The 543,133-nt window shown below is 46.5% G+C and overlaps 9 protein-coding genes, 2 long non-coding RNA genes, 1 other non-coding gene and 1 pseudogene across 16 annotated transcripts; 6 read left to right on the top strand and 7 right to left on the bottom strand.

Moving 5' to 3' along the window:
- Positions 1–64,239: 64,239 nt before the first annotated feature.
- Positions 64,240–67,166, bottom strand: LOC121164980 (annotated as a pseudogene).
- A 9,078-nt stretch (positions 67,167–76,244) lies between these two features.
- POLR1A (RNA polymerase I subunit A) lies at positions 76,245–140,178 on the bottom strand. The gene is made up of 34 exons (XM_040993585.1): positions 140,048–140,178; positions 135,022–135,226; positions 134,073–134,222; positions 131,681–131,788; positions 130,703–130,788; positions 130,485–130,585; positions 124,941–125,027; positions 123,947–124,052; positions 123,485–123,647; positions 120,101–120,271; positions 119,824–119,946; positions 117,054–117,284; positions 112,971–113,225; positions 108,038–108,229; positions 101,423–101,572; positions 100,238–100,421; positions 98,102–98,184; positions 97,832–97,990; positions 96,342–96,440; positions 93,944–94,096; positions 92,539–92,621; positions 90,350–90,515; positions 89,388–89,609; positions 88,411–88,625; positions 87,644–87,811; positions 86,832–86,967; positions 86,214–86,371; positions 82,070–82,196; positions 80,293–80,403; positions 79,536–79,811; positions 78,260–78,460; positions 77,406–77,523; positions 76,825–76,989; positions 76,245–76,524 (listed from the first exon to the last, which is right to left on the bottom strand). Exons 1-34 carry the CDS (start codon positions 140,122–140,124, stop codon positions 76,424–76,426), a joined length of 5,130 nt encoding a protein of 1,709 aa, XP_040849519.1. The 5' UTR covers positions 140,125–140,178; the 3' UTR covers positions 76,245–76,423.
- A 362-nt stretch (positions 140,179–140,540) lies between these two features.
- Positions 140,541–166,995, top strand: PTCD3 (pentatricopeptide repeat domain 3). The gene is made up of 24 exons (XM_040993584.1): positions 140,541–140,650; positions 142,029–142,081; positions 142,177–142,213; positions 147,172–147,217; positions 149,104–149,172; positions 149,575–149,679; positions 151,204–151,327; positions 152,296–152,411; positions 153,571–153,629; positions 154,380–154,467; positions 154,774–154,834; positions 154,919–155,004; positions 155,886–156,030; positions 156,799–156,849; positions 158,953–159,042; positions 159,298–159,326; positions 160,300–160,406; positions 162,108–162,186; positions 162,282–162,372; positions 163,362–163,447; positions 163,702–163,850; positions 165,314–165,355; positions 165,833–165,991; positions 166,282–166,995. Exons 1-24 carry the CDS (start codon positions 140,541–140,543, stop codon positions 166,382–166,384), a joined length of 2,085 nt encoding a protein of 694 aa, XP_040849518.1. The 3' UTR covers positions 166,385–166,995.
- LOC121165492 lies at positions 164,898–165,031 on the top strand. The gene has a single exon (XR_005885273.1). It is a non-coding gene; the product is annotated as a small nucleolar RNA SNORD94 (small nucleolar RNA).
- Positions 166,996–168,280: 1,285 nt separating the features above from the next.
- On the top strand, positions 168,281–174,615 carry LOC121165118. The gene is made up of 3 exons (XR_005885200.1): positions 168,281–168,319; positions 168,455–168,580; positions 174,412–174,615. It is a non-coding gene; the product is annotated as an uncharacterized LOC121165118 (long non-coding RNA).
- On the bottom strand, positions 169,750–203,874 carry IMMT (inner membrane mitochondrial protein). 2 transcript variants are annotated; one of them, XM_040993582.1, is made up of 15 exons: positions 203,759–203,874; positions 191,920–191,993; positions 190,680–190,869; positions 189,618–189,729; positions 187,739–187,876; positions 187,279–187,374; positions 183,338–183,474; positions 180,410–180,513; positions 178,801–178,936; positions 178,239–178,368; positions 176,091–176,105; positions 174,090–174,313; positions 171,957–172,088; positions 171,213–171,342; positions 169,750–170,628 (listed from the first exon to the last, which is right to left on the bottom strand). In XM_040993582.1, the coding sequence occupies exons 1-15, from the start codon at positions 203,804–203,806 to the stop codon at positions 170,024–170,026; spliced, it is 2,271 nt and encodes a 756-aa protein (XP_040849516.1). In that variant the 5' UTR covers positions 203,807–203,874; the 3' UTR covers positions 169,750–170,023. The 2 variants fall into 2 exon arrangements, with proteins under 2 accessions (XP_040849516.1, XP_040849517.1); XM_040993583.1 differs by having other exon boundaries at positions 187,739–187,843.
- Positions 203,875–209,596: 5,722 nt separating this feature from the next.
- On the bottom strand, positions 209,597–210,031 carry LOC121165377 (eukaryotic translation initiation factor 1A, X-chromosomal-like). The gene is made up of 2 exons (XM_040994097.1): positions 209,828–210,031; positions 209,597–209,776 (listed from the first exon to the last, which is right to left on the bottom strand). The coding sequence occupies exons 1-2, from the start codon at positions 210,029–210,031 to the stop codon at positions 209,597–209,599; spliced, it is 384 nt and encodes a 127-aa protein (XP_040850031.1).
- Positions 210,032–210,615: 584 nt separating this feature from the next.
- Positions 210,616–219,938, top strand: MRPL35 (mitochondrial ribosomal protein L35). The gene is made up of 4 exons (XM_040993580.1): positions 210,616–210,679; positions 214,913–215,102; positions 217,170–217,314; positions 219,581–219,938. Exons 1-4 carry the CDS (start codon positions 210,637–210,639, stop codon positions 219,767–219,769), a joined length of 567 nt encoding a protein of 188 aa, XP_040849514.1. The 5' UTR covers positions 210,616–210,636; the 3' UTR covers positions 219,770–219,938.
- A 1,114-nt stretch (positions 219,939–221,052) lies between these two features.
- On the bottom strand, positions 221,053–326,619 carry REEP1 (receptor accessory protein 1). 3 transcript variants are annotated; one of them, XM_040993578.1, is made up of 9 exons: positions 326,484–326,619; positions 271,922–271,994; positions 263,120–263,196; positions 256,783–256,903; positions 252,039–252,152; positions 237,168–237,345; positions 232,387–232,422; positions 226,005–226,156; positions 221,053–223,972 (listed from the first exon to the last, which is right to left on the bottom strand). In XM_040993578.1, exons 1-9 carry the CDS (start codon positions 326,513–326,515, stop codon positions 223,901–223,903), a joined length of 855 nt encoding a protein of 284 aa, XP_040849512.1. In that variant the 5' UTR covers positions 326,516–326,619; the 3' UTR covers positions 221,053–223,900. The 3 variants fall into 3 exon arrangements, 2 of the variants coding, with proteins under 2 accessions (XP_040849512.1, XP_040849513.1); XR_005885199.1 differs by lacking the exons at positions 226,005–226,156; positions 232,387–232,422 and having other exon boundaries at positions 221,053–223,019; positions 223,905–223,972; XM_040993579.1 differs by lacking the exons at positions 226,005–226,156; positions 232,387–232,422.
- Positions 326,620–398,595: 71,976 nt separating this feature from the next.
- Positions 398,596–399,126, top strand: LOC121164979 (39S ribosomal protein L42, mitochondrial-like). The gene has a single exon (XM_040993366.1). The coding sequence runs from the start codon at positions 398,695–398,697 to the stop codon at positions 399,124–399,126; it is 432 nt and encodes a 143-aa protein (XP_040849300.1). The 5' UTR covers positions 398,596–398,694.
- Positions 399,127–432,374: 33,248 nt separating this feature from the next.
- Positions 432,375–486,336, top strand: KDM3A (lysine demethylase 3A). The gene is made up of 26 exons (XM_040993577.1): positions 432,375–432,962; positions 433,505–433,725; positions 441,150–441,305; positions 442,647–442,757; positions 446,746–446,848; positions 449,182–449,306; positions 449,463–449,535; positions 449,631–449,719; positions 456,338–456,501; positions 457,948–458,459; positions 462,803–463,007; positions 467,470–467,684; positions 469,860–470,012; positions 470,129–470,224; positions 470,540–470,667; positions 472,271–472,466; positions 474,497–474,669; positions 474,978–475,214; positions 476,502–476,673; positions 477,336–477,423; positions 478,308–478,438; positions 482,660–482,779; positions 482,859–482,998; positions 484,585–484,761; positions 484,847–484,981; positions 485,696–486,336. Exons 2-26 carry the CDS (start codon positions 433,537–433,539, stop codon positions 485,774–485,776), a joined length of 3,969 nt encoding a protein of 1,322 aa, XP_040849511.1. The 5' UTR covers positions 432,375–432,962; positions 433,505–433,536; the 3' UTR covers positions 485,777–486,336.
- A 16-nt stretch (positions 486,337–486,352) lies between these two features.
- Positions 486,353–493,165, bottom strand: LOC121165113. The gene is made up of 2 exons (XR_005885198.1): positions 491,505–493,165; positions 486,353–487,750 (listed from the first exon to the last, which is right to left on the bottom strand). It is a non-coding gene; the product is annotated as an uncharacterized LOC121165113 (long non-coding RNA).
- Positions 493,166–496,885: 3,720 nt separating this feature from the next.
- Positions 496,886–542,655, bottom strand: LOC121165111 (charged multivesicular body protein 3). 2 transcript variants are annotated; one of them, XM_040993575.1, is made up of 6 exons: positions 542,516–542,655; positions 527,464–527,524; positions 520,615–520,794; positions 501,338–501,459; positions 498,439–498,553; positions 496,886–497,362 (listed from the first exon to the last, which is right to left on the bottom strand). In XM_040993575.1, exons 1-6 carry the CDS (start codon positions 542,558–542,560, stop codon positions 497,217–497,219), a joined length of 669 nt encoding a protein of 222 aa, XP_040849509.1. In that variant the 5' UTR covers positions 542,561–542,655; the 3' UTR covers positions 496,886–497,216. The 2 variants fall into 2 exon arrangements, with proteins under 2 accessions (XP_040849509.1, XP_040849510.1); XM_040993576.1 differs by having other exon boundaries at positions 542,490–542,645.
- Positions 542,656–543,133: the final 478 nt, after the last annotated feature.

Genomic DNA, 543,133 nt, shown 5'->3' with positions numbered 1-543,133 from the left:
GAGACAGTTCTTCACCAAATTCGTGGAAGACTGGGTGTTTGGCGTGCTGGTTGAGATACCACTTGGGACATCAGCATCCCATTTTGCAGTCTCTGAGCTTGACTCCATCTGGCGAGATAGTCACTGCCATGTGCAAGTGGAGCATGGATGTTGCTGCAGCTTCAGATTTTCCAAGAAACACCAGAAATTTGGATTTGGGAATGACTTCTCTTAGTTTTTAAATGTTAACTGATTGAAAAAAAAAAAAAGTCATTGCAGAACAGCCCAGCACTGGGCAAGGGAAACAAAACTTCTACACGGAGCACCTGAAGATTTGTGAGCTCTGTCTTGAAAGGTAACAATGTGGGAATGCCAGTGGAATGGAGGGCAGGTTCAGCTGCAGAGACATGACCCAGTTCTCCCTCATCTCTTGAAATATTAACTTGTCTGGTCAGGCTTGTGACTTTGCTTTAAATCCAGAGATGCTATCATAGCTCTAACAAGATAGTCATGTTCTCACTAACAAGAACTTCCAGTTTTCTGAAAAAGCTTCCGTAGGACAGAGCTGATTGCCTGGCTATCACTGGGTAGGGCAGAACACAGCTAGAAATAAGGTATCTGTTAAAAAAAAATACTGGGGGGAGGGGGTGGGATTGAGCTGGTGCTATGGTGCAATGAGTTAAGTCACCACCTATATGAATGCTACTGGCATGCTGGCTACTCCACTTCCAAGCTCACTGCTAGTGTCCCCAGGAAAGCAGTGGAAGATGGGCCAAGTGCCTGGGCCCATTCTACCCATGTGGGAAATCTGGATGGAGTTTCTGGCCCAGCCCCAGCCATTGTAGCTATCATGGATGGGGGGAGGGAGGTCAATGGGCCAGAAGATGGCCCATCTCTCTTTTTCTCTCTCTCTCTGTCACTCTGCCTTTCAAATAAATAAATACTTATTTAAAAATAGATAAATAAATAAATAAATAATACATAAATACTTATTTTTTAAAAATAGGGGTCTTCTGTCCCCTCCCTAAATTTCATTGTCATTGTCATTCTTGCTAGGAGAACTGCACCCTTGAGATTCAGATTTCCCTTGACTAAAATAGAATGGAATGGGGCAGTAGTAGACAGGTGCAGATTCCTAAAAAGGCCAAAATGTGTGTCCTGTACCCCTTTAATGCATGCTGGGAATGTTTAAGGATGCCCAAGTTTAACTGCTGCATGCTGCAGCTGTGCAGGAAGTTGCAGGTCAAGACCATGGCTGGGCAATGTGTAGTGAAACAGCTTTGTGGGCCTTGTGTCAGCAAATGTAACACTAGGCACAAAGGTAAATGATAGCAAGATCAGAGAGCCAGCCCCTCACCTGATTTCCTGGTAGCAAACAACAAGTAGAGGTTAATGTCAGTTATCTGGTCAACCAGGTCGAACCAAATTTAGCAAAATCTGATTTAGCCATAAGAGCATTGTGAAATGGAACACATTGGCAGAGATCTGCAGCAGTGACTGAACTCAGAGTATGGTATGCCAGCTATAGCCTGTTTATTACACAAGCAAATATGACATAGCTAGCTCTTCAGAAGCATTTCTCAACGTGCCACCTGTGAGATACTCTCCGGTGCCCTTTCCCAGCCATTCCCTTACCTGCTCTTTCTGGGAGGGTGATGCCTCCAGGCTGCTGCGACTTGCTCTTCTGTCCTTTGGCTTTTGCCGTATTTGCAGCCATGAGGCACCCGAGGGCAGTTAAGGTTGGGATGTTTATTACACTGGTCTGTACTTTACCCTGCCCCAGCTGGCAGTGGCTGCATAGTTTCTTAATTCTGTCACGCTGAATTCCTCTTTGTATCATCAACACTCACCAAGCTTGACACCAACAGGCCCATCACAGTTCTGCGTTGAAAGGACTGCACTCATTTGCCCGTTAAGAACACTGAAGCACAAAAGATGTTACCATGGATCACAGATAAATGCTCATCTTAGTAGTCTTTAATTTTTATTGACTCATTTTCATTTTATTTGAAAGAGAGCGCGCGTTCTTTTATCTACTGGTTCATTCCTGAAATGCCTACAATAGCTAGGGCTGAGTGGGCTGAAGCCAGTAGCCTGAAACTCAATGCAGGACTTCTGTTGTATGGAAGGGATCCAGGTATTTGACTCATCACCTGCTGCTTCCCAGGGCACACACTCACAGAAATCTGTGTTGCAAGTGGAGGAAACTGAACTGGAACCCGGCAGTGAATATGGTATGTAGGCACCCCAAGATGTGATTTTACCACCATGCCACATGTCCACCCTGGTAACTTTTTAGAGAGATTTATTTATTCGAAAGGTAGAGTTACAAAGAAAGGGATGAAAAGGAGAGATGGACAGACAGACTTTCTATCCTCTGCTTTACTTCTCAGACGGCCACAACAGTTAGGGCCAAGTACATGACTCCATGCATATCTCCCGTGTGGATGGCAGGAGCCCAGCTGTATGAGCCATCTTCTGCTGCTTTCCCAGGCACATCAGCAGGGAGCAAGATTGGAAATGGGAGCAACTGGGATTCAAACCAGAACTTCTGTGGGATCCAAGTATCACAGGTGGCTGCTTAACTCATTGTACCACAATGTGACCCCCAACATGGGTAAGTTTGAATGTGAGCCCCAACATGGGTAAGTTTAAATAATTGTGCTTTTTAAGAGATTTGTTTTTATTGGAAAGGCAGCTTTACAGAGAGAACGAGTAAGAGTCTTCCATTTACAAGTTCACTCCCCAGATGGCTGCAATGGCTGAAGCTGAGCCAATCCAGAGCCAGGAGCCAGGAGTTTCTTTCAAGTCTTTCATGTGGACACAGGGGCCTAAGAATCTGAGCCATTCTGTGCTGTTTTTCTAGGCCACAGACAGGGAGCTGGATGGGAAATGGAGCAGCCAGGACTAAAATTGATGCCCTTAATGGATGCTGGTGCTGTGGGTGGAGGATTAGTTTGCTATGCTAGCCCCTGAATAATTATTTAAAAACGTACTTGCTAGAGGTATTGTTGGGGTGGGTGGGGGGAAGGTTTCCCCTAAGAGGAAAAGGAGCAAGGAGTGGTCATCCGGGCTCCTGGGCCAGCTGAGGCCCACAAATGGGCAGCATCGGGCAGGAAGTTTCCAGTGGCAGCACACAGTTCGGAGGGCATGCAATGGGTGGGTGGAGGATAGCTGAAGGACATTCCAAGGCCCTAACTGCAAAGAGCACTTTGGAGATAAAGGAGTCCTAGCTGGGTCTACCCAGAGTATAGGGCCAAAGTTCCCGCAAGCTATGTAAGTCATCCGATATGCTGCTCTCTTCCTCTTCCTCCTACAGAGGCATTGAAGAAAGGCAGCCTTGACTGTAAGCAATAGCTCGTCTGGGCTGTAGATATATGGATCCAAAATCTCTTTCAAATGAAGCTTTTGAGCACCAGTGATCGGGGCTTTGTGGAAAGTGTCCAGCTCCTATGACTGGGCCCCCATAGTCAGGGAACTCTGAGCTTGGCGTGTCTTGGGGACCTTGGACAATGGGTTAGGATCATCACGTGTAGGCAGAGAATTCAGGCTCCTAGGTATTGGAGAGCTGACCCTCCAGAAGCTACGAATGGCGGCAGAGGGGGCTGCAGGGAGGCCTGAAGCTATTGCCCACTTCTCACTTTCCTGCTTTATTCCATCTCATCTAGAACTGAGCAAGAAGAAACCTTGGAAGGAGAGGTAAGATTTGAAAGGGCTTGACTGTAGCTTTAAAACAACAGGGGGTGCTGTGACACCTAGGAGCGCCCCAGTTCTTGTCCTCCCAGGTCTTCCAGATAACCCCGCCCTGGCTCCCACATTCACCTCACCTTGGGATAGTGGCCTGTGTTCTCCACCTTGAAAAGGTACCAGACTAGAAATCAGAAGCCCTGGGTTCAAGTCCCAGTTCTGCTAAAACTCTGGATACACTTGGGCAAGCCATTGAACCTGATTCCCACCTCTCTAAGAAGACAACAAAACTATCAGAGCCTAGAGGTGACCGATGTGATGGATATGTTTACTGTAAAGCGTAGGATTTCTTGTCATTTATCCCAGAACCTCTTCCTTTATGGGACCTGCTGCAGGAACCAATATGTGAACACTTGTTCATGAACTTCTTCCTTGCCTTTTCAGCCAGCTGTTTGCACTTGTAGCCGAGACCTTGGGTGCCTTTCTTCAGGGAAAAGTCAGAGAAGCACACTGCCAAGTTTACAGGCAACTGAGAGAAGGGCATTGCAGCTCTGCTCACATTGATGTCTCTGTGTAAGAGCTCAGGCCTTGCTGCTAGGTCAGGGCAGTGCTGGGGCAGGAGGCTGGGAGGTAAAGGAGCTTCAAGGACAGAACAATGCTGCTCAGACTTCCTTTATCCGTCACCCCCCAGGCACTGCTGCATGGCTGCTTTCCGGTGATTCATCACAGCAATGGGAGAAGGACATTTTTCCTGTTACTTTAGCATGTAGCTAGCTCAGGAAGAGAAGTTTTGGTGACATTCCAAGCCCTACCCTCACCCCATCCCACCCCACCCCTGTCCCGGCAGGTGGAAGGTGCAGGTTTCCCGCCCTCACATTCCCAGCTCAGCTTTTACCCTGCGTCCCCTCCAGAGGTCCTTTTTGATCCAACCCTGCTTTCTGATCTTTTGTCTCATCCTATAAACCGACACTGCCTTATCATAGTTCTGGGGAAACAGAGTTCCAGTCCACCATGGTGTAGCCCAGGGTCACCTCTGGTGGTGTCTGGCTCATAAATTAATTCATCCTTAAGTCTAACTCAACTCTACACGTCACCCCCACTCCTGTCTCCATACTTTAAACACACTCTCCATTATCTCCCAAATTAGCATTGTCCCCTGAGCCTAGCCTTCCTTGGTCTGGTCTCTAGGGCAGCTGCCAGCACATGCCCAGGGCCAGACATGCTGCTTCCTGGCTGAGGCAGATCCGGCCTAAAGAAGAGAAGGGGAGTTTGGCCTGTGTATTAACCCCACTCACTCCCTGCCCTACTACCCACAGCCAGTGTTTTCTGTGAGTTCCTGAGGATCCCAGCCATCTCCTGCACTGCCTTTTCTCTACCTGATCTCTCAACCAATGCCTCTGTTAAATGCCTCACACATCCTCATCTCTGCATGGTTGTCATCCCATCCCATCCACTCCGAACTCTTTTGTTGGTTTGTTTCTATTTGGTAATTTTATTTATTTGCAGGGGTTTGAGGTGGGGAGAGAGACACACACAAAGATAATGAAGATACACACAAAGATAATGAATTCCCATCTGCATCCCCAAATACCCACAGCAGCCAAGGCTGGGCCAGGTCAAAGTCAGGAGTGCAGAGCCAGAACTCAATCCAGCTCTCCCATGTGTGTGAGTGGCAGGGATCCAACTCTTTGAGGCAGCACCACTACCTGCTAGGGTCTGCATTAGCAGGAGGCTGGAATTGGAACCAAAATCAGAACTAGTACTAGAGTTATTCCAATATGAAATGCAGGCAACTGGTTTACCAGGCCAAACTTGTGCAACTCACTCTCCATGTTTTGAGCCCCAAACCCCATTGGAGATGGGTGCTTCCTCATCTATAACATACATGTGGGTGGAGCCCAATGGCCCCGGTGGGCATCAGGACAGACTGGCCATCTACTACCATAGAGCTGCATCTTTGGGTTTTTCTTTGCTTGCTTTTCTATGCTCAGGAGACAATGGCCATTGTCTCCCCTTGTAATGCTACACTCCCTCCCACCCTCCACCTCCTCCAAGAGAGCCCATGTGAGCAAGCTGCCTGGAAACAGAGTTGAGAATTTTGTATAATGTGGTGTGTGCACATTTCAAGGCACTGAATTCTGTCGTGGTGACAGCCTTCAAATGGCAGGGTCCTAGGACACAATGAGTTTCAGATCACACTACCAATACCTCGGGTGTCCATCGGCAGGGCAAGAGGAGCTGAGAGGTAGGCAGGTCCTTCCAAGTGCTGTTATACAGAAGCACCCTGCACCTGCAGCCAGATGGGGCCCTACTGACCCCGTGCAGTGTGCTAGGGCCACCTTTAGATTATGAGGAGGCCTGGAGGTTCGTCAATAGTAGGAGGCTACCTCCAGAAGCAGGCAGAGAAAATGATCTACTAACCAGCACAAAGGACTTCTCTCTCTCTCTCTCTCTCTCTCTCTCTCTCTCTCTCTTCAAAGATTCATTTTGTTTTTATTGGAAAGGCAGATATACAGAGAGGAAGATCTTCCGTCCATTGATTCACTCCCCAGGCAGCCACAACAGCCGGAGCTACACTGATCTGAAACCAGGAGCCAGGAACTTCCTCTAGGTCTCCCATACGGGTGCAGGGTCCCAAGGCCTTGGGCCATCCTCAACTTTTTCTCAGGTCACAAGCAGGGAGCTGGATGGGAAATGGAGCTGCTGGGATTAGGATCAGCACCCATATGGGATCCTGGAGCATGCATGGTGAGGACTTTAGCTGCTAGGCTACAATGCTGGGTACAGGACTTATCTTTTCAACAGCTCCTGGATGATAATCAGTGCCAGCAGCTGTCAGCAGCCTGCACATGGGAGCGTGGGCACCCCCGCCCTGAAGAGTTCACATTCACAGTTTGGAGTAGAAATCATCCATCAGCTTAGAAACCAGAATGCAGAGGGCAGGGTCTGGTCGTGCAGCCAAGGTGCAACCCTGCCCATCAGTGCGCCTCCTCACTCAGGCTCTCCTTCAGAATCTAGATTTTTGAGAAGGAGTAACAGCAAGTCATGACTTCCTGTGAGCTGGGACTTAAAGTATGGCAATTGCTATAAGACATGAGGACAAGAGCTAAAATAGGACGTGTCTTTCATGTTCTAATCTGCAAGGGTTTGTCTGGGCAGCATTATCATTTAACATTTTATTATTTATTTGAGAAAGAGAGAGTGCTCCTACTCTCTGGTTCATGTCCCAAGTGCCTGCTCTGGCAGGCCGAAGCCAGGAAGCAGGTATCCCACCTGGGTAGCAGGGACCCCAGGACTTGAACCATCATTTCTGTCTCCTGGGACCCTCACTGATAGGAATCTGGAGTCAAGATCGTGGACTGAGGCCCAAATCCAGATACTGATACAAAACATGAATGTCTAGGGGACACTGTTGTGACATAACAAGTAAAGCTGCCATCTGCAATATCACCATCCCATTTGGGATCCCAGTTCAAGATTCGGCTTCTCCATTCCTGATCCAGCTTCCCTACTAATGCGCCTGGAAAGGCAATCGAGGACGGCCCAAAGCCTTGGGACCCTGCACCCGTGTGGGAAACCTGGAAGAAGCTCCTGGCTCCTGACTTCAGACCGTCCTAGCCGCAGTTGTTACTGTCATTTGGGAGCAAACCAGCAGATGGACAATGGCTTGTTCTCTTTCCATAATTCTTAAAGTAAATATTAAAAAAAGAAAAAAGACACAAGTGTCTTAACCAGTAGGCCACTCACTCACCCAGGATGATTTTTATTATGCTACCACACCATTCCTGCTTCCTTACATAAAAATTTTCTTGGGTGGAGGTTAGCAAGGGCTGAAAGGGCATGCTCTCAGTCTCCTTCCTGGTTCCTGTTTATACCAAGGCCATCATGACCAGCTACTTGAATCCTTTCACTGATCCTGGATTTAGTCTTCAAAGCCTCCACACATGTTCCGTGCACATCAGGTGGAGACAGGGTAACCCAGGACCAAGTTCTTGCCAGGATCAGCTCAAAAGTGTGTCAGCTTTGTGACAGCCACGCTGTGGAGTAAGAAATGAATCTAGTCTGTCCCAAATTCCCGAGATACAACCTCTGAACCTTTGGAATTTTCTGAGTGACAAAAATGCCTTTGTTATTCATCATGGGTCCTGAGTTTTTACCAAGCTGCCTTATATTGGCCCCTGGGTGGTTGCTGGCCAAGCTGGAAAGACACTGTAGAAGAGGGTGTGTGTGTGTGTGTGTGTGTGTGTGACATCACACCTGGAGGGATGTGAAGCTGGAGCTAACCCAATCGGCTAACAGCCTAACCAATCATGCCATTGTGATGAAACCACAATAAAAATTCCAGATACACACTAAATAAATAAACTAAGTTTTATAAAATCCCAGATGCTCAAGTGAATCCTTGCAGTTGAATACCACAGTGTGCTGGGAAGAGGGCAGGCCCGAGCTCCCTGTGATGGACACAAAGACGCCCCCTTCAGGGCCCTTCCAGACCTCATCTTGGGATCTCCCCGTTCTTCATGGAAAAACTGCAGTCAAAAGCCCAGGGATCTCCTGTAGCCAACAGGAGGGGCTGGTGGGAATCCCCACAACTGGAGTGTGGATGCCCACGGGACCGCCACGCTTGGGACTGGCCTCTGCTAGGCTTAGAAGAGATTTTGCCCTTGGCTTTGGGGATCTGCTCTATGTCTGGGAGAGTCGGGATCAGAGTACAGGCTGCCAGATAGAAGAGGGGCAAGAAGAAGCCACTCTCTCATAACGCTGCCGTGGTTATGAGAGGAGTCCAGGGACAAGGTAAGCCATGAGGGAGGACCTCACCCGCCACGCGATCGAGGACATTCCCCTGCCTCAGCCCCTGTCAGGGGAGCTGGGCTTTGCTAATGAAACATGCCGAGTTTCCCCACAGCGTTGAGAGGCATAAACGAGGCCACAGTCATGACCTTATTTCTCTACTTCTTTCCTCCATCAGCCCTTACAAAGTGCCTGGAGTGGCTGATCCATGCTCAAGCACAGGCAAGCCAGTTCTGGCTGAGGGCTAAGGGGCACCCTGGCTGATACTGGACTAGGCTGGCTAGAATCTGGGCTGCTTGCTCCTTGCTCCTTCCAAATCATGCCTCAGTTGAATTGCCGTTGTAAAAGAGGTAAGGGCTGTGAGTGGTGCTTAGCTCTTTTTTTTAAGATTAATTTTTTTATGTGTTTATTTTTATTTTTTTATGACACAGTTTCATAGGCTCTGGAATTCCCCCAACTCCTCCCCATGCCCTCCCCCTATGTTGGAGATTTATTTATTTTTATTGGAAAGGCACATATACAGAGAGGAAGACCTTCCGTCCGATGGTTCACTCCCAGGTTGGCCACAACAGCTGGAGCTGAGCCAATCCACAGCCAGGAGCTCTTCCGGGTCTCCTACGTGGGTGCAGGGTCCCACGGATTTGGGCCGTCCTCAACTACTTTCCCAGGCACAAGCAGGGAGCTGGATGGGAAGCAGGGCCGCTGGGATTAGAACCAGCAATCATATGGGATCCTGGGGCATGCAAGGCGAGGACTTCTATGCTATTGCACTGGGGCCAGTGCTTAGCTCTTAAAGATTCCACTCTCTCCTTAAGACTCAGCCAGAAGGCCCTCCCCAGGTGCTGCCACCTCCATATGGGACTTCCCAGCCCCCCAGCACTATGACACAACACATTTGAGTTATGGGAAGTGACACTGCCTGTGGTAGTCAGCTATAGCAACCTAACTCTGGTTTCTCTCTCTGCGCTGGCTGCTCTGTTTCTGGGACCCGCCCTGCTGACTTTTCCGGATTGTTTTGCTGTTGCTTTGGAAGGGCCTGGGGAAGACCAAGGCCACAGGGTTGTTGATTCCTTGCTCCTTTCCCGCTGAGACTTGGCTTCTGTTCGCTAACAAAGGTAGTGGCACTTAGCAGGTGGCCCATTTTCTTTTTCTTTTTTCTTTCTTTTTAAAAATATTTTATTTATTTTAATTGGAAATGCAAATTTACAGAAAGAATGAGAGACAGAGAGAAAAATCTTCCATCCACTGGTTCACTCCGCAAAAGGCCATAACAACCAGAGCTGAGCCAATCAGGAGCCAGGAGCTTCTGGGTCTTCCAGGAGGGTGCAGGTCCCAAGGCTTTGGGTCATTCTCTACTGCTTTGCTGGGCCACAAGCAGGGAGCTGGATGGAAACCGATGCCCATATGGGATGCCCAGCTGGGACATAAACTGATGCCCATACGGGATGCTGGTTCTTGCAGGTGGAAGATTAGCCAGTTGAGCAATTGCACAGGAGGTAGCCCATTTTCTAGTCACACTCCCTTCTTCCCAACCTCTTCTGGTCCTGGGGAGAGGAGAGCTCCTGATTCTTCCTGTCCTGGGCTGCTTCACCACCCCTTGTTGGTTTCCCTTAACCCTGCCCACCTCAGCGCACTTCCCTTACAGGAGCTGGAATGCCCAGCTTGAGAGTTCTTCAGCTTCTCATTGGGGCCTGGCACTTCCCATGGAGGCAGAATGGTCACAGTGCCAGGCAGGAGGAAACATCTCCTCCCTATAAGGGGTCTGAGACTGTGTGAGCAGGTGGGGTGGCTGCGGGGAGAAGAGGAGGTGGGTGGGCGGGGATTGGGTTCCAATGTTTTCCAGAATTTTAGGGAAAGGTTCCTTCCATTACACCCACACAAGACTGAAGGAGTCCTGGAATGGGCAGGAGCCTAACAGGAGAGAGGACCAAAGAGTGGCATTCTGGCAGAACAAATACTGTCCTGGGACCTGAGTGCTGGTCTGGGAGCCAACTCTGGTCAAGGTCATTGTTAGACCTCCGTTTCCTCAATTCCCGTGTCACAGGGGCCAGGGTTGTGATCTGCAAACAGCTCCCGGGCTACAGCCTTGCTTTAGCCAGAGCAGCTTCTGTTGAATTCATTTTGAGAATCTGGGCTTTGGTGAAGATTAGTAGGATAGCTTTAAAAATTCTTGAAAATGACTGGGCCAGAAGATTGTAAGCTCTTCCAGCCCCAATACTTTGGAGGAGAAAAATCAAACTTGTCTGCCTCACAACCCTGTGCCAGGGAAGCTCCAATTCCAAGAATTAATGGAAAACTGATGCTGAAAGGCCCAGCTTCTGCCAGGCTCCCCGCCATGGCCAATCTACCATGACCGGGTGAATGGTTTCGCTCCCCAGTATTCTCACTTCTCACTTGCTTCTGTCACTAGTCCCAGAGAAAGGGAAGTTTCTAATCTGTTGTACAGAACGCAAACCATCCCAGCAAACGGAAACACGGAAGAGATGGCCAGGGATCGCTCACAGAGCCTTGTAGTTTCTACAAACTAACCTGAGGAGCTTTGCAAAAAGGCATGGGCCCTGGCTGTGGAAGCTAGCTGCCCTCTGTGGTTCCTCTAGATGTCTGCTGCTGGAAAGAATGATAGAGTAGTCATGCATAATTGGAGCTCCGGGATCAGACAAATAGGGTTCAAGTTAGCTCATGTCTGCTTGTCCCCCTCCATAATCGTCTTGGGTCAGCACTGCTGCGGCGTGTTTCCATGGCATGTGGCTGAGGGACAAAGGTTGAACAGAGACATCTGATGCTTCCCAAGGCGACTCGAGTCACTCTTTCCCACATTCTGTTAACCCAAGCAAGTCCCACAGCCAAGTTTGCATCAACGGGGAGGGAGGAAGATTCCACCCTCGCAAATGCTTAACTGCAAAACCATCTGGCAAAGGGTAAGAGTGTAAACTTCCAATATAGAAAGCATGTGGAAAATGGTGTGTAACAATACGTTCCATCTACTCCAAAGGATACCCAACATTGCCAAGGGATCCAGTATCAGTAGTAGTTTTGGTAACATTGCCAGGGGATCCAGTATCAGTAGTAGTTTTGGTCCACTAATATCACCCTGGTGCTGTTCATCTTTCAGTTTAGCTCCTAGTCTAGCTGCTTGCCTCTAATGACCTAACTACCCAGATTATACTCTAAGCTAGTCCAGCCCAAGTGTCACCCTGCAACCTTTTTTTTTTTATGATGGTTTATATAGTTGGTTAAGGTGGAAAGGGCCAAGGCCTAGGAAGTGGATATTGTTTCTAAATTTTTTTTTCTTCTTCCTGTGTCTAGGGGAAAAGGGGAAATAAGGGGAGAAGCAGCACCCAGTCTCCCAATCGTCTCAGTACCCACTCAGTACCCAGGGATGGGGAACAGCTACCCAATGTCATCCTAGGGTCCCCAATGTGGAGTATGTTCCCAGGGTTCTGGTCAAGTGGTTTCAATAGTTCTGAAATGCTGTCAATCTCGCTGCTCTAAGGATGAGGGAATCCTTCCGAGGTCCATTGGCTGACATAGTCAACATTAGAATATCCATTTGCTCAGATATTCGCTGTCAATGCTTCACTGGGCTGGTTGACCAATATGTTCTGCCCTCCTTCCTCTACCATGATACTAAATGTCCTTTGCAGGCACCAATGAACTACCATATCCTCCATGTGCATCTGGGTATGCAATCCACTGCACTGTTTAAGCCACTGAGGAGGCCCAGTGTGACACATGCATCCACGGTCAAACCACAGATCCTGCAATTGTCCCCATGGTTGGAGTTCTGAGTCCAGTGGTTCAGTTGAGGGGGATTCCCCAAAGAAATCTCATCGGAGGTGATCTCAGATCTGACTCCTGTGTGTGCTTGCCAATATGGGGTCTGGCTCAGTTTGTCACCAACATCACCCTATACACACACTGCTGGTTGCAATTGCTGGGTCAGTTTTGTCTCTAGCCTCATTGCTTATATAAACCAATGAATGCTGTGGCCCAGCTCAACCCTGTCTATCACACTTAGTCCTCAAGTACACCAACAAGAACTGCAGCCTAGTTGGAGTGACCCCTAATAACCCCTAGTGGGCCTGGTCCCAGTCCCAATTCCTGTGCTTGCCAATATGTGCAACAGATTGGTCCAGTCTGTCCAGCTCTCATACACATCAATGGGCACTGAAGCCTAACTCAATGTTCTTAGTCCCAGCACCTGCTGGCTGATGCAACAACAAAGCCCAACCAGCCTGCACCTACTCTGGCCTATGCATGCACCAGTGGGTACAGTCGGTTAGCCCAGGCTACCAATAGGTGCTCCCCCTGCCCATCCTGGTTTTTCTGCCCCTAGTTGCAGTATTTACACTCACCAGTGGGAGCAGTGGCCTGGCAGCGGACATCCCCCCCCCCGCCACCCCAGTAGTTTCCCAACACCAAGTTACACGCCCCCGCCCAGGGTCTTAGTGTGCTGGAGGGTGCTGCGGTCCAGTCTAGCATGCCTTGCCTCACCTCAGTATTTGCTGGTGGGTGCTGTAGCCTGGCACAGCCCGGTCTGCCCCCAGTTCCAGCCCATGCTGGTGGGTACACCCTGCAGCCTCTTCTGTGTAATTTATGCCGAGAACAACTGGGCCTTCAAATGGTTCAGGGACCCCTTCAGGTGGGAGCTGCAGTCATTTCCCTGGGCTCCAGTTGCCAGGAGTCCAGACCTCATTTTTCCTGTTCAGTCCCCTCAAACCCCAAATCTTTATTCTGCCATGGTCTATTACAATATGGTTCAATGCTATATCTGCTCAAGGGTAAAGACCCAGACCACCAGAGCTCATTGAACGTCCTGCTTGTCTTCCTTGGAATAAGAGTGAGTCCACAGCAGTGACAGTTCAGCACCCAGACTGGATTTTTAAAAGGTGACCTTTCCAAAGTTTTTGTTCTCCATAAATCACTCTGCTGAATTGTAATCAACTGAGCTTATGACAAACTTCTAAGAAGTTTGGCCTGCATTTGGGCATATATAATCTTCAGTGCATCTTGATACTGCCATTCTGGTTAGTTCACTTCCATTAGGAATGTGAATAAGCATTTTCTTGGGCATAGCCCAAACTCAGTACTCAAGAGTTGACTAATTTCAGCAAGTGATGTATTCATTTTTTGTCTTGATGTGACCTTTGCACAGTGGCATATTTTTAAACACTTATTTCTTTTTCAGGAAGGAGACAGAAAAAAAAGCCACAAGTTTCTTATAAAGTTAAACATACACCTGTTTTATGACCTAGCAATCCTGCTAGCAATACTGCTAGGTGTTTTGACCCTTGGCAAATGAAAGACTTGTTCATAAATATTCATAGTGGCTTTATTCTTACAGTCAGAAACTAAAAAAAAAAAAAAACAAATTCCATCAGTAGATGAATAGAAAAATGAAGTGTGAAATATACATACAATGGGTAGTCCACAATGAAAAGGAGGAACCTGCCAATATCCACCACATAGTTAAATTTCACAGACACGATGCTGAAAGAAGGAAGCCATGTACAAAAGCCTATCCATTGTCCTGGTGGAGTTCTATTTATAGGACACCCAAGACAAGACAGGCAGTCAAAGGGAACAGAAATCAAAATAGTGGGCATTGGTTGTCAAAGAGCAAGAAGGAGCTTTCCAGATGGCACCGTTTTGTTAGTGGATACATTTGTTCAGACTCATCAAATGAGATGTTAGAGTTGAGCATATCCTCACATAAAAATGATATCTCAGGGGCTAGCGCTGAGGCTCAAAAGGCTAATTCTCTGCCTGCTAGTGCTGGCATTGCATATGGGTGCTGGTTTATGTCCTGACTGCTCCACTTCCCATCTCCCTCCTTGCCAGTAAGCCTGGGGTAGCAGTAGAGGATGGTCCAAAGCCTTGGGACCCTGAATCTCCATTGGAGACCCAGAAGATGATCCTGGCTCCTAGCTTCGGATCAGCTCAGCTCCAACCACCGTGGCCATTTTAAGAGTGAACCAGTGTCTGTGTAAGGGCCGAGTATGTGCTGAGCAGAACCAGGCTGGACTGCAGCACCCATTGGTTCCAATGGAAGATGGGGCTGAAAACAGAACCAACCCAGCAGTTGCAACCACCAGCTGATCGGGGCAATGGACTGGGCCGGGCCCTTTGCTTGCTAGTACATACAGGAATCTGGTCTGGGAACACCTCAGACAAAGTTTCTTTGGGGATCCCCCCAATAGAACTGCTGGACTCAGAACCCTAACCGTGAAAAGACAGAGGACAGAACAAGTCAACCATCTCAGCTATATGTTGGCAGTGAAAAACTGGGCAAATGGAGACTCTAAGGTGGACTATGTCAATCAGTGGATTCTTCAACGACTCCATCGTGCTTGGAATGGCGAAATTGGCAGCAATTCATACCTGTTGAACTATTAAAACCACTTAAGATCCTCGGAGAATGCCCCACATCAGGGACCTGGGGTGGGTGGGAGACTGGGTGGGGCTTCTCCCTTAAAATCCCCTTTTACATCAGATATATGAAGGAAACAATATGGAACTAATTGTCTTACCCATCTTCCTGTGGGGTTTGAACCATTTTACCCTAATTATGTAAAGATTGACAAAAAATAATAATATATAAAAAGGGTGACCCAGTGTATGAAAGAACTTTCTCTCTGTCTCTCCTTCTCTCTGTAAAATGTGCCTTTCAAATAAAAACAAATAAGCATTTTAAAAACAATATTTCAATTAAAAAATGTTTTTTATAAAGTCAGGCTACTTTCTTAAATTTCCCGAAAGCATGTCCAGAATGTGAATGGAGCCAAGAAAACACGAGACAGAAAGTTGGAGCTCGTGGAGACCCGCTGTAGCTGGGTGATGGAAGGGCCCTGGACTGGGGGAGAGAATGTTTTTGCTTTTCCCATCACCTGCATCTGGAGTACTGCCGACACGCCATTACCAGAGAGAAGCAATCACATGGTCTTATACCAAACATTTATCACCTGTCCTCCAATCCGTCCTGTGCCTTGGGGCTCCTAGGACAGGATGTTCATTATGATAGTCTCTGACCCAAATCCTTTCTAATCCTCGTGATGCCGTCTCTGCCAGGAATGACAAATAAAAAGTCTCCGCTGTGCTGAAGGCCTGGCTTTGTTTGATGTGGCCTGGGATTGAGTCACGCTTTGAATTTTTCCCCATGTGCCCAAAGAGGCAAACTCTTTTTGTACAGAGCTGGATCAAAGACAAAGAGCAACTCAAAACTGATGCAGGCTGGCAGCCCGTGCTCACTGCTGGGTTGTCTCCTTCCTGCCCTGCAGAGGTAGGGAGCTCTCCAGGGTAATGGAGTGCTGTTGTTTCTCTGACTTTCCACACCCTGCCCATGGCTGGTGGGCAGCCCCAACCAGACTCCTGTTAACTCTTAAATGACCACATTCAATGCACTGTAAGGGCTTGGCTAAAGGAGGGGTTCCCCCACCCTCAACCTCATTCTTACCTCTGCATCTTTTCAATCTCAGCCAGAACATTTGCTTCAGCATTTTCAGCACACACACACACAAACGCACAATGCATTATATCTACACACCATGTCATACAGCAAAGAGCCACCCACCAGTGAACTAAATACATCTTAAAAAAACAAAAACAAAAACAAAAAAAAACACAAGAAACTAGAGTGAAAGAATAGGATGGAAAAGACAGAGAGTGATGGCTGTGGGGCCTCGGATGGGTGTGAGGTAGAGAACTGGGAATGCTCATTCCCAAAGACGATTTCCGTAACGGGCATACAAGGAGAGGCATTTTCTCTTCAGTGCTAGTGTCACCTTCCATTTATTAACTGTGTGTCCTTAGACAAGTCCTTCTCTGACCTGCTATCAAAAACCAGTGTAATTGTGTAATACTGACATAATGCCATCAGGCTTATTAAGCTAATGCAGATAAAAGCCATCTGTGAAACAAGTATGAGAGGCCTGTTAGGCCTTCTCCCTCTCCAAAAAGGGCCTCAATGTTTCCTTGTTTTTATATGATGTTTGCTCACCTTTGTTTTTAAAGGTTGATTTATTTTTATTGGTAAGGCAGATTTACAGAGAGGGGAGACACAGAAAGATATTCCATCCATTGATTTACTCCCCAAGCAGCCACAATGACTAGGGCTGAACCGGTCTGAAGACATGAGCCAGGAGTTTCTTCTGGCTATCCCACGGAGATGCAGGATCCCAAGGCTTTGGGACTGCTTTCCCAGGCCATAAGCAGGGAGCTGGATGGGAAGCAGGGTCGCCAGGACACAAACTGTTGCCCATGTGGGATCCCAGTAGATGCAAGGCAAATTCAATGTCAGGTTTCTCCCCTGCTAAAACATTTCTGGCTACCTGCCCCTCATCCAGCTCCAACTTTCCCCACAGGCCCTTCATCCTGCAAGGTCCACCTGTTCCTGAAAGGTTCTGCTCTTCTTCCTGCCTCCTCTTCAGCTGCTTAGACTGAGAGGCTGAGGATTCCACATGGCCTAACAGTGACTTGGTAGCTGTTTGCTAATCACACATATAGAGATGGTCAGTGTCCACTCCTAAGATATGAAGTCGAAGAGCTGTGCTTAGGTATCAGCAGACTGTTTAAGACTTGGGAAAGAAAAGCAAGAAGAGGTGGACTTGCACATGTATTTCACGGCCTTGGGCAAGGATGGGCTAATGGGACAGGAGACATATCTGCAGGAAGTTTAGCCACAGTCCACAGGAGCTGGGAGTCCCTCTGTTTCAGAGGCCCTTCATCTGGCTCTTTTAGCACTCTGTAGCAGCATTTTTGCTGCCCCTATCTGCAAGAACTCACTGTCTCAGATTACCCTGCTCCTCAGAACAGCCTCTGCTCTCCACAGCCTTACAGCTCCCATGGCCTGCACTGCTTGACTGGATTCGGTCTCTTCCTCTGAATTCCTCAGAGAGACCTTAATGGGCTCAGCTGGGATCACTTCCTCCTGCTGGTTTAATCAGTTGTGACTCCGAGTGACTTCCCAGGGGTTGCTGCAGCTGCCTCTTCTCGGGCTGGGGAGCACTACCCAAGCAAGGTGCCCAGGCTGCTGGAGACACCTCCCGACTATGCCAGCCCCAGCCAAGCACTCCCTCTCCATGCAGATGTTGATGGAAGGCCATGCTTTTGGCTCTAGCAGGGTGGGGGTGGGAGATTCTTCTATTTTAGTATCTAGAAGAAAGGACTTTTAAAGATTTATTTTAGTTATTTGAGAGAGCACTACAGAGAGAGAAAGAGAGTCCTTCAATTCTGCTGGTTCACCTCCCAGAAACCGCAATGGCTGGAGCTGGAAAGGTTGAAGCCAGGAGCCTGGAGCTTCTTTCAGGTCTCCCTTATTGGTATAGAGGTCCAAGGACTTGGGTGATCTTCTGCTGCTTTCCCAAACATAACAGCAGGGAGCTGGATCAAAAGTGGAGCAGCTCGGACTTGAACTGACACCTAGATGGGATGCCAACATCCCAGGTAGCAGCTTTACTAGCAATGCCACAGCCCCAGCCCCAGAAAAGGCATTGGTAAATATAGGGAATCTGACTTTTAAGATTTTTCCTCTAATGGTAAGGACTAACCATCATACGCAAGGGCTAGTCAAAGGTTGAAATGGGCCCAAAAATTTTAGAAGCAGTAATGTGGCAACATAAGCTTGAAAGACAGGTTGAACAAGAATGGATCAAAATGAGCAATTAGTTTAAAATTTATTTACTCATTTTAAAAAGAGGAAGGCAGAGAGAAAGAAAACATTCCCTTCCAGTGGTCACTCCCCCCAAGTGCCCGAGACAGCCAGGGTAGGGCTGGGAGGAGATTGGAAGCTAGAAATGCAATCTGGACCTCCCATGTGGGTGGCAGAACCCAAGTACCAGAACCATCACCAATACCCCAGAATCCACATTGGCTGGAAGTCAGAGTCAGGAGCTGTGGCTGGGAATTGAACACAGAAACTCCGGTGGGGGGCTCAGGCATTTTACTAGCAAGGTCAAACTGTCACCCCAGCAGCTGTCTTCAAGTATCAGATTGGCAACTGAAGAAGAATGACAAAATCCAATGTTGTCGTGCACTCCTCATGGGAGCGCTTCGAGGAACAAAGCCACCAAAGGCTCCCTGGGAATATAACCCAGGAAAGTGAATTGACCCAAATTTCGATCAGGAAACTTCTGTAAACAACTGACAAGCGTTCGGGCATGCTTGGTTATGCATTAAATTTTGTGTTGTTCAAAAGAGGAAAGTTTGCTTAAGCAGATTATGATATCAGGATATCATAAACTATTATTTTTTCAAGATTGAGTTATTTCTTGGAAGGGCAGTGTTACAGAAGGGAGGGTGGGGGAGAGTGTGCAAGAGTGTTCCTCTGCTGACTTACACCCAGATGGCTGCAAAAGCCTGGCTGAGGCGGGAACCAGGAGCTTCATGTGGCAGCAGGGATTCAAGGACTTGGGTCATCTTCTGCTGCCTTCCCAGGTGCATCAGCAGGGAGCTGGATGGGAAGTGGAGCAGCGGGATACGAATTGGTGCTCTTTGGAGCATCAGCATCACAGGCAGTGGCTTTACGCACTGTGCCACAACGCTGGTCCCAGGATATTTATGTTATCCAAATAGCGATGCAGTTCTATTCTGGCCATGGACAGATATTCTAGATGTAATTTTTGTGTGTGGAAGACAAAAAAACACCCTGATAATAAAATAGCAACTCCTGCAGATCTGATCTATATACCAAAAAAAAGTTCATGTTCGACTCCTCAGACCTTAGCATCAGTGTGGAAGGAACTCCAAAATGTTAAACATTTATTTTTTTTATTTTTTATTGGAAAGCCGGATATACAGCGAGGAGAGACAGAGAGGAAGATCTTCCGTCCGATGATTTACTCCCCAAGTGAGCGCAACGGTTGATGCTATGCCGATCCAAAGCCAGGAGACGCGAGTGCAGGGTCCCAAAGCTTTGGGCCATCCTCTACTGCTTTCCCAGGCCACAAGCATGGAGCTGGCTGGGAAGTGGGGCCGCCGGGATTAGAACCGGCGCCCATATGGGATCCCGGGCGTGCAAGGCGAGGACCTTAACCACTGCGCCATCGCGCCTGGCCCAGGAACTCCAAAATGTTAAAGGAAGACTAAGATGTCAAGTAACTGCTACAATTGCCATCATAGCTATTCTATTGTTTGAACTTACATTGTGATTTTCACAATCACAGAACACATAATATAAACACCCCATCTTTTTAAAAATAATCTTTTCATTTTCAAAGGATTTGAATATAAAGAAAACTTATAGGCAGTACAGAACTTCCCTTAACTATTTAAAAACTGGTTTTTTTAAAAGCTTTTCTATAAAATGTATTTGCTGCACATACTGGCCGGCACGGGAACCAGGGCAGGAGGCAGGCCTGGTGGGGATTAATGTGGATCACTCCAACTAGGCTGCAGCTCCCACTGGTTTATGTGAGGGCCAAGTATGTGCTGGGCAGAACCAGGCTGGACTGCAACACCCATTGGTTCCAGTGGAAGACAGGGCTGGAAACAGAACCAATGCAACAATTGCAACCACTAGCTCTCTTCATGGGCAATGGACTGTGCCTGGTCCTGTACTTGCAAGTACTCACAAGAATCTGGTCTACGGGTCCGGCGGCGTGGTCTAGCAGCTAAAGTCCTCGCCTTGAACGCACCAGGATCTCATATGGGCACCAGTTCTAATCCCAGCTGCTCCACTTCCCGTCCAGCTCCATGCTTGTGGCCTGGGAAAGCAGTCGAGGATGGCCCAGGCTTTGGGACCCTGCACCCATGTGGGATACCCGAAAGAAGTTCCTGGATTTGGCTTCGGATTGGCACAGCATCAGCCGTTGTGATCACTTGGGGAGTGAATCATTGCATGGAAGATCTTCCTCTATTGTTTCTCCTCTCTGTATATCTGACTTTCCGATAAATAAGTAAATCATTTTTTTTTTTAAAAAAAAGAATCTGGTCTAGGAACACCTTAGACAAAGTTTCTTTTGGGATCTCCCCAATCGAACTGCCAGACTCAGAACCCTAACCATGAAGAGAAGTGCAGGTTCCATGGTCTGCCATGGATTGCAAGTACCAGAGCCAAGCCTCCTCAAAGGTTCAGATGGAGCAGTGGACAGCATAACCAGCTACACATGGAGGATATGGCAGTCTATCAGAACCTGCAGAGGATACCTGGCACCACAACAGAGGACAGAACAAACCAATCAACGACCCCAGCTAGATGTTGGCAGTGAAAAACTGGGCAAATGGAAACTCCATGAAGGACTATGTCAATCAGTGGATTCTGCAGCAACTTCATTGTGCTTGGAATGGCGAGACTGGCAGCAATTCTAAACTGTGGAACTACCAAAACCAATTGAGCAAGACCCTCAGAGCATGCCCCACATCAGGGACCTGGGATGGGTGGGAGACTAGGCGGGGCTTCTCCCTTTACCTCCCACTTTGCCCCAGATACAGGAAAAAAAAATGTGAAAATAATAGTCTTACCCACTTTCCTGTAGCCCTTGAACCTTTTTACCCTAATTAACTATGTAAAGATTGTCAAAAATAAAGAAAAAATGGAAAAAAATTAAAAGCAGCAAGAAAATTAAAAAACACACAAAATAAAGTTTTTCTATAAAATGTATTTGAAAGACAGACAGACACACAGCAACAGTTCTTTGTTGTTGTTGTTTTGTATTTTTGTTTTGTTCCCTGCCACAGTAGCCAGGACTGGAGCAGGATGAAACCAGGAGCCTAGAACTCAATCTGCATCTCCTAGCTGGGTGGCAGGGCCAAAGTCCTTGCTGTTTTCCTGGGGTTGCCAGGAAGCTGGATCTGAAGATGACACTCTTGATCCCTTGTAGAAGATAGCGTCAGTTAAGTTTCTCCACTAAGCCACAATCTCTTTTTTCATTATTTTTATTTGAAAGGCAGAGTGACAGAGAATAAGTGAGATCCTCCTTCCATTGATTCACTTCCCAAATGTCCATAACAAGTAGAGCCAGGCCAAGTCAAAACCAGGAGTCAGAACTCAGTTTGAGTCTCCCAAGTGGGTGGCAAGAACTGCCTGAGCCACAGCCTGCTGCCTCCCATGGTGCGCATGAGCAGGTCCGGGCATGGGAGCAGTTCCGAGGCGCTCTGTTAGGGGTTGCAGGCATCCCACAATGCCTCCTTTCTTCTTTCTCTTCTTTTTCTTTTTCCTTTTTAACTCTTATTGGAAAAACAGATATACAGAGAGAAGGAAAGACAGAGAAAAAGAGCCTCCGTTCACTGGTTCACTCCTCAAGTCACTGCAATGGCTGGAGCTGAGCCTATCCAAAGCCTCCCACACAAGTCTGGATTCCAAGTCTCCCACATGGGTTCAGGGTCCCAAGGCTTTGGGCAGTCTCTGACTGCTTTCCCAGGCTACAAGCGGGGAGCTGGATGGGAAGTAGAGCAGCTGGGTCATGAACCAGCACCCACATGGGATCCCTGCAGTTGCAAGGCGAGGCTTTAGCCACTAGGCTACCACGCTAGGTACCATGTGATTTCTCAACCCCTGCATCAGATGACAGCTCCAGTGAAGCTGTTCTTACTTTCCTTTTCTTGACGTTGTGTCCTGCTGGGTGCAGCCCACCTATCAGGAGGGAAACACTAAGTTCCACTCTTGGACCGTAGCTATTTACCCAGATTAGCTCATGTTCTTCTGTAAGAAGTTTTGTCTCTTCTCTCCTATTTATTCTCTTCTTTGAGGACTTTACTCTTCACTCACTTATTTCCACCCTTGTGGATTTTTCTTGCATATGCTGGGTTGTGAGCCCATATCACTTCTCTTTGTTAGTCAGATACTTCAGCCTGGGCCATTGGGAGGTTCATGGACTCCTGAGCCCCTTGGGCGTATCCCCAACAGTGTGGGTGTGGTGTGTGCCTGTGTGTGTATGGTGTGTGCGTTTCACACTTTCTTACCTTCTGGCTCTACTAAGTGTTCCACATTTATCTCTTCTTTATTTCCTATCCAGGCCTAGAATCAGGATTTTTTGTTTTTGTTTTGTTGTAATCTAAGAAGCCCAAGTTTATAAGAAAATGGTATTAAAGACTAAACTCAATACACCAGGGGTCCATACTACCAGTGGGGTAACAGTCAGCCAGCTGGCTTTATTTATTTACTTTAAAAATATTTACTTATCAATTGAAAGGCTGTTGCAGAGAAAGAGAGAGATAGTCAGAGACCTTGTATCTACTGATTCACTCTCTAAATTGTTGTAAAATGTTGGGCATAGAATTTTTTTTAAGATTTATTTTATTTTTATTGGAAAGTCAGATGCATTAGAGAGGAGGAGAGAAAGAGAGGAAGATCTTCCATCCACTGGTTCACTCCCTAAGTGGCCACAATAGCCGGAGCTAAGCCAATCCAAAGCCAGGAGCCAGGAGCCTCTTCTAGGTCTCCCACATGGGTGGAGGGTCCCAAGGCTTTGGGCTATCCTTGACTGCTTTCCCAGGCCACAAGCATGGAGTTGGATGGGAAGTGGAGCCCCCAGGACATGAACTGGTGTCCATACAGGATCCCAGTATGTTCAAGCGAGGACTTTAACTGCTAGACTACCATACTGGGCTCTGGTAGGGTATTTGTTTTAAAAATGCAGTAAAATTATAGAAGTTGGCATTGTGGCACAGTGAGTTAAGCTTCCACCTGCAGTGTTGGCACCCTGTATCTGAGTGTAAATTCAAGTCCCTGATGCTTTGACTCCCAGCTGGCTCCCTGGTAATGTACTTGGAAAATATTGGAAAATGGTCCAGGTACTTGGGTCCCTGCTTCTCACATGGGAGATGTGGGTGGAGCTCTGGGCTCCTGGCTTAGACTTGGATCAGCCCTAGCCATTGCAGCCATTTTGAGAATGAATCAGTGAATGGAAAACTCATTCCCATTCCCCCAATAATCCAAATAAATAAATAAGATAAAGAAAAAAAAAAAAAGAAGAAGAAGAAGAAGAAAGATTGGCAGCCACTAGACAGTCAGTGAGGCCCAATGGCAGACTGAAAATCCCTGTTAGGAGTGGAGGAAAGGACAGTTTTGTCTTTGGGAGAAGCATCTGGCCAGGGCTGGGTCATAGGAGACCTGCAGAACAAGAAGAGTTCTTCTGACTTCATCCTGAGTTCACATCAGGGTGACCAGTAGGTTGGGTGGGGGTGGGGTCTTGCTGTCTGCCTGGGGTGACTTCAGAGCCAGTGGAAAATGGGCAGGAGCTCAGAGCCTCCTGCTCAGAGCCTGGTCCGTCTAGCCCCTGCAGTCATCTGATATCCTGGGCTGGAGTGTGCTCTGGGAGGCCTCTGTGCTCCTGCCCAGGCACGCACCTGTCACCAGTCTGCCGGGCTGCCTGGCAGCACTTGCATGGGCATCTCACCACACAGAACTTGGCAGAGGAGGTGAAGGAGGCTCCCTGCAGTGGGGCCACAGCACAGGCTGCTTGCCACACAAGTGCTGTGAGACCAGGTAGGGGCTTGTCTTCAGGGCGGAGGGAGGTGGCACCTGTTGCCTGCCCAGCCCTAGCCTCCCAAGCAGTGCGTCCCACAAATCTGCTTGGGGACCTGGTATCAACAGCACGCAAGAGTAGGGTGGCTAGATTTAGCAAAAAAAAAAAAAAAAAAAAAATAGAGAACATGCTTGTATGAAATTGAACATGCTTTCCAAAAACAACCAAAAAGTCATTTCTTATTGATCCAAAATTAAAATTAATGCAATAGGTGCTTTGCATTTTGTCTGGCAGCAGAAAGAGGCCAGGGTTGTGTCTGTGCCTACCAGATAATTTCCTAAATTGATTATCTTATCATCTCTTATCAACATATTTTTTACCTGAAATTCCGATAATACACAACACATGCATTGCCAGCTCATAAAAGACAATTGGAGCTATTGTTTGTTTTGCCCTGAGCCCTAGGATTACTGATTGTGTCACTTACCCAGCACTAGCAGCTCAAAGTCAGGGCCACGTCCAAAGGGCAATGTTCTAGGCGCTGAGACACACACCCTGGAAAGGATTTGGAAAAACAGTAGAGGGCATTTGGGCAAAGAATCAAGAGCTCGTGTCCTGAGCTGATCAGAGCAGGAGAACCAGAACAGGCAACTGAGTAGCCAGCCGTTTGGGATGTCGGGGGAGCTGTTGTGGATGAATCTGGTGACACGGGCCATCACTCTGCCCAAACTGTACTTCCCTACTGTGGGTACACATAAGGTAGGACAGCCTCTCCCAGCACTGTATAAATGACGGGAAAGAGATAGCCAATCATGTTCCCCGTTAGTCACACCTTTTCAAATGAAAGCAAGCCACCAGGCAGACAGTCAATGACCTGTGTGGATTATGACTAGTTGCTAACTGTACCCTGTCCCACTCAGACTCATTCTTGGCATTTAGCACCGAACTGAATAATCGAGAGAGGACACCCAGGCCACCTTTGCCTGGTAGCCACCCGTCTCACCCCTGCCCACTGCCCTGGAAAAATTGTATGAAACTCCCTGGCAAGAAGATTTCTTCTTTAATTAGCCAAATTTTTCTTATTCTTTTTTTTTTTCCTGTAGCCAGTCAAGTGAGATTGATGCTATTTAAGAAATTCCAAGTCATTATTCAGATTTTCATTCTCTGCAGAAGAAGCCACATGTTAAGAAAAGGTGTATCTTGGAAGCCAGTGGAGCCGACCCAGGAGCGTTCTTACCAGCAGCCCAGTCATGACGCTGCAAGGCAAATATCAGCCTTGTGTTCGAGTTTCAAGCTTTTTCAAAAGTCGGGGAAATGGTATCGCAGTCCTATCAATCACAATGTGACATGTTCATCTCAACAAAATACCAATTTTACATTTTTCATACCTAAATCCCTGACCTAAGTTGTTTCTGTTTCAAATTGTCTGAAGTATTTAAATTTTTCAGTGTGCCTACTGTTTACTGGAAACTTGATGACAACCTTTGGCGTAAAGTATGAAGTTCTAGAGAAAATAATGAAATGAATATTCCTCTCTTCACAAACACCTCTGGCAAACCGTCTGAAGCAGTAAAGGTGTTTCAGAAATGACACCAATGTCCGTTCTCCTTCATTAATCTATAACAAACACACAGTTTAAAACTGCATCTCTGGGCCCCAGCGCGATAGTGTAGTGGTTAAAGTCCTTGCCTTTCACACACCATGATCCTATATGGTCGCCGGTTCTAATCCCAGCTGCTCCACTTCCCATCCAGCTCCCTGCTTGTGGCCTGGGAAAGCAGTTGAGGACGGCCCAAAGCCTTGGGGCCCTGCACCCATGTGAGAGACCCAGAGTTCCTGCTCCTGGTTTCGGATTGGCTCAGCTCCAGCCGCTGTGCAAGATCTTTCTCTCTTTCTCTCCTCTTCTCTGTGTAAATCTGCCTTTCCAATAAAAATAAATAAATCTTTTAAAAAAATACTGTATCTCTGAGCCAAAGACATAAGAAAAAACTAATAGCATTCATGCATACTTGGGATCACTGTGGGATGTTTAGCCCTAGCTCTGGTCTCCTCCTCCACACAGTGCTAGCAGCAACTGTAACACACACACACACACACACACACACACACACACACACACACAGTCTCTAGACATTACTAAATGTCCCTGAAAGGAAGGGAGACCCAGAATTCTCCAGTGAGCATCAGTGATTGATGTTAAATGTCCTCTGTAATAGCTGTTTGAGCCAGTCACAATTGTCTTGGGAAAAAAGAGAACCTGTTATGCAATAGGACGTTCTGTTTATCTCTGACTCACTATAGCCAAAATCATCTTGAAAGAACCGGAAAAAAATAGGACCAAGTGGGAAGAGTCACACTTCCCAATTGCACAACTGCTGCAAAGCTATACTAATGAAGACAGTGTGGAGTTGGTACAAAGAGACATACTAGGGGACCTCATAAAGCTCCTGGACAGTGGGATTAAAAGATCAATTCAGGGTCATGCGTTTGTCACGGCATTAAGGGGCTCCTTAGGATGCTTGAATGCCATCTCTGAGTCCTTGTGTTGGAGTCCTGGCTCCACTCCTGCTTCCTGTTGGTGTGCTTTCTGGAAGGCAGCAGACGATGGCCCAAGTGTTAAGGACTCGGGTTCCTGACACCTTCATAGGAGACCTTGGTGGAGTCTGGACACTCCTTGCCTTGGGCCAGTCTTAGCCTGGCTGTTGTGCACATGTGAAAAGTGAATCAACAGATGGAAGACCTTTCTCTGCTTGTCTCTGTCTCTCAGCCATCTCTCTGCCTTTCAAATAAAATGAAAGCATTTTTTTAAAAAATGTTCTTGAGTGTTCTTGCATAGTGAGTTAAGCCACTGCCTGTGACTTGGGTATCCTACACCAGTGTAGGTTTGGGCTCCAGAAGTTCCAATTCTGATCTTGTTCCCTACTCATGAACCAGCAAAAGATGGTCCAAGCCCTGCAATTCACTTAGGAGACACACATGGAATTCTGAACTCTTGGCTTTAGCTTGGCTCAGCCCTGGCCATTGTGGCTATTTTGGAAGTGAATCATTAGATGGAAGACCTGTGTGTGTGTGTGTGTGTGTGTGTGTAAAACTCAATTTTTCAAGGATATTAATATACCTTTTTAAAAATATTTTGGTGCAAAAGTCTTGAAATTCACTCATGGTGTTTCATAATATGGATTTCCCATAAACCTATCTGTAAGAGCTTGTGTTCATGGATTTCAACATTATTTTTTTGTACAAAACAAAACTAATTTTTGTTTCCATTCTCCACAGATTTTTTTGAAGTATCCTCATATAGATCAGGGAAGCAGAACTGAGAGTCCAGAAACCCATCTTCACATTTGTAGTCAATTGATTCTAATATGGATTACCAAACCAATTCAGTGAGTACAGAACAGTCTTTTCAGCAAGTGGTGCTGGGACAAACAGAAATCCACAAAGCAGAGAAGTTGAAATTGGACCCTTACTTTACATCATTAACTTAAAGTGGATCAAAGACCTCAATGTCAAAGCTAAAACTATAAACCCTTAACAGAAAACATAGGCATAAATCTTCCAGACCTTGAACTAGATACGACATTCAAAACATAAGAGAAAAAAGTAAGAGTTGACAAACTGAATTTTTTCAAAGTCAAAATTATTGGTGCTTCAAAAACCACAGTCCCAAAAGTGAAAATGGCCAGCAGCATGGAAGAAACTTTTTTGCAAATCATATGTGGGAAAAGGACTTGTCTGTAGAATATATACAGAACTGTTACAACTCAACAATAAAAGAAAAATAATCATTTTAAAATAATTTTATTTGCCTTTTATTTACTTTTTACCTCTTTTTATGATTATCATCTTATGACACAGTTCCATAGGTCCTGGGATTTCCCCTATCCCCTTTCCAACTCCTTTCCCCATCACTGAGTTCCCCTATATCATTACCATAGTACAGTTCCCCATACAAACTCATATGTCCATCATGTGGCCATGGACAATGGCAGAGTCCAGCATCCCTATTCTGCCATGTTGATTCTCTATTTACCTTTTACGTATTTGAAAAGCAGAGAGGAGCGTGCACCAGTGTGTACACACACAGACAAAATGAAAGAGAAAAGCAGAGAGCTCTCATCCACTGTTTCACTTCCCCACTGTCTTCAACGACCAAGGCCAGGGCAGCCTAAAGTTAGAAACTGGGACCTTGAGTGGCAGGGACCCAACTGCTTGAGCCATCACAACTGTCTCAGAAAGTAAATTATTAGGAAACTGAAATTGAGAGCAGAGTCAGGACTTGAATCCAGGCTCTCCAATGTGGGCTGCAGACATCTTTTCTATAAGGCCAACCTAAGCCAAGACTCATCCCAAATACCCCCAATCTTTCAAACGAATAATGACTCTAAATAGACAGTCCTCCAAAGAAGATACACAAACAACCAATAAGCATGTGGAAAGATGCTTGACGTCATTAGCCACCAGGGAAATGCAAATCAACACATGTGTGTTCACTTAACTGACAACAGAGATGGGGCCTGCTGAACAGTAGATGAAGGGAAAAGACTTTCCTACGAAAACTGAACAGCCGAGTGAGCAAAGGAAATGAGTCTTGGCCTCTACTTCATTCATCAAAACTAATTCCAGATAGACTGTTAGACCAAGTGGGAAAAGCAAGGAAAACAATGCAAATTGTGAATGTATACAGTCTCCCTCTCTCTTTTTTACAAAGACATGTGCAAGGCATGTGGCATTCACTGGATCATTAAGAACAGATAAATAAAGAAACCACCTTGGGCCCGGAGTGGTAGCCTAGCAGCTAAAGTCCTCACCTTAAATGCTCCAGGATCCCATATGGACGCTGGTCCTAATTCTGGTTACCCTACTTTCCATCCAGCTCCATGCTTCCATCCAGCCTGGAAAAGCAGTCGAGGATGACACAAAGCCTTGGGACCCTGCACCCGCGTGGGAGACCCAGAAGAAGCTTCTGGCTCCTGACTTTGGATTGGCTCGGCTCTGGCCATTGCGGCCACTTGAGGAGTGAACCAGTGGATGAAAGATTTTCCTGTCTCTCTTTCTCTCTATATATTGGACTTTCCAATAAAAAATAATCAAGTCTCTAACAAATAAATTTTTAAAAAGAAATCACCTCTGCATAAACCTTTAGCGGTGACATTCACAGCTTTCAGGTACTGGCATGTGATGTCTTCCGGATACCCAGCCAATCCCTCCCTGCCTGTCCCATGAGTCATCAGGAATATGCAGAGGGAATGTAGATCCGTATCACACCCACCAGAACAGCTCAGATCAAAGTGGCAGAATCAAGAGTTAGCAAGAATGTGGACCAATCCAAGCTCTTACACACTCCTCCTGCGCTAAATTCAGAAACTTGAGGGGCGGTACTATAGCTGAGCATCTGCATCGCAATGCCCCAGACATTCCATTCCTAAGTATGTGGCAGTTTTAAAACATGGCCACAAACTCTTGGACCCATTTTCCATCAAGAAGCGGAATATCCAATCACTTCGAATCATGGAGAGTTTAAGGCTGCTCCAACCTATAGGCCACTCCTGGGCCTCCCAGGGGAAAGTTGGACTTACCTGTGGGGAAGCCTAAGCCATGTGGACATCCTTAGAGAAGTATCCTGGGGTATTATCCCAGGCAAGTCCAGCCCAGACACCAGACTTAGAAGCCAAGAAGCTCCACATAATTCCAGTCCTTAGCCATTAAAATCATGCCCAGCTATCCTGGTTTTCCTACTAATGACCCAGGCAAGGTCTGGGTCTCTAGTATGAATGCTTTGCCAACAGAATGCTACATGAATGCATTGCCAATAGAATTCATGAGCAAAATAATGTAAGTGTTGCTTGATGTCACTTAAGTTAGCAGCACTTTGCTATGCACCAATAGGTAGTTGGAACAGTATCCAGCAGAAACATATGTATAAACCAAACACACGAATATTCATAACAGCAATTTATATTAACCTCAAACTGTTAATTACCCCCAAAATATTGACAAAGCAGTGGGACAGGCAAATCATTTGAGGTATGGTCACATGAGGTCATTTGAGGTATGGTCACTACCTTATAACAATAAGAATAAAGAAAACAGGGCCCAGCACAATGGCCTAGTGGCTAAAGTCCTTGCCTTGAACTCGCTGGGATCACATATGGATGCCAGTCCTAATCCTGGCAGGTCCACTTCCCTTCCAGCTCCCTGCTTGTGGCCTGGGAAAGCAGTCGAGGACAGCCTAAAGCTTTGGGACCCTGCACCCGTGTGGGAGACCCGGAAGAAGTTGCTGGATCCTGGCTCTGGATCAGTGCTGCACCAGCCATTGCACTCACTTGGGGAGTGAATCATTGGACAGAAGGTCTTCCTCTCTGTCTCTCCTCCTCTCTGTATATCTGACTTTGCAATAAAAATAAATAAATCTTGAAAGAAAGAAAGAAAGAAAGCAACATGCTGACACCACATGTTTGCTGCACTGTGAGGAAGTAGGGAGAATGATTCTACACTTAAAAAAAAAAGAAAGAAAGAAAAGAAAACAGAGAAGGACGCAGTATGGATTATGCTGCAGTAGGTTAAGCCACCACATGTTAACACAGCTGCTTGGGGTGCCTGCATCCCATATCAGAATGCCTGGTTGCTCTGCTTCTGATCCAGCTTCCTGTTAAGGCACCTGGGACAGATGATGCCTCAAGGCTTGAGTCCCTGCCACTCACCCAGAAGGCCCACCCACCTGGCAAACACAATTGGAATTCCAGGCTCTCGGTTTTGGCCTGGCCAGTCCTGGCTACTGAGGATAAACCAGCAGATGCAAGATTTCCTTATGACTCTGTCTCTCTGTTCCTGTTTCACTTTGCCTTTCAAGTAGGTAAAAATAAATAAATAAGCAAAATAAAGACATTACAGCTACACACAACAATATGCAAACTGTCACTCACCTGACCTTGAACAGCAGAATTCAGGCACAGAAAGAACACCTACTTACTGGTCCGTTTCCATTGTTTAAAAAAAAAAAAAAATCCAAGCTAAACTACAAAGAGAGGGAGAGCCCTCGGGGGAACAGAAAGGAGGCTTGTACTCTGCACAATGCCATAGTTCTTGAGTTGAGTCACACAGGGGATCACATTGTGGACCCTTAACGATCTGTTCTTTGTAATTTTTTCAGTAAACATGTTACACTTGAATTCGAAAAAAAAAAATCCAAAAGTCACGTCTTAGAAGCTGAAAAATACAGTATGTCAAGGGGAAGGGCAAACAGAGCTGAGGCAGTGAGTTCCTGGCTTTAAAGAAATCGCTCGGTTCTGAACAGAAGCAACACGCCTGGAAGAGCTCGTGAGAACTATCCTGGCTAAGCCATCTCCAGACTGGCCGCCACAGTCCGCGCCAGCAGAGTCCCCGGGGCACACTCCCGGCCTGAAATCTGCACCAGCAGGAAGCAGACCGGACAGGCTGAGCAGCTCCAAGCACGCTCCCATGCCTACGCAGAGGTGGCTGTGGGGAATTGCTCCGCCAGCGGAGCCAGTACAGTACGTGGACAGGAAGAGGATCTGGGGATGAAGCACTGACAGGAGAACAGTGATGGTAGAAGTCTCTGCAAAGTCTCTATTGCTCCTTCACCTCTCCTTATATACTGCCCCCTCAACCCGCCGTCCTAATTTAGCCAGAAAATTGTATACAGATGAGTCCAATTAGTCTAGGTGTTTTTAGCCACAAGCCCAGTTCCTGTTACTGCTCAGCCCCATGAGCGTTAATCAACTCCTTAGCCCACAGGGAATGAGGAACAAGAAGAGAGAAAGCTTGGAGAAGGCAGAGCCAGAGCACAGAGGCCTGGCGACCAGGACGCTCCTCCCAGATGGGAGAGCTAAGGCCTGTCATGTGGGCTAACCAGGCAGCTGACTGCATTGCCAGGGCTGGAGGTGTCCTCCGTTCCCAGCCACCCCGCAGGCCGGGTGATGGTTATAGATCTGAAACAATAGTGTGCTCCCCATTCCTATTAATCTTCCCTTTTCAACCACTGTTGATTGGCAGGATTATTTTAGCTGATTGTGAGTGATCTGGGCATAAAGAGCCCCATCTGGACCTAATGGCTCGCGCTGCAGGTCACCCCCAGGACTTGGGACAGTGACCCAGAATAGCAACTGAAGAGGATTTTGAACTTTGTTTCTTGGAAGCTAGATGCTGTTAGGGCCTGAATGTGCTTTGGCCTCCAAAACTGAGGGCTGGGAGGGATTACCAGGGTAGAAACTTAATCTGACTTTGGTCTTCAGATATGGAGCCTTGAGCAGTGACTCTGATGAGCTAAGGTCCTGAGGGTGTCACTCCATGATGGAATTCTGGTGGCTCCAAAAACAGAAGGAGACTGTCAATGACTCACATATGCCCATGCCCGCTCACCACATGGTGCCCTGTAACCTCAGGACTACAATGCCAGATGTGGCCTGTGACCTAGTACTGTCAGAACTGAGTCAAGATAAACATTCTTCCTTTGTTACTCAGTAGGTCTGCGCTATGGTGCAATTGGCAACAGAAGCAAACCAGTAAGTGTGTTCTATATGTGACAACTAAGTGTGAAACAGGTGTTTGAAGGCAAAAGGCAGACCATGATAAAGAGTAGTAGATGCCTCCTTTAACAGCTTTCATCCTCTTCTTCCACTTTTTTTTTTTTAAAGATTTGCTTGATTGGGCCCGGCGCGGTGGCGCAGTGGTTAAGGTCCTCGCCTTGCACGCCCGGGATCCCATATGGATGCCAGTCCTAATCCTGGCAGGTCCACTTCCCTTCCAGCTCCCTGCCTGTGGCCTGGGAAAGCAGTCGAGGACAGCCCAAAGTCTTGGGACCCTGCACCCGCGTGGGAGACCCGGAAGAGGCTCCTGGCTTCGGACCGGCATAGCATCGACCGTTGTGCTCACTTGGGGAGTGAATCATTGGACAGAAGATCTTCCTCTTTGTCTCTCCTCTCTGTATATCCGCCTTTCCAATGACAAAATAATAAAAATAAATCTTTAGAGATTTGCTTGATTTACATGAAATGCAGATTTACAGAAACGGAGACAAAGATATATCTTCCATCCTCCGGATCGCTCTTCAACTGGTTACAATAGCTGGAGTTCGGCCTGTCCAAAGTCCACAACTAGGAGTTTCTTTTTGGGTTGCCCATGTGGGTACAGGAAGGACCCAAACATTTTGGCCATCTTCTACTGCTTTTCCTAGGCCATTAGTAGGAAGCTGGATTGGAAATAGAGCAGCTTGGACTTGAACAATTGTCCATATGGGATGCTGATACTGCAGGCAGCAGCTTCACTCACTGTGCCATAGCACTAGCCCCCATCCTCTCCTTTTTCTTTTCTTTTTTAAAGATTTATTTTTATTTTTATTGGAAAGGCAGATATACAGAGAGGAGGAGAGACAGAGAGGAAGATCTTCCGTCCAATGACTCACTCCTCAAGTGACCACAACGGCTGGTGCTGTGCCAATCCAAAGCCAGGAGCCAGCAACTTCTTTCCAGGTCTCCCACACGGGTGCAGGGTCCCAAAGCATTGGACTGTCCTCGACTGCTTTCCCAGGCCACAAACAGGGAGCTGGAAGGGAAGTGAAGCTGCCGGGATTAGAACCGGCGCCCATATGTGATCCCGGCGAGTTCAAGGCGAGGACTTTAGCTGCTAGGCCACTGTGCTGGACCCTCTTTTTTCTTTTTTTCTTTTTTTTTTTTTAAGATTTATTTATTTTTATTGGAAAGGCAGATTTACACAGAGAAGGAGAGACGAAGATCTTTCATATGCTGTTCATTTCCCAAATGGCTGCAATGGTTGAAGTTGAGCTGATCTAAAACCAGGAGCTTCTTCTGGGTCTGTCATCTAAGCATAAAGTCCTAAGGCTTCAGGCCATCCTCTCCCACTTTCCCAAGCCATAAACAGGGAGTCGGGTGGGAAATGGAACAGCCAGGACACAAACTGGCACCAAGTGGAATGCCGGTTTTTGCAGGTAGAGGGTTGGCCAGTTGAGCTATTACGCTAGGCAACAGCCTCTGCTTTCTTCTGTATATTTGGGCTCAATGGGTACAGACTCCACTTGGGGTCCCCATAGTCAGAGTGCCTGAGTTCAAGTCTGAGTTCTGCTTCTGATCCCAGCCTCTGGCTAACACACCCTGGGAAGCGTCGGGTCCCTTTCACTCATGTGGGAAACCTTAATGGAGTTCCTAGCTGCAATCTAAAATTCTGCAATTCCCAGTCTCCCTTGTAGTTAGGTATGATCATGTGTCTAAGTTCTGGGCTTCTAAGTAAAAGCATCAGTATATAAGACTTTTGAGATTTCTTCTCAAAGAGGGGACAAGCCCTCCTTCCCTTGCAACATCCCATTTTAGGCTGGGATACAAGTATGAGGGCTGGAGATCCAGAAGCCACCTTGGACCATGAGGCTGTGGTTCAAGGGAGCAATGATATAGAATATTTGTAAACACTCAGGATTGTCTAACCTCTGACTACTTACATGCGAGGGACAAAGAGTCAGTCTTTTTCAGACCCTGATTGTTTTATGTTTTCTGCCCCACATGTTTAAATCAGCTCAGAATAGTATTGACATATAACTCAGAAACCTCAATAAATGCAATGCACTAAAATTAAAAAATAACTAGATACTTCATGAGAAAAATCAGAACGCCAGAGACAAAAGGATCCTAAGGACAGTCAGAGAAAAGATCCATTAGCTGCTGAAAAATGAAAAACTGATAGTCAACTTCTCAACAGATAAAACAAGATCCAATTAAACGATTGGACAGTATCTCCAAAATGGTAAAAGGACATCGCCCTTGGTGCAGGGTTCGCATCCAAAGAAATTCTCATTGAATAACAAGAACAAAACAAAGATGTCTGAAGGCAGGAGTTGGCCCTGACCCATCCTCACTGTACAGCTCCGGGGGTACATATCCAGAGGAATGAAGTGATTCCAGAGGAACAATCAAAGGTGCGAGGAGGCAAAATGAGTGAGAAAAATTAGAGGTGATTAGAAAAACTTAACACCGACTTCATGAAGTAAAAATAACCTAATTGGGGGCTTAGGAAAGTACTAGAATGCTGCCCTGGCAGTATACACTGGGAGTAGGTGGAGTGAAGGTCTTCCTATTTGACAGGAGGGAAGGACAACAGCTTTAGCAGATGCGATCAGAGTTTGACTTTCCTATTGCTCACCTTCTCAGCGGAAGCATCTGCAATTCTGAGGACTTCCTTTATTACTCTGGCTCACCTGTGTCTAGACGAGACAAGCCACTTCTGGGAATTCATGCCCCTGGAAGGAGTTCCTGACCCCCAGTGGCTGGATCCACACTGCAGTTCCCTGACTGTGTGGTAGGCTTGGCACTGTCCCCTAAGACAGTCCCTGTAGGGACTGGGCTCCACTGGGCCCCAACAGGCATGCACTGAATAGCTGCCTGCCCCCCCTGGCTGCCTGCCATCCCATGGCTTCCTTCCCTTCCCTGACTCACTGCCACTCTCCCTTATCAGTGTTTGCTCAGGTCTCCTCCCCAGCTAACCTTTCCACATGAATCCTTCCTCAGGACCTGCCTCACAGGCTACTCAGACACAGTGACTTTGGACTTGATTAGATATTTATGTTAACATTTCTATAAGGAAGCTAGTAAAAGAATAGGAAGAGACTTTTTAAAAAATGGGTTCGGGTTGGCATGGTAGCCTAGCAGCTAAAGTCCTCACCTTGAACGTGCCAGAATCCCATATGGATGCCAGTTCGTGTCCCAGCGGCCTCGATTCCCATCCAGCTCTCTGCTTGTGGCCTGGGAAAGCAGCTGAAAACGCCCAAAGCCTTGGGATCCTGCACCCACGTGGGAGACCTGGAAGAAGCTCTGGGCTCCTGGCTTCTGATTGTCTCAGCTCTGGCTGTTGCAGCCACTTGGGGAGTGAATTAACAGATGGAAGATCTTCTTTGTTTCTCCTCCTCTATATATATCTGTCCTTACAAAAATAAATCCAGTCTATATATCTGACTTTCAAAAATAAATACATCCTTTAAAAAATAAAATAAAAATTCAGCCGCATTTTCTGTAAAATGCAAAGATCAAACTTATGATCAGTGAAAGATTGAAAAATACTGTAGGAAAATGATTACCCAGGTAAACTCTGTCCTAAACAAGACGGGTGCAGCTAGACTGGTAACTGATGAAACAACAGATGCTAAGATTAAAAATGCCAAGCGATAAGGAGAGCTGCACATACTGATGGAATCATCACCGGAAAATTTGATAGATCTAGACTTGACAAATATCTCCTAACAAATTTTCAACATACGAACAAAAATTTGGTGTCACAAGGAGACATCATTTCCCCCCTGCTTTCCTTTCGAAGTAAGTTCTTCATTGTCCAACCAGTCAACACGCATTCAGTGGGCTTCGCACCGCACCAGGTAACCTGGACTAAACATGACCTGGCAGTGTGAGCCCCGTCCCTGCCCGTGGGAGGCCGACGGTAACAGCTCTCAGCAACTCAGCATGGTTAACAGTCGCTCTGGCTGCCGCCACAGGGCTGCCATGAGCGCTCTTTCTAGTCAATGTTGTGACATTACAGCCTACCTCTATCACTTTCTCTTGCCAGTATCAACTCCACTGCTAGCAATCAACAGGGCGCACTTCTTTAAACATTCACCTTACATTCCTCTCCCCTATAATTTGCATTGAGATTTATTTTTGGAAAAAGGCATCTCTCTCTCTCTCTTTTTTTTTTTTTAAAGATCTTTTATTGGAATGGCAGATCTATAGAGAGGAGAGACAAAGATCTGTCTGCTGGTTCACTCACTCTCCAAATGGCTGCAGTGGCTTCAGCTGAGCCAATCTGAACTCAGGAGCCAGGATCCTCTTCCCGGTCTCCCACACAGGTGCAAGATCCCAAGGACTTGAGCCATCCTCTACTGTTGACCCAGGGCACTAGTAGGGAACTCATGGAAAATGGGGCAGCTGGGACAAGAATCCGTGCCCATTTGGGATACCGGTGGTTGCAAGACAAGGATTTAGCCACTGAGCCATCTTGCCAGGCCTTGAAAAAGGAATTTTAAAAGGTAAAGTAGTGGGGTACATACATTCCCAGATAGCTCGCCCGGTACGAAAGGCAGGCATTGCCGCGGGCAGAGCTGAGAGCACCAACTTGGGGGCCAAACCAGGAGCTGCAGGGGATTTCAGCCCCCAAATGGATCCTCCCACAAACTCTCAGAACTCACGGGTGTGGTTCTGGAAACAGAAAAGAACAAACAGCATGGGCTGCACTCAGAGCCGCCCGCGCCGGGAGCCAGCATCCTGCCTCCCGCCTCGCACATTCAGCACGGAACAGGGCACGGGGAGCAGCCGCCTGGGCAGCCGGAATCCTGAGCCTGGCATGTTTGGACAGGCCCGGGACCGGAGGCCACACTTCCCTTCAGGTTACCTGTTCGTGGGGACCACGGGGTTCCTGGGAGAGCCTTAGTCTCACCCTGCGGGATTTCCTCAGATGGTTTCCATCTGACAAGTGCAAGAAGGGAGCAGGTTAAGGAAAGATAGATAATTTTCCAGTGTTACAGTCATGAGACGCTAAAGAAAACGTTAATGTTTTCTATAGAAATCAAGTGTGCTAAGCTAGAACTCTGGGCTAAAATGCATTGGAGAGATATGCTCCAGTCAAACTTCTCACACCTCCCCCTGAGGGCTTCCTGCCCTCAAGCACTCCACAGTGAACCTGCCTGGGCTGCTGCTGTGATGAAAAACAGACAACTCCTGCTGTTAGCTTTTATTGCCACAAACCCAAAAGCCAGACACAATAAGTCACTCAAGGAGGTCTTTATTTCAGCAGAGGAAGTTGCCATGGGGCAGGGAGAAAGTGGAGCAGATAGAGAGGCAGAGAGACAGACAGGAAGAAGAGCAAAAAGAGAGGGCAGCAGAGGGGGAACAAAGAGGCAGTTTTATAGCCTCTAGGAGGCGGGTATAGGGGGTTGTCAGGCATTGGCAGATGCAGCTGTTAGGTGGACAACCCGGGATAAATGCCTCAGGGGACTGGTGGAGTGGCAAAGTTTGAACCCAAAGGTCACTAAGCTTACTTAAGCAAGTAAAACCTCCCATTGTCAGTGAGAAGAGCAAGAACTATGAGAGTTCTGGGATACATCACGTTCTGCGGGGCAGGCGCAGGGTAGCTCTGGATTGTGTCGGAGTCCTTGGTCAGCCAGCCCAGTTGCAACTTCTCCACCTGCTACTGATTCCAAGGACCCCACCTGCCTAGTTTTTCCTTGGGCCATTTAGGTGGATATAGAAAGACTCCCCACCAGGGGCCACTTTCATGATTACTTCCTCCATAATTGTAAGACCTGGGACTTGAACAATCAGAAACTACTATTTGCCAAGCTGAGAATTCTTTGAAAATGCAATTTCCCCTCAATCCTAGTGGACAATTGTTCCGTTTAATCATTATCAACTTTGTTAACTAGTAACTAACTCTCGTCTTTGAACTGGACTTAACCCATGACATCTGACTCTTGAACAATGAATACTTCCCCCTTGGCCATGCACCTGGATGGGGAGACATCCTTTGGACTTGTAGTTTGGGGAGTAATGTGTCACTGTGTCTCATCCAGCTTGCACCCTGCACCTGCAATGAAGTGTGGGCATCCTGACTTGAGTGGTGAGTGGTGGCATGTAGACCAATAAACTGCCAGGGGAGTGTCACAATTTTGTAAGAGAGGCATGTCATTTGCAAACAGTCATCGGGAATTCGTGGTGGAGTATAGTTGTGTGATGGGTGTGTGTGAGTGGGAGGAGAGGTAGAATAACTTTGAGCTGCTTACTGGAACAAAAGATTTCAGGGCCTGGAAGGTAATGGCACAATGAAAGATTACTTTCATAGGCAGGAAGGGGCCAGTTTGGTGTTTTAAATGGTTCCAGCCAGGATGAGTGTTAGGCACATTAGTTAAGACTCTGCTTTGAATGCTCATATCCTGTATTGTAGTGCCTGGTTCTAATCTCAGCTCTTCCATTCCTAATCCTGCTTCCTACTAATGTACACCCTGGGAGGCAGCAATTGATGGCTCAAGTGCTTGAGTCCCTGGCACCCACAGGGGAGAGCCAGATTGAATTCCTGGCTCCTGGCTTCAGTCTAGCTAGCTCAGCCCTGGCTATTGTTAGCAGTTGGGGAATGAACTAGGGAATTGAAAAGCTTTCTCTTTGCCTTTCAAGTAAAAGAAATTTTTTTTAAAAAAAAATTACAAAGCAAAAACAGAAATGGCTATCTGCAACATGCCAGCAAGGGTGGTCCATTAAGGACCCATGGTAGGTATCTGTGGCTAGGTATCTGTTGTCTAGAACAATTCCACTCAGATCTTACTGTGCCTGAGAGAGCACAGATGTTCTAACTGTACCAGGCTGAAGGTGAGAAGCATGAGGGTTGTAGGCGTCCTGGACAGCTAGGCACAAGCTCCCAGGCAATCTGTATTCACTGAGTATTTGTCTACCTCATGGAGGTGTAATGGCTCAAAAATCAGCATGCAGTTGTCAGGCTGTATGTGCAGGAAGAAGCTATTAGGTCCTGTGGCTTGGATCCTGGGCACAGTGCTGAAGATGAGCTCAGGACACATGACTGTTCTGAGCCAACAGTCCACCAAGGAAGTGGCTACCTGGAGGGGTTTCCATGCTGTAGCAAGGTCGTGTGCTCCCAGTGGAAAAGCTAACTGACTTAAGACCAGCATCAGGTACAACTGTTTCTGGGACAACCAAGAAAGGCAGAAGAACAAGCTGGTAGAGGTGGATTTGAGATTCAGTGCACACTGGAGTGGAAAAGGGCCGAGGCACCTGCTGTGTGGAAATAACCTGGTAAAAAGCCATTTGAAGGAAGGAAGGAACAAAAAAAGGATAGAAGGAAGGGAGGGAAGGAGGGAGGAAGGAAGACAGGGAGGGAGAAAGGAAGGAAGCAAGGGAAGAGGAATGGAAGAAGGAAGGAAGATAGGCAGGCTCCATCCTCAGGGGTCTTGCAGGGGCAGCTGCCCCTTTTCATTATCATCCTGTTCATATGGTCAGGCTGACGCTGGCCTTGGACTCTCTTACTCATGGTGAGCTTTTACTGCCCTGTCTGGCTGGCCTGTGTGTCTGACACAGTGATCTCTTCACATCACCTGGGTTCCACACCACATCCCTCTAAACTTTACCTTCTTGCCCATCAGGCCATCCCCCTGGGCACCGCATCGGTGGGCAGTCATGTGCCTGAAGGTGAGCCAGGTGGCACCTTTGGTTGGTTGAGCCCTAGGGGCGTCCCTCTACAGGGTTGACTGTGTCAATCAGGCTGTTTGTCCTGAGCAGCTTGTGGCCCTTTTGTGTCTTTAGCTCCTCCCTAAAGCACCACCTCTAGAGAGAAGCATGTTGGAATTGCCTCTTGAGCACCAGTCGGGATTTTGTTTCAGATTTTGTTTACCACAAATCTGAAAATCTAATCTGAAAATCCAAAACCTGAAATGCTCCAACATCTAAAGCTTTTTGAGTGCTGACATGATGCTGACAAGTGGAAAATTGCACCCCTAAACTCATGTCACAGATCACAGCGCAGACATCGACACACAAAATAGCATGTGAATTTACTTTCAGGCATAAAGTGTGTGTGAAACACAAATGAATCTCAAATTCAACCTTGGATTCTGGCTCTGAGATAGCTCATTAGGAATATGTAACTATTCCACAATCTGAAATCAAACAAAACCTGAATCCAAGGCTCTTCAAGTCACAAGACTTTCCAATAAGGGATTCTCCGCTCATGCCATCTTTTTGGTAGATTTTCTCCTCTTTGCCTCACCATGGCCGGAGGAAGAGAGGTAAAACTCTTGGGCGGTCACCAGGCTCTGATGCCTGGGTTAGATGAACTTCATTTTCCTCTTCCTTTCTGCAACCTTGAGGACACTACTGATTGCCTTTTTCCCATTGCCTCCCTCCCATCCTACAAAACTTCTGAGATTTCCTGGCCAATGTCAGGTCTCCCCTCCAGCCCCAGCCAGGCCACTCCAGTTATCTGCAATAGAAGGATCACCACAGATCCATAGCAGGAAATTCCAGGATGGGGCTCTACCAAATGCTTACTTTCTGTTGCCTTGTACTTAGTAACCTAACCCAGACAGAATATCCACTTCTTGGCCCGGGACATGGATCCTGAATGTGGCCCACTGTAAAACCTTGTGGGATGAGAAAATGTGGTAAGGACACACACCTGCCAGGCTGTGCTTGCTAAGGCTCTGTGACCCCAACTTGCCCCGGTTTCCCACAGCTGTCCTCAGGGTGGTGTTGCTTGGCTCTGGGTGAAGGACTTGGAGACATGGGAAACTTGCCAGCTTCATACTCAGGAACCTTTGTGCCCCTGGCTCGGTGCTCTTTCAGCTCAGATCAGGCATGTGGGCTCAGCAGGGGTGAGGCTGTCCAACCCCACCTCGGCCTTCTCAGTGAAATTCTCTCCTTCCCTTCTGGGCAGAACAATACACACTTGCTATCTCATTGGCACACATCTTGATGGGTTTGAGGCATCCCAATCTGCAGGTAGTCTGACTGGCCTTGACCCTAAGGAAGGGCGCTTGAGGCAGACTTGAGTCCTGAGGTGTTCTTGGCACAGGACAAGGTAGGGGGATGGGGTGGCAGTGGCAGGGTATCCTAGCCCTACCTTGCGAAGTTCAAGGGGCTGCTGTACTGATGTGTTCCATCAGTCAGCAACAGCATACTACAGAAAGCAGAAACATAAAGGTGAACAACTCTCCCAGTCACACGCAGTGAGGGATCCGCAAGGAGGCAGGGGCTGGCTTTTCATCAGACTTTCACGTTGAAAATGCCACTGTGACCCTCAATATAGCCACGTGTCTGTCTGTTGTACATCACTATAACAAAATACCCGTGGCAGGATAAGTCAGTTCAGCTCTAGAGATTTAAGGGCATTGTGCCAGCTCAACCCTGGCAAGCGTCCCACAGCATCATGGTGAGCATTTCTCCAAACAGGAAGCTGCAAGAAACTGGTTTCTCAAATCCTTTCTGCTAGCACCTGTAGTTGACCTAAAGACCTTGTGCTAGACCCCATCCCCTAAAGGGCCTTCCTAATAGCACCACCACCCTGGGAATACAAACTGCATTGGAACACTGGCGTGTCCCTAGGTTGAATTTCAGGGTTTCTTTTGCCCTGAGACAAAGACCCCCTGGGCCAATACAATTCAACTCTTGTTTGAACAGGAGAGCTTTTCTGACCTGTCCTTCACCTTGCTAAGTAGCCAATTCATATCTACTGGTACAACCGTCGGGTATTTTCACCTGTGTAGTTTCATGACTTTATCGTAACCAGTTCAGACCAGTTTCTTCTTTCAGTTTGAGACTGGGAAATTGAGAGCTTGAATGATTAGATCATTTGTCCAGATACCAGGATTAGAAATGGTACACGAAGCACTAAATCATTGCCTCTCTCTCTGTTTCCCTTTCTCTCTCTCATACACACACACACGCACGCACAGAAACTTTCCAAATTATTCAAATTATTTGACTGTTCTTATGGTGCATTTACAGGTCTTGGTCTCCTTTTTCAGCACTGGGCTTTGCAACCTCTCCTCCTCCTCTCAGAGCACAGTGTCCACCCAGACCATGAGGGTCTGGTTAAGAATAATTTACTCCTTTGCACCTGCTATTTCTGCCACCTTTGACTGGAGTAGTTCTAGGATGTGCTTACTCAATAGGTTTTTCTCATCCTTAGTCTTCTAGTAACAGTATTCTTCTTTTTTTTTTTTTAAAGTTCCTTAACAGAACTTTTCCTTCCTTGATCCTAATTCATATGACTCAACTGTCAGGTTCCTCCACCATTCCCCTGGCAATGGAGATGACATAGGTGGCCTCGAGATTAGTTCAGAGATGAACAGGTGACCCAGTGATGACAAGTTTTCTGCTTTAAGCAATGCTAATTGAATACGATATGCCAGTAACAATGCCTTTTATTGTTTGTCCAATTATCCCCACAAGATAAATGGTTAGTTTTGGAGCACTGAGTTCAATATGGATATATTTAAAATAATATCACGTTGCATGAACTTGCTCTTCAGAAATGCTGCCATAACTGTCTCCTATTTCACCGATATATGAGAGTTTGCTTCACCAGGTGTTGTCCGTCTCCAAGCGCTCACTCGTCTGATAAGTGAAAACAGCTGTTGAAATGTGTACCCAGTTCCGGTCCTCGTTTGAGGTCATGTTCCTACTTGCCTGCCCCTAAAGTGACCTACCCTTGGCCTTGGTTCTAAATCTCTTGCCTAGTACTATGTCTAATCTTATTCATCTGTCTGTAACTTAGTCTTACTCTGCTAGGCTGGAAAGTTGTTCTTTAGCTCACATTTCTTTAACCTCCTTACTGGTACTAAGAGCCCCACAATTATTTGTTGAATGAAAGATGAAAACCGTCTGTGATCCACCCATTCCCTGTTGAGCTGTGAGCAGTGCCTGTGATTGGCTCAGGGTTAACTGTATAGACAGAAAGCTCACTGGTATCAGGTCTCAGGCATCGCAACATACTGATGGTCACATTGGGTGCTTAGGATGGAGAGGCAGCACTATTCCCTCTCCTGCAGAACACATCTTTACTGATAACCTGCCACACCTCTAATGCGACATCAAAACAAGCAGTTCCTGATCTCAAGTCATTTGTCAGCTGACAGGCAAAGTTAGCAAAGAAGGATGTTGGGTTGAAGCAGGAATGGTATTGAGTGACATTTACAAAATGTAAGCCTTTGGGAAACTGCAGCACGTGTCTGAAAATGCCCTGTGGAAGAGCTGACTGTTGGGGGACTTGTACGGAAATGACAGAGGTGAACTGGGCTCCATACATACATCTGCGGAATCTCCTGTCAGAGCCTCCAGGACAAAGCAACATTAGCAACTTGGGCTGCTTGTCTAAGTCTTTTGGATTTTTCATGTTTTTTTTTTTCATTTTTGTTTATTTGGATGCCTGGAGGCAGGTCCTACACCCTTGATGGTTTTGGGGGGAAAGCCAAAAAGTTCACCAGGATGAGAAACAAGCTTTCCCTCCCTGTTTTTAATTTATTAATTACGTTCCTGAGGGCTCTCGGAGGCCAGTAGAACCCCTCAACTTGAAACAGCATCTTTGGTTGGAAGGAACATCATTCCCCTTTCCCACTTATTACTGCTCTTCTCTCAGCACGTTAATGCCATGAGGTCAAGTCCAATTGCTAGTTTCTCTGGTCAGGAGTTCTGGTTGCACATGGAACGCACATGGGAAAGCCATTCATATGTTTTGAATGCTTCCTATTTGCCACACTTGGGGCAGAGCATTTAAAATAGAGCATGCCTTGTACTCCTTGTGTGTGGTCCCTGTGGTGTTTAGAGACAGCCACTGGTGAAGGGAGTTGGAGGACAGAGGATTCTAATCAGCCATGTTTTGTACCTCACTTTGCTTCATAGGTAAAAGTGCCTTGTTTTTAATATTTAATTCTTCCACATTTCTTATTGAGGCTAATCTAATCTTTCTGTGGGTCATCAGTGAATTCATTAGCTGTGATTTTTAAAAATTGACTGTTGATGGCATATTGAAATCTAATCATCCATGTTGAACTTGTACTTTTAACCATTTGAAAGTATCGTAAGGGATAATTATAATAAGGGAAACTTAAGTAGACAATGGTAGCTAATAATGGCCTTTAAACAGCTTTACTGAAGCAGAATACACACTATAGCGTTCAGTCTTGTTAAGATCCAATGCTATGATTTTTAGCACAGTCACAAAGTTGTGACTCACCACGATCAATATCAGAACAACAAATGACAATTTTTAAGCCCCGTTTTTTCCTTTCCCCCCCTTATTGTACTAGTTCCTAACTCATAAATAAAGTAGGAATGGTGGGAGTAGGCAATTGCCTTGTTTCTGATTTCTCGTAGGAATGTCTAAAATGTTCACTATTGAGAGGAAGGTATGTTAACAGGTTTTAGGTGGCTATATTTTATCAAGCTAAGAAAATTTCCTAGGGCATAGCAGGTTAATCCTGTACATGCTTGCGCTGGTATCTCCTATGTGTGCTGGTTCTATTCCCATCTGTTCTACTTTCAGCCCAATTCTCTGTGGCCTGGGAAAACAGCAAAGGATGGCCCGGGTCCTTGGGTCCCTGCACCCACATGGGAGACCCAGAAGAAGCTCCTGGCTTTGATCTGGCCCAGTCCTGGTTATTGTGGCCATTTGGAGAGTGAACCAGCAGATGGAAGATCTCTCTGTCTCCTCCTCTCTCTGTGAAATCTGCCTTTCCAATAAAAGTACATAAATCTAAGAAGAAGAAAAAGAACCAAGCTTCCTTCGAAGAAATGTGTGTTCTCATTTAGAAATAGGCATGCATTTTATCAAGTCCATTTATGAAAGCAAATTTTATTGCTATGGAATACTTTTTCTCCTCTTCAATCTTCATATAACAAATTGTCTTAATAGAGTCTTTGCTTAAAACCATTTTTGCATATATATAATCCTTTTAAAATACCATTGGATTCAATTTGCTAATAGCTTGGGGTTTTTTTTGTTTGTTTGTTTGTTTTAATGTGATTAGCCTATGACTTTCTTCTTTTTAAATGAACTGTAATGAGGTAAGGTTCCCAATTCTCAGGCTGTTTCTAGGTCACGGCTAAGCAAGAAAGAGAGGAACAGAGCTGCTCTCAGGGGCAGTCTTGGCTCAGGGCTCACGAGACCGTCAGACCTGCCTCCTCAGGGGACAGCTCCCAGGCCTCCCCCGGTTCTCTGCCCACACCTTCCTTCTCTTTCCCAGGTGTGAACGAATTGTTTGCATTCCTAACTGCAATCATCATCGCTCCCCAAGGCACCTGGCAGACACAGGGGCGCTCTTTCCATTTGAGTGTTTAGCTTTATAGACTTCTTATCAATGTTTGTACACTGGAGGCGTGCGTTTATTACTGAAAATTAGACATAATCTCAAGATGGAACCAACCTAGCAATTGCAACCACCGAACGGTGAGATGGACTATGCCAGGTCCTGTACTTGCTAGTACATATAGAACTCTGGTCTGGGAACACCTCAAAGTTTTCTTGGGGATCCCCTCAACCGAAATGGCGGACTTAGAACCTTAACCAAGAGGGGACGGAAGATAGAACAGGTCAGTAAACCACCACAGCCTTATGTTGGCAGTGAAACACTGGACAAAAGGAGACTCCATGATGGACTATGTCAATCAATAGATGATTCAAGAGCTTTATCGTGCCTGGGGAGTGGTGAGATTAGCAGCAATGCATAACTAGTGAACTACCGGGACCACTTGAGCAAGGATCTGGGGGCATGCCCTACATCCGGGTCCTGGGGTCAGTGGGAGACTGGGTGGGGCTTCTCCTCAATATTCCCTTTAGCCCTTGTAACTTTTTACCCTAATCAACAATGTAAAGATTGCCAAAATATTAAAAAAAAAAAATTAGACGTAATCTACTGACAAAGCTACCCGAGTCTGCTGGAGTTAAATATTTTTGGAGGGAGAACTCTAGCAACACTTCTTACTTCCTAGTTTATTGATCCGGATGAGTTTTCTGCCTCTTCTTGTGTTAATTTTGTTTAATTGCATTTTCCTAGAAAATTCTACATTTCAGTCTAGGTTTTTGGGTTTTTTCTTTCTTTAAGATTTATTTATTTTTATTGCAAAGGTAGATATACAGAGAGGAGGAGAGACAGAAAGGAAGATCTTCCATCCAATGGTTCACTCCCCAAGTGACCGCAACGGCTGGAACTGCGTCGATCCAAAGACAGGAGCCAGGAGATCTTCTGGATCTCCCACATGGATGCAGCATCCCAAGGCCTTGGGCTGACCTTGACTGCTTTCCCAGGCCACAAGCAGGGAGCTGGATGGGAAGTGGGGCTGCCGGGATTAGAACAGAAGCCCATATGTGATCCTGTTACATGCAAGAGGACGTTAGCCACTAGGCTACCACGCTAGGCCCTAGTGTGTGAATTTTTAGGGAGAAGACTCCTGAAACTGTAATTCCTTAGGAAAACTTTTTAAAATGTAAGACAGGTGAACACACAGCTTGATGGATGGTGATGCAATGAAGCAAGTATAACAGTGCTTGTGGTGGAACCCTAGGGGTGGATATTCTCTGTAAGAGCTCTGCTCTGTTGGCACAGAGTATTCCCAGCCCACACCAGGGTCCAGTTTCTATCACCATCTCAGGTACAAAACGATCACATTAAAACCCTCCATGCTCACCATCTCATCTTTAGACACTGAGGACAAACAGGGCAGCCCTGTGTGCTGGCTTCGATCTGCAACAGCTCAGCTCACACACTCCTTACTGCTCTCCAACAGGCAGCTAGCTCAGCTGCCGCTCCACAGGGCCCTTCTCTTGAAGTCTCAGAAGCTTTTTCACCTTTAAGAAAATGCCCAAGTGAAAACGACAGATGTGGCAGGCCTGGCAGCATGAACTACACACACGAGAGGTGTGAAATGAATTCACCCAGTCACAGCCAAACCTGCCAGGGGAACTGCTTAGAGTGATGACAACCTCACGTGGGGGCCTGGGCCCCAGGCTGTGTGCAAACCAAACAAAAGCCCAAAAACCTGCCAGCTACTGCCAGCTTCCTGAGACATGAGACATCACAGGCCAGAATCCCAGGCCTGGCTTCTCATTCGGTTCTGTCCTTCCTCAGGTTGAGGGACCTGAGTGGTGACTTGGAATCCCCAGTCCAGTGGATTCTGTGTGTGATAGTACCTACACTTTGGGACATCCACTGGCTTACTTGCCAAATGGCTGAAGCCAGGAGTCTGGAACTCTATCCAGGTCCTCCATATGAGTGGCAGAGGCCCAAACCCTTGGGCCACGTTCCATGGCTTTTCCAGGAACATTTGCAGAGAGCTGACTTGGCATTTGATGTGAGATGCTAATGTTGCAAGCTACAGCCTAACCCACTGTACTACAATGCCCACCTCAGCCCAGCAGCCTTTCTGTGAGTCTGGCATGATCCAGAGGGCTCCCTGGCTTTCATCTCCACTGAGAGCACCCAGCAACTGGGCTTGCTGTAACTTCCCAATGCTCACTCAAAGTGGGCAGTCTGGAAGACCCACATTCAGTCACCATCTTGATGCATACAGACCACCTTTCTGCTTTGCCTGTAACTGTCCCATAGACCTTCTCACCCACAAGACCCTGTGCCAGTCTGCAGTGCAGATGAATGCTGGGCCTTCTAGCCATAGCTGCCTCTGTAGCCAATTTAAGGGCAAAAGGTGGTGACAGAGGATGGGTCTGGGGAGAGGCCCTTTGGATGTGAGTGCCCCAGGCAGTGGCAAATGTCAGGTGATCAATGCACCAGGTCAGAGAGATCTTCTGCCAGCAGCTCTCTGTACCTTGTTATGGGAAACCTGGGTTTGGCTCTACCCCAACCTCAAGTTGCCCTGGGATATAGGAAAAGTGTTTAATATGAAGGTTATTCGATATGAAGAATAACACCTCCCCACACTGCTATTAGGATTGATGTGGCATGTCCTCTAGAACAGCCTCTTATAGCGTCACTCTGAGAGGTTCTCTGTCTCCTGTTACTTGTACTCATGGGGCCCTGGGCCCTTTCAGAAGAATTCTACCACCTCGCATAGGTTAAAGGGACAAAGGGCTCTTATGGGAGGTCCCACCTGCAGCTGGCACCTTTTGAGGTATGGAGCTCACCCCATGGGAGGCTACAAAACAAACTGGGCTTTTTTTCAACCACCACCTCAATGTGCTTTGGTCTAAAACTGATTGTGGTTTAGCAACTGGAGGAGATGGTGTTGTGGCACAGTGAGTTAAGCCACTGTTTGCAACACTGGCATCTCATATCCTCATGCTGGTTCAAACCCTGGTTGCTCTTCTTCTGATCCAACTCATTGCTAATGCACCTGAGAAGGCAGCAGAGGATGACCCAAGAGTGTGTGGGAGACCCTGATAGAGTTTCTGGCTCCTGGCTTCAGTCTGGCCCTTGAGTCATTGTACCCATTTTAGGAAGTAAAACAATGGCTGGAAGACCTCTCTCTCTCTCTCCTTCTCCCGCTTACTCTTTCAAATAAGTAAGTCAATTTTTGTTTAAAAATTTATGCTTGGGCCTGGCATGATGGCCTAGTGGCTAAAGTCCTTGCCTTGAACATGCCGGGATCACATATGGGCGCCGGTCCTCATCCCAGCTGCTCCACCTCCCACCCAGCTCTCTGGTTGTGGCCTGGGAAAGCAGTCGAGGACGGCCCAATGCCATGGGACCCTGCACCTACGTGGGAGACCTGGAGGAAGTTCCTGGATCCTGGCTTTGGATCGGCGCAGCACTGGCCATTGTGCTCACTTGGGGAGTGAACCATCGGACAGAAGATCTTCCTCTCTGTCTCTCCTCCTCTCTGTATATCTGACTTTTCAATAAAAATAAATAAATCTTTAAAAAATATATATGCTTGTAGAATCTCCAAAGCCAATTGTAGATAATGGCTTATAGGAGAAAGATGAGTTTAGAGGTTATAAGAAGTTGGAGGAGTTTCTAGCAACACAGTTCATGTTCTTGCCCCTCTACCCAGCCCCAACACCCCTCCCCATTCACCTTTCGTTTATTTCCATCCTCCTAGGCCAGTTCCTACCTGTCATCACCCCCCAGTTCAGGTGCCCCTCCACGCCTATCACCAGGGGCAGAAACTGCTGGAATCTGACGGGCAGCTGGGAAAATACTCAGAGTTTTTGTGTCTGGCAGTGGTTGTTATTCCTGTTAACCAAACTTGATCCCTTGCAGGGAGAAAACCTCACTTGAAACCTGGCCACCCGCCCAGCCAGGGCCAGTGCCAGGGTCTGGCTGGCATGAGATTCACTCTGTCATGTATTAGCACTAGAGCTGCATTTCGTAAAAGTGCAGGGACTTCTGAATACACACGTTGGAGGGGAGGAGGAAGAGTGTGCGACCGCAGCAGGTGGAGTTTTTCCACGATGACTATTGACTCTAAACCCTGGGGTTGTGCACCTGAGCACTGGGTGTGGCTGGATATCAAGCAGAGTGTTTTTGCCTGAAAATTCTCCCTCAGGAAATGCAAATTTTAATTCGTGTTTGTATTAGATGCCCTTTCCTTCCTCCACTCTTCTTTCTTCTCTTCCTTCCTTCTTCCATTTACTCATTTTTTTAAAGTGTTAACAACACTCTGAGGAAGCAGCCAGAGACTGAAATGACCACCATCGGGCTAGTTTGCATTTTTCAAAAGATCGTCTGATGACACAGTTGGAAAAAAAGTATCCAAAAGAATCTGAACACAGACCCAGTGAGTCTCCCCAGCATATGACATGATGGAAGAAGTTGAGCAAGCTATCCTGAAAAATAAAAATCAAGCTGGAGGAATCACAATTCCAGACTCCAAGACATACATACTACAGAGCAATGGTCATCAACACAATCTGGTGCTGGTACAGAAACAGAGAAGAAGATCAATGGGACAGAGTAGGAACAAGAGAAGGGAGCCCACACATGAATAGACAACAAATGGATAGCAGCGTTCAGAATAAAGAAGCAAGACCTACACCTGTCACACATGTCCTCCCTGTCCATCTGTCTCCCTTGACAAAGCCGCCACATTTGACTCAATTTGATCCAATCCAATCGCTTCCCAATGGCCCTGCCTTCAGGCACTGTCCCTGAATCAAATGTCTGCCCTGTTGGCTCTATCAGTCCATGACTTGGGGACTTAAACATCTCTTTGTGTGTCAGAAAGCCAGATGTCATTCAAACCACAGCGCTGGCTATTACTTTCTGTTGTTAAAGGGGAGGAGACTGTTCCCACTCACTGGTTCACTTCCCAGACGCCCACCATAACCAACGCTGGGTTGGATCAAAGCTCAGAGCCAGGAACCCAACCAAGTCTCCTCGGTGGGCAGCAAGGAACCCGATGACTTGAACCATCACTGCTGCCCCCCAGGGTCTGTGTTAGTAAGAAGCTCTGATCAGAATACAAGACCCAGGCTTATTAACTAGCAACCAAGCCATTAAACCTTCTGGCCACGCCTACAGCACTATTTTTCCAGCTTACTCTTTCTGTTATCTAGACTCCAATAACTGTCCACCAGTCCAGACCTAGAATCTAGGAGCCTTCAAAATGTTCATGGAGAATGTACTTGATGGAAAAAAAAAAATAAGCGTGGAGTTCACAATTTTTCCCATCAAAATAAACTTTTTTTAAAGGTTCATTTATTTTTATTGGAAAGGCAGATATACAGAGAGAAAGATCATCTGACCACTGAAGTGAACCAGTGGTTGCAACAGCCGGAGCTCAGCTGATCTGAAATCAGGAGCCTCTTCCAGGTCTCCCGTGTGGGTGCAGGGTCCCAAGGTTTTGGGTCATCCTCTACTGCTTTCCCAGGCTACCAGCTGGGAGCTGGATGGGAAGTGGAGTAGCCAGGGAAAGGAACCAGGACCCATGTGGGATCCTGGAGTGTGCAAAGCGAGGACTTTGCCACTGGGGTATTGTGCCAGGTCCCTAAACTTCTATTCTAATTCCATTTTCCAAAAGTTTGAGGTCTTCTCATATGATGCGATCACCTTCTTACTATTCATTAGCTCCATCCTTGCCCCTCTTCTCTTCAGACCCAAATTAAAGTTCATAACTGAAAATTTTGAACCACCTGGCTCACACCCTGACCATGTCTATTGCAGATGCTGGGGAATCTCAATGAAGATGACTCATCAGTACCCAGGTAGAGAAGGCATCAATCTCTTCATTGGTCTCTCAGCCCGCTTCACCCATTGCTTCATTCTCCTGTTACCCTGTGGCAAGAACTTGTTAAGACTTGTCTGATACTCTAACATGGACTATGTCAATCAGCGGATTCTGTAGTGACCTCATCGTGCTTGGAATGGTGAGATTGGCAGCAATTTATAACTGTTGAACTATCAAAACCACTTGAGCAAGACCCTCAGAGCATGTCCTACATCAGGGACCTGGGATGGTTGGGAGACTGGGAGGGGCTTCTCCCTTTATCTCCCCCTTTACCCCAGAAACAGAAAAAAAAAAAAAAAAGAGAGAGAGAGAGAGAATGTGGGGGGAAAAAAAAGACTTCTTGTCTGATAACTGTCTGTTTTTAAGTTTGAATGCTCTCCATCCAAAGCAATGATAAATATGTGAGGTGACGAGCGAGGCCATTATCTTGATTTATTCATTGCATGTTGTGTATTAAAAGACAAATGGGTAATTCTCGGACTTGAATGCAACACCCACCCTCTTGACACACGACCGGCCTGGACGTGCTCTGCTGTCTGTCTAGCTGCACCTTCTCACATCTCTCTGAAGCATAGCAGCACAGAGTGCCCCAGTTCAAGCCTGGACCTCTCCCCCACCACTCCTCGCTGGCCTAAACTGCTTCCAAGAACTGACTGACTCCCAAACTGAACTCTCCAGACCAGACCTCTGCCTTGAACTCTACACATTTCCATCCAGATGACCAGCTACTCCCGATTTGGATACACAGCAAGCATATCATACTTGATCTCTCAGTTCTTTCTTGTCTTATCTGATTCAAAAAAGGGTAGCCCCAGTGACTTAGTTAAAAAAAAAACTGCGGGTCCAGCGGCGTGGCCTAACAGCTAAAGTCCTTGCCTTGAACGCGCCAGGATCACATAGGGGTGCCGGTTCTAATCCCAGCAGCTCCACTTCCCATCCAACTCCCTGCTTGTGGCCTGGGAAAGCAGTTGAGGATGGCCCAAAGCCTTGGGTCCCTGCACCCGTGTGGGAGACCCGGAAGAGGTTCCTGGATCCTGGCTTCAGATCGGCATAGCATCGGCCGTTGCGCTCACTTGGGGAGTGAATCATCAGACGGAAGATATTCCTCTCTATCTCTCTTCCTCTCTGTATATCTGACTTTGTAATAAAAATAAATAAATCTTAAAAAAAAAAAAAAAGAACCTGTGTGTATGCTCTGAGCCATCACTTCCCCTTGCTACCACCTGGAGTTGATGGGTGTATCACATCAACATCCCTTCCACAGGAGCTCTGCAATTCATTTTTTTAAAGATTTGTTTATTTTTATTGGAAAGTCAGATGTACCAAGAGGATGAAAGACAGAGATGAAGATGTTCCGTCTGATGATTCACTTCCTAAACAGCCACAACAGCTGGAGCTGAGCCAATCCGAAGCCAGGAGCCCAGAGCATCTTCCGGGTCCCTGACACAGGTGCCGGGTCCCAAGGCTTTGGGCTGTCCTTGACTTCTTTCTCAGGCCACAAGCAGGGAGTTGGATGGGAAATGGGGGCCACCAAAATTAGATCCCGGTGCACCCAAGGAGAGGACTTTAGCCGCTAGGCTACTGCGCCAGGCCTAAACTCCGCAGTTCTTATCATCACCTTTCATAATGGTCCACGCCACCAGCCTTTGTCTCGCCTGGATTCTGCAAAAGCCTCCTAACCATTCTCTCTGCTTCTGCCTCTGTCTGCTATATGATGAGCAGTCAGAGTTGACATTTAAAACTTAAGTCAAATCATATTATTCCTTTTGTTCCAAAGCCTCCTGTGGCTTCTCACCTCATGCAAAGTGCAAGCTCAGCTGCCTAGCAACAGCCCACAAGCCTGTACGTTATCTGTTCCAACCGCCCAAGACCTCATTTGCTGTTTCTCTGAACACTCCACTAGCTTTGGACACACCGACCCTGCTCTTGTGTGTGGTTACACGCAGTGTGGTCCTGTCTTGTGTTGTCCCACTTTGCTGTTCCATCTTCCTAAGACAATACCACCATTCCCAGCCCTCCACAATACACACACACACACACGCACACACTTACAGGGCTTGCTTTTTCATGCTAAATGTCATCTTCGCCAAGAAATCTTCTTGAAATTTCAAAGCCAACCTACTGGGTTTGTGTTTATGGTGGTCTTCCTCCATCACCAGTGCCCACTCCTCACCACCCTCACCCCCAGCAGCTGCACTGCCCAGGCTTGCCTGTCTGGGTCACTGTTGCATGCCTACAGCCCAGCACATAGTCCAGGCACAGGGGAAAACTTTGTAAATATGTCTGAGTGACTAAACAAAAGGAGGAAGGACAAAGCCAGCAGTGAGCAAGGAGGAGTTAATAGCTACCATGAACAGAGCAAATTCTGCTACTCAAAATATTGATTTGTGATTTATTTGAACATTTTGTGAAAGAAATACAGCCATCTGTGTTTGGCGAAAAAAGTGGCAGACACATGCCTTGAGCCTCCTCTCGGGGACAACCCCTCACCTCGCATAGACTCTAAGAGGCAGTGGCTGGATGTCCCATGTCACAGATGAGGTAAATCAAGGCATCACTAATGGCAAAAATGGGACTTCTTTTTTTTTTAATTTTCATTTTGAACTTTGAATTTTATTGTATAATTCCATAGAGTGTGGGATATAGCCCCACCAAATTCCCACTCCCAACTGATTTTCCCTGTCAGTCTGTTACTTAAGTGTGCCCTAACATTGCTGGTACAGACAATGTTAGTCCTGCAAAGACGGGACTTCTAACCTTGCCATCTCAGAGGAGCCCCAGACGGAAGGGCAGAGTGGCGAGCCATGATGCTTGGGGCGAGGACATTTTCAGAAGCTAGTGCCACCAGGCACTGAGAATTCAGATTTTGGGCAGCTTTGCCTTCCTCTCTCCCAGGCCCAGACGCACCTGATTATCTCTTAAGCCCTGTTCCAGGGCAGGTCAAGGGTGAACTCTGCCTGGTGGATGTTGCTATCACCCCCAGGAGATTTTTCCAGTCCTTGCTGCAGCTTCCCCATCAGGGAAGCTTATAAGGACACAGCTCCTTATAAGCTTTGCTGAAAGTAAATAAATTCCAGTTATATGCAAATGTACTCCCCCCCCCATGCTATAACTGAGGAGATACTTCAACTTTCTCTGGTTGTTGTTTTTAAACCACTGTAGCACATCCCGGAAATGCTAGAGATGAAAAATGAAAACATGCCAGTGCCCTGAATTTTAGAGGTCAAATTCCAGAAAGGAAACAGGGCTCCAGCCTCAGCATCCAGATGTACAATTCTCCAAGAAGGAGCCACCTCCCTACCAAAAAGGTTTTCGAAAGCCAGGCCTCCAAGAGACCCACAGCGGGAGGATGAAGCTTCCCTGGAGTTCCCAAGGAGTGGGAGGGTCCTCCCTGCTCTCTCCTGCCCCCCTGTCTGTCCAGATCACAGTCTCTGCATCTAAACAACAGGTGACACCCTCAGCAGATGAAGTGATGAGAAATTGCAGGTAAATTGTTGCAATGCCATTGCTTTTCCCAGGCCATTAGCAGGGAGCTGGATTGAAAGCGGAGCAGCCAGGACTCAAACTGGCACCCATAGTGATAGCAGCATCCCAGGTGGTAGCGTTAACCTATTGTATCACAATGCTGGCCCCCATCAGTGACTGACAGATAAAGAGTTGGATGATGGGTAGATGATGATGACAGATATGGTTCCATGACAGATGAAGGATTTTGTAAATGACCTATCACTCTTCTTGGGTCAGAGTCATCACCGCATCCCATTTCCAAGAGGTTCTACGCTCCAATTCTCTCCCCATTACACAGGTTTGTCCATTCCTGGGAAAGCAAGGGAGAATGGCTCAAAAGTACATGGGTCCCTACACCTGTGTGGGAGACTTGGAAGAAGCTCTTGGGTTCAGCCTGGCCCAAGAGTTGGTTATCTGGAGAGTGAACCACCCGATGAAGACCTCTCTCTCTGTTCCTCCCTCTCATTCTCTATAACTCTGACTTTCAAATAAAATAAATCTTTCTAGAAAATATTTATTATTAGAAAGACAATACAACAAAGAAAATCTTTCATCCATTGTTTGATTTCCCAAATGCCCAGGTCAAAGCTAGGAGCTAAGAGTTTCATCCAGATCTCTCATGCGGGTAGCAGGGGCCCAGGTACCTGAACCATCATCTGCCACCTGTGTCACAACACTACTCCGGCCACTTCGATGTCCACTGGCACAGAGTGGCTTTGCCTGGTTCTTAACTTCACTGAGGATGCACCAGATGAACTGCCTTGTCTCTGGCTTCTTAGAGACCCTGTGGTGTCTCTACATGGCTCACCCTTACCCCAGTGGGGAAAGTGCCTGCCCAGATGTGAGCCAGGATGGAGTCACCTTTCAGAGAAAGCGCCGCAGTTCAGAGAAGTTAAGTGACTTCCCAAGCACAAGGCAGAGACGTCCCAACCCTCGGCTTTGTTTGGGTTAGAGCTTCTGCGAGAGCCATCTGAGGTGGACAGACGGCTGGGCACCCCTTGGAAGGAAGCCCCAACATGTGACCAGGGAGCAGTAGGAGACCCACTCTCCCTGCAGGCTCTGGCAAGAACCAGGAAGGAGTTGCATGATTTCTCTGAATTGCTGAAAATATACCTCAAGAGGCTGTGGAGCCAGATAGATTACAGTGGGTGCTGGACTTGGTGAGAAAGGACAGCCCCTGCCTGCACTGCCTCCAGCCCCCGCATGTGGAGCCATCAGGGGAGGACATAGTGTTGTGGGCTAAGGAGTTGATTAGCATTTGTTAAGCTTAGCAAATGCTAATCAACTCTTAGCAACATAGGACCTGGGGAGATCCTTAGGATTCTTGTCAGTTCCCTTCTTGCCTTGCCAACTACACTCCAGATCTTTTGCCAAGACCCCCAACTTTGCATGTCCCTCCTACAGCCCCGCTTCTGCCACCCCATGTACACATTCTGCTCCCCAGGCCACCCTCCACACTCACCTCATGTCTGATCAAGGCCCACACGAAAGCAGGACAAACAGCTACATTCCTGATTGGCCATGTCAGACAACTGCAGGAGAGTGGTGCTGAGGTTGCACCTGTTAGCTGAAGTGGGCTAAGACAAGCTCCATTTTATTTGCATGACTACCCTCACACCTCCTCCACCCCACATCAGGGTGCTGCCTGGTGAGGGCCAGCTCAAGGGGCCTCTCCTTACATGATCCATGATCTCCTAGAACCCACCAGGTCATGGCAAAAGCAGGTGGCTTGTACCTGTAAGAGAGCCTCTGCTGGGCCCAGCGGCGTGGCCTAGCAGCTAAAGTCCTTGCCTTGAATGCGCCGGGATCCCATATGGGCGCCTGTTCTAATCCCGGCAGCTCCACTTCCCATCCAGCTCCTTGCTTTTTGCCTGGGAAAGCAGTCGAGGACAGCCCAAGGCTTTGGGACCCTGCACCCGTGTGGGAGACCCGGAAGAAGTTCCTGGTGCCTGGCTTCAGATCGGCACAGCACCAGCTGTTGTGGTCACTTGGGGAGTGAATCATCGGACAGAAGATCTTCCTCTCTGATCTCTCCTCCTCTCTGTATATCTGACTTTTCAATAAAAAATAAATAAATCTTTAAAAAATAAAAAAAGAGAGAGCCTCTGCCATTAGTGGCTGAGAATTAAAGGTTAACTTAGGCTAACTTGCGGACACGCTGCTTTGGTTCAAAGGAAAGTGAGCAGCTTGTGCTCTTGGCTCGGTAACCTGAGAAATGTCTTCTGTTTCTCCCAACTTGGCACCCAAACTTGTCATTCCTCCAGATGAGTCAGCAGAGGGGAGAATTAACGGATTAGCTTAGTTTGGGGAAAGTGCACCCAGAGGGTATGGGTTGTGTCTCTGTTGCTTTCCCTCAAGATTAACAGCTCCTAAAGAATGCACACCCAAGGGCCCAGCGTGGCAGCCTAGTGGCTAAAGTCCTTGCCTTGCAGGCTCTGGGATCCCACATGGGTGCCAGTTCACATCCAGCTCCCTGCTTGTGACCTGGGGAAGCAGTCAAGGACAGCCCAAAACCTTGGGACCCTGCACCCGCACGGGAGACCCAGAGGAAGCTCCTGGCTCCTGGCTTCAATCAGCTCAGCTCCAGCCATCGTAGCCACTTGGGGAGTGAATCAGTGGGTGAAACATCTTCTCTGTATTTCCTCTTCTTTGTATATCTGACTTCCTTCTAAAAATAAATAAAATTTTTTAAAATGCACACCCAAATCCGCAACCTGAACTCCAAAGCCCTGGGAAAGCTCCCAGCAAGCAACTGCCCCTGCTTTTCTGGGGTGGAGTGGGGATAGTGTGTGCACAGACTTTGGAGACCCTCCAAGTGCCATCTCAGAGCACAGTGCCAAGGGGCATTTACAGGGCCCAAGGGGATAGCTGCCAGCCTCCCACCTAGCATGTGCATGCCACAGAGAGGGGCCAGGACTCCCGGGCTCCCACACAATGCGTCCTTTGACGCTGTGGCTTACAGGCTTCTGGGTGCCATGGAAACCTTTCTTAGGAGTCCAGGCCTCCCACACTAGGCCCATTGTTGCTTGAGCTTGTGTCTGCATCAGCCCCTTCCCGAGTGGGCAGCTCCTGGCTTCACCACCTTTCCTCCTTGTGGCGCCGCGAGGGGAGCCAGAGGGCTCCTGCCGCTGACAGGTTCTGAATTGGGCCTGGGTATCTTACCCTTTACCCCAGCTTCTTGTCCCCACAGAAATAAGAATTCAGAGACATCCATCTAGAGTGCCCAAGTGAGTCTGACTTATTCAAAGCAGGGAAAGAGAATGTGAGCTTACTTTCACACACGAGTGAGGGCCATCATGTGGAGACAGGACATCATGAGTGAGTGATTCAGCAATGCCTAGGAGGAAAGAGAGGAGGAGGAAACCAAAGAAGGACAAAAGTGGATCGAGGGCAAAAGTGGATCCCTCCCCATTATCAACCTCTTTTATAAGTTAGGGGATGGTGATGCCTTCATTGAATAAACAAACTGGATGGGATCTTGGCATGTGTGAAGCTATCTAGGATTTTCATGGGGTCCTCAGGTGGTGGAGTCCGACTGCCACATGATCATCGTGGCCTCCTGGTCTCAGGTGAGAGACAGGTGCAAGCCGGGAAGGGGAGCGTTATCAAGTGGGTAGATGAAAGGGTAAAGCCACAGTGCAGGACTGGCAAAACTTCAGCTCACCTGATCCTGTCTAACTCCCTGCCCCGCCCCCGGGGGAAGAGAGTTCGTCTCTCAGTTGCAGTGAGCTCTGAGAGCGGAGGAGAGCGACACTCATTCAAAGCGGTCTCTCATTTGAAACAAGACGTCAAGTCTGCGCTCTGGTTGAGGCAGCCCCCTGCCCAGAGCAGGCCATCTGCAGTGCCCTCTCGGTCTGCAGGAGGCTCAGTCCTGGAGAGGGTTTGGGAAGGACTCCACCTGGACTACCAGTCCCTGGTTTGAGTTACAAGTTCCACCCCATCATTTTCTCCTCTCTTCTGGAAACATTCTCAGAAGGTTGCCCCCACTACCTGTTTCCCTCTCATCCCCTGCTCGTGCCTCCCTGGGCCAAGGTCAAGCTGTGTACTGGTACAGCGTGGCTTCGCCTGGTTCTTAACTTCACTGAGGATGTAGCTGTTCATCCTGATGCAGAATAAAATCAGAAACTCTTAGAGCCAGGAGGCGCCCAAGATGTCAGAACCTCATGTCCCTATCCCACTCCGTCTACCCTTCTGAGATGAGAATCTGAAGCCAGAGGAGGGGCTGGGGAACACATGTGGTTTCTCACTCCGGCAGTCCCCATCACTGCTCCGCTCTTCACAGACACCAACGCGGCCAGCAAAGGAACCTGCTCTGGGGGGGAGGGAGGGGCCAGCTGGGCAGGCAAGCTGAGCAGAGCCTGGGCTTTGGCACAGCAGCAGGACAAGCTCAAATCCCAGCTGCACAACCTGAGATGCATTATGTAACTTCCTTCCCTTGGCCTCAAGTTCACCCTCTGAGAGTGACAAGTGCATCTCCCCACAAGACACTGCATTGAAGGTTCTTAGCACAGCATTAAGGCACGCGTTCTTAATGAGCACATGGTGAATAGATTGCTTGGGAGATGATAGATTGTGTTGCTAGGATTATCCACGACAGCCTTTTAACCCCGGAACTCTGGGCACTAAGTCAGCTGCAAGGGCTAAAGCAATCTGGGGAGCAAAGGAAAAGCCCCTAAGTCTCCCCCTCCACCCCACCATGGAGACCCCGTCCCTGTCCCAAAGCCAGGAGGGAGAGTCAGACACCATAGCTGTGCTTCAGTCAGCCACAGGCCCAGCAAGGGGCCCCATGGCATTCCTGCTGAGCTTCTACAAGGGGTGGCCAGTTCATTCCTGGAACGTCCAAGGAAAACAAACTGGTTATTCTGAGTGAAATTACAGGCTGGTTGCTGCGGGCTGGGTCTGCCTTAAATTAAACACAGCATTCCTGGAATTCTTTTCATCTCCTTGCCTCTGTGGCTGTGTGGAGACATCACCTCATCTCACCTTCCCATTCTGGGCTCAGGAAAGCTGGGAAGCCGGTAGGGTGTGGGCTCGGGAGGGAAAGTGAGCAGGTCCTCCTGGCTGGGCCTCCCCCGGGGGCTGGGAAGTTGTAAAAAGGTGTGTAGTCAGCCCTGCCCCTGATCTTCAGCTAGGGCAAATACTGCATATTCTAGTACACTGCTTTCCAGTAAAAAGAACTAGATCTTTTTTTAAAAAAAAAAAGATTTATTTATTTATTTATTGGAAAGTCAGATATACAGAGAGGAAGATCCTCCGTCCGATGTGAGTGCAATGGCCGATGCTATGCCGATCCGAAGTTTCCCACACGGGCGCAGGGTCCCAAAGCTTTGGGCCGTCCTTGTCCGCCCTTCCAGGCCACAGGCAGGGAGCTGGATGGGAAGTGGAGCTGCTGGGACCAGAACCGGTGCCCATATGGGATCCCGGGCGCATTCAAGGCGAGGACTTTAGCTGCTAGGCCATGCCACCAGGCCCAAGAACTAGATCTTAAAAGAAGAAGATATATTCAAAACAGAGAAGATAATCTCTCAATTCTGAATATTCTACTAAAATAACAAAAATTCTGCTAAAAATGAAAATATAAAATTAAAGACCAAAAGATGGTATGATACATAAGGAAAAAATAATTCTTTTGTAAGATAAAAAAGCAAAATTGCTTGTAAGAAAAAAATTTTTTAAATAATACATGGAAGGACTTTTTTTTTTGCAAGACACTCTATTTTCTTGGGCACATGAAGGAGTCAGCATCATAGGGCTGGCACAGCAGGTAAATCCATCCCCCGCAATGTTGGCATCCCATATGAGTACCAATTTGAGTTCCTGCTGCTCTACTTTCTATCCAACTTCCTGTTAATGCACCTGGGAAAGCTGTAGAAAATGGCTCAAGTGCTTGGATCCCTGCCGTCCACCTGGGAGATCACCTCGAGTTCCAAACTCCTGGCTTCGGCCTGGCCCAGCCCCGAGCCTTCTGAGGACTGACCCAGCAGATGGAAGGTCACGCTCTGTCCTTCCTTTCTCTGGAACTCTGCTTTTCAAATAAGGGTGTTTTTTTTAATTATGTTTTTCAAAGTTAGCATCATACAAATAATAAACAGAGACCATTTTTAAATTTCTGTCTTCCATGCATTTTTCAGTTCCAAATTCATTGGATTGGTCACCAGAGTGTTCAGCTGCTCCTTTCTCTTTTCCCCTTGGCTCCTGCACATCCTACATTTTCAGCTTGGACTGTGACAACAGCTGATGAATACCTTGTATCTGAACTTTCTTGTGCAGTCTGTTCCCCAGCCCTGTTTCAAATTTGTCTTGACCCAGGCGTCTGAGACTCCAGCCCCAAATCAAAGCATTCCATGGCTTTCTGTTGAAATGTCTGAACACTTTATTCTGACCTTCAAGTGTGACTCAAGCTTCTGGCCTACCCTGATTCCAGACATATCCCAGGGACATATTAAATCCCTCCTTGACATCACAGTCCCTGCTCCTCCATCTTTGTCTCTCAATGTAGAGTCTTCCCTGCCCACCCCACTGGGGCTGACTCTGCCCATGGAATCTCCGCCATTCTGAGTGTTAGTTATTTAAAAAATTGGAGTTCTAGTTCATATGGTATTACGATATTATACGCGCAGCTAATTCCCGCAACCTGGTTCTTTACTGTGAGCTGAAAACACCAGATGCAACGAGGTATCTTAGGAGGTTTATTCCAGCGGGGCAGGAATGAGGTGGAGGCGGTGGAGAGGAAAAGGGGAAGGGGAAGAGGGGAATGGAGGCCGGAAGGAGAAGAGAGAGAGGAAGAGACAGAGCCAGACCTGGGGGCCTTTTTGTCTGCAAGGTGTGGGGGGGGGGGCGGAGATTGAGAGGGACTGAGGGTAGGCCACAGGGGATTGGTGCTTGCAGGTGAATGTCTAGGGATGATTGGTGAGTGGGCAGGGTTGGGGAAGGGGCTGGAAGATTGGGGGTGGGATTCTCAGGTGGAATGCTGGGTTACATCTGGTTGGTGGATAGCTGGACTGGCACGAATTTTATGAGCTGTGAGAAAGAAATGATGCCGGGTCCAGGATGGGTTATTTGAATAACTCCTTGCACTGAGGATGGAGAACATGGAAAGGAAGAAGGAAGTGCTGATGGAAGAGACGAATTCACACGCCAGCCCACACACCTGTGCTGGCCCACTGGGCCACCTTGTGCAGGAGCTGAGGGAGACCCTGCAGCTCTGGGAGTGCCATCTCCTCTTCAGGCCTCACCCTTGTCTGATTTTGTTCTCTGATTTCATCACATGATGATGGTGATAGTGGCCTCCTTCCTTACAGACAAGTCTGGGGCCCCAGGTTACTTCACTTGAAACCTGTATCCAATGGCTCAGCTGGCTGATCCTCTACCTCCAAGTGTTGGGATCCCATTTGGGCAACAGTTCATGTCCCAGCTGCTCCACTTCCCTTCCAGCTCCCTGCTTGTGGCCTGGGAAAGCAGTCCAGGATGGCCCAAAGCCTTGGGACCCTGTACCCATGTGGCAGACCCAGAAGAAGCTCCTGGCTCCTGGACTAGGGGAAACTCTACTCAGAACATTGGTGTCTTCAGAGAAAAGGAGGGTGACAGAGCCCAGAGGATGATCAGAAAAGGCTGTTCCTATCAGAGCATGGGGCTGAGACTGGTAACAACCTATGTCTGTAACATCAGACACAGCCAACTCATGCTGAGTTGAGTCTAGAAGGTAAACTTGCAGCACAGAAAACTCCGGGGCTTTCCTTCACATCACAAGGGCATCACTGCAGTGGGGACACAACTGCATCATGTGGAATAGAACTAATTTTCCACCAAGTCATAGCATGATGGCAATATAACAGGGTCAATTCTACACCCTGCCTGTGTCTGAGCCTGGTCACTGGCAACAGAACGAGGTCCTTTGGAATGAGTCAGCCACTAGGGAATTCTTGGACAAATAGGATGAGCGCAAAGTACACAGGGAGCGTATCTATGGTGGTGCTTCAGTCATTAGCAGAAAAGGTGTATTAGTGAAAAAAAAAACTATGCATGAATTTCAAACTATTTTTTCTCACTGAAACAAACTTATTTCCCATGTGTCTATCAACTTTTTGAAGTTGTTTGCATAGTCAAATGGGTACTCAGGCAACTAACAGGGAAAATCCAAGATACTTAGCTCAGACTTGCAAAGTGAATCACAGAGACTACATGAAAAAACAGATTTCCTAAGATCAGCCAACATTTAAAACCTATGGGGTTGGGCCCGCCACAATAGCGTAGTGATTAAAGTCCTTGCCTTGCACGTGCCGGGATCCCATATGGTCATTGGTTCTAATCCCAGCGGCCCTGCTTCCCGTCCAGTTCCCTGCTTGTGTCCTGGGAAAGCAGTCAAGGATGGCCCAAAGCCTTGGCACCCTGCATCCTGGCTCCTGACTTTGGATCGGTTCAGCTCTGGCCATTGCAACTACTTGGGGAGTGAACTATGGACGGAAGATCTTTTTCTCCTTCTCCTCTCCTTCACTCTGTAAATCTGACTTTCCAATAAAAACAAATAAATCTTTTTTTTTTTAAAAGAATACTTTTGATTGTTAGTATGAGCAAACTCAATAGCGAGGCATACTGAGAGAGATGTTTAATGATGTCACATACAAAAGTCAAGGCTGGTGGCTAGCACAATGGCTCACTGTCTAATCTTCCCATATGGGCATTATTTCATGTCCTAGCTGCTCCACATTCCACCCAGCTCCCCGGTTATGGCTTGGGAAAGCAGGGGGGCCGACCCAAGTCCCTGGGACTCTGTTCCCATGTGGGAGACCCAGAAGAAGTACCTGACTCCTGGCTTCAGACAGGCTCACCTCTGGCCACTTGAGGAATGAAAGAGTAGAATAGAAGATCTTTTTGTCTCTTCTCTTTCTAAATCTGCCTTTCCAATAAAAAAAAATAGATAAATCTTTTTTTTTTGTTTTTACCAAATGACCAAAATTTGGTATTGGACTAATTCTATTTCATGCATAAGCATGACAGTCTCCCTTGTTCATCAGACTTCGGCAATAAAAAAACAAGCAGCCTTATACAAAACAGTGAAAACGCTGGCAACGAAGGTAGTCTACAGACTGACTGTAGGATAAATACGTATATTTTAAAAGGCCTCTCTCCCTTTGGCCAATCAATTCTCAGTTCAGATCATTAAATACAGATAAGCTTTCAAGTCACTTCCTTACTTCTCCAAGACCATCGATGCTGTCATTATCCACCTCGGGCCATTTCTCCTGGAGGATGTCTATGATGTCATCGGTGAAGTCCCCCTGAATCATAATCTCATCCTTCCCCATGACAGGCGCCACAGGAGAATTTCTGCGCAAAAAACCTTTGTGCTTCTTCAAGATCAATTTCGAAAGTTGCAAGACCACACACTCTCGTCACTTATTTCTTCTTTGCTCTGGGAATTTTAACTATTGTCACCTTTTGTGGTACTGTCTTCTTTTGTTTTATTTGACTTCGTCCACCTCTTCCACTTTTTCTTCTCCTCTTCCTCCCCTGTGGTTCCTTGACCCTCAGTGATTCCAGCTTCTTGTTTGGGTGAATTTTCTACGGTGAGCTTTGCGAATTCATTTGGAAAATTCTTCTCCAACCACTGTCTACATTTGGCCACATCAGGCATATACTCACAGTACTCTGTTGGTAATGACTCCACAGTACAGGACTCGCAGCGGGTAATTGCCATCCAGCCTGGCATTGTTTCTGGGGTCTCCTCGGCAGCAGCACCTCCGGACTCAGAAATGTCCAAAGCCTTTGCCCAAGCCCAGGGGTCCCCAGCCGCCTTTGTTCCCCACTGCTACCGCCAGCTCCAGCGACACGTGCGGCTCCTCTCCGCCGGCCAGGACTGCCTCGAGCGCCTGGCTGCCAACGCCAAAATAGATAAATCTTTTTTTTTTTTTAAAAGATTTATTTTATTTTTATTGGAAAGGCAGATATACAGAGAGGAGAGCCAGAGAGGAAGATCTTCCGTCCGATGATTCACTCCCCAAGTGAGCGCAACGGCCAATGCTATACCTATCCGAAGCCAGGATCCAGGAACCTCTTCCAGGTCTCCCACACAGATGCAGGGTCCCAAGGCTTTGGGCTGTCCTCGAGTGCTTTCCCATGCCACAAGGAGGGAGCTGGGTGGGAAGCGGGGCTGCCGGGATTAGAACCGGCGCTCATATGGCATCCCGGACGTGCAAGGCGAGGACCTTAACCACTTGCGCCACCGCACCGGGCCCAAAACAGATAAATCTTAAAAAATCCTAAACAAATAAGTAATTACCGAGGCTGGTTCATCAGTTGATTGGAACAGAAAATTATGAGTCACATATTCTTGAATTCAGCCCTGGCTAGTTTGATTGAAGTTTAATTCAAGTTCAAGTCTACAAGCCTCAGTCCATAGTTAATGAAGAATCTCAACAGGATGGGAGTCTATTGACCCAGGTGCCTCAGGAAAACAAGCCCTTGGGTCAACTTGTTGATAAGGCAAGCAAAGATTTGCATGTCTATTATCACACACTGTAAGCTAAAACCATTTCCCCCCCAGTTTTGATCACAAAATTCAGTTCTAAATCTGTTCACTAGGAAGGGTAAAGGGTTTTGCTAAAGTTGTGAAAGCGCTCATGTTTTTAAGGATCCTTGAGTTACAATAATGCATCATTGTAGTCCCGTTCATCAGGTAGCATGTTGCAGCAAGCAAATGGTTGCAAATTATGGTTGACACAGCTATTTGTTCTCTTCCACCAGTTGAGATGATAGCTCATCGGCCTCTCATTCAAACAACTTACAGAAGACTGTGCAGTTGCTCTCAGATGTAAGAACACGGTAAGTCGCACGGTCCTGATAAAATGTCAGCATGATGATGACATATTAACTTCAAAGTACTGGCTACAACATCCATGCCAGGGCCCTTGACTGGGGACCATCTGCTGACCTCTGACCTCCTTGCTGGCCACAAGATGGCCCCCAGCTCTGAACCCAGTAGGAATGGGAGGAAAAAGAAGACCTTCCCCCTGCATTGCTGAAGGATGTCTTTTCCCAGCAGCTGCTTAGAGGTCATTCAGGAGCAAAGGGGCTGGGTTTGCTGGGATCAGCTTAGGCCAATTTTGGATGGGCAATTTGCAGCCTGCTTGAAAGAGGGCTTTTGTTAGGCAGGGGGTAGGTAGTCAAAAGGACTCCCTAGCACAGGATTAAGAGATTTCAGAAAGCTCCTTTGCCTTCATCCCCTGGCAGGCTGCACAGCCCTGGTCCCTCTTCCGGGAGCCCACGATCAGCAGAGAACAACAAACAAAAAACACACACAACTTTGACAGCAATTGATACTAAGCAACCACGTTGGGGAGTTAAGACTTGAGGAGGTTGGGTGGTCCCGGGGACCATCTTGTGGGTTGACCTTGTCAGGGAACTGGCTTTGCCTCACAGTGCCACCCCCAACCTTCCTTCAGCTTTGGAAAACTCCATGGAAGCCAGGTGCTGGTTGAGCAGTGGGCTCTGCTCCTCTCCCAGCAGTGACCATACGAGACACTGCTCATGAGTGAGAAGACAAAGGCCCTTGTGGACTACTTTCTGGAAGGCCTTGTTCCCTGATCCAGATGGCAGGAGCCAGAGGGCTCAGTGGTGGGCCCCAGAGGGCAGGTGGTGGGTCCCAGAGGGCAGATGCTGGGCCTGGCTGCCCTGGCCAGTGTGGCCATGATGATCTGCTCCTGCTTGGGTTTCTGGGTCCTGACCCCTGCTACACTCTCTACTTCAGGCCCACAGGAGAATTCCCTGCCCTCAATGCACCTGTAGACTGCTACCTGCTCACCTGCCCTCTTACCTGGAGGGCCTAGCCCTGATGCCCCAACCATGCAGGCCCAGCTCCCTGTCACTCTGCTGCGCCCCATCTCCACCCTGTCACTCCCAAGGATGGCTGTGCTACGAACTTGCGCACTCCAGCCCCCAAGAACACAGCTCACAGTGCAGGGCTGGGCACTCCAGGGGGAAAGGTAGCAGCAGGTCAGGGTAGGAGAGGGCAGGGGCAAGATGTCCACACAGGGCTTAGCCCCATGGCCACTGACTGCTGAGGTGGGTAGCGTGCCTGAGCCTGGGAGTCGGGAGTGACCAGCCCCGACATGCCCACTAGGACTCATGCGTAACGAGTGGTATTCTAACAGATACTACATGTGCCTTTCGCCCCCCACAGATTTTTTTTTATTGTAATAAGACATACATTAGCAAAAATTACTGCTGTAACCACCTTAAATATTGGTTCAGTAATATTAAGCACAACCATAATGTTGTGCAACCATTTTCACTGTTCATTTCCAGATCACACAAAACTGAAACTCTATGTCTATTGACTAACCACTCCTTATCCCCTCTTTTCCCAGCCTTGTCAACTGTTGATCTTCATCTTACTGACCTTAACTACTGCACTCCCTCCTTGACTCATACCATATTTGTGTGTTGGTGACTGGCTTCTTTCGCTTAGTGTAATGTCCTCCATGTTGCAGCATGTATGAGAATCTCATTACTTTTTCTGTTTCCTTTTTAAAGATTTGTTTATTTCCTTGAAAGTCAGAGTTACACAGCGAGGGTGAGGGTCAGAGGGTGAGATTTCCCATCTGTTGGTTCATTCCTCAGACAGCCACAACGGACAGGACTGAGTCAGGCTGGAGCCAAGAGCCAGAAGTTTTCTCTGGTTCTCCTACATGGGTTGCAGGGGCCCAAACACTTGGGCCATCTTCTGCTGCTTTTTCTATGCCCTTAGCAGGGAAATGACTCAGAAGTAGAGCAGCCAGGACAAGGACAGGCACAGGGCTTGGTGCAGTGGTCTAGTGGCTAAAGTCCTCACCTTGCATGCCCACATCCCATCTGGGTGCTGGTTCGTGTCTTTGAAATCCTGCTTTGGGTTCTTGTGTGTGTGTGTGTGTGTGTGTGTGTGTGTGTGTGTGTGTGTGTATCCCAAATATGGATGTTCTATCCTGGGGGTTTTCAAACATAAAGCAGTTTACATGGACCGGAGGAGCCGGGGGCTTTGCTGTGGTCCAGTGAAAATGCTGCTCACCAGCCCTGTAGGAGGCAGCCAGGCCTACAGTAGTCTGGAGTTTCCCCTTTCCTGTCCCTGCAGGAAAGGCAGTTTCCTGAGTCCCCCCACTGCTTTGCTGTTGAAGTGTTTCACTGGCAGACCCTGCCCGGGGAGGCAGGAAGGTTCTTGAGGGAGAAGAGCCAGCAACACCCCACAGCTTCCTCTTATGAAACAGGTGCTGGGGTTCGCCCAGGGAGGCTCACAGATGGTGAGGAGGTGGAACCACCACAGGTGGGGGGACACCTCCTGCACCTGCTTCTGCCACCACTGCCGACCTGCCACCTCTGGTGGGGTACAGAGGGGCAGCCCCTCTGGTGGCTTGGGAGGGTTGGGCCTAAGAGTCTGCATTTGTACAATTTGGAGGTGTGGCTGCTGCTGACCTGGAGACCACATTGTGAGGATCGGTATTCTAGAAACGGGAGGCTGAAAAGATGCTTTCCTGAAGACCAAGATACCTGAGTCCCTTCTCCCACCTTCTCTTTCTTGCTCCTGCGTTGACTTATTGAGCACTTACAACTGGGATGACAGAGAATAAAAGATGGTTGTATCATCCCTTTGCACAGTGAAGCCTAAAACTGGCTCTGCCAGAGGGTTGCTGGCTGCCCAGATCCCCCAGCTTGTGATGTGGCCTGACACCAAGGTGCCTGAGTGAGACAGCCCATCCATGGGGCAAAGAAGCGGGGCACACGGTAGTCTAGGCAAGGCCTGGACAGGCTGCTTCTGAGGACTCCCAGATCTGATGCCCCGGTTGGGATTTGTGTCAACTTTGGGCACAAGTTCCTCTCCTCGGGGTTTATTTATTCTTCTCTGAAATGGGGCCAAGATGTGACCAAGGGCCACAAGGGCTTGGAGAGGATCCTTTTGTGACTCCTTACAGCCAGGTTCCCTCTACAGGGAAGCCCCCGGGATCTGGGTTAACCCACCCATGTTCAGATCTTCATGACATTGTTCTTGACACTTCCAATCCTCCCTTCATCTTGCTTTGGGGTCCTTCGTGTCTCTGCAGAGCTGCTTGTCATTGTATCTGTTCTCGTTTCATCTCTTACAAGGTCAAGTGCAGCCCCATGCCCCAGCAGTTCTGTCTGTGCCTCCCAAGGAAGGTGCTCTTGGTGCCACCCACACCCAACACAGGGCAGATCCAGTCTAGGAAGCTGGTCCTCTGGGTCCGTCCAAACCAAGGGTTAGGAGTCGGGGGGTGGGAGGGGGAAGGAACAGGGAGGCGACTAGGAACCAAGGCTCTGTCAGTCACTGTCTGGCTTCAGATCCTCCCTCCAAGCCTTGTCAGAAATACCCTGGAGCAAGCTCTTCTAAGATGCAGAGTAACTATATCCCTCCATCGTCTTCTGGGGGACACTGGGTACATTAATATGCATCAAGGACATGGGACTGCATCCATGCCTGGCAAGCTCCAGGTGAAAGTGGGTATCTGGGGCCTGGCACAATAGCCTAGTGGCTAAAGTCCTTGCCTTGAATGCACTGGAATCTCCTGTGGGTGCCAGTTCTAATCCTGGCAGCCCCGCTTCACATCCAGCTCCCTGCTTGTGGCCTGGGAAAGCTGTTGAGGACAGCCCAAGGCCTTGGGACCCTGCTTCTGTGCAGGAGACCCAGAAGAGCTCATGGCTCCTGACTTCAGATCGGCACAGCTCTGGCCATTGCAGTCACTTGGGGAATGAATCATCAGACGGAAGATCTTTCTCTCTGTCTCTCCTCCTCTATCTATATATCTGACTTTGCAATAATAATAATAATAAAGTGGGTATCTGTTCTTGCAACCAAGTTCCACGTCTCACAGAAGCTACAATGTAGAGGCAGGGCTGTCTCCACCTTTCTCCTCACTTTTGGTCATTTTCTGCTTGCACCACAGTCCCTTTAGCACATCTGGACATGTGAGCATATGAGAAGTCTTTAAAGTATTCATGAGAATTGTCTATTCTGAAAAAACAAAATGATGCATGAGTTTTGAAACTGTTTTTTTTTTTTTCGAAAACAAGCTTATCTTTTAATTGCAGGTTTTCACCTGCTTGAAATTCCCTACTGTTTTCCAACTGAGGTTAATTGTGGGTAACTAAAGCCATAGAAAGTGAAATCACAGATAAGTGAGGACAATTGTAGTTAACACAGATGATAAAGGCAATTTAGTAATGCAACAAGAGGTGTTGGTGTTAGGTGTGGCAGATAAGTTACTGTGTGGCATACCCACTTCTCATTGAAACACTTCGGTCAAGTTTCAGTGACTCCATTTCTAATCCAACTTCCTTTTAATGTGCACATTGATGAACAGAGTAAAGGCTCAAGCACTCCTCTGAGGCAGACTCTCGTTTCAAGCTCCTGGCTTCAGCCTGGCCCAGCCCTGGCTGTTGTGTACACTTGAAGAGTGAACCAGTGGATGGGGGAATCTCTATATGTATTCCTCTGCTTTCCAAATAAAAAGGGAAAAAATATAATTTTTAAAAAGATTTATCTATTTTATTGCAAAGGCAGATATACAGATATACAGAGAGGAGGAAAGACAAAGAAAATCTTCCGTCCGATGATTCACTCCCCAAGTGAGCGCAACGGCTGGTGCAGTGCTGATCAAAGCCAGGAGTCAGGATCTTCTTTCAATGTCTCCCATGCGAGTGCAGGGTCCCAAGGTTTTGGGCCATCCTCAACTGCTTTCCCAGGCCACAAGCAGGGAGCTGGATGGGAAGTGGAGCTACCGAGATTAGAACTGGCGCCATATGGGATCCCGGTGCGTTCAAGGCGAGGACCTTAACCATTACACTATCGCACCGGGCCCCCAATTAAAAAAAAAAAAAACTTAATTAGCCAGTGTGTTGGTTCAGTGAGTTAATTCTCCACCTCCAAGCACCAATATTCCAAATGGGTGCCAGTTTGTGTCCCAGATGCTCCACTTCCCATCCAACTCCCTGCTTATGACCTGGGAAAGCAGCAGAGGATGACCCAAAACTTTGGGACCCTGCATGCACATGGGAGACACAGAAGAAGCTCCTGGCTCCCGGCTTGGATCAGCTTAGCTCTGGCCATTGCAAATACTAGGGGAGTGAATCAGCAGATGGAAGATCTTTCTCTGTCCTTTTCTCTATAAATTTGCATTTCCCACAAAAAGAAATAAATCTTCAAAAAAAAAAAAAAAACATGCCACAGAAGAAGAAGAAGAAGGAGGAGGAGGAGTAATAGAAGAAATGGAAAAAAGAACACTGAGGCTCACGGATAGGTAATTGCAAATTGAAGTATCGCTGAGAAGGCAGTGTCGTACCTACCAGGGCAGCTAAACATAAATCATTCCATCTTGTCAAAGAAGCAATGCTCACCCTGCTGTTGTGTGTAAGGTCTTATGTACACTTACCTCACGTCACTTCATTCACCATCTCCCTCAGAAGGAAACCGAGGTGCCAAGAGGCCCAGCCAAATCCTCTTAGGGTTCCACTGTGCATGGAGGGCTGCACATTGCAGGAGGTCTGGGACTCAGTGGCTCATGGTCCTGAGGTTTGACTGCGAGAGTGAACGTGCGACCTCAGCTTCATGTTCTCAAACAAACAGTGCAGATTAGGGAAGAAGATGGCTTCCTGTGGTCCAGCTGGGCCCTAGAGTGTCAGAAACTGGGTCAGAGGTGAGGCCATGGCCATAAGGCTGCTTTGGCTCCTGTAACAATAGTGTGGGCAACCATTCTGGAAAGCAGAACCAGGGGTGTGGGAGAAGCTCCAGGCTTTCCCAGTGAGGAAGAAATCCAGTCCTTTAGAGAGATCTAGAGGCCAACATGGTGGCAGGAACCATGGAGTTACCTCCAGAACGGAGGTGCCAGTGGAGACCCAGGGTAGTACGTCTGTACAATTAGACTGGCAGTCTTCTTGGAGTTTCATCATCTGGCTGGAGCACCCAGTACTTCTCACTTTCCTCCCCATGGACCCCAGTGTGGCCAGCTGGGCAGGGCAGGCCCCATGTGGAGGAACAGTGTGCACACACATGCATGATGCTCCCATATCAACAACAGATGGTGGCCTGAGCTCCCTGTTGGCCTGTGTGTTTGGGGCTTCAGGCTCTGGATCTTTAGCTTAGAATAACTTACCTAGCTCTGGAGGAGAACAGTTCCCCTGAATAGACCCAGGAACCCCCAGGGACCATAAATATCCTGGAGCAATTGGGAGTTCCAGGTAGAATACAGCCCCTTGGCTCACCACTCATAAGGGAGCAGCAGAGCAGCTCCAGGACCTGAGGCCAGATTCCCCTTACATATCCACAGTGGAACACTTACCACAGAGGGTCCCCTCCTGGCATGCTTGTCATTGCACTGGCATGAACTTTTCACCTGGACAATCAGCCTCTCTAATGTGCTGGGCTGGCGGTGGGAGGAGTGATGGGATTTCTTTCTACTGGCAGCATTCACTAGGGGGCTTTGCTGGACCCCCAGAGCGGCCTCCTTCAACTGCCCCTGGAAAGCCCTCAGACATCATGACATCCTTAGAACTTGTTGCACGTGCACACACGGACACACACACATCGCTTAGGTCTTAGAGTCCTGCTGCAATGACTCACCCCTTGAGAAGTCACCACAGAGGAAGACCATGGCTGCAAATGTCCACTCAACCAACGTTAACTATCAACATCAGCTGAATTGCAATTTCTGGATGAGGACCTGGTTATCAGTCTTTGAAAAGCTTCCCAGGTGGCTACAATGTGCAAAATTGATAGTCTTTCTTTTTTTAAAAAAGTTCTTATTTTTTAAGGTTTATTTATTTATTTCAAAGGCAGAGTGACAGAGAGAGGGAAACAGACCTTTTATTTGCTGGTTCACTCCCCAAATGAACACAACAGGAGTCTAGAGCTCCATCCAGGTCTCTGGTGTGGGTGGCAGGGAACCACACACAGCCTCTGTTCTAAGTGGATTTGGGCATAAAGGGGGTGGTGGTAGGGACCCCCGACATTTTTTGGTGGTTCAGATTCAAATAAAATTACACCAGGATTAAGAGGCCAGCAATATGTCCAGTGTTACTTCAACTGCTCTTACTCCAGGATATGGCTGCCTCTCCAAGGAGTTTATTCAGGGGAAATGGCTGATGGAGGACTCCACCCAATCAGACTTTCAGGGCCAATCTTTCCCATTTCAGGGGTGTTTTCTCATCTCTGGGAGAACCCAACTGAATTGCAAATTCAAAAATGTTAAGATAAGTAAGCAATGGGCTAAGTGGTTCCCAAGTCTCAGCAGGTGCAGCCTACATAAAGACCCCACATGCAATCAAAACACAGCTCCTGTCAAATTATCATAAGGAACCATTTTGCACCTGTTAGGAAGGAGGCTCTAAAAAAAAATGAAAGGACCAGGAGGGAGACATCAGAATCCTCGCACACGGTTGGTAGAATATAAAACGGGTACCATGGGAAATAAGACATTGGTTTCTCAACAAGTGGAAAAAGATAATCACTCTATTGACTCAGCAATCAACACTTGTAGATATGCATCAAAGGAAGAGAGGATTGGTGAGATTTGTGTACCCAAGTCCAAAGCATTATTTGCAATGCCCAGGAGGTGGAAGCAACCCAAGTGTCCATCAACAGATGAAGAAATAAATGTCACATGTCGCCACAATAGAATGTGGCTGATGCTGTCACAGGACATGGATGAATTTAACATTACACTAAATCAAAGAAGCATGTCATATAAGGACAAAAACTAGGATTCCACTTTAATGAGGCACCTAGAATAGTTGTATACATACAAGTTTAATGATGTTTTCTAGGGGCTTTGGAAAGGAGGGGATGGGGAGTTAGTGCTCAGTGGGTATAGGCATTTATTTGTTCATATATTTGGGGTTAAGGAACAGTGGAAAGTTTCAAGTTTTAGGTGTGTCACCCATGTCTCACAGGCTGGTGGTGGTTTTGGTGAGAACTCAAAACAGCATTAACTGTTGAGAGCAAACAAGCAGGGGCCAGCTCTGTGCAGTGGGTTAAGCTGGCATCCCACATGAGGATCAGTTCAAGTCCCAACTGCTCCACTTTGGATCCAGCTCCCTATTTAATGTGCCTGGAAAAGCAGTGAAGGGTGGCCCAAGTGCTTGTGCCCTTGTCACCTGTGTGGTAGACCCAGCTGGAGTTCAGGGTTCTCGGCTTGGGTCTGGCTGAGTGCACAGAGTAAACCAGCAGTTGGAAGGCTTTTCTCACTTTCCTCCCGCTTTGTAATTCTGTCATTTAAATACACAAATACAATCCTTTTAAGAAAGGACATCCAAAATATGTCTGTCTTCCAGAAAAAGAGAGCAAGTAGGTGAGGGACATCACCCCTGAAGGGGCAAGGACATGAGACAGTGGCTGCTGGCAGCACTTCAGGTGTCAGAGTACATGTGGCTTTCATGGGAAGTCTGGGGGTCCCAGCAGATCACCAGTGTCCATTTCCTTCTGATGAATGATTCTACAGCCTGTTCCCTATTCTGCCCAAGTTTTGGCTTGGACCTAACTACCCTTGGCTCTTGTTCTCAAATGCATGTTTACAAGCAGTGTATTTATGATCCCAAGAATCTTCTAAAGACAAGGCATCTGGGGCTGCCAAGGCAGCCACCCTGAGGCCTCAGGACAGAGCGTGCAGTCCTGGAAGGGGGAAATTTGCTTGCTCGCTAGGTTGTGCACCATCTGGAACATCTGATGGGCAACCAGGTATGTTTCATCTGCATACATCTGGGAAGAAACAGGTGTAGAACACAGGTGCTCAGGAACTGCAAGGATGGGTGGGGGCAGGAGGCTGTCACTTCACAGCCCAACATGTGTCCAGATCTGACCAATACAATGCTGCCCATATTCAGGGCTTGCTCCAACACCTCCATGCGCTCAGTGATGGGGGAACTCAGTCATCTGGCCAGTCGCCAGGTCTGGAGACCTGATGTGGTCTCCTTTGGACCTTCTCATTAAACAGTGAATTTGTCCTTAAGCCGTAGCATGAATCCCTACCCTGCAGTCTGGGCCTCTAGGGAAAGGTTTTGTGGTGATTTCCTCATCTCACCCCCATGGAAGCTGTTATATATCCCTGTGTTCAAACCCTGGGGACCCTCAAGTCCTGGCCTCCCTCAGGCTAGTCCCTCAGGAGGGACTGGCCATATGTATGGAGGAAGCAGCAGGGTCACACTTTCACGACAAGGCCTCCCTGTAACCTTTGACCCTAACCTTGCGGCCACAGTAAGGGCCCTCCCCCGACCCTGGGCAAGGTTAGCCCCTTGGGCCCACAGGCTTCTGCCCCTGCCTCTCCAGGTTAGCAGGCCAAAGCTGGCTCTGGAGAATGCCCCAGGGCCAGGTGGGGGCAGAGGGCATGGAAGCTATAGGGCTGGGCTTTGTGCATGTGTTCTTGGCCAGTTAGCAGCAGGCAGCCTCAACTTCAACTGCAGAAATTGAGAACCAAGGGAAAAAATTAAAACAAAACAAACAAACAAACCCAAAACAGAACAAGAATAAAAAAAAAAAATCAAGCCTTTTTATTCTCACAGCAGTTAATTTCAGTGATATTTATCACTCAGCCTCAACTGGGACAATATTAGACCAAAATAGCAGCAGCCTCTGGCTTTGCAAAGCCCTAGGACAAGTCTTCTCTGCCTTTTCCATCCACACTGTGGTATCTGGCTGCAGGTGCCAGGCACAGAGAGCCCTTGACCATGGGGACATACACCTTGATGCTGAACGGAGGGCAGAGCCAGGCAAAGCCGGACACACAGTGGTCCCTGGTCATGACTTGTGATTTTCTGGGTTGCAGTGAGCTTCTGGAGCCTGGAGAAACTGCCTCCACCACCTTGGCAGGATGCTCGGGCCTCAGGCACAGTAGGTGAGCAGATGAAGGCCATGCCATCATATAGTTGGCTCAGGGAAGAAGTCTTGCATGGGGCCCTGCTCCAGGGACAGAAGCAGCTGGGAAGAACAGGTCACAGGACAGCAGGCTATGTGTTGCCTTCCTTCTCCCAGAAGTCCCTGGACTCCCCCTGCAACCCCTGGCAGCTCACAGCTCTGGGGGTGTGTGGGATCCCCAGCAGTGAAGCATCACTCTCCCTTCCTTCTTCCTGGGGTTCTGGGATTTCTGCAGCATCTGAGATCCCCTACACCACAGGTGAAGCCCCCATCCATCTTGGAGTGGCTCAGTGGGGTGGGGAGGTCCTGAGACATGATGGGTTAGGATGGGCATTTCCGTCACTTCCCAGGGAAGCTGGCCCAGACTGGAGGCCAGCTTGCTTTTGCAGCTCAGGGCATGCTGTGCTCTGCCTTTGAGCCCTCAGCGCCCTGGGACTGTGTCTCATGGTCCTTTCACGCAGAGGGCAGGCCAGCGGCAGTGGCTATCTCAGGGGCTGCTTGAGCTCAAACAGGCCTGTCCCACCTTTGACGACCTTCCCGACCACAAGGCAGGCTGAAGGGGACCTCAGCTCGTCATGGGATCCTGCGGGAGAAACAAGGTCGTGAGTCAGGTGCTCAAGGGGGAGGCTGGGGGAGATGTGAAGGGCCTGGGCTGGGCTCAAGGACGGACAGGCTGGTCCTCAGTCTCTGAGGCTGAGCCTGACAGCCAGCACTGCCTCAGCGTGCGACTCCCTTTACATAGGCACAGCATATGCATCTGCTGCCTGCCCTTCCTGGCTGCCAGGACAGCACGGCCGTGTGTGTGTGTGTGTGTGTGTGTGTGTGTGACCATGTGGAAAAGTTGGGTGGGGCGAGGGAAGGTTGGGAAAAATCCGGCACTGACCCATCATGGTGGCCTGCTTCAGGAACTGGAAGCTGGTTTCGAAAGTCATCTGCTGCAGAGGCGAAGAGTTGGACCGAATCCCGAAGCGGTTCAGGGGCTTGTAGACACCCTCGAAGCACATGTAGTCGGCCACCAGGGAGAGGTGGCGAGGGTCCACGGCGATGCCTACGGGCAGGCGGGTGGTGTTAGGGAGCACAGAGGGGTCAGCTGAGCTGCTTCTAACAGTACCTTGTACCCCTCATCTGGGGAGCTCCTGTACCCCTTGCATCCTGCTTTCTACTTTGGCCAGCAGTGCCAGAACTAAGACTCTAACTATGTTTATTTGCTGGGGAGCAGAAACCCTGAAAGCAGGAGGAAGGGACTGGCCCGCCCAAAGGAAGCTTCCTCAAAGGGTCTAGCAGCGGAGGGGAGAAAGCCCTGAGGGCGCCACAGTAATGGCACTGCCACCCAGATACCTTCCCCTTCGGGGACTCCTACAGTGGTCGTGTCTCCAGAGTGCACATACCCGCTCCATGCACACCCAGTTCCAGCTCGGTGCCAGCTTGCCTGGCCAGCACCAGCTCTCAGGATGCTTGCCTTACCATAAACGGCAAACACGTCCTTGATCTCCTTCTCGATCACGCGCAGGGCAGCCTCGATGCCATATGTGTTGGCCATGGCATGGATGTCATTGGTGTAGAGGCGGCGCAGGTCCAGAATCTGAAGGGGTGGGAGGAAGGAATGTTGTTGGTGGTGAGTGAGGGGTGGGGACAGCGGCCTTGCGGTCCCTTCCTGCTGAGTGGAGCAGATGATAAAATGTAGAGAGGCTGCCCGGGATGAGCAGGAGGTGAGGCTGTGGGTTCTCAGCTCTGTGTTGCTGTCATTATCAGAGTCCCAAGAGGACCAGCGGTGAATGCCTCAGCAAGTCATGTTGTTTAGGCATGAACGGACCTGGCTCGCTTTTAAAGGAATGCCTCTTATACGACATCAGTCACCCCTGGGAACCAGGGCAGCCACCTACAATGTGAACATCAAGCTCCTGGGGTGCTCTGTGTGGGGAAAGGCTGCTCACAGGAGCAGCAGGAGGCCGTAGGGTCCAAGTGCACAAGGCACAGGGAACTCTGCTGGCTTAATAGGAGCAATGGAGAGTGGGCTGGAGGGTCCTGTTCCTCAGTGTTCTGTGAGGGGAAACCCTTGTAGCCCCAGGGCCTGGCGGAGAGCCAGCTGGAAGGACCTGCAAGTCGAAAGTTCACAGTCCAGTTGAGAGGGCAGATGCTGCTGGGCAGTAGGTGGGATGGCAGTGCTGTGAACAGTGTGGGTGCTTGGGTACCTCAGCACCCACAACCTGGATGCACAAGCCATACCAGAAGGGCCAGGGGTCACTGGCTAGGGGACAGTCCCTAGGACAGACAGCTCGAGGGCAGGGCCACTGCCCCGACCTGGGGGACACACCTACCTCTGCGTACTTGAACAGCTCCTGCAGGTTGATCCCCTCCGTGTTGAGCACCAGTTCCTTCTCATTGTTACTGTTGGTTGTCTCATTCAGGAGGCACCGCGTGATGCCCTTGGTGGTATAGATGACAGCGCTTTGGGCCAAGGACACAATCAGGGAGCTCATGTCAAAGTTAATGTTCATCAGAGGAAGCTTCATGGTCACCTGCAGGAGGAGCGCGTGCTGAGTGGCGGTGGGGAGAGCCATGGCCCCATGGCAGATCCTGACAAGGCCTTCCTGGTGAGGTCCTTGGCTGAGAGGGTTGGAGCTGAATCGCCCAGAGCAGTGTAAGAAGTGTCAACTTTTACAAATGGTGGTGAAGACACTGAGACCCAGCCCATGCCACACTGTCCCAATGTCCTTTGCTCATGCACAGTCCCCGGTATGTGTTGTTTTATGCATGTGACCCCTCCAGTGAGTCTCAGTCTGCATTACTGAAGGGGAACCCTTTGATTCCCCTTTGGATCAAAGGGAGGACACAGGGTAAGCCTGTGCAGATGTTGAGGGAAACACAAAATCCCTCACTCTGAGAATACATTAGGGGGTCCTGTCGGGGAAGCTGGTGTGTTGCTGGAATGCCTGCAGACATATTTGCTGCACTTGGTGGAGTGGTAAATGAAATGCTGCATTTGAAATACCAAGGCCTGGTGTGATGGCACAGTGGCTAATCCTCTGCCTTGCAAGTGCTGGGATCCCATATGGGCACCTGTTTGTGTCTCAGCTGTTCCACTTCCCATCCAGTTCCCTGCTTATAGCCTGGAAAAGCAGCGGAGGATGACCCAAAGCCTTGGGACCTTGCACCCATGTGGGAGACCCAGAAGAGGTTCCTGGCTTTGCATTGGCTCAGTTCTGGCCATTGCAGCCATTTGGGGAGTGAACCAGCAGATGGAAGACCATCCTCTGTCTCTCCTCTCTGTAAGCTTGTCTTTCCAATTAAAAAGAAAAAAAATACTACTAGGACCTAAAAGGTCACACCAACATACTGGAACCACTGGAGATAACTGGCTCATGAGGGGTCTGAAAGTGACATTGTGAGGCTGAGCTTTGGAGTAGAGGGTCCATAGCTGTTACCAGACCCTAACAAGGGCCCGGTGTTGGCAAGGGGGCAGCCGATCCCCACAGGGCACGTGTACAAGGAACGAGCAGATGCTGAGAGGGCTAGCCAGGAGCACGGGGTTCCACAGTAGGCCAGCCAGGAGTGTGGGGCATTGCAACAGGCTGGCTATGCCAGCACACTGACCTGGCACCACAGGCTTTCCTCAGTGTCGTACTGATAGTCCTCGATGAACGAGTGGGCCTCTCTCACGGCCTGTACCCGGCGCTCCACTGACTCTGCTGCCTGGGGCTTCCGGCTGTGCAGGGGCTCCTGGGGCGTGTCATCCTCGGGGCCCAAGTCGCCCTCGGCATTGTCACCTGGCTCTTCTTGTGCCTCGTGGGTGCCTTCCGCCTGGGTCTCTTCATCTTCATTCTCTTCTCCCTCCTTCTCCTCCTCCTCTTCCTCACTCTCATAATCCACCTGGCAGGAAACGGAGCATAGCTGTGTTGCTGGAGGTGGCTGCATGGTGCTCACTTGGATCCTGCCAGTAGACCCAGCAGCCCTGCAGAGGTGATGTCTGGCCTCCGCCCATGAGACCTCATTCACACTTCAGGTTTCTGTGCTCTGGGCCAGCCCCTCTTGAGGCAGTGTCACCCCCCCCCCCCCCCCCCCCCGTCTCAGCATGTCCTCAGCACTCATCCACTTGCTGCAGGCCTTGCATGTGTGTACCCTCCCACAGCCCCGCCCTCTGTGATGCTGACAGTAGGGGACTGCATCTGGGAGTGGGTACTGTATGCTAGAGCCAGCTTTCTTGGCTTCAAATCTAATTCAAATCCAGGGACAGTCGGATCTAGAGGGCAGCCCTGGCCCAAGTCCTGTCCCCTAAGCCCCGCTGGTTCAGTGGAGACCTGGGGCTTCAGGTTTCCGGTGGGCAGGGCCACACACCCAAGGCGCCCCTCACCTCCTCCTCTTGCTTCTTCCTGCGTTTGGCATCAGAGGCATCAGCATCGCCCTCCTCAGCTTCAGCATCCACGATGTGGCCGTCCTCGTCCTCGTCCCCTTCCTGCTCTCCCTGTGGGTTGGGGAGCACAGAGGAAAGGATCGGCTCAGCATCTAGTGCTCAGGGAATAGTGAGTGACTCACCTGTTCACCCATCCATCCACGCAGCCATCAACACATCCACCGGCCACCTTCCCAGCTCTCTACCCAGGCCCAGTCACCCCCTGCCCACCATCAACCCTCCATCGGGTGTCTGTGCTGTGTAGTCAATTCAATGCCCTTTCAGTCTTCATATGCAAATCAATTCACCTTACAGATTTATTTTTGAAAAGTTCTTTCATTTGAAATATGGCACGTCATCTTTAAAAATTAAAGACAGGGGCCAGTGTTATGGCACAGTGGGTTCAGCATTCCATATGGGTGTCAGTTTGAGCCCCAGCTGCTCTATTTCTGATCCACCTCCTTGCTAATGTGCCTGAGAAAGCAGTGGATCATAGCCCCAGTGCCTGGGCCCCTGACACTCATGTGGGAGCAGGGATGAAATTCCAGGCTCTTGACTGTAACCTGGCCCAGCTCCGGCTGTTGTGATCATTTGCAGGAGTGTATCAACAGGTGAAGATCTTTCTCCATCTCTTCCTCTTTATCTCTGTAAATACATTATTACATCTTTTAAAACAGTAATAAAAATAGGTTCTAGGATTCAAGTCCCTAAGAAATAAGGTAAATAGGGCCCAGTGTGGTAACCTAGCAGCTAAAGTCCTTGCCTTACACGCGCCGGGATCCCATACGGGCACCGGTTCTAATCCTGGTGACTCAGCTTCCCATCCAGCTCCCTGCCTGTGGCCTGGGAAAGCAGTCAAGGATGGCCCAAAGTCTTGGGACCCTACACCCACATAGGAGACCCGGAAGAGGCTCTGGGCTCCTGGTTTTGGAATCAGCTCAGCTCCAGCTGTTGTGGCCATTTGGGGAATGAATCACTGGATGGAAGATCTTCCTCTCTGTACATCTGACTTTCCAATAAAAATAAAATAAATCTTAAAAAAAAAAAAAAAAGAAAGAAAGAAGGTAAGTATTGTTCTAACTATTTTTGAACAAACCCAGTTGTGGGGTGGGGGATGAGGAGGAAAGGCTGTTTAGGGGAGACAGTTTTCTCCCCCTGACACTGGCTTGTTTCTTGTCGCTTCCTTCTGAGTAGATCTAGAATGAAGATCACCTAGCCCTCCAAAGTTCCATGCTTGTTTGCGCTTGAGCTAGCCAGTCAGTGAGCTCACTGCATAGGAGACATGGTGTTTTTCTCTGATCTTAGAGAGGTGACGTGAGACCACCTGGCCAGGTGGGGATTCCCATTCCACATCATTTCCCCCATCTACTTGATGTGGCACCATTATTCTCAGACGCATGCCTTCCTGCCCCTTCCTTTCTCATCACCATGGCCAAACTCTCTGTTGTCTGGTTTCTGCTGGGGCCCTGGAGTTGCAAGTTCACATGACTTGAAACCACACAAAGGACTTCCAAGCCAGACCACATCATTCTGGAGGGCAGCTTCCCTGTTTCACTTGTTACACTAAGAATTAAATGTTGCCTCATGGCTCTCTCTGCGTGACATGACATAAAGCAGGGGCTGACCAGAGGAAGGCGCTCCGGAAGCAGGGAGAATAGTCACAGGACCAACCTAAGAAGTGAATCCCATGTTCTTCTGGGCCTGGGACCCCATGTAGGTCCCCTGGGGATTCACTCACCTGGTTCCTCCCTGACTGCTCAGCATCATCTAGATCGCGCTGTGTCGCTCTCCGAGTGTTCACGCTCCTGAAAGCTGAGGCTCTGCTGTTCTTCTTTTTGATGGATTCCATCAGAAGTTTGAAGAATCTGAAACAGGCAGGAGGTCAAGTGGCCCCCTTTTCGTGTCTGGTTGCAGGGGCAGGAGGTTGAGCACTTTCTAAGAGGACTGGCCCCAGGATAGAGGCCGGGCCTCTCCTCTCTGCTCCCTTTCTCCTCTTGCCTGTTGTCACAGGCCGGGCCTGGGCCTGTGCCATGCCACCCCATGGGGTATGGCTTGAACACAACGGCCAGCTTGCTGGGCTTTCATACCCTTCTCAGGAAAATGTGCACATCAGCATGCGCCATGCCATCTTGGTTTTAGGCTAACACCATCCCCCGTCTGACACCTTTCTCAGGGCCCTGCAGCAGCTCTCATAGCCAAGTTTGGGGAGCCCAGCCTGAGAGGAGGACTTTGCCTAGCCTGCCGCTGGCGGCATCTCTGGAAAGGAACTGCCACCCCTTTGGCGGGGGAAACCAAGAGGTATGACAGAAAATGCCAAGACTTCAGAAGAGTTCGGCAGAAGTACAAGGGATAACTGGCTAAATGATGGTGTCAAGCTAATGGATTAGACCACAGCACCTGAAAGGACCTGCCTGGAGCCCCTTGTCCCTTCTTCTACAATTCCTCGGGACCTCACCCTCTCATCTTCCCCAGGCCACAAGAGCACACCAAAGTCCGTTGCTGGCAACTGTAGGAGGCAGCAGGATCCCCCCTGCACACTCAGTTGCCCACCCACCCTGGCCCTCCTTGCCTCGCACCTCCAGGCAGGCTTCTTTCCTTGCCTCCCACATTCATCGAGCAGCCACCATGGGCCTGTCTGTGCTAGCCCTGGGGACAAGCAATGAGAAGCCGGGCTTCTGGCCCTTAAAGAGCTTGGGATCTCATCTTGAAAAAGTGTGTTAAATGTACAGTACCAGGAGTGAACATTTCATGCTATCTGGTGAGCTAGGGAGCGGGTTAGTCTGCTCATTCAAACCGAAGAATGTGACTCTGCCCCCTTGTTATTTATTCATTCAAAAATTTCAAGGCTTACACTTGGTTTTGCTGAGATTTCGGCCACTGGCAGAAAAAAAATGCTCTGCATACATTAATCTAGTAAGCACTTGTTCGCCATGGGACAGGGCCATCAGGGCTGAGGGACAGGAGGTGGGAGAGATGCTTCTGAGAGGACAGTCAGGTTCAACTTCCTGTCGTGTCAGACTGGAAAGGAAGGCCCCAACCTCCACTGCAACATGGGACCACTCTCAGCTCCTGCACGAGGCTAAGCTGGCACAGAATAGAGACAGATTGCCTTGGAGTGGGGCGTGGGCTGCTTCCTTCTGCTGGGGACTGGGGCTTACTGTCCTGTCGCCTCAGGTGCCCCTGCCACCAGCATTCAACAACCCACCTCAATCCCTAACTGTGCTCCTGATCCAACAACCCCTGTGTGTGCTTTGGGACTTTTTTCAAGCTTTTTGTTCTATCAGCAAATTCCTTGGCCCTTCTTCTACCCTCCTTCTGAAGGCAGCAGCTAAGTGTCGGTGCCAGCTCCTCCAAGGAGCCTTCCCTGATTCTCCCAGCTGGCAATCCTCTCTACCTTGCTTGCCTCTTTCGGTGACCAGGAGTGGTAAGAACTGGTAGAAGGCAAAAGAGCATGGAATCTCTGGAGTAGGGGGTGGCAGACACTTAGCTAATGGGCCAGAGTTCTTCTGGAGGTGCCAACAATGTGCCCTCTGTGATCCTGCCAGGAGAAGGGTGCAGCTGGCCCCAGGGTCTGGTTACGGGAGGTCGCATTAATCATCAGACTGTGGCAGCTGAAAGGGAGCCGGCAGGGAAACCTCCCACGCCCCTCTAAATAGTTGAGCACCAAAAACACAATCCTTGGTTGTTTCCTAAAGAGCCTGACAACAGCTCCACCACCTGCTGTTGAAGGTCAGGTTCACAGAGGCCAGCTCTGCAGATGCTGCCAGCTCAGTCACTTTGCAGCTGGGGACTGGCACCACTAGAACGTATGGCTCTGAGGTCTGGCTCCCTGCTCTTTGCCCCTGGCCACCATCTAGCTAATTCGCCCCAAGTCCTCCAAGGGAAAGGTGGCTGTCCACACAGACACAGCCAGAGGCCTAACGGTACCTATATATACCTTTCTGTTCTTTGCATCTCCAATCTGCGTCATAAGTCTTAGGATCCTGCAGCTGGGAGACAATGAAGGGAGAGGGAAGTGGTGGCGGGAATAGAAACAAAAGGGCATGGTAGAGATTAGGGAGAAGGAAGTGGGGAGCTGGCAGGAGAAAAGGCTTCTTGCACAAGTGTTGCTCTTGGAAAACATGCTGTCCTCCCCGGCGCTTCCTATGGGCTGGCAGAAGCCTCTCGTTCCCAGGACTGCCGGCTGCTTGGGTCTGACCACGAGAATTCAAACTACAGCCACCTGGTGGGCCTCACCTGGGCCCGAGGGCCTGCCTGCCACACGCCCAGCGCTCTGTTTATTGCAGCTTTCCAAGCGCCTGAGCAAAGCACAGATTAAGAGCTGAAGGAGCACCTCACTCCTGGGCACAAGCCAGGGTTGTTCACTAGGAGAAACTTGCAAAGGGGACTATTCACAATCCTGCAAAGTAATGTGAGTGCAAAGAAGCTGAACCCAGCTGGTGACATGCTTCATGCCACCCTGCCTTTGTGGCAGGGGAAGAGAAACAGGGTAACTCAGAGTATGCCCACTCTTGGACACTCTCCAGAGATGACTTGATTCTACTTCCCACTTCCCTGAGAAGGGCTGATGGGCCGGCACAAACAGCTGCCCCATCGGGGAGTTAACACTCCTTGCTGTTAATTAGCAAGCAGGCAGGCTGCTGCTTGTCCAGGTTTCCTGTCACCTTGCCCAGTGTCCCAGAGAGAGTTAGCCTAAAGGGGACAAACTGCCTCATCCTAGGGAGGTACCAACACGGGTGTTGCCGAGGGCCTGGCCAGCCACAGCTGTGTCCAGGAACTGTCATTTGGTGCAGCAGACATCTAGTCAGAGAGCCCTGTCCGAAAGGCTGTTACATCCGAGCTTGGCTCTCTCATGTCCACCAGCCTAAATGCCACCTGCCCAGTCAGCCCGAAGCTGGGCCCCCTCTCAGGACAGACCTGTCGCTGTGTCTGCCCCTGTGACTTGACCTTGAAGAGGCAGCACTCAGAACTGCAACTGCTCTGGGTGACAGACCGTGTGCAGAGGCCCATGGCAGGGTGCTACCCACAGGTAGGAGCTACGTGTCTTTCACAAAAACACTTGCAAAAACCTAAGAATTAGGTGCTGGTGCTCCAAAATTAGGAGGCTTCTGTTTTCATCAAAGCAAATGCAAGCAGCCAGGTCAGCAGAGAAAGAAAGTTCTATTCTTTTTTCCTTCAATGGGAAGATCTGGCTGGTCTGGCCCATAAGCCTGCACCTGCTCAACTGATGCTGGACCCCTTGGAATGAGTTCTACTGGGTTCAGTCATTTGGGGAGCCCCCAGTCTGCAGTTGTTTGAGCTTGCCCAGCCCCCAACGATGGGCAGCCAGCAAGTTACAAGGCTTGACTAGTTTATCCCAACTTGTCCCACTCCCTGCAAAGCCCTCCTTGCTCCTGTGCACCCAGCGCTGTGGCTGATGTTGCAAATGCCCAATGGTCACTTGCACTTATGTAAGAAGCCAAAGGTTGGCTCATGTAAAGACTGAGGTTTGGGGGCAGCATGCACATTGCTTGCATCTTCACAATATAAACACACTGAGAGCCAGGTTAGGCTGCCTGAATCCCATGTGGTCAAACACGAATTCCACACACAGAGGCAGTATGACGATGGGGCTCCCTTCTCTCTTTTGCACATATTCCCATCTCTTAATGTTCACGAGCCCAGGACAACTAATCCAAGAGGAGGAAATGGCTTTAGGGAGTGAATGTGTGGCTAATGGCATACCCACAAGCCACATGAGAGGTGACGCTTCCAGATAAGGCTGTCAGGCCTTTCAAGAGCTACTTTCCTTCAAGAGCTCATTCGAGCAAGAGCGCCACCTCCAAGGAGTCCCATGGGTTCTTAGGGTTAAGGTCAACAGCAAAAGAGGTCCAAACCCTGACCTTGTCTCCATGAAGTGCAGGATGTCAGCGGGTCTCAGGCACTTCTCCTGCTGGTAGTATGCATGTGGCAGGAACTGAAACCGCAGCTCGTACACCCGGAATTTGTTCTGCTTTTCTCCCATGCAGAAGGACTCCTGAACATCCAGTTTTTGCAATACCTACAACCAGATGGGCAGAGAGAAATGGACCTGTCCAGGTGCTGGGTGCTTGGCGATTTAGGATTTGGAGGGGCAGCAGCTGGGCCTCAACCCTAAACATCCCCAGAACATTCAACTAGTGTGCATTTCCCAATGGCAGGGTGGGTAAGGCGCAGAGCCTTCAGAAAATGGCCTGTTTCTGTTAGATATGAGTTCCATAGAAGCTGGTAAACTAAGCTATCCCAAGCAGATTTCTGATTTTATGTTCCAGGCCCAGGAGGATCCTGCAAAACTAATGACGATCTTAACAACATCTTGATTTGTGGCTGCTCAGCGCATGGCAGAGGCAGCGCCTATCTTGCTTGTGGATCTGAGCCATTCGCAACAGTCAGCAAAGTCAGTTCCGTATCAACTGTGGGGGTGGGGACCCAGGAACATGCCTGTACCGCAGCTGCAGCTGGGGCACGACGGGGACAGTTACCTCTCCTAGGCACACCCGAGTGAGCTGCTTCTTCAGGCTTTTCACTTTCTTCTGGGCTTTCTTGGTGTTGAACACTGGCACGCTCATCATGGGTGTCTTGATGTTGGCACTGGCCACCATGAGAATCTCCCGGAGCCTGTAACAGACCATGGGTACAGCTGATCATCGGAGGGAATGACTGCCCAGCAAAAGCAGAGCTTCTCAGGGTGTCAGTGCTCTTCTCAGATCCGACAGAGGCTATGTGGTCTCGCATGGGAGGATGCCCATAGTGTGAGAATCAAACAGGCTTGCTTCCAGTCACAGCAGGTGCTTATGCAGAGCCCGGCTCTCCCAGACCAACTGGACAGTATGCCTCAGCCTCCTGCGTGCCCCGCAAAGTCAAGAACCCATGTGGGGTCCACCTACCTGTAAGAAGTAGTGGCAGGGCCAGCGACTGATGCAAGTGGGCCTGACCCTGCACTCTTCCTCCTCAGCCAATGGCCATCAGACTGCAGTGTGCATCCACTAAATGAAGGACCAGGTCAGCTGGGTCAAGTCAACAGCCGCCTTGGAGTTGGGCAACCAGATGCCCTGCCTGGGACTTGTTAGCATCACCTTTGCTTGTGAGTGTACAGCATCTTGGGTGACTCTGATGTAGGCACATGGACAATGGTGATTCCTGACATGTTGCAGAGATGGGCTGGGATCGAGAAATTCCAGGCCCACACTGATATGTGCCCATTTCTCACTAGCTCTCGCTCTCCACTGCATGACACTTTCCCTGGGAAGGTGTGAGCACAGATCCAGGCCTGCGCATCCTCACGGCCACATACCTTGGAATACCCAGGGTGACGTTCATCTCGCCTCTGCCTGCGAAGTGGAAGGTATTCAGGGTCATCTGTGTGGAGGGCTCCCCGATGCTCTGGGCAGCCAGCAGGCCTACAGCCTCGCCTGGGTCGCACAGGGAGCGCTGCCACTTCAGCTGCAGCAATGTCCTCAACCTGCAGAAGGCGAGGGTGATGTGGGTCAGGATCAGACAGCGCAGATTAGTGATACCAAAAAACCCGGAAATGCAGACCCCTGCTTCTGTCTTGCCTTGCTTTTCCCAGGCATGTGGTCTCTCTAATCTTTAAATTCATCCCCCACTTCATGCCCCACCAGTGACCCTGGGGCTATCCCCAAGTCACACAGCACAGAGCCCAGAGGGATGGCTGAAGTGCTGGACGCTGCTGCTTGGTCTGTCCGTTTTTGCTCCAGAGGCTCCTGTGTCCACCCCATGCTGGTTACTTCCAACTTCCACGCAGTCAGGATTTCTGGGTCAGATTCTCTTTGCTTTGCCCACTCCATACTGCCCTGGGTCCTGGGATCACATGGGGGCTAGGTTCCTTGGCTTTGCTTAGGCATGTCTACCAGGCTCAATCCTCTTCCCTGCCTTGGCCCTGATGAGGATCAGGTGTCCACCTCTGCTCACCTGATCAAGACCCACCCACCTCTCCCCTGCTGGGGCCTCAAACCAGGAAGCCATCCTCTCCTTTAGGAGAGGGGCTGCAAGGCAGAAATGACCTCCCACACATGCCATACCACAAACCAGCGCCATTACCTGTCCAGAGAAAGCTCTGATTTCTCATAAGTAGTTTCTGCTTGAGCTGCCCACTCTTGACTGTAGTCATCAACCTTCTTTTCAAACGTCTCAGACACAGACCCCAAGTAGATGTCTGGGCGCCAGACGGAAAGACTGGGGTCAGGGCAAGGGGCTGCCTTCTTTTGGTACTTCCTTCGGCTCTGCTCGTCCAACTCATACCACATCTGCAGCATCTGTAAGAGGGGAAGGATGGGTCTCAGCTATGCGGAAAAGACCAGGAACAGACTGCTCCTCCTAGAAAGCTTGCAGACCTACAGAAACGTTGCTGAATGGAGTACCTTACCCCTCAATGCATGCAACAGGGAGGAAGTTAACAAGGCCCAGGGCACACTGCCTGACTAGGACTATCAGTTTTTGTCCTGGTCCAGTCAAGTCCAAGTGCAATGATTATGTAACTTAGACTGTCCAAGCTTAGATTCTTTTAGGGTAACATGAATGATGATGCTGGGACCCAAGGTCAGACCAGGACTGTCCTTGGTCCCCACCTGGACAGCTATCATGAGTCACATGACTGGGCTAAACCATCATATCCTAGGAACTGGGCTCTTTCACATGCACTGTGCTCCCCCAAGCCCGTGCTCCAGGCTACCCATGCCTGACAGCTTCAAAGAACTCAGCTGTTTTGACCAATCCTCCCACCCCATCTCCAGCAGCACACAGGGAGAGAAAAGTGAAACTGGACATAATGTCCTTGACCAGGGCTCCTGTCCAATGGCCTCTGCTACTCCCATTCCTTCACTCATGGGGTGGTGAGGAACCCCTCAAATCATCAACCCTAGTAAATTTCCCCAACTGTACCCTCAGCCTGTGAAAAGTCCACTCCTCACCTTGAATTTGAGTGTCATGTGTCCTGACTGACTGGGAGCAAAGCCAGACCCCATTATTAACCCCTCTGTTAGGCATCAGCAGCACCCCACGTTCCCCCTCTGCATCACCTGCTGAGTTGCTGGGCTGCGGCCATTCTGGTTTGTGCCCTCAAGGTTCAGGGCCCTCACGGCCGCCTGGATTTTCTGGGAGTAGCGGAGGAAGGCACCGGTTCTCAGCAGTGGGTTGGCGTGCTTGCTTTGCCATTTTTTGATGGCTCGGGAGTGACGCAGAGCCTTCTTACAATCTGCTCTGGCTAAAACTTCATGGAGATGCTTCGATTTCATTATTACCTGGATATACAGACCGTGCACAAAGAAATGAGGGCATGGTGGAAAGACCACATCACACATCTTCTGGGGTATAGCTGGCCAACCTGGAGCCTGTGCTTTGTGCAAACTGGACTTGTGAACTGGTGGTCTTGGGAACTGAGGGTGCTATGAGAGGTTAGTTCTCTCAGCACCGCTCCAAGACATGATGGGAAGGGAGGGCAAGTTGGGAGCGACAGCCAAAGCTCTGGGATACCTGCCAGCATGGAAAGGATCCAGCCCTAGACACAACCCTCAATTCTGCCATTGGTCTGATGACCTTGGAAAGGCCACGTCCATTTTCATTTCCCAGTCTGCAGAAGGGGGTGACTGTGCAGTCAATGCTGGCTGTCGTTATCGGGGCAGTAAGGTGTGAAATCTCCAGCCGTATCAGAAGGGCCTGGGTCCAAGCACTAGCTCTGCCATTCCTCAGCTGGTTATTGGAACTTCACCACTCAGTTGCAGAGATATATGTGCTGGGCTGGAGTGGGGATGAAATCAGTGTTTGCTGTAAGCATCAGGTTAGGGCCAAACACAGTGGAAATGTTGCTAGATGTAGGTGCTATTTCAGAGGGGCCTGTGCCCAACTCGTGGGTGATGACAGTCCATGAGGGGCTCTGAGAATGTCAAGTGCTTCAGGGTACTGACAGCTACATGCCCTCTGGCTCTGCTCTTCAATGGCCACTCTAAACACAGGGTGGGAGACCCACTGCCCGGAGTGCTACCTCATAGTTGCTGGCCAGGAAGGGAAACTGCTTGGGCTGCAGGAACTGCGTCTTGGGGATGTCCAGGCCATCCTCTCCGTACAGGAACTGCACCACGCTGCCATCGCTGTCGCGTACCGTCAGGTCGTACTGGACAACAAGCCCCTCCAGGTGCTTGATGATGCACCTGTAAGGAGACTGTGAGCTCAGGACTGCCAGGATCGCCTCTGAAGGGGAACTGGGGCCAAATGGTGAGGAAGAAAAAGGGGGAGACTGCTGTTCTACAGGAAAGTGAGACTTCAAGACCGGTGGCTCCGATATTCCAGGCTCTGGGATATGGCACCCTCACCAGCCAGGGGTCATGTGGCTGGGAGGTTTTCTGGTGAGAGAAACTGTAGGTGCATGGTTGAGGGGCTTGGCTGCCAATGCTTTACGCAGGCCTGCACCTATCCTCTAGCGCTGGGACACCACTGGTGCTTCACTCTTGTGCAACACAGAGTTGCCCTGGGGACCTGAGTCCTTAGCTCCATAATGTGAGTGAGGCAGAAAACTGGTGTGGCTTCCTGGATTCCATTAGTCCAGTGACAGGCAAGGAGCCCAAGGGGCACCGGACCTACATGTGGATGGGTTTTCCCCAACCCAGCGGCCTTTGACCTTGGTCCTCTTGGTTAGCTGCCTCCCTCCACCTTTCCCATGCCCTGGCCCCTTCTTTGTGACCCTGGTTACCGTCTCAGTCTCTCCCCTTGCCATCTGAAATGGATCAGATTTGCCACAATTTCCCCCTCACCTCCTGCCCCCATCCTCAGCTCTGAGAACAGAACGGTTGGTGATGCCTGGCTCAGGGCCTTGCAAGGCTGGTACTGTACAGCCACTGCTCCCTTTGCCCACACACTGGCCTGAGAGTGAGTCTTCAGTGCTCTGTTCTGCTGGCCTTCCAGGCTCTGGCAGCTGCCTTCACTGCATTTTGTCTCTCAGGGCCCACTGTCCACTGTAATGTTCTGGTCCTACCACCTCAGGCACACCGGCTCCTTTCTGACAGGTGTATCACACGGAAATTTGTGCCTGTATCCCACTTGATTTCAACGTGGCTTGAGAATTCTTGCATCCACATGGAATCTCCCACCTCCAGACCTATTTGGTCATTTATCTATGTATTTATTTTTAAACACAACACATGTATTTGTGACCCTCTTAAGGGGGATGCAGGTGTAGCCCCTCACCAACATGAGCTAGATCCACAGAGGAGGGACACTGGACCCGATGCCCTGGGTATCTGTGCTCCACAGGGCACAGTGACCCCACAGGCAGCAACTCACAGCCGTCACCCCTCCCCAAGGTGTGCATGTACCCCAATCCCGCCCTTTACCACCTGTCCAGCACAGGTGGACTATGTTTTAGGAGTCTGAGGAGAAAGGCCTGAGAACAAGGTGTGCAGCATTGGGAAATGGGGAGCTCACACCAGAGTTAGGATGGGTGGCAGGATGTTAGAGTGAGCCATGAGCCCCGGCTGGCAACTCAGCAGGGTTCCCTGAGGACCTGACTTAAAATCCAGACCTGAAGACTTATTTTTTACCTTTTCTTCCACTCCCACCATCATTTCTAGCAGCATGGGGTTTCTCGGGGCTCCAGAGGAATCATTATAACAGCATAGCCATAGCTGAGCCACACACACTGCACCCCAAGGGAGGAAGGCTGGAGGGCTGTGACCTTCCCTCCCAACCTGTGGGCACCCTGGGGTCAGGCCTCATTTGGCTCAAGTTGCCATCTTCCATCCTCCCAGTGAGGCGGGCAATGGGAGATGTTTCATTTCCTCCCAGAACAGAGCAAACAAGGTTAGTGCTGGGGAACCATGAGATGACACTTCATCCCAAGATAGCCACACCTCAGGCCTGGAATTTTCCACACTGACCATGCTGCTAGCCCTCTCTGCCAGCCAGCTCACTGCCACCTGAGACAAATTTTCACAACCTTAGCCCCCCTGCTCTGGGCAAGGTAGCCCACAGACTGTGGGGAACCTCTACCAGTCTGTTAGAGGAGACATACGTTAGATTTTTTTTTTTTTTTTGGTCTCAGATCATCTGTGGGGATTTTTAAACATTTTTTTTTCCCCACCCAAGGAATTGTCAATAAAAAAGGAAAACAATGACAGAGGCTCAGGGCCCTGCGACACCAGCTCCTCTCAGCAGTGCAGATTCCTGGGAGTTCCTTACCTCTGGAGGTAACCGGAACGGCTGGTTTTCACAGCAGTGTCGACCAGGCCCTCGCGTCCGGCCATGCAGTGGAAGAAGAATTCCTGTGGGAGGATGGGACGGTGTCCCAGAGATGGGACTGAGCACAGGTGTTTCCTGATGTGTGCAAGCTGGCCATGCCCCCAGCAGCCTTTGCCTCCGCCCATGCCAAGCTTTTTGACCACAGCCTATAGGAACCCACAGTGCAAGCAGGCCCACACAGACACCTGGCATAAACAGCTAGTGCAATGCTTGAAAGGCTGCTTGGAAGGCCTGTATTCCACATGGTAAGTGCCTGGGTTCAAGCCCAAGCTTTGCTTCCAATTCCAGCTTCCTGCGATTGCACACACTGGGAGGCAGCTGGTGATGGGCCCAAGTATTCTGGTCTCTTCCACCCACGGGGAGATCCAGACTGAGTTTCAGATTCCTGACTTTGGTCTGGCCCAGCACTGGTTCCTGTGGGCATGTAGGGAGTGAACTAGGAGATGGAAAATTTTTGTATCCCCTTGTCAGTCAAGTAACAGTACAAAAAATATGCAACTCAAACTCAAATACAAACTTCAAGGCACTATCCCCTCTTTTATCTACAGGACCCACTCAGCGGTTTCCTTTGCCACTCTACTCTATCCACCACGATAATTTCTTGATGGACTAAGGAGTCATAGTCAGAACTTGACAGACTCTGATCTACATTAATGCCCCACCACCCTTTGCCGGGGGCCACAAACAGCCAGAGCAGAGACCACGTGGGCCATGGAGGAGCCTGTGCAGCGGTGGAGAGCCTTAGCACTCACAGATTGCTCTGCTCAGAGTTATCCCTTCAGAGAATTGTCACCCCAAGGAACAAAAGGCACTAGAGTTTCAAGAAGCATTTCAGGCAAGCAACTCTTCTCTTATGGAAGAATTCTGTTGCTGTTATTGACAAAAGCAAAATTAGGCATTTGCTATGTCTAGTCCTTTCATTCCCCCACCTGAAGGAGTTGTGGGAGGTGCTTAGGCACTGGCGCCTGTGACCTCCATGACATTCCTTTTGACAATAAGTGACCTCCATGACATTTCTTTTGACAATAAGAAGACTCTGGTGAGTGGTATCCCCACTTCATGTGCAGGTGCAAAAAGATGGAAGATGGGCCTGGGCTCCTTCACCTTTCAAACAAACGTTTTTTTCCCTGAGCACCTACCTTGGGCTAGCTCCACCATGCTGACTGAACACTACATGGTCACATCCTCAGGGACCCTCAGGTCTTGTGAGGAAGCAGCAAATGGCTTGGCATTTATCACCTGATTACTTGATCAGTCTTGCTATGTTGGTAGGGGGAGTGGTTATAGATCACCCACATGCTCACACATGAGGAAAAAGGTCAAATGGAAAAAGCCAAATACATACAGGAGGATTGATGCCAGTGAGGAATCTGCCGGTGACAAAGCCACCTGCCCTGGGAGTGACTTCATAAGGCTCGAAGCAGGGCAGCGACTTGCCTGACGCCATCAGCGGAGGCCTCCGACCTTCCAGTTCAATCTGGCCCAAGAGACACGAGATCTGGGGGATGGAGGGAAAGAAGCCCAAGGACCATGTGAGATGTCTGTGTGTTAGACAACGAAGAACAGTCTGCCCATCTCACACACACACAATTCAAACAAGAAACTACATTCCCGAAAGTCAAACTAAGGAAGCTTGCACATTAAGAAAGAATCGTGTCTTCCTGGGGCTGACCGATCTAGATTTCCACACCTGGAGTCAGCTGGACATGGGTGCTGTCTGCCAAAGGGGAGGCGCATTTTCAAAATCACCACGAGTTACAATCAGAAGGGACTTGAGAATTTCACTGAAGGAACTGAGACCCACAGGAAAAAGTTATTTTTACAAAGATCTTCCCAATCTAGAAGCAAAATCTTCCATCAGAACTCTGAGCGGGAGGCCGATGTACACACAGAACACCTGAGTCACTGGCTTTCCTATGGCCCTTAGTATTCTCAGCACATCCCTGAGAATACTAACTTACTTACTAACAATGACATGGGCCTTAAGCCCTCGTTAACAGGAAAAACAGTGTCCGAAACAATGGCCCAATGGCTAAACCCTCACCTTGCAAGTGCTGGATTCCTGTATGGGCATGTCCCAGCTGTCTTACTTCCCACCTAGTTCCCTGCTTGTGGCCTGGGAAAACAGTAGAGGACGGCCCAAAGCCTTGGGACCCTGCACCTGTGTGGGAGACCCGAAAGAAGCTTCTGGCTCCTGGCTCCTGGCTCCTGGCTTTGGATCAGCTTGGCTCCAGCCGCTATGGCTATTTGGGGAGTGAACCAGTGGATGGAAGATCTTTGTCTCGCCTCTCTGTAAATCTAATCTGTTTTTCCAACAAAAATAGATAAATCTTTTTTTCTTTTTTTTAAAAAAAGGCATCGAAAGTTGATGATGCACTGATGGTCCCCAACCTGAGATGACTTACTCATCTGTGTTTTAATCCTAGGGCCAAGAATGGGGATTAAAAAAAAAAAAAAGGAAAACAAAGTAAGGTGAAAATACTGCAGGGGCTGGGGCATAGCACAATGAGCAAAGTCACTGTCTGTATTGCTGATCAAGTCCTAGGTGTTCCACTTGCCATCAAGTTCCCTGCTAATGCTCTTGGGAAAGCAGCAGAGCATAGCCCAAGTGCTTGGGGCCCTTGTATCTAGGTGGGAGACCAGGATGAAGTTCCTGTCTCTTGGCATTCTCTTGGCCTGGCACTGGGTAATGTGACAATTTGGGGAATTATCATCAGATGGAAAATCTCCCTCCTTCTCTCTCTCTCTCTCTGTAACTATGCCTTTCAAATAAATACAATAAATCTTAAAAACAAAAACAAAACACCATCACCAAAAACAACGAAATAGCACTATGATTATTGAAGAGATAATAGGCCTCAAATTAATGGTTATGAAACCTCTAAGGCGACACTTCTGATATAACATTAAGAGAAAAAGCAGACCATGCAAAATGACAAAATCTCAGTTAAGATTATACACACACACACACACAGTGTGTATACAGCGCAAATATATGTGATACAAGTAAAACATATAAGAGAGTATCTCAAAAAGCTCATGGAAAAATGGAATTAAAAGCTAAGGCTATTTTGGGGAAAAAAAAAATGAGGGAGAAGGGTTTTGTGGTACACTGGATTAAGCTGCTGCTTGGGGTGGATGCCAGCATCCTGTATTGCAGTGCCTGCTTCCTGATCACGCACACCGAGGCAGCAGACAACTGCTCATTTGCCTGGGCCCCTGCCACCCAAGTGCAAGAACCACTTAGAGCTTCAGGTGTCTAGCTTTTGGGCATTTGCAAAGTGAACCACCGGATGAAGATCTCTCGATCATTCTACCTTTCTGTGTTTCACTTTAATAGGTTTAGAGAAACTTTATTTTCAAAAAATTAAAATTTATGTAGTTCTTTCATAATACATAATTTTTCATGAACTTTTTTGAAGATCTCCCATATGTATGGATTTCAATTAATTTTTCACACCAATGTTAACTTGCTATTTAATTCTATTTCCATGAACTTTCTGAAGTGCCCCCTGTATTTGTACTATACATATCTGTATATTTATACCCGCATCTGTCTGTAACATGGGCATGGTAACAGAGGTTGCCCTCACAGTGATCCCTACATACTTTGGCACTTTTCAGTATTGCCATAATTTCTACGGTTTGAAGACCCTTGTACAATCAGAAAATAACCCTGAAACCTGTCCCTTGCCAGTAGCCCACTGCCCTCTGCAAGCTTGCCGAGCTGCCTCTGCTCACACCTGCATCGTGTTCACGGTTGAACCCTTGGCTCCCGACTGCACCATCATCTGCAAGTTGTTCTCCGGGAACTGCCTGTGCAGGCCAAAAGGCATGCATGCCTGTGGATAAAACCAACACACTGATTAGTGCCATCTTCCCCTTTAAAAACAAAAGACAAAAACCCTGGATTCTGAAGGTAAGCCCAGAATATGAAAGCACCAAAACCAGAAGATCAATGCCAAATGCTACTTAACATCAACTTTTTCTAAAGAAAATTCCAACAGGTGCTCCCTGCTGCCCTCCTGCCAGCCCCAAGGTCTCCCAGCAGATAAAAGGGAGAAGGAAAATGAGAAGCAGAGGGGGGCTGCATATCCAGTTTGTGCCTTCTAATAGGGAGCAGGCTTAGGAATCAAATGTAAGCTGAGGCCCTTGCAAACTGGCCCTGCACATACAGCCTGGCCTGGCCTGGCCCCACACTGCAGGCAGATGACCAATGTCCACATCACATTTCCATTTAGTAGCCTGCCACTCAGCAGGGCATAGGAGCTTTGTCTTGGCTCCAAGACTAGGGGGGATGTGGGCCTGTGGAGAGGCTCAGGGTGTATTTAACAGCCTCTGCCTCAGGTTACAGACACCCATTCTACCATGGGACCAGTGGAGCCTGCATGGGAAGCATGGTGCTGGAAGGTGGGACTGCTGCTGAAGACGATTCCCCTTACCCAGCATTTCAGTAACCATGGAAGCTGAGCTCCCCAGCCCCGGGAGGAGGGACTGTGCAGGCTCCCTCCCAGCAAACCCTCTCAAGGTGTTGTCTTCTGCATGGCCTGATGGATACCCCAAGGCCTGACTTCTGTGGAGCACTGGCCTTGCCCTGTTGTCAAGGCCCAGGAAGCAGGGAGAAGACCAGGTTGAGTCCTCTCCCAGACACAGGACAGGGAGACCTGGCTCTGGGGTGGAATAGTCGGGGATATTGCAGCAGCTTCGCTTTCCTTCCTCAGCAGTGGCAGTGACGGTCTCAGCATCTCTCAGCATTAAGGACTCCTGACCCCTTTGAGCAGCACTGGCAGGTGGAGCTCCACACATCGCTGCCTCCTGGGCTGCACACCAAGGCACAGCTCCGGGGACTATACCTACCTGGGGCTACCAGGCAAGGAGGAGGCAGAACCAGAACTAGGGAACTGGACCTTCACTTTGGGCCTCATGTCCTGCTCTTTGACTTGCCATGGAGGAGCGTTCTTTCTTCCATTCCACCCCAAATTAAAAACAAGAAAAAGAACACGAGGCGGTGCCTTTTGGGATTAACCTGAGACTGTTCCAGATCGCCACTGGGTGAGAGAAGGCAAGTCTGGATTGCTGAGAGGGACGGGCTCTGTCCATCCTGTGCCTCAGCCAGCAGCTGCTGCCCAGCTGTAGCACTCCAAGGGGCCCTGGGTGAGGATCCAAACGTAATTGTTTTAAAAGAACGAGCATTGGAAATGGTGGGGATAAGTGCACGCACTGCTGGGCTAACCTTGTTAATCTCATTGCTGTAATGGTTCACTTCCTCCTTGAACTTCAGATCAATCATGTTAAAGTCCCTCTGGTCCTTGCCCAGATGGGCATCCTGCCATTTCCCTCGGACCTCATCACACGACGCAGCTTCTGGCAGGTTTAACGCAGCCCTGACAGCCTAGAATGAGAAAAGGAACACGCCTGGTGGGGCTGCAGCCAAATGTGGGCTTCCGCTCTAGGGAAACTTGACCCCTCTGTAGCAGGCCACAGACTCTCAGCCCCTCCTTACCCGTGGCCCACACTGGGTGGATTCTCGGATGATTTCATGTCTCCTGACATCTGCCTTTTGTTTCACCAAAATATCTTCTACACCTGTGAAGTGGACAGACAAACTCAGCAGGGCAGATAGAGGGTGGGATGGGGAGAGACCAGGTCTGAATTTCCAACTGAATGCAAATTTCGCTGATGGCAGGGCACACAGCAAGGTGCCACGGACACAGGAAGTACTCAAAGGATGATGCTAGAATGACATCATGACTAACAGATTGCTATCGTATCTCACAGGCTGAACCGGAGCCGTAACATTGTAACCCCCATTTCACAGAGAGTAAGATTGAGGCCCAGCATTGAGCTCCTTGCCTGAGAATGCAAAGGTAGAGGGTAAACCTAGGCCCATGTTCCATGTGCTCTTCATCACCAGGCACGTGTGGGAGGAACAGGTGAGAGGGAAAGTAGGGGTTTCGGGTTGCGAAGCTGAGTTGAAGGCAACAGTGGGAGAGCACCCTGCTTTGGCTCCCAGAAGCTGCCCCACAGTGTGACCATCAGACACGAGCACACTGTGCCCTCTTGCTGTCACCTCCCATCCATGAGTCCTCAGCCAAGACCTTGCTGGCCACCCCGCTGGCTGGGAAGGGCTGGGGTGAACTCAACTTCTCCAGCTCACCCTCCCATCTCCCAGCTCGGCCTCACTCACTCACTTTCCCAGCCTTGCAGTAGCTGGGCTGTCTTTGGGCTGAGGAGACCAATTCCTCTTTCCAAGCAGAGCTGCGGGCTTGGCTTGTTTGCTGAGCGTGACCACAAGCTGGGTGTGGAATCTTCCTCCATGCTTCGTTTTTAAGTCTGTGCTTATTCTAACTACTTGAAACAGACTGACATTTTACAAGTGTGAGGTTCTTAGACACCACCTGGCACCGTCTGCCTTTCCCCTGGGAGTGGTGTCCTCTGGCCTGGCTCCCAGCTGGGAAGTGCCAGGGGGGCCCGGAGCCAGACACCTCCATCAGCCACTCAGGCCCACTACAGGAATCAGACAGGGATGGCAAGTCTTCCAGCCATCTATAATCCTTAGTTTGGTAAAATGACTAATAGTACAAGCTGTTTGCTCAAGGGCGTCTGTCTCAACAATACTATGAAAACCTGGAAACGGCTTAAATGTCTAATTATAGGAACTGGTTAAATAAACTACGGTACATCTACACAAATGGAATAAGCTGTAGCTACAAGACGCAGGGATGTAATTTATGTTAGCTGATCCTGAGGGACAATGCTGAATACATGTGGAGGTAGGGGAGGTGGGGACAGATATGGGGACAGGCGTGCAGTGAAGGGCCTCATTTTTTTTCTCAATGTATTTACACCACATACATAAGTCTAGGCAGATACTTGTCTAACTGACATGAGTGTTGCCCTTTGACAAATGGATGCTGGGGTGGTTTTAGATAATCTTGATGTCTGTATTTTGAAAATACCTTTCCACAGGTAAATACACTAGACAGTTGCAAAGTAGGACACCGGTAATGCAGGCCACTGAATAAACTCTGGCTGACCCCACAGGCCCCTTGCAGGAGTTCCCAGCAGGTCTGCACTTGAACAAGGCCACTAAACATGTGAGGCCTTAATGACCACCACTACTGGCATCATTCCCTGGACGGTCCTGCCATCCCAGCCTGTGCACGGGAGCAAACAGCACACCTGCTTTCCGTATCAAAGCCGATTCCCTGAAACAGTGAGTTCCCGTTTCTCTTTCTTTGGGGGAGTTTAGGGCAAAGCAGCCTCTCTACCTGACTTAGAACCAACTCAGCAGGTCTGCCTCTGAGAGCTGTTTCCTGAAGTGCTGCTGCCTCCTCCCCACATCACCCCCTTCTGTGTTAGGAAGGCACAAGCCCACGGAATTCTGGCAGCGCAGGCTGCAGGAGAGAACAGAGCAGTGCCTAAAGTATGAGAAATCAGTGTCTGAGACAGACAGCTGTATAGGGTGAGGCCGGGAAAGGGCCCAAGGGAAATGGGGTCACTGTGCTGTGGAAGGGCAAGAAACGCCTGCTGGGCGGGGAGCAAAGAAGGAGGGGAGCAGTTCTCCCGAGGACACTAGAGCTGGGCTGAGAGTCTGACGGCCATGCTGGCCGCTGGGGTGGGCGAGGCCAGGACTCACCCAAGGTGAAGCCTCTGTAGAGCTGCAGGTAGGCAGTGAAGAGCCGAGCCAGGCAGGTGAGGACCTTGCCGCTGGTCTCGCCCCCGTAGATCTCGTAGCAGCAGTGGACCAGGCCATAGGCAGAGCTGCCGTAGTGGGCCTTGTCCAGCACCCCGCAGAGCAGTTCCCCTTCCTTGATGATCACCTGAGTGGGAAATGCCACCAAGGCCAGGTTACTAAGGGGTAACTTTCAGGGGGAATCAGCTCCCCCCGTCCGCACCTTTGATTCTAAGTGTATGAACCTCAGTGTGTGGATTCACCTTCAATCCTTCATAGAAATAAGCAGGGCACGCATGAAATTAATATATCTATAAAAACTTTTAAAATAGCACATAGGCTAACGGTTTCTATTCTTTCTTTTGTAGGCATCTCTGTTAGCAGGACATTACCATGTCTCCCTGCTCCCCTACATTCACACACTGTGACCCTGGACCCTTGACAAAGACCTCAGGACTGGGAATGAAACCATCTAGAGCATCAACTTCCTAAGGTTGACCTTGGCCTAGATACTCTCTCCCTGCCTCGTGGGAGTTGTGAGAAAACCTTTCTAACATCCTCAAAAGCATAAATTTGTACTTTCATGGAGTGGGGTTGTAGCTAAAGAAAACACAAGAATTTTGAGCAGCGTATTAAGCACATGATCTATAAAAAGACAAGAAAGCAGCAGTTTCAGGTATGTATTAAGGCCCTGTTGCAAAGACACTGGGATCTGGGAATCTGAGAACCCTAGAAACCTTCACGGCGGGCTGCTGTCTTGTAACTGCTTTGGCTGCTGGGTTCAACTGCTCTGGGCCCACCCCCTCCCGCCCGAGGCTCAGAGCTGCCAGTGTGTGTGACCTTGCAGCAGTTCAGATGCTTCATGCCACCCCAAGGTCTTGAAGGAAAACATGGGCTGCACATTTCCAGGCTCTGCAGAATCAACTCCAACTGTTTTTGGCCTGAGAAGCCTTCGCACACTAGCTCCGAGTTTTGTGCTAAGGCTCTGATGCTTCAGACCAACCCTGACCTTTCAAAAAACAGATGTGCACACCCACTCAGGAGCAGCTCCACTTCTTCTGAGGCCCTGCACCTATATTTTGTGAGTGGATCTCCAGTGAACATCGGACCTAAGACGTTTCCCTACTCCATCCAGCTGGATGGCCATACCTGGGACTCGCACATTAGGTTGGGATCAAAACCGGGAACAGGCCGAGGAGTTTCCTTAACCCAGGCTTTCCCACCGATTTTCGCCTTCCCAGTTAAGTTCAGTGGGATGTGGTCATCTGGAATGATATTTATGAGCAGCGTCGACACAACCTGGAATGAAAACAAAATAAATAAAAGTGGGGAGCAGGGATGGAGACGACAAAGCTGATGGCAAAAACAACAATAAAAAATCAAAAACAAACAAATAACAACAACAAAATGGAGAAACTTCCTTTTGTCCCCAGGGCAGAGCCAGACGGACCCCATTCTGTTGCACAAAAAGATTTCAGTTGCTACTGAAGGAAACACAAAGGAAGAGAAATGCGAATAACCCAGTAAGAATTTTAGTGGGAATTTTTTTTTAACTCCTTAAAATAGCTCTTCCTAAAGTGAACAATCCCCTATATCTGATTTAAATCCCTGGACAGGTTCAGGGAAGGAGAGGGAAAAAAGCAGATTCTGAACACGCAGTAGTAGAACAGAAGCAAAGCAATGGCAGGCATGAGGCCGTGGGGCTCCTGATGCTGCCACTGGTGTCTTTCATTTATTTGCACGATACAGGCAGGACTCATTCATTCACTGGGTAGTTCCATGCCAGGTGCTTACTATGAGCCAGGTACTTTGCTCTCATTGGAATCTGCATTCTTGGGGGGTAGGGGAATCCGTGATTTGGAGGAAAATAAAGCAGGAGGGAGAACAGGAGCAAAGTAGGGGCAGGGGGTGGGGGAGGAAAGGCACTAGGATTTTTTTTTATAAAGATTTATTTTTATTATTTTTTTATTGGAAAGGCAGATATACAGAGAGGAGAGACAGAGAGGAAGATCTTCCATCCAATGATTCACTCCCCAAGTGAGCACAACGGCCGACACTATGCCGATCCGAAGCCAGGAGCCTCTTCCAGGTCTCTCACACGGGTGCAGGGTCCCAAAGCTTTGGGGCCGTCCTGGACTGCTTTCCCGGGCCACAGGCAGGGAGCTGGAAGGGAAGCGGGGCTGCCGGGATAGAACCGGCGCCCATATGGGATCCCGGGCATGCAAGGCGAGGACCTTAACCACTGCGCCACCACGCCGAGCCGGCACTAGGATTTTTAACACGGTCTGCATCAGCATGATGTAGACAGGACCACAAAACAACAGAAACAATGAATGCCTGCATCCTGTATCAGAGAAGCAGGAAGCATCCTGGCCACTCTGTTTCTGACCCAGCTTCCTATCAAAGCACCTGGGAAAGCTACAGATGATGGCCTATGTGCATCAGCAAACGGCCCAGCCACCACAGGGAGACAAATATGGAGTCATTGCCTCCTGCTTCTGGGGAGTGAATCAGCAGGACGAAGATCTTAGTGTCTCTCTGTTACTCTGCACTTTAAATAAATAAATCTTAAAAAAAAAAAATCTGTGTTAATTTGGATGCACAGTGTAGCAGTTAAGATGCCTGCATTAAGTGCCTGGTCTGAATCCTAGCTTTCCTTCTGCTTCTAGCTTCTTGCTAATGCACATCTGGGAGGCAGCATGTCGATTCAAGCAGCTGTACCCTGCCACCTGCATGGCAGACTCGCACCGAGTTCCTGAACCAGGGCTTTGGCCTGGTCCAGTTCCAACCATTGTGAACATTTCGGGAGTTAATGCAAAAGATGGGGGTACTCTCTCTGCCTGGCAAATAAATAAATTACATTAGGTAAAGAAGGAAGTTACAGGGCCCGGCGGCATGGTCTAGCGGCTAAAGTCCTCGCCTTGAACGCGCCGCAATCCCATATGGGTACCGGTTCTAATCCTGGCAGCTCCACTTCCCATCCAGCTCCCTGCTTGTGGCCTGGGAAAGCAGTGGAGGATGGCCCAAAGCCTTGGGACCCTGCACCCGTGTGGGAGACTCAGAAGTAGTTCCTGGCTCCCGGCTTCGGATCGGCACAGCAATGGCCCGTTGTGCTCACTTGGGGAGTGAATCATCGGACGGAAGATCTTCCTCTCTATCTCTCTTCCTCTCTGTATATCTGACTTTGTAATAAAAATAGAATAAATCTTAAAAAAAAGAAGGAAGTTACAAAAGGCCATATAATGTAAGACATACTTATGGTAGCCCTATGTATAGTTCAGATTCATAAAGCTAGTTGGAGCGAGGGGGACCAACACGATGGCTCTATAGGTTAATCCTCCACCCACAAGTACCAGAATCCCAAATGGGTGCCAGTTTGTGTCTTGGCTACGCTGCTTTGAATCCAGCTCCCAGCTTATGGTCTGAGAAAGCAGTGAATGATGCTTTAAAGTCTTGGAACCCTGTGCCCACATGGGAGACCTGAAAGAGGTTCCTGGCTCCTGGCTTTGATCGGCTCAGCTCCGGCCACTGTGGCTATTTGGGGAGTGAATCAGCAGATGTAAGAGCTTTTCGTAAATCTGCCTTTCAACAAAAACAAATAAATCTTAAAAAACAAAACAAAACAGTAGTTGGAATGGGCAGAAGAATTGAAATTGACTGCTAATGGGTACAAGGTTTCTTTTTGAAATGATGGGAATGTTTTGGAATTAATAGTAGTGGTTGTGCAACACAGAGGATAGACTACAATATATTAAAAAACACCCACTGCAATACATGTGTTAAAATGATAAAATAACAGAAAAGCTGACTAATGATCACTCATATACAGTCACATGAGTGACTCACAAAGACGTGACTTACCGCCTGATCCACAGAAGAAAAGCTAACACTTTCCTCTAGTGTTGGAAATCAGGAGAGCGACCACCTTTGGGGAGGGGTGAACGTGGCAGGGGGCCTGGGAAGGATGTTCTGGGGCTGCTGGTGGTAGAGGTCCTAGTCTACTCTGTGGACTGAGTTCTCAAAGCTGTATTTACTTTGTGAAAGTCAGTGAGCTATGTATCAGAGATGTACAATCGGGCAAATTCTGCTTGTGCATGCTCTGTCAACAGATCATCAAAGCTCTGATTCATGAAAAGACAGCAAAGGGCTCAAGGTGAACAGGAAAGGACCTGGAGAAACAGGGTTGGACTTCATTTTCTGGGGGCAGTTACAGAAACTTTTCAAGCTTAAGTTCTATGTTTGGCTTTTCTCTGTTGAACCATACTGAAGTATTCAACCAATTGAAATGAATGAAGTTACTTCCTCCCTTTTTACACTAGCCCTTTGAAAAACACCAAAAAAAAAAAAAAAACCAAAAAAACCCCACAAACCCTCAATAGTAACAGAGAAAAACCGGATCCATCTGCTGATTTTATTTGGTCATAAAATAATCACTACAACCTAGAAATAGCAAAAAGAAGCAAGAAATGATCCTTCACATGAATAAAACTATTTTATCATATTGATTTTTTTTTTTTTGCCAAGTTTATCCTCTTGTACACTTTAAATGGTTGGAACCAGGATTGCACACAGAACTGTTTTTTTTCTTCCTTCTTTGAACACTGTTATGGCATTTTCCAGAGTGCCACAATGGCCTCTTACAACCATCCTTTCAATATCTCCATTATATACTAACAAATGGATTCGCCATAGTTTACTTAGTTCAGCGTTGAGTAATCTTTTTGTAATTTTCCACTATGATAAACTATGACGTAACAGGCTATTTCTTTCAAATAGCTTTTCCCACATTTCAGATAATTTCCTCCTGCGTGATCCTTAGATCAAAGGGAGCGAAAACATTTGTGGCTCTAGATATATATATTCTTTGTCCACTATGTGGTTCAATTTTAACAACACTGCTTATGTTTACACAGAACAGTATTAAATTATGAGCACTTAATTACAACCCATTGATTTCCAGGATAATTTGACATGGATGACTTTTAAAATAAAGACATATAAACAGGAAAAATAAAGTAGATAAATATACAAAGCTAACTAAATAATATGGATTGGCAAATTATAGTCTACAAACCAAACCTGGCCTATGAATCTACTTTTGTAAATAAAGCTAAACTGGACTGCAGCACACTCACACATCTGTATGTTGCCCATGGTTCCTACTGTGTCACATCAATGGGGCCTAGTAGTTGTAATACAGACTACAGCCTGCAACATGTCACCATTTGGCTCTTTACCGAGGAGAGCTTACCAATCCCTTAGCTAAACTGTCCTGACTTACAGGTTTTAAATTTCTCTTCCAGTCCATTAAATCCACTTCCATTTCTGGTTAATAGGACCTGATTTCTCTGCCCACTAGAATTAACAGCGATAAAAACACATCTGAATAGACACAGACATAAAATGACTATTTCAAGACACTGACATGAGGCAGTGAAAGCGATCAGCAAGCATACAGCAGATTGTTCTGCAAGACAGATTACACTTCAACCCACAAAGTCATCTCTACCAATTCAAAAGGACTCAGGCACCATAGAATTAAGCAGGACATCAGCAAGCAGGGTAATCCAGAAAATTCCTAAATATTTGGGAACTAGTAAATGTATTTCTAAATAATTCATACATCAAAAAAAATAATTAAGGGCCCAGTTCAGTGGTTCTGCTGGCTGCTGCTCCCCCTTCAAACACCAGCATCCAGTATATGGGAGCTGGTTTGTACCCCAGCTGCCCCACTTCCCATGCAGCTCCCTGCTTGTGGCCTGGGAAAGTAGTCAAGGATGGCCCAAAGCCTTGGGACCCTTCACCCATATGGGAGACCCAGAAGAAGCTCCTGTCTCCTGGCTTCGGATCAGGTCAGCTCTGGCCTTTGCAGCCATTTGGGGAGTGAATCAATAGATGGAAGATCTTTCTGCTTTTCCTTCTCTGTGTAAATCTGACTTTTCAATAAAAATAAATAACATTTTAAATATATGTAATCAAAAAGGGAAATTAAAAAGCATTCTGAAATGCATGAAGATGAAAATACATTTAATTTGTGGGGTAGAATTTAAGGAGAACTTAGGAGGGAAATTCATATATCAAATGCCTATGAAATAGATCTCAAGTCAATGACTTTATAAGCTTTAGTCATAAGTAACTAGCAAAAAAGCAAAAATAAAAGAAGCACTAAGAGAAATCAATAAAAATAGAAAACAGCAATCAATGACAAACTGGTCAGGAAAAGGCACAATCACCAAAGTCAAGGGTGAGACAGGTTCCACACAGAAAGGGACAGTAAAGGAGCACAATGAACAGTGCCTGTCAACTCAACAACTTAGATGAAGCGGACAAGTTCCTTGGAAAACAGAAACTACTGAAGCTTGTTCAATAGATAAATCTTAATAGTCCTAAGTCTATGCATTTGTGCATTTTGCGGTATTGTAATAAAATAACTTGGATGGGTTAATTTATTTTCTCGCAGTACCAGAGCCACAAGTCCAAGACTGATAGGCTGGCATCTGGTGAGTTCTCTTGGTACATCATCCTCAAGTTGAAAGAGCAAAGACAGGGTGAGAGACAGAGACTAAGAACAAGCAAAACTCATCATTTTTTTAATGAGCCTGATCCCAGAATAAAAAATCTACTCTCGCAGTCACTGCATTCACTCCTTCACAGGGAAAGAGCCCTCACGGGCTCACCACATCTTAAAGTCTGTTGATACTATCACAATAGGAATCAAGTTTTAATCACACAAGTTCCAAGGAACACATTCAATCCACTGCACAAATACCACAAAGAAACCACAGATGCCACCAATGCCACATTCTATCACACATTTAAGGAAAAAAAAAACCAGTATTAATACTACATGGACATAAAACCACGACACAAGAGGAAATACTTAAGGCATGAGACCAGCACTATTCTGCCACCCAAACCAGACAACTATGGACCAACAGCCTCACAAACATAAAGGCAAAGACATTCTAAGCCAGTGAGTTGAACTAAATAACATACAAAAAGAGCCAAGTTGCATAACCAAGTAACATTAATCCCAGGAATGCAAGGTTGGCGTAACAAATGAAAGCCAGGTCAGTAGACTTGAGGAGCGGTAGAGCTGAAAGAGATCAGTAACAAGAGCTTCTTTTTCAGAAGGGCTGAACCAACATTACATAATCAATTAGAAGTTGCCTCCTACAATGGACAGTGGGAGGTTCACCCAGCAGTGGAGACTGTCTTTTAAGTTATCTCATTATTTGATCACTATGCATAATATTACCTGGTTATTTTGAGAAGGTGTGATACACTGGGAGCTGGAAAAACCCAGGGTTTGAATCACAATTTTGTTTCCTACAGTCTTGGGCAGGTAAATTAACTTTGCTAAGTCTGAGAAATGTTGTTGTCTCTTAAAGGGCCATACCATGGTGTCAGAATTACAGGTTAGTGGTAAAGACTAAACGGATAACAGATGGAATGCACTCGGGAAAATACTTGGTTCTCCCCAGCAGATAGCTACTACCACTGCTGCTGTCACCACCACTGTTCATCACCATCATACTGGGATTCTATGGACACCAAGTCTAAGCCAGAAGCAAAGGAAAGAAACCATATAACCTATTCTTTGATGACACTCCCTTGACACCACAACGCTCAGGCACAGGGAAAGTCAGACTATGTCTTGATCTGCTACTTTTCTATCTCTGGCATGGGTTTTCCTGGGAATTAAAATTTTTGCCTGCCTTTTTTTTTTTTTTAAACATATACTGGGTATTTTCTCCCAATTACCTGCTTTCCTGTCCACAGAGGAAAGGGCTTCCAAATGGCAGGAGACAAGAGCTTCACACGTCCAACTTTGTCTGTGAGTCCTCGGTATACCAGCTCCATATACTGTTCCCGGGTGAAAAAGCAACCCCGGATAGTCATGTTTGCACCCGAAACCATGTGATCCTGGATCAATCCTGCCAAGGGCTGGCCATCCTACAAACCAAAACAGATAAAATAAATAAACAAACAAATAAATAAATGAGCAAAGATAAATTTTGAGTAAAACTCTAACTGCTAATCACCTGCTTGGAAGCCAACTTGGAGCGGCAGCCCTCCCTGTAATCCCTGTGTTGTTTTGACTATGTCATCACTAAGGCCTGCACCTGGGGGCTCACTGCCTCCTGCATTGCACGGCTAGGGCTTCTATCAGTATCTACTTCTGTCACTGGCCCACTGTCCTGTATCAAGACTGCTTTCAACCTAGCCAGCTCCCAGAGCTTTCTCTGCTTAATGTCATCTGGTTCTAGTTACTCCAGTGTATTTTTGGCATTTACGCACAAATTTGGTCTGGTTAATGTTAGTTGTGTTCTTGTTTTTATACTTTGGTTTTATGCTTTAGTATTTTTCACACATTTCTGGCCCGGTTCTCCTATAAATCAGTCATCCATTCAGCAAATATTTATTGAGAGCTTACTGTATGCCGAGGTGCTGGGGATACCTTTGGCTTACTCTAGCCAAGCAAAACAGCCATGGTTCTCCATGGGGAAGAAGAGCTAGATGGTAAACAAAATGACTGGATAAATCCACTTAATACAAAGCATTTTAAGCTGTCATGCAGAAAATCACAGGATGGGATAGCATCAGTAGTATTGCTGTACAACACAGCACATGGCTCATGGGGGCCCGATCATGAAGGTTGGTATCTACCAGATGCTCAAACAAAGGCTTTCATAGTAACCTTGATGGTGACTTATAGTCATCTTGGTTAGATATATCCACAGCTTCCTAGATCTTAGCTGTCTGTGTGCATGGCAAGACCAGGTTCACTAAAGTCAGAACAGCTACACTCTCTGATATCTCTAAGCAGCAGGTGTTGCAGGGCTTGGTGTGATGGCCTAGTGGCTAAATCCTTGCTTTGCATCTCCTGGAATCCCATGTGGACATCAGTTCCATGTCCTGTCACCTATACTTTCCATCCAGTTCCCTGTTTGTGGCCTGGGAAAACAGTAGAGGAAAGTCCAAGGCCTTGGAACCCTGCACCTGTGTGGGCGACCTAGAGGAAGCTTCTGGATCCTGGCTTAGGATTGGCTCAACTCTGGTTGTTACAGCCACTTGAGAAGTGAACCAGAAGACAGAAGATCTTTCTGTATCTCCTTCTCTCTTTCCAATAATCAATCAATAAAATAAATCTTTAAAAAAGAATAAAAGTAGGCTTTGCAAACATTTCCACTGTTACAGGAATTTGAAGAAAACCTGAGCTATGGATCTAAGATTGTTAGCCTCCAATTACTTGGTCGAAACAAGCTGCAATTAGGACCCTGTTTCAAAATCCAGGGTCAGGGAACTGACAAATACAGCCATGGAGAACAGCCAGGAATTAAACCACACAGACTAACTCAAAGGCTAAAAAGGGTCCTTTTCAGATAGTCTAAATACTACAGCAATGGGCCCTGTTAAGTAAACTCCAAGATGCTTACGACAGACGGGTTGAAAAAGTGCCATGGGCAGCAGACAGGGTCAGATGGGGCCCATAGCTCTTACAAAGGCTCCGAGCGACTAAAAAATTGCACATTGCACCCTGGGCTAAAGACTGTTGGCTTTGACTTGAGGGGTGAGGTTGGGTGGAGGGGAACCCAAACCAATATTCTGTGTTTGACTCATCCCACAGTCTTTGGAGACAGATACATTTTTTGTTGTTGCTGTTCTCTTTCCTTGAAGAACTTAATTACAAGTTATATGATATGTTTGGTGCCTTCTCTTCTTTCTGTCAAGATTTTCTCACACCTAGAAAATTACTTCAATGGCAATACTGCTTTCAATGCAATAACCACTTGAATTCTAGGTTGGAATGCTGATGAAAGCAATTATTGAGCATCTACATTTACCAATTCAGTCTCCCAAATCCACCTTGGGATCAGAAGGAACATCTCTTGAATTAAAACTCCAGAAAACTGTCAGCTATCCTAGCTTGCTTACCCTTGCAACAAAATGACATTATATTGATGTCTTTGGTCTGGACACTAAGAGAACAGGGAATTCAATGACTTGGATTTTGTAGCTGACTACATAAAAGTCAGGAAACTATGTTGCAAGCCTGTTAAAAAAAAAAAAAGAACTTTCCTCAAAGCTTTGGCTCCCAACAAATAAAATAAACAGAAGGAAAAAATAAACACATAAAAAAAAACTCATGTAAGTTAAAAGTTTATTTTTTTTCCTTGGAAAAGAAATAGCTGAAACTCTACTCATCTCATGCTTTTAGTTCAGAAATCAACACAAAACTCTCCCTAGTAAAAGCAACCAATAATCCAGAAGTATAGTTAGTGAAGGAATAGAAATAAAAAAGAATACACAAATGAACAAGAGACAGGGAAGGAAAGGGAAATAAAGATAGACTAGCCAAAGTGACCCTCAAAAAGTGGTTTACCAAGTTCAACTAAACCAACCCTATTCTCTTTAGACTTGGCTGCCAAGATCATGCTGCATTTTTATAGCCACCGGTGAAAAAAAAGTTTATCATTTCTCGTAACATTTACACTAATGACTAAATAAAGTTTATCTAGAGTCCAAGGCTTTTTATCCCTGACCAAAAAAAAAAAATCAACTAAAAATGAAGTGACTCCTCAGGTCATTCTGTTTAAGTTTACTTTTTAAGAAATCAGGGGCAGGTGTTTGGCAGAGTAGTTAAGAAGCCGCTTGGGATGCCATCTCATATCTGGCTTCTGCCCCAGGTTCCTGCTGACATGTGCCTTGGAGGATGGCAGACAGTGGCTGAAATTCATGGGTCTCCACCACCTATGTGGGAGACTCAGATGGGGTTTGGCCTGGCTTAGATGCTGCAGGTGCTTTGGGGAATGAACCAGCAGAGAGGGGGACCTCTGTCAGTCTCTTTATTCCACCTTTCAAATAAAAAATGCTACTGAATTTAAATTTTTAAAAAATTATTGATGTGAACTTATTTCCTACATTATGTGAACACATGTCATGGCTCATTTCGAAGTCAATGGATCTGCCCTCTGTAGTACATGATGCAACTATGAAGCCTCATATTACTTTGTATTTTATTCAATCAAAATCAAAATCAGAATATTGAAGGTCACTGCTCTGTAGAGTTCGGAGTACCTCAGCTTCCCACAAAGCTAACGCTCACAGGTCACTCTGCCCCAAAGCACCTGCAGCTCCTGGTGGGGCTCTCTAGGAATCTGAGTTGCAGCGGTCTCAAGCAGCCACTTCCTGTCATCTGCCCTCTCTGACCCCTCTTGTCAACAGGAGCTGAGAACTCTTGTGGCTAAGCACATCGGCTTCAGAGTTGGTTTAAGTTTGGGCCTCACTACTGGCTACTCTTCAGCCGAACATCACAGCTACCACTGAGGTCGGTTGTAAAGACTCAGTAACGGAATCCTTGTGAACTCCGAGGCCTGGCCTACTCAAAAATAATAGCTTTTATGGCTTTGACTACCAAAGCTGCTATTACCTGAGAAGACAAAAAACCCATTTCCTTACTAGTAGAATTATTTTTTTCACTTCTCCGAATGATCTGAATGAAACTTCTTTCAGCTTTTAGTTCCTTTGCTAGTCAACTTAGCAGGGCGAGAAGGAGAAGTTAAACAACTGGGCCGTGCAAGTGCAAAACCAAGTGGAGAGAGGTCAGCATGCCTGAACCTACACTGTCCGCTCCCTGCAGGTGGCAGATGGCTGATGGGGGAAGTGAAGTTGCAAATAGCACAGGATTCTCACCAGCACCGGTTACCTACTAGCAACCCTGAGCTCTGTGTGTACAGGACTCTGTGCAGAACCAACCCTCAAAAGATCTGAGAACTCTTTGTCCTTCCTCCTATTTCTCAGCTGGGTGCCCTTGGGGAAGTTACGCCAATTCTTTGAGTGAATGTGAAAATGTGGACTTCAGTAGCACCTGCCTCCAAGGATGAAGCGGAAGGTGAAGCAAGAATCTTCTGAAGGGCTTTGTCTAGCACCTGGCATTTAAAAAGGTGAGTGGTAATTGACATGTAACTGTGAATCACTGGATGCAAACAGCTTATCACCTCAAAGGCTTTTGAGTGGAGGGTGAGGGGAAAGTGGAAATTAGAGCATACTCCACCTCTTTCCTGCAGCTTCACTTTCTTTCCATAAGCACACGCAGACTCAGGACTCTGCCACTAAATGGAATGGTCAGAAATCACGGGAGAAAGTTACATCCTGCCTGCGTGTCCCTGGACAGTCACAGCCACATGCAGCTGCCCTTGAGGGTTGACATCAAAGAAAGGGAATCAAGGAGAAGTTATCTGTCGGAGCTGTGGGGTGGGTCTCATCTGAGTCTCTGAAAACTCATGCTTTGCAGGAAGCCAAAGGACTGAAGTCACCATGGTAACCGTCACAGCTGGGATGTTAGGATGGACCCCAGGGGCTAGAAGGCTGCAGACTCCAAATGTTAGTCAATCAGATGAGACTCACAGCACAGCTGCTCAACTTTCTGGGATGTACTTTCTTGGCCTTCTGGAATGGCCATCGCACTTTCTCCCCTGACTTCATACGTGTTAAGACTCGGTAAGACAGAAGCTTTCCCTGCCAGAGAGCAACAAGGAGACTGAAAACTCCACCTTCAAGAAACCAGGATCACCTATTCCATGAGTCCCTGCCTTGGAGCTGCTCACTAACCTCAGGAACTGGGGAAGGCCCAGGTTCAAGGTGCTGTGCCATACCAGAGATGAACATAGACAGACCTCATGGTTAGCCTCACCTTGGGGACGAGGTACTGCTGATCAGTGCAGGCCAGGACGTAGGCCTCAGCCCGGCCCAGCTCACTCTGAGGGAAGTGGGCATTCATCTCATCTCCGTCAAAGTCAGCATTATAGGCCTTGCAGTTGGCATAATGGAGCCGCAGGACTTTTTCTGCAGGCAGGATGCGGGCACGGTGGGCCTGGATGGAGGGTCTGTGCAAGGTGGGCTGCCGATTCAGTAGGAGGATGTCCCCATTCTTCACATGCCGGCACACCTGGAGGCAGAGTGGAAAACAGGCAGGTGATTAGTGTGAACTCCAGCCACCGCACTGCTCCTTCCAAGATTCGCCTCAGCTTGGCCTCCCGTGGCTTCTGTCCCACACACGGAATACAACTCTTAGTTTAGCTCTACTATGGAATACGATGCAGTGAAGGCTAAATCAAACACAGTCAGGCATCATAGAACAATGTTTTTGTCTGCAACAGACCATGTATGGCAGATGACATTAGTTGTCCTGGCCACCTTAGTTTGTGCAAGTAAACACTATGACATCTGCATGACCAAACTACCTAACAGTGCATTTCTCACACGATATCCCCAGAGTGTACACACTCATCCTGAACTGAAGGCAGCAGGCAGGAGAGGAAAAAAGAAATCCAAGGGACATGTAAGATGACAAAGTGTAAAGCAATATAGGGCCCAATGTAAAAATCAGGCTTTGGCATTTGTCTTAGTGGTTGACAAGCAGTTCAGACTCACTAATCTGGGGCTTGTGCAGCTAGTTAAGCCACAGCCTGCAAGATTCACATCCAATACAGTTGTCAGTTCATGTCCCAACTGTTCCACTTCCACTCCTGCTAACCATTAACGGCCAAGGAAAAGCAGTGGAAGATGGCCCACCTGTTTGGGCTCCTGCCACCCATGAGGGAGACCTAGGGGAAGCTCCTGGCTTCCCCTTGGCCCGGCTCTGCTGGTTGCAGCCACTTGAGGAGTGAACCAGCAGGTGGAAAACGTCTTCCTGCCTCTCCTTCTAACTTGGACTTTCAGGTAAATAAATAAATCTTTAAGAAACAAGTACCAGCAAGTGTCCCACAGGAGAGTCTGGGTCTGATTCCTGGCTCTGGCTTCTGACATCCTGCTATTGCAGATCTGGGAGGTAGCAGGTGATGGGTCCCAGTCAGCCAAGCAAGAGACCTGGATTGAGTTCCCACTTCTGAGCTTAGTCCCAGCCCAGTCCTGGCCTTCACAGGCATTTGCAGGAGTAAACCAGCAGATGGCAGGGCCCTCTCTGTGTGATTCCAGACCCCAATTCAAACCTGTAAATGTGTGCGGCTAGGGACACAGGGCGGCTGGAGGCTCATTGAGCTCTTGTCGTGGTTTCCTCAGGAGCACGAGGCCGTGAGGAAGCACAAGCAGGGAAACGCCTTCCACTGTATTCATCTTAGAACTGTTCACTTTAGAAGCGTAAATGTACATTTTACTTCTGTAAGACTTTTTTAAACAAAGCAAGGACAAATGTACAAGGATATGTTCAATGTAGGGCAAGACAGAAGATGTAGACCAAGAGCAGAACAGAGAAGTCACACATCATTTCACCCTCAGTTACCACTGTGGGTGGATTCTCCTCACTCTGTACACTTGGCTGGGTCATAACCTTCGGACAGAAGGCTTCTCTCACGAAGCTGCCGTTCAGGCTCATTAACACTTTGTCTTATGTTAACTCCTGGGCTTTCTAGTGAATGATGCTTTATAAAAACAAATGCATGAAGGTAACCATTACCTTCAGCATTCTGAGTATCCCCCTAAACAGACAGGGACGCTTGGTATTACCCAGTGCTACATAATATTCTCTATGTAAACAGGAGACAACAAGTTGGGAGTAAACAAATGGCCAGGAAGTTGAATCAACAGTTTGGTTAAAAAAAAAAAAAAAAAAGGAGAGCTAAAGGTCATTAAGAGATGTCTTGGGGCCAGCACCGATGTATAATGGCTTAAGTTGTTGCCTGTAGCCCTGGCATTCCATACAGGCACTGGTTCAAGTCCCAGCTGCTCCACTTCTGATCCAGCTCCTTGGTAATGTGCCTAGGAAAACTGCAAAAGATGGCCCAAGTGCCTGGAATAAAGATCCAAGCTTCTGATTTTGGCCTCGCCTAGACCTGGCCATTGGAGCCAGTTAGGGAGTGGAGCAGGGAATGGGAACTCTCTTCTTTTCCCTCTTTCAAATAAATACATAAATCTTTCCCTTTTTTAAGGATGTCTCAATCACCCTCTATGCATTCTCCAGTTTCCTCTGGTTCTAGAAAGCAGGTAGTGAGACCCTCAAATCCCACCAGGCAGGCCTCACAAGCACCTAGCATGCACTCAAGCCTTTCTGCCCCCGAGGACCTTGAACCCAGCCCTCCCCATTGCCAAGTGCCACTTCTCCAAGGAGACCTGAACTCCGAGGATTCCCATGAATGTCTGCCCCTGTGTGTCTACGTCACGCAGCCCGAGGTCTTCTTTCTTTAGCCTCTCAAGGGAGAAAACTGCTCTGACCTGTGGCCTAGGCCCCAAAACCCTGGCTGGGCCTAAGACTCAAGCCTGGCAAATGGGAGACATGCTGAGCGTAAGCAAACTTGCCACAGCTGGGAGGTCCGTGAACTGAGCAGGCAGGCACTGGCCAATGCAAACAGAAGCCCTGGAGCCCAGGGTGCTCCCCCTGCCAAGCCAAACCCAAAGCCCTTCCTTTCTCTTGTCTTTAAATAAACACCACGGTGAAAATTAGTGTGTCCCAGTGCCCGGGTCACAATGTCCAGAGGGAGGCCTGGGGCCAGAGGCCTGCTGCTGGCAGACGCTGGGCGGAAAAATGAGCTTAGTGGTCCGACCATTTCCTCCTTTTTTTTTTTACCAGGCCCAGGGGAAAGAGCAGAACTTTCCCACCTCACGGGGAACACATCCTTTCCCCTCCTCACCTAATGTGCAGTTCACCTTGACCGGGCCTGGTCTTCTCCCTCTGCTCTTCGGACCTCCCCTCATCCATGTGCAACACATGAACAAGTCTGTGCCAAGTAAGCCTGTGTGCCCTTAGGTCAGGTGTGCGTGTCATGCACACCTCTATTAAAATCATGGAAAATGCCTGGCGTGATGGCCTAGTGGCTAAAGCCCTTGTCTTGCACGTGCCAGAATCCCCTGTGGACGCTGGTTCTAATCCCAGCGCCCCCACTTCCCATCCAGCTCCCTGGGAAGGTAGGAGAGAATGGCCCAAGGCCTTGGGAGCTTGTACCCACATGGGAGACCCAGAAGAAGCTCTTGGCTCCTGGTTTTGGATTGGCTAAGCTCTGGCTGTTTCAGCCACTTGTGGGGTGAATAAACGGACAGAAAATCTTCCTCTCTGTTTTTCCTCCTCTCTGTATATCTGACCTTTCAACAAAAATAAATCTTAAAAAAGAAAGAAAAAAGACCACGGAAAATAAAGTCAGCTCTCATCACTTACCCCTCTCCCTTAGCCCCATTCCAATTAAGAACCACTTTTCTTGTTGTTGTCACAGCATCCCTGCCTGTCTTTGCCCCTAGGCCACTCTGTCAAGTCCAACCTACCCTCACATTGCAGAGACTCCCACATTTCCTCCTGGGTCCACAGATTAAAGATGTCCCAAGTGCTGGTGCTGGGGAGAGTGGTGAGCAGGGCACACCCCACCTTGAACTCAAGAGGCAAAGGAACTTAAGAGTAGAGACTTGGGGGTACACACAGGGCCAGCACAGCACAATGGACAAGGGGTGGACAGATAAGGGTGAATGCTGGTGTGTATGTGGGTGGAACACCTAGGAACACCTGACACGGGTTTTGGGCATGGGCATGATAAACTACGTTCCATCAGCTAGTCACCTGGTCTCACTTAAAATGAAGTTTCACTGGCTCACAGCCACACCCACTTGTCTTTCCAGTACAGACTCTGGCTAGGGAGACAGGGCGAGCACTCCAAGCATGCAGGGGCCACCCATGGGTGCAGAGGAGCTGCCTCTTGGGAAGTGCGGGAATAGCTTACACAACCTCCCTAGTAGGTCAGTGCCCACTGGATCCTTAGCAGTATAGGGAAGTCAGCCAGCACTGCCCACCACTCACAATTTTTGTCCCCTGCGGTTTAGGTGCCCCTGTAGCTGGTGTCAGGAGCTGCTTGGCCACGGCCTCACGCTGGGTCACGTCTGCTGCACTCAAGGCTGTGCGGCTGCCGTCCTCGTTGATGACCATGGAGGCTCCGGGGTGCACATTGGGGCCGTTGATGACTGCTTGCCTCAATTCCTGAACGTTCCAGGGAGTCACTGGCTGAGGGTAAGTCAGCTTGGTGGCAAACACCTGCAAATAGGGAACACACACAGAAATTCAGAGTGGGCATGAAAAGGCCACAGGACCACAGGCTCTGTTGTAGGAACGCAAGCTGTGTGACTCCCCAGCCCTCCAAGATGTGCAGGAGCTGTCGGGGCCAAGAAAAGCCCTCCAGTGAGAAAAGCATACCCTGTCTGACTCCTCCTCGGAGCCACTGTGCCAGACTCACTCCCTAAGGGACCAGAAAGTAGGTCTCCTTTTCCGGCAGTCAGTCCAAGGAGACTTAATTGAAGTGCCGCAGTGGATGCATCAGAATTTTTTTTAACCACTCAAAAACTTTATTTCCTTATCTGTCAATAAACTCAGAGTCCCCAAGGAAGGGCAGCATAGCACGGGACACTCACTTGAGGAAGGTGGCAAACAGCTCTGTGCCCTCCTCCATCCTGGCCAACATCTACTGACCACAGATCTGCCAGAAGCCAGAGGTAGAGCAAAAACTTGCAACCCAGTGATGGTATCCACTACTGGCAAGGCAGCATTTCTGACAGATGAGAAAATGCACAGGGCTTTGCTGGTGGTGGGCCACAATATAGCAAGTAATTGGACCCAGAACGGTAGCCTAGTTAGATTAAGTCCTTGCCTTGCAAGTGCCGGGATCCCATGTGGGCACCAGTTTGCAATCAGGTTGCTCCATTTCCCACCAGTTCCCGACATGTGGCCTGAGAAAGCAGTAGAGGACGGCTTAAAGCTTTGAGACCCTGCACCTGTGTGGGAGACCCAGGGGAGGCTTCTGGCTCCTGGCTTTGGATAGGCGCAGCTCCAGCCTTTGTGGCCACTTGGGGAGTGAACCAGCAGACAGAAGATCTTTCCCTTTGTTTCTCCTTCTCTCTGTAAATCTGACCTTCTAATAAATAAATAAATAAATCTTTCAAGAAATTATTTTTAAAAAAGTTCCCGAGAGGGGGGAAAGATCTACCTTCCCAAGGAAAAATGAGTTTCCCAAGTCAGTGAGTTTCTGAGCTACTAAGTATCACAGATTGCTGAGGTTTCAAAATGCTTGCAAAGGCTATGGCACTTAATAAGGTTCATGCCCCAAGTGCCCACAGAGCTGCGGCTGAGCCGGGCCAAAGCCAGGAACCCAGACCTCCATCTGGGTCCCCCATGTTAGATAGCAGCGAGGGATTCAAGCACCTGAGCCGTTGTCTGCTGCCTCTCAGGACAGCACAAAGCAGCAAGGTGGGTGGGAAGTGGAGTGGCCAGGGATTGAACCAAGCACTCACGATCAGCAACGCAGGTGTCCTAAGCAGCATTTCACCTGGTACGCCGTAACACGCGCTTTCTCCAGCTCTTTCACATCTAACGTGGTGGGCTTTTTTCTTCTTCTTCTTAAAGACTTATTTTATTTTTATTGGAAAAGCAGATTTACACAGAGAAAGATCTTCCATCCACTCGTTTGTTCCCCAAATGGCTGCCAACAGCTAAAGCTGAACCAACCTGAAGCCAGGAGCCAGACACCTCCTCCAGGTCTCCCCCACACCCCCATGGCTGCAGGGTTCTAAGGCCTGAGGGTCATCCTCTACCACTTTCCCAGCCATAAGTCAGGAACTAGGTGAAAAGTGGAGCAGCTGGTACATGAACTGGTGCCCCTGTGGGATGCTAGCACTTGCAGAAGGATTAGTCTGCTGAGCCACAGTGCCAGCCAGCATTTGACAAGATAGCTATACATTTTATTCATTTCCTCTTTGTCTCTCTCTCGCTGGATTTCAGCTTTACCTTCAAGAGGAATACTGGCATGCCGGGCCCATCTCTGGGTCTCTAGCTCACTGCAGAAGCCCCACTTCAGCCCAGGGCTACATGGCCAAGGCAGACTACACCACGGGGGGCTGAGAGGCAGTTGAATCATTTCTGTTCTTCCTAACCACCTTGTGGCTAACAGCCCCAGGCCATGATGGCCCTGCTGCCTGGGTGTGTGAGGAAATGACTCTCCTTCTTCACATGTCTGTCCTCACACCCACTGCAAGCAGAGCTGATCAAGGCTAACGGGCAGCGCAGCCTACACTGCATGGGCACTATTAAGAGAAAGCTGATGCCCACAGCGGGCACTGCTGGGCACACGGGGTGATGGGCAATACACACTTCCCTTCCGGGGCTCGCTCTCCCCTTCTTCCTTCAGATAACCACGGCACATGTTCCTGAGCCAAAACAGGACTGCCATCCCTCTGGCTTCTTCCTCTCCTGTCACATGTTCACTCTGATAAGGCAAGTTCAAAGTCTAGGCCAAGTCAGACAGGAGGCAGACAGGAGAACAGAGACAGACAGAGCCTTGTGCAGAGTTCCCTGAGGTCCCAGAGAGTGTGGGAAGCAGATATCTGAAGGCCCGGCAGGCAGCGACACACAGCCAGGCTATTCAAGTCACATGGGCCATTCAGGAGTAAGCAGAAGCCATTGGCACTTCAGGCACCACAAGTTACCGGACACCCTCTCCAGGGCCCCTCAATGGCACCCTCCATCTGCCACCCACACCAGTAGCCAATGAGCATCCCCCTCGCCGGCCTGCCCTGACACATACCATGGGAATTCCAATCTCGTTGGTATTGATGTACATGTCTGGGCAGATGACGGAACGGGCCGCGTAGTCGACTCGCTTTCCCATCATGTGCTTTCGGAACAGGCCTTCCTTCTTCTCCAGAATCTTTGCAGGGATAAAATAAAAGTCCATTGAGAACATGGAAAAATGAAGCAAACAAACGAAAATAATTCCAGTACATTTACTGTGTTTGTGAAACACGAACACTATCACGGCTTCTGCTGTTCAGTCGGCGATGGGAACCCAAATCACTGCTCACCTGTCTAATGCCAGGGTACTTCTCCATCATTAACTTGTCCATTTCACTGTCAAACACAATGTTGACGTGGCTCTGAAGGCGGATCCAAATGTTGTACAGTTTGTCTGTGAGGGACTGGCCCGGAAGTGCAGTTAGAAAGGATCGATCCATAGCAATCGAAGTATCTTTCTCCTGAGAAGAACATGACCAAGAAGACAGGTGCACATTAGAAAAAAAAATACACCGAGTGGTCTGGCTTGGTTTTACTTGTATTTCTGATTGTAGCTCTGACAACCAATGAACTCTGGAATATGCTTTTGAAACTCACTGGTCAGTGGCAAAGACATTAATAACAGTCTTGTTAAGAGTGTGTGTGCGTGTGTGTGTGTGTGCGTGTGTTTTATTGGAAAGTCAGATACACAGAGAGGAGAAGAGACAGAGAGGAAGATTTTCCATCCGCTGGTCTATTCCCCAAGTGAGCGCAATGGCCAGTGCTACATCAATCCAAAGCCAGGAGCCAGGAGCCTCTTTCAGGTTTCCCATATGGGTGAAGGGTCCCAAGGCTTTGGGCCATCCTCAACTGCTTTTCCACAAGCAAAGAAAGTGGGCTGCCAGGATTAGAATCGGCACCCTGTGGGATCCCAGCGTATGCAAGGTGCAGACTTTAGCCACTAGGCTTACCATACCTGGCCCGTGTGTTTTCTCTTTAAAAATCCATTCATTCATTTATTTGAAAAGCAGAACGAAAGGAGAGAGAAATCAATCGTCCATCCCCTAGTTCACTTCCTAAATGGCCTCAGTAGCCCAGTCTGGACCAAGCTATAACCAGGAGCCAGGAGCTTTGGTTGGCAGGCGGTCAATACTTGGGCCACCTTCCGATACTTTCCCAGGCGTATTAGTAAGGATCTGGGTCAGAAGTGGAGCAGCCAGGTACTCTGTCAGGGTGCCTTAGTCCTTGGTATCACAATGCCAGCTCCAGGAACATGTATAAATAACACCCACTTAGGAGACTGTGCATTTTTGGCAGTAAATGAACTAAAAATGTACAAGCAGGCTCCTTTCTAAGGTAGTTGCTAAAGTCCCTTACAATCTAGCCCCTAACAGAAACTCTGAAATCCATTTCACATCTATACCCTGCCAGATAACCAATTTTCACAGGAATCTCAGTTTTATTTACGGTTTTAGAAAACCCAACCACAGGGGCCAACACTGTGGTGTGGCAGGTTAAGCTACAGCATCACATATGGGTGCCAGTTCAAATCCTGGTTATTTGTTCTTCTGATCCAGTCCTGCTGATGCACCTATAAAAATAATGGAGGATGGCCCAAGTGCTCAGCCTCCCGCATCTATAAGGGAGACCCAGAAGACACTCCTGGATCCTTTGGCCTGGTCCAAGGCAGCCACTTGGGGAGTGAAACAGATGAAGATCTTGCTGGCTTTCCCTCTCTTTCAACTATGTAAAACATATCTTAAAAAGAGAGAAAAAGGCGTTTTATAAGAAAACCCTATCCAAAGCATATATAAAGACCAAGTAGGATAACACCTTAAAACAAAAACCACTTGCCATATGTTATTCACATCTTCAAATAAAATATGGGTCCCCAACCAGGCCACTTCAAGTTACTGGCTGATCCCTGAATCTCCATGGAGTATCCAAGTCATCTTTTAAAATATCTCTGCCTATGACCTTACCTCCTCTTTGTCTTGTACTACCTGTTCAGGTGACAAAACCATAGAGGCCTTAAGCTGCCTGACCACATATGGTTCATGTGACAAAAGGAGACGGGTCAGCCCATGTCCTTCAGTGAGGGTCTGAGGAGAGAAGCAAGCTGGCGGCGTAGTGGGGCTGGTGGAGAGGGTGGGTGAAGACACTGTAAAACAGGCTCTCCTGAGAGCCATCATGGGGGAGGTTTGCTTGCTGTCCATTCCTCTGGAATGGAGGCATCTCAGAGGTACAGGGAAGACAGACAGACATGATTCTATAGGAAACAGCCACGGCCCCCTCTGCAGCCCTGCCTGCCCAGGTCCCTGCAGAGGGCGCTCCCTGGCTCACTGTTACACCTGCAGTACCTACAACAGTGCCTGGTAAGGAATGCCATGGGAACGGAATGAGAGAGGGAAGAACAGCAGTGTCTTATTCATCAGCAGCAAAGTGTGCATTCGGTTCACCGACCATGCTGCTTGCTTCTGTCGAGACTAAACCTTTCGTTTTTGGACAAAAATGGCACATTTTTGGATTGGCCTATTTTCAAGGACGTCAAAACTAAATTCTCAGCCCATGCCACTGCATCTGATCATCCTACACACTTCCTGCAGATGGTAGCTTTCTCTTGTTCTGGGGGTCTGGTGGGTTTTTTTTTGTTTTTTTGTTTTTGTTTTAAACACACCTATACTAGCTAATCAGAAAACTCAAGTAAAGCCAGAGAAAACTCCAAAGAGAAAAACTGGGTAACCCAAGAGAGTACAAGCCCGAGACGGTGGCGCCACCTTGTGGGCCCGGCTGACAACAGGACTCTGACTGGCAAGTGTCCTTCCCCACCAGTATCCCAAGAGCTCCCTGGAGCTGGGAAGGACCTGTCAGCTTTCTGAGCCCCCCAATTTATCTTCATACCCATAAGATTCAGCACATCTAAGAGACTCAGGTAACATCATGTGAGACTCTAAAATTCTCACTCTGTAACACTGCCTTCCAGATCCCCATGAGCTGTAATAACAGGAAAGAGACACAAGCGCTAGTGTTGTGGCCCTTGGGGAACATTTCTCAGGACCCAAGGAGAGTGGACTGTTCCTTCTAGAAATGGTGGAGGCCCATTGCCTAGATGTGAAACCTCTAGGTGGAGACCAGTATTTAAAATTAAAGTAACTCAGAGCTGGTTCAGTGGGTCAACAAGTAAATCCTCTGCCTACAGTGCCAGCATCCCAAATGGGTACTGGTTCTAGTCCTGGCTGCTCCACTTCTGATCTAGCTCCCTGCCTGTGGCCTGGGAAAGCAGCAGATGATGATTCAAGTCCTTGCACTCCAGTAACCAATTTGGAAATCCAGAAGAAGCTCCTGGCTTTGGATGAGCTCAGCTCCAGCTGTTGAGAGTTATTGGGGAGTAAACTAGTGATGGAAGATTTTTCTGACTCTCCTTCTGTTTGCAAATCTTTCAAACAAAAATAAACATTTTTTTAAAAAAATTAAAGTGATTCAACTAAAGTTGCCTGTTAGTACTGGCCCAGACTTTGCCATGCCCATATTCGTCTCTCTGATGTAACCAATTTATCCAAACCCACAACTCCCACAGCTGCAGAAGACAGGTCCTCCAGCACCACCTGAGACCACCAGCACTCGAGTCCCACGCCGTGTGTGAAGTTAGAACCAAGCATGTGGGCCTGTGACATCAGTACTCAAGAAGTGCTAACCTCATCTGTGATGGGTGTTGCCACCTCACATGGCAGCTTTTCTTCTTGGGCCATTAGGGCCAGAAGCTTTCGGATCAGAACCACGTCCTTCATGACGGCCTGCAAGTTCACAGTCTGGCCATTGGTAAACATCTGGTCCCCCAGGCGATTGACAGGGCGATACCTGCAGAGGAACACACAGAATGAGCAAATGTTCAGCATCAAGGAAGTCGTGTCCTTCAGCCTCTGACTATGCCTACCGACAGGCAACACACCATACCACCAGCACACACACTATTCCTATTGTGTTTACGACAAATGGACAGGAAAATACTTCCTCCACCTGCAACTTGAGAGGGGGTCCTGTTTTGGTTCTAAGAGCCCTTGATGATCCCAAGCCTCCTCCCCGTCACTGCCCCCGCCCCCAAGGCTGTTACTAAATTCCCTCACTTCTGGGTGAAAAAGTAGATGAAAGGGCATTACCTCGAGGGTGGCACCACCATGAAATCCAGGAAGAACACAGAGGGATTGAATCTGGACTCCGTGTCAACACCATCCAGTCCGGAGAAAAGGTAATTTAGAAAGAATCCTGTGTTGGAAATAAGCAGGCCAAAGAGATCATTTAAACATCCCCAATAAAGGATGGGAGGACAACCATGCCATTATTCCCTGATGAGGAAGAAGAGAGGGTGATAAGTAGAAAAAGCCCATATTCTTCTATAAAAAAAAAAAAAAAACCAGCCTCTGGTATACAGCAGCTTGTATGTTGACAGTTCACAAAAACTGGCGTAACTGGAACAATAGTGCCTAATTCATGGGCTCAATTGAGCAAGAATGAAAAGAAAACATTTTCGTATTTCCAATTATCTTCCTGAGTTATCAAACTTAAAATTATCTAATACTACTCTGAAATTGATAAACCCAGTGTCGTAGCTCAGAGAAAATGAGTAAAAATCACTAGAGTCTGTCAACAGTACTAGAATAGTGAGTCGGTGTTTTGGAACACACAGAGGACCGGCAGGAAGGCATGCACCCACCATACATAAGAACTGCCATCCATGCAAAAGGAATGTTCCCTTTGTGCAGGGAACGGAAATGTATGAAAATCCTTACTTTGTAAAAGATCTCATTCTTTGATGTGTAGAAGGAACTAAGAGCATTTGAAATAGTGTATGTTCCATGGACCCTTCTGGAAATATAACTCAGTGGGGCCCACCTGTAGCTTTTATTTAAGGACAGGTTCACATTTAATAATCGGCAAGTCCTTGGTGCTGGGTATTACTGCTTCCCACGCTATGACTGATACTTCAATGTCCGTGTATGCTAAAGTCTGCTTTAAACCTATGGATCCACTGCGGGAGACAGTTATCATAATCACAACTTTATAAAAATAACAACAATATGGGAGGGTTAATGAGTGCAGGAGATGAAAAGCCTGAACCAGAAGAAAAGATCGTCCCTTTAACTGGCAGAGTACCTTCATTTGTCCAAATGGCAAAAAGATGTTCTCGGGCGCTGTTCGGTGTCAGGTACCCTCGTTTGCCCAGTTGTGCTTCCTCGATTCCTGGAAGTGAGGAGGGGAATCAAAGCCACAAACGTCAGTACCAGGCACTCTGTCCATAGTGAGATCTACTAATTCTCCGTCCCCACCCTGCGAAACTGCAACCGACCACGGAAATCGATCTCCCAGCCAGTCAATTTTCAGCTTTGGCTTTTCTTTCCTTACTTTACTTCCTAAAGTAATGAGAACATACATGCAGCTCTCATGCAAAGCCCCTCAAAAATAGAGAGAACAGTACTCGGCATCCCATGACATTAACACAATGATTACCACTTTTATAGATTTTTGTCTAGTTGTTCCTTTTATGTAACTATTTTATACAACTGTAATCTTCAACATGCACTTTTTTTTGCACAGTATTTTGCTCTTTTAGTGTCATTAGGTGAGCATTTCTGCGTGCTACTACATTGCTTTTGCCTGACCAACCACCACTCATTATTTTAAATATTTATTTACTTTTATCTATTTGAAAGACACAGAGACTGGGCCTGTACATGCTGATTCAATCTTCAAATGGCCACAGGGACCCAAGCTTGGCCAGGCCAGAGCCAGGAACCTAGAGCTTCATCAGTGTCCTCTGCATGATGGGCAGGGACCCAAGCACCAAGAATCGCCAGCTGCCTTCCAGTATGTGTTAGCAAAAAGCTCGATCAGAGATAGAGCAGCAAGTACTGAAACTGGTATTCTGAATGGAGATGTGGGCATCCCAAGTGGCTGCCTAACCTGCTCTGCAGTGACACCTACCCCTGCCTGACCACCACTGCTTTTTAAAGATTTATTGATTTTTATTGGAAAATCAGATTTACAAAGAGAAAGACTTCCATCTGCTGGTTTATTCCCCAAGTGGCCACAGTGGCTGGAACTGAGCTGATGTGAAGTCAGGAGCCAGGAGCTTCTTCTGGGTTTCCCACATGGGTGCAGGGTTCCAAGGCTTTGGGTCGTCCTTGACTGCTTTCCCAGGCTACAAGCAGGAAGCTGGATGGGAAGTGGAGCAGCTGGGATGCAAACCTGCACCCACATGGAATGCTGGCATATGCAAGGCAAGGATTTAGCCACTAAGCTACCATGCTGGGCCTTAACCACTGCTTCTAATGATTGTACAGCACTCCATGGAGAATGCCTGCTAAATTTAGTCATATTCTCACAGTTAGATGTTTAGATCAACTCCGATTTTTCACTGTTAAAAGCAGCAACACGATGAACATCTTTATGCTCATGGCTTTTATCAGAAAGGTTTTGAGAAGCAGAATTACGGGTAGATGGGTGTGGACATCTTTATGAGTAAATACATATTGATTTCTCCGTACAAAGACCAGCAGTATGTGAGAAGATTGGACACGGTTCCTCAGACTCAGCAAGGTAACTCTGGGACACCGGCTATCAGCTATCCCTGGATTAAGTCTGGAATGCAGACTGGGGGCTGCCGTTCAAGAGGTCAGGTTCCAGGCACTTTGGCTGAGCAGCAGCTCCAGCTTCATTCCAACCCCAATGCTCCACTCACTTTCCTTACAATCTGCAGAAAGTTTTATGGAATCTGATACGGATTACAACTAGCAGATACGTCATCATTTAACTAGTCTCCACTGATAGGCAGAGTGTCAAACTCTAAGTAACTTAAACAGCACCGTGGGCATTCTAATTCCTTAGGATAAAAATCACACAAGCAGAGTCATTAGGCCAAAGAGTCTGTACTTTTCAAGTTTTGCTTCTCTTGTGAAAGCCAAACATTTCAATTAATCCATGTAATTGAAGGAAACTTTGACCTTCAGGGAAACCACAGCATTAGAAACCTACATCTGTCTATTGGGTGAAAATTAGACTCCATTAACCTACAGAACAATTTTGTGGGCATTCCTGGACATGTGCAGCTGAACTGGGTTTGAAGGGCTCATGAAAATCTGATTGAAGCGCCCCACTTCCTGTCCCAAGGCACTCTGGTAGCATTCAGTCACCATGAGGGAGGATACGGATGCTGAGCAGTGAGTGACCCACAGAAGGCTCCCTCTCCCAGGGGCTGTGCCTACTCCTAACAACGTACATCTACAGCCTGCACACCAGAGAGCCTGGCTGGGCTTTCAGAACATCTAGAATGTGTGTTTAGCTGCACTACGGTGTCATATAAGAAGTGGGCTGGGGTTGGCACCGTAGTACAGCGGGTTAAGCTGGAACTTGCAGCACCAGCATCCCATCCCATAGTAGAGGGCTGGCTCTAGTCCCAGCTGCTCTGATTCTGATCTAGCTTCCTGCTAATGTGCCTGGGAAGGTGAAGAGTATTTCCAAGTGCCTGGGCCCTTGCCACCTGTGCCAATTTGTGACTGAACCAGCAGTTAGAAGGTATCTTTTTCTGTTCCTTTGCCATTCAAGTAACCAAATAAATCTTAAAAAGAAAAATTTTAAAAAGGGGAAGACGCTTAAGACTGTGTCACAATAGATGGAAGTGTTTTTCTTTTCTTTTTAGATGACAGGAGTTCTCTTTGAACGCTAATGTGCCTAATGGAGCTGCAGAACACGCTCCTGCACATATCCATCAGCTGTGCCAGCACTCCTCAGGGGATCAGCGGGCAGCCCACGGGGATACTGAGGCAAAGGCAGGTGCCTTCTGGTACCACACTCACTGCTTCCACTTCACCTGTTCACTCAGTCTGGCCGCCGTCTTGGTCCCGTGCCCAACCACAAGCACTGTCCTTGGCACAATGTTGAGCGCCAGGTAAGTGTTGATTAAGTCCTCAAAAATTTCTGCCTGTTTATCTCTCATGCAAAGAATTCATTTATACCATTGTATTTTCAGGGCTATAGTGACAGGTTGTTTTAGAAGACTGGGTTTGACAAAAGTACTGAAAGATACTTAATTGCTCGATTTCTGCTCCAACCCAACAGCTCTTTCTCTAGAAATCTGATCATTTTTCTTTTTTTTTTTCTTTCCAGTCTTTGAATCTGTGGACATTCTGTAAGGCACCCCAAGTGGTGTTAGAATTGTATCAAAGGCTATTTGTAGGTAAATGTAACACCACTGCGTGATGTAATCTAGTAACCATTAAACTCAAGCAGGCTCTCTAAATGCAGTGTGGTACCCTGAATGGGATCGTGCAATCTAAAAAGGGCATCAATGGAAAAACTGATGAAATTCAAATAAAGTCCACCATTTCATTTATGGTATTGAACCAATGTCAAATTCTTTTAAGTCTGAAACCAATCTAAGATGAAAGGTTCATTAAAAAATAAAAAACAGGGTATGGCGCAGTAGTGGCCTAGTACCTAAAATCCTTGCCTTGAACACACCAGGATCCCATATGGGTGCCAGTTCTAATCCCAGTTAATCCACTTCCCATCCAGCTCCCTGCTCATGACCTAGGAAAGCAGCTGAGGACGGCCCAAAGCCTTGGGGCCCTCCACCTGCGTGGGAGACCTGGAAGAGGTTCCTGGCTCCTGGCTTTGGTTAGGTACTGCATCGGCCGTTGCAGTGACTTGGGAAGTGAATCATCAGACGGAAGAGCTTCCTCTCTGTCTCTCCTCCTCTCTGTATATCTGACTTTCCAATAAAAATACATAAATCTTAAAAAAAAAAAAAAAGAAAGAAACAGGTTCACCACTCACCCCAGACCTCACTGATTCTTCAATGCAAAAGATGCATTAGGCATCTCTAGCAGAGGAACTCATTGCATATTCTGAAACTCTGGAAATCTTGTTTGCAACATCATCTGCTATAGGCTTCAATGCAAAGATTTCCTTAACCCTGGGCAAGAGGTTTGTTACTGTTGAAGACTATCACTCTAAGAAGTAGCTTTCTCTGAGCCACTCAGCATGCACAACAGAACAAGCGTCAATCTCAGGTTGTGCTTTTTCTCCCCTCCTGTTGGTCATGTTGGTAATGCAACCAAAAACAATCTATAACTCCTATGTTCTGTCGTTGCTACCTGTCATACGCCAATACTGACTCAGTGTTGGGGTATAGCATTTTAAACAATTACTTGTAATGCCAGCATCCTATACAGAGTGTAAGTTTGAGTCCTGGGTACTCCACTTCTGATCTCATTTCCTGCTAATGTGCCCATGCCACCAACGTGGGAAACCAGGATGGAGTTCCTGGCTCCTGGCTTCAGCCTGGCTGTTGTAGCACTGGAAAAATTCTGTTGCTCTGTCTTCTAAATAAAGCTTCAAACAAACCACCAAACACACAAACATAACACAAAGCAAGTACTGGTCTTAAGACTTCATGTGGAATCTCTTAATCTTCCTCACTAAAAAAAAATATATTACATATGTGTAGGTATGTGTGTGTGTATATATATATGTTTAATAAGCCTATATATACTATATATGTTTAACTAACAAGCCTACAGTACTGCCTATAATTCTGGCATCCCATGTAAGCATCAGTTCAAGTCAGCTGTTCTCAGCTAGTGTGCCTGGGAAGGGCACTGAAGAGTCCAAGTACCTGGGTCTATGCCACCCAGGTGGGAGACCCAGATGGAGTTCCAGGCTTCTGGCTTTGGCTTGGCCCAGCCCTGGCTGTTGCAGCCATTTGAGAATAAACCAGTAGATGGACAATATCTCTTTCTCACTCTGTAATCAATTAAACAAACAAAACCGGTTAAGCCTGAAAATAGAAAAACAATAAGGTAGAAGCTCTCAGTCTGTCACTGCTGTCCCCAGCATCCCTATAGGTTTGTGTGTGGAGCAGAGATGAGAAGACTGAAGTGACAGAAACCTGACTGGAGATCCAGGAACGGCCTGAAGGAAATACTCACACTTTATTGAATTCTTGCAGGTTTTCTTAAAATGTATTCACCTACATTTTATCCCCAAATAAATTCATATTTTCTTTATAATAAAAATGTTCCAAAATATATGCTAGGAAAATTTCTTAATCTCTTCCTGAGAAACCTTTCAGAGGACAGCTTTCTAACTTAGCAGCTAAGATACCTGGGGCCTCACATCATAGCACCTGAGTTCCACTCCTGGTCCAGTTCCTGACTCCAGTTTTTCTGCCAGTGCTACCCCCTGGAGGGCAGTGGTGAGGATTCCAGTAACTGACTTCCTGACACTCACATGAGACATCTAGATTGAATGCCTTGTGCCCAGCTTTGGCCCCAGCCCAGTTCTGGCCACTGTGAGGACCAGCATGTGAATCAACAGATAGGAGTGAGTGCGCTATCTTTCTCTGTCTCTCAAATGAAAACAAAACAAAACAAACAAACAAATAACTTCCAGTAAACGTTTGGGCCTAAGAGGCAATACTGGTTTCTGCCTCATGATGTGGCTCTACTTGCCAGTTGCCTTGTCTGGAAGCCAGGGCTGGGCATTCAGCTGCATGCCTAAGTGGCCTGGGTGCTGTCTCTCCCATGGCTACCACAAACACACAGCTAAGCAACAGGTGGCTTCCCAAGATCTGGGACACACCTGATAGCCACACGAGAGGAACACGGCTGAGCAGCACCTGCTCAGACCCAGCCCGCTTACCCACAGACTCTGTGTCCTGGCCAGCTTTCTTGTGTACAATGGCAGGATACGTGACTGTCAACTTGCTGTTGTGCTCCTTTCGGACGACTGACCGCCCGGTCCTGCACATGAAGATGGTTGTGAGTGAGTGAAGGAACCCCAGGAGACATTCGGTGATAGCTGTGGGTGACTGGCCAGAGCCTGTTCACCTGGGGGAAAAGAGGCACCCTGATACTCACTTGCAATGGGGACATCGCTTTGCGGTCATGTGCGTCTTCCAGAAGTAAGCAATGAGTTTGCTTCTGCTCTCACACACGTTTTTCACCTGTTAAAAAGTCAGAGTGCAATTCTGAAGAGAATCCAATATGTATTCATTTTGTGGTTTCTGCCTTCTAACCTGAGTCTGAAACCACTGCTGCTGCTTCAAATATTCCATGAGATGCAAGCATAGCTGATTCTGGTGAGCTCTTTATGAAGCTGTCTCATTCACAATATGGGAAGAAGAATAGCAACTGCATCAGAAAGCTGTCACTAAGACAAACTGATTATGAACATGGGGATAGGTTTGGTGGGGAGGCTTAGAACTCAGTAAAAGCTTAACAGATGCTGGGTACCTTTCTTGGTAAACAAATCTCTATGGATGCAGCTGGGGTCCCCGCCCTGCCACCTCCCTCAGATGGACCTCAGGTCTCTGAGGAAGACAAAACCACAGTAAGGCACCAGGAGCACTTTTGAGTCTGCCCGCAAACAGAACCAACAGGGAGCTTTTGAAATCCTCATTTGGGCTCCACTCCAGATCATTAAGTAAGTGTCTTTGGTGTGAAACTTGGGCAAGGGCTCCACTGGCTGCAGGTCTACCTTCCTCATTCACCGGACAAAGCAGTCCTTCCACAGGTGCAGGGGAGCCGAGGGGGATTACAGAAAAAGAAAAGGACAGACGGGCCATTCTCAATGTGTATGCTGGTTGTGTGCCATACTTAAACACCCAGATGCCACCTAATTCTCTCATCAGTCCTGCAGACAGACAGGCCCCAGAGATGAGGAAATGATGCCACAGTTATTTCATTTGTCAGGTCACAGGCCTCAGAAGCAGCAGAATTGGGATTCATATCCAGCTCCACCTTGGGAGGTCAGAAATATATACAAATGATAGTGTTGAAGGAACTGAGATAATTACAATAGAAAAACTAAGATGGGCAGAGGGAGACAGAACTCACATGGGCGCCCTGGGACCCCAGCAGGTTGTTCTGTATGATTTCCGTTGTGTATTGTTCTAACTCTTCCTGAATTTCGAACGCAGAAGGATCAGGATTTTCTTCAAGAAACTGGAAAACAGAAAGGAAATTCGCATAATTGCAATAAAGTTAATACATGTTTGATGTGTAGCATCCACTGCGGGGAGAGAAAGACCCCACGGCTGTTGTGTTGCATCTTCAAAACAGTGAGGCAAAAATCACTGTGAGAAAAAAATGCAACTCAACATCCTGCTTTCAATACTGGTGGCCTAAGTGAAGTCACACAGTCATGTACTATGTAGTTGGACATTATAAGGAACGCAAAGAATTAAGATTAACAGTGAAACACTGCTCAAAATTCTAATGCCCTGGAGATGTGACAGGACAGCAAGCAATGACTAAGCCCAACTGAAGGGATGACAGGGACCGAGGAGGTGAAGAGTACCCTGTGGCCACATGCCTGGAGACAGGACATCAGTCAGCAGACTTCTGTGCCCCTAAGGAAGACATGGACAGACGGCCACGAGGCTGCCTGTAGCTCCGCAGCATGTCAGCCCCGGCTGGTGTGCATCATCCAACCCAGCAATTTTTCACCATGCAAACCCAGCAATTTTTCACCATGCATTTTGCAGGCCTCACAGAACAGAGGAGTCAACAAGACACCATCCTTCACTCCCTACTCCCAACATCCAGGCACGGTGAGCTAGGAACTCACCCTCAGGAACTTGCCAGCCCTTCCTTGTCTGACCACATGGATAATCTAAGGGACCCAAGGCTTTGAACCTGGACTGTGACAGCTGGTCAGGGGGGTTACAAAGCCCAGGTCTGAAACAGTAAGAATCCTCCCTGGAAGAAGGCAGTTTTGTCCTACACCTCCAATCATTCCCTGAAGGTACATTTACAGTACAATGACAAACTGTACATCAATACACTAGGGGCTAAGGAAGAGGAAAGGGATTCTGCAACATGGGCAGTAACTTAATAACCAAGGGAAACTTTATTTTTTTTTAAAGATTTATATATTCATTTTGAAAGTCAGAGTTACAGAGAGAAAGAGAGAGAGGAACCTTTAATCTGGTTTACCTCCCCCATGTAGCCATGACAGCCAGCACTGAGTCAGGCCTAAGCCAGGAGCTTCATCTGGGTCTCCCACATGGGTGGCAGAGGCCCAAGCACTTGGCATTTGGGCCAACATGCTGGTCTCACAGGCAGTGACCATACCTGTTGCATCACAACACCAGCTCCATAGGCACACATACTTTAAATTCCATATCAACATTATAAGATGACTTCTGCAGCATCTCTCACATGCTGGAATTCCTTTTCCTAACACTGTAAAATCTAGCCCCAATTATCCTTAGCTTACCTTCAATTCATCTCTCTCCCTTACGTGTCCACTGTGACTGTCATTACCCTCTCCTCCCTATGGCCCCCTTGCACCTGACCGGCACCCCACTCCTGTCTACCTCCTTCCTTACCCTATCTAGGCTCACATCTCTCCCACCCTGCTCACCGAGGAGGCAGCCTCACTCCTGACTTGCACTGTCATCTATCCTGTAACATCTCCCCCAATACTATTTGAATTTCAGCACCTGACATGGCACAGGGAATCCCCTCACACTCTGCTTAAGCTGAATGCCTGTCCTGGAAGTCCCTGCTCAAGGATATCCCCTTGCCCTGCTGGGGCTCAGACACCCGCATTAGGTGTCTCCCACATTGCCTGGTTTCCCTGATGTCTTCAGGACTAAAGCACTTGGGAAGTGGGAAAAGAAGCAAGGATGCCACTACCAAAGCAACGCAGAATCTAGCCACCAAAATATGCCATGTTTAAGGACTAAAAAGGAACGAAGTTGCCCTTCACATCCATGGTTCCAATGCCTGTGGATTTAACTCATGTGCTATGTAGTTGGACATTATAACACAGTAAGCCAGTGATTTGCAGTATTTACATCGTATTAGGCATTGAAGTAACTAAGATCATTTAAAGTGTGCAGATGTGCAGGCTACATGCTCAAGCACCCCTAGATCTGGTATCCCCAGGGGAAACTGGAACTTTCTCCCTCTGATTGTTGAGGAAGACCACACAACACAGAGCGACATGGCTATGCTGACAATCCAAAAGTATTTACAGACAAAGTATCAGAATTAATGAGAATTTTTTTCAGCTTAGGTCACATCGTATTAGCAATGTTAGGATTCCTCAACATGTAGGAAAAGATTTTTTTTTTTTAAGGAAATGAAATCTTTAAACAACTATTCTATTAGCACCAGAAACCTGAAGCCAATACTCTTTGCAATAGGACTCCGAGGACTGCCACTTTATCTGTTCTCCACAACCTTAGTCTTGTTTCTGTGACCACCACTACACACCTACCCTGTTCAGAATCCGCTCGAGCTCAAAGACGGCTTGTAGGGCCCCCACTTCCAGAACCCTCAGCTGGCAGAGTAAGAGGTGAACCACGGCCCGGGGACACGTCAGCATGTGGCAGTTTAGACAAGAGCCCCGGAGCAGCAGGTAGAGTTTCTGTAAAAGGAATGAAAACAAACAAGAGATGCAGTCATCTTGGAGACCTCCCATGTGCTGCTGCGTTACATCTTTCTGTCACCATTTACTTCAAGTATCCCGTGCCAGACAGAAGCCTTTGTGACCCCCAAAATTTGAGACATTTCCTCCTTTATTTTCCTCTCTCACATTTTCATTTTAATCCATATTTGGAATCTACCTGGAATGAATGAGTTTCAGGCAGGGCAATCACTTTTCTTGTATTGCAAATATTTAAACAATCCTCCTTCCTGAAAATGATTGGCAGACAAAAGTCGCACGCAGATGGGCCAGTCTGTATAGCTTTTGGAATGGGCCTCTGGAGGCTAGGTAAGCTGGTGTAAAATTGCTGAGTTTTCAAGGAAGCCTTGAGACAGCAACTTGCTCCTGCTCTGATGCCCTGGATGTGCTGCAATTCAGCTTGTGCCACCATGCAGGTACTTATAGCCCTCCCTATAGGGGGGACAGCACCACTGTTCTCTCTGCCAGCAGGATGTGCAGTCTAGACTGCTGAGGGCACAAAGGCCCTAGGCAGAAGCTTCACGGGATGGATCTGAGCATTTTTTGCCTCCCACAGCAACACGACGGAGCCACAGCTTTTCTTAGCAGGGACCAAAGGCAAACTGACTAGGGCTATAGGGCAAGATACAGTCCTTAGCTTTGGCTCCTCAGGGATCACATTCTAAAGAACATGTTCCCTTCCAGTGTCTTGTGGGGAATGTGCAGTGCACACAGTCCTGGTGGCAGCCCTGGGGACCCACTCATCCCAGGTAGTACGTACATCGAAGAGGAGAGGGTTGTACACGGTGAGGGGCAGATCAATATGGCCCAGGTGTCCGGAGCAGTTGTTGAAGTCCTGCACGCACGTGGTGCACACCTCTTTGGAATCCGCAGGGCCCAGGGCTAAATCATACAGGCCGTTAGCCGAGGGGTTCCCCAGGCTGTCCACATAGCGAGGGTTCGTAATGGATTTCACACTTAATTTCCTGGGGACATAAAAAAGACAAAGGGAAAACTTGAAACTTGGCTCATCAATTTGCGTCTTTGTCGGCATTTATAGACCTACAGCCAAGGGAGTATTTAGCGGCTGTTTTGTTTTAGAAGCAGCATCGCACAGCCCTAGCCTTAACCCAGCGCGGCACGGGCACCATACGTGTTGCTCAGGGAGGAGCAGAAAGCGGGGCCCAGGACAGTGGATTGCGTAGACACCTTCAAACTTCTGAGAAACAGAACTTGCTCTACAAAAAAAGTCATTGTAGTTCATGTTTAGGCTAAAGCCTCCCAAGAAGACACTGAAATTATATTTATAAAAACCAACTTCACTTTTTACACTTTTTTTTTCTGATTGATAAACAAAGAAACCATCCCAGGGGCCAGTGTGATGAAACAACAGGCTAAGCTGCTGTCTGCAACACTGGCATCTCTATTCAGGGGGCCAGCTCGAGTCCTGGCTGCTCCATCGCCTGCTGCCTCCTGGGGTGTGCATTAGCAGGCAGCAGGAGAGGGGCCACAGCTTGAGTCCAGGTATGCTGAGCTGAGATGCAGGCACTGCAAGCAGCACCTTAACCACTTACACCACTCACTCACCCTGGGTTCTTCCAGATGGTATCTCTCCTATTTCAGGCAGTATCTTACTGTGGTTGCAAAGTGAATTTTCCTTTTCTTCCTTTTTTAAGATGCATTTGTTTATTATTTCAAAGGTGGAGTCCCAGAAATAGAAGTTGAAATAAAGAGATCCTATCCATGGGCTCATTCCCCAAATTATCACAAATGTTGGGGTTGTGCTGGGCTGGGCTGGGCTGGGCTGAAGCCAGGAGCTTTTTCTGGGTCTCCCAGTGGGAAGGGATATTATACACTATTTTTCCATTAGCAGGAAGCTGCATTGAAAATGGAGCAGCCAGGATTCAAATCAGCACCTATTCGAGATGCCTGTGCTTCAGGCCCATCACTTGATCTGCAGCACCACCGCACTGGCCCCATGAAGGACATTTTCCCAAGTTTTAGTGATGCTAAACATCTTTTCATGTGCTTACTGGCCATTGACATAGCACTGAAGAACTGTCTATTCAAGTCCTTCACCAATTTTAAAACTAGGTCCTTTTGCTGTTACATTGTAGGAGCGCATTAAGTATTCTGGATATCAGATAAGTGATTTGCAAATATTTTCTCCCATTGCAAGAGTTGCTTTTTTCACATACATGAAATATAGTGCCTGGGGGCCTGGCGGCGTGGCCTAGCGGCTAAAGTCCTCCCCTTGAACGCACCGGGATCCCATATGGGTGCCGGTTCCAGTCCCAGCAGTTCCGCTTCCCATCCAGCTCCCTGCTTGCGGCCTGGGAAAGCAGTCGAGGACGGCCCAAAGCTTTGGGACCCTGCACCCGCGTGGGAGACCCAGAAGAAATTCCTGGTTCCCGGCTTTGGATCGGCACAGCACCGGCTGTTGTGGTCACATGGGGAGTGAATCATTGGACAGAAGATTTTCCTCTCTGTCTCTCCTCCTCTCTGTATATCTGACTTTGTAATAAAAATAAATAAATCTCTAAAAAAAAAAAAAGAAAGAAATATAGTGCCTGGAACAAATTTCCTCTTTCTTATCTCTCATCTTTCCTATCTCTTATCTTTCCCGGAGTGGAATGGAGGGGCGAGGCAACCAACCAAGGCTCCTCTGGAGTGGAGTGTGAGGAAGAATTCTGAAACTTCACAAGGAGAAATCTCCTTCTTGCAGCCTTAATTGTAGTAAGGACAGAAAGAACCAAGAGCTGAGCAAACGGCACCTCTAGCCATCCAGGAGTGCTCTCAGTCTACTGAGGCAACTTCATCCCTGGGGAGCACACCCGAATCCTAATGCCTACAGGCCTTCCCTTCTTCACAAGAATGAAAATAGTCGAGATCAATCTGTTAAACCATAGAAAATAATGCAAGGGAGGGGAAGAAGGACTGGGTGGGTCAGTGGTCAGAGAAAGTTCTAGGAAGTAGATGCTCAAGAAAGGCCTGAGAGAGCCCAGGAGCAAGCCAGCCACCAACACAGCAGGCTTCACCGGAGGAAAAGCAGGGAAGGCCAAAGTCCCAAGGAATTCAGCAATGGCTCAATGGCTAATCCTCTTCCTTAAGTGACGGGATCCCATATGGGTGCTGCTTGTGTCCCAGCTGCTTCATTTCCCATACAGCTACTGCTTGTAGCCTTGGAAAGCAGTGGAGGATGACCCAGGGCCTTGGGGCCCTGCACCCATGAGGGAGACCAAAAAGAAACTCCTGGCTCCTGGATTCAGATTGGCTCTGCCCCAGTCATTGCAGCCGCTTGGAGAGTGGGTCAGTGGACACAAAATTAATTTTTCTTCCTTCCTTTCTTTCTTTCTTAACATTTTTTTTATTATGTTTTTATTGGAAAGGCGGATATACAGAGAGGAGAGACAGAGAGGAAGATCTTCCGTCCAATGATTCACTCCCCAAGTGAGTGCAACGGCCGATGCTATGCTGATCCGAAGCCAGGAGCCTCTTCCGGGTCTCCCACGCGGGTGCAGGGTCCCAAAGCTTTGGGCCATCCTCTGCTGCTTTCCCAGGCCACAGGCAGGGAGCTGGAAGGGAAACGGAGCTGCCAGGATAGAACCGGCGCCCATATGGGATCTTGGGCGTGCAAGGCGAGGACCTTAACCACTTGCGCTTTCTTTTCTTTCTTTCTTTTCTTTCTTTCTTTCTTTTTTCTTTCTTTCTTTCTTTCTTTCTTTCTTTCTTTCTTTCTTTCTTTCTTTCTTTCTTTCTTTCTTTCTTTCTTTCTTTCTTTCTTTCTCTCTTTCTCTCTTTCTTTCTATAAGTAAGTAAATAAATAAATACATAAATAAGGAAGGAAGGAATCTGATGTATGGGGGACAGAGTGAAGTATGGACATTATCGCATGGGGTGAGTACCATGACAAGCAGGTTAAATGCCTACTTAGGATGATCGCATTCCATACAAGACAGCCTGAGATTGCGTGCTGCCTCCATTTAAGGCCCTGTGGCTTGCTGTGGCTGGTGTTGTGATGCAGTGGGTAAGGCTGTCATCTGACACACTGTCATCCCACACTGGTTGACATCCTCCTGACTGTTTTACTTTGGATCCAGCTCCGTGTAATGATTGGGGAAAAACAGCAGAAGATGGCCCAAGTGGTTGGGCACCTGCTGCCCATGTCAGACTCAACTGAAACTTGAAGCCCCTGGCTTCCACCTGGCCCAGTGTTAGGCATTGTACCTATGTGGAGTGTAAACCAGCAGATGGAAGATCTGTCCTTCTTCCTCATGTCTCCCTTTCTCTCTGTAACTCTAACTTACAAAAGAAATAAATAAACTTAAGAGCAAAACACAAACAAACAAAAAAACTCCCCAGCTTCTGTTAGTATGCCTGAGAAGTAACGGGTGACGGTTCAAGTACTTGGGTCCCTGCCATGCATGTGGAAAACCCAGATGGAGTTTTGGGCATCTGGGTGGTAAATGGGGAGACGGAAGAGCTCTCTCTCTCTGCTGCTGTTTCAGATACATAGAAATACTGAACAGAGATAACAAAAGACACTGCATACAGAGGAAACAGTGGCAGAAAAGCCCAGATATTGAAACAAGATGGCAATGTACAAGGGATTCAGCCTACCTTGCAAAGGGATGATACTACAGGCTGCAATCAGCATTGGCCTAGGTTGAGAACGTATCCTTTACTTCAGGGATAGAGACTCTTGGTAGGGTTTTAAGGATGACAGCAGCATGATCACAACTGTATTTTGGGAGACAAATTTGATGGCAGCGTGGAGGACTAAACAGATGTGAGGAGTCAGAGGTGGAAGGAAAAAGTCATTCACACACAAGGAAAGCACCTCATCCCCTCATCCAACGTGGTGGGACAGACAAAAAGAAGGGTACAACAGACAGGTAGGTGACACAAAGCCAAGAGCACAGTAAATACATCTCAGAGAAATCCAGAGTTATATCTGGGTTTCAGTGGCCATTCTTCACCAGCCCAGGCACACAGTCAAGCAGGAACAAATTCTCACTTTTTTTTTTTTGTGGAGGGGAGGGAGAGAATATATGTTGCATTTTTGATAAGTTTAAGATCTCTGCATGAAATACAAGTAACATAAGAAATCAGTCAAATAAATGCACTTGGAAATTACAAAAAGAATTGGGTGCTGACAACATTTAAGACAAAAAAAGTCACACAACCAGGATAGAATCCTGAAGAAGGACGAATTTCCAGTAATAAAAAGGAACTTTGTTCATCCACGTGCCAATAATGTTTAGCTTAGTGGCTGGCAAAAACTAGGGGCTCACCACCCCCTACGTGGTAAACTGATGGAGGAAGATATTGTCACAGAAATAAAAGAATGTGAAGACAGGAGGTCTTAGAAGAAAATGTCAATAAGGTGTGCAAGATAATGTGAAATGTTCTCATGGTCAACATAACGACCAAGGAAAAATCCCCTGATTCTATAACTAGGCGAACATACACCTCGCGGGGTCCCAAGGAGAAGTGATTGCCACAACTAAGATCCTTTTCAGCAGGGGTAACCTGTACGCTTAATTAACTGCGTCAAACAATTACAGTAACTCTACAAAACCTTGTTAACTAAAGACAAGCCACAACTAAAAAAACCTTCCCCAGCCCATTGCGTCCCTGAAAGCGCGTGACAGACCCGACGCCAGCTCGGAACTACGAAACCCAGCAGGACCCGCGCCGCACAATCAGCGACTCTAAGGCAAGGTAGGCGCGAGGCCTTCTGGGAATAGTAGTTCGCGAGTCCGACCTCAGCGCCTGGCGCTACACGCGTCCCACCAGTTCCTTACTTGAGCTCCTCAGCCGAATACATCCCGAAGGAGATGCCCTGCAGCCGCCGCCAGGGCATGTTTTTGGAGCCAAACATCTTCCAGGTATATCCAGGGAGAAAACCAGTGAATACTTGGAAACTGCAATCCAGGAGCCACCATGTGTTTCAAACTGGGTTTGCGTACCGGAAACGCTTGCCAGTCTATTGATGTGGACGAGACCACTTTCGCTGTGTGTGTGTTATGTGGGTATGGGGGAGATATTTCACGGCTCTCCTGTTTAAAAAAAAAAGACAGGTAGACAACCCAGTACGAGAGTAACTCAAGAAAAGCTTTGCGAAGCCAATGAGGCGTGATGAGCTTTTTCACTCCCTTAAACTGTTCCCCGTCAAGAGGTTGCATCCTCCCATTTCATGGTAGTTTCCGGCTCGTCCAATAGGCGAGCTGCTCCCGCCCACCTCCTCTTCCCAGGACCCCGAGGCCTTTCCCAGCATGCGCGGCGAGGGAGCCGAAGATGGCGGCGGCTGCGGTGGCCTCTGCGCGCTGGCTGAGCGTCCGCAGCAGGCTTGGGCTGCCGCTGGGCGGTGGGCGCGCGGGGCTGGGCGAACGGGCCCCGGGCTGCAGGTAGGACAAGCTCGAGGGCCACAGGGTGGAGCCTGGCGTGTCCGCAGGCCTGGTTCCCGGGGTGCAGGGACGCGCTCCCGCAGCCGCCCGAGGCCCGGCACGTGGGCCGGGGCCCGGACACTCGGGGAGTTAGCCACGCCGGCACGGGCTGCTTCTCAGTGCCCCGACGGCAAAACTGGGACCCTGGTCGGTTGAAGTTCGCATCCCAGTGCGTGTGGGCTATTGGCGGTTCCACCCCAAATGTAAAAAGTAAAAAACCCGTTTCTGTTCACTTTGTTCTATTCGGAATGGAAGAAATTACCACGTCTGTCCTAAGTAAAAGGTAGCTTTCGCTGGGGGTTGTAAAAACTGTGAGGACGTTGAAGTTTTTCGGAAACAAGTGTTAATTCCGCGGTGCCCTTGAGATGTGCTGCAGGGACCGCTGGGAAAATGCGCCACCTGCCCTTGTAAATCGCCCTCCCCCTCAGTGCAGACTGGCATTGTGAACGTAGAAGCAGTTAACACACCTGCGAGAACGTGAGAGAAGCCTGGCTTGCGATTTATATGATGTTTATATCAGATGAGATACATTTTGTCAACTAGATTGGGGCTGGGGATAACTTTTTAAGTTAAGCTTGAAGAGATTCTCGTTTACATGAGAGTTTCTCATTTGGGGGATAACTTTCTGAAAAATTGTAAGAAGCAGAAACTCACGAGTGGGTATTTTATCTGTACCTTTTCTCCATGTCCCGGAAAAGGGTAGGCTTTGCATTTCAGAAGCCGTTAGCCGCAGATCACTCTGGCCCTCCCTGGTGATGGCAATCATGATTACTGAGATGTGAATAGCAAATAGTGTGTTCGTTCCGCATGTTCTCGGGCCCATTCGCTCATCTTAGTTGGCATTTGAAATTCAGTTGTGAGCCCAGTGAGGCTATATATATATTTTCTGGTAATAAAATAATCTGATGCATGAGTGTCCAGAAGAGTCTTACAGTTCCACGTCTCAATTAAGCCTGGTGTTTTGGGCACGTTTTAGGTTGTTGAGGAAAGTGGAATGAAGGCTGCTGAGTGGTCTCAGCTGTGTCACAATTACTTGCAGCAAGGCAGGCCAGGTCAGGTGGTATTTGTTAAAAGTGAATTTGTTGCTCTTAACCTCTGCTTTAAGGGGGCCCAAAGTTAAAAACTTGTTTCAAACAAGGTACATAGACTGCTATTAGAATTTTTTTCTCCCAGTTTGGGGTGATGAAATTGCCTGATGTATAATGGTTTTGAGGTGCTGTTTAGGCCACGCCTTCTCAGTCACTGGTAACTGATGTATCATTATCTGTCTATAGTTGGAAATGAGGGACTTACAGGAGGGCCACTGGGACCTTTATTAATGACTCTGCTGTTTTTGCAGATTGCATTCTGGGAGTGTGACTCTCCCCAAGATTGAAGGAACTGATACAACAGGTATCAGATAAAACTGAAATAATTCTGTTTTTACATCTTATCCTTTTATGGTTATAGTATTAAGAGATTAATTTTGCTTTGCTTTTGAAATTTAGGAACTGAGGAAGTAGTCATTCCAAAAAAGAAAATTTGGTGAGTATTCAGTAGTCATTTGTTCGGCAAGAGATTGGGTCCTTAGCATGAGTGAAGTTTGCCAGGGTCACCTGAGAGTGGCAGAGTGTGCCTGAAGAGGGAACAGCCGAGGGAAAGTCGAGGTGCTTAAAGGTCACAGAGGAGAAAGGTGGAAAGCAGCGAATGGGGACCTTCACTGTTCATCTGCTGGTTACTCCCCAGCAGCCCAAGCGAGGCTGTGCCACAGCCAGCAAGGCCAGAACTGTTCTGTCACCCGTGTGAGCTTCTCCACTGCATCCCAGGTAGAATAGCAGGAAGCTGACACAGCTCAAACCAGGCACCCCAGGGTGTTGTGGGATGACCCGAGCAGCAGCTTAGCTGTGTTGCAGTGCTCACTCAGTTTCTTAAATTCTCTTTTTTGTAGTATGCAGACCAGACATAACTAGTACATTTATCATCTCTAGTGAGGTTAAAATAAATGCAGAATTTAGTCTTTTAATTACCTAGGTGTACCCTTGAATTAACTGCTCTATCATTTACTCAATGTTTGTTGACTGTAGGACTTGAAACCTTGGAGAAATGCTTATAATATGACACTGAATTCATTTAGGGGACTCCTCAAAAAGCCATGTATTTGAATTTTTAGTGTGTCCTGAAGGTTCAGATTTATTTATAAAAAGGTTTCTTAAATCACAAAAGTAATCAATAATTAAGGCCAAAAGACAGATGGGATAAATGGAACATGAAAGAAAGAAGCAAAATTAGCAGTCGAACAGCTGGCAGGCAAGTTTTGTAGCCTGGTTGTGCTATGGTAAACTGCAGTTAAAGATAGCACGTACCTCAAAAGATTAAATGTCACGTTTAACACTGCAGGTTATATATTCTGATTTTAGTAGTTCACTGCTATTTTAAAGTTTAAGGGTACAATCATACTTATTTCTTATATGAACTGTTCAAATACCTGTAGTTTAGAACTAAGCCGCTTTTATGTGAACTATTAAAGGTTTATTTTTCTTATTTATTTATTGGAAAGGCAGATATACAGAGAAGAGAGACAGAGAGGAAGATCTTCCGTCCGATGACTCACTCCCCAAGTGAGCACAACGGCCGATGCTATGCCGATCCAAAGCCAGGAGCCTCCTCGGGGTTTCCCACGCGGGTGCAGGGTCCCAAAGCCTTGGGCCGTCCTCGACTGCCTTCCCAGGCCACAGGTGGGGAGCTGGAAGGGAAGCGGGGCCGCCGGGATAGAACTGGTGCCCATATGGGATCCCGGGCGTGCAAGGCAAGGACCTTAACCACTTGCGCCATTGCGCCGGGCCCTATGTGAACTATTGATTCGTGTTTGGCTTATAGTCTTATTTTTTAGTAACTATGTGGTATTTCATTATACAGATAGATTCAGATTCATTTCTGTCTTCTGTAAGAACCAGAACTAAGAGGAGAAATGTGGGCGTCTGAATGAGACATTTCCCTCATGGCATTCCTGTCACTCCATCGCATCTATCCCTGAGGAGTGTACTACAGGGAATACGAGAGAGGTTGCTATGGCTAGTGAGGTTTTGTGCTTAACACTCACCACATGTATGTAAGCTTACACATATAGTGATGACATAGATTATGATGTAATCCAGACTGGTTGCATTGCACTAAATCCATGTGATTTTTGTTGAGAGCATAAAGATTTAGCTGTACCTTAAAATGGGTTAAAGTTATCCTGTTTGTATTGGACCCACCTAGAGAATTCATTTAAAAGGCGTATTCCTGGTGCCAGCATTATGACTAAAGCCCCCGCCCGCATTGCCAGCATCCCTCTTGGGTGCCAGTTCATGTCCCAGCTACTCTTCATTTCTTACTGAGTTCCATACTGAACGGTCTGCAAAGGGCAGCAGGAAATGGCTCAAGAGTTTAGTTTGTTCCTGCCATCCCTGTGGGAACCCAGATGAAACCCCTGGCTTTGGTGTGGCTCGGTGCCGACTGATTCAGCCAGCTAGGAGGTGAACTAGTGGTTGGATGATCTTTGTCTCTGTCTCTTTTTCCAGATAAATGCGTCTCTAAACAAATGAAAGGCATATTCCTTTAGGTAATTCTTGTGAACTCTAAGATGTGAGATTCACAGAATGGAGTGGGGCGTGGTCCTGATAGACCTCATGTACTGCAGGAATAGGAGAGAAGCCAGTGTTTTTCTTGTCCATGGGTGGTTTTTACCAGGCTTTAGAAAAAATCAAGACATGTTAAGGAAGAGTTGTGCATCTCTGCTTTGTTTTATGCTGCTGCGGAGCTAAGAATAGCTTAGACAGACCCTTTAGCATAAAGCCTAAAATATTTATTGTGTATCTTTTTACTAAAAAGAGCTCTAGATTTCCAAACTCAGGAATCTGCTTTTTACACCCGAAGGACCAAAAATACTGTTATTTTGGAAATAAAGCATGCTTTAAGGTTGTGATTTTCTTTTCTAAGTTATTCAGACGCCACAAATGCCTTCAGAGAGTAATCATTGAATTTTATGTAAAATGCGATATACATCATGGTACAGGTCATGTTCTGACTTGGGTAATTATTGTCATGATCAGTCCATAGGTTACTGGGATAATAAAATAATTGCAAATTAAAACCAAATTGGCAAGGAGAGCATGCAGGGCAATGGATGCTTATACGTTTGTTAATAAGCAGTCAATTGGAACAGCTCTTCAGAGGCACATTGGATAGGATGAGAATTCATACTTTTTTATGGAGATAAGTATGGAAATTGTCTGGAAATAGGTACCAGTCTACTTGTAGTGTGGCATCATAGATTGCACCACACATACCAGCTTATTAACCTGTTATGAGCTGGTTAATTTAATCCACTGTGCTCATTTCAAAGGCAGAAGCAGATTAAGGCAGATCTGCCTCTTGTCCAGCTGGGACTGATACCTGCCAAAGCCAGGAGTTCAAGCTGGGTCTCCCATGTATGTGAAGGGGTCCCAGCCACTTGGAAGTAGAGACAGGCCTGAAACTCGGGCGCTCGGAGTGGGTGCAAGCCTCCCAAGTGGAGACTTCACTAGCGCTCTGAAGCCGCACATCTACTTTGTTAAGAGGCATATTCATTCTGATCACTCTTCAAATAATCCCTTAAGATAAAGCAACTAGTGACATGTTTTACTATTTTAATGGCATTTGTTCAGATGCCCAAGGATGCATCTAGTTAATACTTAATAAATCAATATGCTAATGTAAGATTTCATTACAGCCTGCTGAGAGATGAGGAACTAATACGTGAAGTATATAAAATTTTAAAAATAATAGAAAACCTAGTGGCTGTCACTGTGCATAAATAATTACTAATTTTGATGTAATATGAAATGTTCTTTGATGCTTCTCAGGTGACTTAAATTCCTTTTCTGCAGGTAGAGGGTAAGATTTTGTTTATTTGAAGGTAGAGCTAGAATTCATCTGCAAGCTCACATCGCAAATGGCTGCAGTGGCCTAGGCTGGGCCAAGAGCTTCCCCTGGGGCTCTCACACGGGAACAGGGGTCAGAGCATTTGGGGTTATCTTCCACTGCTTTCCCAGGCACACTCGTGGGGACCTGGATTGGAAGTAAAGCATCTCGGGCTTGAACAGCACTCCATGGAGGCTGAACTTGCTGCCAGCCCCTGGCAGTCTTAGAAATGTTTTTCTGAACTTTGTTTACAAAAATTTTTTTTGGTTTATTCTCTAGAGTTCCGTTTTGGAAATGAAACAGTTTAACATAGGGATAAAATGCATCTGAAATCAAATTATTCCAGGGAAAGTGTCTTGGGTAGTTCAGTGAAAGTCCATTCAGCAGCGCAGTGGGCAGTTGTCCTGGAGCTGTTTTCTTTGGGTTGTATATGATTGAGAGGATTTCAGCTGGAGGAGGGGTGGGTGCATGCCAGTGCTCTGGGATTTCAGTCCAAAGGCCTGTGACAGACCCTGCCATGTCTGGCAGGCCCTGGCGCAGTTGCTCCAGAGAGGAGCCTGTGGTTAGCCTCAGCTGTAGCTGAAGTAAGAGCCAGCAGCCAGGGGCTAGTGTGGTGGCACAGTGGTCTAAACCTCTTTGGATGCCTGCTCCCCATGTTGGAGTACCTGTTACAGACCTGGCTGCTTCATTGCACTCCAGCTTCCTGGGAGGCAGCAGGACCTGGGCTCATGTTTTTGGATCCCTGCCACACAGCGGGGAGACCCAGATAGAGTTCTGGGCTTCTGGCTTTTGCTTCGCCCAGCGCTGACTGACTGCTTTTGAGGTTTATTTGGTGAGTGAAGCAGCAGATAAGAAAATCCCTTCCCCCTTCCTCTTTCAAGTAGATAAAAATAAACATGAATAGTTTTTAAAAACTAGCTCTAAGGGCCTGGCGCGATGGCGCAGTGGTTAAGGTCCTTTCCTTGCACGCCCGGGATCCCATATTGGCGCCGCTAATCTTGGCAGCCCCACTTCCCATCCAGCTCCCTGCCTGTGCTCTGGGAAAGCAGTCGAGGACGGCCCAAATCTTCGGGACCCTGCACCCGTGTGGGAGACCCAGAAGGGGCCCCTCAGCTCCAGCCGTTGTGGCCGCCTGGGGAGTGAATCATCAGATGGAAGATCTTCCTCTCTGTATATCCGCCTTTTCAATAAAAATAAAATAAATCTTTAACAAAAACTAGCTCTGAGGCATAACCTCATTTGCTTTTGTTTTGTTTTTAAGGAGCCACCAAGAGTAGAACAGAAGGCTGCATTGAAATTACATAGAAAAGCATGGGAGGAAGTAGCAGTATAGTCTCATATAGTCAGAGTAGAAATCACTGACCCTGGGTGATAGTATTAGGGAGCAGAGAGGGCCTTTAAACAAGACAGCTGAACTGTTTGCTTGTTTTCCAATAATCAAGAGAGAAAAGCTGCACTAGTGTGTATCTTTATCTTGCCCTTGGCTGGTCTGAGAGAAGATGCTGTTCACCATCGTGTGAAGAAGCCAGGTTGCATTAACTGGTGATTCTTACTCTTAGGGATAAAGTAGCTGTTCTTCAGGCACTTGCATCCACAGTAAACAGAGTAAGTAGATTTTTACTTTTTAACTTGCATAACGATATATCTATTGTTAACTGCTCTTCATTATTCAGATTTAATTTTTGTAGATCTAGAAAGAGGTTTGAAGTCATCTAATTCAGTCCTATCATTTGATAGAAACTATCATTTGGTAGAAGCCATGAAAAACTATGGCTTTTTAAAGTGACAGACCCTGGGCTGGTGCTAGTACTCGTTGCAGAGGGGCTTTAATTAACTGCAGCAAGTGGTCTCCACAGCAGGAGACAGGAAGCAGTGATTCAGAAGGTAGAGCCTCTAGCCCACCAACAGACTTTATAGCTTCCTCTCTTTGGTTTGGTTTCCTAGTCTGTAAAGTGATCTTGGTGAGATTGCAAGCGTGAAATACACATAGAGGGTTTAGGATAGAATGTGGCCCAAAGGAAGTGGGGAATGTGATCCTGTTCTGTTGCTGCTGTAATGGTCTCCTTGGTTTCATGTGTCAGTTTGCTTTAAGTAAAGGTATCAGATATGGAACTTTTCAAAACCTTTTCTCCTGTCCTTGTATCACTGAGTACTGACCCTTCTTAAATTACCACATAGATCTAGAATTGTGGTATTGTAGATGTTGGACTTGGGGGCTTCTGAGCCAAATACACTAAAACAGCCTGCCAGTTTCTAAAAAGCGACTTTTTTATTTTGAGAACGAAGGAGCAGACATGACACTCCCATAGTGCCTGCAGTGGCCAGGTTGACCTGAGCCAGCACCTGGAGCCGGGAGTTCTGTTCCTGTTTCTCATGAGAGTGACAGGAACTCATCACATGAACCATCACCATTGCCCTCCAGGGTCTGCCTTGGTGGGAATCTAGAGTCGGGGTCACTGACATGAATTTCAACATGGGACACAGCTGTCTTAACTGGTGTGCTTAATGCCCACCCCCTAAGAATTTTTAGTTCTATCTCCCCACTTGCAAAGCATTGAGACTGTATGTAAGAATCGGTACCTGAGCTATAAGAGAAACAGGCCTCTGAGATTGTCTCTAATGAAAGCAGCCTGGGACACGTAGCAAGTTAAAGCTGTATTGATTCTGTGTAGAATCATCTGGCTTACCAGATTTCTGACCTTTAAAACCCAAGTACATTTTTTCTGCTCCTGTAACATGATGTGAGCCAAGTGACAGCTGGTGTATTCACAGTCCTTACATAGTTCCTGGAGAGGATGGCTAGGAAGGACTTCAGAAGAGATGGTAATTAGAACTGGAATATGAGGATAAAGGGGGATTTAAAAAGCTGTCTGGTCTGAAAGGATCTAGGTAAGTGAGATAAGACATTAAGGACCCAGCCAGAATAGAGTCAGGAAGTAGGGGCGGAACAAAGGAGGTAACTTAGGATTGTCACTTAAGGGTGGTCCCTTGTGGTGCTGGAGAGTTGGTTTTGCCTAGGATTGATGAGCTGTTTGAAGAATTGGATTGACTGTCAAGGGAGAAGCTGCTGGTATTCACACCCCCTAGGAACCCTTTGGAACGGGCTTTGGGATTAAGTTGAGCATGGATGGTTAATGACAAGGCTTTTAAAGAATATCGAGTTCCAGAAAGGTGGCTCTGGCCTGGTTAATTTCTAGGTTCCTTGTTTAGAGCAGTGTAGCAGTGGTACCCAGTGATGGTAGGTGCAGATCTGAAATAGCAGCTCTGGGGTATGAGCCATGGTTTGCTTTCAGTTGTACATGGCTACAGACAGCTCTTACGAGAGCTAAGAGTACGGTACTGTGGTGCATGTGTGTGCCTATGTGCAAGGATAGAGACATACTTAGATACATATTTTTGCATGTTATGTGTGTACATGGAACTGGATAGAATTTTTGATTATCACCAAAACTCACAAGGTTGTCTAAATAAAAGTTGTGTTTTTCCCTCAGGATCCTACGGCTGTCCCTTACTCATTTCAAGATGATCCTTACCTCATTCCAACGTCCTCTGTGGAATCAGTGAGTAACTTCATGTAGCTTCTCAAGGATTTTTTAAAATTGTACCAGTTGTGTCCAAAGAGACACCTATAATTTAATTTTATGAACTATTGAAGAGTTTATAGATGCTTATACATAAATTGGTAGGACTTGAGTCCTTTCTGATTTCAGTCAAATATTTCAGGTACTGTATGGAGGCACTGTTGAGCTTTCGATCTCAATACTTAGGTTGTTTTTCACACTGGGGAGTTACCTGTTTGACCTCAATGGAAAAGGTAGCTGTCTGGTATAGTGTGGTTTCTATTTGGGATTTCATGTATTGTTATTGATGGGGGAGAATAATTCTTGCTGGGGATATGAATTTGATCTCACTTGCATCTAAATTACATGTGACTATCAACTTGATCTATGTTTTTTATGTAGCGTTCATTTCTATTGGCGAAGAAGTCTGGAGAAAGTGCAGCAAAATTTATTATTAATTCATATCCTAAATATTTCCAGAAGGACATAGCTGAACCTCATATACCGGTAAGAAGATTTTTTTTTTAACATAGCATTAAGTAAATGTAGTCTAAATCAAGCTTTCATCATTATTACTTAGTTGTTTCAAAAGCCTTTTGATATGTGACATGATCTGTGCTTGCAATACCAAATTCAAGCTCCTTTTCTGTTTATTTGCGCAGCGTTTTTTGTAAGCTTTTTTGGTAAGAATTAATTGATTTTAATTGAAAAGGCAGATTTACAGAGAGAAGTAGAGACAAAGATCTTATATGTAATGGTTCACTCCTCAAAAGGCTACAACAATCAGCTGAGCTGATCTGAAGTCAGGAGCCAGGAGCTTCTTCTGGGTCTCCCACATGAGTGCAGAGACCCAATGCTTTGGGATGTCCCCTACTGCTTTCCCAGACCCTAAGAAGGGAGCTAGATGGGAACTGGAGTGGCTAGGATATTAACCGGCACCCATATGGGATCCTGGCCATTGCAAGGCAAGGATTTAGCTGCTAGGCTACCGTACTGGGCCCTGAACCTTAATATTTAATATTTTTCCTGCTTGGCTCAGTGAGCATGACAGACTACTGCATTTCTGTTGCCTACATCCTTTCTTCAACAACCATTACATTTGGTTTGGCACTCTTAAAAATGTAACCTAGCCCTCTCTGCTTCCACCGAGTTTCCTGCTCTGTTTCTGGTCATGCAGTGCATCTATGTGGAGCCTTCTGTGTGTCAGGCATTGGGCTTAGTGCCACTATGAATTATTGTTCTGCAGCTCCAGGTCTCACTTGTGGCCTCCCAAGGATCCCCTCCTCCGTGGTGGGCAGTGCCAGTCACACTGCAGTGTGGGGACTTACCTGTCGCCTCCTTGAGGGTACTGGATGTCATCCATCTCTGTTCCCAGTGCCTGGCTTAATAGTACCTGTGCAGAAGATATTTGGAAAAGCAGTGAGTGGAGCACATACATTGATGGTATTTAGAATAAAAATCACATCAGAAAAGAATACCTTTTCCTGATTTCCTCAACCTTGGAACAACAAAATAACAGCATTTCAGGAAAAGTAGCAAAAACACTTGAGCAGTGTACTGGGAGCATTCTCCACATTGGAGACCCTAATTCCCTGCAGAGGCATTAGTGTTAAAACAGTAAATAGGATCCAGCCCTGGAAATAGGGACAGACAGGGGAGCTTTGTTGTGTTGTGTTGGTGATAGTGTGTCTTAGGGCCAGTGTTGTGGCACCACAGGTTAGGCTGCTGTTTGTTGACAATGACCACCCCATCTGAGTATGAGTTTCAGCTATTCCACCTCCAGTCCAGCTTTCTGCTAATGTGTCAGAGGGTATCTCCAAAGTACTTGGCACCGACCATGTGTAATGGAATACCAGGTAGAGTTCCTGTCTCCTGGCTTTGCTTGGCTCTGACTTGGCTATTGTAGCCATTTGGGTAGTGGCTAGAGTCTTTGTCGTGTGTCTGTCTGTCTGTCTCTGTCTCTCTCTGTCTCTCTATTTTGTATTGCTGAACCTTTACCTTTTGTGATAACTAACTATCTTGCTTTCCTAGTGTTTAATGCCTGAGAATTTTGAACCTCAGATCGAAGGTGTCAGTGAAGCTGCCCTTCAGGAAAGAATCAAACTCAGAAAAGTCAAGGCTTCGGTGGATATGTTTGATCAGCTCTTGCAAGCAGGTGAACAAGTTCAGTTAAAACCCATCTAAGAATATAAACTTGAAAGAGGATAATCCATACTCAGTTTGAAGGTTGTGTAGTTTTAAAATTTACTTATTAAGATTCATTTATTTGTGTAAAAGGTAGAGTTAGAGGAAGAGCACTTCCATTCACTCCCAGCATGGCTGCAGCTCTTGGGTCAAGCCAGGAAATTCATTCTGGTCTCCATTGGAGTTGGCAGGTACCCAAGTTCTTAAGCTGTCTTCTGCTGCCCTGTTCCATTCCCCTCCTCTTCCTTCCCTGAGCCCCTATGTTAGTAAGAAGCTGGATTAGGAGTAATGGTATCGAGGATAGCAGGACTGGCATCTTCCTGTTAATTGGACTCTGGGAGGCAGGCAGTAGGTAATGGCACAAGTAGTATGGTTCCTTCCACTGACATGGGAGCCCTGTGTTGTATTTTGTGTTCCTGGCTTTGGTCTGACCCAGCAAAGGCTGTTGGAGACATGAGTGAACCACCCTCAAATGGAAGTGGTAGAACCAATGGAAGCAATTGTTTGCTGTCTCAGATAGGTGGGTGGGTAGATATGTTGATTAAAAACATTTTAGGGATTTATTTTATTTGAGAGGCATGGAGTGCACATGTACTCTCACATTCACTGGTTCACTTTCCAAATGACCAAAACAGCTGGAGTTTTGCCAGGCTGAAGCCAGGATCCTGGCGTTTGTTTCAAGTGTTCCATGTGGGTGTATGGAACAAGCTCTTGGATTGTCTTCCACTGCTTTCCTAGGTGTTATCTGGGAGCTGAAAGTGGAATAGCCTGAACTTGAACTAGCACCCATATGGGCTGCTGGTGCTGTAAAGAGCAGGTTAGCTAGACAAGTAGTATACAAGCATACATACCTGGTAGAAAAAGTAAGAAATGAAGATTTAATAGGTTTTAGATTTTGAATGATTAAGGATTTGTTTTTGCTATTTTTCTCATCTACAGGGACCACTGTGTCTCTTGAAACAACCAATAATCTTTTGGATTTATTGTGCTACTATGGTGGTCAAGAGCCCTCAACTGATTCTCATTTTCAGCAAAGAGAGCAGTCAGAAGAAGTGGTAATTGCTTTTGGCATTATTTCAATATTTGTTCTGAAGTGTGTCATGGCGCAACAATCTTGATGAAAATTGCGGGTGACCCTGGGGCAAGTAGCCCAAGAGGAAGATTGTAAGCAGTTATTTTAGCATGAGTTCCGTTTTTAGACACATTTTGTTCTCATCAACCACCTGTTCAAGGAAAACTGACGAGAAGTGTTAGTGCTGCAATCCCATGCCACTATCACCAGGATGTGTAATGGCTAAGTAAAGACTCTGTGGCCCCTCAAGGGTTCATGTGTATGTGCACAGAGAGGAAGGTGGAAGCTTAGCAGGCTGGAGGCTGTAGAGCAGTTAGCTGGCTTCCAAAGGCTGTCTGTAGGATGGGTCATGCCCTGTCTCTCAAGTCAACCCTTACAGAAATAAGTGCTAAGGAATCCTTTGGATCAAATGAGTCAGATACATGTGACCTTTTTCATAACATGCTATCTGTACGTAAAATAGCAAACAATGTTGATAACATTCTCAATGCCTAGTAGAGACCAAGTTATGGTACGTTTGCATGGCCTTTGAGAGCACTGTTCCGCATCTGTTTGGGTGAGGAAAGATAGGTTGTATATGTGCAGTAGAGGCTATAAAACTAGAATCCATTTTTCATAGGCATAACAGAATATTTGGGGATGGGATTTGGAGTGTTAAAAAGTGGGTAGTGGGTCATCGTTGTGCCTTCTGTTCAATGAGTCCTTGCAAGTTCCAGCCCCAGCTCTGGACACAGTGCTGGCTGTGCAGTGCTTGCCAAGCCTGTCCCTGCAGACCCATCCCAGAACTTGTTTACAAATAAAGGACTAGGTTAGGGTTGCTTATTTGTTCATTGTTTTTGTCCCTGAAATCTCAGATTATTAGACAACTTCCTGTTAGGTTTTAACCTTATATTTTCTATAATTTATAATTATGGATGATATTTTCTGGGTGAGGCCAAGTGCAGCCTCTGGATGCCTACATTGAATTCATCTCATTTCTGACCTGTCACTGTTGCTTTAAGGGCCATCTTTTCATGAATGATTTTCCTTGCTGATTTCACTTACAATTGAGTAGTATAGGCATAGATGTTTACTGGATTTTAAGTAGTGTGATTGGGAGAAGGCATTCCATTGTCTTCACTTTTATTTTTTTGAATGATTAGGAAGAGGCCACCGAAGAGAATATTGAGAAGCCTAGAAAGAATCCAGGAATCACGTGGGGGTATGTACATACCATTCAAACCTTGTATTGCAGTTTGTCATAGGTTGAGGAATGTGTCTCTCACCCCCTGAAGAAGATACAGTCCTGTGGTGTTCTGAAATAGCTTGCTGTCATAAGCTTTGTCCTCGGCCAGTTACATGAGAATCTGTTTAGAGGTTGATGACTTTTGGGTCCCCCTCCCTCTTCATGCTGTGGTGTGATGCCTTTGGTAGTTGCATCTGTGCTGCCGCCTTGGGCAGTGTAAGTCTGAAAGGCTTGTTTTTGCTTACTAAAAATAGCAGTAGATATAATGCTAAATTGAGACTATAAGCCAGCAGGCAGAAATATTGAGCAGTTCCAAACAAAAGGTGAATTGCATTTTATAGAATAAAAGTGTCAAAATATGAAGATAGCTGTGGTTCAGAGTATAGAGGTCCGTGTCTCCTGGAATGACAGGACTCAGAAGAAACCCGTGGCTGGTGGCTGGTGGCTGCCGCTGTGAATTGTGGGAGAGTTGGAGACAATTCACCGTGTCCCCATGATGCAGTACTGCCTGTTAATTAACTACAAAGCTTGAACTTACTTCATTTTTGAGCCTTCATTCATTTGCATTTTCAAACTGAGAACTCTCGCCTCTGGAGGGTAAGGATTATCTAAATTTACATACATGGAGTGCTTAGCACATTGCCCACAACCTTGTTAACTCTGAGTAAATGATAGTGGCTTTTGTTTTCCAGTTTCTCTCATTCACATTTACTCCTTTGTATCTAGAGTGAAAAACCATGCTGAGAGAATCTTTGCTCTAATGCCAGAGAAAAACGCACATTCCTACTGCACGATGATCCGAGGCATGGTGAAGGTATGTGTGGTGTTGTCTAAGTTCTGTGAAGCCAGGATGTAAGTTGAGTAGTTCCCCAGCCTTTCCGGTCAGATGGCAGTAGTATACTCCTCCCACTCCCTTATTCAGGACAACTGAAAGTGACATGACCCGGTGTCCTGTGTAGACTACGCCTGCCCTGTGCTATGTTCTGCCTGACAGGGTCTGGTCTGGTGGTGCTTTTTGTTTGAGCAGCTGTATTCCCAGTCTGCAGGGCAATAGATGCATACACACTTTGTTTAATAAATGAAGATGTTTGATGATGCACTTTTTTTTTCTGATTTCCAGTACCGAGCTGGTGACCAGGCATTGAAGTTGTACACGGAGTTACTAAACAACAGACTCTGTGGTAAGTTTGTTTTAAATTCCTCTTCATTTCTCTTTTCCTCCCTTCTCTCAAACATCTTCATGAAATGGTTACCTTCTTTTACAGCTGATGTACACACTTTCAATGCATTGATCGAAGCAACAGCGTTTGTACCAAAAGAGAAATTTGAGGACAAATGGAATAATATATTGGTAAGGAAGCATGCTCAATTTGTCTCTGTGCCTTCAACATTCATTACTGACAACACATGTCGCGGCTACAACATTCACAGAACATTTAGAAAGCAGCCTTTGCATGCAGAGGTGGTTGGTTACCTGTTTTCAATAACTTGCTAAGTAACTGTAACTTCAGTGTGAGAAGGAAAAGTTACTGGGCCCAGAGCGTAGAGCTAGAATTTTAGAGGACTTGGTCGTTTGTATTTATTACACCCAGTGCATTGTTCGTTTTACAAAAAGTAATCATGCTTATCATATAATCTCTGCAGTATGAAGCCAAAAAGAGACCTGCCTAGCAGTTTATAACACTGATCATTTTTCTACATGTTTTATGATTATTGATACTTTTAAAAGTTACTTATTTATTTGAAAGTCAGAGTTACTTAGATCTTCATCTATTGGCTTGATCCCCAAACGGCTGCAATGGCCAGAGTTGAGACAAGCCAAAACTAAAAACCAATCACTTCACCTGGGCACCCCTTGTGAGTGCAGATGTCCATTGAGTTGGGCCGTGTTTCTCTGCTTTCCCATGCTGTTAACAGGGAGCTGCATCTGAAGTGGGGCAGCCATGGCTTGACCTGGCACCCATACGGGATGCTAAGTGTTGCAGGCTGAGACTTTGCCCACTGTGCCACAGTACCAATCTCATTAGTATATTGCTGAATAATTTATGGATAAATAACTTTACAGTTAAGTGTTTTGATTGTGTCTAGTGACAACGGGAGTAAGAGATTTCTGTAGCAGATCTTTTAGGAAAATAATTTTTAACTTACTTTAGATTTAGCTAGAAATCAAGACTTTGGTGAAAAATAATTTAGGAGGCAAAAGCCTGAACTACTTGGTTCTCATCAAACTAGGAGCTGCTGAAACACATGGTTGCACAAAAGGTGAAGCCAAATCTTCAAACTTTCAACACCATTCTGAAATGTCTCCGAAAATCTTATACATTTGGAAGGATTCCCGCCTTGCAGACGTTACGTGAGATGAAGGCCATCGGAATAGGTGAGGATGGACCCTAGGGTCCTCATGCAAAGTTTCAGGGCCATACCAGTAGAGAAGATGGGTGCTGCCTTTTGCTGCCTATGCCGCCTATTGGGATCCCCATCATTTGGCATACCGGGGTGTGCACATGCAGCTTCTATATCTGGGTTTCAAGGAGAAATTTGTCTGTAGTGAACATGTGCGTGCTTTGTCCATTTTTATTACCTAAGCCGTATGTCAGATTTTACAAGCCATGAAGAGCTGAACTATGCATACGTTGGAGTTGCTGTGTCAGGGACTTGAGCATTGGCAGATTTTAGAATGGAGAGGTGGTGTCTTGGAACCCCTCCACTCAGACATGTGTGGACTTCAGATTCTGCACAGCTGACCATGATGTTTTAGTTTCCAAGTACATACTGATGGGTGATTCATTTCTGAGAGTTGATCATTTTCACATAGGCAGTTTTAAATTTCACAGCATTTTCCTAGAAGACTTAGGCATTGAGCCTAAATGTCTGCTAATATGTTAAATTGCATATTTTCCAGTATTGAAGGTTACGTTAGAGTTTTCTTTGTGGGTTTTACTGTTCTCAGTGCAGAATCCTATTAGTTACTTGAACTTGGAAAGTGATACAGTCTTTGTGATGATTTGTCATCTCTACATTAATTAAATGGACTGGGAAATAAAGGTGCAGTTTTCCTATTGCAAAATATTTTTAGTAAACCTTTTTTGCAAACCTGTGTTTTTATTTATTTTTTTTCTTTTTTCTGTCCACCTGATAATTTGAGAACCGTCGCTTGCAACCTATCACCATATTATTCAGCTGTTTTATCAATATGGTATGTATGGCCTAACATGCATTAATTTAAAGAGCTAATGGCTAAGCTAGACCTTGTTCCTGGGAACAGCAACCTATCTTGTGATGGAGGGGAGAGGGCTGGTGAACTGCACTAGCTGTGTGGGTGTGCAGATGGTCACAGGGCACTTCAGGGTGAGGATCCCTCTCAGACCTCCTCTGTCCAGCATTGTGACCACTAGCCAAATGGGACTACCTGATAGAAAGTAAAATTGAAAATTGTTCTGTCGGATTGTACTTAGCTACATGTGACTGGCTGGGGGCTAGCGTATTCAGCTATGTAGGTGATGTTTCCATTCATTCCTACTGCAGTGGACTTGATTCTGTTGAGTTTAGACAGCTAGATTAACAGGACCCACAACCTTGCATTAGGCAAGGAAATTGTTTGGGAAAATTAAACAGGAACTGTGTCAAGGAAGCAACCAGCTTACTCAATTGTGTCCTTTGTAATAAAAATAAATGCATCTTTAAAAAAAGAAATGTTAGATATACTAGGTTGTACACTGATTTCAGGGTGTTTTGTTTGCTTTATGGCAGCATAAGGTTGTCTTTTAATTCCATTTTTTTCTTAAGCCCTTTGTGTTATTACTTGCGTGTAGAAAGGTAGGGAAGGGATTGTGATTGATGCTTTACTGGATTGGGAATAGTGTATGTGGATTTTGTGTTCTGTTAGGGCTGAGCTCATGCGGTTTTGTTTTGTTTTGTTTTTTTAACAAATGTTCCCAGCATTGATTGTATGGTTTCCTTTCCCATGTCAGACTGTGCTTTAAAGGAACACACATGATTGGTAGCGGAAAGCATGTCCTATTGCTAAGGAACACAGTTAGGGGCGGTATCACACTATAGGAAAGACATGCCTCTTCTGAAGAGACTGAAAGAATGGCATAATTTCTTTTTAGTGGTTTTATGATAGAATTTAGTTGGCACTGGATTCTCTCTTCTCCTTTCCCTCTCTTCCCCTCCTCTCGCCCCTCCCCTTCAGTTTCACAATGTGTGTCTTTTTGTGAGTTTTCCCAAGTCCATCATGCTGCTGCTGGATTGTCTCCCAACTGTGTAGGAGACTGTCAGTTGTTTGAGTTCATTCTTGTATCCCAGGGCCCTAATGTAGATGCAGTGAGGATTAGATCTTTGTTATTTATGGGCAGTACCAATAACAGTGATAAAAGTGACATTGACTATCTCAGGAGATTATAAACAATCAGCCTCTTATGGATGGTTGATTAATGAATTACATCACAAGATCTTGTTACAGAAGGTACAAGTAAGTATGAAGTGACAGCAAGATTCATATATAATATCCCTAGATTTGACATATTGGAGCAAACATGATATCTGACCTTTGGGGTTGGCTCATTTCCCTTTGCATGATGTTCTCTAGTTTGGCCCATCTGGCCACAAAGTATTATATTTCATTTTTTTAATAGCCAAGTAGTATTCCATAGTGTAGATGAACTGCAGTTTTTTTATCCGGTCCCCTGTTGATGGACATTTAGGTTGCATCCATGTTCTTGCGATTGTTGATTGTGCTGCAGTGAACATTGGGGTGCACGTTGCTTTCTCGTGTAATAAGTCTTTTGGATATGTTCCTAGAAGTGGTATTGCTGAGTCATATGGTAGGTGAATTTTAGATTGCCTGAGTGTTCCATGCTGACTTCCGTAGTGGCTGCATCAGCCTGCATTCCCACCAGCAGTGGAGTACAGTTTCTTTTTCTCTGCAACTAGCAGGTGTTGTTGGTAGTTTTCTGTATATGGGCAATTCTTTCTAGTGTTAAGTGGAATCTCTGTTTTTATTTGAATTTCCCTTATTGCCAGAGCGCTTGAGCATTTTTTCATGTGTCTATTAGCCATTTGAATTTGTTCCATTGTAAAGGGTTTACCCGTTTCCCGTGAAGGGCACAGTTTCTGAATGGAGCCAGTGAAAAGGGGCCTGGTTAGTGCAGCTCTCTGGGGGCTGCAGGGCCCTTGAAGCAGCATTTGGCTCCCTCTGTGTTCGATGCCAGGTCCTGAAGCCAGGGTAGAGGGAGGATGTGGGTTTGGCAGTGATGCAGGCCATGAACACATAATTAAACCCATTTGCCTTGTGCAGGAGGCTCTTCAAAGACGTCGTCCCTCATCATCTATGAAATAATGAATGAATTAATGGGGAAGAGATTTTCTTCAAAGGACCCGGATGATGGTACGTACAGAAACAGCTTTCGTTGTCTCTTCTAAACCCTGGGGCCAGCCTTCTCAAATGCTGACACTCAGAGGCCTCATGCTGTGGCCAGCATTGCACTGCAAATGTCTGCAGGGCATTGCCGTACATCTGCCTGTCCATCTGAGATTTGATTTGTTTAGTTTTTTCTTAGATGTTACAAGTTGTGAAAATGGGGTTTTTATTAATGTTACTTCAACTGTGGTAACCAAAGGTCTTGTGAACTTTGATTTTCAGATATGTTTTTTCAGTCAGCCATGAGAGTTGTAAGTATTATTTATTTTTTAACTTTATCATCTCCTTGAAAAAATTCTAGTGTATTCTTTTGTATTTATTGAAAGGACAGAGAACTGGTTCAGTCCCCAAATGTTCACAACAAAGAGAAGAAGGCTCGGCTGATGTATGGCCTGGAGCTCAGTCTTGCTCTCCCACCTGGATGACGGGGACCTTAGTGCTTGCACCGTCACTGCTGCTTCCCAGGGTGTCGTTCCAGGGAGCCGGAGTCCCAGGCAGACCCTGCTACTCTGCCGTGGGAGGCATTCATTCCACAAGGCTGAACTACTGCACACTCACCCATGCTCTCCTTTTTTAAAAAGTGTTATTAAATTATCTGGAGGACTTTGCTTGGTTCTTGTTTCCTGACTTATGTTTGTCTTTTGTGTACATTATACTTTTTAATCAGTTAACATTCTCCCCTGTGTGTGTTGTACACATTGTTATCTTGGTTGAGATTTCATACTTGTCTATTAATGACTTTTTAAATTGGAAGCAGTTTTTATTTTGAGTTTTCATTTTATTTTGGTCACAGAAGACTGCCAGTCACTTTCTGGATTGAAAAAAGTGCATTCTTTCTCTAAAATATTAGCAGTTGGGTTCATGCTTTTACTGTGTGCCTTCCCAGTTACTCAGCATGTGTTCACGCAGACATGTGGCAGGGTCGCTATGACAGCAGTCAGTGTTTCCCAGCGGAAAGCACTGGAACTGGTCTGCAGGTCATTTTTGGACTGATTGCGTGGGTTAGGTTAGTGTGTGGCTGCTCTACTGAGAGAGTGTCCTCTGTAGGCTTAATTTCTAAAACTGTAATTATTAAAATTCTCTCCAGTCTGTTAAATTGTTACTACTGAATATGTTCAGTCAGTTTAAGTATTTTACGTGGACACACCGTTTTTTCTTCCTGTAGTGAGCTTGTTTGTTTCCAAGGATCTCACAGTGATGACTTTTCTGCTTGCATGTTTTCAGTGCTCATCTCTTAGAGATCTACAACTTGCTTACCAAGTACACGGCCTCCTAAACACTGGAGACAACCGCAAATTCCTGGGACCCGATTTTCGGCGTAATTTCTATTAGTAAGTGCGGGAAGTAGATCTCATTGCTTTAATTACTAGATTCTGAAAATGGGAGGCTGTAGCCATCTGTAATGTATACTAGATGTTTTTTTTTTTTAATACATCTTTTCTTTTTTAAGATTTATTTTATTTTATTTTTATTGGAAAGTCAGATATACAGAGAGAAGGAGAGACAGAGAGGAAGATCTTCCGTCCGATGATTCACTTCCCAAGTAGCTGCAGCGGCCAGTGCTATGCCATTCCGAAGCCAGGAGCCAGGAACTTCTTCCAGGTCCCCCATGTGGGTGCAGAGTCCCAAGGCTTTGGGCTGTCCTCTACTGCTTTCCCAGGCTACAAGCAGGGAGTTGGATGGGAAATGGGGGTGCTGGGATTAGAACTGATGCTCAGATGGGATCCCAACACATTCAAGGTGAGGACTTTAGCTGCTAGACCACACTGCTGGACCCAAATGTTATATGGGCACTTCAGAACTAAAGCAGTGGTCATTTGCCAGGTTTGAAAATCCTGTTTATCCTTAGAGGTATTTTTTTGTGTGTGTGTGTAACACTTTGAAATCCACATATCTTTCCTAACAGAGGTTATTTTTTTGTTCGTTACCTATTTTTTTTTTAAGAGATTTATGTATTTATTAAGAAGATCAGAATTAGAGAAACAGATCTTCCATCCACTAGGTTCACTCCCCAACTGACTTCAAAGGCCAGAACTGGGTCAATCCAAAGCCAGGAGCCAAGAGTCTTGTCAGGGTCTTTCATGTGGATGCAGGGTTCCAAGCACTTGGGGCATCTTCCACTGCTTTCCCAGGCATGTTAGCAGGTAGCTGGGTTGGAACTGGAGTAGCCAATATAATAAAAAGCACCCATATGGGATGCCAGTACCACCAGTCGTGGCTTTACTCGCTGCATTACAGCATTGTCCCCAATATTTTTTTAAACACGATGACAGGATATGTCTGTAAAGATTTTCCTCAAAGGGCCCGGCGCGGTGGCGCAAGTGGCTAAGGTCCTTGCCTTGCACGCCCAGGATCCCATATGGGTGCCGGTTCTAATCCCGGCAGCCCCGCTTCCCTTCCAGCTCCCTGCCTGTGGCCTGGGAAAGCAGCAGAGGACGGCCCAAAGCCTTGGGACCCTGCACCCGCCCGCGTGGGAGACCCGGAAGAGGCTCCTGGCTTCGGATCGGCATAGCATTGGCCGTTGCGCTCACTTGGGGAGTGAATCATCGGACGGAAGATCTTCCTCTCTGTCTCTCCTCTCTGTATATCCGCCTTTCCAATGAAAAAATAATAAAAATAAATCTTAAAAAAAAAAAAAAGATTTTCCTCAAAAACATTGCCTTTGTAAGAATACTCAGACTCATCCCAGACATGCTTCCTTTTTGACAGATGAGATAGCTAGTAATAAAAGTTGAGAATTGTTTTCTGTGTGAGCAAGTCATTACTTCACATTTAATGGGATATATTCAGTATCTGTTTAGTGGGAGTAGACAGTTAGTGCCCAGGAGGAGGCAGTCATGATGACCAGTTGACGGTAACATGGTATTACATGGAAAGTTCAGTGCTGTTGACACCTGGGTCTAGCATAAGCTGTTGTAACTAGATATTGTTTATAAACATTTTAAGTTCTGTACATCACTGCCATGTAACTTCAGAAGTTATTTCATTCTTGGGGATTTTTAGAGTAAAAATACTTTTTCTCTCCATTGCAGTTCGAAGTTTTTTAATTTGATTTGTCTAATGGAACAAATTGACGTCACTTTGAAGTGGTATAAGGACCTGATACCTTCAGTAAGATGATTCATACATGGCCTATATGTAGATGAATTTGTAGGTGTTTTTTTCTACTTGTGTTTTAAAAATATATTTCCATTTCTCTTCGTCAGGTGTTCTTTCCTCATTCCCAAACACTGATAGACCTTCTGCAAGCGTTAGATGTGGCTAATCGACTAGAACTAATTCCTCAGATTTGGAAAGGTCAGTATTAGCCTGTGTTACTTCAGTATCCTACAGTTTGATTAGTAAATATGTTAACATTGTTAGGGATGAACGTTTCCATTATAGAATGAATAGATTAGTTGAGGTCTGTTTCAGGGGTGTTTGTTGATTTTGGGTAACATGAGACAACTATAATATAAACTCAGACACTTTGTGACATCGGAACAAGCCGAGTCTTGTGTGGCTGGTAAGTGTCAACACCCAGAGAAGAACATGGTTAGATGTGTGGCAGGCCCAGCGTCTGAGTGCAGGTATCCAACCGCAAAGCCTCTCATGCTAATGACAGACCAATTATATTATTACATTTCTTGACATTTATTAGCAGTCCCAACCATGGTATGGGTATTGCTCTGCTTTTTGTGTATGAAGTGATTCAAAATAAAGTCAAATATTTCCTATCACCCAAATATTTCCTATCACCCAAAACATTTAATATGTATTATAAAGTCAGTTTCTATGCCTATGGACATAAGACCAAGAGGTTTCCATGTGGTATAAAAATGTCTTGCCCTGTGGAGTTGGTGGTTTCTAAATTGTAGCACATGTCTTGTTTCAATACTCACTTATGTTATTTTTCTCCCAAGATTGATTGATTTGAAAAGCAGAAGTTTTGAAATTAGAGGGACACAGATTCTCATCTTCCATCTGTTGATTGACTTGCAAAGTGGCTGTAGCAGCCAGGGATGGCAGGCTAAAAGCAAGAGCCCTCCGGTATAGGGTGCCAGTGTAGCAAGTGGCCACTTTGTCCCTGTACTATGCCAGTCCCTCTTACTCATTCTTCATATGAGTCACCCTGCCCATTTTCTAGAATCTTGGGATAAATCTAGAATACATAGATAATAATAACTTCTTTTTGGCCCATCAAAAATATTAAAAGGCTTAACAGCCAACAGTGATGTGAAGTCGGCCAAACAGGGTGTTGATTTTCCATGGTGGGGATGACTCCTGTATTTCCTTTCCATTTCAAGATTGTAAAGAATATGGTCACACTTTCCGCAATGACCTGAAGGAGGAGATCCTGATGCTCATGGCCAGGGACAAGCACCCTCCCGAGGTAGGCAGGCCGTCCCTGCAGGCACTGTGTTCCTCCGTGCGGAGCACACAGCATGCTGCTGAGCCGCTTCCTTCTAAAGGGGAGACCGTGGTTGTGGTTGAGGGTTCCAAGTCTGTTCATCCCGCAATAGAGTGGAGTTTTTGCTTCATTGCTTGTGTGTAGTTTTCATGGGAGTCACCTGGTACACTGGGTGCTCAGTGTTAGGGATCTTGGCACAGCTGCCCAGCCGGGTGTGCTAACACGGAGCCTCTCAGCTTCAGATGGCGTTTGCTGACTGCGCTGCGGACATCCAGTCCACGTATGAAAACCAGAATGCCAGACAGACTGCTTCTGGCTGGACTGCCGTCTCTCTCAACTGCGTAGCTCTCCTGTTTCTAAGGGCTGAGAGAACCCAGGAAGCCTGGTGAGTGCGTGGCACACCGGAGAAGTATTGTGTTAAGCCTTTATCCAGGACAGAGAAGAGGTGCTCTAATTTATATGTGATATCGGTGTGGTTTATCAGGAGCTGCATTAGAATGCTGTAATGTTTTTGTTTACTTTTTAAACATTATTTATTTATTAGAAGGTACAACATCAGAGAGAGCTTTTAAGTGCTGGGTCTCTCACCAAGTGGCCACAACAACCAAATCTGAGCCAGGAACTTTATCCAGATCCCTTACGTGAGTGGAAGGGATTCAGCACTCTGGCCATCGTCTCCCACCTTCTCAAGTGTCTTACTGGGAGATGGCGTTGGAGGCAGAGCAGCCCGGATTCAAGCCAGGACTCCAAACTGGGATGATGATGTCTTTTCAACTTGCTGTGCCACAATATCCACTCCATACACAAGTTTTTGATGGGAAGGTGCAAATATCTAAATAACAAACTCTCAATTTTAAAGTTTGTTAATCTGAAGAGTCAGTGAGTTAAGCAGGGGATAAGGGAATTGCTTATCTGGCTTCTTACACAATAAAATAATTTCAGGAGAAGAAAAGACTTGCTGCCTCAACCATCTTCTGAGTTGCTCAGGTGCAAGCTTTGGGCGTGGCAGTCAAGGTGCTGCTGGGACACTTGCGTCCCGTGTCAGAGTGCTGGTGTTGGAGCCAAGCACTACTGCCTGCTTCCAGTCTATGTTCCTGTTATTGTATTCTGGAAAGCAGCAGTTCGTGGCTCAGTTACTTGAGTCCTTGTCACCCAAAAGGGAGACCCCAGCAAAAGAGTGGATTCCTGGCTTTGGCCTGTCCCAACCCCAGTTGTCACTAGCATTTGGAAGTAAAGCTTTTTGAAAGAAATTTGGAGTGTTCTGGCATCCCATATAAGTGCTGGTTCAAATCTCATTTGCTCCACTTCTGATCCTGCTCCCTGCTAATGTGTATTTTAAGTGTAATTCATATCCATCACCTGTGCTGCTAATGGTGGCCACATCTGGCATTTCCAGGTATCAGCTCTAGCAGATGGGCACACAGTGCTGAGTCAGGCTGTGATGATTGGCGCAGGGGTACGGACCTCAGCTGAGTCATGGGAGCTGACTGCGAGTGTTTCTCCTCTGACCTGCATGTGGCAGGGCGAGCAGGAGCGCTCGTAGGAGACTGCCGCAATCTGAGCCTACTCTTCATAGCACCAAGCCCAGGCAGTGCTGTCCGACAGGCAACAGACTGCAGTTGTGTAGGCCCACGAGGAGCCAGCCAACAGCTCTTCTCTGGTTTACCCAGGGCCTTCCTCTGAGAGCTGTGAGGAGTTGTGCACCTGAGCTGCTTCCGGTGTACACACAGGGCTATGAGCAGGTAGAACCTACAGTGCAATTAGGGACAGAATGGGGACAGCTGCAGTAGCCTGGGTACGTTCTGTTTTCTGTTGCTAGTTAAAACTGCCCTGTCTCATCTTTAATAGGAAATTGTTGGGGATTTTCAAGAAGCAGAATAAGATTCCTAGGTAAGTTGAAATTTAGCAAGCCCTGGTACGTTGTGGATTTAGTAATAGGCCAGCCTTAGCTCTGAACGGTGTTTGGGATTTCTTGGCAGATCTGACACTGCCTGTGGGCACTCTTCCATTAGGCAAGCTGCCTCTACCAGGCTTGTGACAGCGAGCAGCTTCCGGCATGTCAGTGATTATAATTCCTTGGGAATACACTGAGTATGTCCTCAGTAACGACATGGGTTTTGTTTGTTTGTTTTTTTAAAGATTTATTTATTTTTATTGGAAAGGCAGATTTACAGAGAAGGGAAGATCTTCCATGTACTGGGACACTCCCCGAAATGACCAGAACAGTCTGATCCAAAGCCAGGAGCTTCTTCCGAGTCTCCCACACAGTGCAGGACCCAGACTTACAGAACTTGTGCTCGTACTTGATTATGCTTACAGTTCTAAGGGGCTTAGCTGCACTGCTCTTGTATTGCTGCCCTTTTACAGAAACGACTTGCTGACCGAGTTTATGGACAGTGCAAAAGCGTCCAACAGCGCTGCCCAGGCCGTGGAAGTGGTGAAGCTGGCATCTGCCTTCAGCTTACCTGTCTGCGAGAGCCTCACCCAGAGAGTATCAACTGAATTTGCAATCACCCAGGAACAAAAGTAAGTGGGACCTCCCTCAGCATCACAAGGGGGCTGCCTGTCCACAGACTTGCAGCTTCTTATCCCCCGTGTCTCAGTTGTTCCTTACCAGAAAGACATACTGAGTGATGGTTTCACTTGTTCTGCGGATCGCGTGGCCTCTAGGCCTGATGGTTGGACTCCTTTCCTGTGTTCGCCAGTACTGTCGAGTGCCACTGCGGGGCCTCTTGCCCAACTTCAGAATTGGTGTCAGTCACCAAGAACTCCAGCTGCCCTGTTGCAGGGTAACTGTGCTGTTCTTTTCCTTACAGGGAAGCCCTGGACAGTCTAACTGCACCCAGCAGTGACAGTGACAGCAGCAGTGACAGCGACAGCGACAGTGACAGTGACAGTGATGCCAGTGAGAGCAAGTGAAAGTGGGAATCAGCCTTACCGCGGCGCCTGGACTGCTAAACACTGATACGGAGGGGAGGATCCCAACGGGTCTGGAAAAGGGTTACTGTGAAGGAGAGGCACCATCGCTCAGACTGCACCCTTTGGGTAGCAGCAGCCCCACCACTGAGGCCTCCCGAGGCATGGTAAGGCCTGCGGATGCTGCAGGATGAGTCCTGCACTCCTGTGGGCTGGAGCAGGCCTTCTGTCAGCACGCTGGGCCAACCTTGATGTTAGTGATGAGCTCCAGTGGTTTTCATGCAGCTGCCTCCCAGTGGGGGAATATAGACATGTGAAAGACTTTATCTTCGAATGAATACTGGCATTTTGTTCGTACAATAATGCTTCTAAATGAAGACTAAATAAATGCTGTCGTTAATTTGCATGTGTATGCATTTCTGTTTTAATGCAGTCTTTGCCAACTCTTCACACTCAAGCATGTTTTAATCTCCTTTTGTGAATACTGGCCTTTTCATTGTCGTGATGCGGATTCTGTGAAGTGTCTTCTTACATGGCGGCATTGCCGTCAGTTACAGCCTGAATCTGGGGCACCCGTGCCACTCACGCGGAAGACCTTGAGAAGCTGCTGATCTGAGCCTGGCCCAGCCTCTGCCTTTGTTGCCATGGAGGGAGGGAACCAGGTTGTAGATGTCACAGAAATCATCTCACATTTTAAAATGGTATTGTCAAAGGAACAAGATTTATTTAAAAGGCAAAAATTAGATTTATTTAAAAGTGTTATGAAGGGTAGTGAAAATAGATGGATCTTTATGTGCTGGCTCACAATTGAGCTGTGTCCGGCCAGAGACCGAGCTGCTTCTAGGCATCCCACATAGGTGCAGGTGTGTGAGCTTTCCCAGATGCATTAGCTGAGAGTTGGACTGGATGTGCAGCAGCTGGGACTCAAACCAGTGTGCATATGGAATATAGGCATCACAGGTAGTGGCTTAACCTGTTGCTGTCATGGGCCTGGCACTATGGCTCAATGTCTAAATCTTTGCCCTGAATGCGCCAGGATCACATATGTGCACCAGCTTGTGTCCCAGCTGCTCCACTTCCCATCCAGCTCCCTGTTTGTGGCCTGGGAAAGCAGTAGAAGAATGGCACTAAGCTTTGGGACCCTGTACCCGTGTGGGAGACCAGGATATAAGCTCTAGGTTCCTGGGTTTGGATCAGCTGAGCTCTGGCCATTTTGCCTCCGCTTTTCTGTAAACCTTGCCTTTCCAATTAAATAAATAAATAAATAAATAAATCTTATTACCACAGCATGAGCTATCTGTTTTATTTCACAAATACACATTTTAATTTCTTAGTTCCCTTCCCAAAGCCTAACTTGTGTGTGCCTGAGATTCCACAGGCAGCTGGAATTAGGCAGGAACCAGACCCTGATGCTCTTAGATGGGATGGTGGCATCCCCAGCTTTAACTGATACCCACCCCACTAAGAACTTCTTTTTCACACAGGGAAGGGCTTTACCCACAGGCTGCTTGAGTGTAACCTGGGTCCTGTATTTACCAAGGCATTCATACACGCCCATCTGCATTTTCCATTGCACAACTCAGTCCCAGTTTTACATCCTGTGTAACTTAGTTACTGGGTTCCTGTTTCCCACTGTAAAGGTCTTTTAGCATTCATATATATTGCTACATGAGAACAAATTTGCAAATGAAAGATCCTAAGTTTTATCTTTATTAGAAAGATATGAAGAAAAAGATGCTACGTCCACTGGTTTACTTCCTAAATGGCCACAACTGCCAGAGCTGATCCAGTCAGGAGCCAGGAGCTTCTGCTGGTCTCCCACACAGGTGCAGTGTCCTCAGGCTTTTGGACCATTCAGGCCATAAGCAGGGAGCTGGTATGGGAAGTGGAGCAGCTGAGAAATAAACCAGTGTCCACGGGGATCCCAGAACTTGCAAGGTAAGGCTTTAACCACTGAGTTATCACGCCAGGCCTGCAAGTAATTCTTATGTCTTGCTTTTTACAACTCCCAGGGTGAATGGCTGCTGCTTTTCTGTCACCTTACCCCTTGTTCTGATTCATCAATCCCCGTAGATTCTCGGCTCTCGCCTTGGGCACATGCTGTTTGTTTTCCGGTGCAGAACCTTAGTGAAGCATCACACTGGCTGTGCAGCTGAGCACGGGACGCATCTGGACTGAGTGAATCTATGGACTTCCAAGGTAGGTGACACCTTGGTGGTTCCCACTTTGTGCACAGATGGTTCAAAACCTTTCTCTGGGCAAAGAAATGCCTTGACCTTTTTAGAAAAAAATGAGAAGTGTATGGGTCCACATTATTTCTCGTTTGTATATTTAGCCTTAATATCCATGAAGGTTCGTGGTGTTTTGATTTGATTTGAGCTGATCTACTTTGGATGGGCCTCAGCTATTCCCCTCAGTTTTATCGCCTTACTCTAGTACAAACCAGTGTCTTACTCCAACTGGTTGTCATTCTTCATTCATAAAGCTGTGTAAATGGGTTTCCCATTTCATATATAAAAACCAGAAGTGTGCCTTTCAATGTTACTTTTTTTCCCCTTGTAATGAGCAATTCTTTTGCTGCCTTGGTACATTTCTTCACTGCCATCACCCATGTATAAAACTTCTTGGTGGACCAGACTATCCTAGAGGCTGGAAAATGAATGAAAAACCTTGGAGATGCTGCTTTAGTCCAGGGCTACCAGGTAGAAATTGCACATAATTGCTTGGCAGAACAGCTGAGGTCACCGCTGCTTGTTAAGAGTATTCAAGCAAAGGGCTGAGCAGCATTGAGTACAAGGGTTCAGCACCTGCCTCCAGCCTCCTGGTTGTGTACACCTTGAGAGGCCACAGTGATAAGTCAAAGGACTCAAGTCCTGCCAACTCCGAGTCCTGGATAGAGGGTGTGTACCAGCAAATGGCATTGCCAACTAAATTAAACCCTCAAGTTTGGCAGCTGGGTGACCCATAAATGCAGAGTGGATCTCCGTGTCACCCCAAGGGGCTTCCCTGGTATTAAAGTCACTCTGGTGCAGCATCGTTAGCTCGTGTATGAACACTCCCCAGTGCTAGGCTAACAGAAATGTTAGCTTTGCTGTCACTTGTTTTGGGCCCCTGACTTATAAAATATTGATAGCATATCTTCCCAACCATAGGGTTTGAAATCAATTTTGATGATTTAATATTTTTCTGACATGAGTTTAACATCCACATGTAGTTTTGTGATTTAGAAAATTTCAATTTTATATATGTATGTGTCAGGTAACGTAAATAAATACTGCTGGTTATGATCAAGAACTTTGCAAGACAGTCAAGATATGCTGTGACGCGACAGAAGCCGAGAAATGATGAAGCACTCAGTTTTCATCTTGTTGCTTTATTCAGCTTGCTCCAAGGGCAAAATCAATAGTAGTAGGGATCACAAACATTATTTTGATTGGCGTACAAGCCTGATCAGTAAAACCTGAAGAACAGGAAATGTTACACAAGTTGCAAAGAAAGTACTTCTGGAGTTCACTGACATGATAGCAAGTGGAAGGATTATAAATGCAACAGGTGTTAACATTTAGAACAGTACTCAACCTGCTCGTTCCTAGACCCCTGCCTCATATATCCCTGATGACATGAAACTGCCCATTACTCTTGCTACACTTGGGTGGTCCCTATTCCTACAGCACTGGCGTACGCTGTCAGGATTTCCACTATCTGTTTAGTTTCTAGAGTCATGCGGGCTTCCTTCAGCCAGTCCTGTGCCACGCGTCTGGACTCTCCTTTGAGCTGGTTGACAAACTTTGCTGCCAGCTCCAGATCACCATGCTCAATGCAATAGGAGGCATATGACAGTAACTTGAATGTGTTGATATCCTCAGGATACAGCTCCGCTGGTGGCTTCAACTGCTTAGGTGTGAATAAGAGAAGGGACTGCAAGTAGGAGAGGAAGTACTGATACAAGCTATTTCTGGTTTCGTCAATCATCGCTACCCGTCGGGCCAGTTTCTGAACAGCATAGAAACGTGCCCTCAGGGTCTCTTCACTGTACACTCCACGAGTCAGTGACTCCGGAGGGATGGCTGCAGTTAGGGCCTGGGCAAACTCATTATCTGAACAGCTGGCTCGGATGGCCTCCACTGCACTACCCAGCGGCACAGTGGGCGTGTCTGCAGATGAGGTCTTCATGCTGTACTTCAGTGCCTCCACTGAAAGCCACAGCTGGTGGGCTTTTCTGGCTTCCTCTTCAGCAACTGCATGACCTGAAACAAGAACAAAAGGCAAAACATGAAGGATTCCTAGATTCCAGAAAGGGCCCAATCTTATCCAACCACTTGGGGGAAATTGTTTCCTAGCTGGCCTCATCTCACAAGGCACTAAGGCAGAATACAATTTGATCTGTTTTTACAAAGTCAAAAAACTGCAAAGATGTCTGAGCACAGAAGTCATTTATCAGACATGTATAGAGACCCATCAGTAGAAGACTTCATGTTCAAGTCCATGATCATTAAGCCTTCCTGAGGAAAAAATATTTTACATCTCAGGGAAATCTGTTTTGTGAGCATCCTTCAATATGGCTTATGCAGGCCTCAGCAAAACTACTGTCCATCTTGGGAGAACCTTCCAGCTTCTGTGGAAGGCAAGCACAGGGCAACATGACACACACAACCAAGGTGTGAGGGGGGTGGGAAAACTGTTGTCATGCAAAGAGTAACTTGGGGTCAGTTTTCCAAGCAAAGAAAAGGTTGCACAATGCCTTTGATTTCCTTTTGACACTACACTAGTGCATATACCCCCTATTATCTGTATTAAATAACTGGAAGTTATCCTAAGGTGCAGTACTCACTCTGAACAGCTTGTTCAATTCCTCTCAATCTGGCATAGGCAGTGTTTATATCCAGAGTGAAGTTGTCAACTTGCTCTTGGCTGAGACGACGAAACTCTAATTCTTTTTCAGAGAGCTTTTCAGACAGGTCCTGGAATAAAACAGTGCACAGAAAAATGACGCCTCCTTGGCAAGTCGCTTCCTTGGACGGACGTCTTCAGCAACTGCTGCCTCGTGAGGCCAAGAGAGCATCTGCTGCTATGTTACAGCTGCCATGAAAAAATTTTCCTGACTGTGTTGAATTCAGAAATATTATCAGCTTCAACAATGTTAAAACTCTAGTAATTATATTCATAGCTCTCTGAATCATTTTTTTACCTCTAGAAAAATCCATCCAATAGAGCTTTTCATACTGGTATAAATTTGTATTTTCTGGAAGATGGTTATAAATTACATTCTCGCGAAACAGAATAAAGTGTTCTTGTAAATAACTTGCTGAGTAGATACCAGTTAGGAGTATAAAGTACTGTGGCTTGCTGTGAATTAAAAAAGTACATACACATGAAATACATCTGTGCAAATATACGTAACATCATCATGTGAAAAGGGACAGCTGATACGCAAATGCTCCTTGGCTACAGCCTGGAAACTTTTCCCGTTGTTTGACATCTTCACAGTGCCTCGAAGGGAAAGGCGAGCCAGGCAGTATTGATGCAGGAGGGTGGAAAAGGAGGTGGAGAGGGTTCTTTGCCAACTGGTCTTTACCTGCTCAAATTCATTCTTCAGTTCCTGTTCTTGAACCCTAAGGACATCCCGTAAATGATCAGTGTGGGCAGCTGCCTGGCGGCGAAGCTGGGTTCTCATTTCATTCTCCATGGCATCCCTCACCTCCTCGACCTGTGAAACCAAGCACAGCAGTCATTACTGCTCGATGCTCCACATACACTGCAAAAGCGAAAGCCAGGAACATCAGCTTCCTCGTCCTGAACTCTTATGGTGTGTGAGGCATATGTACGTGTTTTGCATTCTGCCCTCAAAGTGGTCACATAGCTGTGGCAACAATCATTTTGGGGACTGCTGTTATGCTGTGAGTTCAGCTGCCAGCTGCAATACCAGTATTGCATGGGAGCCCAGGTTGCAGTCCTGGCTACTGGGCTTCCAGTTCAGCCACCAGATAATGTGCCTAGGAAAGCGCTGAAAGTCGGCCATCATGTGGGAGACGACCTAGGTACAGTTGCCACAGCTTCAGCCTGGCCCAGCTCTGGCTTTCATCTCTGGTCTGCCATAAAACACAGGCTCCCAAAAAGCAGCCTATTTAAAAACTTAGTTTAAAAGTGCAAAACTACAGACTGGGATCAAAGCTAGCTTCAACACAAGGATCTATCTCGTTTTCTCATGTATGAATAATGCCAATCTAAAGACTTCTAAGAAAATGAAGTACTTATTAAGCAGCTACTGAACAGTTTCTTCTACACAAAGTACTCTGGAACTGCTTTTTCTAAATGAATTCAGATTCTCAGCACGGGCCAAATCAAACCAGAAATGTTCAATTATATCTTGTACAATAGCAACCAAAGGTCTATTACAATTAATTGAATGTTTATTATCTAAAATTCAGAACTTTTCTCAGAAACATCATGAATCAGTGAATTCATTCAGTGCATATTTACACCAAGTGCCAGCCCCACACCAGCAGTGTTTGCTGTATCTTTAGAAGCAGAAGCAATAGTGTTCAGGTTAGAGATCTTGGTGTTTGCTGGCTCACTCCCCAAATGGCCGCAATGGCCAGAGCCAAGCTGAAGCATTTCAGGCTGCCCTCATGAGTGCCGGCATCTAAGGACTTCAGCATCCCCTGCTGCTTTCCCAGAGATCAGAAGTGGAGCAGCTGGGACATTGACCAGCACTAATATGGGATGCCAGTGCTACAAGGTAGAGGATTAGTGGGTCGCATCACTGAGGCAGCCCCTGTTTAAAAGGAGGAAGCTAAAATAGTCAAAAAAGTAGACCTTTCAAAAAAAGGGCTCCTTAGAGTGAAGCTTTTTCCAGCCTCTTTTCCTTTCCACACATTTAATATAAACAGGGCTAAATGCTGTGGCACAGATTAAGCTGTTTCTTAGTACAGCCACACACCATGTAAGAGTGCCTGAGATAGAACCAATTATAATCCATCTCCGACCTAATATAGCACAAGGGCTTAGACCTACTTGAAAGCCCTGCTTCTGTACATTCCGGCACCAGCTCAACACAAAACAAACCCTGCCAGCCCAGCCTTCCCAAGAGGAAGACACCAGGCAGGCTGGCAGCACTTAGACTTGGCATTTTATTTTTTTAAAATAAGCTAGCTACTGGGCCCGGCACAATAGCGTAATGGTTAAGGTCCTCGCCTTGAACAAGCCGGGATCCCATATGGGCGCCAGTTTTAATCCCAGAAGCTCCACTTCCCATCCAGCTCCCTGCTTGTGGCCTGGGAAAGCAGTTGAGGACGGCCCAAAGCCTTGGGTCCCTGCACCCGTGTGGGAGATCTGGAAGAGGTTCCTGGTTCCTGGCTTTGGATTGGCGCAGCACCAGCCGTTGCAGCCACTTGGGGAGTGAATCATCGGATGGAAATTCTTTCTGTCTCTCCTCCTCTCTGTATATCTTTGTAATAAAAAAAAATCAATAAATATTTAAAAGAATAAGCTAGTTTCTGTTCTCCTTTGTTTGGGAATAGTTAATATTAGGAAGAAATTTTCCTTCAATGCCATTCACAATTTTTTGAAAATAAATTTTAAAATAACCACAGATCATTAACATTAGTATGCCATTCATAACCACTGGTTGAACAACATCTAGTATCTTAAAGTCAGTGACTTAGTATTAAATTTTAGTCACATTGTGTGTAAGCCTTGTTTCTTCTACCTTTTTTTCCTGTTCTGCTTCTATTTCACTTCTGTGATGTTCCAGTGCTTTTGCCACTGCAGAGTCAAATGCCCGCTTCTCTTCCAACTTGTGTTTTTCCAAGGCTAACGCAATGTGCTGCTTCTCCGTGGCTTTCTGCTCTGCCAGCTCTCGGTTCAGCTGGTCAATACGACGATGAGCATGAGCAATCAGAGAGTTCAGGTCATCGGTTGAGAGCTTGTCAGCTAAATAAGACAGAACACCATGTAAAAAAGTCTACGATCCCACCAAAATTCTACATCACCAAGGTCATTTGTTTACACTGCTTGTAATTTGATTGCAGTGAAGAAAGGACGGGTGGACAGTTGGCCCAGCAGTAAGGACATCTGCAGCGCACGCTGGAGTGCTTTGGTCTGACTCCAGCTTCCTGCAGATGCAGACCCCAGGAGGAAGGCGGACCAAGTGCCTAGGTTCCTGCACCAAGTAGGAGGCCCAGAAGATGCTCCATGCTCCTGGGGTTGGTCTGGCCCAGCTGTAGCTGTTACAACTGTTTGGTAAGTGAACCAGCAGGAGGATTCTCTGTCTCTCCCCATCTCTAACTTTTTAAATAAATGAAATGAATCTCTGAAATTGAACAAAAGTATTTACAAGTGAAAGGATACGGTGTTTGGGGTTTCTGCATCAGCTGGTGGAGAGGGTGAACAGGTAAGAAAAAACTGGTCATGTATGATAATGGCTTCACTTCCATGACAGGTTCATGGAACTTCATTACAGCTTTCTTCCTACTTTGCAATGTTTGAAATTCTCCTATCCATTGGTTTCCAATCACTTGAAACAATTTTTGTTTCTATGGAAGCCCAAATTATTCTATTGAGATTTATCACATACAACTTAGTATTTTGATAGCTTAGGCATAAGAATCATAGGTACAACAAGAGACTTCAGCTTCATAACATTAAAAAAAGAAAAAAAAGAAAAACCACTTGGGGCTGGAGACTGACACAATGAGTTCACTAACCCTTTGCCTGCAAGTGCCAGAATCCCATATGGGCACAAGTTTGTGTCCTGGCTGCTCCACTTCCAATTTATTTCCCTGCTTGTGGCCTGAGAAAACAGTAGAGGATGGCCCAAGGCTTTGGGACCCTGGAGCTGCATGAGAGACCCAGAAGAGGCACCTGCCTCCTGGCTTCAGATCAGCTCAGCTGCATCCATTGTGGCCAGTTGGGGAGTAAACCAATGGATGGAAGATCTTCTGTCTCCTCCACTGTAAATCTGCCTTTCCAAAAAAATTAATAAATAAATAGGGCCCAGCATGGTAGACTAATGGTTAAAGTCCTTGCCTTGAATGCGCCAGCATCCCATATGGGTACCAGTTCTAGTCCCAGCTGCCCTACTTCCCATTTGGTTCCCTGCCTAGGGCCTGGAAAAGCAGCTGAGGACAGCCCAAAGCCTTCAGACTCTGCATGCGTGTGGGTGACCTGGAAGAGGTTCCTGACTCCTGGCTTCAGATCAGCTCAACTGTGGCAGTTGCGGCTGCTTGGGAAGTGAATCAGCAGATGTAATATCTTTCCCTCTGTCTCTCCTCCTCTCTGTATATCTGATTTTTCAATAAAAATAAATAAATACTTTAAATAAATCCTTTTTTAAAAAGGCTTGGGGCTGGTGCTGAGGCACCAGCAGATTATACTGTTGTTTGCAATGTTTGCAGCATTTCGTATTAGCAACAGTTCAATACTTGGCTGCTCTGCTTCCAATCCAGCTCCCAATGTATCTGAGAAGGCAGTAGGAGATGGCCTAAATACTTGGGCCTCTACCAGCTGCACAGAAGACTTGAATAGAATTCTGGGCCCCTGGCTTGGCCTGGCCTAGCCCTGGCCATTGTGGTCAAATGACAAATGAAATACAGTATGCAAGATCAACACCCCTGCAAACCCTCAACCTCTCCCCTCCTGTCAACTCCATCTTTCACAGAAATAGCTTGTTTTAAAAAAGTCTGTATACATAACAAAAATGGTTACTCACCGAGGTCAGAGATACCTACAAAGGAAAAGAACAGGTATTTTTTAAGTACATAATGCTTAAACAATTGATTATTTTATGGTAACATTCAAACAAACTAGAAGCACCAAGGAAATGTGTATTTTGTATCACAAAGAAAGTAACAGTACACTTCCTGTAATAGAAGTAGACTACAAAACAATAGATAAATTCTAACATTTCAGAAAACAAAACAATCCTTGACACTGAATGTAGTTTTTGTTTTACAGGACTCATCTCCATTCACCAAAGCAATAAGCTTGGACTTTTTTAATAGAAACTACAACTTTCTTTGATCCCTCCCATTTGCATTAATTTATACATCCCATAGTTCTGACACTATGTTCTATGCACCAAGCTTCTGCTAACACTTCAGTCTTTTTTTTCCCTTTGAAAACTTTTCAAATAGTAAACTCACATTTAACCTATGTTAAACGTACACATATTTTGCTAAGAACTACAGCTGCCTGATCTGAGAGTATGAAAAAAAAAATATATCTGGTACAATCTGGATGCTGCTTTAACGCTAATTCAAGTCCTACCTACTCTGCTTCTGATTCAGCTTCCTCTTAACATACCCGAGAAGTTAGTGGCAGATGGTTAAAGTGTTTTGGATTCCTGCCCCTCTTGTGGGAGGCCAAACAGAGTTCCTGGCTCAAGGCTTCAGCTTAATGGCTGTTGCAGTCATTTAAGGAGAAAACCAAAAGGTGGTTCTCACTCTTTCACTCTGACTTCCAAATAAGAAAGTTAATAAGGGGTCTGGTGGCGTGGCCTAGCAGCTAAAGTCCTCGCCTTGAATGCACCAGGATCCCATATGGGCGCCAGTTCTAATCCCAGAAGCTCCACTTCCCATCCAGCTCCCTGCTTGTGGCCTGGGAAAGCAGTTGAGGACGGCCCAAAGCTTTGGGTCCCTGCACCCATGTGGGAGATCCGGAAGAGGTTCCTGGTTCCTGGCTTTGGATTGGCGCAGCACCAGCCATTGCAGTCACTTGGGAAGTGAATCATCGGATGGAAATTCTTTCTCTCTGTCTCTCCTCCTCTCTGTATATCTGACTTTGTAATAAAAATGAACAAATCTTTAAAAAAAAAGTTAATAAAGAAATAGATTTAATTCCTACACCATACTGGATTGCCTATTTCAGGTACCGGTTTGTCCACCTGAAATCCACTATTCTGTTAATGTGTATCTGGGAAGGTAGCACATAGCTCAAGCAACTTGGTCCTCGCCTGCCCACATGGGAGACCCAGACTGGGTCTTGGATTCCTGGCTTCTCTCTGGTGCGGCCCTGCCTGTTGTAGGCACTTACAGTCAAACAGCAAAAGAACGCTCTGAAATGAAAACACAAAAATTAAAAATATCTATTTTTTTTGTCAGTCTTGATTATTCCTCGCCATTCAATTTCCCTAGCTGGCCATGATGCAGACAGAACTCCTGCACTAGTCTTTACTGTCTTAGCTATCTGGACAAGTATGTTCCCATGATGCAAGCCAGAAACCTTCAGCCCACATTAGAAATTTGGTTTCAGCATTCAAACAGTACTTTAATTTTCTCATGACTGGTAATCCCCGTTATGTGTAGCATTCACACATCAAATGTGACTTCTTCCTGTTTTGTGGTGTTACCCGCTTCAGCATCAGAGTTCTCTGCTGTGTAAGCTTTTGCAAGAGGATTTCCTTCTCTTTATAGGGTCTGAGAACAAATTCTCCCTGCACTGCTGTGTTGCCATTGGGAGGTCATAAAGTATGCTGTAAGCAATTAATTAGTGCTTTCAAGATGCTCACAGTGGTTGCATTATATACATATTATTTTAAACATAGTTATGGTTCTAATGACATTCTCCCTTGGATTACACACTTTGAGTTGCAGAGATCAGAATGTAATGATCGTGGACCATAAATTTAAACACTGGCTGGGACTCATGCTCATTTGAGCTAAAACAATAAAAATACACTCACAGGGTGTCATCTGTCATCACTCTGGTTGAAATAAAAAGTTGCAACAATGTAGCAGAATATGGCTGCTACAAAGTCTGGATTAGATGAAGAAGCTAAAGCAAGCTTAGATTAGCCCATTAGTCATTAAAATAACAACAACAATCATTAAAACAACAACAATGCGTCAGTTGTACTTACTCATCCCTTTCCAGCCAGGAAGGACTTCTGGTGTAATACTGTCTAGTTCTCGTTTAAAGTCATCCCGGGCTTGGACCACCAGCTCATGGTACTGAGACACAACTTTAGCCTCCGACTGAGCTGCCTGGACCTGCACAAGGACAAGGGGTATGTGGCTAAACTTAACACAAAATACACAAACATTCCGAGCAGCTGAAGTGATACTGCTTCACGTGTGTCTGTCTGGCATGAATGTGTGGACAGACATCTGGAGCTCAGCAAAAGCAGTTACGCCTTGTCTGGAGCTCTAATCCCTCTGCCAGGGCCATGCGCACGCCCTCCATCCTTCTCCGGGTCATGTCAATAGTCCTAAGTGGCAGTAACTCACAACCAAGAAAGTTCCACATTACAGACATTGTCAACAGTACTGAAACAGCACTTAAGTGTCCTAGCCAAGGTTTTAAAAACAGTAACATTCTTTGCAAGGACAAAAGGGGAGAGATGGTAGGAATCTTATTATTTTCTTGAACTCTTACCAATGAAAGGATTGCTTTACATGAAACTTCTGAGCTAATCAACACACCTTTTTGACCACATTATCCAAATCCACAATCATGTTATGAAGTTTCCCTTCTGCTGCAGTTACATGAGCCTTGGCCCCAGCGACCTCTTTTTTCTTTGCATTTTCAATTACACTTTTCATTTTTTCTAACTCTTCTCTGGAAACCAATGAAAGAAAAAAGATTTAGTACAATTCCTTGCCAACTAGACTTCTGAAGTAAGTGCAAACATTAAAAATCTACAAAACAGGAAAGGCATGAGTAAAAACACAACAGGTTTTACACTCAAAAGGCAGAGAAGCATGTGAGAAGCAGCTGAGGACACGTCACACCGACCAGAGCGAGAAGCTCAGAGCTCCTGGGGTCTATGGGAGCCCTGCTGGCAGCAGACAGACTTCCAGCCACCAGATGCCACTCCCATCTGCTGCACACCACTGCAGAGGATTACAAGGAATTCATGAGAAAGACCTGGCACAGTGGCTGGCACATGAACACTCATGAGATTGCAGGGTTAAGCTCATGTCCCTGCCAGTGAGAAGGAACTTAGGGAAGGCAAAGGCAAGGGAGACGGCCAGGCAGCTCACTGAGCAAATTCGTCACTGCATCTCAGGAAGTCCCCACAATGAGACTGCTTCAAAGGTCAAACAGACTATGGCATAATGATCACAAAACACAGAACCCAGCACCCTGACATTTAGTCCAGCGATGTGAGCATAACACCTTCAGCTTGTAAGAGGGGCTGGCACTGTGACATAGCACATTAAGCCTCTGCCCAGGACACCAACGTGCCATATGGATCCCAGCTGGGATCCCTGCTGTTCCACTTCTAATCCAGCTCCCTGCGAATTGCCTGGGAAATCAGTAGACAATGGCCAAACTGCCTGGTCCCTTGCACCCTAGTGGGAGATCTGGAAGAAGCTCCTGGCTCCAACTTCAGAATGGCCCGGCTCCAGTGTTTGTGGCCATCAGGGGAGTCAATCAGCAGAGAGAAGATGTCTCCTTCTCTTAGTAATATTGCCTTTCGAATAAAAATAAATATACCTTCAATAAAAAATCTCCTAAAACACATGTAGGTTTTGTCAGGAGGCTTTTCTTTCTCTATTAATAATAAATAAGAAAAACAGCAAAATTGTGGATGAAAAATAACTATTCCATACTGTTGAGAATCTTAATCAAATTTAGGCTTCCACTATCAGAGATTGATTTTATACATGGGTTTGCTAATCAGTGCCAGATTCAGTCAACTTCCTGGTTTAAGATGAGACAAAATCAATTCATGTGCAGTTAGGGCAAACAGCTCATGACATCTTTGCTGAATTCTACCAGACTGCCAAAACCATCCCAGCAAAATCTTGAAACTATCTTGGGCTCCCAGTCATCCATAGACCTACATCTCCTAAATAAGGATCTAAACCAAAACTGACATTCACAAAAGATTATCTATGTTAGTTTCTGCCAAATTCATTTCCCGCTGTTTTATTCTCTTCCCTGGTGCCAATCAGACACAGCATAGACATTGCAAGGAAAGGCATCTCTGCCTCCTTTCAGTATTTTACAGACAGCACAACGAAGACCCAGCCCAGAAAACCACCAGGAGGCCCTAATTACTTGTTAAAGTCCATGAGTAATTACTTGGCTTTGAGAAGGGCGTCAGCAGCTTCATCTACTGCCTTTCTGCGTTCCTTCAATGCACCCTCCACTGTACGCCACTGAGCAGACTTCTTCTCACCTGAAGCCTAAACAGAATTGTAATTAGGTAAACATGAATGGCTGTCAACATTGTCATAAGATAGCTAGAGATTAAACACTAAATACATCTCAATAGTGGGCAGCGTGGTGGTGTATAAACCTAATCCTCTACACATAGTGCTGTATCTCATATGGACGCATCTTCAAGTCCTGGTTGTTCCACTTTCAATCCAGCTCCTGCATATGGAAAGGGGACAGCAGTAGAAAATTGCCCTGCATACAAGAAAGAACCAGAGGAAGCTCTTGGCTTGCAGCTTCAGACCAGCCCAGCTCTATATATTGCAGACATTTGGGGAGTGAACCAGTGGATTGACAATCTCTCTCTATCCTCCTCTATAAATCTACCTTTCCAATAAAAATAAAAAATCCTGGGCCCAGTGTGGTGGGCTAGCAGCTAAAGTCCTCACTTTGTATGCGTCAGGACTGCATATGGGCACAGGTTTTAATCCTGGTGGCCCTGCTTCCCATCCAGCTCCCTGCTTGTGGTCTGGTATAGCAGTGGAGGACAGCCCAAAGCTTTGGAACCCTACACCCATGTGGGAGACCCTAAGAGGCTCCTTCGGATTGGCTCAGCACCAGCTGTGGTGGTCATTTGGGGAGTGAATCATCGGATGGAAGATCTTCCTCTCTGTCTCTTCTCTAATCTGTGAATCTGCCTTTTTAATAAATTATTTTTTAAATCTGATTTTATGCCTAAAAACTATTCCTAACTGAACCAAATAGACTCATAAAAGCACATAAAGGTCAATGACAAATCTGGGGACCAAATGTGTTTCCTCTGTTACGGCATGCCTGTTTACTGGGGTTCATGCATGATTTACCCCAGCCAAGACCAAATGCTTCCATACACTGCTTGTAAAAAGGAATTAGGTAAAATAGGCACTATGTGCACAAGCAACTTCTTTTACTATGAGTTAAAATCCTTTGTTAACATTTCAAAACATGTGCTCATACAGTTTTCTGTTTTGTAACTTTAGCTGTTAATGCCAAATCTTAGTCAGCTGTTACTGCTCTTTAGTAAAATCTTAACTGCAATAAATTTTACCTTTTAAAAATGTTATTTGAAAGGAAAAGTGGCAGAGAGGGAGAGACAGATCCCTTCTATCCACTGAATACACTCTTGAAATGCACACAATAGCAAGAGCTAGACTAGGTCAGAGTCAGGAGCATGGAATTGGACCTGTGTCTCCCAAATGGATGGCAGGAAGTCAAGATGCAGGTCATTATCCCGAGCTTCCCAGGTACATTAGTGGGAAGCTGGATTGGAACTGTGGACTCAGGCATTCCAATACAGGACATGGTGTCACAAACTACACATGGTGTGTTCAGTGCGAAGAGGAAAAGGATACTGGAGCACTGCGTGTGAACCAACCCCCTGATTTAATGGAATTCCTATCCTCCCCATAACTATGTAACCCAGATCTTAAATGTTGTGGTGCTTTCCACTCTACTAACTGACCTCCAATAGTTAAATTGTTCTCTCGGACGGTGAATAAAACTGAATTTCATTGAAGTTTTCAAAAGCCGCAGTTTCCAGCTACTGACATTGGAAGTCTATTTTGTCATCTACTTCTGACTGAAACAATGTAAAGTACATTTATATTTCTTCCAAGAACCACACGATTCTGAAAACAAAGTACCCACCAGGAAAGATCTTCACCCTTACGGTTTATATGTTCTGTATTTTTTTTTTTCCTTTAGGATTTACTTGAATGGCAAAGTTACAGAGAGAAAGAAAGATACAGAAAGATCTCTCTTTCATCTGCTGGTTCACTCCCCAAATGTCCACAACAATGAGGTCTGATCCAGGCCAACCACATGCGGAAAGGGGCCCAAGGATTTAGGCTATCCTCGGCTGCCTCCTCAGGAACAGTAACAGGGAAGTGGAGTAGCCAGGACTCGAACCAGCACCCACTGGGGATGCGGACACTGCAGGCTGTGGCTGAATCTGATGTACCACGGGTAATCTGATGCTGTACTTTGCATTTTACATTTATTTTAATCTTCAAATGACTTGCAGTAGACATAAATTTATATCCTGAACTACTGCATTCAATTGTAAGCCTAAGCCATTATGTTTGGAAGTGAAGCTTATTTTATACTTTGAAGTATTTAATGTAAGTTAATCATAATCGCTTAAGTAGCTACTTGGGAATACACAGGATATCTGTATCACTTCCTATAATTACATTTTAATCAAAAAGTACCTTAAAACAAAGTTTTAAAAAAGGGCTACAGATTTTAGGGCTAAAAACAAGTAACGAAAATTAATTCAAACACTATTAAGAGGGCAATCTTTGAGCCCAGCATAATAGCATAATGGTTAAAGTCCTCGCCTTGAATGTGCAGGGATCCCATATGGGCGCCAGTTCTAATCCCAGCAGCCCTACTTCCCATCCAGCTCCCTGTTTGTGGCCTGGGAAAAGCAGCTGAGGACGGCCCAAGGCCTTGGGACCCTGCACCCGCATGGGAACCCGGAAAGAAGTTCCTGGCTCCTGGCTTCGGATCGGTGCAGCACTGGCCTTTGCAGTCACTTGGGGAGTTAATCATCAGATGCAAGATCTTCCTCTCTGTCTCTCCTCCTCTTTGTACATCTGCCTTTCCAATAAAATAAATAAATCTTAAAAAAAAAAAAGGGAAGGCAATCTTCTACCATATCAACGTGGTAAGATAAAGCATTAAATGTAAAATTCCATTATAAACATATTGAAAGGCTTTTGTCAGTTGTTTTTTTAATGACAAGTACTCTAAACTGTCTTCACTCAGTGGCAAAAGCCCATGCACTGAGCAGGCAGGCAGTCCCTGGCTTACCTCCATGTCGTCCATGGCCGCTTTCAGGATGCTGGAGTGTGCGTTGACGGCCTGGACTGCAGCATTCTGAGCAGCAATGGCCTGTAGAGTGATGGAAGCAGTTTGGCTCAGAGCATCTTCTAAGCTCTTAGCTAGAGCTTAAAAAGAAAAAAAAACCAGAAAGTTGAAAACCCATCCCTTTCCCCATAACAGATATTAATTTTTTCTTTCTCTTCTAGTGAGTCTTCCATTTCATTTCCCAAAAAGTATTTTAAAATAAATACAGGTGAGCCCAGTGCGATAGTGTAGTGGCTAAAGTCCTCGCCTTGCAAGTGCCAGGATCCCATATGGGCGCCAGTTCTAATCCCAGCTGCCCCACTTCCCATCCAGCTCCCTGCTTGTGGCCTGGGAAAGCAGTCAAGGACAGCCCAAGGCCTTGGGACCCTGCACCCGCGTGGGAGACCTGGAACAGTCTCCTGGCTCTGGACTGGCTCAGCTCCGACCATTGCAGCTATTTGGAGAATGAATCAACGAAAGGAAGATCTTCCTCTCTGGCTCTCCTCTCCTCCCTCCCTCTCTCTCTCAGTGCCAGTGCAATGGAAAAACAACTGAATCCTCCCTTTGGCATTGGCATCTCATACGAGTGCCAGTTTGTGTTCTGGCTGCTCCATTCAGCTCTTTGCTAATGGCCCAGGAGAGCAGGGAAGGATGGGCCAAGGCCTTGGGATCCTGCACCCACACGGGTGATCCAGAACAAACTCTTAGCTCCCAGCTTCGGATCAGCTTAGCTCTGGCCATTGAGAGAGCTTAGCTCTCTGCCATTTGGGCAATGAGCCAGTGCACAGAAGGCTTTCTCTCTCTACCTCTCCTCTCTCTGTAAAACTTTCCAAATAAAAATGAATAAATCTCAAAAAAATATACACGACTCAACTCAAATTTAGAAATAAGTTTCAATAAAAGTATGGCAAAATAATGGTCATTATGAAGATCTATCAAAAGATTTATTACACCATTATTTCTTCTATGAACATCTACAGTTTTTCAAAATAGGAAGGATTTCAGCGTAAGGGGAAAACTGCTTAAGAAGGCTAACACATTACAAATGAAGAACATGGGGCAGGGCACGATAACCATCAATGCAACATTAATCACCAGTTTTCCTCTTTTTAAGTAACAATCATATTCGCCCAGAGCAAAGAAAAAAGAAAAAAGACGTGCATTTTCATCCCCTCATCAAGAACAGTACAATGACACACAGTAAGGATGAAAGGAAAATCACGAACGCAAATAGGGAAATACAGAGAGCAAAGGCAGCTTGAAATGGACAGTGTTTTTCTACAAATAAGTCAAAAAATTTCAAAAGAAAAATTTTAAGTAAATCAAAGCATTATTTCAAATAACATACTACCACTGAAAAATGGTCACAAAAGAAAAATGACCAAAAAATGGAAAACATATTTTAAAGGTGGAACAAAAATAAAACATGATTCTGAGAAAAAGCGGCCTAGGCTAGAGATGAACAGCTGGTGCTCCAGGTGACAGCTCCCAGCCAGGGAGCACCACACAGCGGTGCCGAGTGCAGCTCACCTGCAGAGGAAGGACACGCAGCAGAGGAGCGGGAATACGGTGACTGCATCCCACAACATGCTTGTGCTAACAGACGTTTCTGAGCATACACACCGAGAGCCACCCCCAGGGCCCACAGCGGGGCACTGCTGGGGGCCACCTGCTGTGTCAAGCCCTCCTCAGAAATCATTCACTGTGATCCAACCCTTGATAACACATCCACACAGCGCACATGCACACACAGAAAATGTCGAAGTAAACTAAGGGGCAACAAAAGTCATAAAAACTTCCACTCCACTTAAAATGAAAGATAAGGGCCCAGCGCAGTAGCCTAGTGGCTAAAGTCCTCGCTTTGCACACGCTGGGATTCATACAGACCCCAGTTCTAATCCCAGCAGCCCTGCTTCCCATCCAGCTCCCTGCTTGTGGCCTGGGAAAGCAGTCGAGAACAGCCCAAAGCCTTGGGACCCTGTACTTGCGTGGGAGACCCAGAAGAGGCTCCTAGCTCCTGGCTTCTGATCAGCTCAGCTTCAGCCATTACAGCCAGAGTGAATCAGCAGATGCAAGATCTTTCTCTCTGTCTCTCCTCCTCTCTGTGTATCTGCCTTTCCAATAAAAATAAAATCTTAAAAAAAAAAATGAATTGGACAAACAAGAGGTGAAGCAGCAGGTATCTCCATCTCATATTTATACCTTAGTTCAAGATGCTCATAGGATAAAACAAGAAAAAAATATAAATTTAAAAACACAGTAAATTCAGTTTGGAGCAGTATAGAATTCTGGAAAAAATTAAGAAGGATAAAAGTGTCAAAGTATTTCACTTCTTAAGTCATCTATTCAAGGGGCCAGTCCTGTGGTATAGCAAGTAAAGCTGCTGCCTGTAACGCCAGCATCCTACACGGGCACTGGATCCAATCCTGGCTGCTCTACTTCCAATCCACTTCCCTGCAAATGCACCTGGAAAAGCAGTGGAGCACAGCTAAAGGCCTCAGGCTCCTGCGCCCACATGGAGGACTTAGAAAAAGTTCGTAGCTCCTAGCAAGCCCAAACTGCTGTTACGGCCATGTGGGAAGTAAACTAGCAGCTGGAAGATCTCTCTTCTCTCTCTCTCCCTCTTTTCCTCCCTCCCTCCCTCTCTCCATGTAGCTCCGCCTTTCAACTAAAAACAAATCTTTTAACAAATGATCAACTATGCATAAGACAGTAAGAACTCAGAATATAAAAGGAACAAAACCAAAAACCAAAATTCAAGTAGCCAAACTAATATCCTATTGATTTAATCGTTTTGTCTCTTGCACTCATTTATACAATCCCAACATCTTGGTTCCTCAGAGTATGACAAAATCAGAGTAGGATAAAACATTAGATGGGAAAGAGGAACCATTCAAGGCAGAACAAGCAGCAACAAGGAAAGACCAAAAACTATCAACAGCTACCAAAGGAATGAACCCCACCTTGTGTCCATCAGCTGCAGCCCACTAACATCCACAGACATTAATACTGGAACACAGGGCAATAAATTGTGGTCCACATGCTTCTTTCAATAAGGAAAAACAGGAGTGCAGTGGCATAGTTGTTATCTCTGCCTGCAGAGCTGACGTCATGTAGGGTACAGTTCAAGTCGCAACTGCTCCATTTCCAATCCAACACCCTGCTAACGTGCCCAGGAAAGCAGCAGGAGTTCGCCCCGATACCCACATAGGAGACCTGGAAGACACTCCTAGTTTCAGCCTTTAGACTGGCCCTGCTCCAGCCATGGTGGCCATTTGGGGAGTGAACCAGTGGATGGAAGACCTCTCTATCCCTCCTTTTCTCTGTAATTCTGCCTTTCAAATAAAAATAAATAAATCTTCGAAAAATATGTATATACTTTTCAACTATTTTTTAAAAACCTAAACTACATAAAATTGACACGTAAAAAGCTTATTAGCTAGATACAGCACCTTCAGAATACTCTAACCAACATCAGGACTACAGGTCAAGTCCAAAAGCAGATGATAAGCCAGGAAGGGAGCCATTCTGCCCCTCACAGATAAACATACTACTTTAACTACCAAAAGACTGTCAAGCAAGTTGCCAAACACACACACACACACACACACACAATTTCTGCCCTGCTCCACCCCCAGCATAAAGAATCTTTATAATTAACCATAACAAACAAATGTAAGAGACACATGTATTACTTGGAATGTTCACCAACTGTAACTAGTAGCCCTGTCACCTGGGCACAAGTTTAGTTGGGAAGAACACAAATGATGAGATCAAAGTGAGCAGAGAAATGTCACTATAGAATCCAAAGACATGCAGCTACTGACAGAGACAGGTGTGTGCTGCTGGTTGGAGAGCAACTGAGAGATGACAGAAGTACTCCACAAGTTGTCCCATTTACATACACTCAATCTCAACTTGCTCTTGCTTTTCCTGTTGCGCAAGGCGAGCTGCAACTTCTTCAGGTGGGCGCTCCCTTATAGAAGGTGAGGATGCTTCCTCTTGCAGCAAAAGTAAACAAGAGGAAATAAAATTTCAGCACAGAGTTTTAACGGCTCACAGGGATATAAAAACACCATCGTTCACATTTGCCAGTTATGTCAACGTAGAGCAGTTTTCTGCTAAAAATTCTAAAACTACATCACTCTTCGTGATTCCAAAACGAGTTCAGGGATCAGCCCTTAACCTTCTTGGTTTCAAAGAGTTACTAAGACTTCAAACTTAACAAAAACTTTTTTTTTCTCAAGCAAAAGATTTAAAACCAGTATAAATGCATACTAACACCATGTCTAGGAGTTACCTAGGCATGAAACAATTCTGATGAACTTTCATCCATAAAGCAAAAAATATAAACCATTGAACTACCTGAAGTTACAGGTGTGGGTTTTCCTCCACCGATTTCAGGGCGATGGGTTTTTACAGATTCCTCATGCTGCACCGCAGGGGCTGGGACTGACAGCGTATCACCTGCTGCAGAAATAATTTGAGCTGCCTCTGTAGGTGCTATAAATACATGTTACTCACAATATTTATACTTTTCTGGATTAACAGAGGAAAAACACCCAAGAATCAACTACTACAACTGCCCACATCACATCTGACTCCTTAGAAACACAAAGGCATACAGTGCCGCATGTTTGAATAATTCACAAACGGGCGCTCCAATCCATTGCAAACACAAACTCACACAAACTGAATGACAGCTAGAAAAGTACTGAGAAAGACATCTTGTCAACATCATCTGCATCTTAACTGTCATTATACTCAGGCAAGGCTTCTAGAAACAGTGCTAAATCCTAGCATGTAAGAAATGGACATCAGATTTATTATATAACACAGAATAAGAACAGAGTAATGAAGAAAAGGCACAAAAGGAAGGAATTGACAAAAGAATGATTTCAATTACTTTGAAGAGTAGCAGATATTGAAAGGAGACCGTGGGCAGGAACAAGATGACATTTTTAAAAACAAAGAAGACAAGCTGGTTGTTATGGCAGAAAATTAGTGAGAGGCAGAACTCATTTAATAGGATCAGTTCATAGACATGTTTTACAGGAAAGTTTCCAAAATCAGGACTTACTACTTTAGTGATCAAAGTTTTGACAGATAAAACAATTCTAGAGATGGAATGTAAAGGAGAAGCAACAGAATCAGGTTTTCTAAACTGAAGGTCCCATTTACAAAGCCCTTAATTGGTCTCCAGGCTTCTGCCCTCAGCCACTTCTCTGTTCAAAACAGACAGAATGAAGTTATGAAAATTAAGATCAGGTAACAGCCTCCTGGTCCACACCCTCCAACACCCCGTTGCACCAGCTTACCCTCCAACACCCCACTGCACCAGCTTATCCTCCAACACCCCGCTGCACCAGCTTACCCTCCAACACCCCACTGCACCAGCTTATCCTCCAACACCCCGCTGCACCAGCTTACCCTCCATCTGGAATGCTTCCCCCCTCCAGATTTTTACATATGGTTACTTCTTTGTCTCTTTCTAGTCTTTGCTCCAATTATATCTTCCATGTGAGGCTTTCTTACCCATACTATTTAATAAAACTGCAATACTCCCCCCTAGATCACCTGACAAAATGTGCATTTTACTTCCTCTCCTTCCCTTAACCCCACCAAGAAATACCAACAGAAGTGTTCTATTAGTTTTTCCTAAAACTGCTGCTGATCACTAAATCCAAGGTGCCTAGAAGACTGCCTGGCCCATAACATTCCGTGAACCATCTACAACTAAACTGTGATTTAATCAAGGACAGGTGTTACTGCCAAGAAAGCCAAGAAGCCTGAATGTATGCTGAATAGGTTAGAGATAAGGCAAGTGTTGTACATTAGGGTGGGATTAGTAGGAAACCTGCAGATAAAATTTATTTGCAGGAACTACAAGATACTTAGCAGAGGGAAATATTGAAGAGGCTGATAAAACAGGTGGGAAAACAGGTGGGAAAAGAGGCTGATAAAACTCAAAGAGGGAAAAACCTAGGAGTCAGAGGACAAAGAAGTAAAGAGAAAAAATAAAGAATTCTACAGGCCACACAGCCTTTGCCATCTCCTCACTGGGTCCTTCGCAATAACTCCCAATTCCATGTTGCACTCAGCTCTGAAAATAGATGCTAAGATGAGAGGTGAGCGCTGGGCCCAGCAGAGTCCTTCATGCCGAGGGAACCTCCTCTTGACAAATACACCAAAACCGCCAGTTGACCATAATTTTTAAAGGAAGGTTCTAGACAGACAGCAGTACCTGCCGTTGATGCTGGAGTATCTGCCTTGTGCTTCTGGAATTGTGAGGCAGGGAGTTTAGATTCTTTCATTACCTCTGATACACTAGAAATTTTTAGTGGACCAGGCTGAACCTTGGAAATAAAACACATTAAACATGTTAGATATAACACTGCTCCTAAAAAGCACACAGTAATTTGCAGTATTTCAAACGCCAAGTCCTTCCAGCTTTTAACATAAAATTAGCAGGGCTTCATAACATATGCAGTTTATCAAAGAAAAGTCATCATTACTAGAAAAATGCAACTCAAAAATTTCATTCCAAATGGCAAGTTCATATTTTATTAACAAAGGCTTCTCTTAGCACAAATAATCAAGTATATGTATGGTCTTCCCTTTAAGCACTATTCTTTTTACCTATTCAACAATGGGAATGCCATTTCTATTTTACTTTGTACATATTTATATTGTATTGACACTGTAAATACTGTGTCAGAAACAAAAACTGAATAAATATAAAAATCAGCTTGTGTTTCTTTGATCTCCAGGACTGATACAACTATACATCAATTTCTGAGTAATCCTTTTCTCGCTCCCAGTGCCTACCTGCCTTAGGCTTAAGGCACTATTTAAGGAAGACTATAAGAGCTGTGCTAGAAAAAAACTAATGAGCAAAAAAAAAAAAAAACAAAAAAAACAAAAAAAAACACACATTTATTTACCATCTATATTGCTTCCCTTTTTGTGAGAACCTGGCAAGTGGGTCTCAGATCAGAAATGGTTCTGAACTTTGCCATTAGGACAAACTAGGAATATTCCTTTAATTTCTAATGCAATGTTATAGCTGCTAAATCATGGGACATAAGCTCACTGTAACAAACACTTGGGTACATCAGCAGTGTGAGTTGCTCCTTCCCAGAGGGCTCAGGAAGACATCTGGTATATATCTGGCAAGCTGCACTGAATGACATATACAAAATATTTTTTCCAAAGTATTTCCAAGTTGAAAGACCCTTCTTGTATGAGCATTCCACAGTATAAACTGAAACACACACACACACACACACACACACACCCCTCTTACCGGCTTCTTTGGCACTGGAATACTATAAGGTGCAGAACCAAGAACCATCTCAAAGAGTTTGTCTGAGTAAGGTATGGTTTTCTCTACACTTTCCCGGAAATGGGAATCCCATTTTGCGTATAGAATAGTGCCACCAACACCTCCACCGACAAACAAAAGGCCAGCTCCAGCAACTTTGCCAGTGGTCAACCTACAAAGATACAGGAAGCACATTTACATTCCTTGGCTCTCCTACACCTGCTACCCAAGATCAATTTAGGAGACTCAAAACAACTCCATGCTAACATCTACTTGTCTGCCAGTGAGTCAGACCCCAGTGGCAAAGCTTATCACCGCGACAGAACATCACCTTTTCCTGATTTAACAAGTCTGCAATAAAAAAAAAAAAAAAAACTCATAGATAACTAAATTTTAAAAATAGTATATAAAGGATTAAGAATGAAGCAATGTACCCTTTAACACTTAAAACTCCATATATTCAAAATCATGCAATTTTCTTTAAACCCAAAAACCAACAATCATGACCTTTAAATAAAGGCTTCTCTCCCTTAAACATTGTGAAACATAAAATAAATCCTTTACAAAAGACAATATCAGGACCCGGCGGCGAGGCCTAGCAGCTCAAGTCCTTGCCTTGAACGCACCGGGATCCCATATGGGTACTGGTTCTAATCCCTGCAGCTCCACTTCCCATCCAGCTCCCTGCTTGTGGCCTGGGAAAGCAGTCAAGGACAGCCCAAAGCTTTGGGTCCCTGCACCCATGTGGAAGACCTGGAAGAAGTTCCTGGATCCTGGCTTTGAATGGGCATAGTACCCGCAGTTGTGTTCACTTGGGGAGTGAATCATCGGACGGAAAATCTTCCTCTCTGTCTCTCCTCCTCTCTGCATATCTGACTTCCCAATAAAAATAAAATAATTAAAAAAAAAAAAGTCAATATCAAGCAGAATACGTTTTCTACTTACGACATGCTGAGTTTTAGATACAAATCTATTTGCCATGGAACAAAATATAACACATGGGCTGGCATCCCCACTTGATGCTGTCTACTTATCAGGAAAGCAAAGGAGCGCCATAAGGTTTTCTCACCTGTAACTACAAAAGTCCTCCAGAAAGTGCCCTGAAGATACCACAGCAAAGCTCTAGTGCATGCCCCGTAGATAGAGCTGTGGACAACTATGACCATATCACAGGAAATGACACACACAGTTAAAAAGTTAAAAGCTGAGACATACTACATACCCAGAACTGCTTGAAGTTGAGTATCTACGGCATGATCGCAATGGACGGAGGACCAACTTCCCGCAGAGACAACTCTAAGGAGAGAACACCACAGTCAATGCAAATCAAGGAAATGTGGTGAACTTGCAACGTCAGCAAGGCAGAAGCAACACCTTTATTGTAAATCGCTTCTGTAAACAAAAATTATATTTTTTTCAGAAAACAATTTACTAAGAAACATGCTTAGATTCTTAGAAACAAGGATGCTCCCTGCATCAAGGTTCACAGCAAATTATTTTTAATATTTTTTAAAGATTATGAAAATATGAATAGTCAATACTTTTAAGCATCATACATGTGTACTATCGCTCAAATACAATTGGGTTTTGCCACATGCTTTACTTGGCAAGAAAAAAAAGGTAGTATCAAATGGCTATTTTACTAATTTAAATCTCTTAAGAATGACTCACAGAATCCAGTCAAATACAAGGCATTATATAGGCTACACATATCCATTCAAGTAAGAGACCCAACCTCAGCTTAATTCATTCAAAAAATTCCCAATCTCCCATCTGTAAGACAACTAAGTAGCCAGTTCCAAAAGTCACTCCTCCAGATCTACAAGTTCATTCTTGGTTAATTCCAGCATATGTATCGTTAGAGTAAAAACCAGCAATTTTAAGAAGACATTTTAATAGATGTGGTAAATGTTCATGTATAACCAGTCCACCGTTATACAACAGCATATATTTAAGGCAATGCTTTGTGACTTATTTTAATTGCACTAAATTATACAAATCCGGATTTCTTAATAATATGTGGATCCCTTAAATTAAGCAAATAAGTAATTAAACACTATTTGCAGAAGGTACTGATAAACTTGAAACCATTTATAGCTATCAACTTGAAATTTCGAACTGCACCAATTACAAAAAAACTTTTTTTACATCAAGTAGAATTCAAGCTGCAAGGGGAAAATGTTTTTGTCTGTGTTCCTTCATGAATCACAAGCTAAGGAACATCAGAGAAACACAAACTTCCTTTTCAAAGTACCTTTCAGGGAGCAGGCAGTTGGCCTAGCAGTGGAGACGCCCACATCCTCTATCAGAGTGCTTGAGTCTGATTCCCAAGGTGGGTTCCTGACTGTGGCTTCCTGCTAAGACAGCACGAAAGCACAGGTCATCCCCCAACTGGGCTGTCACTCACAGGGGAGATGTGTGTTGAATTCCTGTCTGTCTCCTGGTTCAGCCTGATCCAGCTCTGGGTCACTGCAGGAATCTGTGGAGCGAAACACTGGACACACGGGTTTTCTTAAAAGTAGAATTTGTCATGTTGACAAATACTACCAAATTAACCAAATTTCCCCCTTGTAATAACAGAGCATGGATTTTCCCCTATCTTTCCCAGCACACTATTATCTTTTTAATCACTGACAATCCGATAAATGAAAAGACGGTGTCTCAGTGTCATTTTAATTGTAATTCCTTTTATTATGATTGTATTCTTTTCAAACATTTTTTTCTTCTCTTTCTCAAACCTGTTAGGAAATTGAGATACACATATTTAAAATTTTATTGCCTTTTCTGTGACTTGCCAGGGTATCTTCTGTCCACTCTTTAAATTCGGTTGATCCTCTTAAAATTCCTTTGTCTACGCAATTTGTGTGTGTGTATTTTGACTAACTCATGTATCTGAAAGGCAGGGCAACAGAGAAAGAGAGAGAGAGAGAGAGAGATGTTCCACCCACTGGTTCACTCCCCAAATGGCCGTAACAGTCAGATCGGGAACAGGCCAAAGGCAGAAACCAAGAACTCTATCCTGATCTTCTAAATAAATGGGAGGGACTCAAGCACTTGGGTCATCAAGCACTTTTTTCCCAGTGTTGCATTAGAAGCAAGAGCAGCTGGGAGTGGAACTGGAACCAGGGCTCTGCAATGGGAGTTAGTGTGTGCCATGCCACCAGCCCCCTGTATTTACTACATCACATGTCCATAAAAAACTATAGCGTTTTTTTTATCTGGTTTGCAAAGTCTTCTGTTGAGTTTGTGATCTTCCCTTTACCTTTGGTCACAATAGTTTATGCCAGGCAGAAATGATTTTGTAAGTATGTGAGTTAAGTTTTCATCTGAAAGAGTGGCTTTTTAAAAGATCAATTTATTTAAACAGCAGCCTCACAGAGACTGAGAGTCAGAAAGCGAAAGATCTTCCATCTTCCAGGTCACTGCCCCCAGACACCTGCAGCAGCAGCAGGGACAGGCAAGGCCATACCAGGAGACGAAAACTCCATCCAATCTCTCACATGGGTGGCAGCAACCCAGGTCACTGAGCCATCAGCTAGTGCTTCTCAGGCAGTATCTTTTACAGCTGGAGCCCAACGATAGAACTAAAGTAAAAGCTAGAGAGAATCATTCCCAACAAAAGAACTAAGCTTTATTCAAGGAATCAACTAGACGTCTGTCTACCTATACTTAATAACTGTCATGCTGTATGCTTGTTTCTGCCTTCCTGAACCTAAGTGCGTGCGATGATTATCCTGTGCTTATGACCCTCATTAGATTCATAATACATAGGGAGCAGATAACTGGGTGTTTGTCTCAGTGCATTCAGTGCAGTTTTTTTTAATAAGGCAACTTATTTATTTGAAAGGCAGAGCAAGAACAGAGTAACAGAAGGAGATAACCCATCTGCTAGTTCATTCCCCAAATGCCCCCAGCAGCCAGGGCTAGGTCAAGCCAAAGCCAGGAGTTAGGAACTCCATCTGGATCTCCCACACTGGCAGCAGCAACCCAAGTACCTGAGCCAACACCTGCTCGCTCCCAAGGCCCATCAACAGGAAATTGGATTGGAAGCAGCGCAGAACCTGATCCAAGGCATTCTCAGAGAGGATGCAGGGATCCTGGGCTGTAGCCCAACACCTGCCCTGGTACACTGTCCTGAGGTCAAAAAGTAAAAGTACTAAGCAAGCAATAGCCTAGGGACCGCATTCAAGATGCTTTACTGCATTAGGATCTGGTTAAGATGACAAGATATTAGTTCTAACGAAGATGCTGTGACATAATCGGAATACAAAGGACCACTAAAGACGCCTAGGTAGTCATCGTTCAATATCCACAGCATTCAACCCAGTATTTGCAACTCAGATTGCAAATACTTGAAAAAACTATATGTGCACTAAACACACTAGGCTTTTTTGTAATCCCCTAAACAACATAGTATATCAACTCTTCAAACAGTGCTGGCACTGAGATGGGTATTGCAAGAAATCTAGAGAGGATTTAAAGTGTATAGATATGCACATAATCTGTGCCAACACTACACCATTTGTCATCTGAAGGGTTTTGGAATCAATCACTTGTGGACACTAAAGGACAACATGTGCACAAGGAATGGATGTCAGCTGCACCAAGGTACTGAATATATTTTCCCAAACAGAATGCAAAGTCTTGCATTCCTCTACCACATACTCTTCCAGAAACTTACTACTCCTCCATCAACAAAATGAGTTCTGGGGCCAGCATTATGGCCCAGCACATAAAGCTGCCAACTGCAGTGCAGGCATCCCATATAAACCCCAGCTGCTTCAGTTTGCATTCAGCTCCCTGCTAGTGCACCTGGGAAAGCAGTGGAGGATGGCCCAAGGACTTGGGCTCCTACACCCACCTGGAGACACCCAGAAGCTCCTGCCTTCAGACTGACCAGCAATGACCCACAACAGTACATATGCAGCAGAATAAACCAGCAGAGGAAAGATCTCAGTCTTTCCCCCTCTAATTCTTCCTTTCAAATTAAACAAATATATCATTAAAAAAAAAATAGTTCCATGTACCCTTCCCTTAAACAAGGCAGGTCCTCATTACCAACACAGCATTAGAGAGCAAAGTGATATTCTGTACTCTCTACTTAAGATACAGAGAGAAGTTTCTGCCTGGTTGTCTCTCCTCTCACTTGCAACCCTGCTGTTCAACTGTGACAAAGCCCAGACACATGAAGACGCCACATACTGGTGTTCCAGCCAACAGTCCTTACTGAGGTGGCAGCTGCAGGCAGTATCAAGTGTCCACCATGAATAAAGAATTTTTGGCGAGGACTCTAGCCCAGCTACTGTCTGACAACATCATTTACAGGTCACAGAGCAAGAATTGCCCAGCTGAGTCCAGGCAACTACTGGAACTCAATGAGGCAAAAACAGTTATTTTATTCAAAGTTTAAAGTGACTTCTTAAACAGTTAATTACAGCAGTATCTTTTTCAAGAACAGAATGAAGCTTTTTTGATGGACTTTCATTCTCTGCAGTTAAATTCTGAATTGAAATTTAAATATAATTGCAATTTATTTCTGGATATTTGGATAAATGGAATCATACATTCACAATGTTTTCAAGGTTCATTTACATGGTAATGGATCATGTACTTCATTTCCTTTTACGGCTAAATACAGTACTGCATAACATAGATATCTTTTTTAAGATTTATTTATTTTTATTGAAAAGTCAGATATACAGAGAGGAGCAGAGACAGAGAGGAAGATCTTCCATCTGATGATTCACTCCCTTAGTGACTGCAACGGCTGGTGCTGCACCAATCCGAAGCCAGAAGCCAGGAACTTCCTCAAGGTCTCCCACATGGGTGCAGGCTCCCAAGGCTTTAGGCTGTCCTTGACTGCTTTCCCAGGTCACAAGCAAGGAGATGGATGGGAAGTGGAGCTGCCAGGATTAGAATCGGTGCCCATATGGGATCCTGGCGTGTTCAAAGCAAGGACTTTAGCTACTAGGCCACCATGCCGGGCCCTGAATATCTTTTTTATTTTGCCTAACCATCATGATGGACAGCTGGGGTGTTGCCACTTCTGACTGCTGAAAGCAGTGCTGCTATGAACCACCACCTGCACATTTTATTTAGGAGCCACTTTCCATTCTTGTGGTGAGCAGCTGCAACATCTCATGGGAATTCTATGGCAATACGAAGGGAGAGCCAGCCCAGCAACCATACACAGTATCCACATCATCTTTCATTCAACACTGTATGAGGATTCCAAATTTTTTATGTCCTCACCAATGCTTGTTATTTTTTTCTGTTTAAAAGTTGTTGTCGGGCCCAGCGCGGTGGCGCAGTGGTTAAGGTCCTCGCCTTGCACACCCGGGATCCCATATGGGCACCAGTTCTATCCCGGCAGCCCCGCTTCCCTTCCAGCTCCCTTCCTGTGGCCCGGGAAAGCAGTCGAGGACGGCCCAAAGCTTTGGGACCCTGCACCCGCAGGGAAGAGGCTCCTGGCTTCGGATCGGCATAGCATCGGCCCGCTGCACTCACTTGGGGAGTGAATCATCGGACGGAGGATCTTCCTCTCTGTCTCTCCTCCTCTCTGTATATCCGCCTTTCCAATAAAAATTTTTAAAAAAATCTTTAACAAAAAGTTGTTTGTCATTTTAAAGGAGAAATGTGAAAGCTCTCCCAGACACTGATTCACTCTACAATGGACACAACCAAGGCCAGAAGCCAAGAACTCAACGACGGCTCCTCACACAGGTGGCAGGAACCTAATCACTTGATCCAAAATTCCTGCCCACCAGGGTCAAATCCAGGTAGTCCAATGTGGGATGCAGATACCTCAGCTGGCATCATAAACACCAGGCCAAAGACTTGCCTCTATTTCCTCTTTTCATTAACATTCTGAGTGGATGTGAACCAGGTATCTCACAGTGGCTTTAATTTGTTTTTCCTCATGCCAAAAGACTCTTTCCCCACGTGTCTCTGCAATTTCTCTTCTGGGTAAATAACTATTCAAGTCCTTTGCCTATTTGTATTAGGGCTGTCTTTTGTTAATTATAGGAATTCTCCACATACTCTGGATATTAGATTCTTACCAGATAAACAATTTGAAAATTCTCTTTTCATCCTTTTGAATGCTCTTTGATGCATGAATTTTTTTTTTTGTTTTTAAAGATTTATTTTTATTGGAAAGGAAGATTTACAAGGAATAAAAAACAAAGATCTTCCATCTGCTGGTTCACTCCTCTGTTGATTAGCAGGGAACTGGATCAGAGGTAGGTAGAGTTACCAGGACTTGAACCAGCAGGCAGATGGCATGCAGGCATCACAAGCAGCACTCAACAGGCTATGCCACAATACCAGTCCCAAGCCATACCCTGCATGACCTAAATATCCTATTTCAACACACAAAATACTGGCTATTCCTTAGTTCTAGAATTCCTTTTCATTAACAAGGCCCTATGACGTAGGAAAGCAACATCAGTTCAAACCATTTCTTTTTACTTAAAGATCTATTTTATTTATTTGAAAAGCAGAGTTTCAGAGAGAGAGATGAGTTTTCCATCCACTGGTCCACTGCTCCAGTGGCTGCAACAGAGTGGTGGGTCAGGCTGAAGCCAGGAGTCAGGAGCTTCCTCTGGGTAGCCCAGGTGGGTGCAGGGACCCAAGTACTTGGGCCATCCTCCACTGCCTTTCCAATCCATTAGCATGGTGCTGGATCAGAAGTACAGCAGCTGGGACTAAAATTCGTGACCACATGAAATACCAGTCCTACAAGCAACAGCTTAACCTGCTGCATCACAGCACAGGTTCTCAAAGCAATTCACTTTAATAACCTTGCAATAAGGGTTATAAGGTTAGCAGTGCTACTTACAATCCTACATAAACAGCTTTTTAAAAAACAAGCCTTGAACCACTGCGCAATAGCCTAATGGCTAGGTTAAAGTCATCGCCTTGAACGCGCCCGGGATCCCATATAAGTGCCAGTTCGTATCTCTGCCACTTCACTTCCCATACAGTTTTCTGCTTGTGGCCTGGGAAAGCAGTAAAGGATAGCCCAAAGCCTTGGGACCCTGAACTTATGTGGGAAACCTAGAAGAGGTTCCTGGCTTCAGATAAGCTCAGCTCCATCCATTGCAGCCACTTGGGGAGTAAATCAGCAGACGGAAGATCTTCCTCTCTGTCTCTCCTCCTGTGTATCTGACTTTCCAATAAAAATAAATCCTTTAAAAAAAAAAAAAAAAACACTGGGCTCGGCACGATAGGGCAGTGGATAAGGTCCTTGCCTTGCACGCCCAGGATCCCATATGGGTGCCGGTTCTAATCCCAGCAGCTCCACTTCCCATCCAGCTCCCTGCCTGTGGCCCTGGAAAGCAGTCGAGGACGGCCCAAGGCTTTGGGACGCTGCACCCGTGTGGGAGACCCGGAAGAGGCTCCTGGCTTCGGACCAGCATAGCATCAACCGTTGCGCTCACTTGGGGAGTGAATCATCAGACAGAAGATCTTCCTCTCTCTGTCTCTCCTCCTCTCTGTATATCTGACTTTCTGATAAAAATAAAATAAATCTTAAAAAAAAAAACACTGCGTATTAAAATAAACTTGAGAGGGCTACGTTAGTCTGACAGCCTAGGCCCTGAAACCCAATCCTCACATCAATCCTCACAGTGCTGACACTAAGAAGACTGCAAATGGGACTGGGCAATAAACTAAGCACCAGACTCCTGAGAGTTACTTCTGGAGAAGAACAATTCATTTTTATCAAATATTGTCATGTAGCAAATGCCCTGACACAAAAGTAGATGCCATCCATAATGGTTTACTGTGCCAATTTCATAGACATTTCTATATGAGACTAACATTGAACCTGGTGAAATCTGAGCAAAACACTGTCCTCCATAAAATGGGCAGGCTTCCTCTAGCCAGTCAAGGCCCTGAGTGGGACAAGCAGCCAGAGGGGACTGTCCAGGAGATGGCCGTCACACTATGAGGGTACTTTGTGTTTGTTTAAAACAGAGGAGATAAAGATCACACAGATAAAGATCTTCCATTCATTGGTTCACCCCCCAAATAGCCACAAAAACTGAAGATGAGCAGATCGGAAGCCAGGAGCCAGGGCCCTCTTCCAGGTCTCCCACACAGGTGAAGGATCTAAAGCTTTGGCCATCCTTGACTACTCTCCCAGGCCACAAGCAGGGAGCTGGACAGGGAGTGGAACAGCCAGGACATGAACTGACACCAAATGGGATCCCAGTGCTTGCAAGGTAAAGAGTTAATCATGGAGCCATAGCGCCGGGCCCTGTTAGGACATTTTCTACTCTGCTGGGGTTCTAGGCCACTGGCCTGTACACTGAACCTGCCCCAGTGCTCTCCTAGATCTCAAGCCTACCCGCGCATTCTGTAGATTCTGCGCCTGCCAACTTCCAGACCTTCAGGAGCCAAATTTCCCTTGGAACAGATCTGAGTGTGTGAGTGCATATCCCACAGGCTCTGTTTCCTTGGAGGACTCCGACTGACATATCACTGGAGCTTCCAAAATTTCCAGGGTGGACAGGAGAATTCACATCTACTCACAGGTTTTGAGAAAAAAATTATGCAACGATTTCTAACATATCACAAATATTTACTAAGCCTCTAACAGGAGTCAGAGACTACTGCCAGTACTAAAATATAAGTTTGAACAATAGAGTCTGTTCCTCTTTTGGGACTTAGATTTTTATATAGATATATTATTTTATTTTACCTGAGAAAGAATAAGTGAAACTGTGTGTATGCAAGAACACACGCAAATGTGCCTAACAGCACCCCCAGCCACTGAGTCATTCCCTGAATCCCACGACAGCCAGAAGTGGAGCAAGGCTGGGAGCTGGGAATGCAGTCCTTATCTCCCTGTGGGTGGCAGGTGCCCAGTGACTTGAGCCATCACTGCCTCCGGGGTGGCCATCAGCAGTTAGTCAGGAGACAGAGCTGAGCCATTAACCTGAAATGGGGCGCAGCCATACTGACTACCAGACGAACCTTCTGCATGGCACACACAGTGAATGCACATTACAACATAGGCAGTGCTGAGAGCTACAAAGGAAAACAAAGTAGGCAAGGGTGAAATGGAGTAACTCAAGGAAGCAGCCTAAGTTTTATTTTAGATAACGAACCCCTCTCTGAAAAGGTAGTATTTGAGAAAACATATGAATGGAATAAGGCAAGCAAAAACATGTGGGAAGAGCCTGGGACGAAATAAACAGCAAACAAAAAGAGAGGAACAGAATGAGGCCAAACAGAAAAATGAGATATGAAAACAGCCAGATCATGAAGGGCCTGAGGGTATGTATCCTGAACACACTGGGATGCCACTGAAGAACATATGTCTGCTTATTTCAATATCTGTGCAAGCAGCAGAAAACAGTCTGGATATAGATGTATGGCTTCCAGGCCTGCTGCAGAAGTCTAGCAGCTACAGCCCTAGCCTTTCACATGCTAGGCTCTCGTAATGTGCGCAGGTTCATGTCCCAGTGGCTCCACTCCCCATCCAGATCCCTGCTTGTGGCCTGAGAAGGCAGCAGAAGACAGTCCAAAGCTTTGGGACCCTGCACCTACATAGGAAACTGGGAAGAGGCTCCTGGCTTTGGATTGCCTCAGCTCTGGCCACTGCAGTTACTTAGGGAGTGAATCAGCAGACGGAAGGTCTTTCACCGTCTCTCCATTCTGTAAAACTGCCTTTCCAATTTAAAAAAAAAAAAAAAACATGGCTTCAATATGCTTTTGTGTTTGAGAGGTGTGGTGCATGCACGTGCGTACATAAACCCTACAGCTCCCACCTACAGGCCCACTCCCCAGACGCTCAAGCAGCAGCAGGGCTAGGGCTAGACCAGTGAGAGCCAGGAGCTGGAAACTGGATGATCTCCCCCCAGAGTGGAAGAAACTCAACACCCCGTTACCAGGCCTGCCTCCCAGGGTCTCCCTTGAAGGGAACCTGAGTCAGGGGCCAGGGCCTGGGCCAGAAACAGGCATCCACACCACTGGAACACTACTCCAGGACTGCTTTCTGAAAAGCCTTGTATATTTGAAACTTACTCTAGGAACAAACAGTAAAAGCACACAATATTTAGGAAGATGGAGCTTAAGGAAATGGAAGATGCTGACACGAGGAACACTACAGATCAGTTTGATTCCAAAATGAAATGACAACTTAGGAATCTGAACACAAAGCTAAAAAGCAAACATTGCAGTCATCTGTTTAGTTAGTAATACTCTGAGAGTCTGTGTCTTCCTAAGTCAGCCGTACATGAAGCAGGAAAGGAACACTTGTGAAACACACACACACACACACACACACACACACACACACACACACACACAGAGGGAAGATGCTGACTCAGCAAACAAGGAGCAAAATGAAGGGCTAGGTTAGATGAAACCCAAGAGACTACAGGATAGAAGCCAAAATTACCAAGAGTGTCACAAACCAGCATCAAGTGTACAGCAGAACTGAGAGCCAGAGAAGGGCTCACGGTTTAGTGCAGACTTTTTTTTTTAAGATTTGTTTATTTTATTGGAAAGGCAGATATACAGAGAGAAGAGACAGAGAGGAAGATTTTCCGTGGGATGATTCACTCCCCAAGTGGCCACAACAGCTGGTGCTGTGCCGATCCGAAGCCAGGAGCCAGGAACTTCTTTCCCGGTCTCCTACCCGGGTGCAGGGTCCCAAAGCTTTGGGCCATCCTCAACTACTTTCCCAGGCCACAAGCAGGGAGCTGGATGGCAAGTGGAGCTGCCAAGATTAGAACCGGTGCCCATATGGGATCCCAGCACGTTCAAGGCAAGGACTTTAACCATTATGCTATCACGCTGGGCCCTAGTGCAGACTTTCAATCCGTTCTATTCCTGTGTCCTAATGACAACAGCTGAGAGGTGTCCCAGGTGAGCCTGGCCTAATGACACACAATGTTGACCTCCTGGTCTAGCCATCAGAGATCCTCAAGTCAGACAGACAAGCTCCTGGTAGCCTGCCAAGGAGGCAAAGGGCCACAGCATGAGTGGTTGGGGGAACACCAGCAACCCCCGGAAGCCGATAGCTGCGGCTGGCAAGAGCTAGCCAGGACGCTGGAAAAGCCGGCAGCCCTGTGCTATCACGGAGGAAACTCGGCCAACAAGCGGCAGGATCTCAGAGAAGCCTGACAGCCCAACGAAAACCACATCACAGCCCAGACTGACGACAGCCTTGTGCGTCCTGACAGGGAACGTGGATCATCCACGCCCAAATTCCTCTCCTACAGAAAACAGTCAGTCACCATTGCTGGATGAGCTATGAAACGTCTGAAAGTTGTTACTTGCAGACCGCTCCTTCTATCACAGAAACCCACAAGGAGAGAAACTTGGAAAAAAACAAAGTCTGACTCCAATGATCTCTCACTATGCACCCCCCACACGCTTTAAGGATTCTGTTCAGACTTCTTACACTCTGTTTTGCAACACATCCTGCCAAAATAGCAATTAGCTGAACAGCGGGAGCGTCAGAAGTTCGTTCATTTGCAGTTCTTAAAAAAAAAAATAGTTACTTTGGCAAAAATGTCAAGTACAAGAAACTGGGTGTCCAGGCTTTCAGGGCGTCACTCCCGGTTGCGAATGGAGACAGAAGCCCCGAGAGGACTGAGCACAAGGTCAGGCCACTCCTGCCTCCCTGCCCCAGGAACCAAAAACCTGGCACCAGTTCACAGGTGTGCTCAGTTTCGAGCAAGCCGTCAAGTCCCTCCGCCATCAGCACAACCTTGACCCCTCGTGGAGGATGCAGCGCGCTCCGCTGGGAACTGTAGTTCTCCCGCTCGACCTTCACGCGCCCAACCGGCCACCAGGCGGCCAGCGGCCGGCGATTGGGCCGGGGCTCGGGCAGCGCGGTTCCGATTGGACGTCGCGGCTCCAGGGCCGCGCCTCGCCCCGGCCTCGCCCCGAGCCCCCCGAGTCCGCCCGGACCCCCAGGGAGCCGCCCCGGGCGCTCGCGTCCAGTCCTGCCCAGAGGGCGGCCAGCGGACGTCCGCTCGGGCCCAGGCAGCGCCCACGCCCCCGGCGCCGGCCGGCCGCTCCCTCACGCGCCCCCAGCTCACCTGGGCGGCGGCGGCGGTCACGCCGGACAACTGACAGGCCCGCAGCATCTCGGCCGAATGGACGGCGCTCGCGGAGGGTGCCAGAGCAGCCGCGGCGGCGCGAGGAGCGCAGGGCGTGTGTGCGTCAGCGCGTGCGTCCGTGCGTGCCCCAGCGGAGCTGCGGCGGCGGCTTGAGAGCGCCGGGCGCACAGGAAGCCCACGCACGCCACTGCGCACGCGCGGCTCGCGGCTGTCAGCGAATGGGCCCCGCCGTCCGCCGCGATGGGTGGGAAGGAAGCGGGAAGAGTGGATTCTCCTTCCGGGTCGCGCTGAGGCGCCGGCTTCGTTTGCTGTGTAGATGAATGAGATGACTGGACGGACAGGACCAGCCGTGAAGGCGTCTGGGATCAGGTCCTCGATACCGCGCGGGAAACAGTGATCCTGAACGTCTCTGCCAGATACTTTATGGGCAGCAATCAAGGGCACCAAAGTCATGTAAACAATGGATTCGCCTCCGTTTGAAACCGTCCTTGCTCTAGACTGCAGAGAGTTGGTGCAGGACGTGTCATTCATATACCTGATTAATGGCAGAAAGGGGGTATATATATATATTATATATATATATGCCTCCATAAGCTTAGGCACCTTCCTAAGATTAAACCATAAGGCCTTCTCAAGTTTTTATTGTAAGGAATTTTGGCGACCCTCTAAGTGTTGTGTGGGAAGACACATTTCTCGGGGCAGAGGCACTGTTCAAACTAGTCCGCCAAGTGTGTAACTGAAACAGCACAGAATGTCGAACACTATTTATGCTCTGTATATACTCCAGGACAGTGTGACTACTATTAATATCTGGCCTGCAAGGTCATAGCAACTAAATAGCTTGTCCACATTCTATGGTATTTGCAAAGCAAGTTGATTACAATATGATACTCCCCGGAGGTAGGCTGCTATGGCCCACCATCTATAAAACAGAGAAGTAAATCTAAAATGTAATATGAGGGGAGGCTGGGGCAGTAGCCCAACAGGCTAATCCTCTACCTGCAAGTGCTGGATCATGTCTCAGCTGCCCCACTTCCCATCCAGCTCCCTGCTTGTGGCCTGGGAAGGCAGTTGAGGATGGCCCAAAGCCTTGAGAGCTTGCACCGGCGTGGGAGACCCAGAAGGGGCTCCTGGCTCTTGGCTTCGGAACAGTGCAGTTGAGTGAACCAGTGGATGGAAAATCTTGTCTTTCCTTCTCTCTGTGAATCTGCTTTTTAAATTTTAAAGAAAATCTGAAATCCAACAGTTCTTGCATAATTGTAGAATCCCAAATACTGCCCCAACACCTAGCAGCCAATCACTGGCACTTGATGGTGAAGGGAAGCAGGGCATTCACACAGGCAAAGCACCAGGCAGTTGAGGCATCATTTAATATCTGAAAGGTTAAGGTAAGAGATCTTACACAGTCAACTTTTGTTTGGAAGCTATGTGTTCATCCCAGTGCAAGTCCATGATTGGTCAACAGTGCTCCTGGCCCTCTAACTGGCTGATGATAGGCTGTTAACATCCTTTTGTGAATTTTGATGATGTCAAAGTGGGCTCAGGTCACTGGAGGCTTTGTGCAAGTGGTTGTTTTTTGTTCCAGGCTGGGTTCCAGTCTGGAGTTCCAATCTTAAGACAGTACCAAACAGGAGGATGTTCTCTGGAGAGGAGCTAAATGATCCCAGTCGGGCAGCGGGGACTAGTAGAATCAGCTGAAACCATGCACCACTGCCTTGGGGGAGTGAGTTGATTTTAATGAGGTTAATGTGACATTGTGGAAGCAGCTCAACAAGAAGACCCGGGAGACTAGAGTGTGATAGTATCTAGTACTGACCTCAAACACAGTATTTAGGGGTTCAGATTCATAATTACATTGCAGTCTATTTCATATCTTTATCATCCAACAGCCTCCAGAGCAGTCCCCAGTTTTCTTCAGTAATATTAGCAATGTGCTTGGTTGCCTGGCTCCCCTCCTTCCCCACTGATGCCTTGCTGGGGGCTGCCAGTGCCTTGGCCTTTCCTGATAGCCTTGACCTTGAACTTCAGTGCCAATGAACACTTCCATTTTCATTTCATTTTGCTTCAGCCATGTATGTCAATGGCCATAGCTTGAGCCTGAATGTTAGCAACATCTTTGACTCGCAACTTCTCATAGGGCTCGGTGCTGTGGTATAGCAGATTAAACCAACACCGACATCCCCACATGGGCACCAGTTTGTGTCCTGGCTGCTCCACTTCTGATCTAGCAACAGAAAGAGGGTCCAAGTACTTGGATTCCTGTGCCCTACAAGGGAGTTCCAGAAGAAGTTGCAGTCTCCCGGCTTTGGCCTGTTCCAACCCTAGTTATTAGGACCATTTGGTGATTGAACCAGTGGATGGAAGATTCTCTGTCTCCTCACCTCTTTTTCAAATAAGTTTTTTTTTTTTAATCTGAAACTTCAAAAGTGATTTGCTGTTTCCTAGCACTTCATTTAGACAAATCCTTAACCTTCACATACAAGTTAGGAACTTTTTACTTTAAAATGTTCCAACATGGCCTGAAGTGATAGCTTAGTGCCTAAATCTTTGCCTTGCACCTGCCCGGTTCCCATGTGGGTGCTGATTTGTGTCCTGGCAGCTCCACTTCCCATCCAGCTCCCTGCTTGTGGCCTAGGAAAGCAGTCGAGGACGGCCCAAAGCCTTAGGACCCTGCACTCACGTGGGAGACCTGGAGGAAGCTCCTGGCTTCTGGTTCCTTTTTTTTTTTTATGGTTTATTTTTTATTTCCATTGGAAAGGCAGATATACAGAGTGGAGGAGAGACAGAAAAAAAGATCTTCTGTCTTCCTTCCCCAAATATCCACAATGGCCATAGCTGTACTGATCCAAAGTCAGGACCCACACTCTTCTGGGTCTCCTTCACAGATGCAGGGTTACCCCAAGGTTTTGGGCCATCCTCAACTGCTTTCCCAGGCCACAAGTAGAGAGCTAGTTGGAAAGTGGGTCTGCCGGGATTAGAACCAGTGTTGATATGGGATCCTGGCAATTGCAATGCGAGGATTTTAGCCACTAGGCTACCATGCCAAGCCCAGCTTCTGATTTCTAATTGGCTCAGCTGTGGCCAGTGCAGCCTCTTGGGGTGTGAACCAGCAGACAGAAAATCTTTGTCTCTGTATCTCCTTTTCTCTGTATATCTGTCTTTCCAATAAATAAATAAATTTTTTAAAAACTTTAAAAATTTTACATCAAGACTCTCCCAAACTAACTCATTTAAAGCACATTACGTGTGTTCAACAACATTCAGTGACTCCCATTGCCAGTTCAAACAGCCTTTTTGAATGTCTCAATGTTCTGTTCCAGATTACATGCATTTTTTTTAATCCAAAGTGGCCATCTTAGATGGAAAACCAAAATGGCAGCAGTAGTGTTCTCAGTTCACCCCCCTCCTAAGTACCCTACATTCCAGAAATACTGACATGCAGCCATCTCAGAGGTTGTTAAAATGGAATTCAGAGGTCCCTAGAAGCATGAGACACTTTGAAGGTTGGTCCATAGAATAACTTTTCATAATAATATTAATATTATTTCCCTTTTTACTTTCATTATCTCATAATAATGCTATAGAGTTTTACCAGAAGCTACCTGATATAGCATAAGAAATTGAATACTGAAGCAAATTTTAAGATCCAATTTATTTTGCTAGATCTTAAAAAAGCGATCTACAGGGGGAAAAAAAAAAGTAAAAATAATACTGCTTTTCTATTTTGAGGGGAATAACTAATTTAATTAAAAATGTTAACATGTTTTTCTTTAACTAATTTGAAAGACAGAGCTAGAGGGAATCTTCTATCTGTTGGTTCATGCCCCAAATGCCACAACAATCAATGCTGGGCCAAGCCAATGCGAGGAGTCAGGAGTTCCAGTTGAGTTTCCTGCATGGGTGACAGGAATCTTGTTGTCTCTAGGATACATTATGGAAAGCTGGACAGGGAGCAGAGTAATTAGGACTTAGAACAGGCCATCAGATATAGATGTAGACATTCCAAAACAGTGGCTACCCCTATGCAGTATATATTTAAATTTGTGTGGTAGACAGAATAATGGCCCCGAATATGTTCATTTCTTCTAGTCTCTAGAACCTGTATATATGTTATTTACCATGACAAAATGGGTTGTGTAGATACAATGCAGAAAGGATTTTGAGATGGGACTACCCTGACCCTAACCTTAGCTGATGTTGCTCTCTGAGGAGTAAAACAGCAAACTCACTAGCTTTTTCCTTCCACACTCTATCACTCTTTCAAATGAATCCTAATTTTAAAAAAATTTTAAAGATTTATTATTGCAAAGTCAGATATACAGAGAGAAGGAGAGACAGAGAAGAAGATCTTCCTTCCACTTATTCACTCCTCAAGTGGCCGCAATAGCCAGAGCTCATCTGATCTGAAGCCAGGAGCCTAGAGCCTCTTGCAGGTCTCCTGCACAGGTGCAGGGTCCTAAGGCTTTGGGCCATCCTCAACTGCTTTCCCACAAGCAGGGAGCTGGATAGGAAGCAGAGCAGCTGGGATTAGAACTGGTGCCCATATGGGATCCTAGCATATTCAAGGTAGGGACTTGAAAAGAGAAAAAACAGGGTAGCCAGGACTCAAACCTGCACTTGGATGTGAGTGCAGGTGTCCCAGGTGGTTCTGGGTCCTTCACCCTCTGGTTCACAATGCCTACCCTACAGAGAAGGGATTTTTATTTTAGTGTTTACAGAATTTAACAAGAAATTCATTTTCCACTTAAACACTGAAATTCAGTTGTTTATAAAGTTCAAAATTAGATTGCAGTGGACAACTTTTATTTACTAAACTTTTAACCATATTCCATGTGGTTTACCATCAAAGAAGTCCCTGAATATTTTTCTATGCATCTTAAATAAAAATAGGATCAGCTACTATGTTATCATCTATGGACTATTTAACTGGTTATCATCTATTGTTTTTTAAATGAAGTTATTTTTAAGGCTGAAAACATAAATGGTAACAATGATGTATATCAAAGTTAATATTAAATACATAAGATGACATGACTCCAAATGCAGATTTGTATCACCCTTAAATATTATAAAATTTTCTCAGTAGAGCATGTGGGTTGGAACATACAGAATATATAGACTAAACAGATTAGTTAGAACTCTAGCTCGAAAATGTATGACAATTTTAAGTCAAGCAACTGATACAAAATACCATTGTACTGGAAATGTGGAAATGTGGTTGTCATTGTAGAAAAGACATTTCCTTCTTAATAGTTTAACAGCAAATACCATGATCTTCTGCCTCTAAATTCCATTACATCTGATGAACAAAGTACTCACATGTCTCCTAAGATAATTCAACACCAAATTTTAAAAATATATCTGAGTTACAGAGAGAGAGGGGATGAAAAAGAAAGAGGTCTTCTATCTGCTGGTTCACTCCCCAAGAGGCCCCAGTGGCCAGGGCTGAGCTAGGCTGAAGCAAGAAACCAGGAGTTTTGCCCAGGTCTCATGTGTGGGTGACAAGGGTCCCAGCACTTAGGCTGTCTCAAGCTGCTTTTCCCAGGCCATTGATATACAGCTGGATGGGAAGTGGTCCTGCGCCCAAATGGGATATGTCACTGTGGTGGTTTTGCCCACTACACCACATACTGGGCTCTCAAGAGCGCCAAGTTTAAAAACAAATATTGTAAATACATTAAAACAAAACAAGAAAATCTGCTTTAACAAATTATACTCAAGCAAAGGAAAGTTCTATTCTTCTTAACAAGTAGATGGTCAAAATTCCCAATTGTAGAACAACTTCAGAAAACTTGGAATATAAAACATTGACTTCAATTAGATATCATCAATGTCTTCGTCATTATCTCCAATATCATCAAACTGGATTTCATCGTCATCTCCAGGACCAAACGTATCCGTTTCATTGATTTTGGCATGTTCTGGAAGCTCACCATATGCTTTCAGACTTCTGGCTTCATCCGCATTGTACTTCAAAATTACATCTGCTTTATTATCCTGATAGTCTCGCAGACCCACCAGTACAATGTCTGAAGTGTTTATCCAAACCTTTTTTCTCAATTTCCCTCTAATATGGCAGAGCCGCTTGACACCATCAAAGCACATGGCTTCCAAACGTCCGTTGCCCAGCATTTTGATAACTTGAGCATATTCCTGTCCGTCTTCCTTAAATACCAGCTCTCTTTTTTCAGATTCATTCTCGTTCTTACCCCTGCGCCTGTTTTTACCTCCTTTACCTTTATTCTTAGGCATGGCAGCGAGAGAAGTTTCGCGAAGCTTCTTTTTTTTCCCCCTAGTGGTAGTTGCCAACCGCCTCCCGGAGGTTTATTCTAGAAACGGTTGACCGAACCCGGCGGCCCAATCGCAACGGCCCCCGAGGCCGCAGCTGCACCCGAGGGTGGCGTGTGCCATCGCTGGTTGTCAGGAGTAAAAGAACGGGGAGAGCTGACAAACCCGTGTGCTAAACACACACAAGATGTGCGTATGTAATACCTTAGATATTATTACTTTACGCAGTTTTCTTTTAAAAAATTTTTTTTTCTTGCACTATATAACCTTTTCTCATTCATTTATTCCAGCATCTTCCAGCGTTGGACACTAACTACTATTTCTCGGATTTAATAAACAGAGCAAAAAAAAAGTCTCCGAACTATTTTAAATGGATTTTTCAATCATGTGCTAATAAAACAATATTCGAGTCTATGTGGTCGGCGATATTTGACAGACAGCCGTTTGGTGGCGACCAAGGAATCTGGTCTGTCAGCTTGTGGGCGTTCCCGTCTCCGACTCCGCCCGGATCGCTGTTCTGTCGTGTTCTTTCTCCGCCCCCTGCGGCCACCGTAGGCGAGTGTGGCAAGATGGCGGCCGTGGCGCTCGCCGGGGCCGTGAGAGCTGCGGCAGGTGAGTGGGCAACGGCGAGGTGCTTCCACAGACCTGGGACGAGGGCTTGGACCGCGGGGAAGCAGCAGGACTGGCAGCCAGGGGGCTACCCTGGACTTCCTGGAGGGCGGCGTGGCCGGCAGCCACGCTCCGTTCCGCATTCTTCGCCTTGTCTCGCAGAAGACCGACGGGAGGGACGGAGGCGGAGGGAGGCAGGGCCGACGCCAAGGGCCCCGGCTAACGTCCCGACCCAGAGGCTGGGACCCGCCGCCCAGGCCTTCCGACCTGGAGAGCTGCGCTTTCTTTGCACTTGGGCTGCCAGTGCCGCCTGCCAGGGCGATTGATTGGCTGTGTCTGTAGTCGGCGGTGGTCGGCCGGGGGGTTCTGTCAGGGATAACTCCCTTGTAATTGCAGCGTCCCGTGCAAGGGTGGGTCTGAGGAGAGCCTGGTGGAGGGGCACAGGAGCCTTCCCCGCCCAGGTTGAAAAAAAAAAAATCACTCATGGATGATTGCGTTTCTTTCATGAAAATACATTACATTTGGATAAAAATCAGCGGGACAACAGAAACAGCAAGACTAAGCAAAAAGTAAAGATGCAACTTAGAGAAAAGCCTTCTTATGGGTATTGAGATTGTGTGTGCACAAAATAGAGGGGAGCTAAGTGTTAGACGATGCCACAGCAGACTGGGACTCCCCCGAGGCCCAAGCCACTGCCAGAAGCTCCTGCATACACACATCCCAGGTCAAAACTGCACACTTTTAGAAACACAATTCCAATTTTTACAAGTAGTCTCTTGCCTGTTGGTAAGGTTTTAGCATCTACACATGCATCTCTCAATAACATAGTGTGCTTTTGAATCTCCCATGAACAGAATCTTGCAGTGCATCCTCTTTAGCTGTGGCATGAAACCATTTTTCTGTCTAAGGCCATTTGGATATTGAGGACATCATTCCTTGGCCTCTACAAAATGATCCATCCTAAACATTAACCTGCCGTAGATTTGCTGAGTGTTGAGTCTCCATGGCGATTGCCGGCACAAGGCCAGACAGAACAATTTTGTAGGCCTTATCCAGTCTGTGAGCTAGCCATTCCCCTGCCTGCTTCAGTGTCTCTGTGAGAGCCATTCAGCTTGCCCTTAGCCGTCATGCTTTGTCGCGGCCAGCAGTATTCTGTGTTGCACACATCTCTCTCCTACTGTTGATGGGCGCTGGTTTCCATGTGGGGCCAGTTAAGGTACAATGCTGATGAATCTTGTGTCCTGTGTGTCTCTACATGTGCATTAACTAGCTGTGGAATAACTGGATCCGATTATGTAGCTATATAATTTTGCCCAGCACTACCAAACCAAAGTGATGTGCTTATTTTGGGTTACCCGAGTTGTGGGAAGAGCACAAATTCACCAAGGCTTGGCGTTGTAATAAGTGTCTGGCCATCTGGTGGCTGTGTAAGTGCTGTGTCACTGAAGGTTAAATAGACCTTCCTCTAATGATTGAGCCTTAGTGTGTTTCCACATGTGTGTTAGCTTTTGGAATTCAGTTTATGAAATGCCCACTTAAACATTTTACTCATTTATTTAAGTATCTTGTTGTTTTATAGTCTTTTTCTTCCTTTGCCTTCCTTCCTTCTCTTCCTTCATTCTCTTTTTCTTCCTTCTTTTCTCTCTTTCTCTTTTGAAAGGCAGAGAAAGAGGAGGGCAGATCTGCTACCTGCCTATTCACTCCACACATGGCCACAACATTTAGACTTGGGCCAAGCCAGGGCCAGGAGCCTGGAACTCCATGTAGATCTCCCATGCGGGTAACAGGGGCCCAGGCACTTGAGCATCCAATGCTGCCTCCCAGAGGTGCTCATTAGCAGGAAGCTGGAGGAGAACTGGAGTAGCTGGGACTGAAACTAGCATTTGGGCATGGGATGCAGGCTTCCTAAGTAGAAACATAGTACTGGTCCCAAAGATGAACTTACGTGCCATAAAATCAATCATTTTATGTGTTCAATTTTACATGGAACTTTTCAGCATGGTTATGCTTGCTCTCCACACTGGTTAGACTCAGAATTGACCAATGGAGTCAGAGCTCCATCAGGGATTCTCACTTGCAGGCAAGAACAGTTTAGTCTGACTAGCACGGGAAGGATTGGGGGCCAACCCCATGTGTTCAGGGTCACTCCCAAACAAACACGAACAAGAGGCCAATGTGTAACCCAGACAAACTGGGGACTTAACTTCAGTACAAAGGGGACAGCGGTGTGTGAAGCGGTTCCCCCACTGGTTCTCTGATGAAGCTAGACAGGTGTTTTTATCAGGTTGGGGAGGCATGTGGCTTCCCCCTCAGCCAGGTCACTTCTCTTCGCACTTAGCTCAGGGTCCTGTGCAGGCACTGTTTGTCTAGTGTTTGTTGCACCTGACACACTCAAAACAGTAAAGCGGCTTCCTGCCACAGGAAGGTCTCATCCTGGTCTCACTGGGTTATTCCGGAACATGTGGATTGGGCAGCTCCCTAACAGGGCAGTAGGGGACCTACAGGTTCCTGTCTCCCAAGTGGTTTGGAACAGGAGGTGGATACATAGGTCATTTAGTGATTCAGTAAGCCTGTTTTCTGTCTGTTTTTATATTGCTAGGGCACAGCAGCCATTCATCCCTGCTCCTGGCAATCCACCTTCTACACAGAGCGCCTGTTCCATTGCTTTTCCCCAGGCGTCTCTGCTACAGGCAGACAGGCAGTGAGCAGCTCCTGTGGTGGGTTTGGTCCCCAGCCAGCAGCGGTCAGGCCTTACCTGTACTCTTCATCCTGCCTGAAATGTGCTCCTCCTCATTGAAGGTCCTCTTCATTTGCTGGAGGAGAACCCAAGTGCCTCTTCTCTTCTCTTCCTGAATCCTCCCTTACCACTGTGCTGTCCTTCCAGGAAGGACCCAGGCTCTTGTGTCTCCTGCACGATGCTGCACTGCCTGGGGGCACTCAGTCTCCCTAATGTAAGATAAGGGGTTAGTGTTACCTGTATCTTGTCCCCTCCTACTGGGATAGGATACATCACCCTGGATCATGATGATGGCTGGACAATTCTCAATTTTCTGAAAAAAATCATGGAACTGTACATATAAATTAGGTGATTTTATGGTGTTTAAAAAAACACTTCAGGGCCTGGCGCAGTAGCCTTGCAGCTAAAGTCCTCACCTTGCAACTGCCAGGATCCCATATGGGCGCAGGTTCATCTCCTGGCTGCTCCATTTCCCATCCAGTTCCCTGCTTGTGGCCTGGGAAAGCAGTCGAGGATGGCCCAAAATCATGGGGAGACCCTGCATCTGTGAAGGAGACCCAGAAGAGGCTCTGGATTCCTGGCTTCAGATCAGCTCAGTTCTGGCCACTGCAGCTACGTGGGGAGTGAATTAACGGATGGAAGATCTTCCTCTCTGTCTCTCCTCTCTGTATATTCGACTTCCCAATTAAAAAAAAAAATCTTAAAAAAAAACCCCAGAACATTCTGAGCCCCGAATATTGGCCTAGTGGCTATGAGCCTGGATCCCATGTGGGCTCCAGTTCGTATCCCAGCTTTTCCACTTCCCATCCAGCTCCCTGCTTGTGCCTTGGGAAAGCACTCCCATGTAGGAAAAACCTGGAAGAAGCTCCTAGCTTCAGATTGGCTCAGCTCCAGCCATTGCAGCCATGTGGGGAGTGAATCAGGGATGGAAGATCTTTGTCTCTCCTTCTCTCTATAAATCTGACTTTCCAATAAAATGAAATAATAATAAAAGTTTCCTAAGGCCACTTAAATTTAGTAGTGCTTATTTGAGCAAAATGAAACAATGTGTAAATAGGGCAATCCCCAGAACCAGAACAGGATCTAAGAACTCCATCAATGTGGTCTGACAGCATTAGGGAAAAACAGAAGTGAGTCAAAGAAAACAACTTCATGGACTACATTTAGCCAGTCCGTTGGTTTCAGCTTCAGTACTGATTACCGGATCTTCTGTCAACCAGCCAAACTTTTATTACCATAATGAAGCTGTATGTTGGTTTGGTGTGGTGGGCTCAGTGCCAGGTACCCAGTGCAGACCCATGACTTCCTGTACATTTATTTAATAGGGTATGGAAGTTATAGCTCCATTAATTTGGTTAAACAAAACAAAACACCTCCCTGGATGAGTCCCATGTTGAGGGTATGTTTTCTGTAATGTTTGGTTGCTCTGTTGCGTAATTTCAAATATCTGGATGTGTATTTTAGAGTAGCAGAATATATACTTGCTTCTGTCTTTACAGGAATCTTACGGCCCCTGACTATTTTGGCATCTCCAGCCTGTCGAAGCAGCACCAGGAATACCTGTGCTATTTCCATACTGTCCGCCAGGCATTTCAGTCATATTCAGACACCAATTGTTTCTTCTCCTCCCAGACCTGTCACATCGGTCACAAACCTTACTTGTGGACTTTCTACAACCATACTTCACAGGTAGGGTTTGTTTGAATAAACATGGTACTCAGCCAACATTTCTAAAGCATTCATACTGCAAGCATCTTAGAAGTAGGTGATATCCTGTACTCTGTACTCTTCTCCATGGCTTAATTATATTGACTTTGCTTGACAAAATGGGAGAGTAATTGTCAGGCAAAGCACAATTTTGATACAGTCTGTGTGGCTTCTTGGATGGCAAGCTTACAAGCTTACAGCTATGTTAGGTGCTTACTCTGTTAGCAAGTGCTCAGGCACCACTGGGTACCCAGCATGGCGTCACAAGAGTTTAGAAGCTAGTGGGCAGTTGGGTAAATCATCAGGTGATCAAACTGTGATGGAATACATTGTTTTCACAGAGGGGTGGATTTAAAAAGTTGGTAACAGTTGCTATTCTTTTTTTTTTTTAAGATTTATTTTTATTACAAAGTCAGATATACAGAGAGGAGAAGAGACAGAGAGGAAGATCTTCTGTCCAATGGTTCACTTCCCAAGTGACTGCAACAGCCTGTGCTGCGCCGATCCGTAGCCAGGAGCCAGGAACCTCCTCCAGGTCTCCCACATGGGTGCAGGATCCCAAAGCATTGGGCCATCCTCGACTGCTTTCCCAGGCCACAAGCAGGGAGCTAGATGGGAAGTGGAGCTGCCAGGATTAGAACTGGAGCCCGTATGGGATTCTGGGCATGTTCAAGGTGAGGACTTTAGCCATTAGGCCACAGTGCTGAGCCCAACAGTTGCTATTCTTATTTATGCTTAATGTCATGGGTCATTTGAAGTAAGTAAAATTCAGCTCCAAGAACCAATGTTTTGGTGCAATAACAGTAGCATGCCATATGGGAATGCTGATTCAAGTCCTAGCTGTTCGATTTCCAATCCAGCTTCCTACTGATGTACCTGGGAAAGCAACAAAAGATGGCCCAAGTACCCAAGTCCCCGCTATACATGTGGGAGACCAGGATGTAGTTACTGCTTCTGGCTTTGACCTGGTTCAGCCCTGGTTGTTCTGAGCATTTGCAGAGTGGACAGTGGATGCAAAATGTCATTCTGTCAATCAGTCTGCCTTTCAGATGAACAGATAAAGATTTATCTGGGCTGTTGCTGTGGTGTAGTGAGTAAAGCTGCCACCTACAGCGCTAGCATCCCATATGGACACCAGTTCAGGTTCTGGCTGCTTTATATCCCATCCAGTTCCCTGCTAATGTTCCTGGGAAAGCAGTGGAAGATGACCCAAGTGCTTGCATACCGTCACTCACACAGGAGCTCAGGAAGAAGCTTGTGGCTGCTGGCTTTGTCCGTCTGTTAATGCCATTTGAGGAGTTAACCAGCAGGTGGAAGATTTTTTTTTTGGTCACTTTGCCTTTCAAATAAATACATCTTTAGGAAAAAAAATTTTTTTTTGAAAGAGTGACAGAGAGAAGGTGAGAGAACTTGCATCCCCTAGACTACCCTCCCCCAACATGAGAACAACCAGTGCTGGGCTGGGTCAAAGCCAGGAGCCAGGAGATTCATCCATTTGAGTGGCAGGAACCCAAATACTTGGGTCATCTGCTGCTGTTTTTCTCAGGCCATTAACAGAGAGCTAGATCAGAAGTGAACCAGCCAGGAAATGAATCAGTTCCCATATGGGATGCTGGAGGCAACAGTTAAATCTTTTTAAAAAAATTCAGCTCCTTTCTAGTGAAAACCTTCATTTTTTTTTTTTTATTGCTGTTTTAAGATTTATTTGAAAGGCAGAATAATAGAAAACTCTGTCTGTTGGTTTCTTCCACAAGTGCCCATGACAGCTAGAACCAGGGCAGGCCAAAGCCAGGAACCTCCATCGGGGTCTCCTGCATGGTGGCAGGAACTCAAACCCTTGGACCATCATCTGCTATCTCCCAGGTGCGTTAGCAGGGAACTGCATTGGAAGCACAGACTTGAACCAGGCACTCTATATGGGAGGTGGGCTACCCCAGCAGTGACTTAACCTGCTGCACTCCAGTACCCACCCTCATTTCCGGTGTAGAAACAGATTTTAGCATTTCATCAGTCTGACTGCTGAGTTGCACTTTTAAAAATGTTTTCTAGAGTGACTCCCTTGCTTCGCAATGTCCTGGAGCTGCCGGCCAGAACAGTCACATACTGCAGCACACAGAAAGGCAAGAGGAAGACGGTGAAAGCCGTCATCTACAGGTTTCTCAGGCTCCATTCTGGCCTGTGGTTAAGGAGAAAGGTGAGTCCTCACACCGCTTTAGAGGAAAAGGACGGTGAGCCGGACATGAGCACGAAGGGCAGGGAGCCTGTTCACGGACTGGTCTTTTTGCAAGTGGATTTTATAGTGTTTTGCCTAAGCACCAGCTTGACAGGCATCTCCATGTCAGTGAAACGTTCTGAAAGCAAATGGAACATTCCCGATGGCCCCCGTCTGCAGTGTGGGACAGATGCACCGCTGGTGTGCCCACGTGGCACACCCTAGTGTGTGTGGGCTTGCCTAGTGATTACCTGAAGTCCTCTGAAACCCTGGCCACTTAATGCCCTGTTGGGTCCTCTGTTGGAGCCTGGTGTTCAAATAGCACAGCAGACTTTGTGTGGATTAGATTGGGACTCTGAGAAACCTTTCAGCTACCTTGGCTTGGCTTCTCTCTGCAGCTTAGTCTTCATGGCAGAACACGAAGCCCACACGCATCTCCCCCTTTCCCTCCACTTTACAAGTTTTCCTCTCTGTTGGCACTTGAGACTGGCATCACCAGTATCTGGGTACTCCAACCTCCCTGGGAGACTTGGAAAATTACTGCTCTTTCCTGTGCTTGACATGTCTTGAGCCTGACTGGACTGTTTCATTCACATCTTTATTCAAGGAATGAATAAGCCGATAATTAGAAAGCCAGCTTACTGTCACAGTTTCCCAAACCCATGCTTAAGTTTTACCAGCTCTTCAAATCCTGATTTCCTCGTATTACCCAGAGGCTTATTTAATCCTTTAAACATCAAAATTTGATACCTTTTAAAGATGTAATAGCTGGCAGAAATTTCTCAGTATCTGAAAGACTGAAAGGCTTATCCTTTAGATTATTAACCATAATTGGAACTCTTGACATATTCCACTGAAGAAACACTGAATTATTAATTATTATTAATCTGAGAGATCTCTCACCTACGAATCTACTCCCCAAGAACCAGGGACTTAATCTGGGTCTCTGGGTTGTATATACCCAACTGTGAGCCGTCAGATGCTGTGTTCCAGGATGGGCATCAGCAGGAAGCTGCTGTCATGGCACAGCGGGGACTGAACCCCAGGCACTGCAGTGGAGGATGCCTGTGTCCCAGGCAGAGTCTGCTATGGGCCAGTGTCTGCCTGCCCCAGTTCTTCCACCTTAGTCTTCTGCACTAGTCAGAGAAGTGCATGTATCCCCTAAGTAGCTCAGGTTCTAATTCTTGTGAATTTGACCTCTGGAAATATTTCCTACCATTTGTTAACACACTAGTAACTCCCATGTCCTCATCAGGTCCCGGGAAAGAGGAGATGGGTGATTTGCTTTGCCCTGCTCCCAGTGTCCCTGTTGTTAGGCTCTGGAGCTCTCACGTTACTATAAATAATCTGATCGTACTTTCTAGTTGTAATATCTAGCACCAGCTTGGGGCCCCAAAGAGTACATTATGTGCAGAAAGGCTGTGCTCAAAATCTAATTTTATGAGGAAAGTAGTACACATCAAAAATTAAGGGAAAAAAAAAAAAACACCAAAGTGGAACTGGTCTTCTTGATAGCACTGGCATCCCATATGGGCACCAGTTCATGTCCCAGTCCCAGCTGCTTCCTTTTTTTTTAAAGAATTATTTTTATGTTTTTGGAAAGGCAGATATACAGAGAGGAAGATCTTCTGTTTGATGGTTCACTCTTCAAGCGGCCACAATGGCCAGAGCTGAGCCAGGAGACTCTTCCAGGTCTTCCACATGGGTGCAGAGTCCCAAGGCCTTGGGCTGTCTTCAACTGCTTTCCCAGGCCACAAGCAGGGAGCTGGATGGGAAGTGAATCATTGGGGACATAAACCAGCGCCCATATGGTATCCTGGTGTGTGGTGTGTGCAAGGTGAGAACTTTAGCCACTAGGCTACCACACCAGGCCTTGTAAAATACACCTTTCAAATCAAAATTGAAAAAAAATTAAAGAAGGAAAACAAAAAGATTGAGTAACCTTCACTAATGTAGGGAACTGGAAATACTTTCTCTGGCAGTTTCAACTTCTTATCATCTTATCATTTTGTTATCATCAGCTCATAGATTTATTTAGCTCTGTTTTCTGATATTAATCTAAATATTTTTCCAAAATATTATGATTTCCTTTTCAAATTACTCATGCTTTTTCTTACTTACCCCTCCCTGAGAATCTTTCTGAAAAAATAGTAGCTTTTGTTCCTGAACAGCTATAGACCACAAACTTGCACTTATCTATTGTTTTCCTACTTAAGATTTTTGATGCCTGTGTTGTATTTTCCAACAGGCTGGTTATAAGAAGAAGCTATGGAAAAAGAGCACTGCAAGGAAGAAACGCTTGAGGGAATTTGTATTCTGCAATAAAACCCAGAGTAAACTCTTAGATAAAATGACCACATCTTTCTGGAAGAGACGAAATTGGTATGTGGACGATCCCTATCAAAAGTACCACGATCGCACGAACCTCAGAGTGTAGGATGGAAGTGTCCTGGCTCGTCAGTCATTGCTTATGTCTGATTATGATGTCTCTGCAAGAACGAACAAGTATAAAACTTAACAAGTGCTATGTAAACATACAACACTGGTATGAACTTCTGAGAGTTTTAAGACAGAATGGATTAAATATTCCCAGATTTGGTAGGAAACCAGAAGTCTCAAATGGTGTGTTATTTTTAATACATGATAGTGGCTTACTGAGTTGTTCTAGTTTGGCTTATTTTGTTGCCAGACAGCTCAAGTGAGGAAAAACATAAAAAGCCTCCAGAGCCCACGAGTTCTGCTAACACCGTGTGATGTCACTTGAAGAGTGCGGGCCTGAGAATTGCCTTGCTGAGGTGGGGTGGGGGGACTCAGGGTCCCAGGGCAGGGGCTTCAGAGCCAGGTGGGGCCTGGGAGTCTATAGCCACACCCACTGGAACAGCCACTACACACTTCTACTGTATTTAACTTGGGGCGAAGGGAATTTTGATTACTTATAATTTTTGTTTTGAGGGTAGGAAGACTTACTATGGATGCTGATTGTATAGTTTGACAGAAATAACTTTCATGACACAGTACCTAAGACAGTCAAGGGTCTATACAGTTTATAAAGTGTATAGTTACTTACTCAGGTCTGTACATAATGAAATGTGTTGAACACCCACTACTTCCTAGCATATCCACAAAATACTCCCTGCTGCAAAACTGCTGTTCCTTACCTTGACCTTAGAAAGCAGATACTGTTTCTTCCTGGTTTAGACTGCAGGAAACTGAAGCTTTGCAGATTTAAGTAAATATGCTGAAAGACAGCGAAGTCCCACAAGCCCAGTCTCAATTCTTTGAGATCAGGTGCCTCTTACTTGCTCTCCTGTTGCCTCTCCTTGGCCCTGGTGAAAATCCCTATGTAAACAACAGGTGTCAGGGCTAGAACTGTGAGAGGACTTCAGTGAGTTCAAAATCACCCCTCTGCCTGTCCACTCCTCAAATGGCTGCAGTGGCTGGGGTGAAGAATTAAAACCGCCTTCTAGTGAGCTGTTCTGTTTTCACACCTACCTGTTTCTAGCACAAGACAAACAGATACCTTAAAACTTTTATATTTGTGTGATCAACTGGTTTCAGAAACTTTGATGTCATTTTTTTTTCTCCCCGCAATCCTGTGCAATAAGCCTGAGCCAAGTCACTTGGCCTGTTAGTAGCTCACCACTCAGCCACTAATCCTTGCTATCTTCCACATAAAAAAAAAAATTTCCTCTTCCTCATAGACCCAACATGACCAAGATGTTGCTTTTGAAAGAAAAATGTTAAGACTTTATTCAAGGTGTATATCAGGCAATCATAACAAAACAGCAGAACTTCAACCTCTGGAATACTGTAATTTTACATCCCTTTGTTGCACAGTCCAGTACACGATTTCATTACAGATAACTCTATAGGGACTACAGAAGAGAATCAGAGGAGATTGCACAGTCACAATCCAGCATCCCCACCCTCACACGTACTCCACCGCCGTCAGGATGACACTACATCCTTGGTGCTGCAGGTACTGTGCAAGGTGAAGGACTAGGAAGGCTCAGTGACGGTCATGGTCGATGAGCACTCTCACCACAAACACGCGGACAGCTTACCACGGAGAGCACGCACATCACAGGCCAGCGAAGTGAGCAAGCTAGTGACACACAGCCAGGAGGGGCTGGGACTGGGCTCTCCAGTTTCTAAGCACAATGCCCCGTCCTCCCCACCTCCTCAGAAACGGAACAGGTGTTCAATGGCAATTACCTCAAAGTGACAACATGGAAATTTTACAGACGTTTTGAACTAGTGTTTTGTAAACAGCCTGTGTGTAAGTCAGTAAGTTAAAAAACAGTCAGTTATAACCTTGAACTGGAACACGACAGCACCACCTGTACACCGACTGGCATTCATATCGTCTGTCAAGTCACACAGCTATGCAGTCTGTTGGAGCAGTAAACACATTTTGCCAGAAATACGGCAGCTGCTCTCGGTTGTACAGTGAGTGTCTTTAAGAAACCAATTCCCTAATCGACACATGAAGGGAAAAAAAAATTAGTTACATTAAGACAGCAGCTTGGATACCTTTCAATTTCTTAATCTTGAATGAGAATAATACAGCATGGCTAAAAGAGTGCTTCGGATTTTTTTTTGGCATAGTTGAGTGCAAACTTGGTAGCCTGTACTCGTTGCAACTTTCTATCGCAAAATGGTGAACATAGAGCTTGTCCACAATAGGACTTTAAATGCTGCTGCTAAAGGCATTTGAGTATTTTGGCAAAACAAAAGTTACGAAAAAGCTGCTAAACTCAGTAAACTTTTTTTTGCACTTGTTTTTGTCTATTCTGGCTACTCCCAACTAATAAGCAAACGCATTTGGAAGAGTGTCATTTCCTTCCAGAAAGAGGCAGGTCTGGGTGTTGCTGGGTGAGGGGCACACAGCCTCATACTTGTTGGGGGGCTTATTTTCCTAAGTCCTTTTGTAAAGTACCAAATCATCTTCAGAGGACCTGCAGGCACAAGGCATTTCAGTATGCACATGAGGCAACAATCAAGTCACACTCAAACCCTTCCTGGGGGGAGAGGAGATCCAGCTAACGTGTCCACCGAAGGATGCCCGCGTAGCTCAATCACAGAACAGTTCTTAGTTGGGCCTGTTAATAGCTGACAGTAAATTCTATGTGGTCGACAACATGGATTCTCTAGCCTTCAGGGCGGAGCTACAACACTGCACAGGCTGAGTAACTGGGTTGTGAGCACTGCATGCATTACACTGAAAGGAAACGACTCTAAGCACAAACACGCTAGTTCTACAGTTTCAGCCCAGCTTCTGGGGGCTGGGGCTTGAGGCGGGAGCTACTTCAGAGTACAGTGCTACTCAAACCAGTCTTCTTTGCAAAGGAAATTCTCCAAGTAGGGAGTCCTCTAAGCCCTTCCTCCCCTACACAACAGTGGAACGTGAGTGTTAGCACTGCCCCACCCCTATTCCCACCCCATCACGTTCGCCCATGCAGCCCAGGAGAGGAACAGAGGCTGGGATGTCAGCTACAAAGTCTTAGCCACACAAATCACAACCTTGAAAGCACAGGAGACACAGGGTGGACGTCACAGGTGTACTTTACAGCATATCGGAAGCAGCTGAGTTCTGGGGTTTTGTGTAGGTTTGTATTTGCTGAATGTACTCCCACGCGTGGCCCTCAGGCCGTCAGTTCTCACACACGAGGCCGTGGGCTGCAGCGCTGGGGCAGTCCGTGAGAAGGAGCAATGGTCATTTGCTATGCACCCGGGAACCCCTGCAGCCCTCCTCCCCAGCAGCTCTGGGACGCTCCAACCCTGCCAAGGATTGCCAGGGTTGAGCCGCAGCCCAGAGGCAAGGTTAGAACTTCCCGCCACACTCCTCTTACTCTACGAAGCTGCTCTGTTGCTAAAACATTCTCTTTCCTGGTTTCTCTGATTTACTGATGGAACGGCTCTCTGAGGGACAAGGGACATCTCCTGGCAGGAAAAGGGATGCTTTGCTAGGGTTCCATTTAGAGGCTTTCTAAGCACATCTGAGACATTTTCTGGAATCAACTTTTTTTTTTTTTTTAACATTTCTGATTGTTGTACTGTTCCTACATATCAGAACCTCCGGCAGCCTTTGCAAGTCCATTATGTTAAAGCCAAAAGCCATAAATATGTACATCATCGTCCCAAGGATTAGTACCAAGAGAAAAAAAAAAAGGTTTAAAAAAATTGCCTGATTTATACGACTACAAACTATGTAGGCAACAAATAAATTACACATGTACATTTCAGCAGCGTCGGGGTGAGTCTGTGCCCTATGTCAAAACACATTGCCATGTGCAGTGGCGATCCAGCCGTGGGCAACTACCAACTTCAGAAGCCTCACAGGTCACTCTTCACCCCTACCTTTCCCTTTAGCCTCTCCCCTGCAAACTAAGGAACAGGAAAGCAACAAACAGAACAGACATCAACAGGGAGGTGGGGAGAGGAGAAAAGGCGGTGTCTGCGCGGCTGCACGCTCCGAGCACAGCCAGCTGGCGGATTTCTGTTGTTAGTGGGTAGCTCTTAAGGCAGAGAAGACATTCTGCGGCCCGGTGCTGTTGGCTCCTCTCACTCACGTGGTTTCTGTGGCCGAGGATGAGGTACTTTTCTTCCTGAAGCGAGATCGAAGGATTCTAGGCGGTGCCTGGTCGGGGCAACAGAGAGGAGCGGTCCCTCAGTTTGGCAATAATGTGGAGTCTTGTGAGGATTATACCCGATGTGTGTACACGTGTGTGTATGTGTGTGTGTACGCGCGTGCGCACACATCCTGCTCCCGTGACCAAAGCCAACCTTGCAAGGCTACTGGCAGGGGCCGTAGCCTCCCTGAGTCTCCCAAGGAAGCCAGGTCCTGAGCCTCATCCCAGCACCCACCCCGCTGAAGCCAAGCCCCCGGCCAAGGCCAAGGCCAAGGCTGCCTCCCCCTGCCTCCCTACCAAGGGCCAGGGGGCAAAATGATTGTAACAAGTGACTCAGCGCCCAGCAACACCTCCCCACATCTTCTGAGGCCTAAGGGAACCAGTGTTGCTGGGTACGTGCTTCCGCTGTCTGTCCCTGGGTCCCCAATCTCTTTCCTAAATGCAGAGTGCTGCAATGCATGGTAAATTGTCCCTGCAAAGGCTGGCAGCTCCCACCTTTCCGCCCCAGGTCACTCTCCAGGGACCCTGCCTCCTAGGGAACACATAGGTCACAGGGGGGGGTTATTGTTTGACCCAGCACAGCACTGTAACTTGAGCACACACTGACCCATGGCCCCAGTGCACACACAGCCTCCCTCCCCCATGGCTGGCTTACTTGTCTGTCCTGGACTGTCTGGCTGGTATGCACCCCCCAGCCCCAAGGACCCAGCTCAAGGCTCTTCTGCAGAGCTTTTTTGAGGGGCTTCTCCCTTGCCGTGTCCTTCACGGCCCACAGCAGAGCACGCAGCATCCAGTACTGCGTGGGTGTGCTCTGCACGTTACCTCCCCACCCAGCTCCAAACTTCTCAGGCCAGGCCAGGCCTGGGTGGGTCAGACGCATCACCATTTCCTGGTGACTGGCAGGCACAGAGAAGGGAGGGAATATATGGATCAGAGAACAAGGATCCGGACCTTGCTGGGTCCCTAAGATGCAGCCTCACCACTCTAGGAAATGTGTACCCGCCATCTGGACATGGGCGGAAACAGAGGTGGGATCTATCCGCCCCCCCCCCCGGCTTTTTTTGGTAATCTACCTCTTGGCATGATGTTGCCACAAACCCAAGAAGACAATGCCAACCCTTAGGCCCTAGAATGTTTGGGGCTGGGATCCTTTCTTGTCATGAGGCTACAAGGCTCTCATGCCCAGATGGGCTCCAATGGGAACTTCCATGCTGTGCCTCACCTTGCCAAGAACCAGACGATTTCCTGCACCTGAAGGTGGTCCCAACAACCATCCCAGTGTGTGCGGGAACACCAGGACACTGCGCCTGCATGGGGAACGTTCCATGCAGTTCCTTGTTTGAACCTCGTGGACTCTCCACCTTGTTGACCTGCCTCAGATGCACTGTCAGACAGGTGAAGAACAGGCCCTGCTAGCCCTGGCCCCTGGTCCACCTGTCTCTGAGCCTGTGATGGGTGACTGCCCACTGCCATCACAGCAGCAGGCTCAGCCCACCTGCCACCAAACCTCTGTGCCCATCCCTGAGCCTAAGGAACTGTATCATGAAAAATAAAGAATAAAAACAAAAACAAAAACAAAAACAAATCTCTGCTGCACTGCAGCTGGCAACAGCGCTTGGGACTTATGAGTTGGCTTTGGTGATGCTAAGAGGCTGTACCCTTCTAGGAACATTCTAGGGACAGCGGGACTGCTACGGTACCGCTGTGCCTCAGCCATGCAGGCACGAACAAGCCCAATTCATCCACTCGTCAGGTCCATTTGGAACTTTTCTTTGTCCCCAGGCATGTTTTTGCTTGCATATCAGGTTAGTAGTTGTTAATATCTGAAAACGAACCCTCCAAAATCTGTTTCTTGGCCTCCTGTCCTCATCCTACATACAGTTAGTAGGGGCTTTTCCCCTGGCCAGCAGTTGAACACCCCCCACCCAGTGTCTCAGTCCACCTCTCTGATCTGTCTGCTCCGGACATGCAGGAAGTATCAGGTGCCAAATGCATGCTGCCCCTGCCCCCACCCACCTCACAGCCCCAGACACCGTGTACCTCCAGGGGCAATTCCGTCCTGCGTGGTGCCTTAAACTTGTACATGAAATCCAGCAGATCTTCCTCCTCCTCGTCAGAAAACGCCAAAGGGTTTTGGACCCGGTGGGGGTCCCATGCCTTCACACCACCCTCATTCACATCTCCCTCAACCACTTAATGTCCATTTACAATCTATGCAGAGGAGATAAAGCACAGGGCATGGGGACGTCAGCCGGAGGAGGGGCGGGGACGGGCAAGGTTAGGCACAGAGCACACAGCCAGGCCTGGTTAGGACAGGTGCAGTCACCCCGTGTCTGAGGAGGGAGCAGTATCTATGAGTCCTCCCTCTGGGATGCCCAGGGACAGGAGAGTATCCTCGGGTGCTATGTCCAAAGAGAGCCATGGGCTCACTGAGAACTGCAGGTCTCCAGAGAAGAACAAAGCCACAGGCTTGGCAAGTCCTGCAGTGCATGTGTGGTTCCCTGGCAGAGCAATGCTAGCAAAGAATCTCCAAGAAGGGCAGGGCTGCATGGCTCCGTCAGGTCAACACCGCACCTGCGGATTTAGCACCAGGCATTTCTGAGAGACAGCATGTAAGAGGCCAGGAAGCCTCCAGGGGTAACGGTCAACAAAGCAGCTTTGTAGAGTTTCATTTCCAGGTCTGGTCCAAGAGAAGAAGACAGTCCTGGCAAGCAGACGCTGATGGTAGCCTCCCCTTGAACACCAAAAACAACCATGTGATTCCTGCTCCGGTTGGCCTCGAGCCAACCACAGGGAAAGCCCTTGCATGAATGCTCTATATTCTGCAAATGTGAAATGCGGACACGTGCTTCATGTTGTGTGGCCAGGTGGTCCTGTCTTAGTCAAGCAGAGGGACCCTCTCTGCCTTTGGCTGGCTAATCCAGCACGCACAGACACATGCCTTCATGCCTGACAAATTGTCATGACCCAGAACCACAAGCACCCCCCCCCCCCACCCCGGCTTGTCTGCTCCAATCCCTGAGGTCTGCAGACAAACCAGGCTATTGCCTGGGACACCCGCTATTGCTCCAAAATTTGAGTATAGTCATCAAACGTGCCAACTCCATCAACGGGGTCTGACTGGACTAACAGGTGTGGAGCAAAATGAACAATTGGTCCCCAAACTCAGCTTTACCAGACACTGCTGCTATACTCCTGATCAGACAGCAGGGGGCGGCAGGCACACACAGCTGCTGCAAGCAAGTTTTTTCTTGTGGAATTACAGGCTGGGGATCTGCTCTGACAGCACCTTATTATGAGCTTCAGATTCTGAAGCTTCTTTTTTCTCCTGTGTTTGCACTGTCTGTGCACAGCCTGTTTAATCTAGGCCTTGGCTGCTCTCAGGCTCTTTCCCTACTCCAAAACGGAACTCCTGGGACACAAGAACCTGCAACTCCACAAGCCCTTTCCAAAATACCCAAAGTGGCTCCTGGGTCAGGCCTGCCCAAAAGCTGATCCCTCCTCCCTCCACTCCTCCCTCCAGCTGGATTAGCTGACAGCTAATCCGCCAACTTAACCAAGTGGATATCTGAGCATATATGGCCTTAGCCCGAGTCAGAGCCTGCCACCAGTCATCCAACAAATTCCTTCTGAACGGGAGGCATAACACTGAAAGACTAGCGCCCTCAGCCCCAGGCAGAGACTGCACAAGCAGCCTGGCCATCTTGACCAGGCAGACAGCTGCATCACAGGAGGGCAGGACCCCATGGCGTGGCATAGGCACACACTTTTCCCTCTGAAGCCACACCAGGTCCTTCCCTGTCCTGCTTACTGGTGAGTTTCAGAAGGTGGGCCTGAGCTGGCCTGAGAACCTGAAGCATCCAACAAGTCAGGCTGCCTGCCCAGCCTGTCTGCACTGAGGCTGAGGAATGAACAGCCACATTACTGAGATCACAATTGCCCTCTCTGGGCCAAGCTCATGATGGCTTTGTGTATGTCCTCCGCTGCAGCTTAAGCGCGTGCTACAGGGAGAAGGGAAGTGACCTTATGGTCCATGAGGAGCCGTGGTCAGTGGGGAGTTCAGTCACTCAGGCAGGAAGAAAAAAACGAGTGCTGGGCCAAGGCTGGGAGCGAACGGAGGCTGGTGTGGGTGACAAGGCACACAGGAGCCTCGGAGAGGAACTGCAGAGCGAGCCCACAGGAAGAAGCAGAGCTTTCCTGGCTACTATGGAGTCAAGTGGCTGAGCACCCACTGGGCTGAGGCATCCATGGACACCACACCTCTCATCTCTATGTTCCTCTCTTTGCAGGGGCTGCTAGGAAGCTCGCCATTCACTGGCATGTGTCTAGAACCTTTTCATCCCCGACTTTCTTGATTCTTCTCCGAGCTTCACTATTCTTAACTCTGGTTCTGCCTGGCATTGTGTAGTTCCACACGTAGATGCAGTCCTATTTGACACAGGGAGGAGTGTGAGGGCAGGGAAAATCCTCTAGGACATGGTTGCAGTGAAGGTGGAAAACTCAGTAGGGAGTTTCCTCGGCAGAGTTTGTGACCACAGGGGTGCCCTCCCTACTGCCGGGCAGCAGAGCCGAAAGCACAGCTAGCCACAGTGCTCTGGGGCAAGGTCCTGGTGACGGCAGCTGAGGCCTGGAGCCCACAGAGAGCTGCCACCGAGGCACTCTGGGGACAGGGTAGTCTCCTATGGCAAGGCTGACAGTTCTGGGCTGGCTGGGCCAGGGGAAGTGGCTAAGTCTCATAGTTCTAGAAAGGTGCAAGCAGAGCTGGTGGTTGCCCTCCAACCCCCTGCACCTCCTCCCTTCTCCCCTCCTGCCCCTCCCCTGCCTCCAAGCAGAGGCACATGCCCCAGGGTTAGCAAACATCCCACACGGCAGGCACACGTTAGCTGCAAGAGAGCTCACACCCCTCTGGAACACTTACATCCGGGTCCCCATCAGCCACCGAGGAGAGAGAAGAGAAGATTCTGTTAGGGCAGGCTCCTGGGAAGAGACGCATGTGCACACGAGCGCACGCACACACATGCACACACGTGTGCACACACAAATGTACGCGCACACGCTCCTCACAGTCCAGCCCTTGGACAATTCCTCCCGCGGTGGTCACAGGAAAGACAACTGCCCTGAGGCCACAAAGGCAGGCAATCCTTCACTCTCTCAGAGACAGCAGCGAAGAAAGAAATCATGAGGCCCCCACAACTGACTTTCCAGAAAATATTCAGAGGTGCCTGCAGGACTTACTGCAGGTGGTGGTCTGGAGGGTAGCTCCAAAGAGTATCCAAGTGACCCAGAGAAAAGAGGGGCTTTGGGGTGCTGGGGCAGAGGGTAGAAGCACAGAGAGGTGAAAGCATGCAGGGAGTGGACAGGGGCAGGAAGGGAGCAGAGGTGGGGAGAGAACATGCCGGTAACTGCTGGAAGTGAAGCTAAACCTGACACCTGCCATTCTGCAGGACTCCTGCCAGCGGCTGTCACTGCCCTGGGTCATCCTTACCGGCCCCCAGGAGTGACCTGACCCTTCCCAGCAGCCGGCTTAAAGTCATGGAGAGCAGAGGAGGGCAGGGAGAAAGTGGCTAGGTATCTCTCTGACCCCTGTCCTCTTCCCAGCAGGGGCAGCCTGGAGCCCGGGGAGCAGAGCTTTCCCTGGGGCCAGGGTGGGCTGGACAGCCCAGCCATCAGAGGATTCCTTATAAGCAGAGATGTTGGGGAGAGGAGAGCCAGAACTTGGAGAAGCAGAGGTAGGGGGTAGTAGCCTAGGCCAGGTCCATCCCCTGCCAACAAGCAGCTCCCTAATGAAAACCCCCCTGCCACCACCCATGTACACCCCAGAAGGAGGAACCAGAACTGCCCCCATAACACACACACGCACACCCGCAGCCACCAAACACAGGTGTTGGTTAAGGTACTGGAAATGCAGCTTTTGATCACGACCACGGGCATCGGGTCACATCATAGCAGGTAAGAGGTGGGAGGAGGGGCCGAGGTGGGCACCGCATAGCTGCCTCCTTGGTTCCAGCATGGCCACCAGGTCCAAGTCTGAGTGCTTGGCGTGGGCAACAGCTGAGTGCAGCCCCATTGTGTCTGACATGGTCATGTAGGCCTGGTGGGACATGTGCTGGGGTACCACACTGAGCCCACTGCATCCCTGCTCAGCACTCATTAGTTCACTTTGACCTCCAAACTCTTATCTTCAGCAGGCCTTAGCAAGCCCAACCACCAGGGTGCAGCCGTTAAACAGGGCACCTGTCCTGCCCATGTCCCATATCTGAGTGTCCAGGTTCAAGACCCGGCTTTGCTTCTGGTTCCAACTTTCTTGGAAATAGCAGTGGATTGCTCAAGTAGCCAGGTCCCCATCATCCATGTGCTGGGAGGCCCACATTGAGTTCAAGCTCCTGCTTTGGCCAGCCCTGCCAACCCCAGCTGCTGTGGGTATTCAGGCACTGAATCAGCAGATACAAAAGGTCTCTCTCTGCCTGTCTGTGTCTATCTTTGGTACAGAAAATAATGAAAAAAAAAAAAAGTTTAGTACTGGGGCCAGCACTGTGGCTCAACAAGTTAATCTTCTATCTTTGGGCCCGGCGGCATGGCTTAGTGGCTAAAGTCCTCGCCTTGAATGTGCCGGAATCCCATATGGCTGCCAGTTCTAATCCTGGCAGCTCCACTTCCCATCCAGTTCCCTGCTTGTGGCCTGGGAAAGCAGTCGAGGACAGCCTTGGGATCCTGCACCCATGTGGGAGACCTGGAAGAGGTTCCTGGTTCTCAGCTTTGGATGGGCACAGCACTGGCCGTTGCGCTCACTTGGGGAGTGAATCAGTGGACAGAAGATCTTCCTCTCTGTCTCTCCTCCTCTCTGTATATCTGACTTTGTATTAAAAAATAAATCTTAAAAAAAAAAATCTTCAAGCACCAGCATTCCATATGGGCGCTGGTTCATGTCCCAGCTACTCTGCTCCAATCCAGCTTGCTGCTTGTGGCCTGAGAAAACAGTGGAGGATGGCTCAAGGCCTCGGGACCCTGCATACACATGGGAAACCTGGAAGAAGCTCTGGCTCCTGGCCTCGGTTCAGCTCAGCTCCTGCTGTTGCAGCCATTTGGGGAGTGAACCAGTAGATGAAAGATCTTTCTCTGTTTCTCCTTTTCTCTGTAAATCTGCCTTTCTAATAAAAATATATCTTAAAAATTTAGCACTGAGAGGCCTTAAAAATGAAGAAATCGAGAGAAACCAGAATACCCCCTCTAACACCATTCTGTGTCCTCTGCTCTCCATGAATGTGGGAGGGACATGTGTGCAGAGGTGCTAACAGCCACAGAGGGCACCTTGCTCCCTCCCCACCACCAGCCAGCAGCTGCAGATGGTAGGGGTGCGGTGGGCTGCAGGAGCCCTCTGGCCTTCTGGGCCAAAGGCAGTTCCCTTTGGGGAAGCTAGATGGGGTGAAACAACTCACGCCCACTCCCACTTCCTCCCCAGTTAGTCCTGAATGTGCCTGGACCAGAGCAACAGGTCACGGAGCCACGTGTGAGCCTCCATTCACACACACCCAGGCAGCAGCAGGAGGCCCTGCACAGAACGGGGAAGACCCCAGCCCCGCCACTTTGTCCCTCAGATCTCCCAGTTGCTTCAGGTCAGGATAACAACACCACTGCAGACGGGCCTTGGCCTGCATTTCACAACAGTACAGCGGGGTGAGGAGAGCCGGGATCCACTGTCACTTCCAGGCGAGGAAACCCAGGCTCAGTGAGGTTAGGCAAGTCACACGAAGTCACACAGCCAGTAAGTGGCAAAGCAGGGCCTGGGTTCCCCGGGGCTGCAGCAGGACCATGAGCCCCCAGAGCTGTGGGGCTGCCTCCCTTCCAGGGGACTTAGTTAAGCTCCCATGGCTCAGTGAACAGGGACACATGGCCCTGCCAGGGTAGAAGACAGCTGTATGTGTTCTTCAATAACTTTCCCCTTTAAGAGGTGGGGGCTCATCCTCCTGCCTTCCAGGGGGGCTGGACTTGATGCCCCACTTCCGCCTAACTGAACAAGGTAGGTGGGACTTCAAACACCAGGTCATCAACAGCACAGTGGCTTCCTGCCTGCTCAGCCCCCTTCAGCCACTTGCTCTGCCAAGCCACCTGCCATGTCACAAGGACACTCAAGCAGCCCTGCAGAAGCCCACGTGGTGAGGAAGGGAGTCCTCCAGAGAGAGCCGTCCTGGAAGTGGATCCTGCAGGCTCTGTCAAGCCTTCAGGGGACTCCACCTGGCTGGGAGCTAGGATCGCTCAGTAAAACTGCTCTGGTCCCTAGTCTGCAGTAGCTCTGAGACAACGTGCCCGGCCGCCCCATCCATGCAGCCGAAATGGAGCCCCAAGGTCAGGTGCAGCTCAAGGTTAGAGCCTCCTCCCCAGGCGGGAGCCCAGCACACTGGGGCCAGGCCGGCTACTTACTTACCTTTCCTGGTCCTGCAGGTGGAGCAGCAGGTACACACTGTGGGAATGGGGCGGGGGCCATCAGTGACAGTTCCCCAAGAAGACTAGGTGAAACAGGGAGGCCCCAGGAGAGGTGAGGGGATCCCAGCGTGTTTGGTAAGGGGGTTCCAGGAGCGTGGGTCTGCTGAAATACCAAGGGCTCACTTCTAAGGGACCAAGTCAATCCTCATATTAGTCTGCTCTGGGAAATCACTTCAATCACTTTGGCCAGAGCCCCCTCCCCGCTACTTACTCCTTGTGGTTCACAAGTTTTCCCAGAACCTCCTCAGGTTGACCTCTGAACTCCAGAGTACCTGCTATGTTGGCACCTAGCTGAAGGCCCACCTGGCTACCCTGTCTTGGTGCTAACGGTCTGGGCGCACACCTGGGCTTATTCGGCAAACAGTAGGTGCTCACTGGATACGGTCTGAGTGACAACCAGTCCATAGAAGGCTAGGATCACTTCAGCATGCTGCCCCTGCTTCTGTCCAGTGCTGGGCAGGCATTCATGAGAGCATGGTGGCCCTGGCTCATTGAGTCAACAGGCTAATCCTCCCCTTACAAGCATCAGGATCCCATATGTTCATATCTTGGCTGCTCTACTTCCCATCCAGCACCCGCGTGTGACCTGGGAAAGCAGTAGAGGATGGCCCAAAGCCTTGGGACCCTGAACCTGCATGAGACACCTGGGAGAAGCTCTAGGCTTTGGATCGGCTCAGCTCCAGCCACTGTGGCCACTTGGGGAGTGAACCAGATTTTTCTCTCCTTTCTGTAAATCTGCCTTTCCTATAAATATAAACCAATCTTTACAAACCTCTCAGTTCACTCTGCAGGGATGTGGGCAGGTACACTTCCCAGCCCCACCACAGGTGCTGAGAGGTACAGGAAAGTCATCCCTCTCTGTCTGATGCTCAGATTGTGTCCTCACACCAGATGCGAGGCCCTCAGGACGCCAGGCACATGGTGGGCACACTGGGTGGGCGCAGTTGCACAGGAGCGCACACAGCCTGGTCTGCCTGCCAGCAGCTTGCAGGACAAGGTAGCCGCTCACATACAATCTGCAGGCTCCCTCTTCTCTTCCTCCAGAGCTGCTGGGGCTTCCCCTTGCTCAAGACACAGGGAGCCGGGGTGGGGGCCAAAGCACCGCTGGTTAAGCTGCTGCTTCGCTGCTTCAGATGGCTGCATTCCACATCGGAGTGCTGCTTCAAGTCCTGGCCAGCCCACATGTGACCTAGCTTTCTGCTCATGCACCCGGGAGGCAGGCAGATGAAGACTGTAGTACTTGGGTCCCTGATGCCTGCGTGGGAGTCCCTGACACCTGCATCGGATGGGGCTCTCTGCTCTTGGCTGGCCTGGCCCAACCCTGCGTGGTGCAGCATTTGACGAGTGAACCAGCTAGATGGGAGATTCTCTCTCTCTCATTCTCTCACTCTCGCTCTTTCTTTCCAGTAGAGGAAAAGATATTTTTCAAAAAGATTTATTTCTTTTTTGTTAGAAAGATTCACAGAGAGAAGGAGATAGAGAGAAATATCTTCCATCCATTGGTTCAGTCCTCAAGCAGCTGCAACAGCTGGGGCTGAGTCAATCTGAAGCCAGAGCTTCTTCCAAGTCTCCCACATGGGCGCAGGATCCCAAGGCTTTGGACTGTCCTCTACTGCCTTCCCAGGCCACAGGCAGGGATCTGGAAGGGAAGTGGAGCAGCTGGGACACGAACTGGTGCCTGTATGGGATCCAGACATATGCAAGGTGAGGATTTAGCCTTTAGGCTGTTGCACTGGGCCCAAATTTAACATTTTAATAGGTAATGCATCTTTTAGACTAAATGCGCTTTGCTTGCAAAAAAAAAAAAAATTCTTGGAAAACTACAGGATGAGCACTCTCCTACCTCATTTTACACAAATTGTCACACTTTGTTCTGCAGTGTTCCCACCAAGCCCTGAGTTTACAAGATCCACTGGGGCACCCACTGAGCCTGTAGCTTCCAGTGTCTGCACATATAGCCACTTCCCCAGCCCAGGCACTCTTGCCCCAGAGCCAGGACCTAGGCTATCTTTCACTTGCCTTTCTAGCTAAACTGGCTTTCATTTGAGGCCCTGGAGTGGCTGTGATGTGTGCCCTACAATTCCCGGCCTCTCCACTGGGCCAGCACCTCCCTCTCTGGCTCCTGAAAACATAGATGTGAGGGGCCAGGCAGTGACAGGGGCTGGGTCACACTGCAGCACAGCTCCATATTGTCCTCTAGGGTACAGGCGCCCCCTGTCCAAACCAGGGTAGGGCAGCTCCGAAGCACACACTGGGGCCACATTGTGTCCCCTACTGTCCCAAAGCCTTTTATGTTTCAGACACTAAGGGCTAGGGACATCCCTGTTACTATTTAAGCATTTCATATTGCCCTTCCTGAGGCTAGAGGTCTTGCCAGCGCCTGGATCCCAGCCCAGTGTGGCCTTGGCCTAGTGCATGACCTCCCCGGGCCTGCCTCCTGCATTTGGTCCACCTCTCTCATGTCAGTAGGACTCAGAGGGAGGACCCACTTGCTTGTCAGAGGGTCCCCATCCACAGCCCATTCCCTCCTGCGCTCTCTCAAGCTGCACAGGTACTTTCTGGGGCAAGACAGCTAACACCAAAAACAGGAACCGTGGCGGCTGCCAGCATGACCCTGAGGACGCCCATCCAGCCTGGTCTCTGGGTCTGCTCACAGTGGCCCAACCAAAGGGTGACACCCCTGTGGAGACAAGGCTCTGTGGCACAGAGACAGCGAACAGTATACCTGCATCACAGGAGGATGGGCTGCCTTTGGTGACTACTGTGGCTCCCCCCACTCTCAACCCCAGTGCTTGCTCTGACCTCTGGGCCTTTGCTATGTGGCAGCTCTTCCTGGAAAGTGGAGCCATTTCCCAATCCCACTTTTCACCCTAGTGTTGGGGCAGGACCCCGAGGTCAGAAGCAGCTCCTGCACAGGGAGACCTGGATATTGGCACCTTAGGGGCTGCGGGCACTGGCCTGGGCTTCAGGAGGCCACACTATGCTGTGCCCAGCCCCATCGCAGTGACCCCACTGATAGGGCCCTGGGCTGAGGCTCTGGCTCCATTGCTGCAATCACAGGGTTAGACAGATGGGTCCTGAGTGCCCTGCTTGCCTAGACTTGGGGACCCTACTCCAAGCTCCTGGCCAAGGGGGTGCACCCAGGAGATAAGACCTCCTAGAGCTGGTTCTCACCCTGACCTCCCAAACTGTTCTACTGTCTGTTAGTAGTGAGAGGGTTAAACACACGACCTGGGGTGGGTGCTGTGGCATAGCAATGGGTTAAGCTGCTGCTCAGGACACCTGCATTCTACTCCAGAGCACCAGTTAGGGTTCTGTCTACACTGCTGGCAACCCAGCACCCTGCTAATGCACCTGGGGAGCCAGCAGGTGATGGCCCAAGTACTTGGGTCCCTGTCACCCACTTGGGGGACTCCCAGCTAAGCCCTGGCTGTTGCAGGTACCTGAGGCATGAATCAGCAGATGAAAGATCTCTCTCTGTCTCCCTCTGTCTTTCACTCTGCCTTTCAAGCAAACAATAAAATATGTGCTCTATAAATAAAGTAAATACACCTTCTAAAGAAATGTCCCAACAGAAAAGCTGTACTCTCCAGACCCTGGGGAAGGGCAAAGTGGACGCCCCAGAGAACCAGGGGGGGTTCTGAAAAACACTCAAGGGCAGAGCCCGGCTTTGAGTGAGCATACACATCCTCACAGCAACCACTGGGGTGGGCACTTTTCTGCCCATGCCTGAGACCCCCCCCCAGGGCAAGTCTGCACCTGGGGTTCCCAGGCTGGCCACACCTGTCAGCATCAGGGTTGGGACAGCTTAGATGCCCCCATTTGTACCAGGGTGGGACACGTACACACTGTGACCACAGACTACAAAACAGGCATCCAATCCCCACCACTCCCCCCATGGGGACTGCTCTCGGTTCCCTGTGGCCACTGACCCTTTGCTAGCAGCAGCCGAGCCGGGCCCCTGAGCCAGGTTCCTGTCCCCTCAGGGAAGAAGAGCCTAGGGAAGCGCAAGGCCTGGCCCAGTTGCGTACCTACCTGGAGTCCACACCCTCTGTGAACCTGAAACCCACACGGATGGGGAGATACTAGGGGATCCCCACCTCAGCTGCACCTCCACATCTGCACCTACTGGGTCTCAGCCTGCCTCAACTAAGGCATCCAATCGTTAGCTCAAACTCTACACTGTCGGATGATGACCCTAGGCCACTCTCATTGTGGGCACCTGACACTCAGCCTTGTGCAGAAGGAACAGAGGTAAGGTTCCAGGAGGGCCTGGTCAGCACTGCCATTAGTTCTGAGGGCTAGCCTGGCTCTGGGTATGCAGGGGCAGAGGTGTGTGTGGTGGATGGGAGGGTGGGAGGAAGGCTAGGAGATATACAGGTAGAGAAGAGGAACCATGAGAGCTAAGTCCTTGGTGGAGCACAGAAGTGGGGACGGGCTCAGAGAGGAGGGGAACAAAGAAAGCATCCACAGGTCAAGCCCAGCTACACCTGCGGCCTTGAGTGGGTTCAGGCACAACCACCAACCACGGCCACTGCCCTGAGCCATCAGACGGTGGACACAGGACCTCCGGCCTGGGCACAGACACCTCAGCTGGTGGCAGGTGCATGGGGGGGCTGGGGCCAGGAAGCATGCCACATGGTGTGCCAGGCCTATCTCAAGGAAACCGAGGTGAAAGGAGTAGGGGACGGGGGTGGAGGGGGGGTGTCAAATGCCACCTACCTGAGCTGCCAGCGCTCTCGGAAGCACTCCGGGACATCTTGGGCTGGCCATGCTTGCCGCTGGCCCGTCCCGGCCCTGGTGGAGGAGGACCCGCAGGAGCAGGAGCCCCATCGCCCCTGATGGTGGTGAGGTCCTGCATGCTGAAGCTACGGAGTCTCTCGGATAAGGCACCCTGTCCCTGGATGCAACACAGAAGGATACACGTCAGGGGTCTGGCGCACAGGTTCATGGGCAGGGATGGGGTGGAATGGCAAGAGATGGCGGGCAAGTGGGTGGGGAGGGGAAGGAAGAGGGAGAGCCCTCTGCAGAGATTCATGCCTGCAACATTCCAAGACCAAGTGCAGGCTCAGCCATTGCTCCTGCACCTTCAGGCTCTTTCCTCTCCATCCAACACTCCCACGAAGAATGGCAGCCTCAGACAGACCCAGGGCCGTGGCCAGGGCCCCCACTCTGCGGAGGGCACGGGCTGCTTCTCTTGCTTTACAGAAATGAAAACCCAGACAAGGCTACATTTTCTTCAACACTCACTACCCATCTGGCCAAAAAAACCAAACCCTTGTATTGTACAGGCTCAGTCCTTACTCATTTCAAAGAAAAGATCACCAGAATTAAAGAAAATGCAGTACACAAATGCTATGCAGTATTATTTGGGTATAAAAAAAAAAAGATGGGGTCTGGTATGGTAGCCTAGCAGCTCAAGTCCTTGCCTTGTAAGTGCCAGGATCCCATATGGACACCGGTTTTAATCCTGGCAGCTGCACTTCCCATCCAGCTCCCTGTATGCAGCCTGGGAAAGTAGTCGAGCACGGCCCAAAGCCTTGGGACCCTGCACCCATGTGGGAAACCTGCAAGAGGCTCGAGGCTCCCGGTTTTGGATTGGCGCAGCTCCAGCTGTTGCAGCCACTTAGGGAGTGAATCATTGGATGGAAGATATTCCTCTCTGTCTCTTCGCCTCTCTGTATATCTGACTTCGCAACAAAAATAAATAAGTCCTAAAAAGAAAAGGATGAAATTCTACCATTTGCCACAAATGGACTCAACTGGAGGACCTCATGTTGAGTGAAATAAACTTGACCCAAGAACACAGATATCATATGTTCTCCCTGCAATGTGGGAGCTAAAACTTAAAAACAAAAAGAAATGAAAACAAAAAATAATGGTTGTGTGTATCAGTATTGATGCAAATACAGTTTTAAAGCTTTGTTTTATAAGTTTGTCAGACCATTGGTTAAGAGTGTTATACAACTATAATTCAAAGTGTACTGTATGTGGGTGACGCGGTCATGTTTTCCATTCAATTCTTATTTAAACTGTTGTTTTATTCTTGCTAAACTACAGTCTTTTTCTTTTTTTTTTTTTTTACTTGTTCAATGTCTTATTTAGTGGAGTATTAATCTTTTACAGCAATGTAACTTCAAAATACACAATAATCTCAAAACTAAACAACAAAACAGAAAGGAAGAAGGAAGGAAGGTGGGCGGGCCAGTGGGCGAAGAGCAAGGGGAATAATCTCATTGCTTCTGTTGTATCTACGTATCATGCTGAATCAGTTAAAAACTCATTTAAAAACAGAAATAAAAAGATTTGTAAACGTGTGACAGCAGTGGTTCCGGTGCTGCGTTTGTGCGCTACTGTTTACACCACATACTTCCTTCTGCGGCTGCACTGAGGCTTCACAAAATACCCAAAGGCAAAGGGCAGGAAAAGTCTGACAGCTTGAAACAGGCCCCTGGGGCCTGCACCATCCCACATGCTGAAGGGACCGCAGGATGCACACGTGGGGGAGGGGGCGTGGCTCTGTTACTCAGGAAAAATGAATGCAGAGAGAGTTTGCTGTGGCTGCATGACAATGGGGTGCCTTGCGGGTCGCAGCAGGGACTGCCTGGAGACCCAGGATGGGACAGGTAAGTAACCACAAGCCAAGTTCATGAACTTGGGAATTTTCAATCACTGGCTGGGGTGCGCAGTGTCCATCATAGGTGGGGCCAGCAGCAGAGGGAGCAGTTTTTTACTTGCTACCAAGGTGACTGTGCCCCACAGGTCTAGAGGAAGTGAGGACCCTCAGAAACAACAAACAAGGGACTCAGCGAATGCACACTGACCAACAGAGCAACCAGCAGGTGGGCGTAGGGAGGTGGGTGCTGACACAGGCAGGTGCCTGACAGCTGGGGAAGAGGCTGTCGTACTCAGCAGATGGGCTGGGGATTTTGTTTTGTTTGCTGTCACACCATCATCATCACTATCATCATCATCAATTATGAAAGGGGCTGGTGTTGTAGCACAGCCTGCTAAGCTCTCTCCTGCAGCACTGGTACCCCACATGGGCACAGGCTGGAATCCCAACTGCTCCACTCTGTAATCCAGCTCCCCACTAATGCACCTGAGAAAGCAGGAGAGGATGGTCCAAAGTGCTTGGGCCCCTGCACCTAGGGGGAGACCTAGAAGAAGCTCCTGGATCCTGGCTTCAGTCTGGTACAACCTAAGCTGTTACCTCTATTTGGAGCGAACCAATGAATAAACATATTTTTTTCTGTCTCTGTAACTCTGCCTTTCAAAGAAATAAATAAGTCATAAAAATATAATAAAAACAGAGGAGTAAAGCACAAAGGTCTAGACAGTATAGAAGAGCAAAATGCCAAAAAAACAGCAAGGGGAACAAACGAGAGCTGTTTGTTCCACAAACATGAGCTAAACAGGAGCCAGATGTATTCCCAACCTACCAAGTCTCCAGGAAACTAAGAACAAGAACCACAAGAAAACCAAACAACCAAATATACACCCAGAGAACAATCAAGCTGGACAAAGGGGTGCTCGTAGGACATCAAGTATCAAAAAAGACAGAAAGCACCCTGGTTAGCTCAGCCTCTTCCTGCACAGGTGCAAGGCCTTCTCTAGAAAATAACAGCTTGGCCAGGGTGGGGAGCGGCGGTGTCTTTGCTAAGACAGTAGAGCCCGGAGCAACCGCCTGCTCCATTTCCTCTGAACCTAGCAGCCAAGGACCCATGGGGTACGTTCCTTAGAAATATTTTAGATCATCTTGAGGCATGAGAAGGAATTCAAGGACCAGGGAGCCAAAACTGACTCTACAGTGAGAACATTTTGTGGTAATTGTCAGAATTGAGGAATGTAGGCCGACTATTCACTGATCTGCTCTTTCACCCACCCTCCCACTTACCCATGTGTATTTCCTAGGGAAACACACCACACTATTAGAAAACACCAAAAATATAGCTCAAGTTCGGACAAACTGCAGAGTCATATGGACACATAACCTGGAGGTGCAAACCCAGGAGCTCCAACACCCGAAGGTTAAGAATGACCTTTCTCAAGCCAGGCTTGGGTTTGAATTCCAGTCCTGTCATTTGTACATCTGGGAGACCCTCTCCTCTCTCTTGCTGCATGCCCTCCTGTGCAGAAGAGCATCCCCAAGTGGGGCGCTCAGGCCTTGGACACCCACCCTCCAGACCCACTGAACAGCCATGGTGACACTGATGTCACCGGTGAAATCAGAGAGAGAGAGAGAGAGAGAGAGAGAGAGAGAGATCCTCCATGCACTGGTTTATTCCCCATTGGCCTTAATTGCCAGAACTGGGCTGGTCCAAAGGTCAGAATCAAGAGCTTCTTCTACTTGAGGGCAAGTGCCCAGAGACTTGAGTCACCCTCCCCTGCTTTCCCAGGCCCCAAATCAGGGAGCTGGATCAGAAGTGGAGTGGCCAGGACTTGAATGGGTTGTCAGCATGGTAGGCTCAGACTTAGCCTACTATGCCATGGTGCCAGCCCTGACAACACAGTGTTTACGAACTTTCTGAATACTCCTGTACGTTCCGTTTAGAGGATGTACAGTGGCAGATGTTGCAGTGCAGCAAGCTAAGCACCCTTCTGAACAGTCTGCATTCTATGTTGCAACGCTGGTTCAACCCCACAGCACTCTCGGAAGGTCATTTGGAGGACACCACTCTCAAACTACAGGACTTGCATGATGACATTGGAGTATTAACATTGAAAACAGGAACTGAAGGGGTTGGCACCATGGCACGATGGGCTAAGTTGCTGCTAGCAACACTGGTGTGTCAGGGTGCTGCCTTACGGTCCAGCTACTCCACTTCTGCTCCAGCTCCCTGCTACAGCACCTGAAGAAGCAGTGGAAGATGGCCTGAGAGCTTGGGCCCCAGGACCCACATGAGAGACCCAGCTCAGGCTCTTGGTTCCTGGCTTTGGACTGGTCCGGTCCTGCCCTTTGAAGTCATCTGGGGAGTGAATCGGAAGACAGAATATTTCTCTGCATTTCTCTCTGTTATCCTGCCTTTCTTAAGTAAATCAACCTTAAGAAAATAAATAAAGAGGAACCGAGAGGAAGCCATGCTGGTTTCCCCAATACTGGAAGACTGAAGCTCCTGAGTGACAGGGCAACCCCCACTGCACACAGCTCTAAGGCCTCGGGCTCGAGGACAATGAGAATAAAGGCCAAAGGTTTTAGTGAGTCAGGCAACTGACACCAAAGCCATCCACCTCACCCCATTTCCCGCTGGTCATTCAGAGTTAGAGCTCATGACGCAGCTGCACTCCTGACAGTTAACCTCACAGCTCCGCATGCTCCCCTCTTCCAGGCCAGGCAGACGCCTCCCCGACATGCTGCAGGAAGCCTCAGGCTTTGTGTGTCACATACAACCAGATTAGCAAACAGAGACTGAGATAGAATTTTTACCACAATAGCATCAATCATCCAGTTGAATTCATTCTCCAGGCATCAGACAAAGGAGGGAAGGTCTAAGTTAATCACGTTAGAGGCTCCCACACGAACACACTGAGACTCCGGAAGGAGCAGGGTGTGTGTTTGGTGGGGGGCAGCTCTGTGTGCTGGGCACAGAGTCTCACACACACACACACAGGTGTCAGAGCAGGAGCGACACCTGCCTCGGATCCAGCCCAGGTGTCAGTGGGCACAGGGGGCACCTTGGCCTCTTGCCCCGACTGGATCAATTGGGAGTTAGTCACACCTCTCAGCCGGGTTACCTGCCCTTCTCTGTGGTCCAAAGAGGAGACAAAATGAAAGAGTCGAGCCACCTGATAGAAAAGGGAGAGGACAACAACAAAAACAGCCATGGGCACCAAACCAACACAATGGGGGTGGGAGTTGTGCTGCCTCACTTCTGCCCCTGACTCCAACACACCCTTACCGGATATCCACACTGCTCTGGGTACAGCCTGCAGGGAGCCCTAGGCACTAAGACATCTCCATGTACGGGGTGGCAGGTGACAAAGATGACAGGACGTGGACAGTGGTAGGGCTGGGGGACAGTGCTGCCGGCTACTCCACGGCAAAGGCCTCCACAGCAATGAGCCTGAGCAAAGTGAAGGCTGTACCATGAGAAATAATGAGTGGGCCCAGTGCAATGGCTCAGTGGCTAGATCTTTGCCTTGCAAGCACTGGGGTCCCATGTGGGTGCTGGTTTGTGTCCCACCTGCTCCACTGTCCAGCTCCCTGTTTGTAGCTTGACAGCAGAGAATGGCCCAAAGCTTTGGGACTCTGTGCCCACATGAGAGACCCAGAAGAAGCTCCTGGTTTCAGAACTGCTCGGCTCTGGACGTTGTGGTTACTTTGGGAACATACCAATGGATGGAAGATGTTTTTCTTCTCTGTAAATCTGCCTTTTCCAATAAAAGTGGATACATCAATAAATCCACAATAATTGAAGGTGGATAAATCTATAAACCTATAGTTCCAGGGTGATGAGAAGCTCACGGTCCACCCCAGAGCTCTAACTGATTGGTGAGTGGAAGGAGTCATAGGTGATGTTACTGCTGGCAATAAGCACGTACCCCCACCTCTGACAGCTGCTGGACTCCTGCTAGGGATGCAGCCCAGAGGTGGATGCAAGTGGTCACAGCACAGCGTCCTTGTAGGAGCCAGAAGGAGACCCAGGACTGAGGGGCTAAGCACCATCAGAACACCCAGCCCCGCACTCCGGCCCTCTGTTCGCCTGTCCGCCCTCCTTGGAGACACCACCTCAATGTGGGGCTGACACAGGGAGATTTCCCACAGAGAAAACCCACACCTGCCCTCCGATTAGCTGCCAACAGGGAGTTTGTTCTTCTTTTTTTTCTAGGAAGAAGGCGAAAGTAAAGTCATGGACTTCAGGTAGGTCAGAGGATCCCCAAACACCAGGCTTATGAAGATTTGGAATGAGCCTCAGAGTCCAAAAATGGTTTCACGGTGATTTGTAGTAGCGTACCATCCAGGCTACAGCATTAGATAAAGGATAATGCATGGAACAGGTTGTGAGAGAGGAGTCGGGCCTGGTGCAGTGGCTTAGTGGCTAAAGTCCTCGCCTTGAATGCACCAGAATCCCATATGGCTGCCAGTTCTAATCCTGGCAACCCCGCTTCCCATCCAGCTCCCTGCTTGTGGCCTGGGAAAGCAGTTGAAGATGACCCAAAGCCTTGGGACCCTGCACCTGTGTGGGAGACCTGGAAGAGCTCCTGGCTCCTGGCTTTGGATTGGCATAGCAGTACCAGATGTTGCAGTCACTTGCAGGGTGAATCGTAGGACGGAAGATCCTCCTCTTTGTCTCTCCTCCTCTCTATATATCTGCCATTCCAATAAAAATAAATAAATCTTAAAAAAGAGAGAGAGAAAGGAGCCTTTTGGGTTTGTTTGCCTTCACTACGTTTAACTGCCTTTGCAGAGATTTTTATAAAAAGGATTTATTTATTTGCAAAGTACAGTGAGAGACAGAGGCAGAGAGAGGGAGAGATCTTCCATCAGTGGTTCACTCTGCCCAATGCCCAAAACAGCCAGGAACCAGGAACTCCATCCAGATCTACATGGGAGGCAGGGGCCCAAGCACATGCGTCACACTGCCATCTCCCAGGATGTGTTAGCAGGAGGAGGGTCTGTAGTGGAACCAGGCACACTGATACAGGATGTGGGCACCCCAAGTTGTGGCTTAACCTGCTGTGCCACCACGCATGCTCCTGTAGAGCTTTTTTATTTTAATGAACAATTAAGTGGGAAAATGATAATTTACCATTCTTACAGTTCAAATGCTAAAGCTACATCTAAGACTTGGCTACCCCCTGGTGGTCTCTGGCCATTATTGCAAGCAAAGTGCCTGAGTTTTGAGGGGCAAAAAAGGGGAAAGGTAAAAACGTGGGTCATGTTGGGCCTGATGCAGTAGCCTAGCAGCCAAAGTCCTCGCCTTGCAGGCGCTAAGATCCCATACTGATGCCGGTTCTACTGTGGTGGCTTCACTTCCCATCCAGCTCTCTGCTTGTGGCCTGGGAAGGCAGTTGAGGACGGCCCAAAGCCTTGGGACCCTGCACCCACGTTGGAGACCTGGAAGAGGCTCCTGGCTTTTAACTTGATTGGTTCAGCTCCAGCCACTGCAGCTTCCTGGGGAGTGAATCAGCATATGGAAGATCATTCTCTCAGTCTGTCCTCCTCTCTGTATATCTGACTTTCCAATAAAAACAAAAAAAATATTTTTTTTTTTTGCACAGTGGGTCATGTTATAAAAACAGGGCTGGAAAAATGAGAAGCCAAAGAAGTGGCAGAGAGGAGAGGGGAAGAAATGAGATCCACGGGCTGAGCGCAGCCCCACGCTGAGTTCCAGCTCCTTGTTTCCCTTAGCTGAGGATACCTTCTAAAGTTCATGGAAAGGGGGACAAAAGTACTTATTTTGGTGTAAAAAAGGCGTTGACATGCATGTACTGTGTCTGCACAGCAAGTATTTTCCATGAGCTGTTTGGAGACCTCTGGCATACAAGGATGTCTACAATTTTTGCACCAAAATAAAATCTTTCAATTTCACTTTCCATAAATCTTTTGAAATCTGCACAAAGAGTAGTCCCAAGGAGCTGAGCAGGAGGAGGGGAGCAGAGGTTTGCTTGAGGGCAGCAGGTGCAGGGGTGAGAGGTGGCCAAGGAGAACCCAGGAGGTATAACTGAGGGCCTGGGTCAGCCATGCCACACAAAGAATTTCTCCTGGTGATGGAAATGGGCTGGATCCGCACCAGCCACAGGGGCTCCTGAGGATGCGGCATGGGGCCATGACGACTGGGCAGCTGGGTTTCAGGATTATCTAACTGTAAGTGATCTAAACAGACAGCTGTGACAAGGGACTGCCACCTTAGACCAAGCAGGATTGGAAGAATCAAAACACATCAGCACCAAAAGGGGATTGTCAGAAAGGCAAAGAGCCAGTGCTGTGGCACAGCAGGTTAAGTATTAAAAACAATACAATTATGGGGCTAGAATGGTGGTTTAGTAAACCAATCCTCTATTTGTGGCACAAACATCCCATATAGGTGTTGGTTCTAGTCCCGACTGTTCAGCTTCTATCCAGCTTCACGCTAATATGCCTGGAGTGAGTCAGTGGATGGAAGGGCTCTCTCTTTCCCTCTCTCCCTTGCTCTCTCTAACTCACCTTCCTACTATGTAAAATAAATAAATAAATAAATAATTTTCAAATCTGTCAGTTAGGTTTATGGAATGGCTATGAGCAACAGTCCTAAACAAGAAAGCCCTGATTCGTTGCTGTTGATTTTCCAAGCAAAAAACAAAGGGAAGGAAAAAAGCCAGGTCTGTTTCCTCAACAAGGTAACAATCTAAAAGACACAGCTGAAAACTTCCCGCAAGGCAAGATCTTCACTTGTGAGATGTGGGTTTAGTTAGAGTAGCTCCTTCAACAGGTGCCTTCTGGAGGCTAGGGGCTTCGGCAGTACGTTAATCTACCATCTGCCATGCCAGCATTCCATGTGAGAGCCACCTGGTTGGAGTCCCAGTTGCTCCACTTCCAATCCAGCTCCCTGCTAATGCACCTGGAAAGTAGTAGCAGACAGCCCGAGTACCTGGGTTTGCAACCTGCATGGGAGACCTGGGTGGAGTTGCGGCCCTTTGACTCTGGCCTGGCCCATTTCCAGCCACTGTGGCCATTAGGGGAGTGAACCAGCAGCTGGAAGATCTCTCTCTGTGTCTCTCCCTTTCTCTGTAACTGTGCCTTTCTAATAAACTAATAAATCATTACAAAAAATGAACAAGTGACTTCAATAATAGTATTAACACAATTAGAACTGGTCTGGGAACAGGATGTTGGGTGGAATTAAAACAATCTGATTTTTCAAATTACGAGAGGAATGAAGAGCAAGGCGACCAGGTCTGAGACTGGGGCAGGTGTAACAGGCCTAGCACATGGCTCCAATTGCAAAGGCAGAGAAGCAGGCCTGGGGAGCCTGCGACTTTAAAGCTTTCATGCCACGGGTTCTTTCCTCCGTTGACATCCTTCTCATGTGAGAATGTACTTTAACAAAAGGATCCCATAACATTGTTTTTATGAGAAAAGTCCAGTTCTAGTCCTAAAAGAAAAAGACCCATGGCTCAGTTTTCTCCGAGTGTGGCAATGACAGGTTTGGCAAGAGTGAAGGCAGGACTAGGGGCAGCCAAGAGCCGGGGTGTTCAGACAGAAGGTGCTGGAGAAGAGACCTGAGGAGGGGGACGGCACTGTCCCTGAAGAAACGCAGCAGCCGCCAGCCCTCCCCGGAAAGGCCTCCCTCTTTCACTTCCTGTGATGGTGTTTCCAGATCCAAGGCAACGTATATTTCTTCGTTAAGAAGAACTTCCATATAAATGAAATGATATGGTTTATAAAGTTTCTTCACTCTTCAGGATGATTTAAAAACCCCTGAGAACATTAACTTTTATTACAGAAAGGGCTCAGCATTGAGTATTATTTTAAAAAAAGAGTGAGTTACCGTAAAACGGACATCATGTTGGGGGAAATCAACCAGACACCACAAGACAAACAAGGAAAGAAGGGAAACTCTGGTTATCCTGACTTGATCAGAACATTGCATCACTGAAAGGATACACTGTAACCCATAAATGTGTACACAGCTAGTGTTAAGAAGACATTTCTAGGGCCCTGGCAAGATGGCTCGTTGTTTAAATCCTCATCTTGTATGCACTGGGATCCCACATGGACACTGGTCTGTGTCCTGGTTGCTCCACTTCCTCTCCAGCTCCCTACTTGTGACCTGGGAAAGCAGTCAAGGACGGCCCAAAGCCTTGGGGTGATGCATCCACATGGGAGATCTGGAAGAACCTCCTGATTCCTGGCTTTGGATTGGCTCAGGTCCAACTGTTGTGACCACTTGGGGACTGAACCAACAGGCAAATGACCTTTCTCTGCCTCTCTTTTTCTCTGTAAATCTATCTTTGCAATAAAAGTAAATAAATCTTAGAGAGAGAAAAAAAAAAAAGGAAGGCCCGGTGTGGTAGCCTAGTGGTTAAAGTTCTCACTTTGCACTTGCTGGGATCCCATATGGGTGCTGGTTTCTGTGTCAGTGGTTCCTCTTCCCATCCAGCTCCCTGCTTGTGGCCTGGCAAAGAAGTCAAGGATGGCCCAAAGCCTTTGAACCCTGCACCTGTAGGGGAGACCCAGAAGAAGCAACTGGTTCCTGACTTCAGATTGACTCAGCTCTGGCCATTGTGGACACTTGGGGAATGAATTGGCAGAGAGAAGATCTTCCTCTCTGTCTCTTCTCTCTGTATATCTGACTTTGCAATAAAAATAAATAAATCTAAAAAAAAAAATTAAAAAGGGGGGGGTCTAGCGTGGTAGCTTAGTGGTTTATGTCCTTGCCTTGCATGCACAGTGATCCCATATTAGGGCTGGTTTGTGTTCTGGCTGCTCCACTTCCCTTCCTGCTCCCTGCTGTGGCAGTGGAGTATGGCTCAGGGTCTTGGGACCCTGCATTTGCATGGGAGACCCCGAGGGAGCTCCTGGCTCCTGACTTTGGATTGGTTCAGCTCTGGCCACTTGGAGAGTGAATTAGAGGACAGAAGATTTTTCTGTCTCTGCTTTCTGTGGATCTGGTTTTCCAATAAAAATCAGTGAATCTTAAAAAGAAAAAAGATGAAAAGAGCAGGCACTGTGGCACAGTGGGTGAAGTCACTGCTTGAGATGTCTATCCCACTTCAGAGTGCCTGATTCATATCCTGGCTGCACCACACCTCTGACCCAGCTTCCTGCAAATGCACCTAAGAAAGAAAAACATGTCCCAGGTACTTGGGCCCTGCCACCCGACTGAGAGACTGAGATGAAACTCCTGGCTCCTGGCTTCTGCCTGGCTCAGCCCCGACTGTTGTGGGCTTTTGGGGAGTAAACCAGAGAACAGAAGGTCTTCCTGATTCTCTGTCACTCTGACTTACTAGCAAATAAATCAATCATTTAAAAATACTTGTTTACTTGAATGCATTGGAGAGAGTGGGACACACACATACACACAGCCCCACACACACTCACACAGAGTTCTTCAATCTGCTGGTTCACTGCCCAGATGCTTGCAACAGTCTGGGCAGAGCCAGGCTGAAGTCAAGAGCCTGGGGCTTCATCTAGGTCTCCCACAGTAGGGCCGGAACCTAAGCACTTGGTCATTTTCTTCTGCTGCTTTTCCAGGCTATTAGCAGGGAGCTGAATTGCAAGTGGAACAGCTGAGACAAGAACCGGTACCGTTATGGGATGCTGGCATTGCAGACAACAGCTTTCACTGCTACACTATATGCCAGCCCCAGTATATCTTTTTTGGGGGGAGGGGGACAATGAAGCATCTTTCACTCTTAGTTTCCCCCGGAAGCAACCAAGGATGGAAAAAGAAAAGGGAAGGAGAGAGAATGGCTCTTTCATCCATCCTCTCATCCAGCCTTCATTCAGGCGTCAGAAGAGAGAGGATTCTACCCTATCAGAGTCTTTCACACTCCCTCACCTACATGCAGTAGACACTGAGAACTGATTTGGAGCTAAAAGGTCTTACGGGAGGGGAGAATGGGCAGGTTTCAGACTCTGAAAATGAATCCCTGGGTATGGCAATCAGAAATCCTGGTTTGCTGTGACCTGCTTATGTGTACCTGCTGTCTCAAGGCCAGGAGAAAGGCAGATTTATAGAGAGAAGGAGAGACACATTGAGAGATCGTGCATCAACTGGTTCACTCCCCAAATGGTTGCAAAAATCAGAGCTGGGCCAATCCAAAGTCAAGAGCCAGGAGCTTCTTCCAGGTTTCCAACGTGCATACAGGGGCCTAAGGCCTTGGGTCATCTTCCATTACTTTCAGAGATCACAAGCAGGGAGCCGGATGGGAAGTGGAGCAGCCAGGACACAAACTGGTGCCCACAGGGACACTGGCAGTAGCACACTGAGGATTAGTCAGTGAGCCATTGAGTCAGCCCCCATATCCCCTCTTTTCTAGCTCAGATGGGTCCTGGTGTGGACAACGAATTGGACAATCACCCCAGGCACAGGTGACCGGTCAGGGTATCCTACATGGGGCAATTGCTTGGACTAGTTCCTGGGAGTTGTCAATAAGACATTACAGCCTCTGCTGGGGGCAGGGTGTTGTGTTACACTCTGACACACAGGGAAACAAGGCCAGCGATGGGCCACATAAGAATGTGTCAGTCAGCGACAGGCTGCACATGTCACTGCAGTGTGCTATCTGACCCAGGATGTGCTGCGCCATGCCACTGTGGTTTTCATAAGGACATTCTATGATGCTTGCACAAGACACTTCTCAGGATGTATCTTGGATCATTAATTGGTACATGACTGTGTTCCTCAACTGGCATTAAGTTTGGGGATGGGGAATAAACATTACCCAGCACTTCACACACACAGTTACTGCTTCCAAGGAACTAAACCAGCACCCAGGAATGGCTCGAAACTGTTTTACTCCTCATTTCCTGTGCTCTGACAGTGACCTGTGCAGAGCCAATGCCTAAAAACCATTTGGGGAGCTCATTAAAAAAAAAAAGGCATGAGTTCCCACCCTGAGATTCTGACCCAGCACATCAGAGGAATTCCTGCAAAATGAAAAACACAGCTTTCCAAGTGCTGTTGGCATCACAGCCAGATTTGGACCTGCTGGTGAGTCATACACATTCCCCACTCCACCTGCGCAATCCACCGTTGCTATGGAAACCACCAGCATACATCCCAGTCAGATTGGATTTTCAGATATTTCTTGTCTTCCCCCTCCCTGTTTTTAAAGTATGTATCTGTTACAGAAATACAGGGCATTATTTTTGGAAGAGAAGATGTGGTCTCTCTCTAGATGCTATTTAGAGCAAAAGCAGAATTTTTTTCCCCTGAGACTGAATTCAATCGAAAGCACACATCCCCTACTATTCTAGCCCAACTGGCAAGCACTAATGAGCAGATGCTTTGCTCTGTTTGCTTTGGATTTGAGCTGCTTGCAGGTTGCAGGGCTGGATGAGACCCACGCAGGCAGTGGGGAAAGTGGGCAGCCAATCGGCTAACCAGGTACCTGTACTGAAGCTCTCTCCATCTGGAAGCCGACCTGAACACTGGTGGCTCCGTGTAAGCGCCTGTCAGAATCCAATATACACACATGTGGCTGAGTAGCCAGACTTCCAGCAGTGAGCCCCGTGATAACGACACTGTTCCTATGGCTATCACACTCGCTGGCTGCACTATGGCTCCAGCACAGAGGAGGCAGGCCAGAGAGGGGGCTTCTGGAGTTATACATTGGCCTGATGAGCTATGAATTCAGTGATCTGGAACTCTCTGTTCTTTCCACTTATAAGAAAAAAGTGACAAATACAAGGTTCTTAGAGTTCACTATTCTGCATAAGCCCCCACAGATGTCCCCTTGGGGGTACCCAAGTGGAATTCCCTTCCCAAGACACTCACTGGGCTCCCCCCAGCACCCTGCCAGACAGGGCCCTCCACATGCCTGTTGCAGGACAGACGTGTTAGTGAAGGAGCTCGTCTCAGCCTGAAGTAGGACCCCGCAATGTCTGCTTCTGTTCTCTCACAGCTCTGTCTGCAGGACTCCTCGACTTTGGTGGAAGGTGCTTGTCCTTGTGTGTCGAGTCGCCCTCCTGGAGGACCCTTCCTCGCAGCTCTGGTTCACACACAGGACTTGAGTGTGCCTGGCCCCAGGATACTCTCAGCACCCTCCCTCCTGCTGTCCACTTGGAGCCCATGGATCACCAAGATCTGCATCAAGCGTCTTGCTCCAGACCCTTCCAGAACCATCCAGCATGTAAACCCTCTCTGCTAGGACAATGTCCCTCACCTCCCAACTCCGACGTCACCCCCAGATTAGTGTAGCTGTTTCGTCTCCCCACTCTAATCAGGATTCCAGGCAAAGGTGGTCCCTGTGAACACAGGGTCATCTGCTGGATTTACTTAAGGGAAATGAGTGCACCCATTGAATTTCTCAGGTCTGAAGGCTCAATGGAAATAAACACAATAAGAGAGCAAGATAGGAAGGCACACAGGGGGCTTTGACCAAGGGCTAGACATGAAAGGGGAAGAAGCCATGCCTGGATTACAACAGCCCCAAGAGAGGTTCACTCTGAGGTCTTCCAGCCCCTTTGCTGCTGTTACTGTCTTCGTCACACTGCTGGGGGGACCCGGGGATCCTTCTCAATGCTCTGGCCATGAGCAGGGAGGGCATCTGCTTGCTCAGGCAGGCTCTCCTCCTGCCCATTTTGAGTTCACACCTTGGAAAACTGCAGAGAGGCGTCCCTCCCAGGCCTTAGCTCCAGGGAGAAGCCTGAGGTTCACAACCTGGGTTTCACTGGGGAGCTTAGGGCGCTTAGGGAAATTCTTGATCATGCACGCACTTGGGCTGTGGTAAGTACACATAAATTTGAAACAACAAGACTTATCATATTTTCCCACCAGATTTTCAAACGGACACCAAAAATTTAGCCATGGAGCAGGTCTTTAGCCTATTCTGTAGGGACACTAATAGGGCAGACTGGAGGGAGGGTGAACCCTTCAACCTCCCTGCTCCCCATCCAAGGAGAGAGACCTGCCCCACCATGGTGGTCAGGGCCCAGCACAGTACCTTGGAAGCAGCCATCACAGCTGCCGTGGCAGCCACGTTCAAGCCCCGCTTCCCAAAGTGCACGAGGGCATCATAACTTCGGTCTTTTGCTTGGACTAGGCAATCATCGATCTCCTGTTGGAAAAAGAAAAAAAGCACAGAGGCATGCTGGGTCACAGGTTCAGATGTATCTCTTGGCCTCTTTCTTCTGTCCTGAGGGCTGGGCTCAGCTGCCTGCCCCAATGCTGCTCTTCACCAGGCCTGAAAAGTCTCAGACACTTTGTGGAAGAGTGGGAGAACCAGGTGGAGAATGACAGGAGAGCCTCTGCAAAGTGGTAAAGGGAAACTTAAAAAAACTCACCATTCCAGCCATGCCCTGGGGCTGCTTCTAAAGCCTTCCAGCCTTCCAGGGAGACCTCTGGGGGGCCATGGGCGTATACACTGAACTTATCTACCCACACCTGCTCTCCAGCACTCAAAAGAACCAGGGGCTGAAGAGATGCCAGGAACTGTCAGAATTTGGCTAGCTTCTTGCTCCTCTACATACAGCTTTGCCTTCTGTGACAACAGCAGGAGTAAATTGAAGCAATACCAGAAAAGTATGAAGCCTAGGAGTTGGTTTCAAGGACTGATAAGGTGCTATCTTACCTTTATTGAAAGGCTCAGACCCCAAGCAATCCTAAAATGCTGCTATTCCACAGCTATTTGATTCCAAAATCAAATGTCAACCCCCTGTGATGGCTGATACAAGGATTGGGAAGCACAAAGAAATAGGGGTGATTTTGTTCATAAGAGAAATCACTTTATGGGTACTGAAGCAGCAGGAGAAATTAGAAGTCACCCAGTGTCATAAAACAAGGTCAAGGGGAGGCAGGAAATAGGACTGAGGCCTTCTTCTGGGACCGAACCCAAGGATAGTAACATTCATGTTACTGTGTAATAACAATATTAAACTCTGGTTTAATGTTTAATGTTTTTTTTGTTTCTGTTTTGAGTTGTCAGGTGTATTATCCCAGTATCTCATTTCAAGACTCAGTATGACAATGACATTGGGCCTCTATCTTGTTTGAAATCCATCCAGCATTGTAGTGTTTCCTTTGCTCTGAGGTGTGCAGGTGGGCTCAGCAAGCCCTTGCTGGAATCCCTGGGTAAGGGCTCCCTGGCAAGACACAGCAGCAAGGCCCCTAATTGCGACATCCCTACTGCCCAGTTGATAGGCAACTACATGGGAAGAGTCAGAGGAAAAAACCATTTGGGAAGGGAAATCATTAGAGTTAGGGATTTGATAACCAGATCAAGACAAAGTCCACTGTTGCAAGAGAGGAAGCCCAATGGCTAGTTCCCAGTGGTCCCAATGGCTAGTTCCCAGTGGTCCTAGTTCCCAAGGGGGTTATCAGAAATGACTAGAGTAGCCTGCTCATCCAATTGACAGGTTCTCCAGGGCTTCATCTAGAAGGTTCAAACATTCAGAAACAAGAGATGAATTTGCCAAGGAATTCCCAGTGCTCCTATCTGATGTTGAAGAATCCTACTATACCAGGTTTAAGCAATGAATTACAAAGTGCTGGAATCTTTTGACCCAGTCATTTCATTCTTGGGAATTTATTATAAGACAATCAAAGAGTGGAAGTCAACTTCTTGCATGGTTGTGTTCACTACAGAATTACCTACAACAGGAAAAAATAACCTAGGACCAGCACCATAATGCAAGGGCTTAGGCCGTGCACCCTATATCAGAACACCGCTTCAAGTCCTTGCTGCTATGCTTCCAAATTCAGCTGCCTGCGAATGTACATGGCAAGGTAGGACAAGATGGCCTAGAAGTATGAGCCCCTGAGAGTCCCTGGATCCCGGTTTTGGCATGGCTCAGACTCAGTCAGCCACTGTGGCCATTTAGGGAGTGTACCAGCAGAGAGAAGATATCTCTCCTCTTCTTCATCACTCTGTACTTAAAGCAAAATGAAATAAATCCTTTTTTTTTGTGAGACAATCTAAATATCTAGTGTTATAGCTAAGTTTTTTTTTTTTTAAAAGATGTATGTATGTATTTATCTGGAAGGCAAGGTGAGAGAGAAACAAAGTCAGAAAAAGATCTTCAATCTATTGATTAATTTCTTAAATGGCCACAATGGTTGGGGTTGGATTAAATTAAAACTAGGAGCCTGGAACTCCATCTGGGTCTCCCATGTGGGTGCCATCAGCTGTTGCTTTCCTAGGTCCTTAGCAGGGAGCTGGATCGGAGGCAGAGCAGCACAGACTTGAACCATCATAACTATCCTGGTGCAACCCAGCACTATATCCTAACACTGGCCTTGAACAGGTTCATCATTGTGGGTCCTTACAAACACAGAATAGAAATGTCTATTAGGGGTGCAGCCAGGGGCTAACCCTCCTGCCATTCCCATGCCTACACAGCTGGGAGGCTGACAGCTTGTGGAGGCCTGGGGATGCAGGCTTGCATCCCCAGGGGGATAGTGCCAGTCAGGGCATGTGGAGATCTGGGGGCTCATATCCAGGCAGGCAGAGTGAGCCTGGGGCTTTCCCAACATGCTTGGTCTTGGGTGTGGTGAGCGCAGGGGAGGGGAGAGCCCTAGGTTAGCAGGCTGGCCTGGTGTGCTGGTGCACTGGGCTTAGGGGACTATGAATGGGTCTGGATCTTGTGTGTGTAAAGAAGTAAGGTCCTAGACCATCACATGTGCCAGGAGTTTGGGACCCCAGTGAGTGGGAAGAGCTACAGACTAGCACACCACCCCACCAGAAGACTGAGCTTAGAGAGGCTAGGATGGGGAACCCATGTGTTCCCAGGTACAGGGTCTATGGATTGCTCAGCAAAGTGGGCAAGGGGATGTATGGGAGGAAGGACTGTTGAGGGAGCATGTTGCAGGTGAGGAATGACTTCTGTGGGACTCCCCAAAACAAGACCACTGTGCCTGCAGGTAAGCAAGGGGGCAGAGACCAGGGGATTTGGAGGAGGCAAGCTGGAGGATCTTTATGGGAGAGAGTGATGCATGAGCCCACGTGGGAGACTTCAGCTGGGCAAGTTAGCATGAATCACAGCCAACTACAATCACTGGTGCACACTAAAGCTAGGGCTGGAGTCTGCCTGACAGGGCTAAATCACAGTATCTTCCAGTGAGAGTCAGAATAAGGAGTGGATAATGTTAAGCTGGGCCACGACACTAACCAGCACATGGGAGAACCTGGCCTGGGAGCAAAATCTGTGGAGGATATGTGGGCTCACCCTTGTGGAAATGCAATTTCCACTGGTTAGCTTAACAGCTGGGGTCAGTGATGTGCTCAGCTAGGCATAACCATGGAACCCTCTGACACTCATAGGTGCTGAGGTTGGGAACAGGTTGGACAGGTTCAGGCTGCAGCACCTGCAAGTGCACCCAAGCATAGGTTGTGGTGTGGGGTGGGCTGGGCTACAACATCTGCTAGCTCACACAAAGGTGGGATGGAGGGGGCAGACTATACTTGGTAAGGGTCTAGCACCTGCTAGCACATGTGAGATCTGAGTCTGGGTGTGGGCCTGGTAGGGGAACATGGAAAACACTACTGATAGGAGGTAGCTCCCACTGGTGAGTATGTGGTTCAGGCCTGGGTGTTGGTCAGGCCAGGCAAGGTAGCTCTACCTGTCAGCAAGTGTGTGGACTGGTTTTGGAGCGGCAGTGGGGGGGAGGGAAGGAGGTGGGCCAGGAAGAACAGGACCAATCTTGGCCCACTGGCATGTTTAGGAGCCAGGCTTGAGTGCGGGTCATGCCAGTGATATGGCAGTCCATGGAACTTTCAGAGAACATATGGTACCATAACAGAGAAAAGAGGGCAGAACAAATTGGTCAACTATCCCATCCAAGCATTGGCAGCAAATATTTGGGTGAATGGAGACTCTAAGGTGGACTATGTCAGCCAATGGACCTTGGAAGGATTTCCTCATCCTTGGAGTGATGAAACCAACAGCATTTCAGAACTATCAAAACCACCTGAGCAGAACCTTCAGTGCATGGTCCACACTGGGGGTCCTGCAATGACATCAGGTGGCCATTCCCCATCCCTGGATACTGAGGTGGTTCGGAGGCTAGGTGCAGCTTCTCCCCTTTTCTCCCTCCTTCTCCAGATACAGGAAGAAGAAAAAAGATTTGAAAATCATGGTCTCACACATTTTCCTTCTCACCCTAATCAACTATGTAAACATCATCAAAAACAAAACAAAACAAATGTCTTCTAGGCAAACACATTTAAGATCTAGGAATGTATAAACCTTTTTTATGATAAGTTTCCAAAGTATATTAAAAAGGCTATTTTCTGCAATACTTTTAAATAGTCGATGGGAAATCCTCGCTGACTAAACAAGACTAAAGCCTGATGAAATGAACGCAATTCAGATTAGGAGATTAGATTATGACTGAAGTTTTTTCCCCTTCTTCCTTTTGTTTTAATTTATGAAATGTCTTACAATAAATCATGATAACATCTTTTAGGAAGTGTTACCACTATTTTCAAGCATGTTCAAAAACACTTAGAAGGCATCAGGAGAAACAACTCATGGGGTCCTCCTGCATTGGAGCCCTCCTGCATTGTGACCCACCTGCATTGGGACCCTCCTGCATTGGGACCCTCCTGCATTGGGACCCTCCTGCATTGGAGCCCTCCTGCATTGGGACCCTCCTGCATTGGAGCCCTTCTGCATTGGGACCCTCCTGCATCAGCTCTTTGATTTTCACTTGCCAGAAGATGTGAAAGGCAAACTGCAGACAGGGATTACCTTTTCTTTGGAAGACAGTGTGGGATGCACAAACTTCCTGTAGAGGAGGCTGGAGCCCTTTGTGTAGGGAGACAGCAGCCAGGCTACAAATGCTATTTTTAGTTCATAATAGAATGGAAACCTGCAGAGACAACAACAATAAATAGTCTGTTAGGCTGTGAGCAACTCTGCCCTGGGCTGATGAATGAGGTGCCTTGGTGGTGTGGTGGTGGGGGGGTGACCTGGAACCTTGGACCCAAACAGAAAACAGATGTGAAGTCCCCAGACTCTTCCAGTGATCAAGGTACACACACACAACACACACATACACCATACACACACACACACACACACACACCACACCACACATGCCTGGCCCTTTGGGGAGTGAACCAGTAGATAGAAGACCTCTCTCTCTCTCTGTCTCTCCTGCTCTAATTGCCTTTCAAGTGAACAAAACAATCTAACAACAACAATAAACAAAAAAAGACATATTCTTGCCCATATATCCAATGAATCATTCTCTCTGTCTTCAGTCATGGTCAAGAAGGTACAGACACCAGGAAGAACTGCAGTATAGGGTCAACTGACAACCCCCAGACTGTGTATAAAAGGCATCCATTTCTTAGTTCACTTTTTGGCCCAGAGAGGCACTGATAGGAGCTCAACACTTGCCAGGAAGGACAATGTATTCCACCTACTCGAGTTGGTGGCAGATCATCAAGTTTTTTTTTTTTTTTTTAAAGATTTATTTTTATTATTTTTTCATTGGAAAGGCGGATATACAGAGAGGAGAGACAGAGAGGAAGATCTTCCGTCCGATGATTCACTCCCCAAGTGAGCGCAACGGGCCGATACTATGCCGATCCGAAGCCAGGAGCCTCTTCCGGGTCTCCCACGCGGGTGCAGGTTCCCAAAGCTTTGGGCCGTCCTCGACTGCTTTCCCAGGCCACAGGCAGGGAGCTGGAAGGGAAGCGGGGCTGCCGGGATTAGAACCGGCACCCATATGGGATCCAGGGCGTGCAAGGCGAGGACCTTTAACCACTTGCGCCACCGCGCCGGGCCCCAGATCATCAAGTTTTGATCCTCTCCATGCCAAAAAGCCTGGGGTTGGGGACAGGGGTATAGGCAGGTGACAGATAATTATGAAGTCTGTAGTCCTTCATATCTGAGCCTATTCATTTATCTATCTCACCAACATACACCCAACATCTGTATATCCCAGCTGGTGCTGGATTCTGAGAAAACAATGATTAGCAAAGAAGATTTTGTCCCTGCCCCTTGGAGCATCATGAAATGCAAACAAGAGACTGATATAAGAATTATAAATAATATAGAACTGCAACCTAAGACAGGTGCCCCCATGGGCCTCTGCTAGCTCATTAGAAAAAAAGTCAGCCAGCCCTTTGATCTGATGCAGTTCTGTGGGCAGGAGACTTGGCCAATACAGCTTGGTCTAGATCTCAGCCCTACTTACCCTCTTGTGCTGTGAACAACCTACACCACCATATCTGGCGTTCCTGAAGTATGTGAACCATAGCTGTGCTTTTTCACTGTCTGTATTCTGATGCTTGACATCTTGGGCCCCTGCTGACCCTTGCTCCTTCCCAGTGATAGCAAAGAGCTCACTCCCAAGCACGCCTTCCACATGCTTTAAGTTAACCACTCCAAGGCCGCACTCCAGTCTCATTCTCCCTGCTGGGACCTACTGTTCCTGGCCACTAGCCACTACTAGCACAGGCACAGATACCCAGAGGGAGCCCACAGGCATCATTCCAGCTAGCCCACATCAAGCCAGCTTACCTGCCTTGCCTCCTTCCTTCTTCCTTCCTAGGCCTCCTAAGCAGCCCTGAGTTTCCCTGGGTGGGTCCCACCGTGGCTCACGAAAACAAAACCTGAGGCATCTGTACAACTTGCTGCCACACAGCAGATGCCACCTGCATTGGCCTGAGAGATCAGCAGAATCTGTCCTTCCCCAGACTCCTGCCCGGATAATGATTTCCAGTCTGTCATCTCGAGGGCCTTGGCCTCCCATGCTCTATCTCCTCCTCCTGTCTTCAGCTTCCAAGCCTGGTTGCCCTCCACCCTGGCAGGCTATTTCCAACAATAAGCTAGGCAACAAGGAGGCACTTTCATATTTCACAGCCACAGAAGATGGGGGCTGAAGGAACGAAGGCATGATTCACTCTGGGGGATTAATAATGGAGGCATCTTTGTTTGGAAAACAAGCCTTTTGCCAGCCCCAGGAGGAAAGCAAATGAGGCTGGGAAGCCTAGGCACTGACACAAAACTCACAGAGAATCCCAAGGGCATCTGCCACACTGCCACTCTTTCATTTATTATGTAGAAGACGGAGGCTTTAAAAAATAGGTCATGTATGCACCACGAGAGACACTAAAAGGCCAAAAGAGCCCACAGTAGAGTCTCCATCCTGCTCCCGACTGCTGGTCCCTTTCTTTAAAAGCAAAAGCAAAAACAAAGGCATCATCAGCTTGCAAGGGTAGAGGTAGGCTGGGCACAGGCAATCATACAGGTCCAGTCATGCATCACTCAGACAGGGACACACTCTGAGAAAGGCATCATCGGGTGACTTCACTGCTGTATAAACATCACAGAATCTGCATGCTCAAATGAAGATGCCTGTGACGTCAAAATTTCATGGGACTACCGTCATATAGTTTGTTACAGAACAAAACATTGTCAAGGGTTCCCCAACTGCATGTATATGACTTCCTTACTGTCCCTGGCACACAAGGAATACCCTGTGGACTCCTGCCATACCTTGCTTCTCTTTCTCCCTCTCCTTCTCTCTCTTTTACACACACACACACACACAAACTTAGCAGTGGGGATTAACTCATACCAGGTCACTAGAGAGCTGCCTCAACTTCCACGTCCAAGTGTGGGGGTCCGAGCACCACCCCCAGACCCTCAGAATAGGTATTCGCCATGGTTACAGCAGAGCAGAGCTGCAAGACAGTCTCCTGCTACACCTCTTTATGTATGCATACAAATGTATCTTTAGCATAAATCCCCAGAAGCAAAATCCCTATTTTTAAAATTTATTTGCCTTTTATTTGAAAAGCAGAGAGAGAGAGAGAGATCAAGAGACACAGAGCTTCCCATCCACGGGTCCAGGCCCCAAAAGTCTGCAATAGTGAGGGCTGCCTCAGGCTGAAGCCAGGAGCTGGGAACTCGTGACCCAGAGTCTCCCACAAAGGAAACCTCCCATTAGCAGGGAGCCTAACCTTGATCCCAGACAATCTAAGACAGGATGCCACACAGCCAAACAGCTGTCCCTGGAAGCAGATGGTTAAACCCCATCTTCTTTCCATTTCTTTCCTTAAGATTTTTGCTTGTCCCACAAATCCACTCACAGCTACACTACTGGCTTACCGACGGATTTGTCTTTTGAATGATTGCTTGCTTCACTCACTCATTCTGGAAAATCTATTGAACTATAAAGGGAAAGAAAGGTCTGTGCATACCCCACGTTGACCTTCTTTCCAGCAGAGAAGGGCTGGCTGTGCCTACGCCACCCAGTGCCAGAATAGAACCAGCAAACAGTGGGCTCTACAAGTATCTGTACTAGAACAACCCTTAGACCACCTTTCCAGAACCTTCTCCCTTTCCCCTTCCTTCATTCTAGATACATAAGGGAAGACTCCTGGGGGCCTTATTTATCTCAAGTGATCCCCAGATAATAGTTAAGTACTAAGTGCTTACCACCAGTAGCACTTACTAGTACTTACTACTGAGCATCAAAGTGATCACTAGAGCACAAGAGAGTGAAATTTGGAATGGGGAGGCCCATAGCATAGGCACAAATGCAGCTTAGGAGTGTAACTGGCCAGGGCTGAAAACACAGTCCTTAAGCTTCAGGGCTATGGTCCCTGGGGTACCCTGGCTTCTCCTCATGAGACCACACCCAGCCATTTATGTATTGTCTGTGGTTGCCTTCATGTGTCAATGGCAAAGCAGAATAGTTGTAGTAAAGATGATTTGGCACACCCTTGGGCACTCAAACACCACTTGTCCTTCACACCAGAAATATCCCGGCCTCCGGGTTAAAGTCAGGGCCTCACCTCTGCGAGTCCCAAAATCTCAAACACTGAAATGTGTTATGAGTGGGTAGGCCGGTGTATCAAAGCTGGACTGAAGGGGAAGAGTGGACCCACGCTGAGAAAATTCTGGGCCCACAGCTATCAGCAACTGCATTCTGTCAATGATCCGAATGAATCTGCAAGGACAGTTTTCACACAGAGCCCCCAGATCTAGGCCCAGGCTGGCTAAACCTTGATTTTGACCCTGTGAGATTTGGAGCAAAGAACCCAGTTGATCCCACCCAGTCCCATGATTGGAGGAATTGTGGAAATGAACCTGTGTTGCTTTGAGCTGCTGCATTTGCGCTCGTTTGTTATGGCAGCAACAGAAAACCAGCATGCTTCCCCAGATGAAAAGTAAATCAACTCCCAAAGCAGCTGTTGTGTATGCACTAAGCTTGAAACTAACACTCCAGTGCGCATCCCAGGGAGGAATCTGGCATCCCTGCACAGGATTTCCACCTCACCAAAAAACGACCAGGCTGAAATGCTGCTGATGCTGGGAGGAGCAGGTGAAAACAGAAACATCCCCCAGGAGTTCATGAGACGGTCAGGAGCACGGGCTGGGTGTGCTCTCATCATGCTACTTAACTGACTCTGCGGGGACAACTGGGCCAGGTCCATGGCCATCCTCGTGACTCACACAGGAACCTGCCCAAGGCTGCTCTGCCCAAGAGGGCCGGATGCTTGGTGCCTGCCTCTCATGCTTGAGGAACATAAGGGTTGGCTCGGCAGAGCTCTCTGCTGCCTTTCAACGCCACTGAACCCCATCTGGAGTCTGCTACATGGCCTGGGTACAATGCAGGGCAGATGGGCTTATGGAATTAGGAAATTCAGATTCTGTCCCCACAGCTTGAGGCCACGATGGCAGAGACAAATCACCTCCCTGGATGGAGGTGAATGCCAGCCTGCTGCTGGAGGAAAACTACACAGCCAGATAATTCAAAAGTTGACCCTACCAGGACTTCTAGGAACAGTATTTAGGTCTGTTCCTTTACTTAGGGCATTCCAAGTGCAAGTTCATATCAGTGCTTTTAGGACAAGAACTTCTTTTCCCCTCTGATAAGAAAATATTTTATTTTCTCTGAAGGCAAAACATTCACACAACAGAGCAAATGCAAAACTAACCCCATGAGCCCATGTTGTGGAAATAACTTTGGCTAACTAGTATCTAACACACATTCACGAGTGTACAGATTCACACCCTTTAAAGTTCTCTTTTATTAAGAGAGAGACACAGTCTACTGGGTCACTCTCAAATGCACACAACGGCTTAGCGGGTTGAAGCTGGGAGCCTGAACTCAGCACAGATCTCCCATGCGGGAGCCTGAACTCAGCACAGATCTCCCATGCAGGGAGCATCCTGAGCCATCAGCATTGCTCTTAACGTCTGCTTCAGCAGGAAGCTGGAGGCAGAAGTTGCAGCTGGGAGCTGAGGTCAGGCACTGACATGTGGGACAGGAATGGCCTAATCACTGTGTGAGCTGTTAGGTCAAACACCTGCCTCCTTGCATCCTTCAAGCATAAATAACTTTTAAAACAATAACTGTTCAATAAGGACACACAGCTGTCATTGTTAGTGAAATGGATGGATAGGAATTTTATCACACACTTCTGCAAATTGTTTCTTCAGTTTCTTTTTGACACATGAATGCCTCTTTACCAACTCCATTAATTGAGGAACTGTGTCTGACTCATGACTACATGCCCAGGGCCTAGAACAACACCTGCTCTTATAAGGTCATTCAATAAATATTAACAGAAAGAACAACTTTTATGGACTAATTTACTAAAAACGATCTGAGTAGGGGTTAGCATGGTGGTACAGCAAATTAAGCTGCCATGTGTAATGCCAGCATTCTGTATGAGTGCCTCTGTCAGTCTCAGCTTCTCTATGTCCAATCCAATTCCCTGCTAATGCACCTGGAAAAGCAGGAGAATGTGATCCAAGTGCTTGGGCCCCCACACCCACATGGGAGATTTGGATGAAGCTCCCGGCCCCAGCCTGGCCCAGCTCTGGTGGTTGAGGCCTTCTGGAGAATGAATCAGCAGACGGAAGACTCTCCTTCCTTCCTCTCTCTCTTGATATCACTTTGCCTTTTGAATAAGCAAATATTTATAAAATGGCTCCAATTAACATTCCTGTGCTTGCATCTGTGGCTTGGGGTACTATTTGAGGCTTCAGCCCTTTGCCAGCTCTCCCCTAACAAGGGCAAAGTTATCTCTTGAAACCTCCCACATCCTTGAGTACTTACCAACAAAGGAAGATGTCTGTGAACGTTTCTGCTGTGGTGAAAAGAGCAAATATAATCCAGTACATCATCCACTTGACCTGTTGAGAAACAAAGGTCAAGCAAAGGTCAAGGAAAAGGGGTACCCAATGTGAAGAACAGGTCCAGACAGTTCAGCCTACATATGGAACAAGGACCCTGCACTGCCCCAACTCAAGTCCAGCTCCACTCCCCAATGTTCCATCACTGACTCAGGAGCAAAGCCCAGCTGAGCCCTTGGTAGCCTTCAAGAGCAGACAGGTGAGCCCAGAAATGTCTCAGGCTATTTTTGCAGGACCAATATCAGGTGAGCCATGCTGTAAGCCTCCACGCTGACTGTGAACCTGAACGGGGCTGGCCTCCCTGGGATGGAACAGCAGTCACCTTCACTGATTACTGAAGAAGTATGTCTCATGGGAAGGTCATGGGGCCCCTTGCAGAAGCCGGGTCTTTCCTTAAGTATCTTCCATGGGACTCTCCTTTGCCATTTCCATTGCTTGTCTCCCCTAACACTTTGGTCCTCTTTTTAAAACCACTGCAAGGTTTTCTTAACAGCTTTCCTTGTCTTCTGACTTTCCCTCCCTCTCCCATCCTACAAGCCACCCCCAAGGACAGATCAGAATTAAAAGCTTCTGGGGCTGGTATTGTGGTGTAGCAGTTAAGCTGCTGCCTGCGGTGCTAGAATCCCATTTGGGCCCTGATTTCTGTTACAGTTGCTCCATTTCTGACCCAGCTTCCTGCTAATGCCCTACGAGACAATAACGGATGGCCCAGGTGGTTGGGCTTGTGCCACCCACGTCAGGAGACCAGGAAGAGCTCCTGGTTCTTGGCTTTGGCATTTGTAGCATTTGGAGAATGAACCAGCAGAAGAAAAGAGATACTGGTTTCTCTGGTTCTGGCTCTCTGTGTATAATTCTCCCTCTAGAATAAATTTCATAAAAAATAGAGGTAAGTATTGTGGCATAGCAAATACAGCGGTTGCTTGCAATGCCAGCATCCCATATGGGTTCATGTCCTGGCTGCTGTATTTCAGATTCAATTCCCACTTATTCATCTGGAAAGGCAGTCATGAATGGCCCAGGTACTTGGGACTCTGTCACCCACAGGGGAGACCTGGAAGAAACACCTGGCTCTTGGTCTCAGCCTGGTTCAGCTCTGGTTATTGCAACCATCTTGGAAATGAATCAGAAAAACAAAGATGTTTGATTTTCTCTCTGTCTCCCTTTCTCTTTTTGTAACTGTGACCTTTAAACAGATACAGTTTTAAAAAGAAGAAGCTTCTATGCTCCAAAAACTGCAATCATGTACCTGATAAGGTACTTAAATCCAAATACAAAGGACTCCTTACAACCCCATAATAAAAAGTGGAATAACTCAATTTAAAATACGAAAAATTTAACTTAAAATTTACATTTTACTTAATGTAAAAACTATTGAAGAAACTGAATCAGTCATAAATAAACTCAATATCCATTTGTGATTAAAAAAAAAAATAAAACACTTGGCAAAGCAGGAGCACCCATGGAGAGGAAACTAATCCACTTGAAAAAGCCCACCTACCAAGAAACCATTGAACTAGCATCACACCTAACGGGGAAATCAGGAAATGAGTGGCTGATAAATGCAGGGTCACCGCACTGGTAGGCAGGAAGCTGGATATTGGCCTGTGTGTGAGAGGGGGCTGGCATTGTGATGCCGACACTCCTTATGGGTGCCAGCCTGCCCTACTTCTGATCTGGCTCCCTGCTAATGCACCTGGGACGGCAGCAGATGGCCCAGGTGCTTAGGCCTCTGCACCCATTAAGGAGACCTAAAAGAAGCTCCTGGATCCTGGACTTGGCCTGGCCATGTGGGGAGTAAAACAGTGGATGAAAGGTGTGTGTGTTGGGGTGTATGTGTGTCTAACTCTGCCTTTCAAATAAATATGGCACTGTGCTGATTGAAGTCATGCCCAGCAATATGCCAGAAACAGAAGGGAGCATGGAGAAAAAACTGTGACTCCACATCTTTAAAAACTTCAGTATGGGCTGTCTCCATGGCATAGTAAGTTAAGCCTCTACCTGAGGAGCTGGCATCATGTATGGGTACTGGTTCAAATCCTGGCTGCTCTATTTCCACTCCAGCTCCCTATTTGTGGCCTTGGAAAGCAGCAGAAGATGGCTTAAGTGCTTGGGCCCCTGCACCCATGTGGCAGATCAGAATAAGCTCCTGACTCCTGGCTTCAGATCGGCCCAGCTCTGGCCATTGCAGCCATTTGGGGAGTGAACCAGTACATGAAGAATCTCTCTCCTTTCTCTCTAACTGTGCCCATTACAATAAAGATAAATCTTTTTAAAATGAAAACTACAGCATGATGCAGACCGGGTTCTCAGTGCTTTGTTGAGAGGCCCATCTGGCCTGTCAGGTGTGTTCTTACTGCTTGATACTGTTTGTCTCACATCTGAAATGTGTTTTTTTTTTTTTTTTAAATGTAGAGAAGGCTCTCTGATTCAGTAATGACACCAACAAGCAAATAAAGAAGGAGCCAATTTAGGGAGAGGGGAAGGGCTCAGTGCAGTTGAGGGCAGACTGAGAGCTCAGGAGACCATCTCAGCAAGACGCCTGGAAAAGCAACATGGACACACTGGCCAGAGGCTGGGCCATAGCCTGAGAGCCACGGAAAAGAAGTTTGAAGAAGATCCCATCACATGCCCTTGCACCTTAAAACCCTCTGTTGCAGAAAGCAAGAGATGGGAATGACTCACTGAACCTGACAAAGAATGCTGGTGACTCAGAGCTGGAAATCATATTCATCTAAAATCGCCAGGAAATGATTTTCCCCTTTGTGCCTCCCAGAAGTCTAAGGATAATGACTTTCTCCCTGCTGCAAGGAAATCAATCCAAACCTTCCTCCAAAACAGGGCACAGAGTTGACTGGCTTGACCTTCATTCAAGTAGATGGGGAGAGTGAGCAAGCGAGCGAGTGAGTGAGCTACAGTCGCTGTCAGGGGTCATGCCCAGGAGCAGGATCCAGGAGAGAAGCTGTGACCCTCAGCCACAGCCAGAGGCTTCTGAGTTGGCAGGGGGCAGGCCCGGGGACCTTCTGTGAACCTGAGAGGCCAGTGGGAAAGCGTGCAATCCATCAGCTCCTGTTCCCAGAGTCCCATGAAGCCTGTGAAAGGCCTCTCCTGGGGGCTGTGCAGGCAGCTGGTTTGTCACTGCTATGGCCTCTGCTTCCCTACAGATCCTCCTCTAACACAAACATTTCCTTAAAAAAAAAAACAAACACACATTATTTTTATTTATGTTTATTGGAAAGGTAGTATTTTTGTTTGTTTGTTTGAAAGGCAGGTTCACAGAGAGAAGGAGAAAAAGATGCTCCATTGACTGGCTCATTCCCCAAAGTGTGATCGGAACTAAGCTCATCCAAAGCCAGAAGCCAGGAGCCTCCTCTGGGTTTCCCACAAGGGTGTAGGGTCCTCAGGCTTTACGCCATCCTCTACTGCTTTCCCAGGCCATAAGCAAGGAGTCAAATAGAAAGTAGAGCAGTTGGGAAATGAACCAGCACCCATATGGAATCCTAGTGTGCTCAAGGTGAGAATCATTTTTTTTTAAAGATTTATTTTTTATTATTTTTTTTTATTGGAAAGGCGGATATACAGAGAGGAGAGACAGAGAGGAAGATCTTCCATCCGATGATTCACTCCCCAAGTGAACGCAACGGCCGATGCTATGCCGATCCGAAGCCAGGAGCCTCTTCCGGGTCTCCCACGCGGGTGCAGGGTCCCAAAGCTTTGGGCCATCCTCGACTGCTTTCCTGGGCCACAGGCAGGGAGCTGGAAGGGAAGCGGGCTGCCGGGATAGAACCGGCGCCCATATGGGATCCCGGGGTGTGCAAGGCGAGGACCTTAACCACTTGCGCCACTGCGCCGGGCCCTCAAGGTGAGAATTTAGCTACTAAGCCATCATGCTGGGTGGGTCCTCTAACATGAACATTTTCAAGCTTTCATAAAACTTGCATATGGGTCCCACCTTGGTCTCATTAGTAATCCCTTACACCAAAGGATGGAGAAAGAAACAGTCTGAGTCTGGTTCAAAGATGACTCCTCCACCTCCACTGCTGATACGAGCTCACAGTGGGCAGCCCTGTGCTCAGGGAGGCCCACAGAGAGTGGGTATGGGAAACTGCCACCTGGGCACTGAGCCTGGAAGGACAAGCACCTTCAAGCAACACGTGTGCACTAGCAGCAGATTGATTGCATTTGCTTGCTTTCTGACTTTTAAATGTTTATTTTTTTCTGCTTGAAAGGTAGAACAGAGAGATATAGACAAACAGACATACAGACACAGAGATTTTCCACCCATGGTTCATTGTCCACATGCCCACCATAGCCAGGTTGGAACAGGCCAAAGCCAGGATCCAGGAGCTCTGCCAAATCTCACACATGAGCGCAAAACATCCAAATACTTGGGCCACCACCTGCTGCCTCCTAGCAACCTCAGCAAGAAGCCAGACTGGAAGTTTAACTCACTGTGTGCCCTACTGTTCAGCCTATTTTTTTTCAAATCTTCCTGATGTGCTGGCATGTGGGGCTTCCCAAGGCTGGAGAGAGCGACTTCTTAAAAACAGCAACAGCCCATCTCACATAGGCAAACTCCATCCCTTTAAGGAGCTCCCAGCAGTCAAGCCAATAATCCCAGACTAAATCACCACGGGGCAAAGTCACAGACAAAAGCCTACTGGAAGCCATCAAACTTTGCAAACAGTTTTGTCTAAAGAGATGCAAATGTGTTTTGTCCAGTGGACAAATTATTTCTTCACCCTATCTCCAGGATAGCAGCTTAATTTATACTAACAATTCACTTCAATATTCCTAATTGCTTATATATCTATATCTGTGTATACACTCTTTGACTTTTTTATTTAGGTATAATTCACATCTTATATATATATATTTATTTAAAATTTTATTTATTTAGGGGCTTGTGAGGGAGGAGAGGGAGAACAGAGGATTTCATCAGCTGGCTCACTCCCCAAATGCCTGCACTAGTCCCTAACTAGAGCTGAAGCAGGAGGTTGGGGATCCAATCCAGGTCCTCCCCTCCATGAGTTCTATCACTGCTGCCTCCCTGGGTGAGCACTAGCAGCCAGCTGAAGTTAGGGGTGGAGACAGGCCATCAAACCTGGGGAGCACCCACATGGATATGAGCGTCTTAACCACTAGGCCGATGCCCACCCCCAACAAGCTACCTTGATATAGTATATTCTGAAATGATCAGAGCAAGCTAATAATATATTCATCACCTCTCACTTGCATGTCTCCTTTGAGCTGTTTAACACCTTACTAGTTTCCTCATTCATTAATGAATTAGCCCTCAACATGTGCTGATTTTATAATTGTGTGAATCATAATTTTGAAAATGAATTAGAGGAACAGTGATAGAGAGAGCTCCTGCTTACTGGCTTAGTTCCAAACACTGAGAACAGCTTGGGCAGGATCAGGTCACCACCAGCAGCTGAAGCTCACCCAGGTCTCCCACATGTGCAGCAGGAACCCAAGTACTTGAACCATCTATCACCTGTTGCAGGAAGTGAGAACCAGGAAGTGAGAACCAGGAGGGGAGCCAGGACTCAAATTCAGGCACTCCATTATGGGATATGGGCATCCTAACCAGTGTCTCAAACACCACACTGAACTCTCACATAAAAATTTCTGATGTTACCTTGAACAAAGGAATGCTAGCTATGGATGCATGAGTTGCTTACACATGAACTGAAGCTTCTCTCCAGATTTCATTCCTCTCTGTGTTAAGTATAACTATTTTGGCTAATTGTACTCTAAGGAGTCCTCTCTCCATGCTATTCGACGGCAGGACAGAGTGGCTGACGGCTCCTTGGACAATTCAGTCTCTGGAGCATTGAGCCTGGAATCTGTCATGGCTGGAGCAAGAGACGCCCTCACCCAGCACGCTGGTCCTCAGCTGGACTCAACAACTGTAGAAACTTGGACTAGAGAAGTGGATGTGTGCTACAGAACTCCTGTTGGGAGGCTGTTTGCAAGGCCAAAGGAATAGTGTGATGTAAGTGTTACACAGCCAAGAGGCAGCTGTCAAGGCTGTTTTTGTCTCCGGGCTACTCAGCAGCCAAGGTCCACAACGGTAATGTGGGCGAAGGTCTCCCAAGCAGACCCTCCCTGTGGTGCGAACTCAGCTCTTAGCACCACCACCTTCTTGGATCCTCACATTTCTGAGCATCTTCCTCCAGCATTCCAGTTATTCTACCATTTCCCTTCCATCCCTTTCTAAATTTTCATCCAAAAATCTCTGTGGACTCAAGCAGTAAATCTGGAAAGACATCAAGAAGCTCTGGCCATCACAAATCATGGTTCTTGTTAAACACACCAACTCTTATTTAGGAGGTGGGATAGGCCTGGGATTCCTCCCTTTCCAGCAAACTCTCAGGCCACACTGGTAGTCCTGGGCCCTAGGCCATGTCTTAGTGTTCTGAGCGTGACAGCACTGCAGACCTGAAGCGAGGTGGCTGCAAAGCAGAAAAGGGCACGATCAAGAGGGAGCGAAGCACTCACTGTGGGAGGCAGTGGTGAGCCAGGGGCAGTGAAAGCAGTGGGTCCCCTGGTCAGAGGCTTCTGGTGGTCAGGTGGAGCGCAGAGTGGGAAAGGAGGACTAGGAGGCATGGGAACCTGCTGGGAGGTGTGGCAGACAAGGTAAAGGCCCCTCAAGGGCACACACATCCTGATACCCTTGTGGCCAATTGGGCTTTACAGGGTCATGAGGTTAGGGACCATCAGATGGGGGCAGATTCACCTGGACTATCCCAGTGGCCCCTGTATAATCACAGGTATCCTTCAAAGTGGAGAACCTACCCCAGCTGTGACCAGGGAAGAATGGTGAGAGAGAGAGAGAGAGAGAGAGACAGAGAGAGAGAGTGAGAGAGAGAGATAGAGAAGGGGAGAAAGAAAGGGGAGGGGTGGGGGAGAGCACTGCAAGGTTGCTGGCTGAGAAGGCTAAAGGGATGTGCACCAGGGAATGCAGGTGGCCCCCACGACTCATGAGTAGGAAAAGCCGAGGACACAATGCTCCCCAATTTGTTACAACAATCAGAAAAAGAAAGCAAAGAATGCTGCAACTATGCCATTGCAACATTTTGAACCGAGTGGCAGTAGAAAAGGAAGGAACAGGGGCTGGTGATGACAGGCCAGTGGTCACTGATCTCTGTGTCTGGAGCTGCGCAGGGAGCAAGAGTTCAGCCTTCTCGTAGGTAAGTGAGTCTATTAGCCAAAAGACAGGAGTGTGTGCGTGCATGCATGCATGCTGGGTCTGTACAGACAAAGGCAGTAGCTCTCACTTGCTACTCAGCCCTTTTTTCCATTTGCTTTTTTTCTTTCTTTCTTTTTAGACCCAGCATCTCCTCATCTTAACTCCCAAGGAGTTTTTCCTATCAGGAAAAGCATATGCTCCCCAGCCAACACAAACAGCTGCTCTGTGGGCCCATGAGAAGTTTTCCTCACAAATTAATGAATTGCCGTTCTACTCAGAAACCAGGCTCCTGTGAGTTTCATCATAATAGGAAAAAAAAAATTAGCAAGGGTTTGATCTCTCCCGGATGAAGTGGTAGAATTGAATTTCTGCCTCCGCCTGTCAGAGGTTCAGATCTTGTACTGTGGTGACTGTCTTCCCCAGCACAGACTCTAGGACTGTGGGCAGCAAGAAGGGTTGGGAGCTGGAGGGCTGTTGGAGGTGGCCAACTACACTACCCTGTGACAGGGCAACTGAGAAGCAGGAGGTTCTGGATTTGTGATCGAACAGCTATGTACAGCACACAGTCTGAGACAGCTCCATCTATGCCAGCACCTGGTATCCATTAGGGGAACTGGCTCAGTCCCAGACTTGGAGCAGCAACACACAAGCCCAGCGCAGCTGGGATGGGGAAGCAGGCAGGCAGGCCTGGAGGCTGCTAGTCTCATCACCAACACCTCCTGGGGGGAGTCCAAGGGGAAAAAAAACGATGACTTTCTAAGCTTTCTCGGAATTATCCTTCACCATGGCAGACTGGCTCAGTGATGTGTGAGGAAGTAGAGGGACAGGTAGCAGAGTAGTGACTGCATCACCTGGGATGTCCTGTGCCATACTGGAGTGCCTGGGTTCAAGTCCCAGCTTTGCTTCCAATTGCAGGTTCCTGCTACCATACACCCTGGGAAGGGCGGCAGAATTTAGTTTCGAGAAGACTCAGGTCTTGCTTCTAGGTTCAGGGCTTCAGCCTGGACTATTCCTAACCAGTAGATGGGGGTGGTGTGTGTGTGTGTGTGTGTGTGTGTGTGTGTGTACATGTGTGTGTGCACATGTGTGTGTATCTCTGTCTCCTTGCCTTTCAAATGAACACAACTTTTCAGATGTTTCAAAAATTGTTTAAAAATCAATTTAAAAAATATGAGTCCCACATTAGAACACTTGGAGAACCAGGAGCCTGAAACCGGTCTGTTGGGTGTCCCCTCAGGATCCTTGAGGCCAGGGTGTCCCCCAGAAAAAGAAACCAAGACTGGTGGCATGCAACAGGGGCCAGGGGTCTGTGCTTCTGGGTGCTGTATCTTTTCCCTTTCCTCAGCTCATCACAGGAGGAGATGGGACCAGCCAGAGGGCACCAGAGAAGTCTCATGAGAAGGCTGACACAGGGACTCCACTGGATGCTCCTGACATCCACAGCAAGGAGGGCAGCCCCATCTCCCATCACCACATGCCCAGTCATCCCTCCTGTACCCTGTCACCACCCCCCTCCAAGGAGCTACTTACATATTCCTTAATGTCCTTTGATTTCACAGCCTTGTAGGAATAATATGCAGGGTAAAGGGTGCCAAATATAAGCCTGGAGGGGAGAGAGAGGAAAAGAGAACTGTGATTTGCATTCATCCCGTGAGAAACAAGATGTCTATCTTATATGCCAGGGGTACTTCTCCAGGCCAGAGGATATACTGCATCTGGAGAGACCTCACTCACTTTCACGACTGCCCTGAAGGTGCTCTGTTTACAGCAAGGGTGTCCTGGGGAACCTCCACATCCAATCACAGCCCACACCCACCTGCCTTCATGCCCTGCAGTATGGAATCATGGCTGCCAAAACGGGGAGGGGAACAATGAAGCGGAGCAGTCAAGACCACTGAAATTAAAAGCCAGCTTTCCTCTGTGGTTGCCAATCTTTAAGCATACCCTGTGTAACACCAAAAACCTTCCTCCATAAAGTTCACTCAGGTGTGGTGTCTGGCATAGCCCACATCCCATTGCAGCCAGAGTGCCTGGGCTCATCTTGGCCCACTTATGGTTCCAGCTGCTCGCTAACATGCACCCTAGGGGACAGTAGACCCCGGCACTTAACTTGGGCACTGGCCAGCCATGTGGGAGATCTGGATGGAGTTCCGGGCTCCTGGCTTTGGCCTGACCCAGCCCAGCTATCTTGGGCATTTGAGGAGTGAACCAGCACATAGAAGACACCTATTGGTGATTCTCTATGCTTTTGAAATAAATGGTTCTTTTTCCCCCTATAGTTTCCTCAAATGTCACCCCCTTCATGACTGCGTCCTGCAACCAACCCTCTTCCAATCAACATAGCCTGTGTGAACCTGCAGCTGGCTCTCTGATTTTGATAGAAGAACCACCCCATCCTCAGCTCTTACAGGTCTCTGCCCAGGGCTGCTTGGGATCATCAGATGCCATGATGACCTCACGCCTAAGGACCTGTGCAACATGGCTCTACCTGTCCCCACTCCCTCCATTTCACCCTTTTCTATGATTAATGCCTGCTCACTCATCAGAGCCAGCTCCCTGTAGGATTGTAAGTGCCCCTGATGGCAAAGGATAATTTTTTTTTGGGGGGGTGGGTTCAGTGTTACGTCTCTGGCACCTTCCTCATAGCAATTCATAAACACATAGTTTGAGATGACTGAATGGTCCAGATTCAGAGGTGGAGGGGTTTAGCAGACAAGGTAACCCTAGGTGTTGACTCGGGCACAAGCCACTGGGAGCAGCCTTGGTCTGAGTCCCACAGAATCCATGTTGTCTCAAGTGACAACCACACAGAGCCTCCAGGGTCCCTGCAGGGAGCCTGCCTGATTACAAAAGACACCACACTGAGGATGCCCAAGGCCACAGTTTTCTAGCATACAGAGGCGGCACCGGAAGCACCCAGTCCACATGTCATTTTACCAAAGCAGGGGTCAGTTCTGCCACAGGAACTGCAGCTGGGTAACACTGGTTTTCATGGAAAACCCAGAGACAACTCAGGTTCTGACACTGTAGGGGAAGGCAGAGTGCAACCCCCTGTCTCACAAAGGTCCTGACCTCAGCTTTTGCAGGCCTGGCCCCCTATGTCTTGGGAACCCTTTCACAGACAGGACCCCAATGCACCAGGCAATTAGTTACCTGCTTGTCTGAGGTCTCAAGACCTCCAAGGGTTTAAGTAAAGCAGGGTCTGGAGCCAGCTTGGCCACCTCTGGACATGGAAGGCCGAGCCAGCCTCTACAAAGGCATGCATGATGGTTTGTGTAGGAGCAAGATATGGCAGTAGAAGGGAAGAAAGAGCAATGTGGTCAAAGGGAACTAAAGAAGGTTGTGGGTAGGAGGGAGGATATCCATCCAGCGAAGGCAGGCAGTAGGGCCGCAGCCACCAGGCAAAGTTCCCTGGGTTTGGTCTCAGGCCACGTTGGTGAGGTAGGTCTTCCCAGTTACTCTGCCTCACTCCTAAGCATTTGCATACACCCAGGATGATGCACTTCCTCCTAGAAGCCTCTCCTGACCTCAGTGGCCGCTAACATAAAACTCCTCTCCTTCGTCTCCATGGTCAAACTCCATGCACTCGCTAGATTACCATCTATCACCCCTGGATGGGCTGTTTGGTATCCATTGCCCCTGCAGATCTTCTGCAGGTGCTGCAAAGCCAGGACTGGCATCTGCTTATTCATAACTGTACATGCTGTGCCTGGCACAGCAGGATATGATCAATAAGGATGCATTCACTACGTGATGATGTGTCAGAGTAGTGACGCCACAGTCCGTGCCATCAGAAGATGCTTTTGACCCGGGCCAGAGGTCTGGTTGGTGAGGGACACCAGCCAGCACGGGCTGATTTGGCTTTGTGCATGGTGTCAATTGTGCCACTGGCTACCAAACCCATCTGCCAGGAAGGTATAGCCCCTGAACAGTGAAGGGAAGGGGAGGTGACCAGCATAGGAGTGGCAGAAGACAAATCTCATAGCCAATTGGTTCTGCTGAGCTCCAATGAGCTGTGACTTTGAGTGGTGACAGAGCTGGCCTTGAGGGCCATCAAGAGTAGGAGCCTCTGCTCAGTCTCCTGGCTTCTCCTGACATGAGCTGGAGCCAGCATCCCCATGTCTGGCCCTCATTTAATCACAAAGGGATCCATGCTAGACAGGCTGGCTTTTTGCTCTCTGAAAGTTGCCTAATGGGAATACAGCAGCTGGTTCTTCTATCACAAGTGAAAACAGGCCCAAGCCAAAGTGGCTGGCAGGCTCTTCCACTCACACCTAGTGACCCTGGACTCTGAAGTCCCATGGCTCCTGCCAGGGTCTCTACCACTGCCTTACCTGCTTCCTTCCCCTTCTCAAGGTCCCTAATCTGACACCCCTGTGTCCAGCCTCAGGAGCAGAGCCAACAGGTAGCCCATCAGTCCCGCTCATTCCCAATCTGTGACTCCAGCTGCTCTTTCCTCTTCCTGACCCTCACTTGCTGCACCACCATCCCTCAGGCTCACAATGTCTTGTTATGTTCTGAGAAGGACCCTTTAGCCCTTGAAGACCCATCCCAAAACAGCCACTTGAGTGAAGTCACTAGCCACTCCCCCTTCAGGATCTTTTTATCCTCTCAAAGTCCAGGGAGCCCTCAGGCATGAGAATGAACATTTATAATAGTTCTCGGGGAGTGCTTGGGAGGCCAGTTCACACTCACAGAGCACGAGGATCCTCTCTAACCCACTTCACCGACAGAACCACCACAGCTGAGCCACTCTGCTCACTTGCCCAAGGGACAGAGCTGGGGGCAGACACAGGACGTTTGACAGCACAGCCTGCCTTTTTCACTGCCCCATGGCCGGCTGCACTGGTGGCCTCTGTCTCCCCATGCAGACCACTGTGTGGGTGATCAATGGAGTCCCTCCCTTGTGGCACAGCCACAGCCAACGCACATGCTTGCTGAATGTTTATTGACTGGGTAAATGATCAGCCAGTCTTTCTCCTAGGAACTCAACTGCCTGTCAGGCTCACCCTGCTCTCTCTACAAGGTCAGGACGAAAGCAGTCAAGTATCTGGAAGGATCTAGAGTGCTATCAGCACTCAAGGTTGACCTGGCAAATGGAAGGCAGAAGGCTGAGCGATTTCCCCAGGAGTCAGCCAGGCTCTCTACTACCGCACGCTTCCCAGCTACTTCCCAGCTGGCCATACCTCCCAGCCAGCACGCGGTCACATGTTGCACCTGTCCCCACTTCTCCCCACCATCATTATCTCCCATCCTGAAGCCCTCACCCCCGATGGCCTGGCTCCACACAGCTACCTGCCCCATTGCTTATCCTTGCCCATTCCTCCTTGAGTTCCCTGTTAGGGACTTTCATGCAAGTTGCCTTCTTGCCATGCCACAGCTGCCACAGCCAGCAGGGGTCATTGGTTCCACAGCAATACTATGCCTTCATGTGGCGATCCCTAAATGCAGATAATTTGGTTTCCCTAGGGACAACATCTGCAGACACTTCTTTTCCCACATGAGAGGCTGCTATGATATATGGTGGGAGGTGGGATGGGGGGGGGGACATGTGGCAGCCAGAAACGCTGCCCAGCACCCTCCCTCACACTGGACAGTCCACAGCCTCAAAAGTGAACAGGCCTACTGCTGAGAAGCTTTCATCTATAGCACTGCTTCCTGGTCCTCGGGCCATGGGCATGGCCTATGTCACCTTGCCATCAAGGGCACTCTGCCTGATGAGTTTGAAAAATGTCCAGTGAGGCCCAGCATGGTGGCCTAGTGACTAAATCCTCACCTTGCATACACCAGGATCCCACATGGGCCCTGGATTGTGTCCTGGCTGCTCCACTTCCCATCCAACTCTCTGCATATGGCCTAGGAAAACAGTAGAGGACAGCCTAAGGCCTTGGGACCCTGTACCTATGTGGGAGACCCAGAAGAAGCCCCTGGCTCCTGGATTCAGACCGGCTCAGTTCTGGCCATTGTGGTGTCTTGGGGAGTGAACCAGCAGACAGAAGATATTTCTCTGTCTCTCCTTCTCTCTGCCTTTCCAGTAATAATAAATAAATCTTTTTTTTTTTTTCAAAATTCCAGTGACCCAGGAACAACAGAAAATGTTCAAAGAAGCAGGCATAGTCTGAAACAGTAAGAGCCACACACCAACTCCACCCGCCAAGGTGTGCATCTGTGCAGCTACTGATCAATTCCCCAGAATTCTGGCCCAGAGAACAGAGAACAGTCACAGGCAGTGCCCACAAACGTCACCCATGGAGGACTGCTCACCATTCCTGGGCACTGTTGGGCTGCACCACCTTCCTGACCAAAGTTGGAGGCTCTGAGCCCGCAGGGGGGTATCTAAAAGCACAAAAAGGTGAGGACCAGAGGCGGCGACTGTAGCCTCCTTCCTTCCCAATTCCACTCCGGCCCTGCCTCACGCACTGACTGATCCCCAAGGCGACAAGATGGGGCTTTGCAGCACATGAACTGCTCCCCTTGGAGTCTCTCTGACCTGGGCAGCACAGAAAGAGCCATGTGTGATTTAGCCGGCCTCTCTCCAGTCTTTCTGTCAGGTCCTGTCTCCTTGTGGCAGCTGGGGAGCAGCTAACATGCAACCCACTCCCCCTGGTGAAATCCCCTCTCAACAACTTCCTGTCCACTTCTTGCCCATTCGGCGGGTGGCAGTAGCCCCCCACCCCCAGCCAACTGGGGTAACTTTCCCAGTCTGCAGATGAAGCAGTCGGAGCCTCAGCCCAAGCCAGGGATGACAGCTGAATTAGTTGCTTATTCAGAGCCGCGAGTAATGTGTGCTATAAAAGAGATGACTTGAATTGGATTACGGAAATGCTCCCAAACCCAATTTTAAAAAGCATAAAAGTACAAGAGCCTGCTGCAAGCAGAACAAACATCCTGCAGCTCTTCAAGTCAGTCTGTGCGGCTCCACGATGCAAGCCACTCAAGCTCAGCTCGACATCTGTCTGAATCCTCACACTCTTGTTTTTATTTTTAAGTCTCAATGGTAGAGATTTCTATTCTTAAACAATGTAACGCTCCCAGTGTGTGGTGGAAAATGGCGGAAATTGGAGATCAGACTAAGCTCTGGTGCTGGCTCCACCGTGGGTGTTTCTTCACTATTCTGAATCTAGCTTTTCTTTTTTCTGTTGAGTGCACTGACCAGACATACCTACTTCCAACAGTCACTGTGCAGTACTCGAGAGTCTGTGGAGAAGATTCAGCATTGCAGACACAACCCAGATGAATGACAAACGCTACTTCCCTGGCCCAGACAGTTAACCCCAGATGCCAATTCTCTTAAGCATGGAGCATTTTTTCACTCAACCATGAAATCTCTGCTAATCCTACTGTGTGCCCTCGGAGGGAAGGCAGCCAGCAAACAGACAAGGAACGGATTCAAAACAATCATCATGATGGGGCTGGTGCTGCAGCATAGCTGGTTGAGCCTCTGTCTGCAGGACTGGCGTCCTATATTGGTGCCAGTTCCAGTCCCAGCTGTTCCACTTGCTATCCAGCTTGCTGCTAATGCTTGGAAAGGCAGCAGAGAATGGCCCAAGTGCCCCCCCGACACTCACATGGGAGACCAGAATGAAGTTTCTGGTTCCTGGCTTTGGCAGCCACTTCAGGGAATAAACCGTGGGTGGCGAATCTCTCTGTAACTTTGCTTGTCAAATAAAATAAACCTTTTCTAAAAAAGCAAAACTCCACAATCATTATGGTGAGACCTGCAGCCCTGTGACTTTTTGTCTCCCATCCAAGCCCCTCCCTGGATCTGAGGGCCAGAGTCTTGACCCCCTCAGCCAGAAGGTCCCCAGATAAGGAGTCATGGTTCCTCCCAGTGGTAGGCATTTGAGGAGAGGGAAGGAGGAACGGGACTTCTGTCTGTGCCATGACGGGATGGCTCAGCTATTGTGGTGGTCCCTCAAGTAAATAAATCTTTTAAGAAATTCATTCATTCATTTGTCCAACAAATACTTATTCTGTTCCTATTCTGCGTTAGATTCCAAGTCCAACACACGGCCCAGAGCTGCTAGTTCAGTTTGGGTCAACTGAACCCAAACAGTCAACCTGGCTTCAGATTCCTTGCTCTAGACTCTTCAAGAAGGTTGAACATTTTAGTTTCTGGGGGATCACAGGTGGCTGGGAGGCCACGTTAATTGGAGCAAGATACATGATTGGGCAAAGTGTGCATGCTCAGAGCGGAGGGAAAGGCATGGGACAATGGACCCGAGTGCCCACCCTCAGACCACGAGGTCTCTGAGGGCAGAAAATGACTTTCCTCCCCTCAACCACTCCAGCACTGGGCACCAAGTTAGGCAGGCAATATGACTTCATTGACAAAATGCAAATGTACCAGGCTAAGGGAGCACAGTCAGGCTCAAAAGGCTAAGGAGCACACGGCACCACCGCCAGGACCATCTCAAAAAGTCAACACTGGAGGGAGCAGCAAGAGGCCAGGAGAAGATGGGTGTCCACTGCCAAGGGGTGTGAGACTCTGGAGACAATGAACCTGCTCCTGATGCATCTGTCAGACTTCACAGACCATGCAGTAAGAACAATGGATTTCACTCTGCATGAGTTACATCCTAAATTTTAAATGGGCGAAAGAATGAGAAAGCAGACTGACAGCAAAAACTAATAAGGATTACTCTGCAGGGCTCCTCAATGGTGTGGCCCTGGAAGGCTTCCCAGCAATGTATCCATCCAAATGATCCTGACTTTCTCTCAAAGTCTCCGTGCCCCGCCCCCAGCAACAGTGAAAGCTTCAGGCCCCAAACTGGAACTGGAGGACGAGAACACATCAAGAATGAATGGAAGGGCCCGGCGCCGTGGCCTAGTAGCTAAAGTCCTCGCCTTGATCATGCCAGGATCCCATATGGGCGTGGGTTCTAACCCAGTTCCACTTCCCATTCAGCTCCCTGCTTGTGGCCTTAGGGGTTTGCACTTGCTGTGGGAGACCTGGAGGAAATTCCTGACTCCTGGTTTGGATAGGTGAAGTGCCAGACATTGTGGTCACTTGGGGAGTGAATCATCAGATGGAAGACCTTCCTCTCTGTCTCTCCTCCATGCAAATCTGACTTTCCAATAAAAATAAATAAATATTTAAAAAAAGAAAAAAAAAAAAGAATGAATGGAAAGGGGAGGGTCCCAGAGGATGGAGTCACACAGGACCCCTGAGAAAGGTGGGGAGGTGGTCTTTGCAGGGAGCCAGAGAAGAATGTCTGTGAGGAACCCCACAGATGGCAGTGCAGAGGTGTGTGAGGCTCCAGGGACCGCACCAGGCGTTCACTGTCCCAGCACACATGCCTCAGCAGCACTAAGCCCTTCCCACCCCTGCACTCACCTGCTGAGGATGTAACTGTGATGCTTGACATCCCATGATTCAAGCCCCAGCATGCTGTGGTGTAGTAGGTAAAGCTACTGCCTGTGAAGCTGGCATCGCATACAAAAGCCAGTTTGAATCCTGGCTGTTCCACTTCTGTGTTTGAGAAAGTGGCAGAAGGTAGCCCAAGTACATCCCACCAGGGAGACCTGGTGGAAGCTCCATGGCTTTGGCCTGGCCCAGCCTAAGCCTGAAACATGTCTCCTGTGTGGCTGTTAGAGGCCTCAGGCACTTGGGCTATCTTCTCCTGTTTTCTCGGGCACATCAGCAGGGAGCTGGACTGGAAGTAGAGTATCCACAACCCAATCCAAACACCACTGACCACTCAGTACCTGTCAATCATGAACAAGTGCAGGGCAGCTGGGAAACAAGCACAGTGATGGCTGCAGAAACCTGGGGCTTGCTGCAGCTTGTTTCGACCCTTGCTTCTGAGCTGGCCAGACCAGGGAAGCATGCAGCAGTGGGGCCAGGACCCACTCTACAGGAGAAAACTCAGAACCCCTCTGCTGGCTGCTGAACCCCAACAGCAGTGAGCATCACAGGGTAATATGAGTTCTGTAGGACTGCTAAGAAGAGGCTCTGGTTGGATACCAATTTTCTATTTTTATTGCTCTGATTGGAATGGCGGTACTTGCTCTAAAAAGCATGGTAGAATGCTATGTAACAGTCTAAAGGTTAAACAGTAACCAAGAACTTGTTTTATTTGGAAAACAGATATCCCTCTCACCCTCCACAGCAGGAGAGTAACTCTGTAGCAACTGTGCCATTTGCTTCTGTAGACCTAAATGAAAGTAGGTACAACTAGGTCATGAAGGAGAACAAAAAAATTCCAGGACATTAACAGAAAGAGTTGGCTTTAAGGATGGAGCTGTCAGAAAAGTTTCTTGTTTCAGATTAAAACCATATATATTGGGGCTAAAGTTATGGCTCTGTAGGTTAATTCAGCAGCCAGCATCCCACAAGGTTAATGGTTTTGTCCCAGCTGCTCTACATCTGCTTCAGCTCCCTGCTAACGCTCCTGGGACAGAAGCGGAAGATGGCCCAAATGGTGGGTCCTTGCCACCAGGATGGAGTTACAGGCTCTTGGCTTTGGCCTCACCCAGCTGCTGTGGCCATCTGGGGAGTGAACCAGCAGAGGGAAAATTTCTTTTTCTCTCTCCCCACTTTATAACTTTAAAAAAATAAATGCATTATTTGCATTTGTAATCCCCAAATGGCCAGGATCATGACTGGGCATAAGACACAATTGTTTGGGCCTGGGTGATGGCTCAGCAGCTAAATCCTCACCTTACAAGTGCTGGGATCCCATGTAGGTGTTGGTTCATGTCCTAGCTGCTCCACCTCCCATCCAGGGCCCTGCTTACAGCCTGGGAGAGCAATGGGGAATGGACCAAAGGCCTTGGGACCCTGTACCCACATGGGAAACTCCAAGGAAGCTCTTGTCTTTGAATCGGTTCAGCTCTGACCATTGTGGCCACTTGGAGAGTGAACCAGCAGATAGAGGTCTTTCTGTTTCTCCTTTTCTCTGTAAATCTGCCTTTTCAATAAAAATAAATAAATCTTCGATAAAACAAAAAAGAAGAAGACAGTGCTAGGGCCTGGCACAGTAGCCTAGTGGCTAAAGTCTTTGCCTTGAATGTGCCAGGATCCCACATGGGCGCCGCTTCTTATCCTGGAAGCCCCACTTCCCATACAGCTCCCTGCTTGTGGCCTGAGAAAGCAGTAGAGGATGATCCAAAGCCTTGGAACCCTGCACCCACGTGGGAGACCCAGAGGAAGCTCCTGGCTCCTGGCTTCAGATTGGCTCAGCTCTGGCCGCTGCAGCTACTTGGGAAGTGAATCATCGGATGGAAGATCTTTTTTTCTCTGTCTTTCCTCCTCTCTGCACATCCAGCTTTCCAATGAAAATAAAATAAATCCTTAAAAAAAAGTGCTCATGAGAGGTAAATATTGTACAATCCAAGAAATTAACATGAAGGAGGAAAATTTCCCCTTTAGAAAAATGTGTAAATCAGAGTAACCATTGTCAGCTGCTCAGTGTGAGTTGTGAGTGGAGCAAGCCACTTACAGACATGTGTATTTACAAAAACTCTAAGAAGCACATGATTGTGATCTCCTCACTGACCACGGACGCAGGAGTCAGAGAGGTTCGCCTTTGTGCTAAGAGCACACAGCAAGGCTGTGGCGGGGCTGGAACCAGGATACGAGATTTCCAAGCTTGAGTGCTAAGCCACAAGTGCCTCAACACTTTTTTTTTTTATTGATTACATTGCATCATGCGACATTGTTTTACAGGCACTGGGATTCCCTCCCCCTCCCCAAAACCTGTTCCCCTCCCATGGTGGATTCCTCCATCTTGTTGCATTACCACAGGTCAAATTCAGTTGAGATTCTTTCCTTGCAAGCATCTACAAAGCATAGAGTCCAGCATCTTATTGTCCAGATAAGTTCAACAGTTTCATGGGGAGACCATTTCTGGTCTGAAGGTACAGCCGAAAGAGTATCATCCCAAGCAATTAAAAGCCCCAACATTGCATCAGTAACAATTTATAATGTAATGGAATTAGTTGACATGGTATTGTGTAACCAGCATGTTCAAAGAGAGAGAGAAGAAAAAAAAAAGAGTGCAAGTTCTGAACCACATCCTGTGACTTCTACATTGACATTACAATTATTAGTTTATATACAGCTGGGTTCTATACACCTTAAAACGGCTATAGATTACTATTCAGCCATCTCATGTCTATTTTAATTTTAGTATTTAGCAGTTCATAGCGTTGAAGCATGATTTTGCTGAACCTGGCTGTTTTTCGGGTAGTCTAACTCTATAACTGTAACAAGACATATGTCAACAAGTTAGGTGAACAGTTTTAGGAGGGGTGTGCAGAGAAATCTTCAATATCCTAGTGAGGAGTAACTAATTTTCGTGTCCCACCCAGTGAGTTATAAATGCATCCCCACTGCCCATCTCCTGTTTCTAAGCTTTCCTTGCTGTTCTCCATCCATTCTAGGTTTGTTTGTTTGTTTGTTTGTTTATTTGTTAGTTTGTTTTGAGGGGTTTCTGGAGCAATCCTGATGGTCATTATGAAAGAGAGTGGGGACCCAAAGTCGGCACCAGGAAAGAACCAGAGAAACCTCCTCTCCCTAGTCCCGAAGGAAGTTTACTGTTTTGTTTCTGCGGACTGCTCAGTGCTCCTGGTTGTTGTTCAGATGACCTTGGATCCTGCAAGGCATGGTATGAGCTTCTTCCATCCCATGTGGGAGATCCAAATGGAGATGGGTGACCTCAGAGTTCTCAGCCTCTGAAGGCACTCCAATCACCCGTGGTCTTCTTGGCGGTTGGGATGTAGTCCTCAGAGCTCGTACTGATAGTCCTTGGTGAGGATCTAGAAGTCTTCAGGGTTGGGATACAATCCTCCTCCTGTCTGCCTGCTCCACTCTGGGATCCCCCCCTGCTCTGTGCATATGACCTCCTGTTAAGAGGCTGTTGGGACCTCAACACTTTTGATTGGGTTAATCAAGAGGCCACTTTGATTGCATTACTCATATTGCCAAAGTCAGATCTTTGATTTTGTGGAGGAAATCTTTTTAAATCACCATGACTAATGGTTCATTTAAAATAAGACTCTAATACACGGGCTCACTTAAGTTCATGCCAACAGCAGTGCAAGTGGGGTTCTGTCAACAGTCAACGGTGGAGGGCAGCACCGCATCCATCCTGCTGTGTTGTGGTTCTAACTGTGCTAGCTCAGGACCTCCCACGAACCTGAGTGCCATGTGCCCGTGGTGCCCTCTGCTGACAGCCTGTTGTTGTGGGGTCTCCTGACAAATTCACAGCATCTTGAGGCTTCTCTGTCTACACAGCTGGCCAGGGCACATGAGTGTGGAGCTGGAGAGGGGCATGACCCAGAATCTGCAGCCACACCATGAAAGGAGGGTCAACCTCAGAAATCCTGGAACTCGGGGGTCCTGGTACTCGGGGTCCTTGGACAAGTATCCTGGGAACCTCAATTACTTACTTCCTCTATAAACTGGGATATTCTGGAGGGAGGGACAAATAGGACAGTATACTAGAAAATAACTTTCAGGGTCTGGTGCAATAGTTCAATGGGTTAATCTTCCACCTCCAAAGTGCAGAATCCCATATGAGCACCAGTTTGTGTCCCAGATGCTCCACTTCCCATCCAGCTTCCTGCTTGTGGCCTGGGAAAACAACAGGGGATGGCTCAAAGCCTTGGGATCCTGCACCTGTGCGGGAGACCTGGATCCTGGCTTCAAATTGACTCAACTCCAGCCATTGTGGCTACTTGGAGAGTGAATCAATGAATGGAAGATCTTTCTTTGTCTCTCCTTCTCTCAGTAAATCTGCCTTCCCAATAAAAATAAATAAATATAAAGAAAATATTTTGAAAATGGAAATGTTGCAGAGATCAATAGTTTGCCACTTGTTGAAAGGAGGGTTTGGGCAGAGGACTGTGGACAATGGAGTCCCACCCAACCACCAGGAGGCGTAACACAGGAGCCATAGTGGGCTGCATGAAGCCAATCAGGCATATCCTTGAGCTGGCCAAGTAAGAACAGCCACTGCCTGCACGACAGATCCTCCCTGGCAGTCAAGGTGGAGGCGTCCATTGCGTGGATGTTTTGTGCAGGCTTACACAGAGGTTCTGCTGGCCTCCTAGAATCTTAAAAGCATCCTAGTCCTGGTTCACTGGCTCTGGGTGGGCAGCCCAGACATGGCTCTTCTAAAAGGCTCTGTGGAAGGGGGGCTTAAGGAGGTAGGAAACAACCAAGTTCACACCACTTCCCCTATTCGTATTATTAGCCTTTGCTTCAAAAGGCCTTGTTGATGTGGGGAACCATTTTTTCTGACAGAGGCCATTTGGATATTTATAACATTATTTGTAGGCTATACAAAATGATCATCTTAAAAATTAACCTGCAACATACAAGTTTAGGCTGCTGCCTGCAGCAACAACATCCCATACAGGTTCTGGTTTGAGTTCTGGCTGCTCCACTTCCTATTCAGCTTCCTGCCAATGGTCTGGGAAATCAGCAGAGGATGAACAAAGAGCTTGGGTCCCTGTGCCTACATGGGAGACTTGGAAGAAGACCTTGGTTCCTGCTTTCAGCCTGGTCCAACCCCAGTCATTGCAACCATTTGGGGAATGAACCAATGGGTAGAAAATGTCTCTCTGTCTCTCTCTCATTCTCAGTAGCTCTGCCTTTCAAATGAGGTGGGTTTTTTCTTTTAAGATTTGTTTACTTCTATTGGAAATGTAGATCCACAGAGATGAAGAAACAGAAAGATGTGCTGGTTCACTCCCCAAGTGGCTGCAATGGCCAGAGCTGAGCTGAGCTGAAGCCAGGAGCCTGGAGCTTATTCCAGGTCTCCCATGTAGGTACAGGATCCCAAGGCTTTGGCCTATCCTCTGCTGCTTTTCCCAGACACAAGCAAGGAGCTGGATGGGAAGTGTAGCAGCCAGGTCATGAACCAGCACCCATTAGGGATTCTGGCACTTGCAGGCAGATGATTAGCCAGCTGAGCCATCACACTGGCCACAAAACAAACATTAAAAAAATTACCCTGGCTTGGGACGTTGGTCTCTTGGCTAAATCCTTGCCTCACATACACCGGCATCCCATGTGTGTGCCAGTTCATGTCCCAGGTGCTCCATTTCCCATTCAGCTCCCTGCTATGGCCTGGGACCTTGCACCTGTGTGGCAGACTCAGAGGAGGATCCAGGCTCCTGGCTTCGGATCAGTTCAATTCTAGCCATTTAGGTTGGACAGAACTTTCAGACACAAACAAACAACTACCGCCCTCCCCCCCAAAAAAACTAGACTGGCATAGATTTAGTGGATTTCAGATCCCACCCGTGGTTGCCTTGGCAGGGTGAGACTAGACAGGGCTATGGTCCACAGGTTAGATGATCCTCACCCTTACTAGATGGTAGAGTTTGTTCAAAACCTCAGCATCATTGAAGTTCCCAGCTCCCACCTGACCTGGTCAATCAGGAAATGCCTTGGCCTGGTGCAATGGCTTATTTGCTAAATTCTTACCTTGCAAGTGCTGAGATCCCATATGGACACCAGTTCCTGTCCCAGCTGTCCTGCTTCCCATCCAGCTCCCTGCTTATGTCCTAGGGAAGCAGCAGAGGACGGCCCAAAGCCTTGGGACCCTGCAACCGCATGGGAGACCCAGAACCTCCTGGCTCCTGCCTTTGGATCAGCTCAACTCCAGCCATTGTGGCCTTTTGGGGAGGAACCAGTGAATGCAAGACCTTTCTTTCTGTTTCTCCTCTCCATAAATCTGATCTCCTTTTCCAATCCAATAAAATGAATAAATCTTAAAAAAAAAAAAAGCCTGTGCTAAAGCACCACTTGAGGTAAGTACCCAGAAGTGAAGATGGATGCGGGAGATAATTAAAATAACTGGCAAGTCTTTGATATCTTTGCATCGAGAAGCTCAACAGGTGCTTGGTCATTGCGGCAGGTAGGGAAGGGTCAGCCATCTTTTAGGGTTAAATGGTTGGCTGGTTTAGGAGTAGTGGAAGCCAAGGAACAGGAAGGGTCTGAAGGGCAGAGCACCTGCTAAAGGTGCCTGGCCAGGGTCCAGGCTGATGACCCTGGATGCCCAATCACAGAAGGGGAGATGTGGCACTGGAAGGACTCTGGCTCCATGCCCTGGGTGACTTGGGGCCATAACCTCAGGGCTCTCGGGCTTTCCTTTACGAGCATTCAGCCAGTGCCTGCCACGGACTGCATGTCCTCCTCCCGAGTCTGAAATACAGCACCGTCCTGTCACCAACAAAATCTACAGCTGATTTTCTGTCACAGGTCATGGTTCAAGCACAGAAACACTGAAAACAGAGCCAAAAATCTCCTGCATGAAGGCCACGTGTATATGGAAAAGAAAACATCAATGAATTCTGTGTTTAGCCTGGGTCCCATTCCTAAGACATCTCATTATGCATCTTCAAATATTAAAAAAGAAAAGAAAAGAAAAAGAAATGACATATAAATAACACATTTCCTGGCCCAAGCATTTTGGATAAGGGATTCTCAACTGGTAACACAATGAGCTTCCAGCACCTTCTGTTGTTGGTGAGTCCACTGCGAACAACCGAGAGAAGAGTGTTGAATTCTGGGACATCCTCCTCTTCCCTCTCCCCCAACCCCTGGAGCAGCCCTGTCCCTTGCTCCAGCTCATATGACTACAGTCTGACCCAGGGCAGGCCCTGACCTCAGCTAAGCCACTTCCCTTGTGTGGATGCTGTTGAGCCTGAATTGGGCCTTCTCTCCACTCTGCATCCTGAGATAGCTTGAGGATGTTAGCAGCCACCCAGCACCGTAGAGTTGCAAAGCAAAGCTGCTGTGTGGCCGTGAGAACATCACACCCTCCCCGTCCGCACCGAGGCACATTCCTGGAAAGGGCAGCAGGAAAGAGAATGGGCACAGGGAGGCTTTTTGTTGTTGCCGTTGTTATATCCTTTTGTCACCAGCAGATGGAAATCCTGGGTCAGCAAGGCGGGGATGCTGACAGAGCTTTCCTGATGGGAAACAAAGGGTGGATGCAGAGCAGGGAGAAAAACAGGAAAGTAGGGGCTTGTTTACTCTCTCTGGCTGCCCAGACCAGCCAGCAATGAAGCAAACCTGGGTTGATCAGAACCCTCACTGTTTTGATGGAGCAAGTCCTCTGATCAAAAAACTCCCACGGCTCCTTACTGCCTGCAGAAAAACATCTCACCCACTTATCTTGGTCCTGAAGATTTGTCATGAAGCATCGCCACCCTGTCAGTTTCATGTGTCCTCTGCTCTGCCGAGTCCACTCCCGTGCCAAGTCTCTGTCTGGCTGTCACCCTCCTCACAGCCTGTATGCTCTCTCCGCCCTCCGACGGTGCATGCTGGTCCGCTGGCACCACTGCCATTTGGGGCTGGATGATTCTCCCCAGTGAGTATTGTGGGATGCTCAGCACCAGCTCCAGGCTCTCCCTGCTACAGGCCTCCAGAAGTTCCTCCGCTCCACACAGGGCAAACCCCATTGGTCACCAAACACTGTCAAGTGGTCCCTGGGAGGCAAACAGGCCCTGCATGAGAGCCACTGACTGATCTGCCCTTAGGTCCAGGGTTACTCTCTCTCTTTTTGAAAGATTTAGTTATTTTCATTGGAAAGGCACATGTATAAAGTGAAGGAGAGAAGGAGTGAACCATCCACTGGTTCGCTCGCCAAGTAGCCGCAATGGCCAGAGCCAAGCCAAATTGATCCAAAGCTAGGAGCCAGGAGCTTCTTCCTCTGGGACTCCTATGTGGGTATAGGGTCCTAAGGTATTGGGCATCCTCGACTGCTTTCCAGGCCACAAGCAGGAAGCTAGGTGGGAAGTGGAGCAGCGGAGACATGAGCCAGCACCCAGTGCCGGTTGGAGGATCAGCCTGTTGGGTTGCAGTACTGGTCCCTCCAAGGTTACTCTTTCAGTGAAACTCCTCTCTGAATGCTTGGAAGGAGGGGTCTGTCACAGGTGTGAGCTTCTACACACTTGGTAACATCCTCTGAGGACCTCCTGCAGCCTTTGTCCAGATTGCCTTATGTGTGTTTCCGTCACTGCTTCCTCATCAGTTTCCAGCTTCCTTACAAGGAGGGGCTACCTTAAACCAGCCACAGTACCATCCAGAGTAGTTGATCAATAAGCACTGGACTAGTCAATCTTACCCATTGGGTTTGACTTACTTACTGTTGTTACAAACTACTTAATGCTTATAGAGAAAAAAAAATCACACACATACACACACACAAATTAAAACCACTCACTGACTCACCACTTGGCAATAATTATGATTAAAACAGAATATTGAATATGGTCCCTCCCATACAAGAATATCAACAGGAAACTTGCCAACATGGTCCCGATCTCTCTTCTGTGCATGCAGAATCCAGGAGAGGTATCTGCACAGGAAGAGCATCTTAGAGTGACCAATATGGTCAGAGAGACCTTGATGGGCAGCTGATCTACCTCAGGAGCTGCTTGGAACCCCTTTGGGAGGCTGTTTCTGACTCTGTAAGAATCCTGCTCACACAGGAATCTGCCATCACTGAAGGCAAACTAGTGCCTCAAGAACCAATCTATGAAATTCTCATTCTACTGACCTGGAAGCTTTCCCTCCTTGGTCTGACTCACAGTCTATCTTGTTAGCCAAACTGGCCTACTTTCTGTGTCCCACTAACAGGTGTCAGTCCAGCTCTCTTTCCTCCTATTTGAGGACTGGGATGGGCCCCATACAGCCAGGCTCCTACAACATAACCTGTCCCTGGCCTTGACCAGTCACATCTGTCTCCAGGAAATTGGCCTTGGGTCTGAGAACCCCAAGTAGTTCTAAAAGGCACAAACAGTGGCGTCTGCCACTGTTCACAGTTGGATTGAGCCGAGTCAGAGAGAGCCACAGCAGCACACTTGCCCAGGGAATGAAGCAGACAGAACTAGGGAAGTGCAGAAGTGATGCTGGGGCTTGGGCAGTGGGAAGGAGAGGGCGTGGCAGGCTTCCCAGCAGCTGCCTAGCCCAGCCCTGCTTTGGCAAAAGGCCAGCTTTGCTTTCTCTTGGCTTGGGCCAAGTCCTGCTAATTCTATCTCAGATCAACAGACACAAAAGGGGAGATCTGAAAGAAAACACAACCCTTGAGACCCCTGATGAGTGACACCCCAAACCTCAGGCCCTCTGCCTCTTCTCCAACCAGGGCTCATGTCCACTGGGGCTAACCCAGTCCCCTCTGACAGGAAATGGCACAATGGCCCTCCATGTCTTGGGGGCCACCACCACACCCAAGTCACCAGGGCACTAAAGCTGAGGGTCTGATGATCCCTAGCTGACAGCCTGAATGCAACGATGCAATCTGTCTCCAGCTGAGAATCAAGTGGGTATGGGTGTGTCTCTGGAGGAGGTCTCATCTCCTCAGCTAAACACAAGCACCCACAGTAAAGAGACCAGAGGCTGGGAGCTGTCCAGCTTCCCAACCACACACTCTGGAGTGCACCTCTTTGGAGCCGGCTCTCAGGGTTTCTGAGGGCAGATGGTGGCACCAGCACAAACCACCAGAGGCTGTTTCAAGAGCACAGAGACATCCCTCCCCCAGGAGCACACATGGCCACTCCCCTGAACACTGGGTAGGGCTTGGGTTTTCAAGTCTAGTTACATCTTATTTCTACTCCTTTGGGGCTTCCTGGCTTGGATTAAGTTACATATGTTTCCTAAGTTTCCTTGTCCACAAAAATGAGAAACACCAACTCTTATGTTCAGGATTAAATAAATAAAGCAAGACAGTCTTAGAGCAACCAGTAAAAGGATGCCTACCAGCTGATGGTTTCTCAATTCAGTGTCTTGTTCATATACAACTCCTAATTCATTTTTGTGATTTCCTAAATGCTGTGCGATCGTCAATTTTGAGATACAGTTTATAAGAGATCATCTTTACTGTACAATCAGCTGGAAAAATAAACACTTGATTAGGGCTTATTTTCTATTCTTTCATCAAATATCCTCTAAAATGGCATCAATTTCATACATCTCAAATTCAGCCCAAATAAGCAAGATTATAGCAAGTACTGTGACAGATGTGCATATCCAACAAGCCATAAGCTGGCTTCCCAGGCAAGTCCAATTCTTGGCCAGGCAAATGGCTAACCCTCAGCAGCTTACACCTGCTCCCGGGTTAAGTAGCCAAGAGGCCCCGTGCAGATGGATATTCAGCCACAAACTCCTCATGACAACAGCATGCAGTGAATGCTTGTCCACACTGTCCTTCCCCTTTCATTCCCAGGAGGTTTTATAAAGCCGGCTCCTTTTCCTAAGCCTGAGTGTCTCCTTAACAGCCAATGAGCTCCTCATTAATAGACCCAAGTTTCCTGTTAATGGAGGCGTAGATGATGGAGGGTTGCCTGGAGCCGTGTGCCCCAGGACCATAAGCCAGTGCCTTCCTCCCCTCCCTGCTCCTGTCTGCCATAAGGTGGCTGGACTGATAATACAGACCCTTGTCACTTCAGGGCAGCTCTGCAGTGTGACACCCCAACTCCCAGCACAAGAAAAACTGCGACTTCTTTCATGTTGCAATCATATCTTTTAGAAGTCTATTGGTGCTTGGTACTTGCCCACAATTTTTTTTTAAAAAAAGAATCCACAAAAACCATTGAAAACTGCAGATGAGAGCAGAGAAGGGCACAAACTCTCAGGGAGGCAAGTCATCATTATTTCTGAAAGCTTTAATAGTTGCTGTCCTCTGACCCAGTAATTGTACTCCTGGGACTCCTCCGAAAGAAATTATCAAAGGCAAACAGAGACTCAGGCATAAATAAGTTCCAAAGCACTGTCAAGTGGAAAACCAAGTCTTTAAGCACGTAATGTAATAAGGAGTAGGCAACACAGCATGAACAGGTCACTAAAGTCTTAGAACTCTTGAGTGTAGTAAGAAAAAGTGAACATATTACTGTTAATTAGAAAACCAAGATACACATTCACTTCAACCACACAGATGTTTGGCACCAAAAAAGTCTTAAGGGTACTCCTACCTCTAGGGAATTAAATGATGATGGAACTTTCCTTTTCTTCCTCATCCGAATGACCACACAAAGCACTTGCTCCTCCACTCATCCTTTCTTGACATGCACACCATGTGACACTTGCATTACAATCACAGAGAACATGACACACCCATAGTGAATGCTCTGGGGGCCGAGCCTGGGTTTCTAAATCACAGCTTCTCCATGCAGGGGCCGCTTCAACAGATCCTGAAATATGGACTGGGAAGAAGTCTGGGCTGCGAAGGGAGAATGCCATGAACAAATCCCACAGTCATGAGATTTGGCCTCCTAGGGAAGCAATGTAGCCAGGTCAGGTGTAAGTCAGGTTGAGTGGGGCTCTTACTCCCCAGAGCATGTGCTGCTGGTCTCCATCTAAAGGACAGGGAGGAGGGAGAAGAAAGTGATAAAGCTGGTGCCTGAAAATATGAAGTAGGAAGACGTCCACCTCCTAGCACAGGTAAATAGGTATGCAGTAAATTAGGGTGGTTGGATGGGTAGATGGATAGATAAGTACATGGGTGGTTGTACGGACAGATAGGTGTGTGGACGGATGGGTGGTTGAACGAGTGGATGGATGGATAAGTAGGAGGGAGGTTGTATCGATATATGGGTGGGTGGGTGGATGGATGGGAGGATAAGTGGATATGTGGATGGGAAGGTGAACAGATGGCTGGATGAGAGGCTCAGATCCAGAGAAGAGGTCATAGAAACAGTTTACAGTTGAGGCGTTGCAGGAAACCCATAAGCCAAAGTTAGGTAAATACCCACTCACACTTGTGCTTTGTGTCACCCAGAACTCATAACTATTCCATCAAAACAAAGGGACCCTCCTCACAAATCCATTAGCAACCAAGTGCCTGACAGCACACCAAGAAGCACAAATGCATTCAAATTCACTCCACCACTAAGCAGACACATTGAATCTGCACTGGGTGAAAGGAAGGATCCCCTCCCATTCCTTTCATCTCCAACACCAACACTCTGCTGTTCCTTTGGCAGTCTCAGCTCCCCAGGGTTGAGTAGGACTTTCAGGGTCACCCATCCTGGAAAGACAAAGGCAAGTCTTCAGTCCTCGGCCCCACAGCTCCTCTCCAAAACATGAGATTCTAATCGCCAGTACATACCAGCACCCCACCTCCCTTCCACAGAGCCACTCCTTGCCAGAGAGTTCATTATCAAAGGCAAACAGACATTTTTCTCTCTCCGCTCATGCTAGCAAGGACAACAACAGTATACCCTGAAAAGACCCTATCTTCCAGGGCTGTGTTGCCCACTCCCTGTGCTCTCACAACCACAAGCTCCCATTCCCACCTCCAGGGTGTGACTAGAATCCTCCTCTAGTGAGAAGTGATACAACCAAGGCTGGTCACGTTTACAAGTTATTCGCAGGAATACAGAATCAGGGTTGAATGTCTTCAGGTTACTTAAAAAGGAAGACTGTAGACTTTAACAGATGTGCTAACCACATGAGAGCACAGACAATGGTTAAATGAAGGAAAGGGAGACAGACCCAGATGTTTAGGCACTGACCTTTGCCCAGGTCCAGGCTCCAAACCTTCATGAGGCCAAGGTGGACCCTGATGCTCCAGCAACTGCCCCAGAATCCTTCCCATAAATGGCTTCTCCTGAGCAGGTGACTTGTGATTTATAACTTACATGGGTCTCCTCTAAGACCCAGGTAACTGCCCAATGCCACTGCCTTTTGCTCCACTCACTTCCACCCTGAAAATAACACTCTTCACTCTGGGTGCACTTGGTGGGCAACCCCCTCCTGGGAAGTGAAGTAGCCAGGACTTGAATTGGCCTGCATATGGAATGTGAGCATTGCAAAGTAGCTAGGTTCACTATGCTACAGCACCAGCCCCTGGCAAACTTTTTTTTTTAATGGTAGTATAGCAAGTTAAGCTGTGCTTGGGACACCTGCACTCCACATCAGAGTGCTAGTTCAAGTCTCAGCTACTCTGCTTCCAAGTCCATCTTCCTGTTAATGCATCTGAGAGGCAGATGATGACTCAAGTTTCTGGGTCCCTGCCACCCACATAGCAGTTCCTGGCTCAGCCCCAGCTACTACGGGCATTTAGAGAGTGACCCAGCAGATGGAAGTTCTCTTTCTCTCTCTTTTTCATTTCTCCACTCTGCCTTTCAAATAAATATTTTGAAAATTTAGTAAGTGACTATACTTACTAAATTTTTTTGCACTCCCTTTGTACTCACAAGTTTTGAATGACAACTGTATACAACATTAAAAATCTTCCAGACTCCTGGCCTTGAGGCTCCAGTGTCTTACAGTCCAGACCACACCTGCTGATGTTCTTATGCTCACCTGAACCCTTACTTGGTCATCACCCTGGGCCCTCACTTCTTCCTAATCCTCCTTAAAGCCCCAATCCAGTGTCATCTTTCCCCTCCACTGCAGCCTAAACACCCAAACACCACACTTTCCAAAGCAACAAGCACACAAAACCCCCTGGGGAAAGATGGTCTAGTTCCTCATTTTCTCACCTCTGTTTAAAAAAACATGATCATCAAATATTTCCAGTTGGCTCAAACTGTTACTTAGCCTTAATGCATCCATCTAACATGGAAAAATAAAAAAGATAACTGGAGGATTTATTTTTTAATGGAAATCTATGGTATCACAATGGCAACATTTTCCATACACTGGGGGCAGTTACTGTAATCTTATCAAGTGAAAGAACAAAATCTATTTCCCTTGGTGAGAGTTACTTGACCTAGAAATTGGTGATTCCCAGTAGGTTTCCTAAGAGACATCAAAGAACCTTAATAGAACACATGGATCTATCTTATCTTAGGAGCCAGCGGAGAGAGGCGATGGTGAAATTCTGATAGGCTTCACCTACAGGAGGTGAGTGGGAGATCACCAGCGGCCTATGACAGGTACCTAAAGCCTTTAAAAGATCCACACTTGCTTAGTAGGTAAAGCTGCCCTATGGGCACCAGCTCAAGTCCTAGCTGCTCCATTTCCAGTCCAGCTCCCTACTACTGCACCTGGGAAAGCAGTGGGAGGTGGCCCAAGTACTTGGACCCCTCTACCCATGTAGGAGACACAAACAAGGCAAGTTCTTGGCTCCTGGCTTCAGTTTGTTGCCTGCCTGGCCATTGGTGCCACTTGGGAGGTAAACCAGGGACGGATGCACTCTCTCTCTCTCTGCTTCTCTGCAGCTCTGCCTTTCAAATAAACAAATCTTTTTAAACTGTTGGTGGGAATTTAAAAGAAAGCCATAATTGTTTATTCATAACCACTCTATAGAAAACAAATATGAAGACAATCCTACAACCTAGTTACAAAAAAAAAAATCAGACATAACTTCAACATCTAACAAATACATGGATGACTGTCATCTGCTATATTTATTCAGTCTATACTTTCGCAAAGAAGGTTCAGGATGGACTTAGTGATGTTCAGCCTACTAGAGTGGATATAGCCATTAAAAATGTTGCTTGTAAAAATGTCTGAAGCAGAACAAAACTACTGCTGTGTCAAGGGAGAAAGGGGAATGTCAAATTCCCAAAACACACAATTACGAGCACTTTGAGCAATCACGTTCCCATGTAGAAAACTTCTAGTGATTTTTACCAATTCATTTTAAGTAATATTTATATAGTTGAGAAAGATATACAGGCCCATGGGGGCCTCTGATTAGGGTGGGGAAGGTCAGGTATGGAGAAAAGTGTGTGGAACAAATGTTTCAGTGTTTTTTTTGCCACTGCTGTGTCAGCAGGGGAGGAGGAAGATGGGCTGCTCCTTGTTGTCAAACTATATTAGCACCTGGGATGGGAGAAGGTCCTTTGATGATGCCTTAGAGACTCTGATGTGGAAGAAGAGTGTTCCATGCGTGTTGCTTGAATGGATTTGATAATTCTGAGAAGTTGTTGGTTTTGTTGCACTAGGCTTAAGAAAATCTTTGCAAAGGCAATTGGTTGACAAAGTCCACTTTTGTGCATCCAGAGGCCCAGGACATGCTGCAAAGCTTGTCCAGGAGAATTGTTCTACTTCCATCCTCTGAAGAGCCACTTGATGTCCCCTGTTGGCCTAAATGAGTGGGCTATGATGACCTCTAGGTACATCTAGGCATGTTGTCCAGCAGTGAAGAGGCCCAGTTCCTATACATGTACTCCATGGTCAGACCATACCGCCTGTGATTTTTGCCACAGCCAGAGTCTGAGTCCAAAGGTCTAGGTGGGGGGTCCCCAAGAAAGCTCACCTGGGGTGACCTCCGACTTGATTCTTGTGTGTGCCAGCCAGTGCAGGGCCAGGTTTGGTCTGTCATCTGCACCAGCCAATGCACACACCAGTGGATGCAGCTGCCTGGTCAATTCTTCTCCAGCCTCATTATCTCACATAAATCTATGGGTGCTGCAGCCCAGCACGAGATTCTCTGTAACATCACTGGCAGTGGCAATGTGATGGTGGAAAATGTGACAGTTTTTCCCTTCGATTTTTACGTCTTTTCCAATTAATGAGCTTAAAGAGCTCATTTTAAAAACACATCTTTCGGGAAATACAGAAACCACACAGGACAAGGGTGGCAGGGCGGGGTCAGGCATTCCCTATCACACAGCTCAGAGAAAATCACCTGTTCTTGAGATATAAATAATGGTCATATTACAGCACAAAGGGAAGACCAGATGTGGGGAATGCAGCGAGGCTATGGATGCAGCGACCCAATGCATGTGCCTGAGAATCTCTTACACGCAGGACCCAAAGGCTGCAGGCAGGTGGCCACAACCTGGCTTCTTCACCTGACAGGATTATGAGAGAAAAGGGACAGGCACACGTAACGGTGGAAATGAAGAGCATGCTCCGAGGGTTGCTTCGTAGAGGGATACAGCATTCCCCTGTGCTTACAGACTCATCCTTGGTCGGCCTGCCTAAGGAGCTCCCCATAACAGCTGGCCAGAGCAGGGGAGTGCTCTGAAGACCCTGACTGCGGCTCCAGCCCTGTTTGCAAGGCAGTCCCTTGGCCTCTCCCCTCTGGTTCTCCTAAAATGGGAAGGGTCTTGGTGGAGAGGGGGTCTTTGGTTATGAGTAACAGAACTTCACTGGAACTGGCACAATCTGGAGCCTTTGTCGGGAAGTACCTGGGGCAGGTTAGGGGCTGGAGGGAGTGGTGGTAGAGTCCTGGCTAGCCAGGCCATGTCTCTGTCACATTTCCTTCTCTGCTGACCCACTTTCCACATTGTTCTGAGGTCGCTTAACATCCTTGCTGTCTTGGCATCCATTTTTAGACCTGCTGTGTTATTTGAAACCTAGCTGCACCCCGTCACCCTTGGCCTGGTTAAAAACCTTCCCTCCCTGGGTGGTGAACTGTGACACAGTCCATGCATTCCTCACCCCACTGACCCCAAACCCAAGCGGCCCTAGAGCTGCTCACCACATTAGGACCTAAGGTCAACACTGAAGTTTCTCCTCCATGTAAGTGTCTCTAAGTACCAATCCACAATCCCCAAGAGGACACCTGGGGCCGTAATACAAGCCGTAACCCAAAGGTCCTCTCTGTCGCCCCACCTACCACTCACTGCCTAAGCTCTCTGGCATGCCCAGATTTCCAAGTGTCTCCAATTGGCGGCCCCATCTCTTTGTGAATTACAAGCAGTACACTTATTCTAGTTCATATATTTGGGTTTCCCCTCCTTACGCAACTCACCTGAAGTTTAAACCCAAATGTCCCCAGCTCAGGGCTCTCCTAGAAAGAGGCTATCCTGGCTTACAGCCACTCCCAACAGAGACCTCAAGATCAAATTGGAATGAAATTGGAGGCCAGTATGGTGGCACAGCTGATGTTGCCATAGCCTGCGATGCCAGCATCCCATATAGGCACTGCCAGCTTAGGTCCCAGCAACCCTATTTATTTTTTTTACAAGATTTATTTATTTTTATTGGAAAGTCAGATATACAGAAGAGAGGAGGAGAGACAGAGAGGAAGACCTTCCATCCGATGATGCACTTCCTAAATGACTGCAACGGATGAAACTGCACCAGTCCGAAGCTAGGAGCCAGGAACCTCCTCTGGGTCTCCCACACAGGTACAGGGACCCAAGGCCTTGGGCTGTCCTCAACTGCTTTCCCAGGCCACAAGCAGGGAGCTGGATGGGAAGCAGGACAGCTGGGACACGAACCAGTGCCCATTTGGGATCCCGGCACGTTCAAGGCAAGGACTTTAGCTGCTAGGCCACCATGCTGGGCACAGCACTACTTCTAATCCAGCTCCCTGTTAATGGCTTGGGAAAGGCAGCAGGGAAGGGCTCAAGAGTTTCTGGGTCCTTGCCACGCACGTAAGAGACGTGGGTGAAACTCCTGGCTTCGGCCAGAACGAGTGCTGGTTGTTGTGGCCATGGGGTAACTGAACTAGGGGATAGAAGGTCTTTCTCTGTAATTTTAATTTTCCAAATAAATGAATCCTGTTTTTAAAAATGGAAAGAAATCACAAGGTATGAGTTCTTCATGTGGACTGCTTCCAAGCCCACACCCGGGAGAATGCAGCTGCACACCTCCTGATCTCTTCTTGTCACAGCTCCTGCCCCGTGAGTAACTTCTGGGGTACCCTACTCAGGCTCCCTGGGGGGCTGAGACATCAGAAATGACTGTGTCCCTCTGGTGAGGGTGCTCTTCCTGGTGCAGATGGCGGCCTCTTCGCTATGTCCCTGCATGGTGGGAACACAGAAAGTGTTCCCTTGGGGGAGACCAGTTGCACCAGAAGAGCCTGTTGGAGTATGTCTTGTGGCGTGGTCACATAACACCTGAGGCTGGAGAACAGTAGTCACTTGGGTGGCTAAAGTGTGTAAACAATGGGACATGGGCGTCCTGGTGACAGGGTTTCCTACCTGCATCACAGCACACAGCAGCAGAAGGGCAGCACAGGGACCAGCAAGGAAACAGGAAGATGCAGGCAAGAGGATGAGCCAGCTTATGACAACTCGTGACACTTCCAGCAACATTAAGAACACATTTCCACAAAGAACACCCTCAATCCACCCCCTACCCGGAGACCTGAACCCTGGGCCCCAACACCTCTCCGTACTGCCACACTGGGAACCAAGCTTCCAATATCTGCACGTTTCTTTGGTTGCCAAACCACAGCTGGGTTCCATCCACACAACTTCATGAAACCTGGATTATATCCTAAAGGATCCATCCCCCAAAACCCGCACATTTGGAGTTAGAACTCAGTCCCCTGGCAATGAGCTACCTATGATTTTTACATCTTGTGTTCTCAGCAGAGGAATGACACGATTGGCTGAGCTTGGGTCAGGTGTCCAGCTCTGCTCCAATCAGTTGTGACCCCCCAAGGGAGGGCAGGTCAGTAGCACCAACACGGCTATCAGGCAGAGCCCATCCTGCCTGCCAGGCCTGTCTGTACTTGGCTACTGGAATGTAGAGTCACCAGGAATCAGGCCAAGAAGTACTGGCTCCCCTCTGGCAGATTTTCCCACAAAGCTGAACACTTCTTGAGGGCAAGGGTAGCGGCTGACTTATTCATTGTTGCTTCATCTCATTACTGGGCACATAAATGATGCTCAGTGTCTTTATTGCTGCTTTATACATACAGGAGGCTGGACTTGCTTGGCGCAGGACAGGGACATTATGCTGCAAAGATACAAACAGATGTATATCTGTCTCTCCTCCTCTCTGTACATCTATCTGACTTTCCAAAAAAAAAAAAAAAAAAAACTACTGGAGTAAAGTACTATTAATAAATTCTTCAGGAAAGAGAGATACTTCAATTATGCTGGGAAATGAAGTATGGGTGTATAGCATGGTGAATCCTGGTGAATACAATTTTAATCATAATCATCTGTAAAAAAGAAAAAAAGAAAAGGGCTGGCACTGTGGCAAGTGGTTTGAACTGCTACCTGCAAAAACCAGCATCCCACATGAGCACTGGTTCGAGTCCTGGATTCTCTTCTACTGACCAAGCTTCCTGCCAATGCACCTGGGAAAGCAGTGGCAGATGCACCCAGTGCATAGGCCCCTGCTACATATATGGGATCGAGTTCTAGGCTCCTGGCCCCAGCTTGCCCAGTCTCAGCTGCAGCAGCCATTCAGGGAATAAACAAGTGGATGGAAGCTATTCAGGATATATGCATATCTATTAGCAGGCTAGAGCTGGGAGTGGGCAGGGGGAAGCCAGCATTTGGGAGAAGGACAGCATCAATTCACGTGGAGGTAATGAAAGCTCAAGGGAGGCAGGGATGATCATGGGAACACTGAAGAGGAAGTCTAGCCAGAACTGCATTAAGGATGGTCCTGGCCAGTAGTGCCAAAATCCAGATCAGAGCAGGAAGATGACTGAAAGCACAGACAAGTCCCTGGAGCTTCACCAGTTCTAGGAGGACAACTTGGGCCTAGATCCTTTTGTTCCTCTTGCCTGTGGGCTTTTGCAGATAACAAGTGCAGAACACATTTCCTTAGGGCTACTGACACAAGCCCCACCAACACATCAAAAGCACACATTGATTTTCCCACAACTCTGGAGGCCACAAGATTAACATTCAGGTGTCAGCATGGCCATGCACCAATTCCCCTTGACACTCCCAAGCTCTAAAGGAAGATCCCTCCTTGCCTTTTGCTACATTCTCAGCGCAGCCGGTGAGCCTGAGCCTTCTGTAGGCTGGTGGAGACGCTGCCCAAACGATCATGTGATGTTTTCCTGCACATCCCAGTCTGTGTCCACATTGCTTTCTTCTTATAAGGACAGCCGTCACTGGAGTACGGCCAGCCTCAATCCAGAATGAACTCAGCCCAACTTGATTACATTTTACAAATACCCTCATTCCAAATAGGGTCACGTTCTGAGGTTCTGGGCAGATGTGAATGTCGGGAGACTCAGCTTACACTGTGCAGATATCCGAGTTATGCTCACCCTCACGAGTTGGCCTCAGAGGCAAACTGCCAAATGACAGCCTACTCCACTCCACACACAGCTGTTGCCAGAGGAGGCATCCCTACTCCAGAGTAATATGAGACTAGTGACTTCCCAAAACCCTTCCAGTTCACGCATGAGGGGTTCAAGTCTTCTCAAAGACTCCTGCCGTACTGAGTTCCCCATTCAGCCCTCTCTTTTCACTCCCACTGCCAAGTTCCAGGTTCAGCCCTGGTTGCTTCAAAACTGATGGGAGATACAGCTTTCTCAGCACGCCCTTCACTGCCTGTCCTTGCCTAAAAGCAAAGCTGTGTATTCCCCTCCTGAACCTCCAAAATAACCTTTCATTTATTCTCAATTTAGGCCAGACTGCCCCTTCAAACATAGCCAGCACATTCTCACCCCTGAAGCCACACACACCCTACAGCACAGAATCCATACTGCATTAGTATAGCCAATCCACATGCAGACACACTTGATTCTTAACCTCAAACCTCTCATCGCCCTGCACCAGGACCCACCCTGCACGGGAAGGGCACAAAGATTACCTGGAGGCTGTGGAATGAGATGGATTCAAATCTGATCCCTGCCTCTCACGTCAAAGAGCTGAGTGGATTCCTTAATCTCCAAAACTGCTAAGTGGAAACAATACAATCTACTCCATAGGGCTAAGGTCGGGATTAAGTGACACAATGAATGCAAACTGCTTGTGCAACAACTGACAGAAAGTGTGGATACATGTCAACAAGACTGCTTTATTTTCATGCATCTACGTTTTGCTTTTAGGCAGAGCAACAAGGTAGGGATCTTGTATCCTTCTGGCACGTAGCAACATGCCACACCCAGTGTGACTTGTGTCAGTGCAGGTGCATTTAGCTTCACCCCACCCATTTTCTCCTCCTGACTGCTCAGAGACAATGTTTCTGGAAGTTTGGGGAGAGTGTTTATACCACAGAAAAGGAATTAAAACAGGGATGGGAAGTCCTTTCAACTGTTTCACCTCCATGCTGTGCTGTTCAGCCACACCTTCCCCTTCTGTTATCCAAGTTTCTCTGGACTCCGCCCACTTAGCACCCTGAGCAAATACACCCTGCAACCCCCAACCTCTGATATTTCATGGCTGCAAAGACTGGGATCAAGATCGTGCAGGTGATTTGCCACAGTCAGAGAGCTGGGAATGGATAGACCCTGGGCAGAACCAGCTCATGCCCATCTTCTACAGGACATGCTGAAACCAGTCTGAGCCTTGGTTGTCGCTCCTGCTAACCAAGGATACAAATGCCTGCCTCCAGGGGCGGCTCTGGAAACAGAGGAGCAAGGACCAGGCTGATGGAAAAGCCCAGGTGTAGGATAACGCATGGTAGCTTCTGATAGCCTATAGCAATGGGGCTGAACAGTTCAGTTTGAGGCACATGCGCCCCAGGGGCAGCCACTTTCACTGCCAGGTTTGAGTCTTTTCTTTTTGTTTTTTAAAGATATATTTATTTTGATCAGAAAGTCAGAAGAGGAGAGAGAGAGAAAGATATTCCATTCGATGATTCACTCCCCAAGTGACTGCAATGGCCGGTGCTGTGCCAATCCAAAGCCGGGTGCCAGGAACTCTTCCAGGTCTCCCATGCGGGTACAGGGTCCCAAGGCCTTGGGCTGTCCTCAACTGCTTTCCCAGGCCACAAGCAGGGAGCTAGATGGGAAGTGAAGCTGCTGGGGTTAGAACCAGCGCCCATATGGGACCCTGGCACGTTCAAGGCGAGGACTTTAGCCGCTAGGCTTCCGTGCCGGGCCCCAGATTTGAGTCTTTAAGAGAAGCCAGACATTCTGGATCAGGGTACTGCAGTTCTTGATGTGAAATGATGGTGAAGGAATGGAGTCTGAAACATAGTAAGCCAAACAAGCATCTGCAGGGTGGTTTCTGCCCAGGCATCACCACATGTATGACCTTTAATCCAACAACAGATGTACAGGACTGACTCAGCTACCAGGAAGCTTCTCCAGATTCTTAGGCTGGGATCAGAGAGTCCCCACTCCCAAGTGACTGCCCTAGCCCCACCGCTACCTGCTCTGTGCCAGGCATGCTGCAACCACATCTCAGCTAGGCTGCCTCCCCAAGCAGTCCAGTCAGCCCTGGAATGTGCCCGCCTGTGCCCTGCAGCGAAACCGCGTCCCCACCCAGAGCTCAGGAGGCAGGATGAAGCACTGAGCCAGTGCTGAGCCTGTCATGCCTGCAACGACACTGCTGCAGGGCTGGGCTGACCTAGGCTGACCTCGGGATGTGTGACTCCCAGCTCTCCTGAGGGGATGCAGGCCAAGGTGGGCTGAGCAGGCTGGTAGGGGGCACTGGACTGGCCAGGACAGGAAATCTAGCAACAGGGCTTAAGAGTTACAGAGCAGATGGACAAGGGCAATTCTAACAGCACTGCCCACCTGCTCTTCTTCCCTGGTGCCAATGAAAGTTATTTCCTAGCAATCCTTCCTCTCCCGCCCTTGGCCTTGTCCTAAACACTCCTCATCAGAAAACACCCAAGTCCTGGTAGAGTTACTAAGATTCTGAGAACATTCAAGAAAGCCTCAGAACAGCGGGCCCTTCCAGAAACAAAGATGCTACAGTGATGTAAAACACCCCTGAAATTTGCCCAGTCTCAGGTCAGGTAGTGTTGCTGGCCCCATCACAGCTGTCTGCGTCTGGTGCCAGCGCCGATTTGCTGTGTAGCTTGGGGCAGGCTACCTGTATTATGTTTTTGCCATTTGGAAAAGAGACAGTAAGGGCCCCCTTGTATGACTACTGTTATGAATGGCATTACAGAGACTCTTGCTGTGACAGCAAAGATTCTACCTGTTTCCCAGGTGAGTGCACCTGTTGAGCGAATGAAGAACAGTGTGACATGTTACCTGCCACATAGTAGGGTGCTTCTTGATTTACTATGGAACTAAACCTTCCTTGGTGGATGGTTTGCAGTTTTAGTAATGAAATCCACATGTGCTCAGGGTCCTTTTTTCAACCCACATGGCACTGTGCTTAGAGAAAATGACCCATATTTCTATATATGGGTTCTGAGTGGTTTAAGTCAATCAGCACATTCCATCCCTTGGCAATAGGGGCTGGAACAGCAACAGCCAAAGGCCCAAGCTCAGGAGAGCAAGACGTGGAAGAGTGTCCTGTCTTCCCACTGGAGACAAATGAAGGAATTAAAGGAAATTAAAGGCTAACTTGTAGAGGAGTCAGCCTTGACACGAGACTGTCTCCACAGGGTGCAGAGAGGAGACCAGAACACCTGCTGCCCCAATGCCAAGCTTGAGCTGCCGGATCAAGTCTCACCCCAAACCAGTCCATTCTAGATTTTACACTACATGAGGCAGCGTGAATCTTCTTTTCATGTTTTGTGAACCAAAGGAATTATGACAGATGTGCACATCTCAAAAATGAAGAATCGAAGATCACTCATGGTTTCCAACAGCATCAGACAAAACTTGTTGACTTGCCTTTCAAGGAAAATCATGGATTGGAAGAAACTGTACATCTTTTACCAAGTGGTCAAACAGCATCACTACATCACCACCTGTGAGACTGCTGCTGTCCTGCCTGCCTGGCTAGAATGGCACTGGAGATGCATCTCATTCTCTATGCAATGTTCTGGTTGCAACTGTTGGACCTGAGTCTAATCATGAGAACAATTCTGATAGATCCAGAACATTCTACATCATAGTCAGCCTGGACTCTCCACGAAATCAGAGGGACTGTTCTAGTTGGTCACAGGACCTGACCTTCCAATCCTGCATGTAAACTTTAACTGGATCCAAGCAGAAACAAGCAGGCAGGCAGGGACACCAACACGAGGTTTAAAAACAACTTTTTTGGGGGGAGGAGTAGGTGTTGTGGTGCAGCGGGTTAAGTCACCATTTTGGACACTTGCATCTTGTGTCAGAGTGTTAGTTCAAGTCTTGACTATTCTGTTTTATATCCAGCTCTGCACTAAAGAGAAGATAGTGCATGATGATCCAAGTATTTGAGACCCTATCTCCTGGGTGAGAGACCCCCCAGTGGAGTTTCACATTCCTGGTTTTGGTCTGGCCCAGCCCTAAGTGTTGTAGGCATGTGGAAAGCAAACCAGTGGATGGAATATCTTTGTCTCTGTTTTTCAAATTAATAGATAAATCCTTATGAACACTATGTTGGGGGAGCAGGTGTTGGGTTTGGTGGTTAGATGCAGCTTGAGATGCCCACATCTGGGTTTGAGTCTCAGCTCCACTTCCAATGCCAGTTTCCTACTAATGTGTCCCTTAGGAGGCAGCAGGGGATGGACTAACTAGCTGGGTTCCTGTTACCAACGTGGGAGGTGGGACTGAGTTCCTGGCTCCTGGCACAGGCCTGGTGCAGCCGCAGTCATTGTGAGCCATTTGAGGAGTAAACCAATACATGTGTGCTGTTTTTTTCTCTTTCCTTTCTCTCTACAACCCAAATAAATAATAAAAAAAAAATGGGAGTTGATTTTAGCATTCAGCATATGTTGGATGAATTCAAGTCGATTTTCTTGTGTGTGTGTGTGTGTGTGTGTGTGTGTGTACTTTAAAATTTACTTACTTTTATCTGAAAGGAAGATTTTAGAGAGAAGAAGGAGAGTTAGAGATCTTCCATTCACTGGTTCACTTCCTAAATGGCCACAACTGCCAGAGTTGAGCTGATCTGAAGCCAAGAGCCAGGAGCTTCTTCCAGGTCTCCCATATGGGTGCAGGGATCTAAGGACCTCATCCTCTGCTACTTTCCCAGGCCATGAGCGGGAAGCTGGATCAGAAGTGGAGCAGTAGGTCTAGCATAATGGCCCAGTGGCTAAAATCTCGCCTTGCAAGTACTGGTTTCCCATATGAGCGCGAGTTTGTGTCCTAGCTGCTCCACTTCCTTTCCAGCTCCTTGATTATAACCAGGGAAAGCAGTAGGATGGCCCAAAGCTAGGGGACCCTGCACCTTCCACTCAGGGTGGAAGACCTGGAAGAGACTCCTGGCTCCTGGTTTCGGATCAGCTCAGCTCCACCACTGTTGCCATTTGGGGAGTGAACCAGTTCATGAAGCATCTTTCCTCTGTATCAGCCTCTGTAAATATGCCTTTCCAATCAAAATAAAATAAATCTTAAAGACATAGTAAAGAAACAATAAAGTAATAAAAGGAATGAGAACTACACATAAAGCATATTTGCTGTATACCAAGGCACAGTGACTATTCTGAAGAAAAGCACTGAGGTCACTGGACTGGGTGTTTAATTACCCCACTCTCACGGAACACAGCTATTTCTTGAATGCCTGACCAAATGTGGTTACTCAGTCATAGGAGTCTAGTAAGCTTTTCTAGAAATTGAACAATGGTGCCTGTTACTTCAAGGGAAATAGTGTTGGTTGTCAATGAGAAATTTGAGATCTCAGGCAAAAGTTACAATTTTTGAAAAATTTTGCATCTACCATCATGAATGTCACAGTGTCCCAACAATTAAAGGGTTTCTGATGAGTTCAATATTCAAATTAATAAATCTGACTTCTGGATACTATAAAACAAAATATGCCCACCTGTTAGCATAGCTGCATTTAACTCAGTGAAGCAATATGATGTTACAGAGTCATGCACAGGTAAATACACCCTCTCGAAGCGTAACATGGATTAACCCTTGCTGATAAGATTTCAGATTTTAATACTCCTTGCAGTGAACCCTGACATGAAGGGGACTCACAAAAACATGCAATGCCCTCTTCTTGCCAGTTGTTATGTTCTGAAAAATATGATTTTTGTCATAAAAATGTTCTGAGTGATCTGAATATGCCATACATTTTTATGGTTATTTTAAATTAATAAACATACTGCTACAAGATATAAACCACACAAAAACTTCGGGATCCTCCAATTGTATACTATTATATACAATATTATAGTATGATGGAGGGGCCAGCATGGTGACATAGCAGGCTAATCCTCCATGCTGTGGTGCCAGCATCCTATATGGGGGCTGGGTTCCTGTCCCAGCAGCTCCACATGTGTTCTGGCTCCCTGTTTCTGGTCTGGGAAAGCAGTCGAGGATGATCTAAGGTCTTGGGATCCTGCACCCACATGTGGGAGACTCAGAAGCAGCTCCTGGCTCCTGGATTTGGATCAGCTCAGCTCCAGTCATTGTGACCACTTGGGTAGTGAACCAGTGGAGGGAAGACCACCCTGTCTCTCCTTTTCTCTGTAAAGTTTGTCTTTCAAATAATGTAAATAAATCATCTAGAAGAAAAAGAGTACAAAGGAGTTCTGAGACCAACAAGTTTGAGAACCACTGGTATAGAAAAACGACCCTATCCCTTAGTGACATGCTGCAGTGCTCAGGGTGAAGTGACACCGAGTTTGCAGCTTACCTCTCTACGGCAGGCAAGAATGCGGTATGTGTATTTATACAGAGAAAGATGAAGGGAGCAGGCCAAGGTAAGACTCCTACAGGATTCTTTGTACTTTTTTCAACTTTTCTATAAGACTGAAGGTTTCAAAATTTTAAAATGAGATCAATATAAATGATACGTCAATGTAAGGATCCCTTAGAAGCCAAAATCCAGCCAAGGAGGAGTAAGTTAAGGGCACCTGCTGGATGGAAGCCCTGAACTGCAGATTATGACACTGGGGTGAGGGGTGGGGGATGAATATCAAGTTCAGGAGACACAGCCCAGGGCAGTGCTGCTTTAGCTGCAGCTTGGGTGAGCAAGTCTGGACAGCTCATTCATACACAGGCTTCTGGGCCCAGCTCCCGAGGTGCTCATGCTGCAGGTGTGGGGGACTTGAGAATTCACCTGGAATAAATATCCAGGTGAGGTGCCAACTTAGGCTGGGTGACTACACGTTGTCAGGGACAGCGCTGTTTTCATTTGCTGGCATGGCTGCAAGAGGGATGTTTCCTGTCTCCTGAAGAGTGTTCATTTTAAGTACACACCAACACGTCAAATGAGAAAAAGAATGGAACACAGAAGCAATACTGCTTCATAAATTTGAAAAATCTACTGGAATGAGGTAGATTCTAAAATACTGATCCATGAAGACAGAAGAAACCTACACCACTATATAATTCAAGCCAGCGATTTAAAACCTACACATATAAAAGGGCCTTTGGAGCTGGCATTGTGGAACAGGGGGTTAAGTCACAGCTTGCACTGCCAGCATCCCATATAGGCTCTGGTTTGAGTCCTGGTTATTCCACTTCAAATCCAGCACCCTGCCAATGGCCCAAAAGCAATGGAAGAGGCCCAAGTGAATATAAGTGAAGAGAGGCCTCCCTGCATCCATAAAGGGAGACCAGGATGCAGCTTCTGGTTTCAGGCTTTGGGCTGGTCCAGCATTAAACTTTTTGGCAATATGGGGAATGAAACTGTGGATGGAGGATCTCTTTCTCTCTCAAATAAATAAATACATCTTTAAAAAGAGAGTGAGAAAGAAAGAAAAGGCACCTTGCCCTGATGATTTTGTTAAGAGGTTCTACTAACCATTCAAGAAAGAAATTCAGTATTGGACAAACTATTTTAAAGTACAAAAAGAGATGACACATCCCTCACTTGGATGGCACAATCTTGATACCCAAACCAAACAGGATAATAAAGCGAATACCATCAGAAAATGCCCCACAAAAGGAAAACTAAACTAGGACCAGTATTGTGGCACAGGTATAGAAGGAAAAGACCTCAAAATTATAATGGATACACAGGACAAACCAACAGTCAATATATTGGAAAGCATCTCTTTGCAGATCTGTAACAAGACATTTCTACCACTTTTTTTTTTTTCCAAATTGTATTGGAAGTATTACCAAGAAGAAATAAGGAGACGGGACTAAGGGGCATCAAAATTAGAAAGAAAGGAGTAAAACTAACCATGTTTCTAGGTGACATGGAAAGCCTAACACTCCACCAAGAAGCTTTCAGAATTGATACGCCAAATCAGTAAAACCACAGAATATAAAACCTACATATAAAAACCAGTAGCATTTTTATATTCCAGGACTGATCTTGCTTAAAGAAAATTCAGGAAAGTCCCATTTATATTATCTACCCCCAAAAACCAAAGATTTAGTAATAAATTTAACCAGAAAAGTATATCCATAATGAAATTTAAATATTGGCAAAATAAATAATTAAGATCACAGAAAAATGGAAAGATGTTCCTTGCTCATGAGTTGCAAAAGTATCATTACAATGTTTACAATAAGCAATCTACAGATGCAATGCCCTCTCTATCAAAATATCAATGACGTTCTTTAAAGAATTAGAAGGTACAATCCTAAAATTCATAAGGATTCACAAAAGACATGGGATAGCCAAAGAAACGGTGAGTGAAAATAACCAGACTAGAGGTATCACATACCTGATTTAAAAGAATTCAACAAAACTATAGCAGCCAAACATGCTTTTTTTTTAAAGATTAATTTGTTTTTATTGGAAAGTCAGATTTATAGAGTGGAGGAGAGACAAAGATCTTCCACCCACTGGTTCACTCCCTAAGTGGATGTGTTGGCTGCAGGAGAGCTGATCCAAAGCCGGGAGCCAGGAGCTTCTTCCAGGTATCCCACATGTAGGTGCAGGGTCCCAAGGCTTTGGGCCACCCTACTGCTTTCCCAGATCACAAGCAGGTAGCTGGATGGGAAGTAGAGCAATCAGACATAAATCAGCACCCATATGGGCTCCCAGCCATGCAAGGTGAGGACTTTAGCCACTAGGCTACCATGCCGGGCCCGACCCAAATGTGATTTTGACAAAGGTTCCAAGAAATTCCAATGGAAAGAGAAGAGTTTTTTGGTTTTTGTTTGTTTGTTTTTGCTTTTTTTATAATTTGGTAAGATTTATCTATTTTTATTTGTAAAGCAAAGTTAGAGAGAGAGAGACAGAGACAGAGAGACAGAGAATGAATAAGAGATATCTACCATCTGCTGGCTCACTCCCCAAATGGCTACAACAGCTGGGGCTGTGTCAGTCTGAAGCCAGAAGCCAGGAATTATATCCATGTCTTCCTCTTAGGTACTGGAGCTCAAACACTTGGGTAATCTTCCATTGTTTTCCTAGGTACCTTAGAAAGGAGCTGGACCAGAAGCAAAGCAGCCAAGACTTGAACTAGCAGCCACACGGGATCCTAGCACCACAGGCAGAAGCTTAGCCTGCTTCACTGTGGTGCTCGCCCTGACACCATGATACATTTCAATAAACCGTGCTGATGGCAGTGTTGTAATCAGCATGTTAAGCCTCTACCTGTGATGCTAGCATCTCACAAGAGCTAGTTCGAGTTCCAACTACTGCACTTCTAATTCAGTTTACACGTCTAGAGAAGCAGCAGAAGATGACCCAACACTTGGGCCCTCCTACCCTGCCCTGGTGGGAGACCATGATGAAGGTCCTGGCTTTGCTCTAGACTAGACTATCTCTGGCTAATTTGGCCATTTGGGGAGTAAAATAGTGGACAAAAGATATTCTCATTCTCTCCTCTCCTCTCCCTGATTTTTAAATAAATAAAGCCTTCTAAAAAGAAAATAAAGAAAAAAGAAATGGTGCTGGCAAAATTAGATGACATATGTAGAAGAATGAAATTAAAGACATAGCTCTCACCATATACAGAAATCAACTCAATTCCCAGTTGTAGACAATGGCCTAGGCTGCCTTGTACCTAGCCAAGTGTTACATAGCTGGGAGAAAAGCAGCCAATTGCTGATGGGGATCCTGGGCCTGGTTAATGCCAACTCTGTGTTAACTATACCAGTGTGCCAGCATAGTTGCCTATACCCCAGCCAGGTGTGATTAACAGCATTTCAGGACTATTGAAATCACTTGAGCAGAACCCTTGAAGTATGCGCTACAACGGGGACCCTGATGACATTGGGTAGTCGTCCCCCATCCCGGGGTGCTGTTGTGGTTGAGAGGTTGGGTGCAGCTTCTCCCCTAATTTCCACCCTTTCTCCAGAAACTGGAAGAAGAAAAAGAAAATCTGGAAACAATGGTATCACTTAGCCCTAATCCTCGATCCTTCTCACCCTAATCAACTATATAAACATCATCAAAAATAAATTAAATAGTATTAAAAAAGAAATCAACTCAAAATGGATCAAAGACCTAAATATAAAACCTGAAACTACAAAACTGCTAGATGAAAACCTAATGGAAACACTCCAAGACATTAGTGTAGGTGCTGACTTTTTGGAAAGACCCCCAAAGCACAGGAGATTAAAGCAAAGCTAGACAAATGGTCTGGCATTCAAAGGAAACAATGAAGAAGAAAGACTCAAAAACATGAAAGAAAGTATCTGCAAGCAACTATTCTGACAAAGGATTAATATCCAGAAAATATCAGCCACTCAAAAAAACTTAACAGCAGAGAAACAACCAGTTAAGAAATGGGCATAGAACTGGCACAGCCAATACTCAAAAGAAGAAATATAAATGTCCAAAAAATACGTTTAAAAATGCTGACAAAAGGCCCAGCACAATAGCAAAGTGGTTAAAGTCCTCGCCTTGCATGTGCCAGGATCCCATACAGGCGCTGGTTCTAATCCCAGCTGCCCTGCTTCCCATCCAGCTCCCTGCTGTGGCCTGGCAAAGCAGTTGAGGACGGCCCAAAGCTTTGGGACCCTGCACCTGTGTGGGAGACCTGGAAGAGCTCCTGGCTCCTGGCTCCTGGCTTCGGACTGGCTCAGCTCCAGCCATTGCTGGAGTTGGCCACTTTGGGAGTGAACCATCAGATGGAAGATCTTCCTCTCTGCCTCTCCTCCTCTCTGTATATCTGCCTTTCCAATAAAAATAAATAAATCTTAAAAAATTAAAATGTTTACATGACTAGCCATCAGGGAAACATAAATCAAAATAATAGTGAGGGGCCTGGCGCAATAACCTAGTGGCTAAATCCTTGCTTTGCATGCACTGGGATCCCAAACAGGCACCAGTTCAAGTCCTAGCTGCTTTACTTGCCATCTAGCTGCTGTGGGCTGGGAAAGCAGTAGAAAATGGCCCAAAGCCTTGGGTACCTGCAACCACATGGAGGATGCAGAAGAAGCTCCTGGCTCCTGGCTCCTGGCTTTAGATTGGCTCCGCTCTGGTAATTGTGGCCACTTGGGGAACAAACCAGTAGATGAAAGATCATTCTCTCTGTAAATCTGACTTTCCAATAAAAATAGATGAATTTTAGGGGAAAAAAAAAAAACCACAGTGAGATATTAACTCACCCTGACAGAAAGAATATTATTTAAAATAGAGCAACAAATCCTGGCGAAGAGGTGGAGAAAGAGAAATTCTTACAGGAAAGTATACCGGTGCAGCCACTGTAGAAAGCCATATGGAGATAACTTCAAAAATTAGAACTAGAACTGCCTTATGATCTTGCAATCTCACTGTTAAGCATATGTCAAAGAGACATGAACCCATTGTATCAGTTACCGAATCCACCACACTTGTCAAAACAGGGAAACATGAAACCATCCCAAGTCTAACATACGAATTCTAAAATATAGTATATATACAGGATGGAATACCATTCAACGACGTGAGAACGAACTCCTGTCATACGCAGTAAAATGAACAGAACCAGAGGATACCATGCAGAGCAAAATTAGCCAGAGCAAAAAGGCAAATAGAGCACGTTCTCCCTTTCACACAGGGGCTAAAACGAAAAACAACACACACACCCCAAGCTGGACACAAAATGATGGTTGCTAAGAGGCTGGGAGGGGTGGAAAGGATAAAAAGAGCTTTTATTTAAAAAATTAGGGAAACCCGGATGAGGTTTAAGAATTGTCACAAAGATACTGGTATGAGCTGTTGATAGGGGAAAAGCAGTGAAGGGTATAATGGAACAGTTTCTACTACTACCCTACAGCTTTTATTTTACAAAATTAAAACTATCCCTAAACTTAAAAAAAAAATCACATGAAAAAAAAAAAAACATCTAAGAGACAGAATCACACATTCTGATGACATGGTGGGGCCCTGCAGGCCTGAAGAGCTAGAAGGAACAATTGGTTTCCCCAAGGAAAAAAAAAAGAGAGAGAACAAATTATAAATTGTGGCTTCATATCACATGCAAAAATCAACTCAGAATGGAGTAAGAAATTCCATGCAAATAGCAAAACCGTGAAACTGTTAAGAACCATATAGAATATGTTCATTATCTCAAGGAGAGAATGTTATCCTAAGACACAAAATATACAATCTGTAAATCAAAAAAATTGATAATTATTCCATTTCACAGTAAGAACTTCTGTTCTTTAAAATACACTATAAAGGACCTGAAACAAGAAAGCACAGACTGCCTGAAGACATTTGTAACACATAAATGACAGGAGATTGGCATCCAGAATGTATAAAGAATGCCTACAAATCAATAGGATAAGGACAAGAGCAAAACTGGCAAGACTTTGAGGCTTGTCACCGAGAGAACATGAATGGCCAACAAACCCATGAAAAGCTGCTCAGCCTCATCAGTATTCAGAGAAATGCAAATTAAAAGCATAATGAGATTTCACTTGCTACTCACCAGACCAGCAAAACTTCTCAAGTAAATCAATATCAAGTAATGGTAAAGAAACAGTACACAAGTAAAACTGTATCCATGGCTGCAAGAAAGCCATTTTAGAAAAACAATCCATGGAGAACAGACTGGGCTGGGGGAGCACCTGCCGGGCCATATATGAAGACTTCTCACTAACCTCTGAACAATTAAGACAGTGCAGTACTGGAGCTGAGTCAGACAAGCTGACCCACAGGACAGAGTCCAGAAACAAATCTCTTCACCTATAGAAGTCTAGTTGGTTCCCAAACACATCCAGGTTAATCCTTAGAACTGTGAAATGCCACCTTCAAAGGCAAAAGTGACTTGGAGAGTGTGATTAAGAGTTTGAGATGGGAGAACCTCTGGCTAAAGTCCTTCCCTAACATGTACCAGGGTCCCATATGGCGGCTGATTCGTATCCTGGCTGCTCTACTTCCAGCTCCCTGCTTGTGGCCTGGGAAAGCAATGGAAGACAGCCCAATGTATTGGGACCTTGCACTTGTGTGGGAAACCCAGAAGAAGCTCCTGGGTCCTAGCTTTGGATAGGCTCAGCTCTGGCTGTTGCAGTGACGTGGGGAGTGAACCAGTGAATGGAAGATCTTTGTCCCCGTCTCTCCTCTCTGTAAATCTGCCTTACCAATAAACATAAATAAATCTTTTTTAAAAGTTTGAGATGGAGAAATTACACTGGATTCTTTTTTTAAAAAAGACTTTTGAAAGATTTTATATATATATTTATATAAATGGCAGAGTTAGAGAGAGAGGGAGAGACAGAAAGATCTTCCATCACTGGTTCACTATCCAAATGACTGCAATGGCCTTGGGCGGGGTCAGGTTAAAGCCAGTAGCCTCAAGCAGGTCTCCCACATGCATATCAAGGGCCTAAGTACTTGGGTCATTTTCTACTCTTCTCCCAGGCATGTAAACAGGCAGCTGGATCAGAAGTGGAACAGCCAGGATGCGAACTAGTGCCCAGATGGGATGCCATTGTCAAGAAAGATTGAACTATTGCTTGGTTGATTAACTCACTGATTTGAGTAGAAATTGTCTGTTTTTGCCCATTTGTATCTTGAGCAAGAATAGGAGTCCTGATCAACAAAAACTTCCTAATAATTTTTCTCTCTTCCCCCACCACTGTAAGGGCAAATCTCAAAATACAAGTAGTAGAGTTTGGAAGGTCTTAAAGTTGAAGCCAAGAGCTCATTGTCTCTGGAGACCTAGCACATTGTTAGCACTGGAAACCTTTTCCTTGTACCAAGCCCAGGATCTGCCATCTGGCCACACACTGGTCCTTGTCCAATCCTCTGACCACATGCAACAGGCTTCTTTTTTTTTTCCATGTGGAAACATTTTCAGAAAGTGGAGTCCCAGCTTTAAGTCTTGGCTGAGCCCACCCAGTTTGGGATCTTGGCAATTCACCTAACTGCCAGCCCCCATTTCCTTGTCAGTCACACACGAGTCTGAGATCCCTGAGGTCCCAAGAGTTGTGTGATGTGGGTGGAAGAACCTCACCCCATTGGAGTTCACGTCTCATCATCTCACTTTTCCCTTTTTCTTTTATTTTTTAAAGATTTATTTATTTTTGGACCTAGCACCATGGCCTAGCAGCTAAAGTCCTTGCCTTGAATGGGCCAGGATCCCATATGGGTGCCGGTTCTAATCTTGGCAGCTCCACTTCCCATCCAGCTCCCTGCTTGTGGCCTGGGAAAGCAGTTGAGGACGGCCCTATGCTTTGGGACCCTGCACCCCTATGTGGGACCCAGAAGAGGCTCCTGGCTCCTGGCTTAGGATTGGCTCAGCTCCAGGTGTTGTGGTTGCTTAGGGAGTGAATCATCAAGATCTTCCTCTCTGTCACTTCTCCTCTCTGTATATCTAACTTTTCAGTAAAAATAAATAAATCTTTATTTATTTATTACAAAGTAAAATAAATAAATCTTTTTTATTTTTATTACAAAGTCAGATATACAGAGAGGAAGAGAGACAGAGAGGAAGGTCTTCCATCCGATGATTCACTCCTCAAGTGGCCGCATAGGCCAGTGCTGCGCCAATCCGAAGCTGGGAACCAGGAACTTCCCCCAGGTCTCCCACATGGGTGCAGGGTCTCACGGCTTTGGGCGGTCCTTGACTGCTTTCCCAGGCCACAAGCAGGAAGCTGGATGGGCAGCTGCGCCACGGGGATTAGAACCGGTTGCCATATGGGATTCTGGTGCATTCAAGGCGAGGACTTGAATGCTATCATGCTGGGCCCCCACTTTTCCCTTTTTAACATCTCAAAACTTCACTTTTCACTTGCAAAACTGCTCCTTTTTAAATGGCCCCATCTTCTCCTCCCTCTAGGATCTGCTGTTTCCTTTTCATTTTTTTCCCTTGTATTTTTTTCTTTCATTTCAAAAACACACATTGTAAAGTCTCTAACTGGTGCCATTATTACATAGATAATATCTACTATTAGGATATGCCAGATAGTCATTTCTTCTTGTTTATAGTAGATATTAATGCCTGTTGATGGGGGTTGTGCCCTCACACATCTTCTAATTTTGAAGTGTAAATTTAGGGTTTTGGGGCTAAATCTGGAGGATGTGCACAGCAGGTTATCTGAGAAACTGGAACAGTTTTGGTTGTAATCCCTGTAGTCCCCCTGGGTAACAAACCAGCTGTTGCTTGAAACTAAACTTCCAGCTTGTCAGGTAGCTGCCTCAGTACTAGCTTACATTCCTCAACATGTTTTCCTCCTAATTTTGTCTCCTGGCAAACCGCCTTCCTTACTTAAAAGTTCAACTATGCTTTTAAGGGGTTTGCTGTCAAATTTGATCCAAAATATTTAAATTCTTTAAGTTCTGTGTAATTGAGAGAAGCGATACGGAATGTTGAGTTTTTAAAAAACAGAAATCCAATCTTGCATTGTACAGATAGGGAAGGTGAGACTTAAAGAAGCTGGGCTGATTGTCACCATCACAAATCCAGTTCCTATGAAACTGAGGTTGAAGAAACACTCTGCTCTTCCCCAAAGAAAATACTACATAATTCAGCAAGTGTGTTTCAAACTCCTACCATGTGCTGAACTGCACTAGGCACAGGAAAACAGCTGTGAGCAACTAGCCTTCAAGTCATGGAGGAAAGTAGAGAGAGAGGTAAGAGAGCCCACAAGCAAGGAAACTGCTGAACTAAAAGCACCGTCTCAGGGTGTGGTAAGTGGGGAGGTATGACAGGTTGGGGTGGGGTGGCTCTTAGAAAGACAGTCAACACTGCTGAGGACAACTCCCTGAGCACACGCCCTGCCTACTAGCCAAGCCTCCCAGACCACTGTGGCCTCTGGGTCCTCTCAGTTCCACCGCAGGGGGAGGACAGCAGTGTGCTGGGTGGAGCAGCAATGCAGTTCTAAGCCCTCATGGGGAATGGCTGGCACTGGCCATTAGCCGTGCCAAGTCCCAAGTTCCAGGTTTCCTGCTAATGCTGGCCCCAGCACCTCAGAGACTCACCAGGGAGTCCCAAACTGAACTCCCAACTTCCTAGATTTGGCCCTGAGGCCATTATGGGCTGTTGGTGTGAACTGGCAGATGGGGAAATCTCACTCTTTTTTTAAAAGCCAAAATAAATAAACAAACAAATAAGAGAGCAAGCCAATAAAAAAAGGGGGGGTAGGCTTTGGGAAGAGGAAAAGTGGGAGTGGAGACTCACAGGATAAGGGAAGGATGTGGCTAATCCCAGGAACATGCTGTGGGCAGTATAAATAGCAATCACCAGGCCAGGGGTGGGAAAAGCCCACTCCTGCAGCAGCCAGGGGGCTGGGGTAAGCGCCAAGGGAAAGCAATGCAAAGTGAGGCACTAGACCTTGATGAGCCTCACCAAGATTGGTGGAGTCCAAACAGCATTCCTGGGGGGGGGGGGCGGAGAAGGGGAGGGTTTGGACAGTTTCCTCAAGGTGTTTTTAATTTATTTGAAAGGCAAAGTGATAGAAAGGGAAGAGAGATCTTCCTATCTTCTGGTTCACTCCTTGTATGGTCCAAACAGCCAGGACTGCATCACATTAAAGTCTGGAGCCAAGGAACTCCAATACAGGTCTCCTACATGGGTGTCAAGAGCCCAGGTACTTGGTCCATTATTTCCAAGCACATTAAAAGAGAACTGAATCAGAAGTAGAAGCAGAGCAGCTGGGATTCAAATACGGGATGCCAGTATTACAGGTAAGGACTTAACTCACTGTACCACAGGGCTGGTCCCTGGACAGTTTCTCAATAGCAAAGAAAAGAGCTAATCTTTTCAATTTTAAAGATTTTATTTTTATTATTTTTTCATTGGAAAGGCGGATATACAGAGAGGAGAGACAGGAAGATCTTCCGTCCGATGATTCACTCCCCAAGTGAGCACAACGGGCCGATACTATGCCGATCCGAAGCCAGGAGCCTCTTCCGGGTCTCCCACGCGGGTGCAGGTTCCCAAAGCTTTTGGGCCGTCCTCGACTGCTTTCCCAGGCCACAGGCAGGGAGCTGGAAGGGAAGCGGGGCTGCCGGGATTAGAACCGGCGCCCATATGGGATCCCGGGGGTGCAAGGCGAGGACCTTTAACCACTTGCGCCACCGCGCCGGGCCCAAATCTTTTCAATTTTAGTATATGTGCTGCCAAAGCAAGCACAAAAGAGCTAATCTTATATTTTAAGGAAATTATGGGAGGAACAGGAGTAAAGGCAGGAAAAACTGCTGGGGGAGTTTTGAAGTGCTCCAGGTGATCAGTCACCCTGGGCTGGAGCAGGTGGCAGTGGTGGCGATGGAGGTCTTGGCTGGACAGGGCAGTATTCTAAAGGGAAAGCTTACAAGGCTTGCTAAGAGTCTGGACTCCATACCCAGGGCCTGGCCAAAGGGTTCATTTCCCTTCCACTGGCTCCTGCAGCAGCCTCAGGAGGCACACATGGGCCAGGGGTTCTTAGCCTCCTGTGCTCAAGAGAAAGGAGTGTGGAGGTTCCTGGGAGTTTCTCAAGGCCCCCTGGACCCCACTCTCTCCTGTGGAACACAACCCTCCTGCACCCCTAAGTTTTTAACAGGCATTGCTATCTGGGCAGGTCTAAAACCCTGTTGTGAGAAAACAAAATTTTGCACAATTAAGGCAGCCTCTCGGGGAGAAGTTCTCAGCCGGGCAGTGGTGTCCAATGACACTGCAGAACACACAAGAGGTTCAGCCTTCCACCACTCAGAACCAGAAAGGATGAGGTGTGGTCTACCACAACTGGATGGCCTAGGATCGAATGCCAGCTCTATGGTCAGCAGTGAGAAATGCAGACAAGTCCACTTCTTTCACGGGGAAGAGGATAGTCCCTGCAGCTGACTCAGCACTTCTCAATTGCTTGTTAAAATGTAGATTCAGAGGCCAGCATCTTCCACATTGGGTAAGACAATGCTCAAGACATCGGCAGCCTTTATCAGAGTGAGTGGGCTCCAAGCTCCACTTCTGATTCTGGCTTCCTGCTAATGTGCACTCTGGCAGGCAGCAGGTGATAGCTCAAGTATCAGAGTTAAGACTTGAATTTCAGGCTCTTACCTTTGGCTTGAGCCAGCCCTGGTGATATTAAACATGTGAGGAGTAAGTTAACAGACAGAAGCCATCTCTCTCTCTCTCTGAAATAAAAATAAATAAATGCTTAAAAAAGAGAGAGACTGACTCAGGAGAAGGCATATAGCCTGGTGGCTAAGTCCCTATTTGGGATGCTTGCATCCTATATCACATCGCTTCTTGGCCTTTTGGCTAAGATCAAGTGTAGCATCCTATATCATAGTAATTAGGGCTAGGTCTTGGCTCCACTCCTGAATCCAGTTTCTGATAACATGTACCCTGGTTGGCAGCAACGATGCTGAAGTGACTGTGCCCACATCACCTACATGGGAAACCTAGATCAGGTTCCTGGCTCCCAGCTTTGGCCTTGCTTAATCCAGGAAATGCAACTATTTGGGAAGTAAACCAGTAGATGAAAGGCCTCTTTTGGTCTGTCAGTCTATCTGCCTGTCTCCCAAATTTTATACATACACACACACACACACTCACACACACAACAATAAAACAAAGTGCAATCACTAGGTCTTGGGTAGGGCCTGTGATTCTGCATTTATGTATTACTCTGGTAATGCTGATGCTCCTGGTATAGGGACCACACCTTGAGGAGTGGGGCCTTAACCCATTCTGGATCCCATATGCACTCATTAAGTACCTACTACATGTGAAAAACTGTGAAGGAGACAAAGATGTGGATATGGTCCTCAAGTGGAAGTACATAGAGTAGCCTAGCATTAGGTATCAAGGGCGATGCCACTCTGGGAATTTAGGAGTCAGGCTGTGCTGCTGGTGCCTTGGCTTACCAGGCTAAGCCTCTACCTGTAGCACTGGCATCCCATATGGATGCTGGCTTGGAGACCTGGCTGCTCCACTTCCAATCCCGCTCTTTGCTAATGGCCTGGGAAAGCAGCAGTCCTTGGGACTCTGCACCCACAAGGGAGACTCAGAAGAAGCTCCAGACTCCCAGCTTTGCACCAGCCAGCTCCAGTCACTGCTGCCATTGGTGGTGGTGGGGGCGGGGTGAACCAGTGGATGGAAGATCTCTCTCTCTGCCTCTCCATCTCTCTGTGACTCTGCCTTTCAAATAATAAATAGATTTTTTTAAAGTAGTGCAACTCTCCATTTTTCTCTCCGCACCCCAGGGAATTCTGACATCTTACTGTGCAGTGATAAACCTCCTGAGGGGAAGGAGTCCAAGTCAGGTGGCGTAGTTAGAACCAGCAGATGCCTCCTGCCAGCCCCAGCAACCAGGCGGCACAAAGTGAGGGACACACCCTCTGTTGTCTCAAGCTACTGGGATTTGAGAGTTGTCACTGCAATATAACCCAGCCTGTTGTGGCCCTACATTCAATATTTAATAGACGCAAGCACCTGCATTGTAGAATGGGGCAGTTCGTGGCATCTGAGGATGTGCTTGCAGAAATTGGAGCCTGGGGAAATGGCTCCCAGGGTCCTGGTGCCAGCCTCCATCTCTGCCTTGCCATCTTCACTCTGGCCTTCTCCAGGGACCTGGGGCTGAGCCACCTGCAGCCTCACCTGTATATCCTTCTGCCTCTGTCCCCAGAGGCACAGCTTTTCTCCCCTCAGGTACTAATCAAGAAACCCTGAGGAAGGCTCTGGTAGCTCAGAGTGGGTCACGTGCCTAGTTCTGTCTCATTACCTGTGTGCCTGGGCCTGGGTCCCATGCCCCCTCCTCTGGCTGAGGAGCAGGAGGCATGGCAGGGTACCTCAGCAGAAGGGAAATGGGCAGCTTGTTTTACTGCCCAGAGTATCACCCTTAGTTCCCTGCAAGGAGGTCGGGAGGATGTATAGGCATCAATGCACGGAAGAATGACTCAGGCAAAATTCAAAAGAGCTGTGCTCAGGGAAAGGGCAAAGAAAAGAGCAACTCCAGGGTTTGACAGCATCCTAAGGATACAGGGATGGGACTAGAGAGCCACCAGGCTGGACAGCTCCCTGTGTTGGCAGCAGGAGACACCTCTAGCCTACAACTGCCCTATGCCTAGCAAGGCCTGGGGGAAGGAGGATCTTTGGAGAGGATGCAAATCGATGTAGGGATGCTGTCCAGTGCTAATCTAGTCAATCTGACAGTGAGGCTGACCTTTCTCAACAGGACAGGCTAAGAGCAACTACTGAAGGCCATTATCATCTTCCCTATGGAAAAACATTACAGGACTCCTACTCCTTCACCCAGCGGACCAGGTAGACTCGGACGAGTGTAAGACACAAAACTCATCTGTCATCCCTGTCTAGGTACCCACACATGCTTGAAGGCCCCTTTCAAATAATTCCTCAAGATTCCTTTGGAGGATTGATGCTGATGTCCTATATGGGCACCAGTTAATTTCCTGCTTATGTACCTGGGAAAGCAGAGGAGGATAGATCACGTGCTTGAGCCCCTGCAACCCCATGGAAAATCCAGAAGAAATTCCTGGCTCCAGACATCAGATCCACACAGCTCTGGCCATTGTGGCCACTTGGAGAGTGAACAGGCAGATGGAAAATCTCTTTGTCTCAACTTTTGTAACTTTGACTTTTCAAGTTAGAATAAAATAAGTATTTTTAAAGAAAATATCTAGGGGCTAGTGTGAAGATATGCCAGGCTAATCTTCTGCCTGCAAGCATCGCCATCCCACATGGGCAATGATTCGTGTCCTGGTTGCTCCACTTCCAATACAGCTCTTGGCTTTTGGCCCGGGAAAGCAACAGAGGGTGGCCCAAGGCCCCTGCATCCAGTGAGAGGCCAAGAAGAAGCTCCTGACTCCCAGCTTTGGATCAGCTCAGCTTTGGCTACTATGGCCACTTGGAGGAGTGAAACAGTGGCTACAAAATCTCTCTTTGTCTTTCTCTCTCTGCAAAAAATCTGCCTTTCAAATAAAATAAGTGTTTTTAAAAAAAAATGTTGGAAAAACCCTTGCATCCTAACTGAATATATACACATATTTGTTCTTGCCATTATTCCCTAAACAATCTGGAATAACTACTCACATAGCATTTACATTGACTTAGGTACAGAAAGCTGTCTAGACAATTTAAAATATTTAGGAGGCTATGCATATGTTACGTGCAAATACTATGCCATTTTGCTTTTTAGTGTTTTTTTTTATTATTATTTATCATCATTTACTTAAAAGGCAGAGACAGAGAGACAGACAGACAGAACTGTGTCATCCACTGGTTCAATTCCTAAATGTCTGCAAGACCCAGGGCTGGACCAAATCAAAACCAACAGCCTACAACTCCATTCCCAAGCACCTGGGTCATCATCTGTTGCTTCCCAGGATATATTACCAAGAAACTAGGTGGGATTCAGAAAAGCTAGGAATCAAACAGGCACTCCCAAATGGGATGCTGATGTCACAGGTGGTGGATTAATCCCTGTGCCACAATGCTTGCTCCAACCACACCATTCTGTAGAGCGGACTGGAGTATCTGTGCATTTTGGTGTCCTCTGGAATCCTGCATCCAACCCCTGGGAATACCCACGGAAGAGTCTATTTCCTTTATCTTCTTTTGTTCCTAGGAAAACCCCTGGGTATGACTAAAAAACTCCAAAGGGAAAACATCATGTTTCTCTATGAAGACAGAAGAGGCCTGAAGGGTCAGAATAAAATATACAAATATATCTACTTCCCAAGAACCAGCAGTGAGAGAAGAGCATCCAACAACTCCAAGCAAACCCCTTTGGGTCTCACTGGTGCTGGGAAAAGCTCTGAAGGCTGAGAATGCTGGCAACCAGTTGGGCGTGTGGGGGGCTTATTCTTGACAGTAAAATCCAAAAGATGCCAAGTATATGACTACTACACAGGCAAGTCTTCCCCTTCTCAAAGCCTCCAGAAGTTGCCTGGATGGAGACACCTAACCCACAAGTATACACACCATATGTACAATTAAAAAAAGACAGCCTTGCTAAGAGGCTAAAGCAGCAGACTCCCCTCCCTTCAATCTTCCTGTAGCTAATACAAGCTCCAAAGAAGACAGACCAGAAAACAGGCTCATGCTGTAACAAGTGAGACCAGCACTTGTCAGCTACCCTCAAACAAGATGGGGTGGCCACAGCAGGCAGGCCAGTGCTGTCAAAAAACAGAGAGAACAACTGCCTGGCAGAGCCATCTAAGATGGTGCTTTCACTTCCTTGAGGAGAAATACCCAGGCTGCACACAGGCAGGGGCTCACAGGCACTACCAGAGCTACCAGGATCTCCAATGTGATGCTGATCAGCTCCACCACCACCATCACTCTGGATCTCTTGGACAGGCAGCTACAACTCCCAGGATGGAGAAGTGAGTGTGAGTTCTCTTAGGTCTCTAACAGCGGGTCAGATCAGCACCGGGGCTGGGACTCAAGTATGCTGACTTCCAAGCCAACATCTTGCTTCCCACAGTTCAGCTGGAATGTTTCCCTTCCCCAGTTTCTACTTCCCCAATCATTTCAGTGCCAGGAATTAAATCCTCACCCAACCTGAACCCTCTATTAGCTGGGTCGTTTTGCCTGCATTCTATTTGTTAAGGGCAGGCCCCCAAAGAAAGGGCAAGCTTATATTTCAGGATGTATGATCTTTTCTGCCTTTTTCCTTTCCACTGGTTTTGGGGAACATCTTGAGGGCAATCCACATTCCTTCCAGTCATGTCCTCTGCTGTCAGATCCCTGATCTAGGACAAATACATGTTAAGCTCCAAATCCTAGTCCCTTGGCCAGCTTTCAGCCACCAAACCAAGATTTTGTCTTGACCAGTAGTGCTTTATAAAAGCTAACACTTTCTAAAGATGAACAATGTGCAAGTAAAATTTACTTCTGTGCAACCTTCATTTATTGAGATACTTGTGCTGTACTGAGATTCTTTCTGTTCCCCTACTGTCCCACCCCTCCAGTGAACTGCATTTCAATCTTCTAATCCCATAATGGGCAGAAGGTGCTGGGTCCATTCAGTCAACATGCTGGACCTTGGCCAGAGCTAACAAGGTAACTCTTGCTCCTTGTCATTAACACCCCCAAATGCACATTTTGCCAGAAGTTGCCAGAGCAACCTGTATGCCATGCCCTTGAACATATCCCCCCCCCCGAGATCCATTTGTGCCTCAGTCTCCAGTTGTGGGCAAAGAAGAAAAGAAGTTGTTTTGGAAGCTAGAAGCACCCCACTTCCCATGCAGATTCCAACAAGGTCAACCCTGCCACACTGCTAAGTGTCTCTTTCAAATTCTTCCCAGGTTGAGGCAAAGGAGTCAATGAGAAGTCACCTGGCTAGACAAAAGCACCTCAGACTGGTTCTCACGCCCAGTGAACCCCAAGTTGTCTTGGTGCCCAAAGACCTCTCTCCCCAGGGCCCAGGTTTCCCTGCAAATGCTGCAGCCTCTGATCTCCTTCCACAGAGCCAGCCTTCCTGGACTGCACTCATATGCCAACAGCCTTGGGAGCTGGGAGAGGTTGGGGCAAACAAGCCCCAATCACTGGTGTGGCCGACTGTCCCTGAACGCCATCAGCAAATCTCAAAGCTTGGATGCGCAGCAGGAGACACACCCTGACTATCCTCAAAGCATAGGTCATGTCTTCCTTCAATGTGCTTTGATGTGACAAAGGCTTACAAATCCTAAAAAGATGACTTACAGGAAAACAGGGCCTGTGGATAAACGCCATAGGCTGTTCCCCTACCAGCGTCTGCACGAGCCAATCTAGAACAACTGTGGGGGATATATGGAAGAGGGACAGACACTGAAAAGCCCACAGCCTTTCTTCTTCATCCACTTACCTTGTGTGTTGGGACGAGGCCCCTTCCCTCCGAAGCTTTAAGATGGGAGGGAGGCCTGGCTTGGGCAGCTGTTATCATCGGTTAAGCCCATAATTTCCAAAGGATATTTCATCCAGAACCTCAATCTATGAAAGCAACAAAAGGGAGGCTGCTCGTGCTGACACTTAGGGCAGGGGGCACTCAGAGAAGCCGCTGCAGATGAAGTTCAAGAGCCCCCTTGCAGAACTCTGCACCCTCACACCACCCTGGGGAGGACAGAGGTAGGGAGGTCTCGTGGAGCCACACCCTTGATGATGTACGGATTCCACGTCATTGAAATCTCTGCATCGACAGCCTATATCCCAGGATCTGCTGTCATCCAAGTCACAAAAGGAGGGAGGGGCTGTTTCCAAGAGAGAGCGCTGGAATTGGAACCCAGGATTGTGTGCTTGTATGCACAGGATGCCTGCTTCTTGGGAAGACTCTCTGATGATAGCAGATAATGGGTTGGGTGAACAATTTCCTCAAATTATAAATTGAAAAAGATGTGGATATAAATGCATTAGGGCAAACTTTTTAAGAAACATACTCCTTCCCAAGCATCATCTGACATCTTCTGAGTGGTGTGATAAGGCAGGCGATTTCTGGTTGATTTGCATTTTTAATCACCCTATGATGGAACACCCATTGCTTGTGAATTCTTCATTCATACTGGCTTTATCCAAGGAATTAGAGACTGGGACAAGAGTGGTATAAGTGATGTCCCAGACCTTTTAGAATTAACAAGGGGACTCACAGCCCCAAACCCCACCAGCTCTCCCGGGGGGGTGGGAGGGTCCTGGGCTGACCCAAGGAGCTCTTGTCAAAAAGTAACAGCAAGATGCTGAGCTTCCACCCCACCCAGGATCTCCTGCAGGAAGGGGAAGCAGATGTAGTAAGACCAAAAATGACCACAGGACCCTGAACTGCAAGTCCCCAGCCCTAGCCCAGCAGGACTCAATGAAAGCCCAGCAGCCAAGCCAAGCAAACTGAACAGCTCTACTACAGCACTTGGCAAATGAGAGGGTCCCAGGACACCTGAAGAGGGAGACCACCTCGCCAGAGAGGACACAGACTTTGGGATGGGATGAAGCAGGGCAGATCATGCCAGCTGGCGTTGTTTGGGCCAGCCTGCCCACAGAAGCCTCCTCCATATTTAACATGCCAGCCACTCCAAGGTCAGGCACAAATCCTCAGCAGTGAGAGACATAGTGGAAGGCCTGAGGCGGGGTGGCGGAGCAGGGGGCAGAAGCACAGCTCTTGGTGTTGACAGCAAAGCGTACAAATGTGGCGGGGAGACAATGCTGAGAATGCCTTCAGAAGGCTGCCCCTGATGGCCTCTTTGAAAAGATCAGTAGTAGGGAAGGCAAGGCATGGAGAGAAGTGTCCGAGAGTGAAGAGTGATGGCTGTTCCTCAGACAAAGGAAAGGCCCGAGAGGCGCGCCCCACCCTGGCCTCCCCTCACCCACAGCAATGGGCTGGTCTCAGAGCAGGTGCCAAATCTGTCCCAACCAGTTAAGGAGGGAAAGAGATGCGTCCAGATGCTCAGAAAGCCAAGAGACCAGAGGTGCTGGCAATGTCCACTCACCCCCGGGGCGCAAAGGGCTGAAGAGGAAGACTCCCTATGCCCACCCCCAGTTGACCTCACACAGGCCTTGCCCCAGTATACTCTGCTCTCATTCTGCAAGGGCCTGCCTGGGAGGCGGTGTCACCACCATACCGGCGGCTGTCACTTGGAAATCGCCTGGTCTCTCGGAAACCCCAGCCAAAGGCAACCACACCCGGGGCTGGGGGCGACGCCAGGTGCCAGCTCCCAGATGCCTACATGCTCTCCGATGCCCCACCTGCCGCGCGGCCGCTGTGGCTTTATCAAACCCAAAAAGGAGTGACTTGGGCGGCCCCGCCTGTCCTTTGCCGGTCCTGGCACTGACCCCGTCAGGACAGCGCCGCCCATGCTCGTTTTCACCTGACAAAAGCTTGGTGGCGGCGGCGGCGGCGCGCGACCCCCGCATCTATCTCAAAGCAGCGCTCCACGTGTCCCCGCGGCGCGCCCACGCGAGGCCCCGGCAAACCCCACCCGCCCCGGGGAAACAAAGCAGCTGGGGTACCGCGACGCAGAGTTCTTCCCCACCACCGCCCTGGGGTGAGGGAACCCCAGCCCTCCACCAGCTCCACCGGCTCACTGGGCCCCCACCGCGAGTCACCACCAGCGCCCGCGGCGTCCCGGAGGCTGCAGCGGCGCGCGCTCTGCGCCGCCCGCCTCGCAGACGCCCTCGGCAGCTACTGTACCTGCTAAATTTAGCGGTCGCCGGGTATTAATAGCCCGAGTGCCTGGGGCCGGGCGCTGCAGGGGCGCGCAGCCCCGGGCCACAGCCAAGGCCAGGGCCGAGGAGGGAAGGGAGAGTGAGGAGGGGGCCGCGGGAACCAAGGCAACTTACACCACCAGCCTGGAGATGATCCATGACACCATGGCGAGCTAGCGAACGGGCGGGCGGGTGCGGCCCGCCGGGCGGAGCGACGCTGCGGGGCTGCGGGCGGCGCGGGCGCTGCGGCGCTCCCGGCACGTCCGTCCGCGCACGGCCGCTGCCGCCAGACTGTGCGCGCCCGCCGCCCTGCCCGGCGCTCGCGCGTCAGCGCAGCCGCGGCACGTTCGCGCGGCGGCGGCCCCAGCCCCCTGGGGCTCGGCGGGCCCGCGGCGATTGGGCGAGGCGCTGGGTAGGGTGCCGCGGCAGCCGCCCCGCCCAGCTCGCCCAGGCTCCGGGCGGAGGCTGCAGCGTGCGCCCAGGTGCTCGCCCCTTGGTGGCCACTGTAGAGGGGGTGGTCCAGGTGGCTGGGGACTCTAGGGTGCCGGAGACGGCCCCACCCTCGTTGCAGTGGTTGAGGGGGAGGCCCTGAAACCCGGACACGGCCCTATTCTTACTTTAGACATGGGTCAGTTTTAGGTTACCTAAGTCCTGACCTGACCTTTCCTCCTGCTTTTCATTTCTCCGCCCGAAAATCAAACGTGAGTCCCTGCTGGAAGCCTTAACAGTCCCTACAAGATCTGATCCCTGCTACACCCTCATGGCCACCTGTGTCTCCCACGCATCCCCCAGCCCCTTCCACTCCAGGTATGTGGGACTTAGGAGTGTGCCATTTCCTCTCCCTTGTTCTGGCACTCCATGCCTCCCTCCGGCCAGGCTTTTTCATTGACTCATACAAGGCGCCGCTGAAGGGCTGCCCCCTAAGGAAGGCCTTTCCTTGGAGGTTCCCACTCCCCTGCGGAAAAGCTGCCAGGGCTCATTCTGGACCAGAGGAAAGTCCAAAGCCCAGAGCCCTGATGAGCCATATGGGAACCTCAGACAAGAGGACAGTTGTACGCCCAACATGAACATTTTTTTTAAGATGTATTTATTTATTGGAAAGTCAGATAAACAGAGAGGAGGAGAGACAGAGAGGAAGGGCTCCCATTTGTGGGTTCACTCCCCAGGACATGAGCCGGTTCCCAAATGGTATTCTGATGCTTGGAGGTAGAGGATTAGCCATTTGAATCATCATGGCAGCCACCCCCCACCATGATGAACATTTTAATGTGCTTGTTATAATGTGGCATCCAGCAGATTTATCTTTATTGCCAAATGCCATAATGACTCCTTGAATTTTTGCATCCCAGCACAGGGATTCTTGTGGTTTGGGCTAATAGAGGGGCTTGCATAATCCTTCATTCAGTAACCTTGGAAAACCCTGGTCCTCTTTTCAGCTCTGCATCTGCTTAGCCCACCCTCCATGGGCTTAGGGCTTGGTGTACTCAGCGTCCTGCTGTGAATAACTGAGGCTCTCTTGAGGGACAGGTGCCAATGTGTAGCTAGTTAAGCCTCCGCCTTGAGCACAGGGATTCCACATGGACCCAGGTTCGGGTCCTGGCTACTCCACTTCCCATCAGTTCTGAGAAGCCCCTGCACCCATGTGGAAGATAAGAGGAAGTACCAGGCTCCTGGCTTCTGACAGGCCCAGCTCTGGCCATTGTGGCCATTTGGGAAGTAAACTAGTGAATGAAAGATCTCTCTCTCAATCTATCTCAACTTTTTCTCTATAATTCTGCCTTCCAAATAAAAGTAAGTAAATACTTTTTTTAAAAAGATTTATTTGTTTTTCTTACAAAGTCAGATATACAGAGAGGAGGAGAGACAGAGAGGAAGATCTTGCATCCGATGATTCACTCCCCAAGTGACTGCAATGGCTGGTGCTGTGCTAATCTGAAGCCAGGAGCCAGGAACCTCTTCCAGGTCTCCCACACAGGTGCAGGATCCCAAAGCATTGGGCCGTCTTTGACTGCTTTCCCAGGCCACAAGCAGGGAGCTGGATGAGAAGTGGAGCTGCCGGGACCAGAACCGGCGCCCATATGGAATCCCCCAGGTGCATTCAAGGCAAGGACTTAGCTGCTAGGCCACACCGCTGGGCCCAAGTAAATACTTTTAAAAAATGAAAACAAGTAAAAATTAAAAAAAAAAAAAAAGATGCCTGTTGGAGAGAATCTGTTACCAAGGCAAGGTGACTGTCTTGAGGCCTTGGCAGGAAGAGAGAAAGAGATCTTCCAACCACTGGTTAAATCTGCAAATGGCTGCATTGGTCCAGATCTTTCATATGAATGCAGAGCCCACTTGGGCCATCATCAGCTGCTTTTCCAGGCACAAAGGCAAGCAGCTGGATGGGAAGCAAAGCAGCCAGGACTCGAACTCATGCTCTGATGAAGAACAATGGCATTGTGAGCGGCAGCTTAGGTTACTGTGCCACAACACCAGTCCCTTTAACGTTGCACTGAGCCAGTTTTGAGGCCCTCCAACATCCTCAGAAAACTTCCCCTATGGGGCTGTCACAGATCAGATCCATCCCAGTTACTGCTCCAAGGCCAAGTAACAGACAAGTAGAGACTACCTCCAGGGTCTCAGAGCCCAATGGGATTACTCAGATTGGCCAATCACTTGTCTATTCATCCATCCATTGGTTCACTTTCCAAATGGCCACAGCTTCTTCCAAGTCTCCCACGTGTGTGCAGGATCCCAAGGACTTGGACCACCCTCTGTTGCTTTCCCAGGCCATAAGCAGGGAGTTGGATCAGAAGTGGAGCAGTTAGGACTCAAACTGTGCCTGTGTGGGATGCCAGTATCTCAGACAAAAGCTTACTGTACTACATACACCATGGTTCTGGCCCCAGAAGTGAAATTTTAATTACTGAAATAAAGCTGCTTTTGGGTTTTAGATGTCTGGAAGTATGAGTTTTCTCAAGAGAAGCAACAAAGCACTGGGAGCAGCCAGCCCTACATGTCACTCAAGGGCTAGGCACGAATTGGTTCTACACAGCAAGACTTCATAGGATGAAGAGGAAAAAGGTAGGGGAGAGACTTGCTTTTTGTTGCCGTGTTGTCTCTTTGAGTGTCACTATCACACACACTGTATCACTCCATCCTGGAGTCCCTCTGGCTTGCCCTTGACTCTGAGGCCGGGGAATAGCGTCCTTCTTTTTGACAATGGAACTCACCGCCCTATCACATGGTCCACTGGAGCAGACGCCTCGCATCTGCTTCTACCACCCCCCTTCTCCTTTCTTTACTGTGGAAACAATGACTCGCCTCTCACTCCAGCCTTTGAAAACGTGAGTTTTTAAAAAGATGTTTTTTAATTGGAAGGACAGATAGAGAGAATGAGATACAAAGAGAAAGATCTCCCTGCTAGTTCATTCCCCAAGTGGCTGCAGTGGCCAGAGCTGAGCCAGTCTGAAAGCAGGAGCCAGGAGTTTCTTCCAGGTCTCCCTTGTGGGTGCAGGGTTTCAAGCCCTTGGGCTGTCCTCCACTGCCTTCCCAGGCTACAAACACGGAGCTGGATGGGAAATGGAGCAGCTGAGACGTGAACTGGTGCTCATATGGGATCCCAGCAGATTCAAGACTAGGATTTAACTAGTAGGCTATTGCACTGGGCCCTGAAAAAGAATTTTATATGTCCTCACTACACTGATTGGCTGGACTGTAGTAACTATGAAAAGAGGAACAAATGAGGTGAGTCTTAATGTCCCAAGCATTGTCAGAGGGATAGAGAACCCAAACAGGCCAGCAATTACAGCAGATAGAGATTCAAGCTGGGCAGAGCTGGAGTGACTGGCGTTTGTGGAGCATGGCCTTGGCCTTAGAGAAGAGGGAGCTGCTTGGTTCCTTCCTGCTGCAGCCAACTCCTGCAAAGGGAGTAACTGAAAAGGAGAACAATGTATTTTCAACACTGGAGGCTACAAAGTCAAGGTCAGGACACGGGCATATTTCTGTCCAGTACAGTGACACTTCACTCCCTGCATGGCACCTGCTGATCCATCTCCACAATGGACAGCAGAAGGGATGGGCACTGTCCATCCTTATGGTCTGTCTCCCAATTCCCCCACCCCTTTTTTTGGTTACTTATTTTTCCTCATATTTACATGCACAGTGAAAGAGCCAGAAGAGAGATCTTCACTCCCCAAATTCCTGTGTGTGATAGCCGGAGCTGGGCAGAGCCAAAGCCAGGGGCCCAGGCTTCGATTTAGGTCTCCCTTGTGGGGGCAGAAGCTGCCTCCCAGGATACACATTAGCAGGAAGCTGGGGCTCAAACCAGCGCTGTGATGATACAGGCTGTGGGCATCCCAGACAGCAAACAACTGCCTAACTGTGTCAAATCCCCACCCTGGTCACACCTCTTAATGCTGTGACCTTGGAGTTGAAATGCCAGCGTATGAATTTTAGAGGATTAAATCATTGAAACTGTAGCCAACCTTCATTTTAATATTGTCCCAAGAGTGTGCGTGAAGTCCTTGCTTTACACATTCTGGGATCCCATATGGGTGCCGGTTCATGTCCTGGCTGCTCCACTTCCCATCCAGCTCCCTGCTTATGGCCTGGGAAAGCAGTGGAGGATGGCCCAAAGCCTTGGGACCCTGCACCAGCATGGGAGATCTGAAGAAGCTCCTGGTTTCAGGTTGACCCAGCTCTAGCTGTTGAGGCCACTTGGGGAGTGAACCAGCAGATGGAAGATCTCTCTGTGTCTCCTTCTCCCTACAAGTCTGATTTGCCTTTCCAATAAAGAAATATTTTAAAAAGTGAAATGGCTAAAGAAATCCCTTTAAGGAATGAAGGTACAATGAAACATCCAATTGTTGTAAAGAATACAGAAGGAGCAGAAGTTTGGAGTCAATATGTTGTGATATGTGTGGGGCTTTACTCAGGCCGTATTGTAGAGTTGAGCAGCTGCAGTTCTAATCCTCAAGTTGGACCATTCTGGGGAGATATCTGCTCTCTTGAAGCCAGAATAAAAGCTATCTTGTGAAAGAAAACATTTATCAGATCCCAGATACCCAGTTTCCTTTCCTAGGCACACACTTCACACCGAGGATGGATGGCAGCATTTGGCTAGGACCTAATGCAATTCTTGCCATTAAATGAGAGGATTACAGATCTTCAACTTCAATGCCAGAGTTGGTATGGATATAATTACCAATAGTGGCTAGTTTCACTCCCAGAATAGCCACAAATGCCAGAGCAGAGCCAATCCAAAGCCAGGAGCCAGGAGTTTCTTCTGGGTCTCCCACATGAGTGCAGAGTCCCAAGACTTTGGCCATCTTCCACTGCTTTCCCAGGCCACGCGCAGGGAGCTGGATGGGAAGTGGAACAGCTGGGACACAAACTGTCACCCATATGGGATCCCAGTACTTGCAAGGTGAAGATGTAGCCATTGAGACACTGTGCCAGGCCCTCTATAGCCATTTAAATATCATTTGCTTCAAAACTGATTAAGACAGAGTCACCTGCTTGCTGGAAATCATGGGCAAATGACAAAGCAACCTGCTGATATTCCGCAAGGTTGGCATATGGAGAGTCAATGGCCATCAGAGCCCTGCAATACAGCTCCTTCTTTGTATCTTTCTGCTGGACTCCATGTTACAGGCCTCTCTCAAAAAAGGGTCTATTTCTAGACTCTGTGCATCCACTGCTGAGTTACTACAAGCAATCTTAATGACTATATATATTTAATATTTTATCAGTAGTAGGGAGAGTCCCTCCCTTTGTTTTCAGAGTATTTTTGATTACCCTACCTTTTATTTGCATATTATCCCATTTCAAACTTTTTGGCTTTTCTTTATGTCCCTGATAACATTTAAATGTTTTTATTCTTCAAGTAGATCTTGCACATTTCTTTACATTGCCAGTTTTTTTTAAAGGTGCATTTATTTTCATTGGAAAGGCAGATATACAGAGAGAAGGGGAGACAGAGGAAAAAAACTTCCGTCTTCTGGTTCACTCCCCAAATGGCCACAACAGAGTTGATGCAATCCAAAGACAGGAGACAGGAGCTTCTTCTTTTGGGTTTCCCAAGTGGGTGCAGGGTCCTAAGGCTTTGGACCACCTGCCATTGCTCTCCTAGGTCATAAGCATGGAGCTGGATGGGAATGGAACAGCTGGGACAAGAACCAGTACCGTTATAGGATGCTGGTGCTTACAGGTGCAGAACTAGCTAGTTGAGCCATTGCGTCAGCTCACAAGGTAATGATTTAGCCATTGAGCCATCGTACTAGGCCCTACTTTGCCATTTGTTGTTTTTAAAGAATTATTTCAAAAAGCAGAGAATGAGAGAGAGAGCTGCTGTCACAGATGGTAGCCAAACTTGCCGCGCTACAATACGGGCCTCCTACTTTGCCATTTTAAGCAATGCCTTGCATTTCATTATGTAAATACAGCATAATTCATGTAATCAGTGCTCTCATTTTGAACACACAAATTCTTTCCAATTTCTACTGAGTTAAAAAAGTAACAGGGAACACATTTGTACATATTTTATATATCCGTGATTATTTTCTTAAGGTAATTTCCTAGAAATTGTATTTTTAAAGGTATGCACCTTTTTCAGGAATTTTGATGCATAATTCTAAATTACATCCCAAAAATGTTTGTTTCAAATGTTGAAAATCATATAGGTTGTATATGATAAAAGTCTCACCATGTGGTAGTTGACTTACTTAACTCTGTGTCCTGAAGTGAGTGGCAGGGAAGGAGCAGGAGCAGGCAGGGCACAGCCTGCTCACGATGCCAGTTGGGTGCCTGCTGTTGTCCTTTGTGATTTCTTGGGAGCTGCCAGCCTGTGCTGGTGACCAGTAAGCAGCATCTACTGTTTTCTCAGGGGAGCTCTGCCATGCGTATTCTCGCAGTGGGGATGTGTACTCTGTGCCTGAGTCCAGCCCTCACACAGCCACATCTCCAGTACAGGAATTCTGAGCACTTCCAACAGAGCCACCAGAAACATGTGAAGTCATGTGGTCCACAGCTGGACGAAAACCTTATAGTGTTAGACCCTTATGGGCCTAACTCATTGCTTAAACAATGAGTTTCTGAACATACAAATGTGTGTCTTTAGACATTGACGCTAACATGAAAATTCAATGTAACATCCAGCTATATACAGAGATGGTTTACTGTGAAAATAGAACTTAAATTTTAGGGCATCTAATTAAAGGATCAGGAAGGACCTGATTCATATGATTCATAATCATATTCACATGATTATGCATGTAGATAATATGCAAATGTGAAAAATTAATTAAAATCTGTTAAAGCAGCTTTTATTTTAAGTCAATTTTTTGAAAGAGAGAAACAGACAGATAGGCAAGAGAGAGCTATTTGACTCACTGATTCACTCCCCACATGCTACAGTAGCCAGGGCTGGCCAGACCAAAGCCAGCAGATGAAAATTCAGTCTGAGTCTCCCACATGGGTGGCAGGAAGTTGCATCTGCTTCATCACAGGTAAGTATTAGCAGGAAGCTGGATAGGAAGCAGTGTAACTGGAATAAAGTCTAGGACTCTGCCATGAGATTATGGGCACCCTGAGTGATATCTTAACCCCTGCGTCGAATGCCCCATCACCATTTGGCAGGCACCCAATTGGTTGAGTTATTACCATGGTCTCCCAGAGGTTAACTTAGCCAGAAGCTAATTGGGAGCTAGAGTGGGGATCAAGCTCAGGTATTCCAGAGTGGAATGTGGGGGTGTAACTGCTGGTAAGATACCTGTCCCTTCCTCCTCCCCTGTTCTCTTCTGTAAGTAATACACTGTTAGTATAGATTGTTATTATAAATGCAATGTATCTCCTATATCTATTCTTTTTTCTTTCCTTTTTTTTTTTTTTTTTGATGGGATGGAATGCAAACATAGGAAGAAGCACAGCCAATCCAACCAGAGGAGTTCATTTTTCTCACAAAGGAAGTGCGGCTCAAGGCTGTGGGGTTGACAGTTCCTGGCCTGGGTCTCCGCTCCATCCCTGGTCTCCCCATGGCTAGGCAAGGACTGCTATAGTAATCAGACAGTGTGTCCTCACATAGCTGTGGGCAAAAGCCGGAAGCAAAAGGAGAGAGGCCTTGGTCATAGGGAGGAAATGTGTTTCAGATATGCCCCATGGTCCTGCCCTTACATTTCCGAGATCAGAGCAGGGTGGACTGCTCTGTGCAATCTCTGGCAAAGGGAAGGGAATGTCACATGACCACTGGTCTCACTCATGGTTCTTCAACTGAGGTCATGAGTCACCTTCCCTGAGCACAGTTCTTTCTGATGCTGGCCTAAAAGCAGAGTTACAATATATTTTAAAAAATTATTTATTCTTATTGGGAATATACAGATATACAGAGAGAAGGATCTTCCTTCTGCTGATTCACTGTGGTTGTAATGGCTGGAACTGAGCCAATCCAAAGCCAGGAGCCAGAAGCTTCCTCTGGGTCTTCCACGTGGGTGCAAGGTCCCAAGGCTTTGGGCCATCCTCGACTGCCTTCCCAGGCCACAAGCAGGGAGCTGGATGGGCAGTGGGGCCGCCGGGATTAGAACTGGCACCCATATGGAAGTCCAGCATGTACAAGGCAAGAACTTTAGCCATGAGGCTACTGTGCAGGGCCTCAGAGTTATGAAATTAAGAAAGAATGAGTGCATGGCTCTGGGCCAGCAACCAGAAGTGTGCTGGAGCGGTTGAGATCACTGCACACATGGATGCTTCAAAAATCTGTAGGAAAATGAAATGCAGGGGCAGGCATTATGGTGCAGGGGTGAAGGTGCCTTTCAGGGTGCCTGCACCCCATGTAAGAGGGCCTGACTCTGCATCCCAGCTCCTCTTCTGATGCCAGCTTCCTACAAATGCATACCCTGGGTCTCTCCTGCTCTCGTGGGAGGCCCAAATGCAGCTCCAAGCTCCTGGTTCTGGCCTGGCCCAGCCCAAACTGTCGTAGGAATTTTCGAAGTGAACAAGAAGATAGGAGATCTCTGACTGCATCTCTCTGATTGCTTCCCTTCCTTCAAAAATTAAAAAAAAAAAACAAATAGAAAAACAGAATTAAATGATGTTTAGTTCAATGCAAAAAATTTTGATATCCTTGCAGTTTTTATTTTTAAAATATATTTATTTACTTCAAAGACAGAATAAGAAGGACAGAGACAGAGAGAGATCTCCATCTGCTGGTTCATTTCCCAAATGACCACGACACCTGGGGCTGTGGCTGGCTGAAGCCAGGAGCCTGGAAATTGTTCTAAGTCTCCTACATAAATGCTAGGGTCCAAGCGTGCGAAACATCCTCTGCTGCTTTGTTAGGTGCATTAGCAGGGAGCTGGATCAGAGGCAGCCTGTTCTCAAACCCCTGCCTATATGGGATGCCAGCATTGCAGACAGCAACTTAACCTGTTATGCCACAATGCCAGTCCCCATGAATAATTTCTACGGTGCACACTTGTCATGAGCTTTCTGAAGATCCCTCATATTAATTTGCTTGAAGTGCTGCAGCAAAAGGTCATAAGCTAATTGGCTTAAAACAATGGGAATTTACTCTCACATAATTCTGTAGACCAAAAGTCTGAAAAACCCCTCAAGGTGTTGGCAAGGCCATGAACCCTGGGAAGGCTTCAAGGAAGACTCCTTGCTGTCCTCTCTGGGACTTCCGGCGGTTGTCAACCACCATTAGCATGCCTTGGCTTGCGGTTGTATTGCTTCACTCTCTGCCTCTGTGTCTGCCCACCTGTCTCCACATGACCTTTCTCAAAGCATGATGGTCACCTAAGTCAGGGATCTTCTCAATTTGATATGACTCATCTTCATGAATCATGTGTGCAAAACTTCTTATCTTCAAAGAAGGGTATGATCACAGGTAATGAGGGGCCACAGTTGAATCCCCAACATCATCATCTGGGCCTACATTCAAATGTCCAAAGCAATGCTGAGAAATGAAAACTCAGGACCAGCTCTCAACACTTCCAGGACCTCACCTGGCATCGGCAGGTATTCTACTGTATAGGGTCAGTCTTGACAATTCACATCCCCAAACTCCCTCTTACTTTCCAAAAGAGGCTGTGGCATTGAACTAGCTCAACCCCCAGCCCCTCCTGGAGCTCACATCAGAGAATTTATCTCATCATCAAGTGCTTTTCATCATTTTTCATGGTAAAAAGCTCTCTTCCCAACCATAGGGTTTAGCATCTGCCAACCTGCCCACCCAAAGGCAGTTTTGATAACTTCATTCCAATGACCTCACCAGACCTGTCCATTCTCACCTCCAACTTCTTTGGAAGTCATTGGTAGCTTAAAAAAAAAAAGAAGAAGAAGAAGAAGAAGAAGAAGAAGAAGAAGAAGAAAAGAAAAAAATCGAAGGATCTTTGAAGACTGAGAGGAAGAAGGAAAGGACGGGATGCAAAAGCAAACTGTAGGTAAACATGAAAAAATGAAACTGGAGAGTGGATTACAAGAAACATAGAATGAAAAGTGAGTGATATCAGCGTTGGAACCGAGGAAGATTTTAAACCATGCTCTCAGCTACTCACTGAGTTTCTAGCTTCATCTAGAAAAACCTGCACCAAAGGTTGAAAAGTGGAGACATCCTGAGCAGCCCATAGAGCTTTCTACAGCATCCCTAACAACCCAAACAACCCAAACTCTGCTGGCCTTCATTGTGTTGCTGGACTGCTGCTGACACAGCCAAGTATAGCAGAAGTCCATGTCAAGTGTGAGCCTGTCCTAAGTGGACAGTGGCCTTAGGGTTGCTACCAACACTCATGTCGTTTTTTTTTTAAGATTTATTTATTTTTATTGCAAAGTCATATATGCAGAGAGGAGGAGAGACAGGAAGATTTTCTGTCCGATGATTCACTCCCCAAGTGACCACAATGGCTGGTGCTGTGCCGTTCTGAAACCAGGAGCCAGGAGCTTCTTCTGGGTCTCCCATGTGGGTGCGGGGTCTCAAGGCTTTGAGCCATCCTTAACTGCTTTCCCAGGCCACAAGTAGGAAGCTGGATGGGAAGTGGAGCTGCCGGGATTAGAACCAGCACCCATATGAGATCCTGACGCATGCAAGGTGAGATCTTTCTCTGTCTCTCTTTCTCCCTGCGTATCTACCTTTCCAATAAAAATAAATACAGCTTTTTTTTTTAAAGTCAACATTTCCTTATTCTTTGATATTGATATTATGGCAGTCTGTAATTCATGCCATACGGTGATACCCACATTGGGCAAACTTAAGGTAGCTCCTTGGCTCGTGGGGAATGGCCCAGATTTAGGAGGCTACGGTCTGAAAGGCCAATAGACTGCTGGCTCTTCCTCTGGCAATCATTGATTGGTCCAGGGGAGGGTACCTGACTCACGTAAGCCAATGAGAGCCCTTCCCTGATGCTTTTCAATCTAGAATCAGGGAGGAGCAATCATTTCTCTCCTGGAAGGCACATGACTCAGAGGCTGCCACCCTCATCTTCTTTGAATGCAAAGACTAGCAGCATAAGGAGGAATGTACACTAATAACAGAAACACGGGAGGAGAGGAAAGATGGCAGTAGCACTGTTTAACCTTGGCTTTAGGGACCAGACTCCAGCTTCGTGTCCATTCTTCCTGAGTATTGTGAGTTTCCTTGTTCCACACCTGCTGTGGACACAGGATGAACTTATGGCACTTGCAATGTGGAGTCTTGAGATATAAATGTGCTGCCATATGGTGCTCTTGGCTGCTCGCCAGCTGACCTCCCCAGAGGCCTCCGTGAGGGATGGCTCAGCTGTCATTGCTAACTCTTACCATGCATGCATCACAGCTGCTGAGTGTCTCAGTTTGTCCAACCCCTGCTGGCCACAGGCAAGGCCAGTACAGCCCCACGTGTGCCAACGCCCGGCTGGGGGTGGAATCCATAGAGTCAGGTTGGTCCGCTAGAGGCAAGGGGACAATAAAGATATTCTTGAAAGCAAACACATTGTTAAAACTCAAAGGAGACACAACCCGACACTGAGTCAGCAGAACCTGAACCTGGTGGGAACCCAGGAACAGGTGGCAAGGCCTGACAGGCTGCACCAGGAGAATGGATGGGTGTAGGGGCAAGGCAGGCCAGGCAGTTGCAGCGGCTAAAGTCCTCCCCTTGAATGCACCAGGATCCCATATGGGCGCCGGTTCTAATCCCGGCAGCTCCACTTCCCATCCAGCTCCCTGCTTGTGGCCTGGGAAAGCAGTCAAGGATGGCCCAAAGCCTTGGGACCCTGCACCTGTGTGGGATACCTGGAAGGAGTTCCTGGATCCTGGCTTCGGATTGGCATAGCATCGGCCATTGCACTCACTTAGGGAGTGAATCATCGGACGGAAGATCTTCCTCTCTGTCTCTCCTCCTGTCTGTATATCTGACTTTCCAATAAATAAATAAATCTTTAAAAAAATTTATTCATTGTTTTTTATTAGAGAGGCAGATTTACAGAAAGGAGAGCTAAATATCTTCCATCTGCTGGTTCACTCACCAATGGCCCAACAGCCGGAGCTGAGCTGATATGAAGCCGTGAGTTAAGAACCTCTTCTGGGTGCAGGGTCCCAAGACTTTGGGCTGTCTTCCTCGGCTAGTCTCCCTAGTTTCCCAGGCTACAAACATGATGGGAAACGGAACAGCTTGGACACGGTGCTCATACGGGATTCCAGTGCTTGAAGGTAGAGGGTAAGCCTGTTAAGCCGTGGTGCCGGCCTGCGTCTGATGTAAATTTCTTGGCCATGATGAGCCTCCTTTCCTTCATCTATAAAATCATGATCATGATATATACCTTGAGTTGTTGTAAAGAACGCAGATAAAATAACATCAACTCTGTGCTGTTTCTTTTTTTAAAAAAATGGATGCAAACTACCTGATATGCCTCCCATCAAAATGTGGTACGTAGGAAGGGGGAAGGGAGGGAGGAACCCTATATCTACAAAACTGTATCATGAATAACAATATGTCCTGTTGTATTGAACCTAGGTGAGGATGTGACTGATTCAGCCAATATTGGTCAAAATAAGCAACTCTATGTGACTGACAGGCAAGGTCATTTCCACTCTATGCACCTTTCATTTTAGGATTTAATTGTTTATTCGAAAGTCAGAGTTTCAGAGTGAGGCAGAGAGAGAGCGAGAAAAAGAGAGAGAGATCTTTCATCCTCTGGCCCCGTACCATTCATTCTTGGAGTGCTGATCCACCAAGCTCATAAAGGAAATATAAGTTCTCTGAGGTCGTCAGGCGAGGAAGAGGCCCAAGGGACCTGCAGGGGTCACATGTAGGCAAACAGATGATAGTCCTAGCTGAGCCCAGCCTTTAGATCACCCCAGCCCAGGCACAAGATCAGTGAGGGACAAGGCTTTTGGATGATTCTAGACTCCAGACTGTAAAGTTGATGTCCCCTACCCCAGCCAGTTGTGTCTGCCCGCCTCAGTCTCAGTATAAATTGTAGAAGAGACAAACTTTCCTCTTTCCCAATTCTTGAGCCACAAAATCCAGGAGTGAGTGCTCCTTTGTAGGGGACTCATCAGAATTCCCCCACGAAGTGCCAGCTGGGATTGGAACCTGTCTCTCCCAATTTGGTCAACCATGGATTTTCCACTTCAACATTTCAAGGACCGATCCACATAGAGAAAACAATTTAATAGGACAAAAAAAAAAAAATCAGGCAAATGTAGTGAATGTTTCACGAAGCTGATTACTCCACTGAAAAGATGATCTCTTAGAGTGCAATAGTCTTTCCCCAGCTTTGAGGTCGCTAACGTCTTTACTTTTATGGCATAATGGGGATCCCAGGTAATGGTGGTTGTTTTATTAATGGCCTTAGTCGGCCAAGAGTTGTTACGCTAACGTCATTCCTTTTGGTTACTGTTGACCTTTTCCGGCCCTTGGCAATCGGAGACTCTGGAAGCCTCTCCTTTTTACCCTTAGAATGTCACAGAAACAGAGGTGGATGCGTTGGAAACTGGACTTGCACGGACGGGCTGTGTTTGCTTTGGTTGTTCCCTCTTCTCTTACGGGACTGGCACATGTATCCATTTATAGCTTATGCCGCACCTGTTGCCAGCGAGGCCTCAAGGCAGCAAGCAGGATAATCTTTCCCCAGACACACCCCAGATTCTTGTACCAGTTGACGACTGACGGTGGGGGAGGCAGGGAGGCTCCCCTGCACACAATCAGGATCCTCTCGTTGGGTTCTGGCTTCTCACATAAAAGAGAGAAGGAAATTATTTTTTTTTTAAGAATGCAGGGTTCACCAGTTCTTCCCACTTTTCCTCTTGTCCTGACCAGGAACCCAGAGCGCCTTTCCCTTTGGGATCAGCCAGCTGCAGACTTTCTCTGCAGGCAGAGGTGCAAACAGAGACCTTGAACAGGCTTGGGCGTGGATCAAGTGTGAGACTGTTGCCCAGAACACTGAAAGAGAAAACTAGCTCTGGGCCTGAGGCAGACCCCCTACAGCCCCACACCAACTTCAGCTCTGACCATCCTGCTCCAGGCACAGCTTCACAGCACATCTACACTGTCCATCTTGGGGGTATGTCCTCTGCACTAACCCCCAAGGGGACTTCGAAAATTCATGGGAAATGGGATTAGAAGATAAGTCTAACTGGGTATCTTTTTTTATTCATGTAGTTTTTTTTCAGACTGCTATTTTCTGCAAATTATTTTTTGAAACCCTTGTACATGAGTTGAAAAGTGAGTGCTTCCAATTTTTTTTTTGAAGATTTACTTTTTATCTATGTGAAAGGGAGAGTTACAGAGAGAGAAAGAGGGACAGAGATCTTTCATCTGCAGATTCACTCCCCAAATGGCCATAATGGCCAAGACTGGGTCAGGCTGCAGTCAGGAGACTGGAGCTTCTTCTAAGTCTCCTCAGTGGGTTCATGGGTCCAAGGACTTGGGCCATCTTTTGCTGCTTTCCCAGGTGCATCAGCAGGAAGTTGGATCAGAAGTAGAGCAACTGGGACTTGAACTGGCACCCATGTGGGATGCCAGTGTTCTCAGGAAGAGGCTTAACCAACTCCAGCTCCCCAGTGCTTCTTTCTTTGGAACCCCAGCTGACCCCGTCTTGGGCTGGCTTGAGGTAAATCCCTTGTGAGAACTCCCCTGTTGCTGCTTTTGGGACAGCTCTAGCCTCAGGTTGAGCCTGGAGGAATACAGGAATACACAGAATGGCAAAAAGCATGCACAGTGCAACACACAGGCTAAGAGCCAGGGCTCAACAAAGTAACCATGGGCTTCTGGCCACAGGGAACATACTATAGCCAAGTATGCTTTCTGGGTCTTTTTCATGCCTTTTTTTTTTCCTACTAATTTTTTGAGTTTTACGTTAATATTTTTACTGTCTACAAAGGCCTTCAAGAGAACAGAAATTGGGCCCGGCAGTTAAGACATGTAAGTGAGTAGTCTGGGTTCAGTTTTTGGCTCCATCACCTGTCTCCCGCTTCCTGCCAAGGCTGACCCTGGGAGACAGCAGGGTGGTCCTCCATCACTGGGTTCTTCCCTCCCCTTGGGAGACCTGGATTCTAGTCCCAGCTTCTACCTCTGGCCCAGCCCTGGTTCAGGCTTGTGGGGGGGTGTGCATCTGGAGAGTGAACCTGTAGACAAAAGGGCTTTCTCTGTCTCTTCCTCTCCAGAAAACATTCAAAGTAAAATGGCCTTCACATCTCCTGCTGAAGTGCTACGTAGTGTTTCTGAGTACAAAATGATGCCGTGCCTTGTGAAGAAAATGCTTGTGTCAGAAAAGCTTCATCACACAGTCACACCACTCCAGACACTTACTTCAAGGTTTATTTATTTTTAAATAAATGCATATTTTTGTGCTTGTTGTACAGTTCTTTTTAAAGACATATTTATTTTTATTTGAAAGGCAGAGTTACAAAGAACTGCATTTTGTTTTTTTTTAATAGCTGAGTAGTATTCCATGGAGTAGATGAACCAAAGCTTTCTTATCCAATCTTCTGCTGATGGGCATTTCGGTTGCTTCTATGTTTTTGCAATTACAGATTGTGCTGCAATGAACATAGGGGTGCATGTTGGTTTGTCGTGAAACAGGTGTTTTGGATATATTCCTAGGAGTGCTATTGCTGGATCATATGGTATGCAGATTTTGAGTTGTTTGAGTGTTCTCCAGACTGATTTCCATAAAGGCTGTACCAACCTGCAGCCCCACCAGCAGTGGAGTAGGGTTCCTTTTTCCCTACATCCTCGCCAACAAGTGTCGCTGGTGTTCTTTTTTATGTGGGCCAATCTGGAAACTATAATGCTAAGGGAAATGAGCAAATCCCAAAAGGTTAGATACCAAATGTTTGCCTTAATTTAACCTGTATTTTTTTTTCTTTTTGAACCTGTCATTGGTACTGTCGCAACACGTGTTTTGAAAAATTGAACTTGCATTATTTTTAACATATTGTTTACTCAATACTATGTCAATCAATTCCATAACACTATATATTGTTGCTGATGTTTTGTTGGGGCTTTTAACTGATCGGGATTTTACTCTGTTAGCTCTGCCTTCAGACCAGAGAAGGTCTCCCCAAGAAGCCGTTAAAGTTATCTGGACAATAAGGTGCTGGACTCTATGCTGGGTATGTGCATGCAATGAAGGAAGCTCAACTGAACTTGAACTGTGGTTATGCAGCAAGGTGGAGTGCCTATAAAACTGTATAAAACCGTATCACATAATACAATGTTATTAACAATTTTTTAAAAAGTTTAAGAAAAAAGAAAGAAAGGCAGAGTTACAGAGAGAAAAGGAAAGACACAGACACAGAGAAATGGCTAAACCATTGGGTTCACCCCAAGCGGCTGCAATGGCCGTGGCTGAGCTGATCCGAAGCTAATACCCAGGAGCTTCCTCTGCGTCTCCCACGCAGGTACAGAGTCCAAGGACTAGGGTCATCCTCCACTGCTTTCCTAGGCCACAAGCAGAGGGCTGGATGGGAAGTGGAGCATCTGGGACTTGAACCTACACCCATATAGAATGCCAGCATTGTAGGCAGAGGCTCAGCCTGCTATGCCATGGTGCTAGCCCCCAATTACTTCAATCAATTTCTTCAATTGGGAATCAACAGCATGTATTATTAATATTACTACTAATCTAACTTTTATTTGTGTATTTAAAAGCAGAGGTGGAGAGAGAAAGAGAAATCATCCTTGTTCAACTGCTGATTCACTCCTGAGGTGACTGTGACAGCTAGGGATGGGCCAGGCTGAAGCCAGGAGCCAGGATCTCCATCCAGTCTCCCGTATGAGGCTCAGGCAGGGGCTGGGGGAGAGCTAGTGCTCCACGTGTTTAAAATCAACCTATCTCCTCCCAGGAGGTGCAATAACAGAGGGCCCGAGCAGAAGCAGAAAGACTGAAATTTAAAGATTTATTTTTATTATGTTTTTATTGGAAAGGCAGATATACAGAGAGGAGGAGAGACAGAGAGGAAGATCTTGCATCCGATGATTCACTCCCCAAGTGAGCGCAACGGCCGATGCTATGCCGATCCGAAGCCAGGAGTCTCTTCTGGGTCTCCCACGCGGGTGCAGGGTCCCAAAGCTTTGGGCCGTCCTCGACTGCCCTCCCAGGCCACAGGCAGGGAGCTGGATGGGAAGCGGGGCTGCCGGGATTAGAACCGGTGTCCATATGGGATCCCGGGCGTGCTAGGTGAGGACCTTAACCACTTGCGCCACCGCGCCGGGCTCAGAAAGACTGAAATTTAAACCAGGCACTCCCAAACGGGATGCGGGCGTTCCAAACATCAGCTTAATCACTTTGCCAAATGCTTGCTCCAAAAAACACATCGTGTGGAGCTTTAATTACGAGTCCGGAATGGGGCAGTGGTGCAGGTCAAAGCGGTTTCTAAAGCCCCACTCTACCACCCACGTAGGTTATCTGTAGAGCCAGAGAACAGGAAGTGACGTCCAGGAACCGGAAACCGGAAGGGAGATGCAGGACCTCTGGATGGACTACAAGGTGGCATTTCCCTCGTTAGAATGAACTTTCAGGAGTTGGCCCACTTGGCTGCTGGTTCCCTACCTCAGGACTGAAGCCGCCTGTTACTAAGGCAAATTGGTAAGTTAAGTTTTCGGTTTTTGAGAGGCTGCATTCATTCACGTGAACAGCATAAAACAGTGTGTCTTTAAATAGAAGCACTTCGAAAGAAGGGTTAGGCACTGAATGGCTGATGGAGCTGTCAAGGCTGGTGGGAACTTGTCTCTTTCCCTCCCCAGGGTAACGGCTCAGTATCCGTAAGTCAGTGCTTGCCGTTACTTTATGCAACACAGCGCCCAGGAATAAGCAGAACAGAGTGCACTGGGTTCTTTGGCTTACTTTCTGTCTCCTTCACTAGAATGTGAGCTCATAAAGACAGTTTTTATCATTGTTTAAAATCTGATTTTGTTCACTGCTCTGTTGTTGGGACCTGGAACAGTGTGTGGCCCGGAGCAGTGCTGCATCCATCCCTGTGACAAGAGTGATGGGAGAGTGGGGGAGCAGGGCTCCCAGCCTCACCTCACTCCTCCTGGAGTTTGGTTCACCTGGCAAGCGCTGGCTGGTGTAGTAGATTAGAGTTGATTTGCTACCTTTCCATCCCCTTAACCTGGAGGAATCACCGTGAACTGGGCTTGGCCTCGCTGGCCCATCGCCCGGCTGCAAACGTAACGCAGGTGTTCGACATTAGCTTGTTGGATGAAAGTGTAAATGAACGAGTGAAAAACGTGAGGCAGGCGCCCACTTCACTGGAGTGCTCCACCCAAACCAACCACACTCGGCTCTGTCTGCCACTCGTGGCTGGGTGGCACTGGTGGTCACACACAGGGTCAAAGACAGTACGGCCCTCTGAAGCCATCCTCCTAGACGGATAGCCCCAGCAGTGGGAGAACGTCCACTCCTTGGGGCACATGTATCAGACTCGGAGAAGGCGTTGATGTGTGTCCTGGCCTCAGCCCCAGCCGCTTTGGCCTGCTGATATTCTTCCAGGGTGTCTGCCGTGTCCCTGCTGACCGCTTAAAGGGTTCACTTGCTATTTCTCATGCTGGATTGGACAAAACTCACTGCTCAGAGCTCATGTGCTTTGGGCACGTTCTGGGCGGTGCTGATAAGATTTCACCAATGAATTCTCCTGGAGAAAATATAGGAACACTGCCCTGCAAGGCCGTGGCCCCCATGGACCCAGCTGATGAACCTGGAAAGGTAATTAACAATGTGAGAACCATGCTCACATTGCTACAAGCTGATTGGCAGGCCAAGAAGCAGCCTTCTTCACCCTCCTGCCTCCAGGAAAACATGATTTTGGTTATGCACAGAAGGTGAGTCTGTCTCACTAAGAGCTGTAACAGACATTGGGAACAGTTGGGACCTCATTTTCTTTATACATGAAATGGGGTTCTCCCACAATATTGTCTGTAAGATAAAATTAAGTGGACAGGAATAGACGCTGTGCTTCAGAATATCAAGCCACAGCCTGCAATGCCAGCATCCTATTTGGGAGTTGGTTCAAGTTCTAGTTGCTCTGCCCCTGATCCAGTTCCCTGCGAAGGCACCTGGGAAAATAATGGAAGGTGGCCCACATGGAACCCTGATGGAGTTTCAGGCACCAGCTTATGGCCTGGCCCCAGCCCTAGTAATTGTGGCCATTTGGAAGTACACCAACAGGTGAAATACCTCTTCTCTCTTCACTTTATAGGCATTCTGTTTGGGATGCAGACATCCTCATTGGTAGACTAAACACCTACTTTAATACTTTTAATATGACATGGATATCCTATAAATATTCAAAGCTTTGGGGCCAGTGCCAAGGCATAGTAGGTTAAACCTTTGTCTGTGGTGCCGGCATCTTATATGGGTGCCGTTTTTTGAGTCCCAGCTACTCCACGTTTCACCCAACTCCCTGTTAATGTGCCTCAGAAAGCAATGGAAGATGGCCCAAATTATTTTTTATTGCTTTTTAGTATTGTTTACATAGTTGAAGAGGGATGCATGCCCATGTGGGCCTCTGATTAGGGTGGAGAGGGTCACGTATGCAGGAAGGTGGGTAGGACGAATGTTTCAGACATCTTTTCCTCCTGTGTAGGGGAGGAGGGAGAGGGGGCTGTCAGTCTACATCAGCTCCCAGGGATGGATGGAGTAACAGTCCTTTGATGATGCCTTAGAAATCCCAATGTGGGAAAGCGTGTTTGAGGGTGTCACTTCAGTGGTTTCAATAGCCCTGAGACAATGATGGTTTCGTTGTTTTAGGTTGGAGAAAGCTGTTTCAAGGCCTACTGGTTGACAAAGTCCATCTTAGTGCATCCACAGGCCCAGGAACTTGCTGCAAAGCTTGGCCAGGAGAATTGTCCTACCTCTTCTGCTTTCCATCCTCTGATGAGGCAGTTGACATTCCCTGCTGGCCTAGATAAGTTGGCTGTCATATTGACTGTGTGCATCTGCGCATGCTGTCCACTGCACAGACACCAGCAACTGAGGAGGCCCAGATGCATTCACTCTGTTGGAATACATACCCTGTTATTCTCCCTGTGGCCAGGGTCTGAATCCAGTGGTCTAACTAGACTCTTAAGAAACCTTGCCTGGGGTAACCTCAGACTTGACTCTTGTGTGCCAGCCAGTGCAGAGTCAGGTGTGTTCTGTTATCTGTACTATCCACTGCAAATACTGGTGGATGCGGCTTGGTCAGTTCTGCCTCAGCCCTAAATCTCACAAGAACCGAGGGGTTCTGTGACCCAGACAAGCCAGCCTGCCACAGACGGGGCCCTCATGCATACCAATGGGTGCCATGACCTAGTCAAGCTGATCCTCAATAACCCTCACCAGACCCACCCCCCACACTTGGTTTTTGCCAGCTCCTGGTGCAATGGCTCAAATTCTTGGGTTCGTTCACCCACGTGGGAGATCCAGAGCAGGTTCCTGGCTTCAAATCAGCTTAGCTCCAGCTGATGCAGCCATTTGAGGAGTGAACCAGTGGATGAAAGAGTTCTGTTTCTCCTTCTCTCTGCAATTCTGCCTGTCAAATAGAATGTTTTAAAAAATAACCCAATGTGTTGGGCCTGGTGTGGTAGCCTAGCAGCTGAAGTCCTTACCTTGAATGCAAAGGGATCCCATATAGGTGCCAGTTCTAATTCCGGCAGCCCTACTTCCCGTCCAGCTCCCTGCTTGTGGCCTGGGAAAGCAGTAGAGGACAGCCCAAAGCCTTAGGACTCACCGTCTGCATGGATGACCCGGAAGAGGCTCCTGTCTCCTGGTTTCAGATCAGCTCAGCTCTGGTCATTGCAGCTGCTTGGGAAGTGAATCAACAAAGATCTTCCTCTCTGTCTCTCCTCCTCTCTGCAGATCTAACTTTCCAATTAAAAAAATAAATTTTTAAAAAAAGCTGGCTTTGGATTAAAAAAAAACCCATTTTATATATACACAATAATTATACTGGATATTTAAATATTTTATTCAATAATCAGGTAATAACATTAAATATTTAATTAATTTGAAAGAGTGTCAGAGACTGAGAGAGATCTTCCGTCCACAGGTTCACTCCCCAATTGGCCTCCAAGGGTGCAGCTGGGTCAGGCAGAAGCCAGGAGCCAGGTACTCCACTCTAATGGAACTCATTGGGCTTGGGGACACAAGTACTAAGACCATTTTTTGCTGCTTTCCCAGGTGAATTAGGGAACTGGATCAGAAGTGAAGCAGCTGGGACTCCAACATTCAGGTGGGAAATGCAAACATTGCAGGCAGCAGCTCAGCCTCCTTCAGCACAGCGTCGGCCCCAAACCAGGTACTGTTATTATAAGGAAACGGCTTTTGTTTCGTTTCTGTATATGATTGGTTTGTTGGAAAATGATTGTTTCAAGCACTACATCAGTATGAATACTGAGCCAGTTGAGGGTGTGAGAGTTGGAATTCTGGCTTCTGTGCTACCCTTAATTTTTAGATTGCTTTCTGTGATTGATAGAGATTTTTCTAGTTATTTAAATTCAGGATTAATTTTTTTTTCATTACCAGAAGTGAGCTGGGTGGAGGGTAGAGGAACTTTTCCTGTAAACTTTAATTAATGTACCTGTAACATCACTAACTTGCATGTGTGCTGGTCAGCCATGGCACAGGACAGCAAAGCTCATGGGACATGTTGGAACTGGGGACACACTGACATCCAGCAGCAGGGATTAGAAGAGATGGCCTGGCAAAGCCTGATTTGTCTGTCTGTTCTCAGTGTTGAACTTATTAAAGTGGACAGCCATCAGGACAGCCAGCCCCACCCCCCAATATGATACACTCAGCCAAGAGTCCTGGAGAAGGCCTGTTGTGGAGGCAGGAATGCATTTCCCGTATGGAAACTGCCTAAGGCCCCTGCCAACGTCAGTGTGATGAATCCACAAAGCAGCTGCAGGCTCCAGGCTGGATTCTAGGAACTCAGTTCAGGAGAAGGAAGCCTATGGCGTAGGAGGGAAGTGACTGGCATTTTTTTTTTTTTTTTTGAGGTAGCAGGAATCGTCAGGAGCTAAGGGTGTGTCCCTGGGACCCATGGACCCTTGGCTAACCCCAGAACATTGGTGCCAGGAGCGGCTCCTGTGTGTATCCACACAGTATTCTGGGGAAGCAGATGCTAGCTGTTGTGTGACCCTGAAAGATGTCACTAACTATACCACTTACCCTAATGGATTAAAAACTCCATCCACCTTCTGTTCTGCTTATATGCCACAGCTCAACACACGCACACACACACACACATACACATGCATATGCATGCACTCACGCCGCTCCCTTTTAGGGGAGGATGGGCTGAGGTTAGAGACACACCTGTCTTCCTGGGAAGTTTACCCACGTCAGTCTCCCAGGACCTGCTCTCATCTTTCTACCTTAGAGATCATTTCTTTCTCTGGATGCAGTCAACATGGTAATTTTCAAAATCCTGGCCCATATGTCCATAGGCAGCGGGGCTGGCAACATTCACCAGGCACGGCAGATGCAAAGCCTGGGACCTGTACTATTTTAGGGGTCCAGAAAAACGCTTGAATTTCTGTCAGAAGGAGAGGGGAGGGATAGATCTAATCTAGCAAGGCTTACGTCCTTTGAAGTAGTGCACTGGGAGACATGCCCAAGGGCCTTGAAAGTCAAAATACAGGATGGTGTCCAAAATCCACATTCCTGATTTGGTTTTTATTTTAAACATTTGATTTTAAACAATTGATTTTCCTGTTCTTTTATTCACCATATAGCAGTAATGGTCAGTCAGGCCAGGCTGAAACCAGGAGTTCCCTACAGGTCTCCTACATGGGTAGCGGGAACCCAAGCACTTGGATCATTTTAATTGCTGTCTCAGGCCATTAGTAGGGAGCTGGGACTCAAATAGGGGTCCAGATGGGATGCCAGCATTGTAGCAGGTGTCTTTACCCACCACGCCACAACATTAGCCCCTAACACCTGCGGTCTGACTAGCCTTGCCAAGTGATGCTGATGTCCTAGGCCAGGTGGCAGCTGGGGGTTAGGGAAGACTGGGGAGCTGAGGTGTCAGGGGGACACAGAGGTAAGGTTATCCAGGGAGCATTTGGACAGACAGATACCACCAGGCTGTGGCTCACTTTACAGTCTGGCTTTGTTAATGACACCATTCTACAACACATGAGGGGCACCCTAAAGAGACAAAAGAAGCCTCACGTGCAGGCAAAAGCAAAAGAGGGAATTAGCAAAGGCAGGCCTGGGGGCCTAGAGGCTGACCAATGCCCCTATCCCCCTCCTTGTCCCCCAGGACCCAGTCCCAAGCTTAGTTCCCTGGAGAGGAGGACTAGGAGTGGCCGGGCAAGCTTAGCACTGGCCTCTGCTGCAACATGACCATGTGTTCTCTTCCTCCCAGGCCAATCAAGGAGTCAGCCCTGCCCCATCCTTGCTGTGGGTGGGGGAGTGGAGTACTGTGTTCTTCATGGGACTCCTCAGGTACCTCACATCCACTCACACTAGTTCTGCTTGGATGGGCTGTTCAGTCTTGCAGAAAGCCTGTCACAGGCCTGGGCAGGGCTCCTGTGTGTCCTCTGAGCACAGTCCACACTGAGCAGCACAGATTTGTGGTAGGAGTGAGCTCCCTGGTAAAGTAACAGCAACACCCACTGGATACTCAGTTTTGCTGAATGAAGGTTAGGGTAACTGGCTTATTTGTTTCGTATGCTCCCAAATTGGGAGAGCCATCTGACAAAGATGAACGTGCTGCTTTGATTACAGAATGCTGTTGAAATGTCTAACTAGGGTTTGTCTCAGAAAGCACAAGGAAGCAGAGATGGCATTGTTAAACACTTCAAACAATTGGGCAACATCTCAGAAACCCACTGCTTAAGTCAACAGTGCCAGTGTCATGGCACAGTCACATTGCTGGCATCTCAATTGGGTACTACTTCAAGTTCTGGCTGCTATACTTTTAATCAAGCTTCCTGCTAATGCACCTGGGAAAGCAGGAGAAGCTGGCACAAGTCATAGGCCCCTCCACCCAGGAAGGAAATTTTCATGGAGTTTATGGCTTGTGGATTCAGCTTGGGCCAGATATAGATTTTGTCATTTAGGGAGTGAACCAATGGATGAAAGATATTCTTTCTCTCTCTCTCCCTCCCTCTCCCTCCCTCTTCCTCCTTCTTTCTCCCTCTTCCTTTTTCTCTCTTTCCCTCCCTCTCCCTCTCTCCCTCTGTCTTTCCCTCCTTCTTCCTCCCTCCCCCATCCCCTCTGTAAGTCTTTCAACAAACAAATATATTTTTAAAACATCTTAAATAATGAGTGCTGGTTCAAAGCCCAGCCACTCCACTTCTGTTTCAGCTTCCTGCTGATGTACCATGCTATGGTCTGAGTGTTTGGGTTTTCCCAAGATTTCAGGTGTTGCAACTCAACCCCCAAAGTGATTATGCTGAGAGTTGGGGCCTTTGGGGTGTGGTCAGATCATGAGGATGGAGCATTGTCATGGGATCAGGTACCCATTCGAAGAGCTCTAGAGAGACCCCTGTGAGGACACAGTGAGAAAGCCCCTTCCAGGAACCAGAGAAGCAGCAGCAGATCCTGAATCAGCCTTGATGTGGGACTTTCCAGCCTCCAGAGCTGTGAGGAACAAACCTCTGGTTTGTGAGGCATCTCGTCTGGTATTTTCCTACAGCTGCCTGTATGGATTGAGACACTGCATTAAGGGATGTAAGGAGAACTTCAGGCTGTTCCTACATGTTACCTGTCAGTTTGTCAGATATCTCTGGGAGGCCCTGCGGTTGACCCTCAGAGGTTTATGCAGGGAGTAGCTGAAGCCAGGGCCAGATTTGTCCTCTTTCGGGACTCCTCTCCACTTCAGCCTTAATAACACTCTTGGTCCTCTCTTCCCTCCATCTGTGAATGACAGAATTCTATCAGCTGAAATGTGATGTTCTTAAGACATTCATGTTGGGCCCGGCGCGGTGGCGCAGTGGTTAAGTCCTCGCCTTGCACGCCCGGGATCCCATATGGGCGCCGGTTCTAATCCCGGCAGCCCCGCTTCCCTTCCAGCTCCCTGCCTGTGGCCCGGGAAAGCAGTCGAGGACGGCCCAAAGCTTTGGGACCCTGCACCCGCGTGGGAGACCCGGAAGAGGCTCCTGGCTTCGGATCGGCGTAGTATCGACCCGTTGCGCTCACTTGGGGAGTGAATCATCGGATGGAAGATCTTCCTCTCTGTCTCTCCTCTCTGTATATCCGCCTTTCCAATAACAAAATAATAAAAATAAATCTTTAAAAAAAAAAAAAAAGAAGACATTCATGTCAGTCTTAGAGTGGCGCTCTGATCACAGACTTGTTCGTTCTCATCCTCTCTGTCTGTCTGTCTGTCTCTGTCTGTCTGTCTCTCTTTCTCTCTCTCTCCCTCTGCCAGAGACCAGGTTCAACCCAAGGAACAGCAGCAACCCCTCTCTGGGGGGTGGAGGGTGAGAGGTGAGAATGTGGGGGAGTAGAAGGCTGAATAGCACCTCTTCCCCTAATCCATCTTAAGGGAGAACCTATGAATGTGCTCTTATTTGGACATAGGATTTTTAAAATGTACTTAGTTAATTTGAGGTCACACTGGGTTAGGTCTAGCTCTAAATCCAGGGGCGTCTTTACAAGCAGGGCAGGCTACAGTTCACACCAACGTGTGTAAGTAGAATAGCCCCACGCCTCCCTTCAGAAAGTGATGCCAAAGAAAGCAGCATGGGGATCACCTGGTTTTGATCAGTACATGCTATGTACAGTACTTTAAATATCACACTGTAGCCTATACATATGTACAATTATTGTTAGTAAAAAAAAAAAACAAACAGAAACAGGCATTTTAAGATGCCATTTTTGATACCTGCATCACAATATGGGAATGACACATGTGAGTCTAAATTCCAGTTTCCTATTAACGCACTCCCTGGGAGACGGCAGTGATGGCTCAGGTGCTTGGGTCTCGCCATCCACATGGGAGAACTAGAGGGATCACCTGGTTTCAGGATTCACCCTGGCCCAGCAAGGGTATTGAGGTTATTTTGGGAATGTGCAGTGGATGGGAGGTCTCTCTCATTCTCTTTGTCTTTCAAAAGGAAGAAAGGGAGAAAGGAAGGAAGGAAGAAAAAAGAAAAGTAAAGAAGGAAGAGAGGAAGGGAGGAAGAAAGATTAACAAGCTAAAGAGAAGAGGAGAGACCTCACAGAGGAGAAGGCCATGGGTGATGGGACAGAGTGAAGTGAAGCCCTGGGACGCAAGGCAGCCACTGGGAGCCAGGAGTCAGCTATGGGCTTCCCTGAGCCTGCTGAGGGAGCTAACCATGCCAACACCTTGTTCAGACTTCTGGCCTCTGGAACTGTGAGAGAGTCTATTCCTGTTGCTTTCTCTCACCTGTGGTCATTTTGTGACAGGGTAGCTGGTATCTAAAACCCTATTGCAGGTTCTTGCCTCTTAGTTAAAAAACATTCAAAATCCAGGTACACATATGACTTACAGAGTGTTAGAGTTTATTCAGTGGGGATATCACAGACCGAAAAAAGTGCCACAAAGGGAAAGGTGGGAGAGATAAAGACATTTATACCTGTCTTCTCCATGTCTACATGAAGGAGAGGGAGGATGGGGTGGGGATGGGGAAAGAGAGAGAGAACCTCTTGGTTGCCGAGCTTCTTCTGAGCTTGGAAAGGGAAGTGGTTACATGACACTACCCCAGTCAGGGGAGGCATGGCCTTAGGAGGGGTCACTTGATTGACAGGTGGGCAGATAGGATTACTCAGGGCAGGAGAGGTGTGGCTTTTGGCTCAGGATCCCAACCTAGCTACCTGCCTATCCCTTGTCAATTTGTTTTGCGGAGACTAACATAACAGGGGCAGGAGTTGCCTTCAAAATTCCTGCAGGCCCCAGTGCTATGACAAAGCAGATTCAGCCAGTTGCCTGTGATGCCAGCATTCCAGGTATGCACCAGTTCACATCCCAACTGCTCCACTTCCAATCCAGTTCCCTGCTGATGCTCCTGGAAAATAGTAGAGGATGGCCACTACTTGGGCCATCCTTGGGCCCCTGCCACCCATGTCGGGGACCCAGATGGAATTCCAGGCTCCTGGCTTTGTCCTGGTCCACTGCTAGTCCTGTGGCCATTTGGAAAGTAGAACCAGCAGATAGAAAAGCACTCTGTCTCTCCCTCTCTCTGTAATTCTGCCTCAAATAACTGATGGAAAGGGATTCCCATAGGAGCTGCCTCTGTGCTGTCACACCCTCTGTGGCAAGCTCGTTCTGTATCAGCTGTGGGCTCAAGAGGAGAATCCCAAAGGTATGAACCAAACGGCAGGGCCGTGGGTTTGTGACAGCCAGCCACACAGTGACCCTCTAACATTAGCCCTGTGCAGAGTGCAAGCAGGACCAGGTCCAGGATCCAGCTGTGCTCTGTGTGCCAGAGTAGAGGAGAAATCAGAGCCAGGGTGGGCAGGTCACTGAGCAAACGAGCAGAACTTTGCTAAGCATCTGCACGGCTGGATGCTGGGGAGGCAGCAGGCATCTGGAGATGGTGATATGGGCTTTGCTAACAACGCAGTGCTAAGAGCACTTGGCCTGATGGCAGCCACGGTGCTGTGCCCTTTAGCAGCTGTGTGTCACATGGCTTCATGTCAGGCCTTTGATATAGGCACTGCGCCCAAGGCCCAGGAGCTGGTGAGAGGGAATAGAGAAGCCACCTGCACACAGAAAGGAAGAATAAAACCACAGGGTGGATGAGAGCATGTGCTGAGCACACAATTCAGACAGAGAAGCAACATGCAGCAGTCAAAAATTCCACCCAATTGAGACAAAAATAGTTCCACCCTCCTGGGTTTGTTCTGAAGCCTAAATGAGCTCATGCTTCCAAGGGTTTTCTACTCAAATGTTTAGCACGGAGGAAGCCTTTGATAGACACGAGTGATTATAATTACTATTAAAGGAAGTGGGAGCATAGAGATGCAGAATCCTCCCAAAGACTGATATTGTCTGCTCTAGAGATTCTAGAATGAATAGGGTACATTCTGTAGCCAGGGGAACATGCCAATGGCAAGAACAGACATGCAAGTGGCCGGATAGAATAAAAGGTGTTGGGAAAGGAGCTGGATGGCTCTTAGCCAGGGTGGGGATGGGCAGGAGGCAGGTAGTACCAGGCAGATTGAAGACCCGCTCTCATCTCTTCCACCTTGGACCAAACTGTGCTGAGCTATTTTACCCACAGGACTGCAATCAGGCAATTACATCCAACCTAAGAACTCTGATTCTCAGTTTTGTGCCCTGCAGCCTTGTGAAGCAGGGCCCATACTTTGGGCTTCCTGAGCCTCAGTGCTTCTACTGTGACATGGGATGACATAGCACCTGGCTCCTAAGGTGGTCAGCAGCATCCTAGCATTCTGTGTATGTCAAGAGGTCAGAATGGACTGACCCCTAGCATTAGCCCAAGGATTCTGCTGCAGCTGCTTTAGAGAAAGAGGATGTAACTGCTCATCAGAGGCAGGCCACATCCCCTCAACACTGCAGGACTGATGAATGGACAAACCAAACCAAGCAGCATTTTACCTGGCAGATACACTCCCATAGCCCCAACTTCCATGCCAGACTCCATGGCACACTGCTAAGGGAATCCCAAGTGTCCCTCACATAAGCTCACAGCAATCCAAGGAAGTGACCATTATTATTGCTCTATTTTATAGACCAGGACACTGAGACCCAGACAGGAAAGTGAAACTTTCCTGAGGGCTTAGAACAGGCTAGGGACAGAGCTGAGAGGCAGCCCCAGATGACCTGATTTCAGACTGGGAGATTCTCTGCTTAGTCAGACAGCCAATCCATTTGAAGTCCAAAATTGTCAAGGGATAAAAGTCAGGAGAACTGGGATATAATTTCAGGGGTCAGAGAGGTGGCTTGCTGGGTAGTTGGACAAACTGGGGATCCTGGTCTTTGTTACCAGCTCTAGGGGATCTCCAGGGAGTATCCCTGGGGGATCCCTATGTCCTGGGGACCCCAGCTGCCTTGTCAAGCCCTTCTCCTTACTGCATGGCCCCTTGCCCTTCCCCCAGGTACCCTGACTTTCAACTCCCAGTGCCAAATACCCAGCCCTGCCACCTGCCGTCCTGGGGTGATTTAACTTCCGGATACTTCCCCATCTGCCATCTGCAAGGGAGGCCTGGCGTGCTTGTGTTTGCTTAGCTTTCTTTGGAGGATCACCCCAGATGATGTCAGTGTAGTAAGATATTCGCTAAAGCGCTGCTTCCTCCTCACCTCCAGGGTCCGCCACTCCCCTTTTACTCTGAACCCACCTTCCCCCTACTTGTACAGCCCAGTCAAGGGCCTGTGTTCTATATGCACCTTTTCTTCAGAGGTAAAGCTACTCCACTCATCAGCAAATTCATCAGTACAGATGTAATACAAGTAGCTAAGAACCACACCGGGTACCAGACTGTGGGGAGTAGTTTGGTGTATTTTCATGTTAAATCTTCATACAACTCCTGCAGTGTCCTCAGGTTACAGACATGCTGAGTAACTTGCCCTGGGACACACAAGGATATGGTATTGAAGCAACTTCTGGACCTAGCTGTCCTCCCAGCCATACATCCCTGCTCCTGTTCTGCCCTCTGCCACCCGCCCCACTGGGAAGGTAACCTTGGATGTCTGATCTCTCCCCACTTCGACAGCCACAGAAGGGAAATCCCTGGGGACTGTGGCCTGGGGTGGGTGCGCCCTCTGGGGGAGCTGCAGGGGAAAGACCTGGAAAAGTAACCTTGGTCAACTGCGAAGATACCATTGCCTTTAGCAGGTACTCAGCCCATCAGAAGAGAAAGGAGCTTAGTGACATCTTAAAGTCCTCAGGACTTGATAAAAATGCAAGTTGGGGTCAAGGAGTGCAGTGTTGTGGTTCAGGGGTTTAAGCAGCCAATTGTGACAGTGGCATCCGATATTGGAGTGTTAGTTTAAGTCCCAGCTGCTTTACTTCCAAACCAGCTCATTGTTCAAGAGTCTGGGAAGGCAGCAGAGGATGGCCCAAATACTTGGGCCCCAGCCACCCTCCATGGGAGACTCAGATGAAGCTCCCTGCCCTCGGCTCCTTGGCCGGTCCTAGATATCATGACCATTTGGGTGACGGAATCAGGAAATGGTAGATTTCTTTTTGTCTCTCTGCTTCTCTCTATTGCTTTGCCTTTCAAATAAATTTAAAAAAATTTTTAAACTTGGCTGTCTTCACCCCAGACCTACTAAATTAGAAACTACATAGGTAGAGACCAGAAATTTCTGTTTTGTTTATTTATTTTAAAAGTTTATTATTTTTTTTTAAAGATTTATTTTTATTATTTTTTCATTGGAAAGGCAGATATACAGAGAGGAGAGACAGAGAGGAAGATCTTCCATCCGATGATTCACTCCCCAAGTGAGCGCAACGGTCCGATGCTATGCCGATCCGAAGCCAGGAGCCTCTTCCGGGTCTCCCACGTGGGTGCAGGTTCCCAAAGCCTTGGGCCGTCCTCGACCGCCTTCCCAGGCCACAGGCAGGGAGCCGGAAGGGAAGCGGGGCTGCCGGGATTAGAACCGGCGCCCATATGGGATCCCGGGCGTGCTAGGCGAGGACCTTAACCACTTGCGCCACTGCGCTGGGCCCCAAGTTTATTATTTTTAAATCAGGGAGGGAGAGAGAAAAAGAAAGATAATATTTTCCTTTCACTGCTTTTTAAATGGGTGGGGTCAGGACAAATCCGAGAGCCTGGAGCTCCTTCCAGATCTCCCACATGGGTGCAAGTGCCCAGGCACTTGGGTCATCTTCGACTTCTTTCCCAGATACATTAGCAGGGAGCTGGATGGGAAGTGGAGCAGCCTGGACTCAAACCAACACTCGTATGTGATACTGGCACTGCAGACAGAGGATTAACGTTCTATACCATGGCACCAGCCCTTTGGTAAGCTCAAATTTGACCTCACCAGTGTAGCTGCTTTGCAGGCAAGGGACACTACATAAAAAGTGCAGAAGGAGAGGTGTTTGTTTACCTGATGAGCTGGCTCCAGAGAGGTTCTGCAGCAGGGTTGCCTGGTGGGGATCTTAAAGGACACGTGCTATGCCCGGATAATAGAGAAGGGGGAATTTATCATTACTGATCAACAGTTCAATTCTCTTTGAACTGGGGGGTTTCTTTTACACTCAACAGAGCAGCACAGCTGTTCTCCTCGATATCATCTGTTTACTCAACAAACCGGGCCTCCTCTCTGGCTGGTGGCTCCTGTTGATAACAGGAAAGGGAAAATAAATGACCTGCCTTCCTTCACAAGTTCATAATCATTCAAGGTCATGGCTGAGAACAGATACCATGGGATTTGAGTAGAGGAGCAGAAAGGAGAATTACCTGCTGACAGCAACACTGTGTAGCTGATGTGGAGGGTTAGGCCCCTGCCGGGGGTTGGGGGAGGGTGCAGAGAAAGATAGCAACAAAGAGGCGAGATGAATGAAGGAGACCATGATGGAACTTGGTGGTCTCTGAGTTGATGTTGTTGGAGTGGAGGGGAGGGAGAAGCAACAATCCAGCCATATCTATGCTTTGCTTCCTGAAATAAATGTCAAAAAGCTTTTGCAGCATGCAAGTTTCAGTTAGACTTAAAGTCAGACCCTCAATGAGAAAACTGCTGCACAGAACAGGCATATTTGAGATTGGGTGAGAGCTGAGTACCAGGTTGGTGTGAAAAGTCAGCCACTACAACACCCTTGGGAAAGACTTTCTCAGAACTTGGGGCTCAGCCAGGGTGCAAGCAGAGGAGAGAAATGACAATGTGATTTGAACAGTGGATTTTCATATGAGAGATTAACTATATGCTTTTGTTGTATCTGGCTTACTTCACTTAGAGAATGATACCCAGTTCTACCTATGTTGTCACAGAGGGCAGGATTTTATCGTTTTTAATGGCTAAATAGTATTACATTATAAATGGGGGAAGTACTTCAAACAGCATGAAACAATGAAATTGGAAGTGTGAATTTATGTGATGCAAAATGTGGCTGAAATTCGTGCATACACATGTTTTATGACATCCATTTTCTGTGAGTTGCCAAAAGCCATTTTTGCACCAAAATAGACTGACTCCTACTATTAATACCATATTTCCATGAGCTTTGAGGTGCATTTGTTATAGGCCACATTTCCTCCAGCGTATGTACGTTGAGTCGGCATGGCCCAGAATTACTGAGGGGCTAATGCCAGTAAGATCAGCTGGAATGCAGCCCCCAGGATGCAGGGGGGAAGCTGTTCATGGGAGGTGTCACTGGGGGGGCATGGCACTGAGAACTTCCAGAGCCAGGAGGTGCCAGGTGCTACAAGGACTCAGGGAGAGAGAAATGGAGCTGACACCAAGGAATGTGTTGAGCCAGGGAGCTGAACAAACATGTTCAGCCTGCCAAACCTGTGCTATGCCCTCCAGTGACAAAGCTTTAGTGCCTTTGGGAGTGAGACAGGCACTTCAAGATCCCATCCGTGTTTCCACAGAGCAGACAAAACAGAATGAAGCTGGAGGTAAAAAAAAATCAGGCGCTGAAAACGAGCACATCCCCTAGCTCTGTTAGCATGTGCCCAATATGAACATGATAGCATAGCCCAGACTGAGGAATTCCTAACAGAAAGACGTCGGTTTGGCTCACAGTTCAGGAGGCTGGGAAACCTATGATCAAGAGGCTGGCATCTGCGGAGGGTCCCCAGGCTGTGCCACCTCTGGTAGAAGGCAGAGGGGCTAAGGAGGATGGAAACAAGGGAGCAAGAGGAGGCCAAACTGCATGGCACAGCACATCCAGTCCTGCACTAAGGAGCCCACTCCCTAAGATGACATTGTCTGCTTGCGGTTCTGTCCTTGCAACTTAATCAGCTCTTCTTGGCTCTCTTCCCGACGCTGTCGAACTGGGCTTCCAGCTTCCAATACGTGCATTTGGGAGGCTACCTTCAAATCCTAGTGATGTGCTTTGATTTGCACAGGACCCGCATCACTCATAGTAAACAACCTCATTTGTCTACAATCAGATTTTAAGCAGGTAGAAGCCTGATGGGCACCTGATCATGTGTGTACCAATGAGATTTTATAGGAATTCTGCATTCAGTCTAAGATCTTCACTAAAAAAAAAAAAAAAAACAAAAAACTGGGGCCTGGCGCAGTGGCGCAGTGGTTAAGGTCCTCGCCTTGCACACCCAGGATCCCATATGGGCTCCGATTCTAATCCCGGAGGCCCCACTTCCCATCCAGCTCCCTGCCTGTGGCCCGGGAAAGCAGTCGAGGACGGCCCCAAAGCTTTGGGATCCTGCAGGAAGAGGCTCCTGGCTTCGGATCGGCATAGTATCGGCCCGTTGGGCTCACTTGGGGAGTGAATCATCGGACGGAAGATCTTCCTCTCTATCTCTCCACTCTGTATATCTGCCTTTCCAATAAAAATAAAAATAAGTCTTTAAAAGGCAGATATACAGAGAGGAGGAGAGACAGAGAGAAAGATCTTCTGCCCATTAATTCATTCCCCAAGCAGCCAGAATGGGCCAGAGCTACACTGACCTGAAACCAGGAACCTGGAGCCTCTTCTGGGTCTCCCACATGGGTGCAGGGTCCCAAGGCTTTGGGTCATCCTCTCCTGTTTTCCCAGGTCACAAGCAAGGAACTAGATGGGAAGTGGAGCAGCTGGGACACGAGTCAGTACCCATGGGATCCTGGCACTTGTGAGTGGAGGATTAGCCAGTTGAGCCATCATTCTGGGCCCTAGGATCTAAACTTTGAAGAGCTTATGATAAGTAGATGAAAGTAGTTACACACCACTGTCTTATATCTAGGCAAAAGGGGAGAAACGTGCTTGAAAGTCTTACAGTGGGGCTGGCATCATGGCACAGCATCCCAAATGAGATGGCTGGTTCAAGTCCCAGGTTGTCTCCTTCTGATCAAGCTCCCCGCTGACAGACCTGGGAAAGCAATGACTGACAGGCCAAGCACGTGTGCCCTCACTACCCATACAGGAGACCAGGATGGAGTTCCTGGATCCCGGCTGTGTCTGGCCAGGACTTGGTTGTTGTGGCTATTTGGAGAGGAAACCAACAGATGCAAGGTCTCTCTCTGGCTCATTCTTTGTCACTCTGCCTTCCAAATAAATAGGTTTTTAGAAACATTCTTACAACAGACAATGTCCAGTTTACCAGGTGGGATATTGCCCTGGCCCGCGGGGTCTTCAACGGAGACCTGGGGAGAGAACCGACGATTGAGGGGGACAGGAGACACGAAGAATGGAAGCAAGACAGGAGGTCTGATCAAGCTCCGAAAACTTTATTTTCTCAGGCAGTATTTAAGCCGCAGGTAAAGGCTGGGTGGGGGGAGTTTTACAGCAGGATGTGGACCAGATAGGGCAGAGGTCACCAGGACAACCGTTATCTTGGGTGAACAATTACAGGTGAAAGATTACGAGGAAACTGGGTGAAAGATAAATGGATCTAGCATTCCAAGACCATTACAAAATGAGGAAATAACAAAATGGAGTCACTCCTGCTGTTCGGCAGGATATCATGTCAATAAACAAATATTTTGAAATAACATTTAATGAGATGGAAATGTACTCAACGTACAGTAGAAAAAGAAAGACCTTTGTAAGCAAACGCAGATGTGGAGCGTGTGTGTGTCTCTGCATCCTGCAGCAGCTGGAGGACAGCCTGTTTTCTCCCGTCTTCAGGAAACTTGTACTCAGCTCTCCCTGCTGACAGCCCTCCTGAGGTTGGGGTCTTTTCTGCCGTCTCAATTCTTTCTCCTCTATCTCTTGACTCCTTTCTTTTTTTGTGCAAGAGGAGATAAGAGAACAAAGCATGTGGCACTGCGATAAGGATATCATGGTGGTGTCAACTGCCTTCCTGACAGCCCAGAAAAGGGCTTTCCAGTTTATTTACAGATGCCAGAAGCCCCATCACCCTCCTTCCCTCTCCCTCCCTTCTCCTCCACTATTTCCTCCTGCTCTGCTCCCTGCTTGCTAGTTCATCTCTATTTGATGTTCCCGCTGAAGCAACCACTGGGAGGAGACTACTTTTGCTCACATTTTCTCTTGTTTGTTTGTTTGTTTTTAATAGAAGTTAATTACAATACAGATATCTGCTTTATAAAAACACAATTTAACACTCCTGTGACTTGGGGGAAGTATTATAAAGGTGTAGATGAGATTTAAAGAAGAGAGAAACAGGGCCTGGCGCAGTAGCCTAAAGTTTTTTTTTTTAAGATTTATTTTTATTATTATTATTATTTTTTATTGGAAAGGCAGATATACAGAGAGGAGAGACAGAGAGGAAGATCTTCCGTCCAATGATTCACTCCCCAAGTGAGCGCAACAGCTGATGCTATGCCGATCTGAAGCCAGGAGCCTCTTCCGGGTCTCCCACGCGGGTACAGGTTCCCAAAGCCTTGGGCCATCCTCGACTGCTTTCCAGGGCCACAGGCAGGGAGCTGGAAGGGAGGCGGGGCTGCCGGGATAGAACCGGCACCCATATGGGATCCTGGGTGTGCAAGGCGAGGACCTTAACCACTTGCGCCACTGCGCTGGGCCCCTAGTAGCCTAAGTTCTAAAGTCTTCGCTTTGCATGTGCCAGGATCCCATATAGTCACCAATTCTATCCCGGCAGCCCCGCTTCCCAACCAGCTCCCTGCTTGTGCCCTGGGAAGGTGGTTGAGGACAGCCCAAGGCCTTGGGACCCTGCACCCACGTGGGAGACCCAGAGGAGGCTCTAGGCTCCTGGCTTCGGATCGGCCCAGCACCGGTCATTGCGGTCACTTGGGGAATGAATCAGTGGATGAAAGATCTTTCTGTCTATCTCTCCTCCTCCTGTAGATCTGACTTTACAATAAAAATTAAAATAAATCTTTAAAAAAGAGAGACACACTATTTCCTAGGTCCCTTAGTCCTAATGAGGGCTGCTGCAGTAGCAGGTCAGTGAACACTGTGACAGCTGTCTGAGGACACAGAGACCGTGACTGGAAGCCTTGCTGTCATGGACACTGTGGCACTCCTCCCATGTCCACTCTCTAGGACAAAACACCCATCCTTCAGTTGCTGGGCCCCCTGAGTGCTGGGCATTGGCCCAGCTGCGGGAGCTCCTCCTGGGCTGGTTGACATGGGATCCACAGGGCACCTTCTTTGCTTGGTCTAGGAGGATTCCTGGGTTCATCTGAGCTCCAGAGCTCCCCCTAGGAGCCATCAGGGCCTCACTGCTGCCCGATGCAGGCTGGCGTCTCCACCCAGGTCTGCCTTCCTGCTTCTCCCACAGGTGTCTTGAGAGCATTTCCCATTAAACCTTCTGCAGACTTTGATCCATTTTCAAATGGGAACTCTAGGATCCCCAATGCCAGGCATGAAAGGGACTTCGCGAATGGATCATCTGCTGGCTGGCAATGCGGACCCTGTAACAGGTCCCATATGCATGGAAAGGGAGGCATGTGCTGGGCAGGTGACATTTCCCCAGTCAGTATAGCCGGGGTGCCTTGGAGGACACTGCAGGGTTCTTGGCTTCCATCCATGGAAGCCAGTGGAGTTTCTGAGTACAGGTGTGATTTGACCTCATTGAGTTACAGGGAAAACAGGAATATATAAACATTTGTAAGGGTGAAATCAACAAAAATCCAGATTGAGAGAAATCCTACAGAATAAACAGGTTTCTAGAAGATTCTAGAAGCATATTTGGAGAGATGGAAGACACTCTAACCCGTTTTCAGCTCCCATGTATGTACATATTGCAGCCCAGGGAAGCGACACAGAGGGATGGAGACAACGTGTGGGCAGTTGTGACACACAGCAGGGAGAACCACTTTTCACAGTGTATTCCTTTTATATACTGCATTTTGATATGCTGTAACTTTAGTGCCTTTCAGTAAATAGTTATTTTTAATTCTTTATTTATTAATACATAGAGTTCGTGAATTTCATAGATATGATCCAAGCATGCTGTGTTACACTCCTCTCTTCCTGTCTCCCTCCTCCTGTTTCCTTCTCCAATGTTTGATGATCACATAGTTTCAGTTTATAATCACCAGTTCAGTGGTTCTTTGAAGAAAGAGCTTTACAAATAAAATAAAAATAAACATTTTAAAAGATAAACAAGAGACAAAAATAAAGCAAAAAAAAAAAAACACCCAGAATTAAAAAAATAAACAAGAGGTTAAGAGTAAATGCTTTCAATGCAAAAACAAAACAAAAATACCTGACTTTAATATTTCCAGCATACCCAAAAAGAAGCTTATAAGTTACATAGAAAATCAGAAATTCATCATCTCTTTCAACATTTTAGCAAACCCCAAGAGTGCTTCAGGTTCTGTCTTACCTGCTGGTGAAGTAAATGAAGGAAACCCTTGAGTTCCCAGAGCTGCTACTTAAGCAGTAGAGTGGGACAAGATCACAGCAACAAGCAGCTCACCGGAGCAGGACATCCCGCTGCTCATTAAGGGATGGACCGTTTTCACAGCGGGCACTGTGCCACAGTGGGCTCTGCCTTCTGCCACGACAGCATCCCATGTCAGAGTATCAATCTGAGTATACACTGCTCTCGTTCCACTGCAGCTTTTTGTTGATGCGCCTGGGAAAGCAGCAGAAAATGGCCCAAGTGCTTGAGCCTGGTTAGAGATCCTGGTTCCTGCCTTCAGCCTGGTTCAGCCCTGGCCATTGTGGCCATTTAGGGAATGAACCAGTGGGTGGAGGATCTCCTCTCTCTCTGTCACTCTCCTCCTGGGTATTGGTGCTATTTGTGCTGGGCTTGGATCTTGAGACTGAGCTCTGGGCAAGTCGCTATAGGAAGATGTGGTGTCTCTACTTCCAATCCTGCCTGGCCTAATACCTGCTATGTGCAAGCCCAATGCTCACTGCTCCACTGTGCTGAAGAGGGCATTGATATTTAGAATTTCTTTGGTTCATAGTGATTGATTTTCAGGTAGGCACAAATAAAAGAGCAAGAAACAGTGCAAGTCCCAGGAAGGCAGGGACAGGAGACCTGCCAGCACACACAAGGAACAGAGATGTGGCATTGGAACCTTCCATGTCCTGTTTAAAAAGCAGACATAGGGGCAGGCATGGTAGCTAGTGACTTCCTCACCTTGTATGCCCTTATGTCTCATATGGACACCAGTTTGTGTCCCTTCCAGCTCCCTCCTTGTGGTCTGGAAAAACAGCTGAGGATGGGCCAAAGCCTTGGGACAAGAGGAAGCTCCTGGCTCCTGTCTCCTGTCTCCAGCCATTGCAGCTACTTGGGGAGTGAGCCAGCAGACTAAAGATATTTCTGTCTCTCCTCTCCAAATCTGTCTTTCCAATAAAAATAAATAAATCTTTAAGAAAAAAAAAAAAGGCAGGCATAGCCATGGAAGGTGACCCTAAGAATGAAGAGATGAAATCAGTGGATGTAGGGGAACATTGTGGCAAGGCTGACCCTGAAGCATGTGATAGTGTTGGGTAGGGTGGCATGAAGTCCATGCTGAGCCGACGGAGGTAGGAATCAGTCCCTTAAGGGGAGGGAAAGGGAAGAGAAGGGGGAGAGAGAGAGAGAGAGAGAGACAGAATCTGCCTGCTGCCCAACATCTGCGTAAAGTCTCCTCAAGGCCAGAATGTGTGCCTCTGTGTCTGTCCCTGTGGCTGCTGACCAGGGGCCATACCTACAGGAGGCTTTCAGGAACATCAGGTGTAGTTGGCCTGGCCAGGGACAGGGGTAGATCTGAGATATTGGTCCTGCTGGGCTCTGCATTTGGCCATGTCTCCTGACTATGCCAGGTGAGACACATGCTGGAGCCCACATTCCTAAACCTATAGGAAGCCTTGGATGGCTCCAAGGACACCCATGTCCCTACAGCTGTAGGAAACCTTGGGTGACTCCAAGGACACCCTTTGTCTGTAGTCCCTAAGCTCCTGCCGCCCTGGTCGACAGGGGAGAGGCAGGCCGAGGGAGCCTCATGGGGCAGGTAAGGCAGCCACACCTGTGAAGAATTACCCATCTCTACTCTCTGCACCTGAAGCCTCCTAAGCAGCTGCTAAGTAAGATGAGGGCAGAGCAGGCTGGGATTGCTCCCCGGCTTCCCATGGCATGGCTGGGTAGAGAGAGGCTGGGCACCCGCTTATGACATACGTGGCAACTGTTTTTCATGCTCTCTGCTGGTCTAAGCAACCTGTATTCCTGAGGCACCTGTAGGGGCACTAGGTAAGTGACCCTCGTGTCTTAAAATCAAGGAGGTGCAACAGAGGCCAGGCCAGGGACATGGGGCACAGACAGCTCCTGATGACTTGAGCAGAAGCCAAAAGGGACTGCACAACAGGCCTACTTCACCCCAATTTCCCCTCCCCCTGACACAATTGTCTTTTGGAAAAAAGCAAACAAAGGTCTCCCCTTTCTCTGTTCTCTTTTGATTTGCTTCTGTTCTGGTTCTCCCGGCCGATGCAGCAGAGTGGGCCCCTCCCAATGTGAACTTATCTCAAAGCAGAGCACAGAAACAGTGTTAAGAGCGGGGCCTGTTTGCTGTCATGGACAGGTCACATCTGAAGAGGTTGTGATGGGGGTGCAGGAGGGCAAGGTCTTTGAGAGCCAGTGCCTCTCCCTGCACCCACAGTCTTGGATGATAAGGGAAGGAGGCCTGGGCTGGATGGAACTTGGGGCCGTGGTCACCCCTCCCGTGTGCCATATTGGTGTCAGGAAGGTGGGGGTGGGGATGCCAGGGAGGCTGAGGACCCCGGAGGGCTACTCATCCAAACTACAGCAAAGAGTTCCAGGACCCATGTGTGAACCTCAAAGCCAAAAAGCATCCCTTTTGGAAACAATGCAGGCTTGGATGAGGAGGGAGACAGTGGCCACAGGGCTGCCATGAAGAGCAAGGTTCCAGCTTGGGCTCTCAGCAGTTGGTGAGCATCTCAGATGGCAGGAGGGGCCCGACTGTGTCTGAGACAGTTTATGCAGGAAGGACAAACCCTTAGAGGCAGAGTGAAGTTGATGGAAGGCAGACACCGAGATTTGCATCTGCTCCGTTTCTTGGGTTGTACAGCTTCCTCTTTGCTACCTTCGTCTTTCCCCTCTTGGGCTCATATCAGCTGTTTCCATGCAGTCACTTACCACTCAGTGATGGAGATGTGTCCTGAGACATATCATTAGGCAGTTTTGTCATTGTGTGAGCATCTCTGCATGTGCAAACAGAAACGGTGGCAAAGTTGCCAGGACAACACAATGTTACGGGGTGCCAACCACAATCCTGAAGGCAGTCTGGCCCGCCATCATCCGAGATGCCAAAATCTAGAAAGATCCACATCACTGAGGTCTAAAAGCACCAAAATCAGAATCCTGAAAGGGATTCAGATTCCAAACACTGCAAGTCTGAAAGCCCCAAACCTGAAAACTGCAATTTCTAGGAGAAGCGGAGGCTGTGTAATTGGGGAAGAAGAATTGAGTTGTGGGGACGGGATTGGCACACAATATGGCAGGGATGAAAGCTTCAGTTTACAAACCCATCGTTTGTTGACACTGGCACAGTCCCACTGGTGAAATTCCAGATTTTTAAGAATTAGAGCTACATTTGCCTTGGAAAAAGCCAGCAGGGTTACTAACTAGTTAGAAAAGTTATTATGAATGATGCTATGGTGTAGCAAGTTAAGCTGCCGCTTATAGCATTGGCATCCCATATGGGTGCTAGTTCAAGGCCTGGCTGCTCCCTTTGGATCCAGCTGCCAGCTAATGTACTCAAGTGGGAGACCTGACTGCCACACCAGTATGCAGAATGGGTGCTGATTTGAATCCTGGCTACTTAATTTATTTCTTTTTAAAATTTATTTTTATTGGAAAGACACATTTATAAAGAGAAGGAGAGACAGAAAGAGATCTTTCATCCACTGGATTACTCCCCCAGTGGCTGCAATAGCTGGAGCTGCACCAATCTGAAGCCAGGAGTCAGGAGCTTCTTCTGTCTCCCATGTGGGTGCAGGGTCCCAAGGCTTTGGGTCATTCTTTATTGTTTTCCCAGGCTACAAGAAGGGAGCTCAATTGGAAATGGAGCAGCTGGGACATAAACTGGTGCCCATATGGGATGCCAATGCTTGCAGGTGGAGGATTAGCCAATTGAGCCATCGGTTTAGTTCTCCAACCTCCCCCCTCACACCTCCTACCACCCCATCCCCAGCCCTGCTACTTCATTTCTTTTTTTTTAAGATTTATTTATTTTTATTATAAAGGCAGATATACAGAGAGGAGGAGAGACAAAGAGGAAGATCTTCCATCCGATGATTCACTCCCCAAGTGAGTGCAATGGCTGGTGCTGTGCTGATCCGAAGCTCGGAACCAGGAACTTCTTCTGGATCTCCCACATGGGTGCAGGGTCCCAAAGCTTTGGGCCATCCTCGACTGCTTTCCCAGGCCACAAGCAGGGAGCTGGATGGGAAGTGGAGCTGCCGGGATTAGAACCGGCGCCCATATGGGATCCCGGTGCGCTCAAGGCGAGGACTTTAGCCACTAGGCCACGCCGCCAGGCCCACTACTTCATTTCTGATCCAACTGCCTGCCAGCAAGCCTGGGAAGGCAGCAGATGACGGCCCAAATCCCTAGGCCCTTGCTGTCCATGTGGGAGACACAGATAGAGCTCCAGGCCCTAGGCTTCACCCTGGCTCTTACAGCCCGTTTGGGGGAGTGAATTAGAGGCCTGAAATCTCTTGCTCAGTTGCTATAACCCTGTCTTTCAAATGAAATTTTTAAGAAGGAAAAGAACTATGTGAACGGTAGCATAAGAAGACACAACGCTGTTGTCCCATGGTCAGTGTGGCTTTTGCTGGTCTGTGGGCTGTGTGGGAGCACACGTGGAATGGCTAAGTGCAAACCCAAAACACACAGAAGTGGAGCACAGGCAATAGGAAACAGAGTGCTCCTGGGGTGTGTATAGAATCACAGAAGAATTTTTTAAAAAGCAAAAACAGGGCCTGGCGCGGTGGCGCAGTGATTAAGGTCCTCACCTTGCACGCCCCGGGATCCCATATGGGCGCCGGTTCTAATCCTGGCGGCCCCACTTCCCATCCAGCTCTCTGCCTGTGGCCCGGGAAAGCAGTCGAGGACGCCCAAGGCTTTGGGACCCTGCATCCGTGTGGGAGACCCAGAAGAGGCTCCTGGCTTCGGATCGGCATAGCATCGGCTGTTGCGCTCACTTGGGGAGTGAATCATCGGACGGAAGATCTTCCTCTCTGACTCTCCTCTCTGTATATCTGCCTTTCCAATAAAAAAATAATAATAAAATAAATCTTTTTTAAAAAAAGCAATAACATGTAGAAAATGAATATGAATGTATTTTTCAAGGACATTCATGTCTCCCCCACTCCCACCTCACCATCCCCTCAATTGGCTATTCATGCAGGTGCAAGACTTCAGAGTGAATGACTACAACAGCTGCCCAGATCTAGGGGACACCCTCTGTGCCCATGCCCACATACAGACTTCTGTTATCTAAACTTTTTTTAGGGTTCTTAATTTTTCTGTGCTTTGTTTATTTTTTTCTAAAAATATTTTATTTTTAAGGCAGAAAGAGAGAAAGACAAGCCAACCAATCTGTTTCTCCAAATTCCTGCAACTGTGGGGGATGGGCCAGGCTGAAGCCAAGAGCAGGGACAGTCTGTATCCCCCATGGTGACAGGGACCTGACTTCTCAGGCCGTCACCCTCAGCTTCCCATGGTGCATGTGTCAGGAAGCTAGAACTGAGATCCCTGGGAAGCTGGACAGCTGACACTTGAACCTAGAGAGTCTGATGTGAGGTGGGGTCTCAGGCAATCTGGTTGCTGGGTCAAATGCCCACGCCTGATCGTTGCAGCTTTATAGTAACTCTCAGGGCTGGATACTATCAGTTTTCTGGTTTTCTTCTTTTGACATTTACTTGGATATTCTGGGTCTTTTGCCTCTCCACCTCTGCATATAGATTTGCTGGGATTATGACAGATTGCATTAATCTCATAGGTCAAACTGAGTCTTTCTATCCAAGAACCTGGTGTGTCTCCATTTATTTAGTTCTTGTATTCTTTTTATCAGAACCTTTGGTTTTGCTATATTGCTCTTACATATATCTTTTTAAATTTGTTTTATTTTTGATGATGTCTATACAGTTAATTAGGGTAGGAAGGAAAGTGGGTGAGACCATTGTTTCCAGATTTTCTCTTTCTTTCTCATGTATCTGGGGGAAGCGGGGAGAGAAAGGGAGACACTGCACCTGACCACCCAATTGCATCAGTACCTGGGGATGGGGAAGGTCACCTGATGGCATCCCAGGGTCTGCAGTGGAGCATGCTCTGAAGGTTCTGCTCAAGTAGTTTTGACAGTTCTGAAATGCTGTCAATCTAACTGCTCCAAGGATCAGGAAATCCTTCCAAGGTGCATTGGCTGACATAATCCACCTTCGAATTTCCATTCACCCAGATATTTGCTGTCAACACTTGGTTAGGGCAGTTGACCAATTTGTTCTGCCCTCCTTTCTTTGCTATGGTACCAGATGTCCTCTGCAGGCCCCAATGGACTGCCATGTTCTCCTTGTGTATCTGGATGTGCCATCCATTGCTTCTTCTTAGCCACTGAGGAGGCCCAGTTCTAACACATGCACTCCATGGTCAGACCACAGATCCTACAATTTTCCTCATGGTTGGAGTTCTGAGTCCGGTTTAATTGCGGGGATCCCCAAAGAAACTTTGTTGGAGTGATCCCAGACCTGACTCTTGTGTATGTTTGCCAATAAGGGTGCAGCTCAGTCCATCACCCATGTCAGTCTATGCACACACAGGGTGGTTGCAGTTGGTGTATCAGTTCTGTCTCAAGCCCTGTCTCTTACATAAACCAGTAGGTGTTGTGGGCAGCCCAACCCTACCCACCACACACTCAGCTCTTCATGCACCAGCAGGAGCTACAGCCCAGTTGGAGTGACTCCCAGTAACCACCACTAGGCCCACCCCCTGCTCTGGTTCCTATGCTTGCTAGTATGTGCAGAAGACTGGCGAAGTCCATCCCACATCCCATTCAGCTCTTGTACACATCAATGGGCATTGAAGCCTAGCTTAACCCTCCTAAACCTACTATTCAGCCCATAATCATACCAGTGGGTTCCACCATTTGTCCAGTCAGGTCTGTCCCCAGTCCTGGTTCTCATGCTCACCAGTGGGAGTTTCAGCCCATCAAAGAGATACCCACAGCTTCCACAGGCCCACTCCCATCCCTGGATCTTGTATTCTCCAGATGGTTATGCAGTGTAGCTTGGCAGGATCTGCCCCAAGTTCTAGCTCTTGCCAGCCAGTCTGCAGTTACTCTGGCTTATGCATGCACCAACGAGTACAGTTGATTAGCCCAGTCTGGCTCTCCTCCTAACTCAGTGCACATGTAGGTAACAGATGTTGTAGCCCTGCCTGGTTTGGTCTGCCCCTAATCCCAGTTATCACTCTCACCAGTGGGAGCAGTGGCACAGCAAGGGAGACCCCTGCAGCAGACCTACCAGTCTTATACCCTCCACCCAGGTCTCACATGTGCTGGTGGGTGCTGTGGTCCAATCTGGCATAGCCTGCCTCACCTCAACATTTGCTGATGGGTGCTGTTTCCTGGCCCAGCCTGGCCTGCCCTCTAGTTCCAGCTCAGCTCATCTTGGTGGACTCTACAGCCTATCCCAGCCCTCAGTCCTGGCCCTTATGTGAACTGGTTGGTGATGCAACGTGACCTGGCCTATCCTGCACCCCATTGTGGTCCTTGGATCTGCCAGTGAGTGTTATGAACTTTCCCAGCCGGGTATGCCCCCATAGTTGACCCATATGTCTGCCACCAGGTACTGTAACCTAGCCTGGTCTGGGCTGCTCCCAGCCTTGATGCTTGTGCTCACTCACAGAGATTGCATCCTGACAAAGGAATTCCTGAAGCTCCTCTATTAAATCTCCTCCCAGTGGCAGCTTGCGTGTACACTGATGTGCCCTTGTCCCTGCATGACTTACTTAGTCTACCACCTGTCTGGAGGAACAGTGGCCATGCCCAACCAGCTCACACCCATTCTTATTCTTACTGTTGGAGGCTACAGCCCAGCCACACCTGGTCCATGCCTGGACACAACTCTGTTGTTCAGCGGAAGCAGAGAACTAGTCCAGCCTGTCCTATACCCGTCCTTGCTTTCACAAACACCAATGGATGCTGGAGTCTAGCCAAATCTAACACTTCCCAGACCCAGTCCACTCCACTCACATGCCAAGGGACACTGCAATCATGCCCAGCCCAGATTGCCGCTCCCATTCTGCCTCTTGCACTTACCAGTGGGAACCACAATTTAGCTGGGGTGTCTCCTTAGCTCCCCAACCAGGCCTGTTCCCAGCCACAGGTCTTGCATATGCCAGCAGTTGCTCTGACCCAGCTTAGCATAGTCCATCCCCATCTTGGCCTTTGCCTTCGGATGCTGCAGCCTGTCCTGTCCCAACCTATCCCAGTCCCCACTCACTGGTGGGTGCTGCAGTCTAGCTTTGCTCACTCTGATCCTACCCCTGGCTCATGCAAGCCAGTAGGTGATAGCCTAGTCCTGCATGACCCACACTCCAGTCTGGCTCCTGCATATGCCAGTGGGCTAAAGTTGGTCTGGCCCTGCCTGGTCCATGCTCCTCCAGAACCAATCTACACACTTGCAGATAGGTGAAGCTACCTTGCCTGGCCTGACCAACATCCAGGCCTGACTCACATGCTCACCAATAGGAACTACGACCAATCAGGGAAATTTCCCAAGCTCTCCCACCAGGCCCACACCTAGACCCAGATCCCACATGTGCCAGCAGGTGCAAGGTCCTTACCAAGCATAATCTGCCCACTGTCTAGGCCTTTGCATGAGTTGGTGGATGTTCTGGCCCATCCCATCCCATACCCTATTCTTGGGTACACCTGTGGGTAGTGCAGCCTGAACCTGCTTGGTCGGTTCCCAACCCCTTACCCGTGAGTGTCTGGTGTTCCATGGTCATGCCTAGTTTAGCCTGTCACCACCTGCAGCTCTTAAGCAAATTAATGAAATTGCAGTTCCACAGGGGTAAGCCCACATGTCCTCTACAGAATCTGCCTCCAGACTTGATTTTCTCGCATGCTGGTTGATGTCATGGCCCAGCCTAATGTTACTCATACCCTATTTCAACTCTGGTGGGAACTGTGATCAAGCTATAGTGTGTGCCAGGTAGGCCCCCAGTCCTAGCTTTAGTGTGCACGAGTGAGTGGTAGTCGGCTGTGATTCATGCTAACTAGCTCAGCTGAGATCTCCCATGTGGGCTGGTGCATCAGTCTGATTCATAAAGGTCTTCCATCTTTCTCCCTCCAAACCACTTGGTTTTAGTCCCCTTGCTTACCTTCAGGTTCAGTGAACTTGTTGATCGAAGTTCCTTATAAGTCATTCCTCACCTGCCACAAACTCCCTCGGTGATCCTCTCCACCACCTATCTTCTTACCTCCTTCCCTGATCAATCGACATTCCCTGTGCCTGGGAGCACATGGGTTCCCCAGCCCAGCCTTCCTTAGCCTAGTCTTCCAGTGGGGTGATGTGCTGACCTGGAGCTCTTCCTACCCACAAGGGTCCCAAGCTCCTGACATGTGTGCTGGCCTAGGACCTATCCCTTCTGTACATCCAACCTTTAGGCCTATTCAGTGTTCCCCAAGCTCAGTCTACCAGCATATCAAGCCAGCATATTAACCTTGGGCCCTCATCTCCCCTCTTCCCACCCCACCTGGGACCAAGCACCTGGAGAAATCTTCAGAATATGCCACCTACCTGGGTGTGAGTCATAGGTACCCACACATTCCACCAACATCATCCCCCAGGCTCCCTTCAAGCCCGCTGCTGCAAAGCACACATCTTTGGGACCTGCTGATCTAAATTTATTTTTAAGATTTTTTAAAAAATTTTTTATTGGAAAGGTGGATATACAGAGAGGAGAGACAGAGAGGAAGATCTTGCGTCCGATGATTCACTCCCCAAGTGAGCGCCACGGCTGATGCTATGCTGATCTGAAGCCAGGAGCCTCTTCCGGGTCTCCCACGCGGGTGCAGGGTCCCAAAGCTTTGGGCTGTCCTCGACTGCTTTCCCGGGCCACAGGCAGGGAGCTGGATGGGAAGCGGGGCTGCCGGGATTAGAACCGGCGCCCATATGGGATCCCGGGGCATGCAAAGCAGGGGCCTTAACCACTGCGCCATCGCGCTGGGCCCATGATCTAAATATTAATGTGTTTTCAATTTCAAATTTAAATTTTTTATCACTAGTATGCAAGAAAACTATGCATTTTGTGTGTTAACTATACATCCTGCAATCTTGCCACAGTTATTGTTTTTCATGTTTTTGATTGATTCTTTAGGATTTATTCCAAAGATGCTCATGCTATCTGAAAATATAAACAACTTTCTTTCTTTCTTCCCATTCTCTATACCTTTGGCTTCTGTTTCTTGTGGCTTAGCTAAGGCTTCTATGACAGTGTTGGAAAATAGCAGAAACCCAGTCAGTTGAAATATCAGCCCTGCTCCCCAAGGACTGCGTTAGTATGAAACTAGAGTCAGGAGCCACAGGTGAGAATTGAACCTAGGCACTCTGCTGTGGGACGTGTCATCTCTACTACAGGAGAGACTTCAGAGCATCCCATGAAATTCTAAGGCCGATGCACCAATTCTGAGATCAAGGCTGAATCTCGATCCTCAAAGAAGTCAAAGTCTGAAATAGAGCACTGGGCAAGCCAAAGGGACTATCAGTCATGTGCTGAGTGTTATTTGATGCACTGGGTCACAAAGTTGGCACATGTAACATTATTCAGAATAGGTTGGAAATGGTGTACCCAAGTAGGTATAAACAGCTCAGGAAAATGTTCTGGTCTGTGACTCACAAGTTCTACAGCTATGCCTTGGGAAGGTACCTGTGCCCAATGGACAGAAAGAAAAGGTACAATCTTGACTTGCAGGCAGGGCCAGATGTGAATAGCTATGTATCTGAAATACAGAGATAAAGGAAAATCTTCCCAATAGGCAGAATTCTAAGTCAGGCATTTGCTGTGCACTGAGAGCAGAGGGACCAGTGCCTCGGGGTTTGAAGCTACACCAATTTAAGGTCAATAGCTAATGGATTAGAAGCCTGGTCATTGACTTTTGAAGAATACAATTAGGAGACTGGTAACAAGGAGGGTTGCAAAGAAAGCCTGTAGATGGACCTTTGTATTTTTTGCTTTTGGGTTTTTTTTTTTTACATTTTTTTTACATTTTATTATTATTGCTATCATTTTATGATACAGTTCCATATTCCCTATCCCCTCCCCAATTCCCTCCCTCCCCCCCACCTATCATTACTAATGTATAGTTCTTCATACTCAGTCATATGTCCATCTTTGTGGGCATGGACATGAGAGAGAGTCCAGAGAGAGTCCAGAATCCTATTGTCAAAATATAATATAAACAGTTTCACTGTAAGTCCATCTTTGGGAACAGAAATGCATACCACACTGCATCCTCACATCTGGATGTTAGTCTCCATTACATAACTACTGTACATTCCCTGAAATGAAAAGTCATGATACAAAATCAACAATAGGAAGAAAAATAGAAATTTACAATGCCATGAAGTTAAATGACATGTTACTAGATATGACAGTCTCCATTACACAACTACTATACCTTCCCTTAAATGAAGAGCCCCAAAACAAACTCAGCATCCGAGAGAAAAAAGAAATTAACAACAGCAGAAGTTAAACCACATGGTATTAAATGTATAAGGTGTAGCTGAAGAAGTGAAAATCAAGAACCTTTTTGAGGAAAATGATGCCACTGCATGATCTACGAGTCATTGAATGATTTAATCAGAAGAAAGTGTTTTGAAGAGATGAAACCAACAGAAAACAACAGAACCCATGTGATATAGTTTCCGCTGATCTTTGTTGGAGTGTGTCTCCTCCAGACAATAAACAGATGGGTTTTGTTTTTTAATCCAGTCTACTAATCTATGATGTTTGATTCAGCTTAAGCCATTTACATTCAGAGTTAAATATACATAGGTGGTACTTTGGTCCTGTCATTTTAGGGATAGGTTATTCATTGGTTTAGTCTTCTGTTGTCCTTTTACTGGGATGTTCTTCCTGTTTGCTTTTGGTTTTGGTAGGTGCTATTCCTCTTCTCTGTCAAGAGAACATCTTGAAGTATCATTTGTAGGGCAGGTTTGAAAGAGGCAAATTCTTTTAGCTTTTCTTTACTGTGGAAGAATTTTATTTCATTGTCAGAAACAAAAGAAAGCTTTGCTGGATATGTTATCCTAGGCCAACAATTTTTTTCTTTTAGGATCTGGAATATGTCACTCCATTCTCTTCTTGCCTGTAGAGTTTCCTGTGAGCGATCTCCTGTGAGCTTAATTGACATTCCTTTATATGTCAATTGATTTTTTTCACATGCACATTTAAGGATCTTTTCCTTATGTTCAATTGAAGAGAGCTTGATAATCATATGTCTTGGTGAAGATCGCTTTTGATCAAGCCTGTTGGGAGTTCTGTGTCCCTCCTGGATCTTGTTTCCCAATTCTTTCTCCAGATTAGGGAAATTTTCCTTGATTATTTCATTAAATACATTTGCAAACTCAGCTTCTCTCTCTGCACCTTCTGGGACTCCTAGAACTCTTATATTTGGCCTCTTAATGTGTCTTTCAATTCTTGAATACTTTTTTTGGCCTGATCCAGCTCTGCTTCCAGCTTTTTGTTTGCTTCCCCCTGGTGACAGGAAATATCTTCCAATTCTGAGATTTTTTTCTTCTGCTTGCTTCATTCTATTTTGGAGACTCTCCACTGTACTTGTAATTTGCTCTACTGTGTTTTTAATTTCTGATATACCAGCCTTGATTTGCTTTACCGCTTCCTTAAATTCTTTGAACTCTTGCATGAGTGTCTCATTTTTGACCAGAATCTTCAAAATGAGTCTTATGGATTCTGTGTCCCCCATTTTCTCGATGTCTTCCTCAGTTTACTCTGAGGTTGGCATAGGGTTTTGCTCCTTTGCAGGGGAGTTTTCAGTAATATTCATTGTGCCTTTGTTTCTTCTTTTGCTCTTGATCATTGTACTTCTGGTTAGCAGAGTCTTCTTCTTGGGGCAGGTTTCTAAGCTGTGTGACCCACAGGTCTACAATGCGATTTTACTTATTGCAGTTGGCACACAACTTTTTGCTTGCAGCCACTTGTGCCACAGCCTCCAGTGAGTTCCAGGCCTGGATTCTTAGGTAAGATATCCACCGTGGTCTCCACAGCCTCAGCTCTTGGCTCACCACTCTCCACCTCCTGTGATACTGTGCTGAGGCTGCACCGTTGTCTCTGCAACCTTTCTCCCTCTTCCAGTTGGAGTGGGTTCCAGGATTAGAGAGACACCAGATGTCCTATCTAGTTAGGTTGTTGGTGGCGCTGATCTTGTCAGAACCTGTTGGACGTTAGGTCTGGGTGCCACAAGAACCTATTTTGACGGGTACGATGCTGCAGTCGGTATTATTTTCCTGCGGGACCTCAGCGCGTTCTCGCAAGCGCTGCACATGCGCTGTTCACTGTTATCCCCTGCAGTCCCAAAGCTATTGCCACAGTGCGCAAAATGACGCCTGACGTGCTACCACAACAGTCCTTGATCTGCTGGCCGTCAGATCCGAGGGCTACCCAGACCTGTCCCGGATGGAACCCGTAGAATGCAGTTCACCGAGTCAGAAATGAACTCACTCTGTGCTCAGAGCATGCTCTATTCTTTCGCTTGCCCTTTCCTCCTTACGCAAAATGGCGAACAATTCAGCTCTAGGGGGCTGACTGGGCTATGAAATGCATGCTGTTCTCGCACTGCGTGCCTGGGATCTGCTGCTCTGTCTTTGTTCCTGGTCAAATCAAACGGACCAGTAGGACAGACAGTTCCCCGCCTGGGTTCACCTCCCAAGTTCCCAGTGAAACTCCCTTCCCACCTGGTTGCTGGTTCCGTCTGCTGTTGGAGTTCAGATCGCCGTGCTGGAGTATCAGTCACTGTAACACCACACTGCTGTGCCCGCTGCTTTCCTGTGTCTGTCAGTCTCCAGGTACCCTCTGCTGTTGTTCTCTCCTTTCCTATTTCCTGAAATATGTCCTCTCTGCTTCATTCTGATTAAATGTTTCTCCATCCGTTTAAACGTGTCCTTACCCTATTCCACCATCTTGATTCTGCTTTTGTTTGTTTTTAAATTATTTGTCAGGCAGAGAGGCAAAGAAGCAGGTCTCTCCTTCACTGGTTCACTTTCCAAATGCCTGGGCTGCGTCAGGCCAAAGCTCAGGGCACAGAACTCAGTCTGAGTCTTCCCCGTGGGTGGCACAGATCCCCGCACTCAGCCATCACATCTGCCTCCCAGGGAGCACATTAACAGGAAGCTGGAATTGGGCCCAGGGCGATAGCATAGCAGCTAAAGTCCTCACCTTAAATGTGCCAAGATCCCATATGGGTGCCAGTTGTAACCCCAGTGGCTCTACTTCTCATCCAGCTCCCTGCTTGTGGCCTAGGAAAGCAGTTAAGGACAGCCCAAAACTTTGGGACTCTGCCACCTGTGTGGGAAACCTGGAAGAAGCTCCTGGCTCCTGGCTTTGGAACGGCTCAGTTCAGCTGTTCTGACCACTAGAGGAGTGAACCATCGGACGGAAGATCTTCCTCTCTGTCTCTCCTCCTCTCTGTACATTTGACTTTCCAAAAGGCAGATATACAGAGAGGAGGAGAGACAGAGAGGAAGTTCTTCCATCCGATGATTCACTCCCCAAGTGAGTGCAATGGCTGATGCTATGCCGATCCGAAGCCAGTATCCAGGAACTTCTTCCAGGTATCCCACGCAGGTGAAGGGTCCCAAAGCTTTGGGCCATCCTCAGCTGCTTTCCCAGGCCACAAGCAGGGAGCTGGATGGGAAGTGGAGCTGCCGGGATTAGAACCGGCGCCCATATGGGATCCTGGTGCGTTCAAAGTGAGGACTTTAGCCGCTAGGCCACACCGCCAGGCCCAAAAATAAATAAATCTTAAAAAAAAAAACCCAACAAGGGCCTGGCGCGGTGGCGCAGTGGTTAAGGTCCTCACCTTGATCAGCATAGCATCGGCCGTTGTGCTCACTTGGGGAGTGAATCATCGGACGGAAGATCTTCCTCTCTCTCTCCTCTCTGTATATCCGCCTTTCCAATTAAAAAAAAAAAAAAGAAATCTTTAAAAACAACAACAACAATAAGAAAACAGGAAGCTGAGATTGCAAGTGGAGTTGGCACTCAACCCCAGAACTCTTTTTTAATCATTTTAATCCAGGGCTCTTAAAATAGGCCTAAACAAGGTACATATTTGTAACTCCTGTGAATGTTCGCCAAAGAGCATGTGAGGTAGTGGGGGCCCTCCATGGCCTAGAGACAAATAACCCTTTGCAGCTCATTTCTTAAACACTTGCAAAATTTTAAAAAACATTTATTTTCTTTTTCCTCAGAGATTTACAGAGAGAAGGAAAAACAAAGATCTTTATCCAATGGTTCATTTCCCAGATGGCCGCAGCAGTCAGAGCTAGGCCTATCTGAAGCCAGGTGTCTCCTCCAGGTCTCCCATGTGGGTGAAGGGGCTCAACGACCTGAGCCATCTTTTGCTGCTTTCCTAGATCATAAGCAGGGAGCTGGCTCAGAAGTGCATCAGCCGGGACATGAACCAGCACTCATGTGGAATGTCAACATTTGCAGGTGGAGGGTGAGCCTGTTGTCCTTGCATCATCCAAACAGTTGCAAATTTAAAAATGTTTCTTTACTCAAGATGCAGAGAGACAGGAAAAGGAGAGAGGGAAGGAGGACGGCAGAGAGGGAGAGAGAGACCTGCTGGATTATTTCCTAAATCCACAACAGCCAGGGCTGGAGCTGAGGTCCAGCTGGAGCACAATCCAGGTGTCCCATGTGGGAACCAGGAACCCAATGACTTGAGCCATTGCCACTACCCCCCAGGATCTGCAACCAAAGGAAAATAAAGTCAGGAGCTCGAGCCTGGAATCAAACCTAGCCACCTCAGGGTGGGAAGTATGTCAGCTGGCCACCTACTTCCCCTAAACACTGATGTATGCTTACTAAGAGCAAAATGGCAGTAGGGTCGGGATAGAATTTAGACCTGAATTCCATAGTTCAGGTGAGAGGACTCACCGAGATGAACTTGGCTATTGTCACTGCTGAGTGTCCCAATAGCACAGCTCAACATTGAATGTCATCATACCTGTTCTTAGAAGTCCAGCCAACCTCCATGTGTCAGTGGATTATACTGGGCCTTAATTCATCTTCCTGGGAATGGATACTCATTCCAGATAAGGCTTTGCCTACCTTGTCCACAGTGTTCCTGACAGCATCACCATTTGTAGACTTACAAAATATCTTAATCAAGAACTTCATAACCCAAAGAATTATCCATGGTCAGAGAGTTCATTTTATGGTGAAGGGATTTTAGCAAGGGGCTTGTGTCTGTAGAAAATACTGCCACACACCACCCAGAATCAGTCAGCCTGATTAATGGCCAGGGAAGTTACAGGTGCTGCTCAGCTTAAAATTAAGTGATGACCAGATAAATCCGTTGTGAATAAAGAATGTCCAGAGCCAAAAATGCATCCTGTACGTGGAACCTGATGCAGCTGCATTGTTGGCCGGAAGGCTAGTGTACTCTGTCACAGTATGGTACTTGCATGGTACTTGTCACTCGCCAGCTGTTAGTATGTGCTTACAGTCTGTTTCCTACAGCCATCCCCAAGGCCTTAAGGAACTTTGCCTGCCTTCTCATTTTTCCCAATGCTGTCGTGTGTGTGTCCTTTTTTCTTACTTGTTGTAAGCCCAGCATGGTTTCTCTCTTTGCTCCACATCCAGCAAGGCAAGGAGGGATCAGCCAGAGTGTTTTGGAGGTAGGTGGTTCTTAGTTCCCAGTCTCCTGGCAGTTGACTCCTCTTCTCCCATCTACCACTTGGAGCAGGTGGAAGTTTTAGCTCCCTGCCAGATTCTCTCCTTCCCAAGAAAACTTTGCACTAACAGAGCAGCTTATTCAGACTCCCTCCCTGCATCTCTGAGTGAATGGAATACCCTTGATCAGAACTACTGTAGGATCTCTGTGATTCCTCTCACAATCTCCCAAAATGCACCACATGCATACTCACATCCCTACAACACAGCTGGTCTCAACCTCTAGAAACACATGATGTGAGAATAGAGGGGCGTGAAGGAGAGGGTAGGGCACACAGAAGCAAAGGATGGAGATAGATAAAGAAATGCCCAAGGTAAAGTGGACTATGCCAACCAGTGGATTCCGGAGAGATTTCATTGTGCTTGGAGTGGCCATGATTCGAAACTGTTGAACTACCAAATCCTCATGAACAGGAGCCTTACAGCATGCCCCACACTGGGGACCCTGGGCTGCTGTCGGGTGGCTGTCCACCATTCCAGGGTGTAGAGGTGTTTGGGAGGCTGAGTGTGACTTCTCCTCTTGTCTCCCCACTTCCCCCAGATACAGGAAGGAAAAAACCTGAATGTGGAGTGGTAATCTCATCTACTTTCCTATAGCCCTTAACCTTTTATACCCTAATCAACTATGTAAAAATCATCAAAAAGAAAAATTAATTAAAAAAAATGCCCAAGGAATGTAGAGGGGTGGAGTAAATGCCTTTGGTCAGTTTTCCTGGGCTTTGGGTATTGGAGTCAGAGGACAGAACCTGGATGGCAGTAACAAGGTGGCTTTTTAACATCTAACACTCATGAGGCAATGCTGAGGTAATGCCAGGAGCTGGGGGAGGCATTTGGCACAGCCCTTGAAATTCTGCTTGGGATTATTGCATTGCATACCAAAGTGCCAGGGTTCAAGTCGCTGTGTCACTTGTAATTCCAGTTTCCTGCTAATGCGTGCCCTTGGAGGCAGCAAGTAATGGCCCAAGTAGCTGGGAGCCTGCCACCCACGTGGGTGATCTAGGCTGACTTCTTGCCTCCTGATTTGGGCCTGGCACAGCCCCAACTGTTGCAGGCATCTGGGGAGTGCACCAGTGTCTGGGAGGCAGTGCTAAGTGCTGTCTCCTGGGTGTTTTTCTCAACATGGTTATAGGTAAACAGCCCTCATAGTCAGATCCCAGTTCATCTGTCTGCTGATGGCCTCTTCTTCATTGCTATGGAAGCATTGCTTCTTTTCTTCATCTTCCTGGGCATTTTGATAAAAATTGACTGGGATGGGGTGGGGAGGCAGCGGGTTTGAGGGCCACCACTTCAAATGCTATTTAATAAACCTTCACAGTGATGATTCAGTTGGAAGTATACATAAGGAAGTTACAGCTATTCAGCTTAGGATGGGATGATGTCTAAAAAAACTCAGGCGAAAGACATTGCGAGTGGAAAATGCATTTTAGACAGTGAGCCAGCCAAAGCCCATTGCTGTAGAGCACAGCACACTGTGGAACGTCAGTGTTTTCTCCACCACGATCCCAGGGCTGACAGGGAGATGTGGCTACTGCCGCCCAGTGTCAGGAGAGAGGATCAGATTGCACACTGCTTGCCTGCAGAAAGATGCAAACTCAAAACTCCACTGAATGTTCATTGCTTTCACACCATTGGGAAGAGCACAAAATGGGTGGTTGAGCCATTGTAAGTCAGGTACCCTCTACATACTATGCCAGGCACTGGGTGCCCTGGGTTAGATGGTGCAGACTCCACCATCACTATACATGGGTGAGCTCATGGTCTAGGACCAACGGCAGCTATAGCATCTCTGCCCTTACCTCTCTGCTTCACCCACTTCCCCAAGAAGGTCCCAGGCTTCCAGGCATCTCCCTGCTCATCATCATTACAGCTCCCTCAGTGCTTGCGAAGCAAACCAGCCAGCACATTGCCAGTGCTATTTTCCACCCATAAACCGGGTGATCACTCCCTCTGTGAAAACCTGGGTTTGAGCCTGGCACAGTAGCTAGTGGCTGAAGTCCTAGTCTTGCATGTGCCAGAATCCCATATGGTTTCTGGTTTGTGTCCCAGCTGCTCCATTTCCCATCCAGCTCCCTGCTTGTGATCTGGGAAAGCAGTAGGGGATGACTCAAGGCCTTGGGACCTTGCACCCATGTGGGAGACCCAGAAAAGCTTCCTAGCTCCTGGCTTCAGATTGGCTCAGCACTGGCCATTGCAGCCACTTGGGGAGTGAACCAGTGGATCTTTCCCTCTGTCTCTCCTCTGTAAATATTTCTAATAACAATAAATATTTAAAATAGTAGAGCAGAAAAGTTGGGTTTGCATAATACCTTAGCCATGCATCTCTGCTGCATGTGGATACCAGGTGCTGTGTCCCCAAACACTGTTCTCCTATGTTTGGCCTAAGTAACAGCTTATTGTCCACAAGGAGGCAGCATCATACAAGTAGTCTAAATCCAAGCTTGGTTCTGGGCTTCAGATTCATGTACTGACTGCCTGGCTTTAAGCGTCACTTCTCAGCCCCCTCATCTGTAAAATGGGGATAATGGCATCTACCCAATAGGATTTTGTGGAAAGTAAATGAGAGGAAATACCTAAAAACACAAAGCATATCCTGAGGGGTGGGGTGGGAAATGAGAGCTTATAACTATTAAGATTTTTGTTTGTTTCTTTAGTTGGTTTTATGGTTTTACATAATACAAGATATATTTCCGAAAGAACTTGATTTTGAGCAGTTTGACCTTTGAAGCTTTTTTGTGTTCCCAGGAGGCTGTGTGTGTGTGTGTGTGTGTGTGTGAGAGAGAGAGAGAGAGAGAGAAACAGAGAGAGGCACACACACACACCTGCTCTCTCTCCAGGCTTGCTGAAGGCAGAAAGCAGTCTGTATGTGAGTACGCCCATGTGCGTTTGCAGGCCTGCCTTGGAGATTCCAAGGGAATTAAATTTGATTCAGGTACTTCTCCTGCATTTAGTTTCCAGATTTTCCTAATCTCTCACCCTGTGTGTTCTAAATGTGATGAGGTACAAATCAGCAAAAGAGTTACTGGTCAAGATTCTTTTTTTAAAATATATAATAATGAGGTTTTATTTCATGCCTTTTCTGATGTTTGCCTTTTTAATTTTAATTTTTTTTTTATTTTTAAAGTTTTATTTTTATTATTTTTTCATTGGAAAGGCGGATATACAGAGAGGAGAGACAGAGAGGAAGATCTTCCGTCCGATGATTCACTCCCCAAGTGAGCGCAACGGGCCGATACTATGCCGATCCGAAGCCAGGAGCCTCTTCCGGGTCTCCCACGCGGGTGCAGGTTCCCAAAGCTTTGGGCCGTCCTCGACTGCTTTCCCAGGCCACAAGCAGGGAGCTGGAAGGGAAGCGGGGCTGCCGGGATTAGAACCGGCGCCCATATGGGATCCCGGGGGTGCAAGGCGAGGACCTTTAACCACTTGCGCCACCGCGCCGGGCCCAATTTTAATTTTTTTTTAATTTGAAAGGCAGATTTTACAGAGAGAGGAGGGGTGAGATGGAGAGAGACAGAGTTTTGTCATTTGTTGGTTCACTCCCCAGATGGACGCAATAGCTGGGGCTGCGGTCAGGTCATAACCAGGAAACAGGAGCTTGTTCCATGTCTCCCCTCTGGGTACAGGGTCATCTTTCATTGCTTCCCCAGGCCCATTATTAGAGAGCTAGATTGGAAGTGGAGCAGCCAGGACTCAAACTGGTGCCCATATGGAATATCAGTGCTGCGAGTGGTGTCTTAACTCCTTATGCATCAGCTCCAGCCCCAAGTCAAGGTTTTCAAACCATCTGCCAATGTATTAACTCAGGAGGAAAAGTATAGAAGGGGAAGAACGGACCTAGCCTCAAGCTCAGCTGGATCCAGGGCTTAAACTCTACCAGGATTCTCTTCCGGTGCTTGAGTGTCTGTTCCTTGTTAATTTTTATTTTTCTGGTACCCTTATAGGATAGAAAGGTATGACAGTCATGGGCAATCCCAGCTTTGCAACCTCACGGTATGCAACCAGAGAGTGAAGAAGGGTTTTTTTCCCCCCATTTTTTGAAGATTTATGTTTTTATCAAAAAGGCAGATCAGATTTTTAGAGAGGAGAGAGAAAGAGTTTCCACCTGCTGGTTCATTCCTCAAATGACTGCAAAGGCTGGAGTTGAGCCGATCCGAAGCCAGGCACCAGAAGCTCCTGGTACAGGTCCCAAGGCTACGGGCCATCCTCTACTGCTTTCCCAGGCCATAAGCGAGGAGCTGAATCAAAAGTGCAGCAGCCAGAATATGAACCAGAACCTGTGTGGATGCCAGCACTTACAAGGTGAAGATTTAGCTATTTAGTCATCGCACCAAGCCCTGTTTTCCAAATTCGTATGAGAAATATCCCACAGAAAAACCTCAATTGGCAAGGCATGAGCCTCAGGTCCTTTCCTAGTCCAAGCACGTGTTGTTGGGAATTACCATCCCACTTTTGCCACCTACACTCACTACTGGCCTGCAAGCAGAATGGCACGGATGGCAGACTCAGGTGGCTTCTTGGATGACAAACGCCTGTTGTGGGCAAATGATCCTCTGCTACTTGGATGTGTGCTCAGTTTTTCTGTGGAGGAGGCACAAAAGGCAGTGAAATAATCAGCGAGCAAGTATTTTTGAAATTCTATTTTGATAGTTGCATTTTACCCAGTTAAAAGGAAATGTTCAAATCTCAGCTTTGACACACATCGAACTGCAGGGGAGAAGGTGTCCTGGAGGAAGCTGTTTAGCTAGGGGTGGTCCTAGGTAAGCATAGTGCTAACAGCAGACAAGCAAGGTGTGCCTTCTACCAAGTGCCAGGGCAGGAAGGCAGCTCCTGGCTGAGCCTACAGCTGCCAAGCTTCTGCAGGAATAATCAGATCAGGAGGAGAGACATGATGTGGGAACTGACTCACATGGTGATGGCCCAACAAAATCGCCTGACCTGCTGTCTGCAAGCCAGAAAAGCAGGAAAGGCCGCTATGCTATCTAGTCCAGTGGGCTGCTGGTGGAGCTCCAGACTGAGAACTGGGAGCTCTGAAGTCCAAGTCCATCCTGTCATTCAGTCCATCTGGGTCGTCAACAAATTGGAGGGTGCACACCATGCCGGATGAGGGCAGGTCTTCACCCAGTGTAAGGACCCTTCCAGAAACCTCTTACATACACAGCCAGAAGGAGGGTTTGACCATCTCTCTTGGCATCCCTTAGCCTGGTCAACTTGGCATAGAATTAATGGTGTATTCTGTGCTGGGATGAGGAATGGGAAAGTGGCTTCCAGGGGCAAGGACACATGTCCAGGCACTGCTGGTTGTTCCAGTGGTCCAAGGACAGCCCATCATGCTCTGGTTTCCTTCTGATCATAGTCAGATTAAGTCTAGTAATGGAGAAATGCTTCATAGATATGTTACCCGGAGAAGTCACATCATAAAATGCTGTATTAGTGAGGTTGAGACCTCTGGGTAGGTGAAGGTGTTTGTTTGTTTTTAAATTTTATTATTTTTATTGGAAAGTAAGATATACAGAGAAGAGCAGAGGAAGATCTTCCATCCTGTGATTCCCTCCCCAAGTGAGCACAACAGCTGGTGCTGTGCCAATCTGAAGCCAAGAATCTTGAACCTCCTCCAGGTCTCCCACACAGGGCCATCCTCAACTGCTTTCCCAGGCCACAAGCAGGGAGCTGAATGGGAAGCAGGGCTGCTGGGATTAGAACCAGTGCCCATATGGGATCCCAGTGCATACAAGGCAAGAACTTTAGCCACTAGGTCACGGCGCCAGGCCCTGTTTATTTATTTATAAAGACTTATTTACTTGGTTGAAGGGCAGAATTACAGAAAAGGAGGGAGGAAAAGAGGGAGGGAAGAAGAGAGAGAATAAGAATAGAAATAGGAATAGGAATAAGAAAGGATGGAAGAAAGAGAAAATGATCTTCTATCTGCTGGTTCACTCTCCAAATGGCCACAATGGCCAGAGCTAGGTTAGTCCCAAGTATGTGTGCAGGGGCCCAAGCAGGGACTAGCAGCCTCTAAGAGTCCACTCTAAATAGATGAGAAAACAGAGATTTCATGTCTCAACCTTCTTGCTGGTCTCCAAAATCAAGTCAACAGGGTAGAAATGTAGACTCCAACTCCTGTTCTGTTGAGCTTGGTTAAAGTGAAGGATATGGGTGAGATGTGGGAATATATGCAGGATGCTCAGTTCCAAGGGCATTTTTTGAAAGATTTATTTGTTTTTATTTCAGTGGCAGATTTTACAGAGAAGAGAGAGATGTTCTATGTACTGATTAAAAGGGCTCTGATATACTGATAGCTCTCCTGTCACTCCCCAAATGGTCACAATGACTGGACCTGAGCTGATCCAAAGCCAGGAGCCAGGAATTTTCTCCAGGCTTCCCACCTGGGTGCAGGGCCCCAAGCACCTGAGTCATCTACAGCTTTCCCAGCCACAATCAGAGAGCTGGATCAGAAGTGGGACAGCCAGGACTTGCAGGTATCCCACTATGCTGGCCACCTTAAGAGCATTTTTAAATTTCTGCTTTCATTTTGCTGATTATCTCAAAACTTTTCCTGTAGCTAGGAGAGGTTTTCAAACACTTCACAGAGAATGTGCATTATGAAAAGAAAACACACACACACAACTATGCTACTTTTTTTTTTTGCGTCAGAATTATCTTTTAATTATTAATTAATCTTTTAATTATTATTAATCTTTTAATTAATTATCTTTTAATTCAATTCTTCACAAAGCTAGACTGATCCTGACCCTGCACTGCCTGGCACACACAAGAGTCAATTCAGAGATCACCCAGGTGAGGTTTCTTGGGGGACTCCCCAGCTAAACTGCTGGACTTAGACCCCAGCCACCCTGGGAAATCACAGGAGGTATGTTCCAACCTTGGAGTGCAGGTGTCAGGACTGGGCCTCTTCAGTTGCTGATGCCAGTGCAGTGGACAGCATGCTCAGATGCACATGGAGGACACGCTGGCCAGCTAGGCCAGCAGAGATGTCGAGTGGCTCATCAGAGGATGTAAAGCAGAGCAGTTTGTACAACTCTCCTGCAAGCTAGCAGCATGTTTATGGGTCTGTGGAAGCACTAAGTAGAACGTCAACCAATAGACCTTGGAAAGATTTTGTCAACCCTGCTGCAATAAAGCTGACAATGTCTCAAAATTATCCAAAACCACTCAAGTAATACACTTGGAACACTCTTCTCCACATCAGGGTCTCTAAGACCTGATCAAAGGACCATCCCCCATCCCAGGTGCTGATGTAGTTTGACAACAAGGAGCAGCCCCTCTCCCCCTTCTCTCCTGCAAACACTGGAGAAAAAAGGAAAAATGGAAACATTTGTCCCACCCACCTTCCTGCATACGTGACCCTCCCCACCCTAATCAGAGGTCCACATGGGAGTGTATCCCTTTCAACTATATAAACAATATTAAAAAGTAAATTAAAAGTTAGAAGCAAAGCAGCTGCGATTCAAACCAGTTCTTCAGTATGTGATGCTGGCAATGTAAGTGGTCACCTGACGTGCAGTGCCACAATGCTGCTCCCAGAATAACACTTCTAATGTGACTTTTCCTCAAACTAGACATCAAGGTCTTAAAGATAGTCTCAAGGTTTTTTTTTTTTTCTCTAATTTTTTTTCCTGTTTGAAACAGTTGTAAACATTTCCCAAGTATGAGACCCCAGCCCTAACTTCTGCTTTGCAGCTTGCCTATGATACAGGAACGAATGACTGATTAAATTTACTCATTCATCCATTCATTCATTTAATTAATCAGCATTTTCTGAATGTGTCTATGCTTCTGGGCAAAAGATGCCAGGAAACATTAGATTCTATCCCCAGCCTTGCAGAGCCGTGGTGCAGTGAGTGAGCAAATGTCAGGGCACTATTAGGAGCCAAAAGGAAACTGTTTCAGCACCCGGTACATAGCAGTGGGCTGTTCTACAAGGCATTCCTGATGAACAAGAGATTGAGAAACAGGTTGCACTGTGGGGGTGAAATCAAGTTAATGGAGGGAAGGAGGTTGTCAAAGGATGAGTCATGTCAGCGACAGGCCTGGGAGAGGTCACTGGTTCACTTCTTCAGTGTCCACGATGTCTTGGCCAGGGCAGGAAGCAGGAGTCAGTGACTCAATCCAGGCCTCCCAGGAGTGTGACAGGACTCTGAATACTGGAGCTATCACTGTCTCATAGCATTGCATTGGGGGGAAGACAGAGTTAGGAAGCAAACCCTGCTACTCTGATATGGGGAGTAGATTTTTTAAAAAGAGGTTTATTTGTGATGGGAAGGCAGATTCACTGAGAGAAGGAGAAATAAAAAGGAGGATCTTCTATTTGCTGGTTTACCCCCCGCCCCAGGTGGCTGCAATGGCCAAAGCTGAGCCGATCTGAGCCAGGAGCCAACAGCTTCTTTGAGGTCTTCCAAGTGGGTACAGGGTCCCAAGGACTTTGGTCCATGCTCTGCTGCTTTCCCAGGCCACAAGCAAGGAGCTGGATGGGAAATGGAGCAGCCAGGACACAAACTGGCACCCACAGGGATCCCTGCACTTGGAGGTAGCGGATCAGCCAATAAAACCATTGCACTGGGCCTATAGATTTGTTAACCATCAGACTAAACGCCTGCTTCCTTGCAAACCAGAAATGGAAGCAGCACTTGCTCTCAGGAGTCAGGCCTGAGCTTGTATGACCCTGGTGGGGATAACTTACTCACTTCATCCTCGTTCTGGCTTTGAGTCACACAGAGAAGCTGGGTTATTTCCCACCCAGATCCTTTCTGTATGGTATATACCCACCCCCAGCTGCCATGACCTTGGCTGCTAACAACTCATAGATGACTCCTTATCCAGACAATGACCTTCAGTCAAATGGGAGCTGTGTCTCCAGCAGGCTGTCACAGTCTCCTTCCCAAGGCAGCCCAAGGCTTAAGAACCTCAGAACACAAAAAGATAGAACCTGAAAGATTAGAGGGATTTATGGCATGTCAGGGCAAGGAGCTCTGTGGACCCACATTGCAGTAAAACTGGAAACAATTCTTTTTCAGCACAATAGCCACTAAAACCTCTAAGCTCGATCTCCAGGCTGTATAACAAATGGAGAAATACTGATTCAAGAAAAATTGCCATAACTAAAAACAAACAGCAACAACCTGTTCTACCAAACTCAGCCACGCTCCCTCCCTCCCTCTGCCTTCCCTCCCTACTGAGATGGACACTCAAAGTCAGATAGGTTTAGCCAGCCACACTGCTCCCTTCCTCCCACCCCAGCTCCCCCTTGGAGCGTTGTCTTCCCAAGAAGGACAGGACATGAACACTGCTTATTTGGACCCCAGACACCTGTCCCAGGTAGCTGTGCTGACTAGTAGGGGCTCGCGTCTCCCACGCATGATATGAAGGCTTAACCTTGGGCATGGCTTCTTTGAAAATGCTGGGACCCTAATTGTCCTGGCCAAGTTTGGAAGTGACTGACCCACCCCCACAAAGTGCTGGGGTTCTACTTAGAAAAGTGGCATTGTCTGCACACTGAACTCTGGAATCATGGTTAAGAGAGTTTTTTTTTTTTTTTATGGGGGGGGGTCTCGCAAATAAACCTTCAAAAAGAAAGAAAAAAAAATCCCTACAAAACAGATTCCACTCGGTCGAGGGCCTGATTGGTACACTCATAACTTATGTCACAGTGCCAGTTGGAAGTCCTTGCTAGTCTACTTCTGATTCACCTCTCTGATAAAGTACTTGGGAGGCAGAAGCTGATGGCCCAAGTACCTGAGACCCAGGTGGAATTTCTGGCTGCTGGCTTCACCCTGGCCTAGGCCCAGCGATTGCAGCCATTTGGGGAGTGAACCAGCAGATGGAAGATCTCTCTGTCTCTGTGTGTTCCCTTCTCTGTCTCTCTTATTTTGCTTTTCTTACATTAAAAAAAAAAAAGTCTTTAAAAATATAAGATAGGGGCTAGCTCTGTGGCATGTCAGGCTAATCCTCTGCCTGTGGCATCAGCCTTCCATGTAAGCACTGATTTGTGTTGTGGCTGCTCCATTTCTGATTTAACACCCTGCTTATGGCCTGGGAAAGCAGTGGAGGATGGTGCCAGTCCTTGGGTCCCTGCACCCAAATGGGAGACTCAAAGGACACTCCTGGCTCCCGGGTTTGGACTGGTCCAACTCCAACTGTTGCAGCCATTTTGGCAGTAAATAGCAGATACAAGACTCTGTCTCTCTCTTTCTCTCCCTCCTTCCCTACCTCTCTCTCTAATTCTGCATTTCAAATAAACAGAACAAACTTTAAAAACAGGATAGCAAGATAACTCCTAATATCTGCCCAAGAAACTGACTTTATTTGTAACGGGGTATGGGGAAGATCTAGCTATGGGTTCCCTCCAAAGCCATGGTGTTTGTGGTCAAAGGCAATGGGTGTGAGGTTGGTGACTCTGACGAGCTAAGCCAAAGCTGAGGCCAGCTGGGTTTCCTTAAGTAGTGAAGGAGATGGCTGATAGGTCCTCGCCTGGGATTACACCACATCTCAGCCACTGACTTGGGGAAACTATTTCTTCCAAAGAGCTGGGCTGTGCTGGTTTATGCCCAAGTGCATAAACAACGAGTGGAGTTTAGCAGTGTGATGTGGTCAAGGAAAGAGACCGAGAGAGCTATGCGAAAGCGCCTCAGTCACCGCAGGGTAACTAGGAATCCTGAGGCTGCATCCAGAGGGTTCTACATTACAGGGAGGGATTCCACTGAGATAATCCAGCCCATCACTAAGCAAATAAACACGCCTCACGGTAGGAGCCAGCATCCAGAGTTGTTGCACAATACTACTAAAACAGTATCCAAAAAGACCTAGGAGACCGGTATTGCCTGCTGGGAAAGAGCAGGCAAGGAGGGAGAATTAGTATCAGACTATACAGACAAAGCTTTCAAACTAGCTACTGTAAGTATCAATGAGCTAAAGGAAACCATGATTTAAAATAAAATAAAAATAAAGAAAAGGTATTGTTACAATGTTGTGTGAGAGACTATCAGTAAGGAGATAGCCAAAAAACATGAAAAATCCAAGAAGTTGTATTATGAAAACCTCACTAGAGATAATCAGCAGTGTGCTTAAAGCATCATGAGGGCTTGGTACAGTAGCCTAGCAGCTAAAGTCCTTGCTTTGCATACACCAGGATCCTGTATGGGCACTGGTTCTAATCCCAGTAGCTCTGATTCCCATCTAGCTCCCTGCTTGTGACCTGGGAAAGCAGTCAAGAATGGTCCAAAGCCTTGGGACTCTGCTTCCACCTGGAAGACCTGGAAAAAGCTCCTGGCTTCGAATTGGCTCAGCTCAGCTATTGTGGCCACTTGGGGAGTGAATCAACAGATGGAAAATTTTTCCTCTCTGTCTCTCCTCCTCTCTGTATATCTGACTTTCCAATAAGAATGAAATAAATCTTTTTCAGAAAAACGTCAAAAGAAAGAATTCAAGAACATAAAGGTAGAGTGATAGAAATTATGTAATCAGAACTAAGAAAAAAGTTTTAAAAATTAATAGAAAAATATGGAACACTATGAAATGCAACATAAATGTTACAGGAGCATCATAAGGAGAAAGGAGCAGGAATAACAAAGGACTAGAAAATAAAACAGTTGAAAATTTCCCAAATTGGCTGAAAAGTAGTCATTGGGGGACCCAGGAAGATAAATGAACTCAACTAGGATAAACAGGAAATTATTATTAGTTAACATATTAAGTACATTTATTAATAATAATAAAAAATTAACAAACATATCATAATAAAGATGCTGAAAATCACAAGAGGAAGGAGTGGGTATCGTTGAATCACCAGCTGGGATATTTACATCTCGTATCTGAGTACCTGGAATCGAGTTCTCCCTCCACTTTTAAGCCAGCTTCCTGTTAATGCACACCCTGGCAGGCCGTGATGGCTCACATGCCTGGGTCCCTGCCGCTCATGTGGGAGAACTGCATGGAGTTTCCAGCAATTCGTTGCAGCCTGGGCTAGCCCTGGTGTTTCTGGTGTTTAGGGAGTGAACTTGTAAGTGAAAGATCTTCTCTTTCTCTGAATACCACTTTGCATTTCAATTATAAATAAATAAACTTTTTAAAAGGATTAAAAGAAAAATTTTAGAATAGCAAGAGAAAAATAATATATTCTATGCCACGAAATCTAATTAATTCTCAGCAGAAACAGTAGATGCTAAAAGGGAGTGAGATAACAAAGTGCTCAAAAAACCCAGCTATCAGGCAAGAATTCCATATCCACCAAAGGTATCTTTCAAAAATGAAAGCAAGACAAAGACATTCCACATAAATGAAAACAGTTATTTGCTAGCAGAGCCTGTCGTGTAAGTAATAGTGAAAGAAACTCCCCAGACAGAAAGCAGAGTAACTCAGATAGTAATTTGGATTCAAAATACAAAACAAAATATGGAAGATAATTAACTCACTCTAAAAGACAGCTGTGTACCTCTCAAATAAAAAAATGCTACAGCATACAATACTAATTTAATGCAGAAATAAAGCCACAAATGAGGAATAGAAGAACAAAAGGGCATGACCCACAAAGGAAATACAAAGTAAAGTGGTATAAATAAAGCTGAACATATCAATAAAAACATTAAGTGTGAACTGATAAAACAGTCAAAGCACAAGAACAGATTGCATTGAATTAAACAAAAGTGAGATCTGTGCCAAGCCAGAGGTGGGGGCGGTAGAGGGGGTTGCAAGCTGGGTAGCAGGCAGTGAGGACTCCCTTGCTGGGCCACTGCTCCTGCTGGTCTGCATGAGAACTGGGACCAGGGACAGAACAGTTTAGGCCAGGCTAGAACATTTATTGGCCTGCAGGTAAGCAGGTTATGGGGAGAGCCAGACTGAGTGAACTGACTGTATCCACTGGTGCATCCCTGAGCCAGAGTAAGTGCAGGATGTCCAGGCTTTGCTGCGGCATCAGCTGGCAAGTGCTGGGTCTGGGGGCAAGTCCTAGACTTGAGCTAGACTGCAGAACCACCTGCAGAGGACAAGATCCAGGACTGGGATTGGGCCCAGCAAGGAAACTGTGGGCACCTTTCTGATGGGCTATAGCGCCCACCAGTAAGTATAAGAACTACAGCTGTGAGTACTGGGCTGCACAGGTAGTAGTACCATCAGCGTAAGTGTGCGTCGGATAGTGGGTTTGATTGGGCTGAGCTAGACCGCAGTACCCATTGGTATATACAAAAGCTGAATGGAATGCAGGACAAATCAGACAAGTCTGTTGCACTTACAGGCATGTGCAGGAATCAGGGCCAGGGGAAGGCCTGGTACAGATTATTAGGGATCACTCTGACTGGGCTGTAGTTTCTGCTGATGTACATGAGGGCTGAGTGTGTGGTGGGTGGGGTTGGGCTGGGCCACAGCATCCATTGGTTTATGTAAGAGACAGGGCTGGAGACAGGACTGACCCAGCAACTGCAACCACCCTGTGTGTGCATAGATTGACATGGGTGATGGACTGAGCTGTACCCTATATAGGCAAGCACGTACAAGAATCAGATACAGCATCACCTCAGATAAGGTTTCTTTGGGGATTCCCCCCCCCCCCCCCAACCAACTGAACTGCTGGGCTCCAGCCACGGGGAGAATTGCAGGATCTGTGGTCTGTGCAGTGCATGTGTTAGAAATGGGCCTCCTTAATGAAAAAGACAGAGCAGTGGCAGGCATACCCAAATGCACATGGAGGATATGGCAATCCACTGGAGGCTTCTGAGGACATCTAATACCATAGCAGAGGATGGAGAGCAAAACAAATTGATCAACTATCCCATCCAAGCATTGGCAGCAAATATCTGGGTGAATGGAGACTCTAAGGTGGACTATGTCAGTCAATGGACCTTGGAAGGATTTCCTGATCCTTGGAGCAGTGAGGTTGGGAGCTTTTCAGAACTGCTGAAACCACTTGAGCAGAACCCTCAGAACCTGCTCCTCATCAGGAATCCTGGGATGACATCGGGTTTTCTTCCCCCATCTCTGGGTACTGATGCAGCTGGGAGGTTGGGTGCAGCTTCTCCTCTCTTTTCCCTTCTCCCCCCAGATACAGGAATAAGAAAAAAGATTTGAGAGCCATGGTCTAGCCCACTTCACCCTAATCCTCGACCCTTTTCACCCTAATCAGTAGTCCACATGGGCATGCATCCTTCTCAACTGTTTAAACATCATAACAAATAAATTTTTTTAAAAGTGCAGTCTGGAGACAGAAAAAAAAATGCAGTAAGGTGAAAAAGGAATTATAAAAGAGTCAAAAAGACATGCAAAGTTTTAGAAGTATATAAAATATTTCTTAAACTGCAAACCAGACTACTAAAGAAGGAAAAACTTAAATGCAGAAGAAATAAAATTCAAAAGATAAAATTGTAGAATGAAGAGTAGCAAGGCAAACAGGTGGTGCTACTTGACATCATTCAAAGCAACATAAACATGAAAAGCTTAGCTAACACAACATAAAGGTGAAAACATTTCAGATTGAATGTTTAGTAAGGCACAGTATACACATAAGAAATAGTCAAGTGTTTGAGAAGGAATTCAGGGGTCAAGCAAGCAACCTCTCAGGAAGATGGAAGAAAGTCCCAAGTGGGACAGATTGGCAGAACAAGGAGTCAGGCCCTTGGCCCCACTCAGAAGCCCTGGCAGGCTGCTGCTGGGAGGGCACCCTGCAGTTGTTAACAGTTGGCTGCCCAAATCTGTCAAAGCCACTGGGCCTTCCAGGAGGCCCCTGCCCTGTGGATGTGCTCAGTCCCAGCTGCAGCCATGAGTAACCATCCAGGTAAAGGGCACATCCTCACATCAAAGGTAACCAGCAGACAGGTGAGTGCATCCTCCACTTTAGGGATGCGCTAACTCACCCTTCTCATCCACATGCCCTGAACTTTCTAAGGCCAGGGCTTCTCATCAGAACAGCGGGAATAATTATCCCTACTTTCTAAGATTGCTAAGAATAAAGATAGCCAGACTACACAGTTGCTGTATACATGCTGGTTCCCAAATGGGTGCCAGTTTGTGGCCCAGTTGCTCCACTTCCCATCCAGCTCCCTGCTTTTGGCTTGGGAAAACAGTAGAGGACGGCCCAAAGCCTTGGGACCCTGCACCCCCGTGGGAGAACCAGAAGAAGCTGCTGGTTCTTGGCTTTGGATAAGTTTGGCAGGCATTTGGGGAATGAACAAGAGGGTGGAAGATCTTGCTTTCTCTGTCTCTCCTCTCTATAAATCTCCCCTCAATGAAAATAAATGAATCTAAGAAACAAATAACACAAACTTACTATTGACTGGAGCTCAGGATTAGTGGCAGAGCTCTTTCTGGGTTCCCTAGGGGAGGGTTTGGTTTTTCATGGGAGACCTGGAAAGAAGTTCCTGGCTCCTGGCTTCAGATTGGCGCAGCACCAGCCGTTGTGCTCACTTAGGGAGTGAATCATCGGATGGGAGATCTTCCTCTTTGTCTCTCCTCTCTGTACGTCTGCCTTTCCAATAAAAATAAATATATATTTTTTTAAAAAGTCTGTCTTCCTTTCTCCGCCTCCCTCACCATCAGCAAGGGAATCTGTCCTGATTCTGAATAAGGACCCTTGTAATTATAGCAGGTGCACTTGGGTCATCCGAATAATTATCCCATCTTACAAGCCATGCCTTCATCACATGTGCAAAGTCCCTTCATGTAAGATTACATACTCAGAGGTTCTGGGACTGAGAACGGGGACATCATCATTCTGTTATGACATCCCCTGTAAAGATCAGCCTCCTACCCTTCCTGAAGTGTTTAGATGTAAATCCTAACTCTGACCAGCAGCTATTTATTTAGTTCTGTCTCAAGGGAGACACCTAGCGCTTTCTGTAGTACAGAATGATGCCCCAGGTGTTTGGCTTAGGCCAAATGGGGCCCACCACTCACTCCAGTGACAAACGGGACCTTCCCCTCTAAGTACCAGGGGATGGAAGGGTGGAGGCCCAGCAGTTGGTGGGGAAAGCCAAGGCTGGGGTGGTTGAGGGCACTGTGCCCTGAGCATGTTACAGGTCAAATCTTCAGAAAGTCACAAGTAAGGCAAAACCAGGTTTCTTGTACGATTGCAGCTCCACTTACACAGGTGTATGTGCGTTTGTGTGTTTGTGCTTAAAATTCACATCCTGTAAAGTTCACAATTTCCATCAATTTATAGTGAGAAGTACAGTTGTTGGTGGCATTTGAACATTCATAATACTGTGCTATCACCAGTATGGTCTAGTTCTAGAACATTCTCATTACTCCAAAAGGAAACATGGTACCAATTGATGAGTCACTTCCCATTTCCAATTCTCACCAATCCCAGTAATCATTGATTTTTTTTTCTCTCTAGAGAATGTCATATTGTGGCAATTTCACATGAAATTGTGCAGTTTGTGACTTTTTATGTTTAGCTTCTTTCAATCGATCCAGGCTTCTTACAGTTTTGTCAATATTTCATGACTTTTTATGGCCCAGTAATATTAGGCTGGATGAATATGTCACATTTTGTTTATTTACTATTTTGTGTTCATCAAATGATGGACATTTGATTTGTTACCATCCTCATTTACTGTGAATAGGGCTGCTATTTGTATTTGTATGCAAGTTTTGTTGTGGGCTTGTTTTCAATTCTTCTAAGTACTGTGTATAACTAGAAGAGGAACTTTGAGGCCCTGTGGTAAACCTATGTTTAATAACCCATCTACTAAAAATACAGTATAAATCAAACTTGGGCAAATTCAACACAAAACTTTTATCACAGTAGTTCAGTCCTGAAATCACTGCAATGGCTGGAGTTGTTTTGATCCAAAATTGAGAGCCAGAGCTTCTTCTGGATCTCCCATGTGCATACATAGCCCAAGGTCTTGGGTCATCCTATGCTGCTTTTCCAGACTGTAAGCAGAGAGCTGGATTGGAAGTGGAGCAGCTGAGAATCAAACTGCCACCTATAGGGGTGTCTGTGTTGCAGGCAGGAGACCAGTGCTTAACGCCCTGTTGTCACACTCTAACTGGAAGAAAGATCCCTCATGATACCAGGAGAAAAGGAATGAAACAAAAAATTAGAAGGAAAAACTGTATTTCATGGGATGTAAATTCTATGATCATAAGAAGGAGCCTAAGTAAAAGTGTTACGAGCTGACCATATCTATCCTGGAAAGGAATGGAAGGCAGACACTTAGAAGCTCAGGAGTCTTTTGTTCTTTTTAAAAAATAATTATTTTTATTGGAAAGGTAGATACACAGAAGGAGATACAAAGAGAAAGATCTGTCCACTGGCTTACTTCCCAAGTGGCTGCAACAGCTGGAGCTACACTGATCTGAAGCCAGGAATCAGGAACTTCTGGATCTCCCATGTGGGTGCACAGTCCCATGACTGTGGGCCATCCTCTACTGCTTTTCCAGGCCACAGGCAGGGAGCAGGAAGGGAAGTAGAGCAGCTGGGACATGAACCGGCACCCATATGGGTTCCTGGGACATACAAGGAGAGGACTTTAGCCACTATGCTACCATGCTGGGCTCAGCTTGGGAGTCTGTTCACCAGCTGGTGTCAGCCAGTGGACTAGCTCATTGCACCACACGTGGAAGAGGGGAGCAGCCTCAGTCAGCCATGTTCAGGGGTTCTTAAGCATGGTCATCGAATCAACTAAAAGAACTGGTACATGATATGAATCATTCAATCAACCAAGCTTATGAATGATTCAGTCAACTGTAGTGACATGGAACAGGTTCCCAGTTTAAGCATCATGCATGTGAAGCTATCCAATTGTTGTAGGGTTTTTGACCCTGAATACAGCAGCAACCTCAATTCTTGCCTCTCAGGAAGGAAGAATTTTCATGCGGACACAGTTTAGTTTTAAAGCAAGATTTATTAGAAAAGCCGGGGACCCGGATGAGGACAAGATAGTGTGCTCGTGGGACAAAAATTGGTAGGCCTGGAAGGAGATGCTGAAAATGGTTTTCTTCCAAACATCCCTTTTATCCCACTTTGATACGCAGCATTCTGGATACGAATGGCAGCAGCAGCAATGAAACGGGTGATATCAAACGCAGCTGTCTGGAGACATTTATCTCCAATCCATGGAGCTTTATATTGTGTTTGCCGTAAATCTACATATTCTCCTCTTCTGGATTACTATAATTGCAAAGTAGAACTTGCTTTGACATCGGATGGCAGGACCATAATATGTTATCACCCTTCCATGGATATTCTGTATGAACATACCAAACCTATCCCTCGACCAGATCCTGTGCTTAATAATGAAGAAACACATGATCAAGTGCTGAAAACCAGACTGCAAGGAAAAAGTGAGCACTCTGAGCAGGGACCCATGGTGGAGCAACTTAGCAAGATGTTCTTCACTACTAAGCACCGTTGGTATCCTCAGGGACATTATCACAGACGTCGTGAGAAGCTAGATCCTCCCAAGGACAGGTGCTGCTGAGGTTCTTGGAATCAAAGAATGCTAGCCTGTGCTCCAGTTTCCATTTGAGAAAAATCCAGTCTGGTATCTTCACCTTATATGTTACATAGTAAAAAATCATTAAATATTCTTTCATTTAAAAAAAAAAGCTGAGAAAGGAGGCTCCCATCCTAGTGATGGGAGGAGGCTTTGAGAAAGAACCCTTACCCCCTGCCATAATGGCAGGAGGAAAAGTGGAAAAAAAAAACCCTAGACCTCTGCCATGGTGGCAGGAGGAAAAGTAAAAAGACCCATATTAATGGTGGGGAAAGCATCTTTTAAAGTTTTACTTCAAAAGGGCTTTTCCAAAGGCAAAAGGAAATTCCTGGTCCCCACTGGTATTTGGCTTTGGGGCAAAAGGCCAGACAGGTGTCAGACATGCTCAATGATAAGGAAACCAGCCTGAGGCCCTCCCACACAATGGCTGGAGAAAGTCGCTGATATTTCAGGTGGCAAATGCCCTAACTGCCTACTCCCCAAGTCTAACTCCTCACACACAATCAGTAAGAGTCACATCCCACCTCCCAGTGAATAACAGAACCAGGTAAACAGGTCCTCCCACTTGCATTTACTGAAAACAATTTGGGTCAATCAGTTTACTACCTGAGCTATAAAAGCAAGATCTCATCCTGGAATGAGATACCATCTGGTGATAAGCACCCCCACTGGTCTTTCAGGACTTTCCAAGAACCCAAGGTTATGGCAAGGGTCAGGTTATAGACATGTCCCAGAAATGTTTCGAAAGACCTGGCATTACTGTAGCCATTTTCCATTGTCTGGGCTGCCACACTAGAAGCCAGGAACTCCATCCTGATCTCCTATGTGGATGGCAGGGACTTTGAGCCATCTACTGCCTCCCTAGGCAGGGAGCTGACTCAGAAGCTGGGACTCAAACTGTGGCTCTGATAAGGGATGCCAACATCACAAGTTGTTGGCATTCAGGGTGCCCAACCATCCTGTTTTTAAAGATTTATTTATTTATTGGAAAGTCGGATATACAGAGAGGAGGAGAGACAGAGAGGAAGATCTTCTGACCAATGATTCACTCCCCAAGTGAGCTCAACAGCCGGTGCTATGCTGATCCCAAGCCAGGATCCAGGAACTTCTTCCAGGCCTCCCATACAGGTGCAGGGTCCCAAAGCTTTGAGCCGTCCTCGACTGTTTTCCCAGGCCACAAGCAGGGAGCTGGATGGGAAGCGGGGCCACCAAGATTAGACCGAGATTAGAACCGGTGCCCATATGGGATCCTGGGGCGTTCAAGGCAAGGAATTTAGCGCTAGGCCACGCTGCTGGGCCCAAAACCTTCTGTGTTTAGAAAAGAACCTCACCTTATCAGTTAGGACCCCAAAAGTCATTGAGGAAGAGTGGTGTAAAGCGATCAGTTACAGAGTGGGCCCAGGGGGTAGGGACTCACAGATAGAGTGCAGCACTCCATAGCCAAAGCCAAATTCCAACAGAGGGCAGCCTTGAATACTCGGCCTGAGGAGAAGAGGAGGGGAGTGGCACTGGATCCAGCAAAAGGGGGTGCAGGTGTGGAGGAGCCAAGCCGCAGGTGGTGTGACCTACAGCAGACAGGTGGAGTTCACCCAGTAGGGAGAGAAACATCCAACCTCTCTACCCACCCAACAATTTCCTTCCCAATAGGAGAGCAAGCCTCCCTGGAGGCAGGGAGTGATGCTGGGTGAAGCTGGAAGGGTAAATACAAAGTAGCAACTCCTACTGTCAGGAAAACAACTCAGCCAAAGTGTGGTTCCTTGCTGGATTGTTCCATTGCAGGCAGAGCCCAGCAGATGTCTCTACAACCACCTGAAGGCGTTTCTACCTCCCTTTGCGTGGACATGGGACAACCCCACTGAGAATTCTGTAATCTATTTAGGCATTGTCTGCCTCTTGTGGAGTTGGTCTTTACTATCAATATGAGTTTGGAAGTTGATGTTGCTGATAAGGGCCTTTTACAATTCATTCTTTCGCTGTCTCTGCTGCCTCCAATGACCATCCTTGATCTTTAGCTCCCTCCTTCTGTGATGCGTGTCCTCCCTTAACTGATTCAACTTTAAGTTGTAGGGCCCAGCGTGGTGGCGCAAGTGGTTAAGGTCCTCGCCTAGCACGCCCGGGATCCCATATGGGCGCCGGTTCTAATCCCGGCAGCCCCGCTTCCCTTCCAGCTCCCTGCCTGTGGCCCGGGAAAGCAGCCGAGGACGGCCCAAAGCTTTGGGACCCTGCACCCGCGTGGGATCTCCGGAAGAGGCTCCTGGCTTCGGATCGGCATAGTATCGACCCGTTGCGCTCACTTGGGGAGTGAATCATCGGACGGAAGATCTTCCTCTCTGTCTCTCCTCTCTATATATCCGCCTTTCCAATAAAAAAAAATAATAAAAATAAATCTTTAAAAAAAAAAACATTAAGTTGTAGAATGAGGATTGTAGTAGGATTGTGTTACTGATTGATATGCACTATGTCTATGTGATATGCACTCAATATGTCTATTGAGAACTTCCTGATCACAGGGTCAGGATGGATAACATCCTGCTTTAAGGTGAAACAATTGGCAGAATTATCCTTAGAAACACCTACTTGACTGTGATATAAAAAGTCTGTGCCAGAGCTTGTGACTGCTTCTGTATGAATAAAGCGGACAGCTTTCTCACATGGTCCGTTATGATCCTGGAATTGTAGTGGTCCGTTTATTTTCTTGACACCTATTCCACATACCCTTCTTGGGTTCTGAACTCGGCTGGAGCTGGACTCTGGCAGTTCATAGTTACTATTTGAATGAAAAGACATCAAGTACAAGTAGTGTGGTTAACTTACTTTTTTTTTTAGTTTATATATTTTAGTTTGAATTTTTGAATTATATGGTACAACTTAGTATAGACTGGGATTCCCCCCCAAACTCCCACCTCCACCCCCCCAGATTTTCTCCATACCTTTTTAATTAGCTTTGGTATTATTGTTGTTATTACTATTGAAATGCAGAAAAATGAAAGAGATCTCCCATCTGCTCATCCACTCTAAATGTAACATTCCAGGAGCCTGGGATTCAATCTGTGACTTCCTTGTGGGTGGCAGGCACCCAGTGACCTGAGCCATCACCTGCTGCCTCCTGGGGCTGCACAATGGTGGGAATCTGCAATTAGGAGCAGAGTCTTAACTGCTGCACCAACCTTTGTGTTATTAATTTTAACTTAAGGGAATCCTGAACTTGTATGAATTTACAAGGTGTACTGGAATTGACCTTGAATCCTATTTTCATTCTAATCTAGGATTTCTACTTGCTCACCAAGCTTACACTGTAGCGCCCTTTCTCTGCTGTCCGTTGGGTATATCACCATATTGCAAAAAGTTTTTTTATTTTCTCCTGCAATTATCCTCTTGACAGATCTTATTAACTATAAATGCACTTCCCCTTCCAATAAGTATAAACAAACTCAAAGCAAACTGTCTGAGCACATGAGCATCTGAGACTTCCAGCAGAAATGCTTAATAGATTTCAAACTCCCAATAGGGTATTGATCCATCTCTCATTACAAAGAAGGTGTATAAATCAGCAAGATAAATATTCATTTCCTTATTACTCAATAAACAGGATATGAATAAACAATTCTTTGGAAAATGGATAAGTACACACCTCCAACTCCCTGGGCTGCCACTTTCTTTGTCTACACTGCTCTGCCCTGCCCAGAGAGATGTGTCACTGCAGCATGCCACAATTATCAAAAAGCCAAGTGATGTTCTGCATGCTGAGGGGAGAGTGAAAGGATACTAGGCTAGCAGGTGCACCTGTTTCATTTGTATCACTTGGGCTTGAGATGTTAGGAAGGATGGCCAAAGACACTGTGAATGCCAAGTAGCCCCCACAAGGCTTAATCACAAGAGGAAGTTGATACAAATGCTGTGGAAGAGCATACAAAACCTGAAGAACAAAATGAAGGTATAAAGCCAAATGAAAAGGGAAATATGAAACTGGACCGAGTCTGATTTCCACTGTGTCAAACACTGAAATACATCCCGAATAAGGCTGAAAGACTTCAAGTTGTTAATTTTCTGTTTAATGAATCACTATTTAAATAGCATATCCATAGTGATCTCCTTGCTTTTTATGAGTTTTTCTTCTACTGTGAGATTCAAAAGAAAAAAACACAAACCTATTGGCTACAAAAATGCACATCTGCTGTAAGTATTAAATTTGAGTGACTAAATGGAACTCTAGGAAGCATTCCAAGAGACATTGTGACTCCAATGGCAGGAGACTGCGCAAGGCTGGCGGGGGATTGCCTCGGCCTGTCCTGCACCCAAATGGAAAACATCAACCAGATCCTGCCAATGGAAAACGCAGAACCCACCTGAACGCCTTGAGCTCCCAGGAAGGGAACACCCACATCTGGCAAAGACTCATTTATAGCACAGGAGGTCCTGGGCTCCACAGGCAGGGCCTTGCCCCTATTATCTGTGTAGAGAGCAAGTAACCAGGAGGCCAGGATGCAGTGACTTTCTCCTGATGATACTTCCGTGGAGGGCAAGCGTCTCAACATCCCCAATGCCCAGCCAAGTCGGCTTCTGGAGTGCTCTTGCTTCAAAACTGGGCTCTTGGATGGGGAAGTCATGGCTCATTATGCAGCCCCACTGGCACCTGCAAGTACCACCCATAACCCAGGGTAGCACGGATTTTTGCTCCTTTACCTGTTGATTGTTCATGAACTCCCCAGACAATTGCAACAGGTTTGTCTTCCAGATCTTTGTGGATTGATATGATAACATCAGTCTTCTGCAGATCCCAGGCTTGGCTAGGCTGCGAATAACCTGGAGACAATGCTGTTGGCAGCAAATACCTTTGATAGCTGAGACAGCGGCACCCGCAGCTGTTGAAGATAACGTAGCCTGGCTCTTGCATGATCACTGGGCACAGCACTGCCTTGGTACAGTAAGCCTCCAGGCCCACCACCTTGGTCCAGTCAGGCCCCTTTTAAGAGATGAATTGAGAGGCTTTGCAAAGGATGTATGTAGGTCAGCAAGAACAGAGCCTCAAGACCAGAGTGAGGGACTGTGTGTTTATCTTGGGAAGGGTATGGATTTGGCGTTTGCCTCCAGGATCTGCATCCCATCTGGGCACTGGGTTTGAGTCCTGGCTGCTCTACTTCTAGTTCCAGCACCCTGCCAATGCATCTGAGAAAGTAGCAGTGGATAGTCAAGTGCTTGACTCCTGGCTTCAGCCAGGCTCAACCCCAGCAGTTGTGGCCTTCTAGGGAGTAAACCAGGGTTGGAGGATCTTTCTCTCTTTCCTTAACTGCGCCTTTTGAATATTAGAGGCCATTGAAAATGGAAATAAGTGAATGAGAAAGATGGCTCTATAAATCTGTATACCAGCAATCTGTATACCATCTTACAATTAGCCCATTAAGATGTATGTTCTATAACCATGGATTAAACCAATTGTGAACTGAAAACTTCTCATAAAAGATTTATTTTATTTATTTGAATGGCAGAGTTACAAAGAGCGAAGGGGAATCACAGATGTTCCATCCATTGGTTCATTCATCAAATGGCTGTAACAGCTGGGGCTGGACCTGGTTGAACCCAGGAGTCAGGAGCTTCATTGGGTCTCCCACATGAGTTCATGGGCCCAAGACCTTGGGAGTATCCTTTGCTGCTTTCACTGGGTGTATTAGCAGGGAGTTGAAATGGAAGTGGAGCAACCAGGACTTGAAGCAATACTTACATAAATTGCCAGCATTGCAGGTGGCAGCTTAATCCATTACATCTCTGGTAGGGCCAAAAACCAGTTTTTTGTTGTTTTTGTTTTGTTTTTGTTTAAAGAGATTGCATCTGTGTTGAATATATGTGGACTTTTCCTTGGTGTTTTTCTCCAAATAATATAATACAACTATTTACACATTTATGTAGTTATTGCTTTTTAAATATTCATTTTCATTACTTAAAGAAGATTCATTTATTAGCTATTTGATAGGCAAAGTTACAGAGAGAGGGGGAGAGAGACACATCTTTCAGCCACTGGCTTAATCCCTAAAGGGCCACTAGGGTTGGATCTGGGCCAGGCTGAAGCCAGGATCCAAGAATTCCACCCAGGTCTCCCACGTGGATAGCAGAGGTCCAAGTACTTTGGCCATCTGCTGCTGCTTCCCAAGGTGCATTAGCATGAAGGTGACTCAGAAGCAGAGCAGTCAGAACTCAAATTGATACTCATATGGGATGCTGGAATGCAAGTGTTGGCTTAGCCTGATACACCAAAATGCTGCCTCTGTATTGGGTATAATAATTAATCTAGAGATGATTTAGAGTATACAGGGAGGTATGTGTGGGTTATATATAAACACTATGAAAGGAACTGGAACATCCACAGATCTTGGTATCTTTAAGGGGTTCTGGAACCAATCTCTTCCCTCCTCCTCCGGTACCCCATGCTACAGGACAACTTTAGTATCATTGATCCAACCCTGGACTAGATTTATAGTACCCTGATGGAATAAAGGTATGGAACAGAAATGAGGTTGAAGTATTTTATTTAGAGATTTATTTATTTTTATTGGAAAGGCACATTTACAGAGAGGAGAGACACAGAGAGAGATCTTATATTCTCTGGTTCACTTCCCAAATGGCTACAGTGACAGAGCCAAGCTGATCCAAAGTCAAGAGCCAGGAGATTCTTCCGGGTCTCCCACATAGATGCAGTGTTCCAAAGCTTTGGGTCATCCTCCACTGCTTTCCCAGGCCGTAAGCAGGGAGCTTGATGGGAAGTGGAGTAGCTGGGATAGAAACTGGCACCCATGTGGAGTCCCAGTGCTTTCAAGGTGAGGATTTAGCCAATTGAACCATCATGCCTGGCCCAGTTAAAGCATTTTAAAAGTTATCTACCCTGCACACCTGAGTTACTCTTTGGCAACTCTTGCATTTGTAGAGTGAGGTGGTAGACCTTGTTACTAAGAGCACCCATCACTACAGCTAAAGTCTCTGGGTTCGAGTCCCAGCAACCCTGCTGATTCATGATGTAGATGAAGTCTCAGTCCATAGAGTGAGAAGAAAGGCCCCCAGAGCTCAGGGTCACTTGTAATGTGTGCTCGTGCATATTGGTGAATAGCCTGTGCATGTGTGCTCTGCTTTTGGGTCAACTAGTGTCAGTTACTGTGGCAGTTTGAGAGGGAACTGGGCACCATCACGTCTTTTTTTTTTTTTTTTTTCCCTACTCATTCTCTCATCCAGCCAAGCCAGTGGGGCCATCATTAGGCAAGTTTTGGTGGAAACTCCAAGCACATATTGTTTGTTAAAGGTTTCACCACAAAGTAATGCTCTTCCCTTTGGCCTGAATTCCACAGTAGGAGGGAAAGTGTACACAGTAGGAGCTTTGCTTGCTTTTTCTTTCCTTCCTTCCTTCTTTCTTTCTTTCTTTTCTTCCTTCCTTCCTTCCTTTCATTCTTTGCCCTGTTTAAAGATAATTTTTAAATTCTTGAAGGACACATAATAATTGTACATAATTACGGAGCACAGCATAACATTTCTGTACCTGTATTCACCATGCAATGGTCAGATCAGGGTGGTTAGCACCTCCGTCACTCAGGACAGTTAGCATTGCTTTGTGCTGGAACATTCAAGATCTTCCCTATCAGTTGTTTTGAGGCAGATAATTCTCTGAGTTCAATCAGTTCCCTTACTGTGCTACAGAGTATTAGAAGATGGTTCTCCCATTCAACTACACTTCCTTCCACATCAGCCTCTCTTTCTTCCTTCTCCCTGTCCCTCCATCCCCACCCCCATTCTTCCATGAGGGATTTTGCAGAGGAAAGAGAAAGGAGAGAAATTAGTAATTTAAATATCATGCAGCATGCAAGCATAGAAGGCACTTGCTTCTTAAAGGTCACACTGAGAAAATAGAGAACTTGGGTAAATTATTCTGTGGTGGTGTTAAACCTACGGTAATTGGCATCATCAAGCTTAAATACTCATGGAAATTGACTTTGTGGTGAGCCGCAGAAATCAGTACAGTCATTTAGGGACTGCCGCTTGTGGAGAGCATCTGTGAGCCACGCTTCTGGGTCCAGCTGGGGTGCTCTCCTGGCCCGTGCTGTGTACTGGCTGTCCTCCATCTCATCCACCTCACACCCCACCTGTTGATAAAGCATTCAAAGTGCATGTGTAGTCTGATCACCTCTCATCCCTTCCGCCACTGCCACCACTCTCTGCCATCTGCACCAACAGCACCTATCTAGACCCCTAACCTCTGTTCTTGTCCCAGGGAGGACCCTAATTTGATCTTTGTCTGAAAATCTTCACCTAGAGACTCAAGCCCAAAGTGCATCCATGGTCTGTAGGGACAAGGCTGGCCTTCAGTCACTTGTTGAACCTCACTCTCCTGCAGCCACGGTGACCTCCATAGGATGTGCCAGACAACCTCTAGCTGTAGGTCACTGGCTCATCTTTCTGCCAGTGACTTAACACAGGTGATACACACAGGCCCAAATGCTACCTTCCCACCTAGGATGCTGGCTCTAGCTTTGTTGTTCTTCACAGCACTTACTGTCTTCTGACATTCTGCCCATCACATGAATTCATTTTGCTCATCTTTCTGCTGACATTAAGTTTCAGAAGGGCCAGAAAAATTTTTTTTCTGTCTTTCTTATTACTGGCTTCCCAGTGCCTAGTCTCCAGGACCTGCACATAGTAGGTGCTCAGTATATCTTTGTTGGCTATTAAGTGTTGAATGACCCCCTTCATAGTCACTGAGCACTGTAGAATTCAGCTGTGCATGCCCCTGGACCAGCTCACCCTTCATCCAGGCTTTTTGCCCATGTCCTGTGCATGGTGTCACAAGACTCCAAGTCTCCAATCTGACAATTTGGGATCATCCTGGATGCCTCCTGTGTTTTCAGCCCTCTGTAAGCATCTCCAAATCCTCATTGTTTTCCAAACCACTTCCATCTTCCTGCCTGCCTCACTTCCACTGGCCGGGGTTAAGTCACCTGCATTTCTTCTCTCAGTTCAGGAAACTCTCCTCTTCCTCTGCTTGTGCTGCTTCTACCTCCTTCAATTCATGATTTGTGATGCAGTTGATTACCAGGGTCTCTCAACATGCAGAGCTGCTTCAAGTTCACACTGTCAGCAGCTGCCCCTCACCTGGAGCCAAGCCTATCTGTGCCCTTGTTACCCCTTTCCCTCAGAGCCCCCTGCACTTCTTCTGCCTCTTGGATCTGAGCTTTCTCGTATATTCTTCTCTTGATAGAAAACTCGTTTATACATCCCTTCTCTATCTGCTCAACACTTCAGCATCCCTCCTTCCCCATGGCTGGCACTCTGAGAAAACCCCAGACTTCCCCACCTTAGTTTCTACCACCTGTTTTATTAACTATCTCTTCGCGCCTGCCTTGCCATGTCACACACTTGTTCCACCTTGTTAGTCCTGAGATGAAAGTAATGAAGGGCTGGGTTGGAGAGGTGGTCCTAGAGCTGGGTCTCGACGCTGAGCAGGAATTGGCTACGTTACAGAGAAGAGGTGGATAATTTGCTGTTCTAAGAGTACTGTGAACAGAGTTCTGTGTTAGTCCATTTTGTGTGACCATAAAGAAATGCCTGGCACTGGCTATGAGAGAAGAAAAAGAGCCTGGAAGTAAAAAAAAAAAAAAAATTAATTAAAAAGAAACCCTGAAATCAAGTAGCAGCAGGTGTGCTCATATTAATTGAAATGACGACACACAGAGGGGAAGCAAGCGAGGGAGGCGTGCAGGAGCTGAGACCAAGACATAGGCGTTTGGCTTCTCCTTTCCAGCTACTCTAGGGTTATGTATTAGTTAATTATAAACAACTGTTGGTCAGTATATTTATTTCCAATGTATCCCAGTACATATTAATGCATTCAGTTTCCTCCCCAGCCCATCCCCTGCCTTGCCCTGACCTCTGTGAGTGACCCAGCTGGGCTGCAGGATATCAAACACCAGTTGCTTTCCTGCTATGAGTTGAAGGAAAAGCCAGGATGTCCCCACAGCCTAAGGGTTGCGAGCAGAGCGGGTCAGCCTACTCCCTCCCCCGTGATGGGGCCTTTCTCTGACTGGCCCAGCAGACCTTTAGCAGCTTCCCTGGTTACTTTCCCACCTGCCTCCTCTCATTGGCTGGTGGAGGAAGAGGGAAATTGTTACCACAATATCTGGACTCCCCGGGCCTCAGCTAACCTGTAAAATGCACCACACGTGTAGGTCTGTCATTTGCTTTGTCCTTTCTAACAAGCCTGTGAAGTATCCACGCTTGTCCGTCTGTATCAAGGCAGCAATGGCAGAGAGGGAGTGACTCACCAAGGTGTCATAGCTGGTGGGAGTGAGTGGGTCCTGGAGCCTGCAACTGGCCCTGCCTCCTTGGCTCCCTGCTGCTCAAATGCAGCACAAGCTCTAGATCCCAGACTTTGGGATTTTCCTCCTTGACCTTTTGAGCACCATTTCTCTTCCCTGTTCCTTTGCAGGCAGGTTTATGCAATTATCAAGAGATCAGATGTGGAGGGAGTGAATTTTATGGGCTGGCTGTGCTTTAAGCAGCCTGATACCAATTCATGCTTGGCTGCCACCTGAGTGTGGGTGCACACAGAGGACCGTGTGTTGCTTTCAGGCCCCTTTGTCATATTCCTCTCTGTGCATATGTACATTTCACCTTAGCTCCTCTACTTTTATTTATTTGTTTTTATTGGAAAAGCAGACATACAGAGAGAGGGATGGATAGTGAGAATGATCCTCCATCCACTGGTTCACTCCCCAAATGGCTGCAACAGCCAGAGCTGAACAAATTCAAAATCAGGAGCCAGGAGTTTCTTCTGGTTCTCCCACGTGGGTGCAGGGTCCCAAGGCTTTGGGCCGTCCTCTATTGTTTTCCCAGGCCACAAGCAGGGAGCTGAATGGGAAGTGGAACAGTGGGGATACAAACAGGCACCTGTAGGGGATTCTGATGCTTACAAGGGAAGAATTAGCTAATTGAGTCATCACACTGGGCTCTGGCTCTTCTACTTTTTAAGAATCTAGTTATTCCTTCTCTTTCCCCTCCTCTTCTGTTTCTGGGCTTTTTGTTCTCAAGGACAGTGTGATTATTGATGCTTCATTGTCTACATGCACCAACATGTCTTTTGGCTGTTTATATTTCTTTTTTTTTAGGACTTTAAAAAATCTTTTATCATCATCATCATTTTATGATACAGTTTCACAGACCCCTGGGATTTCGCTTATCCCACCCAATTCCACCCGCCCCCAACACTGAGTTTCCCTATATCATTACTAAAGCATAGTTCTTCATGAACAGTCATATGTCCATTATTGTGGGCATGGACAATGGCAGTGAGTCCAGCATCTTCTTGTCATATAGTAAACAGTTTCACTGGGAGTCCATCTTTAGTCTGGAAGTAGAAATGCATACTACATTGTTTCCCCAGGGAGGGATGGGATAAATCTGGTTTCCACTTAGCAGAACATTGTGATTGGAAAGGAGATGAGTACCTCTTTTATTAAAAGCAAATAGAATGTAGTTGTGAAAGACTGTTGGATTCTAGAATAATCATTGATGGTAATAATCACACCCATCTCGTGTTTCCTAGCTCCTTGATTTCATCCGTTCAACTGTGAACCCCAAGAGTTTAAAATGTAGTACTTCTTGTACTTATGTACATGTTCCATATTTTACGATGCAAATCCTCTCTTCCTTGATATACTACGATAATTTCCCTTATTTTTGAAAAGGAAAATGACAGGATGACTTGCCATTTTTGAATTTCTTTTGTAAATACTGTGATGGAATGGGTAGGCAAAATATGCCTAAACATACTCTTCTTTCATGAAAAATCATTCTCATTCTATCTCATGTATACTGCATTATCTTTATGAACAACCATGTGTGATATATATTACCAGAACAAGGCCTATTGTTAATGGCAAAAGTGTTCATAGCAATGCAAGAAAGACTCCTTACTGCTAGACAAGATCTGGGAGGCTAGAGGGACTCTATGATGATTAGAGACCCAAGTGGGCAGCACCAGAAACACGATGAATTGTGATTCCTTTTGGATGCAGATGGGAAGTCCGTAGGACCTTTGAAGTACTTCATAGACCCTACTTGTGTAGCCTGCACCAAAGTAGTGTCGTAAGGTTGGCTCTGTGCTTATTTCCTGATTTAATATTGCATGGCTGTGATACTTTATTAGATGAGATGAAAACAAAAGTAAAGGGCAGCTTTAAATTTCTTCTTTGTTTTCTCTTGGGACCTTTATTGTTTCTTTTTTTTTTTTTTCCCTGCTTCAATCTCTGAGCTCCTGGGGGTAAAGGAGGGCTTCATCCTCGCCTTTTTTCAAATGTCTTCCTGTTTTTTCCTGAGGGACTCTCTTTTGCCCTGTTTGTGGAGACTCATACTCATTTGTATCTTATTTCTAGTTCTGAAAATACTCTCAAATTATGTATCTGAACTCCTCCTTGTGTGAGCCAGAATCAGTTCTTCAGTTCCTTGTAAGCTGAGGAAGAAGCTACTGACTTAGATTTCATCAACCAGAGACGCATGCACAAGATCTTTTTTTTTTTTTAAGATGCCTTAATTTATTTGAAGAGTTACAGAGAGTGGGATGGATGGAGGAAGAGAGAACCAAAGAGAGGTCTTCCATCCACTGGTTCTTTCTCCAAATGGCTGCGACAGCCATGGTTGGGCCAGGGTGAAGCCAGGAGTCTGAAACTGCTTCTGGATCTCCTGTATAGGTAGAAGACTAGCTAGGACTTCAGCCATCACCCACATAGGATGCTGGCATTGCAGGTGGAAACTTTACCTGCTACATCACTCCGCCAGCCCTAAGATTGTTATTCTTTTCTAAGATTTATTTTATTGGGCCTGGCGGTGTGGCCTAGCAGCTTAAGTCCTTGCCTTGAACATGCCAGGATCCCATCTGGACTCCAGTTCTAATCCCGGCAGCTCCACTTTCCATCCAGCTCCCTGCTTATGGCCTGTAAAAGCAGTCCAGAATGGCCCAAAGCCTTGGGACCCTGCACCCGTGAGGGAGACCTGGAAAGAAGTTCCTAGTTCCCAGATTTGGATTGGCGCAGCACCGGCTGTTGCGCTCACTTGGGGAGTGAATCATCAAATGGGAGATCTTCTTCTCTGTCTTTCCTCCTCTCTGTATATCTGACTTTGTAATAAAAATAAATAAATCTTTTAAAAAAATAAAGTGCTGGGAAGGCACTTAAAAAAAAAAAGATTTATTTACTTTAAAAGCAGAGTAATAAAGACAGAGGCAGAGATATCAATCTTCTATTTGTTAGTTAACTTCCCAAATATCTGCAATGGATAGGGCAAGGTCAGGTTGAAACCAGGAGTCAGGAACTCCATCTGGGTATCACGGGTGTGTGGCAGGGACCCAAGCACTTGGGACATGTACTGTATTGTGACATGCATTAGCAGGGAGCTGGATCAGAAGTGGAGCAGGTTAAGCCTCTACCTGGGCTACTGGCATCCCATATGGGTGCTGGTTTGAGATCCAGCTACTCTATTCCCATTCCAGCCCCTGATAATGTGCCTGGAAAAACTACAGCGGATGACCCAAATGCATAAACCCCTACTCCTATGTCTGCATAATGAGAGACACAAAAGAAGCTTTAGAATCCTGGCTTTGGTATGGTCCAACCCTGGCCATTAGGGTCATTTGAGAAGTGAACCAGCACATAAAAGATATCTGTATCTCTCTGTCCCTTTTCCTCTCTCTATGATTCTGCCTTGCAAATAATTAAAACACATATCTTAAACAAACAAACAAAAAAAAGAGGTGGATCAACTGGAACTCAAACTGTCATTCTAACAGGAGATGTCGGTGTTATAGACAGCTTTGCTCACTGCATTGCCACATTGGCCCCATGTGCAAGATCTGAATAAGGAACACCATGGGGAAGCAGCTAATACCTGAGCGTTGTTTGTAGAGGAGTTGAGGACGTACAGTGAGGAGGTGTGGGGAAGCAGGGTTAGCGCCTCTGTGGTGTGGAATGTGGCAGCAGCACCAAAAAAGGTGGAATCGGTTCTTCAGTTGGTCAAGCTGATTGAGTTTTCAAAAACTTCGCTTAAAGCCTAACTCGGGCCTTTTGGAAAAAATAATCAATGCAAATCTGACCAACTTCCATTTTGGAAGTAAGAAGCATCAAAAGACTCGTGCTCTCATTGTAATGATGATAATGAGTTGAGATGAAACTTTATAGAATCATAGCTACGTCCAGCCCATTGGGGCATACATAAAGAAAACTAATAAGTGAAAATCCAAGGACAGAAAGGATCCATGGCTGATTTCGTTCTTTTTTTTTTTTCAAGATCTTTTTTTTTTTTTGGAAAGTTAGATTTACAGAGAGAAGGAGAAACAGATCCTCCATCTCCTGGTTTACTCCCAAAGTGGCCGCAACGGCTGGAGCTACACCGATCCAAACCAGGAGCCAGAAGATTCTTCCTCTAGGTCTCCCATGCAGGTGCAGGGTCCCAAGGCTTTGGGCCATCCTCGATTGCTTTTCCAAGCCACAGGCAGGGAGCTGAATGGGAAGTGGAGCAGCTAGTATATTAACCAGTGCCCACAAGGATCCTGGCACATGCAAGGCAAGGACTGTAGCCGCTAGGCTGTTGCACCAGGCCCCTGATTTCATTGTCATTAACGTAACAACAGCAAAGAAGCAGCTATCCATAATTGTAGACAAGAAGAAAGCAGCTTCATTTTTAGTGTAATTTTAAAGGTGGGATGTGATGTACAGTGATGGTTTCTTAAATAATTGCTTATTTTACTTGAACGTCAGAGTTATGGAAAGAAAGAGGAGAAAGAGAAAGACTGATTTTCCATCCATTGGTTCACTCCCCAAATGGCTGCAATAACTAGAACCAGGCTAATCTGAAGCCAGGAGCTGGGAGCTTCTTCTGGGTGTCCCATGCAGGTGCAGGGCCTCAAGGACTTGTGCCATCTTCTGCTGCTTTCCTAGACCATTAGCAGGGAGCTGGATGAGAAGTGGAGCAGCTGGGACTTAAACTGATGCCCACAAGTGATGCCAACACTGCAGGTGAAGGGTTAGGCTGTGATGCCACTGTGCCAGCCCCTTAATGATGATTTCCATTTCCTGTATGGTGAAGACACAGGGAAGTCTGAAGCTAACTGCTCACTCTTTTCCATGCTCTTTCCTTTCACTGGTGTGTTCACAGAGAGGTTAGGATGAGAGATCTGAGAGAGAGACTCTCTAGAGCACAATATGCCAGGCCTGTTGAAATCACAGAGTGATGTAGAGAATGGAGAAGCACTCTGGGCCTTGTGATGAATATGAAGGGCGCAGGTGCCCATGGCTCGGGGAGAGATGTGTAAGCTAAGTAAAGGGTCCTGGGAAGAACTGTATCAGGCAACAGCTAGGAGAAGCAGGAATGCTTGGCAAGACCCCTGAGATGCGGTCACGTGGGTCCAGATGGTGTCTGTGCATGGGTCAGAAGGAAGACAATGTCAAATACTCACATCTCAAGCTCTACCAAAGGAAAGTTGTAATACCATGAGGCAGAGACTAGGGTGAGGCAAATGTGATCATTGAGGCACACAGCTTGGACACAGAAGCAGCGGTGTGCAAGGACTAAAAAACCAAGATACGTATGGGCAGGCATATCATGCTGCAGTTCAGCCATTGCTTCTGATGAACTTATGCAATGTAAAAGTACCTGGGTTTGAGTCCTCTCAGTGTTCCTAACTTCATTTTTCTTGCTAAATACAGCCCCCTAAAGCAGCTGGGGATGGCTTGGGTAGTTGGGTCCCTGCCATCACATGGGAGATTCAGACTGAGTTCTTGGCTTCTGACTTTGACACGACCTCATCCTGGTTGTTAGAAGGATGTAAAGGAATCATCTCTAACAATCAGCCTTCTGTCTCTCTTTCAAATAAAATAAATTATTTAAAGAGCAGAAAAATATAAGTAATATTTTAGTGCAATTTTTTGAAAACTCAAAGTTCATGCAAAAAGTACAAGATAAGCAAAATGCTGAAATTTTAAATGAAGATAGAAATAGCACCTACAATTTTTCCTGCTGCTCCACATACTAACATGGCTTAGCACAGCACTTACTGATCATATCTCATTGTAACTTAGCAAATGCCTCACTTGCCTGGCTTAAGTCCTGGCTTTGACCTGCTCTCAAATAATTCAAAGCATATGATCGACTGAATATAAGCAGCACAAAGCCCAGCCCCATTCAGTGCTAGGTGGTCCCAGTGCATTAACAGCTTGATAAAAGAAGACACACTCTTTTTTGAATATAAATATTGTATCCAGATCTTATGTTACTTCACATATTATATCTGTGAATTAAAAATTTAAGACAGAAAAGCAAGAAAATCAAAATTATTCTCCAGAGAGAAAACAGGCAGTGAAACCAAGCACAGAGATGATCTTTCTATTGTGTAATCACACTTGATATGTGAAATAACTGATAAATAACATTAAAACATCCAATGAACAATACCATGTAGTGGGCAACAATGTGAACAACTGGGGAATTTTCCTGAAGAAATAAAAGATAACAGAACAAAATGGAAATGCTGTAAGTAAAAAAATATATAAAAGATACAAAGAATTCTTTTTTTTTCCAAATAATTCTTTTTTATTTTTTATGTTTTGCCACATGTGTAACAGTCCACTAGGGAATGATATCAATAAATGGTAAGTGGAAAATAATAATTGTAACAAAAATCAGAAAAAAAAAGTAAGCAAACAAGAAAATAAAAAACTTTTCCTCAGGAGCATAAACAAAGCCATAAATCTCAAAGTGTCACTCATACCTAGAGATTACATTTTTTGAATTCTGTGCATTAGTTATCACAGAGTAGGGGGAAAGTGTTTGGGTTATTATTTTAATGATTTTCAGTTGCATTTATTTAGTTGGAAAAGATTGCAACCCTTTTTTAAATTTTGTTTTCCATTTTTTTCTTTATTTTTGACAGTCTTTACATAATTAGGGCACAAAGGTTCAAGGGCTACAAGAAAGTAGATAAGACTATTATTTCCACATTTTTTTCTTGTATCTGGGGTAAAGGAGGGGGTAAAGGGAGAAGCCCCGCCCAGTCTCCCACCCATCCCAGGTCCCTGATGTGGGCCATGCGCCGAGAGTCTTGCTCAAGTTGTTTTAATAGTTCAACAGTTATGAATTGCTGCCAGTCTCACCATTTCAAGCACGATGAGGTTGCTGCATAGTCCACCTTACAGTGTCTGCCCAGATTTTCACTGCCAACACATTTTTTTGAATTCGGTGCATTAGTTATCACAGAGTAGGGGAAATGTATGACGTTTTTCTTTGGGTTATTATTTTAATGATTTTCAGTTGCATTTATTTAGTTGGAAAAGATTGCGTTCCTTTTTATGACTGAGTAGTACTCCATAGTGTGTAGTGTATATGTACCACATTTTCTATAGCCAGCTGCTATAAATGTTGGAGGTACAGTTTACTCTCTTTTATACTGATTTCAATTCATATAAATTAATTTTTTTAATTAAAGATTTTATTTTATTGGAAAGTCAGATATACAGAGAGGAGGAGAGACAGAGAGGAAGATCTTCCATCCGATGATTCACTCCCCAAGTGAGTGCAACGGTCGATGCTATGCCGATCCGAAGCCAGGATCCAGGAACTTCTTCCGGGTGTCAAAGCTTTGGGCTGTCCTCGACTGCTTTCCCAGGCCATAAAAAGGGAGCTGGCTGGGAAGCTGCCAGGATTAGAACTGGCGCCCATATGGATCCCGGGTGTGTTCAAGGCGAGGACTGTAGCCACTAGGCTACGCCGCCGGGCCCATGTCAATTAATTTTTAAGAATGGATTCACTGGTTCTATTAATTTCTGAGGTCAGATGATAGATCTATTTTCAGAGATCAGGACTCTTCATATTGTCTTCCATAATGGTTGCACTAGTTCATATTCTCACAACAATGGATTATAGCACTTCCTCCCACCCCTGTTGACATCCTCATTTGCATTTATTATTTTTTGATTTTTACATGATAGCTATTCTACCTGAGATAAGATGAAACTTCGTTGTATTTTTATTTACATTTCTCTGATGACTAGTAAGCCTAAGCATTTTTTCAGATGTCTGTTGGCCATTTGAATCTCATCCCTTGAGGAATCCCCGTTCCTGTTCTTTGCCCATTTCTTGACTGTTTTGTTATTGTTGAGTTTCTTGAGCTCTCTATAGAGCCTGAATATTAATCCTCTATCCATTGTATAGTTTATAAATATTTTCTCTCATTTTGCTTTGCTGTTTCCTTACTTTGTTGATAGTTACCTTGCGGTAACCATCAGCGTGGTGCCGAAGTTCCTTAAGTTGATACAATCCCATTTGCTTATTTTTGTTTTGATTGCCTATACTTCTGGGGACTTTTCCAAGAAATCTTTGGCCTATGCCTATGTCTTACTTCTGATATTTTCTCCTGGTAAGTTAATGGTATCAGGTCACAGATCAACATCCTTGGTCTCCTTAGGGTTGATTTTTATATAAGATGTAAGTTGGAGGTCTTGTTTCATACTTTCACACAAATAGATCCAGTTTTCCTGCACTGTTTGTTCAAGTCACTGTCCTTTCTCCCTGGATTAATTTTGGTTCACTTGTCAAAAATTAGTTGGCTGTTGATGTGTGTGTTCATTTCTGGGACTTCAGTTGATCTTTAGGTCTCTTTTTGTGCCATTGTCTGGCTGCTTTGATTATAACTGAGTATCTTTAAGTCCGGTATTGTGATGCCTCTAGCTTTTTGTGTGTGTTGTTTAGGCTTGCTGTAGATGTTTGTGGTCTGTTGTGTTTCCATAAGAATGTAGCATTGATTTTATTTTTTTAATTTTTAATTTTTGGGGGGGTGCCAGTTCTTTTTTTTAAATTTTTTTTTATTTTGACAATCTTTACATAGTTAATTTGGGCAAAAAGAGTCAAGGGCTACAGGAAAGTGAGTAAGACTATTATTTCCATATTGTTTCCTTCATATATCTGAGGTAGAGGGGGATATTGAGGGAGAAGCCCCACCCGGTTTCCCACCCACCCCAAGTCCCGCATGTGGGGCATGCTCCAAGATACTCGTTGAAGTGGTTTCAATAGGTCACCAGTTTTGAAATTGCTGCCAATCTTGCCTCCTCCAAACACGATGAGGTTGTTGAAAAGTCCATTAATTGACATTGTCCATCATAGCATCTCTATTTGCCCGGTATTTTGTTGCCAACCAGTAGCTGAGGTGGTTGATTAACTTGTTCCATCTTCTGTCCCTTCATGGTTTGGGTTCTGAGTCTGGCATTTCAATTGGGGAGATCACCAAAGAAACTTCGTCTGAGGTGTTCCCAGGCCAGATACTTGTATGCACCAGCAAGCACAGGGCCCAGCACAGTCCATCACCCGGTCAGCTGGTAGTTGCAATTGCTGGGTTGGTTCTGTTTTCAGCCCCGCCTTCTACTGGAACCAATGGGTGTTGCAGTCCAGCCTGGTTCTGCACAGCACATATTCGGTCTTCACCTAAACCAGTGGGAGCTGCATCCTGATGAGAGCGGCCCACAATAACCCCCACCAGGCCCACCCCCTACCCTAGTTTGCCAATATGTGTGGCAGACCAGTCCAATCTGACCCACCTCCCCTCTGGCTCTCATACATGGCAAATGGCATTGAAGCTTGGATCCATCTAACCAGCTCAACAGTCAAGCCTTCACGGGTGTGGTTGAGTGCCTCTCTGTCTAGCTACCCCAGCACCTGCCCTAGTTCTTGTGTTCTCCCGTGGGAGTGGTAACCCAAGAGGGGGGAACCCACTATTTCCCTCCCAGGTCTCTCACTCCCGGATTGTGCACTTTCCAGGTGGTTCTGCAGTTTAACTTGACAGGATTAGCCCCCAGTGCCAGTTTCTGCCAGCTGATGCTGTGGCTATGCCCAAACAGTCCTCTCCCATTCTAATTGTAGGTTGCACCCATAGGAACAATCCACCTATCCTGGCTTTTCCCTGATCTAGTCCACATGAGGTGCACAGGTGTTGTAGCCCCGCTTAGTCTGGTCTGCCCCCATCCCAGTTCATACTTTCCAGTGGGAGTAGCTGTCCAGCAGGGGAACCACCCCTTATTCCCCCGCTGGCTCTGTCCCCTCCCTTCCTGTTTCTCACGTGTGCTGGATGGACACTGCAGTCACATCTGGTACAGTCAACCTCATCCTGGCATTCTGTAGTGTGGACTGGTTTTTATTGCAACCAAACCTGACTCGACCCTTACTCTGTTCTGGTGCTCGGATTTGCCAGTGATGATGTTAACTGATTAGCCTGGTCTGCCCCCAATCCATGCCTAATGTATGCCAGTGGGAAATTTCTTGTGGCCTGCTCTGGGCTGTTTGCATTCATGCTTCTTGTGCTTACCCGTGGGATCTGTGTCCTGCCAGAGGAGTTGTCCAGGCTCCTCCATCAGAACCTCTCCCAGTGCCAGATTTTGCGCATGCCAGTGGGTCCATGAGCCAGCCCTAGTCAGTTCCTGACTAGCTTTCGACCCAAGCTGGTTCTTGTTGTTGGATGTTTCAGCCCAGCCATGGCTTGTCCAGTCCATTCCCACATATGGCTCACACATGGTTCAGTAAGGGTTGCGACCTAGCCTAGTCCGTCCCACGTCTACCTTGGTCCTCCAGGACACCAGACAGTGCTGGGGTCTGGTCCAGCCTGGTGCGTCCAGTCCCAGTCCACACTTGTGCCAAGGGGGATTTCAACTGTTACCTGATCAGAACGCAGCCTCCATTCCAGCCCACATGCTCCTTGGCGAAAGCCTTAATCCAGGTAGTGTGTCTATTGGACAAGACCCGTGCCAAAGCTTTAGCATGAACTGGTATTTGGTGGTCAGCATTGCTAAGTGGTAACACATTCTTTAAAGGAAGAGTAACTGTCATTGGGAAACTTTAGGATGTATTCACCTCGCAGAAACACATCGGATTCAACGTGGAGCCACATAAGCAGCAATTCAAACCACCAAAATCTCAGAGCTCCCCTGCCGGGCTGCCAGCAGAAAAAGCCTGGCACCAAATGGCGCCCTGGCCACCCAAGCCCAGCTCACCATGTGCCCATGATGGCGGGAATATGGGATCTGGGCATGAGACGCCCTGTCCCAGGACCCACCCCCTGCTGAGAGGAATTTTTAATTTTTTAAAAGATTTATTTTTATTGGAAAGTCAGATATACAGAGAGGAAGATCTTCTATCCAATGGTTCACTCCCAAAGTGACCTCAATGGCTGGAGCTCAGCCAATCCGAAGTCAGGAGCCAGGAACTCTTCCAGGTTTCCCATGTGGGTGCAGGGTCCCAAGGCTTTGGGCCGTCCTCAACTGTATTCCCAGGCCACAAGCAGGGAGCTGGATGGGAAGCAGGCCACCAGGATTAGAACTGGAGACCATATGGATTTCTGGGGTGTGCAAGGTGAGGACGTTAACCACTATGCTATTGTGCTGGGCCCTAGCATTGATTTTTTATATCTGAGAAGAATGTCACAGGTATTTTGATTAGAATTTTGAAATTACTTTTGGTGGTATGGACATTTTGGTGATACTAATTCCACCAATATATGAATATGGAATGTTTTTCTCTTTATTTAATGTTTTGTAGTTTTCAATATAGAGATTTGTTTCAGCTTTTGTAACTGGGACAGATCCTGCAAGTTCTTATGAGGTTGTTTGTGTGTACAATGGCTGTTGGTTTTTATAGCCTGTTGACTTTATAGACTGCAACTTTACCAAACTCTCTTACAAGTTCCAAAAGTATCTTAGTAGAATCTTTTGGTTCCTCTATATAGAGGATCATGTCTTTTGCAAATAGACGTATCGTGACTTCCTCATTCTTTCAATATCTGTTTGTTCTAGGAAGTCTTTATTTCACCTTCGTATAAAAATATGAGCTTGTTGGGTATTGTCTATGGTTGGCAGTTTCTTCCTGTTAGGACCTGTACTGTGTCTTGTCATTCTCTCTCAGCCTGTGGCAGTTCTGATGTGAAATAAGTTGCAAATGTGGTTGGAGATGCTCTACAGGTGATCAGTCATTTCGCTGGTGCACATTTTGGCATCTTTGTCCTAAGCTTAACTACAGTGCATCATGGTGAAGATTTTTCTGGTCATGCTTATGAGGAATTTTCTGTGCTTCTTGTACTTGAATGCCCTTTTGTTTCTCCCTATTAGGAAAATTTCCAGTTACTCCTTCTCTGAACAAGTCTAATCATCCAGTCTCTTTCCACACCTTCAGGAACTCCGGAAACACATATATTTGGTCATTTGATGATATCACACACACCTTTTTCCCCTGGTTTTACTCAATGCTACTTTTTTTTTGTCTAAGATTTTTTCCAAAAAATTAAGTTCTAGCTCAAATGTTCTTTTTTTTTTAAATTTATTTATCTTTTTATTTAAATTTTTTTTATTACATTGCATTATGTGACAGTTTTATAGGCACTGGGATTCCCCCCTCCCCTCTCCAAAACCCGCCCCCTCCATGGTAGATTCTTCCACCTTGTTGCATGGCCACAGTTCAAATTCAGTTGAGATTCTTTCCTTGCAAGTATCTGCAAAGCATTGAGTCCAGCATCTTATTGTCCAGATAAGTTCAACAGTTTCTTGGGGAGACCATCTCTGGTCTGAAGGTAGAGCCAACAGAGTATCATCCCAAGCAATGAAAAGCCCCGACATTACATCAGCAACAATTTATAACGTAATGGAATTAGTTGACATGGTATTGTGTGACCAGCATGTTAAAAGAGAGAGGAAAAAAAAAAAAAAAGAGTGCAAGCTCTGAACCACATCCTGTGACTTCTACATTGACATTTCACTTATTAGTTTATATACAGCTGGGTTCTATACACGTTAAAATGGCTATAGATTACTATTCAGCTGTCTCATGTCTATTTTAATTTTAGTATTTAGCAGGTTATAGCATTGAAGCATGATTTTGCTGAACCTGGCTGTTTTTCGGGTAGTCTAACTATAACTCTAACAAGACATATGTCAACAGTTTAGGTGAACAGTTTTAGGAGGGGTATGCGGAGAAATCTTCAATACCCTAGTGAGGGGTAACTAATCTTTGTGTCCCACCCAGTGAGTTATAAGTGCATCCCCGCTGACTGTTTCCTGTCTGATTCCAAGCCTTCCTTGTTTTCTATCTCTTCTAGATTGTTTGTTTTGTTTGTTTTGAGGGGTTTCTGGAGTGATCCTGATGGTCATTACGAGAGAGGGTGGTGACCCAAAGTCGGCACCAGGCAAGAACCAGAGAAAGCTCCTCTCCCTAGTCCCAAAGGAAGTTTATTGTTCTTCTGTTTCTGCAGACCGCTCAGTGCTTCTGGTTGTCGTTCCGATGACCTCGGATCCTGCAAAGCAGGATGGGCTTCTTCCATCCCATGTGATAGATCCAAATGGGGGTGGGTGACCTCAGAGTTCTTGGCCTCTAAAGGCACTCCAATTCCCCGTGGTCTCCTTGGCGGTTAGGATGTAGTCCACAGTTCTCGTACTGATAGTCCTTGGTGAGGATCTGGGAGTCTTTAGTGTTGAGATACAAGCCTCCTCCTGTCTGCCTGCTCCACTCTGGGGTCCCCAAGTTCTAGCTCAAATATTCTTTATGCTGCCTCACTAACTTTGTTGTTAAATCTTTCCACTGTTGTTTTTTTTTTTTAATTTGTCATATTACATTCTTTATCTCTACTATTTGTTTGATTTCTCCTCAAAATTTCTCTCTCAGGGGAGAATTTTACATTTGTGTCTTAGATGGACCTTTAAATTCCTGCTACTGCTTTTCATTATTTTTAAGTAATTTGATGATTATTTTTTGAATCCATATTTGTACATTTCATCAATCTCTTTGTCTTTGCATTCCATTATTGTGGTGCTGTTATGCTGCTTTGGGGGAGTCATTTTGTCTCCCTTACTCATGCTTCTCATGTGTGTCTGCCTATTTTTGATCACTTCTACTGGTATCAGTCTTCCTTTTCTGATAGTCTTTATTAACTATGTCTCTGGGGCTTGGTGGAATGACTGCTCCTTCAGTGGGTGTCTGGATTATGAACTAGACATAGGCAATATACTGTGGTCTGAACCAAGAAGTGGAGTGAAAGTTCAGGGTGACAATCAGCTTGGGCATGATGGAGCTCCTTTTTTGTCTGTACCGGAGGAGGCAGTGGTCCTACCTGATCACTGCCTGATCTGCTGTCTTCAGGTAACTTATGCCCAGTGTTTAGCCCGTGGTAGCTGAAATCCCCACCATGTCAGCACATGAAACACATAATCTGTATAGTTCTCCATGTGCCCAGGGATTGAGGGACACACCACATATGATCGCTCAGACACTGAATGTCCACTGTCTTCATGCAGAACATTCCCGCAGTCCCAGGGGGCCGAAGTGCCCTTCGGCTGCAGAGGGCAGCAGGGCTGCCTACTCCAGCAATCTCGGGTGCTCTGCCTTTGTAGCTTGTGTTGCTTCCCTTCCCTTCAGGGTTTATTGAAGGGTTGTGTGGGAGACGCTGCATGCACCCCATTAATCGGGCTATCTGCCTAACTCAAAGTCAATAAAGGGCAAGGATTCATCCTTTTGATGGAATCTCTTAATCATTTGTATCAGCACAGAATTGGGATACGCCATGGTTGACACATTCCCCTGCAGCCTCTTCTGGAACCCTTCGAGGCTCTTCTGGAAGCAGTGGCATGGTAACTTACTTGAAGTCAGCTGAGCTGTGGCTCATGCTGACCCCTGGCTATCCTTTAGAGCTGACCACTAATAGCAGAGGTCCCCATATTTTCCTTTACTACCTTGCTGAAAATTTTTGTCAAATTTTTATAAACAAAGCTCTACCTTCATTCTCTTGAGACAAGTTGTTGGAGGCTGCTGGGCACGACCATGGAGCAGGGGGGAGGGGGCAGAATTCCTTTCAAGACAGGTTAGACACAGAAATCACGGAACTTGGAATAAAAGTCCAAGTGAAAACACAAAGATGAGAAAGAGTGACAGAATGGGAGAGAAAGCAAAGAGAGGAAGCTTTTGAGGAATATGGAACAACATTTAACACTTTTCCATATAAGTAAATACGAGAAAAGTAAATTTGAGAGAAAAAAGTCAAGGGACCGCTGTTGTGTTGTGTCTGGTAAAGCCACCACCACTATCAGCACTGGTTTGAGTCTGAGATGCTCCACTTCCAATCCAGGTCCCTGAAAATGTGACTGGGAAAGCAGTGGAGAATGGCACAAGTGCTTGGGCACCAGTACTCATGTGGGAGGCTGGGAAGAAACTTCTGGCTCCTGGCTTTGGATTGACCAAGCTGTGGCTATTAGGACCATTTGGGGAGTAAAGCAGTAGATGAAAGTTTTCTCTCTCACTTGTGTGCTCTCTCTTTAACTTTGCCTTTCAAGTAAATAAATCTTTTTAAAAAATAAACATTTGAATAGATAATTATCATATTTTTTTCTAAAATTAATGAATGCTACTAGACCCCCTCTAGAAAGTTTAGTAAACCTAAAGTAGGTTGAATGCAATGAACATACATATGGATATAAGAAATGAATTGTTGGGCCGGGCGGCGTGGCCTAGCAGCTAAAGTCCTCGCCTTGAATGCACCGGGATCCCATATGGGCGCCGGTTCTAATCTCAGCAGCTCCACTTTCCATCCAGCTTGTGGCCTGGGAAAGCAGCTGAGGACGGCCCAAAGCTTTGGAACCCTTCACCTGTGTGGGAGACCTGGAAAGAAGTTCCTGGGTCCTGGCTTTGGATCGGAATAGCATCAACAGTTGCACTCACTTGGGGAGTGAATCATCGGATGAAAGATCTTCCTCTCTGTCTCTCCTCCTCTCTGTATATCTGACTTTCCAATAAATAAATAAATCTTAAAAAAAAAAAAAGAAATGAATTGTTAAAAATCAAAGGTAGAGAGAATACCTTACAAACAAATCTTCCAAAAAGAGGATACTAAATGCAGGACAATGTTAAGAGTTAAGAATAAGGTCTGACTGTTCATCAGTAGAAGCAAGGGCCAAAAGATGTGTTAGCATCCTTAAAGGTAAAAGAAAAAAAATGGATCCTATCAAACTAGAATTGTATATCTAACAAAAATATGCTTCCAAAATAAAGGTGAAAATAAAACTTTTAATAAAAGATTTATTTTATTGGAAAGTCAGATATATAGAGAGGAAAAGAGACAGAGGAAGATTTTCCGTCTGCTGATTCACTCCCCACACGGCTGTGGCAGCTCCTGGAGCCTCTTCTGGGTCTCTCATGCGGGTGCAGGATCCCAAGGCTTTGAGCCATTTTCTGCTTTTCCAGGTCACAAGCAGGGAGCAGAACAGGAAGCAGAGCCTCCAGGATTAGAACCAGTGCCCACATGGAATCCGGGCAAGGCGAGGACTTAGCCACTAGGTTACCGTGCTGGGCCCAAAATAAAACTTTTTAAATAGGTAAAAATTGAAAGAATTTATCTCCAGATATAAACTCTAAGATCTACTAAAATAACTTCATTAATATAAAAGAATTATCAGGGCTGACACTGTAGTGCAGTGTGTTTAGCTGCTGCCTGCTGCCTGCAGTGCTGGCATCCCATATAGGCACTGGTTTGAATCCTACATTCTCTGCTTCTGATCAAGCCCCCTCCTAACACTCCTGGGAGAGCAGTGGAGGACGGCCTGAATGCTTAGTTCCTTGTACATGCTCCTACCTTCAGTTTGTCCCGGCCACAATTGTTGCAGCCGTTTGTGGAGTGAACTAGTAGATGGAAGATCTTTCTTTGTCTCTCCTTTTTTCTTTTCTTTTCAAATAAAAAAGTAAATAAATCCTAAAAATATTTGCTGAACTTGCCCTCAAAGCTGCACAAATTAATGGTATACATATGCTTAACAATGAACTGACTTTTAAAAAATTTCCTTTTAAAAGATTGATTTCTTTTTATTGGAAATCCAGATTTACAGAGAGAAGGAGAGACAAAGATTTCCATCCACTGGTTCACTCCCCAAGTGACCACAACAAGCTGAGTCGATCCAGGCCAAGCGTAAGGAGCCTCCTCTGGCTCTCCCGTGTGGTTATAGGGTCCCAAAACCCTGGGCTGTCCTCTATTGCTCTCCCAGGCCATAGCAGGGAGCTGGAAGGGAAGTGGAGTAGCCGGGATACAAACCAGTGCCCATATGGGATCTCAGTATATACAAGGTGAGGACTTAAACCCTTAGGCTACCATGCCAGGCCAATCTTTTTTTTTTTTTTTTTTTTAATATGTACTCCATTTTTGTTTGAAAGGCAGAGTTACATTAGAAAGAATGAAATTTGGGCCCAGCGCGGTGGCGCACCCGGGATCCCATATGGGTGCCGGTTCTATCCCAGCAGCCCCGCTTCCCTTCCAGCTCCCTGCCTGTGGCCTGGGAAAGCAGTCGAGGATGGCCCAAAGCCTTGGGACCCTGCACCCGCGTGGGAGACCCGGAAGAGGCTCCTGGCTTCGGACTGGCATAGCATCGGCCATTGCGCTCACTTGGGGAGTGAATCATCGGATGAAAGACCTTCCTCTCTGTCCCTCCTCTCTGTATATCCGCCTTTCCAATAAAAAAAATAATAAAAATAAATCTTAAAAAAAAAAAGAATGAAATTCTACCATTTGTAACAAGGTGATTCCATTATGCTCAGTGAAATAAGTCAGTTTCAAAAGGACAATACCATATGCTCTTTCTGATTTAAGGCAATCTTCATGCAAAATACAAAATAACAAGATATATAGGCAAACAACTGTACACATAATCTCTCATAAGTGAATGTGTAATGGAAACTACAGCACTAGGAAACAAAGAAACACTGAAGTAGCCATCTCTACTCCTGCATAAGAGAAGGAGCACAAGTGAAATTGTTAAGTATAGCTTGACAACAAGATACTAGATTTCCTACCATTGACTATACATACAATGCCATGACATATGTAAATAGCAAAATTGTAACTGCAGCTGAAGGACCATACTGTTGTAAAATATGGTGGAAATGGGGGTAGGGAAAAGTGGGGAAAAGAGGAAAGAGGTAAGGGAGAGATGGGGGAAGCCCAAACTCTATGATGGAAAACAAAGTTTAAAAATACAAAAATAATATATTGGGCCATTTTTATTTGAAAGACAGAGCTACACAGAGAAGGGGAAAGAGGGAGAGAGAAAGAGAAGAGTGACCCACTATCTATTGGTTATTCCTCAGATGGTTACAATAGCTAGGATTGGGCCAGAATGAAGCTAAGAGTCTGAAGAGTTTTCCAGGTCTTCCTTGCAGGTGAAGGAACGCAAAGCCTTGAGCCATCCCACTGCTACCCAAGGCCTCAAGCAGTAGTCTGGATTGGAAGTTGAACAGCTGAGACATGATGTAGTGACCATATTGCAATGCCTGTACCACCGGTGGAGGCATAGCCTATTATGTCATGGTACTGGCCAGTTGTTACATGTCATTTGAAGTGACAATTATTCAGTTAATTAGTGGCAGTATTGTGACTAGAACGTATGGAGGTACTTCAGAAAGTTCATGGAAATAAAATTAAAAGGCTTATTTGATACCAAAAAAATGTAAAACCCAAGCATAGTTGTTCTATAACACACATTTTTCACATATTTTTTGAGGGCATATTGTATACATGGGTTCCATTTTTTTTTTTACAGTAAAGTAAATTTGTCTTTGAATTCCATTTGTCTTCTAACATTTTATAGCTCTCTCCTATAGACTGGAGCTTGGCTGATTTTTACTTTTCAATGGAGGTGATTTTTGGTCTCCTGCTCGGTTCATCTCTTTGACATTACTCTCTCCTCTGACCACCCTGAATCATCTTCCAGGTTGAAATTCTCTCTTCCTTCTTTCCAGTGTGCACCCCTCCTCTGGTGCTTCTCCTTTTTCTCTTGATCTTGACAGTACCCATTATTAATCTCTCATGTATGTCCCCTTGCTCTCCTTGAGCTCTGCTTTCCCCAAGCCAGGCTTTCTCGTAGTGAACACTCTCCTTGAGCATGTCGTTGGGATCTAACATGTGACAGTAGGTTTCCTCCATGAATGTGCCTTTTGTGAATTGAACTTCTATTTTCTTTCTATACATGGTCTCTGGCTTCTGTCAAAACAGAGAGTCAGGAACTTTATTTGGCTGGATCTACCATGTGGGTGGCAGGTATCTATGACATAAGCCGTCACCTCTGCCTCCTAGGGTCTGCATTGGCAGAAAGATGGATTCAGGATCTGAAAGTGGAGTCATGTACTCCACCTGGGGACTGATGGGGGATGCAGACTCCTTCACTGGTAAGGCAACCACCTGCTCTGGTGTGGTGATCTTTCATAGCACCATCTTGTTGATTTTATGAATTATAACAATTTGACACTAATGTTCTCAAGTTACCTACAAATGATATGACCCTTTCCCAATTTTAATTTCTGCATTGTATTGTTTATTTTTTCTTAAGTAATGAAAGCACTGGGCATCTTTATTTTGCTTATAACCTTAGGAAGCTTTCAAAATTTTACAATTAAGTAAGATGTTTAATTGTATTTCTTGTAGGCTGCTTTACCAAACTGTGGAACTTTCTTTTACTAATAATATACTATGAGTTTTATAATGAATGGAAATGAAACTTTATTAAATAATTCTTGTGCATCTATTCAGATCATCATATGTATTTTCTCCTTTAATCTAACTAATAGTATGTAACATAGTCTTAAAAATTTTAAGGTTACATAGGAATATACTCACTTCCTAAAATGAAAGGGTTACAGTTTGTGAGAAAATTGGGAACATGATCAAAAGACAAAAATCTTAGTTAAAGGAAATAAATTCAGGAGATCTGTATACTATGATGATCACAGTAAATAACATTGCATTTTCTATTTGGAAATTGTTGGAAATTTTCTATTTGGAAATTGTTGAGATTAGATTTGAAGTCTTCAGTCCACAAAAATGTGAGGGAATTCAAATGTTAAGTATTCTGATCTAGCCATCCAATAATATGCACCTAGCCAAAAGTCATGTTGCGTGCCATTAATATATGCAAATTTTAATTGTCCAATAAGCTCAGTGAAAAAAGCAAACATTAAAAAATGAAATAATTACAGATAATATTATTTCTTTAGATCAGTGTTCCTGATTTTATTATTTCATTTTTTAGGATTTATTTATTTTTCTTTGAAAGGTAGATGTTTACAGAAAAAGAAGGAAATATATAAAGAGAAGGTTTTCCCTTTGCTGGTTCACTCACCAGATGGCTGCAGTGGCCAGAGCTGAGCTGATCCAAGTTGGGAGCCAGGAGCTTCTTCTGGGTCTCTTACATGGGTGCAGGGGCCCAAGACTTTGGGCCATCTTCCATTGCTTTCCCAGCAGAGAGCTGGATGGGAAATGGAACAGCTGGAATATGAACTGGTGTCCACATAGGATGCCAGTGCCAGTAGGTGGAAGATTAGCTTGCTGTGTCATTGTATCAGTCCTCCTGGTTTTATTTCTTAATCATTCATTCGAAAGGCATGAAGTGACAGAGACAAGGATATTGTCCATCTGCTGATTTACTCCCCAGATGCTTACAGTAGATGGTGCTACTGTGGAAGCCAGTAACTCCACCATGCACCTGAGCCACCAGTATTAGTGTACAACCCAATAGCCAATAATCAGTGTATGTTTTAATAATTCAGTAGAATGTGTATACTGTCATTGTTTTAGGTGTGTTTTTACATGCACACTTTTGTAATAAACCTTTTAATATGTGGAAGCAGCATGCTACAAAACAATAAAAGTATACTAAACATATAAGCTCACAACATAATTGTTAATAATATCAAGTATTATATTTTGTATCTATTGTGTGAACTTTCATAAAAGTCACAATAGATTTATCACAAGTATCACCACAAATGATTACAGCATTGTACTGCAACATTGTAACATCTACAAGAATTCTCCTGCTCCTCTATTGTTTTATGAGATTGCTATTGCATACGATGTTATTGACTAAATATGATTATATGTGGCACCAAATCAATCTTTTTTATTCAAATGTATTTTGATAATACATCCTTATTTTTCATTAATTTTCAAATGTTTGATACTTTCCAATGTATACATCACATGTCATTTATTTGTTTTAGTTATGTATTCATGAATTGACATCTATTTTGCTACCACAAACAATGCTGAAAGGAACAATGTTGCAGATGTCTTCTAGCTTGTGTGTGTCTGGATGTTTTTCTATGGAAAAACATTAACTTTTTAAAAAATATGAATGGTATTGAATGTAATTTAATGCTTTAAATAATTCTAGTTTCCAAGGTGGCTTAAGAAGAAATTCATGAATAGATGTCAGATGTCAGTACATACTCTTTATGCTCTACTACAATGACCATATGATTTCTCTTTTAATTCTTTTGGTGAATTATAATAATTTTGCAATATGGAAATATCTTTGCATTCATGTGATAACGAAACTGATTCATGATTAACTTAAAACATACTTGATATTTTATATAAAAATTGTCAATCTGTGTTTATAAGTAATTAAATCATAGCTTTTATTTTCTGCTTCAGACATGATAACAGGGTTTTGCAAGTTTTATAAAATACACTGGTCATTTTTACATCTTTTTTATGCTATGGAACCATGCATACAACACAGAAATAATATATTACTTCAACTCTGGTAGAATTTGTTCTTTTTAAATTAGTACTTATAAGTATTCTTGATACTTTACTTTTAAAGGTTTATCAGATAAAGTATTTGTACAATAGATGTATTTAAATCTTGTACTCTAATAAGAAATTGTCAACATTTTTCATAGTTCTAATAATATTCCACTTAGGTTATATTTTTGAAGACATGGTCTTTACCTAACCATACAATTCTTCTATTGATTCTTTTAGTAATACGTCTATGTTGTTTTCCTTTGATTGCTATTTAACGCAGGCTTTCTGTGTTACTGTATGAGTTTGTTTGGTCTTAGTTAATAACTGCACTTTGTTTTTAGTCCTAGTTGTCTTTTTCATTTCATGGGTAAAATTAACCCACTTACATTTATTGTAAATACTAATGTTTGAACTTATTCCCTCATTTTGTCTACTTTTTAAAGTCATGCTTGCTTCTACAGTTGGTTCTGGACTTGGGATGGCATCACTTAGTTTCTTTTGACTTTACTATGGTGCAAAAGTGATACACGTTCAGTAGGAATGGTACTTGGGACTTTGGTCTTTTGGGGGACTGGTTATATTTGTTAGGATTCTTCCTCTGATGTTGGGCATCAACAGCAGCTAGGTCTGTGGCGAGATAACGAGGGTAAAAACTGACTTTATGTTGTACTATCCTCCTACGGTATTAACACTTGACCATTAGCTGTGCTGTATATAATGCCTTTTCAAGTTCTATTTTCAAATTATGAACTTATCAAAATGTTACCCTAATGTAAATCAAGAAGCATCTGTTGTTTCTTTTGCTCTTCTTTTATTGGACTAATTTCTTTATTCCATTCCTCTCCCCTTTTAGCATGCAAATTTTTGTTAACTTCATTCCAACTTTTGTTATTCTTAACTTAAAAAACTTAAGGGTCACTCACTGAAAACATATTTAAAATCAATACCTGGAGTCAATTTGCATCTGATCACTCAAATACCTTTCTGAACCTTTTGAGTCCTTGTTTTCTTGTACTCGGAAACATAGGTTTTCCATTGTCTTAAGATTAAATGTGATGCCATGTAAAGCACCAGCTTTTATTAAGAGATTTTCAATTCCTCTATTTTTTCTTCTTCAATTAAGGGGAAAAAATCCCCAGGTTCAAAGACTACAATCCATTTTTCAAATTTCCTTTGTCCTTCAAAGTCACTTCCATTTTCCAATGTTGTGTTAACTATGGCCTTCACTTACTCTTTGAATGTTTTGGAAACCTCAGTATCTTCTTATCTCCTCCTCATACCAAAAAAAAACCCACATTCCATTGTACGCTGTCCTCAACGTCCTCTCGCCCTCTCTCCCCGTGGATTTCAAGAACGAACGTCATTTCCCAGGGACTCCATGCCTTGCTTCATCTATCCTTCAAAATGGCGGCTTCAGACGTTTCCGATGAGCACCACGTGCGCCTGCGCCTCCCGCGGCCATTTCCCCCAGCAGCCCCAGCTCCGGCCTGGGCTCCGCGAGGCGCCTGCGCACCAGCCTCCCAGGCGCCGTGGCTCCGCCCTCCGACTGAGTACGCCTGAAACCGCACGTTCTCTTCCCTGCCCTCCCCCGCCGACGCCGCACCGCCCTCGGCCCTTTCCTGTGAGATTCTTCCGCCGAGTGGAACCTGCCTCTCGCCTCGACAGTCCCGCGCCCTTGAGCCATCCCCGCAGGCAGTTACAGCTCGGGGCCTGGCCATTCCATCCGATGTGTGCGCCACAGCCACTTTCCTCCGGGCCCCCAAGTTGAGCAGCCATTTCGTGGGACTCTTTCGCGTGCCGTGAGGCCACAAACGGAAAGAATGGCCCTGCGGCGGAGGGATCTCTCGCTTACTCTGTGTACTTTACCCTAATGGGGGTCGCCCGGGAGTCGGCCGGGGGAGGGGAGAGGGAGGAGGCAAGCCCAGGAATTGTTTTTTTCTGTCGCCCCGCCCTCGCCGGGCCGGCCAATGGAGCCGAGCCGTCTTCCTTGGAGCCCCGCCCCGCTCTCTGGCCTTCGCCAATGAGCGGCGGCAGCGGCTCCGCGGGGGCGGGCCCGGGAGGCTGTGCGTGTCTTGTGAGAGCTCTTGAACCAAGTCAGAAGCGAGAGTCGGCTGGGGCGGCTGGAGACGACGGCCGCCGCCGGTGACTCAGGGAGGCGGGAGGCGGGGGAAGAGCGCCGCGGCCTCGGCTGCGCCGAGAGAAGGAAGGAAGAAAGGTGAAGGCACCGAGCCCGGGCCCCGGGGCGCTGCAGGCGGCGCAGGCCCGGACGCTGGGGGTCCCTGCCCCCCTCGCTGCCGGGGGGTTCGGCGGCAGCCGGGAAGCTCTGGGCTCGCCGGGACCGAGGCGGGGCGGGGCGGCCGGGCAAGTGCGGATTCGCGGGCCGCCCCGGGGCGGGGAGCCTGCCGCCCCGGGCTGCGCTGGGGGTGGGGGGCCCGGCCCTCTGCCCTACGGGGCCCTCCTCGGGGCTTCCGGGCCACTTGATTTTGCACTTGAGCCGCCCCTCCTGGTTGCCCTCGCTGCTTCTGCCTTCCTAGCCTGCAAGGTTTTCGGAAAAAGCGAAACTTGGGAGCGCTGGGGGTCACGCGGCGCCGGGGCCGCCGGGGCCGCCGGTGGCGGGGTGGGTGGGTGGGTGGGTGGAGGGGGTGGTGTCCGCAGCACCCGAGGGGTGTGAGTGTGTGTGGGGGGGTGGGTGCTAGGGGCCGCGCCACCCGCCCCGGCCGCCTCCGTTGCATGTTGTTTTTGTGTGTGTGTTTGCAGGGAGGCGCCCTTCCTGCAAGGCGTTGGAAACCATGGTGCTCACGCTCGGAGAAAGTTGGCCGGTATTGGTGGGCAAGCGATTCCTCAGTCTGGCGGCGGCCGACGGCGGCGGCGACGGCGCCCACGACAGCTGGGACGTGGAGCGCGTCGCCGAGTGGCCCTGGCTCTCCGGGACCATTCGCGCTGTCTCGCACAGCGATATTACCAAGAAGGATCTGAAGGTAAAAGCCTGCGCGCCCCCGGCTGGGGGGCTGGGGGCGGGGGCTTGGCCGCCGGACGGTTGGTCGTTACCGTGGTAACCGCGACCGGCAGGCATCCCACCCTCCCCCCCGCCCTCTTCTCGCTTGCCTTCCCTCCTCCCACCACCGCCCCCCGTTCGGAAACGGACCACCCCAAAGTTGGCATCCGATCTGAAGGTGCCAAGAAGTAGACCTTGAAAGTGTTTGGAATGGTTGTGTGGAGTGGAGGTGTGTGCTTGGCCTGGAGTTCCTGGCTGCGTGTGTTTAATCATGGGCTTGGGGTTGTTAAGACACGCCTCGTGAGAGCCCCACCAGGCCTGGCTTGGTTGACTCCCGTGGCAGGAGTGATTAGCCTGGGCTGGGGGGTGCCGTTGGGAGTTGAGGGTTGGTGACTGCAGGTGTTTGCACATGGGTTCTTGTTTGCTCCTCATTTCTTCGCCCAACTTTTCTCCCTCTGTGCCCCCATCTCCCAACTTTCAGACCTGTTAGTAATGTATGCATGAGGAGGGAGAGGTGGAGCTTCGTTGCGCCTGGCTATCAGGGTGGGTTTGTGTCCCTATATGGTGGGTCATGGCAGCAATGGGTTCCTGGTTGTCTGTGATGAGCTTGTTGGTGGGTGTGGAATGTGACCATATAAGGAGGGATGGGGTGGAGCCACCCCATATATGGTGTGTTGGAGGAATGGCTTGGAAATGCTGCACTTATGTGTGTTGGGGGGCGGTATGAGCGAGACAAATGGGAACAAGTGCACACAGTGATCTGTTAAGATCAGAATGACACATGGAGCCTTCTTTAGTTAAATGTTTTTCTTCCAAAGAGGGGTGAATCCTGAGCACACTTTTCTGGAAGTGTTGGTGTGAAAGGATTGTCTGGGAACGACCAGTGCGGAAGCCATTGTACCAACAAAGACTCCTTTGTGCAAAAATAACTGAAAAAAGATCCCTCCTGGAGACTCCCAAATGGTGATAACTTGTAGGAAGCTTGTCAGAACTGAAAAGACATTCCCCCTGACTCCTGGACGAGTCTCGCTATCTTCCCTTGCTTCCTCACCCTTGCTGTTTGTTGAGAACTGTGCTCAGAATAAGCGAGTTTCGGCATTGGCAGCTGAGTGGGTGTTGGTTTCTGAGACGGTGTTCACATGGACGTCTTCAGGGTGGCGGTGCATTCCCCAAGGCAGCTGTGTGGCTCTTAGTGTATTTTAAAGTTTCCACCGTGTGTCCTGACTTCATGTTAAGAAGTAGGTGCGACCCATGGGCATGTAGCCATGTGCCAGGCATCATGCCAAGCATGGTGATCACGGTAGTGATCGTATTTAATCCTTACAACAGTGCTTTGGCTGGAGGTACTAGTGTTGCTCCATTTTCCAGATGATGAAATATATCGTGACTAGGAAGATTTAAGCTTCTTGCCCAGTGGTTGCATACCCAGGAATTTTCTTAGCCTGTGTTCTGATCTAAGAAGTTTCACTCTGTAGTGTTTGTAATTATAAGCCACAGAAGGATTCTCAGTGTAAGCTTTGAGGTTTGGCTTTTCTCCTTCCACTCATGCTACCGAATCAGATTGTGATGTTTATAAAGAGAACACAGTTGGGCTGAGGTGGTCAACCTGTTTGCCTGAGGTGGATTTTCCTACAGAAAATGAACTTTGTCTACCAGGTTTCTTGTAGTTTATTTCACCTGATGAGTGAAATTTTCTCTACTGCATTTGTTTTTACATGATATGAATGGAACCAATAGTCTATTTAAACTTTACAGTCAAATAAAGTTTCTCCCATTTTTGGTGGATGGGAGGAAACCAGGTGTTCCCTTCCCCCACCTTTCCTATTAAGGTTAGAGGACCTGTTGGGTTAGGCAGGCACTTTAGGAGGTCCTTACATGTGTTCTTTCAAATTTCCATTCTGGAGAAGGATATCTTCATTTTTTTTCTTAATTATGATTTAACATGACATTCGTTAGTTGGGTAGCAGATGGCTTCGGTTTAGGGGCTAGATTGTATGTAACAAAAGTGGGATTTTAGAACCAAATTGTGTTGAGATGTAGGCAGGAACCAAGTAATTTGAATCGTGCTTCCACCTGGGCCTGGGGGTATTGAGGTTTTTGGAAGTGGGGATAGGGCTGAGGTCAGTGTGAAAGAAAAAATTCAAGTATCTTTGCAACGGTTCTAGTATTTGGTACAAACACAAGTCTTCGTGGATTGGCTTGCCAAGTGAGTTGTGGATGATAAAAGACCATGTTGAGGTAACTTTGTTTCACTTAAGAAGAAACTTTGTTTCACTTGGAGAAACTCTGTAACAAAGTTACTTAAATGACAAGACCAAATCTGTAGATTACAAAGCAGTTAAAGTGGAGCTGTAGTAACAATGATTGAATGGTTGTTATGTATCATGCAATTTATTTAATCCTCACAAGTGTTTTAGATGATAAAGTACAATATTTAGCGTCAGGAGCTGAAGTTCAAAAAAGGCAGATAACTTGCCATAGTTTGGAAACCTTACACATCCTCGTGGTAAAGTTGGAGCATATTATTTTGCCAGCTTCTGTATCTCTAGCATTTAAAACATGGCTTGGCATGTATTGTACTCAAATAGTTAAAGAATTAAATGAAAGAGTCAACATTTTTCACTATGGAGAAGCAGGTTTGAAAAATCTAGTGGGGCAGTGATATTCTCTACATCTATAATAAGCCGTAATTGGATTTGGTTATAAGAGCCTCTTTTAATCTTACTTTACATAATTAGGTATGCTGGGAGTGCTTGTCTTCCCTCACGGGTTTGACTGAGTCTTTCACTTCCTTCAAAACTCTCTCTTCCTCATGTCTCCGGTGCCTTCTCCGTCCTTGACTCGTTCTTGCAATCTCTAGGTACGGTTTCCTGCTGTTGTCAGCATTTAGGTGCCTTGAGCAAGGCCTAACTTTTTCATCCTTGAATACGCCTAGAACTTATGTGTTGGTGAATGGTGTATTACACCATTTGCCCCTTGCAATTGAATTTTATGCTCTAAGAATTTGCATAAGTGTTTGCGTGTAAGAAGACATAAGTAGGAACATAATTGATTAATATCTTAAATATGTTGTGTAGTGGAAAAGGTGGTATTCTGTGTTGTGGAGCTGGCCATAGAGTAGGTGTCCATTGAAAACTTCCTGACTTTAGAGGCTTAGAAATTAATATGCCAGCTGGGGCAGCCAAATCCCTCACACCGGAGTGCCTGGGTTCTAGACTTGCCTTTGGTCTTAATTCCAACTTCCTGCATACTACACGGTCAGACTAGCAAGAACCAGCACAGGTTGGCTAGAGACCTGGACTGGCTTTCCCACTCCCAGTCATGGGCACTGCAGGCCCTTGGGGAAAGAACCAGCAGATGGGAATTCTGTCTCCCTAAACCTGAAATAAAATACATTTTAAAAAGTTGAAACACACAAACACAATGTGTTGGCTGTAAACCGTGCTATTTTCTGTTTCTACCTTTAAACTTGGAAATATTTTCCTTGACCTTTCCAATAGTTTTCATAATTATCTACTTGGGTGATATGAGTATATGCTAAAAGGTGGGAGGCTTGGGAATCAGTATAGTAATTCACGTATCGTAAGGAAAATATAAGCCTCAAGTAAGTCAAGAGACTAAACATCTGATTGGAGTATTTGATGGGCTAACGTGGTGTACATTTGCAACATGCCCTACTGAAAGAATAGCAAATTTGGTTGTTTTAGATAGTGAATCATAGTTCTAATTGGCCTCTTTTTGGCCACTGGTGTTAATCAGTAAAAGTGACATCCCTGGGGCCTGTGTTGTGATGCAGTGGATTAAACCATTTCCTGTGATGCCAGCATTCCATTTGAGTGTTGGTTAAGAGTCCCAACTGCTTTGCTTCTAATCCAGTTCCTTGCTGGGAAAAACAGCACAAGATGGCCCAAATGCTTGAGCTCCTGCCACCCAAATGGGAGACCCAGATGGAATTCTTGGCTCCTAACCTCATCCTGGTTCTTTTAATTGTGGCCATTTGGGCTGTGAACCTGCAGATGGAGGATTTATCTCCTCCTCTCTACTCTGCATCTGTCTCTGTAACTCTAAAAAAAAAAAAAAAATCCTTGTGTGGGCCAAGGTAGCGTGGGGACAAGAGCATAATGGAAAGCTTGGGTGGTCTTGGTCAAATCACTAGTTCGCCCTGGGCTTGAATGTCATAAACATATGCAAAGAAGAGACTTTTGGAGGAGTGGGGTATGTCCTCAACTTTTGATGAAAGACATACATGATGCTTATTGGAAACTTTTAAAAGGAAGCTTATAACTAGTTACATTAAGCATTTTTAAGACACTTTGTAAAAGGTTTTTTTTTGTTTGAAAGGTAGTTAGAGCAGAGAAAGAGAATCGATCTTCCATCCATTGGTTCACTCCCCCAATGGCCCAGTGGCTGCAGTGGCCAAATTGAAGTGACCCAAAGCCAGGAGCCAAGAGCTTCTTCCAGGTCTCCAAGTGGTGAGGGTCCCAAGGCTTTGAGCCATCCTCCACTGCTTTCCCAGGAAATAAGCAGGGAGCTAGATTGGGAGTTTAGCATGGGGGACTCCGTCAGATCCACATAAGACACCAATGGTGCAGTTGGAGGATTAGCCTGTTGGATGCACTGTGCTAATCCTGCTTTTTAAAATTGTATTTTGTTTAAAAGTATTTTCCCATACCCAGCATGGTAGCCTAGTAGCTAAGTCCTCACACGTGCCAGAATCCCATATGGGCACCGATTCTAATCCCAGTGCCCCCTTTCCCATCCAGCTCTCTGCTTGTGGCCTGGGAAAAGAGTTGAGGATGGCCCAAAGCCTTGGGACCCTGCGCCTGTGTGGGAGATCAGAAGACAGTCCTGGCTCCTGGCCTCGGATTGGCTCAGCTCCAGCCATTGCGGCCATTTGGGGAGTGAAATCAATGGACAGAAGATCTTCCTCTCTGTCTCTTCCTCTCTGTATTTCTAACTTTCCAGTAATAATAAAATTTTAAAAACATTGAGTCCCACAAATATAAACATTTAAAAAATTAAAAAGTGCTTTCCTCCCACCTTGAGCTGAACTTTGTGGTACAGCCAATTAAGCTGCCGCTTGAGATGCCATCCTATCCTACCAGAATGCTGGTTGAGCCCTGACTGTTCCGCTTCTGATCCAGCTTCCTGCTGATGTGCCTGGGAAGCCGGTGGATCGTCTTCCACTTGAGCCCCTGCTACCCATGCCTAGCTGTTGTGGCCGTTTGAGGAGTGAACAAGGAGGATGGGAGAGCTTTCGCATTCACTCTGCCCTTCAGATCATGAATGAATTAATGTAGTTAATGAAAGTTAATGTGAATTTTTCATCAGTATAACGTAATATTTGATAGTTGTAAACTTGAGTTTCTGAGGAGCTAAGTGTTTTTCCACCTAAATGCAAACATTGGTTTAGTAAGCTTTAGATCAAGGTTTGGAAGTCACCTAGTCCGGCACTGTCAGACAGCCACAAATGGGACACGAGCAAGATTCGGTGAATCTATAGCGCAGTAATTTTTAAGCTGATAGCTTTGAATGGCTGGCCAATTTGGATTACAAATATCCAAATGGATCCTGGAAGGAGAAATGTTGCTTAAATTTTGGAAAACCCTGTAAGAGCTTGATCTCTCACTACTTTTAATATAGATAATACATAATCGTGTGCAAGACCCTCCTGTTTATAACTTTAAAAGTGAAATTCTTCTAATAAGGTTCATATATCTCTGGAATTATTAAAATTACCTCATGGCCTTGCTGGATACTTTTAAAATCTCCAGCAAATTCATGAGAGATATGTGTTAATTTTACCTTCATTTTGAAGCTAAGGAAGCAAGAGTCTGAGGGCTCAGACTTCAGGGGTTTTTTTGTTTTGTTTTTAAATTTTTATTGGAAAGTCAGATCTTCGGAGAGAAGGATCGCTTCTTGGCCTTTTGGCTAAGATCAAGTGTACAGAGAGGAGAGGCAGAGAGAAAGACCCTCCGTCTTCTGGCTCACTCTCCAAGTGGCAAGTGGCTGCAATGGCCAGGGGCTGATCTGAAACCAGGAGCCTGGAGCCTCTTCTGGGTCTCCCGCACAGGTGCAGGGTCCCAAGGCTTTGGGCCGTCCTCGACTGCCTTCCCAGAATGAGAAGCAGGGCTGCTGGGATTAGAACCGGTGCCCGTATGGGATCCTGGTGTGTGCAAGTCAAAAACTTTAGCCACTAGGCCACTGCACAGGGCCCCCGGTATTTGAGCACCGATAGGGGACTGTATGATAACCAAAAACCGACACAGATTTCGACATTAGAGTTTCCGTGTTGATCAGTTAACCACTATTAAATGGAAAGATAGCATAGGAGAGGAAGAGTGGAAAGGATTCTTGAATTGTGTTTTGACAGATGAGTGGAAGTGAACCAGCTAGTAAACTAACGGTTGAAAAGGGGACATGAGTGATGTCTGAAATCTGTGCACATTTGATAGATAACAGTTTCAGTTGTGGAAACTCCAAAAGAGAGACCTCTAGTTAAAAGGAAGAATTTTAGTGACCTTACATTGAGTATAGAGGAAGTTTTTTGTAATTGGTAAAATACCAAAAAAAAAGAAAAGGTTAAGAAGCTCCAGAATGAATGAAGATTCCCATACTCATAAAGAGTTAGGGTATTGGGTACATGACCTTCAAGTGGTTTTAAAATAGTTACTCTGGATCACTGCCAGAGACCTATTTTTGGGTCTGATTTTTTTTTTTTAATGTCAAAATATTTATGCAAGTGCTAACCATTGTAGCCTTAGAGTTAAACATTACTTTTGAGGCAGAAAATGTCAGAATTATTTGCAAAATTACATTTCAAAGACAGTTAAAAGTTAGAGGCACTTCTGGAAAACTTTGGTTCATTATTAAGTACTTGTTTGCTTATTTTTAGTGAATGACCAAGTTAGTTAGCCTCCCAGTTCTGACAAAGTTCCCAGTCTGTTCAGTTGAAAGGGATAGTGAGAATGCACCATAAATTAGGCCATTTGTTAAGTCCTAATTCAACCAGAGGAATTCAGAAGCAGGTGGTGGATTGTGGAGATGGGATCCATCTGATGCCCACATGCAAAGTCAATTAAGAAATACAATGCAGCATGCCAGGTGCTTCTTTGAGGTTTCAAATTTGTGCCGTGTAGTTCACGAAGTTCACTAATTAACATGTGCCAGTGCTTCTTGAGATGTGGATTCGTTTCTGGGCTTCCCAGAGGTTACTTTGGACATCTTTGACATCTTCACCTCGACGTTAGGGCACCAAAGCTTGGTCCTTGTTTGATTAATTTACCTTGGTCTGTGTAAAGTAAGAGACCTGAAATGGAACAGCACATTCAGATAAGAAGTTCAAGTAGAATCGTGTGTTACTCAGCTTGCTTTTTTTTTTTTTTCTTTACCATTTTATTTGTTTAGGTGTGTGTGGAGTTTGATGGAGAACCTTGGAGGAAGAGAAGATGGATTGAAGTCTACAGCCTTCTAAGGAGAGCGTTTTTAGTGGAACATAACTTGGTTTTAGCTGAACGAAAGTCACCTGAGATTTCTGAGCGAATTATTCAGTGGCCTGCAATAGTGAGTAAAGCTTAGGCTTTATTGAACTCATGAGAAAAGAACATTATGTCCATTGTAGCAAAGCAAGACAAAAGTTACATGTCATGTCTAATTTTGGCCCCTGTGTGTTGCTGTGGGAGAGTCAGAAGGGCACCTTGAGGGCAGGTGTTTATTGGTTAAGAAACCAGCATCCCACGTGAGAGTGCATAGGGTCAGTACTGAGTGCCACTGGCCAGTTCCAGTTGTCTAAGAGGTAACAGGTGGTGGCTTTAGGGGTTGGGTCCTGACTCCTTACATGGAGACCTGGACTGTGTTGTGGCTCTGACCAGGCCGTTACAGGCATTTAGGAGCGTGTTGGCATACACACACACATGTGTTTTAAAGACTGGGGAAGATCTGAGACCAGCCCTGCAATAACTGACCCTAACCCTTTGACTTTCTTGGGCCTAATTTTCTTCACCTGAAAACTGGGGATGGAGGTAATATGGGACATGTCTAGGTCAGAGACCAAACAGAAAACATCACAAACACACAAATCTGTTTGGTTTGGTCCTTGCAGTGTTTTAAGAATATTTGAATCAGTTATCTGCTTTTCAGCATTTGGAAAGTACCTCTAAAAATGTTGATTCCCACAATCTTCTGAAAACACTGCAAGATAGGGCAACCCTGGGGCCTCATGGAAGTTGCTTATGGAATCAATAGACTGGGGCTGCATAGTGCCTGTTGGCCCTAGTTGCCAGTCATGACCTGGCAGATTAGATTCCCTTTGGCTCTGTCAGACTGATGTGGTGGTTAGGAAGAGGGAGATCTCTGGATCTGGAAAGGCTAGGCATTGTGGGATCTGGGCTGGAGCCTCAAGGAGAAAGGGTCTGAGTAGAACAGGGGGAAGGCTTAGAGGATGAGCGAATGCTCCTTGTGAAGGGCCTTACATATGTTAAGGACCTTGCTGGCAATGTTAAGAGTTTAGCATGTTTGAGGAGAGCAGCTGGAAACTTTGAGTAATTGATGTAGGGTTGTGGGTTCAGTTAGTATTTTGCTATTTGCTTATTTTTTTCCTCACAGATGTTACAGATTTGCTTAAAATAGAGCCCTATCAAAAAAATACACATACATAACATTCTTTCTGTGTAAATTTTTTGAAAACTATGAATCTCTTATTAGACCTATATGCTAATTATTGCTGAACATGAGTTTAAGTTACTTGAATAAAAATTGTGTGATCTTTTGGTTACATATTTTTTCTGAGATGAAATTAACAAAAAAATTGTAATATCTCTCACTTTTGCTTGGAAGCTGTCAGTTCTTATTTTCAGAATTCCTGCTGCCAGTTGCTTGCTGCCTCACCATTTTCTCTTGTTGTAGGTGTACAAACCTCTCTTGGACAAAGCTGGCTTGGGATCCATAACTTCTGTTCGCTTTCTAGGAGATCAACAAAGAGTGTTTCTTTCCAAAGAACTTTTGAAGCCAATCCAGGTAGGACAATGAGTATTATTAAATCCTGAGAATAGAACCACACACCTTTAGCTTCTCTGATGAGAAGTGTTGATGTTGATTACTGTGACTCATCCAGCTAACAAACAAGACCCTATCCTGTCAGCAACTAGTTCTTAGATACCATCTCTCAGTGTGAATCATTGCATTTGGTGCTATTCACTTGGGTTTGAAAATATGAAGATTTTAGAGTTAATGGTGTGTGAAAATGTTTTTTTTTTAAGGTTTTATTTTAATTGGAAAGTCAGATATACAGAAAGGAGTAAAGATAGAGAGGAAGATCTTCCATCTGTTGATTCACTTCCCAAGTGACTGCAATGGATGGAGCTGAGCTGATCTAAAGCTAGGAGCCTGGAGTTTCTTCTGGGTCTCCCATGTGGGTTCAGGGTCCCAAGGCTTTGGGCTGTCCTTCAGTGCTTTCCCAGGCCACAAGCAGGAAGCTAAATGGGAAGTAGGGCTGCTGGGGTTAGAACCGGCACCCGTATGGGATCCTGGCATGTACAAGGCAAGAACTTGAGCTGCTAGGCTACTGTGCCAGACCCAAAATGATTTTTAAAAGTTGATTGCATTCACATACAATACATGAAAATGTATGTATACTTGGATACATACAAGGGCACTTTAAAAAGTTTAAAGTTTCAGGTTTGGCAGTGTGGCATGGTGGATTAAGCTGCCTACAATGCCAGCATCCCATATCTGAGTTGAATTGAGTCCCAGCTGCTTCTGATCTAGCCCCTTGCTAATGTGCCTGGGAAGGAAATGGAAGATGCAGGTGGCCATTCCTGCTATTTGGTGGAAAAATCCACATACATAAGATTTCTTTCCATGTCACTTTACCTTTAAAATAAATAAAAAATAAATCCTTGGAAAGGTGACACTGACACTGTAGTGCAGTGGTTTAAACTGCCACTATAACTCCAGCATCCCATGTTAGAGCAAGTTCCCATCCTGTTGCCCTGCCTGTGATCTAGCTTCCTGCTGATGCACTAGGAAAGACAACAGAAGGTGGCCCGAGTGCTTGGCTCCCTGACACCCAAAAAGGAGACCCAGATGGAGTTCCTGGCTTCTGGCTTCAGTCTGACCTAGCCTGGCTCAGCCCTGACTAAGTTGGCCATTTGGGAAGTTAAACCAGCAGGTTGAAGGTCTCTGTATCTCCCCTTTAGCGCTGCCATGCTACATTTCAATTAAATTTTAAAAAAAGAAACAATTCTCTCCCATAAGAGGATGATTTAAAAAGTTTCCTTTGATGTAAAATTTTTAAATTTACATACCTTTTAATTGTAGGTAGTTTCCACGAACTTTTTGTCATGCTAATTTTTAAAAAAAGATTTGTTTGTTAATATTGGAAAGGCAGATATTTTTAAAGAGGAGAAAGATTTTCTATCCATTGGCTCACTCCCTGAATAGCCACAGTGGTTGGGGCTGAGCCGATCCAATGCAGGAGCCAGGAGCCTCCTCTGGGTCTCCCACGTGGGTGCAGGGTCCCAAGGCTTTGGGCCGTCCTTTTCTGCTTTCCCAGGCCATAAGCAAGAACATGAATCAGTGCCCATATGGGATGCTGGAAGTTACAGGTGCTGGCTCCTTTTCATGGACTTTTTGAAGACCCCTTATACATGCAGACAGTCCTCATTATTCATGGATGTTTGTGAATTTGCCCATTTGCTGAAATATATTGGTAGCTCCTGCATACTCAGTTGTCATCTGTGGTTGTTCACAGTCATGAGCAGAGCAGTGAACAATCTGATTTGCCGGATGTAAGTTCCCAGCTGAGATAGTAGAAGGTGATGAACTAATGTTCTGCCTCTTTTCACTCACATGGTGTAAACAAGTGCTCCTTTTGTTGTTTTACATGTATATAGGGCCACAGTTTTGGGCCAGGTGTGCGTGTCATTTCACTGTTTAAAATGGCTCTCTAGAGGGTGGGTGTTTTGCATAGTGGTGAAGGTGCTGCTTGGGCTGCTCGCACACCGTGTCTGAGAGCCTGAGTCCAGTCTCTTCAGCTGACTGCTTAGACCCTGGGAAGCAGCAGGTGTTGGCCCAAGTACTTGGTCCTGCCACCTGCATGGGAGACCTGGAATAAGCTCAGGGTTCCTGGCTTTGGCTGGCCCAGCCCTGCCTCTTGGGAGCTTTTGGGATGAAATCAGTAAATGGAACTTCCTGTTTGCCTTTCAAATAAAAATTAAAAAAAAAAAAAATTGGCCCTCAAGGAAAAGGGCAGTTGGCTTAGCAGTTACGTGTTTTCTCGTCATAGTGCTTAGTTTGATCTCCAGCTCTCCTCCTGATTTCCACTTCCTGCTAACGCAGACCCTGAGCAACAATGGTGATGGCTTGCGTCATTGGGTTTCTGCCAATCATGTGAGAGAGGTGCATTGAGTTATTTAACTCCCAGCTTTGGTCTACTGACTGTTAGCAGTTAGAGCAAACCTACAAAGTGGAGCATTCTTTTCTGTTTGTCTCTCCCTGTCTCTTCAATTTAAAAGAAACCATGGCCTTCAAAGTAGTGCTGGGATGCTCTTATTTATCTGTGCTTCTAAGTGCAGGAAGGCTGTGATATGTCTCAAGGAAATAAGTGTCTTCGGTAAGCTTTATAATCTTGAAATTGAAGAACCAACAATACATATTATTAAATAGGGTGTCTTTCACCATAGCCACCTATAAAACAAGGATATGTATTGATTTGATGATGCAAATGTTGTGACTTAAGTCTGTAAGGAAGGAGGTAGGATGAGAGATTGGTCTTCCAGCTACTGATTCATCCCCCTGATGGCTGCAGAAGGTGTGCTTGCCCAAGTCCAAACCTGAAACCAGGAGTTTTCTCCCAGTTTCCCATGTGAGTGCAGCAGCCCAAGCACTTGGGGCATCTTTCGTCGATTTTTTTTTTTCCAGGCAATTGGTAGGAGGCTAGCTTCTGAGCAGAGCAAATGGGACATGATTCAGTGCCCAAATGGCTTGTGGGCATCGTATGGGCAACGTTACACATTACAATACAGTGCTGGTCCCAGGAACCTAACTCTTTCCTCTGGGAGCAAGGATTCCATATTCTTTGAATATTTTTGGAAATTCTGTGAGATCAGAAGAATTGACTCTGTGTGTGTGTGTGAGTGTGTGAGAGAGAGAGAGAGAGAGAAAAAGAGAGAAAGAACGTCTTTCTGATGAGCTTGTAAAACTCTCACCTTTTTCTTCAGAACATTTGGGCTCCTGGCTCTTGCTCACATTTGATTATTATGAAAATTTCGCAATGGCAGGAAAAATGAACCTTGATATTGGAAGGCTCTGTACTTTAATATGGCTTTCCTTTGCCCTGCTAGATTTTGGGTTTGGCAGGTTATATCTATTGACAGTTTCTATATGCAGTTATCATAGCTGGGTGTGTACACAAAGCCAGAACGCTTTGGAATGGTGCCAGGGGAGCTGCTGCCAAGAACTGAGTGTTTCAAAACTGGTTTACCCTGAAGCCTTGGGCTTTTCATTCACATTTTCTGTCTATGCTTCCTCCCTTACCTCTTACAAAGAGAGATGCTTTTTGAATATTGGTTAAACACATTTGGAAACAATGAGTTGTTTGTTTAAAAAAAAAACAGCCATTTTAGTGAATTGATGAGACAGGAAAGACAGATATGTGTTATCTGTGTGTCTTTTGCTTCTGGATCTTTGATTTCTCCCTTCCCAGTGTTTGGGATTTGAGTTTTCCACACTGGTTGGCTTGCTTCCTTTTTTTGCTTGTGTTTTAGAACTGTGCTTTAAGGCATCCTGAGCTATTTTCATGTTCCTCATTTCAGGTAGCTTAGACCTGGGGTTGAGCATTTCCAACTTTTCAATCTGTCCACTTCAGTAGGGTTGCAGTGGATTGGTGCCACAGATGGCTAGTAAATTAACCAGAAACCCATCCAATTAAGCTGATTGAAATAGCCATTGATATTTTAGAAACTGTTCTTGTTACCTTACAATATAATGATTTTTCATTTTATAGGATGTAAATAGTCTTCGACTTTCTCTTACGGATAATCAGAATGTCAGTAAAGAATTTCAAGCTTTGATTGTGAAACATTTAGATGAGAGCCATCTTTTGCAAGGTATGTGAAATGATCCGGTAGTGATAGTTCATGAGTTATCCAATAAAAGGCTTGTAGGGAGCCAGGGCTTAGTCTTTCTGATTGATTTTTTCACTGAAGTCTTACATTGTTCTATATTTTTCTAGAGCAACTCTAAAACATAAAAATTAAAAATTTCTGTTGCTTTCCCCATAGAGCTAGGGATTTAATGAATACATTCTTTTTTCTTAGGTGTGTTTCTTTGTTTGAAAGCAGAGATCCGCTAAGAGAGGGAGAGGAAGAGTTAGAGAGACTGTCCATCTGCAGGTTGACTCCCCAAATTGGCTGCAACAGCCAGTGTGTGCCAGGCCCAAGCCAGGGTTCCAGAGCTGCTTCTGGCTCTTCCACATGGTGCAGAAGTGCAAGCACTTGAGCTAGTTTGAATTGCTTTCCATGGATGCATTAACAGAGAGCTGGATGGGAAATAGAACATCTGGGACTTGAACTGTTGCCCATATGAGATGTTGATATTGAGGGTAGTGGCTTAAGGTGCTGTGCCACAGCACTGGTCCCTAACTGATATATTCTAAAAATTCTGAAACTTGAGAAGTTTTTATAGTACTCAGAACTGTTGAAAAAGCTCAGCTATATTTTGGCGTGGCATTTGCTGTGTTTAGAATGACAGGTTTTGTGTTTTTTTGTTTGTTTTGTTTTTTAAGATTTATTTTGTTTTTATTGGAAAGTTAGATATACAGAAAGGAAAGACAGAAGGATCTTCCATCTGCTGATTCACTCCCCAAGTGATTGCAGTGGCCAGAACCGAGCTGATCCAAAGCCAGGAGCCTAGAGCTTGTATCTGGGTCTCCCACGGCTTTGGGCCGTGCTCTACTGCTTTCCCTGGCAAAAGCAGGGAGCCTAATGGGAAGTGAGCCTCCAGGTTAGAAACCAGCGCCTGTATGGATCACAGCTTATAAAAGGTGATGACGTTAGCTGCTAGGCTACCGCATTGAGCCCAGTCTTTGTTTTCTAAAGATTTATTTATTTAGTTGACATTATTAGGCATAATCTCTTTGGGATTCCTAATTTGAGTCCCGTATAACTACATACAGGAAAAATGGGTTAGGTTGTTTTTTTTTTAATTCTTTTAAGTGACAGGTGAAGGTCGCAATCTTTTTTTTTTTTTAAGATTAATTTTTATTTTTATTGCAGAGTTAGATATATATATAGAGAGAGAGAGGAGGAGGAGAGACAGAAATATCTTTCCTCCAATGATTCACTCCCCAAGTGATTGTAATGGTCAGTGCTGCGCCAGTCCGAAGCCAGAAGCCAAGAGCTTGGAACTCTTCTGGGTCTCCCACACGGGTGCAGGGTTCCAAGGCTTTGGGCTGTCCTCGACTGCTTTCCCAGGCAACAAGCAGGGAGCTGGATGGGAAGTGGAACCACTGAGATTAGAACTGGCACCCATATGGGATCCCTGTACATTATTAACCACTAGGCCACAGCGCCAGGCCCAAGTTAGGTCTTGATGTATTAATTGTCTGATACTATTTGATCTGTTGCAGTATGCAAGGATAAATATTTTGCCACTTTAATATCCATAGAAAAATTAAACTTTTGGAACTTAAATTTTTCTTCTTGATTTGGTGAAATATCTCTCTTAAGCTGATAGGAATCAATGCTTAATTCTGACTGATTTTTTTGGAGCATCTATTTTTGGAGGAAGGAGGAAGGAGGAAGGGAAAGAGAGAAAGATGTTCTCTCCACTGGTTCTGTGGCCCTGACAGCCACAGCGAGGCTGGGTGAAACCAGTAGCCGGGAGCTTCGTGCAGGTTTCCCACAGAGGATCAAGTGTCATCTGCTGCTTTCCCAGGTGCATTAGCAGGGAATTGGATCTGAAGTGGAGCAACCAGGGCTTGAAGTGAGATCCATATGGAGTGCTGGCACTGTAGGCAGTAGCCTGCTCACTGCATCACAGCACTGGCTCCATCCTGCTATATTTTTTCTTCTTTTTCTTGATTTATGCATTTTTGAAGTAGTTACAGAGAGAGGGAAAGATCGTCCACTGCTTTACTCCCCAAATGGCTGCACTGATGGTCAGGGCTAGGCCAAAGCCAGGATCCTGGCGTTTAATCCAGATGTCCCATATGGGTGCAGCGACAGAAGCACTCGGGCCATCTGCTGCTGCTTACCTAGGCTCACCAGCAGGGAGTTGGATTTGATGCAGAGCAGCAGGACTTGAACTGGTACCCCCAATTAAATTTGTTTGTTTATTTGTTTATTAAGGCACAAAAATACTGTCCTGGCTGATGGTATCATTGGTAGATAATGCAGATTATTCTAAGTGTTTTTTTGTTTTGGTTTTTTCTTTTTTTAAGGTGACAAAAACTTGGTTGGTTCAGAAGTAAAAATTTACAGCTTGGACCCATCTACGCAGTGGTTTTCAGCAACTGTAGTCAATGGAAACCCAGCATCAAAAACTCTTCATGTGAACTGTGAGCAGGTAAGCACAGTGGTAATTACACTTTATACTTTCTTGGCAGGGCAAAATAATTATGTAAAGGATTTATGATCTTCTAGGAGCTAGACATTATTTTATAATAAATCATTAACAATAAATAGAAATAATTCCAGATCTTTTGTTTTATTTATTTTTCAGGTTCCAGCACTGAAAATTGTTGATCCAGCACTGATTCATGTTGAAATTGTGCATGATAACTTTGTGTCATGTGGTAAGTTACTTGGATAAAAAGCTTCTGTTTTTCCCTTTCCCCTTTGCATGTAAGAGAGACAGGGAAGCAAACTTGCCTGTTTTCTTATGTCTTAGGTAATTCTACAAGAATTGGAGCTGTAAAGCGCAAATCTTCCGAGAGTAATGGGGGCCTGCTTCCCAAACAAGCCAAGTCTGGCCCTGAGGTAACGTGGGTTTATTTGTGTCACTTGTGTGAGGCTCTCCTGAACTCGGCAGTGCACAGCCCTCCTGCGCAGTGGCCACGTGCTGTCGCTCTGCTCCCCCGTGCTGTTGTCAGTTTGCGTTCCAGGTCTTCTCATGCAGATGAAGATAATATAACTTTCTGGTTTGCAGATTTTGTTGTGTGAAACGATATTTCATTCTTTGATATTTGCAAGCTGTTCTCAATAGATGTGACAGTTTTACTGTAAGAGGCGTTTTTGAAGGTCAGTTGAGTTTCATGTGTCAACTAGGAAGGGGGCCAAGCAGGAGAGAAGATAAACCTACATAATTCTGAGTGGGTTGAGTATTGAAATATGACCCTCATTTCACAAATAAAGGAGTTTGCTTGGTCATTTATAATTGAGTAAATGGGGTACTGGTTTTTCAGAGGAAGTGGCTGGTTTCTCATTACTAGTTTCTACTCAGGAAAACATAGGCTCCTGTGAGTGCCATATGGCTCCAGTGGCAGATTCCATTCTGTCCTGAAATAGGACTTGGACTAAGAAACCTAAGCCTACTTTTCTTTTGAGTGATTAAGGACAGATAGCTGAAATAATTTAGAGGTCTAAATGTATTAGTGTCACATATGTAGTTTCCTGCATGGTAATGATAAAAAACACCCTTATACTCCTTCAGATTGGAGTTTAGAACTTTAAAATTGGCCAGATTATAATTAAGATTGTTGGCAGTATTTAAGAGAGCCATAGGTCTTGGGGAGCAAGGCAAGGAGAAATGGAAGGGGGCCTGGTCGAAGACCAGGATCAAAGATTCAGGATCAAGGGCAGGCTGGATTCTGCAGGGTCAGCTAGAACCAGAGCAAGGCTGTGGTACACAGAATACTGTGCACCTGCAGTGACTGACAGGCAATGGGAACTTTGACACTTCACCAAAGGCTTTATAATGCAAGGCATCTAAGCTGTCTTCCAGGAATGGAGCTGTGGGTTGTTTAGGAGAAATGAAGTCAGTTATGGAAAGTGGTGTTACTACCTTTTTTTTTCCTCTTAAAATTTTAAGGTAATTGCAAGTATGTGCATCCAAATCAGAAATACTGCATATTCTCTGTGTGCTGGGTTCGACATAAGACATCAGTGAGGGGGATAAACTTCGGGGGGATAACTGGACACACACTCTTAGAATATGTCCCATTTACTGGAGTGCAATCTGACAGGAGGATGGAGTCGGGGGAGCTGTAAAGGAAGTTAGGCTGCTATCCTATAGATGGGTGTGTAGAAGATCTTTGCTTTGTCTAAGGGCTTTGATTTGAACTTTTTATATGAATGAGGGAAGGTGGTGAGATTGGAAACAAGGGTACATTTAGTTTAGTGGAATTTTGCGCCATAAACAGACCTAAAGTGAGGGCAGAAAGAACATTGAGGAAGCAGCATTAATTAGATTTGGTTGAGGATCAGCTGTTAGTCATGATGAAGTAAGGGAATCCACTAACAAAGTGAGTTAAACAAATGGACTAACATGACAGCTTTATCTTTGCTCTGACTTAGCCCAGGTCAAGTGTTCATTTATGATATTGTAAGGATTCCCATTATAGAAAAGGAATGAGCTGATGGGAGTAGGAATTCCTATTCCAGAAGAGAACAGAGCTAGGAGGGCCCTGGGGGTGTAATGTAGAATCATCTATAAACAGGTTATCAAGTGTTATTGCATCTTAGAGCCAGTATTGCCAAGTAATGCATAGTGTTGAGTGGTAGAGTAATAACTGGCCAGGATTTGACATTGGCAGGATTGCTAGCAGTCCAGAGTAGAGGTTTGGAGAAGCGGGTTGGTTGTTGCCTGTCATGGTGCATCTGTGTAAATAGTGTGCTGGTGAGTAGGATGGAGAATATGAATGGCACACACCTTGTTAGATAACGGATCAGGAACCTGGGCTGTAGACAGGACTGAGGTTAATTGGAGACCTCCTGGAATAAGGTGGCATTTCTTCAAATCGGGTCTGCTGGTGATGTTTATAAAGCATTTTATTTTAAAAATATGTATATGAATGATTCTCTGCCTGCCCTTTGCAGAACAGGTAACATGACTGTTATCTTTTGGGGGGTCTTGCCCACTCTGCCTATAAATTCGTGTGCTGTTGAACTGATTGTTGGATAATTGAAGGTATTAAATAAAGTAAGGCTGAGCTTTGTTAACTTCAGCATTGTTAAAATGGGAAACTAAATTTGGTGTTTTAAAAATACTTCAGCTTTTGAGCTCTGTACTACATGTCTTATTCTAAAAGAAGTTGGAGGAGGTCTCATTTATTCCTGGGTTTTAGTTCTAGAAAGGGTTTTTAGTATTAAAGCTAATCTCATTTTAAAGTCTTTGGTATACCTAGAAAAGCATGATAAAGAAGAACATATCTCTTGATCTGCTTTGAGGCTACACTCAGAGTTTTGGGAATACTTGCATTCTGTTTTGGTTCTACCCGACCCTGATACGTGAAGGAGGCTGGAGGCCACATTCTGTAGCCTGCTTGCTTTGGAGTATTTTGTTTGTTTGGTTTGTTTTTTTTGCACAATTGTAAATTTTACTTTTCATTTTGGATAATTCTTATGATTGGGAAAGTTTTGGGACTATTGTACTGGTCTAAATTACAAGAGAACTGGAGAGGCAAAGGAATAGGGGGAGTTACCTGTGTGAGCGACAGGTGAGCACAGCGATGTGTCAGGCCTGATTCTCCCAGTGTTGTACTTCGCAGGCCTGCAGGATTGGCCTGGGGCTTACTTTAGGGTGGTCCCTGAAAGACAGGAGGTTGGGGTTAGGGAAGCCAGACTCTGACCACCTTGATGGCTACTTGGTTAAAGGTGGCACCCTCTGCCAGTGACATCTTCCTCCTTGAAGGTCTTCTCTGCCCGGCAGACTGTTCCTCGTACTTGTCATACTGCTTGGTTCATTGAGCAAGAGTCTGCGGAGGAGTGTGAGCCAGCAGCATCCTTGCTAGAATACTGTCATATGCTCAATTACATTATCTCCATCTGCTGGCAGGGAGGAACTGTTGCCATGACTGGTATAGAAGACCTTCAGGGGAAACTCTTCAGGTAAGAAGAAGCCTTGACCCTTTGCTGAGTCAGAGCCAGTGCAGAAGCGTGCACGGGAATCAGGTTTGGGACTCAGGAGTGTTGTTCCTGTGAAGCCAGCCCTTAGCACAGTTGTGAGGGGATGCACTGCAGTTGCTGACCAGAAAAGCACTCTACCTCATGCTAGTTCGAACACATGGTTACATACCAGAACATTTTCACAATATTTCTCTGCTAAGAGAGCAGCTCTGTAAAGTTGGTTTTACTGTGTGCCAGACACTATGGTGCAGCAGATCCCTGTTTACTTACGTTCTGCTTAATTGCTCCTGATTTTATGTATGAGAGTAGTGTGTGAGGAAGTGTCAGGACCCAACACCCGAATCCAATTCTCTTCACTTCCATACTGCTGCTGCAACTCCTCTCCTTTCTTTGGGGTGGTGAGTCACCACTGCAAAGTAAAAGCCATGCTTCCATCTATCTCTCCATCTCTTCTTCCGGCAAACTGTTTCTAGAATATTTACTATATGAGCCATTGACCTACCATGGTGAGCATTACTGCTGTCCTTCTCTTCAGCTAATTCATAAGATTTATAGTTATGTGAAAATGTTAGGTTCTGATAGCTCTCATTCATTTGTTTATTGCATCCGTTTTATTTATGAGTACCTGCCACATCTGGCTTTATGAGATGTAACGAAGGACACGAGAGCAGGGTTCTGCTCTGTGGGCATACATGTTCTTTTGTGAGGAGACTGACAGTTCAGGGCGCTCTCACAGTGTTGCCCTATGGAAGACAGATATGTAAAAACATGGTGTCTTATAATAGGGTGGTGCGCAACTTTGGAAGTACTCAGGGATAGTTGAACAGTAGTAGCTGAGAGTGAAGTCATGAAATCGGCCGGCTATGAAAAACTGCAGGCAGAGACAACAGCCAACAGAAGGACTCGGGGAGGAGAAGGGCTTAGAATATTTGAAGACCAGAAAGGAAACCAGTGTAGTTGAGTACTGTGGGCAAGCAGGCAGTGAAGTGAGGAGGGGATTGGCAGGAGACTGGACCGTGTGCAGTTATTCTAGGCATTAGAGTGCTATGGTTTTGTATACATTATTTTGTTGAATTATTTAATTTCTTTATTTGTTTGAAAGCGAGATCTTCTATCTGCTGGTTCACTCACCAGGTGGCCACAATGGCTGGTGCTAGACCATGCCAAAACCAGGAGCCAGAAACTGCCATGTGAGTAGCAGAGGCTCAAGCTCTTGGGCCATCATCTTCTGCTGCCTTTCCCAGACCACTAGGAGGGAGCTGGATCAGAAGTGGAGCAGCAGGACTTGAATTGGCACCAATGAGAGACGCTAGTGTCTTGGGTGGTGATCTTATGCTCTGTGGCAGAGTAAATTTCAGTTTCCTAAAGGATTCAGCAAGGAAGGAAGTTGGGCCAGTTACAAGATGTGCATTCTAGTGCTGGAATGGAAAGAAATGGAAAGAAATGGATAGATTCAGTAAACACTTCAGAAATAGTGCATTAGTTGGTTATGGGGAATGAGAGATGCAGGATGTTTTGGCTTGAACAGCTTGATGGATATTGAGGTTGTGTCATACATGGTAGAAATTTTTGCATAAGTTTGTAGTCTAAATTTCTTAAGTGTTTTTGCTTTCAGGAGAATAATTCCAGGAAAGGTGTTGCTGCATATTCCAAATAAGAAAGGTGGTAGACATGAGAAATGTTTGATGTCAGTGAGCCTTGATTAAGCATTTCTAAAGGATCTGGCAGTTCAGTTTTGGAGGATCTACCCTTTAATCATGATTACCAGAGGATTATGACGTATTAGAGTTACCAAGATGACTAATTTTCTTATTAAATACTACTCACTTTGGCAGTACATGCTACACCCAAACTGGGATAGTGAAGACAAGTTTAGCATGGCCCTGCACAAGGTTGACATGCAAATTCATGATGTGCTTCAAAATCTTATTGTAACTGATTTGTGTGTGCTTTGAATCATTAAAAAGTTAATGTTATTTAATTCTACTTGTCCAATATTATACTGTTTGCGTATTTCATAATACAGATGTTAAAAAGTTAATGATGATGTTCCTGTTATGGTGATGCCGATGTTAATGTATCAACATTAGCGTTGATGATAATGGTAGTAATTTAGTGTTGTGCTGAAAAAAGAAAAGTTAAAAAACAAGCTAATGAAGTTAAATTGATAATCCCAAGGATATAGTCAACAGTCCCTGAAAGAAACAAAGGCAGCCACACAGTCTGGAGACTACTGAACTCTGTTAGTAACCATAAGTGAATTGATTAAAATGGTGCAACAGTTATTTCAGTACTTGCAGTGATTTTAAGCTGTTATGCTAAATCTCTGATGGTGATTAAAGCTTTCAGGAGTTTCTACAGTTTAGATCTGGTGGCAAGGTAAAAGGTTGTTATAGTGTGACAGATTGATTTAAGCACATTTTAAAAGGCTGGTGAAGCCGAGATGAGTGAGTTAATTTAGCCTGTTTTATCCATAGATTGTTTAGTTGGCTTGAGTTATATCTTACTATGCTGGGAAATTTATTTTTATGGGATGATACTGACAAGTGGATTTCTTTTTTCTTTTTTTTTTTTCTTTTTAAAGATCTTATTTATTTTTATTGGAAAGGCAGATATACAGAGAGGAGGAGAGACAGAGAGGAAGATCTTCCGTCTGAAGGTTCATTCCCCAAGTGACTGCAGCGGCTGAAGCTGAGCCAATCTGAAGCCAGGAGCCAGAGCTCTTCCGGGTCTCCCACGCGGGTGCAGGGTCCCAAGGCTTTGGCCCATCCTTGAATGCTTTCCCAGGCCACAAGAGGGAGCTGGATGGGAAGTAGGGCTGCCGGGATTAGAACCAGTGCCCATACGGGCACTGCAAGGCGAGGACTTTAACCACTACACTTTCGTGCTGGACCCAGCAAGTGGATTTCATATGTATATTTTTGAGAACATAAAATTAGAAGCTCAGGATACATGTGTCCCAGCTTTGTACCATAGGCCTGTCATAACTTGATATTTTTTGCAGTTTGGGATGGGATGACTTTTGTGAATTGATGAGCATATGAAAGCAAGAACTGTATCTTCAACCCTAATCGTGTTGGCTTTAATTGGTACCTAGTAGGCACCAATGCTACCAGAGTCCTGTGTGGTCTGATCTGTCAGTGTACACAGTAGGTGTGTCGTGGGCACCTAAGCCATGTAAAAACAAATTACAGAAAACTGCCACGATTTGAGACTGTCACTTAGAAGTTTGCTTCTGTATGTTTGTATTATCAAGATAATTGCCCTAAAACTCTATTTTCCTGGCGTAATGAGATCTGCAAAAGACGAGCTTATGATCTTCTAATAGAAACACTGATTTTTGTGAAAACTGTACTAATCTAATTTATCCTTCAAAACTGAGTCCTTAACTTTGTGTTTTTTCTCTTGTTTTACTATCCTTTTGATTTGGTTTTGATATTTTTCTCTCAATATTAAATCAAAAAGAATTTTGTGAATACTGTGTAATTTTCAGCAGGGGACTTTTCCTTTTCATATTTGTTTGTTTTCTAGGCTTCTCCCAGTATGTGTCCTGTCCAGTCTGTCCCTACCACAGTTTTTAAGGAAATACTGCTCGGCTGTACTGCAGCAACTCCACCTAGTAAGGACCCAAGACAGCACAGTACTCCCCAAGCTGCCAACTCGCCACCAAACCTTGGAGTAAAAATTCCTCAAGGGTGAGTAGTGCTACAAACGTTTAATTGAAAGATTTGGTTCATTCTATCTCTGATTGTCCCAGAGAGGTTTTTCTTTAGTGTTTCAAAAAAGAAAAGAATGATCAGGTGTTTCCAGAGCTAAAAAAAAAATGAGGAAGGGGCGCAGAAAAACATGACAGGTTTGCATGGGGAGTGGGCAATGAGGAGCTTTCCTGGCTTGACAACAAAGAATCACTTGGAATTGTAGTGACATCTGTGGAACAGCTTCTGTTTTGAAGGGAAGTGGGGAATGTGTTTGGGGTCTGTGGAGAAGAGGGGGACAGGATCACAGAGAGGATCAGCATGAGCCTAAGTGAGTAGACTGTTAGTACAGGTAAGAAATGTGCTAGTAGAGGAAATTTAAGAGTAATAAAAATGAGGAAGCAATAACCAGATGAGGTGTGGTATGTTACAAATTTATAGGAGAGTAAAATGACTAAGAAGTGTGCAGACTGAAAGCAGGTACCAACTTGACAGGTTGAAGTGGAGCATCGCTTTGGAGGGAATGGTCATTCACAGGTCACAGAGACTGGTATAGAAAGCAAGGTTGGGAACAGGTGGGAGAGTGACCAGGCACAATGACTCACTGGGGGAAGAGTAAGTGGTCTGAGACAAAGCTTGGAGGGGACTGTAGGATAGTCAAATGATGAGGAACTGGTTTTGAAATAAAGGAACCAATAGGAAGTTAAGTTACCATCCAAGCAAGGGTTTCTGATCTGAGTGCTTAAATGGAAAATTCTCCAGGGTGAAATCCTTTGTTAGGAATGGAAGAAGGAAATGATTTAGAAAGAAAAAACTTTGCGTTTCGGTGAGACAAGAATTCTAGGGTGAATTTTGGAGAATCAAAAGTTCTTCAAGGATAAATACTGACCAAATCAAGCTGTGAACCAGCAGATAATCACTTGACTGTTCCTTACATTTGGTTCTGATCATGGACCAAGCAAGAATGAACTTACTCATAGCAGGACAGAGTTTAACACTGCTAGCAGTAAAGATTTTTGAAGATTCATTGTTCGAAAGGCATAGTGACAGAGAAATCAATTTTTAATTCTCTGGTTCATTCCCCTGTATTCACAACAGCCAGATGTGGGCCCGGATGAAGCCAGGAGCAAGAGATTATTTTGGGTCCTTTGTGTGGGTGTCAGGGACACAGGTACTTGATCCATTGTTTGGTGACTCCCAAGGTCCAGTAGCAAAAAGCTGGATTGGAAGGGGAGCAGTCAGGTCTGAGTTCTGCTTTGTGCTTTCCCTGCGTTCAGGTGGTTTTACAGAGCGGTTGACCGATTACTATCCTCAGTTTTCTAACAAAGGCTGTTTATTTTCATGGATGCTTCAGGGAACCAAACAGTTGTTTTCAAAAGGTGAGAGAGAGAGATTAGGGGAGGAAAAAATGGCCAGGATGCTAGTTACCCATATTGTCTTTTTCAGATGTCATAAGCAGAGTTTACCAGAAGAACTTTCTTCCTGTCTAATTACAAAGCCTGAAGTACTGAGAACAAAACCAGATGTTGTCTGTAAAGCAGCATTGCTTTCTTCACAGTCCTCCCAGATTGGAACTGGAGATTTGAAAGGTCTGAGTGAGCCAAGTGGCAGCTGCAGCCAACCTAAGACAGACGCTGATCAGGAAAACAGATTGGAATTTGTTCCACCAGCGCTGACTGACCTTCCCAGGGAGTGTTTAACCACAAAGGCGTCTTCAAAGGCAGAACTGGAAATGGCCCATACTCCAGAACTGCAGAAGCACCCAGAACGTGCCCCTTCCACATCTAATGTCCTGGCCAGTAAGCTAGAAGTGAAAGCTGTTGTCAATAGTGATAGCCCTAAGAGCTGTGCAGAAAAACAAGCAGAACCTTCAGCTTGCCGGTCACAGAACTCAAAGGAATCTTCAACAAAAGTCGACAACAGCTGTTGTACAAGAAGCAACAATAAATTCCAGAATGGTGAGCATTTCTAAGTGTCTCTATTGATGGACAGTACAAGATGGTAGATGTTTGTATATGCACGTCTTTTTGAGAAAATAATGAAAATGACTTTGTAGGAAAAATTCACAAATGGACTCATGCCAACAGTTTTGTGTTCTGAATTGCGTGACTGCATCAGCATTTTAAAGCTGCAAGGCTTCCATTATATACAGTCACCTGGTGATTTTACTGGCTCCTATTAGATAATTCCTCATATTTGGTTGTAGGAAAATCTTTCTGGAACAAAATCTTAAAGGGATAATGGTAATGTTTTTGTAACATTTCAGGTTGGAATTGAGATGACACTTAGCTACACAGGTAGCTCAAATTGGAAATTAAAGCAAAGAAAGATACAGAATTGTGTAATCACTTCTGAAAGAAGATTGGTTAGCAACATTATGGATGTGGCTGAATCACTAGGCATATTTTTTTAAATTAGAATTTGTTTTTATTAATTTTCTTTAATTGATTACATTGCAGTATGTGACACAGTTTTATAGGCACTGGGATTCCCCCCCTCCCCAAGCCCTCCCCTCCCATGGTGGATTCCTCCACCTTGTTGCATGGCCACAGTTCAAATTCAGTTGAGATTCTTTCCTTGCAAGTATCTGCAAAGCATTGAGTCCAGCATCTTATTGTCCAGATAAGTTCAACGGTTTCTTGGGGAGACCATCTCTGGTCTGAAGGTAGAGCCGACAGAGTATCATCCCAAGCAATGAAAAGCCCCGACATTACATCAGCAACAATTTATAACGTAATGGAATTAGTTGACCTGGTATTGTGTGACCAGCATGTTAAAAGAGAGAGTGAGTAAAAAAGAGTGCAAGCTCTGAACCACATCCTGTGACTTCTACATTGACATTACACTTATTAGCTTATATACAACTGGGATCTATACACGTTAAAATGGCTATAGATTACTATTCAGCTGTCTCATGTCTATTTTAATTTTAGTATTTAGCAGGTTATAGCATTGAAACATGATTTTGCTGAGCCTGGCTGTTTTTCGGGTAGTCTAACTCTATAAATCTAACAAGACATATGTCAACAGTTTAGGTGAACAGTTTTAGGAGGGGTATGCGGAGAAATCTTCAATACCCTAGTGAGGGGTAACTAATCTTTGTGTCCCACCCAGTGAGTTATAAGTGCATCCCCGCTGACTGTTTCCTGTCTGATTCCAAGCCTTCCTTGTTTTCTATCTCTTCTAGATTGTTTATTTGTTTGTTTGTTTTGAGGGGTTTCTGGAGTGATCCTGATGGTCATTACGAGAGAGGGTGGTGACCCAAAGTCGGAACCAGGCAAGAACCAGAGAAAGCTCCTCTCCCTAGTCCCAAAGGAAGTTTATTGTTCTTCTGTTTCTGCAGACCGCTCAGTGCTCCTGGTTGTCGTTCCGATGACCTTGGATCATTGGATGGACTTCTTCCATCCCATGTGATAGATCCAAATGAGGGTGGGTGACCTCAGAGTTCTTGGCCTCCAAAGGCATTCCGGTTCCTGTGTTCTCCTTGGCAGTGCGGATGTAGACCTTGGTGCTCGTACTGATAGTCCTTGGTGAGGACCTGGGAGTCTTCAGGGTTGGGATACAAGTGAATCCCTAGGCCTATTCTCTTAACAGAAGATCCAGCGGCACCCGTGGTTTAAAAGTAAACAGTTCTTCTAGGGAATATGGTATGCTTAGGTCATTCCTAATCCAAAATCTGAAACTTTTTGAGTGCCATGATGCACAAGTTAAATTCCATAACTGACCTCAAGTTAGACAGGGGTGGTCTCCGTCAAAACACAGGTGCACTACAAATTCTGTACAAAAGACTTGAGTGTTATCCCCAAGATATCTTATTGTGCATGTGGAATATTCTAAATCTGGAACAGATATTGGAAGCACTTCTGGTCTGTTGCTAGTCAGAGAGTATATTCCAATGATAGTAGTTCCTGGAAGCTCATTACGAGAGTAAGACACTGCAAATGACTTCAGCGTGTCAAAAAATTCAGAGCTATTATAGCTTTTGATAATCACCAACTGTAGGGGGAAATCAGATTTAAGTTTTTTGCAAAAGATGATTCATTCATTTGTTTATTTAAAAGACTAGTCAAGAGAGGGGAGAGAGAAAGGTGAGGTCTTCCATTTGGTGGTTGCTCTCCAAATGGCTGCAGTAGCCATTTCCGGGCCATGCTGAAGCCAGGAATTTGGAACTCTTCTTTTGGTCTCAGCTGTGTAGCAGGGTCCCAAGCACTTTGAGTCATTGAGTCATTTGCCTTCCCAGGTGCATTAGCAGGAAGCTGGATGGGAAGCAGAGTAGCTGGTTGTGAAAACAGGCACTGATTGGAAATGTCGAAGTCCCAAGTGGCAGTTTATCTTGATTCCACAATACAGGCTCCAGCTTCAAGTTTTTAAAAAAAATTTTTTTTTTGTTTCGATTTGGAACAGTAGCCAGTATATATCCACTGTAGCCTTAAAAAAAAAAAAGAAAGAAAAACTCACAAACTTGTGAAAGAAAGATGGATGAATTTGACTTGTGAATCTTACTGTATTTGGGGAAATATAAAAACTTTTTTTTTTTGCCTATAGATTCTTCTAACTCAGCTTTTTCATTCTTGAAGCTTAATACATCCATTAATATCCATGTTAAGTTACATAAAATCAACTTCATAAGATTTTACTGTTCTCAGGAGTTATCTGATTCTCAAACGAAAGTGAATATTCATCACCATATCCTTGTTCTGTTTCTTTACTCTTTTTGAGTCATCAGCACACACACTCAGCTAGTTTTGAAACATTTTGGGGCAGGATCAGAAATTGTCGTTCATACAGGTGCACAGGTGTGTTACGGAGTCAGCTTTTCTCACTTAAGATGTGCAGCTGTTGCCCTATTTACTCTGATTCTAACAGAAAGTGGCTCACTGATCTGGGCCTTTGGCCGAGGTGTGACAGCTCAGAGCCTACCTGCGTTTCTGAGCTGTGTCCACTATGCTGCTTGTGGGTGAGAAAGGTCTGCACGGAAACTGCCACCTGACGCATCCTTGCAGCTCAGAGGCAGGATGACCTCAATGTCCTGGTCCTGCTCCTCATGGAGAGGCTCATTGGTGTGCTCGGCTGTCACTCTGCTCTCTAAAATTCTGGGTTTAGACAAATCACCTCAGTTATTTCGGGGGCTTCCCTCTTTTCAGCCAGGGCAAAACAGATGAAGTGACCTTTGGATTGTCCACCTGCAATCTGTGGCAGCCTGGTCCAGTGGAAAGCAGGATGTCTTTCATGATCTGAGTAATGCATCCTTGAACTACTAATCTGTTTTAATTTCTCTCCTTTCCTACTTACCTTCTTTCCCTATAACTGAATAAGAATGTTTGAGGGAGCAAAGGCTGACAGCATCGTTTAGCATTTTACAATGTGCTCTGGTCCTGCTTTCAAAGAGGGCTAAGAGCAGATCATCTCTGGTAATTACTGAAGATGCTTATTTTATTTAAACATCTTCGGGATCCTTTATCCAACACTGGCCTTTCCCACCTGTTTCTTGGCCAGTTCCGCAAAAGTTTTTGTTTTTATATTTTGTTTGCCTAAGAACTTGCTTCCCTCATCTCATCATCTTGACGCTGAGAAAAAGGTATTGTTTCTTAAAAAATGTTCCTAGAATTTTTGACTTGTGAATAGATTTTTTTCTGTTATTTGGACTGACAGAAGATGTTCTTCTGCTCGATCTCTGCTTTCTCTTCTTTAGAAGTCATGTAAACATTTCAGGTTCTGCCCGTTACAACTGGAAACCGAATTCCCTTAAAATGGCCATCTTGTCTCTCACCAGTGCTCCTAACCCTGCCTGGGCCTTATGTGTTAATGGAAGTGAAGAGGCATTGAGTCAAGTGACATTCCTTATTATAAGCATGTTAGAAAGTAGTGTCACAGGCCAAGGGCTATGTGGGAAAGCTGTTTAGTTTTTAATATATTGGGAATAGCCAGCTTTTCTGTAGTTCTTTTCTATAAAATGCTGCTTAAATCTTTACTGAGTGTGGAAAATGACAACCGGCATCTACCACGTTAGGCTGTTGCATGAGAAACAGATATGTGCTGTGCTAAGATTGCAATAAGTTTGTGTGTGGGTATCTTGAGAAAAACACTTCCTAAAAAATATCATTTTATAAAGAAATGGAGCCCTTCAGTTCTAACAGTTTTCTGTCTGTTGAGCCATTTTTAAACACTTCACGAACAATCAAGAATTGAGAAATGGGATTATCTTATGGTGAAAAGGACTTTTTGAATAGCATTCAGTCAAATATTGGTGCTGTACAAAACACTTGTGGTCTTATTATCTTGACTTTTTGTTTTTTTGTAGTCCCGTCCCGGAAGTCAGTTTTGACAGACCCGGCTAAACTCCGGAAGCTGCAGCAGAGTGGGGAGGCCTTCGTCCAGGATGATTCCTGCGTTAACATCATCGCACAGCTGCCCAAGTGCCGTGAGTGTCGCCTGGACAGTCTCCGCAAGGACAAGGAACCACCCAAAGACTCCCCTGTGTTTTGTCGCTTCTTCCACTTCAGGAGGTGAGGTGTTTGATGAAAAACTGAGGTACTTGGGCTCCACGATATATTTGTTACTCTTGTGTTTTATGATTTCTTTAAAAAAAGTTTTTTAATTTATATTGAAAATGTTTAGACAATGCAAACTTCCATTTCTAAAAGTAGGTCATTATAAAACAAGTTCTACAAAATGCTGAAGGTTCTGAGAAACCACTTTGAAGTAAGTTTTTAGTACATCTTAGGTGTCTGTGTGGCCATTACATAGATTTGGGCGTATCTGGTTGGTGTATTGCAGATAATGTTTTGATCATTCCTGCAGTTGGAATCTCTTGATCATAGTAACCCTTACTTCTGCAAGCAGCTGGGAATTTCTATGTATATCATCATGCTATCGCACTAGTGTTGAATGAGATGGTAATTTATCTCACTTTGGTGATGTTGAGGTTAATTTTCAATTATTGTCACTGGAAGTAATGTAGAAATAGGTATCTCCTTATCAGAAGGTGTGTGTGACTTTGATACACATGTTCTCCAGGCACTTTTGATGGAGCAAGTGTGTCTACCTATGCTGGCAGAGAAGGGTGTGTCTTTTTAAAAAATTGTTTCCTATTTTAGACAAATCTTTGTATTTTATTCCCCACCCTTTAAAAAAAAAAAAATTTGTTTTATTTGAAAGTTGGCATTAAGAGAAGGGGATGGAGAGAAATCTTCCATCTACTGATTCACACCCCAAATGGCCACAATAACCAGAGCTGGGCTGACCTGAAGTTGGGAGCCAGGAGCTGCTCCCAGATGGCCATCCTCCACTGCTTTCCCAGGCCATTAGTGGGGAGCTAGAGGGGAAGTGGAATAGCCTGGCACTCGAACTCGTGCCAATGAGAAGAATTACTCATTTATTTGAGTTATCCACTGGTTAACTCCCCAAATGGATATAATGGATTTTCCATTGGTTCACTCTTCAAATGTGTATACTGGTCACAATTCGGCCAAGCTGAAGCCAGGAGTCTGGAGCTTCATTTGTATCTCCTGAGTGATTGCAAGGGCCTGAGTATTTGGACCATCCTCTGGCTTCTAGGTGCATTATTAGCAGGGAACTGGATAGGAAGTCAAGCATATGGGATTGGACTGGCATCCATGTAGAAAGCCAGCTCTGTAGGCGGCAACTTAACATACTATATCCTATCTTGTTAAGCTCTTCCATCCTGTGTGAATAAGAAAAGGGCAACCTTAGCTTCAGTTTTCTTGAGATGTAAGTGAACAGTGTTGTGCAGAAAGGATGAACAGAAATATTGCACTTTCTCAGAAACCCAGATACATGCAAGTTCAGCTAGCTCTGATACTAAGTGGAAGTACTGACTTTAATTTCTTCCTGCTCTTCTCCACTCCTTAACTTCTAAATTAAAATCTAAACAAAATGTGATTTTAGTTATTGAGACTGCCAAGAAGTTGAATTAAATGCATGGATAATTTAACCATTCATTATGTCTGTGCTGATAACATTCAGATTCAGGCTTACTTAATGAAATAGTTTTTCAGATACATGGTGGCTTCCTTCACCAATTCATTCCTAAAGAAATCAGAAACACATAGTAAAATGTATGAGTGGCATGTATAGTGTGATGGATGCGTTTGCTCCTGTGTTTTCTGAATAACACCTGATCCTTAATAGAAGTTGGTTCTATTCTCCCTCCTCTTGAGAAGTATTTTGTAACAGCTGTGATAAACTGCGTGTGCATTTGAGAAATCACACAATGGTGATGCTTGTGTAGATCTTCTTGTTCTGTTGCAGACCTGACTTCATGTCTCTGTGTGACAGGTGTCCCTAGATTGGGGGAGTGGTTGATTGATTCAAGTTGCAAAGGCATTTCAGGGAGGGGACAATTTTAATAGGTTTGTTTTGCTTGAAAGGGAGCATCAGTAAGAGAGGGAGAATCAGTAAGAGAGGGAGAAAGGGGGCCCAGTGCAATAGGGTAGTGGTTAAAGTCCTCGCCTTGAACGTGCTGGGATCCCATATGGTCACTGATTCTAATCCCCATGGTCCCACTTCCCATCCAGCCTCTTGCTTGTGGCCCGGGAAAGCAGTCGAGGATGGCCCAAAGCCTTGGAACCATGCACCTGCGTTGGAGACTCAGAGGAAGCTCCTGGCTTTGGATTGGCTCAGCTCCAACCATTGTGCTCACTTGGGGAGTGAACCATCAGACGGATGATCTTCCTCTCTGTCTCTCCTCCTCTCTGTATATCTGCCTTTGTAATAAAAATAAATAAATCTTTTAAAAAAGAGAGAGAAGAAGGGAGCCAGAGAGCGACACCTGATGCACTAGTTTACTCCCCCATATATGTGCACCCAGGGCTTTGCCAAACTCAGGCCAGGAGCCAGGAACTCGCTCTGGGTCTCCCACATAAGTCAGGGGTCATTGTCCACATTAGCTAGAAGGTGGATTTGAAAGCCAAGCAGCTGGGGCTCTGATATCTGAACTTTGGTATTGGATGCTGGTCACAGATGTTACATTGATGAGCTTGGGCCTAGTGCAATAGCCCAGTGGCTAAAGTCCTTTCCTTGCATGCACCAAGATTCTATATGGGTGCTGGTTCTAATCCCGGCAGCTCCACTTCCCACCCAGCTCCCTGCTTGTGGCCTGGGAAAGCAGTAGAGGACAGCCCAAAGCCTTGGGACCCTGCACCCACATGGGATACCCAGAAGAAGCTCTTAGCTCCTGGCTTCAGATCAGCTCAGCTTTGGCTGCTGTGGCCAGATATCTCTGTATATCTGACTTCCCAATAAAAATAAAATGAATCTTTGATAAAAAGAGATTCCATCACTAGCTCATTACCCAAATGGCCATAGTGGCCAGAACAGGCCAATGTGAGCAGCTTTATCAGGGTTTCCTATATGTGTAGCAGGGGCCCAAACACTTAGGTCAGCTTTTGCTGCTTTGGGATTAGAAGTGGAACAGCTGGGACATGAACCAGTGCCCATAGGTGATGCCGGTGTCACAGGCTGCAATATGTTGTTCTACAATGTGAATATCTGGTTGGTTGTTCTACAAGGAAGGTCTTTTTTTGTATAGCATAAGCTGGTCTAGGAGAAACTCGAATGAACTTTTTGGTAAAAGAATACTGTAAGGTAGTTGTTCCCTGCTATTTAAGAGTCAAGTTTGAGACTTTCAGGAGTTTGAGACTCATCAGGCTTGTTCCTCACTAAACTCTGCAGGTGAAACCCAGAGAGGGAGGAAGGTCAGAGTGCTCTGTGCTGGCCCTTTCGAATGTTGCCATTCACCCACACACTCAGTTCCCCAGGGATCACATACACTTTCAGGCATATGTGCTGCCAGAGCCGTCGGGGTGCCATTACCTCCCCTTTGAAACCCACTGTCATATTTGTTGGCCTTGTTATGCTAATTTCGCTCTCAAACATTTGCATCTCTCCTGTGGACTGCTATAAGTAACTGCAATGTCTGGTCCGCAGCTCTGGGTCTGTCCTTTCAGTTCTGTTCTGGACAGATACTTGCTCTGAGTGACGCCACGCACCTTCAGTCTCAGGAAGTTTCTAAAGCCTCTGTGCCAGAGGAAGAAATTAAGGGCCTTGGGAAGTGGTTGCAGGCTTTTGGCCACTCACCCCAACTTACTTCCTCAACTTACCTGTGTACAAACCCTTTGTTCTGATCTAACCAATCTGCTATCACTCAAGTCTTCTGTATTTTTCTTGCTTTTGTATGAAATACTGTCTTCTGGATAGAAACTTCTCTTAGCCAGTATCCCTTGCATGGTAAGCCCAGTTGCTGTCTGTACCATGAAGTCATGGTACAGATCCCTGCTCTGTACTTCCTCCAGCCCTCCTGTAAGACTGTAAGAGTCCTTCACTGTGTGTTATATGTTTTCAACTAGAAATATTTAATATAGTGATTTAAAATTTCAAAAGTGTTACATAACTTAGTAGAGAGCTCACGTGTTCTCCAGTATGGAGTACAGATGCAAAGGCAGTGTTCTCGCCTATCCTGTCGCTTCCTCTGATTTCAGGAGCCCAAGCCAGAGTGTACACCCCAGTTCCTGTGGGGTGCAGCACACTGTCCCACAGAGCAGCACAGCCACTACTTGGTGACTGTCTAGGGTTGCCCTCTCCTTGTGGAGCTTTGTGTTTAAAGCAGAGTCCTGTTCAGACCTGATTAGCTGAGTTCTCGCCTGCTTGTTACCAGCTTGCCACTGTGGTAACCTGTGGTTTTCCTTGCTCTTCACTCCCAAGTCTGACAGGTTGAACGACTGTCTGGGAGGCAGTGTGGTTGTTTCTTGGTTTGATTACAAAGTGGCGGCATCTCTTTTTTATGCAGAGGTGGGGAGGATCTTTTTTTGTTGACATTGGGAAATAATTGACAATAGCCATGGAGATTGTAGAAAACTGGAAAGGGTTTTATTAAAGTAGTAATTACAGGTCATAAACCAATTTTGTTGAAAACAAACATACTTACCCATTTTTTACCCTCATTTCTAGGTTACAATTCAACAAACATGGTGTGTTGAGAGTGGAAGGCTTCTTAACACCAAACAAGTATGACACGGAAGCAATTGGCTTGTGGTTACCTTTGACCAAAAATGTTGTGGGGACTGATTTGGACACAGCCAAGTACATCCTGGCCAACATTGGAGACCACTTCTGTCAAATGGTGATTTCTGAAAAGGAAGCTATGTCAACCATTGAGCCACACAGTAAGAGCATCTCTTAGTGGGTAGGATTTTTGAGTCCAAATTGACTTTTGTTCCTAAGTGACACCTAAATCCCAATTGTCTGGGTTTCATTTTCGCCAGTTCAGATGATTTTGACATAATGAGACACTGTAAGTTTAATCAGGATCAGTCATCTGTCTGTGGAGCTTTTGGGGCGGGCGGGGGGGGGGGTGGGTGGAGAGGGTTATCAAGGAAGTGGAGCTTCTTTTTGTTAGGAAAGATAAGGCTGAGGCTCATTAGTGATGCTTATTTGTCACACAGGAATGGCCAAAGACAAAGGCTCTTAGAAAGACATTTCAGAGAAGTCAGAATCTTCCTTCTGAGGCAGAAGCAGGGCCCCAGGTTTGCGAGTGAAATAAACTCTGGTGGGACTGATGCTGTTAGCACCAAGATTTGAAGGTGTGTGTGTATGTCCTCTACTCTTCGGGAGCAGTCTCACTCCATCCAGCTGCCCTCTAAGCCAAGGCACCAGCATGGGTGCCACACTAGGACTGCACTCCATCATGACATCACATTCCAAAATGGTTAAAAGTTAAAAGTGTTGTCAATCTTTTCAGACTTGACTTAAATATGCTTGAAATCAAGTGTCCTTACCAATTGTAAGAATTTTGGTTTCGGCTCTCGGAAGCCAGCTTCACAGTATTATTGGATAGTGTGGATGCTGTTCCATCTCATTCCAAAGAATAGGTACTGAGGTGTTCCCCGCAGCAGGAGGCAGAGCTGGGTGGAGGAAAGGCAGTTGTGATGTTCTCGGGCAACCAGAGCCATGCTGAAGGAGCAGTTTTGGAATTTTTCTTTTTGGTGCAGGTAGCAGAGGCTTAAGAATCTGGTTAAGCTTTTTCCTCCTGCAGTCTAATTGGGACAAGTGATACTGATTTTCCGTTTTTAGCAGGACAAAAAATTTCCTTACTGAACACATTAAAGTAAGTGCGATGTGAAGAATTCACAAGTAGCAGGTCTGGTGATGGTACACGAATGACCATGACATAAACTAACTTTATGAAAAACATCAGTTGGCTTCAGCAGGGTGTTATAGTAGGGGATTTCTTTGTTCTTTGCTACAGGTGAGTCATGTGAAAGATGTATTTGTTCTCCATACACAAAAAGGCACATAGTGATCTTTTGGGAATATAATCAAATTCTCTCCTCCTTGAAGATCTGTTATTAACCTTTGCTCTTTGCCACATTGAGTGGTCAGTTTGTGCTTCGTGGTGAGCAGGGCAGACGGGAGGGAAGGGTGCCGTGAGTGATGCTGTGTGTGCAGTGCAGCATTCCTCACGGGGCTTTTCTCTGGACAAGAGATCAGCATGCAGATCTCAGCCATTCTCCTTTGACTCAGAAGCAGTCACTGAATAGGTTAAGAAGTAAGAACCCAAATGACCAAGGTGAAGTTGCTAAAGTCTGATGTGTAAAAAGAAAAGTACCTCAACCACAGACTAGATTACAGAAAGGAGAACTCGTCAAAGAACAAGAATGTAGCAGGATTGGTCCAGTGCTGAGGAGAGAGACTGACTGCCAGAGGAATTCTGGTCAGCAGATGTTGGGTTCGTCCGTGACCTGCAAGTGTGTCTCCTCTTTTTGCTCTTTCTCTGGGAGGTTTCTACTACTTGGAGAGGGCATTGGGTTGGATATTTCTTCATGCCAGGGTAGGCAGTCCAGGGGTCTGCCTAGCCCCTGGCAGGCTTCTCTCTCCAAGGGGCAGATATTGGCCATTAGAACAATTCTTGGATTCTTGGAGTCCTGGATTATGCCCGAGGATGTCTGGTTAGTGTGCCTACGTCACCCTGCCCTGTTGCAGAAAGCCTTCAGATTCTCTGAGGGACTCGTGAACCAACAGGTCAAGAGCCATCTGTATCTGAGCTGCAACTTACACAGCTATTGTTGTACATCTGAGCAGGGATTCTCTGCTCAAGCAGAGTTTCATTTCCTATAAGGGGGTAAAACCGCCTGAGCATACACAGAATGAGGAGGCCCAACTATAAAGTACAAATGCTAGTTGGTGGGATTACTGAAAGGGAGAAGGAGAACTGCCTGCAGGAGACCCACTCGTGAGGAAGGCCTAGCAGGGAGGAATGGCAGCTCCCCCATCCCGTGTCCCTCATGGCTGACTTCTGGAAGCCTTCTCCCCACGACTAAATGACCTGTTTGTTTTTGCAGGACAGGTTGCCTGGAAACGAGCTGTCAAAGGTGTGCGAGAGATGTGTGATGTGTGTGATACCACCATCTTCAATCTGCACTGGGTGTGTCCTCGGTGTGGGTTCGGAGTGTGTGTGGATTGCTACCGGATGAAAAAGAAGAACTGCCAACAGAGTGAGAACCGATTTGATTCTTCTGCCCAAACACACTTGGCTGCTTAGTGGCCAGCTTGTGGGGTCCACGGGGCTGAGGGTCTTGAAGGACAGGTCCTACAAAGTCCTTCTTCACAGGTGCTGCTTATAAGACCTTCTCCTGGTTAAGATGTGTGAAGAGTCAGATACATGAACCGGAGAACTTAATGCCCACCCAGATCATTCCTGGAAAAGGTATTCCACATGGCTAATGCTCTCCTTTCTCCTTGCGCTGGTCAAGGCAGAGGGGCTGGGTTTTACTCTGTAGTGTGAGTGCTCGCCTTGCTTCAGTGCAGGCTGTCAGTTACCCACAGTGCCTTCAGTGACGCTGCCAGTGCCTTTTGGTCAAGGCCTTAAGGCTGTTCTGTGCCTTTGGGGAGGCAGTGTGCAGGGTGGGAAGGCGGGGCTGCTGTGCGGCCTCCCTCGGCAGTCTGTGATGTGGATGTTCAAAGGGCCTGATACCCTTGTTCAGATGTGTGCCTTTGTGTCCCCCCCCCTTTTTTTTTTTAGCCCTCTATGATGTTGGAGACATTGTTCATTCTGTAAGAGCAAAATGGGGAATAAAGGCAAATTGTCCCTGTTCAAACAGGCAATTCAAACTCTTTTCAAAGCCAGCCTCAAAGGAAGACATAAAACAGGTATTGCTGCTTATGCTAGATTCACCCATCCTTGTGCTTGTTGTCTGTTTTGTAAATAACCCAGGGATTCCTACAGTGCATTTGAAAGGAGCTTGGGCACAGCTGCTTCATGCTACAGTTCAGAGAGCCACTCCCACAGTTCCCTTTTGTGGATCTCTTCCATGGCCTCTTTTGGTACTAAAGATGGTCTATTTTTCTTCCTTGAAAAAACAAAAATCTCTTTTATAGTCTGATATTTTGCTGTTGAGTTTTACATTATTTTTTTTTAAACTCATGTTTTACGGCAAAATAATCGGCTGAGCTTTAAAATATTTTAAATTACTGAATGTATTTATCTATATGTAAATTATTTAAAGGAAATGACAATGAAATGAAGCTTTTGTTATCTTTGTCCCAGGCCTCTTGTGGCATCCATCTCATTCCTGTGTCACATCTGTCCCTGTCTGTGTGTGTATATGTCTCACCCTGGTAGTCATGAGCCCACATTTGTTGTTAGTAATCAGAGATTTTTTTACTTTTTTTTTTTTAATTAATTACATTGCATTATGTGACAGTTTTGTAGGTAGGTTTTTACATTTTCATAAAGCATTGCCATTGAAGCAGCACGGGGGCAGCAGATGTTTTTCCAGTCAGAACTGAAGTAAGCTGTCCTGATACCTGGCGGCACAGAATTACATCACTGCTGCAGGCAGGCCTGGACCAACAAGCATTTGATACACTTGCCCCATATTCTCACATACGTATAAACTCGCCAGCCAGTCTTCAAGGCAGGTTTTTGGCTTTTTTACAGTGTTTACCTACTTATTTGAAAGAAAGCAAATTGACAGAAATCTTCCATGCACTGGTTCACTTTGCTTAGCCAGGAGCCAGGAATTCCATCAGTCTCCCACTTGCAGGACTCAAGTAGTTAAGCCATCACCTGCCCGCACACCACCTCCCAGGATGCACTCCGACAATGGGATGTGGGTGCGCTAAGCAGTAGTTTAATTTGTTTGACAGTGCCTGCTCCTGCAGCATTAAAAATATATACATGTAACAGAAATGCCTGAGCTTTCTGAGTTTTTTTTTTTCTTTTCAGTATATGATTGAGTTCTTTTAAGAGCTCCTCCTCTTTCTTAATGCTAACTGAAAAGCATTTTCCCCTTTTTTGTGTTCTGGTCCCTTCTGGAGGCATAGCTTTCTCTGTCCTTTTCCACCCTCATCCATTCATTCATTCATTCATTCATTCTGGATTCTGGGGTGAGTTCATCAGGGAGACAGGAACAAACTGGGCCGTTTTTAAAGCAGCACAGTACGGGGAGAGCTAGGGATGTGTGTAAAGCATGAGGCTGATGATGAAGAGGTAGCAGAAAAAGGTCTTGTTTAAATTGTCATTGTGTTTCAGGTTTTCATTAGTGATCCTTAGAAGTTAAAGTGAAAATCTTTCCTGCCTGGTAGTTCTGCCCTGTTGCTGCAGGATGATGCCAGCTGTGGTGGCATCCTGGGCTGTGTGTCAGGTGGCTTTATTTGGAATATTTCCCTCATGCTGTGGGCTGTTAGAGAAGGTATGGAAAGGAAATGTCATTCTGCAGCTGAAGTCAATGTCCCTTTGGTCTTCACACAGCCGCCCCCAGCTGGAGAAAAGCCGGCCGTGGGCGCCACGCTCCAGCAGAGCTCCCCGGTGCAGGAGCCAGCCGCCTTGGGGGCAGAAGCCGCCTCCAAGCCAGCAGGCAGTGGCAAGGCCACCTGTCCAGCCAGCCCATCTCCTTTAAACTGGTTGGCAGACCTGACCAGTGGCAACGTCAACAAGGAGAACAAGGGTGAGTATTATCCCTGCTTTGCTGTCTGTTCCTATGTGCTGTGGTCCACACAGGAGGGCTGAGCAGCCGTGGTTTGAGGCTCATGTAAAAGGAGTAAGTCGCAGTCCTGTCCCTGTCTCTATTCCATTTGGAAGAAGGGCCTCTGATCCGCATGGAAATCTGAAGAGAGAGCATTTCAAGCGTAATACCCTGTTGGTTTTTAAGAGTTGAGTGATAAAGCAAAAAAAAAAAAAAGTCTTGTGCAGTGAAAGTGGCTCCTTTAATCATTGTGGAACCTGCGCAAGTAAAAGTGGTTTTAAAATGCAGTGCCGAAGATGGTTTTTGGTGCCTGTGGAACACTGGGAAAGGCAGAGACTGGCAAGAACAGAGTGGGGCCAAGCTGGGACTCTATAGAACTAAGTCCACACCTTTCAGCCGTGTCCAAACCAGATTGTGCCAGTTTAGTTTTGTTCTTGCAATTACCTTGCAATGCTAATACTAACAGTATCGCCATAGAGAAATGTTATTGTTGGAAGAATTGTGCTTCCTAGTTCTGTTACAAGAGGAAAATAGGTGAGTTTTTTTCATGTAAAGATACTAAGCAAAATTTTAATGAATCAAATTTGATACCACTAATAAATATCTTGCATAGTATTACCAAGCAAGTTTTTCTAGAAATAGAGATAATGTATAGAGTTGTATAATATTAAAGGAAAAAATGTTAATATTTATTTTGAAAGTATCCTCTGTAAGAGAGAAAGAAAGGAAAATCTTCTTATTTCAGACGACTGCAATAGCCAGGCTGGGCGAGGCCCAAACCAGGAACCAGGATTCCTCTGGGTTTTCACAGGGATGGCAAGGGCCTAGGCACTTGGGTCATCTGTTCTCCCAGGCTGCTAGCAGGTTTGGAAGTGGAACAGCTAAGACTCAGTTTGGCACCCATACGGGATACTGGCGTTGTTACCTGCTTTGCCACAGTGCTGGCCCCAACAAAACACTTAGTTAAATGCCTACTTAGGATATTTTAAAAACTTGTAAGAATATAAGGAAACATCCCTAGTTGAGAATTTCTACAAAAACCTGATAGCAAACATCACAAATAGCAGTTGAATTTCTTTGATTACTTTTTAACAGTTTCCTCCTGGGTTCAGGGATGATGCAGGCATACGTGTTATCACTACTTCAGTAAGCATTGTGCCGAAGTCCAGGCCAGTGCAGCGAAGTCAGAGGAGGAAAAAGGGATAGGTGCTATAGCGCGGTTCACGACAAAGCTTAGGGTTACAGCACCAGCACTCCATGCGCATGCTGGTTCGTTTCCCAGCTGCTCCACTTCTGATCCAGTTTCGTGCTTACAGTCTGGGAAAGCAGCAGAGGGATGGCTTAAGTCCTAGGGCCCCTGGACCCCCTTGGGAGACCCGGAAGAAGCTTCTGGTCCCTGACTCCCGATTGACTCACCTCTGGCTGTTATGTCTATTTGGAGTGAACCACCCTCATCCCTTCCTCCTCCTCTTTCAGGAATTTTGCCTTTCAAATAAAAATAAAGTACATCCACTTAAATAAGAGACTGATATAATTATGATTTCTTATGAAGGACTATACCATTGTAGCTAAATGAGGAAAATCTGTCGAGGGGTGGGAGTTTGTGGGGAATCCCAGTCTATACGAAATTGTACCACATAATTCAAAAATTAAATAAAAATATTAAAAAATAAATAAAGTGCATATTTTTTTAGAAAGTAATAAAGTGGAGAAGTAATGCTATCAGTTCTTCGTAAACCATACATGTGAAAGCTGGAAAAGAATCTGCCTTCACTAAAAATGTCATCCAGGTTGCTAGATGCAAGGTCAGCTTTCAAAAGTCAGTTACGTTTATATTATCAGAAACAAATAGAAAATACAAGTTTTTAAAATACCACTTATTATAGCCAGTATTTGAATATTGGATACCTATTAATATCCATTGGGAATTACTTTCTAAAGTGAATCTGTTAGAAGATGCCAAATATGCCTTTCAGAATGATTTTTTCACGTTGATGTTTATTTTGTTTTAGAAAAACAACCAACAATGCCAATTTTAAAGAATGAAATCAAATGCCTTCCACCTCTCCCTCCCTTGAACAAATCCAGTACAGTCCTCCATACCTTTAACAGCACAATTTTGACACCCGTAAGCAACAACAATTCTGGCTTCCTCCGGAACCTCTTGAATTCCTCTGCAGGAAAGGTATGTTTTTGTTGTCATGTGTTCTCCACTTTGTGGAGTCGCACAGAAATAGAGCAGGCAGAGACGGTGGGAAGAAGGCCGCGAGCACCTGCTTGCTTTGTGGGCGGAGCCTGAGCACTGGCAGGTGGCCAGTACAGAGTACAGGATCAGTGCGCTGGACTGGGCCACTTTGTCCCAGTACATTTCTTCCTGTACCCACTTCTTAGGTAGGAGTAGGGGAGGGCTTGGCTTGTACTCTTCCTGCAGTTAAAGGAATGGAGTATTAATGGGCAGCACTATTTAAGATGCATGTTCTTTCTTAACTCCAGACAGAAAATGGACTCAAGAACACACCAAAAATCCTTGATGACATCTTTGCCTCTTTGGTGCAAAACAAGACTTCTAGTGATGTGGCAAAGAGGCCTCAAGGACTGACGATCAAGCCCAGCATTCTGGGCTTTGACACCCCCCACTACTGGCTCTGTGATAACCGCTTGCTGTGCTTGCAAGATCCCAACAACAAGAGCAACTGGAATGTGTTTCGGGAGTGCTGGAAACAAGGACAGGTAATGAGGCTTCTGCTTGTGCAGGCCGAGCGCTCCTCTCTCGGGTTGTCAGCACGCTTCTGAGAACCCCACGCCAGTTTCTCTAAGGATTTCATACTTCTCTGTTTGGGGCAGATAAACTTAGGGTGGGGTGTGGCCACTCCTTACTTGGAATGGCAAACTTTCCTGAGCTCTTTTTTTCCAGTGAACTTCTGATCACTTCCAACCAGTTGTCACTGGTTTTTTGACAAGAATATCCAGTCTTCGCGATCTTGCATTGCGAACTTGAATAGGGGAAGCGCATGTGTGCTGAAGAGGCCGGTGGGTGGCAGGAGTTAGACCAAAACTGAGATATAGTTGTATAGCTCTGGCTCCGTGTATTGTGGTAAAGGCAGTTTGAGCTGGGTGAGAGCCCTCTGATCATGAAATTCTGCTGCAGCCCCCCAGAGTGCTTGTTTCCTGTCATTAATTGGTTACTTATCAGAAAAGTAGAAAGGGGCAGCTTCCCTCCACTGGTGCATTCCCCAAGCCCCACTGTGCAACACCAAGGGGTGGGCAAATCCAATGCTAGGAGGAGTCAGGAAGCTTGTCTGGGTCTTTAAGAGTAGCATTGTGGGATCTAATGTTCTGGTTGCTATGCTTGTAGGTATGTTCCTGGGCTTTTGTATTATGGGTCTGTGTTTCGGTTCTTTGGCTGATCTTGTGGCCAGTGGTATGCCCTCTAAGGGAACACCTTGCTCCTGAACAAGAATTTGGGGGAACTACCAAATAGAAAACTGTTTTCATTCCTGTGTATAAAAGCAATTTGGTCATCTACTCATAACATATAGACACTGGAAGGTGATACGCTGCATATACCCTACCAGCAGCTCTTGTCTTATGTAAGAATTAAAAATCCAGCTATTTAACATCAAGATCAGGACTTCTGGCTTGGACCGGAAGCTTTGACCACAGAAGTGCTTTGCTGTCTGCCAAGAGTAGGCTGCAGGCAGAGGGGCAGCAGCACCGCCCTCGCTGTGGCTGGGCAGCTGCTGGTGGTCCTGGCCTCCATCACTTCTGCTGCCTGGCCTGGGCCTTGATGGGCGCTGCTCAGCAGGTCCTCCTATAGTATACTCACATGCAAGCAAGGGTGAGTAGCAGCTGAGCAGTGGGTTTAGAGCCACCATGGGAGGCCAGGAAAGCAGGCTGCTCCTTCACTCACCTGCCGAGACTGCGGGCAGAATGAGCCTGCAGTGCTGTGAAGAGGAACCGCCTGCGGACGCGGGCCGGGAGGGCAGAGTTGAGACTAACGTTCCCTCTCTTCTGTAGCCAGTGATGGTGTCAGGAGTGCATCACAAGTTGAACACTGAACTCTGGAAACCCGAATCCTTCAGGAAAGAGTTTGGTGAGCAGGAAGTCGACCTAGTGAATTGTAGGACCAATGAAATCATCACAGGAGCCACAGTAGGAGACTTCTGGGATGGATTTGAAGACGTTCCAAGTATGTATGAAAGATTTGCTGAAGAGAGGAGGCCATGGGGGGTCGTTTTCTAGACTTCGGAGCTTAGAGTTAGTGTCTGTCCTCCCCTTTTCACAGTTAAATGCTCTTGCACTGTGGCATTACTTTGTTATAAGTATCACCCAGAAAACAGAATGGGAGAGATGTTGGTCCTGGTAGTTACTCCCTGGACAGAAGAACAGTTATCTCAATTTCTCTCTGACCCAAACAAGTCGTTCCTCTTTCATGCTGGCCTCAGAAAATTGCATTTAATAAACACACGTGGCTTTTGATTGTTAAAGTGTTGTACTGTTGGTTAGTTTGGCTGCTTGCTTCTCCCAGAACATTGTTGGAACGCTCAATCTGAGAAAAATAGTTGTGGAAACCCCCTGCATGTCATGGGCAAAGGGGAGTAAACAGGAGCAGTTCACCAAGAGAGCATCTAGAAAAGAGAATGCTAAACAGACCACTTAGTTAATGATGTTTGCTTTGCTGCCTCTTCCTGCTTGCAGGGTATCAGTGGCAATACTCAATGTATCAGATTATGAAAATTCTGTAGAGATAAATATTTTATTTGCATCATGGAGGTGTAAACTGCTCATTTGTTGTCATTCTTTTTGTTTGATTATGAATAGCTATAATTCATGTATTCTGATTACCTTCAGATCGGTTGAAAAATGAAAAAGAACCAATGGTGTTGAAACTTAAGGACTGGCCACCCGGAGAAGACTTCAGAGATATGATGCCTTCTAGGTATGATAGGAATGTGGGGAGACACAGTTCTATTCGTAACTTGTAGGGTCCCTTTTCTGAGGCACTGAGATACTAGTTTTCTGGGAAATATGAAAGTTTAATAGTTTTACTGGTGCGGATTTTTTCATTTCTGGTTGGTAACTTTTGGGGAGGTTGCATTTTTTTCCTTTTAGTTTTATTTATTTGAGAGCAGAGTTCGAGGTCTTCCATCCACTGGTTCACTTCCCAAGTGGCTGCAGCAGACATTTTCCACTGGTCTCCCGGGTACACTAGCAGGGAACTGGACTGGAACAACTGTTGCCAGTGGGCTGCTGGTATCACAGCAGCGGCTTAACCTGCCAAGCCACAGTGCCAACCCTGAGGTGTGTATTTTTAGTGAGATGAGGATCTGACTTTTACATCTGGCTAAGGAAAGTGACATACATTTTCCAATTGGTTTTATGCCAGAGAACAGGCTGACTTGAACTGGCAAGGCTGTTTGGAGACAGTCGTGGGTTCAGATGTGTCAGAGTCCAGTCTATAAGTAAAAGTCACTGAGTTAAGACAAGTTATCTGAATTGGGAAATCCCTTTTTCTGGTTTTGAGTTTGAAACTGAATAAGATCCTCACAGCTGATGCATTATGTAACCTTGGGTGTCACTTCCTATCAGTTACTCATTGCCCAGCTCTTTTACTTGAAATATTTCAGATCATTTCACACATTTGTGTGGTTTAGCAAAGAGTGTAGCTTTTTTGGTAACTACTGTAATTCTAAGCTTATTAATGATTTCCATATCCATGATCACAGATACATTCCTTGTAGCATGTAAGGAACAAAGCAAGTCAGAAAATCCTGCATTTGAAAGGAAAGCTTGATTTGCAAATTTCCTGTTTTCCTGTCCTAGGTTTGATGATCTGATGGCCAACATTCCATTGCCAGAGTATACACGGCGAGATGGCAAGCTGAATTTAGCCTCCAGGTTGCCAAACTACTTTGTCAGGCCAGATCTGGGTCCCAAAATGTATAATGCTTACGGTAAGAGAAACAGCTATCTTTATAAAAATTGTAATGGAAGTAAAACAAGTCAGATATTTGAAAAAATCTGTTTTTTGGATCATACTCCTAATGCTTGGCACAGAGGCAGCCTTCATTCTGCGTACTCCCCTGTTCTTGGCCACAGGTATGTGCCTTTGCTTTTCACAGCTGAGCTGTAGGACGTGCAGTTTTTTTCTCTCTTCTACACATAGTTTTATGTTACAAAACATTTCTGTATTGTTTAAGACTTTGTACATAGTTTTTATTGGTTCATGGCATATCATTGAATATGGCTTTAGTCATTTCTGTATTTTGGTTTGTCTGGTAGCACTCCGACTATTTTAACATCTGCACTTAAACACAGTGTTGTGTTGGTGAGTAGAAGCTAATCACTTAATCTGTATTAAAAATAACATTGGAAGTCAGTTTTTGTTGCCTGGATACAACTCAGTAGGCTGTCTTAACAGAATTTCTGGGATAAAAGATTGGCTCTTACATGTGCACCGTCTTCCTCCAGGGTTATCATTGTGCCCTCAGCCACTTACCACATGCTCTGTAATTAGGCCTGGATCATAGTAGGCCATGTGGAAATAGGTTAACAATTTATTGTTAAATTCTAGTTTGACTTTCAGTCAATTCTGTGTATACTATCTGTTTTTCCAGGCCTACTGGAAATTAGTTTGATTTTTTCTTTTTTCCTTCCTCCTGCAATTACTTCTTCATCACCTTTCGGTGGTCTCAGACCTGAAGGTGACAGTTCTGCTCTTGGTGTCTTGGTCATGCTCTCCAGCCGTGGGAAGGGTGGCAGGGCGCCCAGCAGGGATGTGATCTCATTGAGCCCTGCCTGTGTTGTGGCCCATGCTGTGCCCCTAGCCAAGGGCCTTCCTCCATGTTCCTCAGAGCCTGTTGACATGAAGGCTTGTGATGATTTTGTGTATAAGGAAGCATTTTCCCTCTAGGGTCAGTGACATAGTATCGCATGGTGAGCATCAACCCATTCTTTGTAGTGATCATGGAGCTTCAGGGTGAGAGTGGTTATCAGACACTTTCAAATCAAGCTACTTGGCTTAAGTAGCTTGGCTGCAGGTCTTTCCTTTAGCCAGAATAGATGGCAGTGTTATTCTATAAAAGCTTCCTGTGACAAAATTGTTTCCATCCAGAAGCAAGCCTTTAGGTTGAAAATATTCAAAGTGGTTATTTTTGAAGATTGACTGATGGGCTTGTGGCATCCTCAAAGTGGAGTGCACGGGTTCTTTGGGGAGGCCATAGTAGAGCCTCTCTCCAGCTCCAGGTGTACCCCCAGTTTTAAAAATACACCTAGAATTTCAGATAATAGAAGGGAGTGGCCAATGGCAGGTGTGAGATGAGAACATTGGAGTTTGGTTTTCAACAGGAAGCGTGTTTTCCTGGAGGATACTCTGTTGTCTTGGTTCCCTTTGCGTTCTGGCTTCTTAACAGTAGATTACTGCTTTGATCAAAGTGCAGCAGCCTGTGGCTAGGCTAGCATCCAGACAGACTGGGTCAATGGCTGGCTGGCGTTGTTTCTCTCTGTCTCACACAACATTTGTTTCATCCACTGTAGCCTGACCAAGCCAGCAGGCAGACCCTGCTGAGGCCTGGTGTCTCCCCTCTCCTGCCCTCCCTCCCCCTGAAGGCTATGCTCATCACTCCGGTGTGCTCAGGATTCTAGCACTTCTGTTAGCTTCCTTGCATACTGCCCTTCCAGTTAGTAACCTGCTTTTGAGCTTACAGTATCAGACTTTTTAAAACATGTATGCTGTTGGGTATAACTGTCCACAAGGTTTATTGTAAGTTTTACTTTTAGGGGATGTTTGGCATAGTGGTTAAAATGCCATTCTGCCTTTCCAATAAACATTTTTTTTTTAAGATATATTTTTATTGGAAAAGCAGATATACGGAGAGGAGGGGAGACAGAGAGGAAGATCCTCCATCCGATGATTCACTCCCCAAGTGACCACAATGTCCGGAGCTGAGCTGATCTGAAGCCAGGAGCTTCCTCCAGATTTCCCATGTGGGTGCAGGGGCCTAAATACTGGCCCCATCCTCCACTGCTTTCCCAGGCCACAGGCAAGGAGTTAGATGCAAAGTGGAGTAACTGGGATACGAACTGGCACCCATATGGGATCCCAGCACATATAAACCGAGGACTTTAACCATTAGGCTTCCATGCTGGACCCAAACACTGCAAATTTTTTTTTTAAGACATTTTAAAAATTTTCTTGAAGTCAGAGTTATAGAGATTGAGGGAATAGAGAGCTCTTCTTCCGCTGGTTCACTCCCCAGATGGCTAAATGGCCAGTGCTGGGTCAGGCCAAAACCAAGAGATTCTTCTAGGTCTCCCTAATTGGGTGGCAGGGGGCCAGATACCTGGGCCATCTAATGCTTTTCTCAGGCCATTAGCAGAGGTGCTGGGTCAGAAGTGAAAGAGCCATGACACAGATTGGCACCTACTGCAGGCAGAGGCTTACCTCTGTGCCACAAGGTCTGCACATTTGGAAACCTAATGCAGTGACTCCCCATTTATCCATTACTCAGTTAAAAACAGCCATTCACTTCAGGACAGTGGAGCGGCCAGGGCTGGAACCAGTGCCCATATGGAATGGGCTGGCAGACATAAGATTAGCTTTTTGAGCCACCGGGCCAGACCAAGGCCAGGAGCTTGTGGTGTAGTGTGTTAAGCCTCTGCCTGTGAGCCAGAAACTCAGTCTGGGTCTCCCAAGTGGGTTGCAGGAGCCCAGTGTTTGAGGCATCTCCTGCTGCCTGCCAGGGTGTACATTGGCAGGAAGTTGGAATCAGAATAATCCCTGGTGCTTTGATATGGGATGTGATCATCTTGACCACTTCGCCGAGACACTTACATCTCATATGTCCTGTGATTTCACACAGCACAGGGCACTTTCCGCAGCTGGCCTGTGTGCAGGGTGGCCTCTGTTTGCCCTCTCTGAGCGATGCTTCCCCTTCCTTTCCAACCTGAGGAGCACCGTCACAGCAGGATGAGCACCGAGGCGGTTATGGGTGGACCTTCTAGTTAGAGCTACAGACTAGAGCACTTGATGCAACCTTTCTCTCTCGCTGTCATAGATGGCAGCTGGCAAGGAGAGCACTTTTCCTTTTACAGTTAAGAAAACCAAGGAAGGTGCTGGGCACTGCTTCCACTTAGACTGAGTGTGGCCAGTAGAGGCCCCAGCTCTAGGCACAGGTGGGTGATAGGTTTCTACTAGACTCGCAATTAAAAAAAAAAAAATATATATATATATGTAATATATATTATTTTGCTTGAAAGGCAGAGTGATAGAGAACTGGTCCACAAGGCCAGGTCAAAGCCAGCAGCTCTATGTTAGCCTCCCATGTGGCCTCATCTTCCGCTTCCCAGGCACATTATTAGCAGGACCTGGATTGGAAGCAGAGCCGCCAGGATTTGAACCTGCCTTTGGATAGGGGATACTGACATTGTGGGTGGTGGTATAACCGACTACTCTTCTGTATTTCCAATCTTGTGTTGGATCTTGGGGCATAGTTTTATTATGCCTTAGAGCCTTCCTAAGCTGAGAAAATACCCTTTCGGCAAATCCTAGCCTTGGATTCACTGCCCTGTCTGCCTTCTAGTTTTTGGCTTCCAAGTATTCCTTCCTTTCCAGAACATTTAAAACTTTTTGATGTCTATCAGGGACCTGTTCTACCTGTCACCAGAAATAGGAGTCTTTTTTTTTTTAAGAGATTTATTTATTTGTTTTTAAAGATTTATTTTTGGAACAAGTCAGATATACAGAGAGGAGGAGAGACAGAGAGGAAGATCTTCCGTTCGATGATTCACTCCCCAAGTGACCGCAACAGCCAGTGGCTGAGCCAATCCAAAGCCAGGAGTTTCCTCCTAGTCTCCCACATGGGTGCAGGGTCCCAAGGCTTTGGGCTGCCTCAACTGCTTTCCCAGGCCATAAGCAGGGAGCTGGATGGGAAGCGGGGCCGCCAGCATTAGAACTGGCAACCATATGGGATCCCAATGCGTTCAAGGCGAGGACTTTAGCTGCTAGGCCAACACGCCGGGCCCAATCGGGACTGTGTCAAAATGGAAAGGACAGGAGAACTTGATATCACACATTGTTCCCTTCCTTTTGCATAAATGGAGTGAAGTTTTGACTCCTGGTTAGTGGGAGAGACAGCCTGCATTTTCAGTGGATTAAAGGCATTTTCTTTGCACAGGATTGATCACTCCAGAAGATCGGAAATACGGAACAACAAATCTGCACTTAGATGTGTCTGATGCAGCCAATGTCATGGTGTATGTGGGCATTCCCAAAGGACAGTGCGAGCAAGAGGAAGGTATGCTGCTGAGGATAAATATGGGGCTGGCTAACTGGGCTGGGACCTGAGGTCTCACATTTGCTTTCTCTCTCTCTAGAAGTCCTTAAGACCATCCAAGATGGAGATTCCGATGAGCTCACAATAAAGCGATTTATTGAAGGAAAAGAGAAGCCAGGGGCCCTGTGGCACATCTATGCTGCCAAGGACACGGAGAAGATCAGAGAATTCCTCAAGAAGGTGAGGAGAGGCACTCTAGCATGTGCTAAATGCATGTCGTGGACTGACTGGCTTGTGGGGGAGGCTGTCACATCCCGGAAAATTGAATGGGCATGTCTGAGTGGGCAGTCTGCAGTGACTCTTCGAAAGTGGTGGCCTGCCTTTATCTGCTCCACGGTGCATTTGAAGATTTTTTTTTTAAAGATTATTTATTAAATTGAAAGGGAGAGACAGAGAAAGTTGTCTATCTGCTGGCTCACTCCTCAGATGGTCACGATGACTGGGTCAGGCCGGGCCAGGCCAGAGCCAAGAGTACTCCATCTGGCTCTCATGTGGCTGGCAGGGCCTAAGCACTTGGGCCATCTCTTGCTCTCCCCGGTGATTTTAAAGGGACTCATGGAAGTGCTCCCATACCAGATGCTGGTGTTGTAGATGAGAGCTTAGCCCTACACTGCACCAGCCCCAGCTTCTATTTTATTGCCTTAAAAGTTTGATCACTTTAGGGGCAGGCACCAGTGTCCCATATGGGGTGCCAGTTCAAGTCGTGGTGGCTCTACTTCTGATGAGCTCCATGCCTGGGCTCTTCCACTTATGTGGGACACCCAGAAGCTGCTCCTGGCTTCAGGTCGGCCCAGCTGTAGCCATTGGGGACATTGGGGAGTGAGTAAATCGGTAGATGGGAGATCTTTCTCTGTGTAATTCTACTGAAAAGTCTGAGGATTGTTGCACAAGATCTCTGTATTTTGGGCAGTTGGAAAAGGGGGAGCATCTTTAGTTTGAACCCTGTTAGATCTCCTCGGCTGACAGGTAGCAGTCATTGACAAAGGGGGATGTTGCTGTTGCCTGGCACCTCAAGGAGTGTGTGTGAGTCTAGGTGCTTCTGAGCAAGGCCCTTGAGTCTATGCTGTCCCAGCTTCAGAAACTAGGATAAGGGCCCAGTGCGTTGGCTTAGTGGCCAAAGTCCTCGCCTTGCATGCGCTGGGATCCCATGTGGGCACCGGTTGCAACCCCGCTTCCCATCCAGCCACCCTGCTTGTGGCCTGGGAAAGCAGTTGAGGACAGCCCAAAGCCTTGGGACCCTGCACCCTTGTGGGAGACCTGGAGGAAGTTCCTGGCTCCTGGCTTTGGATTGGCTCAGCCACTGGCTGTTGCGGTCACTTGGCGAGTGAATCGTTGAACGGAAGATCTTTCTGTCTCTCCTTCTCTGTATATCTGACTTTGTAAAACAATCTGTAGCTATTTGGGGATAAAGAAATAAATAATCTAGCTATTTGGAGAATTATTTCATAACTCAAATGGTTGTTTTCTTGCCTAGAAAGCAACACATAATTTCTAAGAAGCTTGAGCTAGCTGACATTTAAACACCCAGAACTAAATTTTGTTCAAGTCCTCTTTGTGCAAAATATTCAGAAAGTGCCAGTCCTAGCGTGTACGAGGCAACAGCAGGGCTGCCCCATTTTTGTTGGTTGAGTTCCCGTCCATGAGAACTGCTCACCTTGAGTGGCGGCCCTGAGCTGGAAGGCCAAGTGCTCGGTGGCTGCCAGCCCTGGGGGAGAGCCCACCGCCTTCCACTGCTCGGCTGCACAGGGGTCCTTGCTCTGTTCCAGGTATCAGAGGAGCAAGGTCAGGAAAACCCTGCAGACCATGACCCTATTCACGACCAGAGCTGGTACTTGGACCGATCCCTGCGAAAACGTCTTCAGCAGGAGTATGGAGTTCAAGGCTGGGCCATAGTACAGTTTCTCGGGGACGTCGTGTTCATCCCGGCAGGAGCACCACATCAGGCAAGAGCCGCCGCTGCGCTGTCTGTGCTCCCCATATGCCGCCGGTCCTGGGGCTGGCTGGCTGATGGCATTTGGTGTTTTCCAGGTCCATAATTTATACAGCTGTATCAAGGTCGCGGAAGATTTTGTGTCTCCGGAGCATGTGAAACACTGCTTCTGGCTCACTCAGGAATTCCGTTACCTGTCTCAGACTCACACTAACCATGAAGACAAGTTGCAGGTAACAAGAGCACTGCGTGCTGCAGCCTCCGCTCTGGGCAACAGGACGCTTGATGGTTGCACATAGAGTTGTGGCATCTAGTTCCATGATCTCATGTGGAGGAGGAACAAATTTCATCCTGAAAGTGAGATCTGATTTCTTAGTGGCTCTGCTGCCAGCCAGGGTTTTTGTTTTAGATGGAATGATCTGAAAGGTGGAGGGGCGGATCTTCCACCTGCTGCTTCTCTCTCCAAATGTCCATTGTCTGGCCAGGCCTCCCATGTGCGTTGCCTGGGTCCATTAACTCTGCATGCAGTAGATTAACCCACTGTGGCACAACAGCATCCTTCCCTCCCTCCAGGGTCTTGAGCACTGTGTTTAACCTTCAGTGCTGCCATGTCTTTGGAGACCTGAGGTGGCATGCAGTGAATCTCCGGGAATGAAGGGGCGGTAATGATGCCATGTTTGCTGCACCTGGGCATCTGCCTGAGGGACAGGGTGCCGTGACCGCCAAGCTGCAGAGAGGAGCTGGGTGTTCCAAGTGTCCGTCCCCACCTCTCCGCCCCATGCTGTAAGCTGAACCTACAGTACCGGCCTTTCCTGACTCGGGTGCCGTGCCCAACACCCAGTTCTAAGTTCTGACAGGAAGTGAGAAATAAAATATAGTGGGAAAGTCTATTCCTAAAGTGACAGATTTTTATATCTTATGCTCCTGTTTGATGTTTTTTTTTTAAGGTGAAGAATGTTATCTACCACGCAGTGAAGGACGCAGTTGCTATGCTGAGAGCAAGCGAGTGCAATTTCAGCAAGCCTTGACCCCGCACACTGCAAGGACGTTCCCGGCAGCTGTTCACTCTTCAGGCAGGCTTCCTGTGGACTCAGACTCATGTTACCTCATCACCTTTTTTAAACTGTACCCAACCTCAGTCTAATGTATATTTCTAGTGTTTACAGACACTAAGTGTGTATATGGAGGAACTATTTACAGAATATGCATCCAAAAACTGTGACTTTTCTCACCTAGTGCAGAACTTTGACCAAGCTGTAAAACAGAACCTCTTAGCGGCGCTGCGCAGGCCCTGCTCCGCCAGCGTGGCCTCAGCTGTCAGAGCCCTGTGCGGTCACACGGCTGCCCTCCTCTCCCGTCTCACCACCCTCTCCTGCACCCCTGGGCGTCCTGAAGAGCCATGGAGAAAGTGATTGCTAATGATGCAGTTCTTACTGTGTTGCATAGGACTGGCATTATATAGCAGAAACCAACTACTGTACAATTAATTTTTGGGGTTAACCATCTTTAGTTAAATGGAATTTTAATTTAAATGAAGCTTTGCTAATTTTAAGTGTTAAGCATTTTGCATTAAAATATTCATATAATATTTTAGCTCAGCTTATGGTGTTATCCTCTGGTTTGTGTATTCAGGACACCTCTTGTCAAATCAGATGTACGGAAATATTTTAAAAGCAAAGACATTAATTAGGGGGTTTAGTGTCTCTTAGATAAATGTCAACATGAAAATATTCACCCAGCTAGGTGGAAACTCTTGTCAAACTTATACAAAGAAACACTATCATTCATTACTTATACAGATATACCAGAAAGCCAAATAGGCACCAGGTTCAGTAAGTCACAAAAACCTTGTCAGCCTTTTATAATATACTGAGTGTATATACAAAGGAAACATGTCAGAAATGTTAGAATTATACTACCTGCAGTGTCAGTGAAGAACATCCACCAAGTGCCCGGCCTGGGTGCTGCACGGACTGTCGGAGGCCAGGAGAAGCTGGAAACGTTGAAATCAGGATATAAATAAGTAAATCTAGGAGCCTGGTATTTTATCCATGCCACCCAAGTCGGGGACCCAAAAGGGTTGCAGCCTCCTGGCTTCAGTGTGAGCCAGCCCCGCTGTGAGGGCCCCTCGGAGTGAAGCAGCAGCTGGGCTGCCAAGGATTCCCCAGGTCCTTGTAAGGATTAGTCTAGAACTTTCAAATTGCTTTATAGAGTTTGAAGATACTGTAATGAATACTTACTCTGAATTATGTTTAAAGAAATGATTGTGGAAACAAACGTAAAATTATTTCAAAAAATCTTGTGGGAAATGGAATTAAAAGTTTGGTGCAAAAGAATTTAAATCCATGCGTACAAGGGATCTTCAGAAAGCTCATGGGAACTGGATATTTTTCACACCCAAATAGACTTTAATTCTACTTCCCATGAACTTTTTAAAATACCCTGATATGAATCATAGGCTAAAATTAGAAATCTCCCACAGATGGGACGAAAGTTTGGTTGGCTAGAAAAAAAATACAACATGAGAAGACATGAATTTATGAAGAAAACAGAAAAATTAGGTTTAAGTGGTGCTAGAGCTATAGGAATTGGGGTTGGGAGAAATGATATTCACACTGCTTAGGCATCAGACTGATTGAAGTGCCGCTAACAAGGCTAAGTGCAGAGCTCCACTCTGTGAAATACACCGTCATCCTGTAAGATGACCAAGCAGGTGACTAGATCTGGGATTTTTGGCTTTCTGGAGGCACAGCAGCTATGCAAATTTAGTAAGAAAGTGCTTAACCTTCTGAATGTGGCTAGCAACATGGATGCACCAAGACTCCACGCCAGCAGTGTGATGGTTGCGAGATGAGAAGGTCGGTTCTCTGCTCCGTGTGGCGTTGCCAAGCTGGAGCATCCACGGGACGCTAGGTATATGAAATGCAGTTTTTAGTATCTTCAACAACGGGTATCGTGGAGTCTAACCCCATTCCGTGGAGGCTGTAGGTACTTAGCAGCAGCTAAAAGGGAGGAAAACATGGTTTTCAAAGACTCGACGAGGCTGCTGACTCACTCACCAACGCCAGCAGTAGAGGTCAGGAGTAGGTGCTGGGCTCTGGGCTAGCAACACACCTGCTAACAGGTCTGGGACCTGCAAAATTATTTTCCATGCTGTTACATTTCAAGACAGACCCTTGCTGAAAGAACTTTAAGAATCTCCTTAGGAAATAAAATTCTATCATGCTGGAAAAAATACTACACAGGGAAAATTCTAACCTCTGATGAAACAAAAGCGGTATAAAAGTAAGTGCTTTTAGAAATGTAGATAAGCTCTGCTACAATGTGGCCCAGCCTTAAAAATAAGCTAAGTGAAATAGGCTGGACACAAAAGACAGTGGTTCACTTACATGCAGAGATGAAGAGTAACTGACAGTTACAGACTGGGGAGGAGGAGGGGGAGTTACCATTTAACATAGTCTACTGGGTAAATGAACAAGTTCTGCAAATGGACAGCTCTACAGCATTGTAACTGTGCCAAACACCATTAAGCTATACCCTTTAAAAAGCTAAGTCATAAATTTTATGTATGTATATATTACAATAAAATACCTCCTAAGTAGGAAAAAAACCTTTGGAGTTGAATGAGAATATGATACTTTGAAAGAAAAAGGTGATGAAATAAAAAGTCAGTGGGACAGGTTCTGAGCTGGCTGTTAAGGCACCACGTGCCATATCCAACTCCCGACTTCAGCTTCCTGTTAATACTGACTCCCAGAGGCAACTGAGGCTCAAGTAGGTAGGGCACCCCCAGGGAGACCTGCACTCAACTCCCAGCCTGTGGCCTTCGCTGGATGGGCAGGAGCAAAGCAGGAGACCACTGTGATTCTTCTGCTTTTTTTTTTTTGCGGGGAGGAAAAGGTGGATGGTACAAACACAAATGTGTTTTTTGTAAATATTCCAGTAATAAATTACAAACCAACTGACCAGATTAGAAGCTTGACTAGGTTAAAAGTGAAAGTGAAGAAAAAAAATATGCAAACTAATTATATGAAAGCAAAGTATGGTTATATTAATATCAAAAGTAGATTAAGACAATAACTGGAAAGAAAAAACTCCCTGATAAATAAGAACCAATTCAGCAAGAAGATTAGCATAGTGGCTAAAGTCCCTTACACGTGCCAGTGGGCACCAGTTCATGTCCTAGCTGCCCCGCTTCCCCATCCAGTTCCCTGCCTGTGGCCTGGAAAAGCAGTAGTGGATGGCCCAAAGTCTTGGGATCCTGCACCTGTGTGAGAGACCCAGAAGAGGCTCCTGGCTTCAGATCAGCTCCATTGCGGTCACTTGGGGAGTGAACCAGCAGATGGAAGATCTTCCTCTCTGTCTCTCCTGTTTGTGTATCTGCCTTTCCAATAAATATAAATCTTTTTAAAAAATCCTATATAGGTGTGCACTAATAGCACTCCAGAATAGTACAAGGTTCAACAAAGGGGAAATACCTGGTCCCTGCTGGAGACTAACACTTTTTTAAAACGGATAAGGCGGGCCCGGCACGATAGCGTAGTGGTTAAAGTCCTTGCTTGCATGAGATCCCGTATGGGCATCGGTTCTAATCCCAGCAACCCCGCTTCCCATCCAGCTCCCTGCTTGTGGCCTGGAAAAGCAGTTCAGGATAGCCCAAAGCCTTGGGACCCTGCACTAGTGTGGGAGACCCGGAAGAGCTCCTGGATCCTGGGCTTGGATTGGCACAGCCACTGGCTGTTGCGCTCACTCAACAAAAAAGGAGGAAAAGATACATGATATAAAACACAAAAAGATACAAAGCAAAAATCAGTGATACAGGAAACAAGGATATACAGAGTTTTCCAAAGACTACAGTTAAGTCTTTCATGAGGTTGATGGGAAAAAATTAACCCCAGATTCTATGGACATTCAAAGAATGAGACACTGTGAAAAATTCAGTGACTTGAAGAATATGGAGATAAACTCTCACAAGCTTCAGAAACAAGCCAGAAACCCATCTTCATAGTTGCAGCTCTGTAGTTAAAATGTCCTTGGCCCAGTGTTTTCACTGACAGGTGCTTTTACCAGTATTATAGAACAGCAACCAGTATTATAGTCTCCACCCCCATGCCAAGGCCACTTGGCCTTCCTGCTATTCTCACAAGATACTTGAGGCTGAGTAATGTACAAAGTCCAGCTCCAGTGACCAGGCTATTTGTTGCTCGGCCAGAAGGAGGGCTTTTGCTCCAATTTCCAGTTTTAGTCTCCTGAAGTGCTCCTTACCACATTCACTCACCATGCTGCTGACGGCAATACCCAGGTTTTCTGCCGCCTTTTCCAAGCTCTCCCGACCTTTTCCCATTACCCAGCTAAACCTTTCCACATTTTCAGATATCGAGTTACCAACAGCTCTATTGCTTTGTTTCATACTGGTGCTATGAGACCATTTTCTGTTGCTGTAACAGAATATTTGACTCTGGATTCTTAAGAAAATGTTTTTGAGGGCCCAGCACAATGACTCAATGACTAAATCCTCACCTGGCAAGTGCCAGGATCCCATAGGGATGCTCCACTTCCCATCCATCTCTCTGCTTATGGCTTGGGAAACAGTGGGGGATAGTCCAAGCCCTTGGGATCCTGTACCCATAGAAAAAGTTCCTAGCTTCTGGTTTTCTGATCAGCTCAACTCTTGCCATTATGGCCATTGGGCAGTGAACCAGCTAATGCAACACCTTCATTCTGTCTCTCCTCTCTGTGTGATCTGCCTTTGCTATAAAAATAAATCTTAAAAGAAAAAAAGAAAAGAAAAACGGAAAATTTGCAGAGGCCAGCACCAAGGCAGAGCAAGTTAAGCCTCAGTTTGCAGCACTGGCATCCCATATGGGCATCAGGTCTAGTCCTGGCTGTTCCACTTCTGATCCAGTTCCCTGTTTATTGCATGGGGAGGCAGCAGTCTTGGGCCTCTTGTAACAGACCTGAAGGAAGCTCCAGATTGGCCCAGCTCCAGTCACTGTGGCCACTTGAGCGTGAACCAGTAGACGACAGATCTCTGTCCTCTCTGTAACTCTGCCTTTTAAGTAAAAACATATTTTTGAAAATACTTTTGTTTTTAAAAGTCAGATTTACAGAGAGGAGGGACAGAAAGATCTTCTATCTGTGGGTTCACTCCCCAAGTGGCCACAGTGGCTAGACCTGAGCCAATCTAAGCCAGGATCTTCCTCCAGGTCTCCCATCTGGGTTCAGGATCCCAAGGTTTTGGGCTATCCTTTAGTGCTTTCCCACGCCACAAGCAGGGAGCTGTAAGGCAAGTGGAGCAGCTGGGATACAAACCAGTGCCCTGCGCCCGGCGCAATAGCATAATGGTTAAGGTCCTCGCCTTAAACATGCTGAGATCCCATATAGGCACCGGTTCTAATCCTGGCAGCTCTGCTTCCCATCCAGCTCCCTGCTTGTGGCCTGGGAAAGCAGTCGAGGATTGCCAAAGCTTTGAGACACTGCATCCGCGTGAGATACCTGGAAGAGCTGGTTCCTGGCTTCGGATTGACTCAGTACCAGCTGTTGTGGTCATTTGGGGAGTGAACCATTGGAAGGAAGATCTTCCTCTCTGTCTCTCCTCCTCTCTGTATATCTGCCTTTCCAATAAAATTAATAAATCTTAAAAAAAAAAAACAGTGCCCATATGGGATCCTGGGGCATGTAAGGTGAAGACTTTAACCACTAGGGCACTGCACCTGGCCCATCAAACAAAACTTTTTAAAAAACTACATTGCTCACAGTTTTGAAGGCTGAACATCCAGGGTTGAGAAGCTCTACTGATTCAGTGTCAGGTGAAGGACTTCTGGTGACATCAGAACATTGCAGATGGCATCACGGCAGGAATGTATGAGAGAAGAGAGCAGTCATGAGACAGGTCACTGTCCAGGATCCCCAGTGACCCAAACCCCTACCATTACATCTCACCTCTTGGGGCTGCCGCCTACAATACTGGCAGCCCATACGGGCACTGGTCCGGGTCCACTTCCAGTCCAGGTTCCTGCAATGCACCTAGGAAACCAGCAGATGACGGCCCAAATGCTTGGTGCCTTGAAACAAGGTCTCACCTTCAAGCACTCTTTACACAAAGACCATCCTTAATTCATTCACCAGTAATACAAAAGTTTCAAGGACCAAACCCCTAACATATGAGCCTCTGGAGAAACAACAAACTAAATTCAGCATTTCAGTTTGACAACGATTCAAAAATCCTCAGCAAGAGTTGCACATTCTCTCATATCAGTATCTACAAAGATACACATAGCCCCAAAGAGACACACAAATACAACATGATCATATAGGGGTTATCCTGGGAATCAGAAAGACGGGTTTAACATTTGAAGATCAAATTAAGACAAGTCAGCGGAATCAGGGAGAAAAAATGCATTATTTCAACAGATGGGAGCTGGATGGGAAATGGAGCTGCTGAGATTAGAACCGGTGCCCATATGGGATCCCGGAGCGTTCAAGGCAAGGACTTGAGCCACTAGGCCACGCCTCTGAGCCCAGTTCCAGCTTTTTTATGTGGCTCATTTATACTTCTGAAAATTCTCATTGTGTTCACACAGCCTTCCTGATTTCACCACTCCAGGTTTTAGGCAGCCTGTCTTCAGGATTCAGCAGTCATGTTTTGCTATAGTACTATGTGTTGCTTTTCTCCCACAGAAGTTCCAGGTTAGGTAATCCAGAGATGAACACTGTGTTGGTCCCCAATACAGATCACGACAGGCAAACATGGCCTTTTCAATGGGCTGCTGGCTACAAGCTGCCGAGCTGCTGTGTGCAGGTAAGGTAGGTAAAAATGCCACCAAGCTCTCTTAGTATTTCGGTTCCTTTTTCTAGTCATCATTTGCTGGACTGCTGTGCACCCGTCTTTCCAAAGTTCTGACAACGTGGGTTCTAGCACTTTTTGGTTTTCATCTTTCTCTGCAGGGATGGGGATTTTACCATTTTGCTCATACCCCGCATTTCTGAGACAGCAATAATGTATAGAAATTCCTTAGCCTGAATTAAGGCATTTCCCTACTAGGGCCTATTAGACTTGCATTTCTGAAATGATTTGGGGCTGGGAATTGTTTATACTGTTACCACCAAACTTGTTGGTCAAACAGAGAAAGAGGATATGAATGGTTGTAAGACGCTAATAAGAAACCTGTTTGATTTTCACCAAAATTTCTAAGTTTATTTCATTGTGAGATCCCATTTTACAGGCCTCAGAGGTTAGCTACTGACAAGACCAGCCACCAGGACAGCCCGAGAAGCAGCCTCAGAGCCTCCGATGGTAAGCTGCTGTTCTTTTCCCACAGTTGTTCTATTAACTGCTGTTTACAGGGTTGAGGAGGGGCAAGGGCAGTGATCAACCATGTTTGAAAACTCCCTTTCTGGACCTTGAAACAAGAACACAGAGTCCCCAAGGGCATGTAGGCTATTAACTGCGCTCACCAGGAACAGTGGCTGGGGCAGGGAAGGCCTGGCAACAACCGGCCCAGAGTGAGCTGCTGGATGACCATAGCAAGCCAGAAAGTGGTTTCTCAAGAATAAACTGCACTTGAAAACCAACCGGGTTGCTAACAGAACAACAGTTGTGTGTGCCTTAGGGACTGACTGAGTGGCTCTGGCAGGGTCAGGTGAGATGATACTGGGATGAAATGGGTCAGACCACCTGAGGCAGAGACAAAGTTGACAGGCTGAGCAATCTTCTATGGCTAAGACAGTATCTGGCCCACTTTGTTTCAAATGGTGTCTGATAGTCTCTGAGAGTTAAATAAACACCTGGCAATAAGCTCAAAATGCTTTACTCAGCTTGAAAACGGGAAATAAGCATGACTTCTCCAAAGATTCAAAACCAGTCAACTCTGTTCAGGCCATCTGATTTGAATGTGGAGCAAGGCTGTCGTTATTGACGGGCTGTCCAGCTGCTCAGTGAACAAAGTCTGATTGTCATATAAGGAAAAAAACCACTCATTCTACAATCTCAATAGCCAATGAAAAAAATTAGCAGGACTGGATTAACTGCAACCACGAAACAGTAACAGTCAATACTGCAGGTATGTCAGTTCTGTGCAACTGGACTCCAGGCATCTCAACAACTGAGTTTGAAGCTTAAATGCAGAGAGGCCAAAAAGACAGGATGTTCAGCACAACCCTGAAAGGGAATAAAGTCACAGGAGGGTTGCTACTCAACCAAGACTTACCACACAGCTGCAGCAATCCAAACACACGGTGGCACTGGTGGAAGAACAGAAAATCGATAAAAGGAACACAACAAGAAGTCCAGCAAGACTCCCACAAATACACCAAACCAACCCTTCCCAAGTCAGAGAAGACAACATAATGGGGAAAATGACATTCTTTTTCACCAGTGGTGCTGAACTGGACCAGGTTGTAACACCCTTCCTATTTGTCAGCTTTCCATCACTATAAATACCTGAAACAACCCAACTTTATCATGGAAAGATATTAACTTGGGCAGTTTCTAAAGGTTTGAGAACAAGACTAGACCAACACCGGACTGAGGATGGTGGATGGCCAGGGTAGGATGTATATGCAGCAAGGATCACACTGAGTCGGGGTGGAGAAACTGTGCCACTTTCAGAAGTTCACAGCATTTTCAGAGCCACATACCCAGTGCCCATGAGCCTCCTGCTAGGCCCAGCCTCCTAGCCATAACTAGACTGCATTCCCCCAATCCTGGTTGCATTAATCCAAAATCCTGTTTAAGTATGGAAGCCAAATTACACCACATGCCCAAAAAACTAATCATAAACACATCAGAACTACAAGCAAAATATAACACTTTAACTCTTCCAAGCTGACAGAAAAAAACCTGGACCTTGGATTTGGTGATGACTTAAAAACATCAAAGGCACAATTATCAAAGGAATAATCAATCAGCTGGATTTAGTAAAAAATAAAGCTTCTGTCTGTGAGATACTGTGTAAGGAGAATGACAAGACAACCCCAAAGCTGGCATATTTTGAAAATACTTTTCTGATAAAGGACATTTACCTTAAATATACAAATAACACTTAAAATTCAATAATCTGGAAAACAATCCAATTTAAAAAATGGACAAAAGACCTGGACAGATCCTTAGCAACAATTATATAAAGAGTAGATGCGGGCCCGGCGTGATAGCATAATGGTTAAAGTTCTCGCCTTGTACATGCTGGGATCCCATATGGGCGCCAGTTCTAATCCCGGTAGCTCCACTTCCCATCCAGCTCCCTGCCTGTGGCCTGGGAAAGCAGTCAAGGACAGCCTAAAGCCTTGAGACCCTCCACCCACGTGGGAGACCCAGAAAGAAATTCCTGGCTCCTGGCCTCGGATCCACGCAGCACCAGCCGTTGCAGTCACTTGGGGAGTAAATCATCAGATGGAAGATCTTCCTTTGTCTCTCCTCTCTTTACATTTGCCTTTCCAATAAAATAAATAAATCTTTTTAAAATAAAGGAAAAAAAAAGAGTAGATGTTAAACACTATGTCATTAGGTAGCTGCAGATTAAAAGAACAATGAGGTGCCACTACAAGCTTCTCAGAATGGCCAAAATCCAGACCATTACAGCAACAAATGCTGGTGTGAGCGAGGAGCAAGAGGAACCCTCCTTCACTTTGGTGGGAGTACCAATGGTACGGCCGTACTGGAAGAGTGTGTGGCAGTCTTCTCTAAAATGGGACGCACACTTACCACAGGACCCTGCAATTGCATTCCTTGGTATTCACCCCAATGAAGAATAAGAATGCACACATACTTATAGCAGCTTTATTCATAATTAGCAAAACTTGGGAGCAACCCAAGATGTACACAGGTGCATGGATAAAATTATGGTACATCTAGACAATGGAATAATATCCTGTCCCAGAAGGAAGTGAGTTGTATCAAGCCATGAGAAATCCTGGAGGAAACTTAAATGTGTAACAAGACATGAGGGGGAAAAAAAAACCTGTCTGAAAAGGCTACAAACTATATGACTCCAACTATAGCACATTCTAGAAAAGGCAAAACAATGGAGACAGTGAGAAAGGCCAGTTTAGTGGGAGTGAGTGTTAGCAGGTGGAGCACAGCATCCTTAGGGCTATGACACTATTCTGTACGACACTACGATGGCATATATGTGGCATACACATAAATGTGTGTGTGTGTGAGCGCGCAAACCCATAGAACAAACACCTAATGGAAACGCACGGCGGGCCCCATGGTAACGTGTAGCACTGGAGTAGGGACACCAAGGAAGGTGGACAGTGCGTGAGAGGCAGGGGCGGATCTGGGAACTTGGGGTGTTTGGCTCAGTTCCGCTGTGACCCTTCACTTACAGGTGCTAAAGAAAAGCAACTAAATCCTGCAGCTGAAGGCAAGAGCCAACAGGAGACTCCTCTGGTTTGAACACTACTATTCTGTGCCAGAGTGGAAGGAGCGTGCTATTTCAGGATCTCACTGCAAAGCTTCCGAAGGAGACAGCTGGGCATATCTTGCTGGGCATGTTGCTGCCCGGCTGCTTAGTGCACACACAAAGCCTGGACAGAGAGATGTGATCTGAACCCAGAATCTATGCTTCCTGTGGGGTGGGATATTTACATTAGCAAGTGGAGCCATTCTCTTTACTGATAAAGACTGAAAAATCACATATTCCAAACAGCTTCATAAATTGCCACACACACACTAAATGTTCCTACTGAATGATTTAGAAGATATCTTAAGAACATCCCAGGTGTGAGAGAACTGCTTCTGACGCATGACCACACTCACCCCAGCACTGACAGGCAGCGGCCATGGCTCAGGCCCAAGACAAGCAGCTCCAAGCTGGGTCAGGCCACGTGCGAGTGGAGGAGCCCTAATGCAAATCCACAACTTCCTGTTCTGGGAGCAAACTGCCATGGGGAGGAAGTGAGGCAAGCTGTAAATACAGCCACCTACACCCAGGACATAACACAGCCAGCTGAGTGCCAGCACATGGGACAAAACTGCCAAGTCTCTCCTGGTTCACCATGTGACAGAAGAGCGGCAGCTCCCAGTGGGCAGAAGCTACTCCCATTGGGCATGTATGGCCCATGGGCCTGGTCAGAGCACTTCCTCTCATTTCCAGGTCCATGGAGGAAACAGCCTGCTACAATGCAACCAAACGTTAAAGCAGAACTTTATTAAAGTCCATGGATATAGTGTTTTACAGACAAAAAATGGAGAGTTCTCAGCCCTCCACCGATCCCCTCAGAGGGAACTGACTACGTGGCCCTCCCCCTGAAAGGATCCTTCCGCTGTTCCAGCGCCTGAGAAAGATGCGTTTAATGACACCACCTGGAGAACAACAATCCCTTGGGAATCCCCAAAACCTCTGCAGAGAGCATAAAGAGATGAGCAGAGAACCTTCTCCTGGGTGCGGCGCCTCCACAAAGGTGTAGTGCAAGAAAACAGGAAATGGCGGCTCTTGAGGAGTGTGTGTGCAAGCAGCAGTGGGCCTAGCTGCGGAGTGTGGCCAGGCGTGACTGCATGGCCTCCAGGGCCTCTTCCTCTTCCTCCTCGTCTTCAGATGCAGCCATTGCTCCTGGTGGCTCTGGCTCCGGAAGGGCGTCGGTCACCTTACTGGGTGCTTTACCCAGGGCCCCTGAGAGAGAGAGAGCAGACAGGCTGTCTTCAGGAGGAGTACCCCAATCTCTGCTAACTGGGCCACCCCAACAGGATCTGAGGGCAGACATGGGGTAGCAGGCCGACTGCTACAGTGGGGTTTGTTCACTGCGACAAACATGCTAACAGCATCCTTCTAGTGACACCAAAGTCACACCAACTATGGATCTTTCAGAATCTTGCTTCTCAGCCCCTAAGGTAAGCTCATGGGCCTTACAAAACTAACTTTGGATCTGTCTAAATAAATAATTTAATTATTGTTGGTTTGTTAATTCTAAAATAATAATCTAAGTAAATAAATCTAAATAAACTGTATTTAAATCTTCAGAAAATGTGTTCTTAATCACTCCTAACACCTTAAGTGGACAAAGAAAAAATAAATCTTGTTTTCTTATTAAAGTTCAGAAAATGCACAAGTTTATAAAACTTATTGATCATAAGAGACAACTTTATTCATCCTTTCACTTTCTTACAGACATTTTCTACACAAATGAGTTTAGTAACCAGGCTGTTTTCACATAATTATGAACATCTTCCTATGTCCGAGGAATATGTTCTTATATCCATTTATCACAATATAATATTCCACTAAAATGGACATAATACAACGGAGTTAACCAGTATTCAATTACTGGGCATTGAGCTTGTTTCAAACTTTTCAGTATTCTAAATGATGATTCTCCAGATACCCTAGCGCTAATTCCTTCAGCATATCTCATTATTTCATTAGCGTCAGCTCCCAGAAATTAACCTGCTAGGACAGGAGCTTTTGTTAGCCAACTGCCAAACTGCTTTCAAGAAAACCTGTTCCAACTAAAATTTCACAACATCAGTAATGAGAGAAATTGTCCCTGTGCAATTACGAAAGCTCCAGAAATTTAAAAACTCTATCTTTGTGTTTTCTTTTAACTATGATCACAAATATACTTACTTTTTCAAAAAATAATTTGTATACTCTAATGTTCAAATATAGAAGACAGGAGCCTAAAGAAAGACTTGTAGTGAACATAGCAATATAGAAAGAGGGGCAAAAAGGGATGAAATCAATGGTTATACCTGCTGTGATTTCAAACAGAATTCTGTCGATTTCCATTTCTGCTGCCTCCTCCATTTCTTCCTGGTCGTCCATGCTCTCAAAGGTGTCCTCCAACATTTCCTCTATGATCCCAGCCTGCACACACAACATGTCACTTCGTTCAGCTGCGACAGCTGTCTCTCTCAGAGAGCCCAGGACCCCAATCTAGATCAACCCCTGGTCTTCCCAAGTCCAGCCCACTCTTCCAGGCACTGACCAGGGGACAACTGGCCAAAGCAAAGCCAGGACGCCATATTCTTTGCCCAGCCAAGGCCCACAGGGAAACAGCTCTCTGCAGAGCTTCCCAAAGCAGCCCGGACCACGAGGGTAGCACTTGGAGAAAAACTTGCTGACAGGCACATGCATGCCCTTGAGCAGGTATGGAAGGCCCCTGCCCTAACACTGCAAACAGGATCCGGGACTGCAGGGGTTGAAATGTGTGAAAACTGGTTGGTGCCATGGCTGACACCACTGTGCTAACAAAGACAACAGGCTGGGAATCAGGAAAAGCCTCAGAATCCCCAGGGATGCCTGGGTTGCCACTGCTGGCCCAGGGTTATCTGCTGCTGGGCCTGCAAAGACTCATCAACTCGCCCACTCCTGAGAGAACAAAGGCACAGCAAAGTGGAGACCCTTCACCAAAATCCCTGTCCCTGGGGGCCTGCAGCAGTGAGCCAGGCCCCCCCCCCCCCGCCTGGCCCCACAGCAAGACTCTGAGGTCTTCCCACCTAGCAGGCTCCTCAGCTCTCAGGTAAGAGTACCGAGCATTCTGCGCTTCCAAAGCAAAGACTCAGAGCAGCATCTTTCATGTCAAGTCAGGGGCTGCCCAGAAGGCCGGGCAGACCATGTGCAAAAGGGGCTAGCTGGTTCTGGGGTGGGCAGAGGAAAACACAAGTTCAGGCTTTTGAGAAGCTGCCAGAAAAGTCAAACGAGTTCCTTGCTCATGAGAGCCTTGAGGTTCTAATCAATCAAGTCAAGGAGCTTCCAGAAGGAGCAGCTTGGGCCTGGCTCCTTTTTACCCAGTCCAGATCCAACTCTCACTGACCAGGCCAACAAAATCAAATCTAAAGCACCCCTCAACCCCGCTTTCAGACCACCAGGTGAAATTTCATGGCAGGCTCTAGCTGCTTCCCTATCCTGCCCATTCTCAGCTTCTTTCCTCCCAAGCAAAATGAACACACAAACAAGTTCACATTCATGGTCACCTGGGTGGTGCCCGCGGCCTGGCAAAATGGAAGTTACCTTAGTGCTGGGCTATGCTAATGATGACTCAGTAAACACTTGCTAGTTGGTTAAAAGAACCACCCAGAAGCCTCACTGCAACACACACAGTAGGGGCAAAAGCTGTCACCCACTCACTCAGTAACCCCTCATCGTCAGATTCCTGCCCTGTGACACATAAGACAGGAGGGAAGTGTGCGGATCTGGACTCCCACAGGGGCTGCACTCAGCTAGCCCAAGCCACTGTGGGCAAGCCTGCCCCTGAGTCTCTATGGCCCCGTACTTGGACATCACTGTGAAAGGGACTCCGATTCTACAAAGCACTTCCTTTGGATTTCGGTTACTGGGCGAGTTGTAATGAGCATGCCCATTGCTGACTAGCTCTGTGTAAATACTCAGCAGCACCCTGGGAGCAAGACATCCGAACACCATTTTAAGGGACACATTCTCCTTACCTCCTGCCTCCTGCCTCCAATTTCATTCCAAATACCTGGGTCCTGGGCTTTTGGCTTTTTTTTTTTTTCAATCCTTATTTTCATTTGAGACTGCCCCTCTTTCCCCACCTACCAGGTTCACGCCTCAAATATGTGCAATGGCCAGGGCAGCTCTAGTTCTATTTACTAAAGTTGCTTTTTCACGAATTTTCTTCCAGCCGCTCTGGCCCATGCTCCATAACCCTGTATACAATACAGGTGCACAGATGAAATTCCCCAAGGAGAAGGGAAACACTTTCTACACATGAATCCTACGCAAGAATCTGAGGTGTACTCATGGCAGCCAGGACACAGGTTAGAAACACAGAGAGCATCGGTACAGGGACCTCCCATCACTGCTTCCTCTAGAAGACGAGGTGACAAGGTCAGGCACCAGTGCTCCAACTGCAGCGCTGCACTGAGAGCTGAAGCCGCTCTAGGCAAGCTTAGCTGGTGGACTGAGGTCTCTTCCTTCTGTATAAGCAGGGGATACAAACATCCAGCTTCCCGGGGAGGGTGGGAGCCAGCTAGGAGAGCAGGTACAATGCACCATTGGCTGGGAGTGCTCAGCACCGAGGTCTTGCTCACCCAGTCCCTGTCCAAAGGCCACCAGAACAGGCAGGTCCCACCAGCCCTGACCCTAGCTTGTGTGCTTTCTGTCTGGTTCCCAACCTCGCCTCTTTTCAGTCTAAAACACAGGTCAGTGAATCACAGTCCAGTTCACACCTTATCTGGTGTGCTACTGTTTTTGTAAATAACAATTTACCTGTCATCTATGGCTGCTTTTATACTACATGAGTGGCTTCAGAAAGCAGATGTGTGGAGCAGAAAACACGTTTCTCATCCAGCCTTTTCCAGCAAAAGCACACCAATCCCCAGCAGCAGGTGGCAGGACCAGGGTTCCTTTTGAGCTCCTGCTGGAGCCTGCAAGCTCTGTTTAAATAGCTGCTCCCTGGTCCTCCCTCAGAGGTCTAACACACAAGTGTTTCCTTTAAGAAACATTCTCTGCCGCACTCAGGTGACAGAATTCCAACCCGCCTTAACAGCTGCTGGTCTGTCTTCAAGGTCATTTCCGGCAGCTGCAGTCCGCCTACTGCCCCCTGGCCCATCCCTAGCCCTTGCCACTTGCTGATTGGCAGGGACTCCTGAGTGCTCTGGAAGAGGAAGTAAGGCCTGCTCAGGTCACCTTCATCATCTCTTTGGACAGCTCCCTCATGGTGGCCTGGATTTCCGGGATCTTGACGAGGCTCTGCATGGCCCTCATCACCTCTGTGCTCTTCTGCAGGGAGCCAGCCACGCGCAGGACCGCTGAAAGGGAAAGGCTGCAGTCAGGCAGGCCCGAGCGGCAGGCGGGAACCCAGCAGACGGCCGAACATGCAGTCACACATGTGCCCTAAGGAGTCACATGATCAAGAGTGATCCTTCCAAACTGCAGGCTACCTGGGCTCCTACAGGTGCCAATTCTCCAAGCATGCACGACCGGCCGACCTGGAGAGGGAGCTAGAGGCCTGAGCTGACCTTTAGGGAATGACACCAGGTCACAATGACCATAATAACCGAGGACAAATCACAAATAGGAGGAACCTTGTATGGATCACACTGGCAAAGAGGTAGCCACAGGCTACCCATGCAGCTGCCCAAACACCAGCGCAGGGGCACAGGGTCTACTCTGTAAGAATCTGTGTCACTAGTCCCCCTGGAAAGCGAGAAGAACCAGGGTAAGACAACCAGTATGTGCAGATACATCAGGGGGCTACAGCTCCTCATAGAGAAAAACCTGTAGTTTGAGGTCATATACAAAAGAATATCTGCTTGATAAGAAGTTACAGCAGTAGCAGAGGAAAGATCTTTAACAGGTCCAAATAAAGGTCCAGACACTGTCCTAATCTATTTAGGAATCTCATGAGATGGAGACTCCTGGGAATTGTTTTACAACATGCCTGCTCCAGCCCTGGGGGGCCAAGGAAGCCAGGAGTCAACCCTGCATTCACAACTTTTTTTTAAAGATTTATTTATTTGTATTGAAACATCAGATATACAGATAGGAGGAGAAACAGTGGGTGCAGAATCCTAATCAAGGCTTTGGGCCAGCCTCGACTGCTTTCCCAGGGCACAAGCAGGGAGCTGGATGAGAAATGGGGCTGCTGGGATTAGAACCGGCGCCCATATGGGATTCTGGCATGTGCACCCACATGGGAGACCAGGGAGGAGCTACAGACTCCTGGTTTCAGATTGGCTGAGCTCTGATCCACTGCTGCTACCTGGGGAGTGAGCCAGCTGACAGAAGATTGTTTTTTCTCTTTTTCTCTGTAAATCTGCCTAATTAAAAAAAAAAAAAAAAACTTTAAAAAAGAAATGTACAAATACCCAAAGTAATCTACAGATTGAATGCAATCCCTATCACAGCCATATATGAAAAAATACTGATTGTCACTAAACATCAGGGAAAGGCAAATCAAAACCACAGTGAGAGGCCTGGCGTGATAACCTGGTGGCTAAATCCTCACTCTGCATGCGCTAGGATTTCATATGGGTGCTGGGAAAGCAGTCAAGAATGGCCCAAAGCCTTGGGATCCTGCACCCATGTGGGAGATCTGGAAGAAGTTCCTGGCTCCTGGCTTTGGATCGGCACAGCACCAACTGTTGTGGTCACTTGAGGAGTGAATCATCAGACGGAAGATCTTCCTTTCTGTCTCTCCTCCTCTCTGTACATCTGACTTTCCAGAAAAGTAAATAAATATTTAAACAAACAAACAACAACTGAGATTGGGCTTCCGGAGGTGGTGCAGTTTTGAGGGCTCCTCTGCTGCCTTCCAGAGGGAGCACATGCCAGCACCCACACCTTGGAAGTCCACGCCCCATGTGCGATCTCCATTTCTGCTCAGCACAGCACAATGACAGAAGCATGCATGCATGTGTGCACACATACACATACAAAGAAAAATGTTTTTCTTCAGTCCATAAGAAAAAAAAAGTATGGCAGATAAAAATTATTTCATAATTTTAAAAAAGAATGAGAAGTCACAACCTGCAAGAAGGTACCTGCAAAACACATCTGGTAAACATACATAGATAGATCAAACATAGATCAATTCTTAAAACTCAATAATAAGCAAGCAACCTGATTTTAAAAATGGCTCACAAAGCAGATACACAAATGGCAAATTAGCAAACAAGAAGACACTCAAGTTAGAATGCAAGGTAAAACAATAAAGTGCTATGAACAGACAAAAGCCAGATCCAATGCTGGCGGGGGGGGGGGGGGTGCAGCAACAGGAACTCTGCAGCCACTCTGGAAAACAGTTTGACCATTTTTTCCAAAACTAGCCATGGACTGACCATAATGTAGCAGGTATACTCCTTGGCATTTATACACATGAGTTAAAAGCTTGTTTAAAAAACCTGCATGTAGATGTTTTTAGCAACTTCATTCATGACAGCCAAATCGGAAGCAACCAAGATGTCCTTTAATAAGTGAAATGATAAATAAATTGGTTTTATTCACAAACTGGAATATTTTTAGTGCTAAAAATCAGCTGTCAAGTTACTGAAAGACAGGGAAGGAAACCGAGATGGCAGCTGAGTAAGGCAGCAATGTGCACAGCTCTTCCTGCACCAGACCTTCTTCCCAAGGCCCACGGTACCCAGGGTGAGAACACAGTGCCTTGTTTTAGCCTAGGAAAAGTCACACTGGAGGAAGGAGGACGCAAAGAGTTGCATGCAGTATGTCTCTCCAGCTTCTTGTTGTTGGGGAGGAGAATCCACACCATGCCTACTACATACAAATCCACGCCCAACAAGCCATCACGGCATTCCGCACTGCCAACCTCGTGAGGGCTGGTATGCACCCCAAAAGTTGTGCAGGATCAGAGGACTGTGAATCCCAACTGAGACCCAATTTAGCATGAGCCTGGTGGCCAAGAGGCAGCCTTTATCAACTTTCCCCAATCTCTGATCACACAGAAGGAACCACATGTCTGTGGCTTGGGACTCAGTCCAGGGTGGAATGGTAAAATTCAACACTGGACACACACTAGTAGCCGCTGCCCCAATGTCAGTGCCTGTGGGTGGGCAGAGTCTCTAGACTTGGCCTAGCACTGGGAAAAGGCCAGCATCCTGGGATGGGAGTGGGGGGTGAACTTGTTTTGGCACATGTTACTGCCAGCCTCATGCAGACCTGCTGTGTACCTTGGAGATGACACCAGGTCTGCCTGCTGTGAGAGCTAGCAGTGCCATGCGTCACATCAGACTGGGCAGCCTCTGTCACCCTTTCTTTAATCCTTGGGCAAACAGCAAGGAACCACAGCACTGTGCCAGCCAGGCTGGTAAAACCCACCATCAAGCACATCCTAACGGTTCTTATCTTCAGGCCAGTGCTTGTGGATGGAGTCCTGTGGCCCCAGCTGATGGGACCCACACTGTAGCGAGCATCACCAGGCGACTTAAGTGGTCCTGGGCTGTGAGTTTGCCTCAACCACACAGAGACCATCCTGCACTGTGCTCTGTACCATGCTGGTCTACTGGGCTGTGGGTTCTGGGCGTGCCCTGGCTGTGGAAAGGTTCGCAAGACAGACTATCTCTTCTTTTAATAACTTACTTATTTGAAACAGAGAGGGTGAAGAAGCGAGAGAACCTTCCAACTGCTAGTTTACCCCCTAAATTGCTACAACAGTCAGGGTCAAAACATAACATGGGTGGCAGGGGGCTCCAAGTATTTGAGCCTTTGGCTGCTGCTTTCCCAGACACATTGGCAGACAGCTGGATCGAAGTGCAGCACCAGAGACATCACCCATATGGGAGATGCAGAAAAAGTCCAGGCTCTTTTTTAAAAAAGATTTATTTTTATTGAAAACGCAGATATATAGAGAGGTGCAGAGACAGAGAGGAAAATTTCCCATCCAATGATTCACTCCCCAAGTGGCTACAATGGCTGAAGCTGAGCCAATCTGAAGCTAGGAAGCTGGAGCCTCTTCCATGTCTCCCACAAGGGTGCAGGGTCCCAAGCTTTGGGCCGTCCTCGACTGCTTTCCCAGGCCACAAGCAGGGAGCTGGATGGGAAGCAGGGCTGCTGGGATTAGAACCAGTGCCCATATGGGATCCCAGAGCATTCAAGGCGAGGACTTTAGCCGCTATCGTGCTTCCACCACTCCCCCCACCTTTTTTTTTTTTTTACAGACAACACACAATCATGTTCTCCAGGTAGAGAATCTAAGATTCTGCAAGCTGTAAGAGAAAAAAAAAAAAAGCATCCCGATTGACCTAACCAAGTGTTTCTCAGCACACCTCACAAGACAGGAAGGAATGGGGCAAAAAGTTTGAGTACTAAAGAAATGAAACTGCCAACCATGAATACCTCATCCGGCAAAGCTGTCCTTCAGATGTGACAGATATTCCCAGTCAAAACAGAAGAGATTGTATTACTACCAGACCCAATTCGAGAAATACTAATAATGGGAGTTATTCAAATTGAAAGAAAAGACACACTAACCAGGAAAAAAGAAAACATCAGAAGGTAGAAAATTCACTGGTAAGTTATGTCTAAAATTTCAGGAAACATGGGACATAAACCACAGCTTTAATATGAAACCTAAAAAGTAAAATAATAAAAAAAAAACTAGTGAGAACTACACTTACATGCTAAGAGACAGGCAATACTGAAAGGTAAAATGGCACATCAAAAACCCAATTTGTGGGGAAAAATGGAAAACAAGCATAGTGGTTTTTTTTAAGGTTTATGTATTTTTATTGCAAAGTCAGAAATATAGAGAGAGGAGGAGAGACAGAGAGGAAGATCTTCTGTCCAACAATTCCTCCACAAGTGACAACAGCTGGTGCTGCGCCAATCCAAAGCCAGGATCCAGGAACTTCCTCCAGGTCTCCCACATGGGTGCAGGGTCCCAAGGCTTTGGGCCATCCTTGACTGCTTTCCCAGGCCACAAGCAGGGTGCTTGACGGGAAGTGGGGCAGCCAGGACTGGAACCGGTACCCATATGGGATCATGGCACCTTCAAGGCAAGGACTTACCTACTGGGCTACCGTGCTGGGCCCATAGTGTTCTTTATTTGTTAGTTCTTATCTCCCCTTTTTGGGTTTCTTGCCCAATATTCATAATTAATGGTCAGCTTGCTTTCAAAGTAGATTGTCATTACCAAAATAAGTTTTTAAACAAGTTCACAGTAACTGTAAAGCAAAAATTTGTAATGGACTTACTAAGAATAAGAAAGAAATCAAAACACTACAAGGGGCTGGTGTTGTGTGATAGCACTTTAACTCACCACTGGATACACTGGCATCCTATACGAGTGCTGGCTGAAGTCCTGGCTGATCCACTTCTGATTCAGCTCCCTGTCCATGCACCCAGGAAAGCAACAGCCCAACTGCTTGGGGCCCTGTTACCCACATGTGGAACCCAGATGAGGCTCCAGGCTCTTGGCTATGGCCTGGCCCAGAACCACTCACTGCAGCCTTCTGGAGAGCGAATCAAGGAATCAGTGGATCAGTCTCTCCTCCTTTGTGACTCTACATTTCAAATAAGTAAATAAGTCTTTTAAAAACAACAACAAATCGCTTCTCTGCCTTTTGGCTAAGATCAAGTGTAGTAAAAACAACAACAAAAAAAGCACACTACCAGAGAAAAATCACTTAATAGAATCACAGTATAGTTAGAAAACAAGTATTAAAATGGAAGATTTTATGTATCAATAACTAACTACCTTAAATGTAAACAGGAACTCATTTCATCTCTGAGAACATAGAATGATAGTAAAAGGGGCAACTGGCGCCATGGCATAGTAGGTTAAGCCTCCACCAGTTTGAGTCCTGAATGCTTCATTTCTGATCCATCTCCCTTCTGATAACCTGGGAAAGCAGAGGAGGATAGCTCAAGTCCCAGGGCCTCTGCATCAGGCTCCTGACTTTGGGCCAGCCCAGCTCTGGTCACTGTGGCCATTTGGGGAACAAGCCAACAGATGGAAGATTTCTCTCTCTCTCTCTTTAACTCTTTGAAGTAAAATAAATACTTAAAACAATAAAATAAATATAATACATTTTAAAAAGATATAGGGATAGGGCCCGGCGCGGTGGCGCAAGTGGTTAAGTCCTCGCCTTGCACGCCCGGGATCCCATATGGGCGCCGGTTCTAATCCCGGCAGCCCCGCTTCCCTTCCAGCTCCCTGCCTGTGGCCTGGGAAAGCAGTTGAGGACGGCCCAAAGCTTTGGGACCCTGCACCCGCGTGGGAGACCCGGAAGAGGCTCCTGGCTTCGGATCGGCATAGTATCGACCCGTTGCGGCTCACTTGGGGAGTGAATCATCGGATGGAAGATCTTCCTCTCTGTATCTCCTCTCTGTATATCCGCCTTTCCAATAAAAAATAATAAAAATAAATCTTAAAAAAAAAAAAAAAGATATAGGGATAAAAAAGGAGACATTATAAATTATACCACAGAAATACAGAGGATTATTAGAGATTAGCATGAATAATTACATGGCAACAAATTTGATAACTTGAAAGAAACAACAACTACACCTTACCAAAACTGAATTATAAGAAACAGAGTGTCTGATCAAACCAGTAAGGATTAGTAAAACTGAACCAATACCACAAAGACCCCTATGAAAACGCAGCACAGGAGTGGATGGCCCCACTGCTGAATTCTGCCAAACGTTTAAAGAATATCAATTTGGGACTCAGTGCTGTGGCCTAGTGGCTAAAATCCTCACCTTGAACTCACTGGGATCCCATATGGGAGCCAGTTCTAATCCTAGCAGCTCCACTTCCCATCCAGCTCCCTGCTTGTGGCCTGGGAAAGCAGTAGAGGACAGCCCAAAAAGCCTTAGGACCCTGCACCTGTGTGGGAGACCTGGAAGAGCGCCTGCCTTCAGACTGGCACAGCTATGGCCGTTGTGGTCACTTGGGGAGTGAATCATTGGATGGAAGAGCTTCCTCTCTCTCTCCATCTCTCTCTATATATGACTTTGCAATAAATAAAATAAATCTTACAAAAAAAAAAGAATATCAATTTTTCTGGGGCCAGTGTGTTGGCATAGCACGCTAAATGACTTGCAAGTGCCAGCATCCCATATGGACCAGTTACTGTCTCCTGGCTCCCATCCTCAGAACAGCTCAGGTCTGGCCACTGTAGCCATTTGGGTAGTGAGCCAGTGAATGGAAGACCTCTCTCTCTCTCTCTCTCCTCTAAAACCATAAAGAATCATGATGAAGTGGGATTCATCCCAGGGATGCAGATGAATACATGCAGCCAATCTGTAAACAGACCACGTGGACAGAATGCAGGAGAAAAACCACAGGACCCTCAAGAGAAGCAGAAATGGCACATGATAAAATGTAACAAACACCCTTTCATGATCAATTCAGCATACAATGAATGAACTCCATCAAATTTAAGGCTCCAAAAGAGCAAACCAACAGCTAATATAATATTGAATGTGCAAAAGCTTCCCGAGATGTGTAACAAGACAATACGTCCATGCTGACCACTTTTATTCAATTTATTCCTGGTGAGAGTAAACAGGCAAGAGAAAAGGTAGGAAATCTACATTGCAAGGGACCACATCAAACTGTTCCCATTTGCAGAAACACAGTCTTACATACAGAAAACACCAGGACTCCACCAGCAAAGTATCACAGAATAAACAATTCTGGCAAAATTGAGACACAAAGTCAACATGCAAAAATCAGAAGCATTGGGCCCGGCGCAATGGTGCAGTGGTTAAGGTCCTCGCCTTGCACGCCCGGGATCCCATATGGGTGCCGGTTCTATCCCGGCAGCCCCGCTTCCCTTCCAGCTCCCTGCCTGTGGCCCGGGAAAGCAGTCCCGCTTCCCCGCATGGAAGACCCAGAAGAAGTTCCTGGACCCTGGCTTCGGACGGGCATAGCATTGGCCGTTGTGCTCACTTGGGGAGTGAATCATTGGACGGAAGATCTTCCTCTCTGTCTCTCTTCTCTGTATATCCGCCTTTCCAATAAAAAGAAAAAAAAGACCAAAGCAATAAACCCATACACTTATAGCAAATTTATCTTTGACAAAGGTATTCAAAACACACACTAGGGGGTGGTAGGGGGGGAAGGTATTTAAATAAATGCTGTCAGAAAAACTGGACATCTACAACCCAATAATAAAACTAATCTTCCAGGTCCAGTTCAATGGCTCAGTGGCTAAGTTCTTGCCTTGCATGTGCAAGGATCCCACATGGGCACCATTTCATGTCCTGGTCGGTACATTTCCCTTCTACCTCCCTGCTTGTGGCCTGGGAAAGCAGTGCAGGATGCCCCAAAGCCTTGGGACCCTGCACCAGTGTGGGAAACCCAGAAGACGCTTCTGCCTCCTGGCTTCAGATTGGATCAGTTCTGGTCCATTGTGGCCACTTGGGGACTGAGCCAGCTGACAGAAGATCCTCTCCTTCTCCCTGTAACTCTGCCTTTCCAACAACAATAAAATAAATCTTAAAACAAAACAAAAAAATTCCTAATCTCCTCTGTCTCCCAATATACAAAAAACTCAAAATGAATCTAAAACCTAAAGATAACACCTTAAATCTTGAAGATATTTAAAGAAAATACAGGAAAGATGCTTCAGGACAATGGACCTGGGGTAAGGAAACCACAGACAGCAGTGATTGCCAGGGGCTAGGGAAGGAAGGGTGAGCACGTGGAGCACAGAAGACTTTCAGGCTAGGGAATTACACAACTGTCCAGACCCAGAGTGAATCCTAATGTAAACCACAATAAATATGTGTCAAAGCAGGCATATTAATTTTTACAAATCTACTGCTCTGATGAGGGACAGCAACAACTGACAAGGCACATGCAGGGGGCAGGGGTGTAACTCCTCTCTGATCAATATCGGCTGGAAACAAAACTCCTCTAAGTAAATGTATTTAAAAAATAAAGACAACTACATCTTGAAGTTATAATTGAGTTAACTAGTAAGCCATCTGAATTAAAGACTGACATTTTTCTCTTCTCTTTTTTTAAGATTTATTTATTTTAGTGGAAAGTCAGATGCACATAGAAAAGAAGAGAGAAACAGAAAGATCTTGTGTTTGTGGGGTCACAAGGCCACACGCAGGGAGCTGGATGGGAAGTGGAACAGTAGGGACATGAACTGGTGCCCATATGGGATCCTGGCATGTGCAAAGCAAGGATTTAGCCAGTAGGCCATCATGCCAGGCCCAGGGCTGCCATTTTTCAAGAGGACACTAGAAGGGACCCATTGTTTCAGGATTTCACCATACAATCTACAAAAGCAACCTGTGAAAGAGCAGCCGGGCTTTGTGTCCTGTCTGGCTAGTTTCATGTACATCGGGCCTAGACTGCAGGGATCAGGACTGAGCTCCAAATCGATCACTTCCTGAGTTGGGATCTGTCGCTTCACACCTGGAGCCATTTTCCTCACCAGTGAAGGTGTAAGAGTTCCCTAATGACGTATGACCACACTTCGCCCTCACTGGTCAATCCTGACATTGACGAAGTGTGAATAACTAGGCCTAAATTCCACCCATGAGGCCAGCAGGTCAAAGCACAGACCAGCAACGAAAGTGTCAAAGACCTCTAACCATGCAGTGCCTAGGTTATAAGTCACTGTGGTCAAGTTTTGCATTCTTTGTTGAACATATTCCCCAATTCAGACAAGAAAAGAAAACTATCTAGGATATTTTATGAAATATTATATAATACTGATTCTAAAGTCTGACCAAAAATCCCACACAGTTACTATATAAAGCATCCTAATGAACTCATACGCTATTTAAAATACTGAAGTAGATTGTATAAACCTAGTAAGAGCAAAGTAAATGCACACTGAGTAGGCTTCCTACTCAGATACATATTCACAAACAGGAATAGATGTTATATACAGAATGCAAGTAGCATGAGGATAATGGCTATGTCCACTGTGTCAGTTACATGCTGAGCACACAGAATGCAACCAACGCATGAGTCACTGCATCAGTCAACCGAGGAACAAAGAATTGTTGGATGGCAGAAAGGTTCAGACCGCAAGTTAGACTGAGACACCTAATTCCTATCTAAAACTCTTCAAATCCAAAGCATCCCAATTATCTTCTATTTAATCAAATGTTAGTTAAAATGTCACTGAGGTATACACTGAACACAGTAAAAATGGCAAACTGCTATATATTTTGCTCTTACCAAAAACAAACAAAAAATCCCTAACAACCAAAAAACAAAACAAATTAAAAACAAAGAAGGGGGAGCAAGTTAAAATCCTGCAGAAAACATCACCAAATCAGCAAAAACAAAAACTAGTCGACCATGTTGAAGCCAACAAAAAAGAGGCACTAGTGCAAATCGTGGAGTAAAATGAGTGGCACCTTCCTGGTTTGGGCACTTCTCTCCAGGGCCCCTTCCCCCAGGCCTCCCCCAGTGCCCTCTCCCTCACCAGGCCTCCCTGTGGTCCCTGCTTCAACTTGCAGTGACCCTTGTGAATGGCCCACGCTCACCTGCTCAGCAGCCCTCCAGTTTTAGATGGATACACACCAACCACCAAGACGCCATCGGGCTTCCTGACTCGGGAGGAAGGTTCCCTCTCTCACCGTCAATGCCTGTCAGCTGTACCTCACAGAGTGGCACCCAAGGATTTGTTGAACAAACCAATGAGTGAAATTAGAAGAGAACGGGGAAATCAACACATTCAAACTAAGGAATAACATCACCTATGTGAACATTTATTTGGCAGCAAGCCACTCAGAGAGGTTTACAGATTTGGCTCTTCCACAGAAGGAAATCGTCAGAGCTGGGTAGATATTCTCTTCTACCACAAAAACTTGAATGTTTCTTCATAAACTGTCTCTCGTTTCATAAGGGGAAGTAGGGAGGAGAGATTACAAAAAATAGAAAGTACTTGTTCCAATGTTTTAACAATGCAAATGCTGAACGACCATATGCTGAGTACAAATATAACTCACTAGAAGATACAGGAAAAGAAACTAAAATCCAGAAATAAACATAAAAAAATGAAAAGGGCTTTTTTTTTAACCTGGGGGTTCTGAACACACACCCCAAAAAAGTATCATTACAATAAAGAATAAAGAAAGGATAAGGATGGCAAATAAATCAATGTGAAGGCAGCCTGTACATCAGTCATGAAAAAGGCACAGCCAGCCACACACACCTGCCAGGTTGGGTCAGGTAGAGTGACAACCACAAATGCTGGGCAGGATGTAGAAAAATTCACTCACTCATGTAGTGAGTGGTAGAATTTAAAACACAGCCTTGATGGATGACAGCCCATGCAACCAAGAAACCCTACAACTGGTCTACCGCATTTATCCCAACGAGATAAAAACTTACCTACCTATAAAAACTTGGAACAACAGATGAGAGCTCCCTCTTTGTTTCTGTCTGCCCCCAGAACAAACAAAATATGGCAGGGCCACCACAGTAAATATAATGTCTGATACACAAGTATTTCACAGTAATTAGCAGGACATTTCAAATTTCTTACCATGAAAAAAATGATACCTAAATGCTGAATATGCTAACTTGATTTTATATGCTTACATTTTATTTTATATAAACCTTTCTAATAATCTTGTAATACTTTAAATTTTAAAAACCCCAAGATATCATGAAAAATCTTTTAATTTGGGAATTAAATTTAATTCAGTCTTTAAATTTCACAAATATTAAGTATTACCCCAAAGACCCACACCTTGCTAAATCACTTTCCAGTACTTCACAATCAACGAAGGTCAAAGGTGGCCTGGCAGACTGCCACCCTGCCCGGCCCTTCCTTTGCATGCCTTCCTGGCCCCTCTAGCGGCCGTGTCCCCTCAGCCAAGAGCTCAGAGCCCTCGTGAAGTTCCAGTCACCCAGGAGCCCACCAGGTTCAACATCCACTTCTTCCCTACCTTTTAAAATGATAAAATATACATGAAGCTTATTATTTAAACCAAAAGTTTGTATAACAGAACTTGCAACTTTAGCCATTTTTAAGTGCACAGTTCAGCAGCTTCATGTACAAATCACTGTGCAACCACGTCCTCCATCCATCTCTGTGATGTCTCTCTTCTTCACAAACCCGTACCTACTAAGCTCAACTTGCCATCTCCCTCCTCCTTGTTACCCTTAGCAACCATAAAACTTCCTGTCTGACACTCCAGGTACTTCATTTCATGTAAGTGGAATCTTACAGTATCTGCCCTAGTTTTTCATGTTCTTTTTTCACTTAGCATGTCTTCAAGGTTCACCCTTGCTGCAGCATAGTTCAGAATCTCCTGTCTTTGTAAGAACAAATAATATTCCACTGTGCACAAACACCACATTTTTGTTTATCTAGTCATCTATCAACAGGCATCTGAGGTGCTTCCACGCTTTGGCTACCGTAATAATGTGGTGATAAGCACAGTTGGGCACTGTCTATCTGGGTTCCTGCTTTAAATTTTTTTGAGTACATGCCCAGAAATAGAATTGCTGTATCATTTGGAGAAACTTCTTGCCCCACCTTTGAACCCGTCTCCCACCTAAAACTCATCATCTGTCTTATTGTGCAAAGAGCTGCTGTCAGAAAGCTGCTGCCTGAAAGCATTTAATTATGACAATATATTAATAGCCAATAAAGCTTAATACTTTACCCCTCCCAGGGATACCTGCATTTTAATGAAGGAACATCTTAAGGGAAAGGAATAACTTTGTCAGAGCAGCAAGGGGCTGGAGTGGGATGGGACAAGCACAAGACTCCTTAGAAGCCTCGATACGCTACAGATTCCCCCTCTGCACTCCCAGAATGTACATTCCTCCTCTGTTCCACCCCAGGTCCTATCCTATCCCCGCTCCCTGCTGTACTTGTTCCCCCACTGGGCAACAATCCATTGCAAATCTGGAATCCAGGCTCTTGAGCCTGGAACATTAACAGGCTTGTTAAGAACCTAAGTCCCTTTACTCTGCATCCTAATATGCCCTTCAGAGTGCTGTCCCTCCCAATCCATTCCCATCAAACCAGGTCAGCTCCATCCTGTTACTTCGCGATTCCCACTGACTCCAACCTCCCTGCACCTGCAGTCTGTGCTCGCAATGTGCCAAAGTCCTTCACTCTCATGAAATGAAACTCTCAGAACTCTGCCTTCCACCTACCTTTACCTCCCACATCTCCCCTGCAAGCGCTCCTGTCAAACTGCTTCCTGAACATGGTCTGAACATTTCACCTGTGCCTTTGCGCACCTAACCCCTCTACACAGGCGCCTCCCTGGCCCTCCCCAAAATATCTTTCCTCTGAACAGTGCATGCTGCACTGTAAACTTGTTTTTTTAAGAATCTTTGCATCAACAGCTATAAAACTTGTCTTTTCCGCCTCCCTGCTCACTCTGCAGCCAATCCTCTGCCCTGCTGAGCACACCAACTTCCTGCCCCTTCCTTCAGTGTTGTGATTGCACAGTAGTTTTTGATCCCAAACCTTCACACACGCTGTCCACTCAGCAGGGCACATGTCCCAGCCCCTTCATACCCAACTGCTCACTTTCCATCAGATTTCATCAGTGCCCAAAAGGAGCCATTCTTTATTCTGTGTTTTCTTTGTCCACCCTCTCAATTCACAACCAAAACTGCCCATCTATCTGACTGAATTATTTATTTGTATTACATTTATTCACTTTCTACTTTATACCCTAAAACTACAAAGCAGGGACCGTGCCTGTACTGCTCACGACTCCAACCCGTTGTCCTGCAGTATGCCCAGCACATAAGGATTGAAAAATATATACACAAGTATGTGCAAGCTTTTGCTGAATGAGTTAACACTTTCCTCATTGCAGTTCAGGCTCTGCCTTTAGGCAGGGAAAAGTAGGCGCAGGGTCTGCACTTAAGACAGCCTCTCCCATCTTTTGGGAGCTAACACTGAGATAACCAAAATGAAGAACTCAAGAGAAGAAATGAAAATAAATCAGCTGTGATTTCAATGTGATTTGATTCCTAAATTTATTCAGGTGTTAGAAACCGAAGGGTCATAAATTAATGGCACTATGGGCCCAGTGAGATAGTGTAGTGGTTAAAATCTTCGCCTTGCATGCGCTAGAATCCCACATGGGTGCCGGTTCTGGTCCTGGCAGCTCCGCTTCCCATCCAGCTCCCTGCCTGTGGCCTGGGAGAGCGGTCGAGGACGGACCAAAGCCTTGGAACCATGCACCTGTGTAGGAGACCTGGAAGAACTGGCTCCTGGCTTCAGACTGGCTCAGCTCTGGCCGTTGCGGTCGCTTGGGGAGTGAACCATCGGACACAGGATTTTCCTCTCTGTCTCTCATCCTCTCTGTATATCCGCCTTTCCAGTAAAAATAAATAAATCTTTTTAAAAAGAAATTAATGGTACTAACATATAAACTTAATTCTATTAGGATATTTAGAGGGAAGGGCTTCTGAGAGTGATGGAGCTGCTCTGGGTCATTAGAGTGGATTCCCCCTGGAGTGAATGCTGGTTGCCTTTATAAGGAGACAAAGGTGTGGGCAGACAAGCACACACTCTCTCTCTTGTCACATGATGGTCTATGCCACTCTAGGCAGGACAGGGCTGGAGGACTTACTCTTACTGAACAGGGTACCTCCAGGACCATGAAGAAAACAAGGTTAGCTTCTACCACTAGTTACTTAATGTAGGTTAATGACTATGTAAAGACAATGTCCACAATCTCCAAGAATAAGGAGAGAATACCAACCAGGGGTCTCTCAAGAGCATGAATGTGAGCATGTCAAATAAAAATCGTATTTAAACACCATGTTTGATTTCTAAAGGAACTGCTGGTGCATACTTTTCTCTAACTTTGGAAAAGAGCGCAAAACCTTTTTTAAAAATGAGATTTTGAAATGTCATCTTTTTTTGCGTACTTATTCTATAAATAAATGTCCATTTTCCATGAACAAAAAAAAATTGGCTTAAATTTCTCAGAAAGTAAAACATAAACAGAGAACCTGGTGATGTGGCCTAGTGGCTAAAGTCTTCGCCTTGAACTCACCGGGATCCCATATGGGCGCAGGTTCTAATCCCGGCAGCTCCACTTCCCATCCAGCTCCCTGCTTATGACCTGGGAAAGCAGTCAAGGATGGCCCAAAGCTTTCGGACCCTGCACTGGCAGGTGGGAGACCCAGAAGAGGTTCCTGGTTCCCAGCTTCGGATTGGTGCAGCACCAGCCATTGCTGTCACTTGGGGAGTGAATCATTAGACGGAAGATATTCCTCTCTGTTTCTCCTCTTCTCTGTATATCTGACTTTGTAATAAAAATAAATAAATCTTAAAAAAAAACATAAACAGAACCAATGATAATAACATTCAGAATCTGCATAAGTTAACAATTACCAAATGCCAAGCAATGGATTAAGCATGGTCATCATTCCAGATAGACAGAAGACATTACTATCACCCTGAAAACAAAAAATGGGAAAAGTAAAAGAAAAAACACCAAAACGATCAGCCTGGGAAACCCAACAACTGACTAAAGCCATGTGCTGTCCGAAAAGGAAAGGGGAATACAATGGCAAAGAAGTGCACAGACACACATCCAAGAATGGAGAGAGCCCAGGCAAGCCCTCAGGTGTGAAGAATTCACCAAGGACTAATGGACGGAACCCTCAGCTTTCTTGCTACGAAGATAAGACTTCTGAAATAACCCAGTCAGACAAAAACAAACAGAAAATAATTCAAGAGTGAATAGAGCCTATGAGACACATAGGATGTCAATAAGCAACTATTTGTATAATAGGGATACTGAAGGGGAAAGGCACTGAGAACTACAGAAAGGAATGATAGCTGAAAACTTTTCAAATCTTGAAAGAGATACGGACATCCGGATACAGGAACCTCAAAGCACCCTAAGCAGACTCAACAAAATATTGGCAAAGGTTAAGGACAAAGAAAAAATCCTAAAGATATCAAGAGAAAAATGTTAAATCACATATAAAAGAAAGCCAATTAGACTAACAGCAGACGTCTCATGAGAAATGCTACAGGCCCACAAAGAGTGGGATGATATATTCAAGGCCATGAAAGAATAAAATTTCCAATTGAGAATATTATAGCCAGTGAAGACACTCTTTAGAAATGAAGGAGAGTTAAGGTACATACCAGATAAACAAAACCAGGAAAAATCATTACCATCAGATCAACTTCATAAGAAATCCTGAAGTTTCATATCAGAAGATATATCATAAAATAAGTGCACCTAACACAAGACCAGCCAGAAATACAAAGCAAACTATTAGTCCTAAAGGGAGAGATAGACACTAAGACCATAATAGTAGGGAATTTCAACACCCCATTGTCCTCAATTAACAGATCACACAGAGGAAAAAATAACAAAGCCACATCGAAATCAAAGCATTTTTACCCAAGAACTACAGAACACACAGTCCTCTCCTCAGCACCTGGACATATTCTAGGATAATGGACTACAAATAACGTTTCAGTAAATGTTTAAAAATTGAAATTATGACATGTATCTTGTCGGACAGCAAAGGTATAAAAAACTAGAAAACAACAAGGATACAAACTTTACAAATACACTAAAATTGAACAACATGCTATTATATAACCAATGGATCACTGCAAAATGTTAAAATAAAAATTTTAAAAATTTCTTGAAGCAAATGAATATACAACATATCAAAACCTGTAGGTGTTGGTGCCAGTTTGAACCCAAGTACTCCACTTTTGATCCAATTCCTCCCTATTACTAGTGTCCTGGAAGAGCAGAAGAAAACCCAATTACTTGGCCCTGCCACCCATGTAGGAGATTCAATGAAACTTTTTGGTTCAGCTAAGCCCAGGCCATTGTAACCACCTGAAGAATGACCCAGCAGATGGAAGATCTCTGTCTGTCCCTCACTTTTTTTCTAAAAAATTTATTTTTATTGGAAAGCCAGATATACAGAAGAGAAACAAAGATCTTCTGTTCAGTGGTTCACTTCCCAAGTAGTTGCAACAGGCCTGAGCTAAGCAAATTTGAAATCAGGAGCCAGGAGCTTATTCTGGGTCTCCCACATGGGTGCAGGGGCCCAAAGCTTTGGGCCATCCTCTGCGGCTTTCCCAGGCCACAAGCAGGGAGCTGGATGGGAAGCAGGGTCACTGGGATTAGAACCGGCGCCCATATGGGATTTCGGCATGTGCAAGGCGAGGACTTTAGCCACCAGGCTACCATACCAGGCCCAAAAATAAATCTTTTCAAGAATTATTTTAAAACACTCATGGAGAAACAGAATTAAATTCTATTTTGATGCAAAAAATCCTATATCCATAAACATGAAGGATCTACAAAAGTTCATGAAAATGTATGACGAAAAAAGTGCACAAATTTCAAATCTGTTTGCAACATAAGGAGTTATAAAATTTATTTATTTGAAACTTAGAGTTACAGAGAAAATCCTCCCATGCACAGATTCACTCTCCAGGTAGCCTTTTACAGCCAGGCTAAGCCAGAAGCCAGGAGCTTCAACTGGGTCTCTCATATGGACGGCAAGGACCCAAGTACTTGGGTTGCCTTCCACTGCTTTTCCAGGCCACCAGCAGGGAGCTGGATCAGAGGCGAAGCAACCAGGACACTAATCAATGACCACATGGGATGCTGGCATCCCAGGCAGCATAATCCATTAGGCCACAATGCCCCAGGCCTCTGAATTTCTTTTAATTTTGCTTTCCACTAATTTTCTGAAGTAATCTCATCCACTTTAAGCTGACTGGTACTAGGTGATAATGCATGCATTTACTATATCATCTTCTAAATTCAATCTTCATAACTTGGTGGGGGCAGGGAAGAGGCTGTACATGCATGCACTGTTTCAGAGGAAAAAAAGGCAAAAGAAAAAAAAGGACTATATTTTCTGCTGTTGAATGAGTAAAGGAAACAACAACATTTTAAAATAAGCTTAACATGTTCAACCAAGCATGCATCCTTTCAGCATGTTGCAGGAAAGGTAGGCGATAATTATAAATCTTTCAAAGATGGTTATAAATTAAGAATATTTCCTTGAACTTTCAAAGTGACCAATAAGATTAACCTATTCATGACATTAAATACTTAGTTTTATCAAAACATAAACCCAGGTGGATATATTCAGTATTTACAGGGACCAAATTCATCATTTTAAGGCTAAAATATCACAGTTTTTAAAAGTGAAGACAATGAGTTTTTGAAGATTTGGCATAATTTGTCATTTTGCTCACACTCTTTCCCAACACTGGCCTATTTTCTATAGTAGCTGGAGAAAGAAAATGATGATATTCAATATCAGGTATATTTTTAAAACACATCAAACACAAAGAAATACCTACAGAGCAAATACAACCCAAACAACAGATTAGGAACTCATCTAACACCATTCTCTAAGCTGAAATATTTAGTTCTGTTCTAACTTGAGTGTGACATACTCAACATAGTACCTAATAGACTTGAAAATATTTTTCATAGAAAAATTTTTTTGAGTTTACATTTAATCTAAACACTTCACAGTCACCTGCTGCCATTATCAAGGAATAATCATTCTGAGTTAGGACTTTCTACTTTTTTTTGATGGGGCAGTCAGATATAGAGAGAGGAGGAAAGACAAGAGGAAGATCTTCCATCTGATGATTCACTCCCAAGTGGCCGCAACAGTCGGAGCTGAGCCAGGAGCCTCTTCTGGGTCTCCCACAAGGGTGCAGGGTCCCAAGGCTTTGGGCCGTCTCAACTGCTTTCCCAGGCCACAAGCAGGGAGCTGGATGGGAAGTGGGGCCACTTGGATTAGAACCAGCACCCATATGGGATCCTTCTGCGTCCAAGGCAACGACTTTAACTGCTAGGCTACTGTGCTGGGCCCCGGGACTTTCTGCTTTAACAGAAATTAAGAAAAGAAACCAACTGGATGTCCATTTTAACCCAGGACTCAAGGAGCTACTGACCCAGAGACAGATAATTGTCAAAGACCACAAACATTACACTGGAGACTCAAAGGAAAACAAAGAACACTTTACGTAGTTTTTATCATCATCTAAAATTAACAGTTCACGTGTACACAAAACACACATGATACAGTCCTAGGATGTGAGGATACATGAAGCAGAGAGGGGGCAGAAAAGCGGGCAATCTATTTTAAAGTTGTACCTTGTGCTGCTCTGGACTTCAAAGCTAGCAAACCCTCTTCCTTAGCTCCTCTGCAAATCTACAGACCAACCTTTGCTCCTACAACCCAATTAAGACACTCAGTAAAACTGTGCGCATTATCCATAGTGTCGTGACTTCTAAACTAGCAAATCTATGCACAGATTCTGTCATTACTTCAAAAACACTGGTAAAGGAAACAAAACCATACTTCATAATAACTGAAAATTGTATTTTGCATTAGTACAACATACCAAACCAGACAACATAAAGAATAAATCCAGAAGCGTCTGCTTTCCTGCCCAGGAACACCTATGTGGGTAATCGCAATGGCATCACAGGCGACGGCGAGGTCCCTGCCCCCTTACCGAGCTGGTTCTTCATCCCCATGAGCACCGAGTTCATATGGGCTTTGGAGGCGTGCAGCTTGCTCACAGCCTTCCTGGACCGGATCATCTCCTTGGCCAGAACCACACAGACATCCTTCTGGCCCTTCTTGGCAGCATCTTTCACAGACCGCTTCACTTTTTCCTCTTCTCTTTGTATGTCTAAATTTAGATCACAGCACCAAAAAGGGTAAATCAGGCTTCTGCCACTCAAATCTGTTCTTATTGCAATCTAAACCTATCACAGTGGAAAACATTGAATACAAATGAAATAAAAATAACAAAATGAAAATAATGTGATGTTATTTCCAGAAACACCATTACAACAGTTTAGGAGTAAAAGGAAAAGTTTAATGCTATTACACTTGAACTTCAAAACATCACTGAGGCGATCATATGATTTTTGCCCTTCATTTAGTCGATATAAATTTATTGATTTATATGTGTTGAATCATCATTACATTCTGAGAAGAATCCCACTTGATGATGTGAATATTCTTTTTAATGTGCTGTTGGATTTGACTTGCTAATTATTTTATTGTGGATTTTTGCATCTATATTCAAGAACACTGGTCTGTAGCCTTCTTCGGTTGTAAACTTGCCTGGTTTTGGTACCAAGATAATGCTGGCCTAAGGGAATGAATTTAGAAGAATTCCATCCTCTTTTTGTTTTTTGAAAATAAGAACTAATGTTAATTCTGCTTTAAAAGTCTGGTAAAGAAACCAGTGTTGTGACACAGGTTACAACACCAGCTTCCTATATGGGCCCCAGGAAGAGACCCAGCCACCTCACTTCCTATCTAGCTGTCCCGCAGCTGTGACTGGGAGGGCAAAGGGGGTCCAAGCACTTGGGCCACCGCCTCCCACATAGCAGATCCAGTTGGTGTTACGGGCTTCTAATCTTGGCAGCCATTTGAGGAGAAAACCAGCAGATGGAAAATCTTTCCTCTTTCCCTTCCTTTCTTCTCTGTCTCTGTTCCTACTCTCTCTTTTATTTTTATAAATCTTTAAAATCACAATAATAAAAGATAGTTTGGCCAGTCATCTAGTCTGGGGTTTTTCTCTGAGATTTTTGGTTGTTGATTTAATCTTGTTGCTCATGTTGGTTTGTTGAGGTCTTCTAATCCTTTTTATTTCTATGGTTTCAGCTGCGATGTTTCCATTTTCATTTCTAATTCTATATATTTGAAATTTTTTTATTTAGCAAAAAATTTATCAATTTTGCTTATGTTTTTCAGGGAACCAGCTCTTTATGTTGAATTTTCGCATTTTAATTTTCATTTATCATGCTTTTAAAATTATTTCTTTATACCAATTTTAGACCTAATTTCTTTTGCAGCATTCTGAAGCACACGAATAGCTGTGGATTAAAGATCTCTCTCCTTTTCTGCTGCAGGCATTGACCACTGTAAACTTTTCTTAGTATTGCTTTCACTATATCTCACAGGTTTTAGTGTTGTCATTTTCATTTACTCAGAAACTTATAAAATTTCTACCTGAATTCTCCTTTGCTCCACTGGCTGTTCAGGATTAACCTGTTTAATTCCTGTGTATTTGCATAATTTTCATAGCTTTTCTTATTACTGATGTCTAGCTTCCTTACATTATGTTCAGAAAACACAACTGGATGGTTTCCATTCTTCTAAATGTGCTGAGACTAGTTTTGCGACTTTATCCTGGAGAACATGCTCTCGTGCTACAAAGAGGATGTATATTCTGCAGCCCTCGGGTGAAAATTCTGTAGCTCTCTGTTAGGTACAACTGCCTCAGTAAGCAATTTAATCTTGCTCTGTGTTGTTTTTCTCTGGATGATCCATCCATTTCTGAAACCGAAACAATCAAAGTCCCCAACACCACTGTATTAAATATTTTCCCATGCAGATCTACTGATATGTGCTTTACGTATCTGTGTACTTCAATATTCTTAAGTGTACTTTCTGATTCAACTGAACACTTTATTACTGACAACTTTCCTGGTCTGTTTTTGATTTACAATCTCTTGCCTGATAGAAGTATGGCTATGGCTGCACTGAGTATATTATTTCAGATTTTTGTTTGTAGTTTAGGTGTGTCCTTGGAGGCAAAGTGAGTTTATTGTAAGCAGGATTTTCTTTGGGTCATGTTTTCTAATCCATTGGTCACTCTGTCAGTTGGAAAATTTAGTCCTTGATCTTTGAAGCAGTTATTGAAAAGGCACTACTACTGCCATTTTTATACTCATTTTCTAGTTTGACAATAGGCCTTTTTTTTTCTTTCGTCCTTACAATCTCCATTTATGGTCCAGTGGTTTTCTTTATTGATTATTTTGATTCCTTATTATTTTTGATAAGTCTATTACAAGCCTTTTCTTTGTGGTTACCATGAAGCCCATACAAATTTCCTCCTTAATATAGCACACTATCCTGAAGCCCTAATGACTCAACACTGATTATGCCAGAAAGAGAAAAAAAGTAAATAAGAAATCCTAATAAAGCACCCACACTTATGTACCATTCCTCCCCAGATTTTGAATATTTGATGTTACATTTGACCTCTTGCTGTATTGCTTGCCTCTTATTTTAATTTAGTAATTATAATTATTTCTAATCACAGTAAGTCATGTTTACAACAGTATTCAGAATCTTTACATGTTATTACCAGTGAGTTTTCTATTTTCTGATATTTCTTTCTGACCTGTCAGCATCTCTTTCAAATAAATGCCTCTTTCTTAAGACAAGTCTGGTGGTGAGAAAGTTTGTCAGTTTCTGTTTATCTATCTCTTCATGTTTTGATAGGTTCGCTTGATATGATATTCTTGGATGAGAAATTTCTTTTCCTTTAGCAGGGGCTCATCCCACTCCTTCCTGGTGTGTAAGTCTTTTACCTCCTTGGCTAATTGCTAATTTTTTGAATGGTATAATTAACACAAGTTAAAATTTTTCTTTTCAGAATGTCCATTGTTAGAATATAAAAATAGAACTGATATTTATGCATTTTCTTTTATCTTTCCATTTTTATGTTTATTAGTTCTAACCATTTCTGTTGAATTTTCCAGGTTTTAGAAATATGAAATCTACAGAAATCATTTCACTTCTTTTCGGTTTGTGTGCCTTTCATTTCTTTTTTCTTGTCTAAGCTCTGATTGTGTCAAGGTCATTTCCTTCTATTACCTGTCTGTTAAGTGTTTTTGTCATGCCAGCATTGGTTCAGATGATCAATGTTTTTTGTCCCCCTCTTCATTCTGTATTACACTGATTAATTAATCATTTTTCACACAGATCATTTTTGACATGTTAAATCATTCTTGTACTCTAAGATAAATCTGTCACTATATAGAATGCAACTAATATATAGATAATTCCTTTAAAACTTTAAAAATTTTATATAACAGAGAGAGATACATAGTCTGACCTCCCATCTGCTGGTTTATTCCCTAAGTACCAGCAACAGGCTAAAGCAGAGAATATCTTCCACATTTCTCATACTGTGGAGTTGGGGGTGCAAGGCTGGTTGGCAGGGATTTAGTTTTAACAACAGTAGTGTTAAAAGGCTGTTAGGGATAAATAGTAAATTAGTGTCTAGAGGTGAGACTAGTTAAATATATAACAATAGTAGGAATACAAGAGTGCTAAGTAGTGATAGGGAGTTTCTTAAACTGTTAACATAACCACTATATTTGGCTTCTGTAATCATTGCTTGGCTTTGCTGCATAAAGAACAGGACCACGCCATAATAGGCCCAAGGTTGGGGAATAGAAGTTTCACTGCACTTCAAAGTCCCCTTTTTCCTCAGAGCAATGGAGTGGGCAGGAAGGAATGACCTTGGAGATGGGCCAATTGGGCATCCGCACGTCCACAAGTGGAATGTGGTCTGCACCGGTACAGGTTGCATGGGAATGTGGCCTACACCTGTATGAGTTATATGTGACCAAGATAAGGACTGCACAGTTTGCTGGAGATGTGTGATACCTGACTAAGAGGGGATAAAAACGGTCTGCAAGAGACAAGGGGAGGTCCTTGTCAAGACTCCACCACATTGGATGAGTCATGGACCCTAGCTCGAGCTAGCAATAAAATTTCTTTGCTTTTGCATTGCTGCATGTGGAACTTGTCTGTCTGTGGTTCGGGGATCTTTTGGACCTAACAATATGTGTGGCAGGAATCCAATTATTTGAGTCATCACTGTTGCCTACCAGAGCAGGCAATATTACCAAGCTGGAATCAGGGGCCGGAATAAGGTATTAAGAGCAAGTACCAGGGCAAGCATTCTGCTGTAGCAGGACAAGATGCCATTTGTGATGCTGGGATCTCGTGTGGGTGCCAGTTAGCAAGTCAGCTGCTCTGCTTCCAATGCAATGCCCTGCCAATGCACCAGGGAAGGCAGCAGAATATGGTCCAAGTGCTAGGGTCCCTGTACTCATGTGGGAGACCTGGAATAAGCTTCTAACTCCTGGCTTAGACCTGGCCCACTCCAGCCATTGTAGTCACTTGGTGAGTGAACCAGTGTATAAGATTTCTCTTTCTTTCTCTATATTTCTTTATCTTTCTCCTTAACTCTGTCTTAAAAAAAAAAAAAGGCACTGCAATGTAAAACATAAGCATCTTAACACTTAGGTTAAAAGTCTGTCCCTGTATGATCAATTTAATATGTTGACTAATTTGGTTTGCTAGTATTTTACTTGGTGCATCTTTATTATTTGGCTTGCTAATCAGAGCAACACCTTGTGTTCTGAGTGTGAGAGTCACAGGCTCAGCACGCAGTGATGCAGAGTTCATTTTTCACAATGCCCCAGACACACAGCCTGAAACCCAAGGCACACACTTCTCTGGCCATTCTAGTATTTTAAAAACTCTTCTGCAATTTTATTATAAAAATTTTTGGAATAAACAAATGCTGCATTTAAGACTATCTGCTAATTTCATCTAAACTTAAGAAAAAAGCAGAACCAGGAACCATTCAGAGGCAGAGACAAACAGCAAGTCACCTCCATGTTTGCTAAGTGTCTTTCTGCCAAGACGTAATCAAAGATTACAGGGCGTATCGCCTTTCTCTGCAGTCTACTCAGTGAGCCTGAATTTGATATTGGGAACTTGCACTGTCTGAACTGAGCTGCTCCTCTCCTCAGACCTCAGAAGTGGAATGGAAGAGAGCTCTCAAAGCCAAGAATCGAAGAAAAAGATCTTGATTTTGTATTTGTAAAGCCTCAAGACACACTGTCCCTACTTGCCAGGAATAATGTCAGAGGAATCCTTCAACACTCTGGCCAAGTGTTTTCTGCGAGTTTTAAAGAGTTGCTTTTCCTGAGAAATGCACTTTTTCCTTCACTGAATGGGAGCCACTTTCTTTGGTCCAATCCTTTCATGGAAAGAAAACCGTTGCTTTGGAAACTAATTTTCATCCATTCAATCCACAGTGACACTTCCCCACAGTTCACAAAATTCTTCACCCACAGAAAAATGACAATTCTCATCATTGAACACATGTATTTTCTTGATATCAGGCAATCTGCATAAAGTATGTGATCCCCTGAAGCCTTGATGGCTTTCTGGGCACGGGGCAGTCCTTCTGTGTTTTCTGAAAGAATTATTGCTAATTCTTGCTAGTCATACTGATCTAAGAACCTCAGGAGGGCTGCCTTTCCTTTCAAGTTGCCTTTGGCCTTGAGGGCACAGCACCTACCTATTCAATTACCAGACTGCTAATGCCTCCGCTTCTAAAGGCTAGGTGCAGCCACAGTGCGGGAATGTGGATCTCTTCCCTGATGACGCGTATTCATGTAATTTACCACCTCAGCAAGAATGCCAAACTTATGCTGAGACCTTCCAGAGCTTTTCTGGTACGATCAGAATTGTTTCTGGCCTAATTAATCTTCATGCTCTATCTTTGCTTTCTTCTTTGATGATGATGATGATGCAAAAGATACTGAATGGTTTTTTGCTACACAAGTAGGAAGAGTTCATGATGTTGAATAGCTCCTAATTTCTCCATAGGCTTGGATAATGCTGGGTAAGAAGGACAGTGCCATGCCACCAACAGGCACCTTCCTGAGCCTCCACCAGAGCCAGCTTCCCAAAGTGTGGCTCCAGGGCAATCAGCACAGAATGTGGGAATCGCAGGCAGGGAAGCTGACAATGCGTATAACTTGTCCACAGAAAGACACCCAATTTTAAAACAGCCAAAAGACATAAAGACATTTCTCCAAAAGAAATAGATGGCAAACAAGCACACAATAAAAATATCAAAATGCATTGATCATTAAGAAAATGCAAGTCAAAACCACAATCAAACATGATTTCATACTTAGCACACTGCTTATGAGAATATTTCAAAAATTAAAGGAAAAAAATCCTGAAATACATGTGTGGTTTTCATGATACAGATTTCCTGCAACTTTTCGAAAGATCCTTTATGTAATCAGAAAACTGAAAAAATCCTCTCCAAATATGAAAGTGTTAAAATCTGAAGTTTTAAAGTCTCTTTGCAAATTAAGTATTAACTTCAAGTAATACTAAAAAATAAATCAACCTTACTTAGAAATGTATTTTCCTCAACTTACCACCATGTTAAACCAATAAGATGGCAATAAAGAAAATGCATTCCTTCATGTATAACTTATAGGAGTTCTATAACACATTTCTTATAAGTAATGAGAGGTTTCTTTTGCTCTTCAAAATACAAAGTTCATCAACTCTTTTTATACTAATTATAGAATCAGAAAGCAATTAAGATTGCTATAAGTAATTAATACAGGAATATGCACAAGTTGCTTTACAATATATAAATGCAATTTATGAACTAAAAGCAATATATGCCAACAGCATTTAGAATAGAACATATAAAATAATAATTTACCTCTTATTTGCCTATCAACAACTCTCATTTCTTTTCTTATCTTCAATGACCATTCATTGACCTGAAAAAAAGAATTTTAAACGATCATAACCATGCCAAATTTATTCAATTTTAAAGAATTTTGTGTTGGTTCTACCTTTATTCCAGACTCAATAGTAAAAAATATATTCAAAGACTTCTTTGGAACAAAGCATTAGTTTTTAAAAATCTCTTTTTCCATAGCTTACAGAGGTTCCAAGCGTTTAAAGTCTTAGCCCCTGGCAAGCATGAACAAGCCTTACATAAGACTCCAGGGGAGTCTGCTCCCTGCAGCGAGCCAACGACGGTCCCAGAGATGCAGGGGCCCAGATAACTAAGGAATCAGAACCCCTTCCCCCTTTATACACAATTACAAAATGACCCCAGTCTAATCATAAGAACTCATTGCTTCTCTTAATAACAATCCTGTTTGATTTTACAGAAGATATTCCCATAGGTCATGCCTCTTTTTACATTTTTTTCATGTCTCTTTTTATGATGCTGCATTTTCCTGATCTGTGAGAAATCTCTAAAGCACTACACAGACAACTGAAGACACTGGTGTAAGAGTTGAGAAGGGAGTAAATAACCAATGGTTATCAAATTCTTACGAGTAAACTGTTTTTCAATTTTTCACTTTTCAAGAAAACCAAAAACAAAACTGAAGGAAATTCGGCATTATCAGCAAATTGAAGGTAAATTTCAAATGAAATTACCATGTGCTCTTTGATAGATGACACAGAAGTGCAAAGCATGAGTGACCCAGCTATAAGAGAACTCCATTAACATCCACTTATTCTCTGCCCTTGGGTCTAGCAAAGCATAAAACAGGAAAACACGTAGCATTCATCCATGGGTTCATGAACTAAAAGGCAAGCAAAATCCTTACCAATAGAAGACACTCTTGGTGCTTAATCATTATTTAAGAAATAACGGAGATAACTCCAATTGGAAGAAATTAGTGAGTACTTAAAACTGCATAGGCACACAGTTTCAAAAACATTCATGTTAACCTCCCTCTTGGGTTACCACTCTCACTGGAGAGCAAGAAAACCAGGACTGGGGCAGGGGTGGCTGGACAGAACATGTGTGGCTGGATAGTAGGGCTGGTTCCACAGTCTAGTTTGACATGACTTGCCCCCAGTCCCAGCTCTTGCCAGCTGGTGCTGCAGCAAAGCCCAACCAGCCTGCCCTTACTCTGACTCACACCTGCTCCAGTGAATACAGTCGCCTAGCCCAGCCTGGCTCTCCCCCAACCCAGTTCACATGCATATCAACAGGTGCTGTAGTCCTGCCCGGCCTAGTCTGCCCCCAGTCCCAGTTTCATGCTCACCAAAATGAGCAGTGCCCCAGCAGGGGAGCTTCCATAGCCCCCCTACTGGGCTCACACTCCACCACCTCCTGCTGCAAGTCTCACATGTTCTGGTGGGTGCTGCAGCCCACTCAGGCATGGCTCACCTCACCTCAGCATTGGTCAGGAGGTGTTGTAGCCTGGTCCAACTTGGTCTGTACCCATTTCCAGCTCATGTTGGTACATGCTGCAACCTAACCCATCCCAGCCAGCCCCTAGTCCCATCCCTAATGTGAACTGGTTGGTGTTGCAGCCTGGTCTGGCCTGTCCTGTCCTGGTTCTCAGATTTGCCAATGGGTGTTAGGAACTCGCCCAGCCTGGCCAGCCCCCGTAGCTGACCCACACATATGCCACCAGGTACTATAACCTGGCCTGGTCGGGACTACTCCCAGCCTTGGTTCTTCTATTCACCTGCAGGGACTGTGACCTAACAAATGAGTTTCCCAGTCTCCTTTATCAGGTCTCTTCCCAGTAGCAGATCTCACACACACTGATGGGTCCTAGGCCCAGCATAACTTAGTCCATCTCTTATTCTGGCAGGAAGAACAGCATTTTCCAGCCAGCCCACCCCCATTCCAATTCTTACTGTTGGGTGCTACAGTCCAGCCATGCCTGGTCCATGCCCAGACATAGCTCTCACGTGGTTCAGTGGGTGCTGAGTCTAGCCCAGTCTGGCATGCCCCAGACCCAGTACTCATCCATGACATATCTAGCCCAAATCACCGCCTACATTCCAGCTCTTGGGTTCACCACAACGCAGCCAGTACATCGGCTTAGCTCCCCAAACAGGACTGCTCTGACCCAGCTTGGCATAGCCCATCTCCTATCTTGGTCTTTACCATCTGATGCTGCAGCCTGGCCTGTCCTGGCCTGCCCCTAGTCCCAACTCTTACTAGCAGGTGCTACAACCTACCCCTGACCAGTCTGTCCCATTTCTAGCTCATGCAAACCATTAGGTATAATAGCCTAGCCCAGTATGACCCACACTGCAGCCTGACTCCTGCAAATGCCAGTGAGCTAAAGTTTGGCCCAGCCCTGCTTGGTCCACCCCTCTCCAGAAACAACCCACACACTTGCCAATGGGTGAACGTACCTTGTCTGGGCTAACCAATACCCAGGCCTAAATCATATGCTCACCAGTAGGAGCTATATCCCACCAGAGCAATTTCCCAACTTCCCCCACCAGACCTACTCACAAACCCAGACCTCACATGTGCTGGATTACGACCTTATTCAGTACAGTGTCCCCCCTCTGTCCTGGTTTTTGCATCAGCTGGTGGTTCTTGTGTCCCACACCATATTCTTGGGTGTGCCTGTGGGTGCTGCAGCTTGGACCAGCCCAGCCTCTTCCCAACCACAGTACCCATGAGTTTTGGAGGGTTTCATGGTCATGCCTAGCTCGGCCTGTCACTACCCCATCTCTTAAGCAAATTAGAGAAAATTGCAGTTCCACAGGAGTGAGCCCACATACCTCCCACACAATCTGTGCCAAGACCTGGTTTTCTCATGTGCTAGTTGGTGTCATGTCCCACCCTAATATTACCCTTACCCTATTCTGACTCACTGGCAGGTGCTATGATCTAGGCCCCCAGTCCTAGCGTTAGTGTGTGTTGGTGAGTGGTGATTGGTAGTGATCCATGCTAATGAGCCCAGCTCAGGTCTCCCACGTGGGCTGGTGCATTGGTCTGACCCATGAAGGTTCTCCAGCTTTCACCCTCCAAAATGCTTGGTCTCAACATCCTCACTTGCCTACCTTGTTGATAGAAGTGTCCCAGTATTTATTCCTCACCGGCAACATATTCCCTCAGTGGTTCTTCCTCCCAGACATCCTCTCACCCCCTTCCCCAAACAATCCACAGTCCCTGAACCTGGCAGTGCATGGGTTCCCCAGTCCAGCCTTCCTAAGCCCAGTCTTCTGGTGGAGTGGTATGCTGACCTGGAGCTTTGCCCACCCACTAAGGTCACAAGCTCCTGGCATGTGTGCTGGACTAGGACCTGACCCCTCCACAGACCCAAGATCTAGTCCCATTCAAAGTTCCCTAAGCCCAGTCCACCAGCATAGCAGACCAGCATGCTAACCTAGGGCTCTCCCCTCCACCTGCCACTCCGCCTGGGATCAAGCTCATGGAGAAAACTCCAGGATGCTCTGCCTGTCTACACATGAACCCCCAAGTCCATGAACGTCAATGTTGGCGCCATCACCCAGGCTTCTGCAAACTTGCACTCCCAGGCCCCCATGAGCCCATTGCCCAGGCTGCCAGGCACAACAGGCAGCAATAAGTTGTTTTTTAAAAGTTCTTTTTTTTTTTTTAATTTGAAAAATAGATGATCTTTCACCTGCTAGTCCACTACTCAAATGCTGAGATCAGCCAAGGCTGGGCCAGGTATCTCTAACACAATCAGGTATTTCATGTACATGGCAGGCACCCAAGTCCCTGAGTCTCATCAGCAGGAAGCTGGACAGGAAGCGGAGCCAAGACTCATACCAGGCACTCTGATATGGGATGTGAGTGTCCCAAGAGCTTAACTGCCACACCAAATGTCTGCTCCTGCAAGAGTCCTTTACATGGGCCTGGCGCAATGGCGCAGTGGTTAAGGTCCTCGCCTTGAACACACAGGGATCCCATGTGGGCACCAGTTCTAATCCCGGCAGCCCCACTTCCCATCTAGCTCCCTGCCCTGTGGCCCGGGAAAGCAGTCGGGGACGGCCCAAAGCTTTGGGACCCTGCACCCGCGTGGGAGACCCGGAAGAAGTTCCTGGATCCTGGCTTCGGATTGGCAAAGCATCGGCCATTGCGCTCACTTGGGGAGTGAAACATCGGATGGAAGATCTTCCTCTCTGTCTCTCTTCTCTGTATATCCGCCTTTCCAATAAAAATAAAAAATGAATCTTAAAAAAAAGCTCTATTTATCTAAAAAACCTATTTTTAAAATTTCTTCATAACATCTCAACTTAAATGTTCCTTTGTGGAAATCTCTCCTGACTCCCAGGATAAGGTGCAGTTTCCAACAGGACAAATACACTGAACCCAATGTCTCCTCCAAATTAGGAAGTTCACAATGGTTATATACTAAACTCCAGAAAGTCAAAGGCCTTTTACTCCAAACCTCTGCATAACACCTAACAGACAGCAAATGTTCACTAAATAGCTGCTGAATTAATCAACCATCAGACGTGATGAAGGAACACAGTATCTCTGAGGCAATTTAACACTTATGTAACAAAATTCTCTAGAAATGTTCTATGTTTAAATGTCAAAAAGTTTCATACAGTATCAGCAGAAAAATTCCTTTTAAGCTTATAAAATCAAGAGATTCAGGGCCCGGTGCAATGGCGCAGTGGTTAAGGTCCTCACCTTGCATGCCCGGGATCCCATATGGCTGCCGGTTCTAATCCCAGCAGCCCCGCTTCCCTTCCAGCTCCCTGCCTGTGGCCTGGGAAAGCATTCGAGGATGGGCCAAAGCTTTGGGACCCTGCACCCGTGTGGGAGACCCGGGCTCCTGGCTTCGGATCGGCATAGCATCGGCTGTTGTGCTCACTTGGGGAATGAATCCTCGGACGGAAGATCTTCCTCTCTGTCTCTCCTCTCTGTATCTGCCTTTCCAATAAAAATTTAAAAATCAAGAGATTCAAAAAATTTTAAAAAGATTTAAGAGCAACAGGAAAAACTGAAAAAAAAAAATCAGTCACGCCCCAGACCAGTGCTTCTCAACCTGACCTACTCCTATGGCAAAAAGTCACAGGAAAAATTAAACAATTTAGGTTGGGTGGGGCAAGGAGATGATAGGACAAGCCTATCAAACTTCCTAGCTAAAAATTTTGCAGGTAATTTTAACCTAATGCAAGGCTAGGGTTAAGAAATACCATCAACGGGCCTGGTGCGATGGGTCAATGGCTAAATCATCACTCTGCATGCACTAGGATCTCATGTGGGCGCTGGTTTGTGTCCCAGCTGCTCCACTTCCCTTCCAGCTCCCAGCCTGTGGCCTGGGAAAGCTGTAGAGGACGGCCTAAAGCCTTGGGATCCTGCACCCATGTGGGAGAAGGTGGTCCTGGCTCCTAGTTTTGCATCGACTCAGCTCTGGCCTCTGTGGCCTCTTAGGGAGTGAGCCAGGGGATGCAAGATCTTTGTTTTTCCTTCTCTCTGTATATATGCTTTTCCAATAAAAACAAATAAATATTTTTTTAAAAAAAAAGTACAAAGATAAAATGCTCAGGAAAGAATATCAAACAAGTCTCTTTACTGTACAGTCACAAGAGAAAATTTTAAAAATTAAGAATACCAGATTTAGTGCCAACACACTTTTAATAGTATTCTTTTACCTATCAATTATGAAAACACATGAAGTATAAAGAAAAATCAATAACTATATTGTGTAAACCATACAGAACCTGCCAAAGTTTCATATATTAAATATAACTTTGGGGCCAGCATTATGGAACAAAAGGTTAAGCCTTCGCTTGTAGCACTGCAGTTCATATGGGCATCAATTTTAAGTCCTCACTGCTCCGCTACCAATCAACCTCTCTACTAGTAGCCTGGGAAAGCAGCAGAGGACAGCCTAAGTCCCTTGGCCCCTGCACTCACACAGGAGAGCTGAAAGAAGCTCCTGTCTCCTGGCTTTGGACCAGCCCAGCTGCAGCCACTGCAGTCATTTAGGGAGTGAGCCAGTAGATGGAAGCTCTGTCTCTCCTATTCTCTGTAAATCTTCCTTTCCGATAAACATAAATCTAAAAAAAAAAAAAAACCACCTGCAAAAGTCATTTAATAAAGCTGTGCTTTTTACTCAAATTCATCATTCAATCCATTAAGTCAGGCAATAGAGGGAAAGGCAGCTAAAATCAGCTGAGAAGGCATTTTCCATAAACAGTGCTAAGACAAATGGTGAGCCAAATAAATAACAAGATGATTGATTCTTCTCTACCCTTTCCTGAGATTAATTTCAAGTGGACTGAAGACATAAATACTGGATGCAGCACTGTGCTGGTTTAAGATAGCCCAGCAGGTATTGTAGCAATGCAGGGAAAGCCCTACCTAGGATAGCAGGATCACCTTTGAGCACAAGCACTGGTTCTAGTCCTGGCTGCTCCACTTCTGATCCAGCTCCCTGATAATGCATCTGGGAAAGCAGAAGATGGCCCAAGTACTTAGGCCCCTGCTACCCATGTGGGAGACCAGGATGGAGTACCTGGCTGCTGGCTTCAGCCTAGCTGTTGTGGCCAATTGGTAAATGAACAAGTGCAGGGGACACCTCTGTCTACTTCTATTGCCTCTCCCTGTCTACCTTTCTTTTTAAGAAACCACCTTGTATTTAAGATCTCAGATTAAGGAAGGATTTCTCTAAAAAGACACCAAAGCAATATCCATAAAGCAAAAAACTATTGTCTTAATCTATACTGAAATTAAGAACGTTTACACATCATCAAACTTGACACAATGGACTGCAACAAACTGGGAGATTTTTAAAAAATTTTTTTAAAAAGGCTTATTTTTATTGGAAAGGCAGATATACAGAGAGAAGAGATAGAAAGGAAAGTCTTCCATCCAATGGTTCACTCCCCAAAGTAACCACAACGGCTGTTCCTGCACTGTTCCGAATCCAGGAGCCTCTTCCTCCAGGTTTCCCACATGGGTGCAGGGTCCCAAGGCTTTGGGCCGTCCTCAACTGCTTTCCCAGGCCACAGGCAGGGAGCTGGATGGGAAGCAGGGCTGCTGGGAGTAGAACCAGCGTCCATATGGGATCCGGAGCATTCAAGGCAAGGACTTTAACCACTACATTATTGCGCCAGGCCCAGATTATTTTAAACTACCCTAATGGCACTAAATAAAAGTATTTTAAAATACACTGCATCGAAGATATATAATGACCTATGAACAAACACCTCTTTCAAAAACTTGAATTCTGAACACTGTACATGGAAATCTCCAAGACAGATTTAAGTCTCTCTGCAGAGAAGACTTAAGTGACCCGCTAATTGGCTCTTAATCAATCTTGATTAGTTCAATCAACTGAAGTGATTGGACTCGGGCTTCGGTGCTGGTGAAAGCGGATCTGTTTCCGGCTCACCGTGGCTGCTGAGGTGCATCCTTTCAGAGGCTCAACTGCAAGCCCTTCACTGTATCCTCAGCAGGTGTGTCAATAACTCCAACTTCATACTCCCCACAAAGAGGGCAGTCCAAGTGCTCAGACCTGCAGTCACTGCGCTACCAAACGAAGGACTCTTCAAGGACAAAGAGGCTCCAAATGACTGCGTTCATGTCACTGCACTTTCCCCTTCCCTTGGATCTGGTGTTATCTCTCACTGCCTGAGTAGCCGAACCTTCAGTTCTTTCTGATCCTTACCCGTTCGGTTTAGCTTCTCTGGTTATTTTTGGCAGAAGGGATCCTTAAGAATAACTTATTCTATAATCATCCGCATGATTTTTTTTTAAGAACATGCCTCCTAGCTCCGTTCCATAAAAAGCTTAGAAGCAGAGACACTGAAGTAGCAATTGGTATTACAGAAACCAAACTTTGGTTGCTGAACAGCATTTCCAATAGAAGAAACGAGTAGCTCTTCAGTAAATGGTTGATTTTATGTCTTATACTGGGAATATACAAAGCATACTAGGATACCTCACATTGGAAAACACTAGTTTTCTCAAAGACTACTAACGTTGTGTTAAAAGGAGATAGAAACTAGCCTGAGGGGCGATGGACTGTGCCGGGCACTGTACTTGCTAGCACATACAAGAATCTGGTCTGAGAACACCTCAGACAAAGTTTCTTTGGAGATCTCCCCAATTAAAATGCTGGACTCAGAACCCTAACCAAGAAAAGAGAGAAGACAGAACAGGTCAATCAACCACCTCAGCTATATCTTGGCAGCAAAATATGGGGCAAACAGACTCTATGATGGACTATGTCAATCAGTGGATTCTTCAAGGACCTCATAGTGCTTGGAGTGGCAAGATTGGCAGCGAGTCATAACTGGTGAACTATCAAAACCACTTGAGCAAGAACCTCGGAGCATACCCTACATGCGGGACCTGGGGAGGGTGGGAAATTGGGTGGGGCTTCGGGTGGGGCTTCTCCCTTAATACCCCCCCTTTAAACATGAAGGAAACAATATGGAAAAAATAATAGTCTTACCCATATGTTAAAAAAAAAAAAAGAAACTAGCCTGAAATATTCCCTACTAATTACAGTATCTCAGTATCAAACAGAACAATGGCAAGAACTGTAACACATGAAATAAAAACCCTTGGGACCCTGCACCTGTGCGGAAGACCTGGAAGAAGCTCCTGGTTCCTGGCCTTGGATTGGCTCAGCTCTGGCTGGTTCAGGCCATTTGGGGAATGAACCAGCAGATGGAGGATCTTTCTGTCTCTCCTCTCCATAAATCTGATCTGCCTTTCAAACAAAAATTAAACAAATCTTAAAAAAAAAAAAAAGACTCTAGGGGCCCGGTGCGGTGGCCTAGCAGCTAAAGTCCTTGCCTTGAACAAGCCCGGATCCCATATGGGTGCTGGTTCTAATCCTGGCAGCTCCACTTCCCATCTAGCTCCGTGCTTGTTTGTAGCCTGGGAAAGTAGTCAAGGAAGGCCCAAAGCCTTGGGACCCTGTACCCACAAGAGAGACCTAAAGGAAGTTCCTGGCTCCTGGCTTCAGACTGGCACAGCAGTGGCTGTTGTGCTCACTTGGGGAGTGAATCATCAGATGGAAGATCTTCCTCTCTGTGTATGACTTTGAAATAAAATAAATCTTTAAAAAAAAGAAAAGACTCAAAGAATGCAAGGGTGGGGTGGGAGTGAGATTTAGAGAATGTTTTGATACCATGAAAGTCACCAATTCCTTGTTCTAAATACTGGTGATAACTGAAAAAAAAAAATTAAACATGTATCCTTCCGTTTTCAATACCAACTATATGTTCAGATACTAAAACAGCCCCAGTTAGTGGAGAGATCTTTATTGCTGTTGAACAAACAGTTGAACTGCAAACTGACCATTCAGAAAACCCTCTCAGAATAGCTCAGAAATGGGACACCAAATAAATGCCAAAGCATCTAAGAGTAATGAGAGGTTAGTGCCATGGCTCAACAGGCTAGTCCTCCATTTCCAAGTGCCAATATCCCACATAGGTGCCAGTTGGTGTCCCAGCTGCTCCACTTCCCATCCAGCTCCCTACTTGTGGGCTGGGAAAGCAGTAGAGAATGGTCCAAAACCTTAGGACCCCGCATCTGCATAGGAGACCTGGAGGAAGCTCCTGGCTTTAAATCAGTTCAGCTCTAGCCAATGCAGTTATCTGGGGAGTGAATGACTAGATGGGAAGATCTTTCTGTCTTTCCTTCTCTTCGTAAATCTGACTTTCAAATAAATTTTTTTTAAGTAACGAGGAATTATATATTCACAAAACACCACAGTATCATACCCCTCAGGTGACCTTCTAGCAATGTTAAGAGGAAAATTCCTCAGGACAATTAAATCCAGTAGCATTTACTTGGGCAAAGCAAAAGAAAAATGATGTGCAAATCAACCAACCTAAAGAACCACAGCAGGCTCTGCTAACTTGGAGGACACTGTGACCAACCAGCACTTATAGAAAAATGAGGGGAAGTAAAACCCTGAAAACCACTTAACTGGCTACAGTTTAGTCAATCAACCAATCAGCTGCTTACATCTTACCTAGTGACACTGCTTACATGGCATGTCTGCTCCACAGACCAAGACTACTAAATCATTAGGTTTGGGTTTTTCCAGGCATCTGCAGGCTGGACTCAAAATTGTTTAAGTTTACAGCAGGTTCACTTTTAAGTTAGTAAGTTTGTATGGCCTGCAAATGATGTTATAAATAGCCAATTGCCTATGGCAGGAAAGAAAGTCTCCACCACTGGCTTACAGCCCAACTACTGAAGTAGTGACAAGACCCCCTGCAAGCAACCAAAGCTGTTATTTTGATCAAACGCCATGGCTTGTTTCCTTGGGCCCAGTGTAGGGCACCCAGTGCGAATCCTAGGTGTCACTCAAATTGTTCAACAGAGGCAAAGGGGAAAACAACACAGATCTGTCACTACCTCCACCAAAATTAATGGTATCAAAACAGAAGGCCAGATATTACAGGCCTCCTGCTATGATCCACTACCAAATACATAGATTATCTGCCAGGTATTCCTGACACAACTCTTTCACCTGGAATTAATAAAATTTACACTTAAATTCCACTTCATAGAAAATGCAAAATGCTAGCAACATTTATAATTAGAGTACTTGCTACGATGTTTGATTTGTGTGCTCCTTGAACTTTGTGCGTTGAAAGCCCAACCTCAAGAGATGGCATAAGGGTTCTTTGGGGGGGGGGGGGCGCTAGTTATTAGGTTCCTTAGGATTTGCAGACCATCACTCTCTCCTCTGAGAAACTTCAGAACCTGAAAATTCCTATGTTGTTGCTCTCATTTTCCTACTATATGAGTATTTGTTCATGTCAGTCTCTCCTGGTAAATTCTGTAATTGAGGTCATCATCCAAAGCCATATTTTTGTAAACCTGTTTCTAATCCACAACACACCAAACTGCCTGTTTCTAATCCACAACACACCAAACTGCCTCAATGAATACTTGCCTTATGAACTAAGTAAATGCTTCTTCTTTTTCTCTAGCTCCGGTTTTCATGTTCTTTCCTTTTGCAACAGTATCCTGCAATCAAACTAACTTCCTCAGCACCATGGAAGGTACCACTCTACCCAAAGGCTCAACCAGAAAAGTCCCCGAGTAGGACAAGCAGTTTTCCAGTGAATCTTGAGTCTAGGCATCTTTCTAGCACAATCTTACATCCTCCTTGTTAGGATCCGCTAGACAGCTGGAGTACAGACAGCTAATTTCAAACACTTGCTAAAACTGGGAACAAATGAGTAACTCAAAACGATCTGGTGGAATTTACTGCCGAGTATTCTACCAGCCTGGCACCAAATTTTGTAAGTGCCTCACACAGGACATATCAAAATGACAAAACTACACCCTATAAATAATCAGGGCCTTGTACTGCAACATAGAGAGAAAAGCCTCCAGCTGTGATGCTGGCATCCCATTAGAGAGCTGGTTCCTATAAATAACCAACTTGTGTTAACAACTACCAGTGGGGCTTTCTGCATGCTCGAACCCCACTTGGCACAGGCAGTATGCTAGTCTGCACCTCCACATAACCTCTCCCTACTGCCCGTGGGGCTAAAGTCTCACTTCCGGCCCACTGTCCGGACAGGCTATAATCCTACCTCAAATTCTAGCATGCTGCCCTTTCTTCAAATGAAAGTCTTTACTGACTTAACCAGTTCTTTGCACCTTCAGACCCTAAAACCCAAGACCTAATACTCCTGATTCCTACCCCCCAAAATTGCCAAAGGTTTTCATTTTTTTGTTCGTTTGCTAGTTTCTCTGAAGCAGAGAAAGCCCAATCTGCTAGTTCACTCCCAAATATCTATAACACCTGGGGCGGGGTCAGTCCGAAGATGAACTCAATTCAGGTCGCCCACCTGGATGGCAGGGACCCGTCAGAGCCATCCCCTGCTGCCTCCAAGGTGCACATTAGCAGGAAGCAGGGATTAGGACAGTGCCGGCACTGGAACCCAGGCATGCATATAAGGCGGCATCCTAAAGCAGCATTTTAACCGCTAAGCCAAAGCACTACCCATCACAGGCCCGGTCTGGTCTTAATGAGACTGGAACAGGCTTCCCTACTAAAATGTTTCCATCAAATTGTCTCAGATGTCTGGGGCAAAGATTTTACTCTGTAAAGCTTCCTTACACAGCTAATGTTTCTTCAGAGAATAGCTTGAAACACTGCATCTAAAGACTATGGTCCCAAAGCTTACTTAACCTTATCTGGTACTCACTACCATTCAGTAGTCATAGAACACGTTGTCTATGCTGCATTCTGTAGCAGAGCTCTGGAAACACTACCCATCGCATGCCTAACCGGCCTGCCTTGGCCTGTCATCACCAAGGTCTAATGTTGCCACATTTGACAACCACCACGGTGTGGCACAGCTGCCCCTGCTATGCCAGGACTAGTACCTACACACCCACATCTCACAGATCATCCTATAAACTTACCCAGCCCAAGAGCTCTTAGCTTCTTCTCCCAGTTAAAAAAAAACATAAAGAAAATAAAGAAATGCCACCTGTCTGCTTACTGATGTATGGCTCCCAATCTGTGCATCAGCAGCTGTATGGGAGAAAAAAAAATAGTACTTCCTACCCCTGCACTATTGGCACTTTCTGGAATTACAAACTTAATGCTACACAACTGGGGCACAAGGTCTAAGAGAAAGCCTAGCACTTGAACAAAGCAAAAAAGCAAAGACACACCTGTGAAAACTTCAAACAAGATATCAGCAACTCAAGGGATAGCTGAGGGTACCAAGGAGAACCTGAGGAAAATCTTGGGTGGACTATCTCTAGCAACAAAGTGGCTCACCGAACACCACAACTGCTCAACAGCCAGGAATCCAAAGGCAGGAAGTGGATGGAAACATGACAGCACAGGGTGAAAGGGTTTCTGATCCTCCCAGCCGGGGGGGCACCCCTACCTGTGAACTTCTGCGACTTCTCATAGTTGTGATTATCCATCCAGGCTTTATCTCAAAATGCTTATCTTGGCAGCTAAATATCAAACCCCTTGACATTTATAATCTCCTTTTGGGAGGCAGCATAAATGGCATGATCAGTTATGGGTGTGGGCCTTGGAGAAAAGCTACCAGAGCATCTTTCTGCATTTACAAACTGTACAAACCTGAAGAATTTCTTTTCAGCTCAGTCCCATCCCCAGAAAATGGGGCCAGAAACACAACCTATTTCATAGGGCTGGTCATCCCCGCAGAGCACCGAGCTCCACGCCTGGCTCCATGCACTCTGGCCAGCCGTCGCGGCGGCCAGGGCTCCTTCTGTACTCTGTAATCTGTCTACTCAGGAGCAGAACGGTGCATCAACATCACCTGAAGTGTGTTAAAAGGCTTGGGCTCTACACTTGCTGAACCCAAGCTGAGGTTTGGAAGAGCTCTGGTGACGAGCATACACACTGAGGTTAGAGGAACACCACTCTACAACAGACCCGTGCACCTCCGTGGATTTCGGTCATTAAAAGTCCTAGAGGAGTGGGCACTCAATACATGTTACCTCCATTGGGCAGTTCAATTTTGTTCTTTATTTTAAAAGAAGAGTGCTTCACTGAGACAAAGTGTTTACCATCACTATTACTGTAAATATTATGCAGTGATACATAAGTGTATGTGTATATTCTAGATGCTTGCAGAAGTGGTTTGGTGTCTGTGTGGGTCTGTGGTAGGGAGAGATAATCAGTGTTTGGCCTTAGTTTTGGCATTTACAAATTAAGATGATTCTAGAGAAACAACCTCACTACTGTTTAACTTCCAGTGTGTGCTGCGATTTTTGAACAGCAGCTGTTTAAATGATGTTAGTTTACCCTTCCAGTAGAGTGACCTACCTGGAAAAGCAAATGAACACCACAAAACAGCATGGGTAAATACGACTGCTTTTGAAAATTATGTCAGAGCTGAATATGAAAGACAGTTGATTTAAAAGATTTTTGTTAACTTAAAGGACATATAACTCAAGTGAAAGAGAGATCTTCCATTCATTGGTTTACTCTAAACGGTTACAAAGGCCTGGCTGAAGCTAACAGCCTGAACCTCCATCCAGGTTCTCCACAGAGGTGAGGGCCCAAGCACCTCAGGCTATACATGTTGTCTTCTCCAGGGCAATTACCAGGCCCCTGGGTCTCCAACATGTGCTCATTCAGGATGCTAGCACTATAGACCACGGCTGAATCCGGTGTGCTACAATGCCAGCCCCCAAGATCACTTACCAAGTAAACAACTTTATTATTGTTTTTTTTTTCCAACCAGGGCAAGGATAGGTGTCATGAACCTTCTTGAACCAACAGGCAAACGAATCACCACAGATGTCAGAATTCAAAACCTGATTGAGGAGGTCTGGGACAGGGCCCGAGGTTTCTAACAAGCTCCCAGGTGATGCTGATGCTGTGGACTTGCACCTGAGTGGCATACTTAGCCCAAACTTGCCACGAGGAACTAAAACCGAGTTTTCTAACCTCCAATCACCCTATGAGGACACTGCCACCATTCTTTCTGGACGCACCAGAAGCCTAAGCTACGGACAAGTTAACTTTCCCAAGCTCACAGCACTGTCTTCTGACACTATCTCCACTATCGGGCAGCTGGGTCCCGAGCTATCCCTAGCAGCATCTCTGTGGTCCGGGCTCCCGCTCTGACGAACGTGTGCCTGGGGTCGAAGTAAGGATATGTGGCAGGGCAGGAGAAAGTAGCGACCCCGTGCAAGCAGCGCGCAGTGGGCGCGGCGCTCGGGCACAGGGCGCCCCGCAGGCGGCTCGAGGGGGGCGGCCCAGCCCGGGCACAGGTTCTGGGCCGCACGGACCATCGCGGAGACGGGGTGCCAGGCCAGGACTGCGTCGCCCTGAGCCCAGTTCTCAGCTGCCCCGCGGAAGGGCCCACGCACCAAAGGCTGTCTCCCCGACAGCCTACTCCCCTCGGTCGAACGGGAGGCCCCGGAAATGGGGGCCGGGCGGCACCTGGGGGGCCGTGGGGGGACCAACTCCTCGCTGTCTCCCACGCCAGTCCACCCACTTGTCTGCCGCCGCCGTTGCCCTTACCAGCTCTTTGGGCGGCTTCTCCTGGGTTTTGCCAAACAGCCCCATGGCGAACGGAACTCGTCCTGCGCCTTCCGGCGTGCCGCTCCCCGCGCCCAGGCAGGTCCCCGGCAGCCGCTGGGGCGGGGCCGGCCGGGAGCGAAGCCCGGAACGCGGGAGCGGCGGGTGCGGTGCGCGTGCGCAGCACGGGCGGGAGGGGGAGCGGACGGCTTGTTGGGTCAGAGTGACGCCATTGCGCATGCTCGGCGAGGACCTGGAAATACGGAAGTTTCTACTACTCTACGAGACGCTGACTGAATGACTGCGCTTGGCTGGTTACAGCTGAACCTGATCATGTCCTAAGCCCGTATGTGGCTACACCAGAAGTCTGTCTCCACCACTGACGTTCCAAAAGCTTCCCGTTTGTGTTCTGTAGGCATAACACAGGCAACAAGCTAGACAGAACCTCGTCCACCACACCTGTGCCCTGCTTCTCTTTGGCACCACCATCCCCTAGTCACTAAAACCTGGGCGTCATCTGCCTTCTCCTTCCTAAATGGCCAGCCTAAACTTTTCAATAGGTCTAAACTCGTCGGCCCTTTTCCTATCCCACCTGTGAGCGCTTTGGTTCAGGCCATGGTC

The sequence above is a fragment of the Ochotona curzoniae genome, unplaced genomic scaffold (genome assembly GCF_017591425.1).
Source record: "Ochotona curzoniae isolate NIBS_2020 unplaced genomic scaffold, NIBS_Ocur_1.0 contig_883, whole genome shotgun sequence".
NCBI classification, from domain to species: domain Eukaryota; kingdom Metazoa; phylum Chordata; class Mammalia; order Lagomorpha; family Ochotonidae; genus Ochotona; species Ochotona curzoniae.
The sequence above is the reverse complement of the archived record's forward strand: the minus strand, read 5'-3'. Positions and strand labels throughout refer to the sequence as shown.

What these genes read in the sequence shown, in the direction of transcription:
- POLR1A (XM_040993585.1), bottom strand. Translation starts at nt 140,124, where the DNA reads ATGTTTGGCTCCAAAAACATGCCCTGGCGGCGGCTGCAGGGCATCTCC. An exon ending in TCAGAGCTTTCTCTGGACAG is followed by an intron (nt 87,812 to 88,410) that starts GTAATGGCGCTG and finishes CGCCTTCTGCAG; the next exon opens with GTTGAGGACATTGCTGCAGC. An exon ending in GGAAGAAGCAAGAGGAGGAG is followed by an intron (nt 79,812 to 80,292) that starts GTGAGGGGCGCC and finishes GTTTCCTGCCAG; the next exon opens with GTGGATTATGAGAGTGAGGA.
- PTCD3 (XM_040993584.1), top strand. Translation starts at nt 140,541, where the DNA reads ATGGCGGCGGCTGCGGTGGCCTCTGCGCGCTGGCTGAGCGTCCGCAGC. An exon ending in GATGAAGGCCATCGGAATAG is followed by an intron (nt 156,031 to 156,798) that starts GTGAGGATGGAC and finishes TGATAATTTGAG; the next exon opens with AACCGTCGCTTGCAACCTAT. An exon ending in GCAATCACCCAGGAACAAAA is followed by an intron (nt 165,992 to 166,281) that starts GTAAGTGGGACC and finishes TTTTCCTTACAG; the next exon opens with GGAAGCCCTGGACAGTCTAA.
- IMMT (XM_040993582.1), bottom strand. Translation starts at nt 203,806, where the DNA reads ATGCTGCGGGCCTGTCAGTTGTCCGGCGTGACCGCCGCCGCCGCCCAG. An exon ending in TGGATAATGTGGTCAAAAAG is followed by an intron (nt 178,369 to 178,800) that starts GTGTGTTGATTA and finishes GTCCTTGTGCAG; the next exon opens with GTCCAGGCAGCTCAGTCGGA. An exon ending in AATTGAACAAGCTGTTCAGA is followed by an intron (nt 170,629 to 171,212) that starts GTGAGTACTGCA and finishes TTCTTGTTTCAG; the next exon opens with GTCATGCAGTTGCTGAAGAG.
- LOC121165377 (XM_040994097.1), bottom strand. Translation starts at nt 210,031, where the DNA reads ATGCCTAAGAATAAAGGTAAAGGAGGTAAAAACAGGCGCAGGGGTAAG. An exon ending in GAGGGAAATTGAGAAAAAAG is followed by an intron (nt 209,777 to 209,827) that starts GTTTGGATAAAC and finishes CGAGACTATCAG; the next exon opens with GATAATAAAGCAGATGTAAT.
- MRPL35 (XM_040993580.1), top strand. Translation starts at nt 210,637, where the DNA reads ATGGCGGCCGTGGCGCTCGCCGGGGCCGTGAGAGCTGCGGCAG. An exon ending in GGCCGTGAGAGCTGCGGCAG is followed by an intron (nt 210,680 to 214,912) that starts GTGAGTGGGCAA and finishes CTGTCTTTACAG; the next exon opens with GAATCTTACGGCCCCTGACT. An exon ending in TCTACAACCATACTTCACAG is followed by an intron (nt 215,103 to 217,169) that starts GTAGGGTTTGTT and finishes AATGTTTTCTAG; the next exon opens with AGTGACTCCCTTGCTTCGCA.
- REEP1 (XM_040993578.1), bottom strand. Translation starts at nt 326,515, where the DNA reads ATGGTGTCATGGATCATCTCCAGGCTGGTGGT. An exon ending in ATCATCTCCAGGCTGGTGGT is followed by an intron (nt 271,995 to 326,483) that starts GTAAGTTGCCTT and finishes TCTCCCCTCCAG; the next exon opens with GCTTATATTTGGCACCCTTT. An exon ending in CAAAGGACATTAAGGAATAT is followed by an intron (nt 263,197 to 271,921) that starts GTAAGTAGCTCC and finishes GTTTCTCAACAG; the next exon opens with GTCAAGTGGATGATGTACTG.
- LOC121164979 (XM_040993366.1), top strand. Translation starts at nt 398,695, where the DNA reads ATGGCAGCAGCAGCAATGAAACGGGTGATATCAAACGCAGCTGTCTGG.
- KDM3A (XM_040993577.1), top strand. Translation starts at nt 433,537, where the DNA reads ATGGTGCTCACGCTCGGAGAAAGTTGGCCGGTATTGGTGGGCAAGCGA. An exon ending in TTATTCAGTGGCCTGCAATA is followed by an intron (nt 441,306 to 442,646) that starts GTGAGTAAAGCT and finishes CTCTTGTTGTAG; the next exon opens with GTGTACAAACCTCTCTTGGA. An exon ending in TTCATGTGAACTGTGAGCAG is followed by an intron (nt 449,307 to 449,462) that starts GTAAGCACAGTG and finishes TTTATTTTTCAG; the next exon opens with GTTCCAGCACTGAAAATTGT.
- LOC121165111 (XM_040993575.1), bottom strand. Translation starts at nt 542,560, where the DNA reads ATGGGGCTGTTTGGCAAAACCCAGGAGAAGCCGCCCAAAGAGCTG. An exon ending in AGAAGCCGCCCAAAGAGCTG is followed by an intron (nt 527,525 to 542,515) that starts GTAAGGGCAACG and finishes TCTTTTTTTCAG; the next exon opens with GTCAATGAATGGTCATTGAA. An exon ending in GGGGATGAAGAACCAGCTCG is followed by an intron (nt 501,460 to 520,614) that starts GTAAGGGGGCAG and finishes TTTCCCTTTCAG; the next exon opens with CGGTCCTGCGCGTGGCTGGC.